This window comes from Nomascus leucogenys, chromosome 4 (assembly GCF_006542625.1).
Source record: "Nomascus leucogenys isolate Asia chromosome 4, Asia_NLE_v1, whole genome shotgun sequence".
NCBI lineage: Eukaryota > Metazoa > Chordata > Mammalia > Primates > Hylobatidae > Nomascus > Nomascus leucogenys.
In genome coordinates this window covers 58321479-58810709 of record NC_044384.1, presented here as the reverse complement: position 1 = coordinate 58810709, position 489231 = coordinate 58321479, and the positions used below count along the sequence as shown (strand labels likewise).

The 489231-nt window shown below is 40.9% G+C and overlaps 2 protein-coding genes, 1 non-coding gene and 1 pseudogene across 9 annotated transcripts; 1 reads left to right on the top strand and 3 right to left on the bottom strand.

The window, feature by feature from the left end:
• Positions 1 to 45576: 45576 nt before the first annotated feature.
• LOC100586245 lies at positions 45577 to 91194 on the bottom strand (annotated as a pseudogene).
• Positions 91195 to 114751: 23557 nt separating this feature from the next.
• On the top strand, positions 114752 to 411464 carry GREB1L (GREB1 like retinoic acid receptor coactivator). Its single transcript, XM_030810667.1, has 33 exons — positions 114752 to 114903; positions 246385 to 246494; positions 263741 to 263906; positions 264445 to 264642; positions 275760 to 275936; positions 281918 to 282094; positions 284690 to 284812; positions 325464 to 325580; positions 326211 to 326330; positions 327343 to 327480; positions 330979 to 331164; positions 336595 to 336921; positions 338112 to 338240; positions 339211 to 339345; positions 341468 to 341665; positions 359648 to 359828; positions 363797 to 363989; positions 372280 to 372413; positions 376666 to 377005; positions 382606 to 382721; positions 383389 to 383633; positions 386656 to 387233; positions 387467 to 387569; positions 392647 to 392802; positions 393047 to 393186; positions 395359 to 395520; positions 395628 to 395832; positions 399909 to 400074; positions 401504 to 401731; positions 402648 to 402789; positions 404070 to 404270; positions 406720 to 406858; positions 408690 to 411464. Exons 3-33 carry the CDS (start codon positions 263750 to 263752, stop codon positions 408851 to 408853), a joined length of 5775 nt encoding a protein of 1924 aa, XP_030666527.1. The 5' UTR covers positions 114752 to 114903; positions 246385 to 246494; positions 263741 to 263749; the 3' UTR covers positions 408854 to 411464.
• On the bottom strand, positions 337739 to 337842 carry LOC115834970. Its single transcript, XR_004029952.1, has one exon. It is a non-coding gene; the product is annotated as a small nucleolar RNA SNORD23 (small nucleolar RNA).
• Positions 411465 to 414894: 3430 nt separating the features above from the next.
• ESCO1 (establishment of sister chromatid cohesion N-acetyltransferase 1) lies at positions 414895 to 488717 on the bottom strand. Of its 7 annotated transcripts, none has more exons than XM_030810663.1 (13): positions 488308 to 488717; positions 472425 to 472552; positions 462399 to 462501; positions 460040 to 462157; positions 454693 to 454807; positions 452856 to 452916; positions 450926 to 451040; positions 447592 to 447723; positions 426229 to 426318; positions 422374 to 422517; positions 418452 to 418639; positions 416385 to 416485; positions 414895 to 415244 (listed from the first exon to the last, which is right to left on the bottom strand). In XM_030810663.1, exons 4-13 carry the CDS (start codon positions 461567 to 461569, stop codon positions 415219 to 415221), a joined length of 2502 nt encoding a protein of 833 aa, XP_030666523.1. In that variant the 5' UTR covers positions 461570 to 462157; positions 462399 to 462501; positions 472425 to 472552; positions 488308 to 488717; the 3' UTR covers positions 414895 to 415218. The 7 variants fall into 7 exon arrangements, 6 of the variants coding, with proteins under 6 accessions (XP_030666523.1, XP_030666521.1, XP_003262060.2 ...); XR_004029648.1 differs by lacking the exon at positions 414895 to 415244 and adding an exon at positions 426884 to 427007 and having other exon boundaries at positions 415276 to 416485; XM_030810661.1 differs by lacking the exon at positions 414895 to 415244 and having other exon boundaries at positions 415276 to 416485; positions 488100 to 488715.
• Positions 488718 to 489231: the final 514 nt, after the last annotated feature.

Below are 489231 nucleotides of genomic sequence, written 5' to 3'. Positions count from 1 at the left end.
TCACCGCAACCTCCACCTCCCAAGTTCAAACGATTCTCCTGCCTCCGACTCCCGAGTAGCTGGGATTACAGCCATGCGCCACCATGCCCATCTAATTTTGTATTTTTAGTAGAGACGAGGTTTCTCCATGTTGGTCAGGCTGGTCTTGAACTCCCGACCTCAGGTGATCCGCCTGCCTCAGCCTCCCAAAGTGCCGGGATTACAGGCATGAGCCACCACACTCAGCCTACCTTCTTTTATTTCTTACATCAGTAATTTGGAATTTCTAGCACATATTTTGTTAGATTATACACAAATATTTCATATTTTTACATTGTTTATATATATTATTCTCTTCAAATTTCAATATATAATAGTTGTTCCTCGTTTATAGAGGTACAATTGGTGTTTGTATATTGACGTTAAATCCTTTGATTTTTACAAGTGATGGGTTTTGGAGTTTATAAAAAAAAAAAAAAAAAAAAAGAAAAAAATCTTGTGATTTTCCTAAATTCACTTACTCATTCCACTAGATGTTTTATATATTTCTTGGAGTTTTTTATTTAGATTATCATGTTGTCAGCCAATAGAGACAAAATTATTTATTTTTTTATTTCTATTCATTTTATTTCTTTTTCTTGTCTTAATGCACTGGCTTTGCTTTCCAGTACAGGGTTGAATAGAAGCAGTGAGAGTGGACATCCTTCCTTTGTTTTTGATATTAGGAGAAACCATTCAGTCATTTACCATTATGTTAGCTACATGTGCCCTCTATTGAAATGGAGAAGTTCCCTCCTTGGTTTGGTAGGCTTTTTAGAAATTAAAGTATGAATGTTTTTTTCTTCATGTATTGAGATGATCATATGATTTTTAAAATTCCATTGATATGGTAAATTACATTGACTTTTAAATACATTTTAAATATTAAACCAACATTATCCTATTTCTTGAATAACTTGTCATTAAGTGTTACTATTTTAATAAATTGCTGGATTCAATTTGCCAACATTTTAGAAGAGTTTAGGTGTCTATGTTTATATTCTGTCTCTCTCATGTCTGTGGGGTGTGTGTGTGTGTCTTCCCCTCTCTCTCTCTTATTTTTTTCTTTTCCCTTTCCTTTGGTTTGTTTCACTATCACAGTAGTGCTAGACTCATACAATGAGCTGGGAAGTGTCCTGTCCTCTACTATTTTCTATGTTTATGTAGAATTGTTAAAATATCTTTAAATGTTTGGTATAACTCACTGGGGAAATCTAGAATTTACTTTGTTAAAACTTTTAAACCATAAATTCATTTTTAAAAGTAGATATAAGGTTCTTCAGGTTACCCATTTCTTCTTGAGGGAACTTTGTTAATTTGTGTTTTTCATCTAAGTTATTATATTTCTGAGAATAAATTTTTAAATTATATTCCCCTATTGTCCTTGTAGTGTTGGTAGTGTCTCTAGTGATGGCCTCTCTTTCATTCCTAATATTGGTAATTTGCCTTTGCTCTCTTTTTTCTTGGTCAGTTTGGCTAAAGGTTTATATGTTTTACTGGTCTTTTCAATGAATCAGCTTTTTATTTCATTGTTTTATTATTTCCTTATCAATTTTATTGATTTCCACTGCTATATTTATTATTTTTTTCTACATGCTTGCATTTATTTCATCCTTTTTCTAGGTTCTTAAGCTCAAAGCTTAGGCTATTATTTTTACACACTTGTTCTTTTCTAATATATACATTCTGTTTTGTAAGTTTTCCTTTAAGTATTGGCTACAGTTCACAAATTTTGATTTTTTTAAATGTGTTTTTATTTATTTTGTTTTTATTTTTATTCAACTCAAAATATTTTCTAATTTCCTGAAAATTCTCTTTGGCACATGTTTTATTTAGAAGTATGTGGTTGAATTTCCAAATATTTGAGGATTTTCCTGATATCGTTCTTTTGTTTTCTTGTTTAATCCTGTTCTGGTGAGACAATAGATTATGTATATGGATTTTTTTCCCCGGTGGATTTTTTTTAAATAACCATGATATAAAATTTGCCATTTTCAAGTTCACAACTCAGTGGCATTAAGCACATTTACAATGTTGTGTAACCATCATCACTATTTCCAGAACATTTTCATCAACAGAAGCTCTGTACCCATTAAACAATAGCATACCATTTCCCCCAATCTCGTGTAACCGCTAGCCTATTCTCTGTCTCTATGAAATTGCCTATTCTGTGTATGCTTTTAATTCTTTAAACTTGTTAATATTTGTTTTATAGTCCGGAGTATGGTCTATTTTGGTTAATGTCCCATGTACATTTGGAAAGATTGTGTAGTCTGTTGATGTTGGGTAAAATGTTGTTTTAAAAAAGCTAATATGGTCAACTTAATTGATAGTATTGTTCTTTTATATCCTACTAATTTTTAATTAAATTCTTCTATTGATTTCTGAGAAAGAAGTGTTGATGTCTACATGTATAAATGCAGATTTCTTTATTTTTCCTTTAGTTCTTTTAGCTTTTGTTTCATATATTTTGAAGCCCTATTTTTAGGTGCACACACATTTAGGATTATTACATCTTTAATGAGTTACACATTTTAATTATGTAATGTTCCTCTTTATTCATAATAATGCAGGTTGAGCATTCCTAATCTGAAAATCTGAAATTCAAAGTGCTCCAAAATCTGAAACTTTTGGAGTGCTGACATGACACCACAAATGGAAAATTCCACACTTGACTCCATGGTTGGGTTGCAGTCAGAAGGTAGGAGTACAACCCAGTCTATTCAGAATGCCTCCTCATCCCTGAGGGACCCACTTGCTGGTCTCTTGACTGCTTCTAATGTTTCTTCTCATCTAAAAAATAAAATAAAATACAGTGTACAGTTACCTTTTAGGCAAAACACAGCAAGGTGGGTTGAGATTGAAAGCCTGCCGCTGTTTTTCATGCTGTTGTTTAACAGCTGATCCAAGTATTCTGGTGGTGCTGCTGTGCTGTTTTGTTACCCTGCACACATTATTTTTTCGCCATTAGTGATACGTCATATCATTTTCTGTATTAATGATATGTCTTTTTTTTTTTTTTTTACTATTAGGTACTCATGTGTGAATAAGTGTAAGAAAATGATTGTTTATGGGTAGCATATGAATTCAGAGTCAGGAATGACGGTGAAGCCAAACCACTACAGACCATCCACATGGGTGGCTGCAATAGGGGCACCTTTGCTTTCTGATGGTTCAGTGTACCCAACTTTGTTTCATGAACAAAATTATTTAAAATATTGTATTGGGCCAGGCGCAGTGGCTCTTGCCTATAATCCCAGCACTTTGGGATGCCAAGGCAGGCAGATCACCTGAGGTCAGGAGTTTAAGACCAGCCTGGCCAACATGGAGAAACCCTGTCTCTACTAAAAATACAAAAAATCAGCTGGGCGTGGTGGTGTGTGTCTGTAGTCCCACCTACTTGGGAGGCTGAGGCAGGAGAATTGCTTGAGCTCAGGAGGCGGAGGTTGCAGTGAGCCGAGATGGCACCACTGCACTCCAGCCTAGGTGATAGAGTGAGACTTCATTTCAAAAAAATAAAAATAAAATATTGTATTAAATTACCTTCATTCTATGTATATAATGTGTATATGAAACATAAATGAATTTCATGCTTAGATTTGGGTCCCATGCCCAAGATATCTCATTATGTGTATGTGTATATTACAAAATCTGAAAAAAATACAAAATACAAAATCTGAAACATTTCTTGGACCAAGCACTTCGGAGAAGGGATACTCAAACTTTACTTCTTTTTCCAAATCTCCTTTAATACAAGCTATCCAGATTCATGAACTGGAAGTACTCCATCTCACATTCCCCAGTCACATATCTTAATCTAATTTAGTCAGAAACTACAGTGGTTTACATGTTTCTAAAAACAGAACTATTTGACTTGCACAACAAGTGGAGAGCTGTGTAGTGACTGAAACATATAACCTTCAAATACAAGGAATTCTCACATTAGCAAAAGAGAAAAATTTTAGAAATCATTCTATGGCGGTTAGTGGGAATCGTAGACTGAAGTTTGAAATCCTATATGAAACCCTCTGTTGTGTTTTTCCTTGCATTTTAGGACCTCTAGCCTGCTTTCTTGTCTTATACTTCTTGGAAACTAATGTTCTCCCAGCAAACATCAATAGGACTACCAGAGTGACCCCTAATGCCAGAGTACACACACTCCCACTCCCTAAATGCCAGCCTAAATTCCTGAGGGAGCCAGGATCAACTGATATCTATTTCTGGACCTCAGGATAGTGCAGAGTTTTGTTAGGGTGTTTTTAGTCCTAACAAGGCAGCATAAGCCAGCATAGCTTGCTGTGTAATTGGTGTAGGAAATAGTATCCCTCGCTACTTATTCACGACTGTTATTTTCTTTAAAAAACACACACATACACACTTTTATTTGTTTATTTATTTTAGAGACAGGGTCTCACTCTGTTGCCCAAGCTGAAGTGCAGTGGTGCCATCACAGCTCACTACAGCCTTGACCTCTCGGGCTCAGGTGTTCCTCCTGCCTCAGCCTCCCCAGGTGCTGGTGCCACCATGCCCGGGTAGTTTGTGTGTGTGTGTGTGTGTGTGTGTGTGTGTGTGTGTGTGTGTGTGTGTGTATACAATCCTTCCACCTCAGCCTCCTGTCTAAAAAAACTTAAAAACAAAAACAAAAAAACCCAATGCTACAAATCAGAAAACAGCCCTTACTGCTAAAGAAAGAGAACACTGTCTTTGGTGAGATTTGGCAGAAATATTAAATGATGAAAATGGGGAGTACCTCTTCTGAGTCTCAAATTTCTCTTCTGGCATATGTGGATTATAATGCTTCCTGCAGGGAATTGTTCTGAGAAATAAGATAATTGATTGGAAAAAAATTAATAAACTGCAAAATTCTAAGTAAATGTTATTAATGTTCTTTTTTATATGCACCAATATGATTTATCACCTTAATAATTTAGTTTTAATTGAAAAAGTTGATATGTTCATTTGGCTTATATTTCTTTCCAATCGCTTGTTTCCTTTATGAAGAGAGGCAGTTGGCATTTCAGTAAATTATTTTTAAAAGTCCTTTATCCTTTATATTTTTTCCTCTGCTTTCTATTTTCAACAGGATGATCAAATCCATCCACATTATTTTCTGTGTAGCCATGTTTATTTAAAGGTATTTTAAGTACACAAAATATTTCCACGAATATACATGATACATCTTATCTTTTAAAGACTAAATTTGAAAAGGTAAAAATCTTTGCTCCACTATTTCTAAAATATATTGCTCCTAGATACCAGTGTTGAAGTTCTCAGAATTCATATTTAATCATCACGGTAGCTCAAGATATATATATACTGCTTATATATATATACTGCTTATATATATATATACTGCTTATATATATATACTGCTTATGTGTATATGAGAGATATATATATACTGCTTATGTATATATAAGATATATATACATAAGCAGTATATATATATAAGATATATATATAAGATATATATATATATACTGCTGCAGACAAGGCCAGTTACAGATGTAGCCTCACTGTGTAATTAGTCTATGCAAAACATAGTTTTAAAGTCTGTGTGCACCGGGCGCGGTGGCTCATGCCTGAAATCCTAGCACTTTGGGAGGCTGAGGCAGGCAGATTGCCTGAGCTCAGGAGTTCCAGACCAGCCTGAGTAACATGGTGAAATCCTGTCTCTACTAAAATACAAAAAATTAGCCAGGTGTGGTGGCACGTGTCTGTAGTCCCAGCTACTTGGCAGGTTGAGGCAGGAGAATCGCTTGAACCTGGGAGGCAGGGGTTGCCGTGAGCCAAGATCATGCCACTGTACTCCGTCTCCAAAATAATAATAATACTAATAATAAATAATAAAGTCTGTATATAAGGTATATGTGTTTTTTTGAAGTATGTGAGGTTGACAAAAATAATTAAAACAAATTGTATATTTTAAGATAATTTATTATCCAGGCATGGTAGCTCATGCCTATAATCCCAGCACACTGAGAGGCCAAGGCAGGTGGATTGCTTGCAAATATGAAGAGTAGGAGATTTTCAGTTATTTGATTTTCTCAATTGCTTGCACTCTAAATAAATAGTTTTGCACATTTTGCATTAAACAGGCAATTGGGACAGGAAGAAATACATTCATAGTGACGAAGGATTGGCGTTTGTGAAAGATAGAAACACAAAGAAATAAACACATAAATTTACAAACTATTCATATTTATAAATATGAGAATTCATATTCCAGTTTCGGAATGGATATCAGTATTCATTATTCAGTTGCTCTCTATTAAAAACTAATGACCAGATTTTTAAATTGAAGCACTGCAAAAGATTTAAAATGTTAATTAAAAGAACTTTTTATGTTTTTTGTAATTAAAAGACAAATATAGGTATTTCACTAAGACATTTATTTTAAACTTCATAACTTCAATGGAATAAAACATCAGAGTGAGATGCTGGATGAATATAATCCTAATAGTTAATATTTATAATTCTAATGATTATTTATTATATTTATCAAGATTTAGTAAAGCCTATGTTCCTTGTACAGTTCTAGATTTTATCTGATTATCTCATTTTACTTAACATAATCCACTGACATATCTCCATTTTACAGATAAAGATGCTGAGCCTCAGAATATGAATTAACTTGTGCCATGTCAGGAACTAGATATGTGACAGAACATAATTTTAACTTGGGTCTCTGACTTCATAATCTGTGAATTTCCATGTGTTTGTGTGTATTCATGTGTGTGTGAATATACAAGTAAAGAATTTGTATTATTTTTAATTGTATTAAAAGAGGAAGCTAGGAAGATATTCCCTTCTCTGGTATCAAATATAAACCACCAAAAACTTATACTTTTTTTTTTTTTTTTGAGACGGAGTCTCACTCTGTCGCCCAGCCTGGAGTGCAGTGGCGCAATCTCGGCTCACTGCAAGCTCCACCTCCTGGGTTCACACCATTCTGACTTATACTTTTAAGGGATTTTCAAAAACATATGGTGTATATATTCACATTGTATACCTCATGAGTATATCTATTTTTTTTGTTGTTTTTTTGCCCCCTCGACAGAATATGGCTCTTTTATTTTAATAGAAGTATGTTATTCTCCTACATGAATCCTTCTACAGCATCTATTATAATACATGATAGAAGTATGAAAAATTTTGAAAATCTGAAACATCTCTGTGTGGCTAAGAAATCAAATTTAGACATGCTGTAAAGCACCCTAAATGACTCACAAATAGCAGTTTTAAATTCCTTTTGATATTTTAACATTTCATTTATTATTTTTTTTAACCAACCTGGAAGATTGGAACGATTTCATTTATTTTAAGGGATAGGGTCTTTCTATATTGCCCGGGATGGAATGCAGTAGCTATTCACAGCCATGATCATTGCTCTCTACACCCTTGAACTCCTGGGCTCAAGTGATCTTACGGATTTCAGCCTCTGGGTAGCTGGGACTGCAGGCATGTGTCACGGTGCCCATTAATATTTTATTTTTATTAAAACTATATATTTATCTAATTTTTAAGGTCAAATAGCTTTATGGGACTTAAATAAAAAATAGCGGTCTTTAGATCCATCCTAGAGTAGCCCTGATAATGTGCCTCTCATTTCTCCAACAGCAGGGAACGTAATTGACAGTCTACTGTGGGCTCTGAAATCCACTGCTGCCATGCACACTGGGGCCATTCTTCCTACAGGCTGCTCCTAACTAACAACTGAGTATAACAGACATACTAAGGAAGGCTCATTCCTGGAAGACGGGGCTCCTCTGGCCAACAGTTTTGGTTCAAGGATTTTGCAATGTGCTTGCTGACCTTTCTTTAGATTTTGATTACAGACTATGAAACTTCTCTCCTTCACTCACATAGACATGCACGGAGGTCTGGTGGCTCTCCAAGCCTCCCTCAGCTTCGTCTTCATGTTCTCTTACATCTAATTCCTTCTTGGCAGATACTTCTTAAAGGACCTGGATTAATATACACCCTGCACATAATTTTTGGTTAACAATATACAGTATTTAAACTGTGTTAATTATTCACATCTAATTTATGGTATATTATGATTGCATTTTTCATAATTCTTTGCCTTTCTTCTAGTTAATTATTGCCTTGCTTATTTGCTTAATTTTCTGTATACCTACATTATATTATTTCTTTCCTGATAAATTCACACACGTTGATTTATCTATCAATTTCACCTTTTCCTTGAAGACATCCCTCTTTAAGCCTGCTATCCTCCTACTTCCATTTGGACTAATTTCCATTATGCCTAGTGAATTCTATTCATCATCTGCCTGGTGATTTTCTTTGTCTCTTTTCTGTGAAACTTGTATGATCGAAAACATCTTTACTTTCCTCTTCTTCCACTTGACTGTTGCTTTGGCTGGGTATAAAATGTTAATTTAGAAGAAATTCTCCCTCAGATTTTTGAGGGCATTGCTCCATTGTCTTCTACCATCCAAGGTTACTGTTGAGAAGTCCAGTGCTATTCTGATTTTTTTTTGAGACAGAGTTTCAGTCTTGTCACCCAGGCTGGAGTGCAATGGCACGATCTCGGCTCACTGAAACCTCCGCCTCCTGGGTTGGCCAGGCTGACCAGGAGGGTTGGCCTCCTGACCTCAAGTGAGCCACCCACCTCGGCCTCCCAAAGTGCTGGGATCACAGGCATGAGCCACTGTGCCCAGCCCTATTCTGATTCTTGATGCTTTTGTTTTTTAATTCTCTGGAAGAATTTAGGATTTTTTTCTTTGTCCTCATTGTTTTAAAATTTAATGAGGTTGTCCCTTGATCTGGATGTTTTGCTTCCTTGATAGTGGCTCCATTGGCCTTCTTATATTGTGTTTTGCTTTTTAACAGACTTTATATTTTAGAGCAGTTTTATTCTTTTATTTATTTTTTATTTTATTTTATTTTTGAAATGGAGTATCCCTCTGTCACCCAGGCTGGAGTGCAGTAGCGCAATCTCGGCTCACCACAACTTCCGCCTCCCGGGTTCAAGCAATTCTCCTGCTTCAGCCTCCTGAGTAGCTGGGATTACAGGCGCCCGCCACCACTCCCAGCTAATTTTTTTTTTGTATTTTTAGTAAAGATGGGATTTCACCATATTGGCCAGGCTGGTCTTGAACTCCTGACCTTGTGATCCGCCTGTATCAGCCTCCCAAAGTGCTGGGATTACAGGCGTGAGCCACCGCGCCCGGCCAGAACAGTTTTATATTCACAACAAAATTGAGCAAAAAGTACAGAGGGTTCCCTTGTACCCCTTCCACTCCCCAACATACACAGCCTCCCCCACTATCAACATTCCGCACCAGAATGGCACATTTGTTACAATCAATGAACATACATTTACGCATCATCAGCCATAGTTTACATTAAGGTTCACTCAATGTTTTATGTTCTATAGAATTTAAAAAATGTATGACATGTAGCCACCATTTTAGTATCATACAGAATAATTTCACCGCCCTATAAATCTTCTGTACTCTGCCTATTTATTATTCCCTCCCCACAAACCCTTGGCAACTGTCAATCTTTTTTATTATCTCCATAGTTTTGCCTTTTCCAGGATGTTGTATAATTGAAATCAAATAGTATGTAGCCTTTTTAGATTGTTGGCTTCTTTCGCTTAGTAATATGCATTTAAGTTTCATCTATCTATCTATCTATCTATATACTTTTTTTTTTTTTTTTTGAGGCAGAGTTTTGCTCTTGTTACCAGGCTGGAGTGCAATGGCGCCATCTCGGCTCACCACAACCTCCACCTCCGAGGTTCAAGCAACTCTCCTGCCTCAGCCTCCCGAGTAGCTGGGATTATAGGCATGCACCACCATGCCCGACTAATTTTGTATTTTTAGTAGAGGCGGGGTTTTTCCATGTTGGTCAGGCTGGTCTCAAACTCCTGACCTCAGGTGATCCACCCGCCTCGGCCTTCCAGAGTGCTGGGATTACAGGCCTGAGCCACCGTGCCTAGCCTCCTCTATTTTTTGTTTGTTTGTTTTTGTTTTTTGATAGTTGATTTCCCTTTATTTTTTTTTAAACGATCTTGCTCTATTACCCAGGCTGGATTGCCGTGGCACGATCCTGGACCATTGCAACCTCTGCCTCCCGGGCTCAAGCGATCCTCCCATCTCAGCCTCCCAAGTAGCTAGGACTGCAGGTGCCACCCTAATGATTTTTGTATTTTTGTATTTTTTATAGAGATGGGTTTTTGCCATGTTTCCCTGGATGATCTTGAATTCCTGAGCTCAAGCAATTCCACCTGCCTTGGCCTCCCAAAGTGCTGGGATTACAGGCATGAGCCACTTGGCCTGGCCTTCTTTTTCTTTTTATCACTGAATAATATTCATATGTCTGGACATACCAGTTTACTTATCCATTCACCTACTGAAGGATATCTTGGTTTCTTCCAACTTTTGATAATTATGAATAAAGTTGCAATAAACATCTGTGCAAGGTTTTGTGTGGACATAAGTTTTCAACCTATTTGGGTAAATACTAAGGAGCACAATTATTGGATTTGGTAAGAGTGTGTTTAGCTTTACAAGAAACTACCAAAGTGTCTTCCCAATTGTCTATACCATTTTGTGTTCCCACCAGCAATGAAAGTTCCTGTTGCTCCATATTTTCACCAGCATTTGGTGTTGTGAATTTGGATTTTGGCTCTTTAATAGATGTATAGAGGTATCTCGCTGTTGTTTTAACGTTCATTTTCCTAATAACACATGATGTTGGCACCTTTTAATATGTTTATTTGCCATCTGCATATCTTCTTTGGTGAGGTACCCATTCAGATGTTTGTTTGATTTTTGAGACAGGGTCTCACTCTATCACCAAGGCTGGAGTGCAGTAGCGTGATCACTGCTCACTGCAACCTCCACCTCCCAGACTCAGGCGATCCTCCCACCTCAGCCTCCAGAGTAGCTGGGACTACAGGTGAGCGCCACCACGCCCAGTTCATTTTCGTATTTTTCTAATAGAGACAGGGTTTCACCATGTTGCCCAGGCTCGTGTTGAACTCTTGGCCTGAAGTGATCTGTCTGCCTCAGCCTCCCAAAGTGCTGGGATTATAGGTGTGAAGCCACTACATCCACCGGGTTCGGGTCTTTTGCTCACTTTTAAATTGAGTTGTTTATTTTCTTATTGTTGAATTTTAATAATTCTTTGTATATTTTGAATATCTGTCCTTTTTCAGGTATTTGTTTTGCAAAGATATTCTCTCAATTTATGACTTACCTTCTCATTCTCTTAACAATACTTTTGCAGGGCAAGTGTCATTAATTTTAATGAAGTCCATTTTGCCAATTATTTCCTTTGTCGATTGTGCTTTTGGTGTTTCTAAAAATCATCATTGTATCAAAGGTCATCTAGATTCTGCCTGCCCCTCCCCCCCACCATTGCCCTGTTATATCTTCTAAGAGTTTTATAGTTTTAGGATTTTACATTTGGGCCTTTGATCCTTTTTTTTTTCTTTCTTTTTTCTTTTTTTTTTTTTGACTGAGTCTCGCTCTGTCACACAGGCTAGAATGCAGTGGCGCAATCTAGGCTCACTGCAAGCTCCGCCTCTCGGGTTCACGCCATTCTCCCGCCTGAGCCTCCCGAGCAGCTGGGACTACAGGCGCCCACGACCACGCCCAGCTAATTTTTTTGTATTTTTTTAGTAGAGACGGGGTTTCACCGTGTTAGCCAGGATGGTCTCGATCTCCTGACCTCGTGATCTGCCCACCTCGGCCTCCCAAAGTGCTAGGATTACAGGCGTGAGCCACCACGCCTGGCCATCTTTGATCCATTTTAAGTTTGTGAAAGATGTAAGATACATGTTTACATTCTTTTTTTTTAACATGTGAATATTCGGCTGTTTCAGCACCATTTGTTGAAAAGACTATTCTTTCTTTATTGAATTGTCTTTGCTCCTTTGTCAAAGATCAGCTGACTATATTTATAAGGATTATTTCTGGGCTCTCTGTTCTCTTCTGTTTATCTATCTGTCTGCTCTTTCACCAGTACCAAACTGTCCTGATTATTGTAGCTTTATAGTGAGTCGTCATTGGTGTTTTAGTTCATTTACATTTAATGTAATTATTGTTATTTTAGGACTTAAATCTACCATTTTATTTTTTTGTTTATTTTGATTTTTGTTTCTCTTTTCTTTTTTAATTCTTTCCCTATAGGTTACGTGAACATTTTTTAAAATTCTATTTTTATTTATCTGTGGTGTGTTTGAGTATGTTTAGTCCCAGATGAATAAATCACTTTTTAAAATTAATTTTTTTGATACATAATAGTTGCACTTATCTGTGAGGTACGTGTGATATTTTGATCATGTATACGATGTGTAATGATCAAATCAGGGTATGTAGGATATCCATGGCCTTAAACACTTATTGTTTCTTTGAGCTAGGAACATTTCAAATCTGTTCTTCTAGCTATTTTGAAATATACAAAATAGTATATTTTGAAATATACAACATATTATTAACTATAGTCACCTTACTGTGCCATTCAACAGTAGAGCTTATTCTTTCTATCTAATGGTATGTTTGTACCCACCAACCATCTCTTCATCCCCTTCTTCACTTTTCCCAGCCTCTGGTAACTATCATACTACTCTCTACATCAGTGATATTAACATTTTTAGCATCCATATATGAGTAAGAACATGTGATATTTATCTTTCTGACCCTGGCTTATTTCGTTTAACATAATGATTATCCACATTGCTGCAAATAATAAGATTTCATTCTTTTTATGGCTAAATGGCATTTCATTGTGTATATATATCACATTTTCTTTATCCATTTATCTGTTGATGAACACTTAGGTTGAATCTATATCTCAGTTATTATGAATAGTGCTACAATAAACATAGGGGTGCAGGTATCCCTTTGACATACTGATTTCCTTTCCTTTGATAAATATCCAGTAGTGAGATTGCTGGATCATATGGTAGTTCTATTTTTAGTTTTTTTGAGAAACCTCCATATTGTTTTCCGTAGTAACTGTACTAATTTGCATTGCCACTAACAGTGTATAAGAATTCCCTTTTCTGGCCAGGCGTGGTGGCTCACGCCTGTAATCCCAGCACTTTGGGAGGCTGAGGCGGGCAGATCACGAGGTCAGCAGTTTGAGACCATCCTGGCCAACATGGGGAAACCCTGTCTCTACTAAAAATACAAAAATTAGCCAGGTGTGGTGGTGCATGCCTGTAATCCCAGCTACTCGGGAGGCTGAAGCAGGAGAATCGCTTGAACTGGGGAGGCAGAGATTGCAGTGAGCCGAGATGGTGCCATTGCACTCCAGCCTGGGTAACAGAGCAAGACTCCATCTCAAAAAAAAAAAAAAAAAAAAAATCCCTTTTCTCCACACACTAGCCAGCATTTGTTACTTTTTGACTTTTTAACCTGGATGAGATTATATGTCATTGTGATTTTGATTTGCATTTATCTGATGATTAGTAATATTGAGCATTTTTTCTATACCTGTTGGCTATTTATGTGTCTTCCTTTGAGAAATGTCTATTCAGATCCTTTGCCTCTTTTTAATTAAATTATTTATTATTATTATTATTATATGTTGTTATTTTGCTGTTGAGTTGTTCGAGTTCCTTGTATATTCTGGATATTAGTCCCTTGTCAGATAAATAGTTTGCAAATATTTTCTCCCATTCTACAGGATGTCTTTTCACTCTATTGACTATTTATTTGCTATTCAGAACTTTTTCACTTAATATAGTCTCATTTGTCTATTTTTGTTTTTGTTGCCTATACTTTTGAAGTCTTAGCCATAAAATTTTTGCCTAGATCAATGTCCTGAAGCATTTTCCCTATGCTTTCTTTTTACAGTGTCAGGTTGTACATTAAAATCCATTTTTATTTTTTTATATGGTGAGAGATAGGGAATCTACTTTCATTTTTCTGCATATGGATATCCAATTTTTCCCAGCACCATGTATTAAAGAGGGTATCTTTTCCCCATTGAAGGTTCTTCATGCCTTTGTCAAAAATTAGTTGGTTGTAAATGTGTGGATTTTCTGGATTTTCTATTCTGTTCCATTGGTGTATGTGTCTGTTTTTAATGCCAGCACTGTGCTGATTTGGTTATTATAGCCTTGTAGTATATTTTTAAGTCAGGTAGTATGATGCCTCCAGCTTTATTCTTTTTACTTAGTATTGCATTGGCTATTTGGACTCCATAAAATTTTAGGATTGTTGTTTCTATTTCTGTGAAGAATATCATTGGTATTTTGATGGTGATTACATTGAATTGTAAATTGCTTTGGGTAATATGATTATTTTAACAATATTAATTCTCCCATTGCATGAGCATGTGTCTTCTTTAATTGTTTTCATTAGTGTTTTATAATTTTCATTGTAGAGGTCTTTAACCTCTTTGGTTAACTTTATTCCTAGCTACTTAATTTTTGTTTCAGTTATTGTAAACAGGGCTGCCTTCTTGATTTCTTTTATAGCTAGTTCATTATTGGTGTATAGAAATGCTACTGATTCTTGGCCAGGCACAGTGGCTCATATCTGTAATCCTAGCACTTTGAGAGGCCAAGGCGGGTGGATCACCTGAGGTCAGGAGTTCAAGACCAGCCGGGCAAATATGGCGAAAACCTGTCTCAACTAAAAATACAAAAATTAGCTGAGTGTGGTGCCACGCGTCTGTAATCCCAGCTACTCAGGATGCTAAGGCAGTAGAATCACTTGAACCCGGGAAGCAGAGGTTGCAGTGAGCCAAGATCGGGCCGCTGCACTCCAGCCTGGGCAACAGAGTGAGACTGTCTCGAAAAAAAAAAAAAAGAAAAGAAAGAAAAAAAAGAAATGCTACTGATTCTAGTGTGCTGATTTTGTATTCTGCAACTGTACTGAGTTTGTTCATCAGCTCAAAGAGTTTTTTGGTGGAGCCTTTGGGTTTTTCTCTATATAAGATCATGTTGTCTGCAAAGAGGCAATTTGACTTCCTCTTTTCCAATTTGGATGCCTTTTATTTCTTTCTCTTGCCTGATTACTCTGGCAAGGACTTACAATACTATGTTGAATAAATTTAGTGAAAGTGGACATTTTTGTCTTGTTTCAGTTCTTGATGGAAAGGCTTTCAGCTTTTCCCCATTCAGTACGATGTTAGCTGTGAGTTTGTCATATATGGCCTTTATTATGTTGAGGTATGTTCTTTCTATGCCTAATTTGTTGAGTTTTTATCATGAAGGGATGTTGAATTTTATCAAATGCCTTTTCTGTGTCTACTGAGATGATCATGTGGCTTTCGTCCTTCATTCTTTTGATGTGATGTATCATATTTATTGATTTGCATATGTATTGATATGCATTGATTTGCATATCATCCTTGCATCCCTGGGATAAATCTCACTCAATCCTGGTGTATCATCTTTTTAATGTGTTGTTGGATTTGGTTTGCTAGTATTTTGTTGAGGGTGTTTGCATCTGCGTTCATCAGGAATACTGGCTTGTAGTTTGTTGTGTCCCTGTCTGGTTTTAGTGCCCGGATAATGCTGATCTTGTGAATGAGTTAGGAAGAATTACCTCCTCTTCAATTTTTTGGAATACTTTAAGAAGAATTGTTGTTAATTTTTTATAACTTTGGTAAAATTTTCATAACTTTGGTAGACTTTTTATTACTAATTCAATCTTGTTACTTGTTATTGGATTTTTCAGGTTTTCTATTTCTTCCTGGTTGAATCTTGATAGGTTGTATGTGTTCAGGAATTTATTCATTTCCTATCGATTTTCCAATTTATTACCATATAGTTATTCATAATAGTTTAATGATCCTTTGTATTTTTGTGGTATCAGTTATAATGCCTCCTTTTAAATTTCTGATTTTATTTATTTGGATATTCTTTCTTTCTTGGTTAGTCTAGCTAACAGCTTATCAATTTTACTTATGTTTTCAAAAAACCAACTTTTAATTTCATTGATCCTTTGTATTGGTTTTTAGTCTCTATGTGGTTTAGTTTTTCTCTGATCTTTATTATTTCTTTCCTTCTACTAATTTGGGGTTTGGTTTGTTCTTGCTTTTCTAGCCCCTTGAGGTGCATTGTTGGTTGTTCATGTGAAATCTTTTTACTTTTTTGATGTAGGTATTTATTGCTGCCTACATCAAAAAGGTATTTATTGTTACCTGTTCTTAGTGCTGCTTTTAAGGTATCCCATAGGCTTTGGTATGTTGTGTTTCCATTTTCATTTGTTTCAAGAAATTTTTTGACTTCTGTTCAGGAACATGTCATTTAATTTCCATTATTTGTACACTTTTCAAAGGTCGTCTTTTAATTGGTTTCTATTTTTATTCCATTGTGATCTGAGAAGATGCTTGATATGATTGCTGTGATTTTGATTTTAAAAATGTGTTGAGACTTGTTTTGCGGCCTACAATATGCTGTATCCTGGAAAATGTTCCATGTGCTGATGAGAAGAAGGTTCTGCAGCTATAGGATAAAATGTTCTCTAAATGTCTGTTAGGTCCATTTGGTCTAAAGTCCAGTTTAAATCCAATCTTTCTTTCTTGACTTGCTTTTCCATCTCGGCTTCCCAAAGTGCTGGAATTACAGGCATAAGCCACTGAACCTGGCCTCTTTCAGTACTTTGAATATATCATCCCATTCTCTCCTAGCCTGTAAGGTTTTTGCTTAGAAATCCAGTTAGTCTAATAAGGATTCCCTTAAATGTAACTTGATGCTTTTCTCTTGCTCTTTTTAGAATCCTTTCTTTGTCTTTGACTTTTGACAGTTTGACTATAACATGCCTTAGAGAAGACCTTTGGGGATTGAATCTATTTGGAGATATTTGGGCTTTCTGTATCTAGATGTCTAGATCTCTTGCATGACTTGGGAAGTTTCAGCTATTATTTCATTAAATGGGTTTTCTATGACTTTGCCTATCTCTTCTCTTTTTGGAACCTCCAAAATTAAAATATTTGATCACTTTATAGTGTCTCATATGTAATGTCATGTAGGCTTTCTTCATTTCTTCTTCGTCTTGACTAGGTTATTTTAAAAAAACTGTCTTCAAGTTTAGAAATTCTTTAAATTTTTCTGCATAATCTAATCTATTGTTGAGGCACTTGGTTGTATTTTTTATTTCATTCATTAAACTCTTTAGTTCCAAGATTTCTGTTTGGTTCTTTTTTATGATATCCACTTATTTGTTCAATTTCTCATTTAGATCATTAATTGTTTACTTCATTTCTTTGTATTGTTTATCTGTGTTCTCTTGTATCTCAATGAGTTTCTTTAATATCATTATTTTGAATTCTTTTTCAAGCATTTTATAAATTTCCTTTTTGTTGGGATTTCTAGAGAATTCTTGTTTTCTCTTTTCTTTTTTGTTTTAAGACAGAGTTTCACTCTTGTTGCCCAGGCTGGAGTGCAATGGTGCGATCTCAGCTCACCTCAACTTCTGCCTCCTGGGTTCAAGCGATTCTCCTGCCTCAGCCTCCCGAGTAGCTGGGATTACAGGTGCCTACCACTACACCCAGCTAACTTTTGTATTTTTAGTAGACATAGAGTTTCACCACGTTGGCCAGGCTGGTCTTGAGCTCCTGACCTCAGGTGATCCGCCTGCCTCAGCCTCCCAAAGTCCTGGGATTGCAGGCGTAAGCCACAGCACCCTGCCTTTGTTTTCTTTTTTGACACGGGTCTCACTCTGTGGTCCAGGCTGGAGTGCAAGTGGTGCAGTCATAGCTCACTGCAGCCTTGACCCGCTGGGCTCAAGCAATTCTCCCACCTCACCCTCCCAAGTAACTGGGACCACAGGCATGTGCCATCATGCTCAGCTAATTTGTCACTTTTCTGTAGAGACAGAGTCTCCTTATGTTTCCTAGGCTGGTCTTGAACTCCTGGGCTCAAGTGATCCTCCCACCTTGGCTTCCCAAAGTGCTGGGATTATATGCCACCATTCCTGGCTGAGAATTATTGTTTTCCTCAGGAGGGGTCACATTTCCTTGCTTTTTCATGTTTCTTTTGTCCTTACACTGATATCTGCACATCTTGTGTAACAGTTTCTTCCTCCAGTTTTATGGATTTTCTTTTATAAGAAAAAACTTTTTCCTACAGATGTATCTATAATGTTGGTTGAGTAGGGTGCTTTGGCTTTGATTCTTGGTGGGTGTGGTAGTATAACTTCCATATGATTTCCATGGCTATGATCCGTGTCAGTGGCATCTGTGAGTTCCTCAGTGATTTGGGCTGTGGTTAATAAAGGCTGTGTTAAGGCTTTGCTGAAGATGGGGGTGCCAGGTGGTCTGGTCCTCAGGTACCAGTGGTAGTGTCAGTGGCCCAAGCATCACAGCTGGCTAGCATACATGGGCACTAGTAGTGGCAGTCATGGGTGGGCCAGTCCTTGGGGTTCCAGGCAGCTTGCTTGGGTGACAATGGTGGCAGTGGTGGGGTAGGCAGGTGGATGGATCCTCAGGCTACTGGGTAGTATGCATGGCATCAGTGGTGGCAGCAGTGACAGCAGGCTAACCCTCAGGCCCCTGAGAAGTATGTGTGGTGTGCCAGTGGTGGCAGTGCTGGACTGGGTGGGCCAGTCCCCAAGCCCCCAAGTGGCACATGTGGGTGGGTGCTGCTGGTGGTGGTGGCTGCAGGCTAGATGGGCCAGTTCCTGGGTCCCCAAGAGGTATGCATGGTCACCAAGCGGCCTATCCCCAGGACCCCAGACAGTGCATACAGGCAGTGGTGGTGAATGGGCTGGGACTGTCTTTAGGCCCTGGAAAGGCATGTGAAAGCACTGGCAGTGGTAGATGGGGTGGGTCAATCCCCAGGCCACTGGATGATACTTATGGGCACCGGCAGTGGCAGCAGTGGGTGAGGCAGCTCTGTCCTCAGGCCCCTGGATCTTGCATGTGGGTGCTTGTGGTAGTAAGGAGTGTGGGTTGATCCCCACGCTCCCAGATGACATGTACAGATGCTGGCAGAGACAGGCAGGATGCGTTTATCATCAGGTCGCCTCATGGTGTGTATGGGCACCAGGCCAGCACTGGCAGGTGGAGTGGACCTGTCCTTAGGCCCTCAGAAAACATATTCGGGCATAGGTGGCAGTGGGTAGTGTGGACTTTTCCTCAGGCCCCAAAACAGAGCCTGGGTAAGGCAGTCTCCAGGCCCCCTGAAGGTTCACACAGCCTTGTTGCTGAAGGGAATGGCATTGCTGTCAGGGGTAGTGGCCCTGAACAGGTGGCTCTCAGGCTCTGGGGAGCACATGCTTCAGCTTCCTTTATTTTGGGGCCAGTCTCCTTCATGTACTGTACTACCCATGCAGTGAGGTGTAGGACACTGCATGGGCTAGAAGGCTAGGGACCCAACAGCACTGCTGGGTTCTGCCAGTGTCGTGATGCTACAGCCCTCTCAGTGGACATGGGGGGATGTCAACCGAGGCTTCGGAGGAAGGCTTCGGGATGTGAAGATACAGGGGCTGCTGGACCCCAGGACAGGATGTAATCTGGCATGGATTGTGCGCTCAACATCGTACCATGCTGCGGCTGCTTGGGTTTCAGGGAGTGTGTGAGACCCAGCATGAACTCTCCCTCTGGAACAATCCTGTCATGTGAACTCCAGACGGCTACCTATACTAGTCTCAGGGCCCATCAGGGCCAAGGGAATTTCCCGTGGCTAGGATTGCAGGAGTCTATAGTGGGAATTTGGACCTTTGGAGACCTCTCACTTACCTTTTCCCCCACAAAGGAGACATCTTCCTGGCTCCAAGCAGATCTTAGTTGGGCTGGCTGCTTCATTTCCGTCTCTTTGCATACCTCAGAGATTCCCTGTCACTTCCCTGCTGAATTTTGTCTTATGAAATCTGTTCAGTGTGTAATTATCTGCTTAGTGTTTGGGTACTTTTTGGTGGAGGAGGCAAGTGCCAGGCTCTTCTAGACAGCCATCTTGAAGCCCCCCTCCAGGAATAGCTTTTTAGTGATTACTCTGGGCGTTGTATTTTATGTATGTACAGTTTATCACAGTTTACCCATGTTGACAACTGACTATTCAGATAAAGTTTAAAAACCATGCTTTTTGTTTATATCTGCTTAACTTCCCCTTTTTTTTGGTTTGTTTTTTGTTTGTTTGTTTGTTTTGAGGAGGAGTCTCGCTCTTTCACCCAGGCTGGAGTGCAGTGGCGCGATCTCGGCTCACTGCAGGCTCCGCCCCCCGGGGTTCACGCCATTCTCCTGCCTCAGCCTCCCGTGTAGCTGGGACTACAGGCGCCTGCCACCTCGCCCGGCTAATTTTTTGTATTTTTAATAGAGACGGGGTTTCACCGTGTTAGCCAGGATGGTCTCGATCTCCTGACCTCGTGATCCACCCGCCTCGGCGTCCCAAAGTGCTGGGATTACAGGCGTGAGCCACCGCGCCCGGCCAACTTCCCATTTTAAATGTAATTGTGTTAAATCTTTCCTCTACACACCTTTGGCTGTGAGACACCATCCTGGGTAGGCCTGACAAAACCAGAGGAGCCTTTACAAGAAGCATCAGAGAGGCCGGGCACATGGTGGCTCATGCCTGTAATCCCAGAACTTTGGGAGGCTGAGGCAGGCAGATCACTTGAGGCCAGGAGTTCAAGACCAGCCTGCCCAGCATGGTCAAACCCTGTCTCTACTAAAAATACAGAAAATTAGTCGGGCATAGTGGCACACGCCTGTAATCCCAGCTACTCGAGAGGCCGAGGCAGGAGAATCTCTTGAACCTGGGAGGCGAAGGTTGCAGTGAGCCGAGATTGACCACTGCACTCCAGCTTGGGTGACAGAGCAAGACTCCGTCTCAAAAAAAAAGAAAAAGAAAACAGGGACCTTCATTCTACAACTGCAAGGAAGTGGATTCTGTAAAGAATTGAACGATTTGGTAGAGGACTCCAAGCCTCAGATGAGAATCACCACCCTGGCCACACCTTAATTTGAACTTGGTGAGGCCCTGAGCAGAGGAACCAGCTATCCCATACCTGGACTCCTGACCCACGGGAAGTCTGAGACAAATTTTGTGTTGTTTTAAGTGGCTAAATTTGTAACAATTTGTTATGCAGTAATAAAAAAAACTAATACATGGTTCTTGCTTTAGAGCTTTGTTAGATGGGACTAGAGCAGCATTGAGTCTAGAGCTAATTTTGCCCCACTCTTTAGGCAAAACCTTTCTATCCAATACTCTGTGAGTTATGGGGTTTTCCACTCTGGCTATTGGAAAGGAAACTATTTCCACCAATGTATTAGTTCTAAGAATTATTCCTTCTAATTTTTTTGTTGCTCTTTCCCCAGACTCAGGTAATTTCTGTACAGCATGTGTTGTTCCGTGCTCAGTCTGAATACTCTAGGGGGAATCTCTTCAGGTCTCTGGAATTCTTTCTAATTTTTTTTTTTTTTTTGAGATGGAGCCTCGCTCTGTCACCCAGGCTGGAGCGCAGTGGCACAGTTTTGGCTCACTGCAACCACCACTTCCTGGGTTCAAGCAATTCTCCTGCCTCAGCCTCCCAAGTAGCTGGGATTACAGGCACCCACCACCACATCCGGCCAATTTTTGTACTTTTAGTAGAGACGGGGTTTCACCATGTTGGCCAGGCTGGTCTCAAACTTCTGACTTCCTTTTTTTTTTTTCTTTAATAGAGATAATAATTATATCTTCCCTTCTTTTTTCTTTTTTCTCTTCTTTTTCTTTTCATTTCTTTTTTTATTTTTTTCTTTTCAGACAGAGTCTTGCTCTGTCACCCAGGCTGGAGTGCAGTTGTGCAATCTTGGCTCACTGCAACCTCCACCTCCCAGGTTCAAGCGATTCTCCTGCCTCAGCCTCCTGAGTAGCTGGGATTACAGGCACACACCACCACTCTGGACTAATTTTTGTACTTTTAGTAGAGACAGGGTTTCACCATGTTGGTCAGGTTGGTCTCGAACTCCTGACCTTGTGATCCACTCACCTCAGCCTCCCAAAGTGCTGGGATTATAGGTGTGAGCCACAGTGCTCGGCCTTTTTTTTTTTTTTTTTTTGGACAGAGTCTCATTCTGTTGCCCAGGCTGGAGTAGAGTGGCATGATTTCAGCGCCTCCAGGGTTCAAGCAATTCTCGTGCCTCAGCCTCCCGAGTAGCTGGGATTACAGGTGCTCACCACGACGCCTGGCTACTTTTTGTATTTTTAGTAGAGACATAGTTTCGCCATATTACCCAGGCTGATCTCAAACTCCTGGCCTCAAGTGATCCGCCCACCTTGGCCTCCCAAAGTGCTGGGATTTGGGTGTGAGCCATTGTGCCCTGGAGTTCTTTCTCTTTGCAGCCCCAGTACTTTTCTTTGTAAACTCTACAATCCTGGCCTCCTGAGACTCTCAGATCAGAGAGTCTCCTCCACTCAGGAAGACCAATGGGCTCTGTCTGACCAAGCTCCCTCATCCCGAGCCATGGCCAGGAAACTCTCTCTAGGTAAACTGGGACAATCATAGGGCTCATCTTACTTTTTTCCATCTTGCACCAATCATTGTCCTTTGTTACCCGTGTCTAATATTTTCAAACCATTGTTTCATATATTTTGTCTATTTTTTTTTTCAGTTGTTTCAGGTGGCAGGATAAATGTTTCTTGTTACTCCATCTTGGCTGGAATCAGAATTCCAATGCCATATTAAGTACTTTTAAATCGTCTTTTCTTTGCTTATACTGTTATCGCTTCTAGAATATCCACTTGGTGAACTTTTTTTAAGGTCCCAAGGCCAGGTCAAATGTTACCTCCTCTATGTATCCTAATCCTAATCTCCAGGAAGAAATAACCATTCCCTTCTTTGTGCTCCCACGGAATTTATTGTATTATATTTCTACTATAATATGTGTCACATTTTATCCCAATTGATTGATTAAGATGTCTGACTTTCCTGTTGGAATGTGAAAGAAAATGGATTTCTATTCTGTTGACATTGTATGGATCTCAACAAATCAGACCCATGCTAAGACTGGGACTATACAATGATGAAAAGATACATTTCCTACTGTATTAGTCAGGGTTCTTCAGAGAAACAGAGCCAATAGAATGTATCTTTGGGAATCCATATATGAAGAAATGTAATCTTTTTTTTTGAGACAAAGTCTTACTCTGTCACCCAGGCTGGAGTGCAGTGGCACTATCTCGACTCACTGCAACCTCCATTTCCCAGGGGTAAGCGATTCTCCTGCCTCAGCCTCCCGAGTAGCTGGGACTACAGGCACATGCCACCATGCCCGGCTAATTTTTATATTTTTTAGTAGAAACGGGGCTTCACCATATTGGCCAGGCTGGTCTCAGACTCCTGACCTTGTGATCTGCCCACCTTGGCCTCCCAAAGTGCTAGGATTGCAGGCATAAGCCACTGCGCCCGACCATTGTTTTTTTTTGGTTTTTTTTGGGTTTTTTTGAGACGGAGTCTTGCTCTGTCGCCCAGGCTGGAATGCAGTGGCATGATCTTGGCTCACCACAGCCTCCGCCTCCAGGGTTCAAGTGATTCTCCTGCCTCAGCCTCCCGGGTAGCTGGGCTTACAGGCATCTGCCACCAGGCCCGGCTAATTTTTCTATGTTTAGTGGAGACGGGGTTTCTCCATGTTGGTCAGGCTGGTCTCCATCTCCCGACCTCAGGTTATCCGCCCACCTCGGCCTCCCAAAGTGTTGGCATTATAGGCGTGAGCCACCACGCCTGGCTGAAGAAATGTATTGTAAGGAATTGGCTTATGTGATTATGGGCACTGAGAAGTCCCATGATCTGCCATCTACCAGCTGGAAACCCAGGAGAGCCAGTGGTGTAGCTCAAAGATCCTGAGTGCCAGTAAGATGATGGTGTAGATTCCAGACCAGATTCAAAGGCCTGAGAATCAGGAGCACTGATGGCAGGGGAAGATCAATGTCCTAGCCTAAGCAGTCAGTCAGAGAGTGAAGTCAACCCTCCACCACAATTTTGTTCTATTCATGTCCTCAACAGGTTAGCTGATGCCCACCCACAATGGGGAAGGCCAGCTGCTTCGTTGAGTCCACTTATTCCAATGCTAATCTCTCCAGGTATACCCTCATACACACCCAGAAATAATGCTTAACCAGCTGCCTGGGCATCTCGTATCCCAGTCGAACCATCGTATAAAATTAACCATCTCACCTTCCTTTAAGGAATGAATAGACTAGTGAGAGAGCATCCTTTTAGGCCAATAAGCCATCACAACGTCGTAAGAGACCAGTCTGTACGAGATGCTGTACACCGTGTGTAGGAAGAAATATCGCAATTTTGTTTCATCTAAAAATTGAGGGCTAAGTAGGAATCTAAAGTAGGAAGGAATAGGTAAAAGGCTGGCTATAAGAAATTCTACTTGAATAAAAAATGGGTGGAAATACAGGGAGATACAGAGAACATGGTGTGTTGGAGGAAGGGCAACTCATTTTAGCATGGCTATTTCAATGTAGTTTTCTTTATTCATTTGTATGTGTAAATGATCAGAAAAACTAAACCAAAGTCGCTTCATCCCTTAATAGTTATTGAGTGCCTAGTCTATGTCATGTTCTGCTAAATTCTCAGGCTGCAATGATGAGTAAAATGAGGTCCAGTCCCTGCTCCTATGTAGCTAAATAGTCAACATCAATTGCTGAAGGCCCAATAGAAATGGCATATGTAGAACAAAATAGCACCCAGTTATCCAGGTAGGCAAGTAAGTTCTTACGATGAAAACACATGAGGCAGACATTCCAAATGAAATTTTTTCAGCACATTATTAGTTCACTTCTCATCACAAGTGACCTAGGCATCTGCTCTGTGCTCAGGGAATGCAAACTAATGCTAATATTAGCCACATCAACACATAGAAATGAAAGGCAGAAGGAAGGAATTAAAAAAGGAAGGAAGGCAAAACTGCTGCCCCCAAAGGATATTAAAAATATTTTTATTCAGCCAGGTGCAGTGGCTCATGCCTGTAATCCCAGCACTTTGGGAGGCCGAGGCGGGCGGATCACGAGGTCAGGAAATCGAGACCATCCTGGCTAACACGGTGAAACCTGTCTCCACTAAAAATACAAAAAATTAGCCGGGCGTGGTGGCAGGTGCCTGTAGTCCCCAGCTACTCAGGAGGCTGAGGCAGGAGAATGGCGTGAACCCGGGAGGCGGAGCTTGCAGTGAGCTGAGATCACACCACTGCACTCCAGCCTGGGCAGTGAGACTCTGCCTCAAAAAAAAAAGAAAAAATTATTCTACCTCCTGTTTTTGTATTACCCATTTTTATTAGTCCATTATATTTAGCTTAGTTAAATACTGGCCTAGGGGGATACTGAACAGGCTGTTATATCATAGCACTTTTCTCTTCTATCTATACAGATCTGCATTCATGGAAGGGGGATTTCTTATGGAAAGTTATTTGCAATGCAGCTAAGTTATCCTAAAATAAACAAATCTGGAAGAATAAGGGGCTGACAATGATCTGTTAGACCCTGTTACTAAAGAATTGCTGTTATCTGAGCATTGTATGTGCATTTCAAATAACTCTCAGGAGGAGTTTGTATAGCTTTTGTTTTTTGTTTTTGTTGTTGTTGCTGTTTAGAGACAGGGTCTCACTATATTGCCCAGGCTGGTCTCAACCTCCTGGGCTTAAGTGATCCTTGACCTCCCAAAATGCTGGGATTGCAGGCATGAGCCACCACATCCAGCCTTGTGGAGCATTTTTAAAGGGAGAAGAGGGAGAAGAGTTTGATACTTTCTGTCCTCATCTCAGTGAGATGCTTCTTTTTTTTTTTTTTTTTTTGGGGGGGTCTAATGTATTCTTCCTCGAAAGGGCAGAATCCAAGTCAGATGCAGTGCGAGAGAAGGGGTTAGTCTGTTCTATAAACTGTTAGAGATATTTAAAAAGTAGGCAATCTAATTGACTCATGCATGGCTCACAGCCATATAAATGCTTGCAAAATTGCTTCCTGCACAGTAATAGTGACCACAGAGAAGCAGAAGTAAAATGGAAGCGAGCAAGATGAGAGCTCTTAGGAAATCTTTAGCAGGACTTTCAAAACTTTTGTTAAACATTTTGTTTAACCTTGTGGAGAACTTTCCTTTGGAAAATTAAATGTACTTTCAACAAGCATACTGCAAGTATTCGCCTACAAAATAAAACCTTGTTGGTAGCAAATTTCATTTCTAGAAATATATTGTCTTCCGAACCAACTGAAGAGAAGCAATTTTTTTTTTCAAGAAGGACTGCGGCTACATTGTTACTAAGAGATTTGTAATCTGCTTTAAACGTGTTACTAAGAAAGAAGTTGACGTAACTACTAAGTTTGCTATTTACATTTAATTAAGGGCATTACTTAAAATGTATTTGGGCATTTGAGCTATTAACAATATACACATTTATAACTTTCCTCATATTCACTTTTAACAAGATCTTTCTTTTGCTATCTTCTTCAAGACTCCCTGCACTTGTATTGATTAGCTTTACCTGTAATTTATTTCCTGGTGTCTCCTTATGCTTTGCTGAAACATGCACCATGCAATTACTCAGCATAATTTATTTTTTTGTCCCTTGCCAATCATACACCAAAAAAAAAAGCATATCTCATCTGTTTGTACTTTCCTTTTACTACTTAATTAAAAGTAATCGGCTGGAAGATTATACTGAAATTAATCTCTAAATTCATTGGTTGGTCACCAACTTGGAGGTAGGAAATAATTTTTTCCATGTAAAACTTCCTTCTAAAAGCCTGAGTTGCAGTAACAATAACAATATAGTTGCACAATATGTAAACAATTATCTCCTGAGTTACAAAAACATTTTTCAGGCATCCACTTGAACTTTTATTATTGAAGTCATTACTCTCCTTGTTGGCTTGCAAATAATAATTTATAAGAATTTTATGTATCATCATTTTGAGTCAAAAGTGAAAACTTGAATTTCCTTTAGAAACTAAGAAAAACTAATTTATTATTAAGGTGATTTTGTTTTTGTTATTATTTTAATTTTTTGAGACAAGTTCTCAGTCTGTCACTCAGGCTGGAGTGCAGTGACACAATCTTGGCCCTCTGCAACCTCTGCCCCCAGGCTCAATCAATCCTCCCACCTCAGCCCCTTGGTTAGCTAGGACCACAGGCGTGAACCAGCATGCCCAGCTTTCTTTCTTTTTTTTTTTTTTTTGTATTTTTAGTAGAGATGGGGTCTCACCGTGTTGCCCAGGCTGGTCTCAAACTCCTGAACTCAAGCTATCCGCCCACCTCAGCCTCCCAAAGTGCTAGGATTACAGGCGTGAGCCACTGTGCCCCGCCAGTGATTTTATTTTTGGTCTTTCGTGGTATACTTAGGAAACTAAAACATTTTATGTATGTGTTTATGTGACTACTAAATTATGACATCAACTGATAAAAGAGTTGAACCATTCTAAGAGAATAAAAGTTTAACTTAAGTCCTGTATTTAAGTTCTTTTAATTCCATCATTAAAATTATGTGTGTGTATGTGTGTGTATGTGTGTGTGTGTGTAAACACACATACAAAGCAGGATAAAAATATTCATTCTCGGCTGGGCGCGGTGGCTCACGCTTGTAATCCCAGCACTTTGGGAGGCCGAGGCGGGCGGATCACGAGGTCAGGAGATCGAGACCACGATGAAACCCCGTCTCTACTAAAAATACAAAAAATTAGCCGGGCATGGTGGCGGGCGCCTGTAGTCCCAGCTACTCGGAGAGGCTGAGGCAGGAGAATGGCGTGAACCCGGGAGGCGGAGCTTGCAGTGAGCCGAGATTGCACCACTGCACTCCAGCCCGGGCGACGGAGCGAGACTCCGTCTCAAAAAAAAAAGAAAAAAAAATATTCATTCTCAATAAGAAATAATCTAGAAGATGGATTCTCAGCCGGGTGGGGTGGCTCACACTTGTAACCCAACACTTTGGGAGGCCGAGGCGGGTGGATCACTTGAGGCCAGGAGTTTGAGACCAGCTTGGACAACATGACAAAACCCTGTCTCTACAAAAAAAAAAACCACACACACACACAAAAATGGCCGGGCGCGGTGGTTCACGCCTGTAATCCCAGCACTTTGGCAGGTCAAGGCAGGTGGATCATCTGAGGTCAGGCATTTGAGACCAGCCTGCCCAACATGGTGAAACCCCGCCTCTACTAAAAATACAGAAAATTAGCCAGATGTGGTGGCCCATGCCCATAGTCCCAGCTACTCAGGAGGCTGAGGCAGGAGAATTGCTTGAACCCAGGAGGCAGAGGTTGCAGTGAGCCAAGACCATGCCACTGCCCTCTATCCTGGGCGACAGAGTGAGACTCTGTCTCAAAACAAACAAACCAACCAACACACAAAAATTAGCTGGCCTTCGTGGCGCACTATAATGCCAGCTACTTGGGTGGCTGAGGTGTGAATCACTTGAACCCAGGGGGCACAGGTTGCAGTGAGCTGAGATCGCACCACTGTACTCCAGCCTGGGGTGACTGAGTGAGACCCTGTCTCAAAACAAACAAACAAACAAAAACCCCAAAATACCCCAAGATGGATGGATTATCTTTTAGGAGAAATCTTTTTTTGAATAAAGTTTATTGAGAATCCATTGAAAAGTCTTAGTCCCCTGATATACTTTGGATATGTGTCCCCTCTGAAACTTATGTTGAATTGTAATCCCCAGTGTTGGATGTGGGGCCTGGTGGGATGGGAGGTGATTCAATCATGGTGGCGGATTTCTCATGAATGGATTAGCTCTATCATCTTGGTGCCGTCCTCATGATAGTGAGTGAGCTGTCGCGAGATCTGGTTGTTTAAAAGTGTGTGGCGCCTCCCCCAAACTCTCTCTCTTGCTCCTGCTTTCGCCATGTAAGGTGCCTTCTCCTGCTTTGCCTTGTCCCATGAGTAAAAGCTCCCTGAGGCGTTCCTAGAAGTCAAGCAGATGCTGGCGCCATGCTTGTACAGCCTGCAGAACTGTAAGCCAATTAAACCTATTTTCTTTATAATTTATTCAGTCTTAAGTATTTCTTTATAGCAGTGCCAGAATGGCCTAACACATCCCCCAACTGACAACAGTAAAATTCCCAATTCATCTAGCTCCCTCAGGACATATCTGATCTAATATTGAATTTGTCAGCCCTGAATTGAAGTTCAACATTTGCTTGTGGATGCCTACTATTTTTGTACATCTCTAGAATTATAGAGAAACCATCATGATTCACTATGCTTTGAATAATTCCTAGCACACAGTAAATAAATGTGGAAAAAAATGGAGAAAGGGAGACATAGAGAAAGTGTTTTTTAAAAAAGAAGTCAGTGTATAAATCCTATCGAATTCCTGTCCTGAACTAGAAAATTTCCCCTCTGTGTTATGCCGTAGTGCAGGATGCTTGCTATTCCAAACTAGGTTCCAATAATTTGAAATTTCCTCATGAGATATTTTGGACATTTTCCAGATCAAAAATGTTCTCAATCTTCTCATAGAATTTAGGGACTACAATTAAAATATATGCAAAAAAAGAAGCTACAACCTTCAAATCACTACCTAGGTATGTCCTGCCCTCTTCCCCATAGTCTCTGTGGCTTAAAACACAGGAACAGCTGAGGTCAAATGAAGTTTTGGGAAAAGACTGCACTTTTTAACCCAAAGAAGGGCGGAGGGGAGCAGAGCCATAGGTCATGGTATTAGCCACTGCCACTGAATTTTCGATCCTTCCGTTAAGAGAGCCAACAAATATAGAAAGAGACCTATTTCTAGCCTATCTAGATGAAGAATTAGATGAGTACATTTAACTCCCACTTTGCTGTCCTGTAGCCCCCAAGCCACTGGCTCCTTGGCGGAACAATTTGCCTTCCCCTCCACTTCCAGATTTACATATATGGGTGTAGCTTTACTCTGGAGCAGAAAGGCTGTCGCTCAAGTTCTGTGTAAAGGATAAACCCTTTACCTGTGTTGACAGAACTCCACAGGGCAGGCCAGGCAAATGAATATGCTTGTTGCTAGGATACCAGGCTGTTTCCATGACAGCAGGCCACTGCTGTTTGTTACTCTCTTGACCACTAGCACACACACCTGTTCCTTAAGAAATATGCTTGTTTCCCTTCATTATAAGGCAAATATTTAGTAGAAAATAACACAACTACATGGCTGCAACTTCTCTAGCTTTCCAGAATAAATATAATACATCAATTACAATTTGATGCGTGGAAAGGGAATTCACATATCCATGTGAATCCCAAGTCTTCATATGCAATACACTGTTTTAAATGATTGACTGATTCATTGTTACATTTATAGCCCACCATGTGCCACAGAAGAGTTGAGTCAACAAAGCATATTGTTTCTGAGGCTACTCTAACATTCGTCCTACATGGTGCTTATACAGTGACTGTTGTTTTATGAGTTTTTCAAAGATTACACTTCATGGCTCCCTATGGAACTCATCTTTTTTTTTTTTTTTTTTTTGAGACAGGATCTCATTCTGCTGCCCAGGCTGGAGTGCAGTGGCACAATTACTACTCACTGCAGCCCCGACCTCCCAGGCTCAAGCAATCCTCTCACTTTAGCCTCCCTTGTAGCTAGGAGCACAGGTACACACCACCATGCCTCATGAGTTTTTTTATTTTTTGTAGAGATGGAGATCTCACTGTGTTGCCCAGGTTGGTCTTGAGCTCCTGGACACAAGCCATCTGCCTGCCTCGGCCTCCGAAAGTGTTGGAATATAGGCATGAGCCACTGCGGCTGGCTGGAAATCACCAGTTGTTTTTTTTTCTCCTACTGGCATCCAGTTGTCACCAAAATTGCCACCACTACTGACTATGACTGCTAGCCAGGACCAGGACTAAGGTGCCTAGGTGCATATTTTAAGTAGGTCCTCACTTTCAGGGTCGTGCATGTGCCTTTCTGCCAACATCTACCCAAAGGTAATGAATACCTGAGTCAAGGGTGCGAAGGTCTGGATCATAGTGATGGTTGTACAATTGTATAAATTTACTAAAAACAATTCAAATGTGCATGTCCAGTAGTTGTTTTTTTTTTTTTTATTTTTTATTATACTTTAGGGTTTTATGGTACATGTGCACAATGTGCAGGTTTGTTACATATGTATCCATGTGCCATGTTGATTTCCTGCACCCATTAACTCGTCATTTAGCATTAGGTGTATCTCCTAATGCTGTCCCTCCCCCCTCCCCCCACCCCACAACAGTACCTGGAGTGTGATGATCCCCTTCCTGTGTCCATGAGTTCTCATTGTTCAATTCCCACCTATGAGTGAGAACATGCGGTGTTTGGTTTTTTGTCCTTGCGATAGTTTACTGAGAATGATGTTTTCCAGTTTCATCCATGTCCCTACAAAGGACACGAACTCATCATTTTTTATGGCTGCATAGTATTCCATGGTGTATATGTGCCACATTTTCTTAATCCAGTCTATCGTTGTTGGACATTTGGGTTGGTTCCAACTCTTTGCTATTGTGAATAGTGCCGCAATAAACATACGTGTGCATGTGTCTTTATAGCAGCATGATTTATAGTCCTTTGGGTATATACCCAGTAATGGGATGGCTGGGTCAAATGGTATTTCTAGTTCTAGATCCCTGAGGAATCGCCACACTGACTTCCACAATGGTTGAACTAGTTTACAGTCCCACCAACAGTGTAAAAGTGTTCCTATTTCTCCACATCCTCTCCAGCACCTGTTGTTTCCTGATTTTTTAATGATGGCCATTCTAACTGGTGTGAGATGGTATCTCACTGTGGTTTTGATTTGCATTTCTCTGATGGCCAGTGATGATGAGCATTTCTTCATGTGTTTTTTGGCTGCATAAATGTCTTCTTTTGAGAAGTGTCTGTTCATGTCCTCTGCCCACTTTTTGATGGGGCTGTTTGTTTTTTTCCTGTAAATTTGTTTGAGTTCATTGTAGATTCTGGATATTAGCCCTTTGTCAGATGAGTAGGTTGCAAAAATTTTCTCCCATTCTGTAGGTTGCCTGTTCACTCTGATGGTAGTTTCTTTTGCTGTGCAGAAGCTCTTTAGTTTAATGAGATCCCATTTGTCGATTTTGGCTTTTGTTGCCATTGCTTTTGGTGTTTTAGACATGAAGTCCTTTCCCATGCCTATGTCCTGAGTGGTATTGCCTAGGTTTTCTTGTAAGATTTTAATGGTTTTAGGTCTAACATATAAGTCTTTAATCCAACTTGAATTAATTTTTGTATAAGGTGTAAGGAAGGGATCCAGTTTCAGCTTTCTACATATGGCTAGCCAGTTTTCCCAGCACCATTTATTAAATAGGGAACCCTTTCCCCATTTCTTGTTTTTGTCAGGTTTGTCAAAGATCAGATAGTTGTAGCTATGCGGCATCATTTCTGAGGGCTCTGTTCTGTTCCATTGATCTATGTCTCTGTTGTGGTACCAGTACCATGCTGTTTTGGTTACTGTAGCCTTGTAGTATAGTTTAAAGTCAGGTAGCGTGATGCCTCCAGCTTTGTTCTTTTGGCTTAGGATTGACTTGGCGATGCGGGCTCTTTTTTGGTTCCATATGAACTTTAAAGTAGTTTTTTCCAATTCTGTGAAGAAAGTCATTGGTAGCTTGATGGGGATGGCATTGAATCTATAAATTACCTTGGGCAGTATGGCCATTTTCACGGTATTGATTCTTCCAACCCATGAGCATGGAATGTTCTTCCATTTGTTTGTATCCTCTTTTATTTCATTGAGCAGTGGTTTGTAGTTCTCCTTGAAGAGGTCCTTCACATCCCTTGTAAGTTGGATTCCTAGGTATTTTATTCTCTTTGAAGCAATTGTGAATGGGAGTTCACTCATGATTTGGCTCTCTGTTTGTCTGTGATTGGTGTACAAGAATGCTTGTGATTTTTGTACATTAATTTTGTATCCTGAGACTTTGCTGAAGTTGCTAATCAGCTTAAGGAGATTTTGGGCTGAGACAATGGGGTTTTCTAGATATACAATCATGTCATCTGCAAACAGGGACAATTTGACTTCCTCTTTTCCTAATTGAATACCTTTTATTTCCTTCTCCTGCCTGATTGCTCTGGCCAGAACTTCCAGCACTATGTTGAATAGGAGCGGTGAGAGAGGGCATCCCTGTCTTGTGCCAGTTTTCAGAGGGAATGCTTCCAGTTTTTGCCCATTCAGTATGATATTGGCTGTGGGTTTGTCATAGATAGCTCTTATTATTTTGAGATACGTCCCATCAATACCTAATTTATTGAGAGTTTTTAGCATGAAGGTTGTTGAATTTTGTCAAAGGCCTTTTCTGCATCTATTGAGATAATCATGTGGTTTTTGTCTTTGGTTCTGTTTATATGCTGGATTACATTTATTGATTTGCGTATGTTGAACCAGCCTTGCATCCCAGGGATGAAGCCCACTTGATCATGGTGGATAAGCTTTTTGATGTGCTGCTGGATTCGGTTTGCCAGTATTTTATTGAGGATTTTTGCATCAATGTTCATCAAGGATATTGGTCTGAAATTCTCTTTTTTGGTTAAGTCTCTGCCAGGTTTTGGTATCAGGACAATGCTGGCTTCGTAAAATGTGTTAGGGAGGATTCCCTCTTTTTCTATCGATTGGAATAGTTTCAGAAGGAATGGTACCAGTTCCTCCTTGTACCTCTGGTAGAATTCAGCTGTGAATCCATCAGGTCCTGGACTCTTTTTGGTTGGTAAGCTATTGATTATTGCCACAATTTCAGAACCTGTTATTGGTCTATTCAGAGATTCAACTTCTTCCTGGTTTAGTCTTGGGAGGGTGTATTTGTCGAGGAATTTATCCATTTCTTCTAGATTTTCTAGTTTATTTGCATAGAGGTGTTTGTAGTATTCTCTGATGGTAGATTGTATTTCTGTGGGATCAGTGGTGATATCCCCTTTTTCGTTTTCTATTGCATCTATTTGATTCTTCTCTCTTTTCTTCTTTATTAGTCTTGCTAGCGGTCCATCAATTTTGTTGATCCTTTCAAAAAACCAGCTCCTGGATTCATTAATTTTTTGAAGGGTTTTTTGTGTCTCTATTTCCTTCAGTTCTGCTCTGATTTTCGTGATTTCTAGCCTTCTGCTAGCTTTTGAATGTGTTTGCTCTTGCTTTTCTAGTTCTTTTAATTGTGATGTTAGGGTGTCAATTTTGGATCTTTCCTGCTTTCTCTTGTGGGCATTTAGTGCTATAAATTTCCCTCTACACACTGCTTTGAACGTGTCCCAGAGATTCTGGTATGTTGTGTCTTTGTTCTCGTTGGTTTCAAAGAACATCTTTATTTCTGCCTTCATTTCATTATGTACCCAATAGTCATTCAGGAGCAGGTTGTTCAGTTTCCATGTAGTTGAGCGGTTTTGAGTGAGTTTCTTAATCCTGAGTTCTAGTTTGATTGCACTGTGGTCTGAGAGACAGTTTGTTATAATTTCTATTGTTTTACATTTGCTGAGGAGAGCTTTACTTCCAACTATGTGGTCAATTTTGGAATAGGTGTGGTGTGGTGCTGAAAAAAATGTATATTCTGTTGACTTGGGGTGGAGAGTTCTGTAGATGTCTATTAGGTCCACTTTATGTAGAGCTGAGTTCAATTCCTGAATATCCTTGTGAACTTTCTGTCTCGTTGATCTGTCTAATGCTGACAGTGGGGTGTTAAAATCTCCCATTATTATTGTGTGGGAGTTTAAGTCCCTTTGTAGGTCACTGAGGACTTGCTTTATGAATCTGGGTGCTCCTGTGTTGGGTGCATATATATTTAGGATAGTTAGCTCTTCTTGTTGAATTGATCCCTTTACCATTATGTGATGGCCTTCTTTGTCTCTTTTGATCTTTGTTGGTTTAAAGTGTATTTTATCAGAGACTAGGATTGCAACCCCTGCCTTTTTTTGATTTCCAGTTGCTTGATAGATCTTCCTCCATCCCTTTATTTTGAGTCTATGTGTGTCTCTGCACGTGAGATGGGTTTCCTGAATACAGCACACTGATGGGTCCTGACTCCTTATCCAGTTTGCCAGTCTGTGTCTTTTGATTGGAGCATTTAGCCCATTTACATTTAACGTTAATATTGTTATGTGTGAATCTGATCCTGTCATTATGATGTTAGTTAGTTATTTTGCTCATTAGTTGCTATAGTTTCTTCCTAGCCTCGATGGTCTTTACAGTTTGGCATGTTTTTGCAGTGGCTGGTGCCGGTTGTTCCTTTCCATGTTTAGTGCTTCCTTCAGGAGCTCTTTTAGGGCAGGCCTGGTGGTGGCAAAATCACTCACTGTTTGTTTATCTGTAAAGTATTTTATTTCCCCTTCACTTATGAAGCTTAGTTTGGCGGGATAGGAAATTCTAGGTTGAAAATTCTTTTCTTTAAGAATGGTGAATATCGGCCCCCACTCTCTTCTGGCTTGTAGAGTTTCTGCTGAGAGATCAGCTGTTAGTCTGATGGGCTTCCCTTTGTGGGTAACCTGACCTTTCTCTCTGGCTGCCCTTAACATTTTTTCCTTCATTTCAACTTTGGTGAATCTGACAATTATGTGTCTTGGAGTTGCCCTTCTCGAGGAGTATCTTTGTGGTGTTCTCTGTATTTCCTGAATCTGAATGCTGGCCTACCTTGCTAGATTGGGGAAGTTCTCCTGGATAATAGCTTGCAGAGTGTTTTCCAACTTGGTTCCATTCTCCCCATCATTTTCAGGTACACCAATCAGACGTAGGTTTGGTCTTTTCACATAGTCCCAAATTTCTTGGAGGCTTTGTTCATTTCCTTTTATTCTTTTTTCTCTAAACTTCCCTACTCTCTTCATTTCATTCATTTCATCTTCCATCAGCGATACCCTTTCTTCCAGTTGATCGCATCTGCTACTGAGGCTTCTGCAATCTTCACGTAGTTCTCGAAACTTGGCTTTCAGCTCCATCAGCTCCTTTAAGCCCTTCTCTCCATTGGTTATTCTAGTTATCCATTCTTCTAATTTTTTTTCAAAGTTTTTAACTTCTTTGCTATTGTTTTGAATTTCCTCTCGTAGCTCAGAGTAGTTTGATCGTCTGAAGCCTTCTTCTCTCAACTCATCAAAGTCATCCTCCATCCAGCTTTGTTCCGTTGCTGGTGAGGAACTGCGTTCCTTTGCAGGAGGAGAGGTGCTCTGTTTTTTAGAGTTTCCAGTTTTTGTGCTCTGTTTTTTCCCCATCTTTGTGGTTTTATCTACTTTTTGTCTTTGATGATGGTGATGTACAGATGGGTTTTTGGTGTGGATGTCCTTTCTGTTTGTTAGTTTTCCTTCTACCAGACAGGCCCCTCAGCTGCAGGTCTGTTGGAGTTTACTAGAGGTCCACTCCAGACCCTGTTTGGCTGGGTGTCAGCAGCGGTGGCTGCAGAACAGCGGATTTTCATGAGACCACAAATTCAGCTGTCTGATAGTTTCTCTGAAAGTTTTGTCTCAGAGGAGTACCCGGTTGAATGAGGTGTCAGTCTGTCCCTACTGGGGGGGTGCCTCCCAGTTAGGCTGCTCAGGGGTGAGGGACCCACTTTAGGAGGCAGTCTGTCCGTTCTCAGATCTCCAGCTGCGTGCTGGGAGAACCACTACTCTCTTCAAAGCTGTCAGTCAGACAGGGACATTTAAGTCTGTGGAGGTTCTTGCTGAGTTTTTGTTTGTCTGTGCCCTGCCCCCAGAGGTGGAGCCTACAGAGGCAGGCAGGCCTCCTTGAGCTGTGGTGGGCTCCACCCAGTTCGAGCTTCCTGGCTGCTTTGTTTACCTAAGCAAGCCTGGGCAATGGCGGGTGCCCCTCCCCCAGCCTCGCTGCCGCCTTGCAGCTTGATCTCAGACTGCTGTGCTAGCAATCAGCGAGACTCCGTGGGCATAGGACCCTCCGAGCCAGGTGTGGGACACAATCTCCTAGTGTGCCGTTTTCCAGGCCCGTTGGAAAAGCGCAGTATTAGGATGGGACTGACCCGATATTCCAGGTGCCGTCTGTTTCCCCTTTCTTTGACTAGGAAAGGGAACTCCCTGACCCCTTGCGCTTCCCGAGTGAGGCAATGCCTCGCCCTGCTTCAGCTCATGCACAGTGCGCTTCACCGACTGTCCTGCACCCACTGTTAGGCACTCCCTAGTGAGATGAAACCGGTACCTCAAGCAGAAATGCAGAAATCACCCGTCTTCTGTGTCGCTGGGGCTGGGAGCTGGAGACCGGAGCTGTTCCTATTCGGCCATCTTGGCTCCACCCCCCCCAGTAGTTGTATTTATCACATATAAATTATATCTCAATAGAGCTCTCAACAATGACCAAACAAATACTCTGTAGACACTCCTACATTACTGAAGTAATTTTCTAATCTCTTATAATTTGTGCTGTGGTTTGGGTATGTGACTGTGTCTCTTCCATTCGACTGTTAAGTTCATCGAAGGTAACACCTGCATTTTACACACTTCTGTAACTTCCCCAGTGATCAGCTGGATTTGCTGCACATAAAAAAGGTTCAATAAATATTTGCTGAGTGTTTTATGACATATATTTAATATCTTGCTTCCTGAACTTCTAGCTTTGGGTCTTCTTTGAGAGCCAAACTTTGTTGTATCTTATATTCTACCATCACAAATGCTAGAAATATAAAGCATATCTCTATTTGCTTTATATTTGCACATGAATACGTTTTTTTACACAGCTCTATGTAAAGGCTTGTTAGAGGTCATTAGACAGTAGGGTCTGAAGAGGAGGATAAATTGAGCAAGAGACAAAGACTGATTTGTATTTCCTATTGCATCAAAAATAATGAACGCAGAGCAAAAAGGGGAGGGGGAGGCGAGGATGGTGGCATTTACAACTTGTGTTTACCCACTATCCCTTCCCCTTTCCATAGGATATTTTCGCTTTAGAAGGAGAAGAATGTAAGGGAACCTATTTAAAGGTTGGATTTATGACACAGAAAAGGAAAAAATAAAATTCTTTCCAGAAACCAGGAAGTCTACCAAAGGATGCACCTTGTTCCATTGTGATATCAAAACATAGAGAAACTAATTAAAAAAACCACTTGAAATATAATATTCCTCTGACCCCAAATTCTTGAGCAAAAATAAAAACAAGAAAATGACTGTTTTATGTTAACCAAATGGAAATAGGGCATAATTCTGGGCAAAAGCCCTTTGAAACAGACAGAATTAGTTCTGTCACTAAAAGAGGTGGAAAGATTGGTGGTTGCCTGTGGCTAGGGGTGGGTTGGGCTGTGACTGCTAATGGATACAGATTCTTTTTGGGATGATGAAATGTTCTAAAAGTTATTGCGGTGACAGTAGGACAACTCAGTGAATATATTTTTAAAACTATATGATAGGCCAGGTGCCGTGGCTCATGCCTGTAATCCCAACATTTTGGGAGGCCAAGACAGAGACCAGGAATTTGAGACCAGCCTGGCCAACATTGAGAAACCCCATCTCTACTAAAAATACAAAAAGTAGCCAGATGTGGTAGCACATGTCTGTAATCCCAGCTACTCAGGAGGCTGAGGCAGAAGAATCACTTGAACCTGGGAGGCAGCAGTTGCAGTGAGCCGAGATCGCGCCACTGCACTCCAGCCTGGGCAACAGTGCAAGACTCTGTCTGGAAAAACACACGCACACACACACACACACACACACACGATACAAGAATTATATCTCAATAAAGTATATATATAGACACACACATATGCACACGTATTTATGAATATATATGTGTGTGTGTGTGTGTGTGTGTGTGTGTGTATAGTCTCTACTGAAAACCCTTCAATGGTTTGGATAAAGTCCAGCCCCTTAGAACTGCCCACACAGCCCTTCACTACCTTCATTTACTCATCCCAGCTGCACCTCTTGCCATTTTCCACCAGGGACCCCAGGATCCAGACATACTAAATGATTTGCAGTTTTCCTCATTTTGGACCTTTGCAAAAGTTGTTTTTCTGCCTAGAATACCCTTATTCCTCTTTTTCCTCTTACTCCTGTTAGTTTTTCAAAACTCAGGTTCAATTTCATCTATGGGAACTCATTCCTGTACCATACAACATGGTTAGGTTAAGTATGCTCTGGTAATTTCTTCTGTATTTGTCTGTCTCCTCTATTAGATTATAAACTCTTTAAGTCTTATATCTTATTCTTAATAGCTAATGTAGGGTCTGGCACATGCCAGTACTACATTTTATTCCAAAAAAATTTAATGAATTAATATTTTGATTATACTACTTTTATAGTACTATAAATTATTTGTTTGTATCTTTGTTTCTTCAATAAATTGCGAGCTCCTTATTCTTATTCATCTTTGTATTTCTCAGGTAACACAATTTCAAGTATATAATAGATATTCTATAATACAATGATGGATGTATATTATATTACATTATATTATTGGATGAGGCTCTGCAGAAAACAGTTAAACTACCGGTATCCTATGTTGACATGGCTTTCTTTTTCTTTAGAGATGGGGTCTCACATCTTGCCCAGGCTGGTCTCCAACTCCTGGGCTTAAGCCATTCTCCCACTTTGGCCTCCCAAACTGCTGGGATTACAGGTATGAGCCACCATGCTCAGCCACTGACATGGATTTCTGAAAGTCCTAAAATGTGTTTTTAAAATGTATACTGCGGCCAGGCACCGTGGCTCACACCTATAATCCCAGCACTTTGGGAGGCCGAGGTGGGCAGATTACCTGAGCTCAGGAGTTTGAAACCAGCCTGGCCAACATGGTGAAACCTCATCTCTACAAAAAATACAAAAAAATTAGCCAGGCGTGGTGGCACATGCCCGTAGTCCCAGCTACTTGTGGGACTGTGGTGGAAGGATCACTTGAGCCCAGGAGGTTGAGGCTGCAGTGAGCTGAGATTGCACCACTGCACTCCAGCCTAGGTGACAGCATGAGACCGTCTCCAAAACAAACAAACAAAACAAAACACCCCCCCACACACACACGCAGAAATAAAATGTGTATTGCAAGTGTCATTTAAATATGTAGATATAGATCAATAATTTGGTTTATCTAATTCATAAAGAAACATTTCATTCTACAGAGAAATATGACTTGTTAAATAATATGTTCAAGTTGATTAAAACTCACACATAAAGTAATTTAACAATTGAACATATTTCCCCAACACATACCAAATCAAAACAATCCGTCTTTGTTTGTAGGATACGATTGAATTCCCGGCAGCAAATAGAATTTGCTGGCCCATTATACTAACACAAAGGCTGTTAGAATGTGAATGCCTGATGCATATTAAGCACTGACATTCAGGGGTCAGGTGGAATAGTGTTTTATAAACTCAATTAGTCTTTATTACAGCAATAACAAATAATTTCACAGAAACAATCTCCAGGCTCATGATATCACAGAAGGTGCATATAATTCAAATCTGAATAGCCATATTTGAATGATCAACTGTGTTTTCTATATAAGATATAATAAAATGTTAGCTTTTGGCCAGGCGCGGTGGCTTATGCCTGTAATACCAGAACTTTGGGAGGCCGAGGCAGGTGGATCACGAGGTCAGGAGATCGAGACCATCCTGGCTAACATGGTGAAACCCCGTCTCTACTAAAAATACAAAAAATTAGCTGGCTGTGGTGGCACGCGCCTGTAGTCCCAGCTACTCAGGAGGCTGAGGCAGGAGAATCACTTGAACCAGGGAGGTGGAGGTTGCAGTGAGCCAAGATCACACCACTGCACTCCAGCCTGGGCAACAGAGCAAGACTCCATCTCAAAAAAAAAAAAAAAATTAAAACTGTAAACTTTTTTTTTTTTTTTTTTGAGACAGAGTCTCTGGAGCGCAATGGTACGATCTCAGCCCACTGCAACCTCTGCCTCCCAGGTTCAAGTGATTCTCCTGCCTCAGCTTCCCAAGTAGCTGGGATTACAGGTACCTGCCACCACGCTTGGCTAATTTTTGTATGTTTTAATAGAGACGGGTTTTCACCATGTTGGTCAGGCTGGTCTCGAGCTCCTGACCTCAAGTGATCCACCCGCCTCAGCCTCCCGAAGTGCTGGGATTACAGGCGTAAGCCACCGTGCCCCGCCATAAAATGTTAATTTTGAAAACATTGCAAGACAGTGGATTCAGGAAGCCTCATTGGAAATAATCATGTTATATACTCATTTACAGATGAGGAAACTAGGGCACAGCAACACTAGGTTACTCGCTCAAGGTCAGATCAGTAAAAATTGTCAAATTCAAGCTATTACCAGCGTGTTCTGAACTTTAAATTTGGGTTATTCCCTGTGGTACCATGCTGCCTGCATCTTTTCAAAACATGAATTGTACTGGGGAGATTATAAAGCAGTTAGCTGGGTGTGGTGGGGAGTGCTTATAGTCTCAGTTACTCCGGAGGCTGAGGTGGGAGGATCACTTGAGCCCAGGAGTTCAAGGCTGCAGTGAGCTATGATAGTGCTACTGCACTGCAGCCTGGGTGACAGAACAAAACCCTGTCTCAAAAAATAAAAATAAACAAAGAAGGAGATGTGAACTCCATCCCACTCCTCACCCCGTATCTGTTGATCTGGAGTCTAATGACCACCTAACTTAATAAAGTCAGGTGCCAGAGTAAATGAAACACAGTCCACAGATTTGGGTTTCGCAGACATTTCTTCCTGATCCCACGGACTGAATCAGGCCTCTTTTCCTCCTTGATTGGCAATGGCACTCCTCCCAGGCATTTAGTAGCAAGCAATTGGGCCTTAAAGGAGTGAGTTGCTCTTGAAAAAAGCTGTTCTTCCTGACCTTTCAACTGGCAAAATTCATACTAGCTTTCATAGACCGTATGCTGATTTAGTGAGTACTGACTGTGACCAGTCATTGCACTATTTTACACATTTTATCTTGTTTTGTTTTATCCCCACAAAAACTCACTAAAACGTGTAGCATTCTTATCATGTCATTTTACAGATGAAGAAACACCTTAAGGGAGGTTAAGTAATTTGCTCAAAATGATGAGGTAGCAAGTGTTGAATGCAGAATTTGATCCAGGGAGGAAGACTCCAGAGCCCAGGCTATTATTCTCTTGCCTTTGAACATAAAAATAGTTGAGGCCATTCTGTGCTGAACTCCCACCTGTACACCTTTAATCATCAGGCCCCAGCAGTTAAGATCTCTTCAAAGGTTCTGCGTGGTTGGGTAACTAACTGGGTAACAAAACAAGTATCAGAAGTAAAATATCCATTTTGAATCTAAAAAACAAGTCTCTAAGATTTAAAGTGTTCATGGATTAGAAGACTGGATATTTTTCCCAATTCTCCCAAAATTTGTCTACAGATTCAGTGCAATCTCAATCAAAATTCTAGCAGACTTCTTTGTATATATGAAAAGCTGATTCTAAAATTGACTATGATTTATAATCGTCAAAACAATATTTTAAAAATTGGAGGATTCACACAACCTGATTTCAACACTTAATCTAAAGCTACAGTAACCAAGAGGATGTAGAATTGTGAAAAAATAGGGACACAGATAAATAAAACAAAATGGAGAATCCAGAAATAGACTCACAAATAGATGGTCAACTGACTTTTAACAAAGGAGCAAAAGCATTCAGTAGACAAAGAATACTCTTTTTAACAAATGAAGCCAAAACAATTGGACACTCAAAAGCATAAAAAATCAACCTTAATCCACATCCTGCAAGATATACAAATATCGAATTAAAATCAATCATAGGACTGGGTGCGGTGGCTCACACCTATAATCCCAGCACTTTGGGAGGCCAAAGTGAGTGTATGACTTGAGATCAGGAGTTCAAGACCAGCCTGGCTAACATGGTGAAAACCCACAGAATATCACACAGCAGTAAAAGGGATGGACTAATTTTAATGCAGAAATATAGATGACAATAGGCCGGGCACGGTGGCTCACACCTGTAATCCCAGCACTTTGGGAGGCCAAGGCAGGTGGATCACAAAGTTGGGAGTTCGAGACCAGCCTGGCCAACATGGTGAAACCCTGTCTCTACTAAAAATACAAAAATTAGCCGGGTGTGGTGGCATGCGCCTGTATTCCCAGCTACTTGGGAGGCTGAGGCAGAATAATCGCTTGAAACCAAGAGGCAGAGGTTGCGGCGAGCCTAGAACGCGCCATTGCACTCCAGCCTGGGCAACAGAGCAAGACTACATCTCAAAAATAAAAAATAAAAATAAAAATAAAATGGATGACTATATAAAGCCTTATGCTAAGTGAATAAAACCAGATGCAGAAGGCTATATATATATATATATACACACACACACCCCTATGTATATATACACACATATGTATACATGTGTGTGTATATATATATATTTTGGAGACAAGGTTTGCTCTGTCACCCAGGCTGGAGTGCAGTGGCGTGATCTCAGCTCACTGCAACCACCGCCTCCTGGGTTCAAGCAATTCTCGTGCCTCAGTCTCCCCAGTAGCTGGGACTATAGGCATGAGCCACCACACCCGGCTAATTTTTGTATTTTTATTAGAGATGGGGTTTCGCCATGTTGGCCAGGCTTGTCTCGAACTCCTGACCTTAGGTGATCTGCTTACCTCAGCCTCCCAAAGTGCTGGGATTACAGGCGTGAGCCACTGCGCCCAGCCAGAAGGCTATATATTATATGATTGTATTTATATGACATTCTGGAAAAGATAAAACTATAGAGACCAAAAGCACATCAGTGGTTACTAGGGACTAGGGAGGGACGGAGGGGTTATCTACAAAAAAGCACAAGGGAACTTTTGGGGATGATGGAAATATTCTGGATACATTTGTCAAGATTCCTACACTGTGCACCTAAAAAGTATGAGTTTACTGTGCCTAGATTATAACTCAGCAAGCCTGACTATGAAAAAAGTAAATGAATAAATGCAGTCTCTAAAGCAAGCGTTTTTCTTTTTTTTTTTTTCTTTTTTTTTGAGACGGAGTCTCGCTCTGTCACCCAGGCTGGAGTGCAGTGGCGCAATCTCAGCTCACTGCAAGCTCCGCCTCCTGGGTTCATGCCATTCTCCTGCCTCAGCGTCTCCAAGTAGCTGGGACTACAGGCACCCGCCACCACGCCCGGCTAATTTTTTGTATTTTTAGTAGAGACGGGGTTTCACTGTGGTCTCGATCTCCTGACCTCGTGATCCGCCCACCTCGGCCTCCCAAAGTGCTGGGATTACAATCGTGAGCCACCGTGCCCGGCAAGCAAGTGTTTTTCAAATTAGTGAGATATAATCCATCAGTGAGTAAGTTGTGAACTCAGTTTAGTGGGTTGTGACTGGCACTTTAAAATAAAGTGAAATTGGTTGGCCACGGTGGGGCTCATGCCTGTAATCCCAGCACTTTGGAAGGCCAAGATAGGAGGATTGTTTCAGCCTAGGAGTGTGAAATCAACCTAGGCAATATGTGAGACCCCAGTCTCTACAAAAAGTAGAAAAAATTTAGCCAAGCGTGGTGGCACACGCCTGTGGCCCCAGCTACTTGAGAGGCTGAGGTGAGAGGATTGCTTCAGCCTGGGAGGTGGAGGTTGCAGTGAGCTGAGATCGCACCACTGCACTCCAGCCTGGGCGACAGAGAGAGATTCTGCCTCAAAATAAATGCATAAAGTGAAAATAGACTAATATAAGAAATATCAGTCATTGCACACAGTAAGAGGAATATTGTTAATGAAACATTTGTTCCAGTTTCATATATATGTATATATGTACTATAATAATGTGTCACTAAAAAGAAACCATCGTTTGATCTGTTTTTAATATAGGGAATTTAATACAGGAAACTGGTTACACAAATGATAACGCTGAGAAGCCAAATAGGGCAAGGTGAGGCAACCAGAGATTAGCAACAGCAGAAACCACTAATCCTTTTAGACTAGAGGGACAAAGAGAGGAGGCAGTGTGGCTAGATCCCAGAACTGGACTCATCTAATGACAGGAGGGCCTTTCTGGCTGGAGCCGGAGCCAGGGAGGAGATTTAGCCACTGTCAGAGATGCACCTCAGGCAGAGAAAGGCAAGGAGAATCATCCTAGCTTTTCCATTCTTCCCACTCTCCCGCGTTGTGGCATTGCCTTGTGTCAGTAGGACCCAGCCAGGAATCACTTAACAACCTGAGAGCCTCAGAAACACAGCCTGTTGGAATCAGCATCCCCATGATATTGCAGCAGAACAGGAAAGGATTTGAGAGCAAACAGGCCAGGGGCCGCCACAGGTATGAAATAATATATATTTCTGATTGAGGTTTGGGTTCTAAAAGACTTAAAAGCCATTACCTTAGACGACAAAGCTACCCTCTTAATTTTATGTGGTTCTCTCTACATATTGAAAGAATAAAATCACACTTTTGATCATTAGGGGATAGCAAATTTTGCCCTTTTTAATGTTCTGGTGGAAGGCAGTTTGAACTGAAGAAGTCAGATGGGGAGAATAATCCACTTCTCTCAGTAGTGTTTTGTTTTGTTTTGTTTTGTTTTGTTTTAGAGACAGGGTCTCACTCTGTTGCCCAGGCTGGAGTGCAGTGGCATGATCACGGCTCACTGCAACCTCTTCTTGGGTTCAAGTGATCCTCCCACTTCAGCCTGTCAAGTAGCTGGGACTAGAGGCATGCACCACCATGCTCAGCTAATACTTAAGTATTTTTTGTAGAGATGGGGACTTGCTATGTTGCCCTCCCAAAGTGCTGGAATTATAGGTGTGAGCCACCATGCCCGGACCCTTTTTAGTTTTGGAATAGCCTTATAAAGGTCTCTTAGTAAAGAAGTTAAAACTGCTAACAGATGCAGGTGAAATGTAGGCTAGAAACAACAGAACAGGAAAGAAGTACACAAGCAGCAAATATGTAAGCAAAGGAACCAGATGCTTCTCTCCTTGACTGTGTACAAGGAAAATCATAGTACGTGCTTAAGAATTGGCAAGCTGAGTACCAAACTGCCTCTGTTAGTAGCTATGTGTGTGAGAATTCTACAAAATTGCCTGGATCCACAAGGACATCAGCGACCAAAATTCATTTACACCACCCTATTTCTGAGTGGTGGCTATCTGTTACTCTGGTTCCAAAACTCTGACCTTCAATTACTTTAGATTTCTGATCCCATCCCAAGAAATGGCTCCCAAGGCTCCCTCAGCCCTTTACTACCTCCTTGATTTGAGACCAAACCTAATACTTGATCGTTTGTGCTTGGAAACATCCTAGCACACACTTTTGGACTTCTACCCTGTACCGACAGTGCACGAACAATGTACTTCAATCTGTTCATTTTCTCTCTGGTCTCCTTCAGTCATCTTTAATATAGTTCTGGCAATATCATTTTAAACTCAGCTGTATAATTATCAAGAGTTATTTTTAAAGGCAATGAATATTTGTTGGGTGGATGAGTGGGTGGATGGATGGATGGATGGATGGATAGATGAAGGCAATGGAAGTCTCAGTTCTACTTTTCAGCCAGGCTGAGGGGAAGTCCCGAAGCCAATATCGTGGCTCTTCGTTTAAAGACCACCAGAATGCCATTGCACTGCCATCTAGTGGTAGCATAGCCACATATAGGAAAAGAAATTGCAGAAAAACAAGCCTGAATGCAAAATGAGTGAATGTCACAGCTGTTTCTCAGATTCTGACTGCTTATAATTGTCTCTCCTCAGTTGACTATCTTTGACAGTAATACCATTTCACCTTGATTGTTTAACACATGTACAAAGAACACCAGCAGGATTATATAAATAGATTTCACTAGCTCAGACACCATATGGTGGGATAGGTACTCACCAGTACAATGATGCCGAAGGTCTTTGTGCCTTTTGAGACAGTCAATGGGCCCATAGTTTTCTAAAGTGTGATAACCAGCTGTTTTCAAAGGGAAGCATGATAACAATGTTATTATTTCCACACTTCAGTTTTAATTTGATGACTTCTTTTAGAGAACATACTTTGTTTCTAGACAAATGGTAGTCTTTTCCTTTATACAATCTTTTCCTGGATAAATGATAAATTGGTAGAAACTCTTTATCTCAGAATGAAGTTATGTAAAAGCAAAATAAAATAGCTGCAAATTTTAGGCAACCAGGAGTATAAAATGAGGACTTCATGTAATAATAAAACTGTATTATTAAGAATAAACTGTATAATTAAGTTATCTTGTCTGAAGGGAGTTGAGATTGAGTCAGGCTGGCCTGAGAGATATGAAAACATCTCCCTGAAGGACTTTATATTTGTTTTTCTTTTTTCCCATTATCATCTTATCTTTATCTTAAAGCCTTGGCATTTCTGTTAGAACAAACACACCACGAAATTCTTTTTCTTGTAATACCACTTGGAAAGATAGCAGTGGTATGTCAGATTCAGACAAATTTGTATGCCCCAAGACATTTTACCACCGATACTCAGGATAGGCCGTGAAAGGACCCCATGTAAACCCAAATCTAGAGATCTGGCTCAGAAAAATAGCCACTATTTTCCCCAGAAATGCTAACTGCCTTTGGACCTTTGGCTCAAAGCACCACCTGCCCAGTGCTACCCAGGTAGACAAGCAGGCACAGAGGCCAGCAAACCGTAAGCTGGTGACTGTGGGCAGACCCTTCTCAGCCTCCTTAATCTTAAGAACAAAAAGCTCATCTGGAAAGCAAGGAATATCGATTTGGCACCATCTGGTCACTGAAAGAACTGCATCCCTCAGGCAAGCAGGGACTCTGATCGACCCTAAAAGGTACTGTCCTCTAACTCCCAAGTACCTGTGGTGACCACCTCCTTCCAAAGAACGAAGGAAGGTTCAGTTCAGAGGACGTTAAGGTTCCTTTGGCTCACACAGCAGAGAGGAAATTGACCCTTTTTACCAAGCAGGCCTGGGACCCAGAGATACTCATGGAAATCGGTATGTATTTCTGAGTCAAAAACTTCCATCCATGTGAGGGAAGATTTGAGTCAACCTCAGCTATCTTTCTTCTGTAGAACTGTCTGCCTCATATTTTGTGGATGCCTACTTTGGAAAGGTGAACCTTGGGCAAGACACTAAGCTCTCTAAGCCTCAATTTTCTCACAGATACAATGGGGATAGCGATATTTACCTCAGAGGGTCATTGTGAGACAATACATGGCAAGCACTGAGTCTAGTGTATAGAACTAATATATAGAATGCATTAAGTGAGCAGAAACTGTAGTTGTTGAGTGCTTCTACACAGACAGAAATGGAAGAATAGCAGGTTCATGAGAGGAGAAAGAAGAAACAAATACACAGTGCATGTCAACAGGATAACACATAGAGGATTTCTAAAAGCCACCTCCAAGACAAATTCAGGTCCCAGGAGGAAGAGACTGTACAACCCTGAGTTCCAAGAAGGACAAACAGATACATCAAAGGCGATGCATGATTTGGAGGCATGAAACTAAGCAGTGCCTTCACAATCCTACACATCCAGAGAAACACAAATGCAGTGTCATCTGTAGACACGGTTCTCCTGTTAACTTCATACAAGATCAGCCCTCCATCTGCAGGTGTCATAGCTTCCTCAACAATTAGTTCCCAAGTCAAATAAAATACCCAACCAAAAAATTGTAGATCTTTCATCATTTACAGAAATTTTTAATTGTAAATTTAGGATTCCACCATTTCTTTAAAGCAAAGTCACTAGTAGCTGAGGGTGGTGGCACATGTGGGTGGTACCAGATACTCAGGAAGTGGAGGTGGGAGGATCACTTGAGCAGCCCAGAAGTATGAGGCTGCAGTGAGCTATGATCGCACCACTCCATTCTGGCCTGGGTGACAGACTGAGACCCCATGTCTTAAAAAAAAAAAGCAAAAAGCAAAGCCACTACAATATATTAGTGTAAGGAGGGCATACCTGCTTCCTTACAGATGATATCACACATGTTCTTAATTTTTTTTTTTTTAGATAGAACCTTGCCCTGTCACCCAGGTTGGAGTGAAGTGGCACAACCTCAGCTCACTGTAACCTCTGCCTCCTGGGTTCAAGTGATTTTCCTGCCTCAGCCTCCCCAGTAGCTCAGACTACAGGCACTCACCAGCATGCCTGGCTGATTTTTGTATTTTTAGTAAAGATGCGGTTTCATCGTGTTGGCCAGGCTGGTCTCGAGCTCCTGAGCTCAAGTGATCTGCCTGCCTCGGCCTCCCAAAGTGCTGGGATTACAGACATGAGCCACTGAGTCCTACCAATATCACACATGTTCTGAGATGAAAACCAGAATGGCTTTCTTGTCTGGCTTCCTGACTGCTCCTTAGCTTTGAGTTCTTCTAGTTTCTTCTCACAGAGACTCATGAAGTAATCATCTGGTTCAATCCCTGCATTCTTCAAATTTTCCAGGAATTTTTCCTGTCTGTTCACTGATCTGGCTTCCTCAATCTTTCTTGTGCTCAGGTACAGTGAACTCCTAGAAATCCAGGTGCTTACAAGTGTCCACAGAGCAGATATTTCTGACATCACTAGTTCTATCTAAACAAGGAAAAAACATCAGTTCTGACAACTTCTCTAGGTCCCAGAGGCTCACTTGGAATCCAGTTAACTAGAACTGGAAGCCAATGGCTCCACTGGGTATCACAAAGGCCCCTAGTGGCATTAGTTTCGTAGAAACTGGGCTTCTATAGGCCAGGATCACCTCATAAAGTTGTGAGGGGACTGCCACCTTGTCCTCACCGATCACCTGGTACCTCTTTTCTTTCCATCACTTCTAGTCTGAGGTAAGGTCAAGGGCCCAGATACTACCCAAATATCTTCAAACCTCTCTGTCAGTTCTCAAAAGAACATTTCTATTCTGTTTCAACATCCAGAATTATTATGAAATCCCAAGGCACAATAGTAGAAAGGTGAAAGGTAAAAGGTTTCAGCCTTTACTTGAACATTTGTTATTTCCAGCTGGAGCAGTGTGTCCTCATGACTACCTGCTTCCAACATGGTCCTCGCTGAAGGCACTGAAGTTTGGAGGGATATTGGGACCAGGCTTAAATGTACAATGTTTTCTGTCTGCATCACCTTGTCTCTGTTCCAGTTAAAGGGAATCCAAATTGTCCCCACAGCCTTTTCTGCAGATTCATCCAGTCCCTTCACTGCCACCACTGCCTCAGCACCCTGACTCCAGAGGAACTGCAGGGCTGTGAGCCCACCTCCCATGGTACCCACTATAGCCCTGACCATGCAGCCACTCAAAAAATACCAGGCGCCTCTGAGGTGGGAAGTAATACCCTTGGCAGTTATCTGACCCAAAGTACCACATATTTGCTTTATTTATTTATTTATTTTTGAGACAGAGTCTCGCTCTGTCGCCCAGGCTGGAGTGCAATGGCACGATCTCGGCTCACTGCAACCTCTACCTCCCAGGTTCAAGCAATTCTCCTGCCTCAGCCTCCTGAGTAGCTGGGATTACAGGCGCCAGCCACCATGCCTGGATAATTTTTGTATTTTTAGTAGAGACAGGGTTTCACCATGTTGGCCAGGCTGGTTTCTAACTCCTGACCTCAGGTGATCTGCCCGCTTAGCCTCCCAAAGTGCTGGGATTACAGGTGTGAGTCACCATGTCCAGCCACATGTTTGCTTTAAATGGAATGTCTGGGGACTGTTAAACATGTGCCTAGGCATATTTCCACATTCAAATGGGTTCCAAGAGTCCTGTGGAAAGGAACTGAACTCTCTTCATGATTGGACACATTAGATGAGCAGGTGCGGGAATGGGTGGAGGGAGGGACATGACCAGAGCCAGATAAGGAAAGTGAAAACCCTTAGGGGAATCTTCCTGAGTGCAGAAGTCTGGAGAGTGGGCCAGACTGCACCAATCTGAGTGTTGGGAATGGTGATTCTGAGTAAAGAGTGAGGCTATTCTGGAACTACCTAGAGTAACTGTGGTAGAGATGAAAGAACTGAATAAACAGACCAAGAGACCCATTTGGAGTCCTCTTCTCTAAAAACCTGGGAGTTAGAAGTGGGTTATCGACAACACCTGTAATGTCAATAATTCTGAGCTCCCATTGCATCTTCCTCAATTATTGATGAGAATCCCTTGGGTGAACTCCAAGTATCCTATAGAATCCACTAGTTAGTGGGTCTTAAATAAGCTCTCTTTCCAATCTCTTTCTAAACTTCAATAAAATCTCGATTTCAGAATATAATCATTAAAAATAAAATCAAATATTTGAAGAGGCCAGGAAACCAGAAGTGTAAAATAAGGAGTCTGTGTGACTTCAGGTGCTCTGATAAGGAAGTACTAGGCAAGTAGTATTAGAGATGCAAGCGGTAGATTGGGAGAAATGCCCAGGAGGGACAAGGGGAGCAGGTTGGGCAGGAAGGGCCTTCAGATTGTGGAGCTGATCTGACACCTGTGAAAGGCGAGGGGGGAAAGAAGAAAGCTTGACGAGAAAGGGACTCCTTTCTAGTCTAAGAAAGTTTCACCAGACCAGTGGGAAACCCTCAAGCCAAAGCCGTCCATTACAGGAGCACCCTGAACCAGCACTCACAACCATACCCAGTCCTTCAAAGGAAAGCAGCCTGGGGAGCATGGTGTTGTTGCAACCTGGAAGTGGATTGGGGAGCAGCAGCTGAGGCTCCCTGCCAACTATCTTCCCTGCATTAGGAAATCCAAGTGGTGCATTTTCATCCCCGCTCCATAGAGTTCATTCAATAATGTACTATAATCTGTAATAAGGATATCCCAGCCACATGGAGTGGAGGTTCAGCAGATCTCCGACATGCTAAATGACATTTCCCTTTCTGGTGCCTCTCCAGAACTTTGGAGCAAGGAGAGTATTAAATGTAATCCAATCTGCTGCCTGCAGCTCTGTAGTCACTCTGCTTCATGGCCCACTAACCTTGGCCCTGTTGATCTCTGCCTTCTGCAAAAATTACCTTTTCAGGTCGGGCACAGCAGCTCACGCCCAGCACTTTGGGAGGCCGAGGCAGGTGGATCACTTGAGGTCAGGAGTTCAAGACCAGCCTGACCAACATGGCAAAACCCCATCTCTACTAAAAATACAAAAAATTAGCCGGGTGTGGTGGTGCATTCCTGTAATCCCAGCCACTTTGGAGGCTGAAGCAGGAGAATCACTTGAACTCCAGAGGCAGAGGTTGCAGTGAGCTGAGATTGTGCCACTGCACTCCAGCCTGGGCAACTTTCAAGAGTGAAATTCTATCTTGAAAAAAAAAAAATTACCTTTTCATCCCTTCAAGCCTGTTCTCAGTGCTGGCCACCTGCCATGGCCTAGCACCTCCTGGAAGTCCAGGATCAGCTGCCCAGGAAGCAGCTCCCCAACAAAGTATGAGCTGTGTCTGCCTCTGCTCACCTCTGGATTTCAGGTGCCTGCTTGCCCTTTTAGGGGTAATTGCTGTCTCCTTATAACAGGTAACCACTGTTTTCAGTGTCTTAGTGTCCTTCCAGTATATAAATGGCATACAATTGATATTCACCTGTTTTCTTTCTTTTTCTAGACAAATAATAATGACAACTCATACTGTTCTGCACCTTTTTTCATCTAACTACAAATCTTGGGAATCTTTCTACCATTTCATAAAGTGCCTTGTTTTTTATGGTTGAATAGTACTGTTTGTATAGATGTGCTATGATGCTTTATTCAAGCAGGCCCCTCTTGATGGACTCCTACAAATTAAAAGGTGTTACAAATCTGTGACTATCACAAACAATGCTATAATGAACTAACTTGTACTTTTCTTTTCTTTCTTTCTTTCTTTCTTTTTTTTTGAGACAGTCTCACTCTGTTACTTAGGTTGGAATGCAGTTGCAGTGGTACAATCTTAGCTCACTGCAGCCTCTGCCTCCCAGGTTCAAGCAATTCTCCTGCCTCAGCCTCTCAAGTAGCTGGGATTATGGGCACATGCCATCATGCCCAGCTAATTTTTGTATTTTTAGTAGAGCTGGGGTTTCACCATGTTGGCCAGGCTGATCTTGAACTCCTGACCTCAGGTGATCCACCTGCCTTGTTCTCTCAAAGTGCCGGGATTGCAGGTGTGAGCCACTGTGCCGTCTTTTTTCTTTTCTTTTTTTCTTTTGAGACAAGGTCTCACTCTGTGGAGTACAGTGGCACAGTCATGGCTGACTGCAGCCTCAACCTCCCTAGCTCAAGTGATCCTCCCACCTCAATCTCCTAAGTAACTGGGGCCACAGGCGTGCACCATTTTGCCTGGCTAATAGAATATATATATATATTTTGTAGAGACTATGTTGCCCAGGCTGGTCCTGAACTCCTGGGCTTGAGCAATCCTCTAGCCTCAGCCTTCCAAAGTACTGGGATTACAGAGATGAGCCAGCATACCCAGACTGTATATCATTTTCTTTTCTTTTTTTTTTTTTGAGACAGAGTCTCGCTGTTGCCCAGGCTGGAGTGCAGCGGCGCGATCTCGGTTCACTGCAGGCTCCGCCCCCTGGGGTTCACGCCATTCTCCTGCCTCAGCCTCCCGAGTAGCTGAGACTACAGGCGCCTGCCACCACGCCCGGCTAATTTTTTGTATTTTTAGTAGAGACGGGGTTTCACTGTGTTAGCCAGGATGGTCTTGATCTCCTGACCTCGTGATCCGCCTGCCTCGGCCTCCCAAAGTGCTGGGATTACAGGCGTGAGCCACCACGCCCGGCCGCCTGTATGTCATTTTCAACATGTGTGAATTGCTAAAGATAATCAAAGGCAGACATTAAAGTAATGAAAACAGATTTTATTCAGTAACTACTGACAGTAGCTGAAAGAGGTGAGCTACATTCCGATTTATCCAGAGCTAACTGAGCAATTTAATCAAAGAATAACGGAGAAGGGAAGGGGAATAAACGGGGGCTCAAATACAGTCAGGAAAGTGAAAAATTACAAAAAGTGGGTAAGAAGTTGGGTCAACCTGTTGCAGTGGCTCACACCTGTAATCCCAGAACTTTGGGAAGCCAAGGCAGATGGATCACTTGAGCTCAGGAATTTGAGACCAGCCTGGCCAACATGGTGAAACTCCACCTACAAAAACTACAAAAATTAGCTGGGCCTGGTGGTGCACACCTGTAGTCCCAGTTACTTGGGAGGCTGAGGCAGGAGGATCACTCGAGCCAGATTATTTGAGGAGGTCGAGGCTGCAGTGAGCTGTGATCACGTCACTGCACCTCAAATCTGGGCAATAGAGTGAAACTCCAGAAAAAAAAAACAAGATGGGTGAGTGTAAATGTGATTAGGCCAGCTATGTCTACTAGCTGGCTTTTTTTTTCTTTTTTTTTTTGAGACAGAGTATCTCTTTGTCACCCAGGCTGGAGTGTAGTGGCATGATCTTGGCTCACTGCAACCCCTGCCTCCCAGGTTTAAGCAATTCTCCTGCCTCAGCCTCCCAAGTAACTGGGACTACAGGCATACAACACCACACCTGGCTGATTTTTATATTTTTAGTAGACACGGGGTTTCATCATGTTGGCCAGGCTGGTCTCGAACTCCTGGCCTCAAGTAATCCTCTTACCTCAGTCTCCCAAAATGCTGGGATCACAGGCATGAGCCACCATGCCTGGCCTACTAGCTGGCAATTATTGAAGTTAGGGCTCTCCTGCAGACTGAGGAAATGTATCCTTCCTGGTGGTTACATTTCAAAGGAATGGCTTTCAGGTTCCTGAGAATGACATGCCTGGTTTATATGAGATATGTATATATACCGTCGGTATCCATGGGGGATTGATTCCAGGACCCCCAAAGATACTAAAATTCCCAGATCACAAATCCTTGATATAAAATAGTGTAGTATTTGCATATAACTTACATGTATCCTCTCGTATACTTTAAATAATCTTTGATTACTTATAATATCTAATATAATAAAAGCTATATAAATAATTGTTATTCTGTATTGTTTAGGGAATGCTGACAAGAAAAAAGTCTGTACATGTTCTGTACAATGCAATTTTTTTCCAAGTATTTTTGATCTACAGTTGATTGAATCCAACAGACACAAAGCAATGGCTCTATAACCCAAAGGGATGGAGAAAGGATTTACAAATGTAAGCTTCTTTCAACTAAATTCTCTAAGAAAGAAGGAGTCAGGGCCTATTGTCAGGTGTTGGCTAGAACAAACTGAGCTTGAGCTTTCACAGACAGGAACTCAAAGGGAGTGAGGTTGTCCCAGGGATGCAGCTTTAGGCAGCCAGAAGCCACGCTGGAGTTGGCCAGGTCTCTCAGAGCTCATGTTCTGCCAAGAGTTATTTTGTAGTTCTCAGAATGTAGCCACAAGATAAATATCATAAGTTCAGTCACTGGGTCAAATTGCCCTCCTTAGAGAGGACATCAATTTATGCTCCTACCCAGAATGTATAAAAATGCCTGTTTCTGCGGGGTGTGGTGGCTCACGCCTGAAATCCCAGCATTCTGGGAAGCCAAGGCAGGAGAATCACCTGAGATTAGGAGTTTAAGACCAGCCTGGCCAACATGGTGAAACCCCATCTCTACTAAAAATACAAAAATTAGCTGGGCATGGTGGCATACGCCTGTAATCCCAGCTACTTGGGAGGCTGAGTCAGGAGAATTGCTTGAACCTAGGAGGCGGGGGTTGCAGTGAGTGAAATCACATCACTGCACTCCAGCCTGGGCGACAGAGCGAGACTCCATCTCAAAAAACAAACAAACAAACAAACAAACAAACCAACAAAACCTGTTTCCTCACTTTTCCTCATTCGCAGCTAACGCCAAGTGTTTTCACTTTTTATCATGATTAATACAACAGATAAAATACATTTCATTGTAGTTTCAATTTCACTTATATTATTGTCATTGAGATCTTTTCATATAATTAAGTTTATTTATATTTTATTTTCTTTTTTTTTTTTTTTTGAGACAGAGTCTCGCTCTGTCGCCCAGGCTGGAGTGCAGTGGTGGCATGATCTCGGCTCACTGCAACCTCCACCTCCTGGGTTCTAAGGGATTCTCCTGACTCAGGCTTCTGAGCAGCTGGGATTACAGGCACGTGCCACCATGCCAGGCTAATTTTGTATTTTTAGTAGAGACAGGGTTTCACCAGGTTGGTCAGGCTGGTCTCGAACTCTTGACCTCGGGTAATCTGCCCACCTCGGCCTCCCAAAGTGTTGGGATTACGAGTGTGAACCACCACACCCTGCCCCACTGTAGCTTTAAACAAAGTCTTGAAATAAGGTAGTGTACATCTTCCAGCTTTGCTTTGATTTTTCAAGATTGTTTTGGCTCTTGTTGGTCTTTTGCATTTCCATTAAATTTTTAGAGTCAATGTGTCAATTTCTAAAAAAAAAGTTCTATTTGAATTTTGGTTGGAATTGCGTTGAATCTACAGATCGCTTTTGGAAGACTATTAATCTTAACAATATTGTGTCTTCTAATCCATGATTGTGATATAGCTCTCCATTCACTCATGTTTTATTTAATATCTCTTTCAATGTTTTATATTTTTTTAGTGTAGAGATCTTGCATAATTTTTATACATTTACATTTAAGTGATTTACATTTTTTATGTGATTGTAAATGGCATTTTAAATGTTAATTTTTAATTATTTACCAGTTAGCAGAAATATAATTGAATTTTGTGTCTTGACCTTGTACTTTTGACCTTGTACTGATTCACTTAATACACCTAGCGCTCTTTGGGCATTCGTTCTGATGTTTCTGTAGAAACAGTCATGTCACCTGTGGATAAAGACAACTTTACTTCTTTTCTACTCTTTAATTTCATTGTGTTCAAGGAACATAGTAAAATTTCAATATTTTGGAAATTTTGTGAGATGTGTTTTGTGTCTTAACACATGATTCATGTTGATGAATGTTCCAGATACACTTTAAAGATGTTTTTCCATTTTTTTCTGGCATCCACTGTTTCTCAGGAAAAAATTATCCATCACTTATGTCACTGTTTTTCTTTATGTAATGTCATTCTCCAGCTGCTTTCAATATAATCTCTTTACTTCAGTTTTTGGTAGTTGCGCTATGATGTGTCCAGTTATGATTTTCTTGTACTTATCTTGCTGGCATTTGTTGAGCTTCTTGATATGTAAGTAGATTATTTTCACCAAATTTGGGGAAATTTCAATTATTTTTTTCTTCAGCTCTTTTTTTTGTTCCATTCTCTTTCCCTTCTCATTCTGGGACTGAAATTATACTTATGTTAGACAATGATATGGTCAGGCTTTGTGTCCCCACCCAAATCTCATTCTGAATTATAATCCCCATAATCCCCACATGTCAAGGGAGAGACCAGGTAGAAGTAATTGGATCATGGGGGCAGTTTCCTCCATGCTGTTCTTCTCATACTGAGTTCTCACAAGTCTGATGGTTTTATAAGTGTTTGGCAGTTCATCCTACATCATTCTCTCTCCTGCTGCCTTGTGAAGAAGGTCCCTGCCTCCCCTTCACCTTCCACCATGATTGGGAGTTTCCTGAGGCCCCCCTAGCCATGAAGAACTGTGAGTCAATTACACCTCTTTCCTTTATACACTACCCAGTTTCGGGAAGTTCTGTAGAGCAGTGTGAAAATAGACTAATACAGATCATTTAAAATATCCCACACATCACTGAGGCTGTGCTCATTGTTGTTCATCTTTCCTTCCCTTCATTTTCTTTTTTTTTTTTTTTGAGACAGAGTCTCGCTCTGTCGCCCAGGCTGGAGTGCAGTGGCGCAATCTCGGCTCACTGCAAGCTCTGCCTCCCGGGTTCACGCCATTCCCCTGCCTCAGCCTCTCCGAGTAGCTGGGACTACAGGCGCCCGCCACCACGCCCGGCTAATTTTTTGTATTTTTAGTAGAGACGGGGTTTCATCGTAGTCTCGATCTCCTGACCTCGTGATCCGCCCGCCTCGGCCTCCCAAAATGCTGGGATTACAAGCGTGAGCCACCGCGCCCGGCCTTTCCCTTCATTTTCAAAATGCATAATTTCTAATGGTCCTTCTCCAAGTTCATGGACTATAGTGGTCATGAGAATGACCAAGCCTGTAGCTACCGGAAGCATAATTGACTGAGGGTCCGAGCTGCCACACTCTGAAATTCATCACTATGTTTGTGCTGAGGACACACTTCCCACAGGCTGCACCCACTCAAACACTGAGTATGGCAAATGTTTAAGGACCCTTCTAATGGCTGCCTTTGGCTCAAGTACTCCCCAGTGGCCTTGCTGAATTTTCCCTGGATTTCAAGACAGCCTAGGAAGCTTCCACCTAACCTTCCTTCCCTCTCCCCTTCACTCCAGGACAGACTTGGAGGTTCTCACAGCCTTCCCCAGTTCCCTTCCCCCACATTTTCTATAACAATAATTTCCCTGAATAAAAGCCTTTCATGTTTAATCCAGTCTTAGTGTTTGCTCTGAAGGGACACCTGAATAAAATAAGTTAAATCATGGGTGGATTGACAAAACACGCAGTGAGGTGAGGCTCTGGGGTTGACTCACCCACTACCTGGCAGGCACACAGGATGCTATTCTATTGGCAAGTGGAGCAAAGAGAGCCCCTGGAAAAAGACAGCAACTCTATTGTGGAATATTTCACTGGTGGTGAACCGAGAAACTGTATCAGTGGAGAGCAGTATTGTAAAAAGTAAGTTAAGAGACTTTTGAGGCCAGGCACAGCGAGTCACGCCTGTAATCCCAGCACTTTAGGAGGCCAAGGCAGGTGGATCGCTTAAGGCCATGAGTTCAAGACCAGGTTGGCCAATATGGTGAAACCCCATCTCTACTAAAAATACGAAAATTAGCCAGGCATGGTGGCACACACCTGCAATCCCAGCTACTCGGGAGGCTGAGGCAGAAGAATCACTTGAACCTGAAAAGTGGAGCTTTCAGTGAGCTGAGATAGGGCCACTTCACTCCAGCTTGGGCGACAGAGTGAGTGAGACTCCATCTCAAACAGACAAAAAAACAGAGACTTTTGAAAAATATGGGGAAACAATACCTACAAAGTCAGTGGAGTTGGCTGGTTATTGCTAAATTGCATTGATGTTCTGCAGAAGGATAATGAGGGATTGAAGACTATTAGCAAAAATTTAGGGACAAACCACAGATCTTCAGTGAGAGCTTACAAAGAAGCCCTTATTTCTACAGGGGAATGATAGGTCTAGCTGAGTGGCAGGCTAAAGACCTAATTGTTAGAGTTGTAGAGCTCCAAAGACATTTGAATGCTCAACCAATGCAGGATTGTTATGTGAAGGACAGAGGACTGGTGGACAAATCTGTGATCCAGTCAGATGGAATGAAGAGGAGGGATAGGATGAGTTCCAACTGTGGCCCCTGAGAGCAACTATGGTAACAGCGGCTATTGTCTATCACACTAACTTCTCTCTTCTGAGTTTCCTCTCAGGAAGAAAGTCTGGCAGGAGCTATAAAGGAGTTGCTCCTCACACTTATGTAGAAACATGACTTTGTGGAACAGAAGTGGTCAATGGCAGCAGCCACAAGAATATACCTCTCAGATCTCCAGTTTCAGGGACTATAATTGCTCACAGGCCATAGCTACTGTGCTCTGAAATCTATTGCTGCATTTGCATCTGGAGTATGCTTGACATGAATGACGGTGGCAGGGAGCTAAGGGAAGCCTGCTCCTGGGAGACACTGGAGTCCTCTGCTGGCTGGCTTTGACTCAAGGACTCCCTGTTGTCTTTCCAAACCTCTCTTCTTCACTTGGGGTCAGACTTGCATTACAATTTGATGGTTGTCCCAATCTTCTCCAGCTCTCTCTCCATTTTCTCTCACAAGTGTTTCCACTAATAAAATCCTTGCAGTTTTGATATGAAAAAATGCTCAACATCACTAATAATCAGGGAAAGGCAAATTAAAACCACAATGAGACACCACCTTCTCCTGCAAGAATGGCCATAATTAAAAATAAAAAAATAATAAATGTTGGCATGGATGTGGTGAAAAGGGAACACTTTTACACTGCTGGTGGGAATATAAACTAGCACAACCATCATGGAAAACAGTATGGAGATTCCTTAAAGAACTAAAAGTAGATCTACCATTTGATCCAGGCCAGGCGCTGTGGCTCACACCTGTAATCCCAGCACTTTGGGAGGCTGAGGCAGGTAAATCACTTGAGATCAGGAGTCCGAGACCAGCCTGGCCAACATGGCGAAACCCCGTCTCTACTAAAAATACAAAAATTAGCCAGGTGTGGTTGTGGGCGCCTGTAGTTTCAGCTACCTGAGAGGCTGAGGTAGGAGAATTGCTGGAACCCAGAGGGCAGAGGTTGCAGTGAGCCGAGATCATGCCACTGCACTTCAGCCTGGATGACAGAGTGAGACTCTGTCGCAAAAAAAAAAAAAAAAAAAAAAAAGAATTACCATTTGATCCAGCAATCCCACTACTGGGTACATACCCAGAGGAAAAGAAGTCATTATATGAAAAAGACATTTGCAGATGCATGTTTATAGCAGCACAATTTGCAATTGCAAAAATATGGAACCAGCCTAAGTGTCCATCAACCAACAAGTGGATAAAATATGGTATATATACACTGTGAAGTACTACTCAGCCATAAAAAGGAATAAAATAATGACATTTGCAGCAACCTGGATGGAGTTGGAGACCATTATTTGGAGACCATTATTCTAAGTGAAGTAACTCAGGAATGGAAAAACAAATATTGTATGTTCTCACTTATAAATAGGAGCTAAACTATGAGGACACGAATAAGAATTATATAATGGACTTTGGAGGCTTGGTAGGAAGGGAGGGAGGGGGTGAGGAATAAAAGACTGTACATTGGTACAGTGTATTTGCTTGGGTGACAGGTGCACCAAAATCTCAGAAATTACCACTATAGAACTTATCCATGTAACAAGAAAACCACCTGTTTCCCAAAAACTATTGCAATAAAAAGAAATCCTTGCATGTTTGATTCCTTCTTGGTGTCTACTTCTCAGAAAACTCAGATTAACACACTAACCCTTTCTTCTGCTATCCCCAATCACTATTAAGCCCAGCCAGTAAACGTTTTTATTTCAGAAATTGTACTTTTCAGTTATTGAATATGTGTTTGGCTCTTTTTTTATAGTTTCCATTTCTCTGTTGACATTTCCTATATATTATTCAATAATTATTGTGGTACTTTTCATCAGTACTCTAGGGGAGGAAAAACAGCCCAATTTCTTATCTAGACAAGCAAACTTTTTATCTAAAATACAACTGGAAAAGAGCAAAGATGTCAAATGTCCTTGACTTTAAGAACTTCCAGATTTAAATTTGTTCTTTAATTCTAAGGAAATGCTATTAAATATAATAGTCACATCTCATCTTAATTAACTAGGAATTTGTGGCACAATGTTTTAGAAAGGATACCATCTTTTCTGGGATAAAAATTTGTCAAGTTATTGTACTAAAATTATATAAGATGTCAGTTAACATTGGGGAAGCTGGATGAAGGATATGAGCACTCTCTGAACTATTTTGCAACTTTAGCTCCTATCCTTTGCTGAAAGGGTCCTGATTAATATAGTTCATAAATAGAAAATGTATTCATTGAATATTTGTATAGATAGACCTCAACAGGGAACTTCTGAAACACTGATCCTCATCAGTGAATTATAATTTGAGATTAAAGAAATTATCTCCTTTCTTTCTAATATATTCTGAACATATCCAAATTCAAATCATTCTTTTAAACTAAGCATTAGTAATGTCTTTTCTATCCATGCTCTTATTTTATACTATATATATTTCCTGGGTGATCTTGTTCACATTGTTTCAGCAACCACCTCTGTGCTGATGAAAGTAAATTTATATCTTCCACTTAACCCTCTCCTCAAAGCTTCAAGAACCTGATATTCAATTGCCTGTTAGCATCAACACATCACCATTTCTCATGCAGCTCAAGGTTAACTTGTTAACATGAAATTAGTCATCTTTCCCACTAACTTTACTCTTTTAAATAGAATTTTAAAATGTTAATTGATAAAAATATAATCTATCTGAACTCTAAAAGATGACATCCAGCCATCAAACCTAATTATTTATTTTTCTTCCAATTATTTGAGCCATCCTTTTTTCCTGCTTACTACTACCATCATCTACTATAATTACATCATAATTTCAGTCTCAATTCCCACCCCAATACATCCCCCACATGCTGCCAGGGTTGTATCTGAATTGCAAGGCTGTTTCTCTGTTTTCTATCTTTATCTTTTTTTTTTAGAGACAGGGTCTTGCTCTGTCACCCAAGCTGAAGTGCAGTGACATGACCATAGTTTACTGCAGCCTCAAGCTTCTGGGCTCAAGCCATCCTCCTGCCTCAGCCTCCCGAGTAGCTAGTACTACAGGGGTGGGCCACCATGAAAGGCTGTCTCCTGAGTGGCTTCCCATTGCATAGAAAATACAAACTCTCTTTGATCTCAGCTTTGCTCCCATTTCTAGCCTTCCTTCCAGGCACTCACTTTACCCTGCTTTATCTCAAGCAGTTAAACTTGCCCACAATATCATGTTGTTCTTTGATTTCCCACCTTGACTCATGTCTTAGACATCAGTGCTCTTGCTGCCCTTGTCACCTGTGACTATTCCTCCTTCATCAGCTCAGGAGGTAGCTATTTCATGATGCAACTCCTTGATTTCTAAATTCAGATCTGGTGCCCCTCTCTGAGCTCTCAGGAATCATGTCCCTATTTTCAATTGCTGTGGCTATCACAGTGGTCTTTTTCCTTTGTCTCCCTCTCATTTGTTTGTCTGCTGTAATTGAGAAAATAGTAGTCCAAGTTACAGATACTCCTAATGAACACTAGATGGCACTCTTATCTTTTGTTTGAGAAATGAGTTGCTATTAATTCTGCCTCTAAACTCAGCTTTTAAAATTGTCATTTTCCTGGTTAAATCTCAGAGTTAAAAAGAAAAGCATTTCTGTCCTGAAGTTGTTTGTTTGTTGTTTGTTTTAATGAAACCAAGTCTTTATATGTATGCAGGTTCAACAAGGAATGACTCAATCCCAAAACAAAAACTACTCCATTAAATAAATTGGCTTAGCCCTGACATCCCAGTTAGTACTGCTATTGAAACAAATATATTGATTTTCAAAAGCACGTAATTAATTGTGTTTTGGGGGGTAAAATAATGGCACTTGGAGAGAGGGCTGAAAAATTTGTCTTTTAAAGGTTTTTCTAATCTTCATAAAAGATAAACTAACCCTTTGCAATACAAATGAGTAGTAAATATTTTATGATCTATTATGATTATCTGTAGAGCTATCAAAGTGTTAAATAGTTTAAAAGAGGTCTGAAGATTACACCAAAACAATACTATATCAAGGAAAAAAATTTAGAACATGTTTTCAAAAGCAAAGTCTTGATAGTGCTTTATTTTAATTTTTAAAAATGTTTCTTATACACAGAAGACTCATACCATGTTACCTTTTATCTTCCTTCTCAAATCTAACACTCTCCCAGTTTACCAGCTCTGTAAATGGCTCCACTCCCATTCAATTATTCTAGCCTCAAACTTTGTGGTATTCCTAATTTTTCCCTTTCCTTCATAATCTATAACCAAATCATTAGCAAATAAATCTACTGGTTCTTCCTTCAAAATATATCTCTAGGTCGGGCGCAGTGGCTCACGCTTGTAATCCCAGCACTTTGGGAGGCAGAGGCAGGCAGATCACGAGGTCAGAAGTTCGAGACCAGCCTAGCCAACATGGTGAAACCCCATCTCTAATAAAAATACAAAAATTAGCTGGGCGTGGTGGTGGGTGCCTGTAATCTCAGCTACTCGGGAAGCTGAGGCAGGAAAATTGCTTGAACCCAGGAGGCGGAAGTTGCGGTGAGTGAAGATCACGCCACAGCACTCCAGCCTGGGCGACAGAGCGAGACTCTGTCTCAAAAAAAAAAAAAAAAAAAAAAAAAAAAAATATATATATATATATATATATATATATGTAATCTGTCCACTACTCTTATCTCCACTGGCACCACCCTGGTCCAAGCCACTGCCTCTCTCCTACCACACGAATTTTCTTAATGGTCTCTTTGCCCAAGCTGCCCAAGCCACTATAAGCCCTCAGCTCTGGGAAAGAGGCCAATTCCGTTCTAAATCTATTTTACATAGAACCCTTAAGGAACAACCTCAGGTAATAACACAAATTTGAACTAATCTAAGAAAGTTCAGGCCGGGCGCGGTGGCTCACGCTTGTAATCCCAGCACTTTGGGAGGCCGAGGCGGGCGGATCACGAGGTCAGGAGATCAAGACCACGGTGAAACCCCGTCTCTACTAAAAATACAAAAAAAATTAGCCAGGCGTGGTGGCGGGCGCCTGTAGTCCCAGCTACTCGGAGAGGCTGAGGCAGGAGAATGGCGTGAACCCGGGAGGCGGAGCTTGCAGTGAGCTGAGATTGCGCCACTGCACTCCAGCCTGGGCGACAGAGCGAGACTCTGTCTCAAAAAAAAAAAAAAAAAAGAAAGAAAGTTCATATAGTAAAAAGAACCATGAAACAGTTTAAGCAACGAATTGTAGAAACATTGTCTAGCCATCACAATCCTATGCTTCCAGAAAAGAGGATTCGATATTGCTTTCTATTACAGCAGATATTACCAACAATGTTCTTTTTCTATTGGATTCTAAATAATCAGAACTGCCCAAAAGGAGTTATTTATATTAGTGAAAGAACAGTGAATCTTGAAAGTATTTCTCCTGTGGCAATAATGCTTTTTGTTATATAGTGAATGCAGCTTCCTCAAATAATTGAAAATTTCATCTTGTTATTAAACAGTCTAGCCTCTTTGCAATTCATTTTATTGGAGAACATTTATTGGACAAGCCTACCCTTCCCGGGTGATTTACACGGATTAAGTTAGAAATGGAGCAACATCTTATTCCTTTCATTAAAGAGGGGTAATTTCTCCCATAAAATTTATTGGTATGGTATAGGGAAGGTCAATCTATTAAATTTTCTTGGAAATTTGTTTTTAGCTCCATTCAGCAGATCAATCTCCAGCCAGCCTGAGCCTAGACAATATGTTTCTTTTGTCATCTGGTCTAACAGAGAAACAGAGAATCACATTTTAAGGGATTGGAATGAAATGTTCCTATCGTCTGCTTCTTTTTTTTTTTTTTGTCTCTCAGAGTCTTCTGAATCCAGTTATTTTTCACCATATATTTTGATTCAATTTACTCCTCAATCCTCAGTTTATCACAGGGAAGGAACATTATAAACACATATAACTATCTGAAAATACTATTTAGGCACCCCTTTTAAGGCACAGAAGTTATTGCTTCTAAATTCAAGTTAATTTGTTTTCTAATATAGTTTGTGTAAAACTATTAAAAATTTTTTCATTTCTTATTCCAAAAATATTTTTTCCAAGATTGAACAGAAGAGATAGGGAACAACTGTCCAGATTATGGTAGCCAACATTATAAATAGGAGTCATGCCTTAGATATTGCTTCCTTAATATATTTTTAATAACATTGGTTACCATTTATTGAATATATTCTATGTGTCAGTGGCTGAGCTGAGCACTTTCTGTGCTTTCTCATTTAACTTATTTAGCCTTCACATCAACCCTATCAAGTAAGTGTTGCTCTCGTTTTACAGCTGAGGAAACTGAGGTCAGTGATGTTAAGAAACTACCCAAACCCACACAACCAGTATGTGACACTGCAGGGCTCAAGCTCCAGTTCTTTCTGGACTCAACCTATGTTTGTTTATTTGTTTTTAACCAAACTACAATTCCTTTGATGCTTGCTCTTCCCTGCAAATGTTCTCAAGTGGATACTCACAAGAATAACTTACAAGCTTCAAGTGTTTGGGAGATTTTGAATCCTTGATATCTTCTATCATGTTCAATGAACTAGTCTAAAACGCACTCAAACATGGAGACTCATCTGAGCCAAGTGGACAATTTTAGAAAGCACTTGCTGGATTGTCTTTAAAATTGCATCCTCAGACTTATAAAACATTTCTCAAAATTAACCGGAGAAATTAGTTATCGCTTTTAGTAATAATAAAAAAAAAAAGTCCAAACTACCATCTGTATGTAATATATATAAAAGTCCATACAATTATATATAGAGATTATCTATATCTATTATCTATGTTTTGTGGCCATGATGGTTGATATAAAAGCCACAATCTTGCATGGCATTTGATTTTGTTGTGAAGTAGATAAGAGTCTTGTAGATTTCTAAGAGCCTAAAAAACCCTCAAGTACTACTAGTCCTCTGCTCACACTACCAGGGAAAATGATGAAAGTTTAGGCTGATGGATGTGCCTTAGGAGCAGCACCTTGGGACACCAACATAGACTGAGTGCTAAAGGAGAGATGACTATAAGTGAAATAAGTGGAGCATCTGTTAAGACTCAGAGAGGTGCTGCACTGATTTATGATCAGGCTAGTCATAGACTGTAACTATTATTATTATTATTATTATTATTATTATTTTGAGACGGAGTTTCACTGTGTTGCCAGGCTGGAGTGCAGTGGCGCCATCTTGGCTCACTGCAACCTCCGCCTCCCGGGTTCAAGCAATTCTCCCGCCACAGCCTTCCGTGTAGTTGGGACTACAGGCGCGCGTCACCACGCCCGGCTAATTTTTTGTATTTTTTTTAGTAGAGACGGGGTTTCACTATGTTGGCCAGGATGGTCTCAATCTCTTGACCTCATGATCCGCCCACCTCAGCCTCCTAAAGTGCTGGGATTACAGGCGTGAGCCACTGCGCCCGGCCATCTTTTTTTTTTTTTAAAGAAACATAAACATAAATTTAACTAGCAATAGTTAATTCGTTATTTTATATATAAGACTTTCCTCGTAATTTCTGTTATTCTCTAGGCGGTTTTCTTTAATTATTTAAGAAATATTGGATATTAGATGAAAATATCACTGAAGACAGAAAATATTATCTATTTAAACTATGGCCAGAATATAGACATTCATAACTTATTTTTCATCCCTATTTTACCCCAGGGGAAAATGTTAAAATTAAATTTAGGTTTGATCACTAGATAAATCTTTTCTTCCTCACACTATATTTTGATCCTGAAATAAGTTGTGATATTCAGTTATAACAAAGAAAAAAATACTTGGAAATTATATGCCACACAAATTAAAGGAAAATTATTTTTGTTCTGATTATAAACTTAGAATTTTACATTGTACATTCTAAAGGCAAGATCTAAAGAACTTCTAATAAGTATTTGGCACTTGTATTGAGAGCAAATTAAAAACACCTAAAACATCAAAGAAAGAAAAAAACATAAAACAGAAGAAGTTAGAGAATCTTAGAGGGGAAAATGTATAGGCTTAAAAATAATAGCTGGAACATTTTTAAAGCTGTTACATGAGGATTTAGATTTTCCCTTCCTCCCTGACCAAGCATGGCAGTGCTATGAAGGGAAGTAACACCTATTTAAAGGATGTTAAGAAAGTAAAATTTTGTTTTGCTTCACACCAATAAGCTAACATTGTAGCATGAAGTTGGTCAGGTAACACGTTTCGTAATTACAGTGGCAGATGCTGGTCATTATAGAGTCCCAAGAAAGTTCCAGGCTCTGGGCTTAAAATCCTGGCTTTTCTTTGATATGGAGGGCTAGAGATTCCTCCACCCCTTCCCAACACCTTCACCTCACCACTCCTCTGCAAAAATTCAGGTTCAGCAAAAACTCATCAAACATCTTTCAATCTCATATTTCTTTATTTGTAGCCTATTTACCTTCTTTTATAATATTAGTTTTCTTAACACATTTTCTCTTTTAGCCTTCTGTTTTTCAATACTTTTAGCCAAAATCTAATGGTATAGTAGTTATAGAATACGTCTTTTGTTTTTTAAAAAATGACATTTTTCATGCATATTGTAATAGCTCTGTCATCACACCCTATTGAACTTTATATAGCTCAGTCTCAATCACCATTCTTAAACCTTATTTACACAGCACTTAGGTAATTGTTAAAAGTGTTTTTACTTCTTTTTCTTATATCTTTATATATTGCCTTCTCAATGTATGTGGTCTTTATTGATTAAAATCTGTTGTTGTCACTACTATTTTATTTGCAGTCTCAGCCCACATTTAAGTAATTTTCACAAATGGCAGCCAGCAAGCGATCTGAACAGGTAGACAAGATACACCAGAATAACACTTTTTTTTTTTTTTTTTTTGAGACGGAGTCTCGCGCTGTCACCCAGGCTGGAGTGCAGTGGCGCAATCTCGGCTCACTGCAAGCTCCGCCTCCCGGGTTCACGCCATTCTCCTGCCTCAGCCTCTCCGAGTAGCTGGGACTACAGGCGCCCGCCACCATGCCTGTCTAATTTTTTTGTATTTTTTAGTAGAGATGGGTTTCACTGTGGTCTCGATCTCCTGACCTCGTGATCCGCCCGCCTCGGCCTCCCAAAGTGCTGGGATTACAAGCGTGAGCCACCGCGTCCGGCCAACACTTTTTTTATTTTTTTTTCTTTGAGACGGAGTCTTGCTCTGTTGCCTAGACTGGAGTGCAATGGTGCTATCTCAGCTCACTGCAACCTCCGCCTCCCAGATTCAAGTGATTCTCCTGCCTCAGCCTCCCAAGTAGATGAGATTACAGGCACCCACCACCACGCCCAGCTAATTTTTGTATTTTTAGTAGAGACAGGGTTTCACCAGGTTGGTTGGGCTGGTCTCGAACTCCTGACCTCGGGTGATCCATCCACCTCAGCCTCCCAAAGTGCTGGGATTACAGGTGTGAGCCACCGCGCCCAGCCAATGCTTTTTTAAAAAAGAAAGAAACAAGGTAAACAAATCTAAGTACTTAAAACTACCTGAAGAGGCTTTGATTTGACCACTCCACACACATTCAGCAAATCAGCCGAACTGAATTTGAAAATGAATTGTCCTTTGAATCTGATCCCAGCCTCATAGCCCATTGTGCTGCATACCTGTCCAGAGCTCAGGTATTCTGGAAACAGCAGCAACATAGCAACCAAGGCTAAGGTGTTGATTGGCTGGTTTTTAGGGATCCATATGCTGCTAGGACATTCAGTGATCACTTACAAAGATAGGTATGGTTATCATGATCTCTCCTTTTCTAGAAATTAAAGATTGCTTATAATTTTTTTTTTATTATTTTGAAACGGATTCTGGCTCTGTCACCCAGGCTGAGTGCAGTGGTGCGATCTTGGCTCACTGCAACCTCCACTTCCCAGATTCAAGCTATTCTCCTGCCTCAGAGTAGCTGGGATAACAGGCATGTGCCACCACGCCCAGCTAATTTTTGTATTTTTAGTAGAGACGGGGTTTCACTGTGTTAGCCAGGCTGGTCTCACACCTCAGATGATCCGCCCGCCTCAGCCTCCCAAACTGCTGGAATTACAGGTGTGAGCCACCGTGCCCAGCCCAAAGATGGTTTATAAAATTCTTAAAGAATCACTTCATGATTTCTGAATGGACATATGTCCTCATGAGTGTATCCTAGAGTCATTCTTCCACTCATTCCACAGCTGTGTCCTGGGATACAGTCACACATGATAGAGATGTGAGGAAGACACAACAATCCCTGATTTTACAAAAGCAGTTGTGGCTGACCCTCACCCCCTGACATCCACAAGGGACCCCTCTAGCTCTTTGCTCAGGAATCTAGCCAGACCCATCTTGGTTTATGCTTGCAAATGTACTGTCAAGTTTTTTGTTTGTTTGTTTGTTTTGAGATGGAGTCTCACTCTGTCACCCAAGCTGGAGTGCAATGGTGTGATCTTGGCTCACTGTAAGCTCCGCTTCCTGGGTTCACGCCATTCTCCTGCCTCAGCCTCCCAAGTAGCTGGGACTACAGGCTTCCACCACCACGCCTAGCTAATTTTTTGTATTTTTAGTAGAGATGGGGTTTCACCGTGTTAGCCAGGATGGTCTCGATCTCCTGACCTTGTGATCCCACCTTGGCCTCCCAAAGTGCTGGGATTACAGGCATGAGCCACCACACCCAGCCTAACCCATTCAATTTGTTTCTGATCCTGCTTCCAAAGTATTAGATGGTTCATCCCTTCCTTCAAATAACTTACCTGAAGAATTAATATTAATAATAATGGGCCAGGGGCGGTGGCACTTTGGGAGGCCGAGGCGGATGGATCACGAGGTCAGGAGATCGAGACCATTCTGGCTAACACAGTAAAACCCTGTCTCTATCAAAAATACAAAAAATTAGCCAGGCGTGGTGGCACAAACCTGTAGACCTAGCTACTTCAGAGGCTGAAGCAGGAAAATCGCTTGAACCCCGGAGGCGGAGGTTGCAGTGAGCTGAGATCATGCCACTGCATTCCAGCCTGGGCGAAAGAGTGAGACTCCATCTCAAAATAAATAAATAAATAAATAAATAAATAAATAAATAAATAAAATAATATATATACGTTGCTAATTAGCACTTGGCTTTACTCCAGTTATTGTGCTAAATATTTCACATGCATGGTCTCATTTAATCCTTAAAACAACCTATATACAGTTGTTATTCTCATTTTACACATACAGAAAACTGAGGCTTGGAGAAAGTGCAAAATTTTGCCAAAGTTATACCTAGTAAATGGTGGGAAAATGGATTTGGAGTACTCTGACTTCAAAGTTCCAATTTTTCCCCTTCTTTTCCTATCCCCCCCATTCTCCTCTTTAGTTTAATTAATTTATTTATTATATTATTATTTGGAGACAAGGTTTTACTCCCATTGGCCAGGCTGGAGTGCAGTGGAAGGATGTCGGCTTACTACAACCTCCGCCTCCTGGGCTCAAGCGAATCCCTGGCCTCAGCCTCCCAAGTAGCTGGGACCACAGGTGCATGTCACCACACACAGCTACTTTTTTTTTTTTTTTTTTGAGACGGAGTTTCACTCTTGTTGCCCAAACTTGAGTGCAATAGTGTGATCTCTGCTCACTGCAACCTCTGCCTCCCGGGTTCAAGCCATTCTACTGCCTCAGCCTCCTGAGTAGCTGGGATTGCAGGCATGCACCACCACGCCCGGCTAATTTTGTATTTTTACTAGAGATAGGGTTTCTTCGTGTTGGTCAGGACAGTCTGGAACTCTCGACCTCAGGTGATCCGCCCACCTCGGCCTCCCAAGGTGCTGGGATTACAGGTGTGAGCCACTGCGCCCAGCCAACACACAGCTAATTTTTGTATGTTTTGTAGAGAGGAGATTCTCGCTATGTTGCCCAGGCTGGTCTCCGACTCCTGGGCTCAAACGATCTGCCCAAGTTGGCCTCCCAGTGTGCTGGGATTACAGGGGTGAGTCACTGCACCCAGCCTAAAGCTAAATTACTGTTTATTTTTATAACTATGGTCATTACGACCTATTACCAAACTTGTTTTCTATTTTGAATGCGCCAAAGGGTGAATGTCTTCATTCCTTTGATGCATTCAAAAGGATGAATTTAGAAGTTCATCAGTGTCTAACGGCACAGGAAACAAGGACAAAATGCTTGATTTAGTTAAGACGCTTAATACCACATGAATTAGTCCTTTTCAAATCTGTCAATCAATAACTGAGGAAGATTAATCTGGCAATATTACTATTATAAATTTTTGTTTTAGAGACAGTATCTTGCTCTCACTAAGTTGCTCAGGCTGGCCTGGAACAGTTGGCCTCAAGCATTCCTCCTGCATCAGGCTCCCAAAGTGCTGGGAATACAGCCATAAGCCCCAGTGCCAGCTGTCTGGCAATATTATTTTACTGTAGGTTATGATTGACCTGACTAACAATGCTTACAGAAGGAGAATAAAAAGATAACTCTCCACTTTTTTAGATGCCACATCGTGCCCGTACATGTTTTCACCATCGTGCTTCAAAATTAAATAGAATCCTCAAGAAAGTATATCTTATTTAAGTATTTGAAAGAGAGTCTGTAATATTCTAAATGGTATGTGAGATAGAAAATGTATGGCGGACATCCACTGTTTTTGTCTGCCCAGGATAATTTCCTCCTCTTCCAGGGACAATGCCCTGATTGCTATTCTTGGCCTGTGCCTACGGGAGACTGGCCCCGTGCCCCTAGTTCAAAGCTTGATCATGTGACCCAGGCCGAATTAGCCAGAAGTGCTGTAATTGGTTCAGGGGTGAGCATGTGCCCCTATCCAGGCCAATGAGAGTCAACCTTTGGTCTTTTTCCAGAACCACCGCGAACTGTATGTAGTCTTTCTCCTGGGTTTACTAAACTGTTCAGAATTAAGTTGAGTTGCTACTGACCACCTTTGCTGATACTTGGGAAGACTCTGCCTGATCTCATTTTCTCAGAGGAAAGCAGAGATGGAAAAACACTGCTTTAAAGGGCAAGTAAGAATCCGAATAAGGGTAAAGGTTAAGGGAGGGAATTCCAGGTAGGAAAGGCCAGAAAGCAAAACACTGAGGTGCAAATGTGCGTGGTGAGGGTAGGGGGTAATAAAGAGACAGTCAGGATGGAGTGGAGGTGTGGTGTTAGACGTCATTGAAGGTAAAGGTGCACAGGTGAATGGGACCGGGTCTTGGAGGCCTTGAATGTCAAGCAGAAAATTTGTAGCTTTGTGGGGGCAGGCATTAAGGAATCACTATATAAATTTGAGTGGGTGGTTAAATATTAAATAGGAACATTAATCTGACAGTGTTGTGAATGATAGGTAGAATGGGAATATGGAAGAAACTGAAGTCAGTGTGACTGGCTGTGTCATCACTGTAGTGACTGAAAGTAATTGATTTTGCTAATTTATTATTATTTCTTAATTTATTTAAAAATAGTTTGGCTCCCTGGACGTGGTGGCTTATGCCTGTAATCCCAGCACTTTGGGAGGCCGAGGCGTGTGGATAACTTGAGGTCAGGAGTTCGAGACCAGCCTGGCCAACATGGTGAAACCCCGTGTCTATGAAAAATACAGAAATTAACCCAGCATGGTGGTGGTGGTGGTGGGTGCCTGTAATCCCAGCTACCTGGGAGGCTGAGGCAGGAGAATCGCTTGAACCTGGGGAGGCAGAGGTTGCAGTGAGCCGAGATCACACCACTGCACTCCAACCTGGGCAACAGAGCAAGACTCTGTCTCAAAAAAAAAAAACAGTTCGACTCATAAGAATAATGAGAGGATGAAAAGTAAAACAGAGTTCTTTTTGAAGTCCCTAGTCAACAATATAGCAACCAACTGAAATGAAATATAATGTTAGAAAATAAGATTACATCAAGCATTTGTACCAAGATCAGAATGTTCTAAGGCTTATTAACCGATTGGCTTTTTTTTTTTTTAAATAAGCTACAAATCAATGTGGTTTACTTGGCTCCTGGCCTCCTTATAATCAGCCAACACTTGGACACAGGAAAGGGAACATCACACACCGGGGCCTGTCGTGGGTTGGGGGGAGTGGGGAGGCATAGCATTAGGAGATACACCTAATGTAAATGACGAGGTAATGGGTGCAGCGCACCAACATGGCACGTGTATACGTATGTAACAAACCTGCACGTTGTGCACATGTACTCTAGAACTTAAAGTATAATAAAAAAAATTTTTTTTAAGACAAAAAATAATAATAATAAAAATCCAACTAAAAAAAAAGCTACAGTCCCCATGAAGAATTTCCAACAGGAGTAAAGCAGAAGCAAATAGATAAATTATGAAAAGTGAGTTTAACTATTGTCTCTGAAATATCTCCTATCCTTCCCTGCCCTCCTGTTTCTACCAACCCTGTTCAAGTTCAGACTCTCATACGTCTGCCCTGGGTTATTGAATTAGGTTCTTTCTCATTTTCTTGCCTTCTTTTTTTCTCTATTCGATCCAATTTATATATTACTCCCAGATGATCTTCTTAAATTACAGCTAAGATCATATCAACTCCCTGTTCCAAATACCTAACAGTTTTCCACTGGGTTCCAAAAGCTTTAATGTTGTATTTAAGGTCATCCAGAGGTCTGTCCTCAATTTCCTTCCCTGGCCTTGTTTCTCAGTACATCCTGCTTTCACTACATCAGATGAAATCATACCATACTTCCCTCACCAGACAAGAGAAATATTTTTATCCCCAAAGCGTATAACCTCTCTGTCCTCAGGGTTCCCATAGTTTTCATTTTAATCTCTCAGAGCACATCACATTAACCATCACCCAAAAGCCCTCTTCTGCCAACTTGACAATAAGCAGTTTGAGGCACTGGATCTTGTTCATTTTGTATCTTCCACAGATACAAAATGAGACAAGAGTCTCACTCTGTCACCCAGGCTGGAGTGCAGTGGCTCGAGCTCAGCTCACTGCAACCTCTGCTTCCCAGGTTCAAGCGATTCTCCTGCCTCAGCCTCCTGAGTAGCTGGGATTACAGGTGCCTGCCACCACGCCCGGCTAATGTTTTGTATTTTTAGTAGAGACGGGGTTTCACCATGTTGGCCAGGATGGTCTCGATCTCCTGACCTCGTGATCTGCCCGCCTCAGCCTTCCAAAGTGCTGGGATTACAGGTGTGAGCCACCACGCCGGGCCCAAACTTCTTTACTTTGGCTTTTATCAAAATTATACATGCCTATACTTGAAAGAACCAAGTACTTTCTCAAGGTTTATTAGGAAAAACAGCTATCCTTTACCACGTCTCCTTTTATCTAATAATTTTGATATTTACCTCTATCTAAATAATACACTTATACTGCTATTTTATGATTTGTTAGTTTTAGGCATTATGAATAAAACTGCATGAAGGAAGACAAATATTTAGATCTTTCCCCTCCCCCACATGTTCCCACAACATACTTGAGTTCTTCCTATCCTCCATCTTCTTCCTATCCTCCATCTTCCCAATACAGTTATGATTTTTGTTATATCCATATTACTTATTAATATATAAATGACTGGGCATGGTGGCTCACGCCTGTAATCTCAGCACTTTGGGAGGCCGAGGTGGGCGGATCACCTGAGATTGGGAGTTCGAGACCAGCCCGACCAACATGGAGAAACCCTGTCTGTACTAAAAATACAAAATTAGCTGGGCATGGTGGCACATGCCTGTAATCCCAGCTACTCAGTGAGGCAGGAGGATCACTGGAACCCTAGAGGTGGAGGTTGTGGTGAGCCGAGATAGTGCCATTGGACATCAGCTTGGGCAACAAGAGTGAAATTCCGTCTCAAAAACAAAAAAAATTTAAATTATATAAGTACTATATTATAAAATTATTATATAAATAATATGGATCTAACAAAGATAATGATATAAATAATATGGATCTAACTATACATATGCATATTATGACTATGTAAATACTATTCACAGCTAAGCCATATAGGAAACTATAATTATTTAGTCTTTTCTGTATGACTCTTTAATTTTCTTTAGTATTAATTATTGTGTAATGTCTTTCATTTGCCTTGTTATCTATATATAAATATTTTTTCACTAAGTCAACCCCCAAGTCTCCACTAATTGTCTAAATCTCTTAATACATTCAGATGTATCAGGTGTTTCATCAATTTAATCTTAAGAAGCTTTCCCTGTGTTTTCTGGCTTGTTCCAGTCTAGACCAATTGCCCTCTATCCCAGTAGGTAGGCATAGTCTTGGGATATTTCTTCACCACCATTCTGAGAATTCTGTTGGCTTTTCTATTATATTGGGCCTTTTGTTTCCTGTTTTTCTTTTTTTTTTTTATTTCTTTTTTATTTTTTGAGATGGAGTCTCACTCTGTCGCCCAGGTTGGAGTACAATGGCACGATCTCGGCTCACTGCGAGCTCCGCCTCCGGCTTCACGCCATTCTCCTGCCTCAGCCTCCCAAGTAGCTGGGACTACAGGCACCCGCCACCATGCCTGGCTAATTTTTTTTGTATTTTTAGTAGAGACGGGGTTTCACGTGTTAGCCAGCATAGTCTCGATCTCCTGACCTCGTGATCTGCCTGCCTCAGCCTCCCAAAGTGCTGGGATTACATGTGTGAGCCACTGAGCCCGGCCTGTTTCCTGTTTCTTACACCTTGCTTGTGATTTACTCCTTTGTTTTAATAAAGCACATTGTCTGAGTTTCCTGAGAAAGAATACATGAAAGGTAAAGCTTTGAAACCTTTTGTGATTGAGAATGTCTTTATTTGACTCTCTTATTTGATTGATAGTTTAGCTTGGTCTAGAATTATCACTTGGAAATAATTTTCTTTCAGAAATTTGCAGGTATTTCTTTATTGTCTTCTAGATTCCAGTTATTTCTAATGAGATGTATAAACCTTTTCTGATTCTTGATCCTTTGCATATGACCTGCTTTTTCTAATAGCTTGTAGAATGCTGTCTTTATTCCTTATTGTAATACATTTCAAAATGATATGCTTTGGGGTGAGTCTATTTTTATTGATAGTGTTGGATATTTTCAATTGAAAATTTGAATCCTTCATTTTTAGAAATTTTTCTTGAATTATTTCTTTGATAATTTTCTTCCTTTCATTTCTTTATCTAGAACTTCTGCTAGTTTTATGTTGATCTCTAGAACTGATCCTTTATTTTTCCTAACTCTTCAATTCAGTTTTCTATTTCTGTTTTTTTTTTTAACCCTACTTTCTGGAAGAGTTTTTCAATTGTATTTTCCAGTGTTTCTACTTATATTTTTATTTATCTGAACACATTTTTAATTTCCAAGAGCTGTCTTTACATGATCCTGTTCTTTTATATATTCAATATCATCTGATCTCTCTAAAGATATTGATTTATTATTTGACATTTTCATTTCCACATGATATGGTTTGGCTCTGTGTCCCCACCCAAATCTTGTTTTGAATTGTAATCCCCATTACAATTCAAAATGTCAAGGGAGGGACCTGGTGGGAGGCGATTGGATCATGGGAGTGGTTTCCCCTATGTTGTTCTCGTGATAGTGAGTGCTCAGAAGATCTGATGGTTTTATAAGAGTTTGACATTTCCTCCTGCATAGGCATTCTCCCGTTTGCCACCGTGTAAGACATACCTGCTTCTGCTTCTGCCATGATTGTAAGTTTCCTGAGGCCTCCCCAGCCATGCAGAACTGTGAGTCAATTAAACCCCCTTTCTTTATACATTACCCAGTCTCAGTTAGTATCTTTACAGCAGTGTGAAAATAGACTAATAACACTATGAATAGCTCTGTTCTCTCCATATTTCTTTTTCCACTTAGTTTTGGTTTTTACCTTTTTTTACCAGAGACTTTTCTCCAGTATTCGGTGGTCCTTGGTTGTAAGTTCACATTCAAAAGAGGGACACTAAGAAGCCGACTAGAAATCTTTGAGCACATGGGTAGGGCTTTAACAGAGGATGATCTGGCTGGATCAATTATCTGGGGAATCCCTTTATCTGTACCTTTAGGTGTTTCCCCTTGGAGGGTTAATTTTCCTCAGAGAAGATCTTCCAATCACCTTCCTGGAGGTTAATATCTAGATGTAGTGCCCTGTGAGCTTAAAAGGGGAAGAGGGCTTATAGGATTCAGCACAAAATTTACAAACATTCACTTAATACTTCTGCTTTAGACTAATACCCCCAACTAAAGGTGTGCCTGTTGTGCTCACAGGCCAGGAACCTCTGTTTCACCTTTAAAGAATAAACCTCCATTATTTTGCGAGGTAAAAGACAGTCATCCAGCTTTGCGGAATTGAAGAGGAGATCTGGGAATGTAACTACTTCATAGAGTTTTGACTTAGCCTTCTATTTTGAGCCCCAACTTCCAACTATAGCTGATGCCACCAATTCCTAAGTCTCTGGAAAATCCTTGTATATGTGTTTGCTTCCAGGCTTTCCTGTTTGCCAGTTTAGACATTAGCTTTCTCAAATCTGCTAGATCTGTTGTCATATATCCATCCCTTTCCAGCTTCCAAAGTTTTGTTCCTGTTGTCTCCTTTCTGGTCCTTTATATCCCTATGGATTTCTGTCTTTTAAAAAATCCCAGCTGGGCTTGGTGGCTCTCAGGCCTGTAATCCCAGCACTATGGGAGGGTGAGGTGAGCAGATCATGAGGTCAGGAGATCAAGACCATCCTGGGCAACATGGTGAAACCCCGTCTCTACTAAAAATACAAAAAAATTAGCTGGGTGTGGTGGTGCACGACTGTAGTCCCAGCTACTTGGGAGGCTTAGGCAGGGGAATCGCTTGAACCCAGGAGGCAGAGGTTGCAGTGAGCTGAGATCGTGCCACTGCCCTCCAGCCTGGGTGACAGAACAAGACTCCGTCTCAAAAAAAAAATCCCTTTATTATTATTTTAATAGGGTTTCAATAGGATGCAAAAATAAATGAATGAGTGGAATTTGTCATTTTCATCCATAAGTTGACTTTGAAATGTTCTAGTCTCCTACAGCTATATTATTTTATTTTGCACACAACTAAATGTTGAATTTAGAGTTAAATTTCTCTTAGTGACCATGCTTCAGTTTATGGTATAAAATAAACCATTTATCTACCACTATGCCTTTAGTTTTAGTTTAGTCAGAAATTTGAGGAGCAAATTGCAACATAGAAGAGAACACACATCTGGCCTGGCCCTGGCCCTGGCCTTATCCTTCTAAATTTCTTTAACCTCCAAACTCTAGTGTGCCTCTGAGAACAAGGTGATCTTTCCAACTGTGGCCTTGGCTGTTGGGAATAGGAAGCCAATTATCTGAGTTTCATAGTCCAATAATTTTTTTCTTTTTAAAAAAAGACCTTTTTTTAAAATCTGCCTACTTTATTTGGTAAAACAACAACAACAAACAAAACCTTATTTTTTAGAGCAGTTTTAGGTTCATAGCAAAATTGAGAGGAAAGTACAGAGATTTCCCACACACCCCCTATCCCACATGTGTATAGTCTTGCCCATTTTTAACATCCCCCACTAGAGTGGTACATTTGTTATAACTGATGAACCCACATTGATACATCATTATCATCCAGAAGTCCATAGTTTACATTAAGATTCACTCTTCCAGTACATTCTCTAGGTTTAGACAAATGTGTAATGACATGTAGCCATGATTATAGTGGCATACAGAGTAGTTTCACTGCCCTAAGACTCCTCTGTGCTCTGTTTTTTCTTCCCTCCCTCCCCTCAACCCTTGGCAACCAATGATCTTTACTCTGTCTCCATAATTTTGACTTTTCCGGAATGTGATATAGTTGGAATCTTATAACATGCAGCTCTTTCAGATTGGCTTCTTTCACTTAGTAAAATGCATTTACATTTACTCTATATCTTTTTATAGCTTGATAGCTCACTTCTTTTCATCACTGAATAATAATACGTTGTCTGGATATACCACAGTTTATTTATCCATTCACCTACTGAAGGACATCTTGCTTGTGTCCAAGTTTTGGCAATTAAAAATAAAGCTACTGGCCGGGCACAGTGGCTCACACCTGTAATCCCAACACTTTGGGAGTCCAAGGTGAGCAGATCTTTTGAGCCCAGGACTTTGAGACCAGCTTGGGCAACATGGCAAAACCTACCTCTACAAAAAAAACAAAAACAAAACAAAACAAAAAACAAAACAAAAGTTAGCTGAGCATGCTGGCGTGTGCCTGTTTTCCCAGCTACTCAAGAGGCTGAAGTGGGAGGATTACTTGAGCCCAGAAATTTGAGGCTACAGTGAGCCATAATTGCACCACTGCATTCCAGCCTGGGGGCCACGGCAAGACCCTGTCTCAAAAAAAAAAAAAAAAAAAAGAGAGAGAAAAGAAGAAGGAGGAAGAGGAGGAGGAGAAGGAAGGAAGAGAAGGAGGAAAGAAAGAGGAAGGAAGGAAGGAATGAAGGAAGGAGAGAAGAGGAAGAGGAGGAAGAAGGAAGGAATGAAGGAAGGAGAGAAGAGGAAGAGGAGGAAGAGGAAGAAAGGAAGAAGAAAGAAGAAGGAAGAAGACGACTATAAACATTCATGTACGGTACTTATTTGCTATTTGTATATCTTCTTTGCTCTGGTGACTTAAGATCTTTGAGCTATCTTTTAATCAGGTAATTTGTTTTCTTATTGTTGAGTTTTAAGAGTTCTTTGTATATTTTGGAAAACAATCCTCTACCAGGTATATTTTTTGAAAATATTTTCTCCTGGCCCTGGCCAGATGTTTTCTTTGATTTTTAATTTTTTTTTTATTAAAAGATACCAGTATGAGATGAAAAAAAAAAAAGAAAATATTTTCTCCTAGTCTATGGCTTGTCTTCTCATTCCCATAACAGTGTCTTTCACAGAGCAAAAAATTTAATTTTAATGAAGTCCAGCTTATCAATTCTTTCTTTCATGAATCACAACTTTGGTGTTGCATCAAAAATTTATCATGAAACCCAAGGTCACCTAAATTTTCTCCTATGTTATCTTCTAAGAGTTTTATGGTCTTGTGTTTTTCAAGTCTGTGATCCATTTTGAGTTAATTCTTGTGGAGGGTGTTAAGATCTGTGTCTAGATTCATGTTTCTGAATGTAGATGTCCGGTTCTAGTACCATCTGTTGAAAAGTCTATCTCCTCTCTATTGTATTGCCTTTGTTTCTTTGTCAAAGAACAGTTGACTGTATTCATGTGGGTCTCTTTCTGGGCTCTCTGTTCTGTTCCATTGATCTGTTTGTCTGTTCTTTCATCAATATCATGCTTGCTTGATTACGGCAGTTTTGTAGTAAGTCTTAAAGTCAGATAGTGTCATTTCTCCAATTTGTTCTTTTCCTTGAATATTGTGTTGCCTATTCTGGGTCTGTTGGCTTTTGGCTCTCCATATCAACTTTTTTTTGTTGTTGTTGTTGTTTTGTTTTTGAGATGAAGTCTCGCTCTACTGCCTTGGCTGGAGTGCAGTGGTGCGATCTTGGCTCACTGCAGCCTCTGCCTCCCAGGTTCGGGCGATTCTCCTGCTTCAGCCTCCCAAATAGCTGGGATTACAAGCACGTGCTTCCACACCTGGCTAATTTTTATATTTTTAGTAGAGATGGGGTTTCCCCATGTTGGCCAGGCTGGTCTTGAACTCCTGACCTCAAGTGATCCACCCTCCTCAGCCTACCAAAATGCTGGGATTACAGGCATGAGCCACTGTGCCTGGCCCCCAAATCAACTTTCAAATCAGTTTGTCAAAATCCACAAAATAATTTTCTGGGATTTTTACTGGACTTGCAATGAATCTATAGATCAAATTGGGAAGAACTGAATAGCTTGACAATACTGAGTCTTCCTATCCATGAACATGAAATAATCTCTGTATTCATTTAGTTCTTTAATTTATTTCATTAGAGTTCTGCAGTTTTCCTAATATAGACCTTGTACATATTCTGTTAGATTTAAAATTAATTATTTCATTTTGGGGGGTGCTAATGTAAATGATACTGTGTTTATTTTTTTGTTTGTTCTTTTTTTGTTTTTTTGTTTTGCTTTGTTTTGTTTTGTTTTGAGACGGAGTCTCACTCTGTCACCCAGGCTGGATGGAGTGCAGTGGTGCAATCTCGGCTGACTGCAACCTCCGCCTCCCGGATTTAAGCAATTCTCCCACCTCAGCCTCCAGAGTAGCTGGGATTATAGGCATGCACCACCACGTGCAGCACCACGAGCCAGGGTTTCCGCCTGTTGCCCAGGCTGGTCTCGAACTCCTGGGCTCAAGCAGTCCGCCCACCTTGGCCTCCCAAAGTGCTGGGATTACAGGCATGAGCCACCTGATACCGTGTTTTAAATTTCAAATTCCACTTGTTCATTTCTGATATATGGGAAAATGATTGACTCTTGTATATTAACCTTGAATTTTGCACCCTTGCTATAGCTGCTTATTAGTTCCAGGTTTTTTGTTGTTGATTCTTTTGGACTTTATACATATACCATCATTGCATCTGCTAGCAAGGAGAGTTTTATTCCTTTCTTCCCAATTAGTATGATTTTTCTTTCCTTTTCTTGGCTTATTGTATTAGCTAGGACTTGAAATACAATGTTGAAACAGAGTGGTGAGATGGACATCTTGCTTTGTTCCTAATCTTAGTGGGAATGCTTCAAGTTTCTCACCATTAAGTCTGACGTCAGTTGTAGGTTTTTGTAGATATTCTTTTTTGTTTGTTTGTTTTTTCGAGACAGGGTCTCACTCTGTTACCTGGGCTGGAGTGCAGTGGTGCAATCTCAGCTTGCAGCAGCCTTGACCTCCTGGGCTCAAGTGATCCTCCCACCTCAGCCTGTCGAGTAGCTGGGACTACAGGTGCATGCCACCACGCCAGGCTCATTTTTGTATTTTTTGTAGAGATGGGGTTTCGCCATGTTGCCCAGGCTTGTCTCGAACTCCTGGGCCTAAGCAGTCCTACCACCTTGACCTCCCAAAGTGCTCAGATTAGAGGCCTGAGCCACCGTGCTCAGCTAATTCGTAGATAGTATTTACCAAGTTGAAGACATTCCCCTCTATTCTTGGTTTGCTGAGGCTTTTTATCATGAATGGAAGTTAGATTTTTGTCAACTTTTTTTTCTGTGTCTATTGATATGATCATGTGAGTTTTCTTCTTTTGGCTGTTGATGTAATAGATTACATTATTTGATTTTTGAATGTTGGACCAGTCTTACAGGTATGTAACCTGGAATAAATCCAACTTGGTGTGGTAATATAATTCCTTTTTACACATTGTTGATTCAATTTGTTGATATTTTTGAGGATGTTTGTATCTATGTTTATGAGAGATATTGGTCTGTAGTTTTCTTTTCTGGTAATGTGTTTGTCTGGTTTTGTTTTAAGGTGATGCTGGCCTCATAGAATGACTTAGGAAGTATTCCCTCTGCTTCTATCTTCTGAAAGAGGTTGTAGAGAATTGGTATAATTTCTTTCCTGAATATTTGGTAGAATTCATCAATGAACCCATCTTGGCCTAGTGCCTTCTATTTTGGATTTTTTTTTTTTTTTTTTTTTTTTTTTTTGAGACAGCGTTTTGCTCTTGTTGCCCAGGCTGGAATGCAGTGGTGTGATCTTGGCTCACTGCAACCTCCGCCTCCTGGGTTCAAGCAATTCTCCTGCCTCTACCTCCTGAGTAGCTGGGATTACAGGCACATACCATGCCCAGCTAATTTTTTATATTTTTAGTAGAGACAGGGTTTCATCATGTTGGCCAGGCTGGTCTCGAACTCCTGACCTTGGGTGATCCATCCGCCTCACCCTCCTGAAGTGCAGGAATTACAGGCATGAGCCACCGTGCCCGGCCTGGAATGTTTTTAATGATGATTCAGTTTCTTAATAGATATATTAAAGAATTCAGATTATTTATCTTTGGGTGAGCTTTGGCTGATTGTGTTTCTCAAGGAACTGGTCTGTTTCATCCATGTTATCAAATTTGAAGTCATAGAGTTGTTCATAGTATTACTAGATTATCCTTTTAATGTCCATGGGATCTGTAGTGATATCCCCTCTTTCATTTCTGATATTAGTAATTTGTGTCCTCTTTCTTTTTTTTCTTAGTCTGGCTAGAGGCTTATTGATTTTATTGATCTTTTGAAAGAATCAGCTTTTGTTTTGTTGATTTTCTCTATTGATTTCCTGTTTTCCATTTTGGTGATTTCTACTTTTAAAAATTATCTCATTTTTTCTGCTTACTTTGGATTTAATTTGCTTTTTTTTTTCTAGTTTATTAAGGTAGAAGCTTAGGTTGTTAATTTTAGGTCTTCCTTCTTTTCTAAAATATGCATTTGATGCTATAAATTTCCTTCTAAACGTTGCTTTTGCTGCATCCCACAAATTTAGATAAGTTGTTTTTTCATTTAGTTCAAAATATTTTAAAATTTCTCTTGAACTTTCTCCTTTGACCCATATGTTATTTGTGTGTTGTTTAATCTCCATGTGTTTTGAAATTTTCCAGTTATCTTTCTGTTACTAACTTCTAGTGTAATCCCATGGTAATCTGCGAGCAGATATTGTATGGTTTCTTTTCTTTTAAATTTGTTCTCACGCCTGTAATCCCAGCACTTTGGGAGGCCAATGCAGGCGGATCACGAGGTCAGGAGATCGAGACCATCCTGGCTAACACGGTGAAACCCCGTCTCTACGAAAAATACAAAAAAAATTAGCCAGGCGTGGTGGCGGGCCCCTGTAGTCCCAGCTACTCAGGAGGCTGAGGCAGGAGAATGGTGTGAACCCGGGAGGTGGAGCTTGCAGTGAGCCGAGATCGCGCCACTGCACTCCAGCCTGGGTGACAGAGTGAGACTCTGTCTCAAAAAAAATAAAAAATAAATAAATAAAATAAAATAAATTTGTTAAGGTGTGTTTTATGGCCCAGAATATGATCTACCTTGGTGAAGGCTCCACGTGAACTTGAGAAGAATGTGTATTCTGTTGTTGCTGGAGGAAGTAGTCTATAGATGTCAGTCATATCCAGTTGACTGACAGTGTTTTTGGAGCTGAGATTCAACCCAGGGAATCTGGTTTCTATAGTAGCTGGTAGCCTATAGTCCCAGCTACTTGAAAGGCTGAGGTGGGAGGATTACTTGAGCCCAGGAGTTCAAGATAGGAAGTCTGGTTCCAAAATTCCATGCACCTAGCTAGTTCACTATGTTGCCTCCTGGGGGTATTGATTTCTCTCAGCTTATTTCATAATTTTAGAGGTAACCACTTTAGCTGGAATTCTAACATTTCATTTGTATCTTGTAGATATCTACTGTGTGAAAGACAACATGGAATGAAATATAACAAGGCATTTCTGTTTCGAGTTCATCTTCTCAAATCATTTTTATTGTAAAGAGAAATTATCATTTTAGCTTGTGATAAAAGGATAAAAATTAAATGTCATCACTGCTGAATAGTTCAGCTTCCTATAATTTATAATTTATTTATAATATAAATAGATAAGTATGATCCAGCTCTACTTACTTGACTAGCCTCATCTCGCTCTGCTTTTCAGAGCCTATTGGCTGCCTTTCTGTTCCTGTCCCCCTACCTCTTAACTCCTACATGCTTCAGGTCTCAGCCTAAATTATCAATTCCTCAAGAAATTTGTCACTGCCTTTCCAATATAAATTCGACTTCTCTGATATCTGTTTTTATAGCTCTATGTTTTTCTGTGATGACTCATACTATAATTATAATCATGTTGTTCTTTGTATGTTGGTGTCTGCTATCACTTTTTTTATTTTTTTTTTGAGACAGAGTTTCACTCTGTCACCCAGGCTGGAATGCAATGGCGCGATCTCAGCTCACTGCAACCTCCGCTTCCCAGGTTCAAGCAATTCTCCTGCCTCAGCCTCCCGAGTAGCTGGGATTACAGGTGCCCGCCACCACACCTGGCTAATTTTTGTATTTTTAGTAGAGACGGGGGGGTTTCTCACTGTTGGCCAGGCTGGTCTCGAACTCCTGACCTCAGGTGATCTGCCTGCCTCGGCCTCCTAAAGTGCTGGGATTACAGGTGTGAGCCACCGGGCCCGGCCTGTTACCGCTTTTAAACTCGACAGGCATCTTGACTATTTATGCACTGTTTTATCCCCGGCACCTAACACAGAGCTTAGCACATAGTAAGCACATTGTTTTCTTTTTGTTAATAAACTGCATCCATGTAATTAATAACTCTAAAGCCAATAAGTCAAATTATTGACCTGAGCATGCCAAATGGGTAAAATGGAAAATTGAGCAAATTTATTTATAGGCCACTAAGACAACCATATCTTAAAGGTAATTTTTAAAAAGCAATAGCCCAGGCCAGGCGTGGTGGCTCACGCTTGTAATCCCAGTGCTTTGGGAGGCCGAGGCGGGCGGATCACGAGGTCAGGAGATCCAGACCACGGTGAAACCCCGTCTCTACTAAAAATACAAAAAAATTAGTCGGGCGTGGTGGCGGGTGCCTGTAGTCCCAGCTACTCGGAGAGGCTGAGGCAGGAGAATGGCGTGAACCCGGGAGGCAGAGCTTGCAGTGAGCCGAGATTGTGCCACTGCACTCCAGCCTGGGCGACAGAGCGAGACTCCGTCTCAAAAAAAAAAAAAAAAAAGCAATAGCCCAGTGATTCAAAGTATGTGTGCTTATATACCTTTTTGCCTTGTAGCAATCAAGAATTGGGGCATGTAAAATGATTAACACAATATTGTCTGAAACTGAAAAGGACAGCCTGCCTCCTTTGCCTGGAATGCTGCCTTTCCTTTAATGTTCAACTCCTGTTGTATTTTCTTTTTTTTTTTTTTGGAGACGGAGTCTCGCTCTGTCGCCCAGGCTGGAGTGCAGTAGCGCAATCTCGGCTCACTGCAAGCTCCGCCTCCTGGGTTCACGCCATTCTCCTGCCTCAGCCTCTCCGAGTAGCTGGGACTACAGGCACCCGCCACCACGCCCGGCTAACTTTTTGTATTTTTAGTAGAGACGGGGGGTTTCACCGTGGTCTCGATCTCCTGACCTCGTGATCCGCCCGCCTCAGCCTCCCAAGGTGCTGGGGTTACAAGCGTGAGCCACCGCGCCTGGCCTCCTGTTGTATTTTCTTCATGAAGTCTTCTTGTAAGACTGATCAGCCCAGTGACTTTTCCTCCTTCTCTGAATTTCTGTTACAGTTAAAGTCCAAGGCCCCAAAGTCAGCACTAGATCCTATAGCCTGCCTTGTATTGTCCACAGCTGCTTTCAATGTTAGTCTTATCTCAGCTTATTAGATTGTAAATCCCTGGAAGGGAGGAAACATACCTTTATACCTCTTCTATAATCCCACGGCGCCTAAAGCAGTGCTGAGAACATGTTATCTGCACAATGAGCACTCATTGAGTTGTCTGTAGGCAAAAACAATTAATTAATCTGACAGTTGCAGTTTGTGGGTCATGGGTGTTTGAATCTTTTCAGCTCGGAGCTTGCTCTCCAACTACTGTCAGCCTGGATGGTCAGCAATAAGGAGGGATAAGGAGTCTCCTTTCTTCCTCTTCGACTTCTCTAAGGTCTTGCCATAAAACAAACTAAAACAAATCATTAGAACTGTTCCTACTCTGGGATTCGCTTCTCTTTAAGGAACACAGTTTAATGGTCAAAAAAGCAGCTGCTTTGTATTCTGGAGAATGTACCTAATTAATCAGAGGCCAAACAAATAGAAATAAATTCAGGCTTCCATTTTATTATTGAGTAAGGCCCATTTGATCTCCAAACAGATTTTGGGCAGGACAGGGGCATGTCCTGCTGATTTGAGGAGCTCCTCACAGATCCGTGGGAATTTTGGTAGGATCAAGCAGTGTCCTTGAGCAATGGCAGCCTCCTTTTTTTTTCTTTTAATTTTATTATTATTATACTTTAAGTTTTAGGATACATGTGCACAACATGCAGGTTTGTTACATATGTATACATGTGCCATGTTGGTGTGCTGCACCCATTAACTCGTCATTTAACATTAGGTATATCTCCTAATGCTATCTCTCCCCCCTCCCCCCACCCCACAACAGTCCCCGGTGTGTGATGTTCCCCTTCCTGTGTCCATGTGTTCTCATTGTTCAATTCCCACCTATGAGTGAGAACATGCGGTGTTTGGTTTTTTCTCCTTGCGATAGTTTGCTGAGAATGATGGTTTCCAGTTTCATCCATGTCCCTACAAAGGACATGAACTCATCATTTTTTATGGCTGCATAGTATTCCGTGGTATATATGTGCCACATTTTCTTAATCCAGTCTATCGTTGTTGGACATTTAGGTTGGTTCCAAGTCTTTGCTATTGTGAATAGTACCACTATAAACATACGTGTGCATGTGTCTTTATAGCAGCATGATTTATAATCCTTTGGGTATATACCCAGTAATGGGATGGCTGGGTCAAATGGTATTTCTGGTTCTAGATCCCTGAGGAATCGCCACACTGACTTCCACAATGGTTGAACTAGTTTACAGTCCCACCAACAGTGTAAAAGTGTTCCTATTTCTCCACATCCTCTCCAGCACCTGTTGTTTCCTGACTTTTTAATGATCGCCATTCTAACTGGTATGAGATGGTATCTCATTGTGGTTTTGATTTGCATTTCTCTAATGGCCAGTGATGATGAGCATTTTTTCATGTGTTTTTTGGCTGCATAGATGTCTTCTTTTGAGAAGTGTCTGTTCATATCCTTTGCCCACTTTTTGATGGGGTTGTTTGTTTTTTTCTTGTAAATTTGTTTGAGTTCATTGTAGATTCTGGATATTAGCCCTTTGTCAGATGAGTAGGTTGCAAAAATGTTCTCCCATTCTGTAGGTTGCCTGTTCACTCTGATGGTAGTTTCTTTTGCTGTGCGGAAGCTCTTTAGTTTAATTAGATCCCATTTGTCAATTTTGGCTTTTGTTGCCATTGCTTTTGGTGTTTTAGACATGAAGTCCTTGCCCATGCCTATGTCCTGAATGGTATTGCCTGGGTTTTCTTCTAGAGTTTTTATGGTTTCAGGTCTAACATGTAAGTCTTTAATTCATCTTGAATTAATTTTTGTATAAGGTGTAAGGAAGGGATCCAGTTTCAGCTTTCTACATATGGCTAGCCAGTTTTCCCAGCACCATTTATTAAATAGGGAATCCTTTCCCCATTGCTTGTTTTTGTCAGGTTTGTCAAAGATAAGATAGTTGTAGATAAGCGGCATTATTTCTGAGGGCTCTGTTCTGTTCCATTAGAAAAAACTGCCAAGAGGTAATTGCTAGCCATAAGATGAGAAGGAAGGGAGAGTTGTTGCACTGAAGACAGAAAGGATATGGATGTCTGGCTCCTTCTGTAATCCTTCATGCTGACCCTATTCCATTCAGTTGGTCATTTGTGAGCTTTTCAAAATTATTTCTTGAGACTATTATGTGACTCAGGTGACTCTAAGGAAAAGTAAGAATTCCTTCTAGCTTTTAGGAGTTTGCAATCTGCTCAGGAAGATAAGATTACACACGAGGCTGGTAGGTAACAATAGAAGACAGAATTTGATGACATATTGATCAGAGAAGGGCAAAATCACTCTGAATGGGAGTTATCAGAGAAGATTCTGTAGGGTAGTAGAAACTCTACTGAACTTTGTAAGGGCCGTTTATGGTGATATTTTCATAGCTAGGTCATTAACAGTTAATTTACTCCCTTCCCCAAAATAGTTCAATTTACATCAGATGCTGAGTTATTTGATTTACATAATCTGATTTAAGAGTCAAGGTGGCTCACACCTGTAATCCCAGCACTTTGCGAGGCTGAGACAGGAGGATACTTAGAACCCAGGTGTTGAAGACCAGTCTGGGTAACATGGCATAACCCTGTCTCTACGAAATATGCAAAAAATTAGCTGGGTGTGGTGGCGTGTACCTGTAGTCCCAGCTACTCAGGAAGCTGAGGTGGGAGGACCGCTTGAGCCCAGGAGGTAGACGCTGCAGTGCGCCATGATTGTGCCACTGCATTCCAGCCTGGGTGACAGAGTGAGACTCTGTCTCAAAAAAAAAAAAAAAAAAGAAAAAGGCCAGGGGCAGTGGCTCACACCTGTAATCCCAACACTTTGGGAGGCCAAGGCGGGTGGATCATTTGAGGTTAGGAGTTTGATACCAGCCTGGCCAACATGGTGAAACCCCATCTCTACTAAAAATACAAAAATTAGCTGGGCGTGGTAGTGCACGCCTGTAATCCCAGCTACTTGGGAGGCTGAGGCAGGAGAACTCCTTGAGTCTGGGAGGCAAATGTTGCCGTGAGCGGAGATCACACCACTGCACTCCAGTCTGGGCAACAGAGAGAGACCCTGTCTCAAAATAAATAAATAAATAATAAAAATAACAATACTGTGTAGCTTACTTACCTATGAGTTTGTCTAAGTAAATAAAGGACTGTTTGGTTAAGCAAATCGGTTTATCCCTGTGTCCTCTCTTTCTATAAAAATGAGGGCATCAGTCTAGAGAGCAGTTTCCCAAAGAGGTTCTACAAAATGTTAATAGATATTAAAAAAAAAAAAGGGTAGGGGGCTGGGCGCGGTGGCTCACGCCTGTAATCCCAGCATTTTGGGGGCCTGAGATGGGCGGATCGCCTGAGGTCAGGAGTTCCAGACCAGCCTGACCAACATGGTGAAACCCCATCTGTACTAAAAATAGAAAATTAGGCGTGGTGGCATATGCCTGTAATCCCAGCTCCTCGGGAGGCTAAGGCAGAAGAATTAGGAGAATTGCTTGAACCCGGGAGCCAGAGGTTGCAGTGAGCTGAGAACGTGCCACTGCACTCCAGCCTGGGCAACAAGAGCAAAACTCCATCTCAAAAAAAAAAAAAAAAGGGCGGGGGGTGCTACATGCTCATGTGTGTTTCACAAACTACCGGTTAAACAAAGTTATACTGGGTTCTTATAATAGAATTTCTTGCAACCTTTAATATGATTATTTGAATTGTGGCTTCTCAAGATGAGGGTAAGGTATTAATATGTACCATTTCCCAAACTTATTTGACTATAGGATACCTTTTAAATGAAGTGTCACGTAGGACTGTGCTCTAAAAACTTGGGCAAGAAGAATGCCTTTTCTGGCTTAATTCTGTGATTCTGCATTTGTACAATAAATGTATTTTTGTAGATCTATACGGAATCTAATTATTTTGCTAGCGTTAATTTCACTTAGAACATGTAAGAATTAGGCCAGGCGTGGTCACTTAGAACATACAAGAATTAGGCTGGGGCTGGGCTCAGTGGCTCATGCCTGTAATCCTAGCACTTTGGGAGGGCGAGGTGGGTGGATCACCTGGGGTCAGGAATTTGAGACCACCCTGGCCAACATGGTGAAAACCCTTCTCTGCTAAAATTACAAAAATTAGCTGGGTGTGGTGGCATACACCTGTAATCCCAGCAACTCGGGAGGCTAAGGCAGGAGAACAGCTTTAACCCAGGAGGTGGAGGTTGCAGTGAGCAGAGATTGCACCATTGCACTCCAGCCTGGGTGACAGGAACTAAACTCCATATCAAAAAAAAAAAAAGAATTATGTGATCTTTTTAATACATACCAAACTTAGAGAACATGTTTGTTTGTTTTTCTCAAGTAATCTAAACCGGGTTGCAGTTACAGGTAATGTGTTATGCTAAAAGACTGAAATGGTGCCAATTATATAATTGAAGTTCAATATTTTCTTAATATTAATTTTATAGTCTTTTGATTCTCTAGTGTTTTCGCCAAAGATGCCACCTTAGAAACAACTTTTTGTGCTTAAGTTTGTCCATTAAAAGGACTCTGTTTGATATGAGCCCATTTTTCTGTGGCGGAAAATTACCTGATCAAAACAAGGTTAAACCTCAGAAAAGTTACCTCCTTAAATAAAGCCTGGAGCTTTATTTAATTATGATTTTACCATCTGATAACTACAGATTGCCTCCACCCCCAAGAAAAGATGCCAAGTCAAGTTTGTTTGTTTGTTTCCAGAATCTGCAAACACTTACTTTTACATTTAAAAAAGTTACCCTGCCTTGAAATGTCAGCCTCTGGGGTTTTGTGAGACCCCTGCTGATTGACCCTACCCTTGACCTTAGCTCCAAAGCCCAACTCCATTCTGGCATGCTGGTGTAGAGAATTTATTTATTTTAACAGTAGGGAGCCAGAATTCCAGGAATATGCTTTTAAAAAGCCTCGAGAGCTATTTACCAGATCATCAGCTCCACAGGACTGGGAGGCCTCCACTAACACTCGAAGTGGGTAGTAGTGGTTGGTGGCAGCCAAGGGCTCCAGGGGCTGGCTCAGCTCTAAGCAACAGGACATAAGGGAGTGTGAAAGGACTTCCACTAGAAGTGGTCTTTTTGATCATCAAGAAAAAAAGGAAAATAGACATATTTTAATAGTAGAGACCTTTCAGTAAAAAGGGCAGTCCTTTAAGTTCCTCAGGTTATATTTATTAAAGCGTGGAGGCAGTCTTAGGGCCAACTCTCCATTTTATCTCTCTGCCTCTATCCATTGATTCTCATTCTTTCTCATATGTCCTGTTAGTTTTGCCATAAGATTGTAAAGTATGAGATAATACGCATCGTTATTTTCTTAAAAATGGTTTTTATTAGAATTGGGTAACATGCCTGTTAAACATTTGTAAAATACTAAAAAGTACAAAAAGGAAAAAATAAAAATTACTCATATGATGCTATCCAAACACAGATACTATTAATAATTTAGTAAATTTCCTTTAGTTTTTTCTTGGGTGAGGCAGTCTCTTTTTACACATTTATAATAATTTTTATATACAATTTTCTCAGTAGATTTACTTAAATATTTTGAAGCATACAGAAGAGTTGAAAACGTTTTACTGTGAACACCTATATTCTCATCGCTTATTTATACAGTTAAGATTTTAATATAAATGCTCTATCACATATCTCTCTATTCATCCTTCAATCCATCTTATTTTTAAACGTTTCTTTTTATTTTTTGCGACAGGGTCTGGCTCTATTGCCCAGGCTAGAGGGCAGTGGCGCCATCTTGGCTTACTGCAACCTCTGCCTCCTGGGCTCAAGCCATCCTTCCACCTCAGGTTCCCAAGTAGCTGGGACTATGGTGCATGGAACCATGCCTGGCTAACTTTTATATTTTGTGTAGAAACAGGTTTTCACCATGTTTCTCAAGCTGGTCTTGAACTTGTGAGCTCAAGCAATCTGCCCACATCAGCCTCCCAAAGTACTGGGATTACAGGTATGAGAAACATGTCAAAGTAGGCATGTAGACATTATTTTCTTTTTCTTTTCTTTCTTTTTTTTGAGACGGAGTTTCACTCTTGTTGCCTAGGCCTGGAGTGCAATGGCGCAATCTCAGCTCACTGCAACCTCCGCCTCCCAGGTTCAGGCGATCCTCCTGCCTCAGACTCCTGAGTAGCTGGAATTACAGGCATGCGCCACCACGCCCGGCTAATTTTTGTATTTTTAGTAGAGATAGGGTTTCTCCATATTGGTCAGGCTGGTCTTGAACTCCTGACCTCAGGTGATCCGCCTGCCTTGACCTCCCAAAGTGCTGGGATTACAGGCGTGAGCCACTGTGCCTGGCCTGACATTATTTTCAATTGCTATATTTCTTGCAGTGAATTTTGATTTTCTTTTAAATTATTTCCCTATGGTTGACCAATTGCTTGCTTCCCATTTTTTACTATTTACATAGACTTCATAGGAAGGACACACTTCTAAAATTTAATAGTAATTTCTGGCTATAGTAGAAGAGTAATACTGGAAAAATTGATAGGGACCATGCTGTGGAAGGTTCTGAGTACCAGGGAAGTTACAGCAAAATGTAGTATAGTTACATTCTTGGAATCAGATAGATCATATACTTATTAGTTAACTGACATTGGAAAAAGTGTTAAACCTCTCTCAGGCTGTTTTCTCACCTGTCGAGCGGGGAGGCTATTATTACTTGTCTTACAGGGTAATTGTAGGGATTAAATAACATATATGCTACTTCCTTAAAAAATAGAAGATTTTATCTGTACATAATAATTAGAAGATTTCTCAAAACAATGGTTTCATGTCAAAGTTCATGGAAAAAATTTATTGGAAGATTTTTGAGTAGCACAGAGATATAGATCAAACTTGATTTTAGGTGGCTTAATCTTGTAGAATTGTGCATGATGCATAAGAGTGAGGGAGAAAGGTTATATGGAGGTAGATTTGATTTGATTTAATAAATATCTACTGAGTATGTTTGAAATGTAAAGCACTGTGCTAGGTGACTTGGGATTATAAAGCAGAGTGAGACAGCTGCCACAGAGATTTTAATTTGGTGGGTAATGCATAGGGTGAAGCAAGAGCTATAAAACCAAGCAGAATCCATCCATCCTGATTCATTATTTACCATCCATCTGCCCATCCATCCATTTACTCATCCACCCATCCACCCATGCATCTGTCCATCCATCCATCCATCCATCCATCCAATGAATATTGATTTGCTCCTGTCCTATGTCAGTTACTGTTCTAGATGCTGAAGATATAGCATGAGCAAAACAGAATAAAATCCTTGCCTTCATGTAGCATACATTCTAGTAGAAGAGGAGACAATATATAAATAAATGCATAATAAAATATCACATAGTATAATAATAAGTATCTTGAAGAAAAAAACAATGTAAAGGAATAAAGCCATGTGGACAGCTGGAGCCCTATCCCATATCATATCTTTGTTTTTTGTTTTTTTTTTTGAGACAGAGTCTCGCTCTGTCGCCCAGGCTAGAGTGCAGTGGCGTGATCTCAGCTCACTGCAAGCTCCGCCTCCCACGTTCACACCATTCTCCTGCCTCAGCCTCCTGAGTGCCTGGGACTACAGGCGCCCACCACCATGCCCAGCTAAGTTTTTGTACTTTTTTTTTAGTAGAGACAGGGTTTCACCGTGTTAGCCAGGATAGTCTCGATCTCCTGACCTCGTGATCTGCCCGCGTTGGCCTCTCAAAGTACTGGGATTACAGGCGTGAGCCACTGTGCCCGGCCCTCATACCATATTTTTAAAACTTAATTTCATCCTGGCTAACACAGTGAAACCCCGTCTCTACTAAAAATACAAAAAATTAGCTGGGCGAGGTGGCGGGCGCCTGTAGTCCCAGCTACTCGGGAGGCTGAGGCAGGAGAATGGCGTGAACCCCGGGGGGCGGAGCCTGCAGTGAGCCGAGATCGCGCCACTGCACTCCAGTCTGGGCGACAGGGAGACTCTGTCTCAAAAAACAAAACAAAACAAAATAAAACTTAATTTCAGCTGGAGTAATAATGTAAATGTGAAAGTAAAAGCCTTAAATTTGGCCAGACGTGGTGGCTCATCCCTGTAATCTCAGAACTTTGGGAGGCCAAGGTGGGCAGATCGCTTGAGCCTGGGAGGTTGAGGCTGCAAAACCGAGATGGCACCAGAGATATGCACCACTGCACTACAGCCTGGGCAACAGAGCAAGACCCTGTCTCAAACAAACAAAAAAACTTTGTGTTTTTGAGAAAACATAGGATAATTATCTTTAAGACTTGAGAGTAGAGGATGATTAAAAAGTATAAACTATGAGAGGTAAAAGACTGATAAAAGTTCATATTAGGAACGTCTGCTCATCAAAGACACTATAAAGAGACTGAAAAGACAGGATATGAAATGGAAAAAGTATTTTTTCTTTTTCTTTTCTTTTTTTTTTTTTTGAGACAGGGTCTTGCTCTGTCACTCAGGCTGGAGTGCAGTGTTGCAGTCATAGCTTATCTCCACCTCCTGGTCTCAAGCAATTCTCCTATCTCAGCCTCTCGAGTAGCTGGGACTATAGGGACCACCACCACGCCTGGCTTATTTTTTTCTTTTTGGAGAGACGGGGCTTCGCCATGTTGCCCAGGCTGGTCTTGAACTTCCAAGCTCAAGGGATCTGCCCACCTTGGCCTCCCAAAGTGCTGGGATTACAGCCATTGCGCCCAACTGGAAAAAGTATTTTCAGCACACACACACACACGCGCGCACACACACACACTCTCTTTCTCTCTCTCTCTATCTTAATTCAAGGTATTGGCTTATATGATTGTGGGGACTGCCAAATCTGAAACCTGTAGGGCAGGCCAGCAGTTTGGAAACTCTGAGGCAGGAGCTGCTGCTGCTGTTTTGAGTCAGAATTTTTTCTTCTTTAGGGAAACCTCAGTTTTTCTCTTAAGGCCTTTCAGCTGGCTGGATAAGTCTTACCCACATTATCAAGGATAAGCTCCTTTACTTAAAGTAAATTATTGTACATCTTTTTTTGTTTGTTTGTTTGAGACAGAGTTTTGCTCTTGTTGCCTAGGCTGGAGTGCAATGGTGCAATCTCAGCTCACCGCACCGTCTGCCTCCCGGGGTTCAAGCGATTCTCCTGCCTCAGCCTGCCGAGTAGCTGGGATTACAGGCGCCCGCCACCACACCCAGCTAATTTGTTTTGTATTTTTAGTAGAGACGGGGTTTCACCATGTTGAGCAGGCTGGGCTTGAACTCCTGACCTCAGGTGATCCGCCCACCTCGGCCTCCCAAAGTGCTGGGATTACAGGCGTGAGCTACTGTACCTGGCCGATTGTAAGTCTTAACAATCTCTCCAAAATACTTTCACAGCAACATAAATAACATAAATAACTGGGTGCTCTAGCCTAGCTAAGTTGATATATAAACTCACCATCACAGTCACAAAGCAAACAAGTTATGACACACATTTGTCAAATGCTGTAAAAGCTGGAGGCCAGAGAGAGAGGGTGCTTAAAAGAGTTCACAAGGAGCCTTCTCCTGCCCTAGGCGAGAATGTCAGTGACGTGACAACATATTCAGGATCCCCTTATCAAGAGTGTGGATTGGCCTTAGTAAAAGCAGGGAATATTCCTTTAATGAGACCAGATTGTATCAAGCAGTCCCCGCTTATCAGTGGTTTTGCTTTCTGTGGTTTCAGTTACCCATAGTCAACCATGGTCTGAAAATATTAAATGGAAAATCCAAGAAATAAACAATTCATACATTTTAAATTGCATGCTCTTCAGAGTAGCATGATGAAATCTCATGCCGTCCCACTCCATCCTACCAGGGAGATGAATCATCCTTTTGTCTAGCCGTCCATGCTGCACAGGAATACTTGGGAAATGTTGTGGGTTCAGTTCCAGACCACTGCAACAAAGTGCGTGTCTCCATAAAGCGAGTCACACAAATTTTCTGGTTTCCCAGTTAGGTTTACATTATACTGTTATTTATTTATTTATTTATTTATGAGACAGAGTCTCACTCTGTCGCCCAGGCCGGAGTGCAATGGCACGATCTCGGCTCACTGCAACCTCCTGGCTCTGAGTTCAAGCGATTCTCCTGCCCAGCCTCCTGAGTAGCTGGGATTACAGGCACCTGCCATCTCGCCTGGCTAATTTTTGTATTTTTAGTAGAGATGGGGTTTCACCATCTTGGTCAGGCTGGTCTTGAACTCCTGACCTTGTGATTCACCCACCTCAGCCTCCCAAAGTGCTGGGATTACAGGCGTGAGCCACGGTGCCTGGCCCTATACTGTAGTTTATTAAATGTACAATAGCATTACATCTTTAGAAAGTACATACCTTAATTAAAATATACTTTATTGCTAAAAAAGTAGCAGTACTAATAATGCTAACAATCATCTGAGCTGTCAGAGAATCATCTTTTTTTTTTTTTTGCTGGTGGAGGGTCTTGCCTTGATGTTGATGGCTGCTAACTGATGAGAAGGGTGGTTGCTGAAGGTTGGGCTGTGGCAATTTCTTTCTTTCTGTTTTTATTTTTTGAGACGGAGTTTCAGTCCTGTCACCCAGGCTGGAGTGCAATGGCACAGTCTTGGCTCACTGCAACTTCTGCCTCCCAGGTTCAAGCATTTCTCCTGCCTCAGCCTCCCGAGTAGCTGGGATTACAGGTGTGCACCACCACGCTCAGCTAATTTTTTTGTATTATTAGTAGAGACGGGGTCTCACCATGTTGGCCAGGCTGGTCTTCAACTCCTGACCTCAGGTGATCCGCCCACTTTGGCCTCCCAAAGTGCTGGGATTACAGGCGTGAGCCACCGTGCTGGGCCTGGCAATTTCTTTAAAAGAAAACAGTGAAGTTTGCCACCTCGATTGACTCTTTCTTTCAAAAAGATTTCTCTGTAGCATGCAATGCTGTTTGATCCACTTTTATCCATAGTAGAACTTTCAGAATTGGAGTCAGTCCTCTCAAACTTTGATACTGCTTTATGAATTAGCTTTATGGAATAATCCTTTGTTGTCATTTTTTTTTTTTTTTTTGAGATGGAGTCTCGCTGTGTCTCCAAGGCTGGAGTGCGGTAGTGTGATCATGGTTCACTGCAACCTCCGCCTCTTGGGTTCAAGTGATTTTCCTGCCTCAGCCTCCTGAGTAGCTCAACTACAGGCATGTGCAACCACGCCCAGCTAAGTTTTGTATTTTTAGTAGAGACTGGGTTTCACCATGTTGGCCAGGCTTGTCTCGAACTCCTGGTCTCAAGTGATCTGCCTGCCTCAGCCTCCCAAAGTCCTGGGATTATAGGTGTGAGCCACTGCGCCTAACCCTTTGTTGTCTGAAAATTTCAACGATGTTCACAGCCTCTTCACCAGGAGTAGAGTCCGTCTCAAGAAACCACTTTCTTTGCTAGCTCATCAAGTAAAAAAAATTCCTCACCTGTTGAAGTTTTTTTTCTTTTCTTTTCTTCTTTTTTTTTTTTTGAGTTGGAGTCTCACTTTGTCACCAGGCTGGAGTGCAGTGGTGTAATCTTGGCTCACTGCAACCTCTGCCTCCCCGGTTCAAGCTATTCTCCTGCCTCAGCCTCCCCAGTAGCTGGGATTACAGGCGCTCACCGCAATGCCCAGCTACGTTTTGTATTTTTAGTAGAGACGGGGTTTCACCATGTTGGCCTGGATGGTCTCGATCTCTTGACCTCGTGATCCGCCTGCCTAGGCATTCCAGAGTGCTGTGATTACAGGTGTGAGCCACTGTGCTCGGCCACCTGTACAAGTTTTATCAGGAGATCATAGCAATCTAGTCACATCTTTGAGCTTTGCTTCCACTTCTAGTTCTCTTGCTATTTCTACCACATCTGTAATTACTTTCTCAACTGAAGTCTTGAACCCTTCAAAGTTGTCCGTGAGAGCTGGAATTAACCTCTTCCAAACTCCTGTTAATGTTGATATTTTTACTTCCTCCCATGATCACAAATGTTCTTAATGGCATCTAAGTGGTGATTCCTTTTCAGAAGGTTTTCGATTTATTTTGTCTAGATTCACCAGAGTAATCACTACCAGTGGCAGCTATAGCCTTAAAAAATGTGTTTCTTTTCTTTTTTCTTTGAAATGGAGTTACTCTCTTGTCGCCCAGGCTGGAGTGCAATGGTGCGGTCTCGGCTCACTGCAACCTCTGCCTCCCAGGTTCAAGCGATTCTCCTGCCTCAGCCTCCTGAGTAGCTGGGATTACAGGCATGCACCACCACGCCTGGCTAATTTTTTTTTCTTTTTCTTCTTTTTTTTTGAGATGGAATTTCACTCTCGTTGCCCAGGCTGGAGTGCAATGGGGCGATTTAGGCTCACTGCAACCTCTGCCTCCTGGGTTCAAGTGATTCTCCTGCCTCAGCCTCCCAAGTAGCTGGGATTACAAGTGCCCACCACCATGCCCGGCTAATTTTTGTATTTTTAGTAGAGACGGAGTTCCACCATGTTGGCCAGGCTGGTCTTGAACTCCTGACCTCAGGTGATCTGCCCACCTCGGCCTCCCAAAGTGCTGGGATTATAGGCATGAACCACGGCACCCGGCCTAATTTTGTGTTTTTAGTAGAGAGAGTTTCACCATGTTGGCCAGGGTGGTCTCAATCTCCTGACCTCAGGGGCCACCTGCCTATGCCTCCCAAAGTGCTGGGATTACAGGTGTGAGCCACCATGCCCGGTCAAAAAGTGTGTTCCTTAAATAATAAGACTCAAGGCTGGGTGCAGTGGCTCACGCCTGTAATCCCAGCACATTGGGAGGCCGAGGCAGGCAGATCACCTGAGGTCAGGAGTTCAAGCCCAGCCTGGCCAACATGGCAAAACTCATCTCTACTAAAAACATAAAAATTAGCTGGGTGTGGTGGCCGGCACCTGTCATCCCAGTTACTTAGGAGGCTGAGGCAGAAGAATCCCTTGAACCTGGGAGGTGGAAGTTGCAGTGAGCTGAGATTGGACCATTGCACTCCAGCATGGCAACAAGAGTGAAACTCCATCTCAAAAATAAAATAAGGGTTGGGCATGGTGGCTCACGCCTATAATCCCAGCACTTTGGGAGGCCGAGACGGGCAGATCACCTGAGGTCCGGAGTTTGAGACCAGCCTGACCAACATGGAGAAAGCCTTTCTCTACTAAAAATACAAAATTAGCAGGGCATGGTGGCACATGCCTGTAATCCCAGCTACTTGGAAGGCTGAGGCAGGAGAATCGCTTAAACCTGGGAGGCGGAAGTTGTGGTGAGCTGAGATCATACCGTTGCACTCCAGCCTGGGCAACAAGAGCGAAACTCTGTGTCAAAAAAGAAAGAAAGGAAGGGAGGGAGGGAGGGAGGGAGGAAGGAAGGAAGGAAGGAAGGAAGGAAGGAAGGAAGGAAAGAAAAAAAAAGACTCGAAAGTCAGAATTACTCTTTGAGCCATAGGCTACAGAATGGATGTTGTGTTAGCAGGCATGAAAACAATTTTTTTTTTTTTTTTTGAGACAGAGTTTCACTCTTATTGTCCAGGCTGGAGCGCAATGGTGAAATCTCAGCTCACTGCAACCTCTGCCTCCCAGGTTCAAGCAATTCTCCTTCCTCAGTCTCCCAAGTAGCTGGGATTACAGGCATCCGCCACCACACCCGGCAAATTTTTTTGTATTTTTAGTAGAGACGCGGTTTCTCCATGTTGGTCAGGCTGGTCTCAAACTCCCAACTTCAGGTGATCAGCCTGCCTCGGCCTCCTAAAGTGCTGAGATTATAGGAAAACAACTTTTAATCTACTCATACATCTCCATCAGAGCTCTTGTATGATCAGATGCATTGTCAACGAGCAGTAATATATATATATATATATATATATATATATATATATATATATTTGTTTGTTTATTTTTTTTTTTTTTTTTGAGTTGGAGTTTTGCTCTTGTTGCCCAGGGTGGAATACAGTGGCGCAATCTCAGCTCACTGCAACCTCCGCCTCCCGGGTTCAAGCAATTCTCCTGCCTTAGCCTCCTGAGTAACTGGAATTACAGGCATGTGCCTCCATGCCCAGCTAATTTTGTATTTTTAGTAGAGACGGGGTTTCACCATATTGGTTAGGCTGGTCTGGAACTCCTGACCTAAGGTGATCCACCTGCCTTGGCCTCGCAAATTGCTGGGATTACAGGCATGAGCCACTGTGCCCAGCCCGAGCAGTAAGGAATGTTTTTTTTTCTGAGCGGTAGGTCTCAACAGTGGGCTTTAAAGTATTCAGTAAACCATGCTGTAAACAGATGTGCTGTCATGCAGGCTTTGTTGTTCCATTTATAGAGCACAGGCAGAGTAGATTTAGCATTTTTTTTTTTTTGAGACAGAGTTGCACTCTGTCACCCAGGCTTGAGTGAAGTGGTGCGATCTTGGCTCACTGTAACCTCCGCCCTCCAGGTTCAAGTGATTCTTCTGCCTTAGCCTACCGAGTATCTGGGACTACAGGTGCATACCATCACACCCAGCTAAGTTTTGTATTTTTAGTAAAGACGAGGTTTTGCCACGTAGGCGAGGCTGGATTTAGCATCATTTTTAAGAGCCCTAGAGTTTTTGGAATGGTAAATGAGCAATGGCTTCAACTGAAAGTCATCAGCTGCATTAGCCCATAAGAAGAGAGTCAGCCTGTCCTTTGAAGCCAGACATTAATTTTTCTCTAGCTACGAAATTCCTAGATGGCATCTTCTTCCAATATAAGGCTGTTTTATCTACATTGGAAAATCTGTGGTCTAGTGTGGTGGTTCATGCCTGTAATCCCAGCACTTTGTGAGGCTGAGGCGGGAGGCTCGCTTAAGCCCAGGAGTTCAAGACCAGCCTGGACAACAAAACGAGATTCTGTCTCTACAAAAAATAAAAATTAAACAAAAAAGAAAATCTGTTGTTCAGTGTATCCACCTTCACCCATGATCTTAGCTAGATCTTCTGGATAACTTGCTGCAGCTCCTACGTCAGCACTCGCTGCTTCACCTTGCACTTTTTTTGTTATGGAGGTGGTTTATTTCCTTAAACTTCATGAACCAACCTCTGCTAGCTTCAGACTTTTCTTCCATTGCTTCCAACACTCTCAGCTCTTGCTCTTGATTAGGCTTTGGCTTACGAGAATGTTGTGGTTCGTTTGATCTATCCAGGCCACTTAGACATTCTCCATTTCAGCAATAAGACTGCTTCACTGTCTTATCATTTGTGTGTTCACTGGAGTAGCACTTTTTATTTCCTTCAAGAACTTTTTCTGGCCGGGCACGATGGCTCACGCCTGTAATCCCAGCATTTTGGGAGGCTGAGGCAGGCAGATCACTTAAGGTCAGGAGTTCGAGATCAGCCTAGCCAACATAGTGAAACCCCTTCTCTACTTCAAATACAAAAATTAGCCAGGCATGGTGGTGGGCGCCTGTAATCCCAGCTACTCGGGAGGTCGAGGCAGGAGAATTGCTTGAACCCAGGAGGCAGAGGTTGCAGTGAGCCGAGATTGAGTCACACTACACTCCAGCCTGGGCAATAGAGTGAGACTCCTGTCTCAAAAAAAAAAAAAAAAAAGAACTTTGTATTCCCAACTTCGCTGTTTGGTGCAAGAAGCCTAGCTTTTGGCCTCCCTCAGCTTTTGATATGCCTTCCTCAGTAAGTTTAATCATTTCTAGCTTTTGATTGAAAGTGAGAGATGGCTGGGCGTGGTGGCTCACGCTTGCAATCCGAGCACTTTGGGAGGCCGAGGTGGGTGGATCATGAGGTGAGGAGTTCGAGACCAGCCTGGCCAACACAGTGAAACCCCGTCTCTACTAAAAATACAAAAATTAGCTGGGCGTGGTGGTGGGCGCCTGTAATTCCAGCTATTTGGGAGGCTGAGGCAGGAGAATCACTTGAACCTGGGAGACAGAGGTTGCAGTGAGCCGAGATTGTGCCACTGCACTCCAGCCTGGGCGACAGAGCTAGACTCTGTCTCAAAAAAAAAAAGAAAGTGAGAGACATGTGACTCTTTCTTTCACTTGAACACTTAGAGGCCATTGTAGGGTTATTAATTGACCTAATTTCAATCTTATTGTGTCTCACAGAATAGGGAGGCCTGAGGTAAGGGAGGGAGAAGTGGGAATGGCTGCTTGGTGGAGCAGTCAGAACACACACAACATTTATGTATTAAGTTCGCTGTCGTATGTAGATGGGCATGGTTCATGACACCCCAAAACAATTACAGCAGTAACATCAAAGATCAGTGATCACAGACCACCTAACAGATATAATAATAATGGAAAAGTTTGGGCCGGGCGCAGTGGCTTATGCCTGTAATCCCAGCACTTTGGGAGGCCGAGGTGAGTGGATCACGAGGCCAGGAGTTCAAGACTAGCTTGGCCAATATGGCAAAACCCGAAACCTCGTCTCTACTAAAAATACAAAAATTAGCTGGGTGTGGTGGTGTGCGCCTGTAACACCAGCTACTCGGGAGGCTGAGGCAGGAGAATCGCTTGAACCCAGGAGGCGGAGGTTGCAGTGAGCCGAGATCGCGCCACTGCACTCCAGCCTGGGTGACAAGAGCAAGACTCTGTCTCAAAAAAAAAAAAAAAAAAAGGAAAAGTTTGAAATATCATAAGAATTACAAAAATGTGACACAGAGACACAAAGTAAGCACTGCTGGAAAAATGGCACGCATAGACTTGCTTGATTCAGGGTTACCACAAACCTTCAGTTAGTAAAATGCAGTATCTGAAGTACAGTGAAGTGAAGCACAATAAAACAGAGGTGTCCCTATCTCTGCTACTCACCTGTTAGTCACTTAGTAGTGTCTTGGTTACTGGATCGAAAAATCACAGTAGATATAGGGTTTGGTACTATCCATTGTTTTAGGCATCCACTGGGGGTCTCGCAATGTATCCCCCAAGATAAGGGGAAAGTACTATATTACAGAACATGTGAGGTAAGTCATAGAAATTATGTAACCATGGCATTTTTATCACCGATAACTCAGTAGTGAGGCCAAGGAAGACTGTCAGAGGTAAAATGGAAAGAGGGGAGACAGTGATTACTGGATGACAGGGAAAAGATGTAAAGGTTTACTGTGCATTGTTTTTTTTTTTTTTTTGAGACGGAGTCTTGCTCTGTCGCCCAGGCTGGAGTGCAGTGCTGCGATCTAGGCTCACTGCAAACTCTGTCTCCCGGGTTCAAGCAGTTCTTCTGCCTCAGCTTCCCAAATAGCTGAGATTACAGGCGTGCGCCACCATGCCTGGCTAATTTTTATATTTTTAGTAGACATGAGGTTTCACCATGTTAGCCAGGCTGGTCTCCAACTCCTGACCTCAAGTGATCTGCCTGCCTCGGCTTCCCAAAGTGCTGCGATTACAGGCATGAGCCACTGCGCCCGGCCAACATTGTTCTTTTAATGCCCAAAACTAAAAGGAGACATGTCCGTGGGGAAACGATATATCAAATTTGACAGGAGATCATTAATGACCAAAAATTCCAAATCATAGCTGGGACTCCCTCAATTTCTTTAACCTTTGCCCAGTCCCTCCACCCCACACTATTCTTCAGCAATTAACTGAATTACTTAAGTAATTAAAATAAGAAAATATCAGCATGAAACATGTATAAGAATGGAAAATAAGTAAATAAATTAAAAATGTGAAAGAAACAAGCAAAAAGTTAAAAAGAAAAACCATTACGCCTGTAATCCCAGCACTTTAGGAGGCTGAGGCAGGCGGATCACCTGAGGTCAGAAGTTCGAGACCGGCCTGGCCAACATGGTGAAACCCCATCTCTACTAAAAACACAAAAAATTAGCTGGGCATGGTGGCAGGTGCCTATAATCCCAGCAACTTGGGAGGCTGAGGCAGGACAATCGCTTGAACCCGGGATGGGGATGTTGCAGTGAGCCGAGATCGCGCCATTATACTCCAGGCTGGGCAACAAGAGCAAAACTCCATTTCAAAAAAAAAAAAACTAAGAAAAACAATCCAAGGAAACATGAAAAATTCCAACTACTCGTTCTGTGTAGTCTCAAAAAAATCAGACATTATTGCTGGGTGCAGTGGCTCAAGCCGGTAATCCCAGCACTTTGGGAGGCCAAGGCGGGCAGATCACGAGGTCAGGAGATCGAGACCACGGTGAAACCCCGTCTCTACTAAAAATACAAAAAAAAATTAGCCGGGCGTGGTGGCGGGCGCCTGCAGTCCCAGCTACTCGGAGAGGCTGAGGCAGGAGAATGGCGTGAACCCAGGAGGTGGAGCTTGCAGTGAGCCAAGATCGCGCCACTGCACTCCAGCCTGGGCGACAGAGCAAGACTCCGTCTCAAAAAACAAAAAAAAAACAATCAGATATTATTATCTCTCTACTAAAAAGTATCTATGAAGAGATGTGAGCATTTAAAGAGGACATTATGAAATAACCTAGGCTAGGTGTGATGGCGCATGCCTGCAATCCCAACTCTTGGGGAGGTTGAGTGGACAGATTGCTTGAGGTCAGGAGTTTGAGACCAGCCTGCCCAACATGGCAAAATCCCGTCTTTACTAAAAATACAAGAATTAGCTGGGTGTGGTTGTGTGCACCTGTAATCCCAGCTATTTAGGAGGCTGAGGTGGGAGGATCTCTTGAGCCTGGGAGGCAGAGGTTGCAGTGAGCTGAGATTGCACCACTGCACTCCAGCCTGGGTGACAGTGAGACCCCCCATCTCAATAAAATAAAATAAAACAAAATAAAATAACCTAGAGAGTTTTAAAAGCAAGCTGGCAAGGCTTGCTTTTAAAGCAAGGCTGATCCATGTGTCAGAGGTCCTTCCATTTTAAGGTGGAATAATATCCCATTGTATGTATTTATCACATTTTGTTTATTGATTCATTTATTGATTCATCTGTAATGGATACTTGGGTTGCTTCTACCTTTTGACTATTGTTAATAATGCTGCTATGAACATGGGTGTACAAATCTCTCTTGAGTCTCTGCTTTCAGTTCTTTTAAGTGTATATCCAGAATTACTGGATCATGTGGCAATTCTGTTTTTAATTTTTTGAAGAACTGCCATACTGTTTTCCACAGCAGCCGTACCATTTTACATTCCTGCCAGCAGTGCACAAGGATTCTGATTTTTCCGCATTCTTGACAATACTTGTTATTTTATTTTTTCTTTCTTTCTAATAGTAGCCATCCTGCTGGGTATAAGGTGGTATCTCATTGTGGCTTTGATTTGCATTTCCCTAGTGATTAGTGTTGTTGAGCATCTTTCATGTGCTTGTTGGCCATTTGTATATCTTCTTTAGGAAAATGTTACTCAAATTCTTTGCCTGTTTTTTGATCTGGTTGGTCTTTTGGTTTTTTGTTTGTTTTTTGAGATGGAGTCTCACTTTGTCACCCAAACTGGAGTGCAGTGGGGCGATCTCGGTTCCCTGCAACCTCTGTCTCCTGAGTTCAAGTGATTCTTCTGCCTCAGCCTCCCGACTAGCTGGGATTACAGGCACACGTGCTACCACACCCAGCTAATTTTTGTATTTTTAGTAGAGACAGGGTTTCACCACGTTGGCCAGCCTGGTCTTGAACTCCTGACCTCAAGTGATCTGCCTGTCTCGGCCTCTCAAAGTGCTGGGATTACAAGTGTGAGCCACTGTGCCCAGCCTGGTCTTTTGTTGTTGTTATTGAGTTTAGGAGTTCCTTACATAGTCTGAGTATTAACCGCTTATCAGATACAAGATTCGCAAATGTTTTCTGTCATTCTGTAATTTTTCTTTTCCCTCTTTGATCGTGTCCTTTGATGCACAGTTTTTTATTTTGATGTAGTCTGTTTTATCTATTATTACTTTTGCTGCCTGTGCTTTCGATGTCATATTCAGAAATCATTCCCAAATCCAATGTCATGAACCCCTGGGTTTTAGTAAGTGTGTTTTGACTGTTCATAACTTCTAACTAATCTGTAATTGCAGGTTATATTTATTTTTATATAGAAAAAATTAACTCATCAAGCAGATTTATTCTTTTAATAATTAATTCGTAGCTTTCTTATTTTAGGGTCAAAAACTATGGCTTAGGCTCTAGATTTCCATTCTTTAGAATTTGTTAAGATTTTCCTTGTGGTTTAGAACATTTCAATGTTTGTAAATATTCTTGGACTTTAGAAAAGAATGCATGTAGGCCGGGTGCAGTGGCTGATGCCTGTAATCTCAGCACCTTGGGAGGCCAAGGCGGGCAGATCACCTGAGGTCAGGAGTTCAAGACCAGCCTGGCCAATGTGGTGAACCCCTGTCTCTACTAAAAATACAAAAAATTAGCTGGGCGTGGTGATGGGTGCCTGTGATCCCAGCTACTCGGGAGGCTGAGGCAGGAGAATCGCTTGAACCTGTGAGGCAGAGGTTGCAGTGAGCCGAGATCATGCCATTGCACTCCAGCCTGGGCAACAAGAGTAAAACTCCATCCAAAAAAAAAAAAAAGAAAGAAAAGAATGCATGTACTATCTTTTTAGAGTTCAACGTTATCTATATGTATTACATGTGCTTTTTGGTTTGTTTGTTTGTTTGTTTGTTTGAGACAGAGTCTCACTCTGACACGAGGCTAGAGTGCAGTGGCACGATCTCTACTCACTGCAACCTCCACCTCCCAGGTTCAAGTGATTCTCCTGCCTCAGCCCCCTGACATATGTGTTTTGTTTATTTTCCAAATCCTCTCTGTTTATTTTTGGTCTATGTGATCTGTCAAATTCTTAAAGAAATGGGTTAAAAAATTTAAAATAAATTCTCCTTTTATCCCCATTAGTTATTTATTTAAATATGTTGGTGCTATGAGCTTGCACTTTAGAATTAGCATATCAGGGTTTGAGTTCCATGTCCATCTATCACTGTGAACTACAAACATCATTTAATCTCTCTGATGTCTGGTCCTCATTTGCAAAATGAAAGAAATCATTAACTACAGTCATTCCATGGAGTAGTAAAGATTATTTGAGAAGATGTATTTAAAGCACTCACTACAGGTGTGTTCAAAAGATACTCACTATTCTTTTGTCTTGTCCTACTTAATGCTTATTTTTTGTATTCATTAATTCATTTTTTTTTTTTTTTATGGAGTCTTGCTCGTTGCCCAGGCTGGAGTGCAGTGGCACAGCTCACTGCAACCTCTGCCTCCTGGGTTCAAGTGATTCTCCTGCCTCAGCCTCCTGAGTAGCTGGGATTACAGGTGTGCACCACCACGTCCGGCTAATTTTTGTATTTTTAGTAGAGACAGGGTTTCACCATGTTGGTCAGGCTGGTCTCGAACTCCTGACCTCATGATCCACCCACCTCAGCCTCCCAAAGTGCTGGAATTACAGGCATGAGCCACTGCAACTGGCCCATTCATTGATTCTTGAGATGGGGCAGGTGGTAGCAGGGGTGGGGTGCTGTTTTTGCTATGTTGCCCAGGCTGGTCTCAATCTCCTGGCCTCAAGAGATCCTTCCACCTGAGCCTTCTGAGTAGCTGAGATTATAGGCATGCACCACCATGCCTGGCAGTGCTTTTTTTTTTTTTTTTTTTTTTTTTTTGAGATGGAATCTTGCCCTGTCGCCAGGTGGGAGTGCAGTGGCGTAATCTTGGCTCACTGCAACCTCCGCCTCCCAGGTTCAAGCAGTTCTCCTGCCTCAGCCTCCCGAGTAGCTGGGACTACATGTGCACACCACCACGCCCAGCTAATTTTTGTATTTTTAGTAAAGACAGAGTTTCACCATGTTGGCCAGGATGGTCTGGATCTCTTGACCTTGTGATCTGCCTGCCTTGGCCTCCCAAACTGCTTGGATTTACAGGCGTGAGCCCCCAGGTCCAGCGGGTGCTTTCTTTTAAATCATCAATTTCACTTTGATTTTATATTGCTACTTTTGCTTCCTTTTGTCTTCACTTGTTTTACCCTTGTTGGCCATCCATTTAATTTCAATCTATGTTGTTTTAATTCAGATATTATTCATAAAGAGAATATAGCTGTATTTTCTTTTGTTTTTTTCAGAGAGATTTTTGACTTTCAACAGGGAAATTTAGCCCACTGAATTTATTGTTATTGATGCTAAGAATGTATTCATACACCTTAAATTGTGTTTTCTCTTTTTCATGCTTTGTTTCTCCCTTTTCTTCCTGACTTTTGTGGTGTTGGTGAAGTGGTATTGGTTTTGGTTTCTTTGTATTTCTTTCTTCTCAAATTATTTGAAAGTTCTACAAGAAGTTGTGGTCAGTATCTTTAAAATAAAACAAAAAAACGGTTATGTTTATAAATAACTGATATGCTTATAAAGAAAAAAAGGATGTATCTTTTCTCTTTTTAAGACAGGATCTCTGTCACCCAGACTGGAGTGCAGTGGCACCATAATGGATACTGTAGCCTTAACTTCCTGGGCTTAAGTGATTCTCCCACCTCAGCCTCCCAAGTACCTGGGATGACAGGATCATGCCACCACACCCGACTAATTTGTTTATTTTTTATAGAGACAAGGTCTCACTATGTTGCCCAGGCTGGTCTCAAACTCCTGGGCTCAAGTGATAGTCATGCTTTGGCCTCCCAAAATGCTGGGATTACAGGCATGAACCACTGTGCCTGGTGGTATATATATTTTTATTCCCCATTCTCTTCTCCAAACATGATGAGACTTTTAACGGTTAAAATTCACTCCCCAAGGGCCCATACCACCCACATTTGTTGAAATAAACTGGGATTTTAATTATAGATTATTTTTAATGTTTCAATTTTTGTTTTTTCTATGCTATATAGCATTTGTATTAGATTTTATAAAAACATTATCAATAATTATTTAGATCCCATGAGGCTTTTATTCTCCAGTACTTTTTGTTTACTCTATTTACCTCTTTATTGAGTTTTATTTAATTGCAAGTAGCATCAAATGTTCTTTATATATATACATATATGTTCTTTATATATCTCCATAATAGATATTTATATATCTCCATAATAGATATTTATCAGATAGATGATTTGCAAATATTTTCTCCCATATTATGGGTTGTCTTTTCACTTTCTTGATTCTGTCCTTTGATGTACAAAGGTTTTTAATTTTTATGAATCAATTTATCTAGCTTTTTCTTTTGTTGCTTGTACTTTTGGTGTCATACTAAGAAACCTAATCCAGTGTCAAATAACTCTATAAAGATAGTTTTATAGTTTCAGCTCTTACATTTAGATCTGTGATCCATTTTAAGTTAATTTTTGTATCTGCTGTAAAGTAGATGTCAAATTCATTCTTTCTCATGTGGATATCCAGCTGTCCCAGCACCATTTATTGAAAAGACTGTTCTTTCCCAATGTATTGCATTATTTTGATATCCTTGTTGAAAATGAATTGACCATAGATGCATGGGTTTAGTTCTGAACTTTTAATTCTATTCCATTGATCTGTATGTACTTATATGAGCATCACATTGTCTCGATTACTATGGCTTTGTCATGAGGTTTGAAACTGGGAAGTGTAGTCCTCTGACTAGGTTCTTTTTTCTTAAGTTTATTTTGGCTATTTTTGATCCCTTGCATTTTCATATGAATTATAGTATCAGCTTATCAATTTCTATAAGACAGGCAAATGGAATTTGATAGAGATTATATTGCATCTGTAGATCAACCTGGAGAGTATTGCCATCTTAATGTCAGGTCTTTAAAATGTCAGGTCTTTAAATCCAGTAACACAGGATGTCTTTCCATTTACTTAGGTTTTCTTTCATTTCTTTTAATGATGTTTTGTAGTTATAGTATATAATATGTGCTCCATTTTATTTTTCAAGCTTCCAACATATCAGTAGTAGCTCCCATGAATTTATTTTTTCTCTTTTATTTTTTCTTTCACAATTTCAATTTCTTCATCTTTTTGCTCTGTACTCTGGAAGTATTGAGATGGTCTTATAATTTACTAATTCAGTTTTCAGCAGTATCCATTTTTTCTATTAACTGCTTCCTTAGTTTTTTCAACTTAAATAGTCATCTACTGTTTAATTTCCAACAACATTCTGGTTTTCAGATTGCTTCATTTTCACAATCTGCTTGTTACTCTTTAAATTTCACTAAGAACATGAACAAGATTTTTAAAAAAGTTTTGTCTTATTTCCTGCATTAACTCCATTTTAGTGGGTGATATTTGCTCTCATTTGGTCCGCTTCCTTCAAATGGTAGATTCTCTCCTTATGATTGGTGATATTTTTTATCTGCTCATATTTATAACTGAAGATCTAGATCATTCAGCATTGGTAACTGGCATCCGATCTGGAATTAGACCTTTGTTCGGTTCCCCACAGTGTATCTTCCCCTCTGACGAAGATGGTGGTAGGTTGGTTTTCCTTTCCAGTGAATTGGCTTTGAGTGGGAAAGTAGTAGCACCCTTTCTAGTAGAAGGTGAATTTTTTTTTTTTTTTTTTTGAGATGGAGTCTCGCTCTATCACCCAGGCTGGAGTGCAGTGGCGCAATCTCACCTCACTGCAAGCTCCGCCTCCCGGGTTCACGCCATTCTCCAGCCTCAGCCTCCTGAGTAGCTGGGACTACAGGCGCCCAACACCACGCCTGGCTAATTTTTTATATTTCTAGTAGAGACGGAATTTCACCATGTTAGCCAGGATGGTCTCAATCTCCTGACGTTGTGATCCGCCCGCCTCGGCCTCCCAAAGTGCTGGGATTACAGGCATGAGCTACCGCGCCCAGCCAGAAGGTGAATTCTTATAACGCATGAGTATGCTGAGCCACTAAGCCTCAGATCTTAAATTGAGAGAAAGGGAAACACAGTGAGGAAGCAAACAAATAAAGTATTTGCAACTTTGCCCAGGAAAGAACTTTGGGTATGATTACTGGCCCATGGAACTCATAGGAAGAGAATAGTCTACTAAGTGTCTAAGGAAATTGTAAGGTCAAATCAGCTATAAACCTGGCCTTTAAAATGCCTTACATATAGGCCAGGAGTCATGGCTTATGCCTATAATCCTAGCACTTAGGGAGGCAGAGACTAGAGGATTGCATGAGCCCAGAAGTTTGAGACCTGCCTGGGCAACATAGCGAGACCCCGTTCTCCACAAAAAGGAAAAACAAACAAACAAAACCAAAAAACAAAACAAAATCCTTAAGTATGAATGAACCCTCAGGACTCCAAACTTATACCAGCAGGAAATGCGCTGTGAAAACTGTGAAGTCTCTGAAGGGCTTACTTCCTAGTGTGCACTTCAGATATGGTCATGGAGAATAATGAACAAGGAAGAATATTCCAGAGTGTAGAGCCAAGGGCCACAGAAATAAATGCAAAATGGTGTTCATCCTTGAGAGCAGAACCAGGATGTAATCATAGAACTTCCTCCACTGCCAAGGTGAAGGATAGTCACAGTAACAACCCAGAAGGATTCTGCCATTTATGTATGAACTCTGTTGTGAATCTCATATTTTTCACTAAATTTAGGGTTTTAAGGCAGCGTATCTATGTAGAAACACTTGGGAATCACTGTTATGGGAGAGAGTGGAGGGATGCACAGGCAATGATCACAGTCAACATTTAACAGTGTTCCGGGCTGGGCGGGGTGGCTTACACCCGTAATCCCAGCACTTTGGGAGGCTGAGGCGAGCAGATCACCAGAGGTCAGGAGTTTGAAACCAGCCTGCCAACATGGCAAAACCCCGTTTCTACTAAAAATACAAAAAATTAACCAGGCATGGTGGCGGGCACCTGTAATCCTAGCTACTCAGGAGGCTGAGGCAAGAGAATCGCTTGAACCTGGGAGGCAGAGGTTGCAGTGAACTGAGTTCGTGCCATTGCACTCCAGCCTGGGTGACAAGAGCAAAACTCTGTCTCAAAAAAAAAAAAAAAAAAGATGTTTCAGGCACTAATGCATCTTTTTTTTTTTTTTTTTTTTTTGAGACGTAGTCTCACTCTGTCACCAGGCTGGAGTCAGGATTCAAAACTATGGGACCTTTTTTCAGAATGTTCACTCTGAACCCTATCATCTTTTATAATTATGGAGGTCTACTGGGCATGATGAGGGACATAGAAATCCCAAAGGGAAGAGAAGGCATATACACAAATTCAGGACAAAGGAGTGTGAAATCTTTTTTTTTTTTTTTGAGTCAGAATTTTGTTCTTGTTGCCCAGGCTGGGGGTGCAATGGCGCAATCTTGGTTCACTCCAACCTCCACCTCCAGGATTCAAGTGAGTCTCCTGCCTCAGCCTCCCAAGTAGCTGAGAATACAGGTGTGTGCCACCAACACCTAGCTAATTTTGCATTTTTAGTAGAGATGGGTTTCACCATGTTGGTCAGGCTGGTCTCGAACTCCTGACCTCAAGTGTTCCACCTGCCTCGGCCTCCAAAGGGCTGGGATTACAGGCATGAGCCACTGCACCCGGCTGGGAGTTTGTTATCTAATGAAGATGGCACTGAACTCTTTTCAATCTACTAGGATATATAGATTACTCTCACTTTTACCCTTGTTAGGGACTTGCCTTGTTTACTGATAAATCACCACTACTACTGATATATTGTGCCGTCTAACTCACAGTAGGTGCTCAATATCTGTTGAATGGATGAAGAATGAATACCAGAGTCCTGTAATATTAGACTATAGTCCTTGAGTGACTGCCAGATTTGCTTTCTCATTTCTAGGGTCTGGTGTACTTGGCACTCAACAAATGGTCCTTGAACTAAACAGAGAGAAAACTGCACTGGTGGTTTTACTTTAAAGCTGCTCATTGTTCAGTTTCCTTATCTTTAAATTGGAAGGTGTTCTGCTTCTGCCCAACCCCCACACACTCTACAGACCTTGTGATGGGTTGAGTTTTTCAAAAGATTCTCACCTGCTTTAACTCCTATGAGCTTAGTTTATGTTCACCAGGTGAACTTAAAATTTCAGGTTTCTACAGCACTATCTTTTCCACGTGTATGGCCAGTTCTCATGATGAGTTTACTAAGTGACTTTGGATTCTTTTCAGCTATTGCTAATCATCTGCACCTTTCTGTTGTAGTTATTTTAAAGCCCGCCCACGCGCGCGCGCGCGCACACACACACACACACACTTGAGTCAGGGTCTCTCTCACTCTGTCACCCAGGCTAAAAGCGCTGGGAATACAGACATGAGCCACCGCGTGGGGCCAAAAACATACGGATTTTATTTACTGAACCTGTATTGTGTGCATGACCCAGAATTGTGAGAGTACAGCAATGACTGAGAAAGCCATGTTTCCCACCCTCGTGGCACATAACAATGTTTCTATGTGTTTTTAAAGGCCCAACAACAGGGATTCAATTGTAAAATAAAAATATTTCGGTACAAAACATGATTGAAAAAAAAGACAACTGTGTCTTCCGAGTGGAGGAGGGAAAGGACAATCAAACCTCGAACAAATCGTTTATCTTGCTAGTCACAGCTTAGCTATGCCTTGTTATTTTCCGGTGATTCCAAACTTCCAGTCCATTCCCTTTGCATGGATCAAAAGTGACAGGAAAGAAAAAAATGTATTTCGGATATGGCAAAAAAGAAAAATGCAATACAAGCAAACAAAAGTACTGGGACATCGTATGAGAACTAGTTTAATTGACAATGTGTTTAAATGGTATCTAACACTTGACAATGATTCCAACCCACCCGGGCCTGGGCGCCGCGGCTGCCTCCCCACTCCCACTCACACGGGGAGCTCTCCGGGGCTGTACTGCACCAAAGGCACTCAAAATACATCAGCCTTTCCTTACCTAGATTCTTCCACCACATCCAGCATGGAGCTGCTGCTTCCAGAGATGTAGTCGCCTATCTGTGGCAACAATTAGTTTTAAAAATGGAGCTGCATCTCTAATAACAAAAGCCGCCAGCTGTGAAAAGTGGAGCGAAATCTCTCTACCGGGCCGCAGCATCTCTCAAGAACCTTTTCGCCGCAGCACCCGTCAAGGCCCAGGGCCAGCTAGATGCGGCTGCCCTGGGGTGGAGCCGTCCCCGTGGTCCCGGGAGGCTCCCGACGAGCCGGGGCCCGGGGCCGGAGGGTGTGCTCTTCCGGGAGGTGCAAAAGTCGGCTTGGGCCTGGAGCTCCCGGGTTTGTTTGGTTTTGTCCGCGCCCTGCCCCCACCCTACCCCCTTCATGCAAAAGGCCAAGGGTTTCCGAGCCACCATTGCCCAGGCCGAGTTCACGCTTGGGGCTCTTCAGCCGCCGTCCAGTGAAGAGAGAAAGCAATCGCGCAGAGGCGAGAGCACGCTGAATGAACGCGGGCTCCAGGGGAAATAATTTTTCCTCCTGGGTTTGCGCGTCAGCACACTGGGGTGCAGCCCTCCTTCACAGAAGACCCCCCCCTGCACGACCCCCTGTACACCCCCGCCTCCGCACCCCGCAGGGGCTGCGCGTTCGTCTGTGCGGCCGGGTTTGGGAATGGAGGCGTGAGGACCGCGCATCGAGGGCTCCACAGGCTGGGCGGGGGGCGTCGTTGGAGGGGGTGGGGGAGAAATGCGCGCCCACTACCCTCACGGAGGGCGAGGGACCCCCCAAAAGCCACTCGCGGACGCCGAGGCAGCGGGAAGGCGAGAGGAGGGGCGGGGGGAGGGGGCGCGGGGGTCCCCGCCGCGGAGGCCAGGGCCGGCGGGAGGGGCAGCACCTGAGGAATCCGCCTCCGGCTGCGGCGGCCGCCGCCTCGCTCCGCCCCGGGGAACTGAGCGCGCGGACCGCGCGCCTGCCAGAGAGACGCCAGCCGCCGGCGGCGCTAGCACCTCGGAGTCGGGCGGCCGGAGCAGCGCAGCGCAGCGCGGCGCAGGGAACGGCACTGGGGGTGGGGAGACCAGCCCGGCCGAGCCTAGGGCCACCCCCTGGTCCTCTGCCCTCGCGCCCCGCCAGGGCCAGGTGAGCGGCCGCGGGGACTCCGGGGCGCGGGCGGGAGGTGAGAGGTCGCAAACCGGGCGCGGGAGCTCGCCTGTGACCGGCAGGAGCTGCCCTTTGGCGGGCTGGACGCCCTGGCCGCGCGGGGAAGCGCCGCGGCGGACTTTTCTGGAGGGATGGGAAGCGCAGCGGGGGTGTGAGCGGAGCGCGTGCGGGTGGCGAGGGAGCGCCAGTGCCAGCCTGGGAGCCGCGCCTGCCCTCCCTGCCGCCTCGCGTCGCCCACCGAAGGGACCCGGCCGTGCTGTCCGCGCCCAGAGGCCGAAGGCCTGTCACCGGGCTCTACTCGCTGCCTTTGTGGCGGGAGCGAGGCGGCCCTGGGGTGGGACGAGGGAGCTGCGGCGCGCCGAGTAGCGCGGGGTCCCCGGGCGGAGGCGGCGAGGGGGCACCTAGTCCGTCTCCTCGAGCCCAGGGGCAGTGAGAGGGTGCCGGGCAGGCGGGCGGGCGACAGGTAGGGCGCCGCGGAGGTGGCGGGGAGAGGATGGATGGAGCTCAGCCTGGGAAAGTTGAGAGCGTCCAGAGGTGGCTGGGCGCTCGCTCGGCGTCTGTGGGTTTTTTTCCTCCACACCAAATGTCACTTCGTCACAAGCGGGCGCGCGTGTCTTCCGGCCAGCATGTCCATTTTTCTGTGCATGGCTGAGGACCACTCTTATTCCGAATGAGACACAAAGAGTTGTGTTGACAGCTGACCCTGACACAAGCGGACAGCGAGTGAGGTGCGCCCTGGCCGGGGAGGGTGAGGGAGACTCCTTAAAGGAAATCCATTCCCGCCGTTCCTCTTCCCAGCTCCATTAAAAGGAAATTCCATGTGGAGATTTAGTGCGTGGGGTTTCTCAGTTACATGAGTCCAAGGAACGTCCCTGAACGCGACTCATCTGCCCGGAACGGCCGCTGTCTCTAACCGAGGCTGCGGGTCCTGGAGAAACTCCTCAGTCTTGCCCTTTTCTCCGGTGGACGTGACGGTTCCAAGGTCCTTATCCTCCCCACCCGCTCCTCTGGCCCCGGCTGAGAAGATAGAAACCACATTTTAATTTCTGGTTTTCACACTGTAAGGTGTTTTTTTTTCCCCCTCCCCCCGCCTCGAGGCGGGAATCCCTGCTTAAATCACATTTTTAAACCTAGCCATTTAAATACAGGGAAGAGCTTTCCCACAAAAGGTTTTTGAACTCAATCCCCCTTAATAAAACCTCTCATTCATCTATATATATTCTTAGACTTTAAATCCTGGAATTCTGCTTTGAGTGTTGTGACTGTGTTGTTTCTTCTCTTTGCTGAAATTTTCTAGGAGGTTTTATGAATGATACTGAAAAATTATTTAAAAGAAAAAAATTGTTGAGATATTTAGTAATACAATTACATGCATATAGGTATGTATTTCAAGAGGAAAATGTTTAATGAATGAATATTGAAAAGTAATATAAGTAGGGTAAACATTTCAAACAACAGTGAAGAGTATACAGTGTAAATTAAGCCCTCTCTCCTCCCCTCCATACAAGCCTTTATCCTTCTCAGAGGCAGCCACTGTTGTACATTTTTTGTATATCTTTCCGTAAGTCTATTATAATGGAATTACATTATAGATATAGATGATGAAAGGGATTGAATATGAGACTGAACTATATATTCGTGGTGATGACTATTAACTTGATACCCACTCATGATGACATGAGATTATTTAGCCAAATGTGGACAATTACTACCTTGAAGATCAATTAGAGGGTGAAAAATCTTAGAACAGTACGCAATGGAAAGGAAAACTATTAAACTAATATCTCCTCCCGCACACACACCAGTTTCCCTACACTGGTTTTTGCAATCTTTATTTAATTTTTCCTCCATTTTGGAATTCTTTATGAAGTAGAGAATGAGAACTGTAGTAGTTCACTTTGTCTACCGCAGTGTGTATCTGAAAACACTGAAAGGGCGTGTGTATACTCCCATTGACATGACATAATATAAAGATGTTAGTTGTAAAGGATAAATACGAAGGCCAAGTTTCAGATGTTTGGTTGCATCTCTTAATTCTAGACCTGGCTTTGCCACAAACCCGCCACACAACGTAACTTAACTTTGTTTCCCACTCAGTTAGATAAAGGAATTGAACTATGTGATTTTTAAGGGTCCTTCGAACTCCAGAGTTCTACGATTAAAATAGTTGTCCTAAAACTGGCTAAAGATAACCCTTGGACTGTGGATGTTAGACAGTGGGGCGACAAAAAACATTTCTGAATGGTGGATTCATGAAGAGGAGGTTAGAGATGTTTAAACTATATCCCTGCTCTTAGGAGTTTGGTGTCATTGGAGAACAGCTACTCTCCTTACCCACAGAGTGTGTGTTTATGTTGCTGATAGAGGCCAAACACCGGGCTGAGGGCCTCTGCATGTCACCTTGTGTGGCTAAGGAGAGTGAATTCTCCTCGCAGCCCACAGTGTCATTTTTAGGAAAATTACTCTTACCAAACTCTTCTTTTTGGTAAAGTGGAAATAAACTTTGAAAGAGACTTGACATAATTTAATTAATACTTCTCTGAAGTGTTTAGATTATGAACATCCCTTATAGCTAAGATATTTTAGTTACTTGATAAATATTCACTTAGGGAGTATGTTCTTATTAGGAAGCTTCTAATTTGTAAAGTACCTGCGGCCTTTGGGCTAATGATGGGGACAGGAGTTGAGGAGTGATTGTAAAGTTGTGAAAGTAAAAATAATTAGCTGATTTTAGTCACTATATATGGTCTAAATTAAGGGATTTCAAAGGTATACTGTAAGCGGTGATTGCAAAAAGTGTTGATGTTAAGATAGAGATCTCATACTGAAAGCTAAAGCTTTCTAAAAGCACCGCTGATGAAGCATACGTAATTATTTTGAATAAATCTAATATAAATAAATTATAAATTCACTTTAGGAATTGTTTGGGATCCTAAGAATAAGAACTAGAAGAATATATTTGTGAGGGTACTTAGAGTAATATTGATTGATAAACGAAGCTGACAGAAACAAAAGAAAATTCAATACCAGTAGTGAAATTCTTCAAAATGGTAATAGTTTTTATTTTTTCCAGCTCCCTTCCCAATCTTGCCATATGAATATTTTTACAAATGTTTTATATTGCAGATAATTTTCACCCTGATTTTTATAAACATTTTTTCTATAGCTTACTTCCCATTATTTACAATAATTTTATAAAAGTTTATGCAATGGATGTTCATTATTAACTTAAACCTTCCTATTTTTGATTTTCCAATATAAAAAATATAATGCCTATTTTTTTTTTTTTTTTTTTGAGACAAAGTCTTGCTCTGCCACCCAGGCTAGAGTGCAGTGTTGCCATCTCTACTCACTGCAAGCTCCGCCTCCTGGGTTCACACCATTCTCCTGCCTCAGCCTCCTGAGCAGCTGTGACTACAGGCGCCCGCCACCACGCCTGGCTAATTTTTTGTATTTTTAGTAGAGATAGGGTTTCACTGTGTTGCAGGATGGTCTCGATCTCCTGACCTTGTGATCTGCCTGCCTCAGCCTCCCAAAGTGCTGGGATTACAGGCGTGAGCCACCATGCCTGGCCTGTAATGCCTATTCTTATACATGTAACTTTATTTCTTTTCTTTTCTTCTTTTTCCCTTAACTTCCTTAGGATCGTTTTTTTCTTGAGGGATAGTATAATGTAGTTGTAAATGGGTGGGTTCTAAAATTAGAGGTTCTGGGTTTAAACCTAGCTCCATTACTTGTTGGCAATATTGGACAAGTAATTTATTTTCTCAGAACTTTAGCTTACTAAGATGTAAAATGGGTTATATTAATAGTTCTTTAAAGTTAAGATAAAAAGCAATAACACATGAAACACATAAATGTTAGCTCTTATTTTTATTAGGAAATTTCTAGATTTACAGTAATTTCCACATTACATTCTAAAAGGACTATATAAATTTATACTGTCATTAACGATCTATGTGTGTGCTTGTGTTATCTTAAAACATATTATTGTTACTAATTTGATCAGTGTAACATTTTATACCTTTCTTTTGCTTTGCATTTCTTTGGTCTTATACAAAGTGAGGGATAGTTTTTTCTGCCATATTGCTATAGTTTTCCAAATTGAGTGATGGAAATTTCATTACCTCAGTCATTTTGAGCTGTACCTAACATAAGCTAGACATGTAGGAGTGGTCAGTTACACCACTGATGAATAGTGAACCAAATTTTCCAATAGACTTTTTTCAAACTAATTGTAGTTTTCTTGTATTTTCAGTCTATGGTAATATTTATTAGCTATTACTATTATTATTATTTAACTCTTAGAAAAGTAGCTGTTAACTAAGATATAAACAATATTTAAGTGAAAATGCAATCTTCCTTGAAGAGCTGATTTGTGGTTAGTATTGTGATCACAGTTTGCTGGAATTTTACTAGTGCTTATGAAAACTTGAGGAAAAATCAGAGAGAATATTTATGATCTCCAATCATGTTATCTTTTGGCTACAAATGGATAATGAAGTTATGCCCACTGACTTGAGTTCTTATATAGTCAAGATAATTTAGACTACAAAAAGCATGCCCTTGTGAGTTCTGGAGTTCCAACATCCCTGATATTTTTGGCAAATACCCACCCAACATGGATAACAGCAGCTCTTTGTGCTGTTGAGCCCCAGGAGGGCTCCCTATTGTGTACACTTTCTTTCCTCCCATTCTTGACTGACTAGTGATAGCAACTCCTTCAAGTCCAGATGTGGAGTCCCACAGTGACTCTTCTACCCAACTCTGTATTTGCCCCTACCACCCCACCCGTCAGTGCAGTTGTTTTTGACCTGCCTGTGATGTAGAGAATTCACTCTTTTCAAGGTTGTGGTTTCAGATTTTATTTTTATTTTTCCCTATGTTTTATGAGTATCTTCAGCAGTCCCTACAGTAGGGACTGTAGCCATGTTAGCATAGATTAACACATAATCACTTGATAAATGTTTGTTGCTGTGAACTATATCTTGTATTGTCTTCTCTGTTCCTGGTCATAGTTCTATTTTTATGGTGCCAGTTGGCAGAAGCAAGCACCAGTTGTGTCCTGTATTCCCGTGTTTGCCTATATTACCAAGGTTAGGAGTTAGGAGGAGACCTGCTTGTTACGGCTCTTCCAACTTTTTGTGTGCTTAGGAGACTTTCTTAACTCCTGTGCTTTACTTTTCTTCTGTAAAATGGGATTAACAATTACTGCTCTAATTACCAACCTTCTGGATAGGTTTATTTTGAAGATAAAATGAAATAATAAATGTAGACATTTTAGAAAAAAGGATCTACAAATTCATATTATATTGTCAAAATTACATATTGTCACTACCCTTCTAGGAGTGTCCATATCTTTGAGAAAACCTCATCTTGATATAGAGTTGCACTTAGAGCTTGAGGTTACATGCAGATTCTTGGGATCCACTCTGACCTGTTGAATCAGAAATTCTGGGGATAAGGCCTACCAATCTGCACTTTAACAACCCTTCTGATACTGAAGCACTGTTCTAGGGAGTAAGAAACTTCAGCGCCCACTAAAAAAGTATTCTCCTTATAGTTAAATATTAGTTATAAAATAATCCAGAAATATCATAAATCATTTTTGCATGCTAACCATGGAATGAAAATTAGCTATTATTATTAGCTTCTATTTGTCTTTTAATCTCTCAAAATTTAATTCAGGTAGGAATTGTAAACTCAGATGCATGGAGGGGCCAAGCAGTAAACCTGAGTTATGAAGCAAGACACTTGTAAAGTAATAGAGGTGATGAGTTCTGGTGGACAAGAAAGTCTGAGGGTGGCAGAGTTTCTAAGGCGCCACTGATTGTTGCCTTTTGGGGTTGTGGGCCACTGTTGCTAGGCCATTTGATTTTTCAGGTGAAGCTAGAAATTCACATTTTTATGTGAATTTAAATATTGGCAATACATTTTAAAGAAAACACATGGACCTAATAATCTGGAAGCCAGATAACTTCCAACCTCTGAGTTAAGTAATATGGGTGAACATATTTGCATTTGAATGAGTGTGATGACAGAAGAAATAGTCCCATTCAACATTATTAATAATCAAAGGTATATTAAAATCACACAGACACTTTTTAACTTTCAGATTACAAAGATTCAATAGATTGATAAAATCTAATGTTGGCAATTGGATAAAGAAATGGTTGTTCTTATACTAAGACTGATGGCAGATGATTACAACTTTTCTGGGGTGTAATTTGGCATCATGTTTCAAGACTTTAAATGTCTATACCTGCCCTGTCCAATATGGTAGCGTCTAGCCACATGTGGCTATTTAAATGTAAATTAACATTATATACAACCAAAGATTCAGTCTCTCAGTTATACTGGTTACATTTCAAGCACTCAATAGCTGCTCATGGCTGGTGGCTGCCATGTTGGACTGTGTAGATATAGAACATTTCCATCACTGGAGAAAGTTCTGTTGGACAGTGCTGGTCTAAACTCTTTGATTTGGGAATTTGTTAGAAAAAAAAACAATTAGACAAATGTACAAAGGCATATAGCAAAAATATCACTTGAAACATTATTTATGAAAGTAAAAAAATTAGAAACCACCCAAACACCGTGTTATTAAAGTCAAGTTGTAGTAAATATCTATGAAAATAGTGTTACATGTGTCGTGAAACTATTTCTATTGTAGAATCTTTTTATTTAGGTAGATAACTTAGTTACAAGGGGTTTGGGGATCACTTTTTCTCTTGTCACAAACGCACGTGAGTATGACAGAGCTTTCCCTTTTTAGCCTACAGCTCTTATAGTAGGATGGGTTGACTTTCACTAAAACATGAGCAGAGGCATTTGAGAACTCTCTAAATAACATCCGTATCAGCTGGATTCTTGTTAGATATTCAAAATCTCAGGCCCCATCCCGAGCCTACTGAATCAGAATCTCTGGCAGGACCCAGGAATCTTTATTAACAAACTGTCTGCTTACTAGTGGTATCTGCCTTCTATCACTGAATTGCTCAAGCTTCAGTTGTTTTATCTTGGCCAAGTTAAATCTGACCTCTGTCCAGGTACTGTTCTAAGTGCTGGGGATGCTGCAGGGAAGAAAAGTGAGAGATATCTGGCCGGGTGTGGTGGCTCATGCCTGTAATCTCAGCACTTTGGAAGACCAAGGTCGGTGGATCACCTCAGGTCAGGAGTTTGAGACCAGCTTGGCCAACATGGTGAAACCCTGTCTCTACTAAAAAAAAAAATACAAAATTAGCTGGGCATGGTGGTGTATGACTGTAATCCCAGCTACTCGGGAGGCTGAGGCAGGAGAATCACTTGAACTCTGGAGGCAGAAGTTGCGGTGAGCTGAGATTGCGCCATTGCACTCCAGCCTGGCAACAAGAGCAAAACTCCGTCTTAAAAAAAAAAAAAAAAGGAAAGTGACAAATATCTCTGTTCTCGGGAGAATCAAACAATGAACAAAAGAAATTGAGGAAAATATGATGTTTTTTAGATAGTGAGAAGTGCCAGGGAGAAAAGTAGAGCAGAAAGGGGAATTAGAAAGTAAGCTGGAGGTTGCGATTTTCTACAGGTGTCATTGAGAAGTGACCTGAGTGAAGACACAACGAGGTGAGGGACTGAGCCACTGGAAAGGTTAGGGGAAGAGGGTTTCAGCTTGTTGTTAGAGGGGCAACTAGGAGGCCTGGGAGCTGATGGAGAGAGGCAAGCAAGGGAGCGTGTGGGGGATTAGGTCAGAGAGGGAATCTAGATCTTTTTACTTCAAATTCTTTGTTCTCTCTAGTGCACCACACTCTCAGATTCTTTGGTTAATCAGTTTGTAAAGAGATCAAACATCCTGAAATTCACTGTTCTTTAGCATGATCTGTCAATTCCTCCTGCCACATTTGCCTCGGGTGCTTGTTAAATACGGATTATTGATCACTAGACCTACTAATAAGAATTTCTAGGGTGGGACCCATGAATGTGCATTTAAAAAAAAATGTTCTGCCATAGTCTGAGGATGAGTGTGCATTTTAAGTGTCTTCCCAGGTGGTTTTTATGGACACAAGTCTCAGAACTACTACTCAAATGTATCATTCTGTAATTTTAGTTATTTTTAGAGCAGATGCACTTAAAGTTGTCACCTCTGCCTGTATAGGTTAGTGTGAAGAGAAGATGTAATTGGTATAATATCTCTCTGTATTTTTAAACCAATTTAAATGGACACTAATATAAGTTAACATGTATATCTTATTGGGGTATTCAGGGAACTCTGAGTCTGTTACCATAATTTGTATTCACATCAGAGGGTGGGGGAACCTTTTCACTTGAGAGTTCTGCCTCTCACCCATATAGTCTGTTCTATTTTTTGGAAAGGGCACATTTATATCTCTTTGGTTTTTTCCTCATGTTTTCTTTCTTTTCCTCTTGTTTCTTTTCTTCTTCCTTTTCTCTTCTTGAAATCTAACTACGCTAAGTCAAACATCAACATTTTGGTAGCCATTCTTTTATGCATCTCTATGCATATTTATATATAATCAATATTAATCTTACATAAATAGGATCATATTATGCTTTTTAAAAAACTTGTAGGCCAGGCACAGTGGCTCGTATCTGTAATCCTAGTGCTTTGGGAGGCCAAAGTGAGAGGAAGATCACTTGAAGCCAGGAGTTGGAGACTAGCCTGGGCAATGTAATGAGGCTCTATCTCTAAAAACAAACAAACAAACGAAAACTGTAGTTACTTCTTTTTAAAAAATTTGAGGGCTGTCTTTTCCCTTTCCCCTTTCTTTTCACTCCAACAATGTCACTCATCTATTTATGTTGTTATAACTTTTTCCATGATCATATACCCTTATATATATTTTAGTACCGTGTATGTACTATCATATTTTTCTAATTTTCACCTAATATTCAATAAAATACAAGGAATGTGACTCTAAGTTAACTGGTATAGCTTGTCTTTATTCTTTTAAATTATTATACAATATCCTATAAAAATAATCTATAGCATCTGTATTCCACAGTTAAACAACCATTACTTCATTGAAGGGCATTTATTTAAGCCAAACAAGAAACAAGAGCTATATATTAAAAGATAGACATGTGATAACACAATTTAAAAACATTTTTGTGAAGCAAAAAGGAACCATAAATAAATACCATAGACATATGATAGATTGGGGGAAAAAAATCTGTACCATATGCAAATAAAAGATTACCATCTCGGCTGGATACGGTGGCTCACGCCTGTAATTCCAGCACTTTGGAAGGCCAAGGTGGGAGATCACAAGGTCAGGAGTACAAGCCAGCCTGACCAACATGGTGAAACCCAGTCTCTACTAAAAACACAAAAATTAGCCGGGCGCGGTGGCACATGCCTGTAATCCCAGCTACTCAGGAGGCTGAGGCAGGAGAATCGCTTGAACCGAGGAGGCAGAGGTTGCAGTGAGCTGGGATTGTGCCAGTGCACTCTAGCCTGGGAGGCAGAGTGAGACTCCCTCTCAAAAAAAAAAAAAAAAAAAAAAAAAGATTACCACCTCTAGTTTATAAGGAACTTTTATAAAATGATAATAAAATATTTTATGAAACATAATTTTAAAGTATTTTGCAAACATTGTCACTAGCTGTTCACAGAACCGTTATTCCAAATGGTCAATAAGTATGAAAAATGCTTAGCCTTATTAGTTGTTTAGAAATGCAAGTTACACGTAATAGTAAACTATCACTTGATACCTACTTGATATTACTATAGAACTTTAATCAATATTAAAATTTCCAGAAGTAGTTTATTTGTTCTTTGAAAAATCTGTGCAGAAACATTTGTTTTGAAAGTTATATTAGTCCAGTTGCGGTGGCTCATGCCTGTAATCCCAGCACTTTGGGAGGCTGAGGTGGACGGATCACCTGAGGTTGGGAGTTCGAGACCAGCCTAACCAACATGGAGTAACCCCGTCTCTACTAAAAATACAAAACTAACCTGGTATGGTGGTGCATGCCTGTAATCCCAGCTACTCGGGAGGCTGAGGCAGGAAAATCGCTTGAACCAGGGAGGCGGAGGTTGCGGTGAGCCGAGATCGCACCATTGCACTCCAGGCTGGGCAACAAGAGTGAAATTCCATCTGAAAAAAAAAAAGTTACATTAAAGTGGCCGGGCACAGTGGCTCACGCTTGTAATCCCAGCACTTTGGGAGGCCGAGGTGGGTGGATCACCTGAGATCAGGAGTTCAAAACCAGCCTGGCCAACATGGCGAAACCTGTCTCTACTAAAAATACAAAAATTAGCTGGGTGTTGTGGCGGGTGCCTGTAATCCCAGCTACTCAGGAGGCTGAGGCACGAGAATCGTTTGAACCTGGGAGGCGGAGGTTGCAGTGAGCCCCACTGCATTCCAGCCTGGGTGACAGAGCAAGACTGTCCCTCCCCACCCCCCAAAAAAGAAAGTTTTATTAAAGCTATAAAGCATAATTTCCCAGAGTTTCCTGTTTGCTCATATAATTTGAGGGAGGTTGACTTTTATTTTCTTTCAGTCTTAGCTCATAAGCCAAATGATGGGAACAGAGCTTAGAAAATTTAATTTTGATATCAATTGCCCATTTGTATTCAAAAGGGTTTCCTTCCGTTTTAAGACAGAGCTTTGTTGGATTTTAGAGCCATAGATCAATCTACCCTGAGAGGAAAACACTGCAGGGTTTACTTGACTTGCCCAAGGTCACTAAACTAGTCGTTCATGTTTTCTGGTTTACCATATTGTTTCACAGTGTCTTCTTATACTTGTAATTGCAGCTAATATAGAGAAAACATATTTCAAGAATTTTTTTTTTTTTTTGAGATGGAGTCTTGCTCTTTCGCCCAGGCTGGAATGCAATGGTACGATCTCGGCTCACTGCAACCTCCATCTACCGGGTTCAAGTGATTCTAATGCCTCAGCCTCTTTAGTAGCTGGGATTACAGGCATGTGCCACCACGCCTGGCTAATTTTTGTGTTTTTAGTAGAGTTGAGGTTTCACCATGTTGGCCAGGCTGGCCTCGAACTCCTGACCTCAGGCGATCCACCTGCCTCGGCCTCCCAAAGTGCTGGAATTACAGGTGTGAGCCACCATGCTCACCTATTTCAAGAATTTTTTCTCATTTTCAAAAACCAAATATGCAACATTTAGAGAAATTATATGTAATGTGTTTAGATTTTAAATAGAAATAGTAGCATATGAGAATAATATTAACAAATCAGAAAAAAATATTACTTGTAATTCTACCATCCTTACAAAGTGAACTGTTATTGCAGTTCTGCTTCAAGTATTTATCTATATGCATTAATGATTTTACATACTGCTAATGTGATTTCCCTAATATTTCCCAAATCTTTTGGTAACTTTGACTTCCAGGCTTTTTTTTTTTTTTTTTTTTTTTTTTTTTTTTTTTGCTTAGAGATAGGATCTTGCTGTGTCACCTAGACTGGAGTGCAGTGGCACAATCATAACTCACTGCAGCCTTGAACTCCTGGGCTCAAAGGATCCTCCTGCCTCAGCCTTCAGAGTAGCTGGGACTACAGGTGTGTACCAGTATGCCTGGCTAATTTGAAAAACTTTCTGTGGAGATAGGGTGTCACTTTGCTGTCCAGGCTTTCAGGCTTTTTTTTTTTTTTTAATTTTTTTTATAGTCTCGCTCTGTCTCCCAGGCTGGAGTGCAGTGGCACGATCTTGGCTCACTGCAGCTTCCACCTCCCGGGTTCAAGCGATTCTCCTATCTCAGCCTCCCGAATAGCTGGGATTACAGGCGCACTTCATCATACCCAGCTAATTTTTGTATTTTTAGTAAAGACAGGGTTTCACCATGTTGGCCAGGCTGGTCTTGAACTCCTTTCCTCAGGTGATCAGCCCTCCTGGGCCTCCCAAAATGCTGGATTACACACATGAGCCACCATGCTCAGCCGCTTTTGGGCTTTTTAAGCTGGTCTGCATGACTCTACTTTCTTTCTATCTGTTTTTCACGCGTCCCGTTTTTAATCCTTGAACATTGTTTTGTATCATTCTACAAATGATCAAATGTCTTTTATAGGTACCAGTTGCCTCCCTTAGCATTTCCCAAAGGGTGTCACCTTAAACATTAACACCCCAGTCTTACTCTGTCAGCTGCATGTAAAAAAAAAAAAAAACACAAAAAACTAAAGGTATTAAACAGTAATGAGTTTGTTATATCACCAACATTTCTCAGGGTGGCAGGAAGGGCACTGCAATTCTTGGGTTAATTTGGGTGCTTGACAATGTCCTCAAGAACCAAGATTCTTTTGGTCATTCTCCGCCAACCTCAGCTTGTTGGTGTTTGTTTTCCAGCTTGTCTTTTCACTATCCCAAGATATTTGCAGCATACATGACTCATACCCTCACACAGCTTTGACGGGAGTCAGAAAAAGGCTCTTTATGTTCAGGCTAAATGCTTTTAAAAGAATTTACCTATATACATTGATGTCCCAAATCTTGGTGAGACTTCACTTCATGATCATGCATCAGCCAGTCACTGACAAGGAAAATGGGATTACCATAACTGATGGAGAATATTCAAGATTTACTCCAGAGCCTGGGAAAGGGTCTATTATTTGAGGTAAGCATGTACAAACTGTGGGGTTAATATTGAAGAAGATCAGGAAATGGCTTGATTAGGCAACCAGCAGTGTGTGCTATAAAATTGAATTTACTTAGTTCTCTTCAAGGCTCTTCATAATCTGACCCCATGATAATTTAATATAAAACCTCTATTCTAGAAAAGCCAATCAGTTGTCTTTCCTGCCTATCTATCCTGCTCATGTGCATTTCTACCTGTGCCTTGACATGTGTTATTTCACTTTCTTAGAAAGTTCTCCCTGTTTATTAGAGCTGATGTGGCTATTTTAATTAAAATTTAAAATTTAGTTCCTTAGGTACAGAAGTCCCACTTCAGTAGCCCTGTGACTAGGCAGCTACTGTATTGGATAGTGAAGGAACAGAACATTTCCATAATCACAGGAAGTTCTGACGGAAAGCACTGCTCTAGAAATTCTTACAAATCATACCTATTATTTACACAGTGTTTGCCAAACTATGGACCACCTAGATGAGAATCAGCTGTTTGAGATGCTGTTTAAATGCAGATTCTGAGCCCTAGGAATAGGCCCTGAGCCACTTTCATGCCCAATAAAGATGAAGAACACTGCTTTGAGATCTAGTTTTGTTTCTTTTATGGAAATATACTGACCATTGGAGTTTTCATTAATTTTCTCCTTCTCTAGACTTCTATGGCATTCATAGTTTAAAGTTTTAGAATTTCTTTACGATATTAATATTCTCTAATTGTCTCAGAAAGTATTCTTCCTGAATATTAGAGTATAAGCCTTTTAAGAGGAGGTACTATGGCATATTATCACTTGTATTTTCCAAAATGTAGAATATAAAATTGGGTGCGTAGTAAATACGAAGTATTGACTGCTTAATTACATTCTATAGAATTGTTAATCTATAGTATATTCACTTGGCAGTTCTTTGAAAATCATAATACTGTCTGCAGTATTGAATATGGATGATAGAGAATTTCTGTAATTTTTTTCTTAATTTTATTTGTTGGAAATAAACCTGCAAATCTTGGTTATATTTCTAACAAGTAGTATACGAGGATGTTCCCCATAATAAATTAGCATAATTTAAAAAAATGGCTATTTTAAAGTGCTCTGATCTTTTGATTCTCTTTGTAGAACATAAACTAGTCAAACTTCTGAAGCCATAGTTGATAAAGCAACTTTCTGTTGCAAATGAACTCCTCACTTGAACCAGGGTTCTTCTCCGGATTAACTAGAGAATTCAGGTAGTTGTTCTGGCTGCTCTACTTTGATGATTTAATAATGGCCTGAAAATCACTGGAGCAGGAGGTTAAGATCTTGGCAACATTAGAAAATAGTTAGATGTACATTTTCACAAGTTGGAGCACAGTGAATGATCAAGATGGAATAGTAATAGGGTAGTCATGACTAGCAGCAACTCACTTAGTTCTAAGGTGAGGAATATTTCTCTTTGTGCATAATTTCACAGACTGTATCATTCCCCAGGGTGATGTGAAAACAACTACATTCTCTGGTAGGCTCATTACCTTATGGTACAAAAATCAATCTAATCTATTAAGAATAAAATCTCTGTTGAACAAATAACTACCTTCCTGAGAGTCTTGATATTTTTTACTCTGAGACAGTTGCCACATAATTTGATTCCAAAACAGGTCACATTTCTGAGATAATGAATCAGTGCTGCCAAGCATGATGGCTGGTACAAAATAGACCCCCAGTCACGCCTGTAATCCCAGCACTTTGGGAGGCCGAGGCAGGCAGATCACTTGAGGTCAGGAGATCGAGACTGGCCTGGCCAACATGGTGAAACCCCATTTCTACTAAAAATACAAAAATTAGCTGGGTTTGTTGGTACATGCCTATAATCCTAGTTACTCAGGAGGCTGAGGCAGGAGGATTGCTTGAATCCGGGAGGTGGCGGTTGCAGTGAGCCGAGATCATGCCACTGCACACCAGCCTGGGTGACAGAGTGAGACTCCGTCTCAAAAAAAAAAAGACTCTCAGGAAGTGTTAGTTATTTTTTCTCATTAGACTTGTTGAATTTGAATGACAAGTCTCAGACTTTATTAGAGAGTAGCAATTAGTTGCTACTATGCCCAACTAATTTTTTGTATTTTTAGTAGAGACGGGGTTTCACCGTGTTAGCCAGGGTGGTCTCGATCTCCTGACCTCGTGATCCGCCTGCCTTGGCTTCCCAAAGTGCTGGGATTACAGGCATGAGCCACCGTGCCTGGCTGCAATTAGTTTTAAGCGTTTGCCTCTCAATTAAAAATGTTACCAAGTTCTTACTTTTCTGGAAAAATTAGACCATATAAAAATAACCTTTTCCCCCCTTGTTCATTTTAATGGAGCAATAAAATACTAGCTGTGGTATTTTTTACAGTATTGTTGGTCAAAAATTGTATCAGAATTGTTTCATATCTGTAGGTATTAAATGGACCATTTGCATAATCTACTGAAGATCTTTTAGAGTCTGTAAATGTGTGTCTGGTTATGGTATTTCAGGTATTCTAAGTGTTTGAGGTTTTATGCCATCATAAAGACCTCTGAGCCAGTGGTATGCATTATCTCAACTTCTGCCTTCAGAGTAGGAACTGTGATGGAACAGTGTAACACATGGCATAGTTGCACATCTGGAATTTCAAAGAGAGCATATGTATATCAGAGTATGTGTGTATGCACAAAACATAGCTTTTGATTTAAAAAACTGCCATAAAGGTCTTCTCTGCTTAGTCTTCTGCTGTTTATTGATTTAATTAATAGCAGAAATTAATAATTTAATTCAACAATATAATTATTAAAAATGTACCCCACCTGAGACATTGTGCACATATCATTTCTAATCCTCACAACAGCCCTGTAAAGTAGGCATCATTATTCTCACTTTTACAGCTGAGATAACTAAGACTCAGATAAGGCTTAGGTAAATTTCACAAGAGCCTTCAGGTAGTACGTGTAAAGTCAGAATTCAAATCTAAGTCTGGCTGATTTAAAGCTTTTGTTCCTGTCTCTGTGTCATACTCTTGGGTACCTGTTTTGTGATTCAACTAGATTATAAGATCTGGATGTCAGGAATTGCATCTTACAATGTGTTATATTACCCAGAAAGGTAACTTGCGGCAAATGTTGCTGTTCTTGCTGAAGGTGCTATAGGTAGCTGCCAAGGGACATTTTAGCCTTTGCACATACCACTAGGGGACCATTTAGTGCCATATTTTTGGGTAACAGGTTGTACAAGGCTCAATTTTGGTTGGCAAGGAATGGTGCCAGTGGGGGTCAGATCTTGAGTTTATTCACCAGACTGCAAGTGCTTTGTCCCTTTTGCTCACTGTTCCATCCCCAACACCTAAGACCAAGCACATAGTTGCCCCCTCAGTAAATATTTGTTAATGACAAATAATAATAACAGATCTGTAGGAACTGTTAACTTTCTTCCATGGCTATGTATTACATCCTTAACCTAAGCCAAACTTCCTTCTGATCTGAGCCACTACACAGGAGTTGGGGCAAGGGAGGGTAATGGAACAACATAAGCTTATTACGTTGACTGGAAATACCAACACAAGACCCATGCCTTTTGGAAGCTAGTTCAGTAGCATTATCTTTTAAATAAAGGATGGTAATGAGGAAAAATAAATTCAAAACAGTTCTGTGGCAGAGGTGAAGGGAGATACATTTCATTTCCCTTTTGTTTTTGAATTATACAAAATGATGATGTGTTTATAATCCTTTGTGCGTGTTCAATTGATCATCAAATTTACTTACTTACAAATGTACCTATATAATTTAAGTAATATGGGCTTTAAATTTGCCAACAGATATCCTAGTTAATAAAAAATAGTCTAAGCCGTGTATTTCCAGGATAATACTGCATAGTGGAATAAGCCATGGAATTGATAGTCTGGAAAAAAGTGTTTTGAAAAATGTGATATTTCCTGTACAGTATAGATGTTACAATTCATATTGCTTATTAGATTTTAAATGGACAAGACGTCCAAAATCAAAACAGTGTGGGCTTATTTTAGATACTGTTGCATGGGAGATTACCAGACATCTGTATGGTGTTTACCCTTGGAAAGCTAAAGTTCACATATTGCAAACAGACACCATAATTTTATCCTAGATGAAGGTTTGTTTAACCTGTACTGATTTTTTAAAAGGATTTGAAGTAATAATTGGCAGCAATAATTATCAAACTATCAGTTTTCATTTGGGTAAAAGGAATGATTTCATGAAATACATTTGTCACTTTAAAAATAATTTTCTCATAATTTTTCTACTGAGCAAGAGGTGTTTATTCAGTGGGGATAATAGAATACACCATTGGGCAGGAAATTAACAATAAGAGTAAGCTAATAAGTCTTTTTTAAGCACCTATAATTGGAAGGGATGCTGTGGAGAGAAAGAGGAAAATGAAGAGCTGTCCCTGCCCTTGGGGAAACTGACAGTCTAGTTAAAACACAGTAATGTGACTTGTGGTTTTCTAGATTCAGATCTAATTTTATTCAAACCATGTTCCTCAAACCATTACTAATATAGGGAAATATTTATATAACATAATATGTAAAGGTGTTTTTTGTCCTGTTTCCCAATACCTAAATTACAAAAGAATTCAGTTGAACTTATATCAAATGGAATTTTATGCCCATTTAATTTTTTAAAAACTAGAAGATTTTTTAACTTGTTCATGAGGCATTGAACGTATTATAAAATTTGAAATGGTATTGGTGATGTTAAGAAAATCATGGTATGATCCTTAAGTTGTTAGCGACATTTCATGGATATTAAGGTACCTATAAATAACACCAAAACTGTGGCATTCCTTTTTTTTTCGTGGTGGGGGTATGAATTTGACCACTGTTCAACTCATACCTTTTTTTTTTTTGTCTTATAGAGCAGAAACTAACTTTAGTTAGTATACCGCTTTTGAGATGTTCTTTATATAGAAATTTAAGGCATGAGAAATTATCATTTAGAAAGAAAATGAATGAAAGCTCATTTGGACCTTCAGACTATGTTTAAAGCACATTGTACAAGATTAATTAGTACATAACTATTCTACTGATGTAGATTATATTGAGAAATAAATATTTGAAACATGGATCTTAAGGCATTTTCTTATAAATTCACTTTTTAGAAATTTGGATTTTCAGCAATTTTATATCACTGAAAGCTGTGTGTACTCTAATTTGGTCCTTGATGTGTTTCTCATCATGAGCAGTATTAAAAAACAATAGACAAAATATTTACCATAAGTATGTTATTCTTAAATACATTTCCTTTTAATTGAATGAAATTAAATTTTCTACCTGATTTGTGGACCATTAGAGAAAAGAAGATACATATTAAGGAGGGAAAAAAAGGAAAGAGACTGAAAGATTAATTAGAACTTATTCCTTGTACAATAATATTTTAGCTTTAAACTGTTAGTCCTTTATATTAGGATCCACTAAAAATCTTAAGTTAGCCTGCTAAATTTTAGCTCCTCACAGTAGCTGGTTTTCCAGAGAGAGCTGGTTTTACATGCAAAGGACCGTCTGTTCCGAGTTGACTTTTGTTAGTAGTAATTCTATTTTGACTTAGGTGTTCAGAGATACTTTTCCCTTAACTCTTATATTTAAAGCATTAACATATAAATCTAATTAAAATGATGTATTAAGTTGACTGATTAAAAATAGTTGTATAGTCACAATTTTCTTTCTTCTAAGAATTAGAGATTTAAATCTCTGAAAACATTAATGTGTGTGGGGTGGTTATGATAGTCCAGCTGCCATTGTGTGTGTTTCATTTAAATGTAAATTTATCTTAGAGACTCTGAAGTTGAACTCAGAAGGTAGAGAATTTTAATTTGAATAGTCATTTTCTTTTTTTCATGAATACTAAAATCGGTTTTATACTAAAGAAAAAAACCTATTAAACAGCCAATACTCAATTACCTCGTTTTAAAGTTTCTAGTATGATACTGAGTATTATTTTATAGTTCTATGTAAAGGAAAACAGTAGTGTTTTAAAGAGAAATCAGGTTGTGGAAATACATGTCTAATAATTAAATCTGAGCTGTGAAAAAGATTACTAACGTTAGCAGAAACACATTGACCTATGTATGACACACACATATCTATATACTATGTGTATATTTAGACTATATGTATATTTTTCCAACACACAGTTGCTGGCTTAAATATACTCTATTCTTAACCACTGATTAAAATTTAGTCTTACACTTAGTCTGATACTGTAATTATAAATAAACTTCCAGGAGAAATTCTTGAGGACAAGTTTTTAAGGAAGCTTCTGCTTACCGCTATTCTCTTTAAAACAGGTTAAGATTTGAAGCTCTGTAATTTTGCTTTATTTCATAGTTGTTGTTGGCATTGTGTCAGCTACTATGAATGTTCTCTTAAGCAAGGTTACCTTCTGTTGCTTTTAGCAGCCTTTTCTACTTCCCTACAATAAAATAGGCCATTTATGTGAGTTGCCGTTGATTGCATATTTTGAAGTCATTTTTGTCTTTAGTCATTTCATTACCAGCCTGTGATTATCCTGTGTTAAAAAAACAAACAAGTAGGCAGAAAACCTCTTTGATCTACCCTAACCTTTCTATATGTAAATTTTGGAAAAGCGACACTGTAGCATGCCAATAAAGTTTACTCCTGCATTGACATTTCCAAAGTAATTATAGAAAGGATTATAAAATTTACTAAAGGAATTGCTATTTGTTGGTTGACAAAATTTACTTAAGCCACATAAATGTAAATATTTCTCAAGCAACCCCTATAGAGTCAAGGGTTGCCATCAAAGAAAAGACTTTTGTTTGTTCTAAATACCTTTATTTTAATTTTTTATTTTCTAAATACCTTTATTTTATAAAGCTAGGAAAAGTAAAAGTTTTTTGAACATTTTGAGGTCTTACATTTTTACTTATGCCATTCTTGAATATAAATGTTTCCATGATTTCAGTATGACATAATTCTGTATGATATGTTTTAAATTAATAGTTACTGGTTAGAATTTAAAATTGAGTTTTATAGTAACCAGTAAGGATTGCGAATTGTGTATTTATAGCAGTATACTGATTTACAGATTCTATGACACACGGTCAGACACACTGGTTTTTATGAAAATCCATGAGCATTTTTCTCCTGTTTACTCCGTGATTCCAGAATAATATGTAGGGGTGATTTCCTTGAGAACAGGAGTTATTAGCGTCATTATTAGGGGTAGTAACAGTACCCTCCTTTCAAACACAGATCCTTTTTTTTGCTCCTTCTCCAACTTCCCTGCCATTCCTGTTAACTTCTGAGGCTTGGAGAAAGTGAACTTTAAAAACTAGAATTCTTTCTCTGTTTTGAATGACAGACCTTATGGGGTTACTTATGTGGTTGGACTTTTCCCATCCCAGATGGAGTATGTAAATACTTTATAAAATTCTTTATAAGATTATGTGCTTAGAGATACTTTTGCTTGGTTACGCTTCTGCTTTCCCAAGCAGTCGTTTCTGTTTTTTCACACAGAAAGCAATGGTCTACCTCATTTGGATCAAAACCAAGTTAGTTTAAGACAGATATTTTGTAAGATAAATGTTATGTTTCTTAACATGATTTGGAAGTTAGTATTAATCATTATTATAATTACTTGTATTAGTAGTTTGTCATTGTAATTGTACAAAGTGTTTCTAGGTTACAAAACCTAGAAGTTCTTTGCAAGGCGGTGGGCCAGTGATATCAACCCATGGAAATGGCCATGATAAAGCAGTTTTCTCTGGGTTCATTTCTAGTTTGTGTCATGGTTTGAGAAAAACAATAGATGAGAACAAGTTAGTATGAATATTTTTAATCATTTCATCTGCTAAAACTTCATCCCTAGGAAACGATGGGCTTACAGGGTTATTTTCAAGAATTGCTTTATAGAACTTCCTCATTAAATATTTTATAAGGACATTCTGCTTTAACAAATTAGATGGTATTGAGGTGGGGAGTGTATGTAATTGTAAAAGGTTTATACCCCACATGCAGATTATTACCTGGTGACTGAAAATGCTGCCTGGATCTTTTTTTGCAGTGCCAGGGAAGGTGGGGGATGGGGAGAATGAAACTTGAATCAGTGGCCATCTGGCCCAGATTTGGCTGATTTCCTGTGCACTGCCCTTTGTTTCAGCCAGACAATGGATTGTTCCTTGAAAAGATAAGAACTCCATTGATGACTTTGTGCTGAATCAGCACGTTTGGTTTGGGATTGCAAGCACAGACTCATATTGAAGGGTTTTCACTTGTTGGTAGGTCACTATCCTTGTCTTCATCCATTACAAAAATAGCCTTAAGGTTGTTTTCTGTAGTTTCTGTGCTGAGATTACAGACAAATTGAATAAAATAATTGGACATGTAGTTTTCTAGTTTTGTATTACCTGTCTTAAACATTGAAATCTCCTTGTCTTTAGTTTCCAAAATTAATATCTCCCTGATCGTGATTTTTGATAAATCTTTATATAGAATCTTTTCTTAAGTCTGAACTTGAATTTTCCATTTGAATCTTCAATGACTTAAGTTTAATGTTGTCCTAAATCTAAGTTAGACTTTTATGATATGGTTATGTAAATGGTAAATTTTCTGCGACATCTGTTGTCATATATCTGCAAATTACATTTTAGGGTGGTAGAGCTACTCCTTACTTTAAATGCTGCCTACTCACTGTGACACTTTAATAAATGGTTATTGACTAGAGAAGTAGGGATCTCTGTCACCTAGCATTGTAAGTCAGTCAGTCATCAGTTTTTGTAGGTTATCTCAGAAGCAATAGAAATCAGAGAGTAGTTAAGTGCCATTTTTCAGAAGACAAGAACAACCTTCACTGCTACCATTTTGTTGTATGACCAAGAAATACAAAAACAATCATTTTTACTTCTGAAGTTATAGGAAGATTGTTGACAGATTTTGTCTACCTTTTAGTTTAATTCTCATCTCTTTACAGTTGAGTTGCCTTGTCACTCTCCAGTGCAGAATTTTCTCTGAAACCACTGATAACTTCAAAATCAAGCATCTGATCAAAATAAACTGCTTTGAGATCTAACCTATAATTCATTTGTGTAGATAAAGGTATGTTGTTTAGGTAGAATCAAAGGGCCTGATCACAAGAAAAAAAGCTTAATAGTTAGTTCCTTAGGGATCTAATTATGTAGCAGATGGGACCACACAGCACAGTTCACTGTTATTTAGTATAATTAATTTTAGATCTGCATCCAGAAAAAAAAAAAGATGACAACAAATGACACAAAATCTTAGTTTGCATCCATATAGGGCACTATCCACTCATAATTGTTGTTCCTCTTCTCTTTTGGATCACTTTAATCTACTCCTTACTCTGTTCGATGCTAATAAGGTCTCAGAATTGCTTATTTGCCTTAAATGCATGAGTAGTTTGAATACACTGATATTAAGGGTGTCATGGATGTTCATTGGAATAGAATACTCGGATTTAGAGGATTGGTTAATTAAACTGTAAAATAAGCCAGAGTTAAGAGCTACAACAACAACAAGACCAAGACAAGTTCTACTTTATTTTCCCCCTGCTTTAATCCGAAACTAGTTCAGGGAACTAGTTCGAGGTAGAGGGGAAGGTCTTATCCTTTCTCTCCCTCCCCCCTCCTGGTCACCCTTCACCCCCGCCCCACACCCCCCAACCTCTGACTCTCCTTCAAATCTCACTGAGGAATTATAGTCTCTACAGAGGCTTGGTTGCAGATGCCTGGAAAGTTTACACTGCAGAGAGTTGTTTTGTTTGGCATAGCTAATCAGGAGCCAGGCTGGAATTGCTCATAGCTGTCATTCAGGTTTTGTTTCAAAGTCCAAGGACCTGCTGGGAAAAACAAAAAGCTAATGAAAGCTGACTGTATTTAGGCCTCAAATCTGTAGAAACTGAAATGATGTCCTGACAGTGTATTCTTATTCTTCCACATTCTTGCTGTTACTAAGGTAACAGATTTTTAGAGGCTTTCCATCTTCATTGTCAAGTATTTGCTACACTTATTGTTGTTTTTCAGATTAGAGCAATTCAGATTATCTCCTTTTGAGATGAAGGAAAAAGAGAAAATAATGGAAATAAAATGTCTGAATCAAATACCCTGAATGCTAGTAAGATCAGTTTTTTTTTTTAAATGCCTTAAAATTGTTAGATTCATAACACATTAAAATTTAGGACAAGTTCACTTTCCCAACTTTGTGATGCTGTGTGTATGAAATTCCCATTCTTGTAAGGTGAAATAGTACCTATTCATATAATCAGTAAAGAATATATCTTATAGGAAAAAGGTATATAGTGAACTATACTGTCTTTAAGATCTTCCTTCCTGAATGAAAAACCAAATTACTTAAAAAGTGATGAGCTTGAATTCTTATCTGTAAATGATAAAATCGAGTAGCATGAAAAAATGGACTGTGATGGGCATATTTATTGAAACCATTTTTTTTGGTATTTGTTTTTACAGGATGATTTGTCTTGATAGATTAGCACTCACCTATATTGAAATGCGGTTGTTTTTACAGTCTATTTGGGGCACATGTCAAACCTGTGGTTTGATAAGTGATAAGCAAAAGATTATTTTGTGGAGACAAGGTGTTCTTTGGGTTGGCTTTAGAACTGCGACTCTTCAGGGATGCTTCTCAATAGTGTTATAACCTTTATGAATCCTCTTGCCATGATGTTGACTCAATTGGAAGATGACACAGTTTTTCTTTTTCTTTTTTTTTTATGGCCTTATCAAACATCTTCATTAAGTACTCTTTTCCCTGTAGCAATGACTGTAATATTGAAATGACCTAATTTTAGTATTGATCAGATCATGTCACTAATTTGGGCCCAACACAGCAACACAGTAAAAGCCTATGTTCATGGAGATAAGATCAGGCTTAATTTTCTTCCAAGAAATAATTAAGAGAGTGGGCAGCTGGCTGAATGGAAAAAAAAAAACCCATAAGGATCTGGAAGAAAAGTATTCAAAATGTATCAGGAGGCCCTTGTTTTAATTTCTGTATCTCTGTTCATGCTAGTTTCCCAGCCTGGAATTTTATCTTTTCTCATCTCTACCTATTAAATCCTATATGTCTCAAGGTCCGGCCCAGGTCCTTCTCCATTCACTAAGCCCTCTTCAGCTACTGGTGTCCAGAAGATAGTCAAGAGAGGCTGTATCCTCAGCTGGTTACGGTATCGAAAGAATTGTGTTCAAATAGGGTTTCAACATTTTTAGGAGGAGAATGATTAGGATGGGGGAGATACAAAGGGAAAATAACATAGATGGAATAGATCATTTGAAATGGGCAAGTTTAATCCAGAAAAGATTTATAGAGAGACAAGGTATCTGTCTTTAAGGGCTGACATATGCAGCTGGAATTAGATTTACTCTAATTACCTTTAAGGCAGTGGTTTCAAATTGTGCTGTGCAGAGCTTCAGGGATTTTATGGTGAGCCTTGGGCTGCAGGGAGGTAGAGAAGAGCCAGAGACAAGTGGACATGCTGAGTGCCCGCTGCAGCTGCCAACAGAAGAGTTCCACTTTTAACTGCTTTATATATTGTGTTTGTGCCTACTGTTTCTTTTAAAAACACATTGCATGCTTTAAAAAATAAAGTTTTGAAAAACACTGCTGTATAGAATAATAAGTGAGAGAGTTTTGGTTCAAATTGCAATAAAATGTTCTAGCAATAAGAGACTTTGAAAAATTAAATGAACTGCTTTGTGAGATGTGAGTTCCACATTAAAGCAGAACATTAATGACCCTGGCAAGGATGTTGGAAGATTTCTGCTTTTGAGGAAAGGTTGAGTTAGATGGCCTCCTGGATTTCCTACAGTTCTAAGATTGTGTGATTTATTTCTTCTCTTATTGTCAGTATCAGTTAATCTGACATTTAGCTGTTTTTTTGTTTGTTTGTTTGTTTGTTTGGAGACGGAGTCTCACTTTGTTACCCAGGCTGGAGTGCAATGGCATGGTCTTGGCTCACTGCAACCTCCACTTCCTGGGTTTAAGCGATTCTCCCACCTCAGCCTGCCAACTAGCTGGGACTACATGCGTGTGTCACCACACCCGGCTCATCTTTGTATTTTTAGTAGAGAACGGGTTTCACTATGTAGGCCAGGCTGGTCTCAAACTCCTGGCCTCGTGATCCGCCCGCCTTGGCCTCTTTTTTTATTTTTTTTGAGACGGAGCCCCCAGGCTGGACTGCAGTGGCATGATCTTGGCTCACTGCAACCTCTGCCTCCCGGGTTCAAGCGATTCTCCTGCCTCAGCCTCCTGAGTAGCTGGGATTACAGATGCATGCCACCACACCCAGCTAATTTTTGTATTTTTAGTAGACACTGGGTTTCACCATATTGGCCAGGCTGGTCTCGAACTCCTGACCTCAGGTGATCTACCTGCCTCGGCCTCCCAAAGTGCTGGGATTACAGGCATCAGCCACTGTGCCCAGCCACATTTAGCTGTTCTTAATTGGGCCTTTTGAGAAACCCCACCTCCCCATTACATCGTGAAGTTACAGAGAGTAGGAACAATGTCTTCATTGTTTTTGCTTTTGGATTCCTCAGATCCTAGCACAGATGTAGGGGCTCAGTAAATACCTGTTGATAGAGAAATGACTGCAAGAAGCACTTGCTTGATTGCCTTATGACCCCATCCAATCATAAATGATGATAAGGGAAGGTATTTGCAGGAATTTTTTTCTACTTTTGCTTTCTGCCCTTAAGAAATAGTAGAAATGACAGAGAGTTGAGATAAGCCAGTCCCACTCCAAGCTCTTTTTTTTTTGCCCAGGATGCCAGAATACTGCTTTGTCTGAAAAAGTGAACATTGCTCCCAGAGAGCCTAATAGCTAAAAAATTTAACATGGAAATCAGGATTCTCCATACAAATAAGAAACTGAGGCACAGTAGAATGGCGAAGTGAGGAGATTTCCAGATATTCCAAGTACAAATAGGGGAATATGTTATAAGAGGATCACATTGGCAGCCTTGACTTCAGGGTCTTTTGCCCCCTGATTTCAGTTGGTTCTCATGATATTGAGAACTAGGACTAAAGGATATAATTACAGGAAAGTTCTTCGAGATGCACGATTGGAATCTAGTAACGGTGGTAGACTTGATAGGGGTAGGCAGGTGCTTGATGAGCACAGCGGAATCAAAAGCAGCACTTTCACCCATAGAAGGCCTTTCATATTTCCTGCCTTTGTCTTGGGTGGGAAAGGGAGAAGTGTTTGTGCCAGCTTCTGACACATTGCCTTGTGCCAAGTAGACACTAAAGAAGTACTTATGGAATCAAGCTGAATTTTATTAATGGTACTTTCAGAGGAATTACCAATTACAGTACACACCATAGGTGGGAATCATAGTTCTTCTTGCTTGAAGTCCCCTGTTCCTCTACAAAGTCAGGCGAGTTCAGGAACAAGTTTCATGATGTCAATATATATATATATATGTTTTTTCAGGCAGGGTTTCACTCTCTTGCCCAGGCTGGAGTGCAGTGTCATAGTATTGGCTCACTGAAACTTCTGCCTCCTAGGCTCAAGTGATTCTCCCACTGCAGCCTCCTGAGTAGCTAGGACTACAGGTGCACCCACCGTGCCTGGCTAATTTTTGTATTTTTTTGTAGAGATGGGGTTTTGCCGTGTTGCCCAGGCTGGTCTTGAACTCCTGGGCTCAAGTGATCTGCGCGTCTCAGCCTCCCAAACTGCTGGGATTACAGATGTGAGCCACTGTGCCCGGCTCTGGTGTCAGTCTCTTAGAGTTCAAATGAGGAGATTGGTCATATCTGAAAACACAAATAGGCTTGTGAAGATCTCTGTACAAGTTGTTCATTGTTGGTAAGTGACAAGAAGAATGTCTGGAGCCAGTAAATGATTCCAGCACTAAAGAAACCTTGCCATACCCCAGGAAAAGAGTTACTTTTCATTAGGTGAGTAGTTATAAATGCTAATTATTAATATGTGTACTGTAATGCCTGGGTACTTTCTGGGATGAAGATGTCATAAACAGGCCGGGCGCGGTGGCTCAAACCTGTAATCCCAGCACTTTGGGAGGCCGAGGCGGGAGGATCACGAGGTCAGGAGATCGAGACCATCCTGGCTAACACGGTGAAACCCCGTCTCTACTAAAAATACAAAAAATTAGCCGGGCGTGTCGGCAGGCGCCTGTAGTCCCAGCTACTCGGGAGGCCAAGGCAGGAGAATCGCTTGAACCCGGGAGGCGGAGCTTGCAGTGAGCCGAGATCGCGCCACTGCACTCCAGCCTGGGGGACAGAGCAAGACTCCATCTCAAAAAAAAAAAAAAAAAAAAAAAAAAGAAGATGTCATAAACAGAAAACTAGATTGCAAAGGGATCTCAAAATTAGTCTAATACCCGTGTCTGTTTTACTGATGGAAAAGAAATTGGGGTCCCAGAGATACTTAAAGAGCCAGGATTAGAGCATAGGCTGTTTGATTCCCAATATGACCGCCTATTCATAATGGTAAAGGAGGAGGATATCTTTATTCATTCCATGAATTTTTTACAATATTTAGGAATGGCCTTTCTTCTCAAAGATGTTTTATAATTTGGGGATTATGCCCAATTCTGGGAATTATTTATGTATCCTTAAAGCTACTGAACATGTCTTATGGCTTTATGCAATAAGAGGGCACTACAGGTGTCAAGAACATTGTAGAGCTGCTCATGTAGTATACAAGATAACACCTTAATGCCTTAGGCAACAAGTGCTTTCTGCCAGTAGGAATGAAAATACAAGGCCTATGGAGAAAATTAATTAAAACAAGACATGAGAGTCAGAAGAGGAAATAAACCAATGAAGACAACTGATTTGGAAATGGTGTAATAGTAAGATAAAGGATTGTTTAAGCATACTGGAACAAATTTTTAACTCACTTAAAAGAATATGTTATTAATACTTTCAGGGCTTTAATAAAAACTCAGTTGTATATACATATTTATATAATTCTTAGCAACAGTACATTAACATGTTTATCAGTTAATTAGTCAGCATACTTGATTTATACCGGGCATCTCTAGAGATCAGAAATAGGTAGGATTAGGATAAAAATTTCACAGAGGAAGATAAAACATACAAGAAAGAACGTAAAAACATATTTTACTTTACTGTTAAATATATTAAAGAGTCTAATAATGAAAATTAGGTTCCATTCTACACCTGTTTCCCAGTCACCCAAATCCCCTAACCAGAGATGACTCCATTTCTAGTATACCCTTCCTGAGATATTCTGTGTATGTACATGCATTTAGGAAAATATATTGAACATATCATTTGGTACTTTGCAGATTGATGAAAACCTGTCTATGAGCTAGTGGTCTTAACAGTGTAACATGCTATCTTGTGATGTATCTGAGAAGTGTCACTTGTTCAACAAAGGCTGGAGGATGGGCTGTGAGGAATGTCACAGGGATTCCCATCCTGGGTGGAAGTGGACATTGATGACATTGAAGGTTCTCCTCCCAAATTCTGTGATATACTTAAGTGCCTACTAGGTGCTAAACACTGTGGGGACAAAAAAGAAGCATAAGGAACTTATGTTTTAGTTCGGAAGATAAGATACTTATTCACATGCACACTACAAGAGAAAATGTAATTCTGTAAGACAAAATAGTGATATCACAAAGCTATATCGAAATCGTTGTTGAATGACCTAGGTAGATGGCAGTTAGTACTATGAGTTAAGCAAAGGGTGGAAAAGTCTAAGAAAACTTTGTTTACAAGGTGGGATTGCACCTAAGCCTTGAAGAATTGAATTTGGATTAATAGGGAAGAGGTAAAGAGAGTAGTTTATCATCGTTGAACACTGAAAGTGAATACAGGGATGGCGGGTAGACTGGGATGAAAGTGAAGGAAATAAGAGGTTGATTGGGAGTAAAGCTGTTAGGTTAAGACTATGTTATGGAGTCAGTGAAGTCCAGGATCTGAAGTGCAGCCTACATAAAATGAGTAACAAGGGCCCACTGAAAGTTTCTTTTTTTTTTTTCTTTCATTTTTAGTTGATACATCATAATTGTACATATTTATGGGATACAGAATATTTCAATACATGTATACAATGTGTAATGGTCAAATCAGGGTAATTAGCATATCACCTCAAACATAATTTTTTTGTATTATAAACAGAATTCTCTTTTAGTTTTTTGAAAACATAAATTATAGTTTACCATATTCTCCCTAAGGTGCTAAAGGGCATCAGAACTTATTCCTCCAATCTAGCTGTAATTTTGTATCCATTAAACTACCTCCCCCATCCTTCCCCTCCCCTCACCCTTCCCTTCCTCTATTATCTACAATTCTACTCTACTTCTGTGAGCTCAACATTTTTTATTTTTAGCTCCCATATATGAGTAAGAACACACAGTATTTATCGTTCTGTGCCTGGCTTATTTCACTTAACATAATATCCTCCAGGCTCATCCATGTTGCCACCAAAGACAGAATTTCATCCTTTTTTTTAATAGCTGAATAGTATTTCACTGTATATACCACATTTTCTTTATCCATTTATCTGTTGATGGACATTTAGGTTGATTCCATATCTTGACTATTGTGAGTAGTGCTTCAGTAAACATGGGGATGCAGATATCCCTTTATACCGCTTTCCTTTCCTTTGAATATATACCCAGTAATGCAATCATTGGATTCTATAGTAGTTCTATTTTTAATTTTTTTGAGAACACCCATACTGTTTTCCATAATGGCTGTACTAATTTATGTGATGGCTATACTAATTTATACCAACTGTATATAACAGTTCCTTTTTCTTTGCTTCCTCACCAGCATTTGTTGTTTTTTTTGTCTTTTTCATGGTAGCCATTCCAACTGAGTAGAGATGATATCTCATTGTGGTTCTGATTTGCATTTCCCTGATGATTAGTGATGTTGATCATTTTTTCGTATAGTTGTTGGCTATATACAAAAGTCAACTCAAAGTGGATTAAAGACTTAAACATAAGAACCAAAATTATAAAACTATTAGAAGAAAACAAGGGAAATGCTTCAGAACATTTGAGTCTAGGCAACGATTTTATGGCCAAGACTCCAACAGCATGGCCAATAAAACCAAAAACAGACCAATGGAACTATATTAAACTAAAAAACTTCAGCACAGCCAGGGAAAAATATCAACAGAGTGAAAAGACAACTTGTAGCATGGAAGAAAATATTTGCAAACTATTTATTCAACAAGACACTAATGACTGGAATATACAAGGAACTCAATGGCAAAAAAACAATCTGGTTAAAAAGTGGGCAAAAGATCTGAATAGGCATTTCTCAAAAGGTGACAGATAAATGGCCAACTACCAGACATTTCTTAACAGGAATGTGACAGTGTTGTATTTTAGAACGGCAGCTTTAAGCTATTGCATACATATGGGTGCTCATGGACCTGAATATTAGTGTTGGAAATAAAAGAAAAAAAAAGGGGACTCAAAAAATAAAAGGAAAAGAGATATATGATTGCTGATTGAATTTTGGAGTCAGGGGAGAGGGATGAGAGACTGATAACTCCCAAGTTTTCAAGCCCAGTTTCCTGGGAGAAAGATGATGCCATTAACAGTAATAGGAAAGACAGAAGTCAGTGTTTTGGGGATGGAAATGCTGAATTTGATTTTAGATTAAGGTTGAGATGAAGGAGAGACATTCAAATAAAAGTATGTAGTCATTGAAAGAGTGGGACTAGTGTTCTTGAAAGAAATTGGATGTGGAAGGCAGCATCCCTAATGCAGTACCCAACTACACCCTGAGTGTACCATCTCTCCAGGAAAGAAAAGCTGTTCTCCTATTTAGCTGAACTGCCATCAGACCCAATTTAAGTGAGAGAGAATTATTTACTCATGACAAGGTAAAGTCCAATATAGGGAGATGAAAAAATTAGTATACTTTTATTATTTGACTCAAATATTACATTTCATCTCTATAGATATATGTTTTTGTTGTACTGTGATTGACATTTGTTTAAATCCTTGCATACTATTTCAGCTGTTTAATTCTGAAAAAGAGTTTTAAGATCATGTTCTGGTTAAGTTACCCTTCAATAAAACATTGTAGTCTTTATTGTTATTAACAAATAATAGTTCTTATGTACATTTAAGGAGTGTGAAATTTAGTGAACTTTTTATTTTTATACTATGGCATATTGTACCTGCCTCTGACTTAGCAGTTTTTTGTTTTGGCAGGCAAAAAAAAAAAAAGTTTACTAATGACAGTGTAATATCCAATATCGAATGATTGGGTGTTTTACTGAATGATTGATCTATATAACTGCTGACATCACTATGTGCAGATAAGGAGGGGGTGAACTTTATTTATTGGTCTCTCCCTCTTTGGACAAAGTCATGATGCTCCCCTCCTTGGCCTGGAGCCTCTTATCAGGGAGCTTGCATGCTTCTTTGGTCTCAGACCTGTGGGCCTCAGCCTGGTCAGCCAGGAGCTTCTTGTGGGCTTTGTCTGCCTTCAGCTTTTGGATGTGTCCCATGAAGATATGCTTTTTTTTTCTTTTTCTTCCTTTCTTTCTTTTTTTTTTTTTTTTTGAGATGGACTTTTGCTCTTTTTGCCTAGGCTGGGGTGCAATGGCACAATCTCAGCTCACTGCAACCTCTGCTTCCTGGGTTTAAGCGATTCTCCTGCCCCAGCCTCCGGAGTAGCTGGAATTAACAGGCGCCTGCCACCACGCCTGGCTCATTTTTTTTGTTTTGTTTTGAGACGGAGTTTTGCTCTTGTTGCCCAGGCTGGAGTGCAATGGCGTGATCTTGGCTCACCGCAACCTCCACCTCCCAGATTCAAACGATTCTCCTGCCTCAGCCTTCCAAGTAGCTGGGATTACAGGCGTGCACCACCATGCCTGGCTAATTTTGCATTTTTAGTAGAGATGGAGTTTCTCTATGTTGGTCAGGCTGATCTCGAACTCCCAACCTCAGGTGATTCGCCCGCCTTGGCCTCCCAAAGTGCTAGGATTACAAGCATGAGCCACTGCGCCCGGCCTAATTTTTGTATTTTTAATAGAGATAGGGTTTTGCTATGTTGATCAGGCTGGTCTTGAACTCGTGACCGCAGGTGGTCTGCCAGCCTCGGCCTCCCAGAGTGCTGAGATTACAGGCGTAAGCTACTGTGCCTGGCCTAATGCTTGTTTTATGGGATGTGATGCTAGTGGTAGTCCATCCTCTTAGATTCACAGTACCTTCTGAGCAGCCAGTGCAGAATTCTCATACTCCTTATACTGGTTACCATCTTGGGCATTTGAGAATTGCCTGCCCTTCTGGCGGCCAAGGTGTTTTTCCGGCATCGAGACTGGGAATGGACAGTCACAGGCTTGAGGATGATCAGCCCATCTTTGATCATCTTCCAGGTCTGCCTGCAGGAGTTGGTGTTGGCAATTCCACTGATCTCATTGGGGTCCCGTCAGACCTTTTGCTATAGCAGAGGACCCTGGAGGTTAGCCTCTTCTGAAGCTGACCATACTCATGCCTGGGGTCTCAGTGCCTAAAGAAAAGCTGTTTTAGCAATTTTTAAGCTGAAATGTAATTGATTGAAACCTCTGGAATATCCCAAGTGAGAAATTATACCTTAAGGTAAGGAATAAGTTTTGTTTGTCCTGAGGAGCTGGTATGCATCCTCTTCTGTGTTGATAAGAGACTGTTGTCTTCCCCCTTTAGTTCCTGTTCCCTAGGAAAGTTAGAGCTAAATGTGATGCTGAACTCTACATCTATTGTTTAGTATATTTGATTTCTTCTATCTCCTGGACCTGAACTTTCTTTTCCTATTTTGTTACATGATGTATATCTCTTACTATAAGCCAGTGCACATCTTGTGGGGGAAGACTAAAGGTATACATAAATTTAATTTATTATAGCCATCGAACCATTCCCAGAGTCAAGGTTGTGTCTGCTCAGCACATAGAATAATTCCAAGGTCATAATAGGTACTCTAAAAATGTTTTAGAATGAAGTTCAACAAAGGTTCAGAAATTTCAGGAAGACTATTTGAGTGGGAAAACTAGAGATGCTATCTTGAAAATGGGAGCATTTATGCTTAACTCTGAGGAACAAATAGTGTTTGACAGGCAGAGATGGGCTGATGGGTTTTTTAGGGAAGGGAGTTGCATGAGAGGAGATGTGGAGGCAGAAAAACATGGGCCTTAATCCTTGTTAGGGCAAATAATCATTTTGGAGAATCATGGGGAAGGTGGATAGAGTGGTAGGAGGGAAGCCTGGCTGCCTGCGCTGTTAGGATTATCATCTGTGGCTATTCCTTGGCTTTTATCTCTTTCTCGTCATGTCTAGAGCCAGGCCCCAGATACCATAAGCCCAGGATGTAAGAGTTCACAGGGATAGGAGAGGGCACACACCCACTCTTCGAGTGTCCTCTCTCATCCCGCCCTTGACTCTTAGTCATTGACTAATCCTTTACTTAAAACAACTAAGCTGTAATGTTGTTTTAACCCTGCCTAAAATCCAAGGAGTCCACAGGCTGCCAGGCAACCTTAATTATTCTTTAGTTTACTCATCAGGAGTCCCTGAACATAAAGTACACTTATACACATAGTCAGCAAGGACTTTCTCAATGGGTTATTTCACTGCTTGAAGCTCTCTGATGAAATTTGGAAGTATTAAAAATAAATGCTTATATTTATTGAGCATTGTGTGCAAAGCACTCGACCGAGGACATTGTATTGATTGTGTCATTTCATCCTTATCACCATCCTTAGACATATATGCTATGATTATCTCCATCTTAGTAATAAAAAACAGGTAGAAGTCTAGTACACTACACTTGAGTTCACACAGTAAGTGCCAGAGCTGGGATTTGAATCCAGGCAGCCTGATTTCAAAGCCTGAACTATTAGCAAGTACATCATATTGATTTAAAGGAAACACATTAAGAAAGTATGAGAGACACATGTTCTGTATTCAAAAGATGATGACAAACAATGAAGTGTGACTGTTATTTAACAATATATAACAGACCTTTATATTTCAAATTTCATGAACTGAGTGGTTTTGGGCCCATTGAGGCCTTTGTTTTGTCATTTTAGTATTTAAATAAAAAAAATATCGGCCGGGCGCGGTGGCTCACGCTTGTAATCCCAGCACTTTGGGAGGCCGAGGCAGGCGGATCACGAGGTCAGGAGATCGAGACCACGGTGAAACCCCGTCTCTACTAAAAATATAAAAAAAACTAGCCGGGCGTGGTGGCGGGCGCCTGTAGTCCCAGCTACTCGGAGAGGCTGAGGCAGGAGAATGGCGAGAACCCAGGAGGCGGAGCTTGCAGTGAGCCGAGATCGCGCCACTGCACTCCAGCCTGGGTGACAGAGCGAGACTCCATCTCAAAAAAAAAAAAAAAAAAAAAAAAAAAATATCTTTGGATGTCTTTAGATGGGACGTGCACTCTTCTTTCATGCATGTCCCATATCACCCCACAAATTTATGGCAGTAGTGTATTATCATGTTAGGTCAGAATTCCTTAATTGACTGGATATGGTGGCTCTCTCCTGTAATCCCAGCACGTTGAGAGGCCAAGGCAGGAGGACCACTTGAGGCCAGGAATTTGATACCACCCTAGGCAACACAGTGAGACTCTGTCTCTACAAAAAGCTAAAAAAAAAATAGCCAGGCATGGTAGCATGCGCCTGTAGTCCCAGGTACTTGGGAGGCTGAAATGGGAGGATACCTTGGGCCCAGGAGTTTGAGGCTGCAGTGAGCTATAGTCTTGCCATTGCATTCCAGCCTGTGTGACAGCAAGACCCTGTCTCAAAAAAAAAAAAAAAAAAAAAAGAATGCATTTATTATGTTAGTTCAGAATGTAGCCCCCACTCATGCAGGTTGCTGTTTAAGTTAAGGAGAGGGGAAAAAGGGATGATGCCAGCCATGCAGGCTTCTTTTATCAGGGAAGGAAAACCTTTCCCAGAAATCCCTGCAGTGGACTTTCCACTAGGTTTCTTAGCTAGAACTGGGCTGCATGACCATCCCTCACTACAGGGGAGGCTAAAATGGTGGGGAACAGAATTCTCATGATGAGTTTGGGCCAACCAAAATCTTCCCTTAAATCTGTGCAAATTGGCACCCCAAACAGAACTGGAGTCCTGTTAGCAAAGAAGTGGGGGTAGATACTAAAAACAGGACTAAGAATAACTGTCATTCATTATGTTCTTTAAAATTATGATTGACTGGCCAGGCGCAGTGGCTCACGCCTGTAATCCCAGCACTCTGGGAGGCCGAGGCGGGCGGATCACGAGGTCAGGAGATGGAGACCGTCCTGGCTAATACGGTGAAACCCCGTCTCTACTAAAAATGCAAAAAATTAGCCGGGCGTGGTGGCAGGCACCTGTAGTCCCAGCTACTCAGGAGGCTGAGGCAGATGAATGGCGTGAACCCGGGAGGCGGAGCTTGCAGTGAGCCGAGATCGCGCCACTGCACTCCAGCCTGGGCGACAGAGCGAGACTCCGTCTCAAAAAAACAAACAAAAAAAATTATGATTGATTACACACTACCCTCACAATGGAATGATTCATTAGGATAAGCTAACTGCTGTAGCACACATCCCGTAAAATTCCAGTGGCTTAATTACTTGCTCATGCCGTAGTCTGACACGGTGAGGCACTTCTCCTTGCCGTCACTCAGGGATCCAGGTCCTTTTATCTTGTTCCACTACTATCTTCCAATTCTAGACTCCAAGATTGCTGTGGAAGGAAGAGAGCATATAGGGAAGGCAAACAACTCCTAACTGTCTTGTCCATCACATCAGCCACATTCCATTGTCAGAGCTAGGAAATGTTCGACCTTGTCTCCAGGGAGAGGAAGTGGGTTTGCTGTGCATCTAGCCAGCCTCTGCCACACTGCAGTTGAGTGAAATCTAGTTGTCACTGAAGACAGTTGACAAAATAGATGAAGGTATTTTTTTACAAATGTAAAAAATGGCTTTCATAAGAAGTTATAAATGGACTTACAATTTTTTGATATTTCTTAAAGATATTTCACCTACTTTTCCTCTTTATCGACAGTTAAAATATGAGGCAGCCTCAAGCATGTTATTTCCAAAACACCTTCCTTGACCTCTGCAGACAATAAGCAGCTCACTGCATTTACTTCTGTGCCGGGCTACCCCTTAGCTGTAATAACTGGTTGGCATACGTCTCACTTGGCTCAAAACTCAGAGGGTGAAGACTATGTACAGTTCATCTTTTAATCACCAGGGCCTAATGCCAAGAAGATAATAAAAAAAAGATGTAATTGAATTAATGTCTAAGTAGATAAATGCATGTATTGACAATAGTAAAACTTCAGACTAAAAAGAGAAAAAGCTAGTTTTAAATTCATGAAAATTTTTATTTATGTAATTTTTATAAAAATGTTTTTCTCTGGCAGGCTGGGCGCAGTGGCTCATGCTTGTAATCCCAGCACTTTGGGAGGCCGAGACGGGTGGATCACCTGAGGTCAGGAGTTTGAGACCAGTGTGGCCAACATGGTGAAACCCCATCTCTACTAAAAATACAAAAATTAACTCGGTGTGGTTGCGGATGCCTGTAATCCCAGCTACTTGGGAGGCTGAGGCAGGGAGAATCGCTTGAACCTGCGAGGCAGAGGTTGCAGTGAGCTGAGATTGTGCCACTGCACTCCAGCCTGCGTGACAGAATGAGACTCCATCTCAAAAAAAAAAAAAAAAAAAGTTTGTAGCATAAATGATAATGATAATTTGAACTAGCTGCTCATAAATAATTAACATATGTAGTAATATTTTGTCACATCTAGTTCTATTCAAGTGATTATGAGGTAAAGATTTCAAATTTTTTTCATAAATATATTAAGTATGCTGTTCAGTTTGAGTGGCCTTATATTTTACATCTATGGAGAATAAATGAGATTTTTATTTTATTAGTAATATTTGTCATACTTAACTATTTTAATTTTCTGTTCATTAGTTCAACCAACATTCAGTGAGTTCCTACACAAACAGAAGATACTAATACACACACCAATCTGTAATTATATAATTAAATGATTTTATTAGTTGGGATGAGGGCTAGAAAAGGTTAGACTAACTGGGAGTTCATAATTTGTCTTGGAGATTTAAGAAAGTTTTTGAAGAGGTTTTCTGTGTTGGGATGAAGAGGAAGATCGAGACAAAGCACAATGGAGAGTAGGGGAGAGAGCACTTCAGAATGTTTGAAGGTGCTAAGAGGAAGTGCTTGACACACGAGAGGAACTGAGAAAGAAGGCTAGGGCCATCGGCTGGAGGGACAGGACAGGTGGAGACGTAAGCATGGGCCTCCCAGACCATGGTAAGGCCACTGGACCTATACTTTAATGCATTTGTGCATGTGATTAAAAAAAAATGAAAAGAAAAACTTACCGTTTTAGATGACAATGTATAATAAACATTTTAGCCATCATAAAATATTTTGGAATAAGATATGTAAATACTGTCTTAATCCATTTTGGTTGCTATAACAAAAATACCACAAACTGGATGGCTTATAAACAACAAATATTTATTTCTTACAATTCTAGAGTCTTGGAAGTCCAAGATTAAGGCACCAACAGATTTGGTATCTGGTAAGGGCCCATTTCTTGATTCATAGATGATGCCTTCTAGCTGTATCCTCACATTGTAGAGGGGGCAATGGAGCTCTCTGGGGTCTCTTTTATAAGGTCACTAATTTCATTCAAGAGGGATATAACCTTATGACCTGATTACCTCCCAAAAACCTAACTCCTAAAACCATCACCTTAGGGGTTAGGATTTCAACATATGAATTTTGGAGTGACACAAACATTCAGATCATAGCAAATACCAAGTGTATATATATATATATATACACACACACACACACACACAAACAACACAATTTTTATTTTTATTTTTTGAGAGTGGGTCTCACTGTTGCCCACGCTGGAGTCCAGTGGCATGATCACGGCTCACTGCAGTCTCCACTTCCCAGGCTCAAGCAATTCTCCCACCTCAGCCTCCTGAGTAGCTGTGACCACAGACATGTGCCACCATGCCCGGCTAATTTATTTAGTTTTTATTTTTCAATTAAAAATACCAACCAGGCACAATGACACATGCCTGTGATCCTGGCACTTTGAGAGGCTGAGGTGGGCAGATCACTTGAGCTTAAGAGTTTGAGACCAGCCTGGGTGACATGGTGAAACCCTGTCTCTACAAAAAAACTAGGCAGGCCTGGTGGAGTTCACCCATAGTCCCAGCTACCTGGGAGGCTGATGTGGGAGGATCGCTTAAGCCCAGGAATTCAAGGCTGCAGTGAACTGTGAGTACACTACTGTACTCCAGCCTGGGCAACAGAGCAAGACCCCATCTCTAAAAAAAAATAATTAATTTAAAAATTTTTTAAATACCACACTTGCAATAACAATGAAAAAAATAAAATAGGCTGGGCTTGGTGGCTCATGCCTGTAATCCCAGCACTTTGAGAGGCTGAGGTGGGTGGATCACGAGGTCAGGAGATCGAGACCATCCTGGCTAACACGGTGAAACACCGTCTCTACTAAAAATACAAAAATTAGCTGGGCATGGTGGCACACGCCTGTAATCCCAGCTACTCAGGAGGCTGAGGCAGGAGAATAGCTTGAACCCAGGAGGTCGAGGTTGCAGTGAGCAAAGATTGTGCCACCGCACTCCAGCCTGGTGACAGAGTGAGACTCTGTCTCTAAATTAATTAAATAAATAAATAAATATGTTGGTTATATTTCATAAAGGGAAGGAGAGAAACTAAACTAGGTTGAGAGAACTGTAGGAAATATATTTAAATAAGTGGGGGAAAATATTTTTGTTACAAGTATGTTATTTAAAAATTTTTAATTATTTATCTTTTTAGAGCTGGGGTCTTCTTTTGTTGCCCAGGCTGAAGTGCAGTAGCAGTATATATAATAAACAAAAAGCCTGGCCAACATAGTGAAATCTCATCTCTACTAAAAATGCAAAATTAGCTGGGCGTGGTGGTGCTCGTCTATAATCCTAGCTACTCGGGAGGCTGAGGCAGGGGAATCACTTGAACCTGGGAGGCAGAGGTTGCAGTGAGCTGAGGTTGCGCCACTGCACTCCAGCCTTGATGACAGACCGAGACTCTGTCTCAAATAAAATAAAATTAAAATAAAATAAAGTGTTAATATTCTCTGCATATAAAGCATTCTTACAATCAATTTTAAAAGAACAAATACCTCAAAAGAAAGGGATCTAGGGCAGAACTCATCCTAGGCCAAATCCAGTCCATGTCTTATTTTGAAAATAAAATTTTTTTGAAACATGGCCATGCTTGTTCACTTCCATATTGTCTGTGACTGCATTTGAGCTACAGTGACGGAGTTGAATGTGACGTCAAAACCAGCAGTGTTTAGTCTCAGTTTCCTGACCTCTTATATAAAGGAAAATCTACTGTTGGTGGTCTTGGAAGACAATGTAGAGTCTCTTCTCTTTGGGATGGTTTTCGGTGGTTCTGTTTGGCTTTAGGAGAATGGACCAGTTGGGCTCTTGAGGTTCCTTCCTCACTCTCATTCTGTTTTATCTTGAACTTGTCTTGGGTCAGGTTTTTACATGGGAATGCCTACATAAGACCTGTCTTCTCTTATGCATTTGTTCCCATTGGATCAGTCCTCAATCGACCTATCTTTCTACTCTGACCTTCTGCGACACCACCTCTTCCATGGTAAACCAGTCCCTGAGGCCTCGGTGTTTTTAAGACCCATTCTCTGACCTTCATCAATACCTAACTCTCCAACCATTTATTCTTCTTTGCTCTTGCACTCAGGTTGACTTTTATTGAAGAAATTCACACAACCTGGGAAATGGGTGGTTCATTCCCACCCGTTCTACATTCACGGTCTCTCCCCGGGGCTGGGAACGCTGCCCTGAAATCTTACATGATTCCAAATAAGCTCCTCTCCAGTTACCTCTAAAGAGTGGCCAGCCTAACCTTTCTTCTCTCACATCAGCATGCCTGTTCCACCATCCTTTCTAGCTCTCTGAAAATGAACTTGCCTTCTACTGCACAGAGAAAATGGAGGCCTTCATGTAGTAAGTCCTGGATCTTAACCTTGTCTCATTCCTCAGAATGAGGAATCCACTTGTGACACCTTCCTTCTGCTTTATTGTAAACATTTTATCTCTAAAATGTTTTCTTTAGCTTATGAATTAGTTCATTTCTAGTCTTTCTATTAAAAGAAAGGAAGAAAGGGAAGAAGGAAGGAAAGGAAGAGAGAGGGAGATAAGGTGGGGAGAAAGAAGGAAAGAAAGAAAAGGAAGAAAGGAAGCTTTTTTGATACTTCTTTGGATCCTCCATTTCTCACCAATTGTCCTACACGGCTCTCCTTCCCTTTACAGCCCAGCCTTTTTTTTTTTTTTTTTTTTTTAAACGGAATCTTGCTCTGTCACCCAGGCTGGAGTGCAGTGGCGCGATCTTAGCTCACTGCAAGCTCCGCCTCCCGGGTTCACGCCATTCTCCTGCCTCAGCCTCCCGAGTAGCTGGGACTACAGGCACCCACCACCACGCCCGGCCAATTTTTTGTATTTTTAGTAGAGACGGGGTTTCACCATGTTAGCCAGGATGGTCTCCATCTCCTGACCTCATGATCCGCCCGCCTTGGCCTCCCAAAGTGCTGGGATTATAGGCATGAGCCACCGTGCCCAGCCCAGCCCAGCCTTTTGAATACAGGCTGTCCACTTGTCACCAGTTCCTCACTGTGTCATAAGATTTAGCCTCCTGTGAGGCTCGGGCAGGTGCCCTGGCCAAGTTGCCATGCTAGGGGTACCCTTTTCATCCTTGTCTTCTTGGATTCTTTGGCGCTTATGATAGAGTTGGCTTTTGCCTCATTCTTAAAATGTGCTTCATTTTCTTTGTTGATACTGTTCTCTTTTAGTTTCCCACTTTTGTTTTTCCTCAGCTGCTTTGCATGCTCTTACTCATTTTCCTGCCTCAAGTAGAATTTCAATCCTTAGCCCCTTTGCTCACCTTCTTCCTAGGCAATCGCATGACCTTTGTACTAATGATTTGTAAATCTGTACTCCCAGCCTAGGCCTTTGTGTAAACTCCTCCATCAAGTGCCTACTAGGAGATCTGCATGCCTAGATGCTCTAATGTGATCTCAAACTGAACATAGTCAAAACTCAACTCCCTGTCATCCCTGTCACCCCTGTCATGCCATCCGTACCATGCCATGCTGCACCCTGTCATACCGCATGAGCCACCAGACCGTAATGCTCTGTGACTTGTCTGTCTGCCCAATTCTATTTTGAGCCTCTTGAGGGCAGGGATCTCATTTTTTATCTCTGTATCTTCGGTCTCCGGTACATTGAGTTTGCTCAATGAATGTATGAGAGAATGGAAGTAAGGAGGAAGAGTGAAAGCAAGAAAGTGCCAAAAATGTTCTCCTTACTCTAGGGCCTGCTGATAAAACACAACAAAAACTCATGAGGCCCGTCGAAATGGGTATAGCCATGGCAAGTGACTTTTTATTTAGTGTTGAAGCCATTTAGGCTTATAGATTGAAGGATATTAAAGTTACAACAAGGCTGGGCACAGTGGCTTATGCCTGTAGTCCCAGCACTTTGGGAGGCTGAGGCGGGTGGATCACCTGAAGTCAGGAGTTCGAGACCAGCCTGGCAAACATGGCGAAACCCCGTCTCTACTAAAAATATAAAAATTAGCCGGGCGTGGTGGCAGGCGCCTGTAATCCCAGCTACTTGGGAGGGTGAGGCAGGAGAATCGCTTGAACCTGGGAGGCAGAGGTTTCAGTGAGCCAAGATCTTACTATTGCACTCCAGCCTGGGCAACAAGAGCAAGACTCCATCTCAAAAAAAAATAAAAATAAAAATAAATAAATAAATAAATAAATAAATAAATAAATAAGTTACAACAGCATCCTCCTCAAAACATGAAGCTTAGTGGTAAATGTTGAGAATTTTACATTTAACGTTTAGCACACTTTTGCTTAGTACCTGAATTTTTGGTACTTGGTGGTATTGAGAGCACTCAGTGTAAAGTGTTCTGGGTGTAAAATGTTCTGGTATCAACTGTTCTCAAGACTTTGAAGTCAGAATACTAATCCTTGAGCAATTCATAACACTGACTAAAAGATATGCAACAAAGAAAACACCAGTCATGTGGTAGATGTGTAGAAAAATTACGATTTTCAGAGTCCAGATTTGAATTAATAAAATAGCAATCAGAAATCATAAGGAAAAGATACGTATGCCAAACTCAGTGCAGAAACCAATTGATTATCTATTTTTAAAAATCAGATTTCCTTAATGTCAATGTTTCATTAAGAAAAACTCAAGACTTTTAGAAATTTGGAACTAATTAACATTAGAATAGTCTAATAGTTACATTAGAATAGCAATAGTTCCTATACACCTGAACGCATGTCCTATGAAGTAGTGTTATTTACAGCTAACTCCATGTTTCTTAATGTTCCTGACAAATCTTATTGTAAAAATAAGCATTCAATAAAGTAAAAAAAATCAAGACATCACCAAATCTAATATTTATATTAAAATCATTCTAAAAATGCAGTTTGTCTCATCATTTCAAATCCCATCCTTGTTTAAAGAAAAGATTACATTTTAGAAAATTTGAGAAATAGAGAAAAAGGGCATCTATAATCCCACCAACTTCATATAGCTTTTTGCAGAAACATTTATTTTCATAATTGTAATTATATATGTAATTTTGTATTCTTCTTTTAAAGTTAGTATTTCTCATGAATATTTTTCTGTGATGTTACTGAATAGTTATTATAATTTCTTATGGAAACCTAATTCCATCTAATTATATGCCTAAATTTCTTTATCATTTACTGGATACTTTAAATGAGATCCAGTTTTTTACTCTGTACTTATGGATCCCTTCCTGGCATACTTTGTACTTTTCTTTAGGGTAGATTTCTGAAAGTAAAATAGTTCAGTTGAAAGTTATACTTTTAGATACATAATATCTTAATAATTTTCCAAAAGATTCTTCTAATTTTTAATTCCCCCCGGAATGTAAGAGTACCAATTTCACTGTGAATTTAGCAGGTTTAAAATTTTTTTCTTAAAGAAATGGGGTCTTGCTGTGTTCATTTTAAGAGGTGGGGTCTTGCTATGTTGCCCAGGCTGGAGTGCAGTGGTTATTCACAGGCACGATCATCATGCACCACACAAACTCCTGGGCTCAAGCAATCCTCCCACCCCAGCCATGAGAGTAGCTGGAATTACAGGTGCATGCCACCTGTGGCTGTTCTGATTTAGCAGGTTTTTAAAAAACAGTACTTTATTGGTTGTTTTTTGTTTTGTTTTTAGTTTGTACACTATTTTAGAGCAGTGTTAGGTTTACAGAAAAATGAAGCAGAAAGTACAGAGGCTCCCATATATACCATTTTAAACCCCTCTTCGAGTTTCCTCTATTATTAGTATTTTGCATTACTGTAGTATATTTGTTACAATTGATGAATGAATATTTACACATTATTAACTAAAGTTCACAGTTTATATTAGGGTTCACTCTTTGTGTTGTACATTGCGTGGGTTTTGACACATATATAGTTTCATCTGTTACTATTAGCATATCATGCAGAATAGTTTGATTGTGCTCTACTGTTGTGCTAAAAATCCTTTGAGCTCCACCACTTCATTCCTCTCTCCCTCCCTGTAAGTCCTGGGCAACCACAGGTCTTCTTACTGCCTCTTGAGTCTTGCCTGTTCCCAGAATGTCATATAGTTGGAATCAGATAGTTAGGTAGGCTTTTCAGATTGGCTTCCTTCACTTGGCAATATACATTTAAGGTTCTACCATGTGTTTTTGTGGCTTAATATCTCTTTTCTTTTTCTTTTTTTTTTTTTTTTTTTTTTTTACTGAATAATATTCCATGGTGTGGATGTAGCACAGTTTACCTATTCACTTTTTGAAGAACATCTTGATTGCCTCTAGTTTGGGCAATTATAAATAAAGCTGCTAAGAACACTTGTGTGCAGGTTTGTTTGTATAGATATAAGGTTTCAACTTGTGGGTAAAGTATATGTATTTATATCTACTTGTTACTGTTTAATACATATATTGTCTTCTCTTCCATCTCGAATGTATTAATGAAATAAGTGTTTAAACACTTTTTCTCCCTTCAGAGCCTGTTTTCTCCAGGTTGCTCTTGGTTTGCTTGTTTTGTTCTCTATTTTCCATGTCTGAGATGTTTCTCAGTTGTCTAATAATTCTGGTTGTCTGCTCTTATTTAAGAGCAGTGCCCTATAAAGCTGATAAGAAGCTGTAATCCATGGTGTCTCACTATTTCACTGAGAAATGCCTACTGTCAGTATGTTAAGCATTTCTCCTTGGACTGGTTACATTCTACAGAGAAAAACCTAGCCTCCTGTCATGATGGTATAGGACTGGTTGCTATCTTTCCGAGAGCTGAGTTGGAAAAGAGGTCTGGAGGTGGGTGGACTCAGCTTTCAGTATATACAATGTTCACCTAATCCCCTTGTTTGCAGAATGGCACCCCCACCCTCAACTTTGGCTGTCCAGCTTTCTGTAGAATAGGGGAGGTATAGTTGCCTGCCTGGAAGTGAAGAAAGTATCTGGGGATTGAACTGACTTTGTAAAAGAGAATTTCAGTTAATTCTCCTGTTACTAACCTCACCTTTGTCTCCATACCTGGAACCTAACCTGGTGCTGCCTTTGGGGAGGTGGTATGGTTTATTGTGTAAAACTAGTTGTTTCTAAGCTTCCCTCATTGCTGAGTTGAGATTCAACTTCTCATTTCTGCAAGGTCAATTATTGCCTGTCCATTTGCTTTCAAGTTTATAAATGTTGTTGCTGTTTCATTTGCTTCTGTCTTTTGTCCTTCTGATTTCATGCCTTTGAAAACCTCTTTACTATTAGTTGGGTTTTGGTAGGAAGAGAAAATAAATGCATTTGTACAATCTGCCATATTTATGTGGAATACTCATGTTATCTTTTTGTTAAAGGGAAGGTTTAAAAAACTCTATAGGTAATAGAAGCTAATTGGCTAAAAACTCAGAAAAATATTTTTCAAAATTTTAATTAATTAATATTTGCTATAAACAGACCCTTGCATAAAATTTTGGTACATGTCCATTCTGACTTTTCTGTATGAATACATAACGTGATTTATTTTCATTTTTGTGTGTCTTAAAAATACAATTATTAGAGATAGAAAGCAGATGAGAATTGGCTGCACACAGGCATGAGGGATATTTTTGAGGTGACATCTTCAAACTGGATTGCGGTAATGGTTGCATAACTCTACAAATTTGTGGAAAACTTTTGAAATACATACCTACAATGGGTGTGTTTTATGGTATGTAAGTTATAACTGGATAAAGTTGTTTTAGAAATTTCCCACTAACCAGCCAAAGAAAACTCAAATCATTATAACATATATATTATAAATATTTGTTCACTTAAAAATTTATTGTGTGGCTAGGCACAGCAGCTCATGCCTGTAATCTGAGCACTTTGGGAGGCCAAGGCAGGAGGATCACTTGAGCCCAGGAGTTTGAGACCAGCCTGAGTGACTTAGTGACACCCCACGTTTACGAAAAATTAAAAAAAAAAAAGCCAGGGGTGGTGGCATGTGCCTGTAGCCCCAGCTACTCAAGATGCTGTCAGGAGGATCACTTGAGCCCAGGAGTTCAAGCCTGCAGTGAGCTGTGATGGAGCCACTGCACTCCAGCCTAGGCAACAGAGCAAGACCCCATCTCTTAAAAAAAAAATTATGGTGAATACCTTTCATGTCGACAAATTAAATTTAGATCTATAAAGTAGACATGGTGTTTAATTAACACATTGTATTTCTCCCCTACTCTTTTCCCCTCACCTTACAAAATATGTGAAATCCACTTTCATAATAAATTTTTGCTTACCTCTTTTCATTCTTGTTTATATGCTTACATACTGATGCATAGTTATTGTATGAAATTTAAATTGTGATGATAGAACAGCACCCTAACCATTTTTCCATATGCTACATAGTTATTGTTGACAGTTATTGGGTTGTTGCAAAAGTAACTGTGGGTTTTACCATTACTTTTTTTTTTTTTTTTTTTTTGGAGACAGAGTCTTGCTCTGTCACCCAGGATGCAGTGCAGTGGCGCAATCTCGGCTCATTGCAACCTCTGCAAGTGATTCTCCTGCCTCAGCCTCCCAGGTAGCTGGGACTATAGGCGCCTGCCACCCCACGTGGCTAATTTTTGTATTTTTAGTAGGGACGGGATTTCACCATATTGGCCAGGCTGGTCTTGAACTCCTGACCTTATGATCCTCCTGCCTTGGCCTCCCAAAGTGCTGGGATTACAGGCATGAGCCACTGCACCCGGCCTTTGCCATTACTTTTAATGGCAACCTAATACATAGTACTTCATAAGGTACATGTATTGTACATTAATTACCTATTTTTCTATGAGCATTTTTGCTGTTTCAAAATTTCTTCTGCCAAAAATGATATAATGCATACTTTTATGCATTTAGCTTTTTCATCCTTTTTTGATTTTTTACTTAGAATAAATTCCTAGAAAGTCTCCACTGCACTTAAACTTAATCATGAATGACTTCAGAGCAAAACAAACTGGTTTTACATAATTCCATTTTAATGTACCTCAGAAAATTCCACGCATAGGGAACCTATCAGTTATTTGTTGCTAATACCTGTTAAATTATCCTACATTATGGGTTCTGATATTTTGCTGAACATATATTTTATCAGATATACTGATTCAGAAGAGTGAAGAAAGGCAAGAATTCTGTGGGAAAAAAAATTCTAGATATTATTTTGCTGAAAGGCAGCAGCAACATCACAGTGCTTTTGCTTTACTTAAAATTCCCAAATGAAGAGGTGAAGAACCCACTTTAGGTTAGGAAGCCTGAGGTTTCTAATGCCTGTTTATCCTAAATAATGGTCTGGGGTATCTCATCATTGATTTGGAGCTGTGCTTTACTGGATACAAGCTGAGAGGCTTTCTTTTAAACCAAAAACAAACTTTAAAAAGCTTTTATTTAGCACTAATAGATCACTACTTGGCCAAGTGGGGAAGTGACTGGGCATTCTGGAGAAGGCTCTGGGAGTTCTCAGCATCTAGGAAACACCTCTAGGAAACATCCTTTAACATGAGCAGGGTACTCAAGTCACTGGAGTCAAGGAGTCTGAGAGTTTTGCTCTTCTGAAATGACCAGCTATTTGCAGTCTGTATTAACTGTCTTTAGGATATGAACATCTTGTTCAATGGACAAGTTAGATGGTAAGGGCTTAGGAAGCCCAGGATCAACTTGGTTCCTAAGGAACAATGTATGTTTTCCTACAATCTTCCCTGCACTTTCCTCTGTGCTATAGCCAGGGCATGACAACCAGAGCCTTGTCACAAACATTTAAAAAGACAATTTTTAAAGGTTGTAAAAGTTTTAAAGCCAGCTTCCTCCTTTGCAAATGCAACTCCTTCTCACCCCACTTCAGTACCTGGACAGCCAGGAAGCCCAATGTTAGGGGCATAAAATGCTCTGTCCCTGCCACCCCCTTTGTATGTGTTGTACCTGTTCATTTTCTTGATGGTATACTTTGAAGCACAAAAGTTTTTAATTTTGATGACGTTCAGTTTATCTTTTTATTTTGTCACTTATATTTTGGGATTTGTGTCTAAGGAACCATTGCCTAATCCAAGGTCATGGAGAGCCTGTCACACACCCCTACTTCATCCCCCAGTTGATTCAAGGGTCTGTTTAAATAAAAAAAAGCTCTATTGAGCTATGATTCACATAAAACTCACCCACTTAAAATGTACAATGCAGTGGTTTTTAGTATATTTACAGAGTTGCACAACCATGATCACAATTAATTTTAGAACTTTTTAATCACCCTCCGAAAGAAACCTGTACTCATTAGCAGTTACCTTCATTACTCCCCAAATCCCCCAGTCCTAGAGAATCACTGATGTATCTGTCTCGATAGATATGCCTATTCTAGAAATTTTGTACAAACGGAATTATATAATTTGGGAGCTTTTGTGACTGGCTTCTTTTACTGAACATAGTTTTCAGAGTTCATCCATGTACTAATACTTCATTTTATTGCCAAATGCTACTCCATTGCATGATTATACCACATTTTGTTTATTCTTCATCAGTTGATAGACATTTGGGCTGTTTCCACTTTTTTGGACTATAATAAATAGTGCTTGCTGCTGCAGTGAACATTGCATACAAATTTTTGTATGGATGTATGTTTTCATTTTTCTTGGGCACATACCTAGTCCTGGATTTGCTGGGTCATGTGGTAACTCTATGTTTAACATTTTAAGAAAACTGCCAAACTGTTTTTCAAAGTGGCTGCACCAGTTTATGTTCCCATTGCCAAGGTATGAAGTTTGTTCTCTCACCATATCCTCACTAGCACTAGCTAATGTCTTTTTTTTCTTTTAGCCATCCCAATGGGTATGAAATAGTATCCCATTGTGGGTTTGATTTGCATTTCTCTAATGGTTAATAATATTGAGCACATTTTCATGTGCTTATTGGCCATTTATATGTCTTTTTTGGAGAAATACCTGTTTAATCCTTTGCCAAGTTTTTAAATCATATTTGCCTTTAAATATGTTGTAAGAATTCTTTACATATTCTAGATACAAGGCTTTTATCAGATAAATGGCTTAAAAATGTTTTCTCTCATTCTGTGGCTTGTCTGTTCATTTTCTTTTTTCTTCATTTTTAAAATTTTCTGTTCATTTTCTTGATGGTATACTTTGAAGCACAAAAGTTTTTAATTTTGATGATGTTCAGTTTATCTTTTTATTTTGTCACTTATATTTTGGGATTTGTGTCTAAGGAACCGTTGCTTAATCCAAGGTCATGGAGATTTACACCTATATTATGGTTTTCTTAGTGGAAAATATCCTTTTTGCCACATAGCTCAAATATTATTCTTATTTCCCTAAGTTTTATGATACAAACATCTGTCAACATAGTTGAAAGCACATGAATTTTTGACAATACAATAAATGTAGGTTTTCTTGGAGTCCAGGTCATATCTGGGAGAGTAGTGGAAAATGAGACCAATGCAGGAAGAACTTGGAGAGTCCATCTAGGTACAAAGATCCCTGGGAATATAATTGTTGTTAGAACAAATCAACCAGAACCTCCTCATAATGTTCTTTGTGGTTCATGCCATAGGAGCACTTATTTAAATATTTTTGTCTGAAATTAATTTCTATCTAAAGCATCTTATTAAAATAGTGAATGAAAACCTGAAAGGTGCTTGGAAGGGGCCCAAAATGGCCCCTATATAGAATTTAATGCCATATTAAGTTGTTATCTAGCAAAATTCCAGTGGTAAAAATTACAGCTAACACATGTAGGTAAATAGGTGACTATACTTGCTTGTGGGGTAGAGGTGGTTCTCTACAGCTTAGCATTGTCTTCAGTGTTCAGATTACCTGAGCTCACCCTTTTTAATAGACAGCATTTAATAGAGCAGGGCAGTATGTTAGAGCAGTGCTTCTCAAATGGTCTGTGATGAAGACCAGTTTATTTTCTTTTGAACTTGGAATAGGACAATAATTTTGTAAAATGCAATAAACATAAATAACTAGAAAAATTAAATTTTAAAAGACATACAACATACGACTCCCACATTTTCAATATTATATTAAACAGACATAAAGTTACTCTGTCAAATTGCTGTTCTGTACTTGTCCGAGGACCACACTTTCAGTAGCAGTGGTTTAGAGGGCAAACTATCCTGATAAGCTTATGCCAGGGCTTGGATTACCTGTACGTGAAGTTGATTAGGAGGTCTCTTTGATTAGAACGTATACTCAGGGGTAACAGGAGATGATTGTGTCTTCCAAGAGATGAGGCCAAAAATTTAGCTATTCTTCATTCTGTAGGGTAAAAAGATTCTAACAGGAAGGAGGAGGGTGTAATAAAATAGAAATGGCATCTCTAGAAATAATGTTCATGTTTAAGATTGATTATAGGGGGCCGGGCGCGGTGGCTCAAGCCTGTAATCCCAGCACTTTGGGAGGCCGAGGTGGGCGGATCACGAGGTCAGGAGATCAAGACCATCCTGGCTAACACGGTGAAACCCTGTCTCTACTAAAAATACAAAAAAAAAAAAAATTAGCCGGACGTGTTGGCGGACGCTGTAGTCCCAGCTACTCGGGAGGCTGAGGCAGGAGAATGGCGTGAACCCCGGAGGTGGAGCTTGCAGTGAGCCGAGATTGCACCACTGCACTCCAGCCTGGGGGACAGAGCAAGACTCCGTCTCAAAAAAATAAATTAAAAAAAAAAAAAAAAGATTGATTATAGGGAGGAAAATGAAACACAATGAGCCTTTCAAAAAATAAGTCACGAGACTTCGGGCAACAAACAAACAAATATGTGGTCAAGTCTGAGGCTGTGGAAGTAAAAATGGAGCAACAGCAGAAGTATTCAGTGAGCCTCTCTTACATACTAAATATGGTTCCCAGCACTTTACATATATAATCTCACTTAATCTTCACAACAATCCCATGTGGTATTATTATTATTATCATTTGAGACAGGCACTCACTTTGTCACCCAGGCTGGAGTGCAGTGACTTCAAGTGATCTGCCTGCCTTGGCCTCCTAAAGTGCTGGGATTGCAGGCATGAGCCACTGCACCTGGCCTATGGTTTTGATTTTATTTTGATTTTGTTTTTAGAGACAGGGTCTCACCATGTCACTTAGGATGGTCTCAAACTCCTGGATGCAAGCCACCCTCCCACCTCAGCCTCCCAAGGTATTGGGGTTACAGGCGTGAGCCACTGCACTTGGTCAGATCTTAACATTTTGTAAGGGACCTTTTATAATCTACTTCTAGTCATGTAGCTTCTCTGAACTACATGCTTAGGATTTTAAGGTCCTGTGTCTACCTTGTATATAATAAAGTATTTCACCTAGCCTGCTTCAAGTTCTGTTAGTGCCATGCCTTTTAAAATGAGCTAACCCTCTAGTAGAGCAATTATATAGGAATTTTTTTTGGCCTGAGTTTTTTGTTTGTTTCGAAAAACAGAAAAGAAATAGAATAGAGTATGTGATTAGTCATACATGCTATTTTTTCCCACACCAAGACTTACACCAAGAACTCGTACTAATTGTTCTAAAGAATTGCACACTCCACTCTATTGGCACTCTGTAGATGTCAAATAATAACTCCTTGGGGAGTAGGAGAGGTCTTTTGTTAAAATGGAGTGCAATGTTCATTGCCATTTGAGATACATGTTCCCTGATAAATGGCCCAAATATTTGCAGTTGTCTTTTATCATGCATTCATAGTCACCCCTGTCATCTCTATCTTCTTTCGAAAGAAGATCATCAGAAGAATTGTCTATTTTTCTTACATGTTACTAAAAATGAATTTTAATTTAAAACATAGCCAATATTTTTGTTCCCTGTAGGAGCCTAGTATCTTATGACTCACTCCTACTTTTAAGAAGGGAAACACTGCCCTTGAATATATTTGTGTACCAAGCATGAGAGTTAATAGTTACCATCTTTTCATATGGGTAGAGTTGTTGCTCTAGGGAAGTGGAGGAAGAGTCTAATAGGTTTTAGCAGCCTGTGAGAGGAGGAAAAGAATATCAACATTAACTTAAACCTATCTGCATGAAATAAGTTAAAAAAAAATTTTTTTTTTGAGATGGAGTCTCGCTCTGTTGCCAGGCTGGAGGGCAGTGGCATGATCTCGGCTCACTGCAACCTCCGCCTCCCGGGTTCAAGTGATTCTCTTGCCTCAGCCTCCCGAGTAGCTGGGATTACAGGCATACCCTGTAATCCACTACCATGCCCAGCTAATTTCTGTATTTTTAGTAGAGATGGGGTTTCATCAGGTTGGCCAGGATGGTGTCGAACTCCTGACCTCATGATCTGCCCACCTTAGCCTCGCATAGTGTTGGGATTACAGGCGTGAGCCACTGCGCCCGGCTTAAAAATCATTTTTAACTTATTAAAAGTCAGTATAATATTATTTTTCCCCCATTCTTTTTTTTAGTGGGGAGTGTGATGCATAAGACATTTTGGGTTGTGTTAGCTAAAAATAGCCCCAAAAGCTTTTTTTCCCAGAGCAAGAAGATTATCCAGAAAAAAAAAGAGCCGTGATCTTTCTTCCACCTGGGGGAAATGGGTGTGAATCTCTCTGTGGAGGGAGCTATACTGGTCCCTCACTTCTGGTGTGAACACATTTGTGCCACTGCAGGGCTGTAGCCAGATTACTGCTTTTGGACCAAGGACCATTGTCTGGGCTGACTAGTCAGCACCAGTAATTAATAAATAGTGGTAAGCTCAGGTTCGAAAAAATACCAAGAGAGTTATTTCTTTCAACAGTAAATAAAAATGAAAAGGCTCCCATTTTATATTAATTGGATATTATCCTTTTTATAGTTTGTCCCCAGTCATACATACAGATTTTTTGAGATAACTATTTCCCTTTTATATAAGTCTAAGAACTTTTGTGCAGGTTTAATTTTGAGATAAATTCTGGGGATATGTGGGAAGTTATGCTGTTTACAAAAAGCAGGGAATTGAAACAGGTGGCATAGAACTTGTAAGGCTACCATGCTTTTTTTTTTTCGCTCTTGTCGCCCAGGTTGGAATGCAATGGCGCGATTTCGGCACACTGCAACCTCCACCTTCCGGTTTCGAGTGATTCTCCTGCCTCAGCCTCTTGAGCAGCTGGGATTACAGGCGCCCACCACCACGCCCAGCTAATTTTTGTATTTTTAGTAGAGACGGGGTTTCACCATGTTGGCCAGGCTGGTGTCGAACTCCTGACCTCGTGATCCACCCGCCTCGGCCTCCCAAAGTGCTGGGATTACAGGCCTGAGCCACTGCACCTGGCCAGCTACCATGCTTTCTTTCTCTTTCTTGATCACCCTCCCAGTGGCTGAGGACAAGAAAATGAAGACTGTGCATCATACCCTTCATTAGAGGCTGAGCTACCCTTCTGTACATTCAAGGAACTCTGACTTACTGAAAGGAAACTGCTAACAGCCACCTCTCTTTCCTTCTGTTTCCTAGACCTACAATGGTAAAGATTTACCAGAGAGGATCTTCTGTAAAGTATGCTTTTTAGGCCAGGTGTGGTAGCTCACGCCTGTAATCTCAATGCTTTGGGAGGCTGAGGCAGGAGGATTACTTGAGCCCAGGAGTTTGAGACCAGCCTGGGCAATGTAAGAGAGACCTCCTCTCTCCAGAAAAACATTTTTTTAAATTAGCAGCCAAAGTACCAGCTACTTGGGAGGCTGAGGTTGGAGGATCACTTGAGCCCAGGAGCTCGAGGCTGCAGTCAGTGAGCTATAATCATGCCACTGCACTCCAGCCTGGGAGATACAGTGAGACCATCTCAAAAAAAAAAAAAAAAAAAAAAAAAGGCTTTTTAGTCTTATCCTTAACATATGTATCTATTTAAATAGAATGTAAATTATCATTTTACTGATACTGACTTAAATAATTATTTTGTGTATTTTGTGATTCCAGTTTACTTTGCACCCTCGATTTAGCATAGGAAGGGAAACAATCCACGTTTATTTGGAGGACAAAATTACAGTCACTGTGATAATCTGGATTGTTTTCTGCTTTATCTAGGCAATTAAATCAGAATTGTATATTTGTCTATGGGTGATATTTGATGGTGATATGCCATTACTATAACAACAGGCTACATTCTTGGTGGCTACTAATTGCCTCCAGAATTAAGAGGACATGGAGGGTTTTTTGTTGACAAGACACATAGTGTTTGTAGAAAATGCAAAAAGGGCGCTGTCAGAGCTACTTTATTCAGAATCAGCAGCTCACTGACTGCAGTGACTGTTAAAGATGAGACTCCTGGGATTTACCAGTGACTTACTACTGCCTTGTCTCTGTGATTGCTGACAAATGCTATGCTGTTACTTGGCTTCTGGGAATTGGAAAAGGTAGAGTGGGCTTTGGCCTTGGAGCGCTTCTGTGGAAAATATAACAGTAGATAGAAAACCTGCTTTCATATTCTACTTCTTCATTCAACTACCGAAGGGATCATTTTAATTGCCCTCTAGATGTAGCCAAAACAAGAGAGTGGGGGGTTTCAATGCATGCTAATGGTAGTACCATATTCCTTTTAAGGATGAAATAAGTTTCTTAGCCTTTAATTTTCAGGCAGGCTTGCTGTATTTTGTATTAAATGGATGAGTCATCTTTTTTATGTAAATCACTGCTTTGTTTTGAAATCACAATACTCTAATATAAATTCCCTTAAAAAACACAGCTTATATAAATGTTTATATAATCCTTAACTACTGGGCAGATGGTTCCATTTCACTTTTCTAAATCACGGTTTGGGTTTTTCCCCCAAAAACAAGTCCATTTAAGATAGACCATCTTACTAGGTGTGGTGGCTCACGCCTGTAATCCCAGCATTTTGGGAGGCTGAGGCAGGTGGATCACCTGAGGTCAGGAGTTTGAGACCAGCCTGGCCAACATGGCAAAGGCCCATCTCTACTAAAAAATACAAAAGTTGACTGGGTGTGGTGGCATGTGCCTGTAATCCTAGCTACTCAGGAAGCTGAGGCAGGAGAAATCGCTTGAACTTGGGAGGTGGAGGTTGCAGTGAGCCGAGATGGAGCCACTGCACTCCAGCCTGAGCAACAGAGCAAGACTCTATCTCAAAAAAAAAAAAAAAAAAGACCATCTCAAGTTTATGGTGAACTTTACTGTTGAGTCAGGGCATTTAACACTTGGCAGACCTGTGAGCTGACATTAGTAGCTGTTGTTTATATAATGAGACTTCCCCTTTTGAAAATGCTTTATAATGAGCAACGCTTGTCCTGTAGGATATTTGTCCAGCCAAGCAGTTTATTGTCTAAACATAGTTCTATATTTATTCTACTGATGTCATCAACTAAAAATTAATTTCTAGGCCAATGTTCTATCATGTTCTTCAGCCAGGTGATCATACATCACAATCTGGCCCTGTTTCACCTCCTCTCCCACTCCCCCCAGGCGGTACCCTAGCTATACTGAGGACCTGACCCATTGTTCCTGAAACCCAAGCATTCTCACATCTCAGCAACTTTGTACACACCATTTCTTTGCTCACCTGGAGTGCTGTCCCGCCCTGACTCTACCCAAACCTGTTTGCCTGATGACAGCCTGGCTCAGTTGAGCCCTAGGGTTACCTCTTTGTTAAAGCCTTCCCTGACTCGCTATCTACCCTTCACTCACTATCCACTCCTCACTCACTATCCACTCTTTTTTTTTTTTTTTTTTTTTTTTTTTGAGACGGAGTCTTGCTCTGTCGCCCAGGCTGGAGTGCAGTGGCGCAATCTCGGCTCACTACAAGCTCCGCCTCTCGGGTTCACGCCATTCTCCTGCCTCAGCCTCTCCGAGTAGCTGGGACTACAGGCGCCCGCCACCACGCCCAGCTAATTTTTTGTATTTTTTAGTAGAGACGGGGTTTCACTGTGGTCTCGATCTCCTGACCTCGTGATCCGCCCGCCTCCACTCTTAATGTTAGAGAGACACGTTGGGCATTTCCATGTTGAGCTCACATGTCTGCTTCACCACCGTACAGTAAGTGCTTTTTCTCCTTTGTATTCTCAATACCTAGTGCAGTACTTGGTTGGCTGAATGAACAAAGAGGCAGCCTGTGTCATGCTTATTCTTTTTTAATCTTTATACTATTAAAAGAGGGAGGAAGTGAAGAGCCCATGTTATTTGAAAATACTGTGAACACAATGGCTGTGTATTAAAAAGCATACTGAAATCAAGAATCAATGGCAACCTTCCACAATATTGTGAAGAAGGTGGTTCCCCAAGACTTCCTTATAAGGTTAAACTCATGCATCTCACTGGGGACTAAAACCTTAAAGAAAGAGAAATGGAGGCTGGGCATGGTGGCTCACACGTGGAACCATGAAAACACCCCTGGCCATATGTGCAGGTATCTCTACATAATGACACCAAAAGGCTGAAAGATTTGTTAAGAATAACAAAAACCACTGTAAAGAATTACTGGTCTACATAGTTTACTTTGAATATTTGTGTAACATGAACTGTAGAGGATAGAGGATGGGCTTGGATGTTATTTTCAGTGGACTAGGGAAGCAATATTTCTACATTGGTTTTAAATATAGAACAACATTTGAAGAGCTAAATTATCTGCTGGGGCAGTTTTATAGTAAAATTTCAAAAGATACAGAACTGATGAGTTCTGTAAAAAATCGAAGCACCAGAATGAGGGGAAACAAATTAGGGATGAAGACAAGGTAGAAGGATTTACGTGGGAAGCCTTGTTAGGTGCTACTGGCATCAGTAAGTAACTGTCCAACATAGCTTAATGAGCTGCTTTAAGAGGCTGATCTTCCTTGATGCACTGTCTGGTGCTGTCTTAGGAGGATAAAGCTGGCTTTGATGCTTGTACCAAAAAACTGTACTCTAAGTCAAAGACAGAAACTTGGTTCTTTTTAAAAATTGAGACATAATTCACATACCATAAAATTCAACCTTTTAAAGTATACTGTTTGGTGTTATTTGTATGTTCACAGGGTTGTACAACCATTACCACTATCTAATTCCAGAACATTTTCATCATCCCCACAAGAAACCCTGTACTCATTAGCTATCACTTCTCACTCCTGCCTCCCCCAGTCTTTGACAATCTCTAATATTTTCTGTGTTTATGGGTTCACCTATTCTGGATGTTTCATTGGAATCATATCACGTGTCGCCCTTTGTGTCTGGCGTCTTTCACTTAACCTGATGTTTTCAAGGTCCGTCCATGTAAGCATGTATCAGTACTTCACCTCTTTTCTAGGCTGAATTGAGAAATGCAGCTCTTGATCAAAAATCAGATGAGCAAAAGACATTTTGTTACTTCCGGCTATGGGAAATTTTATGGAGTGAAATGAATGCCATCGTAGACTAGGTTCTGAAGTTTGGTCACTGGGAAAGACCTCAGGAATGCTACTGTAGATGTAGTTAGGTTTTTTAACTTGGAGAAGCAAGGAAGAGAGTACAGCAGGGGAACTGTGGGCATCTCAGAGGCATAAACATCTTTTTGTAAGGTTTTGATTTATGTTGAATGAGTCTAAAGAAGGACCAGGAAGAGAGGATCAACACTGGATTGGGTGGCATCACGAAGCAGGGGCAGTTTAGTAACTGGATATCTTAACAATCTCTGTTCAGGATGGGGAAGTAACAAAGAGGGGCTGGGGAAGTCATTGGCAAGAAAGCAGTAATCACAAAAGGAGTGATTTTGCAGCTCTGGTATGGCCTTGGCAGAAATATTTTCTGTTGGCTGTGCCGCTGGCCTTGTCTGTGCATGTAAGAGACTGCAGAACTGATTTGCACCCTCTCACATGAGAGGGATACACTCTGGTTCTAAGATTAAGGAGCAAGTAGTCTTGGCAAGGTGAGGCAAATAAAACACAGCCAAACTACTAAACAGAACTGACCATTCACCCATTGAAAGTGGTAACCCTTGACATAAAATCTCTTTAATGGGAACAATCATTTTATTTTATGTAATGACATGTTAACTGATTAAAAACAATTCTTTAATGGTCTTCTGGCACAATATGAATTATGAATTACCAGAAGAAGGCAAGGAGTTGGACTTCTTAACCAACTAATTAATTAAGCACCGTTTATTGCCTGCTATGTGATGACCTTCGTGCTAGGTATTTTGTATATATTGTGTATATTTTCTCTCATGGGTTTAAATACTAATAATTCCTTTTTATTCAGCCAAAAGAGTATGTGTAAATATGCCTGTTTGCCAATATAGTCACTCATTTACAAAGTCACTATAGTTAGAGCTAGGCTCTAGGAATGAATAAGACACGGTCCCTATCCAATAGATTATAATAGTGCTGTTCAACAGAGCTTTCTTTCTTTCTTTTTTGAGAGAGAGTCTTGCTCTCTTACCCAGGCTGGAGTGCAGTGGAGCGATCCCGGCTCACTGCAACTTCTGTCTCCCAGGTTCAAGTGATTCTCATGCCTCAGCCTCCTGAGCAGCTGGGATTACGGGTGTGTGCAACCATGCCTGGCTAATTTTTGTATTTTTTATGTAGAAATGGGATTTTGCCATGTTGGCTAGGCTAGTCTTGAACTCCTGGCCTCAAGTGATCTGCCTGCCTCAGCCTTCCAAAGTGCTGGGATTGCAGGCATGAGCCACTGCACACAGAACTTTCTGTGACGATGGAAATGTCCTATTCTGCATGGTCCAGTATGGTAGTCATAGTCACATGTGGCTCTTGAGAAGTTGAAATGTGGCTCATGTGACTGAGGAACTGAACTTTAATTTTTATTTATTTTCAATTAATTTAAATATTCGTAGTGGCATGTGAGGCTAGTGGCTATCATTAGATAGCACAGCTCTAGAAATTCAGTCAAATAATAGAAAAACAGGTAATCAAAATTCAGGGTGTGATATATCCTCCAATACAGGTCCCTATAAAATGCCCTAGAAGCTCAAGAGATGCTTCTGGTGGTGGAAGTGACAAGAAAAACGCCCAGAGGAGAGGAGATAACATGGAAGTGAGACTTTGAAAACAAAATAATAATAATAATACAAAGAGAGGGGAGGGAATGGAGGAGGTTCATTCCAGACAGATGTGCAGAATCCTTGAGGCATTAGGAACATGTATGCAAGTTCCAGAAAAGCCATGTGGCTTGGTAAGGTCAATTGTATAGTGGTTATTATAATATAACAATTTTATATATAATATAATAGTTATATATAATATACTAATGACAAAAATGGCTTTTATGGTAAAGGGTAAAGATTAAAAACAATTTTAACACAGCATTTATTTTATGTTGTACATTGTTAGAAGAACTGCCATATTTGTCATTTACAATAGTCATTAGCATTCTCATTTCACAGAGAGAAAATTGAGGCCTAGAAAGTTAAAGAAATTTGCCAGGGAACACACAAGGATTGGAGAGTTAGGATTTGAATCCAGGCTTGTTTGACTTAGAGATCAATCTCTTCACAATATGTCTTTCAATTTAAATTTTTCTCAGTTTGGCATTGTGATGAATTTCCCTTGGTATGTGTCCCATGATTCATTTCTGGCCATTAGACATCTTCTATTAGTTTTTTGTCTCTAATTTCATATTTAAAATATTTTCTGGCTAAGAGATAGGTATTATAAGATGAATCTATCCCATTAACAAAGAATTTCATGAACTCAGATTTTGGAAATTACTAAAAATATCTCTTCTTTTTCTGTATAGTTATGGCACTAGGAGCATTTTATATCCTAAAATGGGGTAGTTAGGGAATTCATCAGTTAAATTGGAGGACCCAGTCCATTCATTCCCAAATTTGAATGGGCTCCTGTGACCATCAGGTCAGAGAACCCTTGCTTCCTCGTGGTGAGGAATGGCTTGTTTTTCGAGCCTCTCCACATCTTAACCTAAAGGTCATGACCCTAACCTCTGACTTCTTTTTTCCTTTTTACTCTTCCTAAGAGCGCATCTTAGTGACTGGACAGAGGCTTTGCTTTTCTTAGTGAAGAGGAACTGGATATCTGCACCTGTCTGACAGGCAGGGTCAAGTCCTGAAAATGTCCCTTCTGACTGGAAAGTGTGCTTTGTGAGGACTTTTTTGTTTTGTTTTTTCTTTTCAGATGTGAAGGAACTCACTTAATGTTATTTGCTGAATTTCCCTAAAAGTCCACGACAGAGTCATAGTAAGATTCATCTAACATTTGTACCTGCCAGGCCTTGAGCATCTGCAGGAGTATAATAAACAACATCTGCTTCAAGGAGCGCCCTCCACTGCTAATGCAGGATGAGAGGATGGAAGCAGGAAAGCCCTCCTGGAGGTCTTTCAAGGAGGGCAGGACTTACCTGAGGAGAGAAAAGTCAGGCTATACATGGAACACAGGTGTGGGCAAAGGCACAGGGTAGAAGGAAAGAGTAGAATGGTTTGGCTGAAGTAGAAAATTCAACCTTGGCTACACATGAAAATCACCTGCAGAGCTTTAACAACACTTCTCTATTACTAAAAAGTCAAAAAACAATGGGTGCTGGTGAGGCTGCAGAGCAAAAGAACACTTGTACACTGTTAGTGGGAGTGTAAATTAATTCAGCCGCTATGGAAAGCAGTTTGGAGATATCTCAAAGAACTTAAAACAGAACTACAATTTGACCCAGGAATCCCATTACTGAGTGTATACCCAAAGGAATATAGCTCATTATACCAAAAGACACATGCCCTCACATATTCATTGCAGCACTACTCACAATAGCAAAGACATGTAATCAGCCTAGGTGTCTGCCAATCAGCAGTGGATTGGATAAAGAAAATGTGGTACATATATACCATGGAATACTACACAGCCATAAAAAAGCATGAACTTATGTCCTTTGCAGCAACATGCATACAGCCAGAGGCCACTATCCTAAGTGAATTAATGTAAGAATAGAAAAACAAGTATCACATGTTCTCATTTATAAATGGGAGGTGGACATTGGGTACACACAGACATAAAAGTGGAACAGTAGACACTGGGGACTACTGGAGGGGATGGAGAGAGGGTGGCAAGGGTTGAGAAACTACTTATTGGGTACTACTTTCAGTTCCTGGGTGATGGGATCATCCATACTCCAAACCTCAGCATCTCTTAGTTTACCCATATACCCCCTGAATCTAAGATAAAAGTGGAAATTATTTTTAAAAAATCACCAGTACATACACATAAATGAAAAAAATACAACAGCACCCCAATCATTCAGCTTTTTTTTGTTTTTTGTTTTTTGTTTTTGAGACAGAGTCTCACTTGGTCACCCAGGCTGGAGTGCAGTGGCGTGATCTCAGCTCATTGCAACCTGCACCTCATGGGTTCAAGCAGTTCTCCTCCTGCCTCAGCCTCCTGAGTAGCTGGGACTATAGGCACATGCCACCATGCCTTGCTAATTTTTGTATTTTTAGTAGAGATGGGGTTTCACCGTATTGGCTAGGCTGGTCTTGAACTCCTGACCTCAAGTGATCCACCCTCCTCGGCCTCCCAGAGTGCTAGGATTATAGGCATGAGCCATCATTCTGCTTTAATTGATCTAAGATATAGCTTGAGCATCAGGATTTTTGAGTTTTACACATGATTTTAATGTACAGCCGAGGTGAGGGACCATTGCTAGAGTCTCTTTACATGGAATGTGGTTCTCTGACCAGCAGAGCTGGAAGCTTGTTAGAAATGCAGAATGTCAGGCCCCATTCCCAGACCTAGGGAAGCAGAATTTGCATTTTCACAAGATCCCAGGTAACCCCTATACACATGAAAGTTTGAGAAGCACTGCTATAGAGAAAAGATGAGAAATATGGTTGCAGAGGGCCTGATTACCTAACCAGGTTTCCCAGCCCTTATACTGGGCTGGGCATGAATTACAGGTGTGCAGTGATAATACTGTCCCCTCAAGCCATTAGGAATGCTTGTACTTCTTGTCAGCAAGAAGTCTCCTCTGGTTATCTCTGTGTGCTCCTCGGATACTGCAAGTTCTTTGGGCGCCTTGAGGGAAAAGGGCAGGGGAGCACCAGCCACAGAGCACCTGTCAGGAGTGGAGATCCCCTGAAGATTTTTGATCAAAGGATGCTATGTGTGTCATGTTGTGATGGAAGAAGGTCTTGACAGAGACATATAGAATGGACTGTGTTGGGGGTGATCTGGGGTCTGGGAGGCATGTTAGGAGAAAGTTGCAATAATTCACACACAAGGTGAGAGAAGCCACAACTAAGGAGCATGGTGATGCTTAAGAATCGGGATAGCACTTTATATACCATTCCCAAGTCTTCAGAGCAAAGCTTGGAAGGAATTTCAACAGATTCCCTTATGCCTTTCTGAAGACACCTTTTAACTTTGGTTTTATTTTGGTTTATGCTTGTATGGCATTATCTCCAAGGGTGGGGAGAGTTCTGATGATTAAAATCTACTTGGCATAAATAAGGTCATAAACATTCAGCACTCACTCTGCATGACCCCCTAGTTCTTGGTGGGTGGGATCATCTGACTTGAGGGTTATTAGTTGATTTCAAAGGAGAAAGGAAAACATTGATGGCCATCATTTGGTGACTGGGCAGCGAGGAGGAGTTTCAGGAAATGGAGAGGTTAAAAGTCCAAGTATGAAAGGCTTGCTTTTGTGGAATCGGGACCATATACTCCAGTAGGGACAGCCCTCACAAGGGAACCCACACATTACAGGAGATTGTTTTATTTGGAAATAAATGTTGAAATTATTGGTATGTCAAATTGATTTATTCTTCAGGGCCAAGCTAGAATTGTACCTCTTCTGGGAATTCTTCCCTAGTTACCCCAGTTCACTGTGCGTCCACATTCACTCTCAGTCTCAGGCTCTATTTCTTGTTCTCCTTTTCTCTCTTTCTCTCTTTATCTCTCTCACTTCCTAAAATTTTCTTTAATAGTTCAACAAGTATTTTTTTAGTTTCAATATTTGAAAAGTAACTGTGGTATCTACTTATTTTCTAATAACTCGCTTAGAGTTTATTTCATTTTTCTGATTTATGATTATATCCTATCTCCCAAAATACATGGTAAGCACCTTGAGGACGTGGACCATATCTTATTCTTTGTTGTCTTCTTAGGGCTTTTAGCTAAGTGTGTACCAATAATGATGATTTTCTAAGATGAGTCATTTCCTTGGGGGATTTGTGACTTTATAAAATAGCTATTTTCAAGGGTGCTCCTGAATGAATGTAACCAATTAAAAATACTTTGCCATATACATTTGTATTTTTCAAGTTTGTTGATATTTCCAGTGAAAAAAATGAAGGCTGAGGCAGGAGACTCGCTTGAGCCCAGGAGTTTGAGACCAGCTTAGGCAACATAGTGAGACCTCGTCTCTATGCAAAATGTAAAAATTAGCTGGGTGTGGTGGCGCATGCCTGTAGTCCCAGCTACTTGGGAGGCTGAGGTGGGGGGATCACTGGAGTCTGGGAGGTTGAGGCTGCATATGAGCTGTGATCATGCCACTCTACCCCAGCCTGAGCGATCAAGCAAGACCCTGTCTCTGGGGAGGGGGTTGAGGGGGAATGGAGGGTGTAGGAAGGAAAGGCTAAAGAATCTTCAAAAGGCTGGGCGTGGTGACTCACACCTGTAATCCCAGCACTTTGGGAGGCTGAGACGGGCAGCTGACTTGAGGTCAGGAGTTTGAGACCAGCCTGGCCAACATGGTGAAACCCTGTCTCTACTAAAAATTAGCCAGGCATGGTGGCAGGTGCCTAATCCCAGCTACTCTGGAGGCTGAGGCACGAGAATCACTTGAACCCTGGAGGCGGAGGTTGCAGTGAGCCTAGATTGTGCCCACTGCACTCCAGCCTGGGTGATAGAGCAAGACTCAGTCTCAAAAAAAAAAAAAAAAAAAAAAAAAAAGAATCTTCAAAAATACAGTAAATATCCAGTGTTCATTTTAAGCTACATGGTTTAAAATTAAGCCAGAAAATATTCAGATCTTTTTATGCTTTCAATTACTCATTTCAAAACAAGTTTTTTAAAAATTATAAATATATAGACTCTTAGTAAATATCCCTGTTTTCCTAACCTTTTTATATGGTACTCATTTTCCTTAGTTGCTTTTCTCCTCCTACCATTTGGGTTTCTTTTTTTTTCTTTCTTTCTTTCCCCTCTGTTTGGAAGTGATACCATTTGTCTTAGGAAGGTAATCCCTGGCTGTGTTTGTCATCAAGAGTGTCACTAGCCATCTGGATGTGACCCACTAAGATATTTAAACCGTTAGATTGTATTTTATGGGCAGTGTATTGAACTTAAATGCTTTAACAATTTCACTTAGTTTCAAATCTTGACATGCTATTTTCACGCCCTTTCTTGGAATTCTGAAACCTAGTTATTTGCCAAATTCAAAAGGCAGATATATTTTGAAACTTGCGACTATGTCAGTGTCACTTAAATTTTGAAGGGGAAATTATTTTAATTGTAGTCTATTATTAGACATTATGATAAAATAAATGTATATTGCATATAGAATACCAGCTAGAGCTTGACCAGGAAGAATGAAACTACTTTACTGAAATTAAATCAACACTTTAAAAAAAAATCTAAACCTGGAGAAAATATTTTTAAAGAATTCCTTAATGCATCAATCAGTAGTTTATATCCTTAAAGAATTCTTTATGGTATAATAACATTTATAACAGAACAGAAATAAGCCATTTCCTAACATTAGCTTTTCTGCCTACGGAGGTCATAAAAATTGTTAATGCAGATGAGGTTGCCTTCTGTTGTGTGATGCTAATAGGAAATGGATCATTGCAGTTTATGGGGTACTTAGCCATTTTGGTTCATGATAAATGGCTGACTTCAAGTGACATTCCTTCACGAATTTCCCACTGTTCATCACCTGAAAGAATGGAACCGAAACATGAAGTTGATTTTGAAGTTGTCAGGAGTTTCACTGTGGTGTAAATCCATCATAAGCCAATGTTTTCATTGATTTAGGAAGAAATTGTACAAATAGAAACACCCTTAAATGTTTTATGCTTCTATTTGCTTTTGCTCCAAAGCCAGTTTTGTGACTCTCTTATCCTGCTCTAACTTCTGTTACCTCTTCCCTTTCCCATCCCCCTCTCTAAACATTCTCTTTTGAAAACGCCCTAGATTTTATCTTTGCAGAGATGCTTTGATGTAATTACGTTGTTTTAATCTATAAAATCAACCCAACATAAGCAAAAAGAATGGAACATATTTTCACCTAGTCTGTCCATCTAGGTGGCAGGTTTTATACTAGTATGGAGGACTTCTTCCACTGCTGTGCTCTTGCTGTTATCCTATTTTCTTTCCTTTTTCATCATCTTTTCTTGAAACACTCCCTCCTCACCCCTTCTTCCCCAACAGGACACACACACCATCTGTGTGTGAGGGGTGGTGGGGGGAGGGAGGCTGCCTATTTGAACAAGATCACATTATCTAGGATCTTGCTCTTAGAAAATTATTCCCTAGCTTACTTTCAGGGAGGCATTGTAAGACTTACTCAAGATCTAGTCATGCCTCACATGTGCCTAAAGGAAGTTTGAGTCTTTCCTGTGTTTTCTTGATGTCTGGGATGTTTATCTCTGAGGTAGAGCCTGTGTTTAATTCAGTAGCATGATGCTTTCTGTGCTACTGGCATTTGAGAGTGTTTGATATCTGGCAGGATGCTATTCAGAAAAGAGAATGCAAATATTCCTGCAGGTTGTCTTAGAAGCATTTAATGTAACTGAGATAATTTGCCATTTATTTCATGGCTTCTTAAAGGGATTTTGAGCCTCCTTATCTATGTGCATTGTTAGAGTGAAGCTGACAACAGGTTATTTTGTTTGCTTTGTAAAACTTAACAGGAGGAAGCCATCCTTGGCTTTCCTTGAGGTGCTGGTATCTTGGAAGGGAAGCTAGCCAAACTTTTCCTCCCAGGGGCTGTCTTTTGACACAGAACATTTTAGTTCCTACCAAATTTCTCTGACAGGCTTTCATGGAGCCCAGTTACCCCTTCCCAGTTACCCCTTTTAGCAAATGATATTCATGAATACCCTGCTCACAAAGAAATTTAGGTCAATAAGTGGAAAGCATTTGAGATATCTGGACTCTTTTCATGTTCTAGAACCCCAGATGCTAGGGAAATTTTGGGAGAAAGCCTAGAAGTGCTAGAATTTAAATATTAGTTAGGTTTCTTATGGCCATCTTTCCTATGGAAACTCTAGAAATAGCTCATGGCATATAATTTAATTACATGGTCTTAGATAAATCCTCATCAGTCTTTTATAGCTAGTTATGATATTTGATGAGATAAAACAAACCAACCTTTTTTTTCAGATTTATTGAATGAGAATCACTAATCTTGAATACTTATTCAGCTCAGCTCAAACCAATTAGCAAACTTTAAAAATGGCCAGTTCTAATATGGTACAGGCTATTGAAGCATATTCATAACTTAATTTTTGGCCTGCGTTTGCATGATCTGGCCATTGGTGGCATCGAGGCTAGGATTGGAAGGAGGTTGCTTAAGGGAGGAAGAATGGACTAAGGGAGAAAAAGGAGGAAACTCAGGAAGAGAGGCTGAGAACATACATACCCTGGTAGACACATACTTTTGACAGCATTTACCACATTTTAACTCTGGTATGTTGAAATGAACATTGACAGCCTTTTACTTTCTTCCTTCTCTTTTTTATTTCTTCTTCTCCTCCTCCCCTCCCATGTATGGCTATAAATATGTTGAAACTAAGGAAAAGCCAACTAAGATCTAAGGTATGCAACTTTTTCTGGGATGGAGGGTGGAAGATTGAAAGAAAGACACCTTGTTACCCAAAGAGTGCCTTGGGAATGAATAGTAAGTAGTAGTATGCTTTTTTGGAGGAGGTGGGGGTTCCACATTCAGAGGATTTTAATTATTACTGTCAAAAGACAAAATTACAACAAATTTAGTTTTATATCTAATTGGCTTTTATTTGCAATTTATGAAAGAGGACAGCCTCCATTCTACAAAATAGAATGAGAGCTCCTACTAGGCAATGGCAGAATAGTGGGTTTTGTAAGCTGGAAAAAGAAAGCAGAACAATAGAGAGGGAAAGCTGATTGGTTAATATCAAAGTATTTCAAGTTACTGTTTTGTAAGGGTTAAAGCAGAAGGACTTCCTTACTGTACTGCCTCAGGCAGACTGGGACCTATCGGCTTCCTTAAAGCCTCAGTTTGATGATGTGACATTTAACATGAGTGACTCCATTTTGGTTTGGTCTGGTCTGTTGGAGCTTAGTGCAGGAGTTCAGTCCAAACAATGGCCTTCCATAATTGTTTGTTTGTTTTGAGACGGAGTCTTGCTCTGTCGCATAGGTTGGAGTGCAGTGGCGCGATCTCAGCTCACTGCAACCTCCCCCTCCCAGGTTCAAGCAATTCTCCTGCCTCAGCCTCACGAGTAGCTGGGACTACAGTCACATGCCACCATGCCCAACTAATTTTTTGTATTTTTAGTAGAGACGGGGTTTCACCATGTTAGCCAGGATGGTCTTGATCTCCTGACCTCGTGATCCACCCGCCTCGGCCTCTGAAAGTGCTGGGATTACAGGCGTGAACCACTGCGCCCGGCCTAATTTTTCTATATTTAGCAGAGACAGGGTTTCACCATGTTGGTCAGGCTGGTCTCGAAATCCTGACCTCAGATGGTCTGCCCACCTCTGTCTCCCAAAGTCCTGGGAGCCACCGTGCCCAGCCCTATGTTTATTTAACATTACTTTCACTCTACATCGGCAAGCCCTTTGAACGCAATGTGTTCTTGAAGTCTGGGTCTTCACATGGATACCTTTAAGGTGAACTTGAAGTTTTTATGCACCGTATTCTCACCCCCTGGGTGCAGTTACTGTCATCTGTTAGACTTGCACAGAAATCACCAAATAATCTCTTAGAATTAAACAAAAAATAGGGGGAAAAAAGTTCCCAAATGGAAAAATTCTTGTTCTTTTGTTTTTTTAAAAAATTCTGAAATATATTGGAAATAAATGTTTGGGAGAACTAAACTATTAAGCATAAATATGACATTTTTCCGGAGACTTTATAGTTGATTTTGAAATTGTTACTAAAGAATTGGTTAGCTGTTAATGGTTTTCACTCTTCACTTACTGATTCAAAGGTGTGATGTTAGTTTTACCCTGTAGGCTGTTACTTTGCTTCTTTGCACTTCAAAAAGATCTAAGGTCACTCACTGATTATGACTTTGCCACTTCCTGCCCTATTGTTCTCACAAAGGGATTTTGTGAGTAACCTTACTGTAAAGAAATCAGCCCAATGAAAAATTCTTGATATTTGCATGTCTGTTAAATTTAACACGTTTGCTTTTTCATTTGAACCTTTAATTCAATATTTTTAATTGTATAATTTATAAGGTCATACTTATTGGGACTTGAGAGTTCCTCTTATGAGAGTTGAAATGCTTTTTGTTTACTTCCCTGGATTATGCAGTAGAGTAAAAGAGGGTCAATCAGAAGCTGACACTGTGTTGGGGAACAGCCAAGTCAAGAGATGTTCACATTTCTGTGAAATTTTGTTGATCTACAACCAAAATAGCAAAAAGCATTAATGCATTCTTAACACCTTGTAGTCAGTTGCCCCCCCATAGAATTTACTCTTTTGATGTGGCAGTACTGATAAACCTTTCCTGCAATTGTCATGCCTCTTCTTAGATATCATCTGGGTGTGACCTATGTGTCAGGCTTAAACTTATCAGAGCAATGCATCTGGTTGTGAATCAGTAGAGTACTGCCTTGACTTACTTTCAAATCTTCATTAGTTAAGCCCATATTATTATTATTATTATTTTCTGATTGTGGTCATTCTCTGGTACAGGTTATTGTCAGTCATGCAGTCTTTGGTAGGGGAATAATTGAACAAAGTTGGCAAGAGCGTTGAGCAAACAAAAGATGATATTTCAGTTTTTGTTTTTATGATTGCTACTTCACATCATTCTGTTTTTTCAGCACTTCACTATGTGAGGCACAATAGCCTATAGAGGACATTTAAAGACACAGTCACCACCTTTCTCAAGTGTATGTTTTTAATATTTTTCATTTGGATTATTAAAAAAGTATGTCTGACCTTTCCCTAGAACCCCAAATTTATACATACAACTGTCCAGTCTGTATCTCCATTTGGATATAAATAGGTATCTGACATGTAAGATGTACAAAATGGGAAGAAGCAGACAGATTGGGAACCTATTCTGGAGATAGCCTTACTAGCAGATTGAATGGAGCATCTGTTTAGAGAAAGAAAAAATAAAAAATAACCACTAGGTTTTTATAACCTGAGCAGCTTGGTATTGTCAGTAACTGAGAGGAGAGGGGGAATGGGAATGGAAAATGCTCATTCCCACCTAGGAGCTGTTATCTTAGCTGATCTTTGTCCTGGAATGCTCTTTCCCCAGATCTTCACATGGCTGACTTCTTCCTGTTGTTCAAGTCTTCCCTACAATGTCAACTATCAGAGAAGCCTTTCCTGAACATCTCAGAACATCTCATCTAAATTATATATCCCTCCCTCCTGTGTTAATCTTTTTTTTTTTTTTTTTTTTTTTTTTTTTTTGAGACAGAGTGTCGCTCTGTTGCCAGGCTGGAGTGCAGTGGCACGGTCTCGGCTCACTGTAACCTCCGCCTCCTGGGTTCAAGCGATTCTCCTGCCTCAGCCTCCCGAGTAGCTGGGACTACAGGCGCACACCACCATGCCCAGCTAATTTTTGTGTTTTTTGTAGAGACAGGGTTTCACCATGTTGGCCGGGATGGTCTCGATCTCTTGACCTCGTGATCCACCTGCCTTGGCCTCCCAAAGTGCTGGGATTACAGATGAGAGCCACTGTACCCAGCCCCTATGTTAATCTTTATCTCATTACCTTATTTTATTTTATTCCTAGCAGAGATCACTATGTAAAGTTCTTATTGATTTACATACCTGTTTGATTCCCTTACATAACCATTCTATCTACCTCACACTTGCTTGTCTCCATTTCAACCCCCTTTCAGTTATTGACAATATCTACCTGCTCTTTTTATTTTTTCTTTCTCTAAACAGATCCTTCATTCAATCTGCTAGTAAGCCTATCTCCAGAATGGGTTCCCAGCCTGTACGCTTCTTCCCATGTTCATATTCTTATTGTAGTTCCAGCCATCATTACCTGTTACTTGACTGACTACAATGGCCTTCTCTTCCCTGCAGTCTATTCTTCATGCAAAGCCAGAATCATTCTTTTAAAGCAGAAGTCAGATCCTCTCTAGCTGAAAACCCTATAGCAACTTCCCATCACTCTTGGAACAAAATCTAAATTCCTTGCCCTGTGAGACCCTGCTGGTCTGGTATCTAGCTAACTTTACTGTCTTATCTCCTATCACTTTCCTTTCACTTACTGGCCTTCTGACTATTCCCCAAGCCTGCCCAGCTTATTCCCAGCTAGGGGCTTTTATCTTAGCTGATCTTTGTCCTGGAATACTCTTTCCCCAGATCTTCACATGGCTGACTTCTTCCTGCTGTTCAAGTCTTTCCTAAAATGTCAACTCCTCAGAGAGGCCTTCCCTGAACATCCCATCTAAATTATATTCCTCCCTCCTATGTTAATTTTTATCCCATTACCTTATTTTACTTTATTCCTAGCAAACATCACTATCTAAAGTTCTCATTGATTTAGGTACCTGTTTATTGTAATTCGCCATCCCCCCTAGAATTATGCACCATGAGGGTGGGGACCTTGTCTGTCTTGTTCACTGAGGTATCCCCCAGTGCTTGTAACATTGCCTGGTGTGTACAGTAGGTGTTCAATACATGTTTATGGTTGAATTAGTGAATGAGAATATTGAGGCCCATGAGGCATATAAACTGCTGAATCACTAAAGGTAAGTATAGATTATATTTTAGGGGGGATATTCCTGCCAGTTTTTCATGATAATTAAGTGGTCTATGGGCAAGGGAATGAACCTTCTCTTCTGGTTATTCAATCAATTTGTGACAAGGAAAAAGAGACTAGCAATCATAGTTTTTTCTCTTGTAATATCTGTATATATAACTGGTCATAACTTTTCAGTTCTGCATACTTTGCAACTTGATGTGTTATGTGCTTGAACAACAGTACGAAGTGTACTCCTTGCAGATAAGAGTCTGAAATCGTGGTAAGTACTCATTACAATGAGAACAGCTTGCACTGAACAGGCAGTAGCCATGCATACATCTCTCTTAAGAAAGAAAACATCAAATTGCAGACTCAGTGTGGTAAACAGCAGTTCATTTAATTGCAAAGCTTCTGAATATATAATGATTTTCCAGGAGTTAATGAACATGTAGATAATGACAACTTACTATTTCTTTTGTGACTAAATCTTTGCAAATGAAGTATAATAAATTGGGCGTATGCCTATGATTAAGGGAGAAGGGAGAAGAAAACAGAAAGATCTTTTTCTTTCCCTTGCTGCTGTTTGCTGATAAACATCAGTAGGTTATAGGGCACAGACTCACCAAAATTAAAAGATGGTGATATGTTTTATCTTTTTTATTTCTGAGACCACTCTAGAATCTCCTTAGACTCTACTTTCCATTATTCCATTGTGTTATTTTCTGTCATGTGATTGATAATGTTTTCCTTTCTACATTCTTAGTAAGAGTAACAGACTTCAAAGTTAAGAACTTTTCCCACTGACATTCTTCACAAATTTCCCAGTCCCAACTGTCTTCTGTGTTCCACTGCACGGTAGCAATTTTTCCCTTAGGAGTTTTGAGCACCTTTGCTTCCCCTGTTCCAATGGCAAGTACCCAAATCTGAGTTCTGCTACATTCTCTCACAATAAAAGCTTACATGCAGCAGTTACCATTAATCCTTCAATCAGTTCCCCTGGTAGGAACTATGCAGGAATCTAGAGCTGGTGGATTTGGGGCTGACCGACTTGGCCTGGTAGAATTAAGGTTCACCGTTTCTCTGTTATTTGAATATAACTTTCTTCTTAATTGGGATCTGATTTTTGTCCTGGATGATATCCTGTTTTTAAATTAGAGAGGTGGTCCTAACACTGAGATTTTGATCAGCAATACAGAATAAGAGTTTAAAAGTGATTCTTTCTCATTGGATTATGGATAGATTGATTGTGAATTGGCACCCTGACAATTTCTAAACATCACTGGTTCAGGGATGGTGATTACCGTGTTGAAGATATCTTCCTTTTACCCCTTCTGGTCACCTTTTCACCCTCCTCTACCCTAACTCTCCCTACCCGGGAGGCTGTCTGTGAGGACCACAGTGAGGGGCTCCTGTGCCCTCTGACTTCTGCCAGTAGCAAAGCCCCAGCAGGAGACTCGATGGGGGAGGAGTGAGGTCAGGCTCATTATTCTCCTGCTCCCTCCTTGTGGGGTTGCCTTGGGCTGCCTATGCCCCTCGACCTAAGGTCATGGTTCTTCCCTGAAAGACTTTCTCCTTTGGGGTTCCTGTAATCAATCCTTCTCATCTCTTTTCCTCCAGGAGTGGTAACAGTTTTGCCGTTACTGTTGCCAAATTAGAGCAGTATCCCTTTTAGTACCCCAACACCATGTCCATATCTTTGCAAATAGTTGCTTTCGGATAAATTTCTACAAGTTATGCTAATTTGGATGTGCCATCTGTTTCCTGTTTGGATCCCATCTGATACAAATGACTTACTGTTTCTTGGAATTTTGACACTATCAACTATTTTTGACTAAGTACCTACTATATACATATCACCTTAATGCAGTCTGTGGAGTAGGCACAAAATAGAAGAGTCACTGCCTTCTGGGGTGTCTGTCATGTGAGATAGACAGCTTCTCCTTCGCCTTCTTTAGTATTCAGTCAACGTTTATGAAATAGCTACTATAAACCAGACATGGAGTATGCATCTCAGGCAGATACAAAGCTGAACACTATTTGGTCCCTGCTATTATAAATTTTTATTTTAACTGTGTATTTACAGAACATTCTAGGTGTTCAGATAATTGTAATTCACAGTCCTGGACCAGACAGAGATGAAGTCCTTCCATCCCAGCCTCACACATTTGCCAAAACTAAACAATAGCTGAGAGTATCATCACCACTATCACCGTCGTCATCATCGTCATTGGTCCATAGGGAGCTGATTGGGAGAACGTGGAGGGATGGGCTTTGCCCTAATTCATCTTTAGGGTATTGGTACCACACAGTGCCTTGCTTCAGCCTGCTGGTGTCTCACACTCTCACTCTGTGATTTATTTTGTTTTCTTGGGTCATACCACCAGTTTTGTAAACCTCTCTGATGCCCACTTCCTGAACTTTGTCAGTGCTTTGTGGCCCTGGACTGAGGAGAGAGGTGTCAGCCTGATTTCTGTGTCCCTGAAGCTCATGGTGCTGTTGACACTCATTAGTCCTCAGTAAATCTCTTGCCTTGGGAGCTTGATAAGCAGAAATCATCAGCTTGTTTAGCTGTGCCTGATGCCTGGGCCTGTCCTGTTCTGTTCTAGCCTCCACCTCCTACTTCTGTATGGTGACCTCTGTGATTCTCAAGCGTGACCATTTCCTGAGTTCATAACAGGACCTCTTTTGTGCCTTCGTCTCTTTGGGTGGGAATCTTGTAGAGTGTCAAGGAAACCCTTCTGGGCAGATGGAAGATTTCAGTTAAGCACAAGTCTTTTCTTTATGTTGGCATTGGGTAAAACATACTCAGTGGATATACTTCAGAAGAAGGAGCCTGTAGTTAAATAGACTTGGGCATTGTCTTTAAAAATTTTCTTCACTGTAGGGCAACTCTTAGGGCTGTTGGCCACATTTTAGGAAAACCTGCTTCGTATAGTTGAGTTGTATCCACCAGAACCTTAGGCTGTAGACTTTTCCCTACATGGCTGTAAATGCCTGCTAACCCAGAAGAGCTGTTCAGTCAGAAGAGACAATATCAGGAAGGTTAAAAAAGATCTGACACTCCCTATTCTGTCCGTGTGAGTGCCCCTGCCCAGTTGGGAAGGCCTCATGGTCATCTTTAGCATCGTTATGTGAGAATGTTTTGGCAGCCCTCCATGTCATATTCTGAACAAAAGACATCATCACTCTGCACTACAGCCAGAATGCTACACTACAACTGGGGCACTGCACGATGCTGTTTGAGTGATCTAAGGGCCGTGGGGGTAGCCAGAAGAAAATCTACTACTACACCTTATGGAATGACTAGGACCTGTTATAAAAAAAGTAAAAGTCATAATCAGCCTTTTACCCTCTGGCCTTTTTCCCTTACTTTATCTCCTGTAACCTGCCCTAAATCTATTTCTCCCATTTTCTCTCTCAATTCATCTTGCCTCTTCTCTGTGAGTGAGCAAAACATAATCTATAGCTGTATGGTTTCATCTAAATCAGGGTCTAGCAATGTCTGGAGACTTTTTGGTTGTCACACTGAGGGAGTGCTACTGGAATTAGTGGGGAGAGGATAGGGATACTGCTAAAAACATCCTGCAATGCACAGAACAGCGCCCCATCCCCCTGCCACACACACACACTGTGAAACTTATCTAGCCCCAAATCTCAATAGTCCTAAGGTTGAGAAACCCTAATCTAGACCTTAACCTGTCCAGTAGAACTTTCTGTGATGATAGAAATGTTCTATACAGTAGTCATTACTATATGTAGCAGTTGAGCACTGGAAATGTGGCTAGGGCAACTGAGAAACTGAATTTTTAATTTAACTTTTATTTAAACAGCTGCACTCTAGCTAGAGGCAACCATACTAGACAGTGCAAATCTAGGCCATGTATCCTGTCTAAATACTTTGGTTTACAAATGTTGGGCAGAAAATGTTGGTAACTGAGAGAAGAGAGGACCGATGAAGGAGTTTAGAGGAAGCTGCAAGGTAAGTGTATCTTCAAGAAGCCATGAGACTGACCAAGTGCAGTGGCTCACACCTATAATCCCAGCACTTTGGGAGGCGGAGGCAGGAGAATCACTGGAGCCCAAGAGCTCAAGGCTGCTGCATTTTTTTACATGAAAAATACCTATTTTCTAAAAGAAGAAATGTAATGACAAAGATAGAATTGTTTTATATTTTTTGCAAGTCCTTTTAATGTCTGACTTACTAGAAAACAAGTGGGTTCTCATATCTGCTTCTGCATTCAATGTTAACATGTCATGTAGCCTCTGGAAAACTCTTCTGTATACTCATGAGAGAATGAGTGAAAAAGATAAATTCCATCTTAATGTTATGATGAAAACAGTTTTGACTTTACCGACACCCTGAAAGGATCTCAGATACCCCCACAGGTCCCTATATCATACTTTGAGAACTACTGCTAAACAGAAAAGTAGGCTGCAAAATTTTATTGATTTCATATTCTATTACTAAGAGTTTGACATTTCCATCATTAGTAATCATTCTCTCTGCTATACTGATATGTTAAATATGTTGTTAAAAAATACACACAAAATTTTAAGTTTGAAATTATAAACATGAGTAAGAGTTAAAAAAATTTTTTCTTCCTGCACCTCAAGTGCTGTCTTGCACAGTGCACACCTCCTTGGAGACCCATTATTGTAGAGGATGAAGTCTTTGAATGTAAGGCCTTTGGGTTTGGTGAGTAGAGGGCCTATATCGCCAAACTTTGAGAAAACAGTATCTATAAAATGGTGATTGTAGAAGTAATGTTTACAAGGAGTGACAGGAGTGATGGAGGGTGAGGAAGTTGAGATAAACTACTTTAACACTTGGTGAGGGACAGAGGACAATAGTTGATTTTCCAGGCAAGGACTAAACAGAAGGCACACTTGAATCAAGACACTTTGAAAGAGCCAGTTATCAATGCAAGCATTAGTTATTTTGACTTCTCTCACAAGAGTAAAATAAACAAAACTGTAATGTCTTTGACAGTGGGGTGATAAATGCCTCAAAGCAAATTACACATAAAATTTGGAGATATTCTGACAATGGTGTTTTTGTAACACAGTCAGACAATATAAATAGTTAATAGGTGTATAGAGGTTTATTCTAAGTTGGTCAGAACAAGTTATTCTAATGATTTTGGATTGGCATTACCAGGCAAGAGTGACCACTCCTTTAGCAGATGGGTGTTCCTCTTTCCAAATGAACATATTTCCACAAATGAGTCATTGAAGATAATCATCTGAAAAATGATAAATTATGCCCTAAGTGGCACCCATCCATCTGCCTGCTCAATGTATCTTTCCCTCCTCCAGGTACATGTGCTGCTCAATATGGAAACATTATTCTAAAGATACTATGCGCTGCTGGATACCACCTAATTTCCAGAAACAGCTTGGTTATATTGGGTTGGTGCAATCGAATATAACCTGGTTATATTAGGTTTTGCCATTAACAGTAATGGCAAAAATCTCAATTAATTATAGCATGCTGAGATGACAAGCATGTGGAAATGTATACATTTTTTCTGGCCACTCTCAATGGCAGAGAGGATTTTTTTTAACTTTTATTTGAGGTTCACGGGTACATGTGCAGGTATGTTACATAGGTAAACTCATGTCATGGGGGTTTGTTGTACAGATTATTTCATCACCCAGGTACTAAGCCTAGTACCCAATAGTTATTTTTCCTCATCCCGTCCCCCTCCCACCTTCCACCTGCAAGTAAGCCCCAGTGTCTGTTGTTTCCCTCTTTGTGTCCATGAGTTCTCATCATTTAGCTCCCACTTATAAGTTAGAACATGTGGTATTTGGTTTACTGCATTACTGCATTACTCTGCTAAGGATGATGGCCTCCAGCTCCATCCATGTCCCTGCAAAGGACATGATCTCATGCTTTTTCATGGCTGCATAGTATTCCATGGTGTATATTTAACACATTTTCTTTATGTAGTTCTACCATTGATGGGCATTTAGGTTGATTCCATGTCTTTGCTATTGTGAATAGTGCTTCAGTGAACATTCACGTGCATGTGTCTCTATGATAGAATGATTTATATTCCTTTGCGTATATTCCTAGTAATGAAATTGCTGGGTCAAATGGCAGTTCTGTTTTTAGCTCTTTCAGGAATCTCCACACTGCTTTTCCACGGTGGTCGAAATAATTCACACTCACACCAACAGTGCAAAGGCATTTTGTTTTTTCTGCAACCTCACTAGCATCTGTTATTTTTGCCTTTTAGTAATAACCATTCTTTATTTATTTTTTATTATTTTTATTTTTATGTATTTTTTTTTGAGACAAAGTCTTGCCCTGTCACCAGGCTGGAGTGCAGTGGCATGATCTCGACTCACTGCAACCTCCACCTCTCGGGTTCAAGTGATTCTCCTGCCTCAGCCTCCCGAGTAGCTGGGACTACAGGCATGTGCCACCATGCCCAGCTAATTTTTGTATTTTCAATAGAGATGAGGTTTCACCATTTTGGCCAGGATGGTCTTGATCTCTTGACTTTGTGATCCACCCACCTTGGCCTCCCAAAATTCTGGGATTACAGGTGTGAGCCACTGCACCCGGTCCAGTAATAACCATTCTGACTGGTGTGAGATCATGTCTCATTGTGGTTTTGATTTGCATTTCTCTAATGATCAGTGATACTGAGCTTTTTTTCACATGCTTGTTGGCTGCATGTATGTCTTCTTTTCAAAAGTGTCTGTTCATGTCATTTGCCCACTTTTTAATTGTTAAAGTTCCTTATAGATGCTGGATATTAGACCTTTGTCAGATGCATAGTTTGCAAAAATGTTCTCCTGTTCTGTAGGTTGTCTGTTTACTCTGTTAGTTTCTTTTGCTGTGCAGAAGATAGCAGAGAAGATTTTAATATTTTTTAAAATATTAAAAGATATTAAATATTTAATATTGCTGGTAGTAGAATTTTAGTGACTGAGAAAGAAAAATAAGAGCCAGGAAGGTAATCGCCATACAAAATCATGTAGGCAACTGTGTCTACTCCACTAACTCTGAAAAGTCCATTTTGGGGGCTTTAACATATATTATACAATATGAAGACAATAGCAAACAATATTTTATTGAGTACTTACTAAAAGCCGATTATTGGTATGGGCTAACTCATGTTACCTCATTTAATCCTTAAGACAACCCGGCATGGTCACTGGTATTGTCAGCATTTTGCAGAAGATGAGGCTCTGAGAGGTAAAGAAACATAGACAAGGTTGCCCAGCTAATGAGGGGCAAAGGAGGAGTGCAAGTCCACAGATGCAGAATCTTCTCTTTCACCCCATGATGTAGGACAGCCATACCAGCAGTGACTTAAAACAACAGAGCATTTCAAGACATTTGTTTTTGGTTTGTAGTTTTTCTAATGTAATTTGATAACAAGCTAATCATGCCAACACAAAAAAAGAAGGTATCTGGGTTTTAAATACTTTCTCCTCCCATTTGTCTTTCCGCTAAAACTCAAAAACAAAAAACAAAAACATCTTGCGTCAAACCACATTTCTTAGAATCCGCCGAAGTACTTGGCTCAGGTTTATGTTCTTTCCCAAAGCCAAATTACTCTACTGTTTCCTCATCTTTACAAAGAATAAAAAACAACAGTGGTAGCTTCTTTTATTTCTCTTTACTCACTGTTTGTATGGGTTTTTTCCCTCCTAGACATGAATTTTAATTTTTTTAAGTAAACAAAATAACCTTTGACCAATCTCTTGCTTATCCTAGTGTCAAAAAGTGGGCATTCTTTTCCCTGACTGGCTACAGCAAAAACAATAAGGGAATTTCTGCAGAAGTGATTACCTGGTACCTAGGAATTGTTTGTCTTGCCTGTTCACCTGCTCTTCCTGTATCTGCTATTAGTGATTTTTCACCAAGGTGGCCTCAGTACTGTGGTTCAATCTCCAAGTTGCTATGGTGAGGATACTTCTATTCTTTGCTACAGTTTCTTTATAATGCTTGCTCCTTACACAACCCATTCCTAGGATCTCAGAGGTGATGGGAGATAGTTTAGGATATAGTTTAGATAGTTTAGGAAGACCCCATTGGTTTTGTATGAAAGCGTGGAAACTTTCACAGTTTCCACGCTTTCACACAAGGTCAAAAATGATTAATTACTGTTTCATAAGCCCACAGCACCTGAAACAAGGTCTGCTTGACACATAGTAGGCACTTGATAAGTGTCTGTTGAATAGGAAATGATGGCAGCTTGATTAAGATGTCAGCAGGAACATCAAAACAAGGCCAGGGCATCTGACTTGTGAAATGGGGAAGAAGAACCTATTACAGATTTATGATTTCGTATTTCCTAATGTGAAAGCAGCTCTAGACAATATGAAAATGAATGAGCATGGCTGTGTTCCAAAAATATTTTATTTACAAAAATAGCCTATAGGCTAGATTTGGTTGGAGAGCATGGTTTACCCATCCTTGATTTTAAGGGTGGAAATTTAATGGACTTCAGATCAAAATATACTAAGTGAGTCAGCTTCCTATCTTGAAACAAAATGAACACATATAAAAGTCTTTAGGCTTTGCCTTTGTAACCATTAATGTAGGTCAGTGGATTTGGCATGTAGGTAGAGGGTAGAGAGGTAAGGATTACATTCAGTAAAATCTGCTTATAATCTATTAGTTTAAGGTTTTTATTTATTTATTTTTATTTTTTGAAGATGAGGTCTTACTCTGTCATCCAGGCATGGTTATGGCTCACTTTAACGTCAAACTCCAGGGCTCAAGTGATCCTCCCACTTCAGTCTCCCAAGTAGCTGGGACTACAGGCACACACCACTATATGCAGCTAATTTTAAAATTATTTTGTAGAGATGGGGTTTCACTATGTTGCGCAGGCTGGTCTTGAATTCCTAGGCTCAAGTGATCCTCCCGCCTCAGCTTCTCAAAGTGCTGGGATCACAGGCATGAGCTACCACGCCCGGCTTAGTTTAAGATACTGATCATTAAGAATTTTTGCCCTTTGGCCCAGTAATTTTTCATCTCAGAGTATGTCATAAGAAATAATCAGCAATAAAGGCAAATATTTATGTACAGATGTTCAACACATATCATTTTAAATACAAATTTAGGAATCATTTAAATATTCAGCATTAGAGGAATGGTAAAGTCTATTATGATATATTTACATAAAAATATGTATCTGTTACCAGCCTCCTCCCAGCATTTTGGGGGCCCAGGGCAAGAGGACACAGGGAGGCCTACTAATATATGTCTAAATATTTTAAAGTTATAAATCAAGCTAACAGACTGCTAAAGTATGTTTCATCCTTCTGCTTGGACAAATACACCTTCTTAACAACCTGGAAGGCCAGGTTTAAATCCAGAATTCTCAGACTCTTTGGAATTCCCTGTTGGAATGTGGTGGCTTGAGGAGAGGCAGCCAGCCTGCTCCGCCTCCCAGCTCTGTTTCAGCCCCGCAGCAAGAGGAGCCTTACACAACCCTCACATCGAAGTCCATCAACACTCTGTGACCCTCCCCTCCCCCCTGTGGGCCTGGGCTGCACACAGTGCTGTGCAGTCTGCCCTCGGGGATAGGCCTGAGGAAGGAGGCTAAGCAGCACCTTTTCATCATGGCCTTTCAGGACTCCAAGTACTGTGAGAATGGTCTAGAAGGATGGCTCAGACTCTATGGAGATAACCTTTTTCTCTGTGCACCCGCCCATCACATGATGAGGAAAGGAGCCAGAGGAGGGCCATAGTGAGGCTGCTTTAAAACACAGGGTCCAGGGCAAGGGAGCATTTGCCTGGTTTTATTTTTTGTTTATTTTTTATTTTTTGATATAGGGTCTCATTCTGTCACCAGGCTGGAGTACATTGGCATTATTTATTGGCAAAAGTAGGGCATGAGCAATTTCCTTTTGTACCAATCTTTGTCTAAGTGGTAGAAGACAGGTCTGGCTCAAATTATAAAAACTCAAAGAAGGTGCAATATTATATTAGAATACTCTCGAGGTTACAACTGAAATTTGTCTCCCAGATCTTTTTGTCTCTGCCAAATAGCAGTGACGCATTTCAAAGGCACCTGAAGAGATGAAGCTAGAATTAACAGGCAAAACATCAAGCACAGAGATAGTTATTCCTGTTTTATCCACATGCTTTTGTGTTCTTGGGACTTTCTGAGCTTGCCTTTTCCCATGTTACCTGGCTGTAAAAACCACTTCCTTGCTGTTGGGCTGTTGCAAAAGATAATAGATAATAGTTTCAGAAGTTGTTTTAAGTTGTTGAAAATAAATTATCTGTATAAATACAAAGTAGTATTGTCACCAGTGTTAACCATGATTTATGACTATGCCTTTTTTTTTTTTTTTGAGATGGAGTCTTGGTCTGTCACCCAGGCTGGAGTGCAGCATGATCTCGGCTCACCACAACCTCTGCCTCCCAGGTTCAAGCAATTCTCCCTGCCTCAGCCTCCGGAGTAGCTGGGATTACAGGCACGGAGCACCATGCCTGGCTAATTTTTGTATTTTTTAGTAGACACGGGGTTTTGTTGTGTTGGCCAGCTTGGTCTTGAACTCCTGACTTCAGGTGATCCGCCTGCCTTGGCCTCCCAAAGTGCTGGGATTACAGGCATAAGCCATCGCGTCCGGCCAGGCGTCTTCTTTTCTAATATATTTTTTTAAATCTCCTATCCAAGCGGGTGTCACGTTACGTGCCTATAATCGCAGCTATGCAGGAGGATCCCTTCAGCCCAGGAGTTCAAGGCCAGCCTGGGCAACATAGTGAGACCTGCCTCTAAAAATCAATCAATGGATTAATCAATCAATTCAATCAAAAGATCCCCTATCTAAAGTTATACAATGTTAAAAAAAATTGCAAACTCATTTTACAATAAGTTTGTGATTGTAGGCCTGGTGCAGTAGCTCACACCTATAATCCCAGCACTTTGGGAGACACTGTGAGTAGATTACTTGAGCCCAGGAGTTCAAGACCAGCCTGGGCAACATGGCGAAACTGTGCCTCTACAAAAAAAATACTAAAATTAGCCAGGCATGGTGGCATGCGCCTGTAGTCCCAGCTACTCAGGAGGCTCAGGCAGGAGGATCACTTGTGCCCAGGAGGCAGAGGTTGTAGTGAGCCGAGATTGCACCACTGTACTCCAGCGTGGGCAACAGAGTGAGACCCTGTCTCAATCAATCAATCAATAAACGTGCAAGTATAAAAAAATTTAGTTTATCAAGTATCTTTTATGTGACTAAGAAGTATGATCTGCTGCTCATTTTCCTCACAGCTATGAACTAAAAGCCATTGAGCTGACCTGCAGTCAGTTTCAGCTCTGCTGCTTACATCTGGGTAACCTCAGTTAAGTCCCCAATCCTGCTGATCTGTTTCCTCAGTTAGAAAATGAGGATAAATCTGCCAGGCCCGGTGGCTCACGCCTATAATCCCAGCACTTTGGGAGGCCAAGGCGGGTGGATTGCCTGAGGTCAGGAGACCAGTCTGGCCAACATGGTGAAACCCCATCTCTGTTAAAAATACAAAAAAATTAGCCGGGTATGGTGGCATGTGCCTGTAATCCCAGCTACTCGGAAGGCTGAAGCAGGGAAATTGCTTGAACCAGGGAAGTGGAGGTTGCAGTGAGCTGAGATCGTGCCACTGCCCTCCAGCCTGGGCAACAGAGTGAGACTCTGCCAAAAAAAAAAAAAAAAAAAGAGAGAGAGAAAAAGAGAGAAATAAAAGAAAGAGAATGAGAATAGCCTCCTGGATTGGTGTAAGAGTTCAATGAGATGCTACTGTGAAAATACCCATTTCAGAACTTGGTATGTAGAAAGTATTCAACAAATGTCTAGAGAATCTAAATCTGTTTGATCAGGCCACAGCAAAAGAAGGATGATAGGGATAAAAACAGCAAGTAATAGTAGACTAGTGCTTAAATTAAGATTAAAACCTCCGGTATCTTATAGGTTTTTTGGATTTTGTTTTTCTTTTCCTCCCAGGTGGGACCTTAAAGACTCTTCCTTATCCTTTCTTAATTCTTTTCATTATGTGCCTCTTAAAAATTGGTCTAGATTCTTCCAAGGATAATGTGATCTTCAGAACAAGGCCCCCATCTATGGGTCAAAACCCAGTCATAATTGGTCTGTACCTTCTAATATCTACAATTTTGAAAATTTTAAATAATGTAAATCCAATGAGTATGAAACTCAGATACTTTTTCATGCATATTCTATACTCTACCTTCATGAAGAGGAAGTCAGTGATAAATATGCCAGTATAGGAAATGTATTCCAAAAACAATTTGTGAGATGTGTCAGACTCAGATTATAGTGATTTTAACCTTGTAGGAGTCACCAGGGCTCTCCTTCCCGTATATAAAACATGCGTAACAGATGCCCACTGACCGAGAAGAGCTGGGAAAGTGAAGATCTGAAAGGAGGACTCAGAGGATCACAGGGTCGCTAAGCAGTCATCCTGAAACACTGGTGTGGGTGAACAGTAGGAACTTTGTGGAAGCTGAGTGTGGCCTGCTCTGGAAGAAGGACTTCACCCCATGGAGAGGTCTATGGGGAGCTGCTTAGCCCCCGTGTAGCTGCCTCTGTGAATGCACAGCCAGTAACTGGTGGTGGGCCTGGAGTACCTCTTGGCCAACAGTCAGGAAGAAAACCTAGATGTGGAAGAGAGGAGAGCAAGAACAGGCAGATATCCATTCTGGCACCAGTGACCATTTGTCAGTTTTTGACTGAAGCAATATTCTAAGGGTAATGGCTGTTTCTTCACTTCCACTTCCAAATCTCACGCCAACCTCTTCCATATCTACAAACTCTAATTCAAAATCATACAGAGAGGGGGAAACATATTTCCTAGGTTAACCAAATTGACAAAGCCCAATCCTGCACATCCACTTTAACTCTTTCTTTCAATTAACCAACCAAGTGTAGATCCCAATCATGCCAAATTAAAAGGCTTTTCCTATTATTTATTCTCCTATCTACATTTCAAGTGTGTTGATAAATGTTAGGAAATTATGCCGGAAGGCCCTATACTCTTATATTGTATTTTCAGAGTTAATAAACAAAAGTTAGAATATTTTAGTTTTAGAGTTAGTGTAATTAGCTGGATAGAATTTCCAATTTTAGTTATGGAGAAAAGTTAGTATTTTTTCCCTTTTTCTCAGAGATCTTACAAAGGCAACTAGGAAAACGAGAAACAGATGTTAAAACTCCAACTTAGACTTTGAAACATCTGAAACCCAAACTATAATGCATGAGCAGGCACTGCCAAATACAGTGAAAGTAAACCAGGGCATGGGTAGAGGCTTAGAGGGGAGAGCCCTGTGCTGAAGATCAGAGACAAAGCTGGCAGAACAGTTACCAAAGGAAAAGGAGCACCCTTAGAGACAAAACCAATAATTTTTTGTTATGAACATTGAGAATAGGTGTGCAAACTAATGCAAGAGCTTCCCTAGAGCTGGTTTGGCCTAAACAAAAAGCAAGGTTGTTGGAGCTAAATAAGGAATGCCCACAGAAATAACATTCGTATAAAGCAGTATGTGGGTAAGGCATGGTAAAGGAAAGAGACTCAAATTTTTGAATAGGACTTTAACTTCCACTTCTCTTCTGATCAAGAAGTTAAAGCTAACTCACACACACAACATTGTGTCAAAGAGAGAATTCCTGCTAGCTCAAAATATGGTCCTAGTCTCAGTTCTACATGAATCTGCTGTAAATTGCTGGTCCTAGAACTTGTCTCATTCAAGAATGAGTAATCAAAAAGGAAACTGCACAGACTATGTACAAAGTTACAACCAGAAAAAGGGAGAAAAATTGGTAAATGAAGAATACTAACAGGCACTAACAAGAAAAAAGGTTGCCTTAGAAGAGCATATAGAAATTGTCACCAAATAAGCCATACACTAAAATACATATATAAACATGTATGTATAAAATATTGTAATTATTGCTAAAAAACTAGAGCTTAAAGTGCAGATACAAGAGCTCGGGGACTATATGGCAAGTCAAATGAAAGATGAAATACAGTAAAGCTCAAGAAAACAGATTAGAAAAATAAAACTACTGGGCCGGGCGCGGTGGCTCACACTGGTAATCCCAGCACTTTGGGAGGCCGAGATGGGCGGCGGATCACGAGGTCAGGAGATTGAGACCATCCTGGCTAACACAGTGAAACCCCGTCTCTAGTAAAAATACAAAAAAAATTAGCCGGGCGTGGTGGTGGGCGCCGGTAGTCCCAGCTACTCAGGAGGCTGAGGCAGGAGAATGGCATGAACCCGGGAGGCGGAGCTTGCAGTGAGCCAGGAGGTGGAGCTTGCAGTGAGCCGAGATCATGCCACTACACTCAAGCCTGAGTGACAGAGCCAGACTCTGTCTCAAAAAAAAAAAAAAAAAAAGAAAAAATTATTTTAGCAACAAAGGCCTTCTTAGAAGCAGCACAAAGGAAGAGAAACATTTTGAAACACAGTAAAGGACAGGAGGATTGAAAAGAGAAAATGAAATGACAATGAAGAGTTCTTAAAAATTAGAGGAAAAATGATACATATGGAAAACAAGTCTGATATTTTCATAACTACTGTTCCTAAATAAGATGAAAAAAGATCAAAAATAATATTTAAAGATATAACTTGGCCTGGTGCACTGGCTCATGCCTGTAATTCCAGCACTTTGGGAGGCTGAGGCTGATGGATCACCTGAGGTCAGGAGTTCAAGACCAGCCTGGCCAACATAGTGAAACCTGTCTCTACTAAAAATACAAAAATTAGCCAGGCATGGTGGCATGTGCCTGTAATCTCAGCTACTCAGGAGGCTGAGGCAGGAGAACTGCTTGAACCCGGGAGGTGGAGGTTGCAGTGAGCCAAGATCACATCACTGTACTCCAGCCTGGGCAACAGAAGTCTCAAAAAATAAAATAAAATAAAATCTTAAGAAACCTTATCAGAAACTAAAGAAATCTTTCATCAACAGATTGAAAATACTATTTCCCAGTTTTTTAAAAAGTGAAGGATAGTCCAGGCGCAGTGGCTCACACCTGTAATCCCAGCACTTTGGGAGGCTGAGGCGGGTGGATCACCTCAGGTCAGGAGTTCAAGACCAGCCTCGCCAACATGGAGAAACCCCGCCGTTACTAAAAATACAAAAAAATTAGCTGGGCATAGTGGCGGGCACCTGTAATCCCAGCTACTTGGGAAGCTGAGGCAGGAGAATCACTTGAACCCAGGAGGCGGAGGTTGCAGTGAGCTGAGATTGCGCCATTGCACTCCAGCCTGGGCGACACAGTGAGACTCCGTCTCAAAAAAAACAAAAACAAAAAAAAATGCTATGCCATTACTAAGTAGGGCTTCTGCTAGCAGTTCTAGAATTGTTCAAATAATTTTCTGCATTAATGGAAAAAGCATATCGTTATCTCCATAGATGTCAAAAAGGCACTTTATAAATTCAACATCTGTTCTTGGTTAAAATTTCCTAAAAAACGTAACAAAAAATGGATGTTTCTTTTGCATGATACACAATATATCCAACCCCAAACCAGCGTCATGCTTAATGGGTAAATACTAGGAACATTCCACATAAGGATGTTCACTATTAGCAGCTTGATTTTTCATCATTGTGGGCTATTGACAATAAAGTTCAAAGAAAATTAGAATAAGGAGGAGGTGAAATTATTATTTGCAGATGTGATTACCTCATAAACTCACGAAAATCAATGTTCGAAAAGCTATTATAAACAGTAAGAGAATTCAGAAGGTGGCTGGGTGTATAATTTAAATGTGAAAGTAAGTAGTGTGTATGTATAAACAACTAACTAGAAGACAAACTAGAGGAAAATAAATCATTTAGATTAACAAGAAAAGGAAAAAAAAAAACAAAAAAACTGGTATTAAATTTAAACAGAAGTATGCTTGATCTAGATGAGTGGTTCTCAACTGGGGATGACTTTGCCACCCAGGGGACATCTAGAAATACCTAGAGACATTTTTTATTGTCTAATTTCAGTAGTGCTGAGGTTGAGGAGCCTTGATCTAGGTAAAGAAAACTTTAAAATGCTACTTAGGACCACAAAAGAAGGCTAATCTATGTTCTTGGATAAGAAGCTCCTAAATGGTAAAATACATAAAATTTTCCTAAATTGTTATATAAATACAATGAAATGTTAGTAAAAATAAAATGAACCAGAAAAACTGATTCTAAAGTTCATATATAAAATTAAGCAAAAAATTCTAGAAAAATTCTGAATAAGAACAGTAGTAGTGTACAGAGAGTAATCCCTATCAGATGTTAAAACGTATCTAAAGCTATGATAAATATAACAGTGAACTAATTATAATAGACTTAAATACATACTAGAATTTAGGATATAATAGAGAAGACCTTTCAGACCAGAGGGGGAATGATACATTATTTAGTAAATAGACTTAAGTTAATTGGATACAATCTGGAAAAAAGTAAAATTAGGCCCATATTCTACATCTTACACCAAAATAAATGAAAAATTAATTGAATATTTAAGTGTAATACTTATGGTAGTAAACATGGGATTTTTTTTTTCTTAGGAAGGACTTTTTAAGTTTGCAAATAAAAGATTGGTAGGTTCAATACATAGAAATAAAAATTGTATTGGTTGGGCACAGTGGCTCACACCTGTAATCTCAGCACTTTGGGAGGCCAAGTCGGGCAGATTGCTTGAGCTCAGGAGTTCAAGACCAGCCTGGGCAACAAGGCAAGACCCCACCTCTACCAAAAATATTTTTTAAAATAGCGGGATATTGTGGTGTGTGCCTGTGGTCCCAGCTGCTTGGGAGGCTGAGGTGGGAGGATTGCTTGAGCCCAGGGTTAGGGAGGTTGCAGTGAGCCGAGATTGCACCATATACCCCAGCCTGGGTGACAGAGCAAGACCCTGTCTCAAAAATAAAATAAAAAATAAAAATTGTATAATATAAGTTAAAGTCAGAAGACAAAAGAGTAACTGGAAAAATATTTGTAACTGATACTACAGACAAAGGGCTGATTTCCTGACTTTGTGAAGAGTCCTTCTATATCAACCAACAAAAAATGAAAAAATGAATAAAGAATATGAACAGACATTTCATAGAAAAGTTATAAATGGCTCTTGAAAGCATGCTTAGCCTCCTCACTCAAAATGAGAGGAATACAAATTAAAACTGCAGTGAGCTACTGGTTTTCTTCAATTAAATAATCAAAGTTCTAAGATGGGCACAGTACCGTGTGGCTACTCCAAAGGCTGAGGTGGGAGGATCTTTTTGAGAGGCCAGAGTTCGAGGCTGTTGTGCCCTATGATAGCACCTATACATAGCCACTGCACTCTAGCCTGGGCATCATAGAAAGACCCCATCTCTAAAAACTTTTTTTTTTTAAATCAAAGTTCTGAAAGTTAGGATAACATTCCGTGGGTGAAGGTGTGATGAAGAGGTGCTCTCACACATTGTTGGTGGGATTATAAATTAATACAATTTCTGTGGACAGTAATTTAGCAACATCTATCAAACTTCTAGAGGCACAGAAGTAATTCAGGAATCAAAAACCAAATACAGCGTGTACTCACTTACAAGTGGAAACTAACCTATGGATACACAGAGGCATACAGAATGGTATAATGGACATTGGAGATTCTGAAGGGAGAAGGATGGGAGGGGGATGACGGATGGAAAATTACCTGTTGGGTATTTGATTACTTTTAGATACTGTTTCCAGTTGCTGGGAATTCCAGGTCAGTGACTCCCAGATAGAGAAGTTGTTACTATATTTGAATCGTTGGAAAATTTGGGCATGTACTTATGGTTCTTAACTAATAATATTTAATAAAATATGCTCAGCACGTAGATGGCCAATTCACACTTACTGAATCTAACTGAAGCAGTACTGTATTATCAAACTATCACAGATAAGAATAAAAGCTGTGTTCAAGAGCTTAGTTTGTGGGAGTTTGGGTGCGGATGTACTCCCTATTTCTACGGTATAATTTGGCTCTTGGGGAAAAGATAAATCTTGATTAAATATGATAGGCATTTTTATATGAGAAAATAACAGATAACTGGAAATTCTAGGTAACTGGAAATTTTTGTCTCTCTCAAAATCAACCAGAAAACTTTTTTGTTTTAATCTTTATCATTAAAAAATGCTTCTGGCCGGGCGTGGTGGCTCATGCCTGTAATCCCAGCACTTTAGGAGGTTGAGGCAGGCGGATCACAGGGTCAGGAGATCGAGACCATCCTGGCTAACACGGTGAAACCCCGTCTGTACAAAAATACAAAAAATTAGCCAGGCATGGCGGCATGTGCCTGTAGTCCCAGCTGCTGGGGAGGCTGAGGCAGGAGAATGGCGTGAACCCGGGAGGCGGAGCTTGCAGTGAGCTGAGATCGTGCCACTGCACTCCAGCCTGGGCGACAGAGCGAGACTCCATCTCAAAAAACAAACAAACCAAAAATGCTTCTGAGGAGAATTACTCTACTTTGCTGCTCTAGAAGGAAACCATATTTGTCATAAGTTAATTGCTGCATATGAGGACTCCTGCTGGTCCTAGAGTCACAGTCCTCAGAAGCAGTTCCGTATGGCATGGGTGTAGATTCTGGTTTTAATACCTAGAATTGCCTTTTCATTGCTCTCAAGACACTTACTGGAATTTCAGAAAGGTTTTAAATAAAACTACTGGTAGAAGTCTGTTTTACTGATCTTTTCCTTATTTTATGTCAAGTTTGGACATAATTTTAGTTTTTGAGCTTCCTAATGACACCAAAGTCTCTTTCTTAGAGAAATCCCAAGTCTTACCTAATTCTGTCCAATTAGGCTAGGGAATTTGTCTTAGAGATTATAAAGAGAGTGTTTTTGTGGACGTGAACCTTCTAGTCTGCAGCTTTTTGGTAAAATGTTATAATAAGTTTATCCAGATTAGCAGCATTATCTACAATTCTTCTCCACCTTTGGGAGACAAATAACCAAATATCTGCTACATTTTTTTCTCATACATCTCTTCTATGCTCGAATCCAACAGAAATTGAACTGAATGAAATAATGGCCACACTGCTCAATACTATATGGCAGAGAATATGGTCATGCTGACTTGTTGTGAAGGTACAGGTATATATTTTTTTGTGTCATCTGGTAAATTATAATAAACTAGGGCCTGGTGCGATAGCTCACATATGTAATCCCAGCACTTTGGGAGGCTGAGGCAAGAGGATCACTTGGGCCCAGGAGTTTGAGACAAACCTGGGCAACAGAGGGAGACCCCGTCTCTACAAAAAGTAAAAAATTAGGCGGGTGAGGTGGTGCATGCCTGTAGTCCCAGCTACTCAGAGAGCTGAGGTGGGAGGATCACTTGAGCCTAGAGGTTGAGGCTGCAGTGAGCTGTGAATTATGCCACTGCCCTCCAGCCTGGGCGACAGAGCAAGACCTTGTCTCAAAAAAAAAAAAAAAAAAAAAGTCCCATGTCCCAGACTACAGGGTTCACATGCACAGAAACACTCCCTTTATAATCTCTATGACAAATTCCAAATTCCCTAGCCTAATTGGACAGAAATAGATAAGACTTGGGATTTTTCTACCAAAGAGACTTTGATGTCATTAGGAAGCTCAAAAACTAAAATTGTGTCTAAACTTGACATAATGTATATAATAAATTAGGAAAGTCTAAATAAAACTACTTACTAAATGTCCCCAAGCAGGGAATTTGTTAATAAATGATGGTACTTTTATATTGTAGGATTCAAACAGAGTCTTCAAAGATTTGTCCATAGTTGTTTTTAGCACATGAAAATATCATAAATTGATAACATGAAGAAAAGAACAGTGTGTATAATATGATACCCATGTTTTTGTGAGAAATTATACCACACACATATGCAAAAACAAAAAAAAGTTCATATAGAAAAAAATGTTAAAAGGAGTTGATTTTGTTAGGATTAGGTTTGGCCATCTAAGTAACAAAGAACTAAGAAATAGTAGATTAAATAAAATAGAATTTATTTCTCTCTTTTAGGAAGTCCCAGGGGAGGCAATCTAGGTCGAAGATGGTGTCAGGGACTCAGGCTTTTTCTGTCTTTTGCTCCCCAACATTCCTACAGACACAGACAGCCGGTCGCTGGGGCTCCGCGCATCCTGTCTACAGTCCTCCCTGACTCTCAGCAGTAATTTTATATTCTTTTTATAAAAGTAAACCTGTTGGATGATCATGTCTTTTAGTGAATAAACCAAGTTGCTTTTCACTAAAGCATCATGTTAATTTTGTTTACATTTGTAACACTTTAGTTCATTGTTAATATAAATCATTTTTAATCTGATATAATAGATACATGTAAAACAATAACATGAGAATAAGACTGCCACTGCCTTCTGAAAGTTCTCTTTGACCTGGATCTCTATTAAACTCATCATTAAACAAGTTCTTCCCATTTAGAAACTTCCCGAGCAGTTAAATAGAAGTATTAACCAGACTGTTTTTCCTTCCTCCTTTTTCCCTAAACTTGCTCTCATTTCCCATTTGGCACATGAAGCCTTTTGGTAGATGTCTGCTCTTCTTTTTTTGTTGTTGTTTTTTTCACCTGGCTGTCTCAGGCTTAAAGATTGATCTAGCCACAAAATCCATTGAGACATTCAGTTTATGAAATAAATCATGAAACCTTGAATTTCTGGGGCAACTGTTAAAAATACAATCAATAGTGTATGTCATAGGATTCCTTTGGAAAAGAAGTACAAGGATAGCTTATTACAAACATTTAAAAATGTTATTTTCCTAACGTTCCAATCTGTTCTTGAATTCCCTCCTGGGGAGTCCAGGTGTTAGTAACACAAGGTAAACAAAAAGGCCCTCAGGCATGTCATGATGCAAATTCAACTCACACACATACAAAGGGCAACACTCCCATCCAAATTAATGGGATGACATTTGCTGAAGTCCTCAAACTAGAAACTTCCCAGTTATCCTAGGTTTCCCTCCCTTCCTCATGTCCCAGACCTGTTGGGTCACTAAACCCTGTCGACTCAGCATCCTACGTAAGCCTTAAATAAATGACATCTCAGCTCCACTGTCCTTGCCAGTCCTTCCTCAGCTCTCGTCTAGACCATTGTAGTCATCTCCCTACTGGGCTCCCTGCTTTTGGAGTGTTCCTCTTCGTGTTCCCACTCTTCCATTTTTATCTTTGAGTTATCTTTTTGAATTATCTCCTGTGAATTATCTTTTTGAAAAGCACATTTGATCACACCATTCTTTTGAGTACAGTCTTCAAGGACTCCCTTTTATCTGTTAAAAAAAAAAAAAAGGAAGAAAGAGGAAGGCCCCAACCTTTCTCTTTTTTTTTGGCGGGGTGGGGAGGTGAGGGGCACGGAGTCTCCCTCTGTTGCCCAGGCTGGAGTGCAGTGGCTGCGATCTTGGCTCACTGCAAGCTCTGCCTCCTGGGTTCACGCCATTCTCCTGCCTCAGCCTCCCAAGTAGCTGGGACTACAGGTGCCTGCCACTACGTCCAGCTAATTTTTTTTGTATTTTTAGTAGAGACGGTGTTTCACTGTGTTAGCCAGAATGGTCTTGATCTCCTGACCTAGTGATCCACCCGCCTCAGCCTCCCAAAGTGGTGGGATTACAGGCGTGAGCCACGGCGCCCGGCCAACCCCAACCTTTCTTGACCTAGCTCCACTCTCTAGCCTAACATCAGGACCCACACAAAACTACACCTACTTCTGCCTGTTTCTTTATGAAGAATGTCTTCAGCCTTTCTCTGTCATGAACTCCAGGTCATCTTTGAAGTCCTGATTCAGTGCCATTCCCCCGCGTTCCCCAGGATGTTTAAGCACTGTGTGTGCTCCCCTATGAGAGCCCTAATCACACTGGATGGAATTGTCTGAGCTGTGGACTTCTGGATGGTGTAGTCTTGTTCATGTGTGTATCCTCAGCATCTGTCCCAATGCATTGAATTGAGTGAAATAAAAGCAAGTACAGGATATGCTTTGTGTATCCCAATAAGACTCCAACCTGAAAGTAGTGCCAAGACAACCAGGAAACTGAGTGGTCCAGCTGAGCTGTATGAAGCAGAATGAGGCACAGACAGTCTACAGTAGTTCAAATGGAGTCCTGAGAAATTGTGTCCAGCCCTCATGTCACCCTGGCTTGCCCCGATCTTCTTTGCTTGTTCTGCCTAACTTCTTTTTTTTTTTTTTTTTTTGAGACGGAGTCTCGCTCCGTCACCCAGGCTGGAGTGCAGTGGTGCGATCTTGGCTCACTGCAAGCTCCGCCTCCCGGGTTCACACCATTCTCCTGCCTCAGCCTCTCCGAGTAGCTGGGACTACAGGCGCCCGCTACCACGCCCGGCTAACTTTTTTGTATTTTTAGTAGAGACGGGGTTTCACTGTGGTCTCGATCTCCTGACCTCGTGATCCACCCGCCTCGGCCTCCCAAAGTGCTGGGATTACAAGCGTGAGCCACCGCGCCCAGCCCTGCCTAACTTCTTTATTCTATTCTCTCACTTGCTCAGGGGGGTCTATTTGGCTTAATCTGTTGGACCTGCTCCTTTCTCAGCACTGAAGGCTGATGCATCTGATATGTGCATGTGTGTGTGTGTATGTGCATATGTGTATATGTGTGCCTGTGTGTGTATGTGTCTCAAGATGAACTCCCAGAAATAGAACTGGATGTGTCCACTTAGGGGGTTGTATGAATGAGGGGGAAAGGGGACAACAGGAAATGATAGTAATCAGTTATTATATACTGTTTGCCAAATGTCAGGATTTGTATTTAATCCTTAAAACCACCTTGTGAATGGTAGTCACCATTATTATTATCCCCACTTTACAGGTGAGTTAACTGAAGCAAAGAGAGACTGAATCACACACACTCTTGAATGTGGGGGAGCTGGGATCCAGTCAGCATATGTCTTAATCCAGAGTCACTGCTGTAAGCACAATTAGTCTTAAAATATTGTAATGGAGGCCAGGCGCAGTGGCTCACACCTTGTAATCCCAGCCCTTTGAGCGACCGAGGCAGGCAGATTGCTTGAGGCTGGGAGTTTGAGACCAGCCTGGCCAGTATGGTGACACCCCCATCTCTACTGAAAATACGAAAATTAGCCAGGCATGGTGGTGTGTCCCTGTAATCCCAGCTAGTTGGGAGGCTAAGGCACAAGCATGGCTGGTGGAGGTGGAGGTTGCAGTGTTTGGAGATCAGGCCACTGCACTCCAGCCTGGGCGACAGAGTGAGACTCTGTCTAAAAAAAAAAGAAAAAAAATTGTAATGGACCATATTACAATTGACCCTTGTCTTACAAAGATATCTCTGAAGGGCAAAATAATGAAATGTTTGCTTTTCCTTGAGTTTTTTTATGAGCACTGGTATTTTTTTTTTCTCATGAATGACTTAACTCCAAGGATAATTGTGGGCAAAAAGATACTCCTTTTGAACTTGGACTTAATCTCAAGGACTTGATTGCTTTTCCACCCAGAGTGTCCAAGGAAGACTTTCCTGACCTTTTCCTGGGTCTTACGCACCTGGCTTTGAGCAGCATTAGTAGCCTATTGCTCAAGTTTCATTCTAACCATTAGTAAATGTTTATTGGTCTCCTTGACGAGATGCCTTATTATGCAAAATAGGTAAACAAAAACAATGAGGATTGGTCCCCCTTCCCCAAAACAACCCTCACAATCCTGTTAATTTCTGGTCCTCTGCGTCTGAGGGAACACTTTAGAGTTCCCTCTGGGCTGCTGCATGCATTTCCCATCTAGCCCCCTCTCCTGTGTTACTTTCACTACCAGCTCACTCTTTCTTGATTTCCAGATTCTCTGTATTCAAATTCTGGAGTATATCCTACATTCAAATTTCTTGGCACTCCTCTTTACCCACAATGGTTTTTTTTTTAGGGGGAGTCTTTATCTTGGATATAACTTTTTCCCTAGGTCTTCAAAGGGGTCATCAATCCTGCATTTAACTTTGTAGTTGAAGAAAAACCATAATTAAGCCAGTTCTTACAGAACATGTGGGTCCTGGCTGTGGGTCAACTGTCAATTGCTCTGTTGGCTGGGCAGGCCGGTCAGCTGGAGAAGAAGCCCCAGAGTAGGGCCAGGCAGTGGCAGTCTGTCCTAACCATGCCAAGGGCAGCACCGACGAGCTGCAGCCCTGGCTCGTGAGGGCTGGCCTCATTATTTGGGAATTGGGAAGGATAAACAAATATTTTCACAGGGTGCGTCCAGAACTGAGTATTCAAGGTCACTGTGGTACAGACAGAATGCATGGTGTCAGTGTGTCCTGGTGTCTGGCCTTAAGTGGCCTCTCTTGGCAGCATCTGTAAAGAACACAGAGCCTGCTGTAACCTCTGCTGTTGATACTGGGTGAGCTCTTACCACCACTTAGAAATCTCTAGATCTGTTTCCACTTCGTGTTGATTGCTTTGAATGTAGAGCCCAGCTTGCATTTTCTGTGGATTGGACCTTTGCCCTGCATGTTTTGCTCCTCCACTTGAAACTGACCTATACTGCTCTGATTCATTAGTCCCACCCACGGAAGTGGCAGGTACTCACAGGAAGTCTCAAATGGCCTTTGGTTTTCCTCCACTGAGGGGGGTAAGAACACACAGACATACCTAAATCTCTCTTTGAAAAAACTTTACTAGAATGAGTCTGAAGAAAAAATTTTAAGGGAGTGTCAGAAGCAAACTTGCTTCCTTGACATACCTAATTTTTTTTTTGGATGATAACATATGCCATCCCAACTCCCCACTTCCTCCCAACCTAGATAGCATTAATGGAGGTAAGAAGCATTGAGTGACTGTTAGAATTTTTAAAAATCACAATATTATACAAGTATTGGATTTTTCTTGCTCTTTAATGGCAATGTCCATCTGCATACAGTATAGGTTATAACACTTTCTAATATACATATACTGTTCCATAGTTTTGAGAATTTTTTTATAAATCGACATCAGGCTATTTCATCTGCAGAGTTTTTTTCTGGCTTCAAAATCAGTGCCTTGTCATTAGCAAACTTCACTTACTAGTTTTAGTCAAGTCTGAGCTACACAATGGTTGAATTGGTGACTATTATATTTGTTTAACTGCTGTAAAGTAAGTTTGCAACAATAGATGCTTGCACTTAAATAGGCGTGCAGAGCATTGGGGCCCTATCAATCATGCAGAGATTTCCCTCCTGCTGTCTCCTCTGATGGACAATTCTGCTGATGTGGATATTCAAAAAGAAGGGATCAGGAAGAACAGATGATGGATAAAGACAATCTTCTGTCTTGAGAGGAAATCGGAGAAATCCCTTTAAGGAATTTCTTTGTCATGGTGTCAGAAGATTAATTATGCTCGTGTGAGAACAGCTTTCTCATTGGGTAAAAAGAGACATTATCCTTCTGACTTGTGACAGATTTTCAAAGAAAGAGAGTTAAAGATTTCAGCTGCTCTAAAATCTTCTTATTCTGTTGTCTTCTAAGAATTCTCCAAGACCCTTGGATTACATCCATGACATTCAAGGAGTAATGAATGAATCTGGAATTTTTGTTTCAAGAAACTCCTCCTCCTGTTCCTCATGCAGATCTTCAGAAACCTTAATACCTGAGTTTGTATATCAGCTTTAAAAATGGCATAATAATGTAGGTGATGACTTACTACAAACCAGGAACAGTTTCTTGTTGTAGTGATATGGCAGAGGAGATACAGCCAGTACAACCAAAAAATTGTACAGAAGATTAATAAACACAGTTTTTAACAAGTCAATGAATTCTATAATCTGAAAAGGTATCTTTAAAAAATTCACTCTTAATTGTATGATTTAATTTAGTTGTAAATAGTGATAATATTTAAGATATTTGCATTCTTCACAGCCACTCTGAACAAAACAAATTGGTATTCTGAAAAACCTTTGAAAGTTAGAGACTCAGTATATTTCATGGAACATAAGCATAGTAAAGTTCCAAGTAACTTTGTTTTCCAGATAACTGAAACTTCAAAACTTAAACAACAAAAAAAAATATTTCAATGAAAAATCTTCCTAAAATTCATTAGTTAATACTCTGCCTTTTAAATAATGCACATTAACTGACCGAGGGTCATAAACATGAAGATCTGCTGTTGTACTACATTGAAATACATTGTTATCCTCAGGGACTGTTGAAGCATAGTGTAGGGTTATTTGCCTCTATGCTAAGTGGCCTGAGCAGCCCCATTTTTATTTTTACTGTCACTTTTTATACAAATGGAGTCTCTTTCCTTCAAGTAAGTTATCTCTTCTCCCTAGAATATATGTATCATGTTGCTGGTAAATGGCTATTTTGCTTTATACCTGAGGGTAAGCCTATACCTACGAATCAGTTCCGTTTATTTTCTTATTCCACTCTAAAAAAAAAAAAATTTTTTTTTTTTTTTGAGATGGAGTCTGGTTCTGTTGCCCAGGCTATAGTGCAGTTGCACAATCTTGGCTCACTGCAACCTCCATTTCCTGGGTTTAAGCGATTCTCTAGTCTCAGCCTCTCAAGTAGCTGAGATTACAGGTGCCTATCACCATGCCCAGCTAATTTTTATATTTTTAGTAGAGATGGGTTTTCACCATGTTGCCCAGGCTGATCTTGAACTCCTGACCTCAAGTGATCTACCTGCCTCACCCTCCCAAAGTGTTGGGATTACAGGCGTGAGCCACCACACCTGGCCTACCACTGTAAAAATTTATTTTTGGCCAGGTGCAGTGGCTCAACACCTGTAATCCCTGCACTTTGGAAGGCTGAGATGGTAGGATCATTTGAGCCCAGGAGTTCGAGACCAGCCTGGGCAACATAGTGAGACCCTGTCTCTACAAAAAGTTAGAAAATTAGCTGGGCGTGATGACATATACCTGTAGTCCCACCTGCTTAGGAGGCTGAAGTAGGAGGATCACTTAAGCCCAGGAGGTTGAGGCTGGCTGCAATGAGCCACGATTGCACCACTGCACTTCAGCCTGGGTGACAGAAACCCTATGTCAATACACACACACACACACACACACGCACACAGTCTCTCTTAATTCTGGGTATCTAACTGGTTCTAGGCTAGGTAGTAGAGGTTTCCCAGAAGTCTGGTGTCTGGAAGGATGTGTTACTGTGTACGCACATATACACACTCACATGCATGCACTGGGTTCATTTATTATAACTGGGTTCATTATAACTGGGTTCATTTATTAACTGTATTAATTGTATAGTGATAGTGATACAATATTTACGTTATTTATAATGTATTATCTTAGTTACTCTGTGAATATATCATCAGTGTAATAGTTTTATATCACAGCCTTAAGAATAGATTTCTAAGGCGGGGTGTGGTGGCTCATGCCTGTAATCTCAGCACTTTGGGAGGCCAAGGTGGGCAGATCACCTGAGGTTGGGAGTTTGAGACCAGCCTGGCCAACATGGTGAAACCCTGTCTCTACTAAAAATACAAAAATTGGCTGGGTGTGGTGGCAGGCGCCTGTAATCCCAGCTACTTGGGAGGCTGAGGCAGGAGAATCGCTTGAACCCGGGAGGTGGAGGTTGCGGTGAGCCAAAATCGTGCCATTGTACTCCAGCCTGGGGGACGAGAGTAAAACTCTGTCTCAAAAAAAAAAAAAAAAAAAAAGAATAGATTTCTAGTCTGGGGTTGGTGGCTCACCCCTGTAATCCCAACACTTTGGGAGGCTGAGGTGAGAGGATTGCTTGAGGCCAGGAGTTCAAAAGCAGCCTGGGCCACATAGCAAGACCTCATCTCTACAAAAATTTTAAAAATTAGCTGAAAGTGATGGCACGTACCTGTAGTCCCAGCTACTTGGGAGACTAAGGTGGGAGGATTGCTTGAGTCTAGGAGGTTGAGGCTGCAGTGAGTCATGGTTGTACCATTGTACTCCAGCCTGGGTGACCGACTGATGAAGACCTTGCCTAAAAAAAAAAAAATTAAATTTCTAGTGACTGTACCACTTTAGGTACTTCTTCCCTACCTTTCCTAGGGCCCCAACATTGCTGTTGTGAAATGGTAGTCACACCTTGGTTTTAAATAAAAATGAACTATTATATTCCTCAAGACAAAATCATTAAAATGTGCGTTAAATATTAACTAATGTTAGTAAGTTTTGCAGTAACTATAGTAATTGTAGGGTCAGATTGAGATTTTTGTGAGAGTTGTAGCCATGACCAAGTGAGTGAGTCTTGTTTTAATTCACACTTGGTATCAGTACCTGGGTAAATAGATTTAGGTTCAAAATTTAGAATTCTTGAGTTTTGAGCAGGATCTAAACTTTATTATCAGTTCCATATCCAGTTTGAGTTTTTTGAAGATGATAAAACTAAAGTGATGATTCTCATGAAACATACAAAGTGTTTAAGAAACAATTCCAGGAAAATAAAAGTCCAAAAAAGTTTTCTTCTTCCTTTGTGAAGAGGGAATTGATGATTCTGTTACATTTTGTCTTGCTAGATAAAAAAATCGCCCCATTATTGATCACGAGGTCAGGAGATCGAGACCATCTGGCTAACACAGTGAAACCCCGTCTCTACTAAAACAAACAACAACAACAAAAATTAGCCGGGCATGGTGGCACACGCCTGTACTCCCAGCTACTCAGGAGGCTGAGGCAGGAGAATCGCTTGGACCCAGGAGGCGGAGGTTGCAGTAAGCTGAGATTGTGCCACTGCACTCCAGCCTGGTGACACCCAGAGTATGACCCCGTCTCAAAAAAAAAAAAAAATTGCCCCGTTATTATCCTTTTGTGCTCTCTTTTAGCAGGATGAGTTAACCTTTGAGAGGCTTTAATTAAAACTGGAGGTAATTCACCTTAATGACTTAGAACATTTGAAGATAAAAGTTTACTAATTAATAAAAAATATAGCCAGTTACAGAAAATGTTTCTCTCTTTGTCTTTGTGAGCCTGCCATTAAAAGAGAACAATCAATTTATCCCCCCACTAGCTGTATGAATTCAGTGGAAAAGAACTTTGGGTTTTCTCCTTCCTAAACCCTTGCTAAATTGTTCTGGCAGTACATAAAAGTGGGTCATTTGTACCTAACATATTTTACTGATGCTCTATTAATCTTAGTGACGGTGTTCTCTCTTTCCCTGTAATAAGCAGGACAGCGGGTTATTATGGGAAAAGAGGAGATGGTAAGCATTTCTTAAATGACTGTATAATAGGAAAAGGCCATTTAATACTTTGGACCCTAGCCTTTTTGAGTGTGGATACATGATCAAAATACCCATGATTGTTTTGTGTTTTTTTTGTATTATTTATTAATAGCATATCATACTTTTAGCATTAAGAAGAATGTTAAAACAATTTGTGAAAAAGATCACGTGTGTCTTTGGATGTATATCAAGAAGGTCTTCATTCCAAAAACAAATGGTTTGTAAGACAAAATTAATCTGAGAAGATAGATGAATCAAGGACAAAATATTTTTTGGGGGGCTATTTTGTTTTACATGTAAAAGCTCTATCACACTGCTTCTTATACACAATGATTAAAAGGAAAACTTAAGACTTGAGAGTTTCTCAGCTGTTGAGCGTTTAAACTAATCTTATGAAGGCCTTGATTATAGCTATAATGTGTTTTGCATTTCTTTTTTTCTTTTTTTTTTTTTTTTTTTCGAGACAGAATCTTGCTCTGTTGCCCAGGCTGGAGTGCAATGGCTCCATCTCGGCTCACTGCAAGCTCCGCCTCCCGGGTTCACGCCATTCTCCTGCCTCAGCCTCCCTAGTAGCTGGGACTACAGGCGCCTGCTACCACGCCTGGCTAATTTTTTGTATTTTTAGTAGAGATGGGGTTTCACCGTGTTAGCCAGGATGGTCTCGATCTCCTGACCTCGTGATCCACCTGCCTCAGCCTCCCAAAGTGCTGGGATTACAGGCATGAGCCACTGCACCCAGCCGTGTTTTGCATTTCTTAAAATAATTTCCTCATTAAATCATTCTTCATTCTTTCAGTGAGAGGATGCTAGATGAGCAAGGCTGCACTGACGTTCTATCTTGGTCTCCTCTGTTAGTGGCAGGTTTCAAAGGTTAAACTAGCTACAGGTGAAAGGTAATCACTAGTAGTTTGGTACCTTTCCAGATCCCACTGGAAACTGTAATAGCCAACTCTGTTCATTTGTAAAGAAAAAAAGAAAAGCCATTCCCTGAGTAGTATGGAATGGGAAGCAACCACCCTCTTCTTCCCTCTTACTTAAATAAACAAGCTAAATGGAAAAATAAACTTTACTTCTTCACATCTGGTAGAAAGCTTTCTCTTCTGTTGAATATTTACATGCTCCCTTTGCTGTGCTTGGCTGTGTGAACCAGGTGTCTCCCTTCCTTCCGTGAAGTGACTCGTGTAGCTGCCATAGTGAGAGACCCTGATTGCTTTACCAGTAATCCAATAGCATTATTATATAGCAATAAGCAAAATAAATCCCTCAGCATTGGGAATTACATGTTACATTCACCCCAGCTGCCCGCATACCTGTTAGTAGTAAAGCAACAGGACCTTATGACAGTAATGCTGCAAGGAAACTTTGAATAAGCACATAAATTCTGCTGGGTCCCCCTTATATGGAGTCAGATTATACTTATTCTTTTGCATGTTCTCTACTTAATGGGACTAATTTTCAGTTTATACGGTGATCTATTTCCCTTTCTGGCATACACTGACTTTAACAAGCCAGAGCAAGATGCTACAGGCAGCAGCACCATGATTTCTCAGGCACACTGGCATTTACTTACCACCAGTGTACTGCTAATGGTCAGAATTTATCTTTGCAGACTCCCTGTGCATCTTTCTATACCCTCCCTACCCCCCTCCAGCCTTTATGCGTCTGCACCACTTTATCAGAACTCTTCTCCTTTCTGGTTTATCCTTCTCTAGTGAAATACTTAAGTAATTGGTATTTTCAGTAATGTGATTTTACTGCTTAACTTTTCCATGAAATGAGGGTGTCAAGTATCATTTGCAGCCTCCTTAACCTCAAAATTCCACAGACTTGATATCTCTTATTACATAGTTGAACATTCCACAGTGTTCTTTAGGAACACATACCCTTCATGTAATGCAGGATCCAGTGATGATTATTGAAAGCTTGGTTAAAAGCCATTTTAGAAGAAAAAATAGAATATAAAACTTGGAGGAATCCCCTTTTCTTCAGATCCTAAGCATACGGTTGAATCTCAGTGATTTTGTAAGGTTTTATTTCTGATGAAGCTGTTGAGATTCTTTTGCCGTTTGTTTTTAGTGTTTTGATTTTTTTTATGTTTTATAATAAAGAGCCTAGTTGATAAACAGTGTTTAATTGTGTTTAGTATTCTTGTTCCATGATAGTGCTAGCCTGAGAGGAAAAGGTAAAGGTCAAATGCTACAGGCATCCAAGAAGTAGTGGAGAGTGGACGTGATGCTCATCCCAGGACCCAGTTGCTGCTCTCATGGCAAAATGGCCTTTCGAAACTCTCTGGTGCTTGTAAGCACCCTTCTTGAGGAATTCTGAGCACTTTGTGAACAGAACCATAGAATGGCAAGGGGCTTAGGAGGCACCATAACTGATTTGTTTCCATTTTCTGAAGGAGGAGATGGAAGCACAGAGCAGTCAACTATCTAGTCCTAAAGTCAGGCAGTGAGAGGTCTTTTTAAAAAATTCTTTTTGTCACCAGGTGCGGTGGCTCATACCTGTAATCCCAGCACTTTGGGAGGCCGAGGCGGGTAGATCTTGGGGCCAGGAGATCGAGACCATCCTGGTTAACACAGTGAAACCCCATCTCTACTAAAAAATACAAAAAATTAGCTGGGCGTGGTGGTGGGCGCCTGTAGTCCCAGCTACTCAGGAGGCTGAGGCAGGAGAATGGCATGAACCCGGGAGGCGGAGCTTGCAGTGAGCCGAGATCGCACCACTGCACTCCAGCCTGGGTGACAGAGCAAGACTCCGTCTCAAAAAAAAAAAAAAATTCTTTTTTTCTCCTTTCTTTTTAATATGTTTGGTTAATCCTTACAAATAAGCATCCCATTTAATAATTATACACAATTTTGATCTCTCTCTTAATCCAAATAAGTGGTTTTTCAAACTCTAATGTCATAGAATCAAGCTTAGGGCTGCCTATTTGCTTAATCCATCAATGCTTTCTGGGGTTTTCAAAATGCAAACTCCTGAGTCCTTTCCTAGACCCACTGACTCATGAATCTCTGAGAGAGAATAAGAGCACTACATGGCAACAGTGTTCCTCAGGTGATGCTGATGCAGTCCTCGAGCTAGACTTTGTGAGAAACACTGATCTAAAATTCTGAATGTAAAGGGTGTTTCACTGGCCACACCAGTCACATCAGGGAAAATCAGTAGTAATTCCAAAGAGATTTTCTATTTTGTTATATTCAGATCAAATATAGCCCATGCTGTAGTCGTTGCTGAAACAAATGGAAATATCTGTTCTATTCTTCCTTGCTACTCCAGTTTATCATTCAGCACTTTCTACCACCACCATCGCTGTCAGACCAGCAAAATGACTTTCAGAGCCTATCTCTGGGCACCAGGCCTCAGGGCTGACCCACTCCACCTCACTTGTCTGTTGATTGTCTTCATCCACAGCTATGATCACTTGTTTCTCCATGCTGTTTCTTTCTAGGATTCTCCTGTGTTTCTTCACTTTTTACCCCAAAATAAAAATAAGTTGTTTTTCAACTTAAGCCGCCAGCCTACATATCTCAACTCCTTTAGGAGGTTCCTTACTTCTCAACAAAGACTTTCCCAAGGCAGATAACAGAATGAAAGGTTATAAAGGAGAGTGAGGATCATGTCCGTGTATCAAAAATTATCAGTCTGAGTTAGGTTTTAAACTTACCTTATTAGGCCGGGCACAGTGGCTTACGCCTGTAATCCTAGCACTTTGGGAGGCTGAGGTGGGCAGATTACCTGAGGTCAGGAGTTCAAGACCAACCTGGCCAACATGGCGAAACCCCGTCTCTACTAAAAATACAAAAATTCCAGGCGTGGTGGCGGGCGCCTGTAATCCCAGCTACTCAGGAGGCTGAGGCAGGAGAACTGCTTGAACCCAGGAGGCAGAGGTTGCAGTGAGCCGAGATCGCACCTCTGCACTCCATCCTGGGTGACAGAGCCAGATTCCATCTCAAAAAAAAAAAAAAAAAAAATCTTACTAGAAAAGTTGAAGTTTAAAAGGCACATAGTGGAGTCAGAATGTATTTGATTGTATAGAATCATGTAAGAGTGGACTAGGAATCCCATATTGTTTCTTCAATTCTAAGCCAGTTTTAGGCTGTCAGTCTGACCTCAGATATTTCTAATCAGGGATTTTCACAATCTGTGTAAGTAACATCATGTTTAACCAACATAGCATTAGTTATTTCTCCCTTGAATTTTGATTAACAATTTTGATTACAGTTTGGACCATTTTACATATTCTTTTCTGTGACTATGGAGAATTTAGTGTAGCTTAGCCTGAAAAGCACATGATAGAGTTTAAAGGACATAGGTTTGAATCTTAGCACTGCTAACTTTCTTGACAAGTCACTCAACCTTTTAGAGTCTGTTTTCTCATATAATGAATGAAAGGCTCTATCTCATAATGTCATTATAAGAATTAAGTGAAGCAAAGTGTTCAAAGCTTTCAATGCAGTTCTGAGATGTTGTTTATAAAATTTTGGTTAATTTAGACATTGATTATGTCTAATGACAATTAGGAAACCTCTCTCAACCTTAGACTAAGATAACATTTTGTTGGGTCTATTGTGTTCATAAGGTTTTTTTTGAGCAACCTAAAATAATAACATTCTTATAAAGATCTAGAACCTACAACAATACAATTGTTTTCACTTTTATTCTGATTACCTTTTACAGTGGACACTTTATTGACAAACCCCAAGTCCACCTCACCTCTCTGGCAGCTACCTAAGTGGTATGGGTTTATTTGTGTCTCTATTTTTGCTTCATTTGTTTGCTTCTAAGATCCCTCCTGGCTCAGGCCATGCTCCTCACCCCCACCCGCAGGATCTGATGCTACAGGAATATAATTGTGGTCCCACTACCACAACCCCTCATTGCAGCACAATAGAAAAACATTGGGGCCGGGCACGGTGGCTCATGCCTGTAATCCCAGCACTTTGGGAGGCTGAGGCGGGCAGATCACAAGGTCAGGAGATCGAGACCATCTTGGCTAACATGGTGAAACCCCGTCTCTACAAAAAATATAAAAAACAATTAGCCGGGCGTGGTGGTGGGCACCTGTAGTCCCAGGTACTTGGGATGCTGAGGCAGGGGAATGGCGTGAACCCCGGAGGTGGAGCTTGCAGTGAGCTGAGATTGCACCACTGCACTCCAGCCTGGGCAACAGAGCAAGACTCCGTCTCAAAAAACAAACAAACAAACAAAAAACACATTGGTTTTGGAGTCAGAGGACATGCATTTGGGTATCAGTATTTGGCTACTTATGAGTTGTGGTAATTTATAAAGATTAACCAAGATTGTTTCTTTCTTTTTTTTTTTTTTTGAGACAGAGTCTTGCTCTGTCGCCCAGGCTGGAGTGCAATGGCACAATCTCAGCTCACTGCAACCTGTGCCTCCTGGGTTCAAGTGATTCTCCTGCCTCAGCCTCCTGAGTAGCTGGGATTACAGGCGCATGCCACCATGCCTGGCTAATTTTTTTGTATTTTTAGTAGAGACGGGGTTTCACAATGTTGGCCCAACTGGTCTTGAACTCCTGACCTCATGATCCACTGCCTGGGCCTCCCAAAGTGCTGGGATTACAGGCGTTGAGCCACCACACCCAGCCCTAACCAAGATATTAATAATATACATGAAATAATTTTATAAAGTAGAGAAGTGTGTTCTTCCTATGGTTAGGGATTTATATAAGGAGGAATGTTAACATTTGTTGCATACCTAATATATGCAACGTACTTCACATACATTATCTTCTTTACTGTAACACTATGAAGTAGGAGATATTATATTCATTTTATAGATAACTAGCCTCAAGCTACATGATTATGAAGTAGTGAAGCATGATCACCACTGCCTGTCTTGGCTTTCAGAGCAGTAATGGTCAGGCCATTTTTGGTCCTGCCTTGGCTACCAAGAAGAGAGGAAAGGAGTAGACGAGAAAATAGAAGGAGACCCTCTGTGTTGCAGTCAGCAAATAAGGAGCTATCTGAGAATTTGTACTAGTCACTGACTTGATAGGATAGATATCTGCCACTTGTCTTTGTGACAAAACTGGAAAGACAGGAGAGGCCACAGCACTGGCAAGGGTTCCTCCATTTGAAAGTCTGTGGTGAGGAGCCGTGCCTCTCATCTGCAATCATCTTGAAATATGACTCAGCCACCAGCTTCTTGGTTTCTGTACTTCCCTTGTCCTCTGTCAAACAAATGTGACTGCAAGTGCTCACTGCAGCCTGGGCACAAGGGATCTTTCCACCTCATCTTCCAGGGTAGCTGGGACTATCGGCATGCACCACCACACCCAGATAATTTTTTAAATCTTTTGTAGAGACAGGTTCTTGCTATGTTGCCTAGGCCGATCTCAAACTCCTGGCCTCAAGGGATCCTCCCACCTTAGCATCCCAAAGCACTGGGATTACAGGTGTGAGCCACCACACCTGGCTACTTATTGTAATTTTTAAACCTAAAGGAGTGGTGAAGCCAAAAAGCGTTTTGGAGTTCATATGGGCTGAATTTTTCTAGTGTTTTTCTGCTTGAACACAAATGAAGTCAAAGCTTTCACCTGGCCTGAAAGCTTGAGGTGACAGCAGTCCATTAGGTGTGAGGTCTTTCCTCCCATGTCAGTGCAGCCTTGCTTATGACCCTATTAGGCTTTGACAAAACAATGGGAGTACCCTTCAAAGGGAAAGTGGGAGCTGAACTGCTTTTGTTGGTGGTGAGGGACCATTGTTATAATCAAACAAAACTGGGGAGATATGATGAGAAATTAATTTCCTGAAAATAGAAATTATAGGGAAAGGTTTTCATTATTAAACCTCAATTTTGGCTTTAGGGTTTTAGGATTAGCATTTAAATTATTGGAACCGTTTTTGCCTATGTGCTTATAGGGTCTCTAAATGCATTTGTAAAATTTCAGACTGATTGATGGCCTGAATTGATGTTCAGTCCATCATCATTGACTGAATGTTGAAATGATGTCTACAACAAATTTTAATGTCATTACAGACCTTTAAAATGTTAAGAAGATTAAAATAGAAAAAGGCCACTGTGTCTGGTTGGTGACTTTTGGTCATGAACATGTTATATTCAAGAACCATCCTTAGGTCCTTGTTCTAGGCTTCACTGCCTCAAACACAACTTAGATGAGATTTTTTTTTTTCTGTAATAATTACACTTAAGCACCTGATGATCTAATGAAGACAATTTCTTAATGTGCCAAAATGAGTTCTTTGTATCTTATTTGAATCTTTTGTTGCTTTAAGCTAATCTGCTTTAGGGTTCTCAAATCCAAGCATTTTACAATGCAGGCTCTAGCAATGGCATTCATCTGGAATGCTGCCTTTTGTTTACTAGCTTTACCAGACGCTCACTGCTTCCTTTGGTCATCTGGTGTCTTCACTAATGTGATTTGTACTCCTAGGCTCTGCAGGTAGCCATGAGCCTTTATAAGTGAGATTTACAATGGGACTCACCACCCTGGCTGCTAATGAAGGTAGCCACAGGGATTTCGTTTTGTTTTTTCATCTGTCCCCCAAAAGAGTAGAGGGAATTGTGCTCTGGGTTTTCTAATTCTCCTTGTTTTCCGTATAATTTTTACAATTGATTTACTAACCACCATACAAAAATATAAATATTTTTGTTTAGGAGTCAGAATGTTTCATCTGCCAGCCCCTCATGCTAATCACTAGAATTGTTTATTATTGAACCTGAAAAGAACAAAGTGAAGTCTCTGTTTAAACTTAACCAATTGGCATTTTACCTTCATTTGTTTTTGTCTTTGAGGAAGATTTTTGACCAATTTGGTTATTTAAAAAATAAAAACTGTGTGACTGGGCAACTTGGATTCTGGTTCCAGCCTTGCCATTTAGTACCTAAGTCATGGACACCTTTTGGTTTCTTATCTGGAAAAAAAAAGGGGGTTAGTTACCAAGGTACATATAAGAGCCAAGATGATATTTTATATTCTTCTAGCTTTCTTTTCTACTACCATAGTGAACTAAAGTGCCCTGATTGGATTTGTGGGTAAACCTACCATTGACAAACAACCTTGTATCTGATAAAATGTCTTGCCTAGCTGTCAAAACAATAAATAAAAAATGTTAGCATCTTCATCTCAGAAATGCTATGATCTCTAGATTATAACCCAATTTTACAGAGAGAGGGATTTGCCCATTTCCAGTAGGGAAACACAGAGCCCATGTATTATTGTGCTTCACAAGACAGTGGTTCTCAGGTATGGTTTAAAGGTCTCCCAAAGGTCATGGAATCTTTGGATTATACAACAAGAGAGGACGTAAGCAATTATTGGGTTCAATCCACTCAGTTTTACTAATGAGGATCAGGAGACCCAGAAGTGCTTAGTAGTTTGTCCCTGGTCACAGAATTTATAGAGCTGCCGGTACAGTCCAAACCCCAAAGGCAAAATGGCCGCATACCAGGGTGGACATGTCCTCGCTACCTCTTAATGAAACACAGGGAGCAGAAGGTTGAGAAGAGAGATTTTTTTTTTTTTTTTTTTGAGACAGAGTCTCGCTGTGTCACCCAGGCTGGAGTGCAGTGGCACTGTCTTGGCTCAATGCAACCTCTGCCTCCAGGATTCAAGTGATTCCCCCACCTCAGCCTTTTGAGTAGCTGAGACTACAGGCATGTCCCACCTCAGCTTCTCGAGTAGGTGGAACTACAAGCATGTACCACCATGCCCGGCTAATTTTTGTATTTTTAGTAGAGACCAATTTGACCATGTTGGCCAGGCTGGTCTTGAGCTCCTGACCTCAAGCAGTCCACCTGCCTTAGTCTCCCAAAGTGTTGGGATTACAGGTGTGAGCCACCATGCCCAGCCTGGATTGTTAACTCCAAGTCTGAACACTTAAAAATCACTGCTTGAGGCTGGGCGAGGTGACTCACGCCTGTAATGCCAGAACTTTGGGAGGCCAAAGTGGGCGGAACACGAGGTCAGGAGATTGAGACCATCCTGGCTAACACGGTGAAACCCTATCTCTACGCAAAATACCAAAAAGTAGCCAGGCTTGGTGGCAGGCGCTTGTAGTCCCAGCTGTTCGTGAGGCTGAGGCAGGAGAATCGCTTGAACTCGGGAGGTGGAGGTTGCAGTAAGCCGAGATTGTGCCACTGCACTCCAGCCTGGACAACAGAGCAAGACTCTGTCTCAAAAAAACAAAACAAAACAAAACAAAAAAAAACTGCTGAATAGTGTTAGACATTTGGCTTGTTTCTCCATTGCAACTGACAGCGTAAAGTCAATCAGATCTCACAGATGTTGTACTGAGGTGATGCTCCTGCAAAGGTGTTGAAACTACAGTTCCTCCCTTCTGGGAATTTACAGTCTAATTCGGAAATAAAACAAGTATACAAGTAGTACTGTGTGAGTTAGTGGGAATAAAAATGAATAAAACAGGCCGGGCGCGGTGGCTCACTCACGCCTGTAATCCCAGCACTTTGGGAGGCCGAGGCGGGCAGATCACGAGGTCAGGAGATCGAGACCATCCAGGTTAACACAGTGAAACTCCATCTGTACTAAAAATGCAAAAAATTAGCCGGGCAAGGTGGCGGGCGCTTGTAGTCCCAGCTACTTGGGAGGCTGAGACAGGAGAATGGCGTGAACCCCAGGGGGCGGAGCCTGCAGTGAGCCGAGATTGCGCCAATGCACTCCAGCCTGGGCGACAGCGAGACTCCATCTCAAAAAAAAAAAAAAAAAAAAAAAGAATAAAACACAAACTGTGATTCTAAAGATTTCAAAATCTAAAGGAAAGATGGATCTTAATACAACTTTATAGGCCTGGTGTTTAATAGCTGGTCAAAGGTAAATTCAGGGTCATCTGGGAACTCACAGGCAGTCTTAAATCAGACTGTAAGAAATGAAAGGAACTTACAGTAAAATGCTGGCCAGTGTTCCTATTCTTGAGTTGGTGATTGCTACTGGAGAAAATCCCTCATCATTGCAGACTGAGATCACTCTAAATTCATTGTCCCTATCCCTAAATGCTACCTAATTATATCTTTGACTGCCTTTGGCTGAGTTCCTTTCCTTTTTATCTAATCAATTATTCCAAATCTATTCCACTCTCTTCAAGCCTGTACCCACCTGCCCCTTTCTCAGCAGGCTGCTCCCCTCACTTCTAGGAATCCCTGAAGAGTCGCATTAATTGCCTTGACTTTAGCTGACCTTAAGTACTAGTGAAGCCAAGTTCTTTATCTCCAACCCTGGGTTCGCTTGCACTTCAGACCCTATTAGATTACTGCTAGATATTTCCATTTGGCTGTTTCACAGCCATTTCGAAACCCATATATCTAAGAACTGAATGGATCACCTTCTGTCCAGAAATCTCACCTTCTTTCTCAGAGTTCCCTGAATCAGAGAAGGTACCATCATCCACCCCAGTTTCCCTGAAAAAAGAACTACTCTGGCTGGAACATGCCATGTCCAGGTAGGAGGCTGCAGTAATCCTTGTCGTAGTCTTTAACACATTGTATATAATTGCATGAGAAATAGCACTGTCAAGTGATTAAAAACATGGCTTTGAAGTACAATGGATCTGTGTTAGATTCCTGGCACCATCACTTATCAGTCAGCTTTGTGACCTTGAGCCAATTATTAAACTTTCTAAGACTGGGTTACCTTTTCTTAAAGATGGAGACCATAATAGTACTTACAGGCCAGGTGCAGTGGCTCACACCTGTAATTCCAGCACTTTGGGAGGCCGAGGTGGGTGGATCATTTGAGGTCAGGAGTTCAAGACTAGCCTGGCCAACATGGTGAAACCCATCTCTACTAAAAATATGAAAATGAGCCGAGCATGGTGGCATGTGCCTGTAATCCCAGCTACTCAGGAAGCTGAGGCAGGAGAATCACTTGAACCTGGGAGGTGGAGGTTGCAGTGAGCTGAGATCATGCCACTGCACTCCAGCCTTGGGGACAGAGTGAGACTCCATCTCAAAAAAAAAAAAGTACTTACACGGTATTCTGGGGATTAAATGAGATCTCACATATGAAGCATTCATCATAGGTATCCCTAACTAAGATCAAGTAGAGCAGAGATCATTTAGATCATTTCTGACTCACTCACTTCTGTATCTGCCAGACCTGACACAAAGAAGGCACTCAGTAAATACTTGTTGAATGAGAAAATGAGGTAGCGGCGTGCCTAGATTAAGCTACTGACAATAGGGATGGAGAAAAGAAGCAATGCAAGGCAGAGACCTAGACGTCTTCCTGAATTACTTCCCCGTGTCATCAATCACTAATTCCCACTGATTTAATTCCTAAATATTTCCCAGGCTCATCCCACCCTCTGTAAGCCTCCCATAACTGCACCCACACAGGCTATCATGACCACTCACTAGGACTGTAGTAGAAGTTTCTAAACACTCTCCCTGCATCCTGTTTTACTTCCTCACAAGCCCCTACCAGACTGCCACTGGGGAAATCTGTTCCAGGCTAAAATGCGAACATGTCATTTCTTTGCTTAACACCCATTCACGGCTATCTTATATCTAGAGGATCTAGTCTCAGCAATTCAGACCTGGGCTACATTTCCATCTTTCTTTCCTAACACGCCCTCTCTCACACTTGGGAGTCTAGACCAAGATTACTTGGTCTTGGTCTTACCTTCTGGACATACTGTGCTATTTCATGTCTTCATGCTTTTAAGAGGTTTCTGGTTATTCTTGTTCTTTCCACAGCCCTTTCTCCTGTCCTAATTAGGTTTACATTTGTCTGCAAATGACAAGAAACCTGAAACAGCAAGTTAGAAGTTTCTTTCTTCTTGGCATAACATTTGGAGGTAACAGTCCAAGACTGATAAAGCATCTCTGCTATTATCAGGGAGCCTCGGTCCTGTCCCGTGCTTCTGCCATCAATGTGTGGCTTCCATCCTTGTTCTCTCTCTCTTCTCTGCCCACTCTAGAACCTTATTCCATTAGTCATCACCTCTTCCGTCTCTTTAAGGAAAGAACCTCATCCTGCAAGCATCCCTCCTTCTAATTATTTCTTCCTGCCATTGTACCTTTCTGACAATTACCAACCTGTTTCCACCCTCATTCACCACATTTGCTTCTTGAAAGGCTAATCACATGCCATGGGACATTTTCATTCCTGATCCTATTTGACTTCTGCTACCTTTTAAAACTGTCTACCACCGATCAGCCTGACCAATATGGTGAAACCCTGTCTCTACTAAAAATATAAAAATTAGCTGGGCGTGGTGGCGGGTGCCTGTAGTCCCAGCTACTAGGGAGGCTGAGACAGGAGAATTGCTTGAACCCAGGAGGCAGTGGTTGCAGTGAGCCTGAGATTGCACCACTGCACTCCAGCCTGGGCAACACAGCGAGACTCCATCTCGAAAAAACAAAAAAGAAAAAAAAACAAAAACAACTATAACTGTCTACCACCTTCCATTTCTCCAGATTCTCTTGTCCCTCAGCTTTCACCACACTGTTCTGCTCCTGGCTCCCTTCCTGCTTCCGCTGCTCCTTCTCCATCTGCTTTGCTGGTTTTACTCTTCCTTTGCTTCACTCCTTTTCTTTTTTTTTTTTTTGAGACAGAATCTTGCTTTGTCGCTCAGGCTGGAGTGCAATGGTGAGATCTCAGCTCACTGCAGCCTCCACCTCCTAGGTTCAAACAATTCTCCTGCCTCAGCCTCCCAAGTAACTGGGATTACAGGAGCCTGCCACCATGCCTGGTTAATTTTTTGTATTTTTAGTAGAGACGGGGTTTTGCCATGTTTCCCAGACTGGTCTCGAACTCCTGACCTCAGGTGATCCACCCATCTCCGCCTCCCAAAGTGCTAGGATTAGGCGTGAGCCACCATGCCCAGCCCCCTGGCCTTTTTTTTTTTTTTTTTTTTTTTTTGAGACAGAGTGTTGCTCTGTCGCCCAGGCTGGAGTGCAGTGGCACAATCTCTGCTCACTGCAATCCCAGCCTCCCAGGTTCAAGTGATTCTCCTGCCTCAGCCTCCCAAGTAGCTGGAACTACAGACACGTGCCACCACACTCGGCTAATTTTTTTTTTTTTTTTTTTTTTTTTGAGACAGAGTCTTGCTCTGTTGCCCAGGCTGGGATGCAGTGGCATGATCTCAGCTCACTGCAAGCTCTGCCTCCCAGGTTCACGCCATTCTCCTGCCTCAGCCTCCCAAGTAGTTGGGACTACAGGTGCCTGCCACCATGCCTGGCTAATTTTTTTGTATTTTTAGTAGAGACGGGGTTTCACCATGTTAGCCAGGATGGTCTCAATCTCCTGACCTCGTGTTCCGCCCGTCTGAGCCTCCGAACGTGCTGGGATTACAGACGTGAGCCACCGCGCCCAGCCTGCTTGACTCTTAAATGACAGTGTTTCTCATGGTTTCCTCCTGGACCCTCTCTCATTCCACATACTTCTCCCACCTAGGCAGTCACCAGGTAATCTCACCAGTACCCATAGCAGCTGGGCATGGTGGCTCATGCCAGTAACCCCAGCACTTTAGGAGGCTTAGGTGGGAGAATCACTTGATCCCAGGAGTCTGAGACTAGCCTGGGTGACATAGTGAGACCCCATCTCTACAAAAAATTTAAAAATTAGGCCAGGCACGGTGGCTCATGTCTGTAATCCCAGCACTTTGGGAGGCTGAGGCGGGTAGATCACTTGAGGCCAGGAGTTTGAGACCATCCTGGCCAACATGGTGAAACCCTGTCTCTACTAAAAATACAAAAATTAGCCAGGCGTGGTGGCAGGTGGCTGTAATCCCAGCTACCCAGGAGGCTGAGGCAGGAGAATCGCTTGAACCCGGGAGGCAGAGCTTGCGGTGAGCTGAGATCGCACCATTGCACTCCAGCCTGGGCAACAGAGCAAGACTCCGTCTCAAAAAAAAAAAAAATTAAAAATCAGCCAGGCATGGTGGCATGCACCTGTAGTCCCAGCTACTCAGGAGGCTGAGGTGGGACAATTACTTAAGCCAAGGAGGTGGAGGTGGCAGTGAGCCATGATTGCACCACTGCACTCCAGCTCGGGTGACAGAGTGAGACCCTGTCTCAAAATAACAACACCAAAAAACCCAGTGTCCATAGCGGCTATCTGTGTGGCTGCCCTCTGTCTCCAGGGACTGCTTGTTCAGTCCTCACATCCTGAAGTCAAGTCCTGAATTTCTCACTGCACAATGAAAGGGCTTCTCTTCTCTGTTCCTTCCACCCCTGATTATGTGCAAGCTCCATCACCTCTTCCTAGACTCCTGCAGAAACTTTTTATCTGGTCTCTAATCAAGCTTTCACACTCCCAAAGTTACCTTTTATGTTTTAAAACATCTAATTATGTTATTTTTTTTTTTGAAAACTTCCATTGGCTTTCTCCTGCTTCTAGGATTATATTCGAATCCCTAATTTAGTGTATAAGGCTCCTTATAGAGACTGGCCCCAACTTACCTTTTAAATTTTTTTTCTCTTGCCACTCAATCTCCATCCCCCAAATCATGCACCCAACAATTAACTTTAGTATTTTTAAAATACACTATGCCTTTGATAGTCTGTTCTGTTGACCTGTGAGGTCCTCCTCATTTGATGAATTCCTACTTTGTCCTTTAAAGCAGGGGTCCCCAGTCCCCTGGCCATGTGGCCTGTTAGGAACTGGGCCGGCACAGCAGGATTTGAGCCGTGGGCAAGCGAGCATTACCACCTGAGCGCCACCTCCTGTCAGATCAGTGATGGTATTAGATTCTAGTAGGCTCCCAAAACCTATCGTGAACTGTGTGTGTGAGGGATCTAGGTTGCATGCTCCTTATGAGAATCTAATGCCTGATGATCTGTCACTGTCTTCCATCACCACCAGATGGGACCATCTAGTTGCAGAAAAACAAGTTCAGGGCTCTCACTGATTCTATATTATGGTGCATTGTATAATTATTTTATTATATATTCCAATGCAATAATAATAGAAATAAAGTGCACAATAAATGTAATAGGCTTCAATCATCCTGAAACCATCCCCCAACCCTTGGCTGTGGAAAAATTGTCTTCCACGAAACCAGTGGCTGGTGCCAAAAAGGTTGGGGACTGCTGCTTTAAAACCACCCAAAATATCACCTCTTGCGTGATGTTGTTTCTATTTCTTCAGAGTTGCTACATCCTCTGAGCTTTTATAGTTCTTTGTTCCTACTTCTAATGAACATTATGCATTTACAGATCTGTCTTCATGTCTAGATTGGACCCTCTTTGAGATTAGGGACTGCCTTTATCATCATTCCTAGAACAGTTCTCAGTAGTTTCTAGGTGAATACATGAATAAAATAATAAAATCAGGGAAACGGAATAGATTTTGCTTTTCTTTTCTTTCTTTTTCTTTTTCTTTTCTTTTTTTTTTTTTTTTTTTTGAGGCAGAGTCTTACACTGTTGCCCAGGCTGGAGTGCAATGGTGTGATCTCAGCTCACTGCAACCTCTGCCTCCTGGGTTCAAGTGAGTCTCCTGCCTCAGCCTCCCGAGTAGCTGAGATTACAGGCATGCACCAACACGCCTGGCTAATTTTTTGTATTTTTAGTAGACACGGGGTTTCACCATGGTGGCCAGGCGTGTCTTGAACTCCTGACCTCAGGTGATCCATCCGCCTCGGCCTCCCAAAATGCTGGGATTACAGATGTGAGCCACTGAGCCCAGCTAGATTTTGCTTTAATAATAATTTCTGTTTTATATATTTTGAACATGTTGAGTTGGCATATTGAGTTTGACAGGATGGCAGAACACAAAAATGATGTTCCCTAGATTTTTCTAGCTTGGGAGCAGCAACTCAGAAAAGACTTCATGGGCAATGATGTAGATGGAGGAGTCACCAGCACAGACGATAGGAAACAACTGATTGGATCCCATGTTTTTCAGGAATGAACTGAAGAAAGTTAGAACATCTATAAGAAGTGGGGAAAAGATTGTAGTGGGAATTTGGGGTATGCAGGAAGAGAATCCGTAAACAACCTTGCTGGAAAAAAACTGTTTGACACTTTTATCTGAAATCTTCTCCCTTCATACCCCATACCCCATATTCCTGCTGGCTACTTCAGCCCCGTCTTATTTATTCTCATTCTCCTTCTCTGTTGTTTGGAAGTGGAGGTGGTGGAGGAGTTTGAGTTTCTGCCCCTTTTGTAATAGCAAGAGAGAATGGGTAAGATGGAAATATATATATTTTGTTCCCCTTACAAAATAATCAATACACTGAAAAAGTTTAATTTATTTTTAAGTGAAATGTAACATTTATTCAAATAGGTTTTTTTTCTCTCTTATCTCTTTCTCCCTCTATTCTACTGTTTTGCTTTCTTAGAGCCTCTAGGAAATATAATACTGCTTTATGTAGATGTTTCTACACAACTACTTAACATTTTGAAAACTGGTTAATTCAATTATTTAAAAATTAAAACTGTTGGACCAGAGTGATGGTTCACACCTGTAATTCCAGCACTTTGGGAGGCCAAGCCAGGTGAATCACAAGGTCAGGAGTTTGAGACCAGCCTGGCCAACATAGTGAAACCCCGTCTCTACTAGAAATACAAAAATTAGCAGGGCATGGTGGCGCATGCCTGTAGTTCCAGCTCCTCGGGAGGCTGAGGCAGGAGAATCACTTGAACCCAGGAGGTGGAGGTTGCAGTGAGCTGAGATAGTGCCACTGCACTCCAGCTTGGGGAACAGAGTGAGACTTCATCTCAAAAAAAAAAAAAAAAAAAAAAGGCACAGAGATGGATATGGGCTTGTTATTGTTGGGGATGGCAATAAAATCAAATGGAAAGGAATAGATATTACATTCTGGGATATGATGGGTGATATGTTTCTATAGGCACAGAAAGGTAAGATAATGAAAGTTTTCAAACACTAGGTTGTGAAACTTGTGTTTCATCCTACAGGTTGTCAGTTTCAGACTACTTCCTGTATGGTCATGGAAAGTTTTGCAAAGCTTCACATATGCAAGCTATTTTATTTTATTTTATTTTATTTATTTATTTTTTCTGAGACAGAGTCTCAATCTGTCAGCCAGGCTGGAGTGCACTGGCACAATCTTGGCTCACTGCAAGCTCTGCCTCCCAGATTCAAGCAATTCTTCTGCCTAAGCCTCCCGAGTAGCTGGGATTACAGGCACATGCCACCACGCCCAGCTAATTTTTGTATTTTTAGTAGAGATAGGTTTTCACCATGTTGGCCAGGCTGGTCTCAAACTCCTGACCTTGTGATCCACCCACCTCTGCCTCCCAAAGTGCTGGGATTACAGGCGTGAGCCACCACGCCCAGCCATGCAAGCTATTTTAAATAAATTTATCAAATTCATTGGCTTATGATAAAAATAATATATGAATGGATTATTAAAAACAAGTTATATTTATAGTCTTTACTATGCGAACATCCATAAACTGTACTTGTCACAGTACATTTATCTACAATGAGCCTACTGATGTGAAAAGGTATTACTTGTCATGAAAACGTCAATGTTTTGCAATAGCAAATGTCCGAAGTCAATAATGGTATTAGCAATAATAATAATAAATACACGGCTTAATTAAGTTTGCGGTGTGCTTTTATATATATATTTTTTTTTATTTTTATGCACTCTGTCACCCAGGCTGGAGTGCTGTGGCGAGATCTCGGCTCGCTGCAACCTCTGCTTCCCAGGTTCAAGCAATTCTCATGCCTCAGCCACCTGAATAGCTGTGATTGCAGGCTCATGCCATAATGCCTGGCTAATTTTTATATTTTTGGTAGAGACAGGGTTTCTCCATGTTGCCCAGCCTGGACTTGAACTCCTGAGCTCAAGTAATCCATCCGCCTAAGCCTCCGAAAGTGCTGGGATTACAGGCATGAGCCACTGCACCCAGCTTTTATATTTTTGAAGTAACCATTTCATTGTAGAAAATTGGAAAATAATGAGCATAAAGGAAAAAATTTATATTCTATAATCACATCACCCACATAATGTGATTATATCACACTGTATGAATTTATATCTTATTAAATTATTTTTTCCTTATAGAAATGGGACTGGGCTGGGCGCAGTGGCTCACCCCTGTAATCCCAGCACTTTGGGAGGTCGAGGTGGGCAGATCATGAGGTCAGGAGATTGAGACCATCCTGGCTAACACGGTGAAACCCTGTCTCTACTGAAAATATAAAAAAATTAGCCAGGCGTGGTGGCAGGCACCTGTAGTCCCAGCTACTCAGGAGGCTGAGGCAGGAGAATGGCATGAACCCAGGAGGCAGAACTTGCAGTAAGCAGAGATCGAGCCACTGCACTCCAGCCTGGGTGACAAAGTGAGACTCCATCTCAAAAAAAAAAAAAAAGAAGAAATGGGACCATATTGCTTTTATAACATATTTTCCATTTCATATATTATAAATACATATCTATGTCAAAAATATAGTGTGATAGTGTTTCACTTATGGTTGGATTTGTAAGTGTTAACCGAGACAGGGTATGCAAGGTACATAGCAGGTACTCAATAGTAGCAGCTATTACTATTACTAGAATATGCTTAACCATTTCTCTATTGATGGAATATTTGTTCTCAAGGGTGGGGGTATTAATGCTTTACTTTATTATATATATAATAGACATTAGCTCCTCATTAGGAACATTTTTCTTAGCTGATTCTTTTTTCATTTTATTTGTTTAGGTGTGTAATATACAGATGTTTTATATTTTCACTAGTCAACTCTGTCAGCCTTTGTGATTTCTAGGTTAAGAAAGCTAAACTTTCACTATAACATAATAAATGCTGGTAATATATGTGATATATATCAGTGTAATAAATAATTCTGTTTCCTCTTAGTTTTTATATGGTTTGATATGAATGGGCATGTAAATGTATTTATGTATAGACATTTAAATGTAATCTTTTATTCTCTCGAATTTATTTTTAGTGTCTCATATAAGTTCTTTCTTTTCTTTTTGAGGCAGAGTCTCTCTCTGTCACCCAGGCTGAAGTGCAGTGGCATAATCTCGGCTCACTGCAACCTCTGCCTCCTGGGTTCAAGTGATTCTCATGCCTCAGCTTCCCAAGTAGCTGGGATTACAGGTCCATGCCACCACACTCAGATAATTTTTTTGTATTTTTTGGTATAGACAGGGTTTTACCATGTTGGCCAGGCAGGTCTTGAACTCCTGACCTCAAGTGATCCAGCCACCTCGGCCTTTCAAAGTGCTGGGATTACAGGTGTGAGCCACCACACCCAGCCTATAAATTAATTCTTTCTTAATTGTTATTCTTAAAATTGTTGATCACTATTTTAGGATCATTAAATGAGTAATTTGTCCTTCCCTTTATTATTTTATAATGCCTCAATTGTCACATGATAATTCTTATAAATAATAAAGTCTTTCAGACTGTCACCATTGAGCTTTTCATTTTTGTGCCAATCTGATACATTAGATTATTATTCAAAAAATAGTTTTGCCCAGGTATGGTGGCTCATGCCTGCAGTCCCAACACTTAGGGAGGCAGAGGTGGGAGGATGGCTTGAGTCCAGTTATTAGAGACCAGCCTGGGCAACATAGTGAGACCCAGTTTTCAACAACAACAAGAAGTTTGAAAAAATAGTTTGAGTGCCTCTTATGTTGGTGGGTACTACAGTAGGTGCTGTGATTTCAGTAATAGGCAAAAACAGAAAAACATAATTTTTGCTTTCCTGGAGTTTAGAATATAATAGGGAAGATAAACATTAATCATACAGATTATTGTGCAGCTTAAAAGTGATTTAATTGTTAGGAGGGAGATGAACAAGGTTCTATGAGAGCTTTTAGCAAAGGACGGAGGGAGTCAAAGATGGCTTCCATTAGGAGCCATGCTTGAGTTGAAATCTAAAGGGCGAAAGAAGTTTAAATAGACAAAAGTAAAAGATGGGGTGGGTGGTATTTCAGGCAGAGGGAATGTAAGCATTTAAAGGTTGATCAGTGTTGGTGGAACACAGCATTTAGAAAGAGAACATTGCAAGATAAGGCTGGAGAGATGCGCAGGGATACTTAGGATGTTGATTTTTTTTCCTGAGAGAAATGTAAAATCTCGAAGGCTTTTAGCAAAGGGTTAGCATGATTGTATTTGCATTGTAATGCAGAGAAGTGATTGGAAGGTGCTAGAGAGGAGGCAAGGAGGACAATTAGACAAGTTGATACCAGCTCTTGAGAAGAAGCCTCAGTTCCAACCCATGAAGGTCTCTCCACAGAGCTGCTTCAGTGTTCTTAGAGCATGGTGACTGCCTTCCCTCAGAGGAAGTGATCCAAGAGATCAAGTCAGAAGCTGCAGTATCCTCTATGACCTTTGGAATCACATGCTGTCTTTTGTTACATTTTATTTTTTATTTTTTATTTTTTTTTTTGAGATGGAGTCTCGCTCTGAAGCCCAGGCTGGAGTGCAGTGGTGCAATCTCGGCTCACTGTAACCTCCACCTCCCAAGTTAAAGCAATTCTTCTGCCTTAGCCTCCCAAGTAGCTGGGACTACAGGCACGCGCCACCATGCCCGGCTAATTTTTGTATTTTAAGTAGAGACGGGGTTTCACTATGTTTGCCAGGCTGGTCTCAAACTCCTGACCTCGTGATCCACCTGCCTCGGCCTCCCAAAGTGCTGGGATTACAGGCGTGAGCCACCACGCCCGGCCTTCTTGTTCAATATTTTATTGATCACAGAAGTCAGCCTTGATTCACAGGAAGTAAGAATCACTGGAGTCCACCTTGGAAGACAGCTACCACAGACTAAACCCTGTGGAACACTAACATTTAGGAAATTGAGAAGCAGCCTATGGATGCAGGAACACCAGAAAAGCAATGAGATGAAATCCAGCAGAAGGGAAGGAAGTTTCAGAAATCTACTCAAAGGCATTTTAGATGAGAACTGAAAAATGTTCACTGGATTTAGTGACATGGATTGACCCAAAGTTCTTTCTTTATAATATGGCTTAATGTGGTTCTTACTCACCTCCCCTTATAATCTTCTTGAAAAGATTTTTTTCTTGTCTTAAATTATCTTCCTTGTAAACTTATAAATGTTTTGGTAAAGTTCCATAAAAATTCTACTGAGATTTTAATTAGAATTGTGTTGTTTATAATTTTGTATGAGAAATACTTACTTTTAAAATAATTAGGCTTCCTTTTTTTTTTTTTTGAGATGGAGTCTCGCGCTGTCACCCAGGCTGGAGTGCAGTGGTGCAATCTCGGCTCACTGCAAGCTCCGCCCCCCGGGGTTCACGCCATTCTCCTGCCCCAGCCTCCTGAGTAGCTGGGACTATAGACGCCTGCCACCACGCCCGGCTAATTTTTTCTATTTTTTAGTAGAGACGGGGTTTCACCATGTTAGCCAGGATGGTCTCGATCTCCTGATCTCGTGATCCACCCATCTCAGCCTCCCAAAGTGCTGGGATTACAGGCGTGAGCCACCATGCCCGGTGTAAAATGATTAGGCTTCTGAGAAACCTAGTATATTTGTCTATAATGTGTAAATTTTCACTTAAATCACCTAATAGTGTGGCAACTTAAAAAATAATATCGTATAGCTGTCATTAAAATGGTTCCTGAGTATTATTTTTCTGTTGCTATTTTGAATAGAATGCCTTCCTTGCCCCCCCCCCCCCGCCCACCATAGTGTTTTCTTTTTTCTTTTTAAAATAGTTTTTAACTGAAAAATAAAAATTAGGCCAGGCATGGTGGCTCACACTTGTAATCCCAGCACTTTGGGAGGCCGAGGCAGGTGGATAATTTGAGGCCAGGAGTTCGAGACCAGCCTGGCTGACATGGTGAAACCCCATCTCTACTAAAAATACAAAAATCAGGTGGGCATGGTGGCGCACATCTGTAGTCCCAGCTACGGGGTAGGCTGAGACAGGAGAATTGCTTGAACCCGGGAGGCAGAGGCTGCAGTGAGCCAAGATCATACCACTGTACTCCAGACTGGGCAACAGAGTAAGAATCCATCTCAAAAAGTAAAAATAAAAAAAGTATATATATATTTATGTCTTACAATATGACGTTTTGAAATATGTATACATTGCAGAATGACTAAATCACGCTAACATATTCATTACTTCACTTTTAAAATTGTTTGTTATGAGAACCCTTAAAATCTACTCTCAGCAATTTTCAGCTATACACCACATCATTAACTATAGTCACCACATTGTACAATAGGTCTTTTGAACTTATTCCTTCTGTCTTTTTTTTTTTTTTAGGCAGAGTCTCGCTCTGTCGTCCAGGCTGGAGTGCAGTGGCACGATCTTGGCTCACTGCAACCTCATCCTCCCAGGTTCAAGCGATTCTCCTGCCTCAGCCTCCCGAGTAGCTGGGATTACAGGCATGTGCCACCACACCCAACTAATTTTTTTTTTTTTTTTTGATTTTTAGTAGAGATGGGGTTTCACCATGTTGGCCAGGCTGGTCTCGAACTCCTGACCTCAGGTGATCCGCCCACCTCAGCCTCCCAAATTGTGGGGATTACAGGCATTAGCCACAGCGCCCGGTCTATTCCTTCTATCTAACTGAAATTTTGTGTCTTTTGACCAACATCTCACCCTATTCCCAGTCCAGCCCCTGATAACTGTCATTTGACTTTCTGCTTCAATGAGTTTGACTTTTTTAGATTCCATATATAATTGAGATTATGCAGTATTTGTCTTTCTGTGCCTGGTTATTTCACTTAATATAATATTTTTCAGGTTCATCAATGTTGTTCCAAATAACAGGATTTCAATCTTTTTAAATACTGAATAGTATTCCATTGTGTATATATACCACATTTTCCTTATACATACATCTGTTGATGGACACTTAAGTTGATTTCATAACTTGGCTGTTATGAATAATGCTGTAGTGACCAGGGAGGTGCACATATTTATTCAGGATCCCAGTGTCATTTCTTCTGGATACATGCCCAGTAGTGGAATTGCTGGACCATATGGTAGTTCTGGTTTTAATTTTTTGAGAAACCTCCATACTGTTTTCTGTAATGGCTGTACCAATTTACATTCCCACCAACATGGTGCAAGGGTTTCCTTTTTTCTACATCCTCTGCAACACCTGTTATCTTTCATCTTTTTTATAATAGCCATTCTAACAGATGTGAGGTGATACCTCATTGTGATTTTAATTTATGTTTCCCTGATGATCAGTGAAGTTGAGCATTTTTTTCATATACTGTTGGCGATTTGTATGTCTTTTTTTGAGAAATGTCTATTCAAGTCCTTTGCCCATTTTAAAATTAGGGTTATTTGTTCTCCTACTGTTAAATTACTTGAGTTACTTATTTATTTATTCATTTATTTGAGATGGAGTCTCGCTCTGTTTCCCAGGCTGGAGTGCAGTGACACAATCTCGGCTCACTGCAACCTCTGCCTCCTGGGTTCAAGCAATTCTTCTGTCTCAGCCTCCCGAGTAGCTGGGACAACAGGCGCGTGCCACAATGTCCGGCTATTTTTGTATTTTTAAGTAGAGACGGGGTTTCACCATGTTAGCCAGGATAGTCTCTATCTCCTGACCTCGTGAGCCGCCCGCCTCGGCCTCCCAAAGTGCTGGGATTACAGGCGTGAGCCTCTGCGCCCAGCCTACTTGAGTTATTTATAGTTTGGATTTTTTTTTTTTTGAGACGGAGTCTCGCTCTGTCGCCCAGGCTGGAGTGCAGTGGCGCAATCTCGGCTCACTGCAAGCTCCACCCCCCGGGGTTCACGCCATTCTCCTGCCTCAGCCTCTCCGAGTAGCTGGGACTACAGGCGCCCGCCACCACGCCCGGCTAAATTTTTGTATTTTTTTTAGTAGAGATGGGGTTTCACTGTGGTCTCGATCTCCTGACCTCATGATCCGCCCGCCTCGGCCTCCCAAAGTGCTGGGATTACAAGCGTGAGCCACGGCGCCTGGCCTAGTTTGGATTTTAACCCCTAATTAGATGTATGGTTTGCAAGTATTTTCTCCTATTCTGTATGTTGGCTCTTCGCCCTGTTGATTGTTTCCTTGGCTGTGCAGAAGCTGTTTAATTTGAAGCAATCTCTTTTGTCTGTTTTTGCTTTTACTGCCTGTGCTTTTGGAGTCGTAGTCAAAAAAATCATTGTCCAGACCAATGTCATGAGCTTTTCCCATGTTTTCGTCTAGTAGTTTTATGGTTTCAGGTCTTACATTTAAGTCCATTTTGAGTTGATTTTTCTAAATGATGTAAGGGTCTAATTTCATTGTTTTGCACCTGAATATTCAGTTTTCCAAGCATTAGTTATTGAAGAGACTGTTCTTCCCCATTGTGTGTTCTTGGCCTCTTTCTTGAAAATCAATTGACCATAAATGTATGGATTAATTTTGGGGGCTTTCTGTTCTGTTCCACTGGTCTATTTTTATGCGAGTACCATGCTTTTTTGATTATTATAGCTTTGTAGTAAATAATTGAAATCAGGTAGTATGATGCCTCCAGCTTTGTTCTTTTTGCTCAAGATTGCTTTGTCTATTTGGGGTCTTTTGTTGTTCCATATAAATTTTACGATTGTTTTTTCTATTTCTGAGAAAAATGTCTTGGAATTTTGATAGGAATTGCATTGACTCTGAAGACTGCTTTAGGTAGTATGGGCATTTAAACAATATTCATTTTTTAAATCCATAAACACAAGATATCTTTCCATTTATTTGTGTCTTTAATTAATGTTTTATAGTTTTCAGTGTACAGACCTTTCACCTCCTTGGTTAAATGTATTCCTAAATATTTTTTTTATTTTGTAGCTATTATAAATAAGATTTTTTTCCATTTCTTTTTTGGATAATTTGTGGTTAGCATATAGAAATGCCGATTTTTGAGGAGAAACAGTTATTGTATGTTCTCTTTATTTATTTATTTATTTAGAGATGGAGTCTTGCTCTGTCACCCAGGCTGGAGTGGAGTGGAGTGCAGTCGCGAGATCTTGGCTCACTGCAAGCTCTGTCTCCTGGGTTCAAGCGATTCTCCTGCCTCAGCCTCCTGAGTAGCTCGGACTACAGGCGCCTGCCACCACACCCGGCTAATTTTTTGTATTTTTAGTGGAGACGGGGTTTCACTGTGTTAGCCAGGATGGTCTTGATCTCCTGACCTCGTGATCTGCCCACCTGGGCCTCCCAAAGTGCTGGGATTACAGGCATGAGCCACCGCGCCCAGCCTGTTCTCACTTATAAGTGGCAGCTAAGCTGTGAGGACACAAAGGTGTAAGAATAATATAATGGACTTTGGGGGAAAGGTTGGGAGTGGGGGTGAAAGATAAAAGACTACACATTGGGTACAGTGTACACTGCTCAGGTGACGGGTGCACCGAAATCGCAGAAATCACCACTAAAGAGCTTATTTATGTAACCAAAAACTACCTGCTCACCAAAAACTGATGAAATAAAATGAAAAGATAATAACTTCACAGAATAAAAGAAAAAGAAGAAATGCTGATTTTGTATGTTGATTTTGTGTCAACTTTACTGAATTCGTTTATTTGTTCTAATAGTTGTTTGGTGGAGTCTTAAAGTTTTCTATGTACAAGATCATGTCATTTGCAGAGACTACCATAAATATTTTCAATCTAGAAGTATATTACTTTTATCTTCATTTTATGGATAAGGAAATGGAGGCCCAGAGAAGATAGGTGTCTTGGCCATGGTTACTCAGGGGCAGATTTGGGAACTGCACATCTTGAGCATCCAAATATTTTCCTGCTACATTAATAAGAAATCAGGGGCTGGGCACAATGGCTCACACCTGTAATCCCAGCACTTTGGGAGGCCGAGGCGGATTATGAGGTCAGGAGTTCGAGACCAGCCTGGCCAACATGGTGAAATCCCATCTCTACTAAAAATACAAAAATTAGCTGGGCGTGGTGGCGGGTGCCTGTAATCCCAGCTACTTGAGAGGCTGAGGCAGGAGACTCATTTGAACCCAGGAGGTGGAGGTTGCAGTGAGCCGAGATCGTGCCATTGCACTCCAGGCTGGGTGACAGGATGAGACTCCATCTCAAAAAAATATAAAATCAAGAACTACTCAGTCAAGTCTTATTCAAGTTAGTACTCCCTTAGGTATCACTTTCTTTGGTATTAGACTTCAAAGTGATAATATACATTTTATAGCACATTTCCAGTTTTTAGCATTGTCATTTTGAAGTATAGTGTCACGACTTGAGGAACTGCGTCTCATCTCCATTCAGTTCTCCTAAGACTTGATTCCTACCAGACAGGAACTGCTTCTTCTTTGAGGTCTAAATAGCACCTAACAGTCTATTGCACTGAATAAATATTTAATGAAGATTGGATACTTCCTCTGTGGTACATCAATTACTCTTGTTGACTGTTGAGGAAAGCTTTTTGTTATGGTTGTTTTCATGAAGTAGGTTAAGAAATTTATTTTCTTGAATATTGTTATTAATGCCAGTTTAGATATTTGTGTCATCTCAAATATAAATCTGAGAGTCACTGATCTGGTTGCATGCGATAAAGTAATTTGTTAGGAGGGTTGTTTTTTCTGGAATTTGTGGTATTTAGGGCTCTGAAAATGAAAAACATTTGCTAATGTGGTATAAGGATGTTTGTGGTGTATTTTTTAATGGGAGAAATATAACTTTTATTGATAAATACTTCCAAAATTGTGAATAATTCTTTCAGTTGACAAAGAGTTATATTTCTTGTATTTTAAACTATCAGTCATATATTTATTTTTCTTATTTTTAAGCTTTCTTAACTGATATTATTATTTCTTTGAGACGAAGTCTCGCTCTGTCATCCAGGCTGGAGTGCAGTGACACGATCTCAGCTCACTGCAACCTCTGCCTCCCGGGTTCAAGCAATTCTCCTGCCTCAGCCTCCTAAGTAGCTGGGATTACAGGCGCTTGCCACCACACCTAGCTAATTTTTTTTTTGTATTTTTAGTAGCGATGGCATTTCGCCATGTTGGCCAGCCTGGTCTCAAACTCCTGACCTTAGGTGATCCACTCGCCTCGGCCTCCCAAAGTGCTGGGATTACAGGCACGAGCCACTGCGCCCGGTGACTGATATTAGGATTAAATGAAATACATTTATCTTTGCCTATGGAGTCTCTAAACTTATGAATTTAGTGAAATAGCTTGAACATTTTCAGTTGGTGAAATTAGATCACTATAGTTGAATCATTTGGTGCAAAGTGTTAATGTGACATTCAGATAGAATTTATCAGACTCAATTAGAAAAACTCTCATTTAAATAAAACAAAAAATTGAATACATAGAGAAAAGGTTATACATGCTTTTTATTCTCTTTCCATTTTAGAAAGCAAATGAACATAATTATGAAATAGATAAGTCATGCCTAGTGATAAAATATCCTCCATTTTTAAGGAATAATTTCACTGTGTTTCACATTTGGTGACTTTTGGGATCTGTATTTCCATTTAAATAACTGTTGACATTGTTGGAAAATTGGTGAGTGTATGTGACGACAGTTACACTACATATTTGATAACAAGGGTAGAATACATTAGTTAAGTTGTGGTGGTCTGTTATCTATTTTTAGGTCTTTTTGACCCAGGAGTCTGTGACCTATGAAATCTCCACTTTTCTGGATTTGTTAAGGTATTTCACAATGCAAAGATGTAAATTTAGATGAGTACCACACTGAAGTATATTGGCTAATGTGGTCCAAAACATAAAGGATATCAAAGTATACATTGGGAAAAGCTTATGAAGTTCTGATAACGTATGTGAGAGGAGAGAGGCTACAATTAAGGAAGTTTCTTTTCTGCTGTAACTTAAAACAAAGAGAATCTGAAATTTAAACTGGTATTTGCCATGCTCTGATTACTCAGCAGCATGCCATTTTGTGAAATCATTGCTGAGAAAATGTACCTAAATCTTGAGTACAGAGTGTTCCTGCATCTGATTGGAAGGGGCACATGAATTGTTTCTAAGGTATTGCAGACCCAAGGCTGCACAAATTAAGGTGGAGACTTGGGGGAGGGATCCAGTAAGGGAAGGGAAGCTTCCTAGACATTACAGCTCTGTCCAGAGGCCAAATGGGAGATAAATCACCACTGGCCACCTCTCTTATTATTGAAATGGTACAGCCCTGGGGTTTAACTGAAGGACTAACAGGGTTTTGAAGTGCAAATAGAATGGTGAAGAGTAAACCCTTTTAGGGTTTCATTTTGATGGATTTTTTTTTCCTGTGTGGATTTCTGGTACAGACTGATCTGGAAGGGGCCCTTAAAAAAAAAAAAGTTTTGTTTTTGATCAGTCAGACAATAAGAACTTTCCACAGGGGTGTACTTTTCTAGCATGCATATTGATTCTATTGTGTTTTAAAGTAGATCATTTAATTGGATCTTTTTTTGAGCCTTCTGAAGTGGAGCTGTCATTTCAAGGTCACTTCTCTTTCTTGTTATTAATGCCAAAGTTTGAAAGTGTTGAATGATGTGCTACTTTTGGATTAATAGATTGTGGGAGATTACTTAGGGCCAGTGTGTATAAGGCTTTGTTTATAAAGTCTTCTAGTTAAAGATCTAGTCCATATTAGAACAAGTATTTTATATGTGTTCTATAATTAATCTTTTTTCTATTGTGATATGATTTTACATACTCATTTTATTATTTTGTATGTATTCTACTTTGCCAGCCTTAAACCCCAGAAAATTCTGAAATTATGAAATATTATATTATGTTATTTATGAAAGATACATTGAAGTGTTTGAGGAAATAAGAGAGACATAAAAATGTTTAACTGATATGTTGATTCATATAAGTTGAAATTTTTTTAACCTCCTCCCCACAAGTAATTCAATCACAGGAGACAAAATATATTTTTAAATTTGTTTGTTTTTTTTGGAAAGTGGGGAGGAGAGGAGTCATTAGTAATCCCAAAGAAAAATGATTGTAGCATAACTTAAAGGCTTTGTGTGCAAAAATTTTAGAGAAAAAAATATTTTTATTAAAGAAATGCCATTATAAGTATTTAGATTTCTTCTTAGAAATATTGTCAATGGAAATTTTCTTAAGCATTTTGGCTCTTTTCTTTAGATGTAACATAAATATTTGTATCATTTGCCCTTTTTGAGAATAATAATGTATTTAGCTCCAGCAGAGGTTTTCCTGTGTTGCTCGATATCTATTATAAAAATGGGTTGTTAATCTCCATAATTGGCATTGACCACACGATGTTCTTAATTGACCTCCAGGTTAGTTTTTGTTTTTATGTTCTTTGAAATTTTCCCTTCACTGAATTTATCTGAATGTTAGAGTTGTATTTACTTCCTATTGCTGTCCGATGGTTTTAAATAAGATGTTTTAAACAACAGCCACAACGGAAGTCCTAGAACCTAGATGGCATCAAGCAGAGTCTCCTGCATGTACAGCTTCCCTGTCATTAGTTTGTTGCTGGGAGATGTTAATATGACCTTTCCTTTGTTAGAAAAGAACTGTGCAGCCCTTCCCAGAATCCTCTTGTAAAATGTCTTTTTAACCCAAGTTGGAGATTGTCTGATGAATGAATGGTTGGCTTTTTCAAATGTGCTGCACATATTGTTGACATTGTCACAGGTTGCTTTTTAATTTCTAATGTGTTTTTAATTTGCAAAGCATGCATGTGCCTTTCACCGCAGTAGAACTGAGTCAGCATTTCTGAGTCCAGATATTGCTATATGCAAACAAGAGGGTCAGGCTTAAGAATGCTGTATGGTAGAGTTAGATTTCCTGAAACACTTGTGAATGAATTTCACTTTGAATATTGATGAATAAAAGAAGATACTTGAGAAAGGCTCCCCCCCAACACACACACACACACAAGAACTCCTCTTGCCTATTGGTGAGTGAATTGCCCCAATATAAAAGTATTGGGTGGGGAAAAGTGAGTTACAGAGTGAAAAGGCAATCCACAAATAATCACTCTTTTCTGCCTTTGATTGTGTCAGATTTTTTGTGTGTGTGTGGCAATTGTTTTCTTTTTTGCTTAGAAGAGGTTTATGGTCCAATGTCTGTCAAGTCAGCCCCTGTCTTAAGCTTGCAGTTGTATTTCTCTGGAGTTCCTGGAGGTGATGTTATCTTTTGTTCACTCAGCAGTGTGGTCGTTTTTGAGAGCATCTGTCACTTTAGGCATTACAAGATGGATGGGTCTCCAGTGAACTGCTGGTTGAAGCAAATGGTGAAATAAGAAAAGTCAAGGGGTTTCAGGGTCTGCAGAGGGGACAGACAACAAGGAAACACTGTTGGAAATCAAGAGTAAGCTGAGCAATAGAGGAAGAGAGCAAAGATGGATCAGATGTCATTTTATAAACATCTTGGAAATCAGAATTTTTTGGTGGCTTTTGTGATCTGAGGGAGACATCTGCATCATGGTAAACAATTCCATGCTTTGGATTTGCAAAATGTGTTTGAATTTTTTTTTTTTCATCTTGGTAAAGTATTGGGGAATAATCATAATGATACAGGATATATTATGTGAGGATTTTGCTGTTTGGAGAATTAGTCGTCTTTTAAATGTTTTAAAGATTAAATTAAAAATCTAACCTTAAAATTTTTGTTTTATTTTCTCTTTTTTCTTTCCTTCCTCTTTTTTTCTAAATTTTCTTTTTGTAAACAAATGAGCAAGCATAGACATTAAAATGAAAAGTTTTGGCCACATAACTAATATTTTTATTGTTTACTAAATGCTTTTTGGCACTTTTGTAGGGGAATTCTGAAAATTCAATGCTCAGGCTTTTGGAAGGCTGGGGACAGATTTTAAGTTATTTTCAGTAACCTTCAACTTAAGGGGCTCTTTGGTCAAAAAAAGAAATATAATTGTTACTGATCTGTCAGAACAAGTTGGAGATTTGTATTGTATTTAGAAATTTATTTTGTTGGTGAAGGTCAAAATTTGTAAATTCTGGCTAATACAAAGTCTCTCCTGTGAAAGACAAGGAACAGGAAGGAGGTTGGCCAGGGAGTAAGAAAGGAGAAGAGGAGGCAATATGATTGCAAAAAAAAAAAAATGATTTTGTCAAACTTCTTGGCATTTGTCTATGAAAAAGACCATAGGTTGAAAGGCAAAGAAATTAAGATGATTAGAAGCTTTAAGCTATACAAATGGTTGAGTATCTTCCTTCTCTATGGGTGTAAATAATAGATGAAAGAGTAAGAGTGACAACAAAGGATCAGGTCGTTTAAGAGAATGTGTGCAGCCTGAATAGGGGTCTGTGGCCCAGGGCCAAAGGTCTTAGCTTTGAGTGTAATTAGAAGAAAATACAAAAATGTCATTACTAACAGGTGAAGTGTGCAGCACGTGGCCAAAAATTAGCAATTTTAGACTCTGAAGCTATTGGAATTAGATTACTGACTTTTTTTTTTTTTTAATCGTTAGGGTCCTTGTGGAGTAATATAGTTTCATTGGCAGTAATGCAGTTTGACCTTGTTGACCATATGGGGTAATCTTGGGTTTGGATGTAGGTAGCAAGGCTCCTGCTGACTTAGGAAAAGATGTCTATTTATGTGTGGGCGGATGGGATGTATGTGAGTTTGAAAACCTAGACCTTCCATTTTTAATTATTATTTTGCCTGAAGACATTCTTCTGACAGTAAGAGGTAAGATAAATATTTTTATTCGAAAAACCTAAAATTTTTCTTTCAAGTTAGCATAAGAGAAAAGTAAAATGAAAGAAACCATTTTTAGGCAACATAAATTAATTTTACTTCAAATATTTTACTTATATGAATATTTATATTGAAGTTAGTTTGTTTCTTAGGAAAATCCTCTTTTGTTTTGTTTTTAAACACAGTAACAAAGGACTAGAAATGCTTCTATGTTATCTATAAAAATCAATGACAAGTTTTCATTTCACTTTATGTTTTACAACTATATTTCCTATTTTCCCATTCAGTAGTTTATATTGACCATAATCTATTTAGAAGAGAGATGAGCATGCATACTATACTTTTCAACCAATTGTATGCAATTGTAATTATTTAGTTTAATATCTTCTAGGAATACACTGCTCAGAAGGGTAAGAAACAATAGCTCTTTTTCTTTTTGCAGGCTTTCTTACTGGAAATTATTCAATCAATATTCATTATGTTTTACGTTTTTGATAGTTCTTTGAGTAGATAAATTTGGGCCGGGTATCAGGGATTATTACTCTTAAATTCCTTAGATAAGAAAATTACCTTCCACTAATTTCATTCCTAAAAGTAGTCTGTTGGCTTTTGATATTATGGTAACATCTGCCATAAATGCAGACTTGACAGACTTACTCAACTTACTTTCAGTGGGGGAAATCATAAGAACAACAGAAATTATCCTTGAGTATATATAATTAGGAGTAATTATTTTGAGACTATTGAGAAAGGTGGAGTATCTGTATATTTGCTCATTATAATGTACATGGAGTTGGAAAGTGTGAGACTTTGATAATTTCTAAGTATGATTTTCATAGAATTATAAATATTTAGATTATTATAGAATATGTATTTGGAAATTAACTCATGTCTTTATGTATATATTTTTATTTTTTATGTTTTTGCAGGTGCACAAAAAGCTTTAAACAAGTTAAAATCTAGGCAACAGACTCCGTGAAGTGTTGACTGCCCAACTTAATCATGACTGTGATTCAAAAATGTTAATAAATAAACCAAGGTATTGTACAATTATGTATATGGCACTCCCCAATTTTTCAAGATCAAATTTGTTTTAGGAAGTTGTATTTAGAATTTAAATAAAACTACTATGTTTGCTCCTTAAAGTGAATAAGATACTTCCATGAGCTCCTCTCCTTTCCTGCTTTCCTCTCCCCTCCCCCATCCCCTTACCCCATACCAGAAAGCTTCTTCAGTGAGTTCTTTCTCTACAACAACCTCTGTATTTCCTATATACCTAAATTAAGAAAATAAGAATTCAGTTCTTTATTCCCTTTTGTTGATTATGATTTTATGCTTCAAATTGTCTAATAAATGAGACTTCTAGATTATAGGCTTCTGCATAAATACCCAGATTATCCCTATTGACTGCATATATTTGTCTCATATAACACTGTCCTGAGATGTATGTTCTAAAGATTTTATAAAAGTTTTTTTTTCTATTTTAGGAGGCTTTTAATTTAGAAAAGGAAAAAGGTGATGCTCCCCACCCCCCCATCAAAGAAAATCAGATGCTTGCTTAGAATTGAGAATTTAAGGCTACTGTTTGGGTAACTCCTGTCTGTCAGAAGGGGCATATCCCAAGACTGTTTCTCTCCTTTTGGAAGTTACAATGTGCTTAAATAGCTTGGCATTTCCAAGAGAGGCCAAAGATCTTTTCCTCTTTTATAACACGTTGTATCCTTTTGAGGCCAAAAAGAACAAGAGGGTCATTGCCACTTCAGCCTGGTCCCTGTTTGTTCCTTCATGGTGACCACGCAGATACTGAAACCCAGGATGGGCTTAACATTTGGGCCTGGAACATCTGGAAAATGGTCAGAGAGGGAGCGGAGGAGGCAGAAGAAAGAGAACTGTTGCATTTTGTTTCACCAGGTGCTAGGAGGAAGCAACATTAGCCTTTTTGATATGGGAGGCACATTCTGTGGACCCTGGAGTTAGGCTGCAACAATTGAGGAGGTCAAAGGACAGCTGAGTGGGGTCAGTGAGACACCATGGGGTGTATTTTGTTACTTAGTAAAAGGAGCAGCCTCCTAAACCTTAAAGGATTCTCTTGAAAATCTGTGTTGTGAAAAGGTTTTATGAGTCTCATGGCAAAAACTCCTGATTTATCTAAGGAATGCTCGCTTTTGTCTAATGGAAGGATAATCCTTACCAAATGTTGGCAACGTCTATAAGAGTCAATATAGGTCTGAAAGAACAGTTGGAGTTTGAAGTGTACTTTGCTTTTCAAAATGTTTATCATTTTAGTGTTTCTCTCTCAGGAAGAATTTTGCACTGTTGAAATATCATCTTTTTCTTTCCTTGGAGCAGAAAGTGGTAGTGGGTGGGGAGTGAGAGAGGGTGGATGGGGAGAGGTAAGCCGGGAACCTACATTAATTTAAAAATCATTCTACAAGCTTTTGGCCTAATCTGCAAACAAAGTATTATTATTAAACCTTTAAAAACACCAAAACTTGTTAACTCTAAAAAGTAATATTTGAATTTATTTTAACTTAGGAGGAAAATGGGTGGTACATGAAGTGTCATGTTTCTGGAATACAGATTTTTTTGTTTAGTTGTTGATAGAAAGGGCTGTCGGTTGACAAATAACCTTAAACCTTGTGTTTCTTCCTGAATGTGGTCAAGAAGAAAATCAGTGTCAGAGTCAAGAATAGAGAATAAGAAAAGCAATACAATAAGGAGTTTTCTCTTTGAAGAAAAATGGAGAAGGGAAAAATCTGCATATTGTAAAAGCTCTCTTTACCACAACCCATGACCTCAAGAGACCGCTTATGATTGTGGATACCTTTGAAAGGTATTAGCCACCTGACAGGTTGTGAAAGGAGACTGTTAGAGGAATTTGGCAGTATTTTGATATTCCAGTTTATATACTATCTTTTATATTCCAATCTATACACATATATATAGAGAAAGCATATATTACAATGTATATAGTAAGGGAAGAAAGATAAAATGATAAGGCCTATAATAGGCCTTGCTAATTTATAAATTTACAATATCTACTACTTGTGTGTGATTTGTTTTGAATTTTTGATAATCACTCATGTTAAAGGAACATACACATAAATGTAAGGCTTAGCATGTGGTCTGCTCTTTTTCTATTTTCTCAAGGTTAAAGCACCTTTCAACAACTAATTTAGAAACCTAAGTATAGTGACTGATAATTGCCTAGAGAAAACCCACAGCTGTTTAAGAGGCCTTAAAATTGTGGCAAAACTGACAAATACGATTAGCAATGTTAATAAGCTAAGAAGATAGAAAGACAGGAGCAGATGACAGAGTAGAAAGATGGAGGTAGCAAGAAATCATAAAAGAATAGAATGTTTAAGAAAAAAAACAGTGTTCACGGTTGCTTTGAATTTACAGTGCTTTTTCTTTCAAGCAAAGTCTCCTTCTTTTATTACTTACTCTCTGAATTACCAGTGGAATGTGTGCTTTGCAGGTTAAATAATTCAAATACATTTGTTCAGCCCCTAATTCACATCTGATTTTGAAAGAAGACAGCTATTTGGCAATAGTTATTTAAGAAAAACAATCAAGTTTTGCTGATTCTAGGGCGCAATTTGATTTGCGGTACTTTTTAGAAGTCAGTTTTAAATGTACTTCTGTTTTACTGTAATTACTTTGGGAATTTATTTACCCCTCTTTGTACCCTTGCAATGCTTAGTCACTCAAATATATTACACAGGAGACCCTGTTTCTGGGTTTAGTGACCCACCATTATCAAAAACAAAGCCAAAAAAAAACCTGTAGAAGTGTTTAATGTGTTACTATTACTAATTATATTTATCTGGTTAATGTTCATAGCCAACTTTGCGAACAACTTTTTTGGGAAAATTAAATGGGACTAGGTAAATAAGAGAAATCAGTTGAGTGTTAGGTGGAAAATATTTAGTTATCTATGCCTTTCTCATTATACTTTTTAAAGCATCAGATGAAATTTGGAAAATTATTATAGTATCTTTTGAAGTTCTACTCTGCATTTGGGAAATTGGCGAATTGTTTTTTGCCTCTGGTGTTTTATGCAGATTTTAATGATTGTTGTGATAAATCCCCAGAAGTTTGTTTTCGGAAACCATAGAGACTCTGAACTCTGAATGTGGCAGCGTTGAAAGATGTGGTGAGCCACACTTTGGAAGCATTTCTGGTTATTTAATGTTTTCTGTTCTGGATTATTGACTGTTCTCCCTGTTGAAAAATTGGTCTCTGGTGACATGGTAGAGGTCACACGTTGCCTATTATTGTTTTGCTTCTTTGATCTTACACAAGGATTGCCTCTGGTAATTATACTAGTTCCAGAGAGTCTTGACAAGAGGTGTTTATTTTACAGAAGAATTTCTGGCATTTCAAGGAAGAAAGTAAAGATTTCCAGTGGTAACGTGTACTTCTTTGTTACAAAGGAAAAATAGCATTGTAGTCATGATAGTTTTTAGTAATTATTATGAAATTAGTTGGCATAGTACAATAATTATTTCTAAAACAATTTAATATATATTGCATATCTGTAAGTATATTGCTAAAAAGGATAAATTTTAGGATTAAGTTAATAGGGTTGGGTTTTTATTTGAATACCTAAAATACTTTTGGCTTTACAAACTATCAAAAGAAATTCGTCCAGCCTGGCCAACATGGTGAAACCCTGTCTCTACTAAATAAATACAAAAATTAGTCAAGCGTGGTGGCACGTGCCTGTAATCTCAGCTACTCAGGAGGCTGAGGCAGGAGAATCGCTTGAACCCAGGAGGCGGAGGGTGCAACACGATCGCACCACTACACTCCAGCCTAGGTAGCAGAGCGAGACTCCATCTCAAAAAAAAAAAGAAAGAAAGAAAAAAAAAAGAAATTCATCCAAATTTCCAAATTTAAATGTACAAAACTATTAAAGGAGTTTAAAATTTTTGTCTTTTAATCTGTTTGCACTTTCTAAACATTCTCAGCAAGAAGGATGAATAAAAATGAAATAAAACACTTCTGTTTTGAATGCATGGTTAGCTTTGTGCTTTTATGGAATGTGCTTGGGAAGAGATATCTCTTCAGACCTGTTTAATATATAATTGGATAAGACACAAAAGCTCAATTTATTCATTTTTTTTTACTCAGTTCCAGCTTTAAACAAATTATATGTCCCCCAAAACTCACAATCTATTGGGGGAAGTTAGACAGATACTAGACCCAACTAACTATAATTGAGAATGACAAATATGAATTTAAAAGAATAAATGAAATGCTCAGAGAGTACAAAAGAGAAAGAACAAGAATATATAATTGTTTAATATTTTGGATTTGAGACTGAAAACTTACAGGAAGTGTGTTTGGTTTATTTGAGAGTCATACATTATTCACTCTCATCAGGGAATATTTTTAATAGAGAAAGAGCATGTAAGCAGAAATACAGTAACAAATAATTTTGTTATACAAAGAGTTTTATCACTGTAAGGGGCAGTCATAATCTATTCTATAGAATCATTCTACAGATGAAGAAACTGAGCTTGAGATAGGTTAGGGGACTTGTTCAAGGTCACATCAGTAGGGACACAGCCAATCCTCTTAGAACTTAAGAAATCTTTTATCTCTCAATCATTGTACATACTCTAGAGTTCTACTGTTCAGTATGACAGCTACTAGTCACATGTAGCTATTTAAATTAATTACAGCTGGGCACAGTGGTTCACGCCTATAATTCCACAATTTGGGAGCCTGAGGCAGGTAGATTGCTTGAGGCCAGGGGTTCGAGACTAGCCTTGCCAGCATGGTGAAATCCCGTCTCTACAAAGAAATACAGAAATTAGCTGGGCAGGTGGCACATGCCTCTAGTCTCAGGTACTTGGGAGGCTGAGGCATGATGCAGGAGAATTGCTTGAGCCCCACGAGGTGGAGGTTGCAGTGAGCTGAGATCACACCACTGCATTCCAGTCTGGGCAACAGAGTAAGACTCTGTGTCAAAAAAAAAAAAAAATTAATTACAATTAAATAAAATTGAAATTTTAGTTCCTTAGTCACACTGGCCACGTTTTAAGTGTTCAGCTGCCACATGTGGCTAGTGGCTACCATATTGGACAGTCCAGAATATGAACGTTTTCAGTATCTTAGAAAATTCTGTTGGGCAGTGCTGTTCTTGGTGTCAAAGTTCATCTCATGATTTGTATATATGATTGTACAATTTCTTAATAAATAAATTGTATATAGTGCCAAATAGCAGCCTTTGGAACTTTTACATTATTTTTCCTAGAAACAAGCCTCCAGAATTTACTGTAGTGCCCAACTTTTATAAAGGAAAGAATGCATCTTACTTTTCTTCATATCCTCAATGTGGCACAATGACAAATTTTTGTTTTTTTTAATCTAAAAATGGTTGCTACTGGACAGGTGCGGTGGCTCATGCCTGTAATCCCAGTACTTTGGGAGGCCGAGGCGGGCGGATCATGAGATCAGGAGATCAAGACCATCCTGGCTTACGTGGTGAAACCCTGTCTCTACTAAAAATACAACAAATTAGCCAGGCGTGGTGGCAGGCGCCTGTAGTCCCAGCTACTTGGGAGGCTGAGGCAGGACAATGGCGTGAACCTGGGAGGTGGAGCTTGCAGTGAGCCGAGATCACACGACTGCACTCCAGCCTAGGAGACAGTGTGAGACTTCATCAAAAAAACAGAAAAAAAAAAGGTGCTACTATGACTACCAAGATTTTCTGCACTTTTTTTTCTGTGCCAGGCACTATTCTAAAAACTTATTACTGTATGTAAAATCTCATGTATTTTCACAAAAATCTATGAAATTGAAAGTACTATCTCCATTTTACAGATGAAAGATTGAATAATTTGCCCAATATCATACTAGGAGTAGGTGGGTACAGGATTTGAATTAAGGTCATTGGACTCCTGAGTCAATGTAATTAATCCCTATGACAACAGAATTTCTATAAATGCTGAGTGAATAATTGTTAAAGTTTAGAAAGTGACATCTGTAAAGAAAAAGGTAATAGAAAACTAGGAAGTTATACAAATTTGTCAGTTTTTTTTTTTTTATTTTTTTTTAGACAGAGTCTCGCTCTGTTGCTGAGGCTGGAGTTCAATGGCATGATCTTGGCTCACTGCAGCCTCCGCCTCCCGAGTTGAAGCAGTTCTCTGCCTCAGTCTCCCAAGTAGCTGGGATTATAGGCACCCGCCACCACACCAGGCTAATTTTTGTATTTTTAGTAGAGACAGGGTTTCACCATCTTGGCCAGGCTGGTCTTGAACTCCTGACCTTGTGATCAACCTGCCTCAGCCTCCCAAAGTGCTAGGATTACAGGCATAAGCCACCGTGCCCGGCCCCAAATTTGTCTTTTTAGTATTATGCCTGACACGAGAGATTTTTTTGCAATTTTTTTTGTTTTGTTTTTTAGCTCATCAGCTGTCGATAGTGTATTTTATGTGTGGCCCAGAACAATTCTTTCAGTGTGGCCCAAGATGGCTTTGAATGTGACCCAACACAAATTTGTAAACTTTCTTAAAATATTATGAGATTTTTGCCGGGTGTGGTGGCTCATGCCTATAATCCCAGCACTTTGGGAGGCCGAGGCGGGTGGATCACCTGAGGTCGGGAGTTCAAGATCAGCCTGACCAATATGGAGAAACCCCGTCTCTACTAAAAATACAAAATTAGCTGGGCGTGATGGCAGGTGCCTGTAATCCCAGCTAGTTGGGAGGCTGAGGCAGGAGAATCGCTTGAACCTGGGAGGTGGAGGTTGTGGTGAGCCGAGATCACGCCAAAACAACAACAAAAAATTATGAGATTTTTTTTGCAATTTTTCTTTTCTTTCTTTTTTTTTTTTTTTTTTTTTTGCTCATCAGCTATTGTTAGTGTTCGTGTATTTTTATGTTTGGCCCAAGACATTTCTTCTTCTTCCAGTGTGGTCCAGGGAAGGCAAAAGATTGGACACCCTGTTCTAGAGGCATGACTAAATTCATGATACCCTTTGGCAGAAATGCTTCCTAGGTGGTGAGTGTGCTTCATATTGTCTGCACTGAGAAGGGACGCATCATCTCACTGCCTCACTTTTAGTGATGCTAAGCTCAACCAGTGGGTTCAGGAGGTGACAGCGTGATCTCTCCATTATAAAGTTCCCCATCAACCTTCTGTCTCATGGTTTCACTTATTACCTTTGCCTGCATTAATTTTTCATTAGGGGTTACAAAGGGGTAATTTTATAATTCTGTCATTCTTTGCCCCCCACCTCCTTTTTTTTTGAGACAGTTTTGTGTCACCCACGCTGGAGTGCAATGGTGCTATCTCGGCTCACTGCAACCTCCACATCCCAGGTTCATGCGATTCTCCTGCCTCAGCCTCCCGAGTAGCTGGGATTACAGGCACCCGCCACCGTGCCCAGCTAATTTTTGTATTTTTAGTAGAGATGGAGTTTCACTATGTTGACCAAGCTCGTCTTGAACTCCTGACCTCAGGTGATCCACCCGCCTCGGCCTCCGAAAGCGCTGGGATTATAGGCATGAGCCACTGTGCCTGGCCCTCTTTGAACATTTTTTAGCTGGAATTCTTTTAAAAAAATTCAAACTCTCAATAATCAGGACTATTTGGTTACTTGGAAGTACAGAAAGAGCAGAATAAATGCTTTGCTCTTTTCTTTTCCTGCTTGTAGTGCTTTGTTTTTGTCTTTCCAAAGGAGCTCTTGCTTTTTCTCCTGTAGTAGCAAAATTAATTTGTGAATTTTTATATTTTAAATATGCTTCAGTCAGTTGGATTTATTCTCTTTTATTGTTGGTTTCTCTAATCTTTAGCCTATGGGAGCTCTTCAAGTAGTCTCATATGTCTCTTAACATGCTTCATTAGTTCTTTTTTTTTTTTTTTTTTCTTCAGACCAGGTTTCACTCTGTCACCCAGGCTGGAGTGCAGTGGCAGAATCACAGTTCACTGTAGCCTCCACCTCTCAGGCTCAAACAATTCTCATGCCTCAGCCTCCCGAGTAGCTGGGACTACAGGCACACACAACATACCCAGTTAATTTTTGTATTTTTTGTAGAGACAGGGTTTCATCGTGTTGCCCAGGCTGGTCTCAAACTCCTGGACTCAAGCCATCTGCCTGCCTTGGCCTCCCAAATTGCTGGGATTACAGGTGTGAGCCACTGCACCCAGCCTTATTAGTTCTTGATAACCTTTGCTTTCTTGTTCAGATGTTCGAGGCTCGTCTGGCGTATTCCCTGCCCCAGACTTGGAACTGGTCATACCTTGAAAAAATCTTGATTCCTTTCAGTGTGGAAGGCATTAGGCCACTACAATCAGAGTATAGGAAGTGCTTATTAATAGTAACTGAATGGTATTGCTTCTCAGATTTTTCAGTAGACAAAGCTTAGAAATACATATTTTAAAACTTAAAATGAATTATTGCTTAGAATATGTACATCCCCATCTACCTGTACCACAGCTTACTTTGCTGTTAAAATCACACAACCCCAAATTAGTGTTTTAGATTCAGTTTTTTCTTTTAGCTTGTACATGATCTTTTTTGAAATCAGTGTTTTTCTTGTTCTTCCTTGTCATTTCCTTTTTAAAAATACTTTAAAAAATTAATGTTTATTTGTTCCAGATAGTTGGTATTAAAAGAAACTTTTATTAAAACCCCAAGTGCAATACTTGAAAATATATTTATACTTAATCAAAAGGGGAACTTTTTTCCTTTTTCTTTTTCTTTTTCTTTTTTTTTTTTTTTTCTCCACACAGGGTCTCATTCTGTCAGCCAGGCTGGAGTGCAGTGGCATGATCATGGCTCACTGCAGCCTCGACTTCTGGGCTCAAGCAGTTCTCCCACCTCAGCCTCCCAAGTAGCTGAGACTATAGGCACCCGCCACCAATCTTGGCTAATTTTTGATGTGAGGAGGTTTTTTGTTTTGTTTTGTTTTTTGTTTTTTTTTTTTGAGACAGAGTCTCACTCTGTTGCCCAGGCTGGAATGCAGTGGCACGATCTTGGCTCACTGCAACCTCCACCTCCTGGGTTCAAGCGATTCTTCTGCCTCAGCCTCCCGAGTAGCTGGGACTATAGGCACCTGCCACCAGGCCTGGCTAATTTTTGTATTTTTAGTAGAGACGGGTTTCACCATCTTGGCCAGGCTGGTCTCGAACTTCTGACCTCGTGATTCGTCCACCTCAGCCTCCCAAAGTGTTGGGATTACAGGCGTGAGCCACCGCACCTGGCCCTGATGTGAGGAGTTTTTTTAATAGAGAGGTATGGTTATTTTGTTGTGATTTTTAAAATTGTTATTTGACTTTGTGACTCTTAGGCTCGTATCTTAAGTTAAAATTTCCTTTTCAGCCTGTCTTGCAACTGTGATAAATAGAGATGAGGCCACATCAGCAAACAAACATTTTCTTTTCTGTTTTTTTTCTTTGGAGGTCAGCAATTTTGTAGTATATTACCGAGTATTCATTTACCCAATTGGGCCATCTTGGTCGGTGGTTTAGTAGCTTAATGGTCTGAGTGATAAAGATAGCACCTAAGAGAGCTGCTTCTGAGCCAAACTGATTTGGTTCTACCCTGTTTACCTGTTTCTTTGTAGGGTGATCTTAGGCAAGTTCCTTAACTTCTCTAAGCCTCAGTTATCTTGGAAATGTGAGTAATAATAGTGCTTGCTCGGCACTTAGTAAGCTCTCTATGCTACTCTTGCAATCACTGAAGGGATGCTTTCTTTCACATTTTTTGACAATAACTACCACCACCACCACCACCGCCACCACCACCACCACCACCACCACCACCACTACTACTAGTAGTAATAACAACAGCTACTATTATATTAACTGCCAGTAATGCCTGCCATTGTAACACGTGCTTCACATACAACTTTAACTACAAGTAAGACTGTATATTCTGAAATCAATGCTTTCATTGTAAAAAGTCTTTGAGAGTTAAGGGAAAATTTTATCACTGAGGAGGGCATTTTTCTCTCCCTCTCTGCTGTATACTTTTTTTTTGTTTTTTTGAGATGGAGTTTTGCTCTTGTGGCCCAGGCTGGAGTGCAATGGCATGATCTCGGCTCACTGCAACCTCCACTCCAGGGTTCAAGTGATTCTCCTGCCTCAGCCTCCCGAGTAGCTGGGATTACAGGCGCCTGCCACCATGCCTGGCTATTTTTTGTGTTTTTAGTAGAGACGGGGTTTTGCAATGTTGGCCAGGCTGGTCTCAAGCTCCTGACCTCAGGTGGTCTGCCCGCCTCGGCCTCCCAGAGTGCTGGGATTATAGGTCTGAGCCACTGCACCCGACCTCTCTGCTATGTACTTAATAAATACTATAGAAGTACAGTTTTAATAATAGAGTAATTATTAACTATGAAACCTTTCACAAAAAGGAAATGAAAACATACAGGTTAAGGAGTACTGTCCCTCAGAGTGCATTACTACTTTTTTTCATTTTCAAAAGGAAAAGGAGAATTGAGGAGAGGCATGGAAGCATTAGCAGGCGCCTATTTCCCAAGCTACTCTTTTTTTTTTCTTCCAACCTCTCTAGCCCCACTTCCTAAAGTCACCGGAGATAGAGGCTGCCTGTTTTACCCATGTCCCCATTCTGCAATTTTTCCTTCTATGGAAAAAGGGAAAAGGATAGAGTAGAAAGGCTGCGAACCACAATGTTGTGGTGGTTTGTAGTTGATCCAGTCTGCATTTGGAGCAATTAATTAGGGATGCAGAAAGACTTGCTCATATTTTTTACTGTCCTTTTCTTCGACATTTTCTCAAAGTCACAGAAGTGCTTGTTAGTATCTCAGAGGTCTGTAGTGCTATGATAAAATATTTAATATAGTTTGTCCTTTTGTAATTTTACAATAAAAAATATGGAAAAGCAATGTAATGGAGTCTTATAAACTTGATGTCAGCCAGATACATACAATACATAAGCATATAGTGGAAATTACAAGTTGGCTTTCTGTCTCTCTTTTTTTTTTTTTCGAGACAGAGTCTCAGAGTCTCGCTGTGTCACCCAGGCTGGAGTGCAGTGGCGCGATCTCGGCTCACTGCAAGCTACACCTCCCGGATTCACACCAGTCTCCTGCCTCAGCCTCCCGAGTAGCTGGGACTACAGGCGCCTGCCACCACGCCCGGCTAATTTTTTGTGTGTTTTTAGTAGAGATGGGGTTTCACCGTGTTAGCCAGGATGGTCTCGATCTCCTCACCTCGTGATCCACCCACGTTGGCCTCCCAAAGTGCTGGGATTACAGGCGTGAGCCACTGCGCCCGGCCCTGTCTTTTTTTTTCATAATTATGTCTTAGAATCTACAGAAGTGACATGAGATTTTTGGGCCCCTCAGTTCTTTGTTTTTGCTTTTTTTTTTTTTTTTTTTTTTTTTCTTAAAAATAGGCCAGGTGGCTCACGCCTGTAATCCCAGCACTTTGGGAAGCTGAGGTGGTGGGTGGATCACCTGAGGTCAGGAGTTTGAGACCAGCCTGACCGACATGGTAAAACCCCTTCTCTACTAAAAATACAAACATTAGCCAGGTGTGGTGGCGGGCACCTGTAATCCCAGCTACTCAGGAGGCTGAGGCAGGAGAATCACTTGAACCCAGGAAGGGGAGGTTGCAGTGAGCCGAGATAGCGCTATTGCACTCCAGCCTTGGCAACAAGAATATAACTCCGTCTCAAAAAAAAAAAAAAAACAGAGACAAGGTGTCATTATGTTGCTGGTCTCAAACTCCTGGCCTCAAGCAATCCTACCTCAGCCCCCAAAGTGATGAGATTACAGGGACAAACCACCATGCCTGTCCAGAAGTTGCCTTTCTTTTTGCATTTGATGTAATGACTAGTTTTGAAAAGTATCTTTCCATCTTCTGCCTAAAGTCAAATTTATTCACATTGACTTCCAGTCAGGTGTTACACCATCTCAGGCATGGGGGCTCTTTGAGATTTAGAGGAAATGGAGGCTGGTGGATAATGCCAACAACTTCAGTGACCCTGAATACCATGGCATATGACATTTAGAATATATTACACAGACGTCCTTTGAACTCCACCCTTCTTCTTTGGGTAGCATTGGGATATCAAGGGCAGAACTCCATAGTCAGCACTAAAGAAGTCTGAGGTCAGTTATGTAATTCTTTACATTACCATTATTTATTTTTATTTTTTTATATATATTTTTTTGAGACGGAGTCTTGCTGTGTTGCCCAGGCTGGAGTGCAGTGGCACCATCTTGGCTCACTGCGACCTCAGGAGATTCTCCTGCCTCAGCCTTCAGAATAGCTGGGACTACAGGAGCATACCATCATGCCTGGTTAATTTTTTGTATTTTTGGTCGAGGCAGGGTTTTGCCATGTTGGCCAGGCTGGTCTCAAACTCCTGACCTCAGGTGACCCGCCTGCCTCGGCCTCTCAAAGTGCTGGGATTACAGGCATGAGCCACCGCACCTAGTCACCATTATCATTTTTTAAATGCCCTGTTATGTTTTTATTTGGAATAGAGTCAGCTAATTCCATTTATTCTACCAAGTCTCAGCAGGGAATAGATACTTCCCATTGTCTTCATCTGAATATTGCTAATGCTTTTGTAGGATTGTGTATGTCTTCTGTAATGGTGAAACTCCATTGCCCATTTTTTAATTAATGTAGTGTTTTTTTGTTTTGTTTTGTTTTGTTTTTTTGTTTTGGTGGGGGGCAGGATCTTGCTCTGTCACCCAGGCTGTAATGCAGTGGCACAATCGTAGCTCACTGCAACCTCCAACTCCTGAGCTCAAGTGATCCTCGCTCCTCAGCCTTCTAAAGTGCTGGGATTCCAGGCATGCGCCACCAGGCCCAGCCTGATTTAATATTTTATTCAGCATGATATTTGTCATTTATATATGTTCTGTCGTATTACTCCTTAAACTCTAAGTGGAAGAGATTGAGATTATGTGATCCTCCATATATAACTGGGTACTTTTTAAAAATTAAACTAAAAAGACCTGTTGGAGAATGTAGGTTTTCAATATTCTCTTTTTTTTGAAAGGAGTTTTGCTTTTGTTGCCCAGGCTGGAGTGCAATGGCACGATCTTGGCTCACCACAACCTCCGCCTCCTGGGTTCAAGTGATTCTCCTGCCTCAGCCTCCTGAGTAGCTTGGATTACAGGCAGGTGCCACCACGCCCAGCTAAGTTTGTATTTTTAGTAGAGAGGGGGTTTCTCCATGTTGGTCAGGCTGGTCTCGAACTCCTGACCTCAGGTGATCTGCCCGCCTTGGCCTCTCAAAGTGCTGGGATTACTGGTGTGAGCCACCACGCCGGGAGGTTTTCAAGATTTCCAATGATGAAAGGAAGATAACTTATTGGAGTGGTAATAGATTAAGAGGCGGCAATCTTTCCAGACATTGGTACTCTGGAAAAAGGCTGAAAGTTCACTTTTGACGTTGTTTCATTGTTCACAGATAAGCAATCCTATGGTTAACTCTGTGCTGGTTCCTGGTCCTTTTCTCTCTTTAGCAAAGAAGAAAGGTGAAATGGTTGTTGGATTTTGATTTAGATGCATAAACTAGTGGCACAGCCTATTTCCCCTCCAACCTCCCCCCTGTTTTGATCACGTGTGGTGCTGCTGAAAAGTAAATTACTTTTGAGCTTTAAAAATTTTTAATGTTTGTATTGTACTGGTGGGGAGTCTTAGGAGCCTGGCCAAAAACTTGGTGTTTCAGGAACATTTCAGTTGACAGACTTTGTTGATTTTCTTCTATTTCTTCATCTTTTAATTGGGTATTTTATATACATATGCAACTTGTAATTGGATATTGTACATTTTGAGTATAAACTTTTTGTAAAAAAGAAACCTAACAATTTAAATTCATGGCATTTTGTTTTTATTACCTATATCAGAAAAGTTGCCAAGATAGGACCCTGGCTTTTTCTCCAAATCATAGGAATCTCTAATAAAGCTTTGACAAAGCTTTGACAAACCCAGCCACTCTGATGGAAATCACTGCATACTACTCACTGCCACCAGGAATCACATCAGAAGTCTTATTTGCTGTGCAAAAGTAGCTCAGGGGCACCAAAATCTTCTGCAGAGCTTTAGTGTGTGTCTGGGAAAGTTGAGATAGAGTTGTGGATTCCCGTGCATCACCTCCTCTCTGCTCATGAGTGGGCACATTGGGTGTTGGCACCCTTTCCTGATGAACACTGATGCATCCTCAGGGTTCTTCTCAACCAGTCCTCCAGGGACTCTCTCCAGGGAGTTAATCAGAGTTGGCATTCCAGATAAATTTTAAATTCTATCCCTCTCTTTGATAGAAGGGGGGCCTAAGATATTCTCAAAGTTACCTGTCTTGAAATGAGATTTATCCAAGGTGAGGCTGTACAGTAAGAGTGCAGGCTTTGTCATCACATGACTAGATACTGAGTCCTGGCTCTATCCCTTATTAGTTGAATGGTAGTGAACTGTTCACTTCATTTCTTCAAGTTTTGGTTTTTTGTTTTGTTTTTTAATCTGTGAAGTGGAAAGAGGTCATACCTTTTTCAGAATACTGAGGATTAAATATAACAATTTTTATAAAGTGCTTAGTAGACTGTCTAGCCCAATAATTCGCATACTGTTAGTATTAGAACGCATTTATACTGTTAAAGATTATTGGCCAGGCGCAGTGGCTCACACCTGTAATCCCAGCACTTTGGGAGGCTGAGGCGGGTGGATCACGAGGTCAGGAGTTCAAGACCAGTCTGGCCAAGACGGTGAAACCCCATCTCTACTAAAAATACAATAATTAGCCGGGCACGGTGGCAGGCACCTGTAATCCCAGCTACTCAGGAGGCTGAGGCAGGAGAATTGCTTGAACCCAGGTGGCAGAGATTGCAGTGAGCTGATATTGCGACACTGCACTCCAATCTGGGCGACAGAATGAGACTCCATCTCAAAAAAAAAAAAAAAAGATTATTGAGGACCCCATAGCGTTTTTGTTTATTAAAAATTAAAACTGAAAAATTTTACAAATATATGTTACTTTTAGAAATTATAATAAAACCCCACTGTATATGAACATAGCATATTTAATGAAAAATAATTGTATTTTCCAAAGACAAATTAGTGAGCAGCTTGTGTGCTTCTGCATTCAACCTGTTGCAATATCACACATCCTGCAGATTCTGGAAAATTCCACGTACACATATGAGTGAATCAGAGTCAAAAAGACAAATTATATCCTAGTAATAGTTTGATGATGTGCCCAGGAATGGACAGCTGACCCATTTCTAGCGAGATATTCAAGGAAAAGTTTGCTGGGAAGAGGCATTCCATTCCAAATAAAAAGACCAAGGTTTCTAAAAAGAAAGTCTTTTGCCCTTTTGATTATTTGGAATGTAGACATGATGCTTTGGGTTGTCACAGCTGTTTGGGGACAAGATCAAGAGTAAAAGTCAACACATTCAGGGCGATGGAGCAGACTGACAGGAAGAGCTCTGTTCTTGAGAGCACTGTTGAACAGCTGAACCAGCTCCTACAAGCCTTACCTACCAGCTTTGAACAAAAACATTTTTTGTTTAAATAGTTTGAAATAGTTTTGGCTGGGTGTGGTGGCTCATGCCTGTAATCCCAGCACTTTGGGAAGCCCAGGCAGGTGGATCACTTGAGGTCAGGAGTTTGAGACCAGCCTAGCCAACATGGGGAAACTGCGTCTCTACTAAAAATACGAAAATTAGCCTGGTATGGTGCCATGTGCCTGTAGTCCCAGCTACTTGGGAGGCTGAGGAGAGTTGCTGGAACCTGGGAGGTGGAGGTTGCAGTGAGCCAAGATTGTGCCACTGCACTCCAGCCTGGGTAACAGAGTAAGTGAGACTGTGTCTCAAAAAAAATTTTTTAAAAAATAGTTTTGGGCCGGGCGCGGTGGCTCACGCCTGTAATCCCAGCACTTTGGGAGGCTAAGGCGGGCGGATCACGAGGTCAGGAGATCGAGACCATCCTGGCTAACATGGTGAAACCCCGTCTCTACTAAAAATACAAAAAATCAGCCGGGCGTGGTGGCGGGCGCCTGTAGTCCCAGCTACTCGGGAGGCTGAGGCAGGAGAATGGCGTGAACCCGGCAGGCGGAGCTTGCAGTGAGCCGAGATCGCGCCACTGCACTCCAGCCTGGGCGACAGAGCGAGACTCTGTCTCAAAAAAAAAAAAAAAATAGTTTTGACTTCATGGACCATCGAAAGGATAGGGTCTTGGCCCCACCTCCACCCCCAAGACCCGTTGAGTATCATTAGTCTAGCCATTAATTAGCACCCAATAAATTGTAGTTATTATTTGTTATACATGGAAATTTTTTTTTTTTTTTTTGAGACAGAGTTTTGCTCTTGTCGCCCAGGCTGGAGTGCAGTGGCGCAATCTCGGCTCACTGCAACCTCCGCCTCCCGGGTTCAAGTGATTCTCCTGCCTCAGCCTCCTGAGTAGCTGGGACTACAGGCACACGCCAGCATGCCTGGCTAATTTTTGTATTTTTAGTAGAGACGGGGTTTCACCATGTTAGCCAGGCTGGTCTCAATCTCCTGACCTCCTGTCACCCGCCTCAGCCTCCCAAAGTGCTGGGTTTACAGGCATGAACCACTATGCCCAGCCTATACATGGAAATTTTTATAACCAGCAAGTACTGTAGTACTATATAAATATTAGTGATTCGAAGTAAAGGTCATGACTTCAAAGCTTTTTGCTATATACTTTCTTGAAGGGTCCCAAATAAGATTGTACTTCAGATGAAGCAAAAGAAACAACAGTGTTTTTCAAATACTAGTAATACATAAATGAATTTTTCAAGTTGAAAAGGCTCAAGTCTTGCTTTCAGAAATTTAATTAAATATATAACCATTAAACTTTCATTTTTTTCCAGAAGAGAGCCTTTTTCCCCCATCTAGAGTAATAGATCTTTGTAAAGAGAAAATTCATTACTTACTCTGAAACCACTGATAGAGTTTCTAGGGAGTTACAGTAGCCTCCTATAAAGGTGATATGGCCACATTGTTAACCAGGTTGGGATTCATGACTGACAGGTCCTTCTTGATTTACTGGTTGGAGAGCCTTGACTTAAGCACTTATTACTGTTATAGATACAAAATCCCTTAAAGGGGCTTTTTGAGTTGGGTTTGGGCTGTGAAGACAAAAAGCACACGTGATATGATAACAAGTAACTTACACAAGCTGTCTTAAGATCTCTGGGTGGTTCATATATTTCACATCTTAAGATATACGGACATAGTTTAAATTAGCTCTACCTGTACTTTGAGATATAGAACCTCTAATTATATCAATTTTATCCTTTCTTCTTTTTCTTGGGGATGGGTAGGTGTAGATCATGGGGAATTCATATGCTGGGCAACTGAAATCTGCTCGATTTGAGGAAGCTCTCCACAACTCCATAGAAGCCTCTCTCAGATGTAGTAGTGTGGTACCGCGGCCAATTTTTTCCCAGCTATACCTGGACCCTGACCAGCATCCTTTCTCGTCTGCAGGTAAGTTTCTCAATCACACACATTTCTGGATTCTTTTGGGTTTTTTTGGTTTTGTTTTGTTTTGTGATGGAGTCTCTGTCTGTTGCCCAGGCTGGAGTGCAGTGGCATGATCTCGGCTCACTGCAACCTCCGCCTCTCGGGTTCAAGCGATTCTCTTGCCTCAGCCTCCTGAGTAGCTAGGATTACAGGCACACGCCACCACTCCTGGCTAATTTTTTTTGTATTTTTATTAGAGATGGGATTTCACCATGTCGGTCAGGCTGGTCTTGAACTCCTGACCTCATGATCCACCCGCCTCGGCCTCCCAAAGTGCTGGGATTACAGGCGTGAGCCACTGCACCCGGCCACTGGACTCCTTTTTTAAAAAGTGGGATTCTTGTTTTAGAAGTGGGGATTCCAAATCTTGGGACCTCTGAGATAAATTGGCTAAATGTTAGAAAATGCTAGACCCTTTTTCTTCAATTATGTCTTTCAGAACTGTGCATTTTTCCATAAGCATCTTTTTATTAAATCTGCTGTGATTTATTTGCTTACCCAGATGTCAAACCCAAGGTGGAGGATCTGGACAAAGATTTGGTAAACCGCTACACTCAAAATGGAAGTCTGGATTTTTCTAACAATCTAACAGTTAATGAAATGGAAGATGATGAAGACGATGAAGAAATGTCTGATTCAAACAGCCCACCAATTCCCTATTCACAAAAACCTGCCCCAGAAGGATCTTGCACTACGGATGGTGGGTTTCACTTGTGTTTTCTTTTTGCTATTTTCTCTCTAATATTGTCTGACATATTTCTAATTATTACATGCAGTGCTCAAGGCTGGAAACTAGTAATTATCGTATGGAGAGGAATGAGAAATGATTATGCTCTCATTCACATTATCTCCTGTGACTTCACAACAGATGTCTGTAAGAAAGACAAGTATTATCATCTCATCTTATAGATAAAGAGACTGAAATTCACAGTTGTTGACTTCCCTGAGATGGTCTGTTTAGAATTGCAAAGGCAATTCTAAACCCAGGTCAAGGCTTTTCCAGTATTCCAAGTACTTTCTGCAAGAATGCTACTATTTTAGGACCTTTTTTAGTGTTCCCTCTTCGTACTTCTTTCTATTCCCGGGCCCCCCTCTCTTCCCCGCCCCCCCCCCGCACTGCAAACAATGAGAGATGTTAGAGATTTCATATTTACCTTTTACATTTATTTTGAACACTCATCCAATATAGAGGATTAAAATAAATGTAAAAATTTATAGAGGATTAAAATGTGTATATTTTGTTAATCCCTTTTTATTTATTAGGGTCGACCTCCTCTTCCACCAAGGCTTCACACTTTATATCCTAGTATTTCACTTTATATCCTAGTATACTTTAAAATCCTAGTATCACTTCACACTTTATATCCTAGTATCCTTTAAAATTCTAGTATAAAGCATTTCCAGTATTTCATGGTTTTGGTGATATCATAACTTAAATTACACTCTCTTCCCTCCATTTAATATTTTACTGTGCTATTTTCTGACCATCCCAGCCTAATTAGTTCGTGAATACTACTTTGTCCAGATTAGCCAGAGTATTGTTCTTAGACCCAGAATGACTTGGACCTAAGATGATTTCAGTGCATGAAAATTTTGGAGTGGGGGAAATGGGAGAAGAAGAAAAGGGATATAATTTCAGAACATTCCTCTTACAAAGCTTAAAGTGCAAATAATTAGAGAAAAACTAAAGGTTCAAATATGGAAAGTCAGAAAGCCCTGCTTGGGAGTTTTATTTTCTCTTGCCTTTTTTTTTTTTTTTTGGACAATGTGATAAACAGTAAAGGAGTCAAAATCCCCTACCTAGGAGATGAGGAAACCTGAATAATTCTCCTGGTAGCTTCTAAGTGCCCAATTCCCTAAAGATGGCCTCTAGCAATTAGTACTACTGCTCTTTGATTCGGCCCTGCCTGTAGCACATTATTCCTTATGAATTTGTTTATGATTGCTCAAACTTAATATAATATATATGGATTTATTCATGATTGACATAATACAGGCCTTTAAGCCTGTGGAGGTGTAGGAGGTGACTAGCATTATGTTTCTTCTTACTTGCTTTACGTCCATCTTCATGCCTTTTATTTAATTGAGCTGTCAACTCATTTATCAGGTAACAAAATGGAAGGTGAAATAGTGCTTAAAACGTTGTTGGATTCCCATTGAGAATCTTGTTATGTGTGAGAGTTACATAGAGTAAAAGCTTTAGAGGATAATTTTCAAATATCTAATTTTATACCAAAAAATGGGAGAGAGGTTTCCATTTTTCCTGTGCCCTAGGTATGTTTTTAGTTTGCCTTGTAGGGTATCTGGCACTGGTGTTATTTATAAGCAGGTATGGAGAGCTGTTTAGTACCCACCAAGGTATAATAAACTCAGTGATCTAGAGATAGCCAGTATTTCTTAAACTTTAAAACATGAGAATATGAGAGTATATGGGAAGGGTAATATTTTAAAGATAAAGGAGGTGCAATTTTTTTTTAACTGTCTCACTCAAGTTCAAGATTTAGATTCCAAGACAATTCAGAAACAGTAGTCCTACACTTAGATTCCTATATCAGCTACTTTCGGTTCTTATAATTAATGTCCATTTTTTCCCCTTTTAATTCACCTTGGGGGAAGGCATTTAAAACAAAAAGTTTATAATTTAATTTGGTAGTTTATAGTTTGTAGACATCTTTTTTTTTTTTTTTTTTTTTTGAGACGGAGTCTCACTCTGTCGCCCAGGCTGGAGTGCAGTGGCGCGACCTCAGCTCACTGCAGCCTCCACCTCCCGGGCTCAAGCAGTTCTCTGCCTCAGCCTCACAAGTAGCTGGGATAACAGGCACCCGCCACCACACCTGGCTAATTTTTGAATTTTCGTATTTTTAGTAGAGACGGGGTTTCACCATCTTGACCAGGCTGGTCTTGAACTCCTGACCTCATGATCCACCCTCCTCGGCTCCCAAAGTGTTGGGATTATAGGCGTGAGCCACTGTGCCCGGCCAGTACCTTTTTTTTTTTTTTTTTTTTGAATCCTCAGCCTCCTGAGTAGCTGGGACTACAGGCGCCCGCCACCATGCATGGCTTCTTTTTTGTGTGTTTTTAGTAGAGACAGGGTTCCACCGTGTTAGCCAGGATGGTCTAGATCTCCTGACCTCATGATCCGCCTGCCTCGGCCTCCCAAAGTGCTAGGATTACAGGCGTGAGCCACCACGCCCAGCCAGTAGCTCTTTCAATTGAACTCATTCTAAGATAGTTTTAAGAGCCCTCTTACTCAAAGGGAGAACAGTTCTAAAATTTTCCGTATGAAAATGGCAATGAAATAGGGCAATATACTGCCTGGACTTATTTAAGCATACCACCTTTCCTTCATGGGAAATCCTCTATTTACTTAAGGCTCAAAGAAAGGTAAAGCTATTTTTAGAGGCAATTTAGATAAGCAAATACTTAACACCTGATGGGCTGCTGGGGTTTACCATTCAGATGTAAATTTTGGTTGCTAATTTCTTATGTAAATTATTGGAATAGTGTAGGTTCCTACCCTGCTGGGAGGCAGTTGATTGTCCAGAGGGGTAAAGGACAACCAAATTTTAGGCCTCCAAATACTGCTTTGATTACTTTAGTTTGTGTTTATAGCTGTTTCTGTAAACTTTTCCCTGCCCCCTTTTAGTTTACTCTGTAACCTTCAAGTTGGAGATAATTGGAGAATGCAAATCTGTTTCTGTGAAGTGAAATCTTTGGCTGTTTTCTTAAGGAAATGCAGATGAAGTTTATAAAGAAGACCTGTCTACTGTTATTCCTTTTTAAAAAAATTAAAATCATTTGCTCTGGTTTTAGAGCAACATTTCAGTGTTATCTTCAGAAAATGAAATTATTTCAGGGGCAGATTTGTCAAATAAATTATTTGTATGCCCGTTATCACTGACTTACATTTCTTTGCTTGCAGACTATAAACAGGCTTAGATCCTCCCTTAGGATACTCTTAACCAGATCTTCTCGTAGCCTCTAAAAGAAAGATCACATCAGTCCTTCAGAATTATTTAGATGTAATTCAGAATTACCCTGTTGGGGAGTCCTAAGGTTTTGTTTTGTTTTTTCATTTAGTTCAAGGTTTTAATTGAGATTTAATATTTGATGTACATTAGACTAGTAATCAGACATATTTCTAGTAGTGGGAAAATAGAACTACCTATCACACTGGATATTGGGATCCTATAAGTCTTGAGATAGAATATTTCGTAGATTTTGTTTTTAGCTATCCACTCTTTTTTATAGACATACACAGCTTATTTTCCATCTGAGAAAACTAAATTAAATATTGCTGTTTGCATAATGTTTTTACTCTCATAGGGATCCCTCATGATATATTTTGTATATCATTAGCTGATCTGAATCCCAGCAATGAGGATTTGGAGGAAATAGTAAATAGATATATACTTTACAGAAATAGACCAGACCCTTGGCAGGCGAACTTATTCTTAGAATAACTACAAACTGAATTCATAAACTTTTGCTTGACTTAATGAGCATTTTTGGCCTTGAGTTGATTTCTTCTGGACCCTGTTCCTAGACTCAGCCCTGCTGTGCCTTTCTTTCCTATTCTCTTCTTAATTAAATTGCCTGTACGGCTTGTGTTGGCAAATAGCTACATGGTAAAAGATAAAATAGGACTATTTTATTTTATTTTTGAAGAACAGCTTTAAATTTGTGAAAATTAAGAAAACAGTACAGTTTCTATATATCCCCACACAGTTTGCCCTATTATTAATATCTTAGTATAGGACATTTGCTACAATTAATGAACCAATATTGACACATTTTTATTAATTTTAATAACAGCTAAAGTCCACAGTTTATTTGAGTTCCTTGGTTTTTTCCTAATATCCTTTTCCTGTTCCAGTATCCCATCCAGGATACGGCATCAGATTTGTTATGTCTCCTTAGGTTCCTTTTGACTATGACAGTTTCTCAGACTTTCCTTGTTTTTGATGACCTTGACCATATGGGGAGTATTAGGCATATTGTAGGAGACCCCCCTGTTGGAATTCATTTGATGTTTTTCTCCTTAGTAGATTAAGGTTATGGGATCTGGGGAGGAAGATCACAGAGGTAAATTTTTATCTTATTCTTTCAAGGGTACATACTATCAACATGATTTAACACTATTGCTGTTGACCTTGGTCACCTGGCTGAGGGGCTGCAGGAGTGTTATCCCCACTCTCCTTCCACTGCATACTGTGGAAGGAATCCCCAGATCACACTTAAGGAGCAGGGAGTTATACTCCACATCCTTGAGGGCAGGCTACGTAAATTATTTGAAATTCTACTGCCTGGGAATTCATCTCTTCTCTCCCATTTATTGATGGGTTCATTTGTTTATTTGTGTCATTATGGCCATAAATGCCTACATTTATTTTATGTTTATAATCCAATACTAATTTTGTTGCTCAAATTGTTCAGTTTTAGACATTGGGAACTCTCAGTTTGTTCTTATGCCACTTTTACAAACCCCCATCATTATGGGGTGGGTTTTTTTTTTCATCAAATAGGAATTTTCTCTTTTCATTAGCACAGGAACCTCTTGACTTTTTTTTTTTTAAGGGAAGGAGGCTAGGCACACACCTCTCATAGAATACAGTAATTGTTTAATAATTATTGCTTTTCACCTCTAGGTGTCCTCATATCATAAGTGGGAAAACCCTCAACGATTGTAATACTAAAAACTATTTGTGTGGATTGTGTAGTTTTCATTTTGCCACAGAAATTGCTCTGAAGTAATCTCTCTTCCCAAGAAAATCCTGCTTTCTTCAGGCCTTCTCCACACTAACTGTGCCTTTTCTACTCTATCCCTCTTTAGCCCAAAAACAAAATTGTAACTTTACCCTCTTAGTCTCCCTTTTGCAATGTATTGCTTGAGAAAGCTCAGCAGAAATGTCAGTCTGTGAGCATGAATTACTTTTGCGGCTTGCCAAAACTTGAATTTTAAGGACTCATTAGCAAGTATGAAATAGGTGAATGCTGACACAGTCAATGGCCGGCAGGGGCTGGTGTATCAAATGATGCTCGGAAATCGATCTGAAAAGGCCACAGGGAAGTCAAGTGATAGGACCCAACAAAAATAGGCAAGGATGAAGTTATAGGAGAGTTCTCCATCAGACTAGAGGAAGGCGAAACAGTATACAGTCACGTGCCAAACAACACCATTTCGGTCAATGACTGACTGCATATATGACATTGGTCCTGTAGGTTCCAAAGCTGAAAAATGTCTGTTGCCTGATGACATTGTAGCCATTGTAAAGTAGTGCAGTGCATTACTCATGTGTTTGTGGTGATGCTGATGTAAAGAAACCTACTGCACTGCCAGTCATATAAAAGTATAGCACATATAATTAGGTACACCACATGATACTAGGTAATAAATGACTATGTTATTTCAGAGTGCACTCCTTCTACTTATTAAAAAAAAAAAAGTTTACTGTAAAACAGCCTCAGGCAGGTCCTTTAGGAGGTATTCCAGAAGATGGCATTATTATCATAGGAGATGACCCTCCAAGGATGTTTTTGCCCTGAAGACCTTCCAGTGGGACAAGATATGGAGGTGGAAGACAGTGATATTGATGATTCTGACCCTGTGTAGGCCTAGGCTAATGTGTGTGTCTGTGCCTTAGTTTTTAACAAAAAAGTTTTTTTGTTTGTTTGTTTTTGTTTTGTTTTTGTTTTCGTTTTCGAGACGGAGTCTCGCTCTGTCACCAGGCTGGAGTGCAGTGGCGCAATCTTGGCTCACTGCTACCTCCACCTCCCGGGTTAAAGTGATTCTCCTGCCTCAACCTCCTGAATAGCTGGGACTACAGGCACCCACCACCATGCCCAGCTAATTTTTGTATTTTTAGTAGAGACGCGGTTTCACCATGTTGGCCAGGATGGCCTCGATCTCTTGACCTTGTGATCCACCCGCCTTGGCCTCCCAAAGTGCTGGGATTACAGGCGTGAGCCACCGCACCCGGCCAACAAAAAAGTTTAAAAGTAAAAAACAAAACAAAACAAAAATTTTAATACAAAAAAGCCTTATAGAATAAGGATATAAGAAAGAAAACGTTTTTATACAGCTATACAATGTGTTTGTGTTTTAAGTGTTATTATGAATCAAACGGTTTTTAAAAGTTAAAAAGGTTATAAAGTTAAAAAGTTACAGTAAGCTAAGGTTAATTTATTATTGAAGAAAAAACATTTTAGTAAATTTAGTGTAGCCTAAGGGTACAGTGATTACAAAGTGTACAGTAATGTCCTAGGCCTTCACATTCACTCATTACTCACTCACTGACTCACCCAGAGCAACTTCCAGTCCTGCAAGCTCTGTTTTAAGTGACTTATACAGGTGTGTCATTTTTTGTCTTTTATATCATATTTTCTTTTCTTTTTTTTTTTTTTTTTTTTTTTTTTTGAGACGGAGTCTCGCTCTGTCGCCCAGGCTGGAGTGCAGTGGCGCAATCTCGGCTCACTGCAAGCTCCGCCTCCCGGGTTCACGCCATTCTCCTGCCTCAGCGTCTCTGAGTAGCTGGGACTACAGGTGCCTGCCACCACGCCCGGCTAATTTTTTTTTGTATTTTTAGTAGAGATGGGGTTTCACCGTGGTCTCGATCTCCTGACCTCGTGATCCGCCCGCCTCGGCCTCCCAAAGTGCTGGGATTACAAGCGTGAGCCACCGCGCCCGGCCTTATATCATATTTTCACTGTGCCTTTTCTGTGTTTACATATGTTTAGATACACAAATACTTAACCATTGTGTTACAACTGCCTATAGTATTCAGTACAATAGAATGCTATCCAGGTTTGTAGCCTAGGGGCAATAGGCTATACCATCTAGCCTACATGTGTGGTAGGCTTTACCATCTGGGTGTGTGAAAGTACACTCTATGATGTTCACACAACAAAATCGCCTCTTAGAATGCATCCATGTGGTTAAGTGATGAATGACTGTATATGAGTCACAGAGGTGTTAATGAGGTGGAAGGAGCAGTTAATTAGGAGTTAAGAGACCTGGGTTCTGGATCTACTGTTTCTGGTGGTTGAGTATTTGGCCTTGGGTCACTTTCTTAGTCTCTTGGGGTCCTTCTTTTATTTACATATTAAAGAGATTAGAACAGATCTGTGTTCCTCAGTCTTTGACTCACAAATGTCTCTTATAATAGTGTGTAATCTTTTGAATTTGGAGATTTAAAAACTAATTCTGTCATTACATGGCATGTGATAAGGACTTGATTTTAAATAGAAAGTATTTATTTTAGATTGGTTTGTTTGTTTGTTTGTTTGTTTCGAGACAGAGTTTCACTCTTGTTGCCCAGGCTGGAGTGCAATGGTGCAATCTCGGCTCACTGCAACCTCTGCCTCCTAGGTTCAAGCAATTCTCCTGCCTCAGCCTCCTGAGTGGCTGGGACTACAGGTCCATGCCACCACCCCCAGCTAATGTTTGTATTTTTAGTAGAGACAAGGTTTAGCCATGTTGGCCAGGCTGGACTCGCACTCCTGACCTCAGGTGATCCACCCGCCTCAGCCTCTCAAAGTGTTGAGATTACAGGCGTGAGCCACTGCACCTGGCCTACCTAGATCAGTTTATTAATATACTGTTTGATATTCATGCTGTACAAGAAAGATTATCTACAGGGTTAGTACCAGTCTTGAGTGTTGAGAGCATCGAATAAGATAATCTATATAGTATTTAGCACTGTGCCTGGCTATGGCAAGTGCTCCATAAGTTTTAGCTGCCATCATCATCATCATCAATTCCCAACTTCCAAACCTGTGAGCCCTGTTCCTTAATAGAGGTGGATGGGCACAGCAGATTTTTTTTTTCCAATGGGTTCCGTGTATCCATAGGCTCCAAAAAATGTTTGTAAACTAAGTAATATGACCAACATATTTAATGACTATTTTCCAAATAAATATAAATGATATTTTGAACAAATGCAGATTCATTTAAAATTGCTAAAGAATTCATGTTTTTATATCTTTTCTTAATTCATGAACTTTTAGAGTTAAATTGACTTTTAGAGTTTAAATTGACTTTTGTTAATGTTAAAAAGGGATCTATAAGCTTGAAATGATTGAGCCCTGTAGTCTTGATAATTTTATTCTTTCTTCTGTTGACTTTTCCCAATTCTATTAGGCTTGTTTTTAAGGTTTGGTGACCCAAACTATATGGTAAATTTAATATGCCCCACCGCTTCATCCATTTTTTTAAATTTGAATTTTAACTTTTTTTCTTTAAAAAAAAAATTTAGACAGGGTCTTGTTCTGTCGCCCAGGCTGGGGTACAATGGCACAATCCTGGCTCACTGCAACCTCTGCCTCCCTAGCTCAAGGGATGCTCCCATCTTAACTTCCTAGGTAGCTGGGACTACAAGCGCTCACTACCAGGCCCGACTAATTTTTGTGTTTTTTTGTAGAGATGGGGTTTCGCCCTGTTGCCTAGACTGGTCTTGAACTCCTGGACCCAAGCGATCTGCCTCCTTGGCCTCCCAAAGTGCTGGGATTACAGGCGTGAGCCACTGCACGTCACCTCATCCAATGTTTTCATGATGTTTTCTTTTTTATTTCTCATGCCAGTGACTGATAGCATTCAATTATCTGTTGACACTTGGTTAAAATCATAACATGAATTGATGCTAGGAGAATCTAGCATGGTTTTTCCCTACTTTGTATTGGGCAATGATAATGGTGCTCTCCTCGGGTTTGTGTAGGGAGAGGTGTCCTCCTTGCTTCCAGAATTTTCTGAAATAGCGTTTTTTTTCCCTGTTCTTGAGAGCAAGTCTTACGCTGTTGCCCAGGCTGGAGTGTAGTGGTGCGATCTTGGCTCACTGCAACCTCTGCCTCCCTGGTTCAAGTGATTCCCCTGCCTCAGCCTCCCAAGTAGCTGGGATTACATGCATGTGCTACCATGCCTGGCTAATTTGTTGTTGTTGTTTGTTTGTTTGTTTTTTGAGACAGAGTCTCACTCTGTCGCCCAGGCTGCAGTGCAGTGGCATGATCTGGGCTCACTGCAAGCTCCGCCTCTACAGGCACCTGCCACCATGCCCCGTTAATTTTTTGTATCTTTAGTATAGAGACGGGGTTTCACCGTGTTAGCCAAGATGGTCTTGATCTCCTGACCTCATGATCCACCGGCTTCTGCCTCCCAAAGTGCTAGGATTACAGGTGTGGGCCACCGCACCCGGCCTTTTTTTGTATTTTTAATAGAGAAGGGTTTCACCATGTTGGCCAGGCTGGTCTTGAACCCCAACCTAAAGTGATCCACCCACCTTGGCCTCCGAAAGTGCTGGAATTACAGGTGTGAGCCACTGTGCCTGGCCTGAAATAGCATTTATCATACCTTCATTCAGCCTTTCTCGGTTGCAAATGACAGAAACCCAACTGAAAATGGCTTAGGTAAAATGAAGAAATTACTGAAAGAATTCCAAAGAAAAGGTTTCATGGCCAGACCTTGGGAAAGGCAGATACAGCAGGCTGAGGGATCCAGATACTGCCAGAACAATCTTTCAACCTCCTGCCTGTGCTGACGGAGTTCCCTCCCAGGTCAAAAAACAGGGCTGGCACTAAGCAGACTGAGCCATGCTCTCCTTGGCTGCATGTTCAGATTTTCTAGGGGAAAGGCTTTGATGGGCCTTGTTTATGTCACATGTCCACCCTTGGACCAATCAACTATGGCCAGAAAGTTAGTCTATCAAAGTGGCCCAGTTGGATCAGGTCGTAGCTCCACATCAATTTGGAGTGTCACAACTCCCTGGGGAAGTCATGTGATTAGAGTACAGACAGAATCATTCCCCAGAAGATTTGCAGCAGAACTGTAGCTGTTCCCCATAACACTGTCTGTGATTCTTGGTTCCTTATACATTCTTCAAAATGACTGCAATGTGAGTTCTCGGAGGAAGATATATTTTGTTCAATTCTGTTTCTCCTGGTCTTGGACAGTATCTGTTGCAAATGTTTGTTTAATAAACGAGGAACAGATGAATTCATATAATACATTATGATATACAAAGTGGTTATGTAAGATTTTGTCACATCTTGTCATGTCATGTCATGGTAAAAAGTTAAATGCTGTAACAGTTTTGGCCCGTTCATCTAGGAGTCACCAAATTCTGAGCTTCAGTCTTTTCCTCTGTGAAATAAAGAGTATCTCTATTCCGATGCTGTCCCCATCTAGAGAAGTGAATTTGCATTGGAAGTAAAATAATCATATTACATGCACATAAAAACTACATGGTTTTCAATGTTTGTTGTGTATTCATCATTGCCTCACTTGTTGACCAGACTCACGCCTGTAATCCCAGCACTTCGAGAGGCCAAGGTGGGTGGATCACGAGGTCAGGAGTTCGAAACCAGCCTGGCCAACATGGGGAAGCTCCATCTCTACTAAAAAAAAAAAAAAAATTAGCCAGGTGTGGTGGCGCACACGCCTGTAATCTCAGCTACTCGGGAGGCTGAGGCAGGAGAATCGCTTGAACCTGGGAGGCGGAGGTTGCAGTAAGCCAAGATCCCACCATTACACTCCAGCCTGGGCGACAGGGCGAGACTCCATCTCAAAAAAAAAAAAAACAAGAAAAAATATGAAGTTGTCACTTTGGCTGAAGCAGATGGAAATATTTCCTTTCAGTGTCTTTTCAGCTTTGTTCAGAGGGCCACACTTGGTAGATTTGTCTTCTGGTTGGAGTATAGGGGTATAGGGACTTTAATTTAGTCTTTAATAGTGATTCTCACAAATAAATCTACTCTCCAAATGAGTGATAAGAAGATATAATCTCACTAAACATTTCACTGTGTCTTTTTTTTTAAACTGGTTTTTAGGTTTTTGTCAAGCAGGAAAGGATTTGCGTTTGGTATCACTGTGTATGGAACAAATTGACATCCCAGCAGGATTCCTCCTGGTGGGGGCCAAGTCTCCCAATCTGCCTGAACACATCCTAGTTTGTGCTGTGGACAAGCGATTTCTACCGGATGATCATGGAAAAAATGCACTTTTAGGTGAGTATTTCATGCTTATAAAATTCCTTCCAATATGAGGGAGTTAAAATACACATTTATTTAAAACTACTGCAGAATTTTAAAAAATATACCAGAGGATTATTTGGGGATTATATAGTTTAGTTCAATTATGAGACAATTTTTTCTTTTAGTAACTTTTTTTTTTTTTTTTGAGATGGAGTCTTGCTCCATTGCCCAGGCTGGAGTGCAATGGTGCAGTCTAGGCTCACTGCAACCTCTGCCTCCCAGGTTCAAGTGATTCTCCTGCCTCAGCCTCCAAAGTAGCTGGGACTACAGGTGCATGCCATCACACCCAGCTAATTTTTGTATTTTTAGTAAAGATGGGGCTTCACCATATTGGCGGGAGTGGTCTTAAACCCCTGACCTCGTGATCTGCCCACCTCGGCCACCCAAAGTGCTGGGATTACAGGCAGTAACTTCTTAAACATTTATTTTCTTTCTTTCTTTCTTTCTTCTTTTTTTTGAGACAGAGTTTCACTCTTGTCACCCAGGCTGGAGTGCAGTGGCACGATCTCGGCTCACTGCAACCTTTGCCTCCTGGGTTCAAGCAATCCTCCTGCCTCAGCCTCCCAAGTAGCTGGGATTACAGGCGCCCACCATCACGCCCGGCTACTTTTTGTATTTTTAGTAAAGACAGAGTTTCACCATGTTGGCCAGGCTGATCTCAAACTCCTGACCTCAGATGATCTGCCTGCTTTGGCCTCCCAAAGTGCTGGAATTACAGGCATGAGCCACCACGCCCGGCCTTTTCATTTTTATTAATTCTCAAAACACTTAGCTTAATTAAATGACTTTTTTGACCAGAGATTTTTAAAAAGCATGCAATTTATCAAAAATTAATATTTTATAAAGAAAAGAGAATTCACTCTCTATAGTCATTGATATCAAGTCAGCTCTGATATTGGACCTGATATCAAGTCAACTCTCAATTATTCATCTGTGGATTATTCACTTTGTAAGTTATTTGTTGTTTTTCCATACCACCCATTCCAATGTCATATAGATAGATATTTCTATCTATACTTGTGTGATGTGATTCTCACTTTATATTTAACATTAGTTCACCCAAAATAACTAGGACTATGTATCTTTATATTTCTATCTATATGATATAAAATGTAAATGACTTTATCTCAGAATTATTTTACTTTCTGATATTAGAGTCGGCTTTTTCACAACATAGCTTCCCTGCATCATAAGAAATAACGGACTTGATTTATTTTATTTTAAATAATTAAAAAGATAAGAGAGGACATGAGATTTGTTGCTTTTTTACTGCTATCATTTCTCTACTGTTGTTTCTGTTTCTCAGAATTTGTCTTACTATAGATGAAATCATGCTTCAGGCACAAATATCAGTAAAAAGGAAAAAGAATAGAGCAATGAATTCAAATATTGTATTGATCATGATGAGTTTTTTTTTTTTTTTTTTTTTTTTTTTTGAGACGGAGTCTCGCTCTGTCGCCCAGGCTGGAGTTCAGTGGCGCAATCTCGGCTCACTGCAAGCTCCGCCTCCCGGGTTCACGCCATTCTCCTGCCTCAGCCTCTCCAAGTAGCTGGGACTACAGGCGCCCGCCACCACGCCCGGCTAATTTTTTATATTTTTAGTAGAGACGGGGTTTCACCGTGGTCTCGATCTCCTGACCTCGTGATTCGCCCACCTCGGCCTCCCAAAGTGCTGGGATTACAAGCGTGAGCCACCGCGCCCGGCCCCTGAGTATTTATTTTTGTAGTTTGATACATTCTTCCTAGTTATATATATCAGAAAGTCTAGCAATACACTGATCAATAAGTGAGCCTGCACATGCTTTATAGAAGTTCCTTAAATTATAGTTTAAAGACTTTTCATGGTTCATAGGAAAAGAAATGGTAATTTTCATTTTTCATAATGCTCTCATAAAAAAAGAACATTTTCGGCCTGGCATGGTGGCTCACGCCTGTAATCCCAGCACTTTGGGAGGCTGAGGTGGGCGGATCACGAGGTCAGGAGATCGAGACCATCCTGTCTAACATGGTGAAACCCCGTCTCTACTAAAAATACCAAAAATTGGCCGGGCGAGGTGGCAGGCGCCTGCAGTCCCAGCTACTTGGGAGGCTGAGGGGGAGGGGGCAGTCGCCAGCTACTGGGAAAAAAAAAAAAAAAAAAAAAAAAAAAATGGGACTGAAGCAGGAGAATGGCGTGAACCCGGGAGGTGGAGCTTGCAGTGAGCCAAGATGGCGCCCTTGCACTCTAGGCTGGGCGACAGAGCGAGACTGTCTCAAAAAAAAAGAAAAAAACGTTTTCACTTTGTTTTTGTTTAGTGAAATTGAGCAGATGGTTTAATATAGAAGTCTAATGATAAATCTAATACGCTGGACTAAATTAGCAAGGAAGATCCAACTACTCGTTTTTTCATTCAGCAGTATTTATTCAAAATGTACTACATGACAGAAATCACACGAGGCTCTTACGTAGGGACACAACAGTTAAAAGACTCAGTCCTGTTCCTCACAGAGCTTACTAGCTAGTAGGCTGTAGTAGAACAACTTCAGAAAACTTTTTAGCATTTGAAAAGCATTATCGTCTCATCTAATGATAAACAGTTCAGGTGTGGCTCTGACTGTAGACAATGAAAATCTCTCATAATGCATTTTTTGTTCATGATTCTTTGTGACTAGAGAATCCTCTTAGAATATGTCATGGAAAAGACACAGAAAACACCATCAGAATAATAGACTTCATAATCCTTAGAAATTAGGAGGGAGACCAAAGACCATGTGCTTTCGAATCAGAACTGTTCAAATCCCAGATTTGTCACTTAGTACTTTAAGAACTTCAGCAAGTATTTTAAGAACTTAAAGTCTTAGATTGCTCATGCATATAATGGGGCCATTAACACCTACCTTGCGGGGTCATAAAGATCAAATGAGATGATGTCCTTAAAGCACCCACCCAACACAGTGCTTGGGACATAGTATTTGCTCTTCAAATGGCAGTTATTTACTATTGTATTTATTAAATACCCTTACAGACTTGGAACCTTGCTTACTTTCTCTAGCCTCGTAAGTGGACATAATTTTTTACTAACCACTTCTCCATGTAAAAGTGCAGTGCAACAACAAAATGGCAGGTTTTTCTTAAATAAGCACATTGCAGGGATTTTTACATGTTTGATACTCTATTATCCAAAAACTAATATTCATCCAACATTTCTACTTAAAGTGGATGATTTTCATATGCATTAAAATATAGTGGAAAAATGTTTAAGCTTCCACTATTCTAGAACCCCTGTGGATTCAAATGTCAATTTGTCTAAATTTTTATATAAATTATGCAGATTCCAAAGACTATGGGGGAATTGATTTAAAAATATATTGATCCAGTTGGTAGTGCACGTGCCCCAAATCTACCATGCAATTGGAAGACTTGATTGCCAGAAAAACTAGAAGGTAGTTTGGCTGTAAGTAGTGTTATTTTTTGTTTTCAATGACAAGAACTTCAAGCAGATAAAATCTCCCTTGAAGGAAGGCTAATGCTGAAGCCATACAGGGTTTTTAAAATGGACTGTAGGATTCTAACTCTTTTATGTTGTTAACTTATCATTAATGTGAAGATTCTCTCCTTTGCAGATTATTCAGACCCATGGCTTTTCTTCCTCTTCACACTCTTGCTTTTCACCTCAGAATAGACAGAGGAAAAGATCAAACTCAACCTCAATAGTTTAATGCTCACACTAGTCTTTTTTTTTTTTTTTTTTTTTTTTTTGAGACGGAGTCTCGCTCTGTCGCCCAGGCTGGAGTGCAGTGGCGCCATCTTGGCTCACTGCAAGCTCCGCCTCCCGGGTTCACGCCATTCTCCTGCCTCAGCCTCCCGAGTAGCTGAGACTACAGCCGCCCGCCACCACGCCCGGCTAATTTTTTGTATTTTTAGTAGAGACGGGGTTTCACCGTTTTAGCCAGGCTGGTCTCGATCTCCTGACCTCGTGATCCACCCGCCTCGGCCTCCCAAAGTGCTGGGATTACAGGCGTGAGCCACCGCGCCCGGCCCACACTAGTCTTTTCTAAACCACGTGGACCTATCAGTTAAGCCTCATGTTTTGCCACTGTTCTTGATTATTTTGGCTGAAAGGTTCTTGTAGCTTTTTTCTGTGTTTTGGGTGTGGCATATCTACTTCACCGGTCAGGCAGTTTTCCATGAAGGTGCGATGATCAGACCAGAATGTAGTTTCCACAAAGGCAGGGACTTTGTCTGCTTTGTTCAGTGCTAAAAAACCTGGTGCCTGCAACAGTGTCTAGCACATAATAGAGTACAGTATTTGTTGGATGGATGGTTGGATAGTCGGATGGATGGATGGATGGATGGATAGATGGATGGGTGGGTGGATAGATGGATGGATGGATGGATAACTTTAGTGACCTAGACAGCCACTGGCAACCTTTTTTTGGAGGGGAGGGGCTCCTGTTTTAAGGTATTGGACAAATAGTCAAATGTTCTCAAATATAATCCATCTCTGAATATATTTTAAGTCATTTATAAAATTATATTGTTTACATGTCTATAAAGTAGCAGTAATAAATTGTTAATTCTATGTGATTGACCAGAGGTTATGAATATCTCTTCTTCACCACTGTTTCCCCACTGTTTAGCAAAATGCCTAGCATATAGGTAGATGCTCAATAAATAGTTTTTGATTGAATTATAACAAATTGGACTTCTCATTTATAAATGCTTTGAATTGATGGTTAGCATTCTGAGATTAGGATATTGTGAAATATTCTATCTTTAATCGTTGTGGCTTTTCTCTTCTCTATTTATATATCTTTGTTAATTATTAATATATATCAGGTTAACTTAGGGGTCTGAAAAGAGTGTATCACTTCATCAGTGAATTTGTTTTCAGTTATTTACATGTAGAAATATTGCCTTTATACGATATGGAATGCCCTTTCTTATTACAACTTTTTTTTTCCTATTCATCTATATAACAGTAAATGTGTTATGTCCTCATCAGACACAACTGAAGAACTCACTCTTACTGTCTGCTTTTACTCTGTGTATTAAGGGGGACTGAAAAGTTGATTTTCAATTAAAAAAAAAAAGACATGGCTTTTCATCCTTCCTTTTCTGTTTCTTCTTTTTTCCATGTCCCCTGTTCCAACCAGGTCACCAAAATTTTTATTTTGTTTGATTTGTCTGAGTGAGGAATTGTTTGGATATTAGATCTAAAGGAATAATAAGCCAGTATGAATAAAGAAGTGTTAGAAAAGGGGAAATGGGAATCTCATGGAACTCCTGTCGGAAAGTATAGCTAGATCTCACAGAAACTAGAAGCTGACAAAGCCCTGAATTTGAACATCTGGCCTGTGCTCTGCTCTCCTCTTCGCAGATCAGCTTCCCTTCATGGTTCTTGGTTCCCATACCTTAGCTTATATGTGGCTGACATAACCCTAATTCGGATTCCAATTCTGTAAAACCTTACAAATCCAGGGTCCAGTACCACCTGCCCGACTTTTTATATTTATTTCAAAATTCCAGGAGAGAGATTCTGACTGCCCCAGACTGGGTCAGACGGTGAGCCACAAGCTCACCAGCTGCGGCCATGGAGGCAAGTTTGAGTGGTAGAGAGGGCGGAGAACCAGGGTGAGGACGCAGGTTCTGTAAGGAAGGAGTATGTGGGGAAGAAATAATAGACATTCTAGAACCAAGCTTTTTATTATATTATGTGCTCTATTTCCTTAACCTTTTAGAGGTTAACCTTTCCTTTCCTTTTAGAGTAGCATTTAAATTATTTCCAGTCTTTCACTGTTATAAAATAACTCTGCTAAAGAAACATGTACCTGGTTTTTTTCCCTCAGAATTATTTCCTTGAGATTGAGACATTTTTGGGTCAAAGAATGTGAATGTTTCTATGCTGTTTAATACGTAAAAGTATTGTATCAACTTACAAGGCCATTAGTAACATTGGTTTTCCTCACTTCAGGGTTTTCTGGAAATTGTATTGGCTGTGGAGAAAGAGGATTTCGATATTTCACGGAATTTTCCAACCACATTAACTTGAAGCTCACCACTCAGCCAAAGAAGCAGAAGCACTTAAAGTACTACCTAGTCAGAAGCTCCCAGGGTGTACTGTCTAAGGGACCTCTTATCTGCTGGAAAGGTAGTCAATTTCCTGGAAGAAAAGGGGAGGGAATGGAGATTTTACGGTGGTAACAAGTGACCCATACAAGATTCAGAGTTCAGGTGGGATACAGATAAATATCCCAAGTTCAGAAGGATATCCAAAAATTTAAAGCCTTCTGGTAGGTTATTTGACTTGCCCCTTACTATTTTTAACAGAGACAATTCAAGTTTAGGAAAGTGCATGTCTCTGTATTTGTCTCTCGGGAAGGGGGTACAGCTCTCAAGGGGGAAAATGGACTCTTTCTAGCTCTTCCGTCCTTTAGAGAGGACCTCAGGGTGACAGCTCCTTGGTTAGATGCCCTTTTTACTCTATTTAATTTCTTTGGAGATTCTCAAACATCTGTATTTTTTCTATTTTAACTAGACCTAAACATACTTAGAATAAACATTAATGTTCTCTTCATATTACCTGGGAAAATACACTATTAAGTTGTCAAAGTGTTATTTCTTATAAATTAGGAAGAACTTAGCTTATTTATAGAAATGAATCCAGTTGAAACTTCACATCTTCATGTGCTTGATAGGATTGACAGAAGTTCTCTTCACTGTGCTAAAGAAAAGAAGTATTTAATTATTATTCTATTGATCAGTTTCTTAGATACTGAGATTTTTTTTCTCCATATAATAACTATTTTTAATGTTTTTCCTGACTATGAAAAACAGCATAATATTCCAAATTACAACTGCAGATTTGTTTCTGAGTCCTTCACCTTAATTTCTCTTAGTTATCTTTGAAGTAGCATTATATAGTTGTTTAGGAAATGGGTATAATTCTGAGACAGGTATCATCAGAACTGAAAGCTTGTGACCACTGAATCATAAGCTGGTGAATTATAGAAAAGTCTTTATCCTATTAAATGACTTTTCTCAGAAAAATCATTTTGAATGTCATGAATCCTAAGAAAAGGATAAAAATAGGGTAGGTATCACCTCCCTCCCTTTTAATTTCCTTCTTTAGCCTTGTTTTGGTTGCATAAAATATTTTTAACTTCTTAGTTAGTGCTCAGTGGCAATTCATCCTTCCTTCCTTCCTTCCTTTTCGTTCTCTGTTCTTTTCTTTTCTTTCTTTCTTCCTTCCTCTCCTCTCCCTTTCCCTTTTTCTTTCTTCCTTTCCCTTTTCCTTTCTTCCTTTCCCTTTTCCTTTCCTTTCCTTTCCTTTCCTTTCCTTTGCCTTTCCCTCCCCTCCCCTCCCCTCCCCTCCCCTCCCTCCTTCCCTTCCCTTTTCTTTCTTTTCTTTCTTTCTTACACGCTGTCACTCTGTTGCCCAGGCTGGACTGCAGTGGCTCACTGCAACCTCTCCCACCCCAGGCTCAAGCGATCCTCTTACCTCAGCCTCACAAAGGAGCTGGGACTACAGATACACACCACTGTGCCTGGCTAATTTTTGTATTTTTTGTAGGGACAGGGTTTTACCATGTTGCCCAGACTGGTCTTGAACTCTTGAGCTCAAGTGATCCACCCACTTTGGCCTCTCAAAGTGGTAGCGTTACAGGCATGAGCCACTATGCCTGGCCTCATTTTTCTAATAAAGAATAAGATTTGTGAAAGAAGCCTCACGTTTATAATAGTTGCTATTTTGGAGCTGAAATTGTATTTTTTATATAATTTATATATATACACATATAATATCAATATACATATATGCATATATTACCTATTGGAGATATACTCTTAGGCCAGAATACAATAGCTCTTCATAGAAGGTTATAGCATAGAAGGTTATAGAAAACTGCTTCCAGTCCTTGTATGTATCTCATAAACTTGGAGACACTCTAAAGGACCCTCTGTAATTAACTTTGTCATATAAAATCATTTATATTCCTTTTTCACATGCTACTTTTTGAGACTAATAGGGTAAAATTTGGTTGGAAGTTAACAGTCCCACAGGCTGTCATAGTATTTGCTATCTACCTGAATCTGTACAAAGCACTATTAAAATATACCAGAGGCCCATTAATACTGGCTTACTTAAAATGAAGCTTGGCATAGCATGATCAGTAACCACTTTGACTATTGGCTGTCTCCTTTAATAAGAACTGAGAATAATATTAATTTGAGCATTTAAAATTTTTACTGCCTATACATTTTTCTTTGCTTCTGTTTTTGGACCTAAATTAAGGTTGAGAAGAGAAGGTTATAGGCAGCCTAGATAGGCAGCCTAGACAGACCCTAGGTTACTGTTCTACATTTAAACCAGTCCCAGGTAGGATGTTAACTGGTATTGAAAGGTCTATTAGGTTTTCATAAATTACTAATGTTTTAGCCTCTGTCTTACCCATAAAACTAGCATGACTATATTGGTTACGAGTATTTTTCCTCTGGGAACTAGTATGTGGGGAACAAAGGTCCAATTTCTTTGAAACCATTTCTTTGTCTTCCAAACCAAAGCATTGTGTTCACTAGTTGAAACATTCTGTTGGAGTCAGGATGGAGAAGGGGATCTCTAATTAAAGAAGTGGCTGCCGCTTAAGGAGCAGCGATTTAATTTAGAGATTTTATGGATTGTGTCCCCATCACCTCTTTTAACAGAACATTGGTCACTTCATACAATGTGATTTTTACTCTTTTCCAGAATGTAGAAGCCGACAATCCTCTGCTTCTTGCCACTCTATTAAACCAAGCTCTTCTGTGTCATCAACTGTGACCCCAGAAAATGGGACAACTAATGGATACAAATCAGGATTCACTCAGACAGGTATGGGATATTTTCTTTTGGCATTTCAAGCATCACATGTATATTTAATGAGGCTTTTTAAAATATATACTTACTGCTGGCTGGTTTGAATAGAGATATTTCAAAATAAAGGTATTACTTAAGTTACTATTAGAGTTAGAATTTAGCCTTGAGATGGGTTAATCTATGGATGACCAGAATCCAAGTCCTCACAGTCCTGACAGCTGGTAGGAAATTTGGCTGTAGCCTAGGACCTCATTCTAGGGGAGACTGACAGTAGGCAATAAGTGGAAATCCAGACAGGAGGGAAGTCTGCATCATAACCATCCAGTGGCAAGTATTGGAGACACAGTCATTAAGACTGGAGTTCCAGGGTAGGGCTCTATCTAGCCCACAGAACGTCATAGGGAGTAGTGCACCATCTGGGATACAAAACAAGGTCCTGAGTTAGGATTGTGGATCACAACAGATGAATCCAGGATCTGGTTTCTAGTGATACAAGAGAGGGACTTGGTTATGAATAACTAGATAAAATCTTAGTGCCTGGAACTAGGTCACAATATCAGAGCAGGATCAGCAGAATGACTGATCGTACTGAGCAGATAAGCTACTAGTCTGAGGCTTCTAAAAATTCCTCCAGTATAGAGCACCAGCCCAGGCCCTGAGGCCAAGATAAGATTCCAGGTGGAACTTCATGGTTCCAGGTGGCCAAAGGGCTGGAGGGCTTTGCCCGAAAAGATCGCTGCAGATAGTATTTGAGAAAATTACTCAAAACCAGCCTTGGTTATATCTTAGGCAAGAAGGAAAGTATTTTAAAAGACTTTGTGAATTTTTTTCAGTTCACTTGTTTTTTGTGGAATACATTTTACTCATCTGATACACAAACTTCATAGCGTATGTACTTTGCCAGTGTTAATCACAAATTGAGAAGAAGGTGGTCTTCATTTGCCACATAGCATAACTCTTTCAAATTAATGTGAAATTCTGATGAGCTGGTCAATTGTTTCTACTTATTTTCGAGATAGAAGTGATTATTGGAATATGTTAGCAGCAGCAGCAGCAATGAGAATAAGGCTAACTTTCTTTGGGGCGTTTCTTGCTATGTGCCTGTACTCAGCTAAGTCCACCTCTTCCTGGACTGTAAAAAGTTTGGCTTTTAAATTGCACGGGAGATTTAGATGGAGGCTCTGATCTAAGAGAATAGACCACTTCTCTTTAGAATAAATGAGAGAACATGGTGTCACTAGGTATTCAAGAAAGAAACAAGTTAGCATTTGGCTCTGGCCATTGAAAGCATAGCCTTCATTACATTAATGACACACCAGCATGTCTCTCTTAGAATATCATTTATGTAATTTGATTGATCCCATGGTATGTTATGCTGTGAAATATAATTTTTAAAACTACAGTATTAAAAGCTAAGATTTACTTCATTACAACAAAAATGTATCAAGTGTTTATTTTGTTTCAAGAACCTTATCAGATGCTATAAGGCAGGGTTTCGGTACTCGACTGATGTCTGCAATGATTTAAAAAACATTCATGGCTGGGCGCAGTGGTTCACACCTGTAATCCCAGCACTTTGGGAGGCTGGGTTGGGCAGGTCACTTGAGGTCAGGAGTTTGAGACCAGCCTGGCCAACATGGCGAAACCCCGTCTCTATCAAATACACAAAAATTAGCTGGGCATGGTGGCATGCGCCTGTAATTCTAGCTACTTGGGAGGCTGAGGCATGAGAATTGCTTGTACCCACGAGGTGGAAGTTGCAGTGAGCCAAGATTGTGCCACTGCACTCCAGCCTGGATGATGGAGTGAGACTGTCTCAAAAGAAAAAAAAACTAATATAAGGGATTAAAGAACAATAAAACAAGGCCAGGCACAGTGGCTCATGCCTGTAATCCCAGCACTTTAGTAGGTAGGCCTAGGCATGTGGATCCCTTGAGCTCAGGAGTTCGAGATCAGACTGGGCAACATAGCGAAACCCCATCTCTACTAAAAATACAAAAATTAGCTGGGTGCTGTTGCACTGAGCTGAGATACCACCACAGCACTCTGGCCTGGGCAACAGAGCCAGACCCTGTCTAAAAAAAAAAAAAGAAAAAGAAAAAGAACAATAAAACATGTAACCTTTCCTAAGAGGGAGAGGTAGGTATGTAAATAACCAGTTGTACCTGAAAATAATGACAAGATATTAAAATGTTAATAAGAAGTAATACAATTTTAATTCTACCAGAAAATATACTTTGTAAACAAATTTTGCTTTGAAAGAGGAAATCAAGATTCAGGCTTTAGCAAAGGCTTCCCCAGTTGCCATCCTGAGACACAGGCCAGGAGCAAGGGGAAGGCACTGACTGACTCACCGTGAACACAGTGGCCAAGTTTTAAGGCTCACATTCTTTTGTGTCCCTTGTGAGGATGTAAGCGGTAATTTGACCATGAAAATTAGTTACTAACAATTTCAGATGCAACCCAGAAAATTTAATAAAAGAAAGTACCTTTATAAGTGATGCTTTGTATCTAAAATTTTTTTATTAATGAATTATGTTTATAGACTCTTCAATAATTTCTTTCTTCTGACACTTGAACATAATGGACTGTAGAAATTTCATGTTGGCATTATGATACCATCGCAAATATTAGCATGTGCAGCACCTCCTTAACTGATGGATTGAGATTCACCTTTCTATAGGAGATTATTTTCTCCCTAATTTTAATCTGCAGTCAGTGACTGTAATCAACAGTTTTTAGCCTCAAGTATGGGTACACACATTGTATAGTATTTGAAGAAGAGTTTAATGCACTATTTGCATGCCTTTGTCTTGAGTTCTACCTGCTAAGCTATATATATTCTGTTCTGGCTGGGTTACCACTTATTGCTTGCATATTTTCTCTTAACATTTTCTTCCTTTTTTTTTTTTTTTTTTTTTTTTTTTTGATACAGAGTCTCACTGTGACACCCAGGCTGGAGTGCAGTGGCACTATCTCAGCTCACTGCAATCTCCACCTCCCAAGTTCAAGCAATTCTCCTGCCCTAGCCTCCCGAGTAGCTGGGATTACAGGCTCATGCCACCACACCCGGCTAATTTTTGTATTTTTAGTAGAGACGGGGTTTCTCCATGTTGGTCAGGCTGGTCTTGAACTCCCGACCTCAGGTGATCCACCAGCCTTGGCCTCCCAAAGTGCTGGGATTACAGGCATGAGCCACCGCACCTGGCCTTCTCTTAACATTTTCATGTAATTGCTAATTCAAATTTTGGCCACCAATCTCAGTGAAATATTTTATCATTTTTACTGAAGGGGGCTATATTTTTATCTGTCTGCGTTATAAGCCGTGACATACACACATATGATATTTAATCGGGACGAGAATTCAGGAATAGATGAAAAATATATTTGTCTAACTCAGGATCTTGAAAATTTCCAAGTTTTTTTCTAAAGGCTTTGTTGTTTTAACTCTTGCAGTTAAGTCTATGAGTCATTTTGAGTTAACTTTTTGTATAGTATGAAATGAGAGTTTAAATTCATCTTTTCATGTGTGGATATCCAGTTGTACCAGCACCATTTGTTGAGCAGACCGTTTTCTCATCAGTGAATTGCATTGGTCAAATGACTCTAAATATAAGGATTTGTTTCTGGAAAAATTGATAAAATGGGCCTCATCAAAATTAAAATATTTTAAACTTCAAAAGTCAATTAACTAAATATAAGGATTTGTTTTTGGAAAAATTGATAAAATGGACCTTATCAAAATTCAAAACTTTTACACTTCAAAATTTTAAGGATAAAGAAAATATGGTATATATACACAATGTAATTCTATTTAGTTTTAAAAAAAAAAATGAAATCCTGTCATTTGCAGGAACATGGATGGAACCAGAGGTCATTACGATAAATAAAATAAGCCAGGCACAGAACGACACACATCACATGTTCTCACTTACACGTGGGAGCTAAAAACAGTTGATTTCATGGAGACAGAGAGTAGAATGATGGTTACCAGAGGCTGCAAAGGGTGAGGAGATGGGGATGAAGAGAGGTTGGCTAATGTGTACAAACATAAAGTTAGATAGAAAAAATAAGTTCTAGTGTTTGATAGCAGAGCAGCATGACTATAGTTACCAATAATATATATTTTTAGCTAGAAGAGAAGATTTGAATGTTCCCAATGCACACACAAAAAAGAAATGTTTGAGGTGATGGATATCCTACTTATCCTGATTTGATCATTACATATTGTATGCCTGTATCAAAATATGTGTACCCCATAAATATGTACAGTTATTATCTGTCAATAAAAAAGACACCATTAAGAAATGAAAAGGCAAACAACAGAGTGGTAAAAATATTAGCAAAACACAAATCTAATAAAGTATTAACACCCAGAATTTCCAAAAGCTCTTATAGCTTAATAAGATGACAATCCAACTGAAATATGGGGAAAGGATTTGGAATAGACATTTCTTCAAATAATATATACAAATGGCTAATAAGCACATGAAAAGATGCTCAATATCATTAGTCAGGGAAATGCAAATCAAAACCATAATGAGAGCCAGGTGCGGTGGCTCACGCCTGTAATCCCAGCACTTTGAGAGGCTGAGGCAGGTGGATCATCTGAGGTCAGGAGTTTGAGACCAGCCTGACCCACATGGAGAAACTCCGTCTCTACTGAAAATACAAAATTAGCCAGGTGTGGTGGTGCATGCCTGTAATTCCAGCTACTCGGGAGGCTGAGGCAGGAGAATCACTTGAACCTGGGAGGTGGAGGTTGCAGTGAGCCAAGATTGCACCATTGCACTCCAGCCTGAGCAAAAAGAGAGAAACTCCATCTCAAAAAAAAAAAAAAAAACAAACAAAAAACGTAATGAAATACTACTTCACATCCTCTAGAATGGCTGTCATAAAAAAGACAGTAACAAGTGTCTGCGAGTGTGGAGAAGTGGTAACCATTATACATCACTGATAGGAATGCATTGGCAAAATGTGGCAGTCATTTTGGAATACAGTTTGGCAATTTCTCAAAAAGTTGAACATAAAACTACCATGCAACCCAGCAATTCTACTCCCAGCAATTCTACTCCCAGGTATCTACCCAAGAGAAATGAAAATATATGTTCTCATAAAAACTTGCATGCAGATGTTCATAGCATCATTATTCGTTATAATAAAAAGCTAGCAACAACCTAAATGTTGATTAACTTGTGAATGGCTAGACAAAAATGTGATGTATCCATATAATGGAATACCATCCAGCAATAACAAGAAACAAACTGTCGACACAAACTACATCATGGATGAATCTCAAAAATATTATGTTAAGTGAAAGAAACCAGATGAAAGAGACCACATATTGTATGGTTCTGTGTGTATGAAATGTACAGACAAGGCAAATTTACAGAGGAAGGAAGTAGATTAGTGCTTGCCTGGAGCAGGGAGTGGAAATGGAGATGAACAGAAAATGGGGTGTGAGCATTCTTATTAAGGGGATGAAAATGTTCTAACGCTGATTTATGGTGATGATTACACAACTTGGTAAGGCTACTAAAAATCATTGAATTGTATAGTTGAAATGGGCAAATTTTATACATAAAGTATACCTCAATTAAGTTATAAAAATAGATTAAAAAGCTGCTCTGAGAAAATTCATAATCCTTTGGGGTGGTACTGTTTCTCTTTCAGTTTAATACAGTCTAATTTATTGAATATCTACAGTAGGGTGAGCAGTTTTTCAGAGCAGATGGTAAACAGCACAGGGCTGGGAGTCAGAGTCCTGCTATTAAGATACTGTACCTGACATATATTGGCTGAAAATTGGGACAAGCCAATCAATTTTTCTGTGCCTTGTTTTCCTTTCCTCATTTGCAAAAACTGAAATTAACAACTCCTGTTTTGCAACTTTTTGAGGAATGACTTAGCCTTGCTACCACACTTCTGCTTGTGTGACACTGTTCCCTTTTATAATGATTTGCGAACCATGTATATTCTCTTATACTCTAGAAGCTTTATGTTCTTTTTGTTTATATCTGTATCACCTAGTACCAGACAAATGCCTAGAAATAAATGTTATTTGAATTCTGTTTTTATTTACATTAGAAATTAGCATTTGGGGATTATTAATTTAGTGTTTATTAATTTATTAATAGTACTGGTATGTACTGTTTTTCTAAATGAAGATAATATGCTCATCGACCATTAGAAGAACACATGTTTTATCCCCTAGCTTGTAGGGAAGCATGGGATGAGCCTCCTAAGCTCTGCCTGTGTCACTAATAGTATGGCTTTTAGGAAGACTCTATGAAGCAGGGCCACTTTATGATTTTCTTGGGCCCTAGGTATCTTTGCCTATGTAGGCTCTTCCTCTGTAAAAAAATATGTCAAATTATGTTTTATAACTGTCGGTATAAAGGTGAATATATTATTATAATATTAATATAAAGGCCAGCACGGTGGCTCATGCCTATAATCCCAGCACTTTGGGAGGCTGAGGTGGGTAGATCCCTTGAGCCCCAAAGTTCAAGACCAGCCTGGGCAACATGGCAAAACCCTGTTTCTCCAAAAACATAAAAATTAGCCAGGTGTGGTGGCAAGCGTCTGTAGTCCCAGCTACTGGGAAGGCTGAGGCAGGAGAATTGCTTGAACCCAGCAGGCAGAGGTTGCGGTGAGCCAAGATCGTGCCACTGCACTCCAGCCTGGGAGACAGAAAAAAAAAAGACAAAGTGTTGATCATAAAGGAAAAGACTGATATTTTACTACATTAAAATTATAACTTTTAACTATTAGGAGTCACCATAGAGTAAAAAAAGCAAGCCATAAATTGGGAGATGATATGTGTAATACATAAAACTAACAAAGAACTAGTATCAAGAACATATAAAGAATACTTACGGGCCAGGCACATGGCTCATGCTTGTAATCCTCACTCTTTGGGAGGCTGAGGCAGGAGGATCACTTGAGCCCAGGAGGTTGAGGCGGCAGTGAGCTATGGTCTTGCCACTGCACTCCAGCCTGGGCAACAGAGCTAGGCTCTATCTTAAGAAAAACAAAAACAAAAACAAAAAAAAAGAATACTTATGAATTAATAAGAGAAATAGGTCAATAGAAACAGTGAGCAGAAACTTCAACAGGTGCCTCACAAAAGAGAATATCCAAGTGGGCAATAAATACATGAAAAGATGATTAACTACTTTGGTAATGAGGAAAATTAGATTAAAAATACAAGATACTATATTCAGCTCCCAAATTGGCAGTGAATTTAAGAATGACAAATAGTTGATGTTGGCAAGGATTTTTTTTTTTTTTGAGACGGAGTCTCGCTCTGTCACCCAGGCTGGAGTGCAGTGGCGCCATCTCGGCTCACTGCAAGCTCCGCCTCCCAGGTTCACACCATTCTCCTGCCTCAGCCTCCCGAGTAGCTGGGACTGCAGGCTCCCGCCACCATGGCCAGCTAATTTTTTGTATTTTTAGTAGAGACGGGGTTTCACCGTGTTAGCCAGGATGGTCTCGATCTACTGACCTCATGACCCGCCTACCTCGGCCTCCCAAAGTGCTGGGATTACAGACATGAGCCACGGTGCCCAGCCAGATGTTGGCAAGGATTTCAAGTAATAAGAACTAGTATACACTGCTGGTAGGAGTGTTAATTGATAGCAAATCTCTGTAAGTAGGTTGCAATACATAGTAAAGTAGAAAATGTGCATATCCTCTGATCCAGCTACTCCATTCTAAGGAACTTTTTGTATATGTGCACCAAGAGGTATGTACAAGATTGTTCATGGTAGTGTTCTTCACAGTCACCTTAAACAGGAAACAACTAAAGTGTTCATTAAAAATAGAATGGGTAAGTAAATTGTGAGATATTCATATTTAGGATCAGATGAGGTGGCTCATGCCTGTAGTCCTGGCACTTTGAGAGGCTGAGGCTGGTGGATTGCTTGAGCTCAGGAGTTCAAGACTAGCCTTGTCTTGAACATAGTGAAATCTTGTCTCTACAAAAAATACAAAAAAAATTAAAAATGAGCAATGCGTGTTGACACACACCTGTAGTCCCAGTTAGTTGGGGAGCTGAGGCAGGAGGATCTCTTGAGCCCGGGAGGTTGAGGCCGCAGTGAGCTGTGATCTCACCACTACACTCCAGCCTGGGCAACAGAGTGACACCCTGTCTCAAAACAACAACAAATATATAAAATGAAACAGCATATGGCAATGAAAATAAACAGATGCCTACACCTAGCACTATAAAGGAATCTTACAAAGATGGTACTGAACAAAAAAGTCATTCACAGAAGATCATCCAATATTATTTCATTTCTATTACATTAAAGAAAGGGCAAAACTAACTAACTGAGGAATGCATACGAAACACAGTGATCACCTCTGGGCAGAAGGAGGGAGATGGGATGGGAAGAGCACACAGGAGGCTACCGGCTGCTGACAGTATTTTGTTTTGTTTTGTTTTGTTTTGTTTCTTTGACTTGGATGGTGGTTTCATAGATATTTGCCTGTGGTTATTCCTTAAGCTATAAATAAATGTTTTGTGCACTCTTCTGTATTACGATACATCTCAATGAGAATAAAAGGGTGGATTTACCACCCCCCCTGCCACCAAACTACATACATGTACCAATGTATTCCTCATACTTTGATAGCAAGCAATATCATAGGCAGGGATGCTATGATGTAATAATAATGTTTGTGTCTTTTGAGTTTTTCTGTTTCGCACTGTGGTGATTGTACAGTGGGATTGTTGCTGTCATAGTAATCTCTCATAGCTGACTTTACTGTCTAAGAAGGGAGTGGGCAGGAACAACTCTAAATGGAACTCTGTAAGTGTCCAACACTTTTCCTTCCCCGTCTTCCACCATGGCCTCCTTTCCTTTGCCTTCCAAGAGTTTAGAGCTCTCATGCTGCCTGCTGCCCTCTGTGTGTCCAGAATATTTTGTGATCTGCCACCCCCTAACCTAGGCCTACCCTGCTCACACAGCCTATCACTTTGTTTCCATTTCCCCCAGGACTCCTCCTCTGTCCCTGGTGATGGCTGTTTAAGAAGCAGACTGTATGGGAGTGTATCATTCAACTGTCCCTAAGATGTGGCCGTGTCTATCTCCTTCCGCTTTGTGTCCTCCTTTGGGCACTTACTTCCCCCTTCCCTCTCTAGGTGCATCAAAAGTTCCTCCAGCATGATTTTCCAAATTTAATTTCTTATGAATACTCAGTTAATGCCTTTCTAAAACAGTCTCTTTTTTTCCAAATATGGTGGGAACCCTGTGGCAAATTTGTCCGCTTCTAGCCAGATTCTGAGGACATGCGGGCTTTTCCTTTACACGGTAAACTCCTTGAAGGTAGGGATTGTATCTTTGTCTTGTTCCCCTACTGCATTCCCAGAGCCTAACATAGTACCTGGCATGCTGAAGAGGCCCAATAAATATTTGATGAATTCATGGATGGGAGAGAGAAGGAAAACAATGATTATTCCCCTCTGAGACAGGAGAGGAGGCTAAGGGTCATGCATGTGCTTGTCATGCATGTGCTTGTGAGACTTCTATTCCTGCTAAGAGAAAATGCAACCCCTTAGTAAGCATGAGGAAGAATATCCCACTTTGTGGAAATGAAGAAACCCATAAGTAATAACAGTGAAGTCATTTTCACTTATTACACTAGCCAAAATATTTTATTTCAGTGATAAAATGCAGTGCTGGTAAAACCGACACTCTCAGCCAGGCTGGTAAAGGTGAACAGTGGTGTGACCTTTTAAGAAAGCAGTTTGGCAATATGTAACAAGAACATTAAAAATATTTATACCTTTTGCTATAATAATCTCACTTTAGCAGGCTTAACCAAGAAAATAACCGAAATGGAGAGTCAAGATATTCACTGCACTTCCCTTTATATTAACTAAAAAGGAAAAGCAACCTTAGTGTGTAAACAATTGAGCAAATCGTGACATACACACATGATGAAGGTGCTAAAAAAGATCATTATGAACCGTGCAGTCATGCAGGAAATAACTCTGTTAAGCAATAAAAGTAAAATTGAAATGATTTTTTGTCATGTCATGTAAAAAGATAATGTGGATAAAACATAGAAGGGCATGTACTAAAAGAAAAAAAATGGTTTGTGGGAGAGTAAGATTTTAGCATGTATGTTTCTATTTCTGAATTTTCTTTTATGTTATAATTTTCATAAACATAAAAATTCTCAAAATTAATCCAAATGTATAGGTTAGTAGTAAATGTCTGCTTTTTACTGATCTCTCATCAGCTCTGCATGTGTAGAAATAAAGGCCAATACCTAATGCAGGCAAGTTCAAGATACAGGTAGATGATAACATAACTGGATTTTGAACTCTCTGCTCACTACTGAACAATTATATTTGGCAATTACTAGGTACTAGGAGATGAGGGTACAAAGATAGTGTTGAGCTCTACATAGAGTTCTGTAAAATGCTCACGTATGTCAGATTTCAAGAACAGAATCAGGGTAGTAGGAACAGGAAAACAAAGGGAGAACACCATGGTTATAGAATCAGTAGCAGATCAGCTCAACATTTTCTCCTGGCCCAAATGGAGAAAAGAGATTGGATTTACCCTCCTCCTGGAACAACTTCAACAACAAAATACAGACAAAAATACATAAAAAAATTTTAAATACACTATATATCAGGCAACAAAGAATAGTGATCCCTGAGAGATGGGAAACAAAGTGAGTCTTATGATTGCCCAAGCTTGCTGTCTTCACAATTTCTAGACCATGATATAGGGAGTGGAAAGTGGGAGAACCCGGCAGACTCCTTAAGTAAAGTAGAAGGAACTGAGAGGGGAGACCAGAGCAGCTAGAGTTCACAGGACTAAGTACCAGAGGGAAGAGGGCTGCACAAAGAGAGAAACCCACAAATGTGCAGAGGGTCCCTCAAATGTTCAACATAGTATTGCTTGGTACCTGCATGTGAAGAAGTTACTCAAAGCTGATCTTTAAAAAGTACCATTCAAGCCAAGCGTGGTGGCTCACATCTGTAATCCCAGCACTTTAGGAGGCTGAGGTGAGAGGATTGCTTGAGCTCAGGAGTTTGAGACCAGCCTGGGCAACGTGGTGAGACCATGCCTCTACAAAACAATAAAGAAATTAGTCAGGCATGATGGCATGTGCCTGTAGCACTGGCTACTCTGGAGTCTGAAGCAGTAGGACCGCTTGAGGCTGAAGTGAGCTATGATTCAACCACTGTGCTCCAGCCTGGGCAACGAATGAAACTCTGTCCCAAAGGAAGGAAGGGAAGGAGAGAGGGAAGGAAGGAAGGACAGAAGGAAGGAAGGAAGAGAGCGAGGGGAGGGAGAATGGGAAGGAAGGAGAAGGAAAAGGAAAGGAAAGAAAGAGAGAAAGGGAAAGAAAGAACCATCCAAAAGAATTAGAGGAAACTGCCCAGCATTCACACAGGGCCAAGAAAAGTGGCTATTCCCACCAGCCACCAGCCAAACGGGAAAACCACATAATACATCAGGCATAAGATAGAGTACTTAGGAAGGTCTTGTCTCAGTAACAGATAATACATAGCCCTAGACTGAGCACTGCTCCAGTCCTGCCTAAAATATCATGAAAGCAAAACCCCAAAAGATCAAATTGTTTCCAAATAACTGTATACAAAACAAAGCTCAAGGATATTTATAGGAATATAAAAACACTCAGCACCCAACTAGATAAAATTGACAATGCCTGACATCCAGTGAAAGATTACCAGTGTGCAAAGAGACAGGAAAATACAACCAATACCAAGGAGATTAATCAATCAAAACCAATGCAGAATTGACACATGTTAGAGTCAGCAGAGAAAGACATCAAAACAATTATTATAACTATATTTCATATCTTCAGAAAGTTAAGTAGACATGGCAGATACGAAAAAGACCCAAATTAAACTTCAGTGTTTGAGAAGAAAAGCACACTGGATGGGATTAACAACAGATTAGTCACTGAAAAAGAAAAGAATAATGAAAGCACAGTAATGGAAACTATCTGCAGCTAAACTCAGAAACAAAAGAAAATGAAACGAACGTCAGTGAGCTGTGGAACAACTACAAGCAGCCTAATATACTAGTAATTGGAGGGCCTGAAGGTGTGGGAGACAAAATATATGTTTGGAGAAATAATCCCCCACAAGTTCCCCAACTTGATGAAGATTATAAACCCACAGATCCAAGACATTCAGTGAACCCCAAGCATAAGAAACATAAAGAAAACTACACCGCGGATCACGACGTCAGGAGATGAAGACCATCGTGGCTAACATGGTGAAACCCTGTCCCTACTAAATATACAAAAAATTAGCCAGGCGTGGTGGCGGGCACCTGTAGTCCCAGCTACTCGGGAGGCTGAGGCAGGAGAATGGCGTGAACACGGGAGGCAGAGCTTGCAGTGAGCCAAGATCGCCCCACTGTACTCCAGCCTGGCCAACAGAGCAAGACTTTGTCTGAAAAAAAAAAAAAAAAAAAGTGCACCAAAGCATATCATTATAAATTGCTTGAGGCTGGGCACAGTGGCTCATGCCTGCAATCCCAGCACTTTGGGAGGCCCAGATGGGCAGATCATTTGAGGTCAGGAGTTCAAGACCAGCCTGGACAACATGGTGAAATCCTGTCTCTACAAAAAAATACAAAAATATCCAGGTGTGGTGGCGGGCATCTGTAATCCCAGCTACTTGGGAGGCTGAGGCAGGAGAACTACTGGGAGGCAGAAGTTGCAGTGAGCTGAGATCATGCCACTATACTACAGCCTGGGAGATGCAGCAAGACTCCATCTCAAAATAAATAAATAAATAATAAATATATAAATAAATAAAATTGCTCAAAAGCAATGGTAAAGAGAAAAATCCTAAAGCAGACAGAGATAAGGCATGTAATTAGTACAGGGGAACAAAAAGAAGCCTGACATCAGATTTCTCATGGGAAATAATGTAAATGAGAAGACAGTAGAGCAATATTTTTAAAGTTAACCTAGAATTCTATACCCAATAAAAATATCTTTCGGCCGGGTGCAGTGGCTCATGCCTGTAATCCTAGCACTTTGGGAGGCTGAGGTGGGTGGATCACTTGAGGTCAGGAGTTTGAGACCAGCCTGGCCGACATGGTGAAACCGTGTCTACTAAACCATTTCTACTAAAAATGCAAAAAGAATTGCCAGGCATGGTGGTGTGGGCCTGTATTTGGGAAGCGGAGGCACGAGAATCGCTTTAACCCAGGAGACAGAGGTTGCAGTTAGCCAAGATCACGCCACTGCACTCCAGCCTAGGTGAAAGAGTAAGACTCCATCTCAGAAAAAAAAAAAAAAAATGAAGATGAAATAAAGACGCTTTAAGACGTACAAAATATGGAATAGTTCACAACCAGCAGACTCACGCTACAAGAAATGCTAAAGGAAGTCATTCAGATAGATAAGACATGATAGCAGATGGAAAATCTGAATCTTTACAAGGCATTGAAAACCACTGAAAATAGGCCAGGCACGGTGGCTCACGCCTGTAATCCCAGCACTTTGGGAGGCCGCGGCAAGTGGATCATGAGGTCAGGAGATCGAGATCATCCTGGCTAACACGGTCTCTACTAAAAATATTTTTAAAAATTAGCCAGGCGGGATGGCAGGCACCTATCGTCCCAGCTACTCGGGAGGCTGAGGCAGGAGAATGGCATGAACCCGGGAGGCGGAGCTTGCAGTGAGCTGAGATTGCGCCACTGCACTCCAGCCTGGGCAACAGAGCGAGACTCCATCTCAAAAAAAAAAAAAAAAAGAAAAAACCACTGAAAATAGTAACTGCATAGATAAATGTATTTAATTTTTAAATTTAAATCTATTTAAAAGATGATTGTTACACCAGTATAATAATATGTTTTGGATTTATAATACATATAAAAGTAAATTGTATGACAATAGTCTAAAGGCCAGGAGGGGAAATATGGAAGTTCATTATTGTAAAGTTCTTATACATGAAATTTTGCAACATCACCTGAGGTTTTACAGTGGCAAGTGAGGATATACAGTCATTTCTCAGTATCCACAAGGGCTTAATTCCAGAACCCCTGCTGATACAAAATTTGCAGAAGCTCAATTCTCTTATATAAAATGGCATAATATCTGCGTATCACTTATGCACATCCTCCCATATACTTTAAATCTTCTCTACATTACTTATAATACTGAATACAAGGTAAATGTTATATAAATAATTGTTATACTGTACTGGGTTTTTTAATTTGTATTTTTATTTTTTATTGGTTTTTAAAAAAATATTTTTGTTTTGTTTTGTTTTTGAGACAGAGTATCACTCTGTTGCCCAGGCTGGAGTGCAGTGGTGCAATCTCAGCTCACTGTGACCTCTGCCTCCTGGGTTAAAGCGATTCTCCTGCCTCAGCCTCCAAGTAGCTGGGATTACAGGTGCCTGCCACCACGCCCAGCCAATTTTTTTGTATTTTTATTAGAGACGGGGTTTCACCATGTTGGCCAGGCTAGTTTCGAACTCCTGACCTCAAGTGATCCTCCCTCCTCAGCCTCCCAGTGCTAGGATTACAGACATGAGCCATCGCACCTGGCCTTAAAAAATATTTTTGATCCACAGATTCCCGTTGAATCTGCGGGTACAGAACCTGTGGATATGGGGGGCTGACTGTATTCTATACACCCTAAACCAACTACTAAAATAACCAAAAATTTTAAGTAATATGCAACAAAATGATAAAATGAAGTCATTAATGTCTGCTTAATCCAAAAGAAGGCTGAAGGAGGAAAAGGGGGACAAAGAATAGATGGGACAAGTGGAAAGTAAATAGCAACATGATAAAGTCAGACCTAACCACATCAAGAATCACATTAAATGTAAATAATCTAAACACCCGATTCAACAGCAGAGATTATCAAATTGGATAAAAAAGTAAGACCCAACTCTATGCTGCCTACATGAAATACAATTAAAATATAAAGACACAAATGGATTAATGGTAAAAAATATTAAAAAATATAAAGTGTTAACATGGGTCAAAAGAAAGCTTGAGTGCTTATATTAGTATCAGGCAAAGTATATTTGCAGAGGAAAGGATATTACCAGAAGTTAAAGAGATTATTTCAACTTGACAAAGGGGTCACATAATTAGGAGGACATAACAATCCTAAACATTTATGTACCTAATAACAAAGCTTCAAAATACATTATGCAAAAACTGATAGAATTATTTTGAGAAATAAATAAATCCACTCTTACAGCCAGGTATTTCAATACCCCATCTCAATAATTGATAAAATAAGTAGATAGAAAATCAGTAAGGATGTAGAATATTCTTATTTTAAGCATGACATCATACTTATGGGCCGTGAAACAAATCTTGATACATTTTAAAGGATTCAAATCATACAAAATATATTCTTTACCCAAAATGGAATTAAATTGTAAATAACAGAAAAATCTCTGGGAAAAACAATCTCCAAATATTTGGAAAGTAAATAATACACTCCTAAATAATTCATAGATCAAAAGAGAAATTAAAAGGGAAATTGGCAATGTTTTGAATTGAATGAAAATGAAAACGTATCAGAATTTGTGGGGTGCCACTAAAGCAGTAGAGAGACATTTATAACACTAAGATCTACATTAGAAAAAAAGAAAGTTCTCAAATAAATGAACTCAGATTCTACCTTAAGAAACTAGGAAAAAGAAGAAAAAATTAAACCCAAAGTAAGCCAGAAAAAGGAAATAATAAAAGACCAAATCAGCAGTCAATGAAATAGAAAATAGAAAAACAATCTTAAAATTTAATAATAGAGCCAGGCACGGTGGCTCACGCCTGTAATCCCAGCACTTTGGGAGGCCAAGGCAGGCAAATCACAAGGTCAGGAGTTTGAGACCAGCCTGGCCAACATGGTGAAACCCCATCTCTACTAAAAATACAAAAAATTAGCTGGGCTTAGTGGCAGGTGCCTGTAATCCCAGCTACTTGGGAGGCTGAGGCAGGAGAATTGCTTGAACGCAGTAGGCAGAGATTGCAGTGAGCTGAGATCACGCCACTGCACTCCAGCCCGGGTGACAGAGACTCTGTCTTAAAAATAATAATAATAATAGAAACTGGCTCTTTGAGAAAAATCAATAAAATTGATAAACTACCTAGACTGATAAGAAAAAAACAGAAGATACAAATTACCAGTATTGGAAATAAATGAGGTGACATCAACATAGATTCAAATCATATTAAGGGAATAATAAGGGGATGTAAGAAACAATTTTATGACAAATTTGGCAAATTAACATGAGACAAATTCCTTGAAAGACACAATTATAAAGGTTTACACAAGAAGAAACAGATATCTGTATAGCCCCCTATCTAAGAAATACACTGAAAATATAGTTAAAAATCTTTCCTCAAAGAAAACTCCATGCCCAGATAGTTTCACTGATAAATTCAACCAAACATTTAAGGAAGTAATACTATCTTTGTTTTTGAGACAGAGTCTCATTCTGTCACCCACACTGGAGTGCATTGGTGGGATCTCAGCTCATTGCAACCTCTGCCTCCTGGGTTCAAGTGATTCTCACGCCTCAGCCTCCCAAGCAGCTGGGGTTACAGGTACACAGCACCATACCAGGCTAATTTTTTTGTATTTTTAGTAGAGACAGCATTTCACCATGTTGGCCAGGCTGGTCTCAAACTCCTGACCTCAAGCGATCTGACCGCCTCAGCCTCTCAGAGTGCTGGGTTTACAGGCGTGAGCCACCACACCCGGCCAGAAGTAGTAATATCAATTCTACACAAACTCTTCCCAAAAAATGGAAAGAAATGGATTACTTCATAATTCATTCTATGAGACCAGCATTACCTTGATAATAAAATCAAAAACATTACAAGAGAAGAAAAATTTAAACCAGTATCTCTTATAAAATAAATACAAAATTTCTTAACAAAATTTTAGTATTTTGGGCCGGGCGAGGTGTCTCACATCTGTTAATCCCAGCACTTTGGGAGGCCAAGGTGGGTGGATCACTTGAGATCAGGAGTTTGAGACCAGCCTGGCCAACATGGCGAAATCCTGACTCTACTAAAAATGCAAAAATTAGCTGGGCATGGTGGCGTGTGCCTGTAATCCTAGCTACTTGGAGGGCTGAGGCAGGAGAATTGCTTGAACCTGGGAGGTGGAGGTTGCAGTGAGCTGAGATTGCATCACTGCACTCCAGCGTGGGCAACAAAGACTCAGTCACCAAAAAAAAAAAAGTAGTATTTTGAAGCCAACAATATGTTAAAATGATATGACCAAGTAGGATTTATTCCAGGGATGCATACATGATTTAATATTTGAATAGCAATTAATGTAATTTACCATGTTAACAAACAAAAAGTAAAACCATGTAATTATATCAATAGATGCAGAAAAAAAGCATCTAACAAAATTCAACAGTATTTCCTGATAAGAACTCTTAACAAACTAGGAGAAGAAGAGAACTTCCTCAGCCTGATAAAGGGCATCTACAAAAAACCCATAGCTAGTATACTTAGTGATAAAAAACAAAATACTTTCTCCTTAAGATTGAGAAAAAAGACAGACATGTTCATTGTTACCACTTGCATTCTATGTACTGGAGGTTCTGGCCAGTACAATCAGGCTGGAAAAAGAAATGAAAGTGATCCCTATGAAAAAGGAAGTACATGTACCATACAGAGAAAAGGAGCAAAACCCCAAGTCTTCTGTTTATCCTGAGGCTTTCAGCAACGTTCCTCTCCCGTGAGCCAAGGAGGCAACTGATACAAGCTTGTAGATGATTCGTCTTTAAAATGTACATAAGTGTAATATTTAATAAAATGAGGGGAATGGAGTTATAAACTTTTTTTTTCTAGGTGACCTGTTTAATAGGCTTTTGCAGACTAGGGAATCCCCAAGATGTGATGGGACTGCTCGTACAGTTGTGACATTTGTTACCACCCATTTCTCCCCTCCGCACCCCATTTTTTTTGTTTTTGTCTTGTCACCCCCCAGCACACTATAATGCAGTGAACTGGAACAGTTCCTCCCAGAAACAGTTTGGCCAGCTTTGTGAACCCTTGACATCTGAAAACTGAACTAAAGATCTATCTGGGCTTCTCTGCCAACTTTTTTTTTTTTTCTTTTTTGAGACGGAGTCTCGCTCTGTCGCCCAGGCTGGAGTGCAGTGGTGCGATCCCGGCTCACTGCAAGCTCCGCCTCCCAGGTTCACGCCATTCTCCTGCCTCAGCCTCCCGAATAGCTGGGACTACAGGCACCCGCCACCATGCCTGGCCAATTTTTTGTATTTTTAGTAGAGACAGGGTTTCACCGTGTTAACCAGGATGGTTGAGATCTCCTGACCTCGTGATCCGCCTGTCTCAGCCTCCCAAAGCGCTGGGATTACAGGTGTGAGCTACTGCGCCCAGCTCTCTTCGCCAACTTTTTGCCTGATGCCATTCTATTGGCAGACTATGGACTTTGAAGTCAGCCTTTACCTTTGAGAAAGTTCAAGAACTATGATTGGTCACTTCTATCTATAACAATCTAATCCTACTCTTTGGTAGTCTTTGCAGTACCCACAGTCTTAGCAGAGCTGGGGTTCCTGTCCTCTGCACATTGACTTTCTTTTTCTTTCTTTTTTTTTTTTTTTTTGAGATGGAGTCTCACTCTGTCGCCCAGGCTGGAGTGCAGTGGCACAATCTCGGCTCACTGCAACCTCTGCCCCGCGAGTTCAAGCAATTTTCCTGCCTCAGCCTACTGAGTGGTTAGGTTTACAGGCACCTCCCATTGCGCTCGGCTAATTTTTGTAGTTTTAGTAGAGACAGGGTTTCACCATGTTGGCCAGGCTGGTCTCAAACTCCTGACCTCAAGTGATCCACTCACCTCAGCCTGGGATTACAGGCATGAGCTGGGATTACAGGCATGAGCCACCGCACCCGGCCTTGACTTTCTTGATGTATCATAATACTAACAGTGGATTGGCCGGGCATGGTGGCTCACACCTGTAATCCCAGCACTTTGGGAGGCCGAGGTGGGTGGATCACTTGAGGTGAGGAGTTTGAGACCAGCCTGGCCAACATGGTGAAACCCTATCTCTACTAAAAATACAAAAATCAGCCAGGCATGGTGGCACTCACCAGTAATCCCAGCTATTCAGGAGGCTGAGGCATGAGAATCACATGAATTCGGGAGATGGAGGTTGAAGTGAGCCAAGATCGTGTCATTGCACTCCAGCCTGGGTGACAGAGTGAGACTCCATCTCAAAAGCAAACAAAAAACAGTGCATCAGTGCACTTGGCCAGGAAGTTGTCTTTGTGGATTCTGTCTGTATGGCTTAGTAGTAGAAGTAGATTTGGGGGGTGGGGGCGGGGTTTGTTTTTTTGTTTGTTTTGTTTCGAGACGGAGTCTTGCTCTGTCGCCCAGCTGGAGTGCAGTGGCACGATCTCTGTTCACTGCAAGCTCCGCCTCCCGGCTTCACGCCGTTCTCCTGCCTCAGCCTCCCAAGTAGCTGGGACTACAGGCAACCGCCACCACACCTGGATAATTTTTTTGTATTTTTAGTAGAGATGGGGTTTCACCGTGTTAGCCAGGATGGTCTCGATCTCCTGACCTTGTGATCCGCTCACCTCGGCCGCCCAGAGTGCTGGGATTACAGGCTTGAGCCACTGTGCCCGGCCTTTTTTTTTTTTTGAGACTGAGTCTTGCTGTGTTGTCCAGGCTGGAGTGCAGTGGCACAATCTTAGCTCACTAGAACCTCTGCCTTCCGGATCCAGTGATTCTTGTGTCTCAGCCTCCCAAGTAGCTGGGACCACAGACGTATTGCACCACACCCAGCTAATTTTTGTATTTTTAGTGGAGACGGGGTTTCACCATGTTGGCCAGGCTGGTTTCGAGCTCCTGGCCTCAAGTCATCCACCCGCCTCAGCCTCCCAAAGTGCTGGGATTACCGGCGTGCACCACTGTGCCTGGCCTGGTTTTGTTTTTCATAATTCAGTTTACTCAATAAGCATGTATTTATTGACTATTTTTTTAAAAAAGGAAGTACAGTCATGTACCACATAATGATGTTTGGTCAGTGATGGACCTCATATACAAAGGTGGTCCCATAAGATTATAATACTGTATTTTTACTGTACCATTTCTATATTTAGACATGTTTAGATAACACAAATACCATTTTGTTACAATTGCCTATAGCATTCATATAGTAGTTATTCATGTAGTTATTCAAAACTATTCATGCCGTATAGTTTTGCTGTAGCCTTGGAGCAGCAGGCCACACCATATAGCCTATGTGTATAGTGGGCTATACTGTCTAGGCTTATGTAAGTATATTCTAGAGTTCACAGGAGGACAAAATTGCCTAATGACACATTTCTTAGAGCATATTTCTGTCACTAAGCAAACATAACTACAAAATTGTCTTTATTCATAGACCACGTGATTGTCTATGTGGAAGACCCAATGAAATCTTTTAAAAAGCTACTAGAACCAGTAAGTGAGCTTAAACATTGCAGGATACAAGAGCAATATACAAATGTCAGTTGTATTTGTAGAAAGCCTAGAAATAAACCCACACATACAGGGACAACTGACTTTTTATTTTTATTTTTTTGAGACACAGTCTCAATCTGTCACCCAGGCTGGAGTGCTATGGTGTGATCTTGGCTCACTGCAACCTCCACCTCCCTTCAAGGGATTCTCCAGCCTCAGCTACCCAAGTAGATGGGACTACAGGCGCATGCCACCACATGCAGCTAATTTTTGTATTTTTTGTAGAAACAGGGTTTCGCCATGTTGACCAGGCTGTCTCAAACTCCTGACCTCAAGTGATCCACCTTCCTCGGCTTCCCAAAGTGCTGGGATTATAGGCGTGAGCCACTGTGCCCAACCACAACTGACTTTTTAACAAAGGCACAACGACAACGCAATGAAGAAAGGATAGCCTTCTCAGCAAATGGTACTGGAACAGTTGAATATCCATATGCAAAAACATGAACTTTGATCTATATCTCACACCACATACAAAAATTAACTCAGATAGGTCATAGATGTAAATGTTAAACCAAAAACTATGCAATTTATAGAAGAAAACATGGGGAAAATATTTGTGACCTGGGTTAGGTAATGGTTTTTTGGATATAACATCAAAAGTATAGTCTAAAAAAGAACAAATCGATAAATTAGACTTCATTAAATTAAGAACTTCTCCTTCAAAGACACTATTAAGGGAATGAAACGACGAGGCACAGACAGGCACGGTGGCTCACGCCTGTAATCCCAGCACGTTGGGAGGCCGAGGCGGGCAGATCATGAGGTCAGGAGTTTGACACCAGCCTGGCCAACGTAGTGAAACCCCATCTCTACTAAAAATACAAAAAATAGCCAGGCATGGTGGCGGGTGCCTGTAATCTCAGCTACTCGGAAGGCTGAGGCAGGAGAATCACTTGAACCTGGGAGGCGGAGGTTGCAATGAGCCGAGATCATGCCATTGCACTCCAGCCCGAGTGACAGTGTGAGACTCCATCTCGAAAAAAAAAAAAAGAAAAGAAAAGCCACGGGATAGGAGAAAAATCTTTGCAAAGCATATAAAGGGATTGTTTCTGAACTAAAGACCTATAAAAATTGAAAAATAAGAAAATAAGCCAGTTTTTAAAATGAGAAAAGTTATATGGATGGCAATTAAGCACCATGAAAAGATATTCAACATCATTAATCATTAGGGAAATGCAAATTTAAATAACAATGAGATACCAGTATACACCTATTAGTATCGCTAAAATAAAAGACTACATCAAGCAATGGTGAGGACGTAGAGGTGGCAGAACTCTAATGCAGTGCTGAGAACATAAAATTATAAAGTCACCTTTGGAACAGTTTGACAGTTGCTTAAAAAGTTAAATATATACCAGCCATATGGTCTAGCCATTTTATTCCTAGGTGTTTACCATAGGGGAAAGAAAATAAAATCCATACAAACACTTGTATACAATTGTTGATAGCAGCTTTCTTTGTAATAGCCCCAAACTGGAAACAACCCAAAAGTCTGTAACAGGTGAATGGATAAATAAATTGATATATCCAGACAGTAATGAACTATTAATAACCCATGACAATGTGGATGAATCTCAAAATAAATCTAGTGAGTGAAAAAAGTCAGACCAAAAAGAAAAAAAAAGTGATACTGTACAATTCTATGCATAGAAACTCTAGAAAATGCAAAGTAATCTATAGTGGCAGAAAACAGATCAGCAGTTGCTTGGGGATGGGGGCAAGGGAAGCATAGGAGGGAGGAATTACAAAGAGGTGCAAGGAAACGTGGGGATGATAACTATGTTCGTTATTTTGATTGTGATGATTTCATGTGTATGTACATATGTCAAACTTACCAAATTGTGTACTTTAAGTATGTGCAGTTTATTGTCAATTATCCCTCAATAAAGCAATTTTTAAAATCAACAGCATAAGAATGGATTAGGAAGATACCTGATTTAACATGTGTTTTAGAGGGGAAATATGTTATATTTTAATTAAATGCTAATTCAACTGAATCAAAAATAAAACATGGCTGACTTAACTAATGCAGGCTCAGAGCGCAATAATAGAAATATGGTGTCTACATTAGAAGGACATTAATTGCATGTGAATGTGAAAAGAGGGCCATTGTAGTTAACCCAGGAAAGAAGCAAATTATAGTCTACATTTTTTACAGGCATCAAAGGCAAAAAGAGAGCTCATAAAGACTTAAGCTCTTGGTCATCTGGAAAACCTTTAACAAGATTTAGCAAAGCATTTACTGAATATCTACTGTGTTCTAGGTTCTGTGCTAACCATGTTCGTTGCTACTGTGAGATTGTAGTGCCATTTTGCAGATCATGAAACAGACTGTAAGGAGGGTTAATAATTGGTGAAATAAGAGCTAGTGAGTGACAAAATCAAGATTCAAACTCTCTACTGGCTACATAATTGGCTTCCTATGTTTTGGAAGATTTTTCCCCCAGTGATTTTAGGCTAACAGAAAGTAATTGAACTATTGTATAAAGAGGATAAGGAGATTATTTTGGTATTTTTTTCCATTTTATTTCTTTAGCCGTAATGTGACAGTCATTGTACCAGGAGCTGGGAATGCCCTCAAGGAGCTGTGTGACCTAGTGGGAGAAACAAGAACTTACAAACTACCACAACGTAGAGAGCAGAGCTGTGACTTGCTCAAGGAACTTTACAAGTTTATGAATCCTCCAGTGCTTACAAGTTCCTTCTTTAAATGGATATGAAATCATTAGTAGAGAGAATGAGGCCTTGGTGAGATGTAGATGCTGAGCAATCAGCTACTTACTCACTAAGCACCAGGTTCTGCACAGTAGCCTCACAGCCCTGTGGTTCAAATTCGTGTCTAAGCAAGGTGACAAGGGATCACATTTTGGATATTTGGGGGCTACTCCCAAATAAAACTGTTCTGAAACATTTACATATTTCAGAAATACCTATGTGCATGTGTATATACATACATATATAATATATTCATACATATGCAGTAAAAAGTTTCTCTTTCATCTCACCTTATTTCTACAGCCTCCTCCCAAACAGGTAACCACTGTAATTATTTTTCTTATGTATTTTTCTAGATTTTCTTCATATCTATTCAAGCAAGCACAAATACAAATTCTTATTTTTACAACTTTCTTACTCCAAAGGCAAAATTTTGTATGCATGATTCTGCACCTCACTTTTTCATATTGCTGTGTCTTAAAGATCTTTCCAAATCAATAGAGAACTTCCTCATTAATTTTTTACTGCCACATACTATCTGGATATGCCATAATTTATTTAACCTGCTCCCTATTGATAGGCATTTATATTGTTTTGAAACAATGCAGCAATGAATAACCTCAATATATATCATTTCTCACATACATAAATGTCCAGGATTGCTGGATCAAACATATACTCATTTGTAATTTCTATACATGCTGCCAAATTACTCTCCTAACAGGTTGTACCAATATTTCCACAGAGGCTCACTAATTGAGTTTATTTATTGAACTTTTGGATTTTTGTGAATCTGATGAGTGAAAAATAAAATCTGTGGTTTTTTTTTAGATGGAGTCTTGCTCTGTTGCCTAAGCTGGAGTATAGTGGCGCGATCTTGGCTCACTGCAACCTCCGCCTCCTGGGTTCAGGCAATTCTCCTGCCTTAGCCTCCCAAGTAGCTGGGATTACAGGCAGGTGCCACCATGCCCAGCTAATTTTTGTATTTTTAGTAGAGACGGGGTTTCACCATGTTGGCCGGGCTCGTCTCGAACTCCTGACCTTGTGATTTGCCCGCCTGGGCCTCCTAAAGTACTGGGATTACAGGATGAGCCACCATGCCTGGCCCAAAATCTGTGTTTTTTTAAATTTGCATCTCCCTTATTGACATTAAGCATTGTTGCATTTGTTTAAAAGCTGTTTGCATTTTTTTCTATAAACTCTAAGTTCATTACCTTTACCCTTTAGTTATTGAGTTGTTGGTTATCATAGTTTGGGTTCTGCTAGAATCAGAGCTTAAGGGAAGGACTTGGGTGCAGGTTGTTTATTTGAGAAATAATCCTTGGAAGCAGGAGTAAGCCAACATAAGAGTGTTTTTTGTACATAATTCCTGTAAAACAGAAAGACTTGAGTCTACTAGATACTCCAAGAAGCATGCAGAATTCCTCAAATAATTATCCTTCTGAAGAATGGGAGGCTCAGGCCGGGCGCAATCGCTCATGCCTGTAATCCCGGCAGTTTGGGAGGCCAAGGCAGGAGGATCACTTGAGCCCAGGAGTTCGAGACCAGCCTGGGCAACATAGGGAGACCTCCTGTCTGCAAAAAATACAAATAAATTAGCTAGGTGTGGTAGCCCATGCTTTTGGTCCTACCTACATGGGAGGCTGAGGTAGGATTGCTTGAGCCAAGGAGGTTGAGGCTGCAGTGAGCCATGATCACACCATTGCACTCCAGCCTGGGTAACAGAGTGAGACTCCATCTCAAAGAAAAAAGAATGGGAGGCTCGGGAGGCTGGGACATTTATTCTTACATCCCTTATTAATTTAGGATTGCCCTACAAGCATTATACTTTCTTGCACTTCTGGACTTTACACAGGGCTGAGAGAGCTTTGTGGCCTTGGAGAAGGCCCTGAGACAAATAGCTAAAAGAAGCTAGATGTGAGCTTGAGGTAGGATGCTATCCCCAGGAGTCTGAGCTCATGCAGAACTGTCCACTAGAGCCTCTACTGAAATCAAAGGTAGACCAAAAGGATGTGATGTAGGGCAACAAAGCATCTCTTTTTCTCTTATTGGCCTCTGTTGACAGTAATGCATAGTGTAATTATTTGTGATATTAGTCACAAAATTTTCCCTGGTTTATAATTTTGTTTGTACGTAGCATTTTTAAAGTAATAACTTTGGCCAGGCGCAGTGACTCATGCCTGTAATCCCAGCACTTTGGGAAGCTGAGGCAGGCGAATCACTTGAGGTCAGGAGTTTGAGACCAGCCTGGCCAACATGGCGAAACCCCGTCTCTACCAAAAATACAAAAATTAGCTGGGCATGGATGGTGCATGCCTGTAATCCTAGCTCCTTGGGAGGCTGAGACATGAGAATCACTTGAATCCAGGAGGCAGAGGTTACAGTGAGCCAAGATTGTGCCACTGCACTCCAGCCTGGGTGACAGAGTGAGACTCTGTCTCAAAATAAAATAAAGTGAAAGCTTTATTAAGATATAATTCATATATCATGCAGTTCATCCATTAAAAGTATATAATTCAATAAAACACAAAAAGTATACAATTCAGTGTTTTTAAGTATTATATTCACAGAATTATGCAATCGTCACCACAATAAATTTCAGAACATTTTCATCACTCCAAGGAAAAAAACCCATATCCATTAATAGTCATTCCCTGTTTCATCCCTCTCCTCAGCCCCTGGCAACCACAAATCTGTTTTCTATTTCTATGTATTTGTCTGTTCTGGGCATTCATATAATTATTACACATGGCCTTTTGTGACTAGCTTCTTTCATTTGGCATAATGTTTTCAAGGTTCATCCATATCGTAGTATGTATCAGTACTTCATTCCTTTTTACTGCTGAATAATATTCTACTGTATGGATAAACATATGATAGAAATAAATTTTCAATTTTTCAATAGGTAAGTTGATACAAATTAATTTTCAGTTTTTCAGTCAGGTTGTCTATTACTGATTTATAAGAGGCTTTTTAAATATATATATTTGGGATACAAGTTCTTTATCAGATACATGATTTTCAAAGATTTTTCTCCCATTCTGTGGTTGTCTTTCGCTTTCTTGATGGTGTCCTTTGAAGCATAAACCAATGTTTATCCATACAATATACAATCTGTGGATAAACGCCATTCATCAGTTGATGGGCATTTGGGTTATTTCCATTTTGGAGCTATTATGAACAATCCTGCTATGAACATTTGTGCACAGGTTTTTGGCTGGATGTGTGTTTTCCCTTCTCTCACATTTCAAACCTAGGAGTGCAATTGCTGGGTCATATGATAAGTCTATGTATAATCATTCGAGAACTGTTTTCCAAAGTGGCAGCACCATTTTATATTTCCACCAGCAATGTGTGAGGATTCAAATTTCTCCATGTCCTTACAACACTTGTTAATGTCTTTTTTTTATTGTAGTCACCCTTGTGGGTATGATGTAGTAGCTCATTGTGGTTTTGATTTGCATTGCTCCAATGGCTAATGATGTTGAGCATCTTTTCATGTGCTTATTGGCCATTTGTATATTTTCCTTGAAGAAGTAACTATACAAATCAATTTTCAATTTTTCAGTTGGGTTGACTCTTTATTGATTTACAAGAGTTTTTAAAATATGTTTGGAATACAAGTCCTATATCATATACGTGATTTTCAAAGATTTTCTCCCATTCTGTGGGTTGTCTTTTACTTTCTTGATGGTGTCCTTTGAAACATGAAGTTTATTTATCTGGATGAAAACTAACTAATTCATCTATATTTTCTTTTGTTTGTGTTTTCGGTGTTACAGCTAAGAAACCATTGCCTAATCCATGGTCATGAAAATTACTCCTGTGTTTTCTTCTAAGAGTGTTATAGCTATTAGCTATTAGCTATTACATTTAGATGTACAATCTATTTTAGGTTAATTCTTTTTTTTTTTTTTTTTTTTTTTTTTTTGAGACGAAGTCTACCTCTGTCACCCAGGTTGGAGTGCAGTGGCTCGATCTTGGCTCACTGCAACCTCTGCATCCCAGGTTCAAATGATTCTTCTGCCTCAGCCTCCTGAGTAGCTGGGACTACAGGCGTCCACCACCACGCCTGGCTAATTTGTTGTATTTTTGGTACAGACGGGGTTTCACCATGTTGACCAGGCTGGTCTCCCACTCCTGACCTCGTGATCTGCCCACCTCAGCCTCCCAAAGTGCTGGGATTACAGGCGTGAGCCACCGTGCCCAGCCTTAGGTTAATTCTTTCATGTGATATGAGGAAGAGGTTCAGCTTCGTTCTTTTGCCTGTGGATATCCAGTTGTCACAAAACCATTTGTTATGATGACTAAATTTTTTAACCCCTTGAATTTTCTTGGCACTGTTGTCAAATTTCATTTGCCCATAAAATGTAAGAGTTTATCTCTGGACTCTCAATGTTATTTCCTTGATCTGTATGTCTGGCCTTATGCCAACACCACACTGCATAATTATGGTAGCTTTGTATGAAGTTCTGAAATGGGGACGTGTAAGTCCTCCAGCTTTGCTTTTCTTTTTCAAGATTGTTTTGGCTGTCCGGGTGCGGTGGCTCACGCCTGTAATCCCAGCATGCTGGGAGGCCAAGGCAGGCGGATCACAAGGTCAGGAGATCGAGACTATCCTGGCTAACACGGTGAAACCCCGTCTCTACTAAAAATACAAAAAAATTAGCCAGACATGGTGGCAGGCACCTGTAGTCCCAGCTACTCGGGAGGCTGAGGCAGGAGAATGGTGTGAACCCGGGAGGCAGAGTTTGCAGTGAGCCGAGATCGTGCCACTGCACTCCAGCCTGGGCAACAGAGCAAGACTCCGTCTCAAAAAAAAAAAAAAAAAGGATTGTTTTGGCTATTCTGGGTCCTTTGCATTTTTATTTGAATTTTAGGATTAGCTTGTCAATTTCTGTGAAGAAGCCAGCTGGAATTTTGATGGGGCTTACTCTGAATCTTTACAGTAGTTTGAGTAGTATTGCCATCTTAATATTAACCTTTCTGATCTATGAAGATGGGCATCTTTACATTTGTTTAGGTCTTTTTAGTTTATTTCAACAGTGTTTTGTGGCCAGATGTGGTGGCTCATACCTATAATCCCTGCACTTTGGGAGGCTGAGGGAGGCTGATCTCTTGAGCTCAGGAGTTCAAGAGCAGCCTGGGCAACATGGCAAAACTCCATCTCTACAAGAAATACAAAAAATTAGCCAGGCATGGTGGCATGTGCTTGTCATCCCAGCTACTTGGGAGGCTGAGGTGGGAGGATCACATGAGCCCAGGAACTTGAGGTTGTTGTGAGCCATGATCATGCCACTGCACTCCAGCTTGGGCAATAGAGTGAGACCCTGCCTCAAAAACAAAAAACAAAAAAACCAGCAATGGTCTGTAGTTTTGATAGTATAAGTTTTACACTTCTTTTGTTCTATTTATTCCTAAGTAGTTATTATTTCTGATGCTATTATAAAATGGAAGTTTTTCCTTAAGTATATTTTGGGGTCACTGCAATTACATAGGAATACAACTGATTTTTGAATACTGATCTTCTGTCCTGAAGCCTTGGTGAACTCATTTATTAGCTCTAGTAGTTTTATAATGGCTTCCTTAGGATTTCCTATATATGGGATCGTGTCATCTGCAGATAGATGTGTTTTACTTCTTCCTTCAACCCTGGATACATTCTATTTTCCTTCGTAATTTCCCTAGGTAGAACTTCTTGTACATGTTAAATAGAAGTGACAAGAGTGGACATATCTTCATCCAAATCATAGTTTGATCTTTACCACTCAGTCTGATGGTAGCAGTGGGTTTTTTGTTGTTTTTATTTTGGGTTTTTGTCTTTTTGTCCTCTTGTGTTGAAACTGAAAGTAGTGGTTTTTTTGTAGATGCTTTTTATCAAGTAGAGGAAGGTCCCTTCTGTTTCTAATTTGTTGAGTGTTTTTGTCGTGAAAGAATGTTGGATTTTATCAAATGCTTTACCTGTGTCTCTTGAGATGATCATGTGGTTTTTGTCCTTTATTCCATTAATATGGTGTATGGAATAACATCGATAGATTTTCATATGTTAAGCCAACCTTGAATTTCAACTATAAATCTCACTTAGCCATAGCATATAATCCTTTTTTTTTTTTTTGAAACAGAGTCTCGCTGTTGTCGGCCCGGGCTGGAGTGCAATGGCATGATCGCAGTTCATTTTTTTTTTTTTTTTTTTTTTGAGACGGAGTGTTGCTGTTGTCAGCCCAGGCTGGAGTGCAATGGCACGATCTTGGTTCACTGCAACTTCCACTTCCCAGGTTCCAGCAGTTCTCCTGCCTCAGCCTCCCAAGTTGCTGAGATTACAAGTGCCTGCCATCACACCTAGCTAATTTTTGTATTTTTAGTAGAGATGGGGTTTCACCATGTTGGCCAGGCTGGTCTCGAACTCCTGATCTCAAGTGATCCACCAGTCTTGGCCTCCCAAAGTGCTGGGATTACAGGCGTGAGCCACCGCGCCCAGCCTATAATCCTTTTTATATGCTGCTAGACTGTATTTGCTAGTATTTTGTTGAGCATTGTTATGTACACATTCATGTGTTTCATAAACTATTCTCTGTAGCTTCCTTCCTTCCTTCCTTCCTTCCTTCCTTCCTTCCTTCCTTCCTTCCTTCCTTCCCTTCCCTTCCCTTCCCTTCCTTCCTTCCCCTCCCTCCCCTCCCCTCCTCTCCTTTTCTCTCCTCTCCTCTCCTCTCTTCTCTTCTTCCTTTCCTTTCTTCTTTTCCTTTCTTCCTTTTCTTTTTGAGACAGGGTCTTGTTCTGTCACCCAGGCTGGAGTGCAGTGGTGCGATCATAGCTCACTGTAGCCTCAAACTTCCTAGCTCAAGCAGTCCTCCCACTTCAGCCTCCTGAGTAGCTGGGATTATAGGTGCAAACCATGGCACCCAGCCATTTGATGTCTTTGTCTGGGTAATATTGGCCTTAAGAAGTTGAGCTGGGAAATGCTCCTCCTACTTTTTGAAAAGATTTGAGAAAGCATGGTATTCTTTAAATGTTGGTAGGATTCACTAAGGAAGACTTCTGAACTAGGCTTTTCTTTGTGGATAATTGTGAGATTTATTTTTAGTTTTGTTTTGTTTTGTTTTGTTTTGTTTTGTTTTGTTTTGTTTTTCAGACGGAGTCTCGCTGTCGCCCAGGCTGGAGTGCAGTGCCGCGATCTCGGCTCACTGCAGGCTCCGCCCCCCCCAGGGTTCACGCCATTCTCCTGCCTCGGCCTCCTGAGTAGCTGGGACTACAGGCGCCTGCCACCTCGCCTGGCTAATTTTTTGTATTTTTAGTAGAGACAGGGTTTCACTGTGTTAGCCAGGATGGTCTCGATTTCCTGACCTCGTGATCCGCCCACTTCGGCCTCCCAAAGTGCTGGGATTACAGGCGTGAGCCACCGCGCCTGGCCTGGTTTTGTTTTTAACTAATTTAGTCTCTTTGCTTGTTATAGGTCTATTCAGAATTTTTCTCTCTTTGAGTCAATTTTGATCATTTCTGTCCTAAGAATTTGTCAATTTCAAATCTAATTACCTAATTAGATTTATCTAATTTGATGGCTATATTAGTTTGCGAGGGCTGCCTTAACAAAATACTACACACTGGGTGGTTTAAACAATAGCAATTTATTTTCACACAGTCCTGGACACTGGAAGTCCAAGACTGAGGTGCTGGCAGGATTGGATTCTGCTGAGGCCTCTCTCCTTGACTTGCAGATGACTGTCTTCTTGCTGTGTCCTCACGTGGCCTTTCCTCTGTGTATGGGCACATTCCTGATGTCTCTTCTTCTTTTAAGGACACCAGTCATTTCAGATTAGGCCCTTACCCTATGACCTCATTTCATCATAATTACCCCCTTAAAGGTCCTATGTTCAAATACAGTCACATTCTAAGGTTTTAGGAATTGGGGCCTCAACATATGAATTGCGGGAAGACAATTCAGTCTATAACAATGGCATACAATTGTTCATAGCATTTGTTTATAATGCTTTTTTTTTTCTTTAAGGTTGCCAGTGATGCCCCGTCTTTTATTCCTAGTTTTAGTAATTTATATCTTCTCTTTTTTCATTGGTCAATCTGGCTAAAGACTTGTCAATTTTGTTGATTCACTCGGAAAACAAACTTTTGGTTTTGTTCATTTCCACCATTGTTTCTCTATTCCTTACTTTATTCATTTCTGTTGTCTTTATTCCTTTCTTCTTTCTTTTTGAGACGGAGTCTCGCTCTGTCACCCAGGCTGGAGTGCAGTGGCGCGATCTCGGCTCACTGCAAGCTCCACCTCCTGGGTTCACGCCATTCTCCTGCCTCAGCCTCCCCGAGTAGCTGGGACTACAGGCGCCCGCCACCACGCCTGGCTAATTTTTTTGTATTTTTAGTAGAGACGGGGTTTCACCGTGGTCTTGATCTCCTGACCTCGTGATCCGCCCGCCTCAGCCTCCCAAAGTGCTGGGATTACAAGCGTGAGCCACTGTGCCCGGCCTCTTCTTCTTTCTTTGGGTTTAGTTTTCACTTTTTCTAGTTTCTTAAGGTGATTGATTTGGGATCACTCTTAAGGGGATTGATTTGGGATTTTTTTTTTTTTTTTTTTTTTGAGATGGAGTTTTGCTCTTGTTGCCCAGGCTGGAGTGCAATGGTGCAATCTTGGCTCACAGCAACCTCTGCCTCGCAGGTTCAAGCCATTCTCTTGCCTCAGCCTCAGGAGTAGATGGTATTACAGGTATGCGCCACCACACCCGGCTAATTTTGTATTTTTAGTAGAGATGGGGTTTCTCCATGTTGGTCAGGCTGGTCTCAAACTCCGGACCTCAGGTGATCTGCCCACCTCGGCCTCTCAAAGTGCTGGGATTACAGGCATGAGCCACCGTGCCTGGCCTCTTTTTTTTAATATAGGCATTTACAGCTATAAATTTTCTTCTAATTAGTTTAGTGGCATCCCATAAGTTGTTGTATGTTGTGTTTAATTTTCATTTATTTTATACTTATTTATTTATTTATTTATTTATTTATTTACGTGTTTATTTTTGAGATGGAGTCTTATTCTGTCACCCAGGCTGGAGTGCAGTGGCGCCATCTCGGCTCACTGCAACCTCCACCTCCTGGGTTCCAGTGATTCTCCTGCCTCAGCCTCCTGAGTAGCTGGGATTACAGGCGCCCACCACCACACTCAGCTACTTTTTTTGTATTTTTAGTATAGACAGAGTTTTGCCACACTGGCCAGGCAGGTCTCAAACTCCTGACCTCAAGTGATCCGCCTGCCTCGGCCTCCCAAAGTGTTGGAATTACAGGCGTGAGCCACCGCATCCAACCTAATTTTCGTTTATTTTAAAGTGGTATACAATTTCCTTTGTGATGTCTTTGACCCATTGGTTATTTAGGAGTGTGTTATTTTTCATAAATTTGTGAATTTCTTAAATTTTCTTCTGTTATTGATTGTTCATTTGAGTCTCTTGAGTTTAGAGAATGTATTTTATATGATTTTAGTTCTTTGAAGTTTATTGAGGCTTGTTTTATGGCCTAACATATAGTCTATCCTGGAGAATCTCCCTGGTGCCCTTGAAAAGAATGTATATTCTGCTTTTGTTGGTGAATGTTCTACTGATGTCTTAGGCCTAATTGGTTTACAGTGTTGTTCAAGTCTTTTATTTCCGCCTTATTGATGTTCTCCCTGGTTGTTCTATTCATTATGGAAAGTGGGGTATTGAAGTACCCAACCCTTGTTATCAAATAGCTGTTTCTCCCTTCGATTATGTTCATCTTTGCTTCATTTATTTGGGGCTCTGTTGTTAGGTGTATATATGTTTATAATTATGTTTTACTGGTGGATTGACCCTTTTATCGTTATAAAGTGTTCTTTTTTTCATGTAGTAATAATTTTTGTCTTAGAGTCTATTTTCTTTTCTTTTTTCTTTTTTTTTTTTTTTTTTTTTTTTTTCAGACAGAGTTTCGCTCTGTCACCCAGCTGGAGTGCAATGGCATGATCTCAGCTCACGGCAAGCTCCGCCTCCTGGGTTCACGCCATTCTCCTGCCTCAGTGTCCCGAGTAGCTGGGACTACAGGTGCCTGCCACTGCGTCTGGCTAATTTTTTTGTATTTTTAGTGGAGACAGGGTTTCACTGTGTTAGCCAAGATCGTTTCCATCTCCTGACCTCGTGATCCGCCCACCTTGGCCTCCCAAAGTCCTGGGATTACAGGCATGAGCCACCGTGCCTGGCCTAGAGTCTATTTCTTCTGAGATTAGGATGGCCACTCCATCTCTCTCTGGCTACTATTTATATGGCTATAAAATTTTGCCATGCAGAAATTATTTATTTTTTGTAACTGAATTTATCAATCTTTTGTTTATGGCTTCTGCATTTTGATTAATAATTTGGTCTTTTCCATATCAAGGTGATAATTAATTCTTCCATATTTTCTATTATTTTTATATTTTCAGAGTCTAAGTTTATATCTTTGGTCCATTTGATTTTTTTTGACACCTGGTGTAAGATGTTGGTACAACTTTATTTTTTTCCTGTGTACATAATTGCCTCAATATAATTTACTGAATGGTTAACTTAGGTTGATTAGCATCTTTTTGACATCAAATATTTCTGCTCAGAAGCATGGTTTGTTTTCATATTTGTTGAGGTGTATATTCATGATTTTCATAAGTTTTTTTTTTTAATTAAAAAAACTTTAACATTTTCTTTTTTTCTTTTTTTTTTTTTTTTTTTTTTTTTTGAGACAGAGTCTCGCTCTGTCAGCCAGGCTGGAGTGCAGTGGCACGATTTCGGCTCAATGCAACCTCCGCCTCCCGGGCTCAAGCAATTCTTCTGTCTCAGCCTCCCGAGTAGCTGGGATTACAGGTGTGTGCCACCACGCCCAGCTAATTTTTGTACTTTTAGTAGGGACGGGGTTTCCCCATGTTGGCCAGGCTGGTCTTGAACTCCTGACCTCAGGTAATCCACCCGCCTTGGCCTCCCAAAGTGCTGGGATTACAGGCATGAGCCACTGCACCTGGCCAACATTTTCAAACACATATAAAAATAGAATAATAAAGTAAACCACCACCATGACCTATCACCCAGTTTCAGTACTTATGAACACATAGTGATTATTATTTAATCTGACTTCCTCCTTCAATATGTTAAGACAAATCCCAGATACTATGTCCAGAAATATTATGATGTTTTCTTCATGTAGTTGCATACATTTCTTATTAAGCTTATTTGTAGGCATTTTATTTAACTATGGATTGTTGTTTATATATATGAAGATTTATTTCTGTAGATTAACTTTGTACCTTCTGATTTTTAAAACATTATTCTGTACCAATTTGAATTCATTGTTTTGAAAATATAAGATGAATTATCACTCTTCAAATTAAGGATATGCTAAAATTATAGATATAAACTAGTATAGAAAGCTACTAATCTTCCAAACAATATGACTGTGGCCTGAAACATAATGACAAATCTGTGTAAGAGCATAGCAAACTTAACTCGGATTCTTGTCCTGTAAGGCTCTGTTAAGACATGAAAAACTGGAGTCATCTTCAGTTTCCTACAACTTTGTAATGTTGTGTGTGCACTGGGTCCTTCCAGCAGACCTTAAATCACTCACTGGTGAGTAAGTCAGCCCCTCAGAGAAGCACGTTAACTCATCCAAGCCAGTGGGGGACCATTTCATTCTTTTGAGTTCTGATGAGAAATAATGATTAGATGAATCAGGAATCATGTTGTGGGATGAATAATTTTCTAGATAATTTCTAAGGGAGCACCATTAATAAGTATCCTGTTCCTTAGAGCATGCTCTCAGACTCTCAGAGAGGTTTAACAGTCCCTTTTGACACTTTCCTGTGTTAATCGATCTAGCTGTTCTGCTGGAGTAGTCAGGGATTTGGGTCTGTACTCATTTAGAAAAACTCCAATTGACTTGAGTCTTTCTCTCTTCCACAGCCTGTCTCTGAAATAGCATGTGGTTTTCTGGGCTGAATTATTTTCTTAATCCAAAGAATCCATTTCTTTTGGATGTTCCTGGTATTGCAGTAAATTAATTCTAATTTATTAAAAGAAAAAAAAACTAAAGCAACTTTCTTTCAGAGAAAAATGCTTTCTCCTACATTTCAGTGAGTTAGTTTGCATGACACTTTTAAAATAATAAACTCATCTAGATAGAGATAAAAACATCTCATTAAAATCTGGTTTTGAAGCTGGGCATGGTGGCTCACGCCTGTAATCCCAGCACTTTGGGAGGCCAGTGCAGGTGGATCACTTGAGGTCAGTAGTTCGAGACCAGCCTGGCCAACATGGCAAAACCTCACCTCCACCAAAAAATACAAAAATTAGCTGGGCGTGGTGGCGTGCACCTGTAGTCCCAGCTACTCAGGAGGCTGAGGCAGGAGAATCGCTTGAACCCGGGAGGCAGAGGTTGCAGTGAGCCGAGATCATGCCACCACTGCACTCCAGCCTGGGCAGCAGAGCGAGAATCCATCTAAAAAAAAATAGTATATATATATGTGTGTGTGTGTGTGTGTGTGTATATATGTATATATATGTGTGTATATATATATGTGTGTGTGTATATACATGTGCATATATATATGTATATATATATGGCTTTGAGGGGGACTATGGAGACTACCTCCACAGTTAACTTTGACTAGGTTAAATGGCTGCTACTATTTAAGGTAGTAATACTTACCTCACAAAGTTGTTACACAAATTAACTGAATTAATATATTTAAAGTGCTTAAAATAGCATGCATCACATAGTAACTTCTAGTGAGTGTTTGTCAAATAAGTAAAAAATTAAAAACCAGTATACATAGAAATGGACTTTTAAAAATGTCAGAACAGTTCAAGGAAAGGACAAATTCTATAATCTGCTTTTTCTCAACTCTTATTGAATTAACTTCCTTCCTGCATATATAAATAGTTGCTAATTTAAACAAACTCTTTCATTTTAAAGATTCGCCGATTCTCAGTCCAGCTAATTCTGCAATCAATTTAAGTGGAGCTCAGGACCTGACCCGGAATAAGAATGTTGTGAAACCACTGGCTTTATCTTTGCAGGTTGTAGGGAAGACTTTTGCTGCAGGTGATGTTTTCCTCACTTATATTTCTTTGGTAAATACATAGTCCATAAAAGACTTGTGTGACATTTAATTGACAAATTGATAGAAGAAAACAGAAACTGCCTGTCCCTGACAGTTGAAGAGAGAAGTGGGGCTGTCTATAATAATGTACTAGTGTACGAAGCTTTGTGTTCTCTACGTTCCAACCAGAAGAGTCAGGGAATGACACTTGTTACTTGGAAGTGACATACCAATCTGATTCCATTTAACAAACATTTCTTGGGGCACCTGCTATAACTAGGAACTGGGAATACAAAGATAAATAAGGTTCAATCCCTGACCCCCAATTTCCTTGTAATCTAGTGGGGGAGATAGACCTCTGACAAGATATTTTCAGTGTACTGTAACAAATATGTCAATGTACAGAAGAACACAGAGCAAAGGGTTTTAGCCCAGCATTGTAGGAGTAATTAAGTTCTCAGAGGAGCCTGGTCTTTGACAATGAGGAGATCTTCACTGTACAAAGGAATAGAGGAAAAGCAATTCAGATTCAGGGAACAGCAGAAACAGTGGTTGAAAGGAAAAGAAGGGAAGGGGGAAAAGCAATATGATGTATGCAAGAACTTCCAGCAATTTGGACTTGATAGAACTATAAAATGTAAAGCTTAAAAAGTGGGAAGAGGTGAGTAGGTGATGGTTAAGGGAGAAGTTACAGGCAGCCAGGCTAAGAAATGTAGATTTCACTCTATAATTTATAGAGCAGAGGAATGATATGATTTGAACTTCAGCTAGATCATTTTGGCTGTAATGTGTAAGAAGACGAGATAGGAAAACTAGTTGGAGGTCATTTCAGTCGTCTCGGTGACAAACGACGAGGTCTTTGGCTAGAATGATATTAGGTTGCAGAGGAGAGGACAAATTAGAGAACTACTCAGGAAGTGAAACCAGCAGGAATTAACTGATCAACGTGAGCATCAAGGAGAAGAAGGGGTCTCAATCGACATTCATCTTTCTGGGCTTATGGTGATGCCATCATCTGAGACAGGAGTACAGAAGGAGGATCAGGTTCTCCAGTGGGAGATTGAGAGTTCAATTTTAGAAATGCTGAGTTTGAGATTCCCATAAGACATCCATGTGGAGCTGTTCAACAGCCATTTAATTTATCATAGGGATAATTCAGGACTGATGGTGTAGAGTAGAGCCACCAACATATAGTTAAAGTCATCAGGGTAAATAGTATAAGCCAAGGAGAGATGTAGGCTGAGGCAAGCTGTGAACAAAAGATAGGCTTCATCCGGGCACAGTGGCTCATGCCTGTAAACCCATCACTTTGGGAGGCCAAGGCAGGAGGATCATTTGAGACCAAGAGTTCCAGACCAGCCCAGTTTACAAAGTGAGACCTTGTCTCTACAAAAGATAAAAAAATTATCTGGGTGTGGTTGTTACACATGTGGTCCCAGCTACTCAGGAGGCTGAGGCGTGAGGATGGCTTGAGCCTGGGAAGTCAAGGCTGCAGTGAGCCATGTTTGTGCCATTGCACTTCAGCTTGGGTGACAGAATGAGAATCTGTCTCAAAAAAATAAAGATAGAATCCCAGAAAAGTTCAGTGGGGTGTGTGTGTGTGTGCATGTGTGTGTGTGTATTTTTCTGAAACAGGGTATCTCTCTGTCACCTAGGCTGGAGTACACTGGTGTGATCTCAGCTCACTGCAGCGTCAACCTCCCAGGCTCAAGCAACTCTCCCGCCTCAGCCTCCCAAGTAGCTGGGACTATAGGCACATGCTGCTGTGCCCAGCTAATTTGTGCATTTTTTGTACAGACAAGGTTTCGCTATGTTGTCTAGGCTAGTCCTGAACTCCTGGAGTCAAGTGATCAGCCAGCCTCAGTCACCCAAAGTGCTGGGATTACAGGCATGACCCATGGCACCCAGCCAAGTTTAGTGGTAGAAGAAATTTTAAGAGAAGTAGAAGAATGAGCATAAAGAGAGCCTGTCATTTTTGGAAACTTTTCTTTTTTCTTTCTTTCTTAATTATTTATAGAGACAGGGTCTCCCCATGTTGCCCAAGCTGGTTTCGAACTCCGGGGCTCAAGTGATCCTACTGCCTCAGCCTCCCAAATTGCTGAGATTATAGGTGTGAGCCATTGTGCCTAGCCATTTTTGGAAACTTTTCAACAGTTAGGCATCATAATTTACACAGCCCGCTTCTGTTCTTACTCAGGTCCAACATTGCTCGCAGGATCTACCTTCTGGTTGGATTACAGACTTTGAACAATGGAATCAAGTTTTTACAGCATTAAAAAAATCAATGAAATAATAGATCAGTAATCATCATGGTTACTAAAACCATCAGATGAAAGGCTGAACAACTTTATAATGCCAAGGATTATGCTGACAACTTTTGAAACTACTAATCAATCTTAATATCACAAGAAGAGAGAAAACTGGCTTATGTGCCTCCTGATGGAAGTACTGTATACCACAGTACTTATAACTCTTGCCAAAAAAGACAAACTGAATTTGATCAAACCTCTATATCTAATAATTAGTTTATTAGAAATACAGGGACAAGAGAATAAGTGACACCACAGGTATCTAATCAGCAAAATCTAGAAAATGGAAAATTTTGCCAGGTTTTCAGCAAATTAATTGTAAGAAAGAAAAGGAAGGGCATCTTATAGATTAAAAGAGGTTTCAGGGATGTAGCCACTAAATTCAGTATGTGCATCTTTTTTGAGTTCCAATTTGAACAAGCTGTTTTTTAAAAAGTGGTTTTTTTTTTTTACAGATAATTAAAATATAGTTGGGGGAAATTTTGAATACTAATAGGATATTTTATGATATTAAGAAATTATTGGCTATATGCAGTGGTTCATGCCTATAATTTCAGCACTTTGGGAGGCTGAGGCGAGTAGATCACTTGAACCCAGGAGTCCAAGACCAGCCTGGGAAACATGGCAAAACCCTGTCTCTACAAAAAGATACAAAAATTAGCCAGGTGTGGTGACACATGCCCGTAGCCCCACCTACTTGGCAGGCTGAGGTGGGAGGACTGCCTGAGCCCAGAAGTCAAGACTGCAGTGAGCTGTGATTGCACCACCGCACTCCATCCTGGATGATGGAGTGAGACCTTGTTTCAAAGAAGAAGAAGAAGAAGAAAAGAAAGTATTAATCATTGCTAATTTTAAGTATAATAATGATATTCCAGTTATTTTTAAAAGAGTCTTTTTCTTTTAGAAACTAATACATAAGACCATGTGTGGTGGCTCACACCTGTAATCTCAACACTTTGGGAAGCCAAGGTGGAAGGATTGCTTGAGGCCAGGAGTTTGAGACCAGTCTGGACAACATAGCAAGACCCTGTCTCTTAAAAAAAAAAAAAAACTTAAAAATTAGCCAGGTATGGTGGCACACTCCTGTAGTCCCAGCTATTTGAGAGACTGAAACAGGAAAATCATTCAAGCCTAGGAATTCAAAGCTGCAGTGAGCTCTGAGCCCGCCACGGCACTCTAGCCTGGGTGACAGTAAGACCTTGTCTCAAAAAAAAAAAAAAAGGCCGGGCACGGTGGCTCATGCTATAATCCCAGCACTTTGGGAGGCGGGCGGATCATGAGGTCAGGAGATTGAGACCATCCTGGCTAACACGGTGAAACCCCGTCTCTACTAAAAAAAAAAAAAAATGCAAAAAATTAGTCGGGTGTGGTGGCAGGCGCCTGTAGTCCCAGCTACTCGGGAGGCTGAGGCAGGAGAATGGCGTGAACCCAGGAGGCGGAGCTTGCAGTGAGCCAAGATCACATCACTGCACTCCAGCCTGGGCGACAGAGCGAGACTCAATCTTAAAAAGAAAAGAAATAAAGAAGCACACAGAAGTATTTATGTACAAAATGATATGGGTTTGCTTCAAAGTAATTCACAGCATACATGTGTGTATGTGGAGGGGACGGAGGTAAGGGTATAGATAAAGCAAGATGGGCTGTGTTGGTAAATGTTGAAATTGGATGGTGGGTATGTAGATGTTTATTATCCTATTCTCTCTACCTTTCTATATGTTTGAAACTTTCCATGATGCAAAGTTAAGAAAGTATATGTAAGAATTTTTTCCCTCCCTCCCACCCATCATCTCCAAAGACTTCACTGAAAATGATTCCAGAAGATCTCTTGGGGTCCTAGGAAATTGTTTCTATAAGTGACATTTAATTTTAATGAAGATCTTCCTCTGACAGTTGCAGCTGGTTTTGTATAACTGGACTGAGTCCTATCCATGAGGTTTCTTGGAATCCTAGAGTGTGAGGTCTATCATATGGTTCCAGCATCCCAGAAAGCAGTGCCCCGCCCAGTCTCTGTTCTGAGCACTCCTCTCCTTGTGTTCTACAGATGCTGCTAATGGAAACAGTAGCCATGGAGGGAAGGGCAGTGCATCCAGCTCCACTCCAGCCCACACAGGGAATTACTCTTTGTCACCAAGACCTAGCTATGCATCAGGAGATCAAGGTACAATACCTGTTGTAGAGTTTTGTAATAATGCACTTAACCTGTGGTTAGAAGTGCTCCAGATTTTGTAATGAATTATCTGGCAACACACTCTAGATTTTTTCTCAGTTCGTCATACAGTGTTTTGAAAGTTTGTAATTGGTGTGAACAGTAATGAGTAAATATCTTGGGATTCTATATGGATGACCTAACTGGGAAATAATGTTGAAACAAATGTATAAGGAAGTGTCTTGAAAAACCATGGGTTTAGCTGACCAAAGTACAGGATTCAAAGTTCTCTGTTGTGTGATCCTGGACAAATCTGAGCCTTCCTTTCTCCTTTTACAAAATGGGTATAACAACAATATTTGCCCTACGACTCCACAAGATTGTGGGTAGAATCAAATGAAATAAGCTACATAAACTTGGGAACTGTAAAACAACATACAGATGTTAAGTGGCTGTTATTGTAATGTTGGGTTACTAATGTGGCTTTTTTTTTTTTAAACTTTACCTCTAAAGGAGTGATTTAGACTTTCTGAGTATAATCAAATTAAAGGTTCTGTATTACTCTGGCATTCTTTCCTTTCTTCCACATGGCTGAGAACAAGACTATCTCTTTTTTTGTTTTTTTTTTTTGTTTGTCTTCAGCTACCATGTTCATTTCTGGGCCACCAAAGAAACGACACCGGGGATGGTATCCTGGGTCACCTCTCCCCCAACCTGGCTTAGTTGTACCTGTCCCTACAGTTCGCCCTCTTTCAAGAACGGGTAAGATTTTAACAGAAGATGGATTGTAAGTGTGTTTTTAATTAGCAGAGATATCTTCTACTTCCATTCTTTCCCTGAACTCTTGACAATGAGTTATATGAGGATATTGATAGTAGCTAATGTTTTGTCCCAATCACATTTGCCTTCCCTACACGCACAAGATCATTACAGCTGATCTGAATTCAACCTTTGGCTTAATTTCAACCCATAGCATTGAAAAGCCATTCATTATATGGGACACAATGCTACCAACCCACCACCATAGAGCATATATGGACTTGTTTTGCTAGTAGTGGTGTTAGATTTTTCCTTGCTGTTATCTGGTTCTTTATGTGACCCATGCTTGTTATTTCTGACCTGGATGGTTCAGTCTGTGGCTAGAAACCTGAAAAACCAAAACCAACTGGCTCTCTTTCAGAATACCTAACTGTAGCCATTTGGTATCCACAGTTCAAACATTTATCTACCTTGCTGAACAAGCCACAGAAAATTGTAAATATACTGGTTCTAAGACATAAATCATTCATTTAAATGTTTGTTTAAATAAATAGTTTTAAAGACTACATAGACATCTTATATACAAATAATTATGCCAATCTATCACTATGGTTGCCTGTAGGTAGTACTGGTTAATGATGAGTTCATCCTTCTTCACACTTTTCTATACCTTTCAAAATGTATGTAATGAACAGATATATGCCTTTGATAATCTTGGGGGGAAAGCTAAAATACCAAACAGGATCCAAAATACTGCATATGGAAAAAACAACTGGAAGGAAAATCACCAAAATGCTAAATAGTAGTTATAGCCACATGATATGATTATGGTTAATTTTTTTTCTCCTTTTGTTTTTTTCACTTATCACTTTACATAATAAACCTGATGAAAAACACAACAAACCATTAGATTTCTAATGCTTCTCTATTAAAAGTATTAAAACTGCATTGCTTTCTATTGTATTTCATTTAGTTTTCACATGTCATCTTTCTTGTCAAACTTTTTTTTTTCCAGAGCCCCTTTTATCTGCCCCAGTTCCACAGACCCCACTAACTGGAATTTTACAACCCAGGCCCATTCCTGCAGGGGAAACTGTAATTGTTCCTGAAAACCTGCTGAGTAACTCAGGAGTTAGACCAGTAATTCTGATAGGTAAGGTAATGGAATTCCAAGTTGCCTGTGTCTGCTGGAATCTAGGAGTGTTTTTCTATTTCATTGTTTGTGTTTTTTCATACATTTTCATGAAGATATTCATCCATCTATTGATTCTTTCAGCTTTTATTGGTCAGCTCTTTCATGCTGTATTAAACATGTGATTAGGAGCTGAGGATAAGGCAAAGTCTTTTTGCCCTCAAGGAGCACTGTTTAGTGGGGGAGTCTCACCTCCCATGAGCCACCAGGGTTGGTAAATAAGCATTACAACACATGGGCGATACCATTATAGCACACTGTGACATGCGAGCTCCTTAGAGGTTCACAACCAAGAGCAACCAGAACTCAGAGCTCTGAGAGAGGGCTTACCTCTGCCTGGAAGGGTCTGAGAAGACTTCCCAGAGGTGCTGGTTAAGCTGGGTCCTGAAGGTTGGTCAAAGTGGACAAGGTCAGGGAGGGGACATTCCAGTCAAAGGGAGCCAAACCACAAAGAAATGAAACAAGCCAAGCCAGCTGACAGACCCTACTCCAGAGAACCAAGAGGCCCCACAGTTGCAGGTCTGAACCTTAGTATCTTTGAGGAGGCTGAGTCCTTCCAGGTGGTCTACAAGTGGAGGTATAGACATTTAGGGGTCCCTACATTCCAGGACTAACTTAGTGCTTTTCATACCCATGTCAGGAGACTCCTTGGTTTAGGGCTGGCCTAGGCCAGAAGGAGACTGCTTGCTCTACCTTTAGTACAAAATAGATAGGGTGTTTAAGTTCCCCACATCTTTAGGGTGTGTTTACATGCAGTGTTATTTGCGTTTTGGGTTGGCCTGAGCCTGCCTAAGTGGATGGTTTTGCTTGGAGTCATGTCCTTTACCTGGTTGCTCTATCTGCTAATCCTAGATCTGTAGGTACTGAGGGGATCCCAGTTGCTTAAATGCTGTGTGGATTAGGAAGTTCTTTTTGAGCATTAACATAGTGCCACCAAGCTTTGGAAAGATGCATAGAACATGGGGACCCTTTGGTCCTTTGGTGCCTGCCTTTTAGAAAGTCTCACAGAGGGACTGTCCTCTCCATCAACCACCAAAACAGAGCATATTTTGGACATATTTTATCCCATCTATTTCAAAACAATTTGAGACCGTTTACTGACATTTAGGAAGACAACCTCACAAAAATAGCTAAGATAACAAAGGAGCAGGGATCTCCAAACACCTGAAACTAGTAGAATCTTGCTATTAATCAATGAATTTAGCTTACTTTTTTTTTTTTTAAGGAAATCTCAGGAATATCTCCAGGTGGATAGTGTCGGAAAGGAAAGGAAAGGGGAAAGGAAAGGAAATCTCGGGAAGTGAAACATGTATTGTCGTTTATTTCTGTTTTTGTTTTTTGTCATTGTTTTTTGAGACAGAGTCTTGCCCTGTCACTCAGGCTGGAGTGCAGTGGCACAATCTCTGCTCACTGCAGGCTGTGCCTCCTGGGTTCAAGTGATTCTTCTGCCTCCTGAGTAGCTGAGATTACAAGCGTGCACCACCACGCTCAGCCTATTTTTGTATTTTTAGTAGAGACAGGGTTTCATCATGTTGGCCAGGCTGGTCTCAAACTCGTGACCTCAAGCAATCTGCCTGTCTCGGCCTCCCAAAGTGCTGGGATTACAGGTGTGAGCCGCACCACGCCTGGCCGGTTTTTTTGTTTTTGAGACGGAGTCTTGCTCTGTCGCTCAGGCGGGAGTGCAGTGGCGCGATCTCGGCTCACTGCACCCTCTCCCTCCTGGGTTCAAGCAATTCTCCTGCCTCAGCCTCCCATGTAGTTGCATGCCACCATGCCTGGCTAATTTTTGTACTTTTAGAGGCTGGGTTTCGCCTCTACTAAAGGCGAAAATGTTGGCCAGGCTGGTCTCAAACTCCCGACCTCAGGTGATCCACCCGCCTCGGCCTCCCAAAGTGTGGGGATTATAGGCGTGAGCTCCCGTGCCCAGCCGTATTGTCATTTGTTTGTTTGTTTTCTGATTTCTTATCTGAAAATAAACTTGATCAGGGACTTTATCAGAAATATTTTATCATTGCAGCTTTACAGAGGATACAGACATGTTTTGCAAACTCATCAGTCTTCCAACAAAATATTAACATGTTCCTTCCATGAGAAACAGATGAGTACAGTTGTCCCTTAGTGTCCCTGGGGGATTGATTCCAGGCCCCGTCCCATATCAAATCGAATATCCTCAAGTCCCTCCCCTCTTTAAAATGGACCAACGTAGAGATCAACATGCTGCAACATAAACCTTCTACAAAAAAAAAAAAATACCTGCCTACCAGTAGAGTGAGAAAATGCAACCATAGTGAGAATAAAAAAAAAAAAAAAAAAAAAAAAAAAAATAAAAAATAAAAAAAAAATAAAATAAAATGGCACAGTATTTGCATATAACCTATGTACATCCTCTCTGTTGGTGGGACTGTAAACTAGTTCAACCATTGTGGAAGTCAGTGTGGCGATTCCTCAGGGATCTCAAACTAGAAATACCATTTGACCCAGCCATCCCATTACTGGGTATATACCCAAAGGACTATAAATCATGCTGCTATAAAGACACATGCACACGTATGTTTATTGCGGCACTATTCACAATAGCAAAGAGTTGGAACCAACCCAAATGTCCAACAACGAGAGACTGGATTAAGAAAATGTGGCACATATACACCATGGAATACTATGCAGCCATAAAAAATGATGAGTTCGTGTCCTTTGTAGGGACATGGATGAAACTGGAAAACATCATTCTCAGTAAACTATCGCAAGGACAAAAAACCAAACACCGCATGTTCTCTCTCATAGGTGGGAATTGAACAATGAGAACTCATGGACACAGGAAGGGGAACATCACACTCCGGGGACTGTTGTGGGGTGGGGGGAGGGGGGAGGGACAGCATTAGGAGATACACCTAATGCTAAATGACGAGTTAATGGGTGCAGGAAATCAACATGGCACATGGATACATATGTAACAAACCTGCACATTGTGCACATGTACCCTAAAACCCTAAAGTATAATAAAAATAAATAAATAAATAAATAAACTAACCTATGTACATCCTCTCATATACATTAAACCGCCTCTCCATTGCTCGTAATACTTAATACAGTGCCTACACATCACATCATTCACGTGAATTCAGCATACTACTCAGCCACAGCAAATTCAAGTTTCACTTCTTGGAACTTTGTGGAATTTTTTCTTCTGACTATTTCAGTCTACGGTTGATTGAACGTGGAACCCACAGATACAGAGGGTCAACTGTATTTTGTTTCCTGTTCATTTAACTTAATATAAGGATAGAATTTAGAGCATCCAAGTGAATTCCCTAGGATTGATATGTCCAAATGATTTGTTTGGTAGCTATCTCAGAGGGCAGGGAATTTTGTTAAGCATCTTTGATCCTCGTTGAGCAAGTGTACCTGGTTGGACCATGAAAAGAAATGTTGAACTGTACTGACCTGCTTCTTTTGGGACAGGCTATGGCACTTTACCCTATTTCTATGGAAATGTTGGTGACATTGTTGTGAGTCCTCTGCTGGTGAATTGCTACAAGATTCCACAGTTGGAAAACAAAGATTTGGAACAATTAGGGTTGACTGGCAGCCAATTTCTGAGCGTGGAAAACATGATTCTTCTGACGATACAGTATCTTGTGCGGCTGGGTAAGTCATTTTCCGTAATCATTTGCTGGTGACTACTTTTGAGGTTTTTTTGTGATATACTGGTGACTACTTTTGAGGTTTTTTTGTGATGTACTTTTTCTTTCTTTCTCTTATTTTGCTTCTTTCACTTCTAACGTTCTTTACCTTCAACCCCATTCTCTGTAACTTTTCCCTTTCCTCTCCTTCATTTCTTTTCTACTCCTTTCCTTTCCTCTTCTTTGGGTTCTAGAGGAGATGAATTGCACCACCTAGTGTTCAGTCTCAGGATGCTCCAAAGGTCTCCAAAGTAGTTAAGGTAGGCAGAACCTTAAAGGGTTGTGCCTTGAGCACCCCTTCCCTGGGGAGCTTGGCCAGGCCACGTTTCTGAACGTGCACCTACCATCTGGAATGCAAACACAGCCATTGTCTTAAACAATTATTTTCCAGTTTTCCACTTCGCCTTTTTATCTTGTTTATCCACTGGCCCTACACCCATTTTTTTTTTCTTCTCCAGCTACACCCCTTTGATGGAGTCCCATCGTGCTTTCCATCAATGAGGTCATAACTGTGGACCTCCCTGGAAGGTCCTCTAAGCTATAGGGTAAGGGGGATATGTAGGTCATGAACCCTTCATTTCCTCTATCTGATATATTCTCCTAAGCCCCAAGTAGGTGTATGCAGGTGCCCTGACAATACTAGAGTGGCTCAGCAGCATTTACATGGAAATGTCCTTTATTTTGCAAATGGCAGTAGGCCATCTAATTATACACTCACTCTAGGACTTCAAGCCACTGATTTACTTAGAAAAATATTTGAGATGTGGCCGGGCACTGTGGCTCACGCCCGTAATCCCAACACTTTGGGAGGCCGAGGTGGGCTGATCACCTGAGGCTGATCAAGATCAGCCTGACCAACATGGAGAAACCCTGTCTCTACTAAAAATACAAAATTAGCCAAGCGCGGTGTCTCATGCCTGTAATCCCAGCTACTCTGGAGGAAGAGGCAGGAGAATTGCTTGAACCCGGGAGGCGGAGGTTGCAGTGAGTCCAGATCACGTCATTGCACTCCAGCCTGGGCAACAAGTGAAACTCCGTCTCAAAAAAAAAAAAAAAAAAAAAAAATTTGAGATGTAAAATTACACATAAAAATATTTGTATGCACTCTTGTGAAATTTTTTAATTTTAGAAAGTACTTCAGTGTTAGGAGATAATAAAAACACTAGACTAAATAACTTTAAAAGAAAAAAAGCTTTATTAGGGCATATTCAGTGTTTGGTGCATTAGCTAGCAATCTTGACTAGAACTCTTTGTGCCTTGACGTGGGTTCTGCTTCGACATGGCCTTTTGAAATTTACAAGGCACCAATTTCATGATAAACCTAGGACTTGCTAATGATGCTTATTGAAAGGTCATACAATTATAAAGCTCATCTGGGTCCACAGCTCATTTGATGACATAATTTTAATTGCTACATACTGAAATTAGATTGTAGACTGTGTTCTAAGATCTAAAGCCCACTTCTAAATGCACCCAAAATTAGTAAAACCAGGCTTCATAGAGTGATGGTATTATAGCCAACCAAGCAAATCACTATAGCACTCTTTTTCAGTTTGTTTGTTTGTTTATTTGTTTGTTTGTTTTGAGACCGAGTCTCACTCTGTTTCCCAGGCTGGAGTGCAGTGGTGCAATCTCGACTCACTGCAACCACCACCTCCCATGTTCAAGCAATTCTCATGCCTCAGCCTCCCGAGTAGCTGGGACTACAGGCGCGTGCCACCACACCCTGCTAATTTTTGTATTTTTAGTAGAGACGGGGTTTCACCATGTTGGCCAGGCTGGTCTCAAACTCCTGACCTCAGGTGATCCACCTGCCTTGGCCTCCCAAAGTGCTGGGATTACAGGTGTGAGTCACCATGCCCGGCCTCTTTTTCAATCTTAATAGCAATTTTTAAAATCAGAGTCTAATTTAATTAAATGAACCAGTGGTCAAAATAAGATATCTTTCCTTAAAGTACTAAACGGTCTTATCTTTTGTAAAAAAAAAAAAAAAAAAAAGAAAAGAAAAGAAAAGAAAAAAAAAAAAAAAGAAAAAGAAACAATTTCAATTTAATTACACAAATTCTTCTCTGCCCTGCAGGATCAATTCTTTCCAGAATTTGACTTCCAGTCAATCAATTAGGCCTCTCGATATACATGAATAGCTATTTCTCTTTTAAAACCTAAGCTTTGTACATTGAGACATCTCTATCCCTCAACAACTGTTCTGGAGTCCTTAATTTATTTATTATTATGTATTTATTTATTGCCTCTGGAGCTTTCAAGAAGGCAAGCAAGAATAGTTTCACATATGCCATAGATTATAGACATTTAAAAAATAAATCTAAACTTCTAAAAGGATAATTTTAATATTTCAGTGGCTCAGTTACTTAGAGGTAACAAAGAAGAAGAAAAGCAAGATTTTTCAGAAGGAACCATACCTCTTCACTACAGTCACTTTTTAAAAATCTCAGTCATTTCACAATCAGAAAATCTTTGAAGTAGATAATGAAATCAGCAAATCCGGAGATTCTTGTAAGGCTCTGAGTCTATTTAAACCTTGACTTTTCCTATTAAGGTAGTTCTGTTTGAAAAGTCATTAAAACTGATACCTCAACTAATCTTTTATTGGAGATCAGCACTTGAAGGAAAAGATTACTGTTATCAAGCTTGCAAAAGTGGAGAAAAGACACCTGCAATGTAATTGTAAAGGCTGAGGATGAGGCACTGGGTGTGGTGGCCTCACGCTTGTAATCCCAGCACCTTGGGAGGCTGAGGGAGAAGGATCACTTGAGCCCAGGAGTGCAGAACTGCAGTGAGCTATGATTGTGCCACTGTACTCCAGCCTGGCAGACAGACAGAGACCCTGTCTCTAATTAAAAAAAATAAAAATAAAAAAATTTTTTTAAAAAGGCTGAGGATGAAAAAGTGATAGTTGATTTTTGGAAGCAAGACATTTTACTCGAAGAAGTCTCTTACCTCATTTAAACTTTAATACCTTTTCCCCCACTTCTTGATTCCTAATGGTACATCAGTCAAAACTCTATAAAAGCGAGCTTTAAGTCAACAAGGGATGTTGTGAAAATGTTTAGTAATTTCATTTTCCCAGGATGCCTTTGTACTTTGAATTAATTGTGCTTCCTGATAGAATATGTTACTTAGTCCTGGAGTGAGTATTATGGACTATTAACCAGGCCCCTGAGCTTTCAGGTTGTTAATGAAAGACAGTAGGGAATTGGAGACAGCCAGGGCCACCTGCTTTTCAGCTGTCATGTTCTGATGGAGGAAAGCTTTAAATAGATCACCGCCTTCTATCCACTTTGAGCTCACTGAAAAGTGTGTACCTAGTGACAATTAACCATGATGCCAATTTGATAAAGCTGAATGAAGATCAGACATCTTGGTGGCTCCTAGGTGATTTTTTTAGAAGAGCATCCCTCAAGTTTTTTGAGAAGGACAGTAGAGGCCAGGCACGGTGGCTCACACCTGTAATCCCAACACTTTGGGAGGCTGAGTAGGGTGGATACTTGAGGTCAGGAGTTTGAGAGCAGTCTGGCCAACATGGTGAAACCCCATCTCTATCAAAAATACAAAAATTAGCCAGGCATGTTGATGCATGCCTATAATCCCAGATACTCCGGAGGCTGAGACAGGAGAATTGCTTGAGCCCAGGAGGTGGAGGTTGCAGTGAGCTGAGATCGCGCCACTGCACTCCAGCCTGGGTGACAAAGGGAAACTGTCTCAAAAAACAAAACAAAACAAAAGGCAGCAGCAGCAGCATAGAAGAAGCACAGACATAATGTATACATTACCATTTTCTTTTTTTTTTTTTTTTTTTTTTTTTTGAGACGGAGTCTGGCTCTCTCACCCAGGCTGGAGTGCAGTGGCGCGATCTCGGCTCACTGCAAGCTCCGCCTCCCGGGTTCACGCCATTCTCCTGCCGCAGCCTTTCCGAGTAGCTGGGACTACAGGCGCCCGCCACCACGCCCGGCTAATTTTTTTGTATTTTTAGTAGAGACGGGGTTTCACCGCGGTCTCGATCTGTTGACCTCGTGATCCGCCCGCCTCGGCCTCCCAAAGTGCTGGGATTACACGCGTGAGCCACCACGCCCGGCCACATTACCATTTTCTTGCCCTGTTTCCATGTATAGAGGAGAAAAATCTGTTTATGAGAATTCTACTCTCCTACCTCTCCCTGGCCTCCACCCAATCCTGGAAAAACTGTTTTCTCCAATTAAAATTGATGTTTTTATAATATATAAGATTTTATTTAGTTTTCCGTATCTGAAAAGCATTACTAAACACCTCATTTCCTTACTTTCCCAGAAAAGATGGGAAGGGCCAGAGAAACCACTTAGATCCCTATTAGAGGAAGGAGTGGGTCTGACTCACTTGTGATGCCTCCTTCTCATGCAGAAGTCCAGCCCATCACCCCTTTGTTCTTCCATAAGGGGCTTTTAGCCGTGGGTTCTGGGGCTGTTGCTTGGTCTCAGATCACAGACACTGAGGTGTCTGAGCTGGTTTATGGGAGCCTGAGTTTCAAATATTGGGTTCACACAGCAAAAGATTGATTGAATAGAGGGAGTGACTGTATTCTCACTGCTTTCAATTTAAACTAAATGTTGAAATCTTAGTTCATTTGTGTCACTTGGATACCAAACATTGACTTGCTTATTTTGTTCTGAAGACTGGTTGAGTTTCTAAAGAGAATAAGAAACAAAATCCCCCTGATTCCAGGGGCCACAGGTCAGCAGTATAAGTTTTGCCCCAACTGGTTGGAGAAGAGGGCCAAATGGCATATTTAACAATCCAGAATGCTGGGGAATAACTAGATCATGAAAGCGTTCTCTATCTGGGAAAAATGTGAGGCTGCCTCCAATATAACTTGGGAGTGAAAAATAATTAAACTTCATTTCCTGCACAATATTCTCAAAATTAGGCTTAGAAGCAACACATTAAAATGTTTTCCAAAATGCCTATGAATAAAATGACAACTGAATGAAACTTAAAATTGGTTATATGCCAGTAGGTTGGCTTCTTTTTTCATTAGTCATTAACAATTTCCATAATGCCAAGCTTAATAGTTCAAGAAATATGCCATGTGCAAGGACCAGCTCCGAGGGCATACAATGGAATTAATGGTTTATCTTGGTATCTCCTCTTTTAAGGAGATCAGGAATACAGAAAAACAGAAGCCTGATTTTTTTTACAAAAATTGAGGCAGAAAGAAAAATAATTTCACAATAGGGAATGATTAGTCGGGACTCTATACTTGTGACCACTCCAAGAAAAAGAGGTTATTTTCTAGTTGGAGTATATATGATGGGCTGAGAAGGACTGCAGGATAGCATGTGGGTGTGTGTCTCTCTCCTACCTGTGATTCTTTAAATTCCAGCTGTAATTCTCTTCTATATAGGTCCTGATCAGGTACCTCTCAGGGAAGAATTTGAGCAAATTATGCTGAAAGCTATGCAAGAATTTACTCTGAGAGAAAGAGCCCTGCAGATAGGTGCTCAGTGTGTCCCTGTGTCACCAGGACAACTCCCCTGGCTTGCTAGATTAATTGCCAGCGTATCTCAAGACTTGGTTCATGTGATTGTGACCCAGAACTCTTTGGCGGAGGGCATTTCAGAGACCTTAAGGACTCTCAGTGAAATGAGACAGTATCAAAGGCTGCCAGATTATGTGGTGGCAATTTGTGCATCGAAAATCAGAGGAAATGAATTTTGTGTGGTGGTGTTAGGTGAGTAATTTTTTTGTTTTTTGTTTGTTTAATCAATTCATTCGACCGTTTGTCCATTTGAAAATGTGTATTATGTGTTTCAGGCATCCACATAATCAACCTCTGATTAAGTGCTGGAGCTTGGGCTCATCCTCCTAATTTTAACTTTCCCTTTCCTTCTCAGATCAGGTTTTGTGTGGCCCTCAGTTTGGCTGGTGCCCCTGTCAGCTGGTTGTGGGAGCATTATTTCAAAGCTCTCCCTAGTAACAGATACCCCTGTCTCATGTAACTGCTGTCCTTTAAAGATTTTGGAAATGTTACTACTCTAGCATGTGATAAAGCCAGTGCCACAGGTGGCCTAAGCTAGTTAATCGAATTTGCCAGAAAAGTAGCTCATATATTCCCCTTCTCACTGAACCGTCTATTTAATATTGTAACGTAGTCTCTAAAGAAAAGATTCAGAAAGTTGGTACACTACAAAATTGGGGGGTGGGAGGGGATTTTTGTTTGTTTGTTTTGCACTGTGCAGATTTTCGATCAGGCACCCTCCTGGGTAGCCATTTGGACTACATTTTGCTTCTCTCCTCTCTGTACTGAATGGCTCTCACCTCTTCTGAGCAAAGAAGCTAAGAAAGCCCCCTCACTTTGACAAAACCTGTCTCCCCATTTTTCTATGCTACATGTATTTCCAGAAAGCTTCATCAGTATGATACACTAATATTTTTTCATTTTTATTTGTAAAAAACATGTTTATATTTTTAAGGCAAATTCATTATAACCATGCAAGCACAATTTTTATAAGGTTTTTCATACTCTTTGCTAGTCTGTTTTTTCCCCATGTTCTCAGCCCCTGGGCATCTGCCCAATTGGCCAGCCCTGGGGCAGCCATGGTGTTGCTCACAGCCCCTGGGGGGGACAGGGACCTTCCTTAGTCATTAAACACAAATGTGCATATTTTCAGTTACAAACATAAGGTACATCATTTTTTTTCCTTGATCATCTGTATTATAAACATTTCTGTTTCTGTCTAGAGTCAGAATTGATATTTCAAATGCTGTATAATTGTCCACACCTTTTGATGTGTCATGATTTTCTTAACCCAAGTCCCTATAGTGACATCCTTTGATTGTTTCCAATTGTTGCCATTATAAGTAATGTTCCAGCAACATTTGTTCTGTTGATGAGCCTTCTCTTCTCCCTTCCTCCTGCAGGTCAGCACCAGTCCCGAGCTCTGGCAGAGAGCATGCTCACCACAAGTGAGTTTTTGAAAGAAATTAGTTATGAGCTTATCACAGGAAAGGTCAGTTTCCTGGCATCACATTTCAAAACCACATCATTAGGTGAGTGGTTGTAAGATTTGGCAACACTGCCAGCCCCTAGTTGTATGATTTTCTGAATTTAAATCTTAGCCTGTCAAGATGAGTGTGGAGCTCAAGCTTGCCAGCTGATCTTTCATTTGAAATGGTTTATCCTAAGTATTTTGTCACTAACACCACAGGAAGCAGTAAGGGGGTCTAGAGGAAGGCACACTGGTACTGGATTCAAAAGTCTCAGCTCAGCCACAACCTTGTTGAGTGACCTTGGGCGAGTTTCTCTGTCCCTGGAACTCGGTTTGTTTGTTTGTTCCTTCCTTCCCTTTCTTTCCTTCCTCCCCTTTCTTTCCTTCCTCCTTCCCTCCCATCCTCCTTTCCTTCCTTCCTTTTTTTTTTTTTTTTTTTTTTTTTTTTTTTTACAGTGTCTCACTGTATCGCCCAGGCTGGAGTGCAGTAGCATGATCATAGCTCACTGCTTGACACCACCGCCCTTCACGGGCTCAAGCGATCCTCCCACCTAACCCTCCCAAGCAGCTTGGACTACAGGCATGTGCCACCATGCCTGGCTAATTTTTTAATTTTTTGTAGAGACTGGGTCTCCCTTTGTTGCCCAGACTGGACTGCAGCTCCTGGCCTCAAGCAATCCTCCTGTGCCTTGGCCTTCCAAAGTGCTGGGATTACAGGCATGAGCCACTGCGCCCAGGTTGGAACTCAGTTTTCTAATCCCATTCTGCCTGCTTTTGAGTATTAGGGAGGTCAAGAGAGATACAACATGTGAAAGCGTGTAAATGATAAGCACTATATCAATGAGAGTAGTTCTTGCTATAGAGACACCAGTATACTATAAAGATGGCCAAGTGTAAATGCTGATATGAATTGCTGGCTGACCAACAAATCTACTGAGAACAGCCTAACTGCCCAACTTGGGCAGTTAATAAAAATGAAACAAACATATCCTTCCTTGTAACCTTCTTATCTCTACTTTATTTTGTAATAGGCGATGACCTAGACAAGCTGCTGGAAAAAATGCAACAAAGAAGAGGAGACAATGTGGTTACCCCTTTCGATGGAGACCTTAATGAATGTGTGTCACCCCAGGAGGCTGCTGCTATGATTCCCACACAAAACCTGGGTAATGTCATCTCAGACCAAGAGGAGGAAGTCAGTCCTTGGGACAGACAGTGTAAAAACTAAGTCATTCTAAGGGTTTTGAGGATTCTTCAAGTCACAGACCACAACAGCCTTTTCCTGATTGTCTACATGATAAACCTGGTTCAAATTAAAAATGCTTTCCCATGTGGCCTGGATCAAAGGCCTTGTTCCTAGTAAAAGTCTTCTGGAATGAAAATCAAAGTCAAAGACTTTATCTTAAGCACTCTCTCTTTTTTCTCTGAAAGATTCCAGGACATTGGCTCATTTTCCTTAGCTCCACCAGCTGTGCCCAGAGGACTTCAAAAAACTGTCTGAAAGAGTCAGACTACAGGCAGTGCAGGGCTCCCAGCTTCTGCTCCTTCACTTACTCTCTGACTTGTAAAACACACATTATCTCAGGGATAGTGAGGCTTTCTTGGCAGATAGAGCAGTGCTACCAACATGTCATCTGCCCTACAACAAGCTTCAGGGGCTCAAAGTGGGAGTGTCAGAGATGAGGAGTCTGATCGTTAAGACTGGATTCTTTTGGGTTCAGATTCCTTCCCCAATTCACTGATTGACAGGAATGACATAGGACAGGACAGAAAAAAGAACAGGAGAAAGGATAGATGGGAGACAGACCCACATAAGCTGCTGCTGACAGCCACTTGGCCCCCACTTGATAGGAATGTATCATTTATATATTAGGATTGTCTCAGGCAATAAAAGTAGCATGGCTTGGCAGTCAGCTCTGTTGTAAAAACAAATGCAAATACAGGCAGTAAAATGTTTTGACTTCTCAATGGTATTTGGTAATAAAGTGATCATCCAGATGATCTAAAATGTGTTTATATTAACTGTTTTGAATTGTTAACACATTTAGAATTTAAACATTCTGAGAGGACTTACAGATTCCCGAGTACATTCTTGGTTCCCTGTTTAAAAACCTTGTTTAAAGACGTTTTTGAAACAACAGCCTAACTGTATTAAAAGACAGATATATTTTGATTAGTAGTCTGTGGTATGAAGACTATTTGGGCTTCTCCAGTGGATTCTCTCAACTACTAGGGAGACCGTCCACCTAAATCTCCACTTGCTGTCAGTGTCCATGGTAACTGGGTTATGTTGATGGCTGTCTTTGCCTCGGCTGCATTTGATTTTAGAAAACATTAATTAGCACAGGTTAATTAGGCCCTGTTGCAGTTAAACTGCCACATGTGTTCCTGATAATAACCAGCACTTTAAAGAAGCATTGGATGTTGCCTGCTCGCGTGTTTAGCTGAGTAAACTTCTTTCACTGTGGGTGTGGATGTGCATGCACGTGTAAGAAGGATTGATTGCTTGGTTATATTTGCAATAAAAAGCTACTGACCTGCTTAGAGTATCTGGGAAATGTTTTTGTAAGACGTCACCTGCTGAGTGGCCAGATGGCTATGTCATGAGTCAGCTGTCTTCAGATTGTCCAGGCATCAGCACTGGAGCTGGCCACAACCACCTAGACCTGCCAGGTCACAGCACTGGCAAAGTGGAGTCGAGTGGGAAGAAAAGTGAAGGTTGTGTCTCCATGACCCACGTTATGTAGTCGCTGGGGAGGGAATTTCCGACCATGTTGCAACTGACTTGCTAAAGAGGAAATATTTACTATAGTGCCTTCCAGAAAAGCTCAGGGGAACTCAGCATCATGATCATTATGGCATCCCCTCTTTCCTTGAACTGGGTGGGGGCTGGAGCAGGGGCCTGTGCTGATATTTCTAAAGAAAACTGGAAATACTCCCCTTTCCAGGGATGAGTCTTGGCTCCAGCTGCGAGACTGTAGTCTGTCTCCTCCACTTCTGGGTTGGGATAGGGGTGTTGAATTAGGCATTTGTGAGATAATCAATCAATTTTTAAATAATACATTTGCAAAACTGCAACGTCCACTCCTGAGCACATTCTTTCATCCACGTTTCAGGGAAAATAGGCAAATCTATTAAAACTCAATAGAGAGTGCAAATAGCAGGTGAGAATTCGTAGTGAGAGTGCGTTACATTACCGTCTGTGTGCTATGTGTCCTCATAGAGATTCACAGTGGCCATTATGGAAGTAAATTAACCTTGTTCTTATGACTTCTTTTTAAATTTTAGATTTAGATAACGAAACCTTCCAAATTTATCAACCGCAGCTAACAGTTGCCAGAAAACTCTTATCCCAGGTGTGTGCTATAGCGGACAGTGGCAGCCAGAGCCTGGACCTCGGTCACTTCAGCAAAGTAGACTTCATCATCATTGTCCCCAGATCGGAGGTGTTGGTTCAGCAAACTCTTCAACGGATTCGACAATCAGGTAAGAGTGAGCTTTCAAAGAGGAGCCCACCTAGATCCAGCTTCAGATCCCCTCTGTCTCTTTCTTTTGCTTAATCCAAACGTTTATAGGATGCGTAAAACCTTCTTCAGTAATAAAAATCATAAAAGCACTTTGTTATTTTGGGTTTATCTGAAGTTTTCCCTCAAAGTACTCTGTCCTTTTTCCCTCAAGGTCAAGGGTAAATTGTTGTGCATGTTTGCCAGATATCGTTAAGTTCATGATGTAATCTGTGGGACTAGAATCTGGTCATTTATTGATGAAGAGAAATTTTCTCAAGGCAAGGATGGCCCTGTATGAGTTGATGGCATCTGTGCCACCTGAACTCCTCCCACATGCAGGCGTCATTTGCATAGGTGGATTCTTGGCCATTTAGCACATTACCAGCACATCTGCAACCTGGAAACCAGAATACCATCCCCCATGTCAGCAATGACGTTCTTTAAGAAAAAAAGGTAGCGTTATTCCTAATAACTTTAAGTATAAAGAAAAAATGTTTTTCCCAGAAAACATGAAAAGGTAGAGAGCAAAAATTTTACAAGTCTAAAAAAAAAATGTTACAAGTCTGTGGTAAATAATATCCCTTTTCAAAAATAAAATTTGATTAGAATTACAAGAAGTTATAAGGAATTTAGAAACTTGGAACAGCTATAAAATACTTGCCTTTGTAAACTAGGTTTGAAAAGGAAATTATAAATGTCAGGTTGCTTCTGATTAGCTCAGCTGAGGAACACACACACACACACACACACACACACACACACACACCGCAAGCAGATTTTAGATCTGGAAGATGACTGTTTTTGCCACAGTAAAGAATTTTACTTTTGGCTGGGGTCGGTGGCTCGCGCCTGTAATCCCAGCACTTTGGGAGGCCGAGGCAGGTGGATCATTTGAGGTCAGGAGTTCAAGACCAGCCTGGACAACATGGTGAAACCTCGTCTCTACTAAAAATACAAAAATTAGCCAGGTGGTAGTGGCGCATGCCTGTTATCCCAGCTACTTGGGAGGCTGAGGCAGGAGAATCACTTGAACCCGGGAGGTGGAGGCTGTGGTGAACCGAGCCACTGCAATCCAGTCTGACAGAGTGAGACCCTCTCCCAAAAAAAACAAAACAAACAAAAAAAAAAACAAAGAATTTTACTTTCAATATATTTAAAAACAGGAAGCAGAAAAATCCAGAAGTGCTTAAAATGTGGTTTATATGTTCATACCTGTCATACTGTGCCTCTCAAATTTTATCCTACATAAAGATCACCTGGGGACCTTGCTAAAATGCAGATTCCACTTCAGTGGGTCTGGGTTGTGCTCCAGATTCTGCATTTGCTTTTTTTTTTTTTTTTTTTTTGTGAGACATAGTCTCACTCTGTTGCCCAGGCAGGAGTGCAGTGGTACAGTCCTGGCTCACTGCAGCCTCCACCTCCTGGGTTCAAGCAATTCTCCTGCCTCAGCCTCTTCCAAGTAGCTGGGGTTACAGGTGTGCACCACCGCTCCCAGCCAATTTTTGTATTTTTAGTAGAGACAGGGTTTCACTATATTGGCCAGGCTGGTCTTGAACTCCTGACAAGTGATCCACCAGCCTCAGCCTCCAAAAGTGCTGGGATTACAGGCATGAGCCACCATACCCAGCCCGGATTCTGCATTTCTAACAAGCTTCTAGGGATGCCAATGTCAGAAGACCACACTTTGAGTAGTATGGCTCAATAAGAAATCTTCCTTGACTGTACTTTTAAAAATAACTAAAAGAGTATTGTAATTGGGTTGTTTGTAACATGAAGGATAAATGCTTCAGGGGATGGATACCCCATTTACCCTGATGTGATTATTACACATTCCATGCGTGTATCAAATTTTCTCATATATTCCATAAATATATACTCCTACTGTGTACCCACAAAATTTAAAATTAAAAGTTTTTTAAAAAGGCCTCTTGTTCCAGAGGCCAAATGAGCTGACTGACAGTACATTTTTCCCTGTTTCTATCTCTTTAACCCCTCTTGGTGGCTGTGACTGACATGTGAAGTTTTGTCCACATCTTCTGGAGGCCCAAGTGCCTGGTGACAGTGCAGTCTTCTTTTTAGCCTCTCAGTTTTGGAATGACAAGTTACAAAATGACTTGTTGGAAATATCGACCTGTAGGTGATGAGCTGGAAAAGGTCAAATGCCTTCTCTCACAGCTCTCCCAAAAACCAAAGTGAGTTCTCTCTCTCAGCTACTGGCTTCTTTCTGCATTTATTTTTCCTGCCCCTTCTCCAGTATGGGGAGTGGGTGGGTGTCAGTCACACCAAGCAGTAGCCAGATTTTTTGTTATTTCATATGGATTTTTTTCCTTTCATAACATGGAGGAAGGGCCTTGTCTTTTAGGTATTTTACTTGTACCAGTTGGCATTTGTGGCCTCCCCAAGTTTGTGATCTGATATCCCAAATTGTGCTTGAGCAAACACATCATGACACCTGTTTGAAGTGATGAAATCATCTGCAGAGCCTTTTCCTGAAATAACCTCTCAGTGACCTGCACTTTCACCTTTCCTAATAAATGCAAGCTCCTAAATAAAGCCTTGCATTTTTGACAGATGAATAAATTGTACAGGTTTTTTTCTTTCTCTTCTCAATGCCCTCAGATTTTTCTAAAGTATTTTAAGATTATCACCTCTCAAAAAGGTACCAGAATTTGACCAATTATATAAGCTTAGAATCCAGAAAAAAAAATCAAGGTAATAGGCAGATTTGGAACACTCAAAGCAAAGCATATTTTTAGAATTATTCACATCTGGCCTTGGCATACATACTGAAATTTTTGCTGCAAAAACAATCACTTCTGTATATTTAAACATACCTTTATTTTGTTATAAAAACATGATTATGGTATGCCTTACTTTAAAAAAATAAAGTATGAACATTTAAACATTTATAATCCTACCATTCAAGGGTAACCACTGTTAAAATGTTGGCATTAACAAATAACTTAATACCTAGTGTTCCACCTCTCTTCCCTGCCTCTGTTTTTTTTCACTTGGCATTACAGTGTGTACCTTTTTCCATGTCATGAACATCTTTTGTGAGCATCATTCTTAATGAATGTATAGTCACATCATAATTACAAAAAAAGTATTTATTTTGATATTTAAATACCTTCATATTCTTGGAACACATACCAATTGATAGAAGAGAGAGGACTAAAAGCATGTTAAAATGTATGGAGAAATTGTTCCGGGTAGAATAAATAGCAGGAGATTATCCATTAAAATAACTCTTTAAAATCATAGCTATCAAAACAGAAAGTTTTTAAGAAATCATCTGACTTAGTTTCCTCATATGTCATCATGTAAATTGAGAAGAGCCTAGTTTGCCTGAGGTCACAGAGGGTAGTACCTTGAGAGCAAGGACAGGTTTTTTTTTTTTTTTTTTTTTTTTTTTTTGAGACCGAGTTTTGCTCTTGTTGCCCAGGCTGGAGTGCAGTGGTGTGATCTTGGCTCACCACAACCTCCACCTCCCGGGTTCAAGCGATTCTCCTGCCTCAGCCTCCAGAGTAGCTGGGATTACAGGCATGCACCACCATGCCCAGCTAATTTTTTTGTATTTTTAGTAGAGACGGTGTTTCTCCATGTTGGTCAGGCTGGTCTCGAACTTCCGACCTCAGGTGATCCGCCTGTCTGGGCCTCCCAAAGTGCCGAGATTACAGGTGTGAGCCACCACGCCCGGCCCAAGGACAGTTTTTTTTTTTTTTATTGTTGCATGCCTAGTACCTGGTTTCATGCCTCTCTTAGGCCTGGCACCAGCAGGTGCTCAATTAATGTTTTAATGGAGGGCTAGAAGGAGAAGAGATAGGCAGAAGGAGAAACAGTGTCCAAGGTCTCTGTGTCCTGGTTCCATTTGCCTCCTTTACTAAAGAAAGCATTCCAGCAGAGCCTGCCAGGAAAAGCACCCAGGCAAGGAAGAGCTGCCAGAGTATGCAGAAAGGGCACATCCTTGGCAGTGCCTGCATGGCTGAAAGTAAAAGGATGAAAATAGAAGCCATCACGTTGTTGCAGATCCAGCAATAAAGTGAAGCATTTGAAACCTCAGCTCACATTCTGATGAAGAAATGAAGCAAAGAGGGGAGGGAGGAGGAAAAAGGAAAACAAAACAAAATATCATAGAAAGAATTTGAAGGTTAAAAAAAAAGAAATGAAGTGGATTTAACGTCTTTTAAGTTTGCCTAACGTAGGCTTGTAACTGCTGGAGTGATCAGTGGAGAAGGAGCATGTTTCTACTATAGGAAATCCTTTTGTTTTAGTGTCATTTTTTTAGAAATCTGAAGTTGTAGCATAATTCTTCTAATTCGGAGGACCCCATATTCTGTGAATGAGAATACTAGCATACTGGTGCAATCCAAATGCAAACCCATTTCAGTTCAAGGTGGGAGAGAGACGTACAGGAAGTGACCGTCCGTTTTTCACCTCCTTGTTTGGTGTTGGTGGGAGCCCCAGCAAATGGGAGTGGGTCTGGAGGTATCCAGGCAAGGAAGTGTTATCCTGTCAGGGGAATGACACAAATCTGATACTTTAACACATGCATGATTATAAAAAAAGCCAGAGAGACGTATTTGTCTGCTGATATATAGATTACTCTATTCAAATGGACATAAGGCAGTTTTAAGGAAGCAGTAGACATTGTGGGGGAAGTGAAGAGAGAGAGGAAGGCATTCCCACTTTCTTTTCTCTTTTTCTTTCTTTTTCTTTTCTTTTCTTTTTTTTTTTGAGACAGTTTCACTCTTGTGGCCTGGGCTGGAGTGCAGTGGCACAATCTCGGCTCACTGCAACCTCTGCCCTTCGGGTTCAAGTGATTCTCCTGCCCCAGCCTTCCGAGTAGCTTGGATTACAGGCGCCCACCACCATGCCCAGCTAATTTTTGTACTTTTAGTAGAGGCGGGGTTTCACCATGTTGGCCAGGCTGGTCTTGAACTCCTGACCTCAAGGGGATCTGCCCACCTCGGCCTCCCAAAGTGCTGGTATTACAGGAGTGAGCCACCGCGCATGGCCGGCATTCTCAGTTTCTAAAAACAGATTTTCTTGTGGCAGAGCTTTCTTCTGTAAGATAACAATAAATAAAAACAAAACAAAATTAATTTAAAAAAAGACATTTTTTTGGGCGGATGGCCCAGCCAGTACCCAGCTCTCAGTACCTTCCATTCTCACCCTCAGGCACATTTACCCCCCGCTTCACTACAGCCACAACCACTGCCCCCCTCGTCATACCCTGGACCCTGCCTAATCCTGGAATCACCCATTCAGATGTTCCCAATTTCAGGCCACACTCTCCTTTGCGGCATATTTAACATGTTCTCACTGTGTGGGGAAAAGTAAACCTTTGCAGTTGATGTCGTACTAAATTCTTGTTTTGTTTTTGTTTTCGTTTTTGTTTGAGATGGAGTTTCGCTCTTGTAGCCCAGGCTAGAGTATAATGGCACGATCTCAGCTCACTGCAACCTCCACCTCCCAGGTTCAAGCGATTCTTCTGCCTCAGCCTCCCGAGTAGCTGGGATTACAGGCATGTGCTACCATGCCTGGATAATTTTTTTTGTTGTTTATTTTTGAGACAGTTTCGCTTTTGTTGCCTAGGTTGGAGTGCAATGGCGCAGACTTGGCTCACTGCAACCTCTGCCTCCCAGGTTCAAGCGATTCTCCTGCCTCAGTCTCCTGAGTAGCTGGGATTACAGGCATGCGCCACCACACTCGGCTAATTTTTTTGTATAGACGGTGTTTCACCATGTTGGTCACGCTGGTCTCAAACTCCTGACCTCAGGTGATCCACCCACCTTGGCCTCCCAAAGTGCTGGAATTACAGGTGTGAGCCACCGCTCCCAGCCTAATTTTTATATTTCTAGTGGAGATGGGGTTTTATTATGTTGGCCAGGCTGGTCTCGAACTCCTGACCTCAGGTGATCCACCCGTCTCGGCCTCCCAAAGTGCTGGGATTACAGGCGTGAGCCACTGTGCCTAGCCCTTTTTTGGTTCTTTAGTTGGTTCTCTCTCCCATTCTCCACAGTGGCTATCATGGACTCCATTTCACTTCTCAAACCCCAGACTTCATCCCTCATCCTTCTCTCTTAGCAAATGATCATGCTACCCCACCCAAAGAAAAAAAACAAACAAAAACTTCAAATAAAAACTTGCCTCTAGGCCAGGCGTGATGGCTCATGCCTATAATCCCAGCACTTTGGGAGGCTGAATCAGGTGGATCACCTGAGGTCAGGAGTTCGAGACTAGCCAGGCCAACATAGTGAAACCCTGTCTCTACTAAAAATACAAAAATTAGCTGGGTGTGGGGGTGCGTACCTGTAATCCTAGCTACTTGGGAGGCTGAGGCACTAGAATCAGTTGAACCCAGGAGATGGAGGTTGCAGTGAGCTGAGATCGCACCACTGCACTCCAGCCTGGGTGACAGAGTGGGACTCCATCTCAAAAAAAAAAGAAAAAGAAAAAAAAAACAACAACTTCCTGCCTGGGAATCTAGAAACCTGTGTATACACCTGTCCCCTTCCCTTCTGATCAGTGGAGGAGCTGTCCTGCTCTGTTTCAGCCTGACCCACACACCTCACCCCAGATACAGTTTCCATCTTTGAGGAACCTCACGCTATTATAGCTTTTCTTCTCTCTCATTGCTTCGACTTTTTTCTCTCTGGGGTCTCATTCCATCAGTGTCAACCTGCCCCACTCTCTCAAAGATAAAACAAGACTCTGTTAATCCTACCTGGCCCTCCAGCTCCCCTCCTCCTACCAACTGCCAAACCAAGAGGGCTATCCATCCTCACCTCCATCTCCCAGTCACTCCCCAACACCTGGCAAACTGGCTCCCACCCACCCTCATGCCAGTATCACCAATGACCTTTTCGGTCCTTATCTGAGCTTTTGGCAACACTGGAGCCCTCCATTCCTTTCGTTAGATTCCTTCTGGTTCCTCTGGCTGCCAGGGCACACTCCTTCACAGCTTTTCTCCCACTGTGTGTGTGTGCGTGGTGCTCACACACACACTGCAGTTCTCCAGCCTTGGCACTCAACACACTGTGTGTTGTAGTTGCATGTTTATTAATGATCTTTCCCTTCAGCCAGAAAGTAAAATGAATATTTTACTATGCATGAATATTTGCTGAACAAATATTCAACATTTTCTTGAATTTTAAGTTCAAATCTATTTTGAAAGGCAAACACAGAAATAATATTTAAGATTTGGTAGCCCTCTGGTAAAAACAAATTTAGTCATTAAAGCCCACGTTCCAGAAATCTACTTTGGCCAAGAGTAAGAGACATTAGTTAATGTGTTCCCTGAAAGGTTATTATTAATCTAAACCTTTAGGGAACACGGTGACTCCCAACCACCACTGGCTCTGTTCTAGAACTCAATGAGTTGCAAAATGTCAGGAAGGAAGAAGAGTTACTGGTGTTCCTACATTCCCACTCATGTCAAAAGTAAGATTGAGTATTTAGTTAGACACAGCCCTGGATCTCTTAGTACCACCATCAGTGCCGCAGGTGCGCCCTGCTGATATCCATGTTCTATTGTGGAGTTGGAAAGATGTGACAATTTGCTTATGATTCATTTGAAAAATAAACTTGTTTAATTCCATAGAACTGTGATAAATTAAGTTAGTAAGGAAACAGAATAAAAGTGACATTTCTTAGACTGGCCATTGCTCAGCACTTCTGACATTTTCAGATTCCTTGCCTCTGCTTATTTTTGAAAAACAAAGCATGAAAGCTAAGTCAGAAGCTAATGAAAAAGTTTATTTGCTCTTTTTGTTTTGTTTTGTTTTTGTTTTTGAGGTGGAGTCTTGCTCTGTCACCTAACTGCATATCACATTGATAACATTAACCACACAGCAAAAAGAATTAATTCAAGTAATTTTTTAACAGTTTTATTACTGTATGTTGTTAATGTGACATATCCTATGGGGAAAAGATTGGACATAAATCTTGAATTTGAATTAGAATGTTTGTTATTGGGAGTATTACTGATAATTTTAAAACTATTTTGTGTATATCATAGGAGAGAGCAGATAGGTAAATAGTTTAATGTTTTTGTTTGTTTGTTTGTTTGTTTGTTTGTTTTTTGAGACGGAGTCTCACTCTGTTGCCCAGGCTGGAGTGCAGTGGCGCAATCTTGGCTCACTGCAAGCTCCGCCTCCTGGGTTCACGCCATTCTCCTGCCTCAGCCTCCTGAGTAGCTGGGACTACAGGCGTGTGCCACCGCGCCTGGCTAATTTTTTGTGTTTTTAATAGAGATGGGGTTTCACCGTGATAGCCAGGATGGTCTTGATCTCCTGACCTCGTGATCTGCCCGCCTCGGCCTCCCAAAGTGCTGGGATTACAGGCGTGAGCCACCGCGCCCGGCAATAGTTTAATGTTGAAAACCAGGGTTCTCAAATGAAAGATGGGAACTTCAAATGTGAAATGGGAAAATAAGAAATATTCATTTTAGGTTTAAATTGGTGATAAAAGGGTGAAGTCATAATTTGAAAAAAGAAAAATCCTCCTGTCCACTTAAAGACAGGGTCTCACTCTGTTGCCCAGGTTGGAGTGCGGTGGCATGATCATGCCCCATTCCAGCCTCGAACTCCCAGGCTCAGGTAATCCTCCCACCTCAGCCTCCCAAGTATTTGGAACTACAGGCACATGCCACCACACTTGGCTAATTTTTTTTAGATACAAGATCTCACCACGTTGCTCAGGCTGGTCTCAAACTCCTATCTGTGAGCACATGGAGCATTTAGGTTTGGGCTTTTAACACCATTCCCCACTGTCCCAGCTCTGAGGTGGAAACATTTCTGGAATATTTTGTTGTGCCAGAAAGTGAGAAAGTGCAAAGATTGATTGGAGCATGCCAAAAGGACATAGCAGCCTGCTTGAGGGGATTTATGGCTAAATTTGGAAATTTTGAGCATCACAAGGAATGATAGCAATGGATTGCAACCTATTGAAAAATTTTTTAAAACCCATGAGTCCAGAGCAATACTGAAAAATAAAAGGAGCAGGAGAAGTGAGAGGTTAGGGGAATGCCTTCTGTACAGAAGAGTACCAGTTAATAAATGCAGGAAAAAATGATGGAATTAGAAAATCCCCACTTTGTCGTACCAGTGTGTAATTATTGATTCTGACAAAGATGGATACTAAAGTCATTGAATAAAATGTCATTAGGGGGCTGGGCGTGGTGGCTCACGCCTGTAATCACAGCACTTTGAGAGGCCGAGGGGGGCAGATCACGAGGTCAAGAGATCGAGACTATCCTGGTCAATATGGTGAAACCCCATCTCTACTAAAAATACAAACATTAGCTGGGCGTAGTGGCACATGCCTGCAATCCCAGCTACTCAGGAGGCTGAGGCAGAAGAATCACTTGAATCCAAGAGGCAGACAGAGGTTGCAGTGAGCCGAGATCGCGCCACTGCACTCTAGCCTGGGGACAGAGAGAGACTCCATCTCAAAAAAAAAAAAAAAAATCAGGGAACAAATATTCAGAAAGTCTCAAAGTATCATCCCATGGATTAAAAGCTAACAAAGAGGGAAAGGTATCTCTACAATGGAGAGATCTGGCAGTAGACACTGCCATAACCAAGTAATCAAAATTTGGCATCTCCAGTTATGGGACAAACTGATATTATGTGCAGAAAAGCACACAATGTCACCTATGAGGTATAATTGCCAAAACTGTTCAACCTGAGTCTGATCACAAGGAAGCTTCCAGACAGATCCAGATGGTGTGGCATCTTACAAAACAATTAGCTTGAATTTTAAAAAATAACGTCATGAAAGATTAAAAAGAAAAATCAGGGAGGCTGTTTGGTTATTTTAAACATGGAGAATAAAGAGACATGACAACCAAGTATAATACTTCACTCATTTATTTTTTAATGGACAAAGATTGTATATATTTTTGATATAGAACATGACATGTTAAGTAAACATTATGGAATGGCTAAATCAAACTAATGAACATATCCATTACCTCACATACTCATTATTTGTTTGTGGTGAAGAACATTTAAAATCTACTCTCTTAGCAATTTTCAAGTATAAAATATATTATTATTAACTATAATTACCATGTTGTACAATCAATTCCCTGAACTTTTCCTCCTGTCTAACTGAAATTTTGTGTCCTTTAACAAACCTAATCTCCCCAGCCCCAAAACCCATGCTTAATTCTTAATTGGATACTTGAGTAAAATATAAAAAATTAAAACACAGCTCCGGGACAATTACTGAAACTCGAATATGGGCTGTGTATTAAAGAATATTATACTGATGTTGGTTCAGTTCCATAGATGTAATAATGATATTGTAGTTATACAGGAGAATGCCTTTGCTCTTAGGAAGAGCATGTTGAAGGATTTAAGGGTAAAGTATTGTGATACATGTTACTTATTTCCAAATTATTTAGCAAAAACACAACAATAAATAAAAAGTAACAAAGAAAAAGCAAATGTAGCAAAATATTTTAACAACTGATTAATCTAATTGAAGAGAATACAGGTATTTATTGCACTAGTCTTTCCATTTCTGTAGTGGTCAAAATAGAATGTGAAGTTAAAATAGTTGCTTTTCATTGATGATGTGTCTGTCAGATGGAATGCCATAGAGTTATTATTGTCCTCAAATAGTTTCTAAAACATAGATAGGTAATTAACATTCCCCCTTTTTAAGAAGTTTTAATTATTGAATAGATCAAATTTATAAGGGATGTTTTAAAAATCACAATGGAATGAGTACTCATTACCCACCAAAATAAGGAACATGGAAGACTATTCCTCCCTAGTGCGCCTCCTTGATGCTAATGTCCCTCCCTTTTCAAAGGTAACCATTACACTGAATTTTGTGTTTATCATTCCCTTGCTTTTATTTATAGTTTTACCATAATGCCTTAACTTCTAAACCATATGTGCTTAATTTCATATACTTTAAACCTAAGTAGAAATACATTCTACGTATTCTCCTGTGATTTATTTTTTATGCTTAATGTTACGTCCCTGACGTTTTTCCTGCTGTTGTTTGTAGCTGTAATTCATTCATTTTACTGATTTTTAGTATTCTTTTGTAAAAATACATCACATGTCTTTTAAAAAGCACAATTCTACTACTGATGTACATTTGTAATGTTTCTAGTTTTTTGATTCCTTCAAACAGTGCTCTTACACATATTAAGAGTTTCTCTGGGAATAGAATTGTTGGAGCACAGGTTATGAACATTTTAAATTTTGCCAAAGAATGCTAAATTTTTTCCAAAGTGATTATATTTACACTCCCACCTGCAATGTATGTGCTTCAGTAAATATTTGGTATGCACATACCTCCTTAAAATTTTTTTATTTTAAAATAATTTTAGACATAAACAAGTTGCAAACATAGTACAAGGGATCTGAAAATGAAATTAAGAAAATTTTAATTACAAGAATATCAAAAAAATACATAGGAATGAATTTGACAGAAGAAGTGCAAAGCTTATGCCTTGAAATAATGAAGCATTGCTGAATGAAATTAAAGAAGACCTAAATAAATGAAGACATTTATATTTATAAAATTAAAGATATATTAATATTTTTAAGATGACCATATTCCCCCAAATTGGTCTACAGATTCAATGCATCCCCTACCAAAATCCCAGCTGGCTTCTTTGCAGAAATTTACAAGCTGATCCTAAAATTCATGTGGAAATTTGAGGACCCAGCATACTCAGAACATTATTGAAAAAGAATAAAGTTGGAAGACTCTCACTTCCCCATTTTAAGCTACAGTAAACTATATAAGCTACTGTACTCAAGATAGTGTGGTGATGACAAAATGATAAACATATAGATAAACAAGATGGTATTGAGATTCCAGAAATAAACCTCCCATTTACAATCAATTCAATTTTGACAAGGGTGCCAAGACAGTTTAACAGAGAAAGAATAGTCTTTTCAACGAATGATGCTGGGACAACTGAATATCCACATGCAAAAGAATAAAGTTTGACCTCTACCTCACATACAAAAAATAACTCAAAATGGATCAAAGACCTAAATGTAAGAGTTACAATTACAAAATTCTTAGAAGAAAATGGGTATAAATGTTTGTGACCTTGGAATACTAATAATTATTTCTTATATATGACACCAAAAGCATAAACTTTTATACATAAACTGGACAATCATCAAAATTCTAAATATTTGTACTTCAAAGGACATCATCAAGAAAGTGAAAAGACAAGCCACAGAATGGAAGAAACTATTTGGAAATCATTTATCTGATACAGGACTATATCTACAATATTCAAGGACCTGTTACAACTCAATAATAAAAAGACAAATTGTTTAATTAAGATATGGATGAAGGATCTGAATAGGCATCTGTCCAAAGGAGATACATGAATGGCCAATGAACACATGAAAAGATATTCCTCATTAACCATTGGAGAAACGCGTATCAAAACCACAAGGAGAGACTACTACACACCCCACTAGGATGACCCATAAAAGAGAAGTAGTAAGAATTGTCGAATATGTGGAGAAATTGGAACCTCGGACACTGCTGTTAGGAATTTAAAACGGTACAGCCACTTTAGAAAACAGTCTAGTCGTTGTCCAAATGATTAAATATAGAGTTACTCTATGATCCAGCAATTCCACTCCAAGATATGAAATGAGCCGGGCGCCATGGCTCACGCCTGTAATCCCAGCACTTTGGGAGGCTGAGGCGGGCAGATCACAAGGTCAGGAGACTGAGAGCATCCTGGCTAACACAGTGAAACCCTGTCTCTACTAAAAATGCAAAAAAATTAGCCGGGCTTGGTGGCACGCGCCTGTAGTCCCAGCTACTCAGGAGGCTGAGGCAGGACAATGGCATGAACCTGGGAGGTGGAGCTCGCAGTGAGCCGAGATCATGCCACTGCACTCCAGCCTGGGTGACAGAGTGAGACTCTGTCTCAAAAAAAAAAAAAAAAAAAGATATGAAATGAGAGAGAAGTGAAAATATATGTGCATGCAAAAACCTGTACACAAATGTTCATAGCAACATTATTCATAACACCAAAAAAGCAGAAAAACCCAAATATCCACCAAGTGATGAGTGGATAAATAAAATGTGGTATATCCATACAATGTAATATTAACAATAAAGAGAAATAAAGTATTGATGCATACCACAACATGGATGAAACTTGAAAACATTATTCTAAGTGAAAGAAGCCAATCACACAAGATTGCATCTTGTACGATTCCACTTGCATGAAATGTCTAGAATAAGCCAGTCTATAGAGACACAAAGTAGACTGTGATTGCCTAGGGATGGGGGTGTTGAGGGAAGAATTGAGGGGTTAAATGTATGGAGTTTCCTTAGGAGGTGATGAAAATGTTTTAAAATTGTGGTGACTGTTGTCCAACTCCATGAATATATACTAAAAGCCATTGAATTATACATTATAAATAGGTAAATTATATGTGAATACCTGCTTATATCAATCACTAAAGCTGTTAAAAAAATCATAGAGTTCGCTGAACTCTTCACTCAATTTCCCTTAAAGTTAACAACTTACCTAACTATAATACAATTATCAGAGCAGGAAATCAATTCCAGAATGATATTGTTAATGAAAGATCTCACCAATCTTTCTCTTCGTGTCGTTTTTCCTGTTCCAGGTTCCGGTCCAGGTTCACACATTGCATTCAGTTATGTCCTCTTCATCTCTTCCAATCTATCACCATTTCTTCAGTCTTTCCTGGCTTTTCATGACCTTAAGTGAATACTAATCAATTGTTTTGTGTAGGGAATGTTTGAGTTTTCTCACAATTAAATTGAGGTTTTGAGTTTTGGGCAAGAAAACCACAAAAGTGATACGTGTCCTCATTGCATCATGTCAGGGAGTACATGAGGTTGATGTTTTATTATTGGTGATGTTAATCTTGATCACTTGATTAAGGTACGTCTGCCAAGTTTCTGCATTGTAAAGTTACTAGTTTCTTCTTTGGAAGTGATTTAAAATCTTGTGGAAATATTTTGAGCAATGGTCATATCCTGTTTTCATCAAACTTTCAACCACTAATTTTTGCATCCATTAGTGGATCTTGCCTGCAATTTATTGTAGTATTTCCAAGTTGATGATTTTCTGTCATTTTTTCCCTACATTTACTAGTAGGAGTTTGTTAATTAAATTCTGTAAGGAAAAACTGTTCCTCCTCATTTATGTATGTATTTATAAATACAGGTCATTTTTATTTTATTCTATGGGTTATTTCCAACACTATAGTGCTGATCATTATTATTTTGCTCAAATTTTCCAGCATTGGCCATTGGAGGCTCCTTCAGGCAGGCTCTTGTGTTTTTTTTTTTAACATATTATCATCCATTTTCACATACTGTTTTCTTACTTTCTGAAACCGTAAGACATTCGAGGGTTACTTTTATTGTTCTGCCTCAACACTGGGATTAACCTTTTTTCCAAGAAACCTGATTCCTTGTATTGAAGAATGGCATTTAGAAATCAAAATGTGGGCGTTAAGTGTGCCCATTGCTACTAGGATGTCATTGTGCCTAAGTCCACTCAGCAGACAGAGCTAGGAAATTATATGTATGTATATTAACCCATGAATGCACACATATACCTCTTTATTTCTATATCTACCTATCTATGTTTAAAAATATGAGTTATTTGTAACTTCTTTCTCTGACAGGAAGAAACCTAGTTCTCATTATCTACAATATATTCACTTCTTTGACTTTTTTTCTGGTAATTACACAATTACTAACTCATACCTCTGTGCCCAAACCACTGTCTTATTAACAAAGAAATTCTTAATTTCCAGTGAGACAAACCTCTCCCATGTTTTCTACTTCAGAACTATCTTGACTCTTTTTGGTTCTTTGCTCGGCCATATACATTTTAAAAACATTTTTTCAAGTAAAATTAAAAAAACCTGTTGGGCCAGGATCATGCCTATAATCCCAGTGCTTTGAGAGGCCAGAACTGGAGGATTGCTTGAGGCCAGGGGTTTGAGACCAGCATGGGCAACATAGTGAGACCCCCATTTCTATAAAAAAAAAAAAAAAAAAATCTTAGCCAGGCATGCTAGCACATGCCTGCAGGCCCCGCTACTCAGGACACTGCGGCAGGAGGATAGCTGGAGCCCAGTAGCTCAAGGCCACAGTGAGATGTGATCATACGACTACACTCAGCATGGGTGACAGAACAAGACTCTTGTCTCTTTAAATTTTTTTAAAAAGGTAATTTTATTGGAATTACATTGAATCTCTAGATAAGTTTGAGGAAAATTTAATTTTAACTTTATTTTATGATGTAGCTCTATTTAGGTCATTTTTAACGTAATTAATAGTTTCATCATTTTCTCCATGAAGATCTTATATACCTTTTGTAAGATTTATTCCTAGATACATAATATTTTTTGAACTTACTGTTAATTTTTTTTCAAGCGCACTTCCTAACTACTGCTTGTGTACAGAAATGCAACTGATCTTTGTCAATTGATTTTGAATCTATCAACTAAATTCTTATTGATTCATTCATAGATTATTTTGTGTTTTCAAGACAGACATATTATTAGTAAACAATGATAGTTTTGTTCTTACTTGTTTTGTTTCTTTCTTTGTAGTTATAAGCCAAATATATATATATATATCTCAGGATATACAATTACAAAATGTGAGTCAGGCTGCACAATATGCATAGAAAAAAAAAACAGGAAAGAAAGCACAAAAATGGAAGCAGTGAATTAAAGAATTATGGATACATTTTTATTTTTAAATGTATGTCTATACTTTCCAGTTTTTCCAAAATAAGTATCTATCACTTTCATTATGAGGAAAAAAAACAAACTTAAAAATAAAAGCAAGTCTATAACACAGTTTAAAAGTAGGGATGATCTACTAAAAATGCCCAGCTACAAATAAAACAATCAAGTAGCTCTGATGTGCCTGCTGAGGACAGAGCCAGCACCCTGTATAGTTATGGACTAATATACCATGTTATATCCAAGAAAACAACCTCTTAGATTTCTGGAACTTTGTTTTTCCAGTAAGGGAATGTATGGAATTGACCTGTCAAAGATATACAGTCATCTTTACACTGGACCTTAGCCAAAAAGTCACAATCAGTCTTTATTTCATTTGTTTTGAAAGGCAGCAAACTCTTAATTATCAATACAGTATATTTTATCCTCTTTATGAATTATTTATGATCTTTTTAGGATGCCTTAACTCATGCTGCTTATTTCCTAAGGATAAACAGGAAATACAGACTAATTTGCAACTGGTACTGCACTCCCTATTTTACAGATAAGGAAACAGACACTTTAGAGGTTAAGTAGGTCTTTTCTCTAATGCCTCTACCAGCTTCCTCTACCTACCTCATAGTACCTCGTCTCCATCATGGCACTCATCAGAATTTTCTGTCTTCTCCATCATAAACTCCATGAGATTTAGATCTTAGTCCTGTTCCTCTCTGTATCCCCAGACCTAGCACAGTAAGTGGCATGGCACATAGTAGATGATCAATAAATAGCTATCGAAGGTTGAATGAGTTTTTTCCTGTCTTGTGTTTCTTTTTTAATTTTTTTTTTAACAGTCTCACTGTATTGCCCAGGCTGGAGTGCAGTGGTGTGATCTCGGCACACTGCAACCTCGGCCTCCTGGGTTGAAGCAATTCTCCTCAGCCTTCTGAGTAGCTGGGACTACAGGTGTGCACCACCACACCCGGCTAATGTTGGTATTTTTTATAGAGATAAGGTCTCACTATGTTGCCCAGGCTGGTCTGGAACTCCTGGCCTCAAGTGATCTGCCTGTCTTAGCTTCCCAAAGTGCTGGGATTACAGGCATGAGCCACCACACCCGGCCACAATCCACTTTCAAAAAAATCACAGTACCTGCCAAATTAAATGTTTGATTGATTGCTTTTGGAAATATTCACAACAAAATTTGACTACATTTGGGTGGGAATTGAAAACAATCGGTGAGTAAAGGCTCCTAATGAACAGTGTTTGAAAGCAAAATTACCTTTCTCTCCGCCTTTTCTGGTATAAAGAATTTTTCATATGGTAAAACTTTTTTTTCTGTTATACCATTTAGGCCTGTTAGTATTACAGATTCTAGATGCTAATTGTGTGTAATTGTTCATTGAGCTGCATTTATATTAAAAGAAAAGACAGATAAAATTAAGTCAATATAATTCATAAAAGTCTCTTCATTTAAAGGAAGATTTCTTCTTTTAATCAATTATCTCAACAACAGTTTTATGTGCCTAGAACTACTTTAGATGTGTGTAGAAGTAATTTTATTATAGACAGAGATAATGATACAGTATTAAAGTTTCATAGTTTCTAACATTTTGAGAATATAGCAATCATGACTAATTCAGTTCAGTTTATTAAGTTGGTACATAAATCCGACATTCATTGAGGTCTGCCAGTGCTCTAAATACTATGCAAGATGGTCACTGTATAAAAATGAGTAAAACACTACCATAAAAGGCTCACAGTCTAACGTGGTATCTTTGAACATTATATTGGTTTTTTTTCTTGTATATGGTTTGTTGCCGAATTTAGGGTAAAGAAGGCTTATATTAATTTGGTCAAGAGCTGTAGCCCAAAGCTTAATTTTTTTCCAGGTGGCCTGTTGAAGCCATTAGCAGCAGCATGTTATATACAAATAGAATTTAATGAAGCAAAGGTCTCATACACTCAGCTGCTTTTATCTCATGTACCAGAATGTTCCCTGTATTTGTGTCAGGGATGGGAGGTGAGCGTCAGTGTTACAAAGAAAAGGATATCTGATATTTCCTCCTCATACTGTGATGGGGAACATAAAAAAGAAAAAATATCTGCTCTGTAAATCTCTTCATACAGTTGGTACCCAGTGTCAGCTGACAATGAACTCAAGTCTATCTCCTGTGTGTGTGTGTATGTGTAAAAGTGTGTTAAAAGATGAACTTTTTTCTTCTTGGCAGGTGTCCTTGTAGACTTGGGTCTGGAGGAAAATGGGACAGCCCATCAGAGAGCAGAAAAATATGTTGTTCGTCTAGACAATGAGATTCAAACCAAGTTTGAAGTTTTTATGAGGAGAGTGAAACAGAACCCGTACACACTGTTTGTGCTAGTTCATGACAACTCCCATGTGGAACTAACGAGGTGATTGGTTCAGAGTGAGCAAATGGAGTCTCCCTTCTACAGGAATAATTATTACCTAATGAAATGTGTTAAAGATGGCCGGGTGCGGTGGCTCACACCTGTAATCCCAACACTTTGGGAGTCTGAGGTGGGTGGATCACTTGAGGTCAGGAGTTAGAGACCAGCCTGGCCAACATGGTGAAACCCCATCTCTACTAAAAGTACAAAAATTAGCTGGGCCTGGTAGTGCATGCCTGTAATCCCAGTTACTTGGGAGGCTGAGGCAGGAGAATTGTTTGAACTCAGGCGCTGGAGGTTGCAGTGAGCCAAGATCACACCACTGCACTCCTGTCTGGGTGACAGAGTGAGACTTTGTCTCAAAAAAAAAAAAAAAAAAAGAAAGAAAAGAAAATGTGTTAAAGGTGATTCCAAAGCCCAGGGACCCTAATGTTTGCCATCTTCTTACTGGTAACTTTTTCCTACCCTTTTCTTGCTCCCTCGACTTTTCTCATCGATTTCATGTTGGTCTTATGTTAACTACATTTATTAGTCCATTTTCATGTTGCTGATAAGGACATACCCGAGACTGGGAAAATTTACAAAAGAAAGAGGTTTCATTGGACTCATAGCTCCTCATAGCTGGGGAAGCCTCACAATCATGGCATAAGGCAAGGAGGAGCAAGTCACATCTTACATGGATGGCGGCAGGCAAAGAGAGAATGAGGAAGATGTAAAAGCAGAAACCTCTGATAATATCATCAGATCTCATGAGACTTACTGTCACAAGAACAGCACGGGAAAGACCCGCCCCCATAATTCAGTCATCTCCCACTGGGTCCCTCCCACAACACGTGGGAATTATGGGAGCTACAAGATGAGATTTGGGTAGGGATACAGAGCCAAACCATATCTTTCTGCCCCTGGCCCCTCCCAAATCTCCTATCTTCACATTTCAAAACCAATTATGCCTTCTCAACAGTCTCCCAAAGTCTCAACTCTTTTCAGCATTAACCCAAAAATCCAAGTCCAAAGTCTCATCTCAGACAAGGCAAGTCCCTTCTGCCTATGAGCCTGTAAAATCAAAAGCAAGTTAGTTACTTCCTAGATACAATGGGGGTACAGGCATTGGATAAATACGGCCATTACAAATGGGAGAAATTGGCTAAAACAAAGAGGCTACAGGCCCCAGTAGGAACTCTGTGTGGTGGGTCTGACCCTACGTTTCCCTTCCACACTGCCCTAGCAGAGGTTCTCCATGAGGGCCCCACCCCTGCAGCAAACTTTTGCCTGGGCTTCCAGCCCTTTCCATACATCTTCTGAAATCTAGGCAGAGGCTCCCAAACCTCAGTTCTTGACTTCTGTGCACCCACAGGCTCAACACCATGTGGAAACTGCCAAGGCTTGGGGCTTCCACCCTCTGAAGCAACAGCCCAAGCTGTACATTACATTGGACCCTTTTAGTCATGGCTGGAGCAGCTGGGACACAGGGCTCCAAGTCCCTAGGCTGCACACAGCACAGGGCCCGCCCCACAAAACCACTTTTCCCTCCTGGCCCACAAAACCACTTTTTCCTCCTAGGCCTCTGTGGATGGGAGGGGGCTGCCATGAAGACCTCTGACATGCCCTGGAGACATTTTCCCCCATTGTCTTGGGGATTAACATTCGGCTCCTTGTTACTTATGCAAATTTCTCCAGCCAGCTTATTCAGGGAAACTCCCCCTTATAATTCTATCAGATCTCATGAGACTTTCGCTATCACAAGACCAGCATGGGAAAGACCCATCCCCATAATTCAATCATCTCCCACCGGGTCCCTCCCACAACACATGGGAATTATGGGAGCTACAAGATGAGATTTGGGTGGGGAAACAGAGCCAAACCATGTCACTACACTCTGAATGAATTTAGAGATTCCTGAAAAAATTTTAAGAGCTTTGTGGAACTCAGCTTCATCAGAGAAAGGACAGCAATAAGGAGGTTAAGATGAATGAGCTCCTGGAAGGGAGATGTGCTTCTCTCTCTGCCTCCACCCCACTTTTCCATTTGGCCTTGCTTCTTTTCCTTCCTCTCCCACTATTTCTCCTTTTCCTTGCCCTTCTGTCTTCCCTCTTGCCTTTAAAAGCAGTAGAGATGCCACTTTCATGACCTGAAACCTTCCCCAGTTTCCCAGTTTAAACAAGAGAATATCATATTTACTGGATGAACTTATTTTTGAGATAGAGTCTCGCTCTGTCACCCAGGCTGGAGTGCAGTGATGCGATCTCGGCTCACTGCAACCTCCACCTCCTGGGTTCAAGCAATTCTGTGCCTCAGCCTCCCGAGTAGCTGGGATTACAAACGCCTACCACACATCTGGCTAATTTTTGTATTTTTAGTAGAGATAGGGTTTCACCATCTTAGCCAGGCTGGCTTTGAACTCCTGACCTCGTGATCCACCCGCCTTGGCCTCCCAAAGTGCTGGGATTACAGGTTTGAGCCACTGTGCCTGGCCTGGATGAACTTATTAATGAAAGAGAAGTTGGCAGGGTGTGGTGGCTCACACCTGTAATCCCAGCACTTTGAGAAGCCAAGGTGGGTGGATTACTTGGGGTCAAGAGTTCAAGACCAGCCTGGCCAACATGGTGAAACCCCGTCTCTACCAAAAATACAAAAAAATTAGCTGGGCGTGGTGGCACATGCCTGTGATCCCAGCTACTCGGGAGGCTGAAGCAGGAGAATCACTTGAACCCAGGAGGCAGAGGTTGCAGTGAGCAGAGATTATGCCACTGCACTCCAGCCTGGGTGACACAGAGAGAGACTCCATCTCAAAAAAAAAAAAAAAAAAAAAAGGAGTCAAATATGGAGCCATATTTGCTCCCAGATCAAATTCTACTAATTATCTGGTAGGGGGCATCTTTGCTTCTATGGATTAAAAAGCAAATCGGCAGGGGTGGGGGGTGGCAAATAGTCATCGTGTGTTACATATCATGGTTTGTCCTCACCATGTAGTGGGGAGAGAAATTTCAGACATCATCAAGCATTTATGGATGTTCTTTTCTCCAGGAGATGCTGAGGTTAGGAATCTGGAAGTTTTTGGTTTGTGGTAGGGAAATGTCAGAATTGCAAAGCTCTTTTTCAGAAGCCAGAAAGTGTTTGATAATACTCCACAATCTGAAACCTAGAGCCATACATAGGTAAATAAGATCTTGTAGAACTTGTTAGATTTCAAAGAACGGAAGGAAGGGAGAGAGAGAGAGCAGGAAAAGAAATTTTGCCCACATCTGTTCAGGTCTTGGTAGTCTCTATGAGCAGGAATAGCTCATTGACCCCGTACACCTCATCTTTGAAAGTTTTGGGTGATATTTCTGAGGATACATGTTGGTGGAACTTCTCTGAATTTAATTTTTTTTATGTTGTTTTTGGGTATTTTTTTTTTTTGAAACAGTCTCGCTGTGTTCCCAGGCTGGAGCACAGTGGCGTGATTTCTGCTCACTGCCACCTCCTCTTCCTGGTTCAAGCAATTCTCCTGCCTTAGCCTCCTGAGTAGCTAGGATTACAGGCACACACCACCACACCCAGCTAATTTTTTTTGTATTTTTTTTTTTAATAGAGACGGGGTTTCACCATGTTGGCCAGGCTGGTCTTGAACTCCTGACCTCAGGTGGTCCATCTGCCTTGGCCTCCCAAAGTGCTGGGATTACAGACGTGAGCCACCATGCCCGGCCCAACTGCAGATTTAGATATCACTGGCCTAAATGACTGAGTTTGCACTTTGAGGTATATTGGGAATAAACTGAAAAGGAAAAAAAATACATATTCCTGAAATCTGTCTGAAAAGAAGGAATGTAAATTTTTTTTCCCTTCTGTGTCAAATTTTAGTTGTTTCTTCTCTGCTCCCAATTGAAGAGAGACAGAAAAATAAAAACTAAAACAGTATCTCCATGTTAGTGTCTGATTCTGTATCTACTTGGTTAAATGAGGTATTAATATAACTTTCAATTTTTCTGCAGTGTCATTTCAGGCTCTTTGTCACATGGCGAACCCAGTCATGGGCTAGCTGATAGAATCATTAATTGCAGAGAAGTTCTGGAAGCTTTCAACCTCCTGGTGCTCCAGGTCAGCTCCTTCCCATACACTCTGCAGACCCAACAGTCCCGCATTAGCTCTAGCAATGAGGTTCACTGGATACAGCTGGATACTGGGGTGAGTCTCTTGCCTGCTGTCTGATACACTCTCATGTTCTTAGTTCCCCAGAGGGTAGGACCTTGTAACAAAATATGTCACGGCTTAAGACCATATTCATAAGAATTCAAAATCTAACATAATGCTTTATGTAAGAGTTCAAAAATCTGGCTGGGTGCGGTGGCTCACACCTGTAATTCTAGCGCTTTGGGAGGCCCAGGCGAGTGGATCACAAGGTCAGGAGATCGAGACCATCATGGCTAACACAGTGAAACCCTGTCTCTACTAAAAATACAAAAAATTAACCGAGTGTGCTGGCACACGCCTATAATCCCAGCTACTCAGGAGGCTGAGGCAGGAGAATCACTTAAACCCGGGAGGCGGAGGTTGCAGTGAGCGGAGATTGTGCCACTGCACTCCAGCCTGGGGGACAGAGCGAGACTCTGTCTCAAAAAAAAAAAAAAAAAAAAGCTAACATAATTCTGTATCTTCCAAAAGTTCCATATATTTACAATTATTATAAGACTAAAGGCTTGTGAATAGTATCCTATATAAATTTGATTAGGTGGTTCTTAGGTATCATGCAGATACAAAATTATCTGTCCTATATAATTTTTCAAAAAGAAAATGTTGATGTTATCTGAGGCCATCATCAATATCCTGGATTTCCTTTGTGCCTTCATGTGATTAATTTCACCCTGAGACCTGGAAATTTTATTGTCCTCTTGGATGGCCTTTTTGTCATGTTTTAGTCTGATGATCTGCATCACTGTTAATTACTCTCTTGCTCCTCCAGCAACTGGGTTTTTGTTTTAAATCAGTTTTCACAGTCTTCTGTATGAAATGGGATGATGGCACTGTTACTTTAAATAACTCCATAGTAGCAGTGAATGTGTTGAGACTACCCATCTCAACATTGGATATATCCAGGGATTTATAGTTTTTACTCCAATCTCTAATATTGAAAAATATTTTCTATGACCCATAAACTGTATGCTAAATATACTATCAAAGAAAAGAAATGTGAGCTTCATAGAAATAATAAAAATTAGCCATTAAGCAATGGATCCCTCATTTAAAAGTACCGAACACACTGGATATTTTTAAATAAACATGTTTAAGTAAAAAACACCAAAAATGTCTTACATAAAACTAACATTTATTTTTCAACCCAGTGCATTTTATTCTGTCATGAAGTAGGTAAGTTCTCTGACTTTGCACTCTTGTCTTCAAGCACTGGTTTGTTCCTTGCAAGCAGGAAGCTCAGGTCCTTGAATCTTCTTGTCTTCAGCAGTCACGGCCTTATGAGAACTAACTCAGTGTGTTCTATCACTAGAGATTACTTTGAGCTTTTGCTTTCTTGGTATCTTCTCCATGCCAGCTCCAGCCATTCATTGGGCAGTTGAGGTAGGGGTGAGATAACAGAGCTGCCAGAGTTCCTTTGCCTCCAAACTACAAGGGGAGCCTGTGGGCTACCCAAGTAGCTGCTGGGTTGCTCTGACAAAGAATGGAATTGCTAAGAGAATGAATGGAAAGAATAATTATTTTTTTAATTAATTTTTTTTTGAGGCAGAGTCTCACTCTGTCACCCAGGCTGGAGTGCAATGGTGCGAACTCAGCTCACTGCAACCTCCACCTCCCAGGTTCAAGCAGTTCTCCTGCCTCAGCCTCCAGAGTAGCTGGGATTACAGATGCCCACCACCATGCCTGGTTAATTTTTGTTTTTTTAATAGAGACCGAGTTTCACCATGTTGGGCAGGCTGGTCTCGAACTCCCAACCTCAGTTGATCCACTCACCTCGGCCTCTCAAAGTCCTGGAATGACAGGTGTGAGGCACCATGCCCAGCCAAGACTAATTAATTTTTTAATCCCCCAGATAGTTCTCCTGTTATACATTAAATTTCAATATATTGTTGGAGTGTAGAGAGAACTGTCCTAATTCAGTCTTTCCAAAAGGGATCACACCCCAGTGATAGGAAGAAGGACCAATAGCCTCTGCCCTTTATTTTCTCCTACCATGAAATAGAGAAACAGGTTTAAAATAATTTTCCTTAAATGTCATTTTAGCCAGGCACAGTGGCTCACACCTGTAATCCCAGCACTTAGGGAGGCCGAGGTGGGCGGATCACTTGAGCCCAGGAGTTCAAGACCAGCCTGGGCAACATGGTGAAACCCCATCTCCACAAGAAGTATAAAAGTTAGCCAGGCATGGTGGCATGTGTCTGTAGTCCCAGCTACTCGGGAGGCTGAAGTGGGAAGACTGCGCAAACCCAGGAGGTCGAGGCTGCGGTGAGCTGAGATTATGCCACTACACTCCAGCTTGAGAGACAGAGCAAGACCCTGTCTCAAAAAAAAAAATCATTTTAAGGAAATGATTAATTTTTAAGGTTTAATAATGGTATTACAGTTATTTATTTTTATGTTTTTTTGAGTCAGGGTCTGACGCCCATGCTGGAGTGCAGTGGTGCAATCATGGCTCACTGCAGCCTCAAACTCCTGGGCTCAAACAATCCTCCCACCTCACCCTCCCAAGTAGCAGAGCTACACGCACATACCACCATGCCTGGCTAATTTTTAAAATATTCTGTAGAGACAGTGTCTCACTGTATTACCCAGGCTGGTCTCAAACTCTTGGCCTCAAGCAGTCCTCCCATCTTGACCTCCCAAAGTGTTAGGATTACAAGCATGAGCCACTGTACCCAGCCTGTGGTTATGTTTCTGAAAAGGGTTCTTGGCCGGGCGCGGTGGCTCACGCCTGTAAACTCAGCACCCTGGGAGGCTGAGATGAGTGGATCACTTGAGGTCGGGAGTTCGAGACCAACCTGGCCAATGTGGTGAAACCCCATCTCTACTAAAAATAGAAAAATTAGCTGGGTGTGGTGGCAGGCACCTGTAATCCCAGGTACTCCGGAGGCTGAGGCTGGAGAATTGCTTGAACCCAGGAAGTGGAGATTGCAGTGAGCCAAGATTATGCCACTGCACTCCAGCCTAGGTGACAGAGGAAGACTCCATCTCAAAAGCAGAAAGAGGGGAGGGGCTTCTTATCTTAGACATATCTAGTGATGTACTTCTGGATTAAAGATATGATATCAGGTATTTGTTCAAACTAATTGAGAGGTGAATAGTTATACTCTTCTTCAATTTAAGATTTAAAGAAATCATCCCTGAAATTGAGATCAACATGGGATAAAGGAAAAAAAAAAGCATTTAATTTAATATACAACAACCTTATACATGTAAGGGAGAAGCTCCTGATGATTAGCGTCCTTTAGTTATATTGAAGCCTATATCCCAGGAGGAGTAATTGGAAAAAAGCAAATTAATTTAATTCAAAAAATATGATTGAGCACACTTGTGGACTTGTGTTGAATCTTGCAAAGAACACACAGAAAACTGATGGTTTAGGCCGAGCGCAGTGGCTCACACCTGTAATCCCAGCACTTTGGAAGGCCAAGGCAGGCAGATCATTTGAGGTCAGGAGTTCGAGACCGGCCTGGGCAACACGGTGAAGCCCCATCCCTACTAAAAATACAAAAATTAGCCAGGTGTGGTGGTGGGCAACTGTAATCCCAGCTACTCAGAAGACTGAGGCAGGAGAATCACTTGAACCCGCGAGGCGGAGGTTGCAAAAAGCCGAGATAGCACCACTGTACTCCAGCATGGGTGACAGATTGAAAAAAAAAAGAAGAAAGAAAAAGAAAACTGATAGTTTAGAGGAGAAAGCAAAGTACATATCTAAGTCACTATTATCCAGAGGAGAATAAGACAATTTCAAAAAATCAAAATGCTCCGGGAGTTGAAGTGAGGGAGGAGTCACATTTATTTGAGAGGTCCAGGGGAAGCTCCGTGGAAAAGAGAGAACAGGGGATGGCCCTGGAAAGACAGGAAGGCCTGGGCAGGGGGATGGGTGCAGGAGGAGGCACTCCTGGCAGCAGTGTGGGCAGGGGACACAGAGGAGAAAGCTGTGGGCATTTTTCAGAGAATGCTGGATAGGATGCAAAAGAAGACTGGAAATATACACATGAGGCTATGAGTGCCAGGCTAGCAAAGTTTACACTTATTATACAGGCATTAAGGATTTTTGAGCAACAGTATATATATATGTATGTATGTATATATATATATATGGCATTATTAGAATTTACCTGTTTCTTGTTTATATTAACAATGTAAATGTACAGCTTGATGAATTTTCACAAACTAAATACACCTGTGGGACCAACACTCAGATCAAGAAACAGAATATTACCACCACCGTGGAAGTCCTGTGTCCCTTCTAGGCACCCCCACTAAAGGGTAACAGTGGCCTCCTGTGCTACAGATTTGTTTTGCTCAGTATGGAGCTTATATAAATGGAAATATGGAGTATGTACTCTCTTCTATCTGACTTCCTTTGCTCAACATTATGTTTGTGAAATTTGTAGTTTTCATGAATCGTAAATCATTCTTTTTGCTCTGTGTGTGTGTTACATTATATGACTCCACCACAATTCATGTATCCATTCTATTTTATTTTACATAGTACTGCTGTAACATCCTGGCACACCCTTTAGTAAACGTATGTATGCATTTCTTTTGGGTGTCTGAGAGTGAAATTGCTGTGTCATCAAGTACTCATATGTTCAGCTTTAATAGCTACTGAGAGGCAGTTCATTCAATCTAGAGGCTCAGTCAAAGTGATTAGAAGTAGATCAGTCAGTGGCTTTTCTGATAATTTGGGTTAGAATGAACAAATACATGAATCAGAATGATGGTCCTGGTAGTAAAATGGATGGGAGACGTGGTACATTTTCTAGGATTTGTTTATTCAGGGAGAGAGAAGAACCAGAAATATTTTTGAGGCGTTCTCTTTAGTTGGAAAAAAGAAGTTGAAGTTTTTTGTTTTGTTTTTTGAGATGGAGTCTCACTCTGACAGCCAGGTTGGAGTGCAGTGGCACGATCTCGGCTCACTGCAACCTCTGCCTCCTGGGTTCAAGCGATTCTTCTGCATCAGCCTCCTGAGTAGCTGGGATTACAGGCATGTGCTACCACGCTCGGCTAATTTTTTATATTTTCAATAGAGATGGGGTTTCACCGTGTTGGCCAGGCTGGTCTTGAACTCCTGACCTCAAGTGATCTGCCCTCCTCGGCCTTCCAAAGTGCTGGGATTATAGGCATGAGCCACCATGCCTGGCCCGAAAGAAGTTTGATTTGTGGAGGGCAGATGAGACTGACTTTGAGTTAAGATGCAGGTGAGCACACCATCGTGTAGATTACAGATATTTTTTTTTTTTTTACAAACAATGATTATTGAAGCAGCTGGTGTGGTTAGAATCATGGAAGAAAATAACAAAGAGAACTACCAAGAGGGTAGTGAGGCCAAGGGCCAACAAGTCATCACCACTGGCGTTGGCCTCAGGAGTCCTTGGTGACCTTCCAGGGAACAGCGTCTGGAGAGCAGAGCGTTGGACAGGAGCAAAGGCAGAGACAGCAGCAAAAGCACAGGGAGCGTGGAGAGTCACTGAGAGGGCAGGCCTTCCACAGCGGGGAGTTTGCCTTCTGAGAAGGGACATTCTCCACCCATAAATAGTGATTCAATAAGTCATACGATTTATAATACCTGAAACGTATCTTTATAGTAAAATCATTCAGTTTCATAACTCATAGTTTAAAGGATGGTTCCACTCATTTCTATTAAAACTTTTGTAACACAAAACCATAGTTACAGTTTAATGCAAACAGAACAGATGGAGAAAACGTTCACTTCTAATTCTAATTTTTAGTAGCTCTAGTTCTCAAAACCCATACTGGCTCTAGTTAATCATAGGCCATCTATTTACCAACCTCCTAAGAAGAAAGAGAGAGAAATAAAAACAAGAACAGGTGGACGCAAGGTGGATGCATCATATCCAGCAGTTCTAATGCTGTGTCAGGAAGAGCAGCAGGCTCGGAATAGGATTTGATATTTTCCCAAAGAAACGGGCCAAGGGTGAGAGGGAAACGTGAAGACCAAGTACACACTTCATAAAGCTTTTCCAAATGACTCTGTGTCTGCAGTCCAGATGAGGAGGGAAACTTAGATCAATGACTTTTTTCCTTGTGAAATGACTTATTTGACACAGTTACCCAGAACACAGCTAAGCCCAGAAGGAAATAAGCAAAGGCTTCTAGCCTTGAAAATAGATGTCATTCAATCTGTGTTGTCAGTCTCCAGTATCTCTAAGAACATATTCCGGTGCTCTCATAAAGCCTGTTTACTCTCAAACCCTATTCCTAAAAGCACGGTTTTGGGGGGCCTCAAAAAATTAAAAGCTGCCAGTTAAAACATGCTTTATTTTTATCTTATGGACCTTATAAATCATACAGTTGTTTCTCTTTAGATGGTTACTGAAAAGCTTAGAACCAGCTGGGCACATTGGCTCATGTCTGTAATCCCAGCACTTTGGGAGGCCGAGGCAGGTGGATCACCTGAGATCAGGAATTCGAGACCAGCCTGCTAACATGGTGAAACCTCATCTCTACTAAAAATACAAAAATTAGCTGGGCGTGGTGGTGCGTGCCTGTAGTCCCAGCTGCTTGGGAGGCTGACGCGGGAGAATGGCTTGAACCCAGGAGGCAGAGATTGCAATGAGCCGAGATCACGCCACTGCACTCCAGCCTGGGTGACAGAGTGAGACTCCTCAAAAAAAAAAAAAAAAGCTCAGAATTTGGGCTACCAAATTTGTAGCCCACTTCTAACAAAATGTGCAGAAGCTGCTGGCATGCATTTTAGGGAATACTTACTTTATTCTTGGCCCAATCTTCCTTCTCTTACCCTTGCTTTTTCTTGCTCTGATTGCTTAATTTATTTTTATCTTAATACATTATATATATATATATATATATATATTTTTTTTTTTTTTTTTTTTTTTTTGAGATGGAGTTTCGCTCTGTTGCCCAGGCTGGAGTGCAGTGGTGCAGTCTCGGCTCACTGCAATCTCCACCTCCAGGTTCAAGGTATTCTTCTGCCTCAGCCTCCTGAGTAGCTGGGTCTGTAGGCACCCACCACCACGCCTGGCTAATTTTTGTATTTTTAGTAGAGATGCTAATTTCACCATATTGGCCAGGCTGGTCTCAAAAAAAAGTGCTGGGTTCACAGGCGTGAGCCACCGTGCCCAGCCTTTATCTTATTACATTTTTTAAAGTGGCCTTATTTCCTTTATGAGTTGGAGAGTGCTTAAATTAAAATGTCAACACATAATAAATAACAAAAGTGGGCCAGGCACAGTAGCTCACGCCTGTAATCCCAGCACTTTGGGAGGCCAAGGCGGGCGGATCACCTGAGTCCAGGAATTTAAGACCAGCCTGGCCAACGTGGCGAAACCCCGTCTCTCCTAAAAATGCAAAAAAGAAATTAGCCAGGCGTGGTGGTGGGCGCCTGTAATCCCAGCCACTCGGGAGGCTGAGGCAGGAGAATCGCTTGAAACCGGGAGGCAGAGGTTGCAGTGAGCTAAGATCGTACTATTGCACTCCAGCCTGGGCAACAAGAGCAAAACTTGGTCTCAAAAATAAAATAACAAAAGTGAGACCAAATGACACAGGCAACATGACAGCAAGAAGTGACTGTAAAAAACTAATGTAGAAAAGATGCAAAAGAAAACTATAAACAAAAACATTCATGAACTCAAAAAGCTTATTTAATATCGTAGAGCTTCTGAGTTTAAGGATAAGCAACTTGTCACACTTCTCAAGATTCTCTGAGGGCATCGTTGTGTCAAGGCCTAAAATAGCTATTCATTTTCATAGTGATGACTGACTCATCAAGAGGGGGCTACGTTAAATACTGTGGATCTTGTTTAAGGAAAGCATATATTCCATTTTTAAAGTAAAATTTGTTTGCAAAGAAAAGCTTTTATGAGTTATCATTATGAAATGATGTCAGAAAAGTTAAGGTTTCTGTAACAGAGGAGTTTGTCAATCTCTAGAGCGTTCTGAGGAGAGCCTATTTATCTGTATAGGGAACTACTTCCAGCAGGGAAAAAGGCTGAGAATTGAGGCTGGCTGACCTTGTGTATCCCAACAAAAGAAAAAGAAAACGAACCATGTGCCTGAAGGAAGTGTGTCAACTCTCCACTAATCACATATTCAGTTCCTTTGAAATGAAAAGAAGTTTCACTTAGTGCCTCAGAGCTGACTGCAGAGTTGGTGTCCGGTTACATAATGAAACAGTATTTTTTCTTACTTGTCAGGAAATAACCTCTTACAGGGGTTATTTCTGTAAACCCCACTTTCTGGAAAACAAGACACGCTGTATCCTGTCCTCATTGGGTTTTTGCTCTGTATTTTGAACCAGGAGGACGTGGGCTGCAAGGAGAAGCTGTACTTTGGCTTGAATGAGTACAGCAAGTCTCTGCAGTGGGGGATCACGAGCCCACTTCTGAGATGTGACGAGACTTTTGAAAAAATGGTGAACACACTCTTGGAGAGGTAAATAGTAAATACGGCTTTCTGCTCTTCTCTCTAGCTGTACTTGCAGATCTAAAATAGCCAAAAGCCTTTTGTGTCAGTGCCACGGGGTGTTTGCTGGAGCCCTTGCAGATGACATGCAAAGGCCAAATTAAAACAGCCTTTCCTAAGATGCCCTACGATTGTTTTATGTGATCATCCAAGACCAATAAAGGAAAATACAACCAAAGTGGGCCCTTGCACTACTTTTCACGCTGAGTCAGCTCCCGGTCATGCTTCATTGCTATCATCAGGAGATGAATAGGGCAGAGAGGGATTTGCTTATTCAAGACCCGCTTCTGGCCGGGCGCGGTGGCCCACGCCTGTAATCCCAGCACTTTGGGAGGCCAAGGTGGGCGGATCACGAGGTCAGGAGATCGAGACCATCCTGGCTAACACGGTGAAACCCCGTCTCTACTAAAAATACGAAAAATTAGCCAGGTGTAGTGGCGGGCGCCTGTAGTCCCAGCTACTCAGGAGGCTGAGGCAGGAGAATGGCGTGAACCCAGGAGGCGGAGCTTGCAGTGAGCTGAGACCACGCCACTGCACTCCAACCTGGGTGACAGAGCGAGACTACGTCTCAAAAAAAAAAAAAAGTCCCACTTCTCTGAGCTCCGGCCTCTCCTACCCTACACCTCAGACTTTGACATTTTTCCCTCTTTTCTTCCCTGTCCACCACAGGCAAGGACCCTAAGATGATTCAGTAAAAACTATACTATGAGATTTGAAGTATACACTGGAAGAAATTAAAGCGCAATCAGATAATTGAGGTGAATTCAGTTCTTGGGGCGCCTCCTCCAGTCCCTGGCCTTAGGGATTAAGGAACATAACTGCTGTCTTCTCTTCCCTTTTCTAAAAAAAGAAAAAAAAAATCCCCATTTCCAGATTAAACTCTGAAAGAGTTTTTTTCCCTCTGTGACCTTGAATCATAGATTCAGAGGTAGGTAGAGACATTAGAATTTACCTAACCTAATAAAGGTCCCTTTCTGCCCTCCACAGTATTCTGTTTGATCATCCAATGTTGGGGCGATTGGGCTTTATTTTATGAGGCAAATTCTAATTTTTAGTAGCTGTAGTTCTTAGAATGGCTTTAATTGATCATATTATTTAACATCTGTGTAACAAACCTGCCCATAATTTTGCTAAGAAAAAAGAAAAGGAAATTAAAATGAGGACCTATGGATGCATTCTATTCAGCAAATTATAATACTGCATCCGGAAAGAGCACAGCTCAAGTAGGGTTTGATATTTTTGCAGCTGTTGGATTTGGGAAGTCTTAACTGACACTGTGACATTAATCCTTTCACAGCACATGTAGTCTTAATTTTCCAAAATCATTCCATGAGTACCCCCTTTAAGCGTTCCTACCCACCTGTTATATCCACCAGCTTGAAATGCATCTTCTTTTTCTGGTAACATCATTCAGAGTTTCCTAACTTTTATTTTAAATAATGATCCCATCAACTTCCTATTGTAGTTTTGTGCTACAAAAGTTGTAAGTATAGTTTAATGCAAGCACGACAGATTGGAGAAACTGTGCACTTCTAACTTCATGATTCTTTCAGAGTATGAAACAGAAATGCCAGATATCAAAGTTACCATTTATTCTAACTTTGGCTTTTCTACGTGGCCCAGCAAAAAGCATTAAGCTTGAAACATAGATTATCTATACTTATTTCCTCCAACCCAGTCACCCCAGCCTAATAGTAGCTATGACTTACTGAATACCTGAAGGGACCAGCCCAGGATTTATTGAACTGAAGGATTTCTTCATTTCTACCCAACCAGCTAAATCCTTGCAATGTGTGAAGACATTGCTAGAGACTGGATAAAATCTAGACCTCTTTGTCTCTGATTAGTTGTATGAACTGGGACAAGCAACCGAACTTCTTTCTGCCCCTGAACTCATTCTCTTTCTATGAAAAGGCAGAGTGGGCTAGGCGCGGTGGCTCATGCCTGTAATCCCACCACTTTGGGAGGCCAAGGTGGGTGGATCACCTGAGGTCAGGAGTTCGAGACTAGCCTGGCCAACATGGTAAAACCCTGTCTCTACTAAAAATACAAAAAAAAAAAAAATAATTAGCTGGGCATGGTGGCAGGCACCTGTAATCCCAGCTAGTTGGGAGGTTGAGGCAGGGAGGATCACTTGAACCCGGGAGGCGGAGGTTGCAGTGGGCTGAGATTGTGCCATTGCACTCCAGTCCGAGCGACAGAGCGAGACTCCATCTCAAGAAAAGGACGGCCGCAGTGGCTCACGCCTGTAATCCCAGCACTTTGGGAGGCTGAGGCGGGTGGATCACCTGAGGTCAGGAGTTTGAGACCAGCCTGATCAACATGGAGAAACCCTGTCTCTACTAAAAATACAAAACTAGCTGGGCGCATGCCTGTAATCCTAGCTATTCGGGAGGCTGAGGCAGGAGAATTGCTTGAACCTGGGAAGCGAAGGTTGCAGTGAGCCGAGATTGCGCTACTGCACTCCAGCCTGGGTGACAGAGCGGGACTCCGTCTCGAAAAAAGAAAAAGAAAAAGCAGAGTTGTTCATATTCAGGGCATCTTGGTCCTTTTCCAGTTCTAAAACACCTCAAAAGTGTTCATGTGTTATTCATTTGATAGCTGTCATTGGCATTTCTTTGACCTGGAGGTTTTCTGTGCAAGGCCAGTGGACCACTTGTTGTATTTTAAGTAGAATTATAGAATGGAACAAAGGTGAAATCCCCCATCAGCCTACCCAGCTGCTAGTGGCTGCATTGCTACCAAATGGCAACCAGAAAGAAAGTGCACAGCCCCAGCCTTATTCTACCAGGCTCCATGAGAGCCTTGGCCAACCTTGGACCCAGGGCCCACTTTGCCAGCACCTACTTTCTTTCTTTTTCTTTTCTTTTTTATTTTTTTAAGACAGACTCTCACTCTGTTGCCCAGGCTGGAGTGCAATAGCATGATCTTGGCTCACTGCAACTTCTACCTCCCGGGTTCAAGTGATTGTCCTGCCTCAGCCTCCCAAGTAGCTGGGATTACAGGCGCCTGCCACCATGCCCAGCTAATTTTTATATTTTTAGTAGAGATGGGGTTTCACCATGTTGGCTAGGCTAGTCTCGAACTCCTGATCTCAAGTGATCCACCCACCTCATCTTCCCAAAGTGCTGGGATTACAGGCATGAGCCACCATGCCCAGCCTACTTTCTTTTTTAAAAATTTTTATTTTTATTCAGCAGCAGAAGTACCACTGGGCAGCGTGCTCAGGGTAGCCAAGCACCTGCTTTCTTGACTAGCAGCTCTTCATGCCTGTAACTGGGTCCTCTTTGCCCATTCGTACTCATTTTGTCATCAGGCCTGGCTGAGGCGTGGCACCAAAAGGAGAGATTTGTTTTCTACCTCCTCTATAATCATAAAAACTGCCGATTTTAACAAAGGGATCCTCTTCCCTGGCAGTCCAGGCTTGGGGAAAATGGTACCAAAGGCTGCTGCTGCTACCAGGCCCAGATTTGCTTGGCTCCCTTGACGAAGCCAGGTCTCAGGTGATGAGGCTACAACACTAGGGGGTGCTATTTCTCCAGTCAGCTCCAAGTTTTTCCAGCACCAAGGAACAGTTTATGGAAAGATAGAGATTGCTATCTGTGAGGCTGACCTCAGATTAGTAGTAATAATTACCCTTTTTATGTCTAATACTCGACAGATATTACATTAATGTCTCAGTTTCCTGTATTGTAATCTTATATATCAGAGAAATAAGTGGACAGTGCTGCCATTCTAACCCAATACCACCAGCAAGAGGTGAGGATCCAGGGATTATCCATGATGACTATGCTGGCAATGAATGGAATAGACCAGTGTGTCTCAGAATTTAACGTGCATGCAATTCCCCGGGAGTCTTGTCAAGCTTCAGATTCTGATTAGTAGGTCTGGGGTGGGGAGATTGAGCATTTCTAACAAGCTCCCAGGTGCTGCTGCTGCTGCTGGTGGTCTATAGACCATACTTTGAGAAGAGAGGGTCTCTAGACAATCTCTAAACCCCTTTAATGTGCTGTACTTATCCCAACAGGTTGACTCGCATGCTTTGGAAGCTCAACCTTTTCCTTCCAGTGATGTGGGATCCCAGGTCATTCTAGAGCTAAAGCCCCACCACTGATCAGTAGCCCCTTCCCCACCATGCTTAATCTGCATTCTTCCTGCACAGGCCTTGCTGCTCCCAGCTGGCCCTGCTGCCTGAGTGCTAGTGCCTTGTGTTCTGTTGAAGGTACCCCAGGCTGCACAGCATGGTCGTCCGCTGCTATCTTCTCATCCAGCAGTACTCTGAGGCCCTGATGGCTCTCACCACCATGGCGTCACTCCGAGACCACAGCACACCGGAAACACTCAGCATTATGGATGACCTCATCAGCTCCCCAGGCAAAAACAAAAGTGGGAGGGGACACATGCTCATTATCAGGGTGCCCTCAGTGCAGCTGGCGATGTTAGCCAAGGAGCGGCTACAGGAGGTGCGCGACAAACTGGGTCTGCAGTATCGGTTTGAGATCATCCTTGGGAACCCGACCACCGAACTCAGTGTTGCAACTCACTTTGTGGCGCGATTAAAGGTTAGCAATGGACAGACATTTCTCCTTTAAAATATGATTTGTTTCTCTTTTCTAGGAATCCTACATAGGTGGCTCAGGGGCCTGAGTTTAATAGAATCACATGTGTGATTCCATGACAATGATAAGGCTAAATTAACGGACATATTCACTTTCTTAATTAGAACTAGTTTGTAAAGATTGCCCAGCCCCCGCGGTGGCTCACGCTTGTAATCCCAGTACTTTGGGAGGACGAGGTGGGCGGATCACGAGGTCAGGAGATCGAGACCACGGTGAAACCCCGGCTCTACTAAAAATACAAAAAATTAGCCGGGCGTGGTGGCGGGCGCCTGTAGTCCCAGCTACTCGGAGAGGCTGAGGCAGGAGAATGGCGTGAACTCGGGAGGCGGAGCTTGCAGTGAGCCGAGATTGCGCCACTGCACTCCTGCCTGGGCGACAGAGCGAGACTCGTCTCAAAAAAAAAAAAAAAAAAAAAGATTGCCCAGCCCCTTTATAGCATGCAGTTAGTGCATGCAGTTGGTCTTCCATGCTCTCCAACTGCAGGTGCAAAAAATGAGATGACCCAATTTGACCCCATGTTTATTGGCCTAGTTCAAGATGCATGTAGCCCATGGCCATCTGTTTTCTCAGAAAAAAAGGTAGGTTGTCCTCTCAGACCTCTATGGGGTAATGTTTTAAGTATCCTCAACTCACTAATTCTTTTCTGTTCATCTAGCCTCTCTGTGAGCTAATGTCTAGAGTCGGTAAAGTATTCTGTTTCATCTTCAGTACTCAGAACTGTTCCTAGCCCTCTTGCATGTGGATTCCTCAACAGTTTGTTATTTCTTTTTACTTGCTTTGACCCTCAGCCCCAAGGCTTTGGCTGGACTGAGACTTCGCCAGGCACCCTACAGAAGGGTTTAGTGCATGACTGAGTCCCTCACTGCTCCCTCTGCACGGCCAGTGATTGACTGCTTCTCCCCTTCCTTTCCTGTCAGGCATCAGGGTGGGAGGAGCAGAACCCTCAACCAACTAACCTAACTCCTACCTTATGCCTGACTTGGTTTTTCTGGGCCTATAATTCAGTGGGGCCTAGCCATTAGAAAGCATTTAATCAAATATCCACCTACATGTTGGTATGGAACTGAGCTAGCTACTGTATGTCTGAGTTAGACCAACTTGTATCTGCACCCTATACATTAAATACTGAGCTAAACTGGGTTAAGGAAAATCTGGTTTAGCACAAATTTTATGAAAAGAAGGCACACAGTCTTGGGGGAATTTGCAGTTTCACCCTGGGCTGCGGTTTCCCATCTACAAAATGAGAGAATTGGGCTGTATAATCTCTAAGAGTTCTAATTTGGGGATGATTATTTAGTGTTCAAAAATTGTTCTGGGCCGGGCACAGTGGCTCACGCCTGTAATCCCAGCACTTTGGGAGGCCGAGGCAGACGGATCACGAGGTCAGGAGATCAAGACCATCCTGGCTAACATGGTGAAACCCCGTTTTTGCTTAAAAAAAAAAAAAAAAATAATAGCCAGGCATGGTGGCGGGTGCCTGTATTCCCAGCTACTCAGGAAGCTGAGGCAGGAGAATGGCGTGAACCCAGGAGGCGGAGCTTGCAGTGAGCCAAGATAGCGCCACTGCACTCCAGCTTGGGCGACAGAGCGAGACTCCATCTCAAAAAAAAAAAAAAAATTGTTCTGGAGATGTAAATCTTCTTCTTGTGTTCAGTTAGCTAACCTAAATTGAATAATCCAAAATGCAGACAAAATATCTTGTATTAGCTTGATAAGCAACTGGAACAAATAAAATAGTCCAAAAAATAGAAACTCCTAAATTTAGAAGTTGTAACATTTATGTTTCATATATAGATACACGTTCACAATTTTATGTTATAGTCATAGACTACGTTACAGTGGAATTCCAAGGATGAATAACAAAACTCCAGAAACACTTCTTACAGTATAATTCATGGAGACATGAATTACGGGCTTGAGGCCATTTGAATATTGCTAATGATGAAGAATTTGGAGGCTGGGCACGGTGGCTCACGCCTGTAATCCCAGCACTTTGGGAGGCCGAGGCGGGCAGGTCACAAGGTCAGGAGATCGAGACCATCCTGGCTAACATGGTGAAACCCCGTCTCTACTAAAAATACAAAAAATTAGCCGGGCATGGTGGCAGGTGCCTGTGGTCCCAGCTACTCGGGAGGCTGAGGCAGGAGAATGGCGTGAACCCAGGAGGCGGAGCTTGCAGTGAGCCAAGATTGTACCACTGCACTCCAGCCTGGGCAACAGAGCAAGACTGTCTCAAAAAAAAAAAAAAAAAAAAAAAAAAAAGTTTGGAAAGGCGGACAATCAGCAGCACCATGCTGAGTCTCCCACATCTGTTGCCAGAGATGACCTAAATGCATGTGAGGCTGCTGGGTATTCTCCTGGTCTCTGTTGACACTGAATAAGTGAAGCTACTTACAGAGTCTTCAATCATGTGTTCAGAAGGGCCAGTCACTAAGTCAGTATAAATCAGTCTGTCCTAAATAATTTACCCCTCTGGACCACTGTTGGAAAACCACAGTCAAGGCCTGAGGTCTTCACCTGGCTGCTAGCTCATCAGAATCACCTGCAGGGCTTTCAAAGAGACATTAATTGAGGATCACTGTGCCCTAAATGAAGGGGGCCTCAAGTTATGACTTCTCAAGGCAGTGACATCTTCCTCAATTGGTATGAGCAGCTGCCAGGCAACAAGTACACATAAGAGAGTCCCATATTCTGGCCATTGTGATGGCTCATGCCTGTAGTCCCAGCTACTTGGGAGCCTGAGGCAGGAGGTTTACTTGAGCCTAGGAGTTTGAGGCTGCAGTGAGCTATGATCCCACCACTGCACTCCAGCCTGTGCAACAGAGTGAGACCCTATCTCTTAAAAACATATAAAAATAAACAAGTCCCAAATTCTCAAAATCATTGGATCACATCAGTCTTTTTTACACTCTGTATTTGTGTGGGAGTAAAAATATGAGATCATGTTGGGAATTTCACATCCTAAGCAATTGTCAAGTAGATTCTGGTTCACTCATTTATTTCTAAGATACCAACCTCCTTCACCATTTTCAGGATGGCAAGATTGTGCCTTCTGTCTCTACTTTTGGGTAAAATCCAACACTACTTCTATTATGGGATCTTATTTTTGTGCTTAGCCGTAATTATCCTGTTACATATTGTGGTTAACTTATACTGATGATGACCCCTTTGGAAGGAAACAAAGTTTAAGTCAGTTCCTCCAGAAGGCAGGTGAAGCTTTCATTAGATGTCCTTGGTCTTAAGCCTTGTATTATCCTTGAACTCAGTGATCATCCCATCTTTTGTGTTAAGTGCTTCTGCAATAAAATCATCTTGAGGGCCTGATTGATGCACAGTAGAACTGCAGCCATCAGTCATCAGAAGGAGCAATGTGATGGAAAAGCATTTTATAGTGGGTTTGGCTAGCTGTGGTTGGTCAAGAGTAAAAGTGAGATTTGACTACTAATCTTCTGAAAATAAAGATCCTCATATAGGCCAGGTGCAGTGGCTCACGCCTATAATCCCAGCACTTTGGGAGACTGAGGCAGGCAGATCGCTTGAGGTCAGGAGTTCAAGACCAGCCTGGCCAACATGGCGAAACCCTATCTCTACTAAAAATACAAAAATTAGCCAGGTGTGGTGGTGGGTGCCTGTAATCCCAGCTACTCAGGAGGCTGAGGCAGGAGATTCGCTTGAACCCGGGAGGTGGAGGTTGCCATGAGCCAAGATTGCACCACTGTACTCCAGCCTGGGTGACAGAGTGAGACCCTGTCTCAAAAAAAAAAAAAAAGAAAAAGTCCTCATACAGTAAAACATTTCAACTGTTATTCCATCAATATAACCTGACCTCTTCCTGGTAAAGCCATGACCTATATAGAGATAGTTCTGGAAGATAAAACACATTCAGGGAGAAACCCAGTGTCGGGGATACCATGTGTCCAGTGTGAAGGTGATCAGTAAAGTGATTTCTATTCCAGAATGGTTTGCTTTAAATGAGACAATGTTATGGTTCCCCCTGACGTGAAATGGTATAGAAAGTTAAATTTTTACAGAGATTTTTTCTTCTAGCATTAAAAAAAATCTTTTTGACACATTGATTATTCTGAAACACAGTAAGTCTGTGAAATTTGTAAACAGTTATGTAGATTCCCTATTTCCCCTTAGTATGCACGTACATAATAAAAGATTGGAAAACAAGTAAAAGCCTAAGAATGGTTAAGCTTCTTCCAGTTTTACAAATTATAGAAATTTTATTTGAAGTGATTGTGGGAATGTTTATTTCTAAAGACTGGCTTTTCTTTATTGAGCCTTTTCTTTATTGAGCCTTTTCTAGGCATCAGCAAATCATCAATCAAACCCTATTATCTTTTGCCTGGTGACTTTCTTTTTATCCCATTTTGTGCTTAGCAAAGGAAGTACCAGTCTATTTTAAAATAAAATTGTATGCATTACTGGCCGGGTGTGGTAGCTCACACCTGTCCACGGCACTCCAGCCTGGGCAACAGAGCAAGACTCCGTCTCAAAAAAAAAAAAAAATTGTATGCATTACTTAACACCTTGCTTCTTAGTCTGTTCCCCTAAAACATTATCAGAAATGTCAGTTCATTGCTTATAATAACTCCTGCTAGAAAGGTAATAAAAAGTATAGGTACATGCTACACACTTAATGAAAAGTAGTAGAAACTATCTACTTAAGAGATGGTCATTTTTCTTTCTGTTCTAAAATAGACACATCTGTAAGATCATTTTACTTTTGAATATTTTTCAAATTGGCGGGATTACTTTTCATTGATATATTCATGTTTTCAAGATTGGTGTTCCATTTATTAAAGATATGTATGTCTATGTATATGTGTGTTTATATGAAAAATTGATAATAGATTCTTTGAGAAACCATGAGCCAATTACATTACCCCTCCAAATGAGGGGCAGTTTCATTTTGTTGTTTTTTTCTCAATCCAGGTCTGGTTATATTTTTAGCTTTCTTGAGAGAGATTCTTTCAAGGCCCTAAGCCAATAATTGCTTGTTAGTTATTTTAAAAGTCAGTAAAGCAAGAAGGAGGGAAAATAACTATCAAGAGTGGTTCAATGTTTTCATTATTTTCTTGGTGAAATGTCTGTTTTAATGGAATTCTGAGATTCTTTTCTGAGTCATTCACAACTGAAACTCTTTTTCAGTCTTCCAATCCCAAGAATTTCTCCAATGTGTGAAGAAAGTATGTTTAAGTGCCTGGATTCAGGTAGTTTAGCCAGGATTTCTGTAAGGTTTCCATCACTGGTGGGATATTTCACATTGTATGTGTTTTTGGCTTGTGTTACTAATGTCTGAGGTATACTAGCATCTTCCATTTTATCCTACTGAGATAAAAAACTACAGCCCTCGTTCCTACAGAAGCGCCTTGTATATGTGATGTAGTAGCAGTTAAAATATACATACATACACATCTATAAACACTTAGTGGAGTAATTTGAAAGCACAGTGTTTCTAAAATCTGGACTTAGAAACCTGTAAAAAAAGGTGGAAACTTAAATGAGAGTTTTAACATACAGGTCTCTTTCTATAGAGTTGGAGAGGAAATGAACCAGAAGAGTGGATCCCTCGGACATACCAAGATTTAGATGGTCTACCTTGCATTGTGATATTAACTGGCAAAGATCCTCTTGGAGAAACTTTTCCCAGGTACAACTTCAATAATTAATTCCATTTTTCATCAGTTGCCCAGCTGAACTGATGATTAAAACTTGGCTGATGGCCCAGTCATTTCATTTGTTTGGCAGGTAATGAGAAGAGGATTGTTTAATGCAGGAATATAAGAAATACAGCCATACAACCTTCTTTTATTCTTTTTTTTAGCTTTCCAGAGAGCACCCAGCAATTTTGGGAATGGGCGATAGCCACATTTGAGAAATGTCAGAGAGGTAGGGAGGAAAAGCAGGATTTTTTTTTTTTATAAAGTGCTTTGTCTTTGTTAATCTGCTATTCCTGCGCCCCTCAAGGATCTAGACTCCATAGACTGGAGGGCAACAACAACAACAATAAAAGCATTCGTTGAATGCTCACTGTGCGTGTCAGGCGGTGCCCTAAATGCCTTACATGTATTCAGTCCTTAAAACAACCATATGAGCCCGACACTATCCACTCTTTTTATATTCGAAGAAAATGAAGCACAGAGAAGTGAAAGTCATAATAGCTGGGAGGTGGCAGAGCTGAGGTTTCGGTCAAGGCTCACCTGGCACTGAAACCTATTATTTTAACTGCTGTGTGTTGCATCCAGATCACCAGGCACACATACACACTGCGTGCCTGGTCAGATAGACTCACCAACAACATAATTACTTTTGTTCAGGTCTTTGAAGTACTGTGACCTCCGGTTAATTGACTCAAGCTATTTAACTCGCACGGCCTTGGAGCAGGAGGTGGGTCTGGCATGCTGCTATGTCTCAAAAGAGGTCATCCGGGGACCCACTGTTGCCCTGGACCTCAGCGGGAAAGAGCAGGAGAGAGCTGCTGTCAGTGAGAATGACTCCGATGAGCTGCTCATCGACCTGGAGCGGCCCCAGAGCAACAGCAGCGCTGTCACAGGGACCTCCGGTCAGTACTTTCTTTTCTCTTTCATGGAGTGAGAGACATGAGTCAGGAGGTGTGTAGGAATTTGGAAGGCAGAGGCATTTACTGACACCCCAACGGCCTTCAGAGGAGCCTTCAGGGACTGGCATCCTCTCCAGACCTAGCTCCAGTGGGGAGATGCTTGGAAAACATGACTGTTGAACAGCCACAAAATACTTTTCTGGGTAAACATTTAAGGAAGAGCTTGGTAATAGGCTAAAAACAATTTTATCAACCCTAGCCTGTACCATTTTCCCTAGTCTTTTCTACCCTTATCTTCTCATGGTTATTATGCATCTCATATTTGCACAAAGGCCCTGTTTTTCTTCCAGGTCCTGAAGCTGTATGTTTGTGCTAAATGGCTTAGTACCTGGCACAAAATGTTTCCTAGAATGAATGAATGAATGAATGAATGAATGGCTTTTCTAAACAGTTAACAGCAAGTATTGTATGCTGAGGGCTCCTCTGGGGCCACTGTCAATGGTGAAGGCCCACCCTGCAGCCTGCCGGCCTCTGTCTTGCAGCATTACCGCAGGTCTATGGCAGTGCCTGGCATGAATTTTCTTCTGATAAATTGTATTATAGCAAATGCAGCACTCTTTCCATTTTTTCTGATTATGAAAGTAATAAAGCTTAATGCAGAAACATGGAAAATGTCGGCCGGGTGCAGTGGTCCTGTAATCCTAGCACTTTGGGAGGCCGAGGCGGGTGGATCACCTGAGGTCAGGAGTTCGAGACCAGCCTGGCCAACATGGTGAAACCCCATCTCTACTAAAAATACAATTAGCTGGGCGTGGTGGCTCACGCCTGTAGTCCCTGCTACCCTGGAGGCTGAGGCAGGAGAATCACTTGAACCCAGCAGGTGGAGGTTGCAGTGAGCCAAGATCGCACCACTGCACTCCATTCTGGGTGACAAGAGGAAAACTGTCTCAAAAAAGGAAAGAAAGAGAGAGAGAACAAGAAGAAAGAAGAAAAACATGGAGAATGTTAACAAAGTACAGAGAATTCTGAGATTAAAAATGAAACACACTCCCACTTTCAGAGGCAACCACTCTTAATGTTGGGTCGCATGACCCTCTTTCTCCCCTCACCCCCCACCTTTTTTTTTTTTTTATTTTGAGATGGAGTTTTGCTCTTGTTCCCCAGGCTAGAGTGCAGTGGCATGATCTCAGCTCACTGCAACCTCCACCTCCCGGGTTTAAGCGATTCTCCTGCCTCAGCCTCCTGAGTAGCTGGGATTATAGGCACCCGCCACCACGCCAAGCTAACTTTTGTATTTTTAGTAGAGATGAGGTTTCATCATGCTGGCCAGGCTGGTCTCGAACCCCTGACCTCAGGTGATCCACCTGCCTCAGCCTCCCAAAGTGCTGGGATTACAGATCTGAGCCACCTCGCCCAGCCCCTCACCCTTTTTTTGAACTATCATTGAGATCCTTCCATCACTCTGACACATACATGCGAACACACCATAATTTTGTCCAAAAGCAGCACTGGTCTTCCTGTCCATTATGGCAGCAGGTGCTGGATGGCTCTGGGCAGGAATGGAAGAGGAGGGGTCTGTGGGGTTTGCTGTTGATAGTGACCCTCAGCCTGGAGTTGCTGGAGCTGCCCTGCTCCCCCAGCCAGGGGCTAGGGCTGACCATGTGGACCACTCTACCTGCCTCAACCCCACCGCAACAGGCTCCCCAGTTTTTTCTCTGAGAGTAGTTTCAGAACAGAGTCAAGGGGTTTGAAGGATAGTAAAGGTTCACAGAAGGCGGGTGGGGGATAACATCTGGAAGCTTTTGGATACCAGCATGAGGAGGAGCGCAGCCTGTCTTCCTTCCTGTGGTTCTTCCATCCCACTCCTTCCTCTTCCTCACTTGAGGAGCTGCCCCACAAAGTGAGCGCTTCCTTAGCCTTGCTCTGCTGAACTCACAAAGGTGGTTTGCCCTTGGCTACTGTGTCCCTCCCTACAGGCCATGCTCACGACACGGAGCACAGGGACCCCAGCCATGGCTGACTCAGAGGGTGACAGGGAGGTTCGCTGCCCAGAACACACAGTGCTGCGGGGAGAAGCAAGCTCTCTCCCAAGGCAGAGAGACACAGGCAGCTGAGCAAGTAAAGGGGCGGGTTTTAATCATGTCTTGTTGATGGCTTTTCATTCAGGATCTCCCAAGGTTGGGATTCGACCTCCATGTCTGGGCAGCAACAAGCCGAGCTCAGAGAGGGCCTTTAGTTGAGCTTTTGGTTTGTCTTTAAACCAAAGAGTGGCTGGTCTATTAGGAGGACAAACACACTTGAAAGGAACCGGTCAAATGTGTGGGGCTACTTTAGGGAAAAGCCACCGGCCTTGGAGTCACATACGCCTACATCCCGCTTCACGCAGGGCATCCCCCACCCTAGCTTCGGAGTCCATGGAAGGGATTGCAGTCCGGGGAGCTGATCTGAAGCCAGAGGCATGAGGCCCTCAGCCCCTAGAAGGAAGCCAGTGCTGCCAGGACAGGACTTGAATGTGGAGCCTGTGTTGGGTGGGGTCCTGGGAGGAATCAGAGGGCAGACCCAAACCAGGTCATTTGAAGAGCGTTTAGTAGAGGGACTGTTTACTAAGATGTGAACAGAATTTGGAAAAGGAGCAAGAGGTGTGCTGTGCTGGGAGGTGGTTAACCTCAGGGAGCCCTGGCCACCATAGGCCTGACACAGGGAGGGGTGGGAGCACCTCTCCAGACCTGAGCCGCAGCCCACAGTAGAGAAAGGTGGCTCACCCCTGGAGACCATGCAGGGGGAAGCCAGGGAAGAAGCACCCCATCTCCTGCTGGTGGCTGCCATTGGCCAAACCCACTGAGAAGCCAGGGCAAGGAAGCAACACGGAGCAGCGTGGAGAGCGGCAAAGGGAAGATTTCTTGCTCAGGGTCTGCAGCTGCGGAGCCGAGCCCAGTGTCCGCTGCTTTCCTGGCCTTTGCCTCCTTCCACACCTTAGATCAGTAACAGGGCTGCTGTGGGGTGGGTTCTGTCTGTTCTCTCACAGGTTCCATCATGGAGAATGGAGTGAGCTCTTCCAGCACAGCTGACAAGTCCCAGAAGCAGTCCCTGACCCCCAGCTTTCAGAGCCCAGCCACCAGCTTGGGGCTGGATGAAGGGGTCTCCGCCAGCTCAGCTGGAGCCAGAGCCGGGGAGACTCTGAAGCAGGAGTGTGACTCCTTGGGCCCCCAGATGGCGAGCAGCACCACCTCCAAGCCGTCATCGTCGTCCTCAGGACCCAGGACCCTCCCATGGCCGGGACAACCCATCAGAGGCTGCCAGGGCCCACATGCAGCCCTGCCACCAGTAGTGATCCTATCCAAAGCAGCCTACAGCCTCCTGGGCTCCCAGAAGAGTGGCAAGCTGCCATCCTCCTCATCCCTGCTGCCCCACGCCGACGTGGCCTGGGTGAGCTCCCTGCGGCCGCTCCTGAACAAGGACATGAGCAGTGAGGAACAGTCCCTCTACTATAGGCAGTGGACCTCGGCCCGGCAGCACCACGCCGACTACAGCAACCAGCTGGACCCGGCCTCTGGCACCCGAAACTTCCACCCCCGGCGGCTCCTGCTGACAGGGCCCCCACAGGTAGGGCCAAGCCAGCCGGGGCCATTTCTTAGGCTCGGGTTGTCGCGTCTTCGTCAAGAAGTAGAAGCCAGAGAACCTCCTGGGGGTGGAGCAGGTGTGACAGAGCAGTGAGGACCTCATTCAGGCCTCTCAGGCAGGAGACACTGCAGAGCCAAGGTGTGAAATCTCTTTTCTCTTTTCCTCCCCTCTCTTTCCCGCCTCCACTCCTCCCCAATTAAAAATCTTCCCATTAGGTGGGAAAGACGGGCTCCTATTTACAGTTCCTCAGGATCCTCTTCCGCATGCTCATCAGGCTTCTGGAGGTGGACGTGTATGATGAGGAGGAGATCAACACCGGTGAGTGCTGAGCCCAGGGAGTGGGCAGAGGGGCAAGAGACAAAGACATTGAACTGCAAATCCCGGGAACTTGCTTTTGGCTTCTGGGATTTCTACAGTACCTAACCTGCAGAGTTACTGGGAGGCTAAAGATAATGTGCCCAAGGCCGGGCATCGCGGCTCACGCCTGTAATCTCAGCACTTTGGGAGGTCGAGGCGGGCGGATCACCTGAGATGGGGAGTTCAAGACCAGCCTGGGCAACATGGTGAAACCCCATCTCTACTGAAAATACAAAAATTAGCCAAGCATGGTGGTGCACACCTGTAATTCCAGCTACTCAGGAGGCTGAGGCAGGAGAATCACTTGAACCCAGGAGGCAGGTTGCAGTGAGCCAAGATCACATCACTACACTCCATCCTAGGTGATGAAGCGAGACTTTGTCTCAAAAAAAAAAAAAAAAATTAAAAAAAAGAATACGCCCGGAAAATAGTTCTGAGTAAACTGTAGCCTTTTTTTAGCTCATTGAGGTCAGGGATGGTGTATTCTACTTTTAGCCTCCTCTCTATAATGTCCCGCAAAAAGGTGTTTTGGTTTTTGGGTTTGTTTTTTTTTAAATTTAAGTTCTGGGATACATGTGCTGAATGTGCAGGTTTGTTACACAGCTGTATACATGTGCCATGGTGGTTTGCTGCACCTACCAACCCGTCATCTATGTTTTCAGCCCCGCATGCATTAGGTATTTGTCCTAATGCTCTCCCTCCTCTTGCCCCTCACCCATCCTGTGTGTGTGTGTGTGTGATGTTCCCATCCTGTGTCCATGTGTTCTCATTGTTCAACTCCCACTTATGAGTGAGAACATGCTGTGTTTGGTTTTCTGTTCCTGCGTTAGTTTGCTGAGAATGACGGCTTCCAGTTTCATCCATGTCCCTGCAAAGGACATGAACTCATTCTTTTTTATGGCTGCAAAAAAAGGTGTTTTATAAAGGCTTTTTAGGTAGATTAATTGCCTAGATGGTTAATCGTTGTAATATTCCAGTTGTAGTATTCAACTGCTTAAGGATCCAGGGCATATTTGTATTCTGGATACTAGTCCTTTGTTGATTGGTCAGAGTATGTCTTATATTTTACCCATAGGCTCTGAGTGAAGGCACGGGATTACTATAATGAGATGAAAACTTCTTTTTTTTTTTTTTTTGAGACGGAGTCTCGCTCTGTCACCCAGGCTGGAGTGCAGTGGCGCAATCTCGGCTCACTGCAAGCTCAGCCTCCTGAGTAGCTGGGACTACAGGCACCCGCCACCACGCCCGGCTAATTTTTTGTATTTTTTTAGTAGAGACGGTGTTTCACAGTGGTCTCGATCTCCTGACCTCGTGATCCGCCCACCTCGGCCTCCCAAAGTGCTGGGATTACAAGCGTGAGCCACCGCGCCCAGCCCGAGATGAAAACTTCTATGTGTAGAACTGAACTCTGGCACTACGAACAAAACATCCGCACTAAGACACAAGGGCAGGTGCTTGATAGGGCTGTGGAAGCCAGTGGGCACACCAAGACCACTCCAGCTGTCTTCCCCAGCTGGCACCAGGGAGATGATTCCACTCTGCCGCTAAGAGCAGTGTGGCTCGGCTCGGCACTGGCACAGTGCAGTAGCTCATGCCTGTAATCCCAGCACTTTGGGAGGCCGAGGTGGGCGGATCACCTGAGGTCAGGAGTTCGAGACCAACATGGTGAAACCCTGTCTCTACTAAAAATACAAAAATTAGCCAGGGGTGATGGTGTGTGCCTGTAATCCCAGCTACTTGGGAGGCTGAGGCACAGAATTGTCTGAACCCGGGAGGTGGAGTTTGCAGTGAGTTGAGATCGCGCCACTGCACTCCAGCCTGGACGACAGAGCGAGACTCTGTCTCAAAAAAAAAAGAAGAAGAAGAATGTGGCTCAAAACTGTGGCTTCACGCCTCCGACCAGTTTGATTGTGCTGGCAGGGAACTGTGGGGAGGAAGTAGAGGCAACCAGGTGGAAGTTCTTCTCAAGCCTCTCAAAGATGAGTCTGGAATAGGGAAAGCCCTTGGCATCGTCTACCAAATTAGCTCTTGGAGATCTCACCTCATTTGTTTTACCTAAATAGTTGAACCTCTTCCATGACCAGCCCAAGAAATTAGTTTAGTGCCGAGCAAGAGTAGGTAAAATCAGCCATATTTAACCACTTTTTTATGGCTTCAGGCCTGTTTCCATTTCTCATCAATTCACATCCATGATTTTAGACACACACACATGAATTCATCTTCCCATCTACATCTCCTTGTTTTTTTCCCAGCTAAGCTGCACTAGATCGTCGGGCCCACCAGGTTGGCCTCAAAACACCCCAAGGCCCCCAGAAAGAGCTGAGCCAGAAGGGCAAAGCCAGAGCCAAGCAGACTGGGAGTTGAGGCCTGCCCTTCTGCCAGCTCTCCCGCCAGGCTCGCTGGCACCACAACAGTGACGCCTTTGATTTTTTTCCTCAGATCATGCTACAGTGATCTTGACTCTTAACTCCGTGCCGGTGAGCTGTGAGAGTCTGTTACAGCCTGTTTGACCTTTGTAGTAAGAAACACTGTTAGTTTGGCTTTCTTCCTTCTCCCTCATTTTAGTGCAGGTTAATGCAACGGTGCTCTCAAGAGGCACAGTGACACCTTTTTAAAAACTAAACTAGGCTTGAAAGTGCAGACTTTAGTTCAGGGATATAAAAATAAATGTATTATATGTGTTAAAAAGATATTAGCTGTACCTCCAATCTTTAGCCTTTTTTGGAAAGTTTCTTTTCTCCCTTTGAAAGTTGTCTTAAGCTACTTTTTCATCTTATACACTTTATTATTATTAATAATATATATATATATATATATATATATACTTTTTTTTTTTTTTAAGATGGAGTTTCTGTCATCCAGGCTGGAGTGCAGTGGTGTGATCTCGGCTCACTGCAACCTCTGCCTCCTGGGTTCAAGCAATTCTCCTGCCTCAGCCTCCTGTGTAGCTGGGATTACAGGCTCACGCCATCATGCCTGGCTAATTTTTGTATTTTTAGTAGAGGTGAGGCTTCACCATGTTGGCCAGGCTGGTCTCAAACTCTGACCTCATGTGATCCACCCACCTCGGCCTCCCAAAGTGCTGGGATTACAGGTGTGAGCCACTGCACCTGGCCACTAATAAAAAATATAATGTTAGACACCAGCTGTGTGCCTGTGACTGTCTTGGCACTTTATTATTATTATTATTATTATTATTATTATTATTATTATTATTGAAATGGAGTCTTGCTCTGTCACCCAGGCTGGAGTGCAGTGGTGCGATCCCAGCTCACTGCAACCTCTGCTTCCCGGGTTCAGGCGATTCTCCTGCCTCAGCCTCCCAAGTAGCTGGGATTAAAGGCACGCACCACCACACCCAGCTAATTTTTTGTATTTTTAGTAAAGACAGGGTTTCACCACTTTGGCCAGACTGGTCTCAAACTCCTAGCCTTACGTGATCCACCCACCTCGGCCTCCTAAAGTGCTGGGATTACAGGTGTGAGCCACTGCACCTGGCCAATCATAAAAAATATCTGTTAGACACCAGCTGTGTGCCTGCAACTCTCTAGGCACTTTATTTTATTTATTTATTTATTTTTTGAGATAGACTCTTACTCTGTCACACAGGCTGGAGTGTAGTGGCACGATCTCAACTCACTGCAACCTCCGCCTCTGGGGTTCAAGTGATTCTCAGCCTCCTGAGTAGCTGGGATTACAGGCACGTGCCACCACACCCAGCTAATTTTGGTATTTTTGGTAGAGATGGGGTTGGCCAGGCTGGTCTCGAATTCCTGACCTCAAATGATCTGCCTGCCTCGGCCTCCCAAAATGCTGAGATTACAGGTGTGAGCCACCATGTCCAGCGTGTCTTGGCACTTTAAATGTACCATCTCTGGCTGGGCAGGGTGGCTCACACCTGTAATCCCTATGCTTTGGGAGGCCAAGGTGGGAAGATGGCTTGAGGCTAGAAGTCTGAGATCAGCCTGAGCAGCAGGGAGACCCCATCTCTCACAAAAATTTTAAAACTCTAGCCAGGTGTGATGGTACACGCCTGCAATCCTAGCTACTCAGAAAGCTGCAGTGGGAGGATTCCTTGAGCCCAGGAGTTCAAGGTTGCAGTGAGCTTAAATTGCATCACTGCATTCTAGCCTGAGTGACAGAGTGAGACCCGGTCTCCAAAAACAAAAAGAAAAGGGTCTGGTATGGTGGCTCACGCCTGCAATCCCAGCACTTTGGAAGGCTGAGGCAGGATGATCGCTTGAGCTCAGCAGTTCAAGACCAGCCTAGGCAATACAATAAGACCCTGCCTCTACAAAAACGTTAGCTGGGCATGGTGGCACGTGCCTGTAGTTCCAGCTACTCAGGAGGCTGAGGTGGGAGGATCATTTGATCCCAGGTGGTTGAGGCTGCATTAATGCTTACAATAATCTGGGGACTCAGGGTTAAGTACAGTGCCTGAAGGTGTGACGTTGTAAGGGGCAGGGCCAGGATTCACACCCAGGTCTACTGGCTCTCAACCGTGACTGCATATTGGAACACTCTGAGGAGCCTTAAACAATATGACTGGATCCTGGGCAGTCAGACATTCTAACTGAACTATTTCTGGGATGTGTGGCCTGAGTGTGGGAATTTTTACCAGCTCCCCAGCTGATTCTAACGTGCATAAGACATTGGGAATCTTGCTCAGTGCATCCTAAAATCTCTTGGGTGTCAGTATATTAACACCCCACAGTTAAAATCTCAAGACAGAAATAAGATCATCCAAAATTAAACTTTTAAGGAAATTTTGCCTGGTGGAGACTAGGTTATCTTACAGATGCCAGAGTTTGTGAATTGGGTCTGCAGAGACGAATGCTGGGGGCCAGTGAGGGCAAATGTTCCTCTCAGCATGGGTGTGAACAATTCTGCCTCCTCTATTGGGATAGGGGAGCTCATTTTTCAGAAATGCCTTTGTCCACCCATCTGGGCCCTACGTCCCATAAAAGCCATTCTCTCTGACACATGGGGAAGAGGGAGGCCAGTCACCTGCCCTCTGCACACTTCCTTCTTTTCCTAGATCACAGTGAAAGCAGTGAAGTGAGCCAGTCAGAGGGAGAGCCCTGGCCTGACATCGAGAGCTTCAGTAAAATGCCTTTTGATGTCAGTGTGCATGACCCCAAGTACAGTTTGATGAGCCTGGTGTATACTGAGAAGCTGTCAGGGGTCAAACAAGGTCAGTGCAATCAGCCAAGTTCTCCTCCTCTCCGGATCATGGGGACACTTAACTCAGGGCGCCTTACATCTCACTTTTCTTTCGCTCTTTATGCACATCATTTTTTAAATTTCCATAACTGTTTCTTAGGGCATAAATTACAGAATACATGGAAAAGTCATTTTGGGGAAAAGAGGACTTTTCTTTCCAGGCATAGGGAAAACGTGTTATCTCGTGGGATGGCTTTTTGCCCCTTTATACACAGAAGTGATAAAGGAATCCAAAGTTGAAGAGCCCAGGAAACGGGAAACTGTGTCCATAATGCTGACCAAATATGCAGCCTATAACACCTTTCACCACTGTGAACAGTGCCGCCAGTACATGGACTTCACCTCTGCCTCCCAGGTACCATCCCGCCTTCGCCCTTGCCCTCTGTCACCCAGTATGGATTTTGTATGTAAGGGTGGGGGGTGGAGGGATAAAAAATAAGGCCCCTAGTTTCAGGCCTCTGGTAAAGGATAGTTTACTCATAAGAAGGAGCCACTCGTTGGTGAGAAAAATGCATGAAGGCCGGGCGCAGTGGCTCACCCTGTAATCCCAGCACTGTGGGAGGCCGAGGCGGGCGGATCACCTGAAGTCAGAAGTTCGTGATCATCCCGGCTAACATGATGAAACCCCGTCTCTACTAAAAATACAAAAAATTAGCCAGGTGTGGTGGCGCATGCCTGTAATCCCAGCTACTCAGGAGGCTGAGGCAGGAGAAATGCTTGAACCTGGAAGGTAGAGGTTGCAGTGAGCCAAGACCACGCCACTGCACTCCAGCCTGGGTGACAGAGTGGGACTCCGTCTCAAAAAAAAAAAAAAAAAAAAAAAAAAAAGCACAATGCATGAAGCGATAATTAAATGAATGTTGGGTTTATTTGGATTGTGGGAGGGAGCGGAGGCAGCCTAGTTTTAGTATCTTGAATTACTTCTTCAGATGGTTACACGTGTCATGTTTAGGTTAGGAAGTAGCTGAGATGTTTATTTGCAATCCATATATTACAGTATATTTGATAAAAGGGTTTCCCCCTCTTCCCTTTGGATCACTGACTAAAATGGCACTATTATCTCAAATCCACAGGGTGTGCCCTTTGAGCTGTGATTCTAACAAGTCTGTTGATTTGCACCAACATAGTCATATTCTCACACCCGCGTGGGGTGGCTTGGCCAGTGAAGTCAGTTTGTTTTATGCAGTGAGAACTGAGACATAGGAATGAAAAACATGGGTCAATAATCCTTAGTATGTGGCTTCTTTTTGGCTAGTGCATTTTTAAGCACAAAAGATGGAAAGGCAACAAATGATAGTAATATCCAGAGCTTACTTCCCCAAATTCATCTTTTTTTTATGACTTGGCTCTGAACACACAGAAACAACTCCTGCTTCTGGTAGGCCATACTGACTCCCCTAAACCTGTTTCTGCTCTTCAGGGCCAGGTCGTTACCCTTTTCCCACATCTCATCCTGAAATACAAATGAGTACTAGAAAGGATATACTTTAAAAAACTGATCGAATCATTCTGCCCTTCTAATACGAGTTACCTTTTATATCCCATTTGTTTTCTTGGTGTTACTGAAAACTTTTGGTGAGCTGCTTTGAAATAAGCTCATAAAAGCTTTATAGAATATAGAAGACCCAAGTCCCCTGGTCTACAGATTATAGGTTTTTAGAAAATCTCTTTATTAGAAACCCTCTATTCATAAAGTTTCTGTGTGACTACAGTACTAAGTAGTATATTCCCACATTTCTGAGGCAGAATAAACTAGAATTAAGGGAAGAAGTGTAATGTTATTTTTCTATGAAATATAGTATTTTGGTTAAAACCATTGGGAAACCTACGTTGCTGATGAAAATTGATGGTATCCTTTTATTAAGCCAAATCTTATCCACATTAAAAGCATGAAAAGACCTATTATATAATTATTCACTGAGATAGGTTACTGAAAAAATGTGAACTCTTCAGCACTTTAAATGTAGGTTAGATTTATATTTGGCTTCAGTGAGTCAAATGGTCTCTTTCCTGAAACCAGAGTTCTGGGCTAAATGATTGAACCTCTTCAGCATTAACTGTAGCCTGGAAAGATGGGGCTGGAGAGGCATTTTAATGTCAAACCTGATATTTAGAAAGCTGATATTCATTTGATCTGACCCGCATAGAGCAGAAGTGTTTCCATCCGATTAACAGGGGACCTTTGGGAATGTATACAGAGCAGGACATCCCACAGATATATCTGACCTCTGCACCAGATGGAGCAGCTGTGGCTCTGAGAGCATAAAGAATGCAGTGCCAGGCAACAAGTACTTCTCCCACTGAGGCTATGCAGGTGCAAGATGGCGGGCTGTCATGTCAGTGGCAGCTCCTAAATGAAGTGTTTGCCTTATCAACCTTTTAGACGTGGCTGCTCACAGCCTGCTCTGGTGGCACTTACCAGTTCATGTTAGTTTCCATCTCTTAATAACAACCTGAAGGAGTGGCCTGGGAGTTTGGAAACCGTGGGCTTACTTACATTCCCTCCCTTTCTTCTTTGCAAATGTAGATGTCTGACTCCACCCTTCATGCCTTCACATTCTCTTCTTCTATGCTGGGAGAAGAGGTTCAGCTCTATTTCATCATTCCCAAATCCAAAGAGAGTCATTTTGTCTTCAGCAAGCAGGGCAAGCACCTGGAGAGCATGCGGCTTCCCCTGGTTTCAGACAAGGTGGGTGAGAGCATCTGGACTGCCAGGCACCAGACCTAGTTCTCTAAGCATCCTCAATCTAGAGGCTTTAATTTCCCTTTGTGGTCTGTTTTTTTCCCTTTCAGCAGAATTTGAATGCAGTCAAGAGCCCTATTTTCACTCCTTCCAGTGGTCGACATGAGCACGGACTCCTAAACCTTTTCCACGCCATGGAGGGCATCAGCCACCTTCACCTCCTGGTGGTCAAAGAGTATGAGATGCCTCTGTACCGCAAGTACTGGCCCAACCACATCATGCTGGTGCTTCCCGGCATGTTCAATAATGCAGGCGTGGGTAAGGGGCCCCCCTGGGGTGGGGAGAAGGGCTTCGAAGATAAACTGAGCTCCATTCCCCTGGCATGAAACTTTCAGATTCCCCTGCCTCTAGAAATTGTCCTGCCCTCCTCACCACTCTTCGGAAAAAAAAAAAAAAAAGCCTTTTGACTCTTCCTTGAATTTGAGTTTTCTTTTTCCCTTTATCTGCACTTTTGCAGAATTAACTCTGAGGGCTGGTAATTAAGGAAGAAGTCACTGGTGTACTGAGCACCCTGGGAAAGTTTGGGATTCTTCCCCACGTAGGCTGCAAATGTTCCTGAGCTGAGCACTCTGGGGCAGGAATGTAACCATGAGAAAAATGATGGTCTAAGGGAGAGGCAGCGTTAATGGTTCACCCAGATCAGGAGGGGCCCCTAGATCATCTCATCTTTAAGGCACGTAGCAAGTTACAGCGGGCTGCTGTACAACCAGGGAGGTGGAAGCATCGTTACTGCCTATGACACAGAAATGTGTCTGAAAGAAGTCCTGCTTTCCTCCTGGGGTTTAAGAGCAATGCGCTGATTTCTCAAAGGGGGCCAGTGCTTTGTATGTATGACAGAGCTGTGGAGACTGGAGATGTCAGAATGCCTTCGTTTTCCTTTCTCAGGCAGGACATCTCTAACTGAATCCAGTGTTTTAGAGCTGCGCTCTTCTGGACACTTCTTGCCCTGTAGTTCTAAACAGTTTGGCCCATCTGCTTCTGTCGGTGCCTCAGTGCCAAGTCAGGAGCTGCTTGTTCCCATTTTAAAGGGAAGTAATAACACCTAGCCTAGAGCTGGACTGGAGGGCAGATAAGATCTGAGTAGTTTTCTTGAACCCACATGTTTCTTCTCTCCAGGGTCTCCTCTTTCTCCACTGTCTCCCAACTTAGCCTCTGCCTCTCCCTTCCTTCTTAGGTCTCTCCATTTCTTGTTCCTTTCTGTGCCTTTTCATGTCCTTCAACTTCAAACAGCCTTAACATGGGCTTAAAATATTTTCAAAAATGGTTTTGTTTTGAATATAATTGTGTTTATCACTTTATATCAAGTGAATTAAGGCTTCTGTATATTTCTGTTCCTTCAGCCTCCCCCAAACCACCTATACTCATACTAACTGAAGCCTTTTTCTATATGAATATGACCTTCTTCTGTGCCTGCCTGGTCCTTAGGAGAAAGTTTTCTCATCCTAGATCTGACCAAACTATTTAGTACTAGTTTTGCCATTTTTGCAATAATTTGGGGAGAAAGAAGCCAACACACATATGCAAATGAAATATACAAACCATTAGTTTTATTTTTGGTAAAAATCACATAACATAAAATTTACTGCCTTGGCCGGGTACGATAACTTACGCCTGTAATCCCAGCACTTTGGGAGGCCGAGGTGGGCAGATCACCTGAAATAGGGAGTTCAAGACCAGCCTGACCAACATGGAGAAACCCCGTCTCTACTAAAAATACAAAATTAGCCTGGCATGGTGGCACTTGCCTGTTAATTCCAGCTACTCAGGAGGCTGAGGCAGGAGAATCACTTGAACCAGGGAGGTGGAGGTTGCAGTAAGCTGAGATTGTACCACTGCACTCCAGCCTGGGCAACAAGAGTGAAACTCCGTCTCAAAAAAGAAAAAAAAAAGATTTTCTCCCATTCCATGGATTGCCTTTTACTCTATTATTTGATGAAGTCCAGTTTGTCTGTTTTTTCTTAGCTTTTGTTTTTGATATATGTAAGAGATCACTGCCAAATTCAATGTCACAAGGCCTTCCCCTATGTTTTCTTCTAAATGATTTGTAGTTCTAGCTTTTATGTCTAGGTCTTTGATCCATTTTGAGTTAATTTTTGTGTAGGGTCTAAGGTAACGGTCCAACTTCATTCTTTTGCATGTGACTATCAGGTTTTCCCAGCACCATTTTTTTTTGTTTAAGACAGGGTCTTGCTCTGTCACCCAGGCTAGAGTGTGCAGTGGTATGACCATAGCTCACTGTAGCCTCCAAGTTCTGAGCTCAAGCAATCCTCCCACCTCCGCCTCCTGAGTGGCTAGGACTATAGGTGTATGCCACCATGCCTGGCTAATTTTTAAATTTTTTGTAGAGACACGAGTCTATGTTGCTTAGGCTGCTCTCAAACTGCCGGCCTCAAGTGATCCTCCTACCTCAGTCTCCCAAAAATGCCGAGATTACAGGTGTGAGATACCGTGCCCGGCCCCCAACTGTGTTTGTTGACAAGACCATCTTTTACCCACTGAATGGCTTTGGCACCTTTGTCAAAAATCATTTGACCATATATGAGAGGGTTTATTTCTGGGCTTTCTATAGGCCCAGATCAAAACTACCACACTATTTTCATTACTATAGCTTTGTAGTAAGTTCTGAAATCAGTAAGTGTGAGATCTGTAACTTTGCCTCTCTTTCAAGATTGTTTTGGCTATTTGGGGTCCCCTGAGATACTGGACGAATCACAGGATGGATTTTTGTATTTCTGCAAAGTCTTTGGGATTTTGATAGGGACTGCATTAAGGCTATGGATCACTTTGGATAGCACTGGTATCTAGTATCAAGTCTTCCAATCCATAAACACAGCATGTCTTTCCATTTATTGGTGTCTTCCTTAATTTCCTTCATCAATGCTTTGTACTTTTCACTGTACAAGTCTTTTGCCTCCTTAGGTAAGTTGATTCCTAAGTCTTTAATTCTTTTTGATGCTATTGTAAATGAACTCTTGATTTCCTTTAGATTGTTCACGGTTGAAGTATAGAAATGCAACTGATTTTGGTGTTGATTTTGCATCTGTATCTTTGCTGGATTCACATATTCATTCTAAAGGGGATTTTTGGTGGAATTTTTAGTTTTCTATGTGTATGTTGCCTGGGAACAGAGATAATTTTACTTCCTTCCTCTTTGGTTGCCCTTTCTTTTTTTCTTAATTTCTCTGGCCGTGACTTCCAGTATTACGTTAAATAGAAATGGTAAAAGTGGCATCCTTGTCTTGTTCCTGATCTCAGTTTTGGAAAAACTTTCAGTCTTTCACCATTGACTATGATGATGTTAGCTGCGGGCATTTCATATACGGCCTTTGTTATGTTGAGAATGCGAACTATTACACACATGTTCTTGGAAGGTAGATTTTCCTAAATCCCAGTTTTACCCTTGATCTGTTCACACTGCTTTGGGTTCTTCCATAGATTCAATAGCTTTTCTTTCATTTATCACCTACATTTTGTTTCATTTTAGGATGGCCCACTCATAAAATTTGGCTGATTCCTGACTATCATCTTGATAATCACTAACATTCACCAAGTACTTAGAGGGTGCTAGGCGCTATCCTGAGCATCATACAGAAACCCTATGAGATTGCCATTATTATTGCCTTCTTAGAGGTGGGGAAGCCAAGGCACAATGGGTTTAATTTGTTCAGGGTCACATGGCTAGAAAGTGGTGGAATTAGGATTCAAAATCAGACAGTTTGGCTCCTGTCTATTCTCTTTATCTCTATACCATATTGCCTCTTGCAAAAGGCAGATCTAGGGAAAGGGTGCCAGCTTCCAGAGTCTTCTTCAGAAAAGAAGCTGCTGTCAGTTTCCTTGAAGTATCTAAAGCAGGGGACATATCAGTGGAATTGGCATACCCACTCACTGCAGCCCAGTTAACTCCCTAGTACAGGACATGTGAGTGGCTGCTTCCAAGTCTGAGAGAGCCTCTTGTCATGCTTCAAGGAAGTAAACAGTAACAGCATTTCCTAGATGTGGATTCCTTTGTCCTATGAGGGAAACTGGATTCTTGCAATACTTTCAAAGTGTGGTTCATATCATTTGCATCCTCAAAGATATCTCTGGTTGCTGGACCTTCACCATACCTACTCAAATGCAGTTCTAGTAATGGACTCTTAAGAATCTACATTTAAAAGTGATTCCCCAGTAACACTGGTTTGAGAGCCACTGCTCTGAACATTTGGTTGGCTCCCACCTGCATGGTTCCCATGTGAACAGGCATTCTGTGGAGAGAATATAGCTGCCTGTGGGGCTTCAGCCAAGCCTGAGTGAAGGATGTGTGGATATGCAGATGTGGTTATGTTGCCTTCCAGGTGCTGCCAGGTTCCTCATCAAGGAGCTATCATATCACAACCTAGAATTGGAGAGAAACCGCCTGGAGGAGCTAGGCATTAAACGCCAGTGTGTTTGGCCTTTCATCGTCATGATGGATGACTCATGTGTCCTATGGAACATTCACAGTGTTCAGGAGCCATCCAGGTAGACTTCCAAGCTGTTCTGGGGGTGTATGACACAATGCTGTAGACAGGACAATACATTTCTTGACTACAGTTACATACGGAAGTGAGAGAGAGACAGCTTTCCAGAGCAAAACAGTCAACCATGAGACAACCCTCACTAGAACATTTTGTGGTGACTTAGGAATCTTTTATTTAGACATTCAGTAGCCCATTAAATTCCTGGACCATTCCGGGATCACAGCATTGGTTAGCTATTAAAGTCTATTGAGGCCAGGCACGGTGGCTCATGCCTGTAATTCCAGCACTTTGAGAGGCCAAGGCGGGCTGATCATTTAAGACCAGGAGTTCTAGACCAGCCTGGCCAACATGGCGAAACCTCGTCTCTGCTAAAAATACAAAAATTAGCTGAGTGTGGTGACGCGTGCCTGTAGTCCCAGCTACTTGGGAGGTTGAGGCAAGAGAATCACTTGAATCCAAGAGGCAGAGGTTGCAGTGAGCTGAGATTGTGCCACTGCACTCCAACCTGGGTGACAGAGCAAGACTCTGTCTCAAAAAAACAAAAATAAAGTCTGTTGAGACACTACGATTTGCGGAGAAAGACTGCTGACATCTCAAATCAGGAGACCTGGTTTTAGCCCCAACTGTGTTTTTTGTTTATAATTTTTTGTAGAGATGTTGCCCAGTCTGGTGTTGAACTCCTGGGCTCATGCAATCCTCCTGCCTCGGCCTCCCAAAGTGTTGGGATTACAAGTGTGAGCCACCACAGCAGTCATGCTTCTTAACTGTATGAAAAAGGAAAGTCATCTCACCTCTCCCTATCTCAAGTCCATCATCTGTAAAACTACGCCTGGGCCAAATCAGTGGTTCTCTCCTTGGGGTAGTGCCCCCTCACATTGCTAGGGGATGCTGGTCAGGGGCATCTGTGAGGACCAGAGAATGCCAAACATTTTAAGAAGTCCAACACAATAAACCCCCAAAATTCAATAGCACTCCCATTGCAACACTGTGCCAGCTGACCTTTAAGCCCCTTCCAGCTCAAACATTGTGATTTTGTGTCCTTGTTCCTATTTTGGATTTGAAGCCAGTGAAATTTTCAAATATTCCTTGTTATACACAATTACCAGAACTGGGAAGGATACCAGTATGCTTCCAACCTCCGGCTACCTCTTCTTTGGCAACTCTTTATTCATTGTTCACTCTGACACAGGGGCCGGATTTCTTTCTTTGCCCAAAAGTGATATGCCCCACCCCAAAAGGCAGTTTCTTTATAATAGTGACAGGCAGTGTGAAAACTGGGCTTGACATTCTTCTCCATTTGCTAATACGAAGTAAATCAGTTAATTTTATCCTTGAGAGTATTACTGGTATAGAGTAGTGTGTAGAGACTTAACAAATGATCCTGTCTTCCGTAATATTTATCAACATCTTATATAAACTATGTTTCATAGCCAGCCCATGGAAATAGGAGTTTCCAGTAAGAATGTGTCCTTGAAGACTGTCTTGCAGCACATTGAAGCCACACCAAAAATTGTCCACTATGCAATCTTGGGCATACAGAAATGGAGCAGCAAGCTGACTTCTCAGAGCCTAAAGGCCCCATTCTCTAGGTGTCACGTGCATGATTTCATTCTCCTCAACATAGACTTGACTCAGAATGTGCAGTATGACTTCAACAGGTAAGTCAGGCCTCATGGATGCAGGTAATCCTGGCATCTACTGGTTGCTTCTGCCCAGCTCTAGCCTCTGTAATGCTTTTATTCTTATGTCTTCAATTGAGAAGCTGACTCTTTATGTGGGCAAGGAGAAACGGGGATCAAAAGCCCCAAAGTGTGCCCCTTTATCACCAAACTGACCTAGACCTTAACAGGGGTTACAATGTGAAATGCTTAGAGAAAACACTTTAGCCATCTCATTATTCAACAAGAACTCAAGACACAAAAACTACTGACTCAAGTCCGTGTGTGGACCCACAAACATCTGAGACTAAGCCTCCTTCACCCTCCAGACTCAGAAGGAAATCACTTTTCCTGAATGTTTGTTAGTAGGATTCAGGGAAATCCTACTGTAGGGAAAAGGCAGCAGATGGGGATGAGCAGGGTAGCCATGGCCTTGCCTCCCAAATAAGTTATGTCCAGGTTCCTACAAAACCTGAGACGGCCAAGCAAGAAGGCAGGAACCATCAAGTCCTTATACCAACCTTACGGTTATAGAATAGCTGCTGCTTTCACTTCTGTTTTACATTTGACAGAGGCCTCATCCTGCTTGTAGCCAGAAATTTAAAGCTGGGAGCACCTCTGCATTCCTGTTCTGCCAGAGTGTATCAAATAGGAATATAGTCCTGTTTTTGCATAGGGATACCTAAAACCTGTGACATAGCTGGGACAAAGATCATCTCACTTTCCCCTTCCTTTAAAGGCTGTAATGCCCAAGTCAAGAGTTTTTCCAGGTCAGTGTTATGAGGGCCAGCTCCACAAAAGCATGGTTGATTATTTTAGGCTCCTAATATCTTGCCACACATTTATTTCTCTGTGTATAGTTATCATGGTTGAGATAGGCCAGCTGAAGAAAACTATTGTTGTGGTTACAATTTAGGTATTTCTGTGAAGATGTTGACTTTAATCTGAGAACGAACAGTAGTGGCCTGCTCATCTGCCGCTTTAATAACTTCAGTCTCATGAAGAAACATGTTCAGGTTGGAGGGCAAAGGGACTTTATCATTAAACCAAAGATCATGGTGAGTACCGCAAGCTTGATTCAAGTGCTGAAAATAAGCACAATGATAATGACTATCTTCGTTATTAGATGTTGGCATTAAGCACTTTCCATTTTATTGGAAAAGTGAAATAACACAGGGGAGTTTTTTTGTTTTGTTTTGTTTTTTGAGACAGTCTGTCCCCTAGGCTGGATGGAGAGCAGTGGCGTGATCTTGGCTCACTGCAACCTCTGCCTCCTGGGTTCAAGCGATTCTCGTACCTCAGCCTCCCAAGTAGCTGGGATTAGAGGTCCGTGCCACCACGCCTGGCTAATTTTTATATTTTTAGTAGAGATGGGGTTTCACCATGTTGGCCAGGCTGGTCTTGAACTCCTGACCTCAAGTGATCTGCCCAGCTTGGCCTCCCAAAGTGCTGGGATTACAGGCATGAGCCACCACATCCGGCCATTAGGGAGTTCTTAATGTCAAATTTTCAATCTCATTTCTGTTAGACTCATCTAGAGCCAAAACATTGGTTTTGATAATCCAACAAAATTGCTTTAGATGTCAGCCTTAAATCTAAGTTTCTTTGGATTTAAGCCTTAACACATCCTTCAAAGCTTTAGTTTCAAGATGGCAAACTTTACATTTTTACATTCTTTTTTTCTGAGACAGAGTCTTGCTCTGTCGCCCAGGCTGGACTGCAGTGGCGTGATCCCGGCTCGCTGCAACCTCTGCCTCCCGTGTTCAAGCGATTCTCCTGCCTCAGCCACCATGCCCCACCACATTTTTACATTCTTTATGTAATACATGAGAGAAATATAAATCAAGATGCCAGTCTGGTCCTTTGCTAGAAGTTTCTTAAAAGATAGTAATATAGATCAAAACCTGTATTACTACCCTTTTCTAAGAAATCTACTGAATCTAGTAATTCACAGCATGGGGGCTACCAGCGGAGCTTAGAAACCTCTTTGCCATTTTTTTGGTGGGGTTCTGGGGTGGAGTTAAGATGAGATAGGATTTAACCCATACACACTGTAAAAGGCTTCCGATTGGATCTCACAATGTACCTAAATGTGGTAACTTTCAGAGAAGCCTGCTTTCTTCTGCCCTCGCTGTGTGTAACTTACATTAAATCCTATTGTACTATTCCCAAGAGAAAAAAATTTTCAGGACACTTTACTAACATACATTTGAACCTAGCACCCCTCACTGTGCTACTGCTATTATTTGGGGACTGTTAGGATACAATTCAGTGTTTCCTCACCTGTTTAATCCAGTGACAGACAAGTTTCCCATGATCATCTCGGCTCTGATTTCAGGTGTCAGAGAGCTTAGCACCCATCTTGCCCCTTCAATACATCTGTGCTCCCGACAGTGAACACACGCTACTGGCAGCCCCTGCACAGTTTCTCCTGGAGAAATTCCTTCAGCACGCCTCATATAAACTCTTCCCCAAAGCCATCCATAACTTCAGGAGTCCTGTGCTGGCCATTGACTGCTACCTTAACATTGGACCAGAGGTAAAAAGGGTGTGGGGGATACTGTGCTTACCTACATCCATCCATTTCTTTCTCATTTTAGCTGTTTGCAAAAAAGGAGCCTGTGACATGAAATATAAATCAAGATGCCAGTCTGGTCCTTTGCCAGAACTTTTATTAAAGATAGTAATACAGATCAAAACTTGTATTTCTGCCCTTTTGCATACTCACTTATGCAAAGGCTCACACAACATGCAATGGCAGTTTGCCCTCCCCATGCCTATTTTATCTCCACAAATGAGCCAGAGAACATACAACTCAGCTGTCAGCATCTCTGAGAAGCCTACCTCCGTGACTTTGGGCAGCAGTTGCTTGCTCCCACTTCTCTTAACATTCATCAGATTATATTGTAATTATGTGGGTTTTTCTTCATAAAAGTGTGAGTTCTTCAAAGACACACAATGTCTTAGCCATTGTTTTAGACATACGTTAAGAGGAGCTCAGTGATTATTGAACAAATAAACGTGTACCACCTAAAGCCTTTAGAGGTGGCATTTCTCCACTTTCCACCCCTTGGACTTCTTTCTAAAATTTTTCACGTTTTAGTTTTTTTTAAAACTGCCACTTGCACTTCCAGGCTCCTGCTACTAAGCTGTGCCTTTAGAAATTATTACTGTACTACATCCTCCTTGTAAAAAATGTTTTAAAATCATAAGAAAGTAAAGTCACCTGCCAGAAGAACATTTTGGTGTACTACATTTCCTTCCAGGGCTTTTTCTTTGTACGTATTGAAAAAAACACACATATCCATACACATACTCTTTTAACGCTAAAGTCCAACTGTATTCAGTTTTGGAAACTAATTTTTAAAACTTCACAGTGTAAACATTTTACATTCTCATTTTTATGTTTCAATAATCTACACTGTAGATTGGGTAATGAATTATAGAATTTTAGAAGTAGAAGGAACCTTAAAAACCATCAGATGTAAAGGCCAGGCATAGAAGCTCATGCCTATAACCCAGCACTTTGGGAGGCTGAGGTGGGAGGATCACTTGAGGCCAGGAGTTCGAGACCAGCCTGGACAACATGGTAACACCTTGTCACTACAAAAAATAAAAATAATTAGCCAGGTGTGATGGCGCATGCCTGTAGTCCCAGCTATTCAAAAGGCTGAGGTGGGAAGATCACGTGACCCCAGGAATTCAAGGTTGCAGTGATCTGATTTGTGCCACTGCATTACAGCCTAAGTGACAGAGACCCCATCTCAAAAAAAAAAAAAAAAAACCCCACACCCACGAGATCTAATAACATCTTTTACAGTATTTATGTAAGTACTGTACAAGATGATGTATGTAATTTACATGTCTGATCCAGATATTCCAATTCCCCTATCCTAGAGTCCAGGGCTCTAGGTATTAACACAATCTCAATACCTAACAACAGCTAACATTTACTGAATACTAAGTTATTTAATTCAGAAAACATCCTATGAAACAAGTACTATTGTTATCTCTACAGATGAGGAAACTGAGGTATAGTGAAATGAAGGAGACTGCTCATTGTTCCATGGCTACTAAATGGAGGAACCAGTATTTGAACCCAAGCAGACTGGCTCATGCATTTAGCCATTCCACTGTTTTAACTCCCAACTATCTTACTTACTTCTCTGTAATTTTTGCAGTTATCATCTGTTCACAGAAGCCAGATAGAACCAAAAATTTAAATTCACGCACTGTCTTTTTTTTTTTTTTGAGATGGAGTTTCACTCTTGTCACCCTGGCTGGAGTGCAATGGTGCAATCTTGGCTCACTGCAACCTCCACCTCCAGGGTTCAAGCGATTCTCCTGCCTCAGCCTCCCAAGCAGCTGGGATTACAGGTGTGCACCATCACGCCTGGCTAATTTTTTTTTGTATTTTTTAGTAGAGACGGGATTCTGCCACGTTGGCCAGGCTGCTCTCTAACTCCTGACCACAGATGATCCATCCACCTCGGCCTCCCAAAGGGCTGGGATTACAGGCGTGAGCCACCACACCCAGCCCATGCACTGTCTTAAGCTTCCATCCAATTGAAAATTTAAGTATATCTAAATGGAAAGCTGGTCAAAAATATTTTTTATTCTCACCAATAAGGCAATCCAAACATTTAATCTTTCCTAAGTATGCTTTTTTGTGGAAGGTAGTTTTTTAAATTTGATAAGACTCTTAAATGGAAGGGCTTGTTTCTTACTACTAATTTGTCTCCTAATAGTCCTTTATTATGAGAAATAAATAAGAGAAGCTTTAAATAGGTTAACACTTGGCATGCTACATAAAAGAGGCTGCAAAGCTTAACTAACCAAGCCATTTAAGTTAACATTGGAAAAAACTCATCTCCTTTACCTTATCCTGAAATAGACAAAAAGGAAGGTACTGACTCCTCATTCTGCTGAACTGCAGGTATTTTGCTTGCTCTTGAAATGCCCATGCTATTTCTGCTTGATGATTTCAGGTGGCCGTATGCTATATCAGCTCCAGACCCCACTCCAGCAATGTCAACTGTGAAGGGGTGTTTTTCAGTGGACTCCTTTTGTACCTCTGTGACTCTTTTGTAGGTGCTGATCTTCTTAAGAAATTTAAATTTCTAAAAGGTAAGTCAAATTTAGTATCTTGCTTGTAATTGCTATTGGTTCCCACTGAGCAAAATACAGAAGATAAAGATATTTTTAAAAAGCACTTGAGGCCAGGCATAGTGGCTCACGCCTGTAATCCCAGCACTTTGGGAGGCTGAGGCGAGTGGATCACGAGGTCAGGAGATCGAGACCATCCTGGCTAGCATGGTGAAACCGTCTCTACTAAAAAATACAACAAAAATTAGCCAGGCATGGTGGTGGGCACCTGAAGTCCCAGCTACTGGGGAGGCTGAGGCAGGAGAATGGCGTGAACCCAGGAGGTGGAGCTTGTAGTGAGCCGAGATCGTGCCACTGCACTCCAGCCTGGGCAACAGAGCGAGACTCCATCTCAAAAATAAATAAATAAATACAAAATCAGCCGGGTGTGGTGGCGCATGCCTGTAATCCCAGCTACTCGGGAGGCTGAGGCGGGAGAATCGCTTAAACCCGGAAGGCAGAGGTTGCAGTGAGCCAAGATCACGCCATTGCACTCCAGCCTGGGCAACAACAGTGAAACTCCATCTCAAAAAAAAAAAAAAAAAGAGAGACTGATCTAAGAACAAACTAAGATTAAACATCACAGATAATCCTTATAAAATGACCTTTGAGATCAGTGAAGAAAGTGAGGTTCAGAACACTGTGCAGCATGAGAACAGGGAGCGGGGTTGTGGGGGGACTGTGCATTCATTCATTCACTTATTTATTTATTTAGAGACTTATTGGGGATGGGGGAATGGTAGATTTTGCCTCCCAGGAGACAGAGACACTTCTGATTGTCACACTGGAGGCTGCTGCTTGCTGGCATACAGTGGGCAGAAGCCAAGACTGGAGGATGTTTAGATTCTAAACATCCTACAAGACACAGAACAAGGCTAGCTGTGACAGCTCACGCCTGTAATCCCAGCACTTTGGGAGGCCAAGGTGGGTGGATTGGCTGAGCTCAGGAGTTTGAGACCAGCCTGGGCAACACTGTGTAACTCCGTCTCTACTAAAATACAAAAAATTAGCTGGGAGTGGCGGCGTGCACCTGTAGTCCCAACTACTTGGGAGGCTGAGACAGGAGAATTGCTTGAACCCAGGAGGCAGAGGTTGCAGTGAGCCAAGATTGCGCTACCACACTCCAGCCTGGGCAACAAAGCAAGATTCTGTCTCCAAAAAAAAACAAAAAGGAAGACACAGAATAGCCCCCACAACAAAGAATTATCCAAGTCCAATAGTGCTGAGGTTCAGAAACCCTAATCTAGGAGGAACACATGAGAAACATAACATTAGTTATCACAGGGAAGAGGGAATGTGGTTGGAAGATTACTTACTTTATACTCTTTTAAAAATTACTGAATTTGGGCTGGGCGCAGTGGTTCACACCTGTAATCCCAGCACTTTGGAAGGCTGAGGCAGGTGGATCACGAGGTCAGGAGATCGAGACCATCCTGGCCAACATGATGAAACCCCATCTCTACTAAAATACAAAAAAAAAAAATTAGCTGGGCCTGGTGGCACACGCCTGTAGTCCCAGCTACTTGGGAGGCTAACACAGGGGAATTGCTTGAACCCAGGAGGCAGAGGTTGCAGTGAACCGAGATCGCACCACTGCACTCCAGCCTAGAGACAGAGCAAGACTCCATCTCAAAAAAAAAAAAAAAAATTACTAAATTTGCAAAACTACTTAATAAAATTAAACAATTCTGGTAGTTTGCTTATCCATCTGTTGGTTCTCAGATGTGTTAGCTTAGGAAATATAATCAGAGATAAAATTCTTTATAAACTCAATCCCTGAGCCTAGGACATATTTCTGTCTTTTTTCCTGAAGGTGCTACGCTGTGTGTCATCTGCCAAGACAGAAGTTCCTTGCGCCAAACAATTGTCCGCTTAGAGCTAGAAGATGAGTGGCAGTTCCGCCTCCGGGACGAGTTTCAAACTGCTAACAGCAGTGATGACAAGCCTCTCTACTTTCTTACTGGACGTCATGTATGAGCTTTTGAAGAGACCAAAAACAGCAGAAAGATGCCTAGGTGGGATGGGACAGAAAAAATTTGAGTTTTTTTTTTCCTTTAAAGTACAATCACTGTGAAGCAAAGTGCAACATATTTGTCTAAATTCTCCAAAGAACTCCCCAAATCCGATCCAGGTCTTTGGGGACATCACTTTCCTTCAGTTCCAATTACAGGACCCTTAAATTCAGGTAAACTCTACCCTAGGCAGTTATGCAATTACTTAAGATACGGTCTGCCCATGGGATCCTGAGGAGGATATACTTTGGGGAGTGAATATGGAGTTTGCATTATTTTTTTCTACTACACTATGTTAGGGGGAAACTGACTGTCAGGATTAACTAGCCTGAATGTGTTACATGAGACTCATGCCATTGGTGTGGAATTAATTGAAGATTAACGTTTGAGGCCTGAACCCTCAGTTTCTCTTCAGATCTGTACTTTGGTACAGTATTACTCAGGGGTTTGAAATGATAGAATGTAGACGATATTTGTATTTAAAAAAATAAGTAGCTTTGTCTTTCTCTGTGCAGTGTTAGTTTAAGATTTATAATCTTCTATGTATTGAAACTTTTGGCAAAATTTCCACAGGAGTTAAAAGTTTACTATTTAAACTGAACAAACACATCAGTAAATGCAGAGCAGGCATTGTGTGCATTTATGCATCTTCTCCTAGCCTAATTCCTTTGCTTTACCCATTCTTTAAATGTGTTTCCAGTCTTTAAGAATATCTTATCTATGAGACTATGGAACAGTGATTAATCTTTTGCAAGAACTTGATTAAGTCAGTTGAGTTAAGCTTTCAGCAGGTAACCTGCACCCACCATTTGGTTAGAATTAAGCAGTTGGCACCAGCAAACCTAAATGTCAGGCTGAGGTTCTGTTGCAGAGTGAAACTAGTTTGCTTCCTTTCAGGGACTCAAGCAAAGCTTCCTTTAAAAGATGCACTAAATATTACCACCTTACACAGACAACGCCACAGAAATTGCCGAATTGGGAAATTGAGCCATAGAAACAGAAATGTTTTTTTACTTAATCTTACCAGTGACTCTTGTGAGGAGTAAGGAAGACTCCATTAAGAGTCTTTTTGATTCATTAAAATCAGCAGGGGGTGTTTGTCCAGTATCAGCAATGGGAGGCATATATTTCTACAGATTTCTCAAATATTTTAATCAAAAACATTATTTTTAGAGAGTGTTCTAGACAAAACTAAGTCTTAGAAGTTTACTCTTAAATTACTCCAGTTCTCATCATTGAACAATCTCTTCAGAGTTTTCTCATTAGCCCATATTTACTACTTTATCCCCACTTCAAATGGCCATTTTTACTTGAATCGATCTTGTTTGTGACCTGAAACTACTGAGGGGCCTACTAAGCCTGCATTTACTTAGAACAAATAGTGTTAATTGACCAGCTTTATTATCTTATGACAACAAGGAGTTTACAAAGCTAGTGAAAACATGGAATGTATTAGACTAAAAATGGTTTGCAGATCTCTTGGTTTTAATATAGCTACTTATAATGCTTTAACTGTATTTTGAAGTGAACAATTCCTTTTAACCCCATTTTTAATTGTCCTTCAAAGAGGACCTGCCTTATATATGCTTTAAAAAATACTCCTTAATTTTAGTACAACAGAATTTTTGGTAAAGAGGTATGTTTTGAAGCAGTTTGGTTTAAATATGAATGTATTTCACTTGTTCCTGTTTTGTTGAAAGGGCCTAATGCAAATAATACCAAGAAACCCACTGTCTGTGCAATATTCCAATAACATTTACATAGGGCAAATAAAATACTTGAAAGAATTCTAAAACAATTGTACCTGGGGTGGATGGCCTCTCAGGGTTTCTTCTGGCTTTATGACTTCATAGTTTAAAGAACTTTTTTTTAAGTAGTTACATCAGATGCAGGTACTCCATTAGTTAGGGCTGCACTCTGAAAATTCAAATTATTATTATGAGCTCTTAAATACTATTTAACTCTGTGGAAGAGATAGATATGCCAGAATAAAGCCAAAAGACCATCACCCCCATAATAGAGAAACTGACCTGCCTATTCTTTTCAAAGCCTATCTATCTTACTAATGTTTGGATCTTTTAAAATCATCTTATCAGTATAATTCTTGAGTATGTTAGGCCTTCTTTAAGGATAAAATTGCACAAGCACAGGACACCATGATTTGTATATATATATATCCTAGTGTGTTCAGCTTTAAGCTTTGCAATCCCTTAGGACACTGATGTGGGATGAATGGATTCACTAGGCCCACACAGTAACTCACCTGTAGACCTGCTGAACCTCAGCATGTATGACAGTTCACACAGGTTAATACTGAATGTAAACTAAAAACTAGAAGAGAATTGTTGTAGTCAATTTTTTTTGGCTGTAATTTATGCAATTGCTTTTTGTGATTTTTAGAAAATGGGGCACCTGTGTTACTTTATTACTGTAAAATGTTCTTAACCAAAATTTGGTGAATTTCACTAGTCTACCTCACATTTTGTTAATGATTCAAAATTGTCTTGTGTCTACTGTTATGTTTTGTCCTTTGATTTAATTTGCTTAATGTATTAAAGTTATCTCCCACCCCCTCCAAAAAGTTATTTTTTCTTCATAGTTTTCTGGCATGTTAAAAAAACAAGCTCCCTGACTCTGGCAACGTCCTAAAAAGGCTGGAAGTCACATTATAGGTTGGACAACCAAGATTAAAGAGATGTTTAAAACATACATAGTAGATCCCAATCTTTTATTTGACAGATTGCAACTACACTCACTTTGATGTCCTTTTGGAAACAGAACTTTGGGTTGCTAAAACTAATACAAGGTGTTATTGTTAATCTGCAGTTAAAACTTCTCAAACTTTTTGAGAGCATCTCAAAGTTGCTAGAACTATGTAGTATGAAGATGGTGTTATTGTAGTATGAATTATATCTTCTTAAAAATTTTACCAACTTTTGAGAAGAAATAACTTAGTTGTCCCAGAAAAATGGCTTTCAATCTATTAATAAAGTGTAGTAAATTAAAAGAATTTGACATAGATTCCATGAAAACAATCTTCTAGGCCAGAGAACCCTCAGGAAGGGCAACAAATATTTGTACGTGTAATGACAGACTTTCAGAGGAAAGTCAAGACTACTGGTGTTCCACTATACATTCCAAAGCAGCTGCCTTGAAAAGACTATTAACTGTGAAACTGACTGCTGCAACATCACACTAAACTACTTAGGCCTGAAACAACATCCAGAGAACGAACATTTCTCAAGCTTCTCTTTAGACACAGAAACTGGAAACTGGTCCTTAAAGCTTCCTCTGAGACTAGGAGAATTACTACTCTAACACTGAAACCTTGGCTTCACTGAAAACAAAACAACAACAGTAAAAATACTGCTAAAGATGACTTTAGGAATTGCCTCTAAGGCCAGTGAAAAAGTCATTCACATAATAAATTCACTGTGCTCTCAACTATCAAGTGTTGAGTTAAAGCATCTACTTCAGTGACTATGACAATAGATGCTTATTAAGTTTAAAAAAAAAAAAGGCAACACCCGTAAGTTGTTTTCTGACCACTTCATTCCAAATATTTTATTTTTACTAGTCCAATGTATTTTATTTTTACCAGAAGGTTGGGGGGTTGCTAAAAGACAGAACTCATCCCTTTTTCTGCCAAAAGACTCAAGAGCCATGAGAAAGAAAATGTATGTCTAGAGTCACTACCCTAGAAATCAACTCAGCAATCTCAACCCTAGCTGCAATGTGGATGGGCAGGAATACAGTTGTGTTCCCATCCAGAAGGATAAGACTCTATAGCTGGGCAGCCGTGCAAAGTAAACAACAATTAAAATAACACTGCAGGTTTGTTGTACTCACTGACTGTCCTTACAACAGTCAGGCTTTCAGTAGACAAACCAAGTTCACTCTTGCGTATTATGAAGTAGTAAAATACTGCTTTTAATTTGTGTGTCCATGCAGGTAAAGGCATCATCCATAAAATCTTGTAGTTCCTGACTATATTTGTGGCTCTTACAAAGTCTCTATGCTAGACATTTTTATAAACAACCAACAACTATATGAGGGCTGCTAACAAAAAATGTATAAGCACCTTTATATAGTCAGCAATTACAGACTCACCTTCTTCTGCAGTCTGTGGCCATTAGTGTATACTCACTGTGTCCCTGCTGCCTCCACCACTCCACTGAGACTGCTCTTTTCCTAACATCACTTGGGCTCTCTTCAGTCTTCAATTGTGGTATGACAGGGTTGACCATTCTTTGATTCTTGACATTTTTCCCTTGGTTTCTACCACTCTCTTCTGGCTCTCCTACCTTGCTGCTCACGCCTTCTTAGGCAGTCTTCTTTGAGATTCTTAAATGATGGTGTACCTCACAACTCTCTTCTACCTTCCCATTTTACAAACCCCAGGGTGACCTTCTGAACCTTCAAATAAATAAGTAAACTCATAAACTTGTTTCTCAGTTAGAACCTTTCTCAAACTCTAGATTCACATATCCAATTGTATACTAAAAGGTATCTCCACTTAGAGATTCTACAACCACCTTAAAATCTTGACCAAAACTGAGGGCATCCCCATCCAATCCTCCCAACCTAATTCCCCTGTATTCCCATCTGTCAATCTAACTCAGTTACCCAAACCAAAATACCCACTTACCTTAACCTCTTTGCCATGATCTTTTTCTAGTTGTTTATAAATTCCTATCAATTCAACTGTGTCAGTTCTTCAATTTTATCTTTTCAATGTGTATCTGTCTCGTCTTCATCTCCACATCACAACTTTAGTTCAGTATTTCAACACTTTTCATACAAACTGCTCTTAATTATCTTCTAAGTTCCAGATTCCTCAATTATAAACCCTACTTCATAGGACTGTCGTAATGATTACATAAAATAATGCAGCACTAAACACACAGGGTCTGACACATAGCAAACACTCAAATGTTAGGTATTAACTAATAATACTATTCTTAGGGAAATACCTAACTTGTAAAATTTGGGAGGCTATATCTTCAGTATAAACATGAAAATAAACTGGTTTCTCAGTAATAGTAACATTTAAACCAACCACCCAATATACCCTCTTCCACCTTCAGGTCGCCTTGAAACCAAGTCAAAAGTAGTCAAAGTAGTATACTATTGTTTATGGAAATTGGACCTGTATTATGAGGTTAACAGTTACTAAAGAGTCTACACTATATCCCAAAATTTCATTTTTTTTTTTTTTTTTTTTTTTTTTAAAACCATGGTACCTGTCAGGCAAACAATGAGACCAGGATTGACGAGAAGAGTCTCAAGCCCAAAGGGAAATGATAGTATCAAAAGCTAGGGCCAGGTGCAGTGGCTCACACCTATAATCTCAGCACTCTGAGAGGCCGAGGCAGGTGGATCACATGAGGTCAGGAGTTTGAGACCAGCCTGGCCAATGTGGTGAAACCCTGTTTCTACTAAAAAATACAAAAACAAATTAGCCGGCCGTGGTGGCAGGCGCCTGTAATCCCAGCTACTCTGGAGGCTGAGGCAGGAGAATCGCTTGAGCCCAGGAGGAGGAGGTTGCAGTGAGCTGAGGTCATGCCATCGCACTCCAGCCTGGGTGACAGAGTGAGCCTCTGTCTCCAAAAAAAAAAAAAAGCTAGACCAGCATGATGAATCACAGGGAAATATTTACCGTGCCCTATCATTCTACCCATACAAAATGTATAGAGTCTTATATCACTCTAGAAATTTTTTTTTTTTTTTTGAGGTGGAGTTTTTTGCTCTTTTTGCTCAGGCTGGAATATAATGGTGCAATCTCTGCTCACTGCAATCTCCACCTCCCAGGTTCCAGCTATTCTCCTGCCTTAGCCTCCCGAGTAGCTGGGATTACAGGTGCACACCACCAAAACCAGCTAATCTTTGTATTTTTAGTAGAGATGGGATTTCACCATGTTGGTCAGGCTGGTCTCGAACTCCTGACCTTGTGATCCGCCCGCCTCAGCCTTCCTAAGTGCTGGGATTATAGGCATGAGCCACCACACCTGGCCTAGAAATTTTAAAAGCAAAAATTTATAGGGAAATAAAATGTATACCTGTTAATTTAAGGCCCTAAATTTTAGCCAGTTTTCAACTGAGATATGATCATTTCAGCTCATAAAAATAACCTAAGTTGAACCATAGTGGTAATTCATTCTTGGGCTGTGGGCCCTTCATTTATTTGAAACATAAAAGTACCACGTTACTAAAATAATCAGAAAGGATTTTGCCTTTGGAGATGAAGTTCAGCTGATTTGCTGCTGACATAATGATCCTTTGGCGAACTGGTGGAAACTGCCTTTAGGAAGCCAATGTTTTAATCATATTTCAAGATATCAAACCAAAAAAACACCCTGAAAAAGCACAAATGACAACACACCATTATCTCAGTTAGTACATTGGTCACTTAGAAAAAGCTATCAAGTATTTTATTATTTTTATTCTACATTATATACAGGTCATAAAAGGCCACAGCAGTTTTTCAACATATAAACCCTTTAAAAGTAGAGGGCACTATGAAGGATAGACAAGTATCAAAATGAAGTCCAGTAATGAGGGCATATACTCAGTGCAGTATTTCTGAGGAATAACAAAGCAGATACCGAGTCATCCATACTTTGCTTCCAAGTATTCTATAGGTTTTTATAAACCTCTTTGAGATTTGTTAATAGCCTAGGTGTGCCAAGTTGCCATTTATTTTAAAAGTGAAACCACAATGAAAGAATAATGAATCTAGGAGGGTACCTTTCCTAATGCTTGTCATTTACAGCTCTCCAAGAAGGAAAGCCTCAATTCTTTACCACTTTCTACTTCCTCCTTCCATCAAAGATAGGAAAGAGAAAAATCAGGAAAAAAAAAGCTCAATATTCTAATTCTTCCTATTTAGCTGGAGCTTTCCTTTTTTATAGGAGTTTCTTCAAAGTATAGTTCAGGCCTTTTAAAAATTAGCTGCAAATTCCAAAACACTTAATATTGCACCCTCCTTGAACAGTAACTAAAAAAATTGGTTTCCACTCTGTGAAAATACAATCTTTAAGCCTATCACTGGTATCAGCAGATCAATATAAAAAAATACAGTACCAAGCTACACTGGTATATTTCCATATTAAGAACTTCAAAATATACTTATCACTGAGACCATAGTCCTTGCATTAGTTTTCAGTCCACTATGAACAATTATCTGCTGCATGTAAACATGTCTAAATAACTATAGATAAAATACATCAATCATAAATTTCTGTAAAAGATAATAAAATATCTTCTTTAAAAAACAAAACAATAAGCTATTACTGCATTGTTTCCAATTTTATGAAAATGGAACAACCATATGGTTGTTGCCAGTCCTGAGTTCGTTGTAATAAAAATGGCCCTAGTTCCTGGTTAAAGTCAGCAACCAATCCATTCTCTTCAATAGATGTCTTCTAGTGGTGTAGGCAAGAATTTGTTTTACGTGCTATTCTGTCCATTAATAAAATTATATACCAGAAACTGACCAGTGCCACAGTACTGTGTTGCAAACAGCTTTCCATCAGGAGTGGGATCTGAGAAAGCAATTTCTTCTTTGCTCAAATATGAGCCATATATAAAGTTACTCCTATTAAAAAAAAACGGGGGGAGGGGTTAAATGTGAAATGTTAAAATTCTTTCTAATCATTAAAACTGGAATAACCTGTCAAATACAATTTGACTAAAAAAGCTTTTTAGGTACTATTGTATATGCTCAAAATTGTTGAAAATAATTATTCATCTATAATATCAATAACCTTGAGGTTAAATTTTAATAAAAGCAACAATGTAAAAACATTTACCCAACATCTTTTCATGATAAAAATATTCAACTAAGAGTAGAAATACTTCCTCAATCTGATCAAGAGCATCAAGGAATATGAGAGTTAATGGTGAATGACTAAAAACTGTTCCTCAAAGATCAGGAATAAGAGACGACTACTCTCACCTCTTCTATTCAATATTGTATTGGAGGTTCTTGTTATGAGGAAAAGAAATAAAAATCATCCAGATGGGAAAGAAAGAAAGAAAACTATCTCTTTTGCAGATGAAAAGGCCTTGTTTATAGAAAATCCTAAAAAATTCACAAAAACAAAAAATCTAATAAACGAGTCTGGGAAGGCTGCATATTCAAGATTGATATTCAAAAGTAAACTGTATTTCTATACACTTGTAATGAACAACCTAAAACTGAAATTTAGGGGGAAAAATTCCATTTATAATAACATCGAAAAAATTAAATACTTGCCAGGCACAGTGGCTCACACCTGTAATCCCAGCATTTTGGGAGGCCAAGGTGAGAGGATTGCTTAAGCCCAAGAATTCAAGGCCAGCCCAGGTGACATAGCAAGACTCCGACTGTACCAAAACAAATGAAATTTTTGGCAGGCACATGGCTATGGTCTCAGCTACTCAGGAGGCTGAGGCAGGAGGATTTCCTGAGCCCAGGAGGTTGAGGATGAAGTGAGCTGTGTTTGCACCACTGCACTCCAGCCTGGGTGACAAAGTGAGATGCTGTCTCCAAAAAAGAAAAAAAATACTTGGGAATAAATGTAACAAAAGAAGCCTTAAGACTTGTACACTGAAAACTATTAAACATTGCAGTAAGACATTAAAGACCTAGGACCAGACGCGATGGCTCACACCTGTAATCCCAGCACTTTGGGAGGCCAGGGTGGTTAACTGCTTGAGCCCAGGAGTTCGAGACCAGCCTGGGGAACATGGCAAAACCCCATCTCTACAAAAAATAGAAAAAATTGGCCAGAAGCAGTGGCTCACACCTGTAATCCCAGCACTTTGGGAGGCCGAGGCGAGTGGATCACTTGAGACCAGGAGTTCGAGAGGTGGTGGGTGCCTATAATCCCAACTACTTGGGAGGCTGAGGCAGGAGAATCATTTGAACCATGGGAGGCGGAGGTTGCAGTGAGCAGAGATCACGCCACTGCACTCCAGCCCGGAACAACAGAATGAGACTCCATCTCAAAAAAAAAAAAAAAAATTGGCTGACCTAAAAACCTCTTTTGAATAATTAATTTTAACCTCCTTCATTAATCTTTATCAGAGGTACTTTATAGGACAAAAAACAAAACAACAATTTTTCTGAGTCTCCCTTTTGATATCTTTGACAGTCAAGTGATAAAAGAAAAACTAGTAAGAGATTTCGATAGTTTACAAATAATATTCTTGAATTAAGATAAATTTCTCTAAAAGCTGAACTCCCAAGGAACTTTCCACATTTCTTTGGTTATATTTAAAATTCTTCAAAATGAAGCACAACTTGAAATAGGCAGGTTATTTTGGCCTAACATCATAGTTACAAATAAGTCGAAACAGCTTCATATTAATAGTGTTTAGCCTATAGTGCTTTCTTCCTCCTCACATTAAATTCTCATAAAAAGTACTTACAGATCCAATACGCTCATAACCTCATGCAAAATTTACTATTAATACAAATAAAGATTATACACATGTTAATTAAATGCCAATCTTTATACTAAAGCTCTGCCTAAGTCCTAAACTACTAAAAATGATTTAAAGGATTACATTCAAGTTACCTTAGGCATTCAATCATGCGAGAAGCAATTTTCTTCCGACGCATCATGCTGAATACCCATATTCGACTGATCCCACAGATTGCAGGCTCTGGTAATGTTGAGCAGCACCAGGCTTTTTGCCTTTCAAATCTGACTTTTTCTTCTTCTGACCTGATAACTGGAAGTTTCTCTTCTATAACTCTGTAGCCCTACAGGTGTCAAAAATGGGGAAAAAATTTAAGTGAGATTATTAGCAACTAATACTGATCTGGTCAAGGAGGTTACGACATTTGAATGGCTTAACAAACTATGGGGCCACTTATGCTTTCACTCTCATTTTTAGGAAACAGACAACCTGGATCTGCATTCTGTTCCAGTTCACTTACTAGCTGTATGACCATGAAAGTAAGTTACAATTTCTCTAACCTTTGGGTTCCTCACTGGAGATATCCATCATCTCTCATTTTGAGAGATTAAACCAAGTAATATATACAAAGTACCTTGCCATCATGAGAAGCCCCCCAATAGGAACTGAACATCAGTTCTCTCTACCTCCCACACTCCAAGAACCAGCAAAAGTACATGTTAAGAACACAGCAGTTAAGTGTTTCTGTGAGTGCTGTCACAGTTCTAGATTTCACAGTTGTACAAGAACTGAGACTAGGGATAGCAGAGAAATCAATAATTTAAAAAGGCATTTCATCACACTGCAATCTTTTTTTTTTTGTTTTTTAAAAAGTACCTTAAAAAACATGTATCTCTTTTATGGTGGCTGTCTTTATGGGGAAAAAAAAAAAGAAAATAAAAAATATCTCTGCCAGTCTAGCTGCCAAAAAATAACACAATTGGTTTTTGTTGTTGTTGTTGTTGTTGTTGTTGTTTTTGAGACAGAGCTTCTTCTGTCGCCCAGGCTGGAGTACAGTGGTGCGATCTCGGCTCACTGCAACCTCTGCCTCCTGGGTTCAAGAGATTCTCGTGCCTCAGCCTCCTGAGTAGCTGAGATTACAGGCATGCACCGCCATGCCCGGCTAAGTTTTGTATTTTTAGTAGAGATGGGGTTGAACTCCTGGATTACAGGTGTGAGCCACTGTGCCCAGCCATGACTAGCCTTCTGATGGGACAAGATATAAAACTTAAAAGCAAACACACAACACAGTTAAGAGTCAGCAAAAACAACCCTAACAAACATTACATAGTTATCCTTCTAGTCTAAACATCGCTGTAAGTCATTTATGGATCTAGGTAGAATAGAACTTTAAAAACACAATAGTTTGCACTATGTAAAATTAGTTCGTGTCCTTTGTAGGGACATGGATGAAACTGGAAAACATCATTCTCAGTAAACTATCGCAAGGACAAAAAACCAAACACCGCACGTTCTCACTCATAGGTGGGAATTAAACAATGAGAACTCATGGACACAGGAAGGGGAACATCACACTCCGGGGACTGTTGAGGGGTGGGGGGAGGGGGGAGGGACAGCATTAGGAGATACACCTAATGCTAAATGACGAGTTAATGGGTGCAGGAAATCAACATGGCACATGGATACATATGTAACAAACCTGCACATTGTGTACATGTACCCTAAAACCCTAAAGTATAATAAAAAAAAAAAAAAATTAACTCAGTTTCAGTATGGCAAACTTCTATGAGTTAGTCAATTTATATCAAATTAATTCCCCCAAACTACCCTATCAGTTACTTATTTAAATCAATGTTGTTATTATAGCAAGGTTCATAAGCACTATATAATAATTTCAGGCTGAATATTTATTCATTTATTATTTTTTCTTAAGAAACAAGAGTCTGGCTATGCTGCCCATGCTGGAGTGCAGTGGCTATTCACAGACACAAACATAGCACCCTACAGCCTCAAACTCCTGGGCTCAAGCAGTCCTCCGATCTAAGCCTCCCAAGTAGCTGGGACTACAGGTGCCACCACACCCAGCTGAATTTTTAAAACATGTAGCTTAACATATATAGAGAAACTCCTGCAAACTTGCTTTGACTTTTCACTTTTTTAGAAAATTTTATGACCAAGCATACAGCTGTGCAAGCAGCTATTAACCCACTTATGCCTAGTGTTCCATTACTGGAACACTAAGCATGTGGGAGTTATTTATATCCTACTGCTCAAGGTCATCGCCAAGGTCTTATTTTTCACTCATGCAAAAAATCAAAAAATTGTTGCAACCTTTGGCATAAATGAGTTAATATGCTAAAAGACACCATCTGAACAGTAGTCACACACAATGTACACTGAGTTCATGAGCAAGAACTCAGCTGGAAAAAGACAGAATTCAGGTCTGCCTCAAAGTGAGCATTATTAGGGAGTCCAGAAGCTTCTGTTCTCTTAGGATGGTATCGGCAGTTTCTACTAACACTCATAATGTAAACATACATGATTCCATTGTTTGTTTTTTGTACAAATTGGCTCCTAAACCCAAGATAACTACTCATTTAGAGTTCAACAAAGGAAGTGGTGATCTATTCCAGCTGTGGGCCTTTTTTTTTTTTTTTTGAGATGGTGTCTTGCTCTGTTGTCCAGGCTGGGTTCAGTGGCATGATCTCAGCTCACTGCAACCTCTGCCTCCCAGGTTCAAGCGATTCTCCTGCCTCAGCCTCACGAGTAACTGGGATTACAGGCACACACCACCACATCTGGCTAATTTTTGTATTTTTAGTAGAGACACAGTTTCACCATGTTGGCCAGGCTGGTCTCAAACTCCTGACCTTCTGATCTGCCCACCTCAGCCTCTCAAATTGCTGGGATTACAGGTCTGAGCCACTATGCCCGGCGGTGTGGGCCTTTTTTATAAAGGTACAGATAGTAAATATTTTAGGCACTGCAGTCCACCTGGTCTCTGTTGCAACTATTCAACTCTGCCTTTGTGGTACAAAAGTAGCCATAAATATGTGAGCCAAATGGGTGTGAGTGGGCAACAATAAAACTTTATTTACAAAAACAAGCTGGATTTTGCCCACTCTAGTTCGCCTAGCCTTGACTTACTCCAGTGCTAGAGAGACTAATAGAAAAAGACATTACATTGGTATCTAACATGGAAACTTCCAAAATAAACTTTGATAGTATTCTGATTTTTTTTTGGGGGGGGGGGGGGGAGAAGGTGTCTCACTCTGTCATCCAGGCTGGAGTGCAATGGTGTGACCTTGGCTCACTACAACCTCCGCCTCCCAGGTTCAAGCGATTCTCCTGCCTTAGCCTCCTGAGTAGCTGGGATTACAGGCGCACACCACCGCACCCGGCTATTTTTTTTTCTTTTTTTTTTTTTTTTTTTTTGAGACGAAGTCTTGATGTGTCACCCAGGCTGGAGTGCAGTGGCACAATCTTGGCTCACTGCAACCTCTGCCTCCTGGGTTCAAGCAATTCTCTTGCCTCAGCCTCCCCAAGAGCTGGGACTACAGGAACGTGCCACCATGCCCTGCTCATTTTTTGTATTTTCAGTAGAGACAGGGTTTCACTGTATTAGCCAGGATGGTCTCGAACTCCTGACCTTGTGATCCTCCCACTTCGGCCTCCCGAAGTGCTGAGATTACAGGCGTGAGCCACCATACCCAGCTAATTTTTGTATTTTCAGTAGAGATTGGGTTTCACCATTTGGCAGGGCTGGTCTTGAACTCCTGACCTCGTGATCCACCCACCTTGGCCTCCCAAAGTGCTGGGATTATAGGCGTGAGCCACTGTGCCCAGCCTGATGGTATTCTGATTCTATAGAATTTTTATCTTACTGACTTGAGAAACTAATTCCCATGCATAACCACTACTCCACTATGGTAAAGACTCACACATGGGAATTCTTGCATTAAAACTGCTCCTTACATAAAATGGAGACAAATTTATCAGGATTTATGTTATTTGGGATTACGTTGTAAACTCATTAAACACCAAATTACTTAAGAACACTCTTTAAAAATCACTTACCCATTGGATATGTTCCGCAATTAGGCAGCCAACTACTTTTTTGTCATTGGAAATGAAGAGAAGTGTTTTAGTTCTGGAATAGCACATTAGTGGAGCCTGTTGAAAACCTAAATCATTGTCAACCATCTCTCTAATCTCATCAACCTGCCAAATAAAGAACAGTAATTATTTTTAAATGAAAATATTATATACATGTAAAAACACACTATTTCAGTTCAGTAGATCAACTTTATTCCAAGCAGGGCATCCTCTAAAGAGTTCTTTTGGGCCGGGCGCGGTGGTTCACACCTGTAATCCTACCACTTTGGGAGGCCAAGGCGGGTGGATTGCCTGAGCTCAGGAGTTCATGACCAGCCTGGGCAACATGGTGAAACCCCGTCTCTACTAAAATATAAAAAAATTAGCCAGGCGCCGCAGTGTGTGCCTGTAATCCCAGCTACTCTGGAGGCTAAGACAGGAGAATCCCTTGAACCTGGGGGCGGAGGTTGCAGTGAGCCGAGATCGCGCCATTGCACTCCAGCCTGGGTGACAGAGCAAGACTCCATCTCAAAAAAAAAAAAAAAAAGAGTTCTTTTGAATGACTGTACTGATCAGTAACTGTTTTTTAACCCCTTTGGAACACTTTGCGAAATGAAGGAAGAACTGGAGGGGAATGCCAAACCCAACAGTCAAGAGAACAAGAGGGATGGGGTGAGAGCTCCTACAACAGATTATTAGGAACATTAAGACTTCCTATTAGAAGTATCTAATTTGTGAATTGAAGAGAACTTCACTGAAATCTTAGCCAGGCAAGCCACTTTTCTTCCCAACCCTTAATTAGTACTCTCATCGGTAAAATGAAAGTGAGTATAGAGAAAAGGAATTCATGTTTACTTCCTATCAACCACTTATAGGCCGGACACATTATTCAAGGCACTTTACAAATATTTCACTTATATCCCACATTTCTTGGAGGTTTATGGTTCTTCACCTTACATATGGAAGAAATAAAACTCAAAGTTAAATAACTTTCCCATGTCAGATATTAGACATCTGGAAAATCAAGCAGCAGAGTCACATGTGAACCCAAAATGTTACTATGGCATCAAACCATGCTTCTTGCAGTTTAGCTTCTAACTGACCAAAGTCAAACATGGTAAGCTCAAACTGTTTGCAGACAATCAAAATTAAGACCTCTGTAGGTACTCAACCATTAGTTCCTTCCCCAGTTAAAAGATACTGCAAACAAAAGCCAGAGAGCAGTGGCTGATGCCTATTAATCCCAGCACTTTGGGAGGCTGAGGCTAGAGGAGTTCAAGGCCAGCCTGGGCAACACAGCAAAACCCATCTTTACAAAATTGTTTTATTAGCCAGATGTGGTGGCACTTGCCAGTAGTCCCAGCTACTCAGGAGGCTGGGGCGGGAGGGTCACTTGGGCTCAGGAGTTTGAGGTTACAGTGATCGCACCACTGCACTCCAGCCTGGGTGACAGAGTGGAATTCTCTTAAAAAACAAAACAAAACAAAAAAACTAAAAATAGAGTCCAATAATACTCATTTATGTTATTAAGTTCTCCTAATCCTGAGACAGCATCCTACAACTCCTAATTCCTAAAGACAAGTGATTCACAATTCCCTAGATTTTAATTTTTAACCTATTATGGGTTACTAAGATTTTGTTCTGATAAACTAAAATGAGGAAATTAGCATCTACTGAGGGTTCCTTCTAAGAAAAGTCTGGTTGCCACATATGGTAGTGTGGCAAAAGTTCCCACTGTGCATTTCCAAATGTGAATAGCTGGAATTCCAAAAATTCATTAATTTAATTTTCATTTAAGTTGACCCTTGAACAACAAAAGTTTGAACTGTGTGGGTCCACTTATATGTAGGTTTTTTTCAATAAATATATTGGAAAATTTTTTGGAGAATTGTGACAATATGAAAAAACTAGCAGATGAACCACGTAGCCTACTAACATCAAAAAAAAAAATCAAGAAAAGGTTAGGTATGTCATGAATGCATAGAATATATGTAAATACTAGTTTAAGTATGGGTTTAATCAATTATTTATGTTATCAGTAAGGTTACCAGTCAACAGTAGGCTATTAGTAGTTAAGGTTTGGGGGTATCAAAAGTTGTACTTGGGCTGGGCAGGGTGGCTCACGCCTATAATCCCAGCACTTTCGGAGGCTGAGGCAGGAGGATCCCTGGAGACCAGGAGTTCAAGACCAGCCTGGGCAACATAGTAAGACCCTGTCTCTTAAAAAAAAAAAAGTTATAGTTGGATTTTTGGCTGCATGAGAAGGCGGCACCCATAACTACTACACTGTTCGTGGGTCAACTGTGGTTAATCACTGATCCAACATTAATTCAACAATAATTTACTATTGTGCAAGAATCAATGTTTCAAATACAAGACAGGTTGGGCATGTTTACATGTCACTGTAAATACTATTTGTCTATTCTGTTAGGCAGCAGTAATATGAAAGCTTATTTGGGTATCTAAGATTGTCCATTCGGATAAACAGAGTATCTAAAGTTAAGAACCAGAAAATAAACTTACATATTTTAAATAGATTATTAGCTAAACTTTCAAATAACAGGCGCAAAGTATTTTCCTTCAACCAACTTTTCAGGTGAAGTATTCTTAAGTTTAAAGAAGTCCAATTGTTAACCTAGAAAAAAGTATAATAAACTGTTTTCCTCTTGTTTCCAGACATTTGGGACACACTCTGGTATAATTACTAAAGTTTTTCAGATAAACAACTGAACCCATTGCTTACATTATGAGGTATTTCTTCTGAAAAAGCATCCAGAGGTTGAAGAAAAACATACTGAGTATATTATTTGAAAGTGTAATGAACATATTAAACTTATAAGTTTACCTTATGGTTCCTGATTTTTAAAATAACCTATACAATAAAATGGTTCCAAGATTCATTATCTGGTTCATTTCTCAACACAATAAACTCTCTGAACACTTGAAGTATAGAACTCTAAGTTAGACTAACACCTGCCTCACACTAGATAAGATAAACTTTTATGTTTCTGCATTATATTTATAAACCGGAATATATCCTTATATCTTAAAAATATTATAAGATTAAGTCATGTTTAATTTCAGGTTTACTATGACCTACTTAGCAATCCCCTTCTGCAATGAGCTTTTATTTAGAAATTTTCCCTTAGAATGAAACTTTACATTTTATTAATTATCCAAATTATTATAATTCAGCTTTTATTTCTGATCGTGAAATCTTTTAGTTGGCATTATTCACTTAACAGAAGATAAGCATATCTACTTTGGCACTCAAATTATTAACTACTACTAATACAGGACAATTTAGTAATAATACTGGACAGTACTCAATTCATTTAGAATTCATATACTGGACACACTACAAAGTTTAACATAATTTTTGAATTGGGTTATACCCTTTAAACACTTATTTCCTGTTTTCAGAATAGGTGTTCAAATATACTATGCCAGCAATCTGTTATCCTCTTAAAATTAACTGCAAAATGGGCCAGGCGCAGTGGTTCATGCCTGTAATCCAGAGGCCAAGACAGGCGGATCATGAGGTGAGGAGTTCGAGACCAGCCTGGCCAATATGGTGAAACCCTGTCTCTACTAAAAATACAAGTTAGCCAGGTGTGGTGGCACACACCTGTAGTCCCAGCTACTTGGGAGGCAGAGGCAGGAGAATTGCTTGAACCCGGGAGACAGAGGTTGCAGTGAGCCGAGATCATGCCACCACACTCCAGCCTGCGCGACAGAGCAAGACTCTGTCTCAGGGTAAAAAAAAAAAAAAAAAAAAAAAAAATTAACTGCAAAATGATATTATCCACTCTACATGAAGTTTCACCGGAAATTTACCTTTTTCAGGGCATACTTTGGGTCTTCAGGAAGAACCATTATTATCCTGCCATCAGGGTATTCAGCCAGAATTCTTTCTTTCTTCCAGCCCTAGATATATATATGTATATATATATATATATGTAAAGTATGAATTTTATGTATATTCTATTCATTATATCCACGTACAAGATAAAAAGTACATAAATTTGTCTAAAAATTGCAAACATGAAAAATATATACTCATTAATGCTTAATAAAGCATGATAAATCGGCTATTTTGTTAAGTATACAATAGGTACAAGGAAAGCTAATTTCTCTCTACTACTCATTCAGATATATCTAATACCACAAGAGTATTTCTAATTTATCATTTCCCGTTTTAAATTAATTTTGAAAGCCACAAACCAAAAGCAAGCCCCTTAAAGTCAGTAATTCCCAGAAACTATAACTCTCCCAGATTCTTGATAAAAGAATTAAACTCTTATATTTCATTGGAACATGGTTACCTCCACAAACAAACACTCCAAGTTTTATGTCTGGCATGCCAAAGACCTCCAGGAGGTTTTAAATGAACTGATTTGCATGCAGTAGCCCAGTATGAAAGGAATAGTCTTATGCTTATTGATCACAACTACCAAAGCCACAAGAAGGAGACTATAAAAAATATAACTACCTTCTAAGAATCTAATAGGGAAGGAGAAGCTACGTTGTGTGTATCTGAAGTTAAACATACTCAAAAAAAGAGAGGTAATAAACTCTTCTTCAGATCCACACTCGTGGTGATTAATGAGCAGAACCTGCATAAAAAAACAAAACAAAACAAAAGCCACTTAAATCTAGTAAGATGGGACTGAACCAGAGGTTAAAACTAGGAGCTTTGAAGTTCAAAATATGTACAGAAGGAATGAGCTTAACTAGTTGTTCCAGTTGTCTTAACCCAACCAACTTTACATAAAAAAGCCTTTCCAGAAGCCATTTAAACTTCCAGTAGAGAAAACCACCATATTTTTTCTGATGTTTCTTCTAAGAACACAAAAGCTCAATGAAACCAATAAAATGGCAACTAGATTTCTTTAAAAATACACTATGGCAAGTATGAAAGCAGATTCATTTTCTTAAACCATCAAGAATTTTTTGGAGGGGGGAGGGTAGAAAGATCATAGTTGGGAACAAAAATTCTAGTTAATAAGCTTGGTATATGTAACAATTTAAATTAAAATATTTAAAATCCAAAATTTGTTTACATAATAGAGTACTCAAGTTAAATTCAGATGATTAAAATTATGATTGGTAAAATGTTCTCAAGATTTGAAAAGAAAGGAGCAGAAACAATAGCCACAGAAGTCTTTTCTTCAACTAAGAAACTAAATCTGTAGTTCTTCAACGTAAATAAGGTTTTAAAAAAGAAACTTAAGGCCGGGTGCAATGGCTCACACCTGTAATCCCAGCACTTTGGGAGGAGGGCAGATCACGAGGTCAGGAGATCGAGACCATCCTGGAAACCCCGTAGCTACTAAAATACAAAAAATTATTGTATTTTTAGGCGGGTGTGGTGGCACGCGCCTGTAGTTCTGCCTACTCAGGAGGCTGAGGCAGGAGAATTGCTTGAACTCGGGAGGTGGAAGTTGCAGTGAGCTGAGTTCGCGCCATTGCACCCCAGCCTGGGTGACAGAGCGAGACACCGTCCAAAAAAAAAAAAAAAAAAAAAAGAAAGTAAATCTGAATCATATACAGCTCTGAATATAGGTAAACAATTTTTAGAAGATTTACAAGATATCACCTCTTTAAAAACAAATTTCTATTAGTAATGTTACTTTATGAAAAAGCTTTTAAATTTATGAATCTATTTTTAATAAAATGAAAAGAGATTTTCACTTTAAAACATCAAAAAGACCTAAAAATGTAAGTAACCTCAAGTTATAAGAAAACCATTCTTCCTGAACTGAATCATCTAAAGACAGTTCCATAAACTATTTTCCTATTAAATGCCTTTGAAAACAGTAATACTGGTTTCATGTCATTATACTGCATTATAGACATTAGACAAATTATTTTGCTTTACTAATTTTTAAGTGTGAAATTTTCTCTTGAAACAACTTCAGACTTGTATGTTCATGCTGAAATTTTTATCACAATTCCATTTGATACAATTTTATGGTTTAAACAGTACTGTTTTTCTCATGTACTAAATAAAAGCCCTTTAAGAAGCAAAGGCTGCAAAGGGATATTTAGTATTGCTTAGATTTCTAATGTTCATGAAAACAGCAAGTTTTATTTATTAATGTAATTTACTTATTTGAGACAGAGTCTCATCTGTCACCCAGGCTGGAGTGCAGTGGCAAGATCACAGCTCACAGCAGCTTCAAACTCCTAGGCTCAAGCAATCCTCTTGCTTCAGCCTCCCAAGTAGCTGGGACTACAGGCGTGCACCACCATGCCAAGCTAAGAAAGCATATTTCAGTGAAAACTTTTAAGTAATTCTAGAGTACAAGTTCTGGGTGTAGATCCTTGTTCTTGGTAGTTACTAGATGCATGGCCTTAGGCAAATCACTGGAACTCTGATTCTGTTTCCTGATCTAAGCATTCTAAAAAATGGCTATCATCACCTCCATCACTTGGGTAGGTACGAGGGTGCTATATTTAAGACGACTGCTCAAAGAGTAGCCACTCAGTAACTCTTAGTAACTTCCATTCTCCCCTCTTACTAGTATCAAACTAAGATCAATGCACTAATCTAACAAAATAGTCAATCAATAAATGTTCCCAAGGTTAAATACAGCAATAAATTCAAATCATAGACAAAGAAAAGATTAAACAAGTTAGCTAATATTTGTTCAAATAACATACTCAAGACATATCTATGCCTCAACTACAGTTAACTGCTAGTCACAATAACCACATGACCCTCCTTACTTCAGAGAAACTTAGAGGCGATTAAGTCCATCCAATGCTTAAAATTAAGGCAGAGGAGAAGCAGGGTTCAGGAAAGAGTGCGTGCAATTTAGAAGAATAATCAAGTAGCCACAACGTTTTTGCAAAGATATAAATTCCAATGCAGTGCACTTACACTTCTGACCTTTAGCTCCAACATATTTCAGCACTAGTATGTTACACATAACCCTCTGCTAACAAGTAGTATTTTCCAAAACCCATTTTTTTCTTACTTCATCCATTTCTGCTTCATGAAAAGCAGAAAACTTTATATTCCTAATTTGTATTTCTAACAGCAAGAAATTATTATTATTATTATTTTTATTTTTATTTTTATTTTTTGGAAACAAGAGTTGCATTCTTGTTGCCCAGGCTGGAGTGCAATGGCGCAATCTCGGCTCACTGCAACCTCCGCCTCCTGGGTTCAAGCAATTCTCCTACCCCAGCCTCCCCAGTAGTTAGGATTACAGGCATGTGCCACCACGCCCAGCTAATTTTTTTGTATTTTTAGTAGAAACAGGGTTTCTGCATGTTGGTCAGGCTGGTCTCGAACTCCCGACCTCAGGTGATCCGCCCACCTTGGCCTCCCAAAGTGTTGGAATTAAGAAATTATTACTCTTTTCTCCTTGTTATTAGAGTTACTCTAAACTGTACAGTCTAAAGAATGGATTTCTCCTTTCTCCATCAAAAAAAGGATTACAACTGGAAACAAAATACACTGAGTGGTAAATACACTGACGTATATACAACGATCAAAATTCAAACCAAACACTTAAGATGTGTAGATTTAATTGTATAAGTAATACCCTGACTTTAAAAGTTCACATTAATCACAATCTCACGAAAAGGCTGAATGAGAATATACATTTGAAGGAATATTTGAAGAAATAAAACCAACAACCAGCTTTTTAAAAAATAAACAAATATTACAAGGGAAAAAAACAGATCCAGGGAGAACCTTGGGATGAAAAGATACTAAAGGGACATACCAACCAATGTAATATATAAACCCTAATTCAAACAAATAAGCAACATAGGAAATCATGAGCTATTTGGGAAGCTTTGAACTCTGATAGAAAACTTGATTTCAACAATTAATTCGTTTATTGAAGGTGTAGTTATATTCTTTAAGGTACTTTCATGTTTAAAAAAGGAATAATCTTTGGCCAGGCGCAGTGGCTCACACCTGCAATCCGAGCACTTTGAGAGGCTGAGGAAGGCAGATCACGAGGTCAGGAGATCGAGACCATCCTGGCTAACATGGTGAAATCCTGTCTCTACTAAAAATACAAAAAAATTAGCTGGGCGTGGTGGTGCATGCCTGTAGTCCCAGCTACTTGGGAAGCTGAGGCAGGAGAATTGCCTGAACCCAGGGGGCAGAGGCTGCAGTGAGCCGAGATCACGCCACCACACTCCAGCCTGGGCGACAGAGCGAGACTCCATCTCAAAACAAACAAAAAAGGAGTAATCTTCATCTTTAAGCAATACATATTTAGAGGTGGGGCAGGGTGGCTCACACCTGTAATCCCAGCACTTTGGAGGGCCAAGGCAGGCAGGTTACCTGAGGTCAGAAGTTCGAGACCAGCCTGGCTAACCTGGTGAAACCTCGTTTCTACTAAAAATACAAAAAAAAAAAAAAAAAAAAACTAGCCGAGCGTGGTGGTATGCGCCTGTAATCCCAGCTACTCGGGAGGCTGAGGCAGGAGAATCACTTGAACCCAGGAGGTGGAGGGTGCAGTGAGCCAAGATCATGCCATTGCACTGCAGCCTGGGCAACAAGAGTGAAACTCCATCTCAAAAAAAAAAAAAAAAAAAAAAAAAAGAAGTACATACTTAGAAGTATCCACTAAAGTAATAACACGATGCCTGAGTTTACTTCAAAATAATTGGGAAAGTTAGATGAAGATGATTATCCATGAATTGTTGAAGGGAGGTGATCAGTACAAAGGGGTTCATTATTCTGTGTGTGTGTACTGTATTAAACCTGTTTTCGAAAATTCAAATTGCCTATTGTCAAAACTGTACCAGTGGCTCAAGGTTTGTTCAAGTATTTAGAAGTAAAAAATAAATGCAAAACTAATCTAGTCAGCATTGCAGCCAGACCCAAGGTGCAGTAAAGAAGTGACTGTAACAGGAGCAGCTAGACCTGAAGTGTGATAAAGCAGTGACTGTAATAGGATCACAAAGGAGCTTTGGAGGTGCCAGTAATGTTGCTTCTTCTTATATGGGTGTGTTCACTTTGTGAAAATACACCCTTATTAAGCTGCGTACTCACTGTGTACTTTCTTTTTTTCTTTTTTTGGTTGAGATGGAGTCTCACTATGTTGCCAAGGCTGGTCTCAAAGTCCTAGGCTCAAGCCATCCTCCCACCTCAGCCTCCTTAAGTATTGGGATTACAGGTGTGAGACACCATGTCTAGCCTGTGTACTTTCTTTACATGTTATAAGTCAATAAAAATTTTACTTAAAAATAATTACTGGACAGGCACGGTGGTTCATGCCTGTAATCCCAGCACCTTGGGAGGCCAAGGTGGGAAGATCGCCTGAGGTCAGGAGTTCAAGACCAGCCTGGCCAACATGGTGAAACCCTGTCTCTACTAAAAATACAAAAATTAGCCAGGCTTGGTGGCGGGCACCTGTCATCCCAGCTACTCAGGAGGCTGAGGCAGGAGAATCCCCTGAACCCGGGAGGCAGAGGCTGCAGTGAGCCGAGATTGCACCATCGCACTCCAGCCTGGGCAACAGAGGGAGACTCTATCTCAAAAAAAAAAAAAAAAAAAAAAATTTACTAAAGGAATTTGAAAAATAGGCATTTCAATAGTAATTTAAAAAGTTAAGTTGAGGCCGGGCGCAGTGGCTCACACCTGTAATCCCAGCACTTTGGGAAGTTGAGGCGGGTGGATCTCCTGAGGTCAGGAGATCGAGACCAGCCTGGCCAACATGGCGAAACCCCGTGTCTACTAAAAATACAAAAAATTAGCCGGGCATGTGGCGCATGCCTGTAATCCCAGCTACTCGGGGGACCGAGGCAGGAGGATCACTTGAACCCAGGAGGCGGAGGTTGCAGTGAGCAGAGATCATGTCACTGCACTCCAGCCTGGGTGACAAGAGCGAAACTCCATCTCAAAAACAAAACAAAAAAAACCAATACTGGTAAAGATGTGTGTCTAATCCATATGGCCATATTGAACTTCAAAGTGTTGAAAAGTCTTAGATATTACTACTAGTTTGAAAGTGACATACACCTGGAAAAATTCTCTCAATTCAATACATTTGTACTACCTACCATGTATACAAACCATTATCTTGGCAGTATAGCATAGTGGTAAGGAGGATTTCAAAAATCAGAAAAACCTAAAATTCGAATGCAAACTCTGCTACTCACTAGCTGCACTGCTTTGGGCAAATTACTTAACCTCTCTAAAACTTGGTTTCCTCACCTATAAAATAGATATAAAAACAGGCCTGGTGCAGTGGCTCACACCTATAATCCATACTTTGAGAGGTAGAAGAAGGAGGATCACTTGAGCCCAGGAGTTCTAGACCAGCCTGTTAGAGCAGCATGGTGAAACCCTGCCTCCACCAAAAACAAAAACAACAACAACAACAACAAAAAAAACAGAAAACAACTGAGAAGCTAAATGAGAAAACACTACAAAATGTTGACCACAGCGCCTAGCACAATAATATGTACTCAATAAATAACGGTTCCTATTACAGCAACTAAGCATTTTAGTTGGTTTAGTAGGTTTTGATTTTTGTTTTGAGACAGGGTCTCACTCTGTTACCCTGGCTGGAGTGCAGTGGTGCAATCATGGCTCACTGCAGCCTCAACCTCCTAGGCTCATGCAACTCTCCCAACTCAGCCTTCCGAGTAGCTGGGACCACAGGCATACAGCCCAACACCCAGGTGATTTTTCTATTTTTTGTAGAGACAGGGTTTTGCCATGTTGCCCAGGCTGGTCTCAAACTCCTCAGCTCAAGTGATCCTCCCGCCCTGGCCTCCCAAAGTGCTGGGATTAAAGGTGTGAGCCACCGTGATCGGCTGGTTTAGGTTTTTAAATCTCCAATGCCTTCATGCCTTACAAAGTCATTCATGATCTGGTCCCCCATTTACCTCTTTCAGCCTTATCTCTTGCAGCTTTTCCAATACAACACAGTCACAAGTCATAATGAAATACTTATATTTGCCTGGCCTTTCACATACTGCTCTCTTGGCCTGATATGCCTTTGCTCTATACCCTTCTGAGCTCAAGGAACTCCTACTTATCCTTTCTGAATTTATTAAGTGCTAACGTGACTTTTCCAATCTTTGTCATATATCCTTGCTCTATGCTCTATATATAGTACCCTGTATATCCTAAAATACTACTGTAGCATTTTCCACACTATTTAAATGTTTATCCATCATCCCTTGCACTGATCTGTGAACTTACATAAAAGATCTTTATAATAATTTTTAAAAACAAGGTCAACAGTTAATAAATGTTTAAGAAATAAATAAGCCTAGAAAAAAATTATCACATAAGATATTACTGTCATTGCTTAAAGATTTGAAAAAAAAAAAAAACTAAAGAGAAAAAGAGTTAATTTGCTATGGTCATACAACTAGTAAGTGGCTCATTAGGAAACCACATCTCTATAGTTTAAGCTCACTTTCTTTTCTACTATGCTACACTGACCTCAAGAATCTTATAAATCTAATAGGAGAAACATACAGTATACAAATGTCTTTAATACAAGGTGCAATAAAATATATGCTTGAAAGGAAATTTTCCTTGATTCTAAAATAAGCTTTATTTATTATACTTCAATGTTTCTGAATCCAAAATCAGTCTATCAATATGTATATTTAATATATTCCTTAATTCTCAAAAAAACAGCTATTAAATTGAAGCAGGAACCTACGAGAAAAGGCAAAATAATGTAAGCTAAGTGTTAAAATAGTTTTAGGAAGATAGAGAAAACCCTTATTGGGATAAGAGAGGAATAAAAGAAAAATATTCATAGAAAAGAAAGTATTTCCGGCCAGGCGCAGTGGCTCATGCCTGTAATCCCAGCACTTTGGGAGGCTGAGGTGGGCAGATCACAAGGTCAGGAGATCGAGACCATCCTGGCTAACAAGGTGAAATCCAGTCTCTACTAAAAATACAAAAAATTAGTCGGGCGTGGTGGTGGGCGCCTGTAGTCCCAGCTACTCGGGAGGCTGAGGCAGGAGAATGGCGTGAACCCGAGAGGTCGAACTTGCAGTGAGCTGAGATCGCACCACTGCACTCCAGCCTGGGCGACAGAGCAAGACTCCATCTCAAAAAGAAAAAGAAAAGTTATTTCCCTGGGCTTGAAAGGCACAGATAAAAATGGGATGGCATTCTTGGTGGTGGGAATGCTATGAACTAAAAAATATACGAAGGCCAGGTACAGTGATTCACGCCTGTAATCTCAACACTTTGGGAGGCCAAGGCAGGACAACTGCTTGAGCCCAGGAGTTTGAGACCAGCCTGGGCTACATAGCAGGACCCTGTCTCTACAAAAAAAAATAGAAAAATTAGCTGAGTGTGATGGCACATGCCTTAGTCTCAGCTACTCAGGAGGCTGAGGCAGGAGGATCTCTTGAGCCTGAGAGGTTGAGGCTGCAGTGAGTCATGATTGCGCCACTGCACTCCAGCCTGGGTAACAAAGTTAAGACCCTGTCTCAAAAAAACAAAAATAAAAAGGTCAGGGGGGTGGTGGATCATGCCTGTAATCCCAGCACTTTGGGAGGCCGAGGTGAGAGGGCTGCTTGAGGCTGGAATTTCAAGATCAGCAGGCCAACATAGCAATATCCATCTCAAAAAAAATTTAAAAATTTAAAAATTGGCCAGGCATGGTAGCTCACCCCTGTAATTCCAGCACTTTGGGAGGCCAAGGCAGGCAGGTTGCTTAAGCCCAGAAGTTTGAGACAAGCCTGGGCAACAAAGCAAGACCTTGTCTCTACAAAAAGTAAAATAATCAGCTGGGCATGGTGATACATGCTTGCAGTCCCAGCTACTTGGGAGACTCAGGCAGGAGGATCCCCTGAGCCCAGGAGTTCAAGGCAATAGTGAGATCATCGCACCACCGCACTCCAGCCTGGCCAATAGAGCAAGACCCTGTCTCTTAAAAAAAAAAAAAAAAAAAAAGAAAAGAAAGAAATATAAATCTATTCCCTCCTTATTAACAGCTACAGAGTTTTCTGAAGTATCAATGTGTCTGGGTCTTTTAACCATTAGCTCCAGTATTTTGATCTCAAAAACTGCATTTCCATAAGATAGGGTCCTAGAAGTAGAATCATTTAATACAACTTGCTTGTAAAGGCTGTTTCTTAATATAAAACCCTGCTCTAATTTTTGAGACCCTATCTCTAAAAAGAAAACAAACCCTAAAATGCCATTTGAGAATCCATCTCACCCAACATTCCTCCTTTGAACCTGAATATGGTATCTGGACTACAGAAATCTACTTTAGGACCATGATGTTACAACTGTGAAGCACAAGAGTCAACACACTAAGGACAGCAAAGTGCTGAATGAGAAATGGCCAGCAATCATGATGCATGATGACACTGTTGAACTCCTAGATGGAACCACCCTGACATGACACACCTCTAGACTTTTTTTTTTTTTTTGGAGATGGAGTCTCGCTCTGTCACCCAGGAAGGAGTGCAGTGGCATGATCTCAGCTCACTGCAACCTCCACCTCCAGGGTTCAAGCGATTCTCATGCCTCAGTCTCCCAAGTAGCTGGGATTACAGGTAGACATCATCATGCCTGGCTAATTTTTGCATTTTTAGTAGAGACGGGGTTTTACCATGTTGGTCAGGTTGGTTTCAATGTACGTATTTGGGAGTTCTGCTCCCAATTAGAATACAGAAGGTCAAAGGCCAGGCACGGTGGCTCACACCTGTGATCCCAGCACTTTGGAAGGCCGAGGCAGGTGGATTACCCGAGGTCAGGAGTTCAAGGCCAGCCTGGCCAACATGCTGAAACCCTGTCTCTACTAAAAATACAAAAATTAGCTGGGCGTGGTGGCACATATCTGTAATCCCAGCTACTTGGGAGGCTGAGGCACAAGAACTGCTTGAACCCAGGAGACAGAGGTTGCAGTGAGCCAAGATCACAAGATCATGCCATTGCACTCCAGCCTGGGCAACAGAGCCTCCATCTCAAAAAAAAAAAAAAAAAAAAAAAGAAGGTCACAAAAGATTGCTGTACCTACTGTAGTAAGAAAACACCCAATAAATGAAAAACCATGTGTTTTTAAAGACATTGAAAAGGTATAGAAACAAAATGTCTAAATGAACTGATTTTCAGAAATGAACCAGCCCTTCCTAAGTGAGCAGAGACCAGTAGCCATTTTTAACCCTAAGATGTTGACTATGTCTGGAAGCATGAGTGAACAAGCAAGCCTGCAACAGACAGAGAACAAGAAGAGTCTCATCAACTTAATCAACATAATTGGGAGAACTGGGTCAGTTAATAACCAACAGTCATCAACTTTTTAGATACTCAGTTATTATTTAGTTAACTGACCCAATTTTCCCAATTACGTTAAGTGAACTTCTACTATAACATCTAAACCTTACGACTATATGAATATTTCTCATAAGATATGCCTGCGTCAGACCCAATAAAAAGTCAAATGGGAAGAATTATGATACTTTTTTCTCTTCTGTCATCTTCAAATATTAAAGAATCCTAAAAATCTCTTTATTAGGATTCACATTTTAAGCACTTTTCAATAGGTAGCAACAATATCCCAGTATGTAAGAAATACTTTATTTGATGTAAATCTCATCTCAAAGGTCATTTGGACTTAGCAAACACATTGAGTTCATCGGTATTGCTTATGACTTTAAAAGACTCATGGTCCAAATTCCACTCCACCTCTACAGCCAAAATTAAACAAAGCCAACAAGTCTATTACTAAAAAATGTTATCACAATGTACATCTCTGGGAGTTCTGCTCCCAGTTAGGATAAAGGAGGTCACAAAAGATCACTGTAACTGTTGTAATAAGAAAACACCCAATAAATGAAAAAGCATGTGTTGGCCGGGCGCAGTGGCTCACGCCTGTAATCCCAGTACTTTCGGAGGCCGAGACAGGCAGATCACGAGGTCAGGAAATCGAGCCCATCCCAGCTAACACGGTGAAACCCCATCTCTACTAAAAATACAAAAAATTAGCCAGGCGTGGTGGCAGGAGCCTGTAGTCCCAGCTACTCGGGAGGCTGAGGGAGGAGAATGGCATGAACCTGGGAGGTGGAGTTGCAGTGAGCCGAGATTGCGCCACTGCACTCCAGCCTGGGCTGCAAGAGCAAAACTCTGTCTCAAAAAAAAAAAAAAAAAAATAGAAAAGAAAAAAAAGAAAACAAAAAGCATGTTTTTTTAAAAGACACTGAAAATGTATAGAAACACAATGTCTAGGCCGGGTGCAGTGGCTCATGCCTGTAATCCCAGCACTTTGGGAGGCCGAGGTGGACGGATCACAAGGTCAAGAGATCGAGACCATCCTGGCTAACACTGAGAAACCCTGTCTCTACTAAAAATACAAAAAATTAGCCAGGCGTAGTGGCGGCACCTGTAGTCCCAGCTACTCAGGAGGCTGAGGCAGGAGAATGGTGGGAACCTGGAAGGTGGAGCTTGTAGTGAGCCGAGATCGCACCACTGCACTCCAGCCTAGGCAACAGAGCAAGACTCCATCTCAAAAAAAGAAAAAAAAAAAAAAAAAAAGAAACACAATGTCTAAATGAACTATTTTCAGAGATGAACCAGCCCTTCCTAAGTGAGCAGAGACCAGTAGCCATTTTTAACCATAAGATGTTGACCAAGTCTGGAAGCATGAGTGAACAAGCAAACCTGCCACAGACAGAGGACAAGGAGAAGTCTCTTGCTGGAACAAAGAGAAACCAACCAGAATTACGTGGCCTGACATGGCAGTCTGAAATCTGAAGAAACTCCAAATACAGCAATAATTATCTACCAATTCTCTCCCATGGGACAATTGCACAGTTGGGCTGGAAGGTACAGAGAGTTCTAGTGTCATGTGGAGCTTAGATCCCCAATCTCAGCTGGAGAGAGACACCTAATACCAGAACAGAAAACTAAAGTTTCAAACCTAACTCTGACCTGACCCAGTTCAATTTCTAATTAGATCTAAGCAATCATCCCCTCACCACAGTTACAACAAAAGAAAAGAGAAAGCACTCATGGGTAAGGGAAAGGATACTATCTACTTCAGTCTCTACTATTCTTTCACACACAATCTCCAACGTACAATAAAAATTTACAAAACCAGATAGGAAGACTCAATATTGTCAAAAGGTCAGTTCTTCCTGATTTAATCTACAGATTCAATACAATCCTAATAAAGATCCCAGCAAGCTATTTTGTAGATATTGACAAACTAGTTCTAAAGTTTGTATTGAGAGGGAAAAGACTTAGAAAAGCCAACACAAAATTGAAGGAGAACAACAAAGTTGGAGGACTGACACTACCCAATTTCAAAACTTACTATAAGGCTAGTTATCAACACAGTGTGGTTGATATGGTTTGGCTGTGTCCCCACCCAAATCTCATCTTGAATTGTAGTTTCCATAATCCCCACGTGTCATGGGAGTACTGGTGGGAGGTAACTGACTCATGGGGGTAGTTACCCCCATGCTGCTGTTCTTGTGATAGTGAGTTCTCACAAGATCTGATGATTTTATAAGGGGGTTTTCCCCGTTTGCTCGGCACTTCTCTCTCCTGCCACCATGTGAAGAAGGACAAATCTGCTTCCCCTTCTGCAATGATTGTAAGTTTCCTAAGGCCTTTCTAGCCATGCAGAACTGTGAGTTAATTAAACCTCTTTCCTTTATAAATTACCCAGTCTCAGGCAGTTCTTTATAGCAGCATGAGAACGGACTAATACAGTGGTACTGGTGAAACAACAGATCAACGAAACAGGACAGAGAACCCAGAAATAGACTCACATAAAAAGTCAACTGATCTTTGATGTAAGAGAAAAGGCAATACAATGGAGAAAAGATAGCCTTTCAACAAATAGTGCTGAACTGGACATCTACATGTAAAAGTAATCTAAACACAGACCTTGCATCTCTCACAAAAATTAACTCAAAATGGATCTAAACATAAAATGCAGAAATATAAGATAACATAGGAGAAAAACTAGATGACCTTGGGTATGGCAATGACATTTTAAGTATACCAAAGGCACAATTCATGAAAGAAATAACTGATCAACTGGACTTCATTAAAATTTAAAATGTCTGCTTTTTAAAAGATACTGTTGGCCAGGCATGGTGGCTCACACCTGTAATACCAACACATTGGGAGGCAGAGGCAAGAGAACTGATTGAGCTCAGGAGTTTGTGACCAAGCTGGGCAATATAGGGAAACCTCAACTCTACAAAAAATTTAAAAATTAGTCAAGCACAGTGGTGTACCCTTGTGGTCCCAGCTACTAGGAAGGCTAAGACAGGAGGACTGCTTGAGCCCAGGAGGTCAAGGATAGAGTTAGCAGTGATCATACCACTGCACTCCAGCCTGCGTGACAGAGCACAACCTTGTCTCAAGAAAAAGTGTATAATAAAAAGTATTTTTTGGACTGGGCACGGTGGCTCTTGCTTGTAATCCAGCACTTTGGGATGCCAAGGCAGGTGGATCACTTGCATCCAGGAGTTCAAAATAAGCTAAGATGACACAGCGACACTCCATTTCTATTTTTATTAAAAAAAAAAAAAAAACACAAAAACTTTTTTTGAAAAAGATACTGTTAAGAGAATGAGAAGACAAGCCACAGGCTGGAAGAAAATACTTACAAAAGAAATATCTGATTAAAAAAACTGTTACCTGGCTGGGCACGGTGGCTCATGCCTGTAATCCCAGCACTTTGGAAGGCTGCGGCAGGCGGATCACCTGAGGTCGGGAGTTCAAGACCAGCCTGACCAACATGGAGAAACCCTGTCTCTACTAAAAATACAAAATTAACTGGGCATGGTGGCGCATGCCGGCAATCTCAGCTACTCAGGAGGTTGAGGCAGGAGAATCGCTTGAACCCGAGAGGTGGAGGTTGCAGTGAGCCGAGATTGCGCCACTGCACTCCAGCCTGGGCAACAAGAAGGAAACACTGTCAAAAAAAAAAAAAAAAAAAAAAAAAACCACAAACACACACAAAAAAACTGTTACCCAAAATATACAAAGAACTCTTAAAACTCAGTAAGAAAACAGCCTGATTAAAAAATTAAAATAAAAATAAATAAAATAAAAAATGGGCAAAGGACCTCACCTAAGAAGATATACAAATGGAAAATAAACACATGAAAAGATATTCTATACCATGTATTAATAGGGAAATGCAAATTAAAACAGTAACATACCACTACAAGCCTATTAGAAAGGCCAAAATCCAAAACACTGATAACACCAAATGCTGGTGAGGATATGAAGCAAGGCAAACTCTAATTACTGATAGAAATGCAAAAGAATACAGCAACTTTAGGCCGGGCGCAGTGGCTCACGCTTGTAATCCCAGCACTTTGGGAGGCCGAGGCGGGCGGATCACGAGGTCAGGAGATCGAGACCACGGTGAAACCCCGTCTCTACTAAAAACACAAAAAATTAGCCGGGCATGGTGGCGGGCGCCTGTAGTCCCAGCTACTCGGAGAGGCTGAGGCAGGAGAATGGCGTGAACCTGGGAGGTGGAGCTTGCAGTGAGCCGAGATTGCGCCACTGCACTCCAGCCTGGGCGACAGAGCAAGACTCCGTCTCAAAAAAAAAAAAAAAAGAATACAGCAACTTTGGAAGAGAGTCTGGCAGTTTCTTACAAAACTAAACACACTCTTACCATATGATCTAGCAATCAAGCGTCTTGGTATTTACCAAAAAGAGCTGAAAACATATCCTCACAAAAACCTATACACAGCAGCTTTACTCATAATTGCCAAACTTTGAAGCAACCAAGATATCCTGCAGTAGGTGAATGGATAAACTGTGATATATCCAGACAATGGAATATCACACAGAGCTAAAAAGAAACGGGCTTTCAAAGCCATAAAAAGGCATGGGAGCCCAGCTCAGTGGCTCATGCCTATAATCCCAACACTTTGGGAGCCCCAGGTGGGTGGATCACTTGAGGTCGGGAGTTCAAGACCAGCCTGGCCAACATGGTGAAACTCCATCTCTACTAAAAAAATAAAATAAAAAATCAGGCAAGGCGTGGTGGCTCACACCTGGAATCTCAGCACTTTGGGAGACTGAGGGGGCAGATCATTTGAGGTCAGAAGTTCGAAACTAGTCTGGCCAACACAGTGAAACCCCATTTCTACTAAAAATACAAAACTTAGCCAGGAGTGGTGGTGCACAACTGCAGTCACAGCTACTTAGGAGGCTGGGCAGAGAATCGCTTGAACCCGAGAGGCGGAGGTTGCAGTGAGCAGAGATCACGCCACTGCACTCCAGCCTGGGGGACAGAGTGAGACTCCATCTCAAAAAATAAATGAATAAAATAAAATAAAAAATAAAAAAATTAGCCGGGTGTGGTGACACACGCCTGTAGCCCGAGCTACTCGGGAGGTTGAGGCAGGAGAATTGCTTGAACCCGGGAAATGGAGGTTGCAGTGAGCAGAGATCACGCCACTGCACTCCAGCCTGTGTGACAGAGCAAGACTTCGTCTCAAACCAACTAAATAAAGACATGGGAGATGTTTAAGTGTATATTACTAAGTGAAAAAAGCCCATCAGAAAAGGTTACATACTATATTATTCCAACTCTGACATTCTAGAAAAGGTAAAACTATGGAGACATTAAAAAGACCAGTGGTTGGCAGGGGTTAAGATAGGAAGAAGGGATAAATAAGCAAAGCAGAATTTTTAGCACAGTGCAACCATTCTGTATGATACCATAATGGCGAATACATATCATTATATACATTCCTCAAAACCCACAGAATATACGAGAAAATCCTAATATGAAACATGGATTCTGGGAAATAATGATGTGTCAGTGTAGGTTCACCAATTATAACAAATGTACCACTATGATAAGGGATGTTGACAGTGAGGGAGGCTATGGACGTGTGGAATTAAGGAATATATGGGAACTCTCTGTACTACCTGCTCAATTTTGTTGTGGATCTAAAACAGGTCTAGGTCAGGCGTGTTGGCTTATACCCATAATCTCAGCACCCTGGGCAACAAAACAAAACCCCATCTCTACAAAAAACTTAAAAATTAGCCAGGTGTGGTGGCATTCGCCTGTAGTGTCAGCTGCTCAGGATGGTGAGGCAGGAAGACAGCTTGAGCCCAGGAGGTTGAGACTGCAGTAAGCCATGATTGTGCCACTGCACTACACCCTAGGTGACAGAGCAAGACACTGTCCCAAAAGGAAAAAGAAAAACTAGCCAGGCCTGGTGGCCTGTGCTTATAGTCCTAGCTACGCAGGAGGCTGAGAAAGATTGAGCCCAGGAGTTTGAGGTTACAATGAGCTATGATCGCGCCACTGCATTCCAGCCTGGGCAACACAGCAAAACCCCGTCTCAAAAGATAAAACAGGCTGGGCGCAGTGGCTCACACCTATAATCCCAGCACTTTGGGAACTCAAGGTAGGCAGGTAGCTTGAGCTCAGAGTTCGAGACCAGTCTGGGCAACATGGTGAAACTCTGTCTCTACAAAAAAATACAAAAATTAGCCAGGCATGGTGGCACACAACTGCAGTGCCAGATACTCAGGAGGCTGAAGTGGGAGGATTGCTGGAGCCCAGGAGTTTGAGGCTGCAGTGAGCTATAATTGTGCCACTGCACTCTGGCCTGAACAACACAGTAAGATCCTGACTCAAAATAAAAATAAAATTTAAAAATCAGAAAAAAAATCTCTAATCCTGCTCTACTACTATTCACTTCTCTTTTCTCTAATGCCCAGTTTCCTCTTTTCCTAATAATCTTGAAAAGGAATAAAGAAAAAGCATACAGAATTAAATCATATGCACTCAAATTTCACATAAAAAAATAAAGATTAAGCAAGAGTTACTGGATCATGGTTTCCCTAAATCAAAAATTTAATCACATGTAACTTCTTTCCTCAACCTTCTGTAGCAGCGCTATCCAAGAGAACATTCTGTGTGATGATGCAAACATTCTATATACCATCTAACACAGTAGCATTTAGCAATGTGTGGCTTTTAAGCACTGGATAGTATGATTGAAGAACAGCATTTTTCATTTCATGTAGCCTAGTGGCTACTTCACAGGATAGCATAGCTCTGTAGCCAATCAGAGATCTGTCAATTCTTTTTTTTTTTTTTCCCCTTGAGATGGAGTCTCACTCTGTTGCCCAGGCTGCAGTAGAGTGGCACGATCTCGGCTCACTGCAACCTCCGCCTCCCTGGCTCAATCAATTCTCCTGCCTCAGCCTCCTGAGTAGCTGGGATTACAGGCATGCGCCACCACACACGACTAATTTTTGTATTTTTACTAGTGATGGGGTTTCACCATGTTGGTCAGGTTAGTCTTGATCTCCTGATCTCAAGTGATCCACCCCCTCGGCATCCCAAAGTGCTGGGATTACAGGCATGAGCCACCGTGCCCGCTATTGTCGACTCTTTCTTCAAAGTTTCTCATCAATGTTCTTTCTTATTTCTACCAATGTCATAGTAATTCAGCACTATACACGCCTAATATGTACACTACTCTCTATATATGCCATTGAAATATTACTTCTCTCCCTACACTTCATCGAAATATTGTTTTAATGTTATTTAAATTTTTATCATTCAAAATGTTCGAGATTCTTCAAAACTTAAAAGAACAGAAAGAATAAAGTCCATACAGCTTTCAAAATCAAAGTATCACAATTTGACTTGATTGTATTTCTCGTCTCATTATCCACAAAAATCCTGATTCAGTAAAAAAGATCTACTCATTATTCCTCACAAAAATGTTAAGCCTTCTCTTTAGTTGTACGTTACCAATCATAGATGACTATCTATGTTCATTTTAAAAATCAAATCTTAACTCTTTCCTGTCTATGAAAACAAACCATTCTGACCACTTCTAAGTTGCAAAGCTAACGTATGATTTTTTTAAATATTTAATATTGATTTATTGCTTTAATGGTTACTTAGATCTTTTATTAACTTTTCATTTCTTTCATACTTTGTTCCTAAACTTGAAGGAAAGGGCATAGCCCCGAGAGTAGTGCTCTCCACACAGCATTCACTCAGATGTGAATTAATTCAAAGGAGTTAAGAAGGATAATACAGGAAAAAAGGATTGAGTTTTTCTCAGCCAATAACTCATACACTGTTCTTTGGCATTACTAAAAGCTCAAAATATAGCTGAGTTCCTGATAGGTTCCTGATAGGTTTCTGGCAGTTTCCTGGCCTTGCAACGTGGCTCAGTACACCAGGGGAGAGAACTCGTGCTTTCTCTTCACATCTTTAAGGAACAGTACCTTAGTTCTGGAAGGAAACTGAAGTAGTTTCCTAGGTCTAAACCAGAGTCCAGGCTCCACCTGAAAGCATTAAGAGGTTTCTTCCTAAATAATTTTTTGGCTTTTTTGTTTTTTTGGGGTTTTTTTTGTTTTGTTTTCTTTGAAACAGGGTCCTGCTCTGTCGCGCAGGCAGTGATGCAATCTTGGCTCACCTTAACCTCCTGGGCTCAAGCCAACCTCCCGAGCTCAAGCAATCCTCCCGCCTCAGCCCCACCGAGAAACTGGGACTACACGCGCATGCCACCACACCCAGCTAACTTTTTTTGTACAGATGGGGTTCCACACGTTGCCTCGGCTACTTCCTAGTTTCTAATAAGTCAAATAAAATTCATTTCCCCAAATGGTGTCAGCTAAGCAGATGGGGTAAAAGGAAAGAATACAGTAAGAAAAAATTATCTACCTTTTAGTTTAACCTTTCGAAAATACGACTTTTAGCCATTTCCAATTGTTATCAGATTATTAATCTGCCTGGAAAAACCTTTTACCCAAAGAAAAAAAGGTATTTATCTTATTTTCTACAGAATGTTTGATTAAAATTTTGGCCAGGCATAGTAGTTCACACCTGTAATCCCACCATTTTGGGAGGCCAAGGTGGGTGGATCACCTGAGGTCAGGAGTTCAAGACCAGCCTGACCAATACAGTGAAACCCCATCTCTACTAAAAATACAAAAATTAGCTGGGAATGGTGGCATGCACCTGTAGTCCCAGCTACTTGAGAGGCTGACAGGAGAACTGTTTGAACCCAGGAGGTGGAGGAGGCAGTGAGCCAAGATTGCACCACTGCACTCCAGCCTGGGTGACAGAGCAAGACTCTGTCTCAAAAAAAAAAAAAAAAAATTTGTTTTAAGTAAAACTAGTTGTTTCTAATTTATTCTATTTTTAGTCTTAAGTAGAACAAAACTTTATTTCCAGTTCCTGATATTGTCCATTTAACATGAATTAACACCAGAGTACCAAATGACTTCTTCTATATACTTCTCACCAACAGACAAACCTAACAGATAAAATTGGCATTAAATAAAATTAAGATATTTTGTCAAGCATTTGTGAGTACTTAATGTCTATGAAAGGCATAAAATGAAAAGCCCAATAAATGTTTTAAAGTCATAACCCAAAATCTAGAACTGTGATCACAGCAGAACAGCTTCAAGATAGGTATATTTTCTTCTTCTCTCCATACACTATAGAATACCACAATGTTTTGGAAGTCTCTTCCTTAGACTCTATGTGTACCTACATTTGAAAACAGCAAAAGATAAGAATATCGACCTTGATAACAGCAAAGAATGGCCAACTGCTAAACTCAATTCCTTCTCTTGAGCTTATTTCAAAAATGAAAAAAATAACCCATGGCTCTGTCCCATCAAGGGGGGGTTGGAGGAGGGGTCCGGCTGGGGCAGGAAATAATCTTCCCTAGGTTGCTACATTGCTTTGCAGCTTTGCAAGAGAGCCAGAATGCGTTTGGAAGATGATGACTTCACCTTGTTCCATAAATCAACTTCCCTTGGCATCTTGGAAGAGTAGAGCAGATATTTCCTGATTGATTTATTTACTCTTCCTCTCAGAAATTAAGAGTTTTCCTTAAGGTGAAGAATTAAGACTTTGAAATCAAATGTTTTTATAATTTTAAGAAACTAAATGATCACCAGAATTGAATAATGTACACTGAGTAGAATTTACTTGAACTAACTTCCTCTACGAGGTTTGTATATAAAATATACTGAATTATTTTTGTCCTAGAAGCATTCTATAATTTAGCTACCTGATAGAACTATTTTTCTTTTCACAATGCAAGGATATTAACATAGTCAAAATAAAAAAGTACAAATTTCAAATGATAAAACAATATCTAGCTATAGATATTCTATGTCCACGCACCTTATATTTGGTGAAGTGGTAGGAGGGAGTGTGTGGGAAAGTCAGATGAAGTAAGAAATACAAAGGATGACCACAGGTAGAGAACCAAAAAAGTAAAAACTCACCCTATCCTGGGTAGAAGTAGCTGGATGAATGAAACAATGAATACAAACCCTTCAACCAAAGGTAAGTATTAATACAAGCATATGAATTTAACGGAGGCCAATAAAGACCTTTAAATAATCCAGTATCTGGTACCTATATAAAGATTTATATGAAATGAATTGGTGATCTCAGTTCAGATATCCTGGAGGTCTTATTAATGTGAGTGTACAGTACTGAAGGTAACATGTATACAATAAAAAGAGATTCCATTTCAGATATGGGTAAACAGCAATTCAATTAAATTACTATTTTCACAAGATATCTGAAATGGTTCAAAATTGCTAAAAAAATTTTGCTATTTCCACAAATATTAAATACCCATTATGCCTAAAATGCACTTACATTAAAAAATATATTTTGTAATAAAACAGATTTACTCTGTGGGAAATTTTTTTTTTTTTTTAAGTATACTACAAATTCTGAGGTCTTAATTTTCTAGAATTTTTCTTTTTTAATCTTATAAAGAAAAACTCTCATGATAACAAAGAGAAGGTAAAGGAAATCTCCAAACAACCTACTTGGTATAATACCTATCACGATCAATCTCCAAAATAAAACTGTGCCAAGAAATGTAAATATTAAATAGGTTTATCAACAGTAAATAATTATTGAAATCAAAGGAAATTTTTTTTAAAAAACATACAAGTTAAATAGCATTACTTCTGACAAGTACAATCACTACTTTAGAAAAGTAAAATTTAAATTCAAAATCCCACAACATAAACCAGTCAGAATAAATTAGCTGGTTTTTATGTTTGGCTTTGTTTTTAAAAAGCCAGTATACATACTACATGTGCTTTGTACATATTACTATCTCTTAAAAACATAAATTCTTCAGTGATTTAAATTTGGCAACTCATCTCATTAAGAGACCGACCTAATTATCTGATTTTTTTGCATTTTAGAATTCACAAATTCCACTTACCACATATTTAACTGCACTTATAAACTGGTTGTGGAAAAGGAGATGCTGTGTTTCATCTTCTGGATTTGAAGCTGTATACAGCATTCCACAAACATTACAAGAAACTGCTCCAAATCTTTTTTGTCCTGCATCCTATTTACAAAAAACACACAAAAGTTTTTTTCCTTCCAAAAGAATTATTCCAGAATATTAGCCTCTAAGGCTATAGTGTGAGCATAAAGAATTGTTTAATCTACAATGAATAACATTCAATGTTAATTACTAAAAATAACGTTAATCTTTGAAATCTACATGTAATTTTACTAAGAAATGTTTCCATTTTAGTAACCTGATCCACAGCATATAACAATTTTTTAAAAACTGACAAATAGCTTTAACACTACAAACTTAGTCCTAAAGCCCCAAATAGGAAATACTCTATGAATGAGAACTAATATATATTTCGTATTTGCAGTAATTATACTACTAACGTGTAGAAGAAAAAGTTTTTTTGATACAGGGTCTCATGGTCTCACTGTGTCACCCAGGCTGGGACTACAGGGATGTGCCACCATGTCTGGCTAATTTTTGTTTTTGTTTTGAGACAAGGTCCCGCTCTGTCACCCAGGCTGGAGTGCAGTGGCACGATCTTGGCTACTGCAACCTCTGCCCCCCAGGTTCAAGCGATTCTCCTGCCTCAGCCTCCCAAGTAGCTGGGATTACAAGAGTGTGCCACTGCACCAGACTAATTCTTTGTATTTTTAGTAAAGATGGGGTTTCACCATGTTGACCAGGTTGGTCTTGAACTCCTGACCTCAGGTGATCCACCTGCCTTGGCCTCTCAAAGTGCTAGGATTACAGGCATGAGCCACCACGCCTCGCCACCTGGCTGATTTTTATATCTTTTGTAGAGAGAGAATTTTACCATGTTGCCCAGGCTGGTCTAGAACTGAGCTCAAGTGATCCTCCTGCCTTGGCCTCCCAAAGTGCTAGGATTACAGGTGTGAGCCACTGCGCCCAGCTAGACTCTTTTTATTTTTATTTTTAATTTGAGGTAGAGTCTTGCTCTGTCACTGAGGCTGGAATGCAGTGGCGCCACCTTGGCTCACTGCAACCTCCCACTCCTGGGTTCAAGCGATTCTCCTGCCTCAGCCTCCTGAGTAGACGGGATTACAGGCACCCACCATCATGCCCAGCTAATTTTTGTATCTTTTAATAGAGACTAGGTTTTGCCATGTTGGCCAGGCTGGTCTCAAACTCCTGACATCAGGTGATCCACCTGCCTCAGCCTCCCAAAGTGCTAGGATCACAGGCATGAGCCACCGCACCCAACCACTCCATTTTTTAATGTCTTAAAAGTCTGGGGGGCCACCTGAGGTGGCTCACGCCTGTAATCCCAGCACTCCGGATCACGAGGTCAGGAGTTCAAGACCAGCCTGGCCAACATGGTGAAACCCCGTCTCTACTAAAAATACAACAAATAGCCAGGCACGGTGGTGCGCACCTGTAAACCCAGCTACTAGGGAGGCTGAGACAGGAGACTCACTTGAAACTGGGAAGCAGAGGTTGCAGTGAGCCAAGATTGTGCCACTGCACTCCAGCCTGGGTGACTCCGTCTCACAAAAACAAAAAGAAGAAAAAAATTAACAATTAGCTGTGTGTGGTGACGCATGTCTGTTAGTCCCAGCTATTCAGCAGGCTGAGGTGAGAGGATCACTTGAGGCTGGGAGGTTGAGGCTGCAAGTGAGCTGTGATCACACCATTGCACTCTAGCCTGGGTGACAGCGTGAGACCCTATCTTAAAAAAAAAAAAAAACCTACTGATTATGTTGACTGTAACTACATAAATGTTCTAGTACTTTGGGTGCCTTAATTTTTTTATATTCACTCATTCAAGTTAGATTTTTAATCAAAATATCTCCTCTTTTCCAATTTATCTTCCTGTAATTTAAAATGTAATTTTAAAATAATAATGTATTCTGCAATATAGATATTTAAAATCATTTTATACATTAAGTTCCATGTTATTTTTTTTTTTTTTTTTGAGATGGAGTATCGCTCTTGTTGCCCAAGCTGGAGTGCAATGATGCGATCTCAGCTCACCGAAACCTCCACCTTCTGAGTTCAAGGGATTCTCCTGTTTCGGCCTCCCGAGTAGCTGAGATTATAGGAACGCATCACCACGCCCAGCTAATTTTGTATTTTTAGTAGAGATGGACTTTCTCCATGTTGGTCAGGCTGGGCTTGAACTCCCGCCCTCAGGTGATCCGCCCATTTCGGCCTCCCAAAGTGCTGGGATTACAGGCATGAGCCACTGCACCTGGACAAGTTCCATGTTATTTTAACATTTAAATCAACTACTGAAAGGAGGTAGTGATCAAATGACAAATCTAAGAAAGTAACAGATGTGAAATAAAGTATCATAATTTTTTCTAAAACTAGAAGTATGAAAACAATTACTGTTACAAGACAAAGTCACTATTTAAGAAGGTGGTTGTGATAATACCAGGAATATTTTTCTGAGACAGACTCTCGCTCTGTTACCCAGGCTGGAGTGCAATGGCGCAATCTCAGCTCACTGCAACCTCCGCCTGCCAGGTTCACGCGACTCTCCTGCCTCAGATTCCTAAGTAGCTGGGATTACATGCATCTGCCACCACGCCTGGCTAATTTTTGTATTTTTAGTAGAGACAGGATTTCACCATGCTGGCCAGGCTGGTCTCAAACTCCAGACCTCAGGTGATCCACCCGCCTCAGCCTCCCAAAGTGCTGGGATTATAGGCATGAGTCACTGCACCTGGCCTGGGACCATTTTTCATAATAAAATTTATTATGACAAAAAGGCTCTTTGGCAAAAGTGAATGAATTTATTCTTTAAAACCTTGCATAAATACAATGCTGCTATGATTTTGATATGATTTGATTTGTCTCCACCAAAATTTATGGGGAAATTTGATCTCCAATGTGACAGTGTTTGGAGGTGGGGCTTAGTGAGATGTGTTTGAGTCATGGAGGTGAATCCCGCACAAACAGGTTAATGCCCTCGAATGCCCTCCTGCTGGGGTGAGCAGGCTTGAAAAAAAAAAAGAGTCTGGCTTCCTTGGTTTCTCTCTCTTGCTTCCACCCTTACCACGTGGTCTCTCTGCACATGAGCTCACTCCCTTTCTGCTTTCATCCATAAGTTGAAGCAATCTGCGACCCTCACCAGAAGAAGATGCCAGGCCATAGAACCATAAGCCAAATAAACCTCTTTTCTATAAAAATTACCAACCTCAGATATCATATAACAGCAACACGAAATATACTAAGATGGTTCTAACAACAATTCACCAAAATGGTCAAGTTGTATACTTACTATAATCAACTGTTTTTCATCAGTTTTCTCTGCTTCTTTTAGTTTCAAGTCCTTTGGAATTGTTATCTCCAAATGGGAATTACACTTGGGCAAAGAATGATTTCGTGGTGTCTCCCTTTAAAAAAAAGAATAAAACTACTAAATGTTACAGATCCAAGTCATTTCAAATCATTGGAGAGGAAAAAATAACTTTTCTTTTTTTTTTTTTGAGACGAAGTCTTACTCTATCACCCAGGCTGGAGTGCAGTGGCGTGATCTTGGCTCACTGCAAACTCTGCCTCCTGGGTTCATGCCATTCTCCTGCCTCAGCCTCCCGAGGAGCTGGGACTACAGGTGACCGCCACCACGCCCGGCTAACTTTTTTTTGTATTTTTAGTAGAGACGGGGTTTCACCGTGTTAGCCAGGATGGTCTCGATCTCCTGACCTTGTGATCCACCTGCCTCGGCCTCCCAAAGTGCTGGGATTACAGGCGTGAGCCACCGCACCCGGCAAAAATAACTTATTTTCTACACAATGCTGATAAATTTCAGCTTCAACAGAGGGAGAAAAACCTTTTAAAAATCAAGGGGCAGGCCTGGCGTGGTGGCTCATGCCTATAATCCCAGCACTTTGAGTGGCCAAGGCAGGCAGATTGCCTGAGCTCAGGAGTTCGCGACCAGCCTGGGCAACACAGTGAAACCCCGTCTCTACTAAAATAAAAAAATATAAAAAATTAAAAAATTAGCCGGGCGTGGCAGCGTACTCCTGTTGTCCTAGCTACTCAGGAGGCTGAGGCAGGAGAATTGCTTGAACCCGGGAGGCAGAGGTTGCAGTGAGCCGAGATCACGCCGCTGCACTCCAGCCTGGTGACAGAGCAAGACTCCGTCTCAAAAAATAATAATAAAGGGGGAAAGAAAATTACTAATTTTCAGTAAAAAAACAGAAACTAATTTTCAGTAAAAAAACAGAAACTAATTTTCAGTAAAAAAAACAAAAACTAATTTTCAGTAAAAAAGAAGGCAACACTTACCATAGTTTGAATATGCTTTTAAGTTTTACAGTTTTAGCTATCTAAGTCATTCCAATTTGCACTAAATACTGTTTTTGTTAATACAAAAGGCAAAATAAGTCAGATCTATTTAATTCTGACATTAAAAAGAAAACAAAAAGCTCTTAATCTTACTTAAAACACTCTTACATGTTGCTAATACCCAGTATTTCTAGAAGTCTAGGGAAAAGGGCATTCTCAAACACTATTGAGACAGGCCCAACCACTTTGGAGGAAAGTCTGGCAATGCAGGATAAGTTCTATAGCTATGAGACACAGACACACAAGCAAGCAAAGATATATGTGTTTAACATAGGATACGAACCAGAAATATCCAAAATGTTCATAAAGTATAGGACTGTTAAACCACGGTAAAGTCACACAATGAAATTTAATGCAGAATTTAGAAGAATAAGGTAGCTGACAGATACTGTGGCTCACACCTATAATCCCAGAGATTTGAGAGGCCGGGGTGCGAGATTCATTTGAGGCCAGGAGTTCGAGACCAGCCTGAGCAGCATAGCAAGACTTTGTCTCTAAAAAAAGAATTTTTTAAAATTATCCAGGTATGGTGCCACACTATAGTCCTTAGCTACATGGGAGGCTGAGGCAGAAGGATCACTTGAGCCCAGGAGTTCAAGGCTGCAGTGATTGTGCCACTGCACTCCAGCCTGGGTAACTGAGCAAGACCTCAACGCTAAAAAAAAAAAAAAAAAGAATGAGGTAGTACGGTAAAAAAAATGTCCATAGCAAACAGTATGTATAGGCATAGAAAGAGCTGTAATGAAAAGAGAATCTGTAGGTAAACTGAGGGTTACTAGCATAACTTTTTAGGGAAGAACCCTAAACTCAAAACTGGTAAGTTAAAATCCTTAAGCCCTATAATTTAATTAATAGCTTACCTGTTATCACTGCTTTTAGATGTCTGGTTATTGAAAATACTGTGCTGTTGGGGAGCTGAACCTGTAATTTAATCAAGAAGGTGGGTTATATATTGAGTTTTATACTAGTTTTCCATCTAATGGATAAAATCATTATACATAAAGAAAAAAAAGCCTTCAATGCATTAAATGACTTATTTTTAATAAAGACCATCTGATAAAATTATAACCTCCTTCCTAGATACCATTCTTCAGACAAAAGGCAGAAAGGCTGTCTCATACTCAGACTACAAAGCTGCAAAGAGATGTAATGGTAGATTAGCTTACCTCTAATTTAACCAACAATTATTAGGACTGAACAATAAGGAAATTGTTTCAATGCCTGCATGATTATATAATCTCTAAGTAGAAATAAATGAAAACATTTTGTTTAAAAAAATAAAAATAAAAAAGACCCCGGGCATAGTGGCCTCACATCTGTAATCCTAGCACTTTGGGAGGGCAAGGCAGGTGGATCACTTGAGGTCAGGAGTTCGAGACCAGCCTGGCCAACATAGGGAAACCCTGTCTCTACTAAAAATACAAAATAAGCTGGGTGTGGTGATGTGTGCCTGTAATCCCAGCTGCCCAGGAGGCTGAGGCAGGAGAACTGCTTGAACCTGGGAGGCAGAGGTGGCAGTGAGCCGAGATCGTGCCACTGCACCCCAGCCTGGGGGACAGAGCGAGGCTCCGCCTCAAAAAAAAAAAAAAAAGATGGTCTCTGGAATTTTAGTCAGAATAATAAATAAAGGCAATAAGCAATCCATTTTATTTCCTAATGAATAAATGCATTTCTCTTATTTATATTACATTCTCTCTTCCCCAATTCAGAGAAAAAGTTAAATCATGTCAATAATTATCCGAACTCAACATTCTGCTCCATGTATATCTTTCCTTTAGCAGAGAAACAACAGGAATTAAGAGATTTCTTTTCTATACCCTCTACTGTCTCATCCAATATAAGTGAGCAAATCCTCATCCAACAGTTCAAATAATTTTTTTTCTTTTGGTTTTTGAGACATGAGACAGACTCTCACTCTGTCACCCAGAGTGGAATGCAGTGGTGTAATCTTGGCTCACCTCTGCCTACCAGGTTCAAGCAATTCTCCTGACTCTGCCTCTCAAGTAGCTGAGATTACAGGCATGCACCACCACGCCTGGTTAATTTTTTTTGTATTTTTAGTAAATAGAAATGGAGGTCTCACCACATTGGCCAGGCTGGTCTCCAACTCCAGGCCTTAAGTGATCTGCCTGCCTAGGCCTCCCAAAGTGCTGCAATTACAGGCATGAGCCACCACACCCGGCCCAAATAATGTGTTATAAAAAAAAAAGTTCACAAGGTTCCAAAACTAAAGCTTTTGGACAACTTGCAAAGTGGACAATTTGCAGCATTTATTAAATCCTTAATTTAGAGATAGGATCATTCAGATGGAAAACTGAGTAAAATAAGGGTTAAAGATAAGAACCTGAAATGGTAAAGCACAAATAATAAAGTACTTAAGAAATAAGCTGCTACCACTATTTTATGCAATTCATTAAGAACACTTCTCAAGAAAGTAAGTCACAAATAAAAGTTGTTTAAAAAACAAAAGAACTTTTGGTAGGGAGTCAAAGGGTAGTACTTAGGTACTTTAAACAAACCAATCAACAGAAGTAATTCTGAAAGAATGGGTGATAGTCATGATAATCACATATTTGAAAAATATAGCAATGGTTAAAAAGAATTTAACAACCCTATTTGATATATAACATTTTCTGTAATACTGACAAAAATGTCACTGAAGACTATGAAATCCAAATGATATTTCCAAAGTATTACCTGGAAATTTATTCTCTCCTGTATCAATTTTTGCTTGACCGAGCAGAGTCGAAACAGCAGTAACATTTTCCACTGGACTGTTTTCTAGCTTGGATTCCAAACATTGGCTGAAATTCTGAACACATATAATTCAAAATTTTTACATCAACTTTGGGTTTTATCTAAATACACTTTCAGTAAATTTTAGCATACTAAAAAAATTTAAGATACTTTTTATTTGGAATAATTAATACAGACATGAAGTCTCCCCATGATCTTGCTACAAGCTACCCTCTCAGCATCAGGGCCCATTATTACCCTTCATGCTAAATTTAAAAACAAGCAGGGTACAGCAGTGCATGCCTGTTGTCCCAGCTACTCAGAAGGCTCACTAAAAGGGGAGGATCTCCTAAGCCCAGGAGTTTGAAGCCAGCCTGGACAACATAGTGAGACCCTATCTCAAAAAAAGGAAGTATCTCTCCCACAGATATATTCAATAGTTTCCTGGCTCTATACCTTTTTTCCAAGTTTCGTCTGTCTAGACTATAATGTCCAATATGGTCATCACTCCCACATCTAACTAGTGAGCGCACTTAAAATGTGGTATCACTTGAAATGTGTTGAAAGCATAAATCACACCAGATTTTGAAAACTTAAGCACCCAGCCGGGCACAGTGGCTAATGCCTGTAATCCCAGCACATTGGGAGGCCGAGACGGGCAGATCACTTGATGTCAGGAGTTCAAGACCAGCCTGACCAACACAGTGAAACCTCGTCTCTACTAAAAATACAAAAATTAGCTGGGCATGATGGCAGGCACCTGTAATCCCAGCTACTCGGGAGGCTGAGGCAGGAGAATTGCTTGAACCTGGGAGGCGGAGGTTGCAGTGAGCTAGGATAGTGCCACTGCACTCTAGCCTGGGTGACAAAGTTAAACTCCATCTCAAAGAAAAAAAAAAAAAGACAGGTTAAATAAAAGATATTAAAATTAACTTTATCTATTTTTCTTTACTCCATTAATGTGGCTACCAGATAATTTTAAATCATGTATGTGGCTCACTTATATTCCTACTGGATAGTGCTGATCCAGAATACCTTTCCCCCTATATAAATTCAACTCATTGCTCCTCTTCCATAAAGCCTTTCCCAATCTTCTCTAGCTGTTCTTCATCTACTTTGTCTAAATCTCTTCCATGTGCTTATCACTTGTTATTTTCAATCAGTTATTTGTGTCTGACTTACCTATAAAGCTTAAAAGCAATAACCATATTATATTTACCTTTTTATTCCCAATAGCCTCTAATTCAGAATCTTGCCAAAGCAGATACTCAATTAGTAAATAACAAAAGAAAATACTTCAGGCCGGGCGTGGTGGCTCATGCCTGTAATCCCAGCACTTTTGGGAGGCTAAGGCGGGTGGATCATGAGGTCAAGGGATCGAGACCATCCTGGCCAACATGGTGAAACCCTGTCTCTACCAAAAATACAAAAAAATTAGCTGGGCCTGGGGCCGGGCATGGTGACTCACACCTGTAATCCCAGCACTTTGGAGGCCCAGGCAGGTGGATCACCTGAGGTCAGGAGTTCGAGGCCAGCCTGGCCAAGATGGTGAAACCCCGTCTCTACTAAAATACAAAAATTAGTCAGGTGTGGTGGCAGGCACCTGTAATCCCAGCTACTCGGGAGGCTGAGGCAAGAGAATCACTTCGACCCAAGAGGCAGAGGTTGCAGTGAGCCAAGATCAAGATCATGCCATTGCACTTAACTGGGTGTGGTGGCGGTCCCCGTTACTCACGAGGCTAAGGCAGGAGAATCACTTGAAACAGGAGGCGGAGGTTGCAATGAGCCAAGATCACACCACTGCACTCCAGCCTGGCGACAGAGCAAGACTCCGTCTCAAAAAAGAAAAAAATACTCCAAACTCCATCAACAGTGGCTATCTCAGGGAAATGGAAATGGAAACTCCTTAAGGGCAGGAAACCTACCCATGTTCTATAGCCCTAGCATAGCACAGCACCTTGAACATAGCAGGCACTCAAATATGTCCTGAAGCAATACGGTCACCACCACATTTCCTGATCACTCGGTGACAGTGGTCAAAATGTTGAGATTAGTGAAAAATAATTGGAAACAATCTGAAAGGTGAAAGTCTTCTTTTTCTTTTGAGATAAGAGTCTCACTCTGTCACCCAGGCTGGAATGCAATGAAATGATCACAGCTCACTGCAGCCTCAATCTCCTGGGCTCAAGAGGTCCTCCCGCCTCAGCCTCCCAAGTAGCTGGGACCACAGGCACACATTACCGCTCCTAGCTAATTTTTAAATTATTTTGTAGAGAGGGAGTCTCACTATGTTGCTCAAACTTGTCTAAAACTCCTGGGCTCAAGAGATCCTCCCACCTCAACCCCACAAAATGCTGGGATTACAGGCATGAGCCACCATGCCTGGCCCAGGGTGAAAGTCTTTTCATAGAGGAAAAGATAAACTTGTGGTATATTCCTATAGTTTTAAAAATACCCAGGTATCAATAAGTATCAAATATAATGTTGATTACACAAAGCCAAGTCACAAAAATATATGTGTTAGTATTTTTGTAAAACACTGAAACACAAACAAAGCTAAGTATTCTTTATGAATTTATATACACATAAAATCACAGAAATAAAAACTGAAAAGATCCACATCCACTTTAGGAGCACATTTAACTATGGGGAGACAGGTAAAGGGAATAAAGAGTTGCGGTCTTCGGCCAGGCGTGGTGGCTCACACCTGTAATCCCAGCACTTTGGGAGGCCGAGTTGGGAGGTTCAGGAGGTCAGGAGATCAAGACCACCCTGGCTAACGGGTGAAACCCCGTCTCTACTAAAAATACAAAAAATCAGACAGGCGTGGTGGCGGGCGCCTGTAGTCTCAGCTACTCAGGAGGCTGAGGCAGAAGAATGGCGTGAACCCAAGAGGCGGAGCTTGCAGTGAGCCGAGATGCACCACTGCACTCCAGCCTGGGCGACAGAGTGAGAATCAATCTCAAAAAAAAAAGTTGCAGTCTTCATCTACACCTATAATGTACCTTTTGTAACTTCAAAGGATTTTCAGTAATTTTTTTTAAATGTTAACTTTTTTCAAATCTGGGTGGTAGACATATGAGAGTAATGTTAATCTCTGCTATATTCTAAATGTTTGCAATATTCCAGAATTTCAAACCATAAGATTTTTAACATAGCAACAAGTTTCTTAGGATTTTTTTTTTTTGAAGACAGACTTTCACTCTGTCACCCAGGCTGGAGTACAGTGGCGTGATCTCGGCTCACTGCAGCCTCCGCCTCCCAGGTTCAAATGATTCTTCTGCCTCAGCCTCCTGAGTAGCTGGGATTACAGGTGTGCACCATCACACCCAGCTAATTTTTTGTATTTTCAGAAGAGATGGGGTTTCGCCATGCTGTCCAAGCTGGTCTCGAACTCCTGACCTCAGGTGATCCAACTGCCTCAGCCTCCCAAAAGTGCTGGGATTAAAGGCATGAGCCACCACGCCCTGCAGGATGGCTTCTTATAATGTTCCTCCAAACAGAGGGGCTGCATAAATTCAAAGTATCTTTCAGTAAAAGCAATGTTATCAAAGGTCAAAATAATGTGGTCTACATAAACATCTTCATTCTAGTACAGTTTAGTACAAAGGAATGAATTAGATTTAATATCCATCAATATACTCTCCATAAACTCTCTGCCTTCTGAGTTTTGACAGGCATTTATGCAGCAAGGAGTTAGAAGACACATTCTCCAACTGTATCTGGAGACACAATCCTGAATAAAAAGCCACTACATCTCTGCAAGAAGCCATAACTTATTACTCACACTACAACTCACTACTTATTTCTAATTACTATCACTGACTGGTAAAATCTCTCTGAACAATCATCTTTTAATTGATGCTTGCATTCCTATCTATATAGAAAATAAAATCTGAGAGTACAATTTGGTGTCTTCTCCCTTTAAGAAAAATAATAGACACTGATCTATTTTAATGGCTTCTGGAATAAAGACCAGACTCCTAACTCACTCACATTTGCTCCTAGACAAAATGTCTCAAAAGAGAACTTTAAATCACTTGCAAAACTTTGAAATGATTTGACTTTTTTCTCTATTCATGATGACTTTTTTTGCTCAAATGATTTCTAATGTTCAGAGTATGTTGTTTTAACAAAGAATGCTGGGCTAAGAATTAGAACACCTGGATTCTAATTCTATTTGTGCCACCAAACATGTTGCCTAAATCACATTCCACTCTCAAGTTTTCTTATTATAAAATTAAACAGTACAAATAAATGAGTTTGATCTATGTTAGAGTTCCAGGGTTCTATTCATACAAAATTTCTGCTTATTGGTTTTATATATTAGTAGTCTACATATAATTTACTTTAGAAAGAAAAGGGCTCAGCTGCTTTCATAAAGTTTAAAACTACTTTCTTAGATAATCAAAATTTATTCCAGATACAAGATTCTGGTTTTCAATTTACTTTTCCATTTCAGAGTCTTGGCCACTACAATTTTATTCTTAGGCTGAAGACTGAATTATTTATACCTCTCAGACATTCTACTTGCCAACTATTCAAAATGGCCACAAAGGTCATCTCCTTAAAGATGTTTAACTTTTAAATTATATCCAGTAGGAAAAAAAGCTGATTAGTCCTAGTTGAAATTAATTTTAATATTTAGGTCAAAAGTAGTCCCTAAAGGCCAGGTGAAGTGGCTCACGCCTGTAATCCCAGCACTTTGGGAGGCCAAGGCAGATGGATCACCTGAGGTCGGGAGTTCGAGACCAGCCTGATCAACATGGAGAAACCCCGTCTCTACTAAAAATACAAAATCAGCCAGGCATGGTGATGCATGCCTGTAACCCCAGCTACTCGGGAGGCTGAGGCTAGAGAATCGCTTGAACCCAGGAGGCGGAGGATGTGGTGAGCCAAGATTGTGCCATTGCACGCCAGCTTGGGGAACAAGGGCGAAACTCCATCTCAAAAAAAAAAAAAAAAAAAGTAGTCCCTAAGAAACGTACTTTCTACGGTAATAATTAATAGGAAAATCAGTGTGTTAAATTTAAAAGGAAAGCTGGAATTCAACCGGCTTATGCTTACATAAAATAAAAATGAAGAGTAAAAATGAGGAAACAATGAGAAGCACCCCAAGTAAATGTGAGACATCTAAAGTTCTATCACAACAAGACTGGGTTAATAAAACTCTCACTAACAACTTAACAGGAGAACTTAAACAACTCTTCAATCTTTTATGACTTGATTCTTATGCTAAAATGTTATAAAGACATTTCTTACAGAAAATATTTAGGCACCTCTATTGTGCATAATAAAAACAGATTACCTTATTTGATGCTGAATCAAAAGAATGTTTCATCTGATTATCCAATGGTGGGTCAGAAGGTTTTACCTCATTAGCCAAATGACAATTTTCAGGAGCCCTTTCTGTGGTTTTATTAATTTCTACTGTAATATCATTAATTTTCACTTCTTCAGAATTAATTTCTTTCATTTTTTCCTGCTGGCAAGTTATATTTCTATCATGTGGCTTTGTCCCTAAAAATGTACTTTGAGTCACTGGATGATGCATCTCTAAAGCTGGTGGTGAAAAACTGGTTCGTAATAAGCCTAATTTAGGGGAAACTTGAGAGTCCAACTTATTGTGCTGCACAGAGTTAAACTTTGAGAGTTTAATTTTAGTCCAGTTGGAGTTCTTCTTGGCTGAGCTGTTCATTCCATTTAGTATACATCTCACAGGCTTTGTTTTTCTACTTGGGAAAAAACGATTACACTGCACATCCTGATTTGTTTCCTTCTGATGAAGTATTTGTCTTTCAACATTGGTCTCTTCCAATTTTATTTCTGTAGGCTTTTCTTCCTTTACACTTTCCATTTGTGAAGATTCCTTTTTTACCTCTACATTATCTGACTCAATTTCACCAGCAATTTCTTCACAGAGCTGGAGAATACTACCTCGTTTGCTCTTTCCTGCTTGCTCGAGCTCATTATCACTTTGTTCAGGCACTGATGGCTGTGGACTTTTTGGGAGTGTTGTGTTAGTATTCACTTGTGTATGAACCGACTTCTTCATCTCATTCTTTTTCGAGACCACTTTAGTAGCCATTTTTGATCTTTTCACCTCAGAAGCTACAGGCACAGGTTTCGTTTCGTCTCTTCTAGTAGTCTTCTGAGGACACTTTTCAGATCCTTGTATGCATTGAGAACTACAAGCACAAGCTGTCCGATGTTCTACTTTGCGTTTTTTCCCTTTGGGAGAATTTATTACTTCATTAATTACTAGATTTTCATCTTCTTTAGAGTCAGACTTTACTTCCAGTACTTTTCTCTTCACATGTTTTTGACTTGTTTTATTAGATTTACTCTGAGTACTGCTACACTGCTCTTTTTTAGTTGACGGCAAACTCTGTTTAACTGCTTGAACTTGACCCTGAATTTCTCTACTGCGTAAAGACCTTCTTGAAACCTCTGTTAATTGTTGTAGCCTTTGTGATCTCCGGTTAAGCTGTTCATTTGCTTTGGGGTTTTCATGTACTAATTTTTTCTGAGATAATTTCTTTTTTGTAGATTCTTGTGAATGTCCCCTCACAGTCACCGTATTTTTATTAATGGATTTAGTAGCTTTATCATTAGATGCTGCCTTTGATGACCTTGTACTCATGCGTGTTTCCAATTCTGGCTGATTTATTTTACTTTCACTGGAAGATTTAGCCTGTGATTTTATAGTCTCCTTTGGACCTGATTTTTTTGCTAGATTCTTTTGAGAATCCTGAATTTCTGTTTCTGAATTCTTATCTTCACTTTTTTTAGTAACTTTGGAGGAATTCTCTTTTGATTTCTCCTGAATGGACATCATTCCTGAGTAATGACTTTCTTTTCTGAGTAGTTTTGAAGAGGATTTTTGTGTCCTGGTAGGCGTGAATGCTGATTAGCTAGTATTATTACTGAGGAGCAGGTCTGAACAATCAACTTTAACTGACGCTGATATACATTTTCAACAAAAATACTAGTTTGCTTCAAGTAAGGTTTCTGTCATTCCTAGAACATGAGAAAAGCTGGCATGAATGCTAAAAGATACTTGCTTTACTTTGGACAAGGTAATAAAAATTTGAGGAAATTTTTGATTATTTTTAACAAGTTTTTTTTATCAAAAGAAATTTAATTCAGGTTCAATCTGTTTTGTTAATTTTTTAATTAATTTTGGTTTCAGGCCTAGCCCTATTACTGGAGGAGTTATTTATCAGTGACCTGTTTTGATAAAATTTTTGAAAACTTTTTTCTTCTGAAGTCTACAGTTATTGGACTTCGATTCACTTGAAACATGTCTTATGGCTAACACGTTTCTTTCCTTGTTTGCTGAGTCTGTTGGTTTGCAGTTCTTATCTAACCTCCTTTGTTCAACAAAATATTCTATTAATATAGATTTCCTTTTGTGCTGCCATTTCTGAAAAATTAAAAAACAAAAATAAAGTTTTGTACAATCCATGAAATATGGCAATGCTAATACTACACAGAAATAACCTTGATTTAAGTAAAATCTAACTCCTCCTTTTGAAATATCTAGTCAGCACACTTAAGGCTAACAGAACGAAGTATCCCAAGTATATTCCTATGAATAATCAATAACTTGTCTTATATAAGCATACAATAGTTGAAAATTAGTGTATTCCTTGAGGTTTACTTACAGTTTTTGCCCCAAAATATAGATTCGATGTCTCAGCCACCATAACTCATGAAAATTAGACAAAACCATTCCTTATAATACGTTCTTAACACATTACACAGCACCTGAAAGAAAAAGGGTTTTTTTTAAAATGTTTAAAAGGACAAAGGAAAGATGTAATCATCCATTCAGCTCTCATCAAATACAACACTCCAAAATTTCATCCTGTCCTACCATTAGTCATTATTTCCTCAAGGCTCATATTACATGTACAGTATTTAATTTTAGTATTTCTAATTTGCAGTCAACTATATGCAGCCATTGGACTAGTAGGCATTCATTCATGTTGTGGAAAAAAGTTTTAAAATACGAAAAACAATTCATAATATAAGCATAAAACGGGTTAAACCAATAAAGTCCTATTTTGGGGAAAAAACAAAGCACATAGATAACTATATACATAGAAAAAGACTGAAATACAGTTAAAGAAGGAAGATTTAAGCACACACATTTACCTCTATTCCAAATCAAACCCTACTGGAAAAAAAAATGCAATAGAGGGACTAAAACAAAACAAGACCCAGTTGTGGTGGCTCATACCTGTAATCCTAGCAACTCCAGAGGCTGAGGCAGAAGGTTAAAGCCAAGAGTTTGTGACCAGCCTGGAGAACATAGCAAGATTCTGTCTCTACAAAAATTAAAAATTAGCCAGGCATTGTGGCATGCACCCACAGTCCAGGTTACTTGGGAGACTGAGACAGGAGGATTGTTTGAGCCTAGGAGTTGAAGGTTGCAGTAAGCTATAATCATGCCAGTGCACTCCAACCTGGACAAAAGAGTGAGACCCATCTCTAACGTAAGTAAATAAAAAACCAAGACAAAGCCATAAACCCAAAGGATAAAGAACAAGACAGTAGATGATAAAAATTTAGAAGTACAGATGCTACAGAGAAGGACAAATAATTGACTTAGTAGGCTCAAGAAAATCTGAATCTTCAGGCAGAAATGTGGAAAGCTGAGAAGATCTTTTTTTTTTAATTTTTTTTCATTAATTTTTTTTTGCACACAAAACAATAAACATTTTCTTAAAATACATACAAAAAAAGATGCATATCAAACATATTAGGAAGGTTGCACATGGGAAGACGGGGAATACAAAGGGGAGTGGGAATTAAAATAAATGAGAGAGGGACTTTGTATGGATCAATGATAATAACTCAATCCTCTATTTGACAAAGAAGGAGAAGGAAGAGGAAGAAAAAGAAAGTGGGATAAAGGATCAGAAAGGGAGGAAAATAGAAAAAATTAGAGTATGACTCCAGGGTAGACCTGTTTTGTTGTCGCTGGGTTGGTTGGTTGGTTTGTCTGTTGTATTTTTCATATGTTTCGCCATGTTGGCCAGGCTGGTCTCGAACTCCTAGCCTCAAGTGATCAACCCGCCTCGGCCTCCCAGAGTGCTGGGACTGCAGGCGTGAGCCACCACGTCCAGCCCCCACATTGCTTCTGGCCTCCGTGGTAGACCTCCCAGACGGGGCAGCCGGGCAGAGGCGCTCCCCACATCCCAGACGGGGCGGCCGGGCAGAGGCGCTCCTCACTTCCCAGACGGGGCGGCCGGGCAGAGGCGCTCCTCACTTCCTAGACGGGGTGGCAGCCGGGCAGAGGCACTCCTCACCTCTCAGACGACGGACGGCCGGGCAGAGGCGCTCCTCACATCCCAGACGATGGGCGGCCAGGCAGAGATGCTCCCCACCTCCCAGATGGGGCGGCGGCCGGGCAGAGGCTGCAATCCCAGCACCCTGAGAGGCCAAGGCAGGCGGCTGGGAGGCGGAGGCTGCAGTGAGCCAAGACCACGCCACCGCACTCCAGCCCGGGCAACACCGAGCACGGAGTGAGCGAGACTCCGTCTGCAGTCCCAGCACCTCGGGAGGCCAAGGTGGGCAGATCACTCGAGGTCAGGAGCTGGAGACTAGCGTGTCCAGCATGGCGAAACCACACCTCCAGCCAAAGGAGAAAAACCAGGCCAGGTATGGTGGCTCACACCTGTAATCCCAGCACTTTGGAAGGCCAAAGCAGGTTGGATCAAGAGGTCAGGAGTTCAAGACCAGCCTGGCCAAGATGGTGAAACCCTGTCTCTACTAAAAATACAAAAATTAGCCGGGCATGGTGGCAGGCACCTGTAGTCCCAGCTACTCGGGAGGCTGAAGCAGGAGAATCGCTTGAACTTGGGAGGCGGAGGTTGCAGTGAGCTGAGATTGTGCCACTGCACTCCAGCCTAGGCAACAGAGAGAGACTCTTGTCTCAAAAAAAAAAAAAAAAAGAAAATGGGACTCAAAAAAGCAGATAGGGCCGGGCACAATGGTTCACGCCTGTAATCCCAACACTTTGGGAGGTCGAGGCAGGCGAATCATTTGCGGCCAGGAGCTCAAGACTAGCCTGGCCAACATGGTGAAACCCTATCTCTACTAAAAATACAAAAAAATTAGCTGGGCATGGTGGTGCATGCCTGTAATCCCAGCTGCTCAGGAGGCTGAGGCAGGAGAATCACTCGAACCTGGGAGGTGGAGGTTGCAGTGAACTGAGATCCTGCCATTGCACTCCACCCTGGGCAACAAGAGTGAGACTCCACCTTTTAAAAAAAAAAAAAAAAAAAAAAAAAAGGCTGGGCTCACACCTGTAATCCCAGCACTTTGGGAGGCCGAGGCAGGCAGATTCACGAGGTCAGGAGGTCGAGACCATCCTGGCTAACATGGTGAAACCCTGTCTCTACTAAAAATACAAAAAATTAGCTGGGTGTGGTGGCAGGTGCCTGTAGTACCAGCTGCTGGGGAGGCTGAGGCAGGAGAATTGCTTGAATCCGGGAGGCAGAGCTTGCAGTAAGCCGAGATCGCACCACTGCACTCTAGCCTGGGCGACACAGCGAGACTCCGTCTCAAAAAAAAAAGCAGATAGACTCCCAGATTGCCATTCCCATTACTAGCATTCAGAGGACTAGAGGTATAAATCTCTAGAAGGAGTGAAACAGAAGGTCTACAGGCTTAACAGGCACAGTTGAGGATGCAAGTATCACACTGACAACAGAAGGAATAAATAGGAATATACACACTGATTGCTGAAACCCACTCTATTCATTCAAAACCTTCTTTGCCTACTCAAAGGCTCCTAGAGGATAGCAGCCAAGCCTATACCTTCTATTAAGGAAGTGGAAAGATTGTGTTCTACTGATCATTCTGAAGATGAGTACTACTGAATTTGGCAAGCCCTAGAGAAAATTCCTAAAAATACTGATAAGGTCTACCTATAATCACTAAGACACACACACAAACACACACCCTATAATCAGGAGTCTACCAGCCACTCCACCATCCAAATACGCACAATTTCCAATCACTTTTAACCATGAGCAGTTAAACAAGAATCACCACAAATACAAGAAAAACCTTAACATGAAGAAAAAACACGAAAAAAGTAGCTTTGAAGACAAAATTAGAGACAAAAACTAAAAATAAGCTAATTTGTCATGAAACAGATATACAAGAACAGCATACAAAAAAGAACTCTTGAAAATTAAAAACACTATAGAAAAAAGTGAAAAAGTCAACAGATGCATCAGAAGGTAAAGACAAGGAGCTCTCCTATAAAGTAGATCAAAATGACTAAGATGGTACACGGGAGAAAAAAAAAATAAGAAAATCAGAGGACGAGCCATGAGGTCCAATCGGCCATTAACTGGACCTTTCAGAGAATAGAAGAAAAGCACTGGGGAAAAAAAAAATCAAGAATTCAAGAAATTTTCCTAGACCTGAATGACATGAGTTTCCAGATTAAAAGGGCCAAGATTGCCAGGTGCAGTGGCATGTCTATAATCCCAGCTACTCTGGGAAGCTGAGGCAGGAGGATCACTTGAGGCCAAGAGTTCCAGACCAGTATGAGTAACAGAGCAAGATCTACCACGAAAAAAAAGAAAAAAAAAATATTTTTTGAGACAGAGTCTTGCTTTGTTGTCCAGGCTAGAATGCAGTGGCACAATTTCAGCTCACTGCAACCTCCACCTCCCAAGTTTAAGCAATTCTCGTGCCTTAGCCTCCCAAGTAGCTGGAACTACAGGCATGCACCACCACACCTGGCTATTTTTTTTTTTTCTCCAAGATGGAGTCTCACTCTGTTGCCCAGGCTGGAGTACAGTGGCACCATCTCGGCTCACTGCAACCTCCACCTCCTGGATTCAAGTGATTCTCCTGCCTCAGCCTCCTGAGTAGCTGGGATTACAGGGACGCGCCACCATGCCGGCTAATTTTTTTTGTATTTTTAGTAGAGATCAGGTTTCACCATGTTGGCCAGGCTGGTCCCGAACTCCTGACCTCATGAACTGCCTGCCTCGGCCTCCCAAAGTGTGGCAATTATAGGCATGAGCCACTGCGCCTGGCCTTTTTTGTATTTTTAGTAGAGACAGAGTTTCACCATGTTGGCCAACCTGGTCCCAAACTCCTGGCCTCAAGTGATCCACCCACTTTGGCCTCCCAAAGTGCCAGGATTATAGGCATGAGCCACTGCACCTGGCCAAAAAAATTTTCTAATAAGCTGAGCACGATGGCACACGCCTGTAGACAGGCCCAGCTACTCGGGAGGCTGAGGCAGGAGGATGACATGAGCTCAGGAGTCTGAGGCTGCAGTCAACTATGATCATGCCACTGCACTCCAGACTGAGTGACAAAGCAAGACCCCATCTCTTTAAAAAAACAAAAAAACAGGGCCAGGCACAGTGGCTCACGCCTATAATCCCAGCACTTTGGGAGGCCGAGGCAGGTGAATCACGAGGTCAGGAGTTCAAGACCAGCCTGGCCAACATGGTGAAACCCTGTCCCTATTAAAAATACAAAAAAATTAGCTGGGCATGGAGGCAGGCACCTGTAATCCCAGCTACTGGGGAGGCTGAGGCAGGAGAATTGCTTGAACCAAGGAGGTGGAGGTTGCAGTGAGCTGAGATCACACCACTCACTGTACTCCAGCCCGGGCAACAGAGCGAGATTCTGAGACACAGACACAGACACACACACACACACACACACACAGCAGGGAGGGGACCTAAGAGTATCTAGAACAATGGATGAAAAAAAATTATCTTTTTTTTTGAGACAGAGTCTCGCTCTGTCACCCAGGCTGGAGTGCAGTGGTGCAATCTTGGCTCACTGCAAGCTCCGCCTCCCGGGTTCACGCCATTCTCCTGCCTCAGCCTCTCCAAGCAGCTGGGACTACAGGCGCCCGCCACCACGCCCGGCTAATTTTTTGTATTTTTAGTAGAGACGGGGTTTCACCGTGGTCTCGATCTCCTGACCTCGTGATCCGCCCGCCTCGGCCTCCCAAAGTGCTGGGATTACAAGCGTGAGCCACCGCGCCCGGCCCTATTTTTTATTATTATTTTTTTTTTGAGATGGAGACTCTCTCTGTTGCTCAGGCTGGAGTGCAGTGGCGCAATCTTGGCTCACTGCAACCTCCGTCTCCCGGGTTCAAGCAATTCTCCTGCCTCAGCCTCCTGAGTAGCTGGAATTACAGGCACGTGCCACCACACCCAGCTAATGTTTTTTGTCTTTTTAGTAGAGACAAGTTTTCGGTGTATTGGTCAGGCTGGTCTCGAACTCCTGACTTCAGGTAATCCAACCGCCTCGGCTTCCCAAAGTGCTAGGATTACAGGCATGAATCACCGTGCCCAGCCCCCAAAACATTTTTTTCAGCCTTTCCATGTTTCTGCTGGCAATGAGGAAAAAAACTTTAATTTTTAAAAAACCTAGCATAGGCTGGGCGCGGTGGCTCACACTTGTAATCCCAGCACTTTGGGAGGCCAAGGCGGGTGGATCACGAGGTCAGGAGATCGAGACGACGGTGAAACCCCGTCTCTACTAAAAATACAAAAAAATTAGCCGGGCGTGGTGGCAGGCTCCTGTAGTTCCAGCTACTTGGAGAGGCCAAGGCAGGAGAATGGCATGAACCCGGGAGGCGGAGCTTGCAGTGAGCCGAGATTGCGCCACTGCACTCCAGCGTGGGCGACAGAGCGAGACTCCATCTTAAAAAACAAAAACAAAAACAAAAAAAACCCTATCATAAGGATAAAAAGATGACTCTCAAACTTCTAGAGGGGGGAAAAATCCATGTCCCAAGTAGAATTCAATGCCCAATTAAGTGTGGAGTCTAGACTATTTTTCAGATATGCAGGGTGTCAAAAAATTTAACTCCCAAACATCTTCCTCTAGGGTCTACAAGAGAATGTGCACCAAAAAATAAGCGTGTTAAAATGAAGAAAAGAGGAAGGAGTTCAGAAACCAAACAAAAAAATGAGACTGCACATGTGTGTGCTTACTTAAGTTTATATGAATAAATATAAGTATAAATAAGTTAGTTTAAAGGAATTTTTTAAAAAGAATTACTATTGGCCAGGCACGGTGAATCATATCTGTAATCCCAGCACCTTGGGAGGCCAAGGCGGGTGGATCACCTGAGGTCAGGAGTTCGAGATCAGCCTGACCAACAAGGAGGAACCCCGTCTCTACTAAAAATACAAAATTAGCCAGGTGTGGTGGCAGATGCCTGTAATCCCAGCTACTTGGGAAGCTGAGGCAGAAAAATCTCTTGAACCCAGGAGGCGGAGGTTGCAGTAAGCTGAAATCGAGCCATTGCACTCCAGCCTGGGCAACAAGAGCGAAACTCCATCTCAAAAAAAAAAAAAAAAAAGATTTTTTTTTTTTTTTGAAACGGAGTCTCATTCTGTCACTTAAAAAATAACAGAGTAGGCTGGGTGCAGTGGCTCACGCCTGTAATCCCAGCACTTTGGGAGGCCGAGGCAGGCTCATCACCAGGTCAGGAGATAAGAGACCATCCTGGCTAACATGGTGAAACCCAGTATCTACTAAAAATACAAAAAAATTATCTGGGCGTGGTGGCGGGTGCCTGTAGTCCCAGCTGCTCAGGAGGCTGAGGCAGTGAGGCAGGAGAATGGCGTGAACCCAGGAGGCGGAGCTTGCAGTGAGCCGAGATTGCACCACTGCACTCCAGCCTGGGTGACAGAGCGAGAAACCATTTCAAAAAAAAAAACAGGGTAGATTTACACTGATATTAAAATACACTTAGCTATAATATTTAACAGTTTAGTTCCAACATATGAATTTATAGAGATTAACAGAACAAAATAGACTCTAAAAATAGGCCTGAAATACAAAATTAGCTGGGCATGGTGGTGGGTGCCTGTAATGCCAGATACTTTTGAGGCTGAGGCAGGAGAATCACTGGAACCCGGGAGGCAGAGGTTGCAGCAAGGTGAGATGGCACCATTGCACTCCAGCCTGGACGACAGGGCAAGACTCCATCTCAAAAAACAAATAAATAAATAAAATAAAAATAAAAATAGGCCCTAATCCATCAGGGAATTTAGTACATATAAAGGTGGTACTGATTTCATTCATTTCAAATTAATGAAAAAAGATTACTCAACAATTGCTGCTAGCTGGGCCACACACCTGTAATAACAGCTACTCCAGAGATGAGGCAGGAGGATTGCTTGAGCCCAGGAGTTTGACACCAGCCTGGTCAACATAGCAAGATTCCATCTCAAAGAAAAATTTATTAATCAGAGTTTGAGGCCAGACTGGGCAACACAGTGAGATCTCATCTATACTAAAAAAAAAAAAAAAAAAAAATCAGCCAGGCGTGGTGCATACCTATAGTCCCAGCTATTCAGGAAGCTGAGCTGGGTGGATCGCTTGAGCCTGGAAGATCAAGGCTTCAGTGAGCCGTGATTACACCACTACACGCCAGCCTGGGCGACAGAGACCCCATCTCCAATAAATTAATTAATTAATTAATTGGTGTTAGAAAAACTGGGTAACCATCTAGGTAACCTATTCTAGTTTATGAGTAAGCAAATGTTCAAGAAAAATGTTAATCATTAAAATAAAAACATTAAAACACAGATTAAAGTATGGGAAATCTTTTTTTTTTTTTTGAGATGGAGTTTCGCTCCTGTTGTCTAAGCTGGAGTGCAATGATGCAATCTTGGCTCACTGCATCCTCCGCCTCCTGGGTTCAAGCGATTCTCCTGCCTCAGCCTCCCGAGTAGCTAGGATTACAGGTGCACACCACCACGACAGGTAATTTTTTTGTATTTTTAGTAGAAATGGGGTTTCACCACGTTAGCCAGGCGGTCTCCAACTCCTGGCCTCAGGTGATATGCCCGCCTCGGCCTCCAAAAGTGCTGACATTACAGGCATCACCGTGTCCAGCCAGGAAATCCTTAAATATTTGTTTTCACGTGAGAAATGCCTTTTAAGCCTTGTCACAAAATTGAGAAGCCAAGTTTGAAGGGCAAAACTGGGGAAAAATACTGGCAAGAAATAGCAAAAGCTAATAACCAAAATATACTTACAGGGAAAAAACTATAAATGGCTGGTATAATAGATAACAAGATAATAATACAAATTAAAACCAACACAAAATATCATTTTTCACCTATCAGACTGGCCAAAGATCAAAAAGTTTAACAACACACTCTTGGTAAATGTTTGTATCAGGTACCTTACATTACTACAAGTGATTCAATGTCTACGCAGGACAATCCACCTATCAAAATTATAAATGCTAATTTTCAAACAGTTTAATTTCAGGCCTGGCGTGATGGCTCACGCCTGTAATCCCAACACTTTTGGGGGGCCAAGGTATGCGAATCACCTGAGGTCAGGAGTTCGAGACCAGCCTGGCCAACATGGCAAAACCCCGTCTCTACAAATATACAAAAATTAGCAGGCGGGCACCTGTAATCCTAGCTACTCAGGAGGCTGTGGCAGAAGAATTGCTAGAACCCAAGAGGCAGAGGTTGCAGTGAGCTGAAATCGTGCCACTGTACTCCAGCCTGGGCGACAGAGCAACACTCTATCTCAAAAACAAAACAAAAAAATCAACAGAAACAAACTACTAATAGTAAACAATATGGATGAACCTTGCAATCATTCTGAATAAAAAAGCTAGACACAAAAGAGTACATACTGTATGATTCCACTTTTCATGAAATTCTGTCTTTTACAAAGGCACTAATAAAAAAAGAAAAAAAAAAAATTCTAGGCCAGGCAGGGTGGCTCACACCTGTAATCCCAGCACTTTGGTGGGCCAAGGCGGGCAGATCACGTGAGGTCAGGGGCCCAAGACCAGCCTGGGCAACATGGTGAAACCCCGTCTCTACTAAAAATACAAAAATTAGCCAGGTGTGGTGGCGTGTGCCTGTAGTCCCAGCTATTCAGGAGGCTGAGGCAGGAGAACCACTTGAACCCAGGAGGCAGAGGTTACGGTGAGCTGAGATCATGCCACTGCACTCCAGGCTGGGCAACAGAGCGAGAGACTGTCTCAAAAAAAAAAAAGAAAAGACATTCTAGAGAAAGCAAACTAATCTACAGTGACAAAAAGCAGCTCAGTCATTGCCTGGGATCAAGAGTGGAGAAAGGGATATTAACTTTTGGAGGTGACAGAAATGTTCTTTATCTTGACTATAGTGGTGATTCCACGAATATTTACATCTGTCAAAAGCTACCAAATTGTAATTTTAAGAGAGTACAGTTTATTATACATAAATTATGCTTTAATAAAGCTGTCCAACAAATAGAGATATAAGTTATATGAAACCATGACTAAGAAACATTATTAAACCAAAAAAGCAAAGTGCAGAAGAGAGAATGTAGCATGCCTCCCTTTGTGTAAAGAGAGAAAAGGGAGATGGTGGAAGGAAGAGAATATATAGAATCATATGCCTTTTATGCATAAAATATATCTGGAAGGAGACACCAACTAATAATAGTGATGATTTTTAAATAAGAGAACTACTAGACCAAGGGCCAGGAGTATGAGAAAAGCTTACTTTTCACTATATACCCACTGAAATGTTTTATCATGTAGACATATAACCTTGTTGAAAAATAAAAATGTAAGTTAAAACTCTCTGAAAATATAAAGTACATTTGGCACACTGATTAATCATCTTGGAAGATACTAAATCATAAAATTACATGCCACTTACCTTAAAGAAATAATATATCACCTTTTTCTTCAAGTTGATTGATAGATGATGCTTCTAATGAATGATATTTCTTATCACTTACTGTATGTTTAGTAATCTTTAAAAAAAACTCTATAGTCAAAGACAATCTGTTGGAAAAAAAATAAAAATACAAAAATATCACTACTAACTGATACATTAAAACAACGTAGACAAAGCTAGACTAAAAAATGGCCCAGTCAGGTGCAGTGGCTCATCCCTGTAATTGTAGCACTTTGGGAGGCGGAGGTGGAAGGATCAAGGATCACTTGAGCCCAGGAGTTTGAGACCAGACTGGGCAACATGATGAAACTCTCTCTCTTCAAAAAATACAAAAATTAGCCTGGTGTGGTGGCACATCTGTAGTTCCAGCTACTTCGGAGGCTGAGGTGGGAGTATCACCTGAGCCCAAGGAGATAGAGGCTGGCAGTGAGCTGTGATCATGCCACTGCATTCCAGCCTGGGTGATACAGTGAGATCCCCATCTCAACAACAAAAAGCCTGTGATGATTTTTCACTATTATATGCAAAACATTACACAACTGCTGTGATCCCAGAACTTTGGGAGGCTGAGGCGGGTGGATCACGAGGTCAGGAGTTCAAGACCAGCCTGGCCAAGATGGTGAAACCCCATCTCTACTACAAAGTACAAAAATTAGCCAGGCGTGATGGCGGGTGCCTGTAATCCCAGCTACTCGTGAGGCTGAGGCAGAGAATTGCTTGAACCCGGGAGGCGGAGGGTGCAGTGAGCCGAGATCGAGCCACTGCATTCCAACCTGGGCTACAGAGCAAGACTCCGTCTCAAAAAAAAAAAAAAAAAAAAATTAAAGAACTGCATGGTCACCATCTCAATCTTACACCATATAATACCGTTTTTCTTAAAATATAATCACTACTTCTTATCCCACCTCCACGACAGACTTATACTTTCCTTCTGAAAAGACACCAGGCTTGATCACATCCCTTATTTTGGCCTCAGTGGGGACAGAGTATCTATACTTCCCTGACCTGATCGTCTTGGCCACCTGACTTACTTTGGCCAACCAGATGCCAGCCTATAGTTATCAAGCTGTACCAGTATCATTTGTTTTTTGTTTGTTTGTTTGTTTGTTTTGAGACGGAGTCTCGCTCTGTCGCCCAGGCTGGAGTGCAGTGGCGCAATCTTGGCTCACTGCAAGCTCCGCCTCCCGGGTTCACACCATTCTCCTGCCTCAGCCTCCCCGAGTAGCTGGGACTACAGGCGCCCGCCACCACGCCTGGCTAATTTTTTTGTATTTTTAGTAGAGACAGGGTTTCACTGTGGTCTCGATCTCCTGACCTCGTGATTCGCCCGCCTCGGCCTCCCAAAGTGCTGGGATTACAAGCGTGAGCCACTGCGCCCAGCCTCATTTGTTAAAAAAATAGTATTCTTTACCCATTGAATTGTCCTGGCACCTTTTTTAAAGATCCATCGCTGTAAATGTATGGTTTTATTTCTGGACTCTCAATTCTATCCCATTGGTCTTTATGATCTTATACCAGGACTACACAATCCTTTTTTTTTTTTTTTTTTTTTTTTTGAGACAGAGTCTCGCTCTGTCGCCCAGGCTGGAGTGCAGTGGCGCAATCTCGGCTCACTGCAAGCTCCGCCTCCCGGGTTCACGCCATTCTCCTGCCTCAGCCTCTCCCAGTAGCTGGGACTACAGGCGCCCGCCACCACGCCCGGCTAATTTTTTGTATTTTTAGTAGAGACAGGGTTTCACCGTGGTCTCGATCTCCTGACCTCGTGATTCGCCCGCCTCGGCCTCCCAAAGTGCTGGGATTACAAGCGTGAGCCACTGCGCCCAGCCTCGTTTGTTAAAAAAATAGTATTCTTTACCCATTGAATTGTCCTGGCACCTTTTTTAAAGATCCATTGCTGTAAATGTATGGTTTTATTTCTGGACTCTCAATTCTATCCCATTGGTCTTTATGATCTTATACCAGGACTACACAATCTTTTTTTTTTTTTTTTTGAGACAGAGTCTCGCTCTGTCGCCCAGGCTGGAGTGCAGTGGCGCAATCTTGGCTCACTGCAAGCTCCGCCTCCCGGGTTCACGCCATTCTCCTGCCTCAGCCTCTCCGAGTAGCTGGGACTACAGGCGCCCGCCACCACGCCCGGCTAATTTTTTGTATTTTTAGTAGAGACAGGGTTTCACCGTGGTCTCGATCTCCTGATCTCGTGATCCACCCGCCTCGGCCTCCCAAAGTGCTGGGATTACAAGCGTGAGCCACCGCGCCTGGCCCACAGTCTTGATTACTGTAGCTTTCTAGTAAGTTTTTAAAAGATGAAGTGTGAGCCCAAAACTTTGCTATTCTTTTTCTTTTTTTAGAGACTACGTCTCTCTATGTTGCCCACGCAAGTCTCAAACTCCTGGCCCCAAGTGATCATCCCATCTCAGCCTCCTGAGTAGCTGGGACCACAGGCACATGCCACCTTACCTGGCTAATTTTTTTATTTTTTGTAGAGATGGGGTCTCCCTGGCCGGGCGCAGTGGCTCACGCCTGTAATCCCAGCACTTTGGGAGGCCAAGGTGGGCGGATCACCTGAGGTTGGGAGTTCGAGACCAGCCTGACTAACATGGAGAAACCTCATCTCTACTAAAAATACAAAATTAGCTGGGCGTGGTGGTGCGTGCCTGTAATCCCAGCTTCTCGGGGGGCTGAGGCAGGAGAATCACTTGAACCCAGGAGGCGGAGGTTGTGGTGAGCCGAGAACGTGCCATTGCACTCCAGCCTGGGCAACAAGAGCAAAACTCCGTCTCAAAAAAAAAAAAAAAAAAAAAGAGATGGGGTCTCCCTGTGTTGCCCAAGCTGGTCTCAAACCCCTGGGCTCAAGCCATTCTCCCACCTCAGCCTCCCAAAATGCTAGGATTACAGGTGCTTGAGCCACTGAGCCCAGGCTAAAAGAATTTTTTTATTGATACATAATGATTGCACATATTTCTGGGGTACATGTGACATTTTGATACAGACATACAACCATGTAATAATCAAATCACGGTAACTGGGATAATTCATCACCTCAAACACTTATTACTTGTATCAGGAACATTTCAAATCTCTTCTAGTTATTTTGAAATATGCAATAAATTATTAACTACAGTCACCCTAGTGAGCTACCAAACACTAGAACTTATTCCTTCTAACTGTATTTTTATAACCATTAATCACCTTCTCTCTATCCTCTCCTCCCCCACACCCTTCTTAGCCTCTGGTAACCACTATGCTACTCTCTACCTCCATGGGATCAACTTTTTTATGGCTCCCACACACAAACGAGAATATGCAGTAAATCTTTCCATGCCTAGCTATTTCACTCAACATAATGTCTTCCAGTTTTATCCATGTTGCTGCAGACAAGATTTCGTATTTTTATGGCTGAATAATATTCCATTCCATACCACATTTTCTTTATCCATTCATCTGCTGATGAACACTTACTTAGGTTGATTCCATGTCTTGCCTATTGTGAGTAGTACCACAATGAACATGGGAATGCAGGTATCTCTTCCATATACTGATTTATTAAAGCAATTATTTTCTTAATTTCCTTTTAGGATGGTTCATCACAGTGCACACAAAACTAATTTTTGTACACTGATCTTGTGTCCTATAACGTCATTAAATTTAATTAGTTCTAATAGGTTTTTTTGTGTGAATTTCTTAGGATTTCCTACATGTAAGATCATGTCATCTGCAAAGAGAGAGAGTTTTACTGCTTCCTTTCCAACCTGGATGCCTTTTATTTCTTTTCCTTTTGCCAATCTACCTTGGCTAGAACCTCCAGTGGAAACCTCCTCCTTTCCACTGTTGAAAGAAGTGGCAAGAGCAGGTATCTTCATCTTATTCCTAAGTTTAGGGGGAAAGCTTTCAGTCTTGCATACTGTTAGGTATGATGTTAGATGTGGATTTTTCACAGATGCCCTTCTATTTCTAGTTTGTTGAGCGGTTTTATCATGAAAGGATATTGGATTTTGTCCGATTTTTTTTTCTGCATCTATTGAGGTAATCATGTCCGTTTCTTTCCTTTATTCTATCAACATGGTGTGTCATACTGATTTTCATATGCTGAACCAACTGTGCACTGCAGGGATAAATGCAACTTGGTCAATGTGTATTATCATTTTTATAAGTTGCTGGACTCAGTCTGCAAATATTTAGTTGAGGATTTGTGTGGATATATTCATTAGAAATATTAATCTGTAGTTTTCTTGTGATGTCTTTGCCTAGTACCAAGGTCTTTTTAGTACTGTGTTGTCTTTTTAGTACTAAGGCAATACCGGCCTCATAGAATGAACTAAGAGATCCCTCCTTTTCTATTTTTTGAAAAGTCTATGAAGGATTGGTGTTAATTCTTCTTTAAATGTTTGGTAGATTGCATCAGTGAAGCCATCTGAGCCTGGGCTTTTCATTTTTGGAGGTATTTTTATTCAATCTCTTTGTTATAGGTCTATTCAGATTTTCTATTTCTTCTTGAGTCAGTTTATATGAACTTGTCTATTTTATCTAGGTTATCGAAATGGTTAGCATACCATTGTTCATATTCCCTTTTACCCCTTTTTATTTTGGTAACATCTCTCATTCCTTATTTTAGTAATTTGAGTCCTCTCTCATTAAAAACCTTTTTTAAAAAGATAAAAGTAGCCAGGTGTAGTAGCTCATGCCTATTATCCCAGCACTTTGGGAGGGCAAGGTGGGAGAACTGCCTGAGCCCAGGTGTTCAAGACCAGCTTGGGCAACATAGCAAGACCCTATCTCTACAAAAAATAAATTAGCCAGGTGTGGTGGCACACACCTATGATCTCAGCTACTTTGGAGGCTGAAGCGGAAGGATCACTTGAGGCCAGGAGTTCTACTCCAGCCCTGGGCAACACAGCAAAACTTCAAAACAAAAAACAAACAAACAACAACAACGAAATAAAACACAAGGTGCCCCTGAGTCTGGTGACACATGCCTATAGTCCCAGCTACTCAGGAGGCTCATGTGAGAGGATCACTTGAGTCCAGAAGTTTGAGCCTAGACTGTGCTATGATCCTGCCTACGAACAGCCACTGCACTCCAGCCCGGGCAACCCAGCAAGGATCCATCTCAAAAAAAAAAAAAAGCAAAACCCACAAGGTGGGTGGATTTGTCCTATCAGATATCAAGATTTACTATAAAACCACGTTAATGTGTGATATTGTTTCAAGGATAAACAAACAGACCAATGGAAAAGATCAATGACACAAAATAGACCAGAATCAAACCAAGTATTTAATATATATGATCATTTGGTTTTTAAGAGACAGCACTGTCGCCTTAAAGAAATAGTATTGGGATAACTGGATATCACATGGGGGAAAAATGAAATTGGATCCCTAGGCTGCTCTGCCTAAGGAGTAGCCATTTTTTATTCCTTTACTTTGTTAATAAACTTGCTTTCACTTTACTCTAAAAAAAAAAAGAAAAGAAAAAAATTGTATCCCTACCTCATACAATACTAAAGTCAATGCCAAATGGACTGACTACAGACCTAAAATGTGAAAGGTGAAAATATTAACTTACAAAGGATTGGTATGCACAGATTATACAATATGTATAAGATATCCTACAAATTAATAAAACAGCCAACCAAAGGGAAAAATGGGCCAGTAATACTAACACTTTGGGAGGCTGATGCGTGCAAATCTCTTGAGCACAGGAGTTTGAGACTAGCCTGGACAACATGGCAAAACCCTATCTCTACAAAAAATACAAAAATTAGCCGGGCATGGTGGCGTTCACCTATAGTCCCATCTACTTGGGAGGCTGAGGCGGGAGACTGCAGTGAGCCTTGATCGCACCACTGCACTCCAAGCTGGGCAACAGAGTGAGACTCCGTGTCAAATAAATAAATAAATAGGATACAGAGCTGATTTAATTTTAGAAATGTTAATAATAGATAACATCGGCTGGGCGCGGTGGCTCGCGCCTGTAAGCCCAGCACTTTGGGGGGCCAAGGTGGGCAGGTCACCTGAGGTCAGGAGTTTGAGACCAGCCTGGCCAACATGGTGAAACCACATCTCTACTAAAAATACAAAAATTGCCCGGGCATGGTGCACGTCTATAATCCCAGCTACTCAGGAGGCTGAGGCAGGAGAATCATTTGAACCTGGGAGGTAGAGGATACAGTGAGCCAAGATTGCACCACTGCACTCCAGCCTAGGCAACAGAGCAAGACTCCATCTCAAAAAAAAAAAAAAATAGATAACATCAACAAGTCAAATAAAAACAATTACCCTATTACTTCAATGTAGCCACCTTCCCCCTCCAAGTCACTTCTTAAAATTAATCAGCCTTTTTCCTACACAACCCTAGGACTATTTTGCCCAACCTCATCTTGATGTCTTTTTTTTACTTTTTTCTTTATTTTGTTATTTATTTATTTATTGCCCTTAAATAGTCTCCTATCCAATCGTCTTGTACTTCAACACACCACTGGAAACTTCTAGCCATCTCAAGGTACAGTAATTCCATCAGATTTACTGCAGAATCAAGCCCAGTATTACGCCTCTCAATCCCAACATAATTTACTGAAGGACTTTTTCCCCAAGCTGCTATGAAAGCCTCTTCAGTTCCATAAAACACTGGTGCAAATTCAGAAAGCCATCTAAACAGCTGGGAAAGATTTCTCTTCTGGGACAACAGAGTAGAGAGTAAGTTCTCAGCAATACTTAGCTTGAAGATGTCACAAAGCAAAGACGGCAAAGTCTACCGAGAACATCAGACCTCTCACACTTAAGGCCTTCAATTTGCACAGATCCACTCCCACCAGTCAAATGCAAGTCCGTCTTTTTTTTCCTCTCTTTTTTTATTCTCGCTCTGTCACCCAGGCTGGAGTGCAGTGGTGCAATCTCGCCTCACTGCAAGCTCCACCTCCCAGGTTCACGCCATTCTCCTGCCTCAGCCTCCTGAGTAGCTGGGACTACAGGCACCTGCCACCACGCTGGGTTAATTTTTTGTATTTTTAGTAGAGATGGGGTTTCACCATGTTGGCCAGAATCGTCTTGATCTCCTGACCTAGTGATCCGCCCGAGTTGGCCTCCCAAAGTGCTGGGATTACAGGCATGAGCCACTGCGTCCGGCCGCAAGTCCGTCATATCAGTTACTTTCCCTTACTATCTTGCTTCTAACTCTCCTTACACTGCTGATCACTTCCTTTCTTAAACTCACCCACATGAACCCTTTTTCTTTTTTTTTTTTTTTGAGACTGGCTCTCACTCTGTCGCCCAGGCTGGAGTGCAGTGGCGTGATCTCAGCTCACTGCAATCTCCGCCTCCCTGGTTCAAGCAATTCTCTTGCCTCACCCTCCTCAGTAGCTGGGACTACAGGCACGCGCCACCACACCTGGCTAATTATTGTATTTTTAGTAGAGATGGGGTTTTACCATATTGGCCAGGCTGATCACGAACTCCTGACCTCATGATCCACCCACCTCAGCCTCCCAAAGTGCTGGGAATACAGGCATGAGCCACCACCACACCCAGTCATGAACCCTTTTTCTATGAAAAGCAGCTTCCCCCATTCAATCTCTTCACAATACAAATTCTACTTTAATTGAATTTGTATTTAATTTAAATTTAATTTAATTAGCCTTAATTGAAAATTCACTCTCTGCCAGGCACAGTGGCTCACACCTGTAATCCCAGCACTTTGGGAGGCCGAGGTGGGCAGACCATGAGGTCAACAGATCGAGACCATCCTGGCCAACGTGATGAAACCCCGTCTCTACTAAAAATACAAAAAAGTTAGCTGGGCATGGTGGCACGTGCCTATAGTCCCAGCTACTTGGAAGGCTGAGGCAGAACTGCTTGAACCCAGGAGGCAGAGGTTGCAGTGAGCCGAGATCTCATTACTGCACTCCAGCCTTGCGACAGAGCGAGACTGTCTCAAAAGAAAAAAAAAGAAAAAAGAAAAAAATTCACTCTCTTAAAATTATACCCTTTTCTCTAAAACTCTCCAGTAGTGGCTAAATGGTGGCCCCCCAAAAATACACCTATGTCCTAATCCCTGAATTAGGGATTGTGAATGTATCTTATTTGGGGAAAAAAGGTCTTTGCAGACATAATCAAATTAAGGATCTTGAGATGTGATCATCCTGGATTATTCAGGTAGGCCCTAAATCCAGTAACAAATATCCTTAAGAGAGTGGCACAGATATCCTTGTAAGAGAAGGAGACAGACACAGACAAGAGAAAATGATATGAAAATGATGGCAGAGATTGGAGTAATGTGGTCATAGGCCCAGGAACGCCAGGGCAACCACCAGAAGCTAGATGAGGCAAGGAACAAATTTAAGATAATAAATTTCTATTGTTTTAAGCCATCAAGTTTCTGTTAATTTATTACAGCAATCTTACACAAAATTCTTTACACGTCTCTTGCCATTCTGCTATCAAACTTTCTTTCTTCATTGTTGTATTCCTACTGATCACCAGAATTCTTCAATCACAGTTTTCTTCTCCAAATCACACTGATACCACCATCAACTCCAAAGTTCACATGGATCACCACAGATCCTTAATCTCCTTAATAATTTACCAATTCTTAATGCATTTCAACTATACAACCTTTTAACCACATCAAAGGGACAAGAGACAAGTATTGACTGCAAATCTGAGTCTAGTGGCTTGTCAAATTCATAACTCCTTTCTGAAAAACTTGCCATGGCCACAGGCACCTCCTTTAAAAAAACAAAAAACAAAAAACCTTAGACAATTCATAGTTACATTCTGAAAGTCCTGACCCTGCTACGCTTCCCATAGCTAACTAGATCAAGTGTGGGTTTGTGACCCAAGAGGTGCCAATATCTAGTCACTATAAAGCAGGGTTTTCCAACCTCACCGCTATTAACATTTTGAACCACATAGAGTCTTTGTTATGGAAGGGCTGTCCTGTGCATGGAGGAGCAGCACCCTTTTTAGCAACAGCAGCAGCAGCCCCGACCTCCATCCACTAGATGCCAGTAGCAACCCTTCTCCTAGTCCTCACAATCAAAATATCTCTAGACACTACAAAATGTCTCCCCAGAGGCAAAATCACCCTGGGTTGAGACCTACTACTATAACAGCAAAGAACTAAATTAGGAATTACAGGATACCTGCTGCTTGAGGAATTAAAACAAGGCAAGCCTACTGCTAGAGCTGTACTATTCTCAGCCACCTTCTGAGTCCTGAAATATATTCAGGTTTCTGTAAGACCTGGTGAATTGTTCTTCAGCAAAGCCTAGTGTTTGGTGATTTCTGTTCTTTTCTTCCACAAGATCTAGCTCTGTAAACAGTCTTCTCTTATTTCTACATATCCTCCCAATGAACTACTATTATTTAAGGTACCCCAAGTATTTCTCACATTCTAAAATGCCTAATAGATCACTTGAGGTCAGGAGTTCGAGACCAGCCTGGACAACATGGCGAAACTCCATCTCTACTAAAAATACAAAAATTAGCCAGGCGTGGTGGTGGGCGCCTGTAGTCCCAGCTACTCGGGAGGCTGAGGCAGGAGAATGGTGTGAACCCAGGAGGTGGAGCTTGCAGTGAGCCGAGATCCCGCCACTGAACTCCAGCCTGTGCGACCGAGTGAGACTCCATCTCAAAAAAAAAAAAAAGACTAAATTTATCTTCTGAATATTATCTATTTTTGAAGAAAAATTTAATCTAGTGTCTTGTGATAACAACAAACTTTAAAACACTAGTTGAACAAAATATAAAAGTAAATTTCAAATTTCCATGGGAACGAGATTATCTTTTCAAAAGCAACAAGTATTTGTTTAACAACTCGATTTTCTGATGGGCTAAAATAGTCTACAACTACAGTGTGTGTGTGTGTGTGTGTGTGTATCTTTTTTATATATGAAAAACTACAGGAGAGCACCACCATGTCTGGCTAGTGTTTTTTTGTAGAGACGGGGTTTTGCCATGTTGCCCAGGCTGGTCTCGAACTCCTGGGTTCAAGCGATCCACCTGCCTCAGCCTCCCAAGGTGCTAGGATCACAGGCGTGAATGTGAACCACCATGCCTAGCCTATGGTATATATTTTAAATATATATAATGATAGATGCTGGGTATAGGCATATTCCCCACCCTCAAATAGCTTATGGAGAAATTATCTAAGTGGCGCATATCTTCTAAAACTGAACAGTATCTGTGTTACAAAAAATAATACTTGGCCGGGCATGGTGAGCCGAGATCATGCCATCACACTCCAGCCTGGGCTGCAAGAGCAAAACTCCGTCTCAAAAAACAAAAAAAGGGGGTGGGGGGGCGGGGGCCGGCGCTGTGGCTCACGCCTGTAATCCCAGCACTTTGGGAGGCTGAGGCGGGTGGATCACGAGGTCAGGATATCGAGACTATCCTGACTAACACGGTGACACCCCGTCTCTACTAAAAATACAAAAAATTAGCCAGGCATGGTGGCAGGCGCCTGTAGTTCCAGCTACTCAGGAGGCTGAGGCATGAGAATGGCTGAACCCGGGAGGCGGAGCTTGCAGTGAGCCAAGATTGTGCCACTGCACTCTAGCCTGGGCAACAGAGCGAGACTCCGACTCCAAAAAAAAAAAAAAAAATAGGCCAGGCGCAGTGGCTCATGCCTGTAATCCCAGCACTTTGGGAGGCCAAGGAGGGGGGATCACGAGGTCAGGAGATCGAGACCATCCTGGCTAACACAGTGAAACCCCGTCTCTACTAAAAAACACAAAAAATTAGCCGGGCGTGGCAGCGGGCCCCTGTAGTCCCAGCTACTCGGGAGGCTGAGGCAGGAGAATGGCGTGAACCCGGGAGGTGGAGCTTGCAGTGAGCCGAGATTGCGCCACTGCACTCCAGCCTGGGCGACAGAGCGAGACTCCATCTCAAAAATAAATAAATAAAATAAATAAAAATAAGTAAATAAATAAATAAAAAGAATAATACTTGTCACAAAGACTATACTATTTATAGGGGATAAAAGTAAGTTAAATTTAATCCTCTCCAATGATGCCATAATAGAAACCTTTCCTGGGCCAGGGGTGGTGGCTCATACCCGTAATACCAGCACTTTGGGAGGCCAAGGTGGGCAGATCACCTGGGCCCAGGAATTTGAGACCAGCCTGGGCAACATAGTGAAATCCCGTCTCTTCAAAAAAAAAAAAAAAAAAAAAAAAAAGAAATCTTTCCTAATATAATGCTACTTAGAGTCCTACATAATTTTTAAGAGTATAAGGGGATCCTAAGACCAAAAAGTTTGAGAAACACTGCATTAAAGTAATACTTACTGCTACCTTTTAATTTACCCTCTGAGTTTTTATCTGTGAGAATCTTACGTATGCTGCCATAAATGTTTAAAGTTCTTAGAAAAGCTCCTGATATATCACCAGTGCTTAAGTGTTAGCTATAATAATATTAATAATTAGCTATAATAATATTACAGGGAAAATGTTTTCATGAAAAGATAGAAAATATTGGCCAGGCATGGTGGCTCACGCCTGTAATCCCGACACTCTGGGAGGCCGAGGCAGGTGGATCACCTGAGGTCAGGAGTTCAAGACTAGCCTGGCCAACATGGTCAAACCCCGTCTCTACAAAAATATAAAAAAACTAGCTAGGCATGATGGCAGGTGCCTGTAATCCCAGCTACTCCGGAGGCTGAGGCCAGAGAATCGCTTGAAGCCTGGAGGCAGAGGTTGCAGTGAGCCGAGATAGCACCGTCTAGGCGACAGAACAAGACTCCGTCTCAAAAAAATAAAAAATTTACTTAGTTACTCCTGGCTTCGCTTAACTACTTGCCAACTCAATTTCCATATTATCATTATCCCTTTCAGTTTCAACAACTACATTAATTCTAAACATTCAATTATTTACCTTAAAGCAATAGTGCTCAAAATGTGATATGGGGACTCTCAGGATTCCTGAGATCAAAATCATAGGAGAAGGCCGGGCGCGGTGGCTCACGCTTGTAATCCCAGCACTTTGGGAGGCTGAGGCGGGCGGATCACGAGGTCAGGAGATCGAGACCACGGTGAGACCCCATCTCTACTAAAAATACAAAAAAAAATTAGCCGGGCGTGGTGGCGGGCGCCTGTAGTCCCAGCTACTCAGAGAGGCTGAGGCAGGAGAATGGTGTGAACCCGGGAGGCGGAGCTTGCAGTGAGCCGAGATCATGCCACTGCACTCCAGCCTGGGTGACAGAGCGAGACTCTGTCTCAAAAAAAAAAAAAAAAAAAAAGAAAAAAGAAATCATACGAGAGTAAAAGATTAAAAGTACAAAACAGACCAATGAATTCTAATGCAACAGAATGCAAAACACATGTAGACATGGTTTCAGATTCTACATTGCAACTAACATTTAAGAAATTACCACTTGTTAAGTTTTGTTGCAGAATCAGAGTATTACAACTACTGAAAAAGCTAAAATACCCCACCCAACATACTGGTCATAAACTTCAACCAGAAACATATATAGCAACAGATTGATAGGAGAATCCAGCTGTCTTCTATCAGGCCAAACATTAAGGAGATTTACAAAAATGTAATACCATCACCATTCTTTCACTAAATTATTTTGGAATATAGTTTTTCATTAAAATGTTATTTATTAAATATATTAAGCTAGGTGTGCACACCTGTAGTCCCACCTATTTGGGAGGCTGAGGCAAGAGGATCACTTCAGCCCAAGAGCTCAAGGCCAGACTGGGCAATACAGTGAGCCCCTGTTACTAAAAAAAAAAAAAAAAAAAAAAAAAAATTTAATTAAAATTAAAATGTTATTTATATTATGCTGTAGTTTAATTATTTCATATGAATTAATATATGTGAAATTAATTCCTAATACAGTAACTGTCAATAGATATAAACCTATATAAACAAAAGCTACTTGGAGTCCTACATAATTTTTAAGAGCATAAGGGGATCCTAAGACCAAAAAGTTTGAGAACCACTACATTAAAGTAATACTTAATACCACCTTTTAATTTACCCTCTGAGTTTTTGTGTGAACCTTACGTGTGCTGCCATAAATGTTTAAAGGAAGCTGAACAGAGCAGAGGATATAAATCTTCCTTTAAGCATTGTAATGCAATCAAGCATAAGATGTATATGCCCCTTCCCCTCAGGAAAAGAAAAGACATGATGGCTGGGTTAACAGAATGCTCTTATTTGCCAAAAGTAACTACAATATTATAATACAGCTATAATACAGAACTTATACAGAAAAAACAGAACCAAAGGATTTTCATTGAATGAGCCACAGAAAAATACGAAAGTCAGGGTTACAAAAGGGGTAATACAGTCCTTAAGTTAATTATCTACAGTAACAATTTTACTGGAGTTGGTTTCTAGTACCTAAATTTTAATCACCTTCAATAGAAGGTATTCCAAGAACTCTATGTGGAACAAAAATCTGCCAATAAAAGTCATGAAAAAATATTTAACTATTAGAAAAACAATCCATTATTCGAACTGTGCAGCGCTGGTCACCTTCATTAATAGAATAAATACAATCAGCTCTGCATAATAAATTACCACGCTAAAAAGGACTATCTGGCAAAAGAAATTAATGGCATTCATTAATTAGGGTACTTTTTTAGTTATTCTGTGAAGCATAATTTATCAATTTAAATGCCAGCACCTTGTATGGGACGGACATTAAAAAAATTACTTGGCTGGGCATGGTGGCTCACGCCTGTAATCCCAGCACTTTGGGAGGCCGAGGCAGGCGGATCACCTGAGGTCAGGAGTTCAAGACCAGCCTGGCCAACACGGTGAAACCCTCTCTCTACTAAAAATACAAAAAATCAGCCGGGCGTGGTGGCACCTGTCTGTAATCCCAGCTACTCGGAGGCTGAGGCAGGAGAATCGCTTGAACCCTGAAGGCGGAGATTGTAGTGAGACGAGATCTCGCCACTGTCCTCCAGCCCGGGCGACAGAGTGAGACTCCATCTCAAAAAAAAAACATTACTTGTTCACTACAGGATTATAATATTGATTGAGAAAGGTGAAACAGTAGCATATTTTCCTCAGTTAGCAACGATAAAGGAGTTCTAGTCTGTAAGCCAGGACAAATTTTGGAATTGTGCTTCCTAAGTCACACATCTGACCCAACAGTGATATTCTGCATTCTGCCTAAAAGGGAAAAAGTGGCTCTATTACAGTCCTAGTTTCCTCATTTCCTCACATGCTCTAGGCCTGAATTTGCGGCTTCCAAATTAAGCACTTTTTAAAGCACTTCTCATCCTACTCCCATGTCTAATTCCATTGATTAGATTTTTTGCTTTTCAAATAAAAAAAAAAAATTCACCAGGCACAGTGGCTCAGGCCTGTAATCCTAGCACTTTTGGAGGCCCAGGTGATCACTTGAGCCCAGGAGTTCGAGACCAGCCTGGGCAACATGGCAAAACGCTGTCTCAACAACAAATACAAAACTTAGCCTAACATGGTAGCGGACGCCTGTAGTCCCAGCCACTCAGGGAGGAGGAGGTGGGAGGATTGCTTGAGGCCGAGGAGGGAGGTCAAGGCTGCACTGAGCCGTGATTACACCACTGCAATCCAGTCTAGGCGACACAGCGAGACCCCGTCTCAAAATAAAGTAATAACTTAAAACTTTATTCGTGTTGGTGTCCTGTGTAAAGCAGAAACTAAGGACTTGATCAGAAGACAAAGTCAATATAGCATAGTTCACTGCAACCTGGATGTTTTCAACTGAAATCCATGTTTTATCCAGTTTTTTAAAAAACCCAATGTTGGTGGGGGGACTAACCACACCTTATGCCACCAAGTAGTGCTTTTGTTTCCTGCGAAGGTTATTTATTGAGATATCATTTTGTAATACTATCTAGATACTGTGTGCTGCGATTCCTGTTTAAAGGAATCTCATTGCAGCTAAGACTACAGAAAACATGGTTCATAGTACTTCTCAAATCGCAAAGCTTGAGCTCCTTCCTCCTCCTCTTCCTCCCTCCCCTGGTCCCCGCTGCGTCTCCATCGCCCCGGAAAATAAAGTACACGCCGGATTTTCGGACGCATCATTGAGAGGCGGACGGAGAGGAGGTAGTCTTCTAATTGTTGGACTTGCTATCCCATTCTGCCCGTGCCAAATAAACCCCCATAGTAAAATACTCTTAAACCGTGATAAAAATCGAGGACCCAATTCTCTTTGGCTCGCCTCTCTCCATCGCTATAAACTTCACTGCGGCCCTCAATGCACTCATTTCTACTCCAGAGCCGCCCTACCTGTGCCGAGACCCCCATCTGCAGCACGAATTACTCTGTGACCTTGGGACCGCTCCCCTCCCAAGCTGAAGGCTGTAAAACCAAGACCCCACAACGCGCCCCGCAGACTGCAGAGGCCTCCAGGCTCAGGCCGGGTCAGCGGGTTGCGGCGGGGGGCGGCGAGCGACTGGCTCCGGGGAAGCGCTGGGAAGAGAAAACGCTAGGGGCGGAGACGGGGCCCGGGGCTACCTGCGGGACCAGAACTGGCAATGCCCCGGTGCTAGCAATGGCTGCACGCCACCTCGGGGCTCCTGGGGCCCTCGCGGCAGTGCTGGGAACTCTGGCCCTGCCCCGTCCGCGGTCACGACCCCTTATGAACTCCGACCGCCCAGCAAGCAGCGGCAGGTGGTGCGCGGCCGCGCGAGCACGTTAGCTGCCTACCTCAGGCGACGGCGTCTTGGAGCCTAGAGCCTCCCGCCTCCCTCCCAGGGGCGCGAAGAGCTGGGACCGAAGCAGTAGGAAGAGGCGTGCGAGGCAACACGCCACCGAGGGTGGAACAGGAAGAGGGGGAACTGTCCGCTCCCTGGAGGGGCTGGCAAAAGGGAGGTGAAGACACAGGCGGCGGGGACCGTCAGAGACGCTCGCGTACCTTCCTTTTGCCTGGCGGAGGGTCAGACTAGAGCCAGCGGATCGCCTCACATCCGGGTATCAGGAGACACTCAGCTGCTTCTGCTGCGGCCGCCGCCTCCCCCGCGGCGCAAACACCAAACTTCCGGCGACGACGGCGACGCCTCGCTCGTCAGATGGGAGTTACCTGTGACCGTCTTGGGTGCGCTTGCGCAACGCTCTTCTTCAGCCCTAACCGGCTCAGCTGACGTGCCCAGAAGTCGAAGATGGCCGCCACGCTCACTGCGTGTCACGCAGTTTTTCACCCGGGCCAGGACGGCTGGGCGTCGGGGAAAGGCGAGCGAGTGTCCATCCTCAACTCAGCGCAGGCGCGGTGGGAGGCCTAGCGCGCGCGCCTCCGCGGGTGGTCGCCTGGCAGGGAAGTGGCGGCGCCCCCTAACGGCGGCCGCTTGTCGTTCCTGGGGTCATCGCTTTGAGCTAAAAACCACCCAGGCCCCCAGCGGTTGTGGTTTACCTTGGAAATTTGTCGCAACTGGTTGCCATGTAGGTTTTGGCTGCTTCTGTCTGCGATGTATAATCCAAGTGCCTTTGGTCTTCCATATGAGCCAGTGTAAAGAAGGAGGGTGGGGCCGGGCGCGGTGGTTCACGCCTGTAATCCCAGCGCTTTGGGAGGCAGAGGTGGGTGGATCATTTGAGGTCAGGAGTTTGAGACCAGCCTGGCCAACATGGTGAAACCCCGTCTCTACTAGAAATACAAAAATTAGCCGGGCGGTAGTGGCGTGCGCGTGTAATCCCAGCTACTCGGGAGGCTGAGGCGGGAGAATCCCTTGAGCCTGGGTGGCGGAGGTTGCGGTGAGCTGAGATTGGGCCACTGCACTCTAGTCTGAGCGAATGAGACCCTGTTTAAAAAAAAAAAAAAAAGGAATGCAGTCCCTGCACTGCCCTC

Excerpts from the sequence above, each read along its gene's own strand:
- GREB1L (XM_030810667.1), top strand. The coding sequence starts at position 263,750 with ATGGGGAATTCATATGCTGGGCAACTGAAATCTGCTCGATTTGAGGAA. Across the intron at positions 395,833-399,908 it reads GTTCAATAATGCAGGCGTGG|GTGCTGCCAGGTTCCTCATC; the intron begins GTAAGGGGCCCC and ends GTTGCCTTCCAG. Across the intron at positions 401,732-402,647 it reads GTGCAGTATGACTTCAACAG|GTATTTCTGTGAAGATGTTG; the intron begins GTAAGTCAGGCC and ends GTTACAATTTAG.
- ESCO1 (XM_030810661.1), bottom strand. The coding sequence starts at position 461,569 with ATGATGTCCATTCAGGAGAAATCAAAAGAGAATTCCTCCAAAGTTACT. Across the intron at positions 454,808-460,039 it reads TTGATTCAGCATCAAATAAG|AATTTCAGCCAATGTTTGGA; the intron begins GTAATCTGTTTT and ends ATATGTGTTCAG. Across the intron at positions 426,319-447,591 it reads TAAGTGCAGTTAAATATGTG|GGCTGGAAGAAAGAAAGAAT; the intron begins GTAAGTGGAATT and ends ATATATATCTAG.